The sequence below is a fragment of the Phyllopteryx taeniolatus genome, chromosome 19 (genome assembly GCF_024500385.1).
Source record: "Phyllopteryx taeniolatus isolate TA_2022b chromosome 19, UOR_Ptae_1.2, whole genome shotgun sequence".
Taxonomy (NCBI): domain Eukaryota; kingdom Metazoa; phylum Chordata; class Actinopteri; order Syngnathiformes; family Syngnathidae; genus Phyllopteryx; species Phyllopteryx taeniolatus.
The window spans coordinates 15,260,828-15,746,627 of NC_084520.1; the positions used below are offsets into that span (position 1 = coordinate 15,260,828).

A 485,800-nucleotide genomic window follows, 5' to 3' on the forward strand; every position below is an offset into this window, starting at 1 on the left:
TTCACAGAGACGAAGCGGTAAGAAAAGCCCGAGTGTCTGCTGAATAATGGAATTCGTTGTTCGAGATGTGGGGAATGGTTTGTCAACAAGGGTATCCCTGTGTCCGACACACACAAAAACGCCTGCGGAGCAAAGCGAGGCTGATACATGATTTATGATGACTCTATAAAAAACAAACAAAAAAAAAAAAAAAAACACTTGAAAGTCTTGTTGTGTGTGTGACCCAGTTTCTTCGCGGGGGGCGGGAAATTCTACTAGCAATTGATTCTCTTTATTTCATAACGTTTCTCATGGCTCCACTGATTTGATTATGTAGATGTTAGATTTTTTTTTATAATCCAATCAGATTTCAGCCTGTATACGTTGCCATGTCAATCAAGTCTGCCCAAGGCCTTCAGAATCAGTAGTGCTGGCCAATGTAACTTAAACTAAATTGGTTATGAGAATGTTTCTTTAACCAATTGGATTTTAAAATTTGTCCTCACAGGGTCAGAGCGCTGGCCCTTGATGACATCAGCATTGTTCAGTCCTCTGATTGGTTGGCCTGAGCGAAACTTGTTACAGCCAACTTCCACGAACAAAACACGTCTGTTTTTATCTGCACATAATAGATTTAATAATCGACATCGCTGGTGAGTATGATGTATTTTATAGATTTTGTTTTTGTCATGTTATTATATAAATATTGATTGTGAAGATTGATCGCAGCACTGTGGATAGATGGATAGATTTAGAACAATTTAAATGTAATCATAAAAAGAGAAAACTGAATATTATGATGTTGCAAATTGGAATATGGTAATTATGCCACAGTAATATTTGTACAAAGTGGGAAGTATAGAATATAATATTTATACTGTAATGATATTGATGATTGTGACGTTTGTAATTCCTATAAAGAGGAAAGTGTGCTAGTAAGAAGCCACAATTGTACAATAAATGCAAATCGAGAGGCATAAAAATGGATAATAAATAAGTGTATAGTACATATGCAAATATGCATTATATTGTGTACATATGTAATATGTATAAAATCATCGCAGTGTTCAGAAAGTATTTATCTCTTAAATATGCAATTTCCCTTTGTCCACCAACAGGTGTGCAAGCATGCAGGGGTAGCCGTAATGTAACACCTGACATAAATGTCACTGGGTGGGGTTCATTTAAAATTTGGGTGGGTGTCCCAACAGTCCCCAGTCCCCCCCCCCCCCCCACCCGGCTCAAGTTGCAGCAGCATGCTGCCGTAGACACGGTGCACTGGTGTGAGCATTACACCTGCAGGCTAATGGCGCGCACACACAAGTGGGGGATAAGGTGACACGTCAAATGGTGGGTAGCGCGGCCCTCTTTGGGGATTGGGTTGCAGGTGAAATTGCCTGCAGCCACCTGTATGACATGAGCAGACGATTCAAGCACAGGCTGATTTACAGTATATACAGTCGGGCCCGAAGTACTGTGTGCTGCAAGACAGGAAATGATCCAATTACATTTAACTGGTCCCAAAAGTATTATTTACTAAAAATAATGTTATCTATGTGCGTGACATATAGTGACAGGCACAACAATTCAACACTCTTCTACTAGGTGACAGAAGGTCCGATTAGCACGTGTATCCACCTGTTGGCCTTTACCGCAAAGTTTAGCAGTTTGAACATGAAATCGCTGGTCTTTGTAGTGTATTCAATTCAATATAGGTTGAACATGATTTGAAAATCATTGTATTCTGTTTTTATTTATGTTTAACACAACGTCCCAAGTTCATTAGAATTGGTGTTGTGCAAAATGTATACGTACTAACACATATCTAAATGATTATCTTATTCATTTCTTCTTTGACAGCTTTGGTTCCTACAGTACAAAATGGATGAGCGATGAAGCGACTTTGTGCTTCCTCGTGGTTGCTTTCTTTGCCCATCAAAATAAATAAATAAATACATAAATAGAGAAAAACATTTGCAAAAAAAAAAAAATAAAATAGAGAAAACCTCACGGCCTCTTCAATCACACCAGACTGACCTGCAGGTTCATGTTCTCGATAGCTGTCTGCGAGGCGAGCCGCTGCTGATCCTCCACAAAGCCTTTTTTTAACATTCCTGTCAGTTGCAGGCTGGAGATGAATGCCATGCAAGGCTGCAGTATCGCGTCGGTGTGAAAGGATGGCACACCACATTTAAAAAAAAATTCTTGCAGCTGGGTTATGATGGTGCAAAAAAAAAACAAAAAACGTTTCTTTGCTTATGTTAATTGGACTGGCAGTGGCGGGCAAGTAACAAAGTACAAATACTTGGTTACTGTACTTGAGTAGATTTTTTTTTTCAGGCATCTGTACTTTGCTTGACTATTTTTCTGACAGCTTTTTACTTGACTGAAAAAACGTTTTATTTCCATCAAATATTGTTCAAAAATACAAACTTTTCTTGATGCGTCATTCAAATATAACTTATTAGCGTAACAACAGGTCATTACAACATGACAACACTAACAGACTAAATCCCCAATTACAAAACAAAACAACAAATTAATGTGTCATCTAAAACAGTCCAATATAAATGTTAACTTTACATAGAGATTTAAATACATTTACTCTCATTTGCAATGTCATCCAATTCCTACCCTGAAGGTAAACACAAGTTCTTCCACTAGATGGCACTCTTGCACCGGTCAGGCCTATTTATGTCCCCCATTTACAGTAATCAGGCTGCAAAAAAAAAAAAAGCAGACCACTACTCCATGACAATAATCAAGTCTATGATTGAACAAAGCAACACGTACACCCCTCATGTCAAAATAACATAGTCGCTGTCGCTTTTCCCAGGTTGTATTATTACCTGAGAAGCACTGCGAACTAGTGGTTATCACGACTGCTTCACAGTTCAGAGCTCCAAGGTTCGAAACCGAGCCTTCCAAAAATGTTCATTGCACTTTAAATTGCCCATAGGTGTGAATGTGATCATGAAGGGTTGTTTGTTTACGTGTGACCTCCACTGTACACTGCAACAAGTTGAGGCAATTAGCTAGATAGCTCTACGTACACCCCGAAAATGCATCTTCCCCGTGGAGAGTCCGCTGGCGTGGCCGCTTTAGAGCGCCTCGTTGTATGCCGTGAGTGTTGCGCGCGTGTCATGTGGAAGTAACGAGTCTATTTTGGAGTATAAAGTACTGATATCTGTTTCAAAATATTGGGATTACAAGTAAAAAGTTGTCAGAAAAATAAATACTCAAGTACAGATACCTGGCAAATCAACTTAAGAAAAGGAAAGTATTTGAACTTTGTTAATCAGTGGTGGGAAGTATTTGTTATCTTATGTTATTTGGCGAAATAAATAAGAATTTCCAAATCAAGATATTGTTCATACGTTTCCCAAATGAGGCTTCTAAATCAAAATGAGGCGAAATAAAAGGGAACTCTGCAATCACAGACAATGACACGCTCTCCGGGGCAAGTATTGGGAAAGCCCAGGATCTCTCCACTGCTTGCCTCTCATATATATATAGATACACGGACGTATGATTTTTCGGTGCGCTCAATCAATCAACTGTGTGCACTTGAGGTCAGTCCTCTAAAGACATTCCCCTAGTCGAGGCTATGCGCGTCCTGATTGGTGAGTAGTGACGTCATGTGGGTGAAACGCTGCTCTCTCAGCCAGAGAGGAACTGAACAGAAAGTGTTTAAATATATATATTTAAAAAAAAAAATAATCATCATCTTGACTTTTTAAAGAGCATATTTGATATACGTGGCTTATTACGATTGTATTTATTTATTTATTACAAGGCTTTCCAATGCATTTGTCCCTCACATGACTTGGGAATTGGCAGCTACTCTGGCCTGGAGGGAGGCAGCACAGGGGCGAGGGAAGAGCCAGAGAGGGACAGCACAAGCCTGGCGCTGCACGCCTTTTGGATTGCACGTCGTTAATCTCCATTTTGATTTTTTTTTTTTTTTTGGGGCGGGGGGGGGGGTCATTTTTCTGCAGTTTTCGCCCTGCCTCTCTTCTACATGGCCAGAATCGCGGGCGCCGCGCCCCTGCCGGAGGTTTGCGCCGACATGTGCGCACTTGTTGAAGGGGCGCAATTCCAAGTGCTGGTCCGGAGGAGCCGCAGTTTGACCGAGAAGATCCTGCTCGCCATCCCCGATGCGCACAGATCGAGCATCTACGCCGAGGTGAGGGGGCTCTTCGTCTTCCACCCCCAGCTCGGATCGTTATTATTATTATTCATAAACGCTAGCAGGTTGTGGAGCTAATTGGATTGTCGCACTTGGCTGGATGCTGGCAGGCATTAATAATCGAGCTCGAACGAATCATTGGACTCCTGTCATTGGCTTTTTGTTCACAAAAATTAACAACTTCAGGCGTTTCGAATCAAAAATGATAAGGGGAAATGTTGACTTTCAGTTTCGCTTCCAAAATATTGAATAGGTTTCCATATTGCTTAAAGTTTGTAGTTTGCTAACTAGGCAAGCAACAGGCAGCACTTTATTGTAATGCTTTGCTTCACAGTTTTGGGGTTTTCTCCAGATTCCACCTACAATCCCAAAACATGCACGTTATATAGGTTCATTGCGGCCTTTAAATTAACCATAGGTGTAAATGCTTGTCTATAATCCGGTTGGAACTGGCCTTCTGAACAGATGGATGGAGGCAACAGATCATTTGGTCCCAGCTCTGGATGCACAACTGCAATCATAAGGATAATGTAAACTGATACCGCTCTATTCAAATGCAGATCCATCAAGGGACACAAGTGCTGGTACTACTTTGGGAGCCTGGTTGCCTTGCTGGGAAAACAAACAAACAAACAAACAAACAAACAAAAAATCTGCTCTTTTAATTTGTACTAGACCTAATGAGTGTATGAGACCAAGTTGTCATCGCGACACTGTAAAAATATATCAAAAACAATTCCATTCCTTATGAAATCAGTCATTTCCAAACAAACGTGGTGAAAGCACGTCTCGCCATGTTTTAACATGCCTGTGCTCTTGTTTTTCCTCACCCCAGACTCTGAAGCTGAATTCCCCCGAAAACGCCAAGCTTGACACAATGGCGTCGAACATCAACTTCCCTGCTGCTCCCGTGTTCAAAATTGCCTCGGAAAAAGTTTCATTGGTGAGCGAGCGAGCATTTTTCCCCCAAATGGTTTATCATCACTGGACTCATTGTCATTAACCTTGTTGATGTATGTATTGTAATATCAATTACTATCATTGGACTTGAAGTGAGGCGTCCGGTCTCCACAATGAAGTAACCAAATGCTTGCTGGTCGTTTCCCCATCAGGAGAGCAGTCTGAAACACGTGCATGAGGGTCTGCAGCTGCACCAGGCCTTGCTGAGCCTCGTCTCATCTCGGCTAGAAGCGCAGAGAGTGACTGACCTCATGAATACTGTCCGAGATCTTGCCATTCAAATCAGCAAGGTAAAAAAAACCCCAAAAAACAATGACATTAATGTCACAAAAGCGATTACTTTGGCCACCTTTGATCATTCATCGCGTGTCTCGACGCAGATGCTGAGAGCTCTCCAGACGGATTACGTGGCGCAGACAACGCCCAGCCCCGTGACCTTATACCTGCACGGCGACTTTGAGGTTCAGGTGGCCGCCCACCTGACGCTGGTGCAGCTCCAGTCTCTGGGCCAGGACACACACCGCTTCCTCAGGGGTCTGGACACCAGCCACGAGCCGGAAACGGACAGTGACCTGCTGACACAACTGAAATAACACTGCTATCTTTATTTTTCATATACCAGAAGTATTTATTGATCTGTTAATGGATTTATTTTTCTATTTGCATATTTATTATAAATATTTATTTATATTTGATTGAACAGCTAAGATGACTTGTTGCATGCTGCCTTGTGTCTACAATAACTGCCACCACTTGCCTGTCTCACACAATCACATTGTCATAATATCGCACCAAATACTAATCTCGTCGGGCTGTAATCTGTAGCAGACTCTGACTGTCCATTGATTCTTATTAGACATTATGGGGCATCTTGAAATACTAAGTGCAATCAAATTTAATGTTATTTATGGAATATTTTCCTATGAATGTTTATGCGAATGGTATTTATTTGTCCTTCAATAAACAGTTTTCTTAATTTGTGCCTCTCTGACCATCAGTCATAATACAGGGTCTACACAAAGCCTCAATTTAAAAAAAAATGTGGAAAAAAGCAAATCGATGAGATATGTTGATCAGATTTGTTCTATGTACTCAGCGGTTACCAAAGATTTTAATCACTTTGCATTAGCAGCACATTGGGACCATTGATGCCAATGTAATAATTTCCAGTCTTGTCTTTTTGCAAAGAGACTTTATGGACACCCAGGACTTGTACAATTCTATTTAATTCAGACTGCGATTAACTTGTGGGAACAACAGGGAAGGAGGTTCGTGCCTTACGACTCTTGCAGCCTTCCGAGAGGAAGTGTTGCAAGCGGTTGGATGACTGCCGGTGACCGCAAACGTCACTTGGGGTGATGAAAAGGCTCCCTCACAGTCATGTGCTGACGTCTCTAAACATGTGACCCTGCACCTGACTCCGAGATGATGCAAACATTCAATAATGTATGGCATTAGGAACCAGATGAGAAACTTTTTTTCTTGTTTTTTTTAATCTTGATGGGATATCAAAATGTAGCAAATGTTTACAAACACACAAATGACATTTTAAAAGCAAAGTGTAAAAAAATCATGTTGAGATTGATTGGATCGCTTTGCTCACTAATTCAAAATATACACTCCTCACAAAAAGTTAGGAATATTCAGGTTTCGGTTGAATTTTCTCCAAGATCCTAAAATGCACTTTAACCTTAACAAGTGCACTAAATTTGACCTTCTCTACCAATAACATATACTGCTTCAATTAGAATTGCTATTCAATTAAACGGTTCTCGTCATCTGTTCACATTTTGACATAATGAGACTAAGATGGCAACTAATATTTCTTCAACGGTACCTCGAAGTGGCCACTAAGCTTAGAGGGTCACAGTGTCACCTATAAAGGTTAAAGAGCATTTTTAGGCTTATCGTGAAATTTCAACTGTAAGCCAAATATCCCTAACGTTTTGTGTATGAACCTCAAGTGGTTACAAGGCAGCGATAGCTTTAGCCGCCACTCTCCTCCCCAGGGGCAGAGTCAAGTCGGTGACGGCCAGGACCACTTTGGGTTTGGCCAGAGCGGGCAGCTTCACCAGCTCAGAGACCTGGAGGCACAGGAACGAGACCCCCCCCCCCAAAAAAAAAAAAAAAAGAACAAATTAATATGAATGAACGCACGCAACATGTTGCACAACAGTTTAGTCATGTTTTATTTTGCGGAAGATGCCAGTTGACCATTGAATCAGTTATTGTGACTTTGTACATGACCAGGCATGTACATGGCCAGTAAAAAAAAAAAAAAAAAAAAAACAACAACAACAAAGCTTTACGGTCTTGGGGGTTCTATCCGTGTTTTAAAAGTAATCCTTTTATCCATTTTGTTGTGAACACAGTGGTGCCTTGAAATACAAGTTTAAATAGTTCCGTAACCAAGCTCATAACTCAAAATATCTCAAATCATCTTTTCTCCTTTGAAATGAACGGAAATCCCATTCTTTTGTCCCCCCCCCGTCAAATAAATACATACATAAATAAAAAGCTGTTATTTTAATGAGAACAATAACACTATAATATTAGACTTTCTACAAAATATACAGTAATTACATAGTTAAATAGAATTCAAATGTTTTTGTCACACTCTCATATCGATTCAATGCACATTGTGCTACTCATTGGTGGTGTGCGCTTAACCACCTGGGGGTGGTATAAAGGCCAATTCACACTTTCCTGCCCGGATGCAGCAGCCAATTATATTGCAATGGTGTGTGTCCTGCCTAGAACTCAAGTGGGAGTCATACAGTTGTTCTTCGCAGAGGATAAAGAATACTGTATAAGACTGTGAGTACTGATATATTGTCTGTCTACATGTGTTGCTGTACCGTTGGTGTTCAAATACCCACTACTTAAAGGGTTATAACACAGTGACAAATCCTAATAATTGCCTATGTCAGCGTTAGCCTAAAGCTAGCAGACTAAAGGCTAAACCACGCACTCCTTTGAAATAAAAGTTTAACGCTCTAAGATTTAGTTTGACATTAAACTGAAACTGAGAATCGCAAGAAACAGCTTGAAGCCTCATTTTTGAAGAGCATGTCTTAAATCTATCTGCCAGCGAACAGCGCTCGTATCGTAGGTTCGCGCTCGACGGCCGAATGATCACTCGTATCACGGCACCACTATATACCGAGTGTTGAAAAATTCTTGTCGGAAGTATGCGCTGTAAGAAGAATACTCGCTTGATTTATTTGACAAAATGTGTTTAAAAATTACCGATGATGGATAAAGGGCGGCTTACGAACCTTACATAACCGCAACGCCACAGAGTGATATAGAACATCTGTTGTGTCGAATCAGCATCCTTTTGCAAGAATAAGCACTTAATTCCACTATTTTCCAGTAAGGTTAGAAATAAGGAGGACCCGCCTTCCCTCCCCTTCACCACCTGTCTGGCCTGCCCTCCTGACTCACCATTGTAAAAGGCATGAACTGCAGGATGCTTCCACGACTTCCCTGCTCCAGGCATTCAACACACTCCTCCATGAAGCTATGTACAAACTGGGTGTGAGGCCCCGCCATCTTGGAGCCCAAGATGGAGGAAATGAGAAGGAAAAGGTTGGCTGAGGAAAAGGAAACAGATCCCATAAATTGACAGGGTTGAAGTTACGTTATTCGTGTGAAAGTAGACAATTTAATACGTTATGTTTCCATATTGAGATAAAATCGGGGGCCCACAAACTCTGGCTTTATAAAGATAATGGCTCTCAGACATCTATTGTGATACAAAGCATCTCTGCTGACACGTGATTTTACATAATTTCCTCTCTACAATCTTGCGTGGATTGTAGTGACAACACTCAAATGAAGAGGGTTCGGAGCAGGGGATAAACTCATTGGTGACACCTCCTGGTGAGTAATTCAGTGACGACACCGGATGGCACATATTTGACTCTGCAACAGTTCTACTCAGGAGGGAGGAACCAGAGAGAGAGAGGCAGGAAGCACGCAAATGTTTCTCGTTTCAAGGAAAAGGGTTCGGCGTCTGGCAAAGACAGAGATCTCACCCAGGATGCGGTTGAGTGGCTCTCTCATGTTGACAGTGTGGAGCTGGGAGGCAGACAGGGAGCTGCTCATAGATCGGTCTCCTAAATGATTTGTTTGGGTGGAGGGAGAAAAAACAACAACAATATAAGCAAAACTACAGGCTCCAGACATGAAACGGGGGTGGGGGGGGGGGGGGGGGGGAAATTAGATTGTGATTTACAGATATAATGTGCACAAAATGTTAATCTGTGGCCACAAAATACTAATCTGGAAATAGGTATAACGTGCTCACAAAACACTCATTTGTGGGTTTAACATGATTACCATGAACCAACTGTGGGTATTTTCTCTGTTGCAGAAGTAATTTTATGGATAAATTGCACTTGTCAGAGTAGTTTTAATGCAACACTTTTTTTTTTTTTTTACTTTTATTTTATTAAGGAGAAACTGTACTTTTAGTCCGTTACATTGAGGTATATGCTGCTTGCTACCTTTATCTATATTAACCGACTATTGCTTGTGAGATCCATGTTTTGGTTTGTCAGAGAGACTTCCGCCTTGGGCGCTGTCACATGACTCCGTTTCACCAATCCAACGGAGCTACTAGTGACATTTGACTCCATTTGACCGGTCAAACGGAGGCGGGCAGTCACGTGACTGCACGCGTCGTCTCCACGGCCTCAGACAAAACAATAAATGTTAAAAGAAAAGTCGAAGACCTTTAAGTACCACTGAGTTGTGGCTGTCACAATATAATCCTCATGTAAGGTTGTGTAAGACTAGCAGTCTTCCTTCCGCTGCAGACTGACATTCCTAAAACAGCCTTATGAGACACATTTCAGCTTCTCATTGAGAAACTATTACTACTAGCGTAAAGGTGTTGGGTAGTTTGTTTTCGTTTTGAATATGCTGTACAGTGGTGCACAAATCATCTTTCCCCATTGTAATGAATAAAAAAGCCATTCCATTCCAGCCTCCCCAAAATACCCAGCATTTTTTTAAATACCACTCTATATGCAGTAATAACATAATTTAATAAAATAAAGCATTAAACAGTTTGTGCACCGTGATTAATTCATTGCGGCTCCTTCTAGTATGTGCGACTTGGTCACTGGGGGGTGGGGGGGTTAGTATAAAACCTGTCTGTCACGCAGACAAACGAAGAAGAGTTTCACAAATAATGTAAGTGACTCAGTAATATACAGTATTAGTAATTTTTCACACAGGATAAAGACTATGCGTGAGTATTTTTATATTGTCTTTCTACATGTGATGCTGCACCGTTCGTGTTCAAACATCCATTGCTGAAAGCGTTATAACGTCACAACTTAGATGCTGTTTGTTAGCCCTTCTATGGCGTTTCCCATTATGTGTTAGCATTAAGCTAGCGGAGGCAAAGTTGTGTGGTTGTATTATACAGTATACACAATCTGTTTGTTTAATGTTTAGTTTGACAGTGAACTTCATATGGGAGTCGCAATAACAGCTTAAAGTTGCGTTGAGTTCACTTCCACCACAGTGCTTGAATGGGAAGTTTTTGTTGCAAGTAAAAAAATTAAAAAAATAAAAATAAAAAATAAATAAAAAAAGAAATCTGACGAAAGACGGCTCGGCTCCTATGTCGAAAAATTCCAAAATCCGGCCACTCGTATCTCAAGGTACTACGGTATTCTGTTCCAGAGGTCAGTCAGAAGAATGGCAAGGTCATATTGACTGCTTGGATTTATAGACTGACCTGGACTGGAAAGTGCAACAGGCTCATCCTCATTGGAGCTGAGGAGGCGCATTAGTTTGGAGGGTTGAGTGTCGTCCAAAGGAAAGAGGCTGCTGTAGTCCTACGACCCAAAAGCACACGCAATAGACACGTATTGTACTTTACTGCATGGCCGATCTGCAGCCTGCGTGGTGCGTTTACCTCGATATCTTCTCGCTGTCTTCTTCGTTGATGAGCCGAGCAGGAGCCTTTGTGGTGGGACGAGTAGGAGCTAAGTGCGCACCACACGGACAACCTGAGGAAGCATCACGAGGGTGGTTTAATACCAGCTGCTAAAACAACGAACTTTCAATGTCTTACTTGGCCAGCGCTTTGCCAGGTGGGTCTACCAGGCTGTGCCAGTGGGCTGAGTCAGTGAGCAGGTTGGGCACTATGGTGCCCAGCAAGGTCAGGGTGATCTGGTGACTGTCCAGACAGAAGATGCTGTAAAGCAACTCCACTACTCGATGAGCCCACTCCTGCCGGGTTTCCTTGAGCAGCTCCTAAAATTAGATTACACATTTTAACACGACGGGTTGCTACATTTACCTCCAATAAGATACAAGCATGCATGGTGAAAGATTAGGTTTAGTTAGTCTAATAGCATAATTGCCAAAGTCGCTTTTAAACACTTTCGCAAACAAGAAAAACAAAAAAATTCAACAAACAAGAGTCAAGTTGCCTCTATTCAACCTTTAAGGATTGCCACGATGCCCGGTTAGGCCTACTAAGCTAATGTATTTTTCTCTCTCTCTCTCTCTCTCTCTCTCTCTCTCTATATATATATACATACATACACATACTTAGATAGATATAGATATATCTATCCATCTATATAGATAGATTTTGAGGTGGTACTTGTTGTAAAAACATTGAAAACCAATAGAATAAAAAATAAATTAAAAAAGGGATAAAAAATAAATAAAAAATCTAAACGCTTTTGTAAAGTTCCATACCACCAAAGACATGACTCTCCACTCAATACCACTGTAGTATTCATTCTTTAAGATGACAAAATGAGACAATTATTCAGCTTTTCTTTCTCCACCACCGACCTTGACCAAATTATTGGTGAACCAGAAGACGCCTCCCATGTTGAGCAGACTCTGGAACAGATGTAGCGCTCGGCTGTCCACCCAGCCTTTGCGCAGCACCACCTGGAACTGCTTGGTGAGGGCGGCCTGGATGGGCTCCTTGGCCGGTAACAGGTTGCGATAGGGGATGGGCTCCTGGCCCTCCATGGGCGGCCGCAGAGTCGCCGCCGTTTGTTGGAAGACGTCGGCACACATGTGCTCCATGATGGAGCTCATTATTATCACACTGCGGGAAGTGCAAATGGAGAGGGTCATATACTGTAAATTCATCAGACGGTGAGATCCAATACAAGAGCTCGGTCAAAACGTCAGCCTTCACGTAGTTAGATGAATGTTTAGTTTTCTTTTTTGTTTTCTTCTTCTTAATCAAATCATGTGTAAGGCATTTATTTGTAAGGGTAGAATTTGTTTAAAATGATATTAAAGCGTCTTTGGGACCATAGTTTGGGGTAGTTTTAATTAATAGGCATTTATAAACATTTTTGGAAGGGTGTCCAATTTTTACTATATATCCCTAAGCCCTGCAAATGAGCTTCATTGTAGGTTGGTGCCTTGAGAAAAGAGTGATCTGGCTTACGAATTTTTCGAGATACGAGCCGTTGTTAGGCCTTTTTTTTTTTTTGACTTGTGTGCAAATGTTTTAGTGCCTTATGGTGGCAGTGAACAACTCCAAGCTGTTTTTGCTACTCCTAGTGGAAGTTTACTGTCAAAGTCAACATGAAAAACGCGCGTCCATTGAATTTACGATAAGAATGCGTCAATAACGGTCGAATTCTTTACATTCTTTTTAATTAATATTATAGTGGTATCCTATTTAAAAAAAGAAAAAAAACATTAAAAAATGGTTTTATTACAAGCACAGTCACGGAACAAATTAAACTTGTATCTCAAGGCACCACTGTATATATGATAGTGCTCATTGAAGACGGATAATATAATATTGAACCAAACTAACTTTGGCTGTACACGATGTGGCAGGATTCTACTCGTAAAAGAAGATTGATTTTTTTAGTATGGTGAAGTAAATGGTTATTAATGTGAAGGTATACGATGTTAGGGGTGTTTATACCGTTCGCTGTAAAACTGTAGCGTGTTCTCGCCATAGAGCGGGGTGACAAGCTGCCGGATCATGGTCTGCGGCTTCTCCCTCTCATCCCGCCCCAACATCCTGACGTGGGCCACCAGCCACGCCACCGCGCAGATCGCCATACTGCACACTTTGCCCTTGATGTTGTCAGTGATCTTCTGTGCTCAGACAGGGGGAGGATGGGTGTCAAAAAGAGGAAACTGCAATTGTGAATGGAAAGAGAATGTGTGACAAAAACGCATCCGCATTGAGTCATATCAAAACTTCAATGGAAGAAGGAAACGGCGACACTAATTAGACAACTCTCGATGATGTCACAGTTACCACGCGGTTACTCCTCACTTTCCACAGAATATGTCTCGCTCACTTCCGTGACCAGTGAAATAAACACAACTAAAGGAATACCGGACACACCTGTACTGCCTCCACAGACAGCACGCCGTTCTCCCATGCGTTCAGAACTTCCAAAATGGCCGCCGGGGTGCTGAGGCAGATTTCATGCCATTTCACTTGACTGTCAAAGAAATGAAATACAGGTGAAAAGGCCATACCCGATATATAATAAATAGGGTGTTCCCTGGAAGTACCCTGAGATTAGTTTGCAACTCACACTAGCTTCATCTCTGAGGAATTGTTCAGCAGGGTCACCAGACTCTCTACTTTCCCGGGCTCGGGCCTGAAGCAGGGGTGATCCGGGTTCAGAATCTTCCCCTCTTCAGGCATACACGTTTGTAGCCATGTTTCAAAAAAGGGTGTCTCCCCTGAGGGGCTGGGGTCAGAAAGGACAACCTGTTGAAAGGAGACAGTGCCAAACTAGCTCTAGTTTATGGTGCTCTGCAGGAAGGGAATAACGAGTAAATTGCTGGTGAGGCCATCTTGTGGCTCTGCACTGAAAACACAGGCTCGTTCGTGACTTTCCACATGCTGACCTCAGAGCCGTATGTCTGCACTACATGGCAAAGCATCAGGAAGGAGATGTCGAAGAGCAGGGCCCGAACGGATGCAGACTTAGCTGCAGAAGAGGAGGAAAAGACTCATTTTTAGCATCTTACACGTTAAAAAGCAGGATGTCAATAAAGGAATAAATTGGATTGTAAATTTACTTACATCCTTCACCACTGATGTGCTTGGGAAACTCATTAAGCCTGCCCCCCCGCAAAAAAAACAAAAAAAACAATGTTAGTAACCTGTTGTGCAACATCTGTAAGTGTCAACACAAACGCTCCAAAATGTTGGGGGGGGGAGAGAGAAAAAAAAAATAGCTTCATGCAAAATATGACCACCAAATGAACCCCTTCATGGCAGCGTCAATCAAAACGGAAAAGGATTATGTTTTTGTCCGTCTGTGACAGATGACTTAATGAAGTGTCTGGCGCATGTACTAACTTGATGAACTTGCGGGCAAATGACTTGAGTTTCCCTGTGGCAGCTGCAGCTGCCAGGAGCAGATCCAAGCTCTTCCCGGACAACATGTGACCAAGGACGCCCAGAAGGCCCTCCGGAGACTTGGAGTGGTCGGCATCTACTGTCTAATGGGCCAAACGGAAGGCTTTAGGTTTATTTTTTTGTCGCACCTATTAGCGTAATGATCAGACAAACAGAGAGGGGGGAGGGGAAGGCAAACTGTGACAAACTCGGTTTTTACTAGAACAGTGTAACAGGCAATACAAGCTAATCTAAATAAAAAAAAAACAGATCGTTTTGTGAAGTCACCATATGTTGCTCTAATGAATGAACTTCCCATAGTCAAAGGGTTGCACACAAAGCAAAATGAGTCGTACCTCCTCTGAATAAACTATAAACTGATGCAGTAATAATCTCGTCCCAAAATACACTCACATATGTATTTTAGTAACCTGGTGATTGGGAATAACTCCTCTTTCTTGATTGATGTTGAGACACACAGCGAGTACACATCCCAAACACTTAAATGCCTCCAATTAGAAAGTACATTTTATAGTAGTTCCCGTACAAGGAAAATTGGCAGAATAGTGAAAAAAAATGTATGTTAGGTTCAGTGAAGACTCTCTATATGTGCGATACTAAGCCTTTATACTTTTGAAATTCTATTTGGTGCTGATTCAACAATAATAAGAAACAAGAAATACATGTTTTTAAGAGCCTTTTGTGTCTACCTTGAGAATATTGGTCACGGTGGGTTCAGCTCGGAGGATGAGGCCAGGGTTTGGTTGGATATTTGCATTTTCCGCGGTTTTTAGTTTTGGGGAGAACTTCCTGTCCTCCGTCCTGAATCAAAGGTGCAGGGGGAGGGGGGGGGGGGGAGGGGCAGAGGAAAGGAGGAGAGGTCCGAGAAGGGAAAGAAAAAAAAAAAAAACGGGATGGGGTGTGTGATAATACGTTAATACATTGAAATATAATGACAGTAATTGGCAAAGTTCCCAAAAATTGGCGAAGGACATTGTACCGTTTCGATGTGAGGACCTCTGCGTTTGAGTCAGACAGTAGGCCGAGCTTGTTACACTCCTGTAGCAGCATGCCCAGGCAGTCACAGCTAGGAGGAAACTTATTATTTATTCCACAGCGCTTTCTAACAGCTCTTCTACAACCTCTTTACATTATACGAGCAGGACACTCACTTGCATCTTTGATCAGCTTTGTCCAGCAGTGGTGTCAGTTTGAGTAGGTACTGAAAGGCAACATTCACATCCTCCGTAAAGTCCTGGGGGGTGGGGGGGGGGGGGGGTGGTAAGAGTAACATTTGGAGCATGTTACAGCTTATAGCCTCTAAAAAAAGCAGGCAGTGAGAGAGACACTCATTCGTGTCCAAACATCGCTTTACCTGTCCTTTGTCACCCTGAGGGTACTTCTTCAGCCGGAGCAGAACTTGTGGAATCTGCAGATGGAGAAAAAGGAAAGTGAATTAAGTGGGGCATACAGGTTTTTCTAGTTCAAACTCATCAAACCACGCTTTACCTTACACAAACTCTCCCCAAAAAGTCCAATTATTGTATTGCATTGGCAAAATCAAGAACTGGAAACTAAGGGTTCTCAACCCGAGCCCTGATCGATTCCTAAACCGATTAAGTAGTAGCTTTTGTGACGTAAAACATTAGAGTTTTACTAGACCGATGTGTGATGTGATTGTGTTTGCCAAGACAAATCGTGATTGTGACATCTAAATTGGATCACCAACGATTTAAAATAAAGAAAAAACTAAAATACAAACCAACTCTCTAGCCTTACAAATTTAGAGGAATTTATCTTCAGTCAGTGTTCGCCAATAAGTTAAAAAGCCGGTCCACAAATTCATTCATAAATTCACCTTGAGGAATGTGAAGGCAGTCCATTTGAGCTCCTCGGTGCCCTCTGGTGACTCGATGAGACCGGTAAAACAAGCCTTCCAGAGCTCCATCACAAAGAATGGAGTCGGGATTCTCTGCGGAGGACAGGCGATTTTAGATAACTACGCTTACTGTGCTTATTTGTTTTCATACTTTTTGTTCAATACAGCAATTGAAAGTACACTGGCGGGTGTGTCTATCCTTAACCACTTGTCAGGGTTTTGCAACACACTGTACCTGCTGACGGTAGGCTATATTAAATAGCTAACATCGATACATTCTCTTGTGTTGGCGGTCGCAGGCGTACTGTTGTGGTACAAACTGCACTTCCCTAGCATGATCCCTACAAAGCGTCGATATTTTGCTTCGACCCTTCCTTGCAATTGAATTATTCAAGTTATTCGATTCATCGTTGCAGCCTTACTAGAATGAACAAAATCAAGTCAAATACACCTGCAATGTATCAGAATTGAAAATAGTTACAACTTGGGGGAGAAAAATATATTCTTACCTGCATTCTCTTGATCATCATCAGCTGCTCAACCATCGGCTGCGTCTCCCCTGTCAAATTCATGGTCCCTTCGAGCATGATGAATGCGTGGATTGACGGGAAGGAGGCGTGCAGCAGTGGGTCACACTGCACAGACAGCATCTGTGGGATGCTGAGGACAAAACGGATGTCGTTGATTAAGATGGGACAAAATGACATGCAAAAACCTTGATAGCTTTGTGTCAGCATTTACAAATGAAGAAGGGAAGGCGTACCCTTTCACCAGTGACAAGCTTTCCTCTAATTGAGTCCGCAACGTTGGGTTAGATATATAGCCGAGGCCATCGCTCACTTTAAGAATAGCTTGCTCTACATTACTCCAGGACCCTTTGGAGGAAATCACCAGAAACGTGCAGACATTTAGTTGCATTCTGGTATTTCCCTGCGCTGCTAGCAGTCTTAAGGTTTGCAGATAACAAAACTGGGCTATAAATCTGACACCTTGATCTTCCAGCCGAGCGATGTGCACCAGGGCTCTGTTCTTGGTGCTGCTCATGAGTTTGTGCAGCCTCTCCCGGCACTCTGCCAGACAGGCCTCGGTGCCGCTCAATGGACCCGGTTCCCTCAGCCTCTCGCAGTAGAAAGCGCAGCCCTGCAGCAGCCACACCACCACCCCGAGCAGAGCGCGACACAGCCCGATGCATTCCTCGGCTTTCCCGTGGCAGCTTCAGAGTCACAAGGGTGCAATTTAAACAAGAGGGAAATATTTCTTTTATTTTCATTTTAGTACGATAGTGTAGTGTGCACATTAAACATAAATGACTTACGTGAGACGATGGCAAAACATGTCCATGATCTCCAGGAGAGACTTAACGCACAGATCCCTTGAAAAATCATCAAACTACAAAGAGACAGGCATTTTTATTAGACCTCCTGCATCTTAGTTTATATACTAAAAACTGAATGCAGTCAACCCTTGCCGATTTCGCTATTTTGCAAAATGTTCTCATTTTAGCGGAGGAGTAGCTAGCGCTGGCCACTGGCTAATAGCGTGACGGAAGATTCCAGGTGAGGTTCCTTGTTGTGTTGACTGCTGATGCTGGAGAAAGCATGGTGGTAATCTCCACAAGATGGCGCAGAGAAAGGTCCAAATCGCTATTGGCAGTGGTTGAATTTAACAGCTGATAAACTGCTAACGGAAATCAACCCAACATAAGGTACAGTAAGTGCCCAACTCAATCTAAAAGAGTCGTTTGAGAAATAGGTACACTATTTAAAAAAAAAAAAAAAAAAGGTTATCCATCTATCATAGTCAAAAACGTCTTAAAATGGCTTATAGGAAAGAAGTAATTGGCTATTTATGTGGGTTGCAGAGTGGTGGCATACAGTGGATTTTTTCAACATCAAATAGGCAACCCATGTATTTTTAAGGGTAATCTAATATCTGAGTTTGAAATGATATTGTGTGTTTTTTGAACATGCGTGGTGTATATTTAGTGTTTAAATGATCACTATAAACTAATGATTGTCAGTGCTGTATGGGGACAATTTATATATAGCTTATTTGCAATGTGTTTTATTGTAATCATAATTCATGTACAGTTTTTTTATTTTCCTATATTCAAGCGCTGCGTTTATACATACCGTGACAGTGGCTTACAATAATATTGAATACACTTTTTAGGAATAAAGCCTCTGTCTTGTCTTTGATGAAACTTAGGTCTACTAAGGTACTGCATTTTAATCTTGGTCATGAAGGTGGTAGTTACTGTTACAGGCAGGCAATACATTTCTATTAGATTTTTTAAGCGGGGCATCTATACTGCTCACAAATTTTTGCTACGTGCAAAAGGTCTTTGTCTCTTATGGCGAGGGTTGACTGTATTGTCGTGGCTATGATGATATGAGTACGTCACCTTGCTAATGGGTACGAGCACGCTCGAATAAGACACCATCTGTCGACAGAGAGTGGGAGTAATTGTCAAAGATTGCAAATGACTCAGCTAACAGACACATTTTTAGGTTTCATCTCTTACCTGTGAACTTATGGCATATTTCAGATAAGACAATATAAGTGGGTTAGGAGATGGACCAATCAACGCCTGTTCCATTAAAGCTTCTGGAAGATACACAAAGGGGAAGAAAACACTGTAAGAAGCGGCTAATATTTAGGGTGGGCCAAAAGTAGGTATATACTATACATTTTTTAAATTAATTGTTTTTTTATTTAACACAAAAACAAAAAATTCAGATACTGCGAATAATGGCAAATAATTGAAGTTAATAACAAAGAAAGTGGATTCTAAGTCAGTTTTGGGCAGGTACCAGAAAAGTAGCTTTAGGGAGGGAAGAAAAGAATATGAAAGGAAAAGGAGAGGAAGGGAAGGAAAGGAAGATAAAATAAGGAAAAAGGAAGGAAGGATGCCAGGAAAAAAGTCTGAGAGCAAAGGAAGCAGGAAAGAGATCAGATAGGAAGGAAAGATGACAAGTAGGTTTAGGGATGGAAGGAAGGATGTATGAATAAAAAAAAAAAGATGTGAGAGTTGGTAGAAAGGAGGTCAGGAAAAAAAAGAGGCCAGGGGGGGGAAAAAAAACCTAAAAGTAATACAATATTTAATTTTCAAGTGTTTACCTACTTTTGTCTCACCCAGTATAATAATACTATGAGAAGTTCCAACCTGCGAGGTTAAGATACTCCCACGTTGCTCCCTTTGGAAAGTTCTTCTTGATATTAACAGCCCACTGGTAGTCACTCCAGCGCTCCTTCCAAGCCTGCAGAATGGCTTGCTTCAGGTTTACCACCTTCATTCTGGGGAGGGGAAAAAAAATGCCTCACATAAAACACAAGTTGAAGACAACCCGCAATGGTCAGTGGATGCCGTCCATTCTATGACAATCTTTGAATGGATGCTAGGCTTTCGCTAGCTATACATTCATTGACTTCTTGAGCCGTGTAAAATATAATACCAGAAGAAAAAACCCCGCTCAAATAAGTCCTAGATTATTTCCTTACCTTGAGTTATGTGTTTAAATTCGTAACATATGTGTGTTTGAAGCACTCGGCGTTAATGTTCCTCAGCATCTGATCGACAGCGACGCCATTTTGCTTTCAGTGACGGGAGCGATCATTGGTTGAAGCTCGGACATAGCAATATTCTCTCTGCGGATTGGCTAAATCGAAGACAATAATAAAACAACCACTAGATGCCGCGCTTCACCACCATATTGTGAAACTTGAGAGAAACGTAAGTTGCAAAGTACAAATAAAACCCTTTCGGTATAAATGTAATAATATGTCACCGGAAGAGGATAAGGTATTAAATAAACTTAGTCATATTTGGACTTGAATTTGGTTTAGGAGGCATCAGCATACTCACATCTTTGTGAAGCGTCACTTCATCTCTACAGCATCCTCCTCGGCTGACACTGACAGCAGTGCTACGGCAATTGGCAACTGGCAAGAGCATCTGGCTCTTGCTGTTGTCGGTTACGCATAATCGGTGTCACTGTAAAAAAAGGTTGAAAACTTTGGTAGTTTTGATAAAAACTGTTATTCCACTGGGATAACCCTGCTTCATTTTCCTCACAACGCTATATATATAAATCAATTATCCCATACCACACCGTTATAAAATCTCATACATTCAAGTACAAACACATACAAAATGAGAAAACAATTACAGGTTGAATTGTCATCGATTAGAGAGAAAAATAAAGTATTTTAAAATGGATAGTTCCTTTTCAATTACCCTGTACACAAACAGCCATTCACATTCACGTCTATGGACAATTTAGAGTCTTCACCGCACCTTTTCTTGAAATCATTCTTGTGCAAAAATGCAGAATTGATCCTCTTCAAAGTAAATGTACCACAATTTTGAAAAAGTGTTCTTTTTTTTGGGGGGGGGGGGGAGAATAAACTATCACAGTCTCCTTTTGCTCTCGGCTGTGCATCATCGTTTATAAAGGGACATTGTACCCTATTCAAAACAGAGAGACTACTGGAGGCACTGGAGGTCCCATGAAGGTAACAAAGGCGTCCATTCTTCCTGACACTGGAGACGTCCTGCTGGCAGGAGATGAGCCCTCTGTCCTGGCACGATGCAGGCAGGTAAGGCCATGGTGGCCTGATGGGCTCTTTAGTAATTTCTTATCTATTTTCCTTCCACTGGGAGATGAATTTGAGAAGGGCGCTGACAGGGGAACGAACCTGTTGTGGCATCTCTGTGTCCATTCTCACGCTTTTGGACAGATGCACTTTTGTTTATTGAAGCTTACATCAGCACAAAACAAGCGACATGTTGTTGAGTTTACAAAATCAAGAGAATTTAGCAAGATTATTTCAATGTGTATACAGTTGCAAGGAAAAGTATGTGAACCATTTCACTTACTAATCGGTTGAGCCTCTTTTCGCAGCAATAACTCCAACCTAACATTCACTGTATTTGCAGCTCATGCAATGGGATCTCAATAGGGTTGAGGTCAGGACTCTGACTGGGAGTCTATAGAAGGCATTTTTTTCTTCTTCTGTTGAAGCCATTCAGCTCATGGAAAGTGTTTCTATGGTATCAGTTTAAGCAGACTGTTTGTCTGTAGTTGTGACTTATATGAATATCAGATCACATTTTATGACCAATCCTGCATATGCAAAAATCCAGGTAATGTAATTCGAAAAGGATTCACATTTTCCTTGCAACTGTATGTTTCTTGAGTGGTGTTTATTTTACTGGTGCTTTGAGCCCTACCGTATAAGATGCACTGCTACCTTTAAAGCAAATCACACAATGCATTGCAATTAAATGAAGAAACCCTTAAGGAGAGACTGAATGGTGAGCATCAATCTCTATATTTTGCCCCGATGCGGATAATCTTTATGGAACGAAATCCAAACAGTGACTCATGACTTTTATTTATTTGTATTCATTTTTCCACTAGAACAGTTTTAGAGTTTCCCCACATTATACTTCACTTAACTGCTAGATCATTTATATCCATTTATATTTAGTGAGAATCACATCTATCTGGGGCCCTTCGGGCAAGGTTAATTATCTATGGTGAGGAATCCGGAAATGAGAGTGAGCCCCCTCGGGTTGTCCATTCATGTCACTTCATGAATCATCATGGATACAATAGGCACGTACCCGAGCAGAGAGGGTCGTAGTGTTGAACCAACCGCCTCCTTCAAGTAAGTACAGGCACTCTGGCAAATCTGAGGTCGCAGTCACTTGTAGATAAGATGACGACTTTGTCATTCGTGCGAGTAGTTAGTGTTTTCCGTTGACTTCTTACTGGAGCGATTTAAAGTTGTTATTTCTAAGATGCAATGGGGACATTTCATAATTAATACTCTTTGAACTGAAAAGGTAATGAGTCTCAGGTGCATAGAAATGCAAGGAGCTAATTGGTCGGACACAAGGAAGTGGGTGTGACTGATGACACAAGCTGAAATTAGCGCTATAGCTGAAACTAACACTGTAATTAGAGGTAATAATACTCCTAACATAAGTCCAAAATGACACTTTGGGGTTGCACTTTGTGTGGTGAAACACTTAAAGGTCCCATATTTTGGCTATTTAAACCTCCATAGAGTGACTCTCTAACATGGACTTAGTATAAAAATGTCAATTATCTTAAAAAACACCTTGGTTTTGTCATACCAGTGTCCAGAAAAGGCCCCTCTGAGAAGCTACTTCCATTTGACCCAGTTTTGTATCCGCTTTGTCCATATTTGGCTATGACTGCCCCTTTTCTTCTGATTGGTTGCTTCCGTGTAGAAGACCCACTTGTGAGAGTGCACGTGTTTGTTACGCTGACAGCGCTGGCTCGGGAGCGGAAAGGAAAGGCGGAGATCGCTAGTGACGTAGATAAGCTTGAAAAATTCGAATGATCTGATTTCCATGCCTCACAGCAGAAAAAACATCAAGAACTCAGGAATGCGTGAATTATTTTAATTCATATTTCACATGTTTACTGAGGCACCGTAGAGCCAAAATTACATCCCAAATACTAAAAAAATCCAGTTTGGCAAAATATGTCCCCTTTAACACCATTTCTTTCGATCAATTTAAATTAAACAACACCCGATTTTAATTTCAAGATTCATTCCGGATGTGTAACAAAGTCATTTTACATCATTTTAATCCTTCTACTGTTTGTACCATCACAATAAATCTTTGCGCTTTCTACCTTTTAGTCTTGACTATATCGCATCCATTACACCGACTCTATGTAAAGTTTATCAACATAAACTAAAGTTTCCCCTTGAAATTTTAAAATGCCATGGCTTTACAGCCTTGATCTGGCTCCAAGTCTTTGTTAGGTGTTGTTTTTCATAGTATTTGAGAAAAGACGTGTACGCGTCTGTGTGTGCAGGCCCCAGCTGGCTGTTCTCTGGGAGCCACAGAAGGGACAATCCCGTGAGATCCTGGTTCCAAACTTTGCTATTGCATAATTCAAATCAAATGGTGAGGTGTAAAATTCATATCCGTATGTCTTTTGTTTAACACTTTTTCTTTTGTTCTTTTCCTTACAAAGGAAAAAAAAAATGTTAGCATTTGTGTTAAAATATGTGATTTTGATAATGCTAGCGTGTAACCAAAAGGGTGAAACAAATGGCTCAGCTACAGTGCGTCCACCTCTGCTGAGATATTTCTCATGTACTGAACACAAACCACAGATTTAAACGTAGCAGTGTACGAGTCTGAGTATGGAGTGTACTCGAGTTGACCAACACAACACAGCACACCACACATGGCAGTATCTCCGTCGATAGTTGCGAGTCTCCTCCTCCAAACCATAGGTCTGACGTAGTACCAAGACTGACCTGTGAGAGGCAGCATGGCGTCACAGGGCATCCAAATTGCCTACAAAATTAAAAGCACACACAGTAGTAGTAGAAGAAGAAATAGAAGAAGCTAGGCTAACTGCTAGCTTATCTGGTAACTACAGTGTGTTCGGAAAGCCACTGTGCACTGACTTGTTTCAATATAGAATATATATGCGCTAGGGCTCCAATGATTAATTGAATAACTTGAATAATTCAATTACAAAAAAAGGTCGATGCAAAATCTCTGCCTCGAACATTGTTCCACACTGACTAATGTGAGTGCGGACGCACACACCACTCTGTCTTTAAATAAGTTGGCGGGATGGCAATGGGACAGGAGGATACAGTTCGTAAAAGAATGTCCAAAGGTGGGGATTATTACACACCTACAAAAAGATTTAAGTGCAACCTATTGGAAAAGCAGAAGTGGCTTACACAACAGCACAGCTACGAACGCTGACACAAGGTAACGTAAACATTGTTAGTTAATTTAATATAGCCTGCCACTACTTGTTAGAATTGTAGACACATAGACACGGCCACCGGTGCACTCTCAATCACTTTATTGAACAAAAGAAACTGTTATAAGCACATTCATACATAAGCTTGTATGGCCCACAACTGCCACCCAGTCAACACGCAGACTGGCTAACGGTTAGCCAGTTGACTGCTAGCTGCTAGCCTGAGCCAACAACAGCCAACTTTAACGCCACACACATTCAAAGTGTGTACGCCGCTTTAAAATGTAAATGAGCAATGGATTGGATATGTTCTCATTTTCATAACGTTTCTGAAAACCCCCGGAAGAACCCCAAAAAAAAAAAACCATTCTCTATTATCCATCTGGATCTCAGTTTCTGAGTAGTTTATCTCAACATGACCTTGATTGTCCGGAACTTCTCTGTGTCTAATCCTACTGTGATGCTACTATCATATCACACAGCGGCTATTAAAAGTCAGCTCATTTTCAAAGCTGAGTGTTCCTCAACAGCGATCTGAAAATCAGTTCTGTTTTTGTTGAGTTTGTGCTCATTAACGCTATTAATCCAGAAGGAATCTTCCCTTGTCGCTGTCCTCAAGTGTTACGTAAAGAAATTTAGCAGAAGGCCTCAACGTGGCTTGTGTGCGCCCATTGTGTTTCCGTGCTGAGACCTGATCTGAGCGCAGCCAGTGGCCAGCATGATAATCCTAAATCTGTCACTAGCTGTTCATGGGCAATTTAATCACCACGACCTGAATCATTTAAGAACAACCGATCCCATGCAAATAGTTTGGGATTATTTATGATTAATAAATAACGTGAAGAGTTACAGCTACGTCTGATCTATCCTGCGGAATACATGCACATGTAATAATCTGATATGTTGGACTGCCATAACAGAATTTGATGCTAAAAAAAGGGATTTGACTGACCCATTGATCTGATCAAATCCTCTTGTCAAGTTCAGTTTTGGCCAAAATGCCCGTGGCCCCTCTGCTTGCTTGTGTGTCATCGTGATTAATTGATGAACCTTCTTGAATAATTGGCCCAAGACCATGGAATCATTTGGCTGTGGTGACATGAATCTTGGTCTCATCTTGAAGCACCCTTCATGGTGATGTATTACCTTAGCAACCACTTCGACCGCTGATTAGTAGTTAGGCCTGGGTCTCAGAAACATACAAACAACAAACAATTATTTTTTCACTTTGTTTATTTAAATTACTTATGCGACTGAATGAAAATCAAAGACCCAGTAGACAATTCACTGGGCATAGGAAGACTTCTACAGAGGTCAAAGTTTTTTTTCCAATCATCCCTTTGAGAGAAATATCGCATTAAAATGCGCTAAATTGAACTTGAATCAAAAGATAAAGAAAAAAGACATTAAATCCACATTTCGGGCCAATAGTGATTCACTGTTGAATTCTGATAAAAACAGATACAAATGGATCATAAAGTGGATGAATGGATGGATGTATTCTATCAAAAAGAAATTTGCATAAAAAAATAAGATGCGTTACTCAGCCAATTCTGTAATGTTCCTATGCTATTACACTATGAGGTTTTCATATTTTTATTATCATTATATAAAACATCTGACAAAAAAAACACAAATCTGGGCTAATATCATTTGAAATGTTTGCGACACTTCACCTTATTTTAAACCACTAAATGTGTGTGATCAGGTGTCGAGAAACATCGGCATTTAAATCCTTCCCAGAAGGCAATGAGCTCTTGTTCTCTGAAAAATAGTCTTTGTATCATACTTCATGCTTTGGAAATAAAATAAAATAAAATCAACACGTGACCAATAAATGTCAGGAATCCAAGTAAGTGTACCCTATATGTAAGGGGTTTAAAGTGACAAGAAAATGAAAAGACAGACATTCTGACCAACGTGACAAACTTTTCATGGTCCTTTCCTGAGCTATCAATTTCCTGTTTCTTCCATACACATATCAAATATATTCTTCTGAAAGATTTTGCACCTTATTGCTTTACGCTCAAATGTAAGTCTACAATTAACATAACATATTAGTTATTGATAGCTACTTTCTAACGCTAGATGGATTTGTATTACCATTTTGTCTTTTTTTCCCCCTTTAATGGAACTTTATTTCAGTGATAGGAATATGTAAAAGTAAATGTTTTAGTTGATCAGGTTTCTTTCTACCTATGTTATTTCATGAATGTTCTTTTTGTAATGAATACATAGGAGCATACTGCATCTAAACTGTATCTAAACCGTCATTAATTTATTTAGTAATACCAATGTTTTTCGTATGCCGTTATGAAGTCATCAAAAAGAATACTTTATTATTCATTAATTTCAAAAGAAGCAGTGAAAAAATAAAGTCAAAGCTGTGCTTCAGTGTTTATTGCTTCCACCCAAGCTTTGCATCTTCTGTGTTACCCTATTGATCAAATCCAGTTGTCCATAGGATGTAATGTCATATGATCAAAACAAGAATTTGTAATTATTAATGTTGCATCTTTCTTGACCAGAAGCCACTCTCGGGCAAATAAATACATTTGGGTGTCTTCTAATATACTGTCTATACTAAGAAAATATTTGTTTCTAATTATTATGACTGACATGTGTGAGATATGTATGTAATAATTACATAATGTTGCTCAAACCATAATATCATATAATAATATACATTTTTTTTGAATCAAGTATTTTAAATATGATCTTCTCTATCCTATCCCCTGACATTGTGAACAATATGCATAGATTAGTTTTTGAAGAGCAAATAACAGAAAAGTTGTTTTGTTTTGTTTGTTGTTGTTTTAGTTGTTGTTAAACTTCTCCATTATATGAAAACAAATATATAATGTCTGATAGTATCATGAAACGCATTCATATTTTGTCTCACATATCAGGTTATGCTGAAAGTTAAATGACAAATGATAATGTATAAGGTGCTTGTTTTCATGGATTAACAGTTGAGAACCCCGTCATTGGGAAAAAGTGTGGGTGTTGAAATACCTACATCCCCTACTGGTACCATTACATGTTGCATTTGACTTGTGTAAGTTTTTTGTTGAACCCTTAGCAGTGCAAGTAATGTTGCCATCTCACATGAGAATAGTGATGTTCTCACTGACTTGTGAGCAGGGCTTTGATTATGGCTCATTGCATTTTCAATGTGCCACTGAACTCAAGTCCAGCAAATTATGCAAATAATAAGAATGTTGTGCTCAAGAACAGGTCGATGGGCCAAATTCTTCTTTTATAATAGGTGCTTTTAGAAATTGGGAGAACACACAAACAATTAAGAAATGTATTTACACCTTAAATTGGATGATGTCAATTTGTCATAGCGTAATAGTATTGTTAATACACACAAAGTGACCATGTGAAAAAGATTCAAGTTTCCATGAAGGAAGAAGGTCTTTCTCTAGACTTTTCCTTGATTGTAGACATTCCTCACCGCGATTTTCTAAGCTGCATACTCTTAGTTTGCAACATTCACTCCAGTTATGTCCCTTTTTCTCTCTCAGTCTCGCACAGTAGTCAATGTTTCCTGTGGCACTTTGCATTGTTCTGCATTTTTAGAGGAGAGCCTGGATCTAAAAGCAAGGGTCATATTTCTGACTCTCTCCGATAAGACCTTTGATCCAGAGTTCTGGTGGCCTGTAAGCGTTCAAACTCATGTCGGCTGTTCCGGTCTGGACTGAGGTTTGCCAGTACTCTACTCCCACCACCTACATCCTCCTCCTCCTCCTCCTCCTCGTCACGGTTTAAGAAAGCCAGCTCGTTTTCGTAGCAGAATGAGTTTGAACTCGGAACAAGGAATTTGTTCTCCAACATGTCCTTGGCACTGCATCGAGGGGTGGACGGCACCTCATAGGTTTTGTGAAAGTGAGCGTAATCCACCTTATAAAGGTTCTTCTCCTCAAACAAGACCGGCTCAAACCTGTGCCCCCAAAGGATCTCGGAAGCTAAGTAGGAACTGCGAGCCTGAGTGGTCATGGCCGTTGCTTCCACCATTCCCTCCAAGATGACGACAATCTCAAAGTCAGATGTCTCTAGATCCTGTTTGCTGACCCCAAAAAGGGGGCTCTCCTCATCTATTTCATGGAGAATAGTTATGGGTGAAACCAAGAAAATCCTGTCCAGGCCTTTGTCAAAGCCCACATTGATGTCTAATTGGTCGAGAGGAATATACTCCCCTTCATCGGTGATCCGAGGCTTGATGAGCTGTGCCCTCACGTGGGCCTCCACAATGTGGCTCTTGCGAAGGTTTCCAACCCGCCACATGAGACACAGTTTTCTATCTCGCATCGCAATGACAGCATTGTGGCTAAACAACAGTGTTTGTGCTCGCTTCTTAGGCCTTGCCATCTTGGCCATGATAGCACCAATCATGAAGCAGTCAATGATGCAGCCCACTATAGATTGGAACACCACCATGAAGACCGCTACGGGACATTCCTCAGTGACACATCGGTAGCCATAGCCTATCGTAGACTGTGTTTCAATGGAGAATAGAAAGGCAGCCACAAATCCATTGACTTGGAGGACACATGGGGTGAAGTTGTCATCTCCGGCTGGATTATCCAAATCCCCGTGCAGTAAGGCAATGATCCAAAATGCCAAACCAAAGGCCAGCCAAGAAACGACAAACACAAGAGTGAAGACCACCAGCATCCATCGCCAGCGAATATCCACGCATGTGGTGAATATGTCGGCCAAGTACCGCTGTGACTTGTCGTCCATGTTGGCAAACTGCACATTGCACTGGCCATTCTTTTTGACAAAGCGATTGCGACACTTGCGGCGCGTATGGATCTTGCCATTGCCAAAACCATTCATGCCATGCATGGTAGTGAGGCGGAGGGCCTCTTCCTCAGATGACACAATGCTGTAGCGGTTGATCCTTCCCACGCTCATGCTCCCGGCACCTCCGGCTGCAGGATCAGAGCAGAAAGGCTGGCCATGGAGTCGCAGCGTGTGATCGAGACCCCTCACAGCTTGATCACTTGGAAAGTTGCATTTCAGTAAGCCATGGACAGGAAGCTGGGAGGGATCCTTGTGCTGGAATCCAGGCCCTATAAGGAGGAGAAGGACGATATTTTCATTGTACTGACAATGCAGCATCCCTATGGAAAAGACCAAAAACCTATTCAACCACCCATGCCTTGGCTAATGCTTAAACTAGTCAAGCTCTGAAGGGCCTTGGGTGTGGTTCTCGCTGGCCAGATTCCCAGTCAATCGGAGTATTGACATATCAGCAACATTTTTATCAAACAATTCAGTTCAAGTCGTTTTCCATGGTTCAACCCTGATCATATTGTTTACACTGGAAGATGGCCGTAGCTGCGTTGGGCTTCAACCAATGTTATTGTAAACAGAAAAGTGGCAATTCTCTGTGAACCATTCATATTTGACCAAATTAAAATATCAGTTCATCTCCACCCTTAGAATCAGAGTTTTAAATGAGTTTTAAATGTTTATAAAGTCAGTTACTTCCCTTCACCGTAAATACCATGCATCAAAATGCAATTAAATGGAGCTGAATATGCTGTAGAATCGGTGCGAAGAGACGGAATAACAGCCACATAGCATTGCCAGTAATATTTTAGAAATTAAACGGGTTGGCAGCAGAAGTTGGCAAGGTTCTCAACTACCAGATGTGATTCAAAGACATCTGAGCGGTAATGAATTTGACAACAAGTGCTGGTGTCTAGTTAGGCATCACAAAAGTGTGACAGGCTGACATTTCTGTAGCCAAAAGTAAATGCGATGTCTATAAATTATTAGCTTTCACTTTGTCTTGGTTGCATTTATAGCCTATCAAGTGCATGCCATGCAGATGTGACACATCCAGCAGAAAAGCCTCCCTCTGTTCTTTTGTGGGCCAAATTGTCTATTGTCCTTTCAGCAGAGTACTTTTGTCAGGGAGTTGGGGCTGCTGTGCGTCTGTGCACACTACTATCTCCCAGTGGGCCTCTATGTGTGCCACTTATTCCGTGGACACGCAGTACCAGATGCTGCATGCGGGGATGTAGGGAGTGGGACTTTGTGTGACCCCAATGCGTACAACTTAGCGTATTAATCATTGTGGGAGGATGCAATTCATTTGTATCAGCCTCCCATGGTGCTTTGTTCCCTGGCCTGAATGGCATACTTGTTGTAATTATATTCTGGGCCTTTAGTTATTAAGAGTCATACCAGGTCAAAACATCCTCTACTACTGTATGTGTTGGAATGATAGCTGATTACCTGGACATCATGCAATATTTTGAGCCTCAGGTCAAGGGCTTCTACCCATGAGGGACCGGACTGTGGCCCCCTCTGGGGACAGACAGCTTTTATCGCCTGGCCACAGCCGCTCTGTGTTTGTCTGCCTGATTTGGGCCCTGAAGACTTGACAGATCACTCATGTGCACTTCTAAATCCCACATGCCCGGCTGCTTGGCCTTGAGTTGAAGTTGCCTGAATCTAGAGCCATATTACCTCATTCCCAGTCTCTCAAGAGGGACTTACTTACACCAATATCAGGTACTGTTGCAAAAACGAATTTGAATTTGAAAAGGTTACCATATCCCTCCCCCCAAAAAACACAGCCGAAAGTACCCAATGATCAGGTGACCATAATGACCGGTGACCTGAGCAGTCCTCAACTCTGTGAGCAGTCTCTCATAGTCATGCGGTGTCAGGTGTCCAGTGCGTTGGTTGAATGAAAGTAAAAACCCTCCAGGAGTCCTTGGAATCATTACATAAGTACTTCTCTCATCTCTACCAACGTACAGTAACACCCGTAGTGTTGACATTTTGTAAGCGTTTCAATCATTCAATGGATGCGATGCCAGATGTTGAACTTATTCTGTAGTATGAATGGAAACAGGTGGACACGGGTGGACACACACGCGCACGCACACACACGCGCACACACACAGGTTGCCATCTATTGGGTGACAATGTACTATAATTGTTCTGTCTGTCGCTATACATCTCTGGCATAGATAGATAAACAAAGACGTATTTGTAGTAACACTGGTGTGCAACAGCACCCTGGTTGGGAATCACTGACATATTTAAACTTCCTGGTCAAAATATTCATTATATCTGCACACCTAAGAGGTATATCATTAGCCTAGTAGCATAATTGCCTAAGTTATTTTATCTTACTGTCACAATACCAGCAACAACAAAATACAGTGGTTTATTGAGATACGAGTTTAAATCGTTCCGTGACCACGATGGTAACTCAAAACACAGATCTCAAATAATCTTTAATCTGTCATTAATCTAGTCCATCTTGAACATCTTGAAGTCGTTCTTTGAAGAATTTTTCTCTATCAGCCAAACTGCTGGTATAAAGTTATAAAGTAGAGTTGAGTTCACTGTACCAATGCTAAAAAAGGAGTTTTTTTCTTTATGGCTGATAGATTCTCAGTCATGTAGGTCATGGTAATCCACCAATGTTGAATCAAGGCAGCTGGATTGTTCTTGTTTGGTTTGTTGTGTTTTTCTTGTTTTACAAAAATGCTCAAATAGGATTTACCCAAACTAGTATATCAAACAAACTGCCTTTTCAAAGAGAATAATACTGACTTTTGACATTTCATTATATTCTTCATGTGGTAAGGACAATAAGGTGTCGGGTCTGCATATGTGGTATTAATAAATCATTTTTTTGGTCAGCTTTATGCACCTGTGCAAGTGAACATGCTACAGTGGCCCGCTGATTCATTTGGGAGGACTTTGTCAAATCATTTGGGCTGCATGTCATTGAGTCTGCTGAACCTGTTCTCAGGGGGCCTTGAGAGCGAGACCGCTGATTAGGAAGAACAGAATGCATAATTGGATGTGCACAACAATGTTGGGGATTTGGAGGATAATGAAGTGGCGTGGGAGCGGGCACTTGATGTGATGTGAAGACGAGTACGCTGGAAACTGAGCTGAGCCACTGCGATGGCTGCCCACCTCCCAAGGCCATTGTTGAAGGAAGAGCCCAGGCTCAGGTGTCATTGGATTTTCCTATAGCTCACTATGTGCAACTCATTCCTTCTCAAGTGATCTACAGGTGTTTTCTTATAGAAATCAACGCCACTCGCACATACGCTGTCTCCATGTCCAGGCCTAAACAGCTCACGATTTTGCATGTTTGTGAATCCATTTTGAGAGTATGTCTGACTCCTCTTCATCTCAGGTGGCTCCTGAGAGAGGTGCTCGTCAAAAGTGTGCATTTAGAACTGAGTCACCTTGTGTCATTGCAGCAGCTGTCAAATTGTGTGTTCTTCTTCTTGTTGTTGTTTCGCAAGCTGCACCTGTAGCTATTCTGCCATTTCAACACCTGATCATTCCCACATTTTAAAATCCCATCCATCTGATGAATCACCCCCACACGTGAAAAAAGTAAAAGGACCTCTTTGCAGGCTCGAAACCCTCTTTGGCCACTAAAAGTGAGTGGTGTGAACAAAAGCAGAGATGAAAAGCAGGATGAGGTCATGAAGCTGTCATGCCTGTGCCGCATTTCTGTATTCATCTGCTCCGTCCTCTCTCTGTAGGCTTTGTTTATGGAGTGATAGAAGAATATCCACACACAGCTCTCCGCTATTATACAAGTTTTTGTATTTAATCACTTGAAATAGTCCTCTTAGGGAGAGGAGTATCTCAAATGGCTCTGCTATCAACCTGTGGATTTATTGTTTAGCTTATTTGTTGGTTGTAAACCCAGTGATTTAGAGTGATTTATTTTGTTTCGATTTGTACTTTTTCGCACAGCTCCACAATCTATTGAAATCCAATACAACAGCTCCATCTAAAATTCTGAATTTCCAATGATAATAATGCTCAATTTTGATTTTAGATCGTCGGAGAGAATGCTCTTTAACAAATGTTTATTATGTGTCATGTAACTAAAGATTTGTTTTAAGTTGAACAATGGAACCCGCATAGCGAGGCGAGGCCTCACACAAAGCCTAACGCTCAATAACATCAGACAGGATATCATCAGTGCAGTCAATCTATATTGGCCTGACTTGAACGGTAGCAACTAGTTGTTGCGGATGACATTCATCTCTTATTAAATGGAAATTGAAATATGTAAGACGCTATAAAGTGCACCTGCAAAGCCACCATTCATAGACCAGGTGAAGTTCAGTTCATTTGATTACTTTACGCATACAGGTTTATAATCAATGGCTACAGGTTCGTAGTGAATTGTATTCCTTACCTTTATTTCGGCGTGTCTTCTCCCAGGCTGCATGCAGGACTAAAAGGTGCTGTCTTCTCTTCCGGCGTCAATGTCAGCCGAACTGAGACATCTCTGAACTGAGCTCTTCCGTTTTTTTGTTTCAGTCTAATTCCCAAACAAACCACCCCATCATCCTTTGCACCAGTAGGCACGAGCAGCCTTTACATTTCTTCATCCTTGCTGGGTCGGAAGGCAGCGAATCGGATGAGAAAATCCACTTCGACTCGGTCAATCTTGGATGGGGGTCGGGGGGGTGGTGGGGTTGGGGGGGGGGGGGGGGGGGGGGGGTGGACGAAAACACTAGAACCCCCCAAAAACGGACTTTTATATCCGTGTTTCTTCACAGTCAAATCCTTCATTTGCTCCAGTCATCTTCTGTGAGGTGGAGACAATCCTAAAATTGCACAAGAGTTCCTCACTGCTTATTAAGTGAACACCTCTCTCTATCAATCTTTGCAATCTGATCTCGTTGGACTGCCGCTCTCCCTCTCTTTCCATCACACTCTCCTTCCTCTCCTCCCTCCCTCGCTCCCTCTCTGTAGTGTCACAGAAGCTGCCATTTGCAGCCTACCTCTCTCTCCTTCTCTCTCGCCCCCCTTATTTCTCCGTTCCCCTCTCCGTACATGATGGCACTACCAGTTGACGGCAACTTGGTGCATCATTCAGAAAACGGAGGCTGACAATCCCTCCATTGTGTCGGATCACACGTGAATCCGAAAGTAAATAGAAGCCACATTATGAAGAAGCAAGGCTTTCTTTCTTTTCTTTTTTCTTTTTTTTTTTTTTTTTTTTAACAAAGACTTCCCACATCAAATTAAGAGTACAGACTTTGCTCTGCCCATCTGCTCTGCTTCTACTCATAGTTAAGTCCTGTTATCACACCTTTCTGGAAAAGAGCTTATTCACTGTCTCTCTTTGGGTGAAGCACGTGCCACGTGTAGCATTAGTTGTAATAGTTGGTCGTCTACTCCTCGTGTGTGCGGCGCACAGCAGAGTCAATATGGATGTATGCTGGAGGCAAATACGTCTCAGCGTAGAGTGACGCCTTTCACACTTGTCACCAGCTGGATTTGACCTCAAGATGTACAGTACATGTGTTTGTTTGTGAATATACTTGTAACACGCTGTTGCAAGTGTAAAAAGAAGTTCAGTACTGTTCGTAGTATGACATAAAAACAATAAAACACTTTGCCTTGACTTTGAAAACAAAAAATGTACATTAAGTGTACTTAATGTACATTTCTTGGGAGTGACAGGTCAAAATCTGCTATAAGAGACCATACAGTATACTTTTTTTTTTATTGATAGTAAAACCTTCAAATGCCCCTCCCACATGCTGTAAACACATTTAAACTGATTCAAATACACTTTAAAAAAAAAAAAAAAAACTGTGAATGTACAGGGTGTCGCTATACACTTCCCTTTTTCCCCATTCAATTTCAGCTATCATTTGGACAGATGTGAGGCCATCTGCCTTTGGCAGTTTTTGTAAGCGTTATATCGTTCCTGGCACCAAAACCTAGCGCCGTACTGACTTCAGCTTGTTGAACATCATAATCTTCCGCTTCAGTCAGTATGGGGAAAGGTGCATCTGCCTGAATACAGTTTTTGTTGATTTCCCTGCCATCGCGTAAATGCCTGCTGTAGGAGTTTGGCGTTTTCATCATTGGCGGTAATAGCAGGTCTTCCGCTGTATGGTGGGTCAAGAACAGATCCTGTTTCGAGAAACTTGACATGGATAGCGTAAATTATACCATGTGTTGAAACATTGTGTAATGCTTCTCAGACTTCAATCGCAGACAGAAAAACTTCTTGCCAGGCAGCAGTTTTGTAACGCTGCTCCAATGTCAATTGGCGCGCCACAGGCAAGGGAATGATACGCTTCCAAAAACTCCAAAGCCGAAGCTGCCAAATGCTGATGGCCTCACGTCTGTCCGAATGATACCTGAAACCAAATGGCAAAAAAAAAGAAGTGTGCTGTGACTTTTGGGACAGCCTGTATTTCAACACTAAAAAATGTGCAAGCATCAATAAAAATATCATTTGTTAACGGTTACCTCGGCTCCAGCGTTTAACCCCGCGTTGTACAAATGTGCATTAGCTTAGATTTCATCTCAATGGCCAGAAATGGACTCCTACACGGACCCCTCTTCCCTTGTGTACAGCACACTTACCAAGTGTGAGATGCTTCGAGGTGCAGAGGGCAAGTCATCAGTCAAACAGTGAGCGAGAGGACAGTGCGAGCGAAAGAAAGGGAGCGTGTTGAATGAGTGTGAGGTTTCTAAATCCAGCTCTGGTGGCTCAGCCTCAGCTTGATCACTAATGATTCATCAGTGTAGGAAACATCGTTTTTTGTTTTTTTTGTCTTCCTCCTTCTCTCTCACTTTGCGCGCTCTCCTCCTCTGATTTCAGACTCGTGCGGGGCGATTTGCAATAGCCTGTGTGTGATCATCACCCGGCCATTGTGTTTTGAGCCGAGGACATCAACTAATGGGAGCTCAAAGAGTCCCTTGAAAGCCGTGTCGGCAACAGGTATTGTACGGCTCTCGTAGGGCTTGGACGCTGTTGGCGCTGCGAGCGCGGAGGACAGTAGATCGCAAGGTCCACGCGTCCATACTCTGGACCTCGTTATGTAAGCGTCCCATATTCACAGGTGGCAGCTCCCATATGCATGTCTGTGTCTCAATGAAAGGGTTTTGCCTCCTACGGAGATGGCTAAGTGGGAATCACTGTCGCTACCATGGCTACAGGTATAAGACATTTTGACTATTTTCAGACCAATTAGAAGAGGTTCCCAATGGTTCTGGGGGCGGGGTGCTGGTCATATAGAGGCACTGGTTAAACGAAACCCATTCAAATCATGACTCCTTACATTGCGATTGTGGGTAGCTCCGAAACAGACATTTTCTGCAATTAGGTTTTTTTTTTTAAGGCCCTGTAAAATCTACTCAGAGATTTGTTTCTAGATACATTACAGATTTGAAGATAATTCCTGAAAACATTTGCAATGATTGAGAGCTACGTAATACTGAATCGTGGAGGTATAGCATGAAACTGTTTTTCACCATTTCATTATACATCAAGTGCCTCGTTCTTGTCAGAGTACATGCTGCTGATTGCAGACACAAATTGTATTGATCTAAGATTGTATGGATGCCTCCTTCCTTCCTTGCTGGTCAAATAGTTCGCTGAGCAGCCCAAATACGCTATTCTCTGAGTTCCATGTCTGTTTAGTTATTTTAGGGACTTTGGTGCTATTGCCGCTTGTTTCATTTTTCTGCGACTTTACTTGTCAGCGGGGATTAGGAATGTGATATCGTTGTACTCACACTGGCGAGAAAGTTGTGAAGCGGGCCTCTTGTTCTTGAGCCCAGCTGCTTGTTGATTAAATCTCCAACAAAACCCGGGAAGTCGTCTCGATACATTTTCACCGATGTTGAATAGAATTTCCCCCTTCAGATTCAGGACAGCGCTCACCTCATACAAGAAAGGCTTTGTCCTACACGTGAAAAGATGGGCTGCCGGTGCAATTGTTGTTGCTGTCATATGTTCTCACAAGAATGGTCTTTGCGTAGAATTCCATTTTCAATTCACCCCAGTGAGTACGGTAACAAAGTGTTTGTACTTTGCTAAGCGATATGGAGACTTTTTACACCTTACAGTACATTATTTTAGGTAAAAAAAAAAAAAAAGTTTCTACAGTAGCACTTACAAAACTCAGGATAAATGTGTTTTCCGCTTCAATGACAGAGGTATGTATGTTGCGAGGGTGCGAGGCTGTAGCATAAACCCTCTCCAGAACAATACCATTACCGGAGGCTGGAAGTTTGCCATTGAACAGTTTCCACTTACTGAGAGTTGAACAAATGTGATTTCCGCCTCAGTCTCTCTCAGCAAAACTCAAGTGACAACCGCGTACTGTATTGTTGTGATACAGAATGATGATACAGTCAAAAAATAACTGAATGATGGTTGGTAAGGCAATTCATAACACTTCTGAGAGGAAAATAATTGAAATTGCAACGCGGTATAAAATGGCTATGCAAGACTTTCATTACCTAATGTGCTAATATAGTTAGAAAAAAAAACAAAACGAGGAATAGGGTTTGCTGACTGGTTTCTATATTCTGGTTTACATTTATACTCAATGTGCACATTTATAGTTGTGAATTTCCCCAAGTGTCTTGCAAATGACCCTCCTGAAATGGCAAAATGAGGACAAGTGGTTCAGATGAGAGTCAGCAAGCACATTGTGACTTTATCACAGATGCAGTCCCGTTTGTGCTGCCTCGTTTCGCTAATCCCGACCTTGACGCCTCATCTGCATTGCGCTCGGACAGTTGCCGTGCATTTCTAAGTTAATCCTACACCAACAAGAACCGGATCACTTTCTGACGTATACAACTCGATCGCACTCAAACCGGGAGCTACATCGCGCCTCTTCGCGTCTCGTGTATTTTCTTTACGACTGTATTCATTAGTTTAAGAGTTGTATCGTCTGGAAGAGTGCTGTGAAGTTGTTTCACAGATTTGTCGGCGTGAGTGTTCGAACTTTCATGTCTGGATGTGTGTGTTTGTGCGTTTGTGAGCACACGGCTATTTGTAGCAGGTCCTGACTCCCGGGGAGCCCATCTTCCATCTGTCCATTCCACTGAGCGCAGCCCGGCAAAGTCCTAATTTTATCCCAAATTTCCCAGCAGCTGACCTTTTATTACCCCCGACGGCATCTTTCATTATTATTATTTATACAAATGGTTGTTTCTTCTCAGTTCCGACAGAAACACACATTCATCTGTAAAGTCAGTCCAGGGAGCAACTGGTCCTCACGTCACAGAAACGCATGACTTATATGCCTCGCAGCACTGACAGCTGAACAAAGAAAATCAAACATGTTGCTGGTATGTTGAGATGCTTAACACAAAAAAACAACAACAACAAACAAACACGAAACTACCGGCCTTGACAACATGAATTAACTAGTGGGACATATGGTGGTTTTGTGAAAGCATATGGTAGGATGCCACTTTCTTCTTCAGCTTGAGGCTTTTTGGGAGGAAGTATTAAGAACCCATTCATAAGACGATGTGATTAGATGCTGTCCTGTTCACAAGAGAGCGGAAGTAAAGAGGACATGTTCGCACCATGTGCTGTTTTTAAAAGATTGGCATTATCACCAACTCGAGGTACTTTATTGGTTGTCTCCTCTTGGGACAGATGCCTCAGTCTCTTTTACGCAGAGATCCCATGAAATTCCCGCAAGTGTGTTTGCTATCACCCAGAAACACAGCAGACCGCAATCAGATCATTTCTTGTCGGATGACTGCGGCGCCTGGTCTTTTAAATGCTAGTTACAAAAACAACACGGCAGGAAAGGTCAGTGCTCGTTGTTCAGCTTCACATCGCTCAAGAATTCCCTGACACCGGCGCCATCCCGCCTCTGTTACGGCTGTGGCGCGATACCAGAAGGCCAAAGAAAATGACGGGTTTCGCCGTTATGCTCTTTATTTGGAACGTCATCGAAACAAGGCCATACAATGACGACTTTTAAAAGCAGTGTAAAAAATGGACGGGATGACTTCGTCACCACATGTTGGCTCCACTTATCTAGAATATTAATGCCATCTTTTACAGGCAATCTAACAACATGCAAGTTAGTGTTAATGAGTCCTCTCATTTTAAATGATTAAGTTGTTGGTTGTTATTAGTTTAAAAGGACGATTACAATGCTTCTGCTACATGCAGCATCACACTTCGAGCGACCTTTGAAAGCTCGGATAGCAACGTCATTGCGTCAGTATTATTCTCGACTGAGGCTTTACGCTCATTTATTGCATCCGATGCCGCAGCAAGGTGTTTATTGGCCTTGCATGCTCTGCAGTTCCGAAAGCCAAACATGTGCGCCATTGTTCCCCAGAGATAGAGCAAATTTAAAGGGATAGCATGGGAAAAAGGGGAGAATGATCGCTACTGTTTACATGGGTGACACTCACCTGAACGTGCCATTGAATTCCTGTGAGTGTTACGCATGTGTGTGTGTGTTTGTGGTTGGTTGGTGGTGACCCTGTAGGATTTCAATCTGTGTGAGTTGAAGCTTTTTTTTGATCGCCGTCCCTCTTTAACAGCTCTCACTGTGGGCGTGTGAACAGAGAAGTGAGAAATAGACTGAGGCTGTGTGAAATGATGAAAAGTCTGCCCCTCTTTCTATATGTGGGAACTACACAGAGATGATTGACACTGATTCAGAGCATACAACGAAAGAAACAAGAATAGTACAACAAAGAGCTGTTGAGTTGTTGTATTTGTTACGTTAACTCCGGTACTGGAGCACCTGCAGGGGGTCAAAATGACAGAAAATGTGCAGCGTCCACTCTCCTTTTTGGACGTTCCCCAAAATGCAGTTTGAGATGGGTGAAGAAATAAAATTCAGGAGGAAGTATGTATCCTGAATTTGTGATCGTCAGGCTTTCAAGTGCATGGCGAAGCAACAGGTGGCGCTACTGAACGACCTCAACCGAAGGCCATTTTTAGCCAAACAGAAGCCTGAAAAAGGTTATTTCTGGAAAAGGCACAAAAAGGGTCTTCCGTGCTAACATTACCCAACACTGCCTTGAAGGACCTTATAAAAGGATATAGACGTTTCCAAAATATCTCGCACTGAGCACTGACGAGCATTTCGTCGCTCTCCCGCTAAATTCTCGCATCTCCAAAAGCACAACTTTTCCCGGAAATGTCTAATTGTGTGTAATATTGTGTAACTAACTTCATGTATTCATTTTGTATTGACTTTTGATTCCTTTACCTCAAACTTTCCGAATGAGCAACACTTCCTTTTGCTCAATGGAATAGACCTGGGGCTGAAACTATATGTAACATTTAGCCTAAATTCATCTAATTACCCACCAGTATAGCCAAACGCTCTGCGGTTTCAACATTATTATCCAACGGGGGAGACACTGGGAGACGTGTGCTCTCATTACAGCAAAGAGCCTCCTGATTGAGCCCTCACGTCACCGTGGCGCAAGCTGACCGTCACCGGTCTTCTCTGTTACCCTCAATGGGCGAGAGGCTGTTATTAAAGTGACAATACACTCGTGGGTAAGCGGAGGACCTGAGAGCACCCTCGGAGGTTTTGTTCTCACCTGTAACTCCATCTGCCCCCTTTCATTGGATGTCATTTTTGCCACGACACCAGTTTCTCCGTTGTGTATATGTGTGCCTATTAACCGTCCACCCTGAACAACGGAAGCCGTCTTACACCTTTAAATCCTTCACAAACCTGTATGTTTGAAAATTGTAACCGTCAACTATCTTCCCGGCATCGTAGCCTTTGCTTCACCTCCAACCACTGTATCCTCCAGGGTTGTGTTTCACCACTTTTCTCGTCACAGTCTCCTTTCTGCGGCTACAACTCTTGCAGAAAGATACACATTAAACCACAGTAGTAGTCATGATCCAGTTTGACCTATTATGATGTATTTATTACAAATGATATTTTTGTCTCTAAATTGCCCGTAGGTGTGAATGTGAGTGTGAATGGTTGTTTGTTTCTATGTGCCCTGTGATTGGCTGGCGACCATTTCAGGGTGTACCCCGCTTTTCGCCCGAAGAATGAAAATGAATGATCTCTTTGTTCATCTCGCTGTGCCGGCGGCGTATTGTGACAGGTAGAACAATTTAATACTCTTCCACAAGTTGGCAAAAGGTCGAATTAACCTGTGGATCCACCTGTTGCCATTCAGGCACATCATGAAACTGTCAACAACCAACATTAACAGTGGCTATATGTGTAAAAAGAGCCAAACCAACAAATAAGACCACCGCTTGAAGGATTTGTGGGAATATTGACTGGCATTTGTGTGTTTAGAATTGTTCCACCTTGACGAAGAGACAGTTTAAGAAGAAACTGCCCGAAAGCATGAGGCCGCCAGAACCATGCGCCACTGAAACTATACAAGGTGTTCCAAAAGTCACTATACACTTCCTTTTTTCTATTTGCTTTCAGGTACCATTCAGAGAAGCGTGAGGCATTTGACAGCTTAGCCTTTGCAGTTTTTGCAAGCATATCATTCACTTGGCCACGGCTGGCCAATTGACATGAGAGCAGCGTTGCCAAATTGAAGCGTTATTCCGTCCACCAATGGAGTGAAACGCGCTACGGCCATCGCGCTGCTCCGTAGCGGAGTACAATCTACGCTTTTCATTGCAGGATTGAAGATTGAATCGGAGGACAGAAAAACTTCTTCTCATCGGCAATTTTGCAACACTGTTCCAATGTCAATTGACGAGCCGACATTTTTTTCTGCCTTATGGGACCCCGAGGTCTCAGTCAATCAAAAAAGTAAAAGTCAAAAGTCAAAAGTCTTAGTGCAAGTGTAGCGAATGAAGAGGGAAGTGACGGTTGAGCAATTCGTTGCGGTTCCTGGCAACCGGTTGATCATTGTGGTGAGCAATAGATGATTTGTGCCGGAACGGGTCGCTCTCCCTCACCCACACACATACACAAACACGTTGGTTGAACAGTTTGGAGCCGTCATGGAGGCCGAGTTCTCCCAGGATCTTTTGGATTCATTTTGGAGCGATCACGCATCACCAAAGTCGCGCCCCTGCTGAGACAATCGACCAATTTCACTTAACTGTGTCAGACAAATGTCGTTTCTTCCCCACTTTCCTTCTTTTTTTTTTTTTTAGTCGGAAACGAAGGCGTCACTTTGCGTTTGCTCAAGCATCCTCCCCGAGGATTGACAAAGTGCTTTTATAGACCTCGCCGCTGCTGACTGTGCGGCTGTCCAATGAGGTGACCACTGTGCTGTGAAGAAAGTGAGAGTCCCTGAGTACAGCGGGACTTCCTCTATTTCGCAAGGGGTCACAGCGGCGTTTGTGGCGGTGAATTAAAAATGGCCAAACGCTCGAGCTCATCCCTGAATAACGGTCTGACTTGGGCGCTATATCTAAGCGGCCAGGATTATGATGATTATGATGTTAACCTTGACTGTCCCGACTCGTCGTCTTAAACAGCCTGTGGTTGATTCTTCTGCGCTCAAGCCCAACTATTCGTGCAAGCCATTGTACATTAAAAACATAAAGAAATAGCATTAGCATTTTAATTTTTTTTGTTAAAAACGTGACTTACTACCACTCCTATTATTAATAGCTAAAAAGAGAAAAAATGAAACCAAGGTGTTATTCTTGCTGTGTGCTCACAGCTACAGAACAGGATAAATCCTCCCATCCGTTTCTGCCGTAAATCCTCATGTCCATTTGCTTCCAATCAAGCTATCTAATCGCATTACTTTGCTAATTAGCGGCGACCGGAGGCTATTTTTAGTATTGAGGTCAGCCTGGTATCCCCATGACCTCTGTCTGTGTTTGTCTCTTAGTGTTATTTGTGTGGCCACCTCTTAAGTATGACATGAATCTCACTGACTCGTGACTAACAACTCAAAATAATGTACAAATATGTTCAAACAACCACAATGTATCCCATCGGGTGTTTTCTCAAGTGCTCTGACCTTTTGGCGAAAATATTATTCAAAGGGTAGGTGACGAATTGAGACATGCTGTCTACTAGAGTGAAGGCCATTACTTGAGGAAATTTGGTAAATAGTTATTGATCCTTTGCGGGGAATGGTTTCGCTGACGTAGCCACACATTACAGTACAACAAAGTAGGGCTTGGGTGATATGGCCTTAAAATAAACTCAACATTTTGTTCACCTTCATTTACAGAAAAAAACTGACAATTCTTGTTTGTCTGTCTGTGTCGTGTGATTTACTGGCGACCAGTCTAGGGCGTACACAGCCTCTTTCCCAAAGTCAACGAGGACCCGTGATATTGAAAATGGAATTACAGTCGATAAATTCTTATGCGAGTCGTACATGATGATGTCATCAAAATAGAGTTGTTGCAAATGCGAGAGGAACATTATTAGTATTAGCCAGCTCTTAGTGTGATGTAGCACACTTGTTCACAAGAATAGTCAAACTGGAAACTAAGTGGTATTGTCTTTGTAAAATTGCTTATATTGGATGTTCTTAGGCTGTACCTAATGAAGTGGCCGGTGATGGTGACATTCATTGAGAGGGATGAACAGCAGGCAGACGACGCTCAAGACTGATTTGATGTGACAGGAGCTATCTGCAGTGACTTGCTCATTCAGGCAAACATCGAGTTAAAAAAAGTTGCTTCTGAGAAACCAACCAGTCAGAAAAACTAAGGGGAAATGATCCAAACTCACTTAATTTGTGTACCCCGTACCGGGTTTTCGAGGCTGCACATACAATATAACGTCCTGCATTATTTGGAATTAAACCGCAAAAACTTGGTGCGATTGTCAAGGAAGAGGCAGACTGGCACAAAGAGAGAAAATAATAAAGGAGAGCGTGTGGATATTTTGAAAGGCTGTCGGCAATGAGCCATTGCCCCATTCACGGATTACATCCGGGCATTTCAGCGACAGAGACTCGCCACACTTTGCTTTCTATCCAAACATATATGCTTGCCATGGGTCTCGCTCACGTTTAGAACCCAGAAACTTTATTTTTTTTTTTTTTTTTTGCGTGAAAGCTTATATACATTTTGGATTGGCTGTTACTGCAACGTTGTGACACTTTTTTTTTTTCTACTTACAGTATATACTTTTGAGAGCATGGACTGAGATAGCGATTCAAATGCCTTCAGAGCCGCGGTGAGTGTTGTCTCATTTTGTCTGCTCTTCAGAATGATTCATCTGCCACTCTGCGGCTATTGTTTAGCGCCAGATTACCCGCTGCATCAACAAGGGTTCGCCGTGAGCCCAAATTGCATCTCGCTCTCTTTTCTTCCGTCGTCACGGTTTGCAAAACGATGCTTGGCGTCATTCAAAAGTGGATGACTCCGCAGGTGAGGAGACTCTTTTCAACAGTAGAAGCAATTAACACCCCACATCCCTCTGATTCCTCGCCATACAAATGTTAATGTGCCAAGCGAATTACCAACAGCCTTTTTTGACCCGGAGCTAAAATTAGACCAGCACATTATAGCCTTGTCTCTCGTAACAAGGCACATGTAAAGGATGTGCAGATGATCACACTTTACCGACCTGCGATGATTAATTTACACGTCCCTGGCACCTCAGAGCAAGAAGCATGGCTGAATGAGCGGAACTGTACCGCTTGAGTGTGTGTGTGTGTGTGCGTGTCTGGCTTTTGCATGTATTGCAATTTTCTGGTTTCTCGACAGCGTTGCCGTCGCCAGCATTGCTGCCCAGTGCGGCCGCACACGTCGCACATGCCAAAATCCACCACTGTTTGTGTGCATGCGTGAGACTTTCAGCTTAATTACATGTCGTCGAACAAGTTTATTTCTTACCATTCTCTTTTATATTTCTACTTTACAATACAGTGTTATTTTTCTTTATTAGAAACAAACAAAAGTCGGTTAAAAGAGGAAGCCTCTCAAATAAGCATTTGGTACCCACTGTGTTGTTGCTTTTTTCACCGATTACAAAGAGAAAGGTTATCTTATCTTAGAAAGGCCCCCTAACCTTTTTTTTTCTTCCATTTTTGCCTGATGAGGCTTTTCAATGAGGCTCCTCACTTTCACCACGGCGTGCTGACGCACACTGCCAGGCTCGCCCTCCTCTTCCCCCGCTCTCGCCCCCAGCCGAACCCACCGCGGGCCGCCCGGCGAAGATGTAAACTAAGCTAGCGGGAGCCCAACACGCGCTGCTCCATTATTCATCTGCCCACTTTAATGAGTTTTCCATCCACCTTCATGCATCTAGCGCAATTAAAAGAAATGATTGCGCTTGGTCACTTTAATTGAATTGTGCTTTTGTACTGATGCCTTTGTCTGAATCCTTCCCTGTGTGTTAAGTAGTAAAACAACCTAGAGATCTTAATAATGAACGCCGTGATGCAACATGGGCTCGCTTTGTGCTCCTGGTGTAAACACTAATGCAAACCATCGTCTCATAGTAGTTGCAGCATAGAAACTGATTTACCGTTCACGCTCTCATGTCTCTTGAAAATATATTCAATCATGAACAAATAAGAATACCCTGTGTGGTCACACATATTGCACATGCCAGAAACATGCCGTGAGAGATCATCGGCTGTGCCATAGGAAAATGTATTTTGACTACAAATAATGGATCTTTGTTCATCTATCTATGCCAGCGACGTGTAGTGACAGGCAGAACAATTAAACACTCTTTCACCAGACGACAATTAATCTGTGTATCCACTTTTGGATGACATTTTTTTGTTTTTGTTGGTGTGGGGAAACACGGGTCTAAATCACAGTTGTCAAACTCAAGAACCCGAGGCTTGGGTTAATCTTTTCATTTGGGCAGAAAATCTGTACCAAAATTGCATTTAAAAAAAAAAATGGGTATTACAAGCATTTTTTCCCCCCCCACCAAAGCCCTTAACACAAGTTGTACAATAGGGGTTGAACAACAAAATATTTTTCGTGGTAGATTGTAATGTGATGAAAGTCAAGTCAAAGTCGATTAATCGATGACATCATTGGTATTTTTTCCAGCATTTGTGCCACGCATCAGTTTCACGGAGACATATTTCGACGGACTGACGTAGAAACGAATCAAAACTGTTGACTATACGTTTATATGGTATTTAGTCACATCGGTCATCTGAGGGAAACCATAACAACAAACCAATGAGTTTGTCACTCCCTCTAAGCTCTCCCCCGTCATGCCATGAGAACAGACCACTTGTCAATCACACAGCTAATATGTTTGTTTACAAAAAGGAGGCCTGCTAAATATTTGATGGCGTCTTCGAGTTACCCAAAAGTAGCCGCCCTGCGACCCAACACCACGGCTGGACCTCTGTGTGCATTTTGCACTCCTGTGGGAAAATGTTCTATGTTCGTCCAGCCAAGAGGGACAAAGCGTGAGTGGGACAGGAGTGAAGGAGCACGGCATGTTTATGCCACTAAAGTGAAAGCAAACTTGATATTTATTTAATGATGAGTTCAAATGTAGTCTGGACAACTAAGAATGTGATCTGCATGGAAATCCTTAAAGCAAGTTAACTGGGAAAGATGAGGAGACGACTCGGCTATTTGCAAGCCTCTAATTACCTTCTCACATTCGCTGTGTAGCTCCTGCATTATATTCTTTAGCCTTGACTTTTTTTTTTTTTTTTTTTGATGCTTCGTCCACCATATTTCCCCCGGGGTCTGTCTATGAATCCCCTAAATAAAGCACCAAGAGTGACGGGTCTTGAATGGGCTCTGATGGATCACTCTCCTCTATCTAGGGATGGTGCTTGGATGGATTCATCATTTCCTAACTGGTATAATGCTGGCAGGTAAATCCTTAAATAAAAGAATACCCCCCCCCCCCCCATGATCTAGTTATGGGATGCAGAAAAATGGGTCACGGGACTGGTTTGAAACTGCATCTGTATCTCCATTTATCAAATGATGTTATAACATTTGTATTATGTTGCAATGAGACGTTAATGATTATATGGAGAAAAAAAAAACACCTAAAATTTGAAGGGTAGATATTTACATTTTAAATCCAATCAAAACTGACCAGTCCGGTAGCACTTTGAAGTAATTTTGTTTAAGTGAGCTAAGCAACAAAATATTTGGTATGCTGTGACATCTAGTGGCCGAACATGTCACTTGGTCCAAAAGACCCTATTGATGTCTTATTGCAAAGCCCTCCAAAATGTGCGAAAGAAACTTTGTATGCTTCTAAAAAGTGAGCTAACTGATCAGTATTTGCTATGCAGTGACGCCTGATGTTTCAAATGACATTCTCGCTCGCAAGTCAATTTAATACTGCCTTTACAAAAAAATTATAAAATACAGAATAATAAATTAATTGCAAATATAGAATATATACTAGTTCTTGACATGGCGCAGCATGATGAAGATAATAACAAACATATACTGGAAGTGTCTTGATCGTGAATAACGCATGGTCCGCGAGCGCCAGTGACACATCAGCCCCGCAGGATCGGCTGGTGACGCCACCCTCGAGTTCCGTTCTCTGGTAGCTCGGCAAGAGCGGACCGAGCATCAGGTCTCCTCGTGTGACTCCAAATAAATTGGCTTGGCCTGCTTCCTCAGGCGCTGCTGTGCTCGCAGCTTCCTCCCTTTCTGAGTGGCCAGTCCCAGTGGCGGCAGGTACGTCTGCAGGGAAGGAAAGAAAACACAATCCATCACATTTTTGGCTTCATGCTCCAGTGCGGGAAGGGGGAGGAACTTTTACTTACAGCCCTTGGATACGGGATCCTGTAATGTAGACCTGTGAGACAAATTACATGAACATTAACTAGAATGTAAAGAATTTTTGCTTCAAATCAACGGACATTGAATTGGTATGGGGCGGCTCCTTCCGGTGTGCACCACTGTATATAAAATGAGTTGACAAAACAAGAAAGTGTAAACGTGCTTCCTCTTACCTATTTCTATCCTTGCTTCACATTCCCCAATACATTTCTTTATTGATTCTTGATCGGTCATCTGTAAAAAGAGCGAACACAACAATCAGCGATTAGTCTGGACAAGTACCGTCGCACATAATGCCACAAGTCGCTCTCACCTGCTGGTTCTGTCGGAACAAAGTGCGGGCCTCCTGAATTATATACTTCCTCTCGGCCAACGTGTCACTTGCCACCCCACTCTGGGCTTGCCAGGTTCGTGCAATGCGAAACACCCGCATGTAGAGCGACAACACCGTCCTCTGAGTGGAGGCCGTCATCTGGACTCACGATTGGGACCTGCACAACAAATGGGTCAAATTGACAGATTTGCTGCTAGATAACGATTTGTTACTTCCATTGGGCAGCCGTGGCCCAATGGTTAAGATCATCACCTGCCACCGTGGGGGACCTAGGTTCAAAACCCCGACTGGACCATCCGCCAACATCCCCCGGATTCACGGCTGTGGTGTCCTTGAGCAAGACACTGATACCCCGAAATGCTCCCCGGGCGCTTCAGCTGCCCCCTGCTCCAGTGTGTTCCACTAACATGTGTATGTGTTCACTGTGATGGGTTAAATGCAGAGAACAAATTTCGTGTGCATGCATGCATGTTCATGACAATAAAAGATTCTTCTTCTTCTTCTTCCTGATAAGCATAAGGAGTCGAAATCAGTGATTCCTAACCACTGTTCCACAGGAAATTATCCAATTTCACTGACTTGGTCTGAAAATGTGTATTTATTCACTGCAAATAATGTATCTTTGTTTATCTATGTACACCAGTGACATATACTGACCGGCAGAACAATTAACGACTCTTCCACTACCACAACACATCATCATTATTTGAGCAGCTCTACTTTTTGTGGCATTTGGTCTGGCGGTGTGCTGTGAGATTTTTTCAAATATGAAATGTGTGCTTTGGCTCATAAAGGTTGTGAAACACTGATCTAAGCAATATACAGTCTATTAGTCTAATAATATAATGATATCTAATATCACCATTTCTTCCTTTTAAAACAATTACATCTGATTGAAAGCTATAAATTACAGTGGTATTTTGTGTGCCAAGTAATTAAAATGGGTATTGTACTTAATGGACAGTAAAAATAAATCATTTTTACTTTAGTATCCAAGTACATTTTAGAGTCTCTATTTTTTTTACTGTCACCTAAGTAAAAGAGTGGAATCGGTAATTGTACTTTTTTTCAAAAATTGCAATTTACTATATTACACAGTGTGACCACTTCGATAATATCGCATTAGTATTTAGTAACTTTAAAAAACACAAAAAAAACATTACCGTTCGTATGACCCTGCAATCCCGCCAATTTACCCTAGATGTCGCTCAAACATTGTTTGCTAACATAACATCAGGTGGATGCAAAGTGAATGACAGTTGTGAAACATTCTTACATACTGGATATTACTTTCGATATAGCACCTTAAAAGTGTTATCGTTCGCGTGTTTTCTGTAACAGTTCCATTCGCAATTGGTTTGTTATGCGCTAATGAGTCAGCGGTTTAATGGCAACAACAAATAGATGTAGCACTCTTCAGCTAAACACACGAATGTTTTTTTCTGATGGAATTACCTTAAATTATTATTATTATTTTAAATAAAACTGAATACCAATAAGCCAAAAGATTACCTTTGCAAAGTGAGTTTGAGAGCTCCTTTTGAGATGAAGCTGCCTGGCTCGTGTGTCTCAAACAGTTGTCGCATGCTACTGACGTCATTCCCACCGCTTTAGAAAATGTATTTTAAAAAAATAGCGCAGCGCTCACTTAACTGCATGTTTACGAAAATGAATTGCTCAAACGTATTTTAAGGAAACGTGCTATACCCATTTTATAATTCATCCTTAGCGTGAAGTAATTTTGTAGCTTGCTGGGCACAATATTAATCTCTTAAGGAGCTCTTGACAGAACATGTCATTCAGTTGTTTAATTATTTATTTATTTTATTATTACAGCTGTAATTCCATCTATACGATCGCTGTCGTTTCACAGAATTAAAGGATAATCGTCAGCGGCGCTACGGTGAAGATCAGCTGGAGGAAGTGATGCGTTGAAATGCCCGTAAAGAAGCTCCTCCAAAAAGGGGGAAGCACAAAGAAATCGCCTCCCGTGTATGTTTCGCGTCGACGTGCGAACTGGACTTTTATGGAACTAGAATGACACGTCTTTAACGTTAAAGGCTTAACTTCTTTTTGTTGTTTTTTTTCTTTCTTACCAAGGTGCCACCGCTGTTACATTTGACAAGTTATTATTATTATTATTTTAGCTGCTTGCTAGCTCGGCGAGCTAATGTGAGTGAACGCGACTACTAGTTTGTCTTCAGTTCGTTTCTGGACGTATCGGCCAACATAGAACCGTTTTTATTATCACGGCTAGATACCGGATGGAATGTTTATCCGACTCTACGCCAATGGAACTTCAAAAAAGGTACGTTTGGGACTCTGTTTTAATCGACAGACTTAGCTTAGCCGATAGCTAACTTTTACTCCTTCGGGCCCCGGTCGGTGGTTCTGATAAACTGCTACTCGGATACATCTTTATTTGGTTATTAATGATGATCTAAAAGTGATGACATTTTTGTTCTGCGCCTGGCAAAATCAAAACGATCACTGCGTTGCTACGGTAATTTCCGGACCAACATCACACAAACTTGTTTAAAAAATAAAAATAAAAAAATTATGTAGCTTATTAATATAAAAACTATTCTGTTTGTAAACAGTATGATACAGGGGTTGCTAAAGGATACAATTATGGAAAATTGACTGCATAAATAGTTGGGTGTCTGGAGTGCCTACCCACCCAAAAGGTTGGATTTTTTTTCCCCTTTTTTTTTTTTACCACCGCGCCTGAGGAAGGACAACTTACAGAGAGACAGAAGGTGTGACTGACGAGGTGTCAATCATCTCGCACCTCAGTCTTAATTCGCAAGCACTTGCCCTGATCTGGCAGCTTGGGCTTCAGAAAATGCGTGCACCATTTTGGAACATCCGCCTCACTTAAAAAAAATAAAAATAAAAAATAAAAAATCCTCATTTGCTATAACTATGTAAGCGTATTGCATTTACTTGGATTTAAAAAACAAAACAAAAAACTGTTGTTCTGAGTATTTTTTTCTGTTTTCCTGACTAATTATTTTTCTCAGTTTTTCTGTCTAATCCCCCCCCCCCCCCGTTTTATGACTATTTTTCCCCCGTTTTTCTGTCATTTTTTTCCTAATTACTAATAACAATACCATCTATGTGACTCAAAGACAGGAGTATCTCCCAGTGTCTTAAACCCATATCAAAATAAAACTTGATCAAACTAAATAAGCCGGTCATGTTGCTTACTACGTAGTCCGCTTGCAGTTCGCAGGTTCTCGCGTGAGTTCGATGTGTCCTGATAACTCAGAAAAAAATAGTCAGAAAAACAGGGGGTAACAAATTATTTAGAAAAACAGGGTGGAAATAGTCATAAAACAGGGGTGAAATTCTTTTACAGAAAAATAATTATTCAGAAAAATTGAAACATTTTATTTTTATTTATTTTTTTTAAATCAAAGTGAATGCAATACGCGTCCGCAGCTAGAAATTAAGTAACTGAGGGAATTCAGAAGCGATGTGGAGTTAGCAACATTTTTACTGGACAAGTACGTTTATCACTGCTCTGTGATTTGTAATCGATTGCATATTCCAAAAATTAGAAGTCCAAACCAATAAAAGCAGTGCTATAGTAACTCTCTATTATGAACAAGGCTAGCAATGTAGCAGCTGTAGCTAACATCTGCTTGTTTACAGTACTAATGCTATCTTAGTATTGCTAGCGCTGTTATTTTGTCAAAGTTGGACAGTGTTTTCTCTCTCAACTTCACACATTCACGTGCCATTTTGAATGGCCGTGGGCCATGTGTGCCCTTGTTTGAGAATTGCGGTTGTGCGTGTCGGTGAGAGACGTGGCTTTGTTTAGATTCAAAGGGTTGGGGGATTAGCGAAGTAACGCTACATTCATATCTTGCTGGCGGTTGTAAAAAGTGAAAAGGTCCCCTTTAAGTGTGAAATTAAACAACGAAGTATAGATTTAGTCATCCACCCATTTCTGAAAATGTTTCTGTGAGCGAGCGCTTCTGTGCTGCACTACTGCCCCACTGTTACCAAACAGTAACAAGGCTAATTAACATAATCACCACCCCCACACACACAGTTTCTCAACCAATGACACGATCAGCTAGGCTGGCCAAAGTTCCAGAGCGAAAATACTTTACTTATATGGTGGTTCTTTGACTTTGGTGAGTTACTAGCCATCGTGTCGTCAGTTCTTTTTGACTTTTTATTGGGAGCCAAAATTTGAGGTACGAACCAGCTTCAGATACGCCGCCGGTCGAGTGAAAACAAAAAAAAATGGAAGCAGTGAAGGTACTGTAATGCCCTCGTACATGGGAAAGGAGAGATGCACACACTTGGGAACTGTATTGAATTGTGGGGGGAAAATGCGTAATATGTAAATTTGTACTTATCTATTATGTTTAATTGTCATATGTTCTGTGTTAAAATTTCATTTATCTACAGCACTGGTTCAGTTGCGTTTTTTTAATTAAAATATTTTTTTTTTAAATAAATGAACTAAGTAAAATTGAGTTATCTCGGGTAGTCTAAGGATAGCAGATTTTGATGAAAGAGATTGACTACGTTATTTGGTGTTCTATGTAGTTTGAGAATGATTATTAAAACATGAAATGCCTTAATTTTCGTAAAGATGTGTTGGGTGGAGTTGTAATCAGTGCACTCATGGGGAGATGTCTGTACATGCCCAGAGCAATGCAAGTGTATCAGCTCTGCCTGATACACTCAGCCTGCTCTGAGCAGTACTCCCTAATCACGACGATACTATGAAGTGTGGCCTCGCAGGATCAGAAATAGTTGGTAATAGTTTGGCTGTTAACCTGTTATTGTTCCAATGTATGTGTATACCATACTGTATGTGACTACTACTTAGCACGTTTAAATTTCCTTATTTTATTGTCTTTAATTCCTCTCAAATTTCAATGTACAATAGAACTGTTATGCATGCATGTTATGCATATTAACAGCTGTACATTGAGGGGATTATACATCTATATATCACTATCAATAATACTATACTTCCGACTTTACACTTATTTTTCAAATATTATTGTAGCATAATTAGACAATATTAATCACTTACCATATACCAACATGAAACAACTTAGTCTTGTTTTTTTTGTTTTGTTTAGATTAGATTTCAATTGCTTTTAATCCACCCTCTATCTATCTTGTAGGTACTGTATATCTATACCCTTTCCATGTAGTAAAATTAAGCAACCAAAATATTGGAGTAACCGCAATATCACACTGTGCAAACTTCAACCGCAATTATAAACATATTGCTAAATCAGTTAATCTATTACTTTGTAAATTAGGGCTGCAGCTATCGAATATTTTTGGAATAACTTCTTCTACTGATAATCCCATCAATTCAATTAATTGGATAACAAACTGTTTTGCAGTTATGTGCATGTGAGGAGCAGGTATTATTTTTGTCCACTGGGGTTTGCCATCCTCATATTCTACTGTAGTATCTGTAACTTTTGCGTGTTTAATTGTATGGTTTGAAAAGGAAGGGCATGGCCTGGTGAGTGACGTGGGTGTCAGTGAATGAGCATGTAGAGTTCGCTGGCTGTTTTAATAGCTAACTTGGTGTCTTTAGTAACATTAGTCCGTGAAGAACATTAGTCCTTTTTTCAAATGCAGGACTTTTGACACAGCCTGTTGGAGCTCTAAAAAAAAATGCCTGGAAGTATATAACCAAGTCTTGTCCATCACAGCATGTTTGTTATGTTTATAGTTCTTACTAAGATGACAAGACGCTGTCTTTTCAGCATTGCAGGTGTCAAGATCACAATGATGGGGAAGCATAGAGAAAGACTGATTTGTGGCCAATGCAAGCGATAGTCTGTAAGTCACCATTTTACACATTATCACACTGTTAGTCCATTTCTATGTTTTCATTTGGCCAATACAGACACCTTTTGGTAAAATAAAACTTATTCTACATCAGCATTCCGATATCAGCCTGAAATGACATCATCAAAGTCTATTGTGCAGCGGGAAAGTATTCATTGGGTTTGACTTTTTCCACATTTGGATATGTTTCAAACAATACCTGTTTGATAAAGTCCCACGTCTCACACTCACACATTTCCTCTGTTGAATTTTGAGGGGAAAGAACATGAACAAAATAACGATGTCAGAACGGTAACCATGAGCATTTTCTATTGTCCATCTCGCACAGAGTATGGCAATATCTTGGGGCTTATTCATACTGCACTTGGCAAGCCGTCTTGACGCCCTTGACTTTCCCATTCATTGTGTGTGTCTTGGGGGGGCGTCAGCGCGTTTTGATGTGACGCCGAATGTTGCGTCAAAGCAGAAGGCGTCTCGATGCTTTGCGTCGCATCATCGGATAGGAACATTTTCAATTCCAATGGGAGAGAGGCTGGCGGAGTGATTTCGGAGTGCTATTTTGGCGGAATTGTACTGTAAACAGAAAAGGGGTAATAAATAATAAAGGCATAATAATTGCGGTGTCCCGCTATTCCGAACTTTGGGCCAATAGAAAAATTATATATCGAGACGTCTCTGCGGGAGGCTTTCAAACTCCCTTTCAAAGTTCCCTGCTCAGCCTGAAATACACCTCAAAGCGCTCTTCCTGGAACTAGAAAGCTCACGAACGAGGTTAACTTCGAGATGCTGCCGTGAAATTAGTATGCGATAGTCCCATTCCTTTTTGATCTGCTGCTGCGTCACCGCCTCCTCCTTAAAATAAGCAAAGTTAGGGCTTTCCTTTCCAACAGTGACAAATGCATATTGCCGAGTTGCGTTTCACTCCGCGGGGAAAGCGTCCCGACTTCCTTCAAGGCTGCTACGTCGCCACTTCCAAATATGGAATGGCTTCGCCCCCGTTACCGTCGTCTTTATGCTTTGACGCGGGGGGCCTTTCACACTGAGCAACTGCAGTGTGAAAAAAAGGCCTCAAGTCTGTTATGTTTCTGCTGCTACAAGGACTTTTCTCTTGTTCCTTTTTAGGGTTTGACGAGTGGCAGTAGAAGACCTGGCTCGTGGGATATTTGCCACAGGTAGCTGTAAATGTACATTTGTATCTTATAGTTTTTGCAATCATTCTACAAATAATTTTCTGTACTGAGGCGATTATTTGGTTACTATAACAGTGGGTGTGAAATAAAACAAGATATAATCGAAGTGTAGACTTTCGTCAAGTTAAGATGTTTCAAAACCATTTTAGGAATGTCAGATGTTTTCGCTTCTTCCATTCACTTCAAGATAAGTGAAGCAGATAAGTAAGTTAAGTCTAGAGTTGATATTGAGTTGGTGCTACCAATATGGAATCCATGGTGATAACCATAGCGCTGTCCAAATACTTGTCAGCCTGTGGAAATTGAGGTATTTTGTGGAAAATGTTTGTAAGTGCGAAACATAAATGCTAAATTATTATTGCGAGACCTCTCAGATGTAAGCTCCAATCTCGATAACGTTGAAAACTCTGTCATTGTCCAAATATGTCTGGGCCTGATTGTGTCTTTTGCTAAGGGGCAAACTTTGATCATTGTGGTTTGCTCAAGGCTTGAGGGTATGTTGAGACATCCGGACGGGCCAGAGCAGAGGCGTCTAGGTGGTTCGGACGGCGACTGAAGGGAGGAGGAGGATTGACCGACGGGCGAGCCGGGAGGAAGACATGGGCCAGTGCATCACCAAGTGCAAGAACCCCACATCCTCGCTCGGCAGCAAGAGCGGCGACAAGGAGAGCGGCTCAAAGTCCCACAAGAAAAGTGGCTGCATGGGTAGCGCCGGAGGCCACAAGGAAGAGTCGTGCGGCAAGCTCGCCACCGAGCTGTCGAATGGCACCAAGGCCCTGGAGGTTTCCGTGGAGACGCCCATTATTTCGGCCTTAATGGGAGAACCATGCAAGGAGGAGAGCCCGGACGGAGACGGGCTGTCCATAAAGCACATCGAGGAGCTTTTCTCCTGCTACAAAGACGAGCAGGAGGACGCCATCTTGGAGGAAGGCATGGAGAGGTTCTGCAATGACCTGTGCGTGGACCCGGCGGAGTTCCGCGTGCTGGTTCTGGCCTGGAAGTTCCAGGCAGCCACCATGTGCAAGTTTACAAGGTGAGAGGGCCGTTTGGGGAAGAGTCATGCTCATGTGGCGTTTTCTTTTTACGTTAACCAAGCCCCTCTAGTACACAGGAAATGTACCCTGCACTGCCAATGTCAGTGTGTACTTCATCTGAATAGAATAGCCTTCCGGATGAGTCACTAACTCCCCGCTCTGATTTTCAAGCTTGGACTCTTTGGTAACCAAACGCTGATTGTTATGGAAGTTAGTATGTACATTGCGTTTGTGTAGAACTTTTCACAGAGGACTCACAAAGTGCTTCGCATAGTTAAACCAATCATGCGTACAGATTCACATTTTACAGTAAATACAGTACAGAAAAAAAATCTAATAAAAATCAATAGAATCAAAACAAATCTAGTCTTACTGGAATGACTGCCTAAACAAAATTATTTTTTAACTAATTATTTTTTGTTTTAAATCACTACAGAAGAGGCAGCGCTTATAAGCTCAAAAGGAAGTACATTTCACAATTTCTTGGAAACGGACCGCAAGGCTCTATTAACCTTTATTTTTTAATCTCATGTGATGGACATTTCGTCAGCAGACCGCAGTGTCCTAACAGGACTCTGCTCAACTGTATTTATATAGCACTTTCAAAAAACAACCGCAGCTGTAACACCGTGTCGTATATAAGATCGAACATAAAAACAGTAAATATAATCATGAATGAATGAAAAGTGTTCTCCCATTAAAAGGTACAAAATGCCATCAGAGTGCACGAGGCGTCACGAGTTGGCTGCAAGATGAAGTTTGAATTTATACAAATAAGTTCCGTTTTCTAACAGCCGTTTGTTTGTTCGTTGGCGAGTAACACACATTAAAAAGGAATGGTTCAAATCCCGTTCCATTTGGTCCTCTCTCTCGCTTCACAACAATAAAATGACACCTAATCCACCAAATATGGAAGAGCCCGATTGACCATTGAGGGCTCTGGAAGTGGCTGTTAAAATGTTGCACTGTGGCTGAACCGACCGGATCTAGACAAAAGTCTAGCGGCGGCATTCTGAATTAATTGGTGACGATGTGGTGAAGTTTTGTTGAGACGTGTGAAGACAAAAATCATCATCATTCACGAATTGACCTTTACATTTTACATTCACATTTTTTTAAAACAGTTTATTATCTGTTCATATTTTTGACATGAGACCTAAACGCATACAGAGAGACTATTTTACATCATTCATTCATTCATTCATTCATTTTGCGTTCCGCTTATCCTACAAAGCCTTTTGTGTCCATCCGTGCTGTGATGTGTGTTACGACAAGTCTGTTGTGTAGACTGAAACTACCACCACAATGCTACTACTTTTCAAAAGTCATTGTGGGATACATTGAGAGCACAATATCTGGGACAACCTCTAGTCACTGCACATTCAGATAGCACGACAAAATTGCAAACTCCTTACATAGGGCACTGCAATGTATATAAAAGTCTACACACCCCCCTGTTCAAAGGCCAGGTTTTAAACAATTTAACTTGTATCATTTTTTTAATATGACAAAAACCTGGCCTTTGAACAGGGCTGGGAAGACTTTTTATGTCCACCATATATAGTGACGAGAGTGATTCCAAACACACTCGCCAGGGTTTGTTGGCCAACTGATGCGTTCAATGGGGCACGGAACGGCGACTCCAGTAGTAGTTGTGTTGTTCTTTGACTCTGATTTACTGTGAGTTATTGTCCCATGTTTGGTGTCACCAGGAAGGAGTTTGTCGAGGGGTGCAAGGCTATCCAGGCGGACAGCCTCGAAGGCATCTGCTCTCGCTTTCCGTCTATGCTGCTGGAAGCTCAGGGCGAGGAGAACTTCAAGGACCTGTACCGGTTCACCTTCCAATTCGGCCTGGACGCCGACGAAGGCCAGCGCTCGCTGCAGCGGGACATCGCCATTGCCCTGTGGCACCTGGTCTTCACCCAGGACATGCCCTCCATCCTGGAGCACTGGCTGGACTTCCTGGCGGAGAACCCCCCGGGTATCCGGGGAATCTCTCGGGACACGTGGAACATGTTCCTGAACTTCACGCAGGCCATCGGTCCCGACCTGAGCAACTACAGCGAGGACGAGGCCTGGCCCAGCCTATTCGACACTTTCGTCGAGTGGGAAATGGAGCGCAGGAAAAGAGAGGAAGAGCGGTCTCCGCTGGCAGCGGACCGTGAGGGCACGCCCACTGAGACGGAGTGTTCCCTGAGCACGGACAGGTTTCAAACCGACGGTGGCCGCGGATCACAGACTTGGGGGGGCCACTGACCAGCAAACGAGAAGCGTTTGTAAGGCAAGAAAACTTTGGCGACCATCAGATGACCTTGAGTATTATCATACAGCTGATCATTTCTGTTGGGATGCGATATTCCTGCTTTGCAATTTTTGTTTTTTAGTTGTTTTTTGTTTTTTTTGAAAGGGCTCTATGAACTGACATTTTTAGCACTTCTATTTAAATTATTGCTCTACTCCCTGCTGTGTTTTTCAGTCACATTTTACTTGCACCTACCCACCATGATGCAGCATACGTACCCGTCGATAGCTTTGTTCGAAAAACAAAGCTATCTACAACTTTACCCTATTCCATAAATTAGTGCGGTGCTTTGAGGTAAAAGTTTTTGGAGATCCGAGCTGTCATTCGGCCGATTTGTTGCTTCTGACTTGTGATCAAAAACTTGCGATACCGGCGCTGTATGGTGTCAGTGTACTGAAGTCACTTCACAATTGCAAACACCTAGTTGAAGTTTACTGTCAAGCTAAACATAAACCAAAAATTACACCTTGTGCTTTGAAAACAACCACACAGCCTTTCTAGCTGCTAGCTTAATGCTAAATAGCATCTATGTTGTGGTGCTGTAACCCTGAATGAACAGAGTGTAGCAACACATATAGACAGGCAATATAACAGTACTCAGTCATTTACTTTTTATCCACTGCGAAAAACGACTAATATTAGCGCAGTACTGATCAGCTGAAAGGAGTTAGACAAAGGGGGCACACTTGAAAGAGCACAATGGCCATTCAGTTGATGCAGTGACAAAATTGTCATTCCTGTATGTTTTTATAAAGTACAATATAGAGTGCAATTTTTCCTCATTCAAATACACAATTTTGTTTTTGGAAGGAAGGCTGGATTCGATCCATTAATTTCAATGGGAAAATTAGGGTTTTAAATTGCAAGCGTGATCACGGAACTCGTATCTCAAGGCACCACTGTTCATTTTAATCTGATTTGTTCTGTCTTTAAAAAAAATAAAAGGGAAAGGGGGTACAAATATACTTTTGGGAAATGTGAGGGTCATGCTCATTGGGCTAATGTGGTTGTAGTGTTTGCTTCTATCTTGCAGTGCTGTGAGGATGACTTAGTTGCACTTGTATTGCCTTGGCCACTTTTGGCAAAAGAAACATACAATTCTATTCCAAGGGCATTTTCTATACGGACGCAATTCCTTTGACAATTTCATTCAGCCGGTGGAAATCTTACTTCCATGGTAACGGCGAGTGCGTTTGGGGTTTGCAGTGCTCCCTTATTGACCTCTTGCTTCTCCCAAATGTCCATCTCCTTTTAAGAAGCAGCTAATTGTGTTTAAAAAAAAACAAAAACAAAAAACACAATGACGCCAGCTTCTACTTGAAATCCAAATGAGCGGGTCATTTCTGTTCAAGATGATGCTCACGCAATCCTGTTGCTTTTGAAAGAAATATGAATATTGTTTACCTCCAGGCGGTCAGGGGTTGATGCAGCCTGTCTGCACACAAAAAGTGCACACTTCATAATGTTTTTAATGGTGGTTCTAATATTGCACAAACCTCTGTGGCATGCTAGGTTGCTATACTGTTGCTAAACTGCAATGCTGTCTGGCCAGCTGCATTAATTGCATTGAAACCCTTCATGAAGGAGATGAACAGACTCGAGTATGGAAAGCCACTTCAGGATTTATTGGATATCCAGTTTAACTCATTCACTGCCAGCCTTCCCAGTTAATATTTGACGTCTAAAGCCGTCAATGGCAGTGAATGTGTTAAGGTTCTCGTACTTGTATGCTGATTGTCCTTACTAGTAAGACAGGTCAGCGCACTAGCAGAGCAATGGTCCTACTAGTTGTTTTTTTTCTTCCCCAATACAGCTAAAATTTATTTGATAGCCTTGATAACCAGCTTCAAATCCATCTACTAGTGCACTCTTTGTCCTCTAGTAGGATGACTACATGTTACTAGTGAGGCAAAACTGCACTAGTTGACATCTGAGTGCCACTAGTGAAGCGCTGTATGTTAACTAGTAGAATTCTATGTCGCTAGTACTAGTGACCTACCGGAACAGTCCAAAAGCAATAGTCAATGTCCTGAGATTGAAATTACCTGGACGAATGAGATTATGCATAGGCATGTTTTCAACTAGAGCAGTTTTGCTCTAAATATGTAGTCCTACTAGTGAGGACAAAGTGTGTACCAGTACATGGGCTTGCAGCTGATGTCAAGGCTATAAAATAGCTGTTTTGAGTTTTTATTTGAAAAATGGGCGCTAGTAAGACATTCTACTAGTGCGTTCAATTGTCTCACAAGTAAAGACAAAGAGCGTACTAGTATATGGACCTTAAGATAGATATAAAGGTATCAAATGAATGCTCCCAACGGGGGGAAAAAACCTCAAAGGGCTTACCGTACTCTGGTGACGATGACGAGTGAATCTACAATGAATCTTGTGGTAAACGAGGGTGACCATAATCTAATCTATTGAGTTTACATCCACATCCAACGGTTTTATTTCAGACCTCATTTTGTCCCCTTCGTTTATCTAAAACTGTATTGATTTATAATGAATAAACAGTGTTCAACTTTTGACTGTTGACGGCAGACCCGTGTGTTTCGTATTGTGTCTTTGGGGGGGGCGTGGCCTCGACGCATGCGGCTCTTCTGATTGGTGGAGAGCCATCCTGGTAACCTCGCATCACAACATAGTGGGACACATGAGCAAAGAGCAGCAAGCTAAATGCTAACATTTTCGATTGTGAACGTAGTACAACGACGGTAAGTGTTTTCAGTATTAAGTACATTTTGACTTTAGTCTTGACAAGATTTAGTGTGGAGAACTCGTTTTTTAAATTTTTTTATGCGGTGGCCGCTACAAGTCAGTCCATTATGCGCTAACTGTTTACGTTAACGTTGCCTGTACTTACTGTTATACATTTCTGTTATAAATTATTCTTACTAGTAAACGCATTTAAACGGCTAATATTTGTCGCCGTTACAAATTTGGCCGCAGTTGTGAACACAGCCGTGATAGTTAGCTTAGCTTATGTCTACGTTGTCTCCGTTTTAGCGTAACGTCATTTTAAAAATCACATTTTATCGACTATGTTGTAATTAACGGATGTTTGTCTGCTGTTGCTAGGCAGGGAGGAAAATATTTCCCATTCGTAGCTAACCTAGGGTGTTGTTTTTGCCCCCATCTGTATTCACCTGCAGCGTTAAACAGAGGGAGGGGGAAAAAAAGATATCGGCCTTATATAATGTGAAGAATGTCGATTGGGCTGGAAGATGGATGCAACCTGGAAACCAACGAGGAGCACCTCGAAAGCACTGAAAAGGGAAAAAGGTCCGTTTGAGCTACGAATGTTGGAGTTTTGGACGCATTTGCGATTTTGTGTGTGATACTACCTTAAGTATCAAAATGTACTGTGTTTCGGTCTAAATCCACTCAAAGAGCACACGCAACTGTGAACATCACATAGGCCTATAATAAAGGGATTTGTATAATGACACATCGTGGTTGTATTCACCGAAGCACAGCAATTCTATACCCTTACTCAAAAACAGCTCTCGGAAATGCATAAATAAAATGTTTCCCCTCTACAGCTTCCCATCTATGCTAATACGCGGTGAATGCAGCCCTCGCGAAAGTTGAGGTGTTTCCTCGTGGCGTATCCAAGGTCAGGCGGGGCGGTGATGTTTGCTTTTTCCGAGGGGCACCGGAACGCACCACGAGGTGATGTGGACCCAGCATCCGCTTGACTGTCCGCCGCACAATGGATTATAAGAACCAGGTAGGCCACGTTCGCCCGGTGTAGTGACTTATCTCTCCAAATTCACAGTCCGGCGGCCTCCTTTTTGACTCCCAACTTCACGTGGGAGAGGAGGTGCTTTGAATTTCAGCACTTATGTTCCAATGCTTTTCCTTACTCCTTGACCTATGCCATTAACCACTATTCCTGTGTTCCTCTTCCCTCCCTTGCTTGTCTTCTGCTCTCTCTGCTCTTTGACAGATGCAGTAGCCTGTAGTAATTCACAAGTAAGGGTCTTGGGATTTTCCTCCTTCCTGCTAATGTTGCATGATGGTGCACGGATGCCCCTTCCAATAAAAGCAAATATTTGATCCTTATTGTCACTGAATTGGCAGATATTGTAAAAGTTTTGGAAATTATTGCACATGTATCGAGGCCCACTTTCTAGAGGAAGATCCCCTGGAGGGAAAAAACAACTTGTAGCATAAATGGTGGACATTCCCTTCATCAGAGAGGTGTCACTCGATTTGCTTTAGTGGGCCATATAAAATGATCAGGCCCCCTGTCTTTGGGTTTGACACCTGTGTCCTAAATTATTGATTGTAGTGATGTAGGAGTCACACAAAAATGGCCAATATTGGCACTAATGCCAATTGTGTTTTTCTAGTTTATTATTTGAATTTGATCACACTTTTATGACAAGGACCTCAGTTTCTCAGTTTTTTTTTTTTTTTTTTAATAATTCTTGATTGGGTCCTCGTCTAGAAACCTTTTGCATGAATAGTGAACATGTATTGATTGTAGTAACTTCATTTCAAACATGTTGACGCAGCATTCAGTTGTTATGCTGCACATAATTGGAAGAAGTTGCCAGCAGAAGCGACATCAGCCTCAAGTGTCTGTGTGTGTTTTTTGCTCTTTTGTTTTTAAATGATTTAAAATTTACAAATTTGCTATATAAAATTGGGATTTGATTCTTATTATTATTTTCAAAACCAAATAGTTTATCCTTATTAGTGGCCTTGTCACACCGAAATGGCAGATTTTTGCACGCACGCATTTTTACAGATGCTAGCTTGCAGTGTTGTGTCACACACTTTGAAATTATTGCACATGTATTTTTTTCTGTAGGTCCTCTTCAAGAAAACAACCTTTTTTTTTTTTTTTTTTTTTTTTGCGCAAACAAAAATAGTTGACATTCCGTATGTGGTGGTTATTGATTATCGTAGTAATGAAGTGTGCTGCATATTTGGACAGCTGATGTAGGCCTTCCTGACATGTTTGTGCATTATGTGTGCGCTTGAAGGAGACTAAGGCGTGCCAAGGAAGGAAACTCGCTCCCGCTGTGGACTACAACGCGGATGAATATTTAATCGGTCTCCAGCACAAAAACAGGTGACGTGCGAGCACGGGCTCTTGAGGAGACGCGTATGGGATTTCACATTGAAGATGCTTAACTCTTCTGTGACTTTTAGTGCTTGATTAATGCTGCCAAAAGCAATGATTAGTTCAAGGCGGAGGAGGTTTTGGTACATTGTTCCTCATCTTAGTCATAGAGCTGTGCATAAAGTTGTCTGTGATCCACAGGATCCTGAATCGACTGAAAGTGAAAGGCCCCAGAGAGATAGAGCTGGAAAGACTAGAACAAGGCTTTTCCATTTATTTCAACGGAGCCAATGCGGAATCCTGCAAGAAGCAGCACAAGAGCTCCAACCACAAGCCTGTCAGCTCCACGCCTGTTTGGAGGACTGCGTGCACACAAGGTTTGTACTGTGTGTTGTAGGGAAAAACACTCACACTCGTTCCAATGAGCATTATTATTCTGGAGTTGATGTACAGTGGACCCCTCTTACTCGCAGTTTGGCACCTGCGGATTCACCTGTTCGCAGATTTAGTTTTTTAATAATTTCTTTTATTCCAAAAATGTTCAGGTTTTTTTTGTTGTTTTTTTTCCATGAGGAAAAAATAAGTTTTCTTTTTTTCAGGGTTTATCCCCGCTTAGTCAACAATATTTTGGGTTTAAAAATGTTTGTTTTTTTCTTGAATGGATTTTATAATTATTATATATATTTTCCATCGAGTTCGCATGTCGTGATCCCGTGCCCAGTCCACGCTGAATAAATGATAAGTGATAGTTGTAGCTGGCAGCAGCTTTTCCTCGCCTCCCTCACATGTGCCGTGGACCATCTGCATGCATAATTGCAGTGCTCCATCTGCGGCGAGCGAACGCAGCGCGGCACGCTCTTCATGTTCCCTTTTTCGTGCTGTGACTCATCAGCAGATGTCTGTCGAAGCGCCCACCAGTTAAGCGAAGATTTGGAGCCCAGCCACAAGCGGAGGAGCCACACCGCCCCCGGAAAGGTCCAGAGGAAAGAATGGACACAGGTACACTCTTTTGACATTTATCGGTACTATCTATCCATATGTTTTGAAATATTCCAATATTTTTATGTTCAAGCAGGATTCTATCATAATCCGAACAGAGGATGGACCAAGTTTGAAGATATGCCCGGACAAACGCTACTCTGATGAATTTGAGCCTTATGAAAGCGTAGACATGGAGGTAGAAAATGCACACAATGGCCACCAAGCTTGTGTTATTTATTTATTTTTTTTAAAAGGGGAGGGGCTTTGTGTCGACTGCAGCTGTCTCTACGATTTAGCATCTCTCCATCTTTGCCGTCCCCCCCCCCCACCCCATCCAATCACTGTCGCTTGCGCAGAGCTCCGGCCCACCCTCGCCGAGGGACACCTGTATGCTTTCGCGCTCCTTCGGCACCAGGCACGAGAGCCAAGCAGGACAAGCGAGCCAGGAGCACGGCGAGAAGGTGCTTCTCAATCTCGAAGAAGTGAAGGTCAGTGGGGGGAGTAACAAGGTAGAAATACTGTGTTATTGGACTTTAATAGATTTTCTTGGTGTCTGTACAGTACTTAATAATTGATTATTTCAGACAGCTTTTTACCTTTCCTCCCTACATATGAAAACAGATATGTATTTTCTACTCCTTACTTTGTGAAAATAGACTCCACCCCCCCCCCCCCCCCCCCCAAACATCCTCAACACGGCGTAAAAATTATGTACAGTGGAAATGAAAAGTCTGCACACCCCAGTTCAAATGCTACGTTTTTTGTAATCTAAAGGAATGAGATGAAGATGAATCATTAAAAAAAAAAGTTCCACCATGAATGTGACCTGACGCATACAATTCAATTGGAGGAAGAAAATCGAGAAGGGATGTACAATTAAGCAATTGAGATCATGTGTACACACACTCCTTATAACTGGGATGTGACTGTGTTCCGAATTAATTACATTCAGTCAAGCTCATGTTAAGTGTTAACACACAGCTGCCGCCCTTTAAAATGTCTCTGATTAACCCCAAATGAAGTTCAGGTTTTGTGGTAGTCTTTTACCTTTATAGTACTCTGCTCACAACGTATGGCAAATTATCCAAACGGCTAAGCTTAATGAACACAACTGTACATAATCCTGATCTGCTGCTGGATGTATATCACTTAATGTACAAGCCCAACCTCCCGCCCACCAGGTTTTAAGGCGCAGCCTGGAGAACAGCATGCGGCGGAGCAGCCGCGGCTCTGCGGGGGAGGAGTCCGACGAGGAGTGGGTGGAGGAGCAAATCGAGCGCGACGAGAGCACGGAGAGTCTCGACGAACTGGGACTTCCCGTGTCATCCTCCAAGTCTTCCTCCAACCCTCAGCCCGGCAGCTCGCATTGCCATTTTGACCCAGCAAACCTCATTGTCCTCGACTTCGGACCGGCACCTAAAGGTGGGTGTCACCATCCACTTTAAGATGTCAAATAATCTTCTGCTTCATCAGCACTGAACCGTACACAATGAGAATAACATTAAAAAAAGCAAAACATTTACAGCATTTCACTAGAGATGCTAAATAAATGTGTTATTGTTTGCAGATGGGCTCATGTTTTTTGCTGCTCGAAATTGACTCAATGAGCACAGAAAACGTGATGTCACGGCTGACCCTGTGAGGACAAATTTTAAATCGGATTGGTTCAAGAAACAGACCCTAGTATAGTTTAAGTTACATCTGCCATCACTACTGACTCTGAAGGCCCTGGGCAGATTAGATTTACATGGTAACACGTAGAGGCTGAAATCTGATTGGACACGTGCTATTTAAAACATGCATGTACAGGAAGTAAGACAAAAACAAAGAGCCTGTTGGGAATGAGTTAATACAATTTAATTGACCAACTGTTATAATTTAGGTCGTAAATGTAAGTCAATGGTTTTGATAGGTTTAGAGCAGCAAGAACCTTTTCCACCCTCACTGTCGGGTGGAAACCAATGTCCAAATTTGGTCAATTACATAGTTTTCACTAATCGATACTATTGGTCAGTCCCCAATGTGGGTTGCTTATTTATTTATTTTTACAAATTATGACCCAATCTAAAGAGTTTAAAATAGCTTAAGAACTTTAATGATAGAATGTTTGATAACTCAAAAATGATGTTTTGTTTTTGTTTTATGTCCTGTGGTTATGGAGATGCAAAGATTCTGCCTGACAGCGGCGATATGTATTTATCCAAGAGTGAAATTCTCCCTTACCCTCATTTGTTCTAGGACGTAAGCTTGAGCGTTCGTTGTCTGCAAAGAGGAAGGATAACAGTGACTCCTTCATACCCACCAAGCCAGTGTTGGTGAAGAGCAAAACATTAGATATGCCACCTTCAAAAGACAGCTGGGGTAGTCCGAGTAAGTCCTAAGCTTTTAACTAGCATTGTTTTTTGAACAAAATGTTTCCGCATGGGTCACTGACTCTGTGGTGCCGAACAGGCAGCCTGGGTTAATTCCGACTCAGTGACGCTGTGAATGCGAGTGTGAATCATCGTGTTTTTCACGATATGTACCTTGTGATTGACTGGCAATCCAGGTTGTAGTCAGCTGGAATAAACTCTCGCTTCCCGCCACGCTCAAGAGACAAAACAAGATGGGGAGTGCAGAAAATGGTTGACTAATTGCTTTATGCAAACATATAATCGGAAAAAGCTAACGTTTAGAAACTAACGAAGATAAAGAAAAAAGTGGCGATAAATGGCACATTCATGTTCAACAGGAGTAGGAGGGAGGAAAAATGTATTTTGTTTTCGTTTTCATCTCATCAATATACACCACATAACTGAAATACCTTGTGTCACATAATATATTTAAGTGAAATGTGTGGCAAGACAGTTAGACAGAAAACACGCATTTGTCTATTAAAATGTCAGTAATGACATGTTGTTAATCTAAAAAGTATTTGAGTGAAACTTAAGCTATGTTCAAGAAAAGTTTATTTTGGGGGGAAAAAATTAAGATAATATACATTTTAATCACAACTGCGAGTTGTAATGGTATAAAAAAGTATATATATATTAAAAAAAGAGTGGTATCGCTACATCCCTAATGACTGTGTGTGTGTTTTGAGGGCCAGCAAGTCAGGCGGAGAGGCGCCTGTCAACAGCCAGGAGGGCGTTCACTGAGGAGCAAGACCAGGACGAGGTCGCCCGTGGGGTGTGCCAGGCCATCCAGAGAGAGAACAAGAGTTCCGAGCTCTTCACTCGCAACATGGTTCGCATTACACCCTCAACCGTTATGACCTCGTTCCCACTGTCACTGTATGCTGCTCACTGTACGCATGTTGATGGTTTTAATCCAGTGACAGATTTGGCTCACAACTAAACCCTAACCCAAAAGCTTTGTGTGTGTGTGTGTGTGTGTGTCTGACTCTAACATTCTGCTTCACTTCATCCAGGGCAGAGGGCAGCAGATGATGAACGGCTTAGTGCATCGCAAAAGCAGCGACAACGAGGAGAGCGGTGTCACTGTGGCCATGGAGAGAATCACATTCATGGGAGCCAGGTTGGAGCAAATAAAGCACACAGCAAAAGTTGATATTCTTTCCCCAGGAGTTCTCAAACGTCTCGGGTCCAGGGGAGACATTTTTCCAAAGATTCTCCCGGACCTCTGTTTGAGAGCTCCTCGTCTAGCCTCTTGTATTTATGCTAATTCATTACATTTTGCAGGTCGAAAGCATGAACGTGTGCTATTATTTATAGAAAATACATGAAACTGAATGTTTTCTTTGTCCCTCTTGAGTTCCATGATGATGATGATGATGAGAAGGAAGCAGCCGATTGTCATGTTGCCTTTCAGGGAGCAGCACAAACTGCTGAAAGCCTTGGAGGAGCTGGAAGCTGCACCCACCTACAACATTCCTCAGGGTGTCAAAACAGACTGCGGCAAACCCCCGGTGAGTTCCAGAAGCTGCATGTCAGAATAATGCTGAGTCAGGAGTCATTGAGAGCACCTTTTTTTTTTTTTTATTATTATTTTTTGCATATGTTGTCACGCCAGCTGAGGCCGTCCTCAGAGGTCCCCCCCGCTCTGTACGTCACGATGGAGATCCTGTCCAACTGGGGGCACGAGCTGCAGGTGGGCCTGACCGAGCTGCAGTTCTTCGGCCCCGGGAATAAGAAGCTGTACGTGTCGCCGCATGACCTCGACATCAGGAACGTCGACTATCCCGGGAATCTGGCGGCGCTCGTCAATGGCAAGGCGAAGGTCGGTCCCCAGCCTCAAGTATAAAAATGAGATTCTACTTTGAAGAAAGTGATTAAAAACACAGCAGCCACAAAATTAGGTACCCTTTATGACCTTAGTCTTTGATAGACCGCAAGATTATTTTGGTTATAATTTTCATGTGGTTAGAACTCTATTATATACTTTTGCTGGATACCTTATTTACACAAACTATGAGAGTTATCAAATTGATGTTTATTCTGACATTTTCTGTACCATTTAGCTTAGTTGGTTCTCAAGCTGGGCTCCAGGGGCCCCCCCGGGGATCTGCGAGCTGTAGCCTGCGGGCCCGCAAATTAATTTGCAATAATGTCGTCTCATTTTAAAAAGGGGACCGGTGCAGCGATAAAACAAATATAATAAACAAATTAGTCCTCCCAACCTTAGCTTTGGGCAATTTAAAAGCTTTGATATGATTGTGTGTCATGACATAAATCTGACATCCCTGTATGAATAGTCGTTTTTTGTTTGTTTTTAGAACAAAAGGCGTATTATTACAGAATACAGTCCTATTTTGAGAGAATAAAGGTATCTGTTCCTTTTTTTTTTTTTTTTTAATTCCTGTGGCATTTAGGGGTATAGATGATTTAAATCTCCGTAGATAAATGTCTCCCTGTACCAAAAACTTTTGAGAAAAAAGTTAATTTAGCTACATGACCGCTAAAATGCAATGGCGTGCTACACCACTGCAAACTACAGCCTCAGTAAAAAAGATTGATGAATCAAGTTCAGAATTTAGGAATGCAACAATTAATCGATCACTCCACAACTACGGTAATCGATTATCAAATTAATCGACAATTTAATCAATTGATTTGTAGAGGTTATAGGTCACGTTAATGGGGGGAAATGGGTAGAAATGTTTTTTCTTGGTCTCATTTTTTTTTGTATCACACCACAAACTTGGCGTTTGAACCGGGGAGTGTAGATTTTAAATCCACTGTTTATTATGAGTTTGTGCACAGTCGCTAGGTGTAGAAATTCATCCAAGAAACTTTGGATAAATTCAACCCTCCTATTCAATGAGGTATCTGCAGAAACGACATTTTATTTTTCAATGTTATGCTTGGATAAGGAACGTGGCGTTGACTGATTTTGTTTGCGTCTGCTGTGGGGGGGGCTTGCAGACGACCAAGGTGCGCCACATGTGGACGTGTCCCTTCCACCCTCCCATTCAGCTCTATTTCATCATCCGGAACACGGAGCGCTCTGCAGACTTTGGGATGTCTCGTATCAAAATCTGGAACTACAACAGAAGCCTTAACGTAAGCGCCCTCGGTGCTAATTAATTAATTGCGGTGCTGGGCTTTTGATTGAGACTGGTAGGTGACCCTGTCTGTGGCGTTGCATCAGGCTGAAGTTCTTTTTAAGCAGTGGCTGGCTGAGCTGCCACTCAGTCTGTCCCAAATGTGGAGCACAGAGAGATTAGCCCTGAAGATTAGTGTAAGAGGAAACGTGGGCTTGTGTGCTTTCATCCTCACTGTTGTTCATTCAGGGGTACGTCTTGCCCGCTATTGCTTTAGTTTCTTTCCACTATTCTAGAATTCTGTCTCCGAGTCTGGCATTGAGCGAGTGACCATGTCAGGTAAGGACATATGTGGGTGGGAATGTTTTAGGCCGTCGGAGGTTGCTGTGGGTTCTCTGCCAGGAGGATCAGTCGGATTTAGGCTGGGCGTCAGCCATTTCTTGTTATCCATAATGGCTACTTTGCTCAGGGGACTCATTCAGTGCGTCTATTACATACTCTATATCTACATTATTTAATCATCAGTGTAGCTATGTATTTCTGCTACTGATGTGTGACAATGCTAGCCAGATTGTGATAATAATGAAAAGAAATTAAAGCCTACTGTAGAGCTAATATGCATGTATTTTTTTCTGAAGATAGTGGCGGGGGAAAATCCGTCGTCAATTATGTATTGTTGGGATGCATTTCTAAGCTGTACTCTTTCCCTCATGCAAATGAAATTGGGGAAAAGTCAAGTTGTTGAAGATTCAGTACACCGCTGTTTAAAGTTTTTTTGTTTTGTTTGTTCTTAACATCTTTGCTTTTTGTGACTTTAAAACCTTTGAGCTCTTCACTGCAAAAGAATAGTATTTATATTTAGTTTGGGTTATATTTTTGGTTTTGGAGTGTATAAAAAGCGCTCTGCAAATAGAAAATATTTTTAGTACTCTAAATGAGGGCTTTTTTTCCTTTTGCTCCCAGGAACTTGACTTCGGTGCACGTCGTGTAAAGCTGTACCTGAACAGCACGCTCGTGTTTGAGGGCGAACTAGAGAGAGGCTGCGGCAACCAGGTCTTCGACTACAGCACCACCATTGAGCTCGAGGACTTCCAGGCTTCAGATTCTTTGTTTTCCAGCCCTTCATCCTTGGGATACAACCTCCGGGGGGCCACCCCCCAGCGACACGATGACAGCGGCACGCACCAGCACCTCAGTTCCGCTCTTCTGCCATCAGATGCATCAAGCCAGGCTATGATGCAGGACACTCAGGAGAGCTCGCACGCACCTCTTCCTCCCATCTCCGCTCGCCGCTCCTCCACACAGAGGAACTCTTTTGACGAGCCCGCACCCATGGCGCAGACCGTCACCATGCAGCCGTCCTCCTCGCGGATGACCCCGCAGTGGCTGCAACCCCCGAAGAGATCCGCCCCGGAGGGCTGTGAGGCCAGCAGGGAGAGGCCGCGGTGGCTGGTTCCGCAGCAGCCCCCCGCGGAGCCCAAATCGGCATCCTCGGCCTCGTCGTCTTCGTTGCTCCCAGAGTTGCCGTGCAACCCCGGTCGTGTGTGCAGGGGAGGGGAGAGAGCGCCTAACGGGGCACAGTGGAAGGCCGATTCTCTGGACTTCAACTGTGACCTGCTGGACGAGCTCAGAGAGCAAAAGCACGAACGGCCGTTCAGCGGCCGAAGGAGCTCCTTAAGAACTAGGCAGACAGAGGAGCAACACGTGAAATCAAACACAGGTGGGAACGTTCATTTGGACTTTTTGAGAGAGTTGGCAAAAGTACTCGCACTGTACATAAGTACAAGTACAGATACTTGTGTAAAAAGATTAAAAGTAGAAATACTGATTGTACTCTCTCCATGTCGTTGCTGTCCCTGTTTTTTCCTGCCTTACAACACCCCAAGATCTCAACTGCGGTTGACTACCTCTATATTTACATATTTTTTCCATAATGTTGTCATCCACAGAGGTTGAGAAACTGAATGAGCCTATTTATGTCTTTGGATCCTGAGAAAGTCTCACATTTGAGTTTCCAAAGCAAGACCTGAAACCACTCACAAAACCTGTAGTTTGGGTTTGAAAGACAGTATATCTTTTGTGACACCAGTCCTGGAACGTTTCTAACACACCTCGTAATGTTTGCGTATTGTGCAGAGGCAACGATGTCGGCCAACGCCGGCAGGAGGCAGCGGTCCCCGAGGCCCCTGGGGCACAGCCACCGGGACGACACCCTCATGGAATCGTGGGACTCCCTCACCAAGTTTAACCAGTGCCAACGTGGTCGCCTCTCCAACATGGGCTTCGAGGGCGACATATTTGACGACTTTCAACAGCAACGCAGCCGCGGCTCCCCCGCGCTGCCCGCCAACGCCTGCGACGCGCCCACGAGCCCACCTTCCTCCTCCTCGTCCGCCCGAGGGCTCCCATGTGAGGGGCCTGATGGGGATTTGTTTATGGAGCAGGAGGAAGACTTTGAGATCCCGGTGCTCCCTAAGGGCCAAAGGTTGGTCATCAACATTCTGTCCACTTGGGGGGACCGCCACTACGTGGGCCTCAACGGCCTGGAAGTGTTCAGCTCCAGCGGAGAGCCCCTCCAACCCGCTCAAATCAGCGCGGACCCCCCTGACATCAACATACTCCCGGCGTACGGCAAGGACCCCCGCGTGGTCACCAACCTGACGGACGGCGTTCATCGCACACAGGACGATATGCACCTCTGGCTGGCCCCGTTCACGCCTGGTCGGAGCCACACCATCTTCCTGGACTTCGGACGCGCCTACCAGGTTGCGATGATCCGGGTGTGGAATTACAACAAGTCGCGCATCCACTCTTTCCGAGGGGTGAAGGAGGTGGAGATGCTGCTGGATGGGAGGTGCATCTTCAGGGGCGAGATCGCGAAAGCTTCCGGGACTCTTTCAGGAGGTATTGAAGAAAACACATTCAAGTTACAGCAGTACCTTGACTCGATGATCCACCTCGATTTATATACCGATGTACATCATTTTGAATTCAGGATTGGATCAATTCGGTGACACTATTCTGTTCACTACCGATGATGATATCCTGGAGGCCATGTCCCGTTTCGATGAAACCTTCCTCGGTGACAGCGAAGGATCGGACAATCCTGTGCACGAGGAGGAGCTGCACAGACCGCGCACTGCAGACGGAGAGGGAGAGGAAAGACCTTTCACGCAGGCTGGCTTCCGCGAGGAGGACCTCGCCGTAAGTACATGGCTTCAAATGTCTTTACAAAGATAATGAGGCTCAGCTGTCAGGGAGTTACTCGTTGTGTGAATGCTGGAGAACATTCAGGGCATGTAGGGAACTATTTTCCACTTTACAAAAATCCTAAACAGGCCCACACTTCACGCTGGGTGAGTCAATTTGTGGATACATTGAGATGAGATATCTTTATATGGAAGCACTGGTTTTCACCATTCTCTACTTTTCTGAGGCACAAGAAAGATTCTGTGAGCCATAATATTATGGGGAAATAAAATGCGTACATCTGTTCTCTCAGTTGAAACTTCACCTCAACATAACTGTGAGCCAGATGGAGAACATGGAGCCGATTCGTGGGATGTACACTGGAAAGTGTGAGCGCACGTTTTGAACATTTTTGCCCCATCTTACCAAGTTTTCTGTTTGCGCTCACTGAATCCCGGCGGCGTCTCGCTTCTTTCAACCCCCGGCTAGGCCTTCGTCTGGAGCTGGCGTCAACGTGGGGCGACTCGCACTACATGGGCCTGACGGGACTGGAGGTGGTCGGCAGGGACGGAGAGGGGTTACCCTTGCACCCCAGTTTCATGGCCGCCTCACCCGGGGACCTCAACGACCCGCCCGAATACGGACAGGACTCGCGCACCCTCGATAAGTATGCCGGACTTTGTGTCAATACTGAAGACGCTTGAAAACTTTACAAGTTTCCAAATCGTGCTGAACAATTCTAAAGATACGGAGCACTTGGAAGCAACATTTACCCAAATAAAAATTCGGACACAAAAATAAAACAATCGGATATTTTCTTTCATGAGTGCCTCTCCCCTAATAGTCTGCAGTTGAGTAAATAAATTCCCCTGGCCTTTAAAAAATAAATAAATATTCCAAATAATTCTACAAATCTCCTCTCGAGTGTCTTACTTTCTTGCCATTGACACAATTATGCTTTTTAGAAATGGCATGTGTCATTTTTTTATTTGTATTTTTTTCAGGCTTATCGACGGCCACAACATCACCACGGACGACCAACACATGTGGCTGATCCCTTTCTCTTATGGAGAGCCTCACACCGTGACCATCACCTTCCCCCAGGCCCAGACCATTGCTGGGCTCCGCACCTGGAACTACAACAAGTCCGCCGAGGACTCGTACAGCGGGGTGGGACACTGTCATTCGTAACAACAAACACCTATTGAAAGAGGAAAATGAGTAATATTCAGAAACAGTGGACATTACTTCTTTATTTATTGCACGGTTGAAAGTTGACAAATATTGTACAATGTTCCCCCTATAATCCATCCATCCATCCATTTTCCGAGCCGCTTCTCCTCACTAGGGTCACGGGCGTGCTGGAGCCTATCCCAGCTATCATGTTTTTATTTATTTTTTTTATTTATAAGGACACTATTACACCTATTGCAGGTGGTCCTGAAACGTTTACCACGTGTTAAACAGTACCACTAAGGACAGGCAGCAAGTGAGATGGGTGGATAATATATTTAATAATAAAACAAAAAAATGTGCTGTACCTAGGTGAAGGTGATCCACGTGATCATGGACAACATCACCATCTCCCCTGTTGAAGGCTTCCTGATCAGGAAAGGACCAGGCAACTGTCACTTTGACTTTGCCCAAGAGATCCTCTTCTTGGACTACCTCCAGACGCCCGCTGACAATAAGAGCGCCGAAGAGTATCCCAACAAGTAAGAACGTGTCCGTGTGTCATTGTCGGTGCTGGAGAAATAACGTTTATGCAACTCACTCAGGCGAAGCGCGAAGAAAGCAGAACAAGCCAGCATGGACTACGAAGCTCCCATCATGCCCTGTGGATGTATCCTTTTGCAAATTTGAAGTTTGATTTTAAACTGGCAAGCCAAGGTACCACGGCACTGTTTGATAACTTTAGACTTCATGTTTTGAATTCCTTAATTTAGTTTTTTGAACTTCCAGTCATCTTTCAGCTGCAGCTGTTAACCACCTGGGGAGACCCTTACTACATCGGCCTCAACGGCCTCGAGTTCTACAACCAGAATCATGAGAAGATCAGCCTCAGTGACCACAGTATCCTTTGACCCAGTTGATACTCCCCCCCCCCCCCCCCCCCCCACACCAAATAACGTTGCTGTCATAAAACATAGAAAAACATCCAAGCTCTCTCTCCTGCATTGTGCAAAAACACACTTCAAATATCCCAAATGTAGGAAAATGTGTTATGCCCTGATAATCCCAAAGCTGAACTTTTTGGCCGTAATTCCAAAAGGTATATTTGCCGCAAACACAACGCTGCGCAACACCAAAAAGTTTTCCCAACCCTGCTCAAAATGGTGCAACAGCTCATTGGTTTTCACCTTTTATATTAAATGTCAGGAGGTATCAGCTTGCCCAACGTAATCCGTTTACATTCACCTCCTAGCCCACGTGTTGAAAAGAAGAGTAATAATCGTGTTGTCATCAACTGTATCTGCTCCTCAACGTCTGTCAGACATTGCTGCGTTCCCAGACAGCGTTAACGTACTGGACAATGTGAGCGGCGACGTGAGGACTCCGGATAAATTAATAGACGGCTTCAACAGCACGCAGGATGGAAGACACATGTGGCTGGCTCCAGTGCTCCCTGGACTGGTGAGGAAGGGATTAAACAAAAACAAAACAAAAAAAGATTTTTGGAACCTGTTGTTTGTATGCAGGTAAACCGCGTGTACGTCATCTTTGATCAGCCGGTGACCGTGTCCATGATCAAACTGTGGAACTACTCCAAGACCCCACAGAGAGGAGTTAAAGAGTTTGGGGTGAGCCTCCTAACTATACAAAGTGGTGCCTTGAGATACAAGTTGAATTTGTTTTGTGAGCACGCTCCTAATTTATCGTATTTAGGTTTTACACAATGTCCCAACTTCATTGGAATTCGGGTTTGTATATTTGTTTTATGGACCTTGAGTCCCATATGTTGGTACAGTATGTACTTTTTTTTTTTTTAATGATACCGCATATTAAGCTGGACCCAACAAACAAATGTGCTTTGAGCTGCTTTTTACAAACGTCTACAGAAGAGAGTGCTCTTAGCTCAATTCAAAGGTTTTGCGTGCGTGCGTGTGTGTGTGTAGCTGCTGGTGGACGACCTTCTGGTGTACAACGGCATCTTGGACAGCGTGAGCCACACGAGCCGCGGCATTCTGCCCACGTGCGACGCGCTGGTGCCGTACCACACCATCCTCTTCACTGACAACGCGTACATTGCACACCGTGAAAGGAACACTGTCATCAGGTAAAGATACCGTCCGGGGGTGGAGCAATTATCTCATAATGGCCTCCAATGCAAACACAAAGAAATCTTAATTTTGTACCTTGACAGTCAGTTTTGCATTCGCTAAATTAAGCTACCGGACTTCCATAAGTTCTATGGTTTGATCAAATACACTGTGTAATTGTCTTTGTTAACTTCAAATGGGAGTGGCAATAAACAGCTTGACGCAAACGCTGGCTCCTTGTGGCCTCAAAAATAAAAAGGACTTGAATCGAAGTCAAATACTGTATGAGGAAGAATGAGCTAAGAGGGAAGCCATTTGCTGGGAGTGAGGTGAAGTTAGTATGAACCGGCTGTGCTCTTCTCCACTTCAGCCCCCGCGGCAGCAGACGCCCCCAACAGTGAGTAATACTGCAGAGCGCTCCCTTGTGGTCACTCCTCACATTGAAGATTGCCCCTTAAATGTCCTCCACTTGGTTATCTCCCACCCTGACCACGCTTCCAATTTGTGATCCCTCACTTCCTTCCCCCACCCCCGTCTTTCCTTTTTAGCTTCAGTATTTGTTGAGCGTTTCTCCACCCTGCTCAACAGCTGATCCATGATGTGATTTTGCCCCCACCCCTCCTTAATCTTGTCATGTCGCAGTAATTACGTGGAAGACCAAGATGTGAAGATGACCAATGAAAATCAGATTGTCCATCACAGCAAGAAGCAAGCAGCAGACCCAGGTAAGCAACATAAACATGACAACGTCATTTTCGCACACCGACCGGTGGATATAAAAAGTCTACACACCCCGTTCCAATGTAGCTGAACATCAGAATTATTTGGGGTTCATCGTAGGTGTGCACACTTGTGCAACCACGTTATCTCAGTTGTTTATTTTTACTTCCTCTCAAAAATATTCATCATCAAATAAACACCCCTTAGTCCTTGTTTAAGCTCTCCCTTTAAATAAGTTTAATATTTCAGTAAAAAGGCTTTGTAATTGCCCATTGTTGCCACAAGATGATAGCACATGACTACTTTTGTCTAAATGAAGCTCCTCAACTCAGTTCAATTGTTTTCTGGGCACTAAGATGCCACCAGATCGCACCAAAGCAATGCTGTTGTAATATTTTATTGCTTTGGCATGAGCACCAAAAAACGGCAAATCGTTTTTTAGTCAGTTGCGGAGGAAAGGTTTAAAAAAAAAATAAAAATTAAAATCAGACCACAGAGCATGTACCCAAACACTACAATATAGCCAGTCTTTTTGATGTAATTTGTTATTTTATGTTACCTGTTTTGAAGTTAGAACCTCACAAAAGAATATTTAAAAAATGGATGCATCGGGGGAACACTGACACTAATAATGTGTGCGTGGTCTTCCTTGTTTCAGGTCTTCGGCCTAAAACGTGCATGACCGACGTCGGGCAACACGGACAGAGGAGGTACTGACATGTAGCTCGTTTTATGAACGCTCCCGTCTCCCTTTTATATTAACGCGCCATGTGACCTGCATGAGCCACGCTGAAGAGGACACGTTTTGCACTGATCACAATGGGTTTGCTTTGCGCACACACACACACACACACACACTACAAACGGAGAGTCAGTCGCTCCCTCAGTGCCAGGCTAAATAAACCCGCCAGGCTGCTTTCTGCCAGCCTTATTATTACTGTGCCTGTACTCTGCCTGTGCCGTGTAAATACATCAATATAATAAATAGCCAGTCCATTTTCACAGACAATTTCTACATCCAGTGTTTATTCACAATTTAATCCACTGACGAGCCTAGTTCTTTGCCTCATCAAATGTAATGCTATGCACACTTATTGGTAGCTATTAGTCGTTTATAAATGTGGGCTAATGTGTCAGAGAACTCTTTGTATTGAGTATTCATATGTACTAAACAAAAAGCTGACACCATACATGAAATCCATGCTCCAATCTTCAACACAAACCCTATTTCCTCATTTAGTGCCCGTGGGTGTGTTTACTCACTGGAGGTGTCAACTGGGTGGCTACAAGTGTTGGCAACATAATAGTTTTTCCTGAATCCCTGGGAGACTTTTTTTTTTATTTTTTTTAATATATATAAAAGAAAAGCAATGAGCAACAAATCCAGCCACTTTTTGGGCCGTTAAAATTCTGGAGACTCCGAAGATGTTCGCCCTTCCGTGTCCAGACTGCAAAGCCACCACTGGTTAATGTCACACAATTCAAAAGTCAATTTTTCATACATCTCTGTAAATTAAAACAAAAAAAAATATTATTGGAAAAGAAAAATGGGCAGAACTAATAAAAGTGTTTTACATGCCTTGGTAGGTGCTGCTGTTTTGGTTAGCAACAAAGGGCATGAGTTAACAATAGTGTCTGAAACGGGAATTCGTAGTTACTGGTTAAAATGGGAAACATGGGGTTGTGGGACACGAATTGAGAAGGGGCCACCATTTGAGAAGATAAGGTAAACGTAGCTTCGCAGTGTATTTTGCCAAATGCTAGCTTGAGCTCAACATCATGTAGAGAAATAGTTGAAATCCAAGTGACCTTTACTAAAGTTGCGATTCAGCTGTACGACTTTTAAGCCACTTTGGTCATTTGATCGGGTCTATTTGTATTTCTAAGCTTAGATGTTTTTTATTTTTAATCGACGCTGTTACAGGCAACTTCCAATATGCAGAAACTACTGACTTTTACCTCAAATTTCGAGATCAACGATCTCACGACGGGACGCGTTCACTTTGACATCGGTAGTTTGGGTCGTTCAATACATTTGAATTCACAGCCACTGTGCTACCGTCGCATGGGAAAGTCCCACTAGCTGTCACATTTGAGTAAATAAGCCACAAGTTGAATGACTCCTTGTACATGGTGGGACTTACTTGTATATAAAATGCAGTTGTATGTATTTGAGTATGTGTGACGTTAAGTCATAACGCAGCATGGGGTGACAATTATTGTATGCGTGGTACTTAAGTGTTTTTGCAAAAAAGCTATTTATTTTTCTAATCTTGATTGACGCTGTATATTAATTACATGTAGGCTTATTTCAAAGACAAATAAAATGTATACAAGTGTACTGTATGTTGTTTATTTGTTGTTTTTCCTTCAGCACAGCGTATTGTTTTATGATTTCAACTTTTTAAAGGGGTCGATTTTTTTGGATTACTAGTTTTTACAGTATACGGGAAAGCCTGATTTAAGAGTTGCACATCTCCAGTGTAGTACTACATTGTGCCACAACATGCCGCGGGCAGCACCAAGGTCCACTAAGTGACATACAATGTAATTAAGAGCAAGAAGAAGAGGCAGAGAAGGTCCCCTACTAAATTCTATTAAACATCATTCCACCAGAGCAGAAATAATTGTTGTATGCACTGTTTGTATGTGTTATAGTAGCAGTTGTTTGGCATTTTACAATTACTGTAACATATATGCTAATTTCAGTTGGCCTGTCTGTCATTTCACATTCTGTAGCATCAACTTTTTTTCAGACTTTTGTTGATCAAAATTAATTAATTACGGTAAACTTCAATTAGGAGTGACAAACGGCTTGAAGCAAGCACGCTTTGACTCTCATTTGGAGGAACTTTGTGAGAAAGTGAGAACAGGCACTAAGTTAAAATGTCTTTAAAGCATGTGGGAAGGGTAAAACTAGTTTAAAAACAAATTAGTTATATTGTCTGTCACGGATTGTCACCTATTTATGTATTTTCTGCATCAGTCGACAACAGCTGATTGACTTAACCCTCTTGGCTTTATGCTGGCCATGTCTACCTGGCTTTGTTTTTTTCCCAAGGCAGGGATTTTTGGTCTGATTTAGTAATTTTCTGCTCTTTATACCGCTTACATCAAATTGTAACTTTTTGGCTCTATTGTCGCTGCTTTTTTCTCGTGTCTGCTCGGTGACTTGCTGACTTTGGTGGGTCGGCCCTTCGGTGAAAGTGCGACGTTCAAGTGATGAGCTTGCGACGTCCACAGCCGTGTGGCACCACGCAGACGGTAGGGCGGACGCACCGGGTCACGTTGAGAACCTCCGGCGGCTCTAGCAGCGACCGTAGTTCCACTTAAGCCGTGTATACAACCAATTTTAATAAATGAACTCCCCCTCCCCCGATCTCAGACTCTTACATATTCTCGCAGTAGACATAATATAATTCTTACAAGCATATGTCTATCCTCCACAAAAAAAAACGGCTAAAGCATTTTAGTTGACATAGTTGTCTACTGCATTTTGTCATCAAAGTGTGGTATATGGGCGTATACTTTTTTTTAGTTTTGTTATTGTATTTTTATAAAGTATAATGCTAATGCAATAACTATTTTTCTTATTAACCAAGTTTTTTGGGGTTTTTGTGGGTCTGGAACACTTCCATGGCATTTGCATTTGTTTCAATGGGGAAACATGCTTGGAGATAAGAGTTGGCACCATTATACGTTTTAACATTTAAGTGTATAATCGTGTCCTACCAAAGTCGTACTAAATGTATGAAAAAAAATGTGAGCGTCTTTATTTTACAACTATGAGCGATTGAAAGTTGAGTGGCAGTAGATTGAGTTAATTAGAGGTATAAAATAGTCCCAGATGTTTAAAAAATATTTTAATATTGAACAAATTGAGAAACCCCAGCTCCCCTGAAAGCAACACATTTTCACTAATATACAGCCCAAAAAAATATCCTATGGATAAGTCACAAATATACTGTAAATCTGATTAATAATGCTCTACAACCACACTGCAAGAACTCACTGCATCATCAATACTTTACAAACTTGGAAAAAAAGGCACAGCCTGAAATCAAACCCTTGACACAGCGGGAATGAACAGAAAAGAGCAAGCAAGTCCGAACCGAGCGACCGGTGGAAGGTTCGTTCAATTATCGCTGAAGCGCAGCCTGTTGAAGGCCTCTTTGATGTCGTTTTCCGTGTCGGAGGACTTGCCGTCGCCGATGGGGCGCACCGTGCTCTGAGGCACGTCGTGCTTCAGCTTCCACTTGCTGAGGACCACCGTGCCTTCCGTGTCCTCGGTGCCGGGACCCGTCAGCAGGATGAAGGCCGCGTGGCGTCCTCTCTCCATCAACGTAGCTACGACGGAAATCACAAAACCGCTAATCTGGGCTCACAACGGTCAACTCTTCCAAATCCACCCAATATTGGTGAACTACTTTGTCTAATTAAAGCTCTCAAATCAATTAAAAAGATTTCCTTGGCACCAAGATGCAAGCAGACAGCATCAAAGCGATGTTATTTCTATGGCCCGAGTAAAAAAAATAACAAATGTGACTGATTATTTTTAGCGAATAACAGTGTATATGTTCCAAAAACAAATACTGTACCGTGAACCCCCGCATTTTTTTGCAGGCAGGCCATAGCCATGTCTCATATACAAACTACTACTTTGGCGCCAACTGAGCAGAGGAGTTTCATTTAGTCAGGCCATTGCTTTATCTCATAGAATAAATGTACTTGACTGTGTTTATTAATAAAGGCAATTACATTGGTACCTAAACTTACTAACCTGAAAAAAAACAAAAAAACACTGATGCAGGGGAAACGCGGTACCTTTAAATGTAATGATGTGGTCCATGACGTTTTCAGACTGGAGGAGCACGTTAGAGTAGAGAGGGTGCAGCATGTAAGAACGACGTTCACCAGCTGACGGTACCTGAGGGAAGACACTCCATTCAGACTTCTTACGATCCACAGCGAGCAGTATGTGTGAGAATAGACTTACGGAGGAGTTGCGCTGCTGGGGAAGCAGCCCCCAGAACACAAAGATGGAGATGGAGTTGGCGGTGTGCACGGAGGTGGGTCGAGGCGTGTTGGCACTGGAGAGAAGGTCCACATTCCACAGCACAGCACCGGACTTCCCGTCGACAATCAACACCTGCGGGCAAAACGCAAGCATTAGAGTTGTAGTGAACCTCCTGCGATAGATGAAAACCCGCAACCTTAAAGAGACCATATATACATATTTTAATATATATAGTTTCACCTCTACGGCACGCTTTAAACACATTTGTACATTAATACTAGGGTTGCCCCGATCCGATGAAGTAAATTTCAGCTGATTGGTATCTGGTGGAAAAAAAAAGATCAGATTTAAATGTTCTTCATTTTTAAAAGGTCACGAATAGAGCTGTGCAATACAATTAATTAATGAATCAATTATGCTGCATCTCTTCCAGTAAACCCCAGTGTTGCCCAACATGTTCCTGAGAAAACACAAAAGGTGCGAAACTCCAGTTTTGGACTTGCCTGTATATTGTTAAAAACCCATAAAATGCTTTTAAAAAAAAAATAAAAATCAATGATATAGCGGGAGTGTTAATGAAGCTGGAAACACTATTCCAAATCAAAAACAAAAATAAACTGACAACTTACCCTCTTGGTTGAGTTGTCCATATCCTCCTCAAGCACAACATCAAGTACGCCATCTTTGTTGAAGTGACCAAAGGCGGGCTCCCTAAATGAATGACATGAGAGGAAATATTAACATACATTGATGCCCCCACTAATATATTTAATATCCCCTATTTAATTTAATTGTAAATATACCACAAACTAGGATCAATCATTTCAAATTTCTTACATTAAACTTAAAATATATGGATTACCGGTGATTTGATTTAGAAACAAAATGTGCTTTCTAATAGCCACTCAGCAGAGCAAAAACATACAAATGCAGCGAAAACTATCTGTAACTTCTGCTAACAACCCAGGCTAAGCGTAGCTCCTCCCCAACACACAAAGATCTTAAGCTTTCAGTTGAGATGTATCACTTGAACATACTTCCATGACACCAATTACCACTTTCCTATTAGCTAAGGCTTTGGTGGCATCTTAGAATGTTACAGAAAGAGCAGAAAAATCACAAAAACAAAAAAATATGGAAGGAGTTTTTGGAGCGAATAGCTAATGATAGGGATGTTGTACTTAAAAGTTAAATACAACAGAAGTGTACCATACTAATTAATAAAATAAAATAATTAAAAGTTTGAACCACTTTAAAATTGCAGCACAAATGCAGTTTGAACATTAAATTTAGGAATTCTTTTTCATTCCACGAGAGGGATTGCACATACACACTTTGACCTTTGGCCCCTTTGACCACAGGTTCCTTTAGGTGAAGCTATGGCTTCAGACGAGGTGCAGGTGTACCTAATATCATGTTTGTTAGCGTATCGTACTGAATATGAATACAAAATAGTTACCTGAAGACCGTGGTGGTATTGAACGTCCACAGGGGCTGGAATGTCTTTCCGTCTATTAAAACCACCTCGCTGCCTGTAACCAGCATCAAGTTGGACGTCTGATCCTTGTCTGTTCTCACCACGCGCCTCAACGAGTCAGACCTGCAAGCATCCGCATAAACATCGGGCTCAAGTTAGAACGCAGACGCGAAGTGGCGGCAAACGGCGGGCTTACTCGTAAACTGGTACCAATCCAGATGTGGCCGCGGCTTTTCTCTCCATTTGTTTAGGCTTCTTGAGGCCCGCCTGCAGCCCTTCTTTGGCTTCGGCTGCAATCCTCCACAGGGCCAGTCCATACAAGCCAGTGTCTGGAAAATATTCAGCGACGTTCGGGTTGCCAAAATATTAGAAATGTGTAGTCCAGTTCCACACCACTGCAAAACTACAACCAGGATAAAAACCCAAATGTGTAAAACTTACAGTAAAGCTGTGAAACTATTAGTTGGGGATCGGGACTGAGCCCTGCCATGCATTTTAAAAAACAAAAGTACATCCTTGAGACGAACTGCTGCTTTGCTTATTGGGTTTTGTTGGCATTTTGTGGCATTTTCGAGCGATAGAGAATGAGCATAAAGATCACGAGATGTGTTCTTCAGCAAATAGCTGATGATAGGTTTCGCAGAGGGGAATTTGGGAAAAGCAAACCGCGAGTGGGCGGGGTTCGCTGTATTCACTGACCTTTTTGCAGCAGCAGGTACTGCGCGCCCTCCCCGGTCGTATGGAGAAGATGACCGGCGGTTTGTGTGGCGTTTAGAGCCACCGTGGATCCAATCTGGATGCCCGTCCCCCCCGAGAGGAACACCAGCTGAGTCTACGAGGTGGAAGAACATTTAGCTTGTACAAAAGTATGGCTGCAGCTATCACACATTTTTAGAGCAGAGTATTCTACCGATTACGATACCAATCAACGGAGTAATCGATAAAAATTGATTTTGTGTTTAATTAAACAGTTCTCCACTTTAGGTTGCTACCCTCACATTCTATAGTGTAGCATCTGTGACTTTTTAAAAGGCGGGGCTGGGCCTGGTAAGTGACGTCTGTCAGCGCATCAGTGTAGTTGGCCATGTATCTAGTTTAAATGTTAAGTTTCTCTGATTTTGGTCAAAACAAATGTTTCCGGATCTCTTCATTTTTTTCCCCAGACTTGTATACGTCTCTATTTTGAAATAGCTGCTGTATGTTGTGGCTGGTGAGCGTAATATTGTTTACCTGCACGCTATCAGAGGCCACCAAGGCCACGTCGCTGACCTTGTCCCCATCCAGATCCGGGACACTGAGCACGGGCACGCTGCTGTGGAGGCCAGGAGGCTGAGGCCGCTGCCACCTGACCTCACCTGACGACACACACGATCAGGTCTGACATAAGATTTTAAAATTACGTTGACCTACAACAGACAGTTGATTTGGACTTGGGCCACCGCAGAATTCAAAAAAATTCAAACATTACTATTCCGAATCAAGATTGTGTCGGATGTCTAAAGTTCGTCATTACCGTTAGATTTGTCTAGAGCTGACAGTTGGTCCGAATGGAAGAGCAGACAGTCCCATTTCTGCCCCGTGCTTGTGTCCAGGCCACACTGAGCCCAGTGGAAGTCAGGATCCAGCGGACGCTCCCACAGGGTTTCTCCGTCCGTCCCGTCCACGGCCAACATGAACACGCATGGCGACGGCAGACCTGGCAAAAACACACCGACACGGCTCCTTTTCTCATTTCTCTTCTTTTGGAAATCTTCATTTCAGTCGCGTAGTCCATCTTACCTGCATTTCCACATGTATTGTTCACACTGGCTTCTGTGTCCTTGACCACAAGCAGGACATCCATCACCTTGTCTTTACTCGCATCTTCAATTGCTAAAAAGTCATAGGTTTCTGTGGCAAACAAAAATAAGAGTCACATTCAATCCCAGATTGTTATCAAGCGATTAGGAAAAAAATATATATTAATACACACTCGCTCCTGAGAATGTCCTGTTCCAAGAAGCAATATACTGCGGTCTGACAGGACAGGGGATGATGAAGGAGAATGCGAAGACCACGGTGAGGCAGAGGAACAAGGAGAGGAAGAAGACCGCCGTCCGCCAGTGGGTCAGTTTGGAAAGTCCCAGCACTTCCTTGCAGCCTCTCTTCAGTTCTGTCGCCGGCGGTGCCGGTCCCGTCTCACCTCCGTCCTCGCCGCTCTTCAGGGGCTCACCCTCGGTGGGACAGTCCGTGGTCTCCATCGTTCTCTTAGCGCATCGCTGCACAACTCTGCTCGACACGAGACAAACATTCAATTGACTCCAATCTGTGGCACAGCATTAACGCACCCATCAAAAATAACCAACTGTATTTTCTGTGTGTGATTTCCAGCTCTTTCTGCTGCATGCACCTTTGTAAACGCGGGCCTATTGATGCAAGCCAACGGTCACTCCAGAGATTTCTCAGCACAACAACAAACTATGACTAGCTCAACCTGTTATTTGTTGTTTACACCCACAGGCTGTTCGTGGCATATAAACATTCGGTGTACCTGGGTTAGTAGCTTAGCTCCTATGGTGATAAATCATCGAATGCACGGTCGTCACACTTGTTTTGGGGCGTTTTTAATTTGGGAAAAGTTCACATTTATACAGTTGGCTAACTTGTTGAGCATATGAGGGCCAAAGCCCGCCCACCCACCGACCCCCGCGACAGCTGCAATACCAATTGACACGAAAGGCTGCGTCGTTTCAACGTAATTTGACTTAAAATTGACATGGTTTTTTACTCACCCTCAAAGAGTCGTTTTTCGCGAATGTTTAACTAAAAAGTTAAACAAAAAAAAATGTACGCTGGGTTCCCGAACGCAGACAGTGCGGGGGGGGATAAATAAAATCAAGGTGCCCAAAAATATTTTTACCCACTTTACCTCACAGGTAGTGCTTCTTGTGTAAAGAAGTTCGAATGCTTTATGATTCATTATAATGTACGAGCCTCAATCGTAATCATTGCCTCGCGTAAAGTAGCATTTTCTAGGAAATCACATTACACGATTAATCGACATACGTAGTTTAAAGGTGTTGCCTGAGAGACAAAATGTGGGACAAAGAAGTGTCATAAAGCTCCGCTCTGATTTGGTATAAGTGCACCGAGACTCAAGAAGCTCCGCTCTGATTGGGTAATAGGCATTTTCTCGAACGTTTTTGATTGGTCCATTTCGGAAAGCTCGCCGCTCCGTTAAGTAGTGAAACGGAACTTTGCAGTTGGGTTCGACGTAATTTCCCCTAAAAAAAAAAAAAAAAAAAAAAAAAAGACGACGACTAGTGAACGTCTGAAATTGGCGATGCTCTGCCTTATTTTTCAATCGTACAAATAATCCGGAACTCCTATTTTTTTTTTTCCTGCCGCTTACTTTTATAACAGCAGCATCGACGAAAGAGGCCGCTCCAATGTCCGCCCAAGCTCAAATGAGAGCTTTGCTCGACCAGCTGATGGGGACGGCGAGGGACGGTGAGTCGCTGTTTGCTCGCTAGCCCAGCTAGCTTTAGCTCGCTAGCCAAGATGGAGCCAGTGTTGAGGCAGGCTTGTTGGCGTGTGATGGACAGGCCTGCGTGAATGCAAACGAGGGCTCACTTCATATCAATATATTTGCGTACAACGCCACGGTTTAATGTTTGTATCCATTGGGTTGTTCAAGTGAAACGAAATGGGCCGCTAATAACCGTCTTATTTCCTTTTTTGTATTTTTTTTAATTTGAATTTTGTAATGTTTTTTTTTTTTTTTATAGCTTAAGGTGGCTAACAGTAAAGCGCGACCGCACTCAATAGCGATCACTTGTAATGCTGCCAGAAATATGGATACAAATATTTAAATTCTATCTAAATAGTTTTTTACTTGGGTTTATATGTCGCCGTCATTCGGCGCACATATGCCGACAGACAGACGATAAAACGCAGTTAAACGTCAGCTAGCTATCGCTTATGCTGAATCATGAAAATGTGATTATTATTATTATATATATATTTTTTTTTTTTTACATTATCCACTTGTCACATAAAGTTTACGATAAGTATATGGCTTCAGATTAAACCTAAAAAGCACACGCTTTTGTTCGGGAACAACAACCTGCGCAAGAAGTACTGAAAATTGGAATTACAACTGCAACTAACTATTACTTTGAGAATTGATGAATCTGTTGGATCTTTTTTTTTTTTTTTTTTCAATTAATCGATTATCTTGATTTAAAAAGTCCATCCCATCAATAATGGGACATTAATTTTGCAGACGTGTACAGTATCGACACCGATACAGGTGTCGGTACATCTATAGGTATAGTTTCTATACTGTATGCAAGTCTAAAATTGAAAAGAGCTTTCAGCCATTTTGGATACAAACATTAACAGAAATTAATTGAGTCTTAAAGGAGGCAGAAAGCATATTGCTAGGCTGCCCTGTTAAAAATGAGGTTCATCTGAACAGTAACTTGTGGATCATCCTCATAAGTGTGAGTGACTGTGTGTGTGCGTGTGATGAAATTATCAGCAAATTCTTCCCATGCATATGTTGCATACAAACTGAACAATTGTGGCCCCTTTATTTTATTCATTAAGGTTCAGTGTATCTTTGCCAGCCTACATCAATCTGCAAAGGAGTTGCAGAAAAGCCTCATGTTCATCGAGCCGTGAGTCACACATAATTTTTAAAGCTGTTATGATCAATATCCAAACAGTATGTTTGCTTTTCGGAAGTCATTGTAGCCTGTTTTTTCATTTCATTAATTTTTTAATTTTTTAATTTTTTTAAAGATATGCAATTTGGAGTAGTGCTAAGCTGCTAAAGACATCTGGTCGCGCTGAATGAACACAAAACACTGCTCAGCATACCAGTAGACGTCTTATTTTTCTTTTTTTTTTTTTTTCTTTCTCCAGACGAGACACACTTTACGCACATCATTTTTCGATCTGACTCTTGTATGACTCCCAACTTCTTACGCAGGTTTGGCAAGAAAACCGTTCCAATTTTTACTTTCCCACAGCCGGTTTAAAATTCTGCAGCTGAGGGCTTGAAGAAGCAGAAGGGTACAGTATGTGGTGCAGATCGCAGTGTGTATAAAACCTACTTTCTGTCAATGTTTCATGTCTGTAAATGGCTTGGCCCGATTGATTTAGCGTTTTTAACCTTATGTGTCGACGGTAGTGATGCACCGAATTTTTGGCCACCGGAAAATTTCAACAAATTGGCTCAAAAGAGCATTTTCTGTTTCGGACTGAATGACTTTTGCCACCAAACTAAAACGGCCGAAACAGGATGTTGTTGTGATGCAAGCAAAAACCGGTTGTGTACACTATATATTTTTTTTTTAACGGTGCGTCCACAGTCGCCCAACCTTCCTGTTTTCCTCTGTTCGTGTACTAAGGAGGGATGCTTGCTTGCACGCTATTTTGCGCCTCTACGGCTAACGTGGCTAAACACGACGGCGAGCCGCGGAGGCGAACGTTTGCTTCGCGTCCGGTATCGATGCAGCACAAGCCACTAATCATGGCCTCCATGCCAGGGAACAAGTTACACTTCTGACAAGCGTCTTTACTGCAAAAGGTCGACGAGGAGTAATTAACAGGAGAAAGGCGAAGATGTCATGCTAATTGCTAAACTATCGTAACATCCAGTTGCAAAAGACCAAAGTAAGTGATTGGGGATATAGTTAACTTGTCACGTATGTCTGGCTGGAACCACGTTGTTGCGAAGCAGCTTTGAAGAGCAAAATGCTGAAGCAATTTAATAAGTGTCTGGAGAGAAAATACTGTTAAAGGAGTAAGTCATGCTAGAAATGAATTCATACATCATCGCTAGTGTGCTACATCACTTGAGATATGTACTGCAGTAACTGTCCCGCGTTAATGTTCGTGACATAATTTTCAAAGAATGGGACAATTCCTGTTGTTCTGGGTTGAATTTCTATAGGTTGGCAGCTCTGCGGTCATAGCCATAAATGCAATTTTATTCATAATTAGCAGAGTAATTTCTCTCGGCTTTTGGCCTCGGGTTCCTCGTTTTGGGCCAAGAATTTTCATTTCGGTGCATCACTAGTTGACGTGCCATCTAAAACATAGCATTGTGGACACTGAGCCTTAAAACAAGCTAAACTGAGAGTTGAGGCTCTGCTTAGTGTCCTAATGTCATTGAGGCCTGGGTAAGTCACACAATGAGGCCACGCGTTGCCTCGTGTAACTTCACACTCATGCCAACACAGGCAAAGTTTGTTTCCGAATAGTTCCTATGACAGGCTAATGACCAAGATGATTTCTTTTTGTTGTTGTTGTTTTTTTTGTTTGTTTTTTTAATCCCACTCTTTAACAAGGTCTCGGACTGTTTGAGTGCCGCTATTGTGATCTGGTGCGACACTTTGTTGTACTGTAAAACGGCAGTCCGATAAGTCAAAAGCTGAATCCTCGCCCTGGCTGACTAATACGTGAGGTCTTTCTCACTGGACACCTTTTGGACTGTTTCAGGGGACGAGACGCGGCAGAGGGTCAAGTACTCGGACGAGCGAGTCTGCAAAAGTCATCTTCTCGACTGCTGTCCGCACGACATCCTGTCTGGAACCGTAAGTGTCAACGCAGGACAGTGTACCTTGACTCAACACATTTTTAGAGGGGGGGGGGGGAATTCGATCCGCAGATTAGATTGTGGCTGCAAACTCAACTCACTTCACAGTAACAGTTTGGCAGATAGTGAAATATTTTACAGAAAAGAGACTTCACCTGTTTCTTGCCAATCCGAGTTGGTTTTCGAACTAATCATCAAAAAAGAGTTACTTTTTGTTATTTAAACAGCCACATCACTTTGAATGCCCGCTTGCTTACTGCTAACATACAATATAAGTTTGCCATCGGTGAGCTAATGAGTAGCATCAGTTTGGCGGTGTAATAACGGATGTTTGAAAACAAATATCACAATACTCACGGGCATATATACTTTATCCTACTTTCTTTTCAAAACAATTGTTTGTTTTAACTGGGAGCCAGTGAAGAGAAGTTAAAACAGGAGTGATGTGATAAACCTTGATTTATTTATTTTGTCAGTATATTCTATCTGCAGCATTCAAGTGTCCTTGTGTGTTTTTGCTTGGCAGCGCATGGACCTGGGAGAGTGCACCAAGATCCACGACCTGGCACTCCGAGCAGACTATGAAATTGCCTCCAAGGAGAGAGACCTGTTTTTTGAGCTCGACGTAAGTGATGTTTCGGCGAGGCAAAATACGCCAGCGTGACCAAAGTCAAAACGCCAGTTAAAACCGCCACTCTGCACAGAAGTCTTTTTTTTTTTTTTTTTTTTTTTGTTTGTTATTTATTTATTATTATTTTTAATGTCGCTGGCTTGTTACTCTCCTCCTTCCAAAGGCGGTCGATCACTTGGAGTCATTCATCGCCGACTGCGACCGCAGGACGGAACTGGCCAAGAAGCGCTTGGCGGAGACTCAAGAAGAGATCAGTGCCGAAGTGGCGGCCAAGGTTTGTTTATAATAAAAAAAACAACAACACATAAATACAAGTGGTGTAGTGTCGGATTTTATTGGTCCCGCCCCCCGGGCAGCAAATAAGAGTGTTGAATCCACGCTGCAGGCGGAGAAGGTGCACGAGCTGAACGAGGAAATCGGGAAGCTCCTGGCCAAGGCTGAGCAACTCGGAGCTGAGGGAAACGTGGAGGAATCCCAGAAGGTTCTGCAGGAAGTGGAGAAGGTCCGCAGCAGGAAGAAGGATGCAGAGGTGAGGCCGAAGCGCTCGGAGCAGCGTTCCAGCAAACTTTTGAGGGCCTGGGCCATATTTGATGTTTAAAAATGGATGATAGATGAGATTTAAAAAAAAAAAAAAAAAAAAAAGGGGTGAATTTGTTTCTTTTAATAACAAAATAGTAATTTATTCTCTCTTTTTGTAGTTTTAGTTAATTTGATAATAATCAGTCAAAATTGTTTATCAATTAAAAACTAAATGCATTTACTTGTAGTTGTTCGTTTGATTAGTATTTGTATTCTATTTATTATAAATCATTTGTTTGATAAGGTTTTGTAATGTTTTAATGATTAATTCTCATTTTATATTTCTATTTTAATACAGATTTTTAAGTTCAATGTTTTTCACATTTTCATTTTTTTTTACTTATGTTAATAGTTAACCAATTGATTATTAAATTAATAAAGGAATACAAATAAATATAACTTATTTTAGCAAAAAAAATGGTTCAATTAATGCAATTTTTTTTTTAAATGTAAACAACGTTTGTATTCAGAGGACAACACAGCGGGCCGCACTTTGTGCAGTTTTTTGCGTATGCTAAATGTTCTTCCACCTGCAGACTCAGCTGGTCTTCCTGTTCAACTTGATCGTAACGCTTCCATCTTCTCATCTTTGCGTGTTCTTCCAGGAGGAATACAGAAACTCCATGCCGGCCTCCAGTTTCCAGCAGCAGAAACTGCGCGTTTGCGAGGTGTGCTCCGCTTACCTGGGTCTCCACGACAACGACCGCCGTTTGGCCGACCACTTCGGAGGCAAACTCCACCTGGGCTTCATCCAGATCAGAGAGAAGCTGGACCAACTAAAAGTGTGTGCGGTATACGCTCGCCACGTTACCAAAGAGCCCTTCCTGGCGCAGTCTCGTTAATCAAGCAACGACTTTTTGTTGCCGTCAGAAAACGGTTGTGGACAAGCAGGAGAAACGCAACCAGGAGCGTCTCAAGAGACGGGAAGAAAGGGAGAAGGAGGAAAAGATGAAAAAACGGTGAGGGAGTGATCTTTGTGTTGTGACTAACCGTTAACCCTTGTCGTGTGTCGTATCACGATACGGGAGAAGCTTGGTCATATTGTTTATTGTTTTTAACAGTCATCTATTCTCTTCACAGAACAAGATCCCCAAGCAGAGAGCGTAAAAGGTAAGAAACTTGACGAACGCCCCGCTACTCCTACTTCAACCTTTTACGCCCGGACGTTCCCAGCGGCCTGTAACACCACGCCTTATTTTTAGGTCTCGTTCTCGTGACCGAAGGAGGCGCCGCTCTCGCTCCTCGTCACGAGACAAGCGCCGCTCGCGCTCCCGATCCAGAGACCGGAAGAGACGACAGAGGTCCCGCTCCCGAAGCCGAGGCCACCGTCACAGCCACGAGCAGAGCTCCAGACACAAGTACGCTAGCGATACACCCGTATGGTTGTTTGAGGGCGGATATCAATTCTTAGTTGTCAAGGAGGCCGATAACCGATATTGGGAGCAGATATTGGTTTGCTGTAAAAGGGAAAATATTGGCATCAAAATTTGGATTACAGTGGACCGCCGCTAAAATCCACGGCTAATTGATGGCCTTTATAATTGCGCTGAAATAAAATATAAAAAAAATGTTTTTTTAAAGCCATAGAATTCTTGAATAAGCGGGGATGAACTGCCACTTAGTGTTTTGGGATTGGTGCTGTCACCGAGGGCCGCAACTCGCAGCCAAACGCTCGCACGCAGACGAACCGGCCAACTGCTTAAATCCTGCGCGTGTGTGACTTTGGGCCCAGGTCATCCAGAGACCGCGAGCGCTCGTCCAGAGACGAGTCGCAGGGGCGCGAGCGGCGAGACGGCGTCAACGGCAGGTCGGACTCTCGCAGGGCAGACGACAGAGAAGACCCGTGAAGGCCAACGTCCGTCCCACACAACGGTCACCATCTTGTTCCACATAGTCCCCCGTAAACCTCCTTGCTTTTCCTTCCTTTGACTTTAATGAGACCCAAATCTGATTCAGTCGTTAGGAATCAACAGAATTTCAAGCCAACTTTCATCCTCGGTGATTTGGTGGCCTTTCTTTATCAAATAAACAGAAAGACCATACATTTGTGAATATTCTTTTATTATACAGACTTTGGAGTGTGTCTGGAATTAGTTTTGGTTTCCTGTTCTTGGTTTGATCAGTGCCCTTCCAAAGTCTTAGGAACCCTCATGCAGAATTTGCGAGTGTTAGTTCTTCAAGGCCCTCCACATGTCCACCATGTTTTCTCGTCCAACCCATTTTATTTTTATTTTTTTCCTCTCCGCGGCCAGTATGTAGTGAGGGTAAAATGAAATGTGAAGTCTAGTAGAAAAAAAAGTTGGAAATGTTTGCGTTGTGTTATCTATCACGTTTTGTTGATTGAGTGGGGGGAAAAAAAAAAGCATATAAATGTTCACCATTTAAAGAAAGTTCATTTGAGTTAGTTTTGGCAATTGAAAAGTTGTACAATGCCATTAAAAAAAAAAAAAAAAAAACTACATGATGACCTGAATTACGTGCAAACAGATTGTAACGGCTGCGTCGCTTTACATGTGTGAAGGTGTCGATTTTTGGTTCCGCTGGAATTCATATTGGAAAAAAAAAAAAAAATATTATTCTCAATTAAACCATATTAAAGACTTTATTGCCTGTTGGTCATTTCTTGCATGGTAAGCCTTTGTGTGGTAGAGGTGCTGTATTCAAATACCGTTGTATTTTTTTCCCATTTACTGAATATTACTGTCAATTGATGGTGAAATCCACGTGAGAACTATAAATTAACGGCGCATGCTTGCGTTAAATACGAAAGTGAACTCCAAGTGACAACCGGCACAGTGATCCTCACAGACGGAAGCTTACATCATGGCTGCACACTATTTTCAGATAAGTACCGTATATATTATCTTTCTGTATAATATCGCTAGATAGTCCATCTGTGATGCATCTGCTCACAATGTGCTGCTCTCCAATTTCAGATCCACCTTCATTTTCTGTCTCTCCATGACAGCCTCCAGCTCTGTGGCCCTCTGAGCGTCCTGCGGAATAACAAAAGAACCGATGAGGACCCAAAAAATGGACTTTGAATTGTGCCGAGAGTTCGTTAGGGCTGACCTCCAACAGTGCTTGCTGCACCGCCATCTGGCTGTACACCCGAGCGCCTTCGTCCGGGACAACTTCTCGCAGCTCGTCCTTGCTGAGGGAGAAGAGCTGAGCGCCCGTCAGGACCCCCAAACACGTCACCGTCCTGAGGGGGCGGGGCACAAGAACACAGGTAAGCTGCGACTTCGGAATTGTCCGAGTTTATTGAAGTGGCCACCAGATGGCGCCAAAGCAAATCTGTTACAGCTTTGACACCAGCATGGACTTTGAGGAAAGGCCCCTAAGTGCAGTCAAATTTTGCATGTGAGTTGCGTTCAAGCCCGAGTGTTGACTCACGATTCACTGAAGCCTTTCCCCGCCAGCCACCTCGCCACCTCCGCTGGGCTGGAATGGTAGTCGAGAGGCAGAGAGGTTTCTGTAGATCGAGGGATGATCAGAGGCTTGCTGTTGGTGGCTTTTCCGTTGGTCAGCCTCTGGAGCAGCTCGTCGTTGACCAACATGACTGCAAGTGTTGTATACAAATACAATTTGTCACGTCACCCCCAGAAGCAATCGAGCTGATCTGAACCACGGATTTGTTACACGACCTCCCTCGGCGTCTACCTCTATCGTTGTCCTCTGTTGCAGGTGCATGCTGGTTGTAGGTGGGCACGCTGTGCGGGACGCGTTGGACTGAAGGGTTCTGGCGCAGGGGGGGCAAGCTGGGTGCAACCGGGGTGAAAGTCTTGGCGAGGGGAGGCGGGGCCGGAGCCTGCGGGAGGAAAGAAACATCGGGTAAGATGTCCTGTCAGGGATGGTAGCGGCCCTGTTCGGAATCATTCACTCATTGTCCTTAATCACTATAGAGAGAGTTTTTTTTTTAATAGTGGACTATACAGTTTCCCAAAAGAATCCACAAAAATCCGTCTGCTACAAAATGGCGAACTTATTATATAGGGCACTATATAGAGCAGGGGTACTCGATAGGCAGCACAGGAAACAGGGTTGTGACTCAGACGGTGTCGATTATAAATTGAGTTGGGCTGTGTGCGTCAATGACAAAGTGAGTCGCAACACACGCCATTAGCTTGTTGCACCTGAAAGTGTGGTTTGAGCGTTTTATGTGATGTTTATTATAGTGAATGTTGGGCGTGTCGATCGCTAAGCAAGCAATTTCTGCCCCCGGAAGTGGCACACTTTGTCTTTCAGATTAAGAGCATTAATACAGGAAGTGGTATGTTAACTGTGTAAATGTTTATAACTTCATAGTCTCCTTTATCATTAGTCATGTTTTTGTTAGCTATCGATCTGTATTTGGTTATTTTAAAATCTCGTGACCTAACCAATCTCGATGAATCGACCTTTGACTTATTCCAAACAATTTTTGCAGCCTTTTAGGATTTCTTTTTGTGTAGCCCTGATATACTGTAGTAGCTAGGTAGCGATTCGGAACACAGACGGAGTGATGATGCGCGTTTTGTGCACGCCTTACAACGGGGGGCCGGCTGGTGACGGGACTCTCCACGTGAGTGACGGGCTCCAGGATGTTGAAGGGAACAAAGCCTACCTGGTTGAACCGATTGCGACACTTCCACCAGCGCTTGGATGACTCGAGCACCTGTCGCACACAAACAGGAAATGGAACCTCCAGACAGGAAATGCCCCCCCCCCCCCCCCCCCCCCGGTGAGTATCGTAGCAAAGTCAATGGCGGCCCGCACATTTGGTACCTGGGCCTTAATCCACCTCTTGATTACATCACTATCGTATCACAATTGTACAAATGTTTGATACTGTACGAAAAGCACCACTGTTCCAAGCACCTCGAGCGTCTCCCCTTGTTGCACAGATAGCTCCGTGTTGTTCCTGGCAATGAAGTCGTAACTGCAGCTGTAGACTTTGTCAGATTCTGGGTCTCCTGTGTCTCTGTGAGAGGGAGGAGGGGGAGACATGCTGACATTACAACAACACGAGGACAGTAATCCCACGCTATGGTGTGGGTTTATTTATTTTTTTACTGTTTAAAAAGTGTGTTTGAATAAGTTTCGGTGTGTGGGAACTTGTTAAGAGTTGTTAGGTTCCGCTACTGCCTGTTCCCATATGTAGGTTTAGACTTTTTTTTTTTTTTTGTAATAAATATGAAATTATTTTGCGGACCCCGGTACAGAACCAGTGCTTTAAAACAGGACTTACATTTCATCACCAATGTGGCTGTTGAACTGCTGCTGCTGCTGCTGTCAAAAACAGGACACACACAAACAACTTATTTTTTATTATTTTCTTTCTTACCTCAAATTATTAATACCCGCTATCTGTACAGTCATGTCCAGTTTTCTAAATTTGTTAGAAGTTAACAAGCTTCTTTAGTACAACAAAAACTTTAATAAAAAAAAACAAAAAAAAAACAGATTAGTATAAACTAAAATAAAACTCAGCATTTAAAATGAGCTAATAAAACAGCAAACACGCTCTAAGAACAACGAACTGAATTTGAAAAAAAGAAAGTCAAAGTGAAATAAAAACAAAAAATCTCAAAGTATTCGAAACTCGATGCGCACAACTATTCCGTGGCATTCCGTCCGTACCTCTTGTTTGAGCCGGAAGGCTTCGTGTTTGTGCTGTGACTCGACCGGATCCTCCCAAACCTGCCCGTCCGCCCGGAAGGTGTTGGGCTTCCAGCCATCTAGGAACACGGGCGTGTACGGAGCAATCGGCCCTCGGAGCTCAGCGCTGACGGCGTACGGAGACGAGAGGCTCGTTAAACAGGGTTTACTGACGGCGCAGGTGGGACCGAGTCATCGCTTTGCAAGTCCCAAGTCTGTCTCAAGTTTTTGGCCTCAAGTCCCGAGTCGAGTCCCGAGTCCAGACAGGCAAGTCGCGAGTCAGGTCGCACATCCTGTTTCAAAGTCTCGGACTTGTGACTTGACTTTGTGTTTCAAAGTCTGGGATTTGCGACTTGCCTGTACCGTTTGGTACCCCCCCCCCCCCCCCCCCCGCCCCACCCAAAAAGATAAAAATTCCTCAACTCCTTTAAATGTCACTCCCAGTTGACGTTTACTGTCAAACACAACATAAAACAAAAAGAATTATGTTTTTAACCACGACCACATAGCTTTACCTTAGGAAAGTCTGCTTAGCTCAGTGCTAACAAACATGCAAAAGGCCATAGACAGGCTAACGAATAGCATGTATGTCGCGGTGTCGTAACCCTTTAAGCAACGGTTATTTGAACACAGTGGAGCAACACGTACACCGATAATGTACCAATACTCATAGGCATGTATTCTTTATCCTCCGCGAAGAATGACTAATATTACTGCGGTTTACTAAGAATCTGTGACCGTCTCCACCTATAACCGTATATCTGTATTATGTTGTACTCGGGTGGCCAAGGAGAAGTAGCACAATGTCCATTGAATTGAAGCAAAAACTTACTGTATGTTTTTATAAAGTACAATATTATAGAGTGCTATTAAAAAAAAAAAAAAAGTGACTAGATTATTGGCATTTCTATTAATTTGAGTAGCACAAGATGATTTGAGATACACCCGTGGTCACAGTACAAATTAAACTTGTATCTCAAGGCACCACTGTATTTCTATTCCCGAACTCAAAATGAATAATTCCCTTCTCCTGTTGTCACCCCAAATGACTTTTGACAGCCCCCGCCGCCCCCAGACGACCGCAAGCGACGGCTGTCACCGACCGAGCGTGCGTCCAGTTGGGACCCAGGGACGTCCACAGTTGCCTCTCGTCCACGGTCAGGTTCTCTTGCAGCAGGGACACGGCAGCGTCGGTCAGGGCGGGGCTGGACACGGAGGCCGCCAGAGCCGGGCCCCCTGTCGTCTTCACCATCTGGACACACCCAGATAAGACAAACAAACCACTGTTCACATGCCCGCTCTGATAAGCAACACGCGAGGCTCACACATCAACACCACTCTTTTCATACCACAAGCTAAATATATAGCATTAGCATATAATGGCATAAATCAGGGATAGAGAAAGTATGGCCTTGCGGGCACCATTAGGAGTCCGAAAATATTCATTTATCCATTTTCTCCCCTTAAAATGATTGAGATAAAATGTAAGCATTTTTATTTATCTAATTCACTACTTGGTTTGCTGGTTTATTATAAATAATGGAAAAAAAATACATTGAGTGATTTTTTTATTTTATTTTTTTATTTACATACAATTGTAATTTCCTGACAGAATATACCCGTTCAACAAATTAAAAAAAGTAAACAAGAATCACTTCAACTCAAAAGTTTGGCCATGGTACGAATAAATATATCTGTAAATCTAATATTTGTTACGTGAAGATGTTTTTTTCCTAAAATTGATTCATTCAAATGTTTGTTGTAGTGGGGATTCCAGACCCACCCACAACAGGTGAAAATCCATAAAACTTTTTTATATATACTTTTATCCCTCCCACACACTTTAAACACATTTAAACTTATTAAAAGTCACTTTTTGTGCGCTAAAATGGCCGCCCCTGCTCCGGTCTCTAACTGTGGTTGTCTGACGCGTTCGCGATTGTGATTGATTCAAAGTCGCTCAATTTTCGTGAATATGCATAACACTGCACAATAAACGTGATCCGAGAGACCATATTACATATATCCAGCTACAAACGGTTTCTTATTGTTTTTGCACATCTGTTTAAACGTCATGTTTTGTTTTTTAATCATACTTGTATAACATACAGTATGTACTGTACACCCTATGTACACTACTACAGGACTGCAGCGAGAGAAACAGCCAAAAGCAAATTCCTGGTGTGTTTAAAATATTTTGCAATTAACCGATGCAAGATGTATACTATAAAGGAATTAATAACATAATTGCAATGATTAAATAAATAGAAACGTGCAGTTACATATCAGTGGCTGTAAAGACTTGTAAACAGACCCCTTTGTAAACAGTTTACCACGTTATGTACAGTGGGAGATTAAAAAAAATGTAATTTGAAATTACATTCAGCAAATTATATTTACTAAAATAAAAAACGTATTTTTTTTTTTTTTAAATATTTGTTTTAATACAATCACGTTCTGCATTTTAATTTTGTCGACATTGATTGAAAATGATAGGTGGACGATTTGAAATGTACTCGCCATATCCAGAGGTTTGAAGACATGATGAACAAGCTCGTCTGAGGAGGGACTGGCTATGGTTGATTTCAAACGGGCCTACGTAGTAAATACATCTACGATAAGGAAGCAAGCAAAAACAAAACAACAACGACAACAACAAAAGTACTAGAAAAAGTGACGTGGTTGAATACAGACCAGCAGACTGAAGCAATATTTGAATTTCTGGAAAATATCAACAAACTCCTCTTCGGGTGGCGGCCTGGCCCTCATGGTGAGTAGATCCTCTGTTGAAATAAATAACAAGAAATTATAAAAGTACGTTAGGCGGAGTAGAGATTGCATTAAAAAAAAAAAAGAATATAGAAGTACTAATTCAACAGAGCGCCTGTGGAGCCACATCCCAAAAATCAGGAATACTGAATTGGTAAAAAAAGAAAAAAAAAATCCAAAATGGAGTCTTTGCATGTTTTCAGCAATCCTCTTCAAACGTGTATAATGTATTTGGAAACAAATCTCTGAACTCACTTAACAGAATAAGTGCAGTAACTACCACTGCAAATAGCAAAGCTATATTTTTGCACGTGTTAGCAATTCATTTGACCTTCAGCACTCTGCTTTTTGGTTTTCTTCTTCTTCTTCCTCTGGTTGAGCACGATGGCGGCCTCGGCGGTCTGCTGCAGTTTGGACATGAAGCTCTCGATGTCGTCGAAGCAGTGATTGAGAATGCCCTGAGGAAGAGGAAGTTGCTCTTTTAACACTCTCCTCGTGACTTGCAGGTGACGAGACCGGACCGAAAAGGGTGGGAGGCGTACCACTTCTCTCTCGGCTCGAAGTAACGAGATGTCAGGTCCTCCGTTGGCTGTTGCGGGAGAGGTGAGAGCTCAGTCGCGGGAAAGCTGTGCGAATAAAGTCGCTTTCTTACCTCTGAGTCCCGGGTAAGGCGGGGGGTTGACTGGCGGGGCGTTGGGAGCGTGCGGGATGGGGGGGCTCGGAATGCCGTAGGGGTCAAGCATGTCTGCGTCGTTCTGGGAAAGCCTTCGGGGAAAGACATACGATGGATATTCCACAACGTTAAAAGCCGACGACGATGGCGGCGGCTGCCGACTCGGCACTGTGTGTGAACTTTCGCATACGTGCAAACACAAAACAGAACATACAATATGCCATATAGTACATCGTTAGCCTGATGGCTAAAACGTGACAAAGTTACTTGGCATACGCTTTTTTGGGCAAATGATATTTACAGTTGTATTCCCCTGCGGTTCACCTATCACCGCTACGACATAGCTCCGATTTTTTTTTGTGAAACCCTACACTTAAAACATTTATCGCGGGGGAGATGCGTCCTAGATCCACGCGCAATAGGTCAAATTAGTTCTACCCTTTCCACACAAACTTGTTAAAACCCATTTTACGGACATCATAAACATATTGTAGCACAAAAATCCAAATCGCAAGCATAACATGTAAAGAAATTACCACACGTATCGTAGCGTCTGTGTACGTGCATGTGCCTTTAAGAGGCGGGGCCTGGCGGGGCGGCGTGTGAGATTATCGAGTACGCGCGCGAGCTCCGGCCTGAGAGCTGCGGCCGACAGCAGCTCCTGCGTGCGCGGCGTCTTTTACTGTTTTTACTTTTACTTTTACTACCGGCGACTGTGGCTCTCCTTTCCCGCATGCGAGGGCGTCACACTAAGCAAGAACGCTGTAAATAAACAATCAAATACACTTGCAGATGCAAAAAGAAGGTGATTATAGAATACAATTTCAGAGCGAGAGAGAGAGGAACACGGTCTACTTTCTTTGCACTAAAATAAAAGATTGAGGTTGTAATAACGTTAGAGTAAATTTCATGCAAAGGCGGCAAGAGCGTATATTTTGAATCGTGGATTTTCACCTATTGCGGGTTGTCTGGAACGTAAATCCCCTGCGATAAATCGGGATTCACTGTCCGCTCTAACGTAGGGTTTCCCAACCTTTATTGAGCCGAGGCACATATTTTCCATTTGAAAAATCGCACCCCACGCAACCAAACAACAATGTCGCAAAAAGTATCTACCAGTATATCGAAATAATGATGATCAAGTCTCAATTTACTCGCAAATATACTGTAAAGTCCTTCTGGTCTCTGAATGGCAACCGGTTTAATTCAACTTTCTGCCATCTAGTGAAAGAACATTTAATTGTATTGCCTGTCATAGATGAACAAAACAAAACATTTGAACATCTCCCAACCTCGAAGTTCCGCATATTTCTTACTCCGTTAGCGGTCCCTGCGCTGGTCCTTTTGAAACGCTCTCAGAGCAGGTGATCCGTAATCCCAAAAGCCGAGGCCCCCCGAAACTATTCCGAGGTCATCCCGCCGCTGCACTTTGTGCCTTTTGCAACAATGGCCGCGCTGTCTCTGTCACACCTTCTCATGTTATGCGCGAACCGGTAGAACAGGTTGTTCTCTGTCAGCTGTTTGCACTGCCCTCCCTCTCGCGCACGCACGCACGCACGCACGCACGCCAACAGCAACTGTGGCGCCGCTTTGATTCAGCATAATGGCGGCAGGAAAGCAAACTGGCTAACAGGAGGCGAATTGTTTTGGCTCGGCTGTTCACTGACCCAAGAACAGTGTAACCACAACATTAGCTCCTACAAGTGCCAGTACACTAACCGGATCAAACCGAATCTTTTTTTTTTTTTTTTTTTTTTTTTTTTTTTTTTTTTCTAATATAAAAGATGTGCCTTGTCTTCACGAGGAATAATAATGGATTTTAAGATTTGGGACATTTTTGTCATTTGTGTCACAAGCTGTCATATCTGCTGTATTACTGTTAGTATTGCATTTATATCCGTGCATAACTGTAAAATACAACAAATGGTTACTTTTTTTTTTTTTTTTTTAAGATAGGGCAGCGAGTGTACCTGATTGGGTCGGGAATGTTCTTACTCTTGCTGGACTTGGAAACAGCCTGCGTGATGATGTCGCACATTTCTTCTGCCTGTGAGAATGACAAAGTAAAAGTAAAAAAAATAAATAAAAAACATTTTTAAAAAAACATGGCGGCACTTTGACGGAACTCACCTTTGTGTTCTCACAGTTGAAGAAGAGAATGTCCGGCTTCTTCTCGTTGACGCTTTGGCACACGAGGAGCAGGAGGGATGGGAAGAGCTCCTTGGAGTGAATGGACTCGCAGCGGAAAATGGAGTTGAAGGAGTAGTTCTCCAGCTCCTCCTGCATAACATAACATAACAACAACGGTAATCATCGGCCATTTTCTTGCGTTTATTCCCTGCGCGGCCTTCTCGTTGAGATGAGAGCGCACTAACAATAACGTGAATTATGTGAATTAGTTTAATTCATTTAATAAATGTAGCAGGCGTTATAGCCCCCCCACCCCTATGCTGTCGCCGACTCTGGAGCCGAGCCCGTTTGAGGAGCTTCTGAGGCCACAAACGTGCCCCAAAGCTGCCCGGCACCCGTGATAATCCGCGAGCCTCAGCAGCCCATAAATGCCATTTTAGCAAGACTTGAATCCGTCGCGTCTACCCGCCTTAGTCTGTATGTCTCTGAGATAAACGGCATCCTGTCCGACATCCAGCAGCATCTGTTGGCTCCACAACTTGTTGCCCCGAGCCAGCTGGAGGAGGCGAGACTGGGCCTCTTCCACGGTCTTCACGTCTCCTTTCTGGAGCGAGAAGGTGATCAGGTGCTGGGAAAGGCAAGAAACGGACAAATGAGTCAATGAGTACACAATCTCTTACAAAGAGTCCCATGCCTGTGACGAGACTCACATTGACAAAATACCGTCGGATGTTGGTCATTCTTTGTCCTGCGTGTGTAATTCACTGTGGATGAGAACATCATTACATGCGGTTATTAAAGGGTCTTTGAGTCTCCTCCAAAAGTGGAACAATTTGGAGTCCAGCTAACGTTTTGTGTGAACGCATGACTCCAAAAGTTCCAATATCGCCGTCATGCTTAATGCCCGTGAGTTTTGTGCTCAAGGGCCACATTTGATTTTCAAAGCAACGATTTCATTCATCCATTCGAACCAGTACGCGGCACACTAATTTCCCTCATCGTCTCCTTTTCCAGGCTGTATCTCTCTGTGATTCCGTAACCAGGTGATTACGCCGCGAAAGCGAGCTGCCCGACCGGTTTGACGGCAACACAGTGTCTTTCCGGCCGCCTTATTTATAGGGCTCATCGACACCGCGTGTCCTCCAATCGTGGGTATCGCCTCGTGCTCATTAGTATCGCTCGCACTTCCTTCGCCTGCACAGACGTTGCTATGAAATTACCGACACGTGCAAGCTCAGCCAAGTAGAGTGCCGAACGGCAGAAAATCCCTTCATAGGCCCACATTCCACAAAAACGATTCAAGTTCTAATTAATTTAAAAAAATAAAAATAAAAAAAAATTAGATATAAAATATTGACTTCCTTCTTCTATTTAGCCCCACAAATGGAAAATAGGACCACAGGCACCCAAGAGGTTAAAAACATTCTTTAATAAAGACAAAAAGAATGTATTGTGGTTTTAATTTTTTTTTTAAATAGCACTCTAAAATATTGTATTTAACATGCAGTAATGATATAATTAAATAGATTGTTTAAAAAAAAAAAAATGGAACTGTTTTTGACAGTTTTGTTCTTCAGTTCAATGGATATTGTACTGCTCCTTCTGGGGGCAGTGTAATGCGTTGTTGTTTTTCAAAGGCAGAAAGCAGTGAGCGTGCGAACGTCAGGATGTTGGATTTAAGGTAATCCATCGTTACGGTTCTGGCAATAATAATTCTGAGAATTCATTTTATTTATAGGCACCTTTTAAGTCACTCAAGGTCAACAACGGCGTTGAAAGAATAATCACACGCACTTCCTTTCGCATTAAATTTCACACGGCTAATTGAGGCCAGAATCGGTCTACATTGTGGTTTTAAGTTTTTTTGTTTTTTAATTTATCCCCCCCAGTGTGAAAGGTTTTTGTTTTTTTTAGGTTCATGCTTTCTCGTCTTAGTTTTTTAAGGTGCTGACGTCAGCATGTTTGATTCCAGCTAATCCTTCTGACAAACTCTCGGGGCACAAATATGTGGCGCAAAACTAACAATTTAGCCGTCAATGACGATAAAGGCTTTCTGTTTTATGCCTACCTGACAAACCGCATGAGACTAAAAATAGATCCGACAGCGACATATGTCATTACGTTACATGTTCAACTCAACCAAAACGTGCCCTACTGGCTGTTTCCTTAACTATTTCAAAATGTTAACTTACCAGGACCGACAAGCTTCCAACACTTTATTCTTGATATTAAAAAGTATGTCTGTGTTATTAAAGGAAACTATGCCCGGTGCGAGTGCAGGTATGACACTGCCCTGAATGCTTTTTAGCAGAACAGAGGTGTGTCAACTTTTGCCGTTCCCACCCTGCCCTGCCCGCCCTCGCTGGAATCGTGCCCTCATCTTCTGTGTGGTGTTGACACACGTGTAGAGGTCGTCGCCAGGGGCAACGAGGAAGGGAGCAAAGTGATGACGTGGTGCCGAAAGGCCCGGCACGCTGTCACTGATTGGGAATATGACAACTTTTTTTTCCCCCGAACCTTTTTGAAGTCAAACCGACATTAAGTGACTCACAAAATGTTCGGGTTATGGGACTTTGTGGGGACATTTCAGGATTACACTTCAACTTCATTTGGCCTTCTTTAAACCGTTGAAAGCACGTGCAACTGTACTTTTTTTTTTTTTTTTTTTTTTTTGCATCAGTTGGGCCGATCTTATCGACCGGGTAGATATTGTTTCTTTTATTTTTCACTCGCTGACTCAGACAGAAACAAACTCCCTCCCTCAAGCCAAACACGCACCTCATGTACACACTACACAGCCACATCATTATGTATACTGAACACAACTGAACAAAGGTGATCACAAAATGCACGATTGTCGACGACCACATCCATCATAGAAACGGTTCAGTGTTGCACGAGTTTTTTTTTGCGCAACTCGCTGCTCTCCAACAAGAAACGGAACGGCAAAATTGGCAAACAGGTGTTTGGTCGATGACAATTTTCCCACGGCGTCCACTTCTACGCGTCGTACTCTGAAATGAAAGCACAGAACAATTCAAGTTTCAAAAGGAATCATGGACTGGGATCTCGAAACAAGTGTGCATCCTAAACTTTTGACTCATTAGAAGTAGCGCTCCTCTGGCAGATGTAACAGCCAAACACTTTTGCAGGATTCTTGCTACAGTGGAAACCGAATATTTGTTTGCAGAGGTTCTCATAAATGTGTGGTTTTGACTCTTCTGTCCAGTTCCTCCCCAAACCAGCTCCATGGGCTTTAAAATCTGGACACTGCTGTTTTGTATCTTTCTAAAATGTGGATTCTTTTTCGGGTAACCTTGTTTTTTTTTTTTTTTATTAATTTTTTTAAATAACCTCTGGGCAGGTCACCGCTTACCTCTTTGTACCATTTCCAACTATTCAGTGGACTTATGCGTTTTCTGAGGGGAAATGCACTACGAAGTGGCGTTCAGGTGTCACTTTTCACAACAAGCCTCCATCGTGCACTCATGAAGGAGAAAGGCGGAGTTGGGACAAGTGGCAGCACAGCAACGCCAACATACTTGACTTTTGTCTTAAGGACGTTTCCACCCCAGCTGTTGTTTCTACAAATAAGGTATTTACGACATTTGAATAGGTGAAGCGTGTCTGCGTTCAAGCGCGGTCTCATTTTGTTTGGGACTTTAAAAGCGGGCATACGTGGCAAAGCGGGTGACGATGCGCTCTGCGGAATGAACACTCACTCGTGTCGACACGGTCGAGACTGGCAATGGAAATGAAAAATGATTTTAAGACTTTTTTTTTTTTTTTTTTTTTTCATTAACGAATCATTGCTTTGGTGATTGGGATCGGACGTCCACGGTCGTGCCACTGGTATTGCGTCATCTTGCGTTTGAGTGTTTTTCTTCAAGAAAAACAATAGGAAACTTTACAAAGATTCCGTGGATTAATAACGATTAAGTGGGGGGAGGGGGGGGGGGGCTGAATTTCAAAGGAGATGGTTCAATGAACGTTACTTTTCTTACAAAAACACGCAAACGCACAAAGTGAAAGTATATTTTGTAACAGTTTAAATTAAATACGATGTGATCTAAATAAAAATACTTTTTGGACATGTTTTCAATGATGATGCATGCGTTTGTAATTTTTTTACAACCAATTTACGTAATAAATGTGGATGTTAGATTGTGCCTAGTTTGAGGCCCCGGTGGACGTAGGAGATTTAGCCTCTTGGTGTGAGTTTTCAACTATAACTATTAATTGATTGCTACAAGTATAACTGTCAATTTTATTATAAAAAATGTCACCCACTAAGACAGTTGAGCACAGTAAAGTATTGGCTTTAAGGTGACGTTTACTTGTATACTTTCCTGTTTAAATCACCGTTTCTCACTTTTACCGACAACCAACAAAGCTTGTGAATGCAGCACGGGAGCGAGGACGTAACATTTATGTTCGGAAATAGTACATTGTGATGCCTTCAGGGCCCTTTCAGAGCGAGCTTTCAAATACGTTCAGTATAAGTGATTATTACAAATCCAAATTGGAGTTTCCTCGTGAAAAGTGGAAGCTTTTAAAACAGCTGGGTACAGTAAAATATGACTTTCAGATGAAGGCACAACAATGCCAGTGAACGCACCATGTAGGCGTGCTCAGCACGCGGTTCGGAACGGTTTAGAAAAACGCGCTAGCACTTTTACGCTATTGTCTTAAATGATTATGATTATTTAGTTACCATACCGGTAGCATATTTCCAGTATGTTTTTCAAGTAAGTGGTGCCGTCGTTTATTATTTTAATTTTTTTCCGAGCCGCAACCGTAGCCGGACGTGCACCCATTTCAAGACTTTAACGTCGATATTTCCCACATTTCGACTCCTTTTGGTCTTTTTTTTATTTTTATTTTTATTTTTTTCTACCAGCACATCTTGCTCAGGTTAGTTTGTGTGGGGTCCGTGTTCGAGTCAAAGGCTGCAAATGGACGTGTTTTAGGCGATAAACGATGCCGAGGAATAACGTCAACCTGAACATCGTTAGCCTAATAGCATCATTACCCATTTCATTTTGAACGTACTTCCACAATATCAATAAAAAGGTAACAAATGTGTCTATGTACATTTCAGGCATCCAGGTCATGGCAATACGCAAAGGTTCATTAACGTTTCTCAATATCTAAAGTTACTATAATCGTAAAAATGTTGAGCATTTACAAGATTAAACTGTTTTAAAAAATGGGACCATAAAATGTATTTGTGTATTCCTACTTTTGACTGATTATTTGTATTTGAGTATTGTCACGTCGTGAAGCATTTTCAGTTTTATAATTCGCGATTTCTGGCGCCCCCTAACGCTGGAATTCGGCATTACAACCAAGCCTTCGTCGCTTTGATATGACGTCGTCTAAATGCTTGTCCGGCCTCATCCGCCTCCTCCCAACCGCGCACGACCTTTGCGACCCCCACCCCCGCGTCTCTTCAAGAGTGCACCTCAAACATTTTGACACTTTCCATCTTTACTAATAATCCTTCAGCCGAACTAGGAGCAGGCTTTTTCTTAGTGGTAGGATCCACTTTGGATGTTTTTGGGGGTTCTCGTCCGACATGTTGCTTCAATTGCGTTCTCCTTTCTCTGGCTCGGTCGACCAGCTCGCTGTCCATAATTGGGCCTGCCTGTTTGTAGGTAAAATTTTTTTTATGTCCGATAGCCACCAAGTGATCCGGCATGGGAATGTATAGGATAGTCACTAAATATATTTAAAAAAAAAAAAAGAAAAATGTAGCAAGATGTGTCAGAAGATGGTAGGCTTAATCAGCATTCTATCTTCTATTCTTGTAGTGGCTTGGGTGGAAATCACTCTTTTTTTCTTAAACAAAAAAATAGTTGATTATAGCTTTAATGTTCTCATTTTACAAGCTACTGCTATTCAAGATATTGTTAGTCTGACTTTGTTGGTTTTAATAAGACTCCATTTGGTCTTTTGTGTTATTCTAGATGGAGAAGCAGCTCTCGGAGGCGGAGGCGCACTGTCAAGAAGATAACCAAGACGCCACTGAGCCTGAAGCCCGAGCAGGCTGGAACAGTAAAATCGAGTACTTTTTGGCTCAAGTGGGTTTCAGCGTTGGGCTTGGCAACGTCTGGAGGTTTCCGTATTTGTGCCATCAAAATGGAGGAGGTGAGTGTGTATATATATATATATATATATATATTTTTTTTTTAATGACACTTTTATCTTTTATGTTGATAAATACTTGGACTCACTGCTTGTCCAGGATCTTTTTTGTTGCTCTATGTGCTGATGATGCTGGTTGTGGGTATTCCCTTGTTCTTCCTGGAGCTGGCTGCCGGTCAGGCCATCCGGCAGGGAAGCATCGGCGTGTGGAAGTCCATCTCCCCACGGCTTGTAGGGATTGGCTACTCCAGCTGTGTGGTAAATTAAGTTAAAAATGTTCTCGTAGATTTGTCAGTCGGAGCCAGCTAATTGGGAATATTTTATGTTCCGTTAAGTATCGGGATCTAGTTGGTCAATAAAGGTTGGAAAACATTGGTTTGTAGAATCAAGTCTTGCCTCCAAAATCATACGGTTACCTATTCTTATTCATAATTTGTGATCATTGTATTCCCTCAGGTCTGCTTCTTTGTGGCTCTCTACTACAACGTAATCCTCGCATGGAGCCTTTTCTACCTCGGCAACTCCTTTCAGTCCCCTTTACCTTGGACAACGTGTCCAGAGGAGGCGAACGTGACGCGTACGTGCAGTTCTCGCCTCGGGTCCTTGCAGACAAAAACATCATCATCATGGCGACAATGGTTTCTTTACAGTTTACAAATGTCAGGCCAACTCCACGACGTCCTACTTTTGGTACCGCAAAGCGTTGGACATCAGCGACTCCATCAACGACACGGGCTCGTTCAACCCGTACATCGTCGGATGTCTGCTGGCCGCCTGGACCGTCGTGTGCCTGGGAATGTTCAAGGGGATCAAGAGCTCCGTCAAGGTGCCGCAACTCTCAACTCTCAACTTTGAATACTTCACAAAAGCAAACGACTGGGATGACATCGCCTTCCCACAAATTCTAAGAGCCATGACTAGTGATGGAATAAATAAATAAACCGCTGAGCTGACTAAGCAGTTCAATGAATCTGCGTGCAAGCTCGCCGGCACCTTTGTGGCTGACGCTTCCTTTTGCACCCAAGCGTTACAGCTTTCCATTTTCAACGAAACAGGCTCACTCACGTGTAGCTAACGTAACTATTTTCACGCGTTGTCTCGAAAGAGCACCCGCACTTTCAATCTTGAGGCCATATAACGTTGCACGGCTCCCGCAGACTGAGGGAAGAGGATTATTACAACATTTCTCAGAGCGTGCAAAAGAGTTAATAGATTTGTTCTCAAGCTAATTTGAATACTTTATGTTGGTTAATAATACGTTAACAATAACGGACGACGTGGGGACGGACCAATAAGATCCATGTGTGAAATTTATACCCTGTTTTGGACAAACGAGTGTAACCCAGGCTTATAAACACAAGCAAATGTGAATAAATATTGATTGCATCTTATTTTGAAATGAGATTTCCCAGCCCAAGGAATCGAACACAGTGTATTTATTGTTACGATGTGTATATTTGGAGCCGCTTAGTAAATCCCGTTTCTATACCAAGAATTGTATGCATTTTCTTCTGTTGCTGTACACATCTCGGCGCCCACGAGTCTTCTGATTATGCCCGACATGTTTTATAAATTGGCATTAACAGTAGAGGTAACTTAGCATATCTGCCAGTTGATTTAAAAAAACTAAAAGGTACTCCCGTACGGCGTGTGTACAAGGTTTCCGCCAAACAGCGACAGTATAATGTTTAGGAGCACATCTGTGTCACAGTTTGGGCTTATCTGAAAAATATGCTCCTTCTTTCAAACTTCTTAGGTGATGTATTTCTCCTCCATCTTTCCCTACGTGGTGCTGTTCTGCTTCCTTGTGCGAGGTCTTCTCCTTGACGGGGCCTTGGAAGGAATCACCTACATGTTCTACCCCAAGGTACTGGCGGATTTGACACGATTTCTATCGACGGCGGCACTTTTTTTTTTTTTCCACACAGTCGACCCGATTGGCTCACGGTGGTGTTTCTCCACATGCGCAGATGGAGCTCTGGGCCAATATGCAGGTGTGGCGCCAGGCGGCCACCCAGGTCTTCTTCGCTCTGGGCTTGGGCTTCGGATCCATTATCGCTTATTCGTCCTACAACCCCAAGAGCAACAACTGCCACCGCGATGCCTACACCGTGTCGTTCATCAATTTCTTCACATCAGTGCTTGCCACCCTGGTGGTGTTCGCCGTGCTCGGCTTCCGTGCCAATAAGATTGTCTTGGAGTGTGTTGTGAGGTATGGAAATCCTCGAAATATTGCTTCAGTTAAACACACAACGGTGTCCTAAACTACAAAGCTTTAAAGGGCATTGGTGAAGTATTCACTGTGCTTCCGCATTCTGAAAATGGAATAAATTCCCTTTCCCTTTAAAATGCTGCACACAGCACCCTGTCATGACAAAATGAGGGGGAAAAAAAAAGAAAAATCACATTTTTGGGATACAAAAAAAAGAGCTCAATAAATCATGTCAAAACCTTTTCCACCATTAGTGTGACCTATTACCTGTACAAATCAATTCCCTGCCCCCGCCCCCCAGATTTTTGTTTTAATTGATCAGCTATATTAAAACACACACACAAATTTTGTGTCCGGTAGATAAAGCCGCTAGTACTACAGCAAACATGCGACTAGAACAAAATATTCATTTCGGATATAAACACCAAAGGACAGAGAGTCATGACGCAATATAAAGTTTCCAGCAGTGTAATGATGCATTTAAAAAAAAAAAGAAAAATCTTGGGACGAACAAAACATAATTAACCTGGTTGCATAAATATGCACACCCTCAAACTAATACTTTGTCTTATATTAGAGCATTGAATCTTTTTGGGGTGGAAGTCTTATCAGTGTGGCAAGCATCATACTGTCTAATTAGCATCTTATTACGCCTTATTGTACCTTTTAAGGTTAATGGATTATCTCGGCAAAGTAGAAGTGCTCCCCGACAGAGATTTAGAGATTTGTGAGCAATATTTGAGAGATATAATTCCTTTTGTGTACACAGAAAACGTACTTAGATCCTTGAGTTGAGCTCATGAGACAATCTGCCTCTTTGTTTTTGTTGTCTTTCCTTAGGAACCTGAAGCTGCTGTTGGTGCAGGCCCAAAGCGGTGATGTGGACCAAAGCATGTTGCCAAGCTTCAACCACTCGGACCCGGGCTCTTTCGGCCTGGAGGCGTACAGGAGCTGGTTCGCACAACACAAAAGCCACCTCCCAGACAACATATCTGAGTGCGACCTGGAAAAGGAGATGCAGAAGGTGCAGTTTTTCAACTGGAACTCCATGATTGATTTGTCTCGCGTGCACAACACCTTGCAGCGCGGTTGTGTGTTTGTGTTCAGGGTGTGCAGGGGACGGGCCTCGTTTTCATCGTCTTCACCGAGGCCATGTCTTTGTTGCCCGGTAGTCCCTTTTGGTCTGCGCTCTTCTTCCTCATGCTGCTCAACTTGGGCCTCAGCACCATGTTCGGCACCATGGAAGGCATCCTGGCCCCGCTCACGGACCGCTTCAAGACTCTGGCGAACAACAAGACCAAATTCACAGGTTCACTATCACGCCAGCGCTTTCACCTCGCCTTTTTGCGCATTCGTGGCCGGCGGGAGAAAATATTTGCGTGTATCCGAACATTTCGTCTTTTTTACTGAAAACAGTTTTGAGCTGCCTCATCGGCTTCCTGATTGGCCTGCTGTTCACCCAACGCTGCGGGAACTACTTCGTCATGATGTTCGACGATTACTCAGCCACTTTGCCTCTCATCATCGTGGTGGTGTTTGAGAATTTCAGCGTGTCTTGGCTATATGGCGCCGACAGGTGAGGACTGTTTATCCCCCCTATTTTAAACACGTTTTTTTTTTTCATTAAGCTCGGTACGTGCTCGGACTGGGTCGTATTTTGAGTTTTCTTGTTTTTGTTTTTGTTTTTTACAAATGCGCAAAGCCGCAACGTCTGTGTGAACTTGGTTTTATTGCCAATCCCAGTTCAAGTTGACTGTCAAAAGTAAATGTAAAACAAAGAGAATTCTTATTTTAAACAACCAGATAGCGTAGCTTTTCAGTCCGCTCTCTTAATACTAATGCTAAGTAACATTATGTTGCGGTGGTTTAACCCTTTAAGCAAAGGATTGAACACAAACGATGCAACAACACATGTAGACGGACAATATAATATTCATATTCTTTATCCTCTGCGTAGAATACTAGTATTTACTGCTGTTGTGATGAGCAAGGAGAGGAGTTAAATGTCTCAAATGAACAGTATAGCTGTCTTTTACTGCCCCCAGGTAGCACAGGCGGGCACACCAGAAGGTGCAGAACGATGGCCATTTATTTAAAGCAGTGACAAAAACTTCTTTTAATTCTATTTATGTCATTACTGTACAGTACGTCTCTATGGAAAGTACAATATTATTGATTGCGATTTTTCCTCATTAAAATACACAATTTGTGCAGTTTTTTGGGGAGGGGGGAGTAAATAGATTCACAGCATTTCCATTCATTTTATTGGGAAAAGATGATTTGAGATACAAGTGTTTTGAGTTAGGAGCGTGGTCACGGAACAAATTATTATTGCTACTTGTTTGCCCATGAGTGACTTGTTTTGGCGAGTATGCTAGCTAATGCTATTCGTGAGCCTCATGTGACGGTGGGTTTGTTTGTTTTCGGATTTGGTTTGTGAAAGGTTTCTGGACGACATCGAGGGGATGCTGGGTTGGCGTCCGTCTGCGGTCTACAAGTACCTGTGGAAGTACATTTGCCAGCCGGCCATGTTGGCACTGCTCGGAGCTACGAGCATTCGCATGTTCATCAATGCGCCAACTTACATGGAGTGGCATCAAGAGACGGTACGAAGCATTACACTGCAGGCCAACCGCAACCTGGTGTGATTTGGTCGACTTTGAAACCAACTTTTCCCACTGACTTCATTTAGTTAATTGAGCCACCATTAACTGTCAGTGTAAGTTAACTAGTCTAATGTTGTCACGCAATAAACCGCTCATGGTCTATTGAGGTGCTCCGAAGCTTTTTCTGTACTTAACTGGCGCATCTCATTGATGTTGCAGGTTTCTGAGCGGGCGGTGCCATACCCGGGCTGGGCTCTGGCCGTCTTAGCCTCGCTCATCATATTTGCCATGTTGCCCGTCCCGCTGGGCTTCGTCTACACTCTTGTCCAGGACAGGAACAGGGCTCGCTCCGGCGGGATAGCGGCGGACGAGTACAGAATTGTCAGCACCAAGAGTGAAACCCCCATGGCCGATGTGTCGAACGTCAACCAGTGGAGCGGGGACGCGGCTTCAGCCTAAATCGGGATGTTCGGATCACATTTCTTCGGTACAAAATGACCTATCCAAAGTTAACATTTGCACTTTGAGCGAGTCAATTTGTTTTTCAAGTATGTGGCCTTTGAGCAACACAATTTCATTTTGGGATGTTTCATGGGCTCATTGCCATAACGGGTCCACGTGAGGTTGCTTTAGTTCAGTAACGCTGAGCCGAAATTTCAGCAGCCATATGACGTACTGCATTCTCGATATGGAAGATTCAGGCCGCTGTATTCATTCCCATTACCCACAGTTACAAAGATACGCTTACTTTGTGTTGCCGTGGCAACATCGTATTCATTGACCAACATTAGTGATTCACGGTCCTTTGTCGAGGTTGTTTACAAGTGTGATTGATGTTTTTCCTCCGTCTTGATCGGATGAAAATGCCAACCCGAAACTCTTTTCTATGTGAATAATTAATGTGAGACAAATGAAATCATGAGCCTCTCGGTCATTCGTGAGTTTTTATAAATACAACCCCAATTCCAATGAAGTTGAGACGTTGTGTTAAACATAAATAAAAACAGAATACAATGATTTAATTGAATACACTACAAAGACAAGATATTTAACGTTCAAACTGATAAACTTTGTTTTTAGCAAATATTCATTCACTTCGAATTTTATGGCTGCAATGCGTTCCCAAAAAAGTTGGGACAGGGTCATGTTTACCACTGTGTTCCATCACCTTTTCTTTTAACAACATTCAATAAACGTTTGGGAACTGAGGACACTAATTGTTGACGCTTTGTAGGTGGAATTCTTTCCCGTTCTTGCTTGATGTACACCATCAGCTGTTCAACAGTCCGGGGTCTCTGTTGTCGTGTTTTACGCTTCATAATGCGCCACACATTTTCAATGGGAGACGGGTCTGGACTGCAGGCAGGCCAGTCTAGTACCCGCACTCTTTTACTACAAAGCCACGATGTTGTAACACGTGCAGAATGTGGTTTGGCATTGTCTTGCTGAAATAAGCAGGGGCGTCCATGAAAAAGACATTGCTTGGATGGCAGCACATGTTTCTCCAAAAGCTGGATGTATCTTTCAGCATTAATGGTGCCTTCACAGATTTGTAGGTTACGCATGCCATCGGCACTAACACAGCTCCATACCATCACAGATGCTGGCTTTTGAACTTTGCGTCCATAACAGTCCAGATGGTTCTTTTCCTCTTTGGCCCGAAGGACACGACGTCCATAATTTCCAAAAACAATTTGAAATGCGGACTCGTCGGACCACAGAACACTTTTCCACTTTGCGTCAGTCCATCTTAGATGAGCTCGGGCCCAGAGAAGCCGGCGGCGTTTCTGGGTGTTGTTGATAAATGGCTTTTGCTTTGCATAGTAGAGTTTCAAGTTGCACTTACGGATGTAGCGCCGAACTGTATTTACTGACATTGGTTTTCTGAAGTGTTCCTGAGCCCATGTGGCGATATCCTTTACACATTGATGTCGGTTTTTGATGCAGTGTCGCCTGAGGGATCGAAGGTCACGGGCATTCAATGTTGGTTTCCGGCCTTGCCGCTTACATGCAGTGATTTCTCCAGATTCTCTGAACCTTTCGATGATATTATGGACCGTAGATGATGAAATCCCTAAATCCCTTGCAATTGTACGTTGAGGAACATTGTCCTGAAACTGTTGGACTATTTTCTCACGCACTTGTCCACCAAGAGGTGAACCTCGCCCCATCTTTGCTTGTGAATGACAAAGCTCCTTTTCTACCCAATCCTAGCGCACGCCTGTTCCCAATTCGCCTGTTCACCTGTGGGATGTTCCAAACAGGTGTTTGATGAACATTCCTCAACTTTCTCAGTCTTTTTTGCCACCTGTCCCATCTTTTTTGGAACGTGTTGCAGCCATAAAATTCTAAATGAATGATTATTTGATAAAAACAATAAAGTGTATCAGTTTGACCATTAAATATCTTGTCTTTGTAGTGTATTCAATTAAATATAGGTTGAACATGATTTGCAAATCACTGTGTTCTGTTTTTATTTATGTTTAACACAACGTCCCAACTTCATTGGAATTGGGGTTGTAGAAATGTATTATGTGGGCCATTTTTAGTAACCCGTCCTTTCAAAGCTTTCAGGGATTATTATGATGGTCAAGGAAGAAGCCTATTTATTTTTGAATGCTGTTTGTAAAAATCGGTTTCACTCCACAGGTCATATTTTCAGTTTTCAACATGAAGACATTGTCCAAACTCTAATTCCAATGCATGTTGGACTATTGGGATTTTTATAGCTTTTTTTTTTTTTTTTTTTTTTTTTTTTAATAGGTTTATTAGAGCTAAGGTGTCGTTTCATGTACATGTTTACTGCTTAAGATGAATGTACATATGTCAAGTGGCCTTAATTTTGTTTAAAAAAAACAAACAAACAAAAAACTTTGTGGCATGTAAAGTTTTGAACATTTGAACAAAGGTGTACAGTCAATGGAATTTGCCTTTATGTCATGTTTTTTATGAAAACTTTTTCTCATTAAAGCAGTTCTTTGAACACATTTTGCTACCTTTTTTTTTTCACCTTATGGTTAACAGTGGCGGTTCTTCAGGGGGAGCAGCGGGGGCCAGTGACCCCCTAACACTGCTAGGTAAACACCAAAGTATTTACATTGTAATTTCTATGTATAATTGCAATATTTGTAAGTTCTTGAGCATTTGGTGTTCTTCCAAGGCTGCGCCATTTTGACGTTAAGCATGAAAGAAAAATGTGCTTTGAACATGTTAGTTCTTAGTTCTTCGTGTCTGTGTTTGCGTGGAAGACTACTCGCACGTGTCTCCCCCCCCCCCCCCCCCCCCCCCCCAACGTGGAAACTCGGTGTCTTGGGAGCTCTGTCGTCTTGGCTGCGCGTTCTCTCTGGTGAAGTCAAGACAGGACAAACGACACCGACTCCTGCTTCCACCTCAGGTAGGCACAATTCACATGATTCCTTTTAAATGTTCAAAAATGAGTCTTCGTACGAGAGAGAATTTTCTCTTGTCAAAAGCTGACTAGGATGTGGAGTACATTTTCAACATTTACTCGATATTCCTGATATCCAGCTAAAGATCCGTGTACTAGTACGCTCTTTGTCCTTAATAATAATAAGACGATTCAGCACACAAGTACAACAACTAGTACTAGTATTGGTAAAAACATTACTAGTAAGACAGTCATTTTTGTAGGGTGCGGTGTGTACTAGTACACTGAGCTTACGCTGGATATCAAGGATCTCGACGTACACAACTTTGGCATGTTAATATACACTGTGCACTTGTTGACAACTGTCTGCTACTAGTACTGTTATAAAGTTCTATAAAAGAGCTTCACTAGTAGTGTGCAGATGTCAAGTAGTGCACAGTAGTTTTGGTTCACTAGTAATGTCCTAGTGTGAAAAATGTCGTGCAAAAATAGGCTAGTATGACAGTGGTCTACTAGTACGCTGAATTGCCTTATTAGTGAGGGTACAGAGTGGACCTTATTTATTCGATATCCACCTTAAAGTTATAGTTGTACTAGTAAGCCGTAAGGAAAATTGTGAGATTTCTTCGACTAGCCCGCCCTAGTACTTCTACCGGTGTCCTAAAGTGTCTTTCTAGGGAGTACTAGAACATACTAGTACATGGATCTGAAGCTGGCTGTCAAATAAATGCTTGAAACGGCTCACGTTCCTCTTCCATTTGTCAGCGTGCTTTCGTCGACCTTCATGGCAGACCTCCTTTCGCCGCTCTTCCTGCTGCTGCTGCTGCTGCTTCCCGACAGCTGCAGCCAGCGCACCCTCGACACCCACCAGGACCCGGCGGCGCACCCTCCGCCGGCGCCGGCGCGCATCCCGAGTCCACGGAGGAGCCAGGAGACGAGGCACCTCAATGCAAAACCCGCACGTGAGTCCGTAATGAGCACAAGGTGGCAAAACTGTGGATATCTGTTTTAAAAAGTAATCTCTTTACCTCGGCGACTGTCCATGTAGACCAAGACAACAACGCCAAGGTTGGCATCTTTATCGCGGCGGCAGCTGGCACGTGCATCCTCATGGCAGCCGTGTACTGCATCTACAACAAGTTCTACAACAAACAAGCATACATGCACACCCAGCTTCACGAGGACCCAGGTAGAGTGCAGAAGTTCACATTCCTACTCTGGAATTGTCCTCTTTCACTTCATTGGTCCAAAAATTATTTCGTTACGACAAATAATGTTTTTGTGTACGTGTATTTGAACTCAAATGATGGAGCAACACAGACGGAAATAACGGTACTCACAGGCATATATTCTTTATCCTCTGCGACGAACTCATATTACTGCGGCTTATTGAGCAGTTTTGACCGTCTGCATGACACAAACGTGGTCACGGATGGATTAAACTTGTATGTCAAGGCACCGCTGTATTTACAAAGAGAAGTTTGGACATGGACGGGATCGAGCCTTGCTGCGCCCCAAAAATGGTGCCAAAGCACTACTTTTCTATCACACTCAACCTCATGTTAGATGGGAGCACGCACACACCGGTCACCATCTGGAGTGCCTCTGAGTCACCCCAAATAAAGTTCAGCTGTTCTAGTCAGTACTAATGTGACTGGTGAATTCTGAACACAGCCGCAGTTGTAAGAGGGTGTACACACACACACACGTTTTGAAATTATATATCTTGGTTTTATGTCATAAAAGCCTGGCATTTGAACTGGGGTGTGTAGACTTTTTATATCCACTAGGGGTAAATAAGTGCCATAAATGTCTTGCAAAGTCGATGTCATTTCATCAGAGAAATGACTGCAAAGGGTCAGTTCCTAAAAAAAAAAAAAAAAAAAAGAAACATCATCTCATCCTCTAGATCATCTGGATCCAACGGGCTCTCCCCCGGCGTTCTTCCAAGCCTCCAGCGAGGCGGATGCGCTTCGAGCCGGCTACGGTTCCCTTTCGGAGTCGCCCTCCGTCATCTCTTTCCCCCCCTACCTGTCCCCCCCCCCTTCTGCCGTGCCCTTTCCTCCCCTCTTCGCCTCCTCGTCGTCCTCGCCTTGCTCCTCACGCTCGCTGAGAACCATCTCGGCTGAAGACCTGCAGCGGAGTTGTTTCTGAACGGCAAGTATACAAAATTTGGCCCGTGGAATTCCTTCTTTAATCCAGCCAGGAGTCGTGCACTTTAATATTTATTGCATTAACGTAGCATTTCCCCCAGAGAACGAGTGAAATTAATTTCTTCATGTGATGTGTTTTATTCCTTTATCTCACCATCAATCTATCTTGTCGCTATATTGACAATAGTTCTTTAATGTGACTCCTTTCGCCATCGCATACTTGATTTACTTTAATCGATGCAATGTGCGCTGTCAACATGAACTGTAGCATTTTTGTGTGATATGCATTTGTCGTCTAAATAAACAAGATTCCAGATGCTCATTCCCTCATTTCAATGGTCCACAATTCCAGCCAATACAACAATTTCATATAATTTACACGAGACAATAATTTTTTCACACACATAACATTTCAATTTGTACATGCAGTGGTACCTAAATAAAAGTTTGCAAAGAAACACTTCTTTAAGATGAAATGCATGTATTGTCCGAAAAAGTTAAATACAACTGAACTCTACTTATTGGGCAATCATTCTTTCGGTTACCACTAGAGGGAGTAGCGGTACCACATTTGGAGAATCACTGACCTTGAGATGATACCGATGACGGCACCGCCATTGTAGATAAAAGTGCAATCAATATTATCCAAGTCCACAAGTTTATATTTGGCAAAATCGAAAAAAGGGGGGTTGTGTGGTTTTTGTGATGAAATTACATTAAAGATAGACCCCACCCCCCTCCCCCAAATTAAACTCTTAATTGCTTAATTTATATTATTTAAAAAAAAAAAAAAAAAACATTAAAAAATGAACTCATTTGACTCTTCACAAAAAAATGGATGCAGATGCCAGTTTTTGTTTTCTTCTTACATTTGAACAATAAACATTGAAACATTCCCAGTGCCTCCTCCGCTCACCCCCCTTTTTGTTTTTCTCTTCTTGTCCTCCATGCGTTCACAGTCCTCCAGGAATAGCGCGCCGCTTAGTAGTGTGGGTGTGGGGGGGGGGGTGGGGGCAGCAGCGGAGTGGGAGGTAGTGACACGCCACACCTGAGACTCACTCTGTGGGTCCCACTCACTCGGGGGGGGGGGGGGGGGGGGGGGGTGAGATTAGGCTGCGGTAATCTGGACTCAGGAGTTTGGCCACACAGAGCTGGGCCATCGGCCATGACTCCCATCCATAGTTGCCTCCCGGGGGCATTCCACCTCCCTAGAACGTAAAATAAAATATTTATATACGTCTTTTTTTTGTATCTTTACAATTTTGAGGACACCGACAACAAAGTGACACTTGGACAATGTTTTTGAGCGCAATTTTGCTCCAAGGCAACTAGAGGTGGGTCGCCTTATCTGGATTGAAAGCATCTTTTTTTTTTTTTTTTTTTTTTTTTTGGGGAAGTGATTTTAATTTCTCTTCTTTAATTTTGAAGTTTGGATGCGTTAGTGGGATCCACGAGGCGCGTGCACCAGCACAGGGCTAAGCTGTCGGGAGCGCGCACGGGCTGCTGGACGTGTGAAGGATGGAGATCCGGCCGGACAGGTTTAAGGCCGTGGCTGCCAAAACTCTGGGCAAAATATATGGGTACGTACAATCAAAACAACAACTATTATCGTCTATATGTATCTCTTGAGAAAATGTCATGTGCAGACATATACATATATTTACAAATATCCATATGGGGAAAATGAAATAATGATGTCCCACAATTTAGTATTTAGAAAGTCAGGGTAGGTCCTTTAAAACAATGATACAATTAAAACCATAATTATTATCATCTATAAGTGCCTATTTGTGCTATGCAAAAACAAAAAAACATGTACAGACACGCACACATTTTTACATTTATTTCAAAATATCCATTATTGAGATAATGATGTCCCATGAGTGTGTGGATTTGTCTTTTTTTTTCTTTTTTTGCATTTGTCTCCATTGCATGGCCCCTCAATGTAAAGTATCCCATACAGCAAACCGCCATGAATAATTCATCACTTTGCAGTCATGCAATAGCTAAAAATGAAAAAAAAAAAAAAAGGAGACGCAAAGAACAAAAAAGGAAAATAGAACAAAGAAAGTACAAATTAAAGCTAAATCACAAAAAATGAGCATCAAAATGATACAAATAAGACTATTGTAAACAAAGTCCAGTTTATCTGAAAGATGATAATAATAATAATAATAATAGTCAGGAGTGATATGCATGCATTGCCATGATACAGCAATTTGTTTAATAATAGTGGCTGTCGAACTGCAGTGCATTGTACTGGATGGCGTTTCTCATATTTTGCTCATTTTATTCGGCCACACGAGAGATTTGTTGTCAGTGTGATGCAGTCCAAGCTATGAAATTGAGAATCATGTACGTACTTCTTGTCGTTATTTTCTCAGATATTGTACAGGTGTACCTAATGTAAAGTCCTGTCATACTTTTTATATTAATTTAGCCAATTTTTGTTCTAAAATTGGATAATTAAAATGTATTCATTTGTATCTATTTTCTATTTGTTGATCTCCTTAACTTTTTCTTTTTTGATTAAAAAAAAAAAAAATAGTAAAATAAATCATTTGCATAATTGTTTTCATTTTATTTTATGAAATTATTGAATGACTGTATACTAAAAGAAAAATACAAAAATGCTAAAAAAAAAAAAAGTATTCATTTATTTTACCAAACAATCTGTGAATTAATCATAATTAAATTAATTATAGATTCAAAAAATACAACATGAGAAGGAATTATTATTTCATTATTCATCGAAATATTTGTATTTGCTTTCCATAGACACTAAAAAATAAAATAAAATACATTTTTGGACCCATCTTCCCATTTTAAAATTTGAATGAGGCCCCTGAGCAACAAGATTTGCCCGTCAAAAACGGAGCAACATGCTATTAGTGACATGCACCCACTCATTATTATTACCAGTGTTTTATTTAGCATTTATTCATACACAGGACAAAAGATATCAGCAACACATCTAATGCAGCGGTGGGAAGTAACCAAGTCCATATACAGTACTTTGTTGAAAGCTTTAGTCCATTGAAAGCAATTATTATTGTTTTAGTCTTAATGGACGTGTCTAAAAAGACATCAAAATGCTTAATCGGACTGCTTCCCCCTTCCCTTCTCATGCAATGGACTAGTCCATCTACTTACTGCACGTGTGCAGACTCGGTTGAGGAAAGACAAGGTCGCAAAAGCAATTTATTGGCACAGTTGTGAGCAAAATGAAGCGCAGTTACCCCAGTAAAGCACAACAAACAGCGTTTTAAATCAAAACTATCAAAGGTTTGAAGCTTTTTTTTTTTTTTTTTCTCACCGTGACACCGAATGTGCGTAAGCGACAACAGCAAAAGCCGGACGACTTTGCCAGTAGACGTAGTAGCGGTGAGGAGGGTGACATGCGGGATGCTTTATCGGTATCGGTAGAAATGGTAAACGAAATCAGCTGTTGATGAAAGTTCTATGCAATGACAGCGAAAGCGTTGCGGCGATTCACTTGTTGGGTAACAATCCTCAGGAAGCATTTTCGGTGGCGAAAATACAACTTTTTTTTTTTTTGTCAGTGCAGTACATGCATGTCCAGGCCCCACAAGTAGGTTTTGATTTAGATTTTTGTTTATTTCATTTTCTGACGACTTTCTTCTTTCATTCCCTACTTTTGAAAACAGATGTTTCTACTTTCTGCTCCTTTCTTTTGTTACTTTGTCCACCGCCCACGGGTGATGAGATACAAAATATGTAAATAGGGTAAGTTTTAGTCAAATATGATTGAGATGTTAATTGATTGAGATGTTGGGCTATTTTAAGGTGGATTTGCTTCTTTATATGCAAGTTAATAAAAGAGGAAACTCTTTTGTGTACTGAGTTTTTTTTCTTCTCCCTTTTTTAAATTGAGAGTAAAAAAATTATAATAATTGTACTTTTGTACTGACGTACATTTGAAGGTTTGTCTTTTTTTTTTTTTACTTTTACTTAAGTACAGGAGTTAAATCAAATACTTCTACTTTAAGCAGCCATTTTTTTTTCTACTGAAGTCACCGGTGTCAAACTCATGGCCCGGGGGGCCAGATCTGGCCCGCCGCATCATTTCATGTGGCCCGCGAAAGAAAATCTTATGCCTCGACTTCACGTCTCTTGCTAAAATACCAAAACTGCAGATTGAGATATTGCAAGCATTTCTTTCTTTTTATTCTATTTTTTTTAACCAATTCTCCTTTAAAATAAATTGAAAAAAGTATTACTGAAAATGTATCAAAGTTTTTTTACTGACCTCTGATTTCAAAACTAGTTATCTGTTAATTTGTTGTAACTATGCAATAATATTTGGGGATCATACATTTCTGTGTGTTCATAGTAAGACTGTTGAATACCACTTGTTTTCGGACTGATAGCAGTACAAGTACTCACCGATACCAATACGACGAGTACTTTATAACATATATATATATATATATAACATTTCAATTCGCACAATGACAGATAATTGTCAACGAAGATCTTTCTTTCTGACCCACATAATGATTCACCGATGTGTCAAAGGTCACAGTGTAGTGTAGTGCCAACTACTGCCGAGTAGGACTTTGTCAGATTTTGATTTGTTGATTTGCTGCTGGTATCGGCAGCCTTCGCAAGTACCCTCTACCGTGAAAGGAGGCCGGTATCGGCCCGATGCCGACACCTGGTACCGGTACTCGCCCATCCCTAGTTCAGTCATAACGGGCCCTCCGAGGTAAACCATACCTACGATGCGGCCCACCGCAAAAATGAGTTTGACCCCCCCTGACTTAAGTAGAGAGCGTGAGTACTTTGATCTGATGACGGAACATGGCAGCGGCTTAAGGAAACTTGCGGTGGATCTCTGAGCCGGTGTGGGCGAGAGTGAGTGTGACCAGTCGGGTATTGATGCGCTTCCTTTTCTGTCTTTCTGCGCGGGATTTGATCGAGCGTCTAAACACTTAAATCCTCTCCCGAAATAGCCTCCCTCCGCTCCAAGCTGTCGAGCCACGTAAATCCCCCGCGGGGCCCGTACGCCGAGGCCGCCTCCCCCTCCGTACTGTGTATAGTTCGCCGTGGTGGAGCCCCTCCCCTTACAGGTGCAGGATTAGGCCAGCGGACCAATAAGGGGACACTTCCTCCTGCGGTTTACGTGCCCGCTCTCGCTTTCGTGCGTAACACGCTCACCCAGCCGCACGCCACACCGGATGAAGGAAGTGGGGCCAGACCTTAAGTCAATGTAGGCCTTGTGATTAATGAGGTGGCAAAAGTACTCGCACGTTGTACTTAAGTAGCCTTCCTTTGGCTTTTGAGGTTGTCCGTGCGAGATGAAAGAAAGAAAGTATCAGATCCAGACACGTGCTATTAGATAGTACGGCAACAACAACAACAAAAAAAACACTTTGGTAAAAGAAAAATGACTGATTCGACTTCTATAAAAGTAAAAAATTGAAAAAATCTCAGACTGAAATGTACTGAAGTACAAAAGTGAAAAGCCATTTGAATGTTTTTTTTGTTTTTGTTTTTTTTTTGCTGTCACAATGCCACCTTTAGTAACTTGGATGATGAAAAAAAAAAAACCTAGAAAAATATCTTCCACCTTTAGTAACCTACATAGTGTTCATACTGAAAAGACGATGTTTTTTTTTTTTTTTTTTTTTAATGCTATCAAAACAACTAGTTGCCATAGCTTGCTAATGTAAACAGAGTGGCAAAAAAAAGATACATTAAATTAGGTCATGATAGCTACTGGAGGAAAAAAACAAAAACAAAACAAAAAAACCTTGATTAAATGTCAACCTTTTAAAAATCTACTTAAATACAGAAATAAGGTACTTGAACGAGGTTTACTTCCCACTTACGACGTCAAATAATTATATATTATTAATATATAATAATAATTATTATGTAGAAACAGTTAAAATGTTTTTTTTAATAAAAACAAAAAATAAAAAATTTTTTGGGGGGGGGGGATTGTCACACAAATTTTTTTTTTTTAATTATTTATTTATTTATTTTATTTTTTTTTTCCTTATAAACACAAGGTGAAGTGTCCCCCTCGGTAGAAAAAACCTTCGATATCCCTGCCATAGGCTGATTGAAACACAAGAATATTTAGGATGAATCCGATTGTCGTATGATCAACATTCTTCCGTTCGGATCATTTTTTCCGTGTGTGTGACGAGCGCCGGGTTGTGTCCTCATATCGGAGCAACGGAGGGAAGCTCAGGGAACCTGCAAGGATTACAGCGGATTGTCTTTAATTCACGGTCAAGCCATGACAAGTCATCGCAGCAAAAACAATATACACTATGCACTATAGTGTAAAAATACACTATACTTCTATTGCGGAATAAACTGATAGAGTATGAGTCAGCGGCGTTTGAGAAGGAAAGGACAGGGAAAAAAAGGTGGCGAGAAAGACAAAAATAGTTCAAGGCATCCAAAGGTATTAATAATTCATGCTTGAGAATCTATTAATACTTGATCAGCATCAATGACTGTAAGAATCCGGAGTCACTCAAAGAACTCCACGTTTGTAAGAACCCCTTCGCATTTCACTGCTCGCAACAGGACACTTTATTAGGCACAGTAAGTAAGTGCGTCACAAAGTGAAAGAAGACGTTCATACAGTGGATATAAAAAGTCTACACACCCCATTCAAATGGCAGGTTTTTGGTCATTCATTTAGCAACATTTTCCCCCACCATTTATGTGAACTATAACGTAGAACTCAACCGAAAAAAAATAAAAGACAAATATTTTCGAGAGCTGAATTTACGTGGTTGCACAAGTGTGCACACCCTCTTATAACTGGGGATGTGGCTGTGTTTAGAATTAACCAATTACATTACAATGCCTCTGATTAACGCCAAATCAAGTTGAGGTGTTCTAGTAGGCTTTTTTTTCCTGACAGATTTGTGGTCACATCTTACAGCGCAGGCCAGCCGTACAGGCTGCACACACGGTTCTCCGAAAGGGGGGGCAACGCGTGCTCGCTTCAAGCTGTTTATCTGTCACTCCCAGTTGAAGTCGACTGTCAAAATGCGTTCACTTCGGCCGCAGAGCTCTCGAGAAGAAGCAGGAGAACGGCGAGACCATCGAGCTGTCGGCCGAGGGTCGCCCGGAACTGGCGGAGGAGAAGGAGATGCCCGTGGTCGACTGCACGTGCTTCGGCTTGCCGCGGCGCTACATCATCGCCATCCTCTCCGGCATCGGCTTCTGCATCTCCTTCGGCATCCGCTGCAACCTGGGCGTGGCCATCGTCAGCATGGTCAACAGCCACACCGTCTACAGGGACGACAAGGAGGTCATAGTGGTGAGTAGGGGAAAGGATGCTATGTTAACACTCCTGTTGGTGTACGTGCAATGCTAACTAACGCACAGTGCAAAACGCCATAGACAGGCTAACAAAACTAGCATCCATGTCACGGTGTTATAAACCTTTAAGCAACAGATATTTGAGCATAAATGTGCAGCAACACCTCGACAGACAAATCAAGAATAATCTGTCATATATTCTTTATCATCTGCGGAGAATGGCTAATGTTACTGCAGTTTCCAGAGCACTTGTGACTGCCGTCTTCGTGTATATATATATATACAGTAAATATCGCTGACTTTTTTGCACGCATCAATACTATTGGTGAGTCCCCATGTGGGCCTGTTATTTTTCAAAAGTATTGACCAATATAAAGCGTTGAAAATGGCTGGCTCTCTTGGACGATAGAATAATAGAATGTTAATGGCTCAACAAACACGCCGCTGCGGATTTTCTCACTTTGCAATTTGGTCAACTGTTGATTTGTCGTTGGTCGGAATGGTAACCCAACCCCCACCCCCACCCGGTGTCTCCACAGAAAGCTCAGTTCGACTGGGATCCCGAGACGGTGGGAATGATCCACGGATCGTTCTTCTGGGGTTACATCGTGACGCAAATTCCCGGAGGGTTCATCTGTCAAAAGTTTGCCGCGAACAGGTTGGCGCCTGACTGGCGGCGTCTATTTGAAGGACTTCTTGCTATCCTGTCTTCTTCTTCTGGCAGGGTGTTTGGCTTTGCCATCGTGGCCACTTCGTTCCTCAACATGCTCATCCCAGCGGCGGCTCGCATGCACTTTGGCTGTGTCATCATTGTCAGGGTGTTCCAAGGCCTTGTGGAGGTGACGCGCTCTTTTCGTCTCCGCGTACACTGGCGGGGTGATTGCGAATGGGACACGGGGTCTGCCCTATTTGAACCACGGCTCTGTATTATATATAAAATTCCAGTCATCTATGTACGCATCGAGTTAATGTGTCCCCTTCTGTTGTCACCCTGCAGGGCGTTTCATACCCGGCCTGTCATGGCATTTGGGCCAAATGGGCGCCTCCTCTCGAACGAAGTCGCCTAGCTACGACTGCCTTTTGTGGTACAATTTATTCATTTATTGTGTTTTTTTTTTTGGGACACTCAAAGATGCCACAAGATGGCGGATAATCTAAGATCAATACATTTGTGGGACATTTCAGTTTTTCAACTATTAATGATGAATTAACGGTGAACATTTCGGGGGCGCGTCAAATACATTTTTTGGGCGAGGGTTTACTCTTGTAGTATATTTTGAACTGTGACATTCTGTTTTATTTGTCAGGTTCTTATGCGGGCGCTGTGATTGCCATGCCATTAGCTGGAATCCTGGTCCAGTACTCGGGATGGTCCTCAGTCTTCTACGTCTATGGTGAGAGCATTTTTTTTAATCTCCGGCTAATTATTATTACTTACGTGATCGATTTTGTTTCATCATTGTTTCATGTTGGCGCATTTGTGGATGGACTATGAAAAATAGAATCTGTCAACGTACTAAATGCCCAAACGGCTTTCCGTAAGCAGACGCTTTGAAAAATCTGCTTGTTTTGAACGTTTTCCATCCTTTCTTTTGGGATTTGAATACAATTTCTGCCGAGGGGCAGCAAAATCCTTTGCTGTTTTTGAGCTGCTCCCACCCACCAGGATGTTTCGGCGTCATGTGGTACTGCTTCTGGATCATGGTGTCTTACCAAAGCCCCGCCGCCCATCCCACCATCACGGAGGAGGAGAGGAAATACATCGAGGAGAGCATCGGCGAGTCGGCTCAACATTCGGTGTCGGTGCGTCCGCCTCGTTGTGTTGTTCGGCCAACGGACGGCAATGCGCTGCGCTTGTGCTGTGCTCCAGAAATTCAACACGCCGTGGCGGGCCTTCTTCACATCCATGCCGGTCTACGCCATCATCGTGGCAAACTTCTGCAGGAGCTGGACCTTCTACCTTCTCCTCATCAGCCAGCCCGCCTACTTCGAGGAGGTCTTCGGCTTCGAGATTAGCAAGGCCGGTCTTCCAAACTTCACTTTCCCCTCTTTCACCCTGCTATCCAATAGAATAGAATAACGTACAATAGATCACCTTCACGAGGATCCTTAATAAGCATGTCAGAGTTGACTAGTGCAGCTTAGTAGCTTACTAGTAAGGTTCAGATGCAAACTAGTGGACCAATACATGCTCAAACAGCTTTCAATAAAGGATGTATTCAATATCCTTGATAAGGAGGCTACTAGTGCGTGACACGTGCCTATTAGTTGGGCCTCGTAGTCTTGTTTGCTTGTGCAGCGGAGTAGTTTACTAGCGCGACATCATGTAACATTCTTTTTGGTTCTTCTTCTCAGTTCAAGTATTTTGTTAAATTAATAAAAAGAAAATGGGGAAGTGTTTTGTGTGCAGTTATTATTATTTTTTTTTTTAAACAAAATGTCAATTTTTACTTTTGTGTTGAAGTCCATTTCAGAGTCTGTACTTTTAATTTGTTTTTATTTTTTTTACCTTTACTTACTACTCCTACTTTGACTTGCAATACAGAGCGTGAGTGCTTTTCCCGGCTGCGCTCATTTCTGCGGCTCTCCTTTCTGTGTTGCGGCGGCCGCAGGTGGGAATCGTGTCGGCTCTCCCCCACCTGGTCATGACCATCATCGTGCCCATCGGAGGCCAGCTTGCCGACTACTTGCGCTGCAACCGCATCATGACCACCACCAATGTCAGGAAACTGATGAACTGCGGAGGTAAGCAGAGCAAAGTACCGCATTATCCCGTCTTACGAATTCCATTCACTCCGCGACCGAGCTCGGAACTCAATTTACCGGTACTAGTAAATCAATTGCCACGGGCGATGAGGTCGTCGCTCACTCGTCGTCGTTGTGTTCAGGCTTTGGCATGGAGGCCACGTTTCTGCTGGTGGTGGGCTTCTCCCACACAAAGGGCGTGGCCATCTCCTTCTTGGTTCTCGCTGTGGGATTTTCAGGTTTTGCAATCTCAGGTGAGGTCAACCATTTCATCAGCTAAGAATGTGGCAAAAGCAATCTTGTTTTGGGGACTCGTAGAATAGAAGAACCGATTCAAGTACCGATTCGAGTACCGATTCAATGACGTCTGAGTTTATCCCACTTGTGTGTGTGTGTGTCTGTTTTAGGTTTCAATGTCAACCACTTGGACATTGCTCCACGCTATGCCAGTATCCTCATGGGCATCTCCAATGGGGTGGGCACACTCTCTGGTATGGTTTGCCCACTTATAGTTGGTGCTATGACCAAACATAAGGTACGACACAACTGCAGCGTCATTTGCTTTTGTGTGCGTGCGTGCGCAGCCCTGAGCGAACCTCTCTTCTCCGCCTTCCTCTGCTTTTGTTTTCTCAGACACGTGAAGAGTGGCAGGGCGTGTTTCTCATCGCTTCTCTGGTTCATTACGGAGGCGTCATATTTTACGGTATGTGTATGCTGTACGTACTTCATTCCTTTCGAGTCGGCTAAAAGTTCAACTCGTGCGTTTCATTCGTATAGCACTTTTCCCAGAGGACTCGCAAAGTCCTTCAAATAGTTAAAAGTACGGTCATGCGTATATAAAATACAGAATCACAAAAAACATATCGTATTAACTATATTTTATTGTGACGTCAGTGGTATCGGGAAAGTTAATATTACATATTGGTATATGAATATAGTTATTGTGACAATAAAGTGCATCGCATATTGATACATGACATGTAATAATATATTTTATGTTACATATAGATAGTTGTAATAATAATAATAATAAAATATAAAGAAATAGAGATGTAAATGATAAGGTATGTGTAAGCGGGTAATTCCTTACCATTGTTTGTGTTGATTATTTATGTTCTTTAACTATTTTTTTGTGCTGTTGTTTTCAATTGTCTTTGTTTTTTTGTTTTCATAATTTACTGTATTGTATTGTTTATTTAAAAAAAAAAAAACTATTTAAATACACGATTGAAATAAAATGCTATAAAAACCATTTTTGAAAAACAATATTGTACAGTTAATACAATAATAAACATGAATCGAACAAATCAGCGTAAATAAAAATAATCTTTCTTACGTTGTGTTGAGGTTAAAAAAAACAATATTTCAAATGTAGGGAGTACGTGTAAAAAAAATAAAATAAAATAAAATCTGAAAATTGCCATAAGTAAAGCAGCTGAAAAATCTACTAACAGTGTCTGACAAAAGTGAGTACACCCCTCACATTTTTGCAAATATTTGATTATATCTTTTTGCACAGTGAACAGCTTGTACAGCAGCGTAATTTTGCTCTCGGTTCAAAATAACTCCTCACACAGTCATTAATGTTCAAACCGCTGGCAACAAAAGTGACGCCGACCCTATGTGGAAAAATGTCCAAATTGGCGTGGGCGCTCTCATTTTTGCAATGTTCTGTAGGTATAGTATCCAAGTATTTGACTTCCCACCACTGTCAAGCAGAGGTCTCCGGTGACGATCACGTGACCCCGCGGTGTGACCCTGTCGCCCCGCAGGCATCTTCGCCTCCGGGGAGAAGCAAGCCTGGGCCGAGCCGGAGCAGCTGAGCGACGAGAAGTGCGGCATCCTGGACGAGGACGAGCTGGCCGACGAGACCGAGGAGCTGTACCGTACCGCCGCCGGCGGCTACGGGGCCACCGCGCAGGGGGCCGACCCCAACGGGGGCGCGGGAGGGGGCTGGGTGTCGGACTGGGACAAAACGGAAGAGTACGTGCAGCCGGCCGGGAGCAACAATTACCTTTACGGCGGAGAAGAAGAGCTGACATAGAAAAGGAAGCGCACTGGGAATGTTTACAGCAACTGCGGCAGCTTCACTTGGCGGCGGGAGGAACTTTTCACAGGTTTCCGTTCCATGTGGAAACTTTTCTGCACAAGTCTGCCTGCAAATATAACTGCCTGCTTGACGAAGACTGCACAGTGGACATTAGTCAATGTACAATGTGTGTTTGTATGTGGTTGCATTGTGTCTTAGGCCTTAGAAGGCCCGTGTTTGTTCCTTCTTTTATTTATTGTAGAGATTTCTGATTGAACAAACAGGAGGTGGATCTCATTCGTATGCGTCGAGTAATCTAAAAACTGTTTTTTCGATGAAAGGTTTTGTTGGCCTCCGTGTGCACAATTTCAAGACATCTTGTGCCAATATAGCGATATCGAACGTTTGGTTCATGCTTTCGACACTAGTGGATAGTGTTCACACACGTCTCTGTGAGGTTTAAGTCAGGGGTTTGCAAACCTTTTGGGTCCAGGGAAGACGTTTTTCCCCATAATGCTAACGGCAATTTTGATGGCATTTCCACTGCGGCTCAGGGACTCACCTTACTGTCCTGCTACGGGCGCCGTAATCAATGGGATTATCCTGCACATCCATCTGCCACGAGGAGGAAGAAGATCACAGCATTGAACCTGTCATGTGTATTTGAACCTTGGCACACCATTGATGGGAAATGATAGCCTGTAGTGCAGTACTGTATGTAATAACTGTGTAATAATAATTGCATAACTGTACTACTACTGTACTCAGTTTCACGTACTCCTTTTGGCCAGCAGAGGCCGCAATTGCACAACTTTACCTTGACAAGGCAACACAATTAATTGTGTTGAATCGTGTTAACTTTGGAGTTAAAAACAAAACAAAAAAAGCTTTTCCTCCCTGTTACTGTTCTTCATTTGTGGCATATGAAAATCTTAAAGAGTAGATAATATAGCCTAACTACAATAAGAAACCATTTGTGTAACGATTTGCTCGTCTTTTATTTTTGTACTTTTCCCCTACTTGTAGTAGTATAACAATCTAATGACGGATGGCTCAGTGAGTGAAGAAGGGAAAATAAAAATGCAGCGAAAGTGAGTTTAATGAGCACAGGCAGGAAGAGACAGCAACTAGCAAGCCTCCTCTCAGTCCATGGATCTTTTTTTCTTTCTTTCTTTCTTTCTTTCTTTCTTTACTCTTCGGCTTAACTTGCTGATAGTGATGGAGGACAATCAGCTTTGTGAAGTCAACACTACAGTTCGTTGCTTGGACGTTGTCGGTATCTACCAATGACATTTAGGGGTGTACTTGGTAGTTTAATTAGTTTTAGGATTATGAGGGGGTCCTTGGACAAAATTGTGTACCCCAAACATGTGAGAACCCCTGCCATAAGTGACCCGAAGGTCCCGCAGTGATGTAGTAGCATGTATTAAGAGAAAACAAACTCCCCTCCATACCTACAGTAACTTGGTACGTTCCAGGTTCCCGCCTCCTCTTAACGGCTTTGACTTCTACCTTCTGATTGGCCAAGGAGACCAGGAAGTACACTAAGTAAAACATTTGAAATAATATGAAGAAAAATGATAAAAGAATAGCTATATTTGCATGAATGTACATGATTCATATGTGTTTTAATGTCATTAACCGTACTTGTTGCGGAAAATGCTAATGTTTGCTACTTTATAGGCAAATGATAATGCTAAAACCGAGTAGCTTTTAGCCTAGCTTAGCACAAATATTTCCAACTAGCCATTTAAACAAAACAAACTAATAATTACATCTTAAAACAAAAAGTCAAAATGTGCCAAACACTTTAAATACTAAAACTACTTTAATCCAGACATTTAAAATACTTACTTTTCCTAAGTACTACTTCCCCACATTTACTGAACATATTTTCTTTTTTTCGAGGAGAGGTCGGCACAAGAAGGCAGCCAAGGCAGTAGAAGGTGAGAACAAATTGTGTAATAGACACAAAGAAAAGTACACTATTAAAAGACAAAAGCCACAAAAGCTCTTACGGAGGTTCAGTTAGTAGATGTATATGCTGCCTTTAATAAGAGACCGCATATTGCAGGATTCATGCGCGTATAAGAGTGTACTTTTGGGCCTGTTAATGTATTTTCTCCAGCTTTCCTTTCCCGCTGTCCTCGTCCTTCCCTCTGATGAGCTCTAAAAGCGAGTGTTAAGTAGTCATAAGGGTGGCTTTCATTTGGCTACTTAAAGCTAGGACTGGCTGATAATGGCTTTAAAACAAAAATTGGATCAGATCCCCCATTTCCCCCCCCCCCCCAGGAAAAATATGATTTCAATCGATATTTCCATACACTGAAAATAAATAAATAACGATAACTACAGGTACATGCACAGATAGCCACTCGGTGATGCTCAAGTACCTTCTTCCCTTTTGGCAAGGATAAAAAAAAAAAAAGTGCTGTTTTTGCCGAAGCCCATTTTTTTCTTTTTCTTCATTCATCAATATTAAAAACAAAAAATACATCTCTGTTCTCAGTTTTACCCAACGTTTTTGAACACAAATGGTGCAGCAAGACATGTGGACAGACAATATAACAATACCCAAAAGGAATATGTTCTTGTATACCACACTTTTGAGAATCTAAATTTTCAGTGATTTGATTGATTGTCTACAGACATAAAGAAAGAAATATGAAAAAGCTTATGTACTTGTTGTCAGTGTTTAAATTATTTTTTTTTTAAATAGTGTGAACTGGGGAAAGATCAGAAGGAAATCACACTGTTTGATGGCGTGTGTGATTGATCCAGTGACTGAGATAATGAGCAAAATAATGAGAGTTAGATGGTGGAGCATCAGTACAGAGAGGAGAGAAAGAGAAAGCCAGCCAGCCAGCCAGCCAGCACCATGGTGGGGCACTGAAGAGGTGAAAGTGTGTGTGTGCGTGTGTGAGTGTGCGTGAGTGTGTGAGAGAGAGTGAAAAAGAGACAGACTGCACAATACAGTGGCTCAGGCTGCCTGACGACGATGCACATTTACTGACTGGAAGGCTTCATAATGGGGGAAAATGCTCAAAAAATCCCAATGTTTTCCCTAAACTAATCAACTGGATATTTATGATTTTTTTTTTTTTTTTTTTTGCTGTCTTTGTGGATACAACTTGAACTACAACACAAGCAAGTAAAAGGTATTTACTTTTCAATTATGTTCTAAAGTGAACTGAAATGTGATCAACTGTGATTTTTCAGTAATACATTTGTAAAGTGATGCCCTGTTGTGTGTTTTATTACTGTTATGTGGTTAAACTGCAAATAGTGAACAATTGGAGAAGCACATTTTTTATTTTATTTTTTGCTGCAAGGTGATTTGAGTGTGTAAGTCTTTTCTGCTGCTGGAATATGTGACAGAGGGAAAATGAGTCCTCTGGGGGCTGATTCATATGTTTTATGTAGGTGGGCACTACGAGTAAAGTGGGACAGAGACTTTAAATGATTACAAAGAAAAGTCTTTGTTAATTGCGCGACGTCCGCAACAAAACTGATTAATGCGCTCGTCTTTAGTGCTTATTTGTAATACACAGTATTCCCTTCCCTATGCAAGTCATGGTGAGCAAGTTTATCAATCTAAATGAGATTCACGTTTTGGGGACTAATTAAACCCTGTGGGACTAATTTCAAACATCGTACAGGAAATTTATCACCTTTTTTGTTTTTTTTCTTTTAATGAATGACAGTTGCCTACATTGGATTGATGTGCAACAGAAATCATGTTGAACAAATTAATGCAATACTTCAATGGCGTTGAATTGGACATTTGGGTGAATTCAGTATGCTCCCACCCTGAGGTTGAACGACTTCGACTAAATGATTTTCCGTAGTCGACTTTAATGACGTCGTTGATATATGACGTCGTTGATATATTTTCAGCACAGTACAGCGGCGCCCAAACTTTTTTGGTGCCACGCACCGGTTTCACTGAAGACATATTTCGACGGACCGGCGTAGAAACAAATAAAAACAAATGCTTACAAATACAACTCAGTATTACGCTATTTGTAATTTTTGCAATTAGCTATCAAAATAGCCAAACCTGGTGAGGTTAACTGCTATTCTCATCCAAAACCAGCATATATATATATATATAGCGGGCACGGTGGGCGACTGGTTAGCACATCCGCCTCACAGTTCAGTTCGGTTCAAATCCCGGCCTCACCTGTGTGGAGTTTGCATGTTCCCCCCGTGCCTGCGTGGGTTTTCTCCGTGTACTCCGGTTTCCTCCCACATCCCAAAGACATGCAGGGTAGGTTGATTGAAGACTCTAAATTGCCCGTAGGTGTGAATGTGAGCGCGAATGGTTGTTTGTTTCTATGTGCCCTGCGATTGGCCGGCGACCAGTTCAGGGTGTACCCCGCCTTTCGCCCGAAGATGGCTGGGATAGGCTCCAGCACGCCCGTGACCCTTGTGAGGATAAAGCGGTACAGAAAATGGATGGATGGAATATATTCTGGAGCTTTGGTCTTTCCTGGACATTGTCTTGCGATTCAGGACTTAAGTTTGTCCATTGTGCTTCTCTTTCCAAAGTCTCAGAAAGAACTAGTTTCTCCCTAGGACCTCTTAGCCCAATCCTATGTGACATCGTTGTGACATGGAGGTGATTATTTAAGATTACGAGTCATAAAATTATGATTTTTTGGGGGGGGGTAAAAATTCCTACTTTATGCTCATATTATTTCCAACATTATATTATATTCCTAATTAGCCTTGCGATTCTATGACTTTATACTTTCCTTTTCGCAGTGTGGCTTAATAGTCATACAAACATGCATGCATATGCAGAAAAGTGTGTAACATTAGTGCTGCTTGTGTTGCATCTGTGTATTGTGCAATCTAATTGACTTTGCAAAGCCTCCTAAGACCACACGCTGCATTGCACAACAAGCAAAATTGGCTTCAAAAGCATTTCTTTTCTTTTTCCTTTTTGCAAGAGCGCTTCTCATGGGATTTATTCGAAGAGAAAAGAAACATAAACAAACAGGGCAATTTACAGCGCAGTGTGCCCGCCAAGATTAATGGCCTCTTCAGACACGCAAAACAATTGATCAAAATGGGAGAAAGGGACAGCTTTATCAACGCTTGAGTGATTATATGCAACATTTGAGTGTAATGCCAAAAGACAATGGGATTGTGACACAATTGTGAGGAAGATTAAAGAGCTTGGAAGAAAAAGGTTCAGAAGAGGGATGTCTTCCTTAAAGCACTTTGAGCAATTATTCAATATCATTGATATCCCGTTTAAGGTTCACGTCGACTCTAGTGTACCGTCGCTCTTTGACCTCTCTAGTAAGACAGCTCACCGCACTAGTAGAACGACTGTCTCTTACTAGTAATGTTTTTTTCCACTACTAGTGCCACCTTTGGCCTACTAACACTCAATCAAACCTCACTCGTAAACTACTGTGCTGCACTAGTAACACAAGTAACAGTAGTGGTATCGGGCCGATTCCAGCCACCGACCAATATCTGACATTAAGTCAGTCCTCCTCGCCAGTACTATGCAGTAGTAAGTGGGGGGGGGAAACGTGACTAGTTAGACACAGTCGTTCTACTAGTGCTCCCTAGTGATTCTTTTAGTGCTCCCTAATTGTTCTACTTGTGTGCTTAATCGTTTTACCAGTGACAATAAAGAGCGTACTAGTACCTGGAGCTTATTCTGGATATCAAGGCTATCGAATAAATCGAAACAAACGGCTCTCAGTTCAAACAGAAATTAGTAGTGTAAAAAATGTTACTAGTAAGATAGTCTTTCTACTAATGTGCTGAATTGTCTTACTAGTGAGGACAAAGACCATACTAGTAGATGAACCATAAGATGGATAACAACAATATTAAATAAACTCTTAAATGGCTTTCTAAACATAGCGTAGTGGAATAACATTATGAGTAAGATCTGAATTTTTCTTAGTAGTGTGGACAAAGAGCGAACTAGTACATGGACCTTGAACCGGATCTCAAAGGTATCTTCGTAAATGCTCAAACTTCTTTCCATAAGCAGGGGTCAATAAACTGTCCTGACAGCGCAGCTTATATGTAGAATAGCAATGGTGCGGACAGACATGCCGAGAGAATATTTCCAGCGACAGCTGCGGAAGAGTCCGACCGACTTTGCTCTTATTAGCTGCAACCTGCAGCCCAGTCAAGCAGAAATGCAAAGAATCATGCCAAGATGCTCCCACACTCGCTCTCACAGGGGGATTAAAGTGGGCTACAGCTGGATGGCTCTACTAAGAAGCACTATCAGAGGGAAACAGCCATTAACGCAAAGAGAGAGACCGCCTTTGTGAAAATGTTCACATTCGACAACGAGGATTATGATTTTGAATGAATTTATAAGCTCCTCGTTGTTGTGTTCATTAAGACCAAAGGAGACGGATGCTGTTTCCACGGCTTCCATCACATACGGGTGGAGTCCCCCTGCGGAGATCTGGCAGCCTTAAAAACAGCAAACTGCACATACACCATTAAATTGACGCAGACAAGCTCCAGATTTTTGTTTTATTGACACTATTTGGACTGAAAAAAAAACCAACTGCATTTCTAAAGGGCTTCTTATTTGAGCTGAGAACGCCTTTTAAAGCCGTAGAGCAACGATTCCGAACTCAACACACTCGTAAGTCAAGGTAGCACTGTAATTGTAACAGTTGTGCTCCCAGGAGCCCCCTACTGTTGTAAAGAGGTACTCATAAGGAAGGAAAAGAAACCATACCGTATATTAGGCGAGGGTAAAATGATCAATGAATCGATGCATTGCAATATTCCCACCCCCAATTCAATTCAGCAACTCCTCTGAATCGAATCGAAGCTTTTTTAGGCTTTAATTTTTTTTTTGTGCCTGTACTGAACTGTCATGTTTTTTTAAATTTTGTACGCCATTATTATTATTGTGAAAATGTTCTTTTACAGATGTTTTAGTGCTCAAAAATGTGAGTTAGCATACCAAGTATGTTCAAACGGGTATAACAAATACATATTTAAAAATTGTCACCCGGTACTCTAATTATATGTGCATTTCTACTTCTTACTTCTTACTGACTTTAAAGCATTTAAATATTGAATCACAACCTAAGGAATCCAAATCTCATTGAATCATAACCTAAAGAATCAAAATCAATCAAATGTAAGATTCTTCACAATACCTATCTCTAATGTACCTTACGTATATTTATAAAATATGTCTGTTAATCATATCACAGGCACAAAATTATTATTTTAATTGAATTTCATTTGAAGATTCACCCTGTGGCAGGCATCATAAATTATTGACTCATATAGTGAAGTCAGAGAGGTTGTGAAATACTAGAATATTTATAATAGGCTTAGCGATATTAATTTGCTATATCGATATTTTATCTTACCCAAGTGATGAAGGCGATCAAGAGTTGCCATGGCAATAACAGAGCCACTATAATATTTATATACATGTAGCTTTAAAGCTGTTCTACAAAGGCTACAAGTAGTGTAAATATTTGGTGAATTAATAATAATACATCAAAGATTTATGGTCGCATGGTTTTATACAGTAGCTATGATTAGTGTTAGTGTAACGAACAAGCTGTCGACATATTTTCCTTGCTTTCATGTTAGCTTCAGCCCGTGTTACCATGGCGACGTGGCTTCTCAACATGTGAGGAGCTGTATGTAGTAGCATAGTGACCACTTATTCACACTTTTTTCCCTCTCTTGATTCACGTTAACAGAACATTTTAGGTGTGGAGAATGTAAGTGTTTGATCGCTTTGGTTTCCGCTGCTGTGAATTTGATAATTTGATGTGATGGTGATAAGCATGGTAGATGCTTCCTTGCATTGCATTACACCACATTACACGGTAGGTGTGCAAAGCGTAATGGAGCCCGACAGCCACTGTGGCGTGGTCGTCAGTCTGGCGGCCATGCCTAACAGCTTTTATTAGCATCTCAGTGACTGTTGTCGCTCAGTGTTACCTTTATGTGAGTGGACGCGCCAGGTAAGTGAACCTGTTACTGCAGGACACTTTTATTTGTGGCTGTTCCTCCGCAGTGAAATCCACACTGTAGCCTTAAGAAAACTCGCTCTCATTACTGTGTGTCTTACAAGCTTGCTTGTCCGTGGCCGCTTTTATCATTTTAAGGTCTTTAGTTCAGCGCTCTTGGATATGTATACAGTGAAGGCCTGCATATTATTTTTGGGTGGAACCCATCCTCTGTTAGGTTTTGTGCTCAGATCAAAGCAATGTTGAATACAAAATATTGCCGAGGAACCATCTGGTGGCATCTTGGCGTTCACCGAGTGAGGGGAGGTGTTTCATTTAGTCAGGCCGTAGCCTTGTCTAATAGAAAAAAGTGCTTTGCCGGCATCTTCACTGTACTCTACATCAGTGATTCCCAACCACTGTCGAGAGAAATGATCTGGTGTGCCATGGGAAATTATACAATTTCACTTTAAATTGGGGTTAAATTAGTTCTGATAGGGGGAGTTTCTGGGTGTGAGCTGTGGCTAACAGCAGCTGCTGCATGAGTGTGACTGCTCTCTCAGTGTTCAACTCCCTGCTGAAAAGTGCATCGGAGACTGTGGCTCTCCTTTCCCACATGCAAGAGTAAGTTTACTGTAAAAATCCATTAGACATTTTCACATATAAAAACAAGATATAGCTGGGGCTTGACGAAGGAATGCTAAAGGGGCCAAAGATTGCTGTGAATGGCAAAAAAATTGCAAATGTTGAAGAGAAATAAAGCAGATGAAGATGAAGCTTGTATTTAAAGCGTTTGGGCAAATAGTAAACGTGATAATGACAACCAAATGTGATCTACAATGAGTCCTCCCCAGCCCATCCAGCCAAGTTTAGCCTAAACGAGGCCTTCGGCGCCTGATCCAGCTGACCCAATTATATGCAGTCTGAAGGGAAAGATAGCCCACTTACAACAACACGAGACGGCCAGCCAAGCTCGGGCTGCCTGGCCTGCCACAGGGCTTCCATACACGCCTTTTTTTTTTTTTTTTTTTTGACAAAACAGACACGTATGAGGCTCAGTCTCGTGCGTGTTGCTAGCTGGGCATAACCTGCCAGGTGAGCCTTTTCCCTAAAAATAACCGTCCTTGGTGAGCTGAGGATATGGAAGACTGAGCTGGAGGGCAACTCAGAGATACAGCATGTTTATTTTGATCAGGACATCCAGGGGTAACAAATGCAATCATCCATGTAATTACTAAGAAGCAAGATTAGCTCTGTTTTGTTAGATATTAAATAGATTACAAAAAAAAAAAAAAAAAGTGTGATTGTTTGTGCTGGAAATAAAAATGTACTTCCTTGCTCTGAGCTATTCTGTCTTTGGTTATAGGTGTTACGATTTGTTTAGATTTTAAAGCAGTTTTTCACAATACGGCGCTCCCTCACTGTATCATGGGTTAACGTTCAATGGGAGAGATGCAGCATATCGTGGATTTGTTTTCTCATCCATTGTGTCTTGGTCAAATGACGGCGAAGGCTCTGTTTACTAGTTGTGTCACTGGAGATCACTAAAGCTGCTGCCACCCGGAAGTGCGTGTGACATCATCGTCTATAAAACAAACAACGGGCGCACTCGCGGCACTCGAGTGACTCATCGTGTCTGAGCGGTGATTGAGCGGCCCCGGAGTGCTCTTGATTGCTCCTCAGCTCTGGCGGCGTGAGGGGAAGCTGAAGGGTAAGGAGCCAGAGAAAGAGAGCAGTAGAGAGGACACAACTTGGCCGCTCTACTTTTGCGGGACGTAAAAGTGGGACAATCTGTTCCTTGGATGATCTCCAATTCTACTTTCCGGGGACTGATCCACTGAAAATATATCTATACACACGCTCTGTCCTACATAAGCAGTAGCGAGATTGACAAAACGAGGAAATATGAGCTGGATTCCCTGTTCATTGATCCTTCACATGCATCATTCTTGTCATTTGCTCACAAGAAACCCTGCGGCGGACAATGACTTATGTGGTGACTTAGGTAAGATAATTCAAATGTATACCGTAGATGACATCAGCATTATTTGCATGGTAGTCAAGTAGGATGACATCCACATGCAGGGGTGTCATACTCAGTGTAGTTCAAGGGCTACGTACAGCATCAGTCAAATTTCATTAATAATTGAAAACTTAGTCACAGGTATTTAAAGCCTTACATTCGACACCCCTGATCGACAGGGCCGAAACATGCGGAAAAGAGTGAGCAATGGTCAGCGAATTCATGATTGGGATTTTGTCATACTTGCAGAATCCAAGAAGTAAAAGGCAAAGATTATAATCACGGCGCTATAATGCCAGCGCGCCTTCTCTTCACAACTGTCATCCATCCATCTTTGCTTGCAATGTTCCGAACAAGCTCATCCGTCTTTGTCATCGTTATTGTGATGAATCACTTCCTGATTCCCGCTTTCACTTAACATGGATCTCTTGGTTGCGTGGTCTCCGCATGGCGTAAAATCAGTATTTCTTCAGATGCCGAATGGGCCTCCCTGATGCTGAACGGATCAGTCATCAATTTTACAGCATAATGGCTCTTTTCATGCCAGTCATCTTATGGTTTTTTTCTGCTATAATAGCTGACGGAACCGCTGGTCAACAAACCCTTCAATGCCATTTGACCGAAAACATTTGGTATATGAACGATTTGAGCTTGGTCACTGAACACATTAAACAACCATTTGCACCTACGGGCAATTTAGAGTCTCCAATCAACCTAGCACGCATGTTTTTGGGATGTGGGAGGAAACCAGAGTGCCCGGAGAAAACCCACTCAGGCACGGGGAGAACATGCAAACTCCACACAGGCGGGGTCGGGATTTGAACCGCAGTCCTCAGAACTGTGAGGCGGATGTGCTCACCAGTAGTCCACCGTGCCGGCCAGCTGAAAACCCAATTAGACTAAATCAGACCGCCGCAAAAAAATCTGGAGCAGATAAATCAATGAGACATAGTGGCTCACCAAAGTCCAATATAGCGAGGTGTGTAAATCTTGTTTTTGCTTCTCATTCATCTTGCAACTCTGTTGTCCTCTTGCTCGCCTTTCTGCACCCAGTCGGATTACTCAGTTTTATGCAAACTGCAACTCCATCGCCCCTTTCACTTTTACATGCCAATTAGTTCTCTCCTGCCGACTCTCTCAGCTCCTCTTTTTTTTCGTCCCCTATCTTGCCGAGTGAAAGGCTCCGTCCGTCCATGCGGCTCAATATTGGATGAGATTTTATTCATAAATCAAGCATCTCTGTCACCCCCCCGCCCCAACCCTGAGAGGGCTAACAAGCATCATAACGGCAAATAATCATTCAGCCTGAAATGAAATATACGATAGTTTGAAAAATGAGACAATACTTGCACTCTATTTTTTTTTTAACTATATTATAACCACACAATTGTTTGTTGTTCATTTACCCAGTTCCCTTCCCTAAATGTTTTTTGTCTTGGTCTACGTGATGTGATTTTCTGTTGCATACTGACTGTACATTCTGCTCGTATGGAAATGTCTCATCCTGTCACTCTCTGACATCACCTTCCATTTTTTTGGTTGTCAATTTGGGACGTCGTCAGTACTTTTCTCGGCGCACGCATGCATTGATGACATCACGACATCATTATTTCTGCATGCTGCTGTTTGCAGGCCTGTGTCCCATTTGGAGTTGTGTGCCCCTGTTGTGTGATGTGATTTTTTTCAAATTTGCTTTAATTGAACTCCATCTGTCCATCTATAATCTACTTCTCGCTCACTCTGTGGGTGTTTCCCTGCTTCCAATGGCAGCATTTAAGCATCTGTTGGTTGTGACTGCAAGTCGCCTAAAACCAGACAGGAAAACCCGCGCACAACATATGGAGGCACCAGTTTGCCACTGTGAAATCCCTTCAAGGAAACACTTCCAAGAACTAAGAAAAGGGCTTGCAAAATTCGTTTGATTCTCTCGGGCACACCACCTTTTCCAGCTTCTTCCCTCTGGTAGGTACGACCGAATAACGCACTCCAAATTCAGCAGATATTCCAACCGTTTATTTCCCCCTTGCCATTAACTTCTCTTAAACAGTTGACTCATGGTGACATTTAGACATTTTGCACATCTCTGTATCTGCACGCAATAGGTGATATAAAGAGACAAGATCTAAAAATGTTATTTTGTGTTGCTTTTCTCTTTTATTATACAGTACAAGTTTTTAGACTGCAGCAGTGTAGAATTTATAAGGAAATCCACCTAATTCTCATTTGTTATGTTGAATGTTTGTGAACTTCGACTTTACACTTTTAGGACTTATTTTATTGCACTGACAGTCTAAAGCAAGTATATAGTTTTTTGTGATACAAATAGTTTGGCTGCAGTAAATGGTTTAACTTTAATCTCTCGTGTAACCATATTTGGTTCATTAATGTGAGCCAAAAATAACTATGTATATTATACTCAGGGAATTTTAGTGAAATTTATCAAAGAAGATACGTTCCTTTAAGAGGTGAGCCCTGGCGGGGTTGACGCGTGACGTCGGAGAGTCTGCGTGGGAGTTTCAGGGTGCGAGCTGTGGCCGACAGCAGCGCCTATGTAAGTGTGTTGGACGTTTTACTGTTCTTCCAGCATTCAACTCACAGATAAAAAGTGCACTGGTGACTGTGGCTCTCCTTTCCCACATACGAGGGCAGTAAAGTTAGTGTGCTGTGAAAACCCTTTTAAAACACTCGCAAAGCAAACACGATCGAGCACCATTATTACTGTATTCGTTACTAGCACAGTCACTCTGCATTGTTTTCATAATTCTGTTGCGGATCGGTTTTACGGCAATATTGCACACTTTATATTGTTTTAAGGACTGTGTACTTTTGTGTATATGTGCTTAATCTGTATTTTGTTATACCGTAGTGTTTTCTTGTGCCCTGCCTGCGACTGACTGGCGACCAGTTCAGGGTGTAGTCCGCCTTTCGCCCGAAGTCAGCTGGGATAGGCTCCAGCGCCCCGCGACCCTAACCAGGATAAGCGGTGTTGAAAATGGATGGATGGATGGATGGATGGAAGTGTTTTCTTTAGTGAAATCCTAGTATTCGCGAGCCCCGCTGAAAATGCCGACAATCTGTGAGGTATTTACACACCCCTAAAAAGGTTTGTAATTGCCTACAGATGCCACAGGATGGCAGCAAAGCAGTACTTACTTCCAAATGAAACTCCTCAGTGCTTCAGCACTAAGGTACCACAAAATGGCGCCAAAGCAATATTTATATATTAGACATGGCTATGGCCTGAGCGCATGTCTTTCAGCGAATAACAGAGCATATCTTCCAAAAATAATCAGCAAATGCAAAACATTCAGAGGATTGCAACTACCAGTAACAAGTTCCTTGTGTGTTAAAACATACGAGGCCATAATAATTCAGATTCTTTGACAATATATTGACTGACTCTTCCTTCAGATTGTAGGAATATCTGCAGACTTTTGTTTACAGCAAGACAACCACGGAGGGACTCGAACACTCAATCTTCTGATTCGAAGTCAGACACCTTATCCATTGGGCCTCATGGTCACATACTGCACAAAAGAAGCGCATAAATATAATATATTAGTTGTTGCATCGGCCTGGATTGCGAGTTTGGCGTATGTTCAAGGAGCCTCACTTATTTAAAAACAGGACAATTAAAATGAGTGATGCGATGAGGGTGGCTATTTCCTTTATTACCATTGAGCTGTTGGCACTGAGTAGTGCTTCAAACATGGGTTGGCTTCATTATCTCAACAGACTATAAAAATCTTGACCTCATGTAAAGCTAAATTGCTTATCTAACTCATTCTCATCTGAGAAGATCTTGTGATTCTATTTCACAGTTTATGTATGGTGACCCTGCCTTTCATCAGCCTGCTATTCCCCAAGCTTTTCCACTGGCTAAATGGAATATGCTCTGTGCTCATTGACATAGATTTTGTTATTGCATTGCTTTGTTAATGTGGCACATGACTTTAAGAAGCTTAGTAAAAAGGAGTATTGAGGCCACCCTGAAAAGAAATCAATTTGCCATCTTACGCAGTTATATTTTTGTGGGAATTTCCTCTTCCGTGTGGTCTTAATACTTGTTCGTAAGTGTACCATGTGTTGCAAACCGGTGTTTCTCAACCTAAGCCAAGGCACATACACTACTCATAAAAGGTTATATCGAGATATTGGGCTTTGAAGTGAAATTTCTACCCACCCGAAATGCACTATAATCTTTACAGGTAAACCCAATAGGACCTGGTCTAAACTTTTGAATGCACATGACCGGCTGTTCAATGTTTCAGTACTTTTTGCACAACTGAATGGCAAATTTTACAGCGAGTGTTTGATCCGTGAATGCACCAATCGTTTTCCTGGTTCAATGTAACATTCACAACAGTGATTAACAATGGATTCCATTTCAAATTGAAACAATGAGAATTGATGAAAGGTATTTGATCTGTAAATTGGCCAATACTACATTTCCTGGTTCAATTAGATTTGGTATTTAAACAATAATAATAGTAGTAGTAGTAGTAGTACCTTGGAAGCGGCCACAGACCTTAGAGTGTCATCAGCAAGTGGCAACAGAGAGAGAAAGACACTGGAAGAGTAACTGAAAGGATAAAGAGAAGTTCAAGTAAAGCTCAACTGTAAAGGTTACAGTGCAATTTGGGTCCATCCTCAACAAAAATGTCACAAAAAGTATATATAGTATACTGAAATAAATACAAATCTTTGGACTAATGAAGTGGAATTGGGTAATTTCTCAAGATGGCACACTGGTTGGGAATCACGGTTCCATGTGTTCTCATTTTGCCAGGTGCAAACCATCATTGACCTGCTATAACGAAACACTGACTCACTTCTTTGCCTGTTCCCCACAGCATGTTTCAAAGGGATGACCCCAATCTCTCGGGATAGCCATGTTTTATCTCCATGACAACTATGTCACTCAGCCTTCTCCGCAGTGACCCCTGCGCCGCAAACCATGCTGGGAAATAACGAGCACTTTTATCCCGGTCAGGATGACAAAGATGGGGAGGATGAGGAGGAGGATGAGGAGCAGGGCAGAGAAACCCGCAAAGGGGAAGGTGGACGTGGCATCGAGAACGGAGGGTTAGACGGTCTGGTGGAGAAGGAGATGACGGGAGGAAGACAATCCTGGGAAGGCAAAGTTGGCGACGTTGCCAAACCGGCAGCCATTGTGGTGGGTAGGCAGAGACCAGACCGGCCCGCCAGGTCGGGCAACCGGGGGGTCACTTACACATCCGATCGAGCCGCCCTACATCATCAAACAGCCAATAAAACGCAGCATCACGGCACAGTGGCCAATCAGCATCACGCGGGCTTGAATGCAGCGCACAAGAGAAGGGCTCATATGGAGCGCAGCATGACCACCATGGCGCCGATGGAGGACACCTTCCTCACCATGATGGTGTTCCGCATTGGGATTCCTGACATCAAACAAACAGTAAGTGCATAGTTTCTCCAGCAACACAATAACAATCAAAAACAAGAATAAAAGTACTCATGTGTGGCCACAGAATACTAAGTCCTGCCCACAAATTAGAATTGTGTGTGCACTTTATATACAGGCTGGGTGAAAAGTAACTAGACATGATAAAATCAGTATCATTATTACACATTTATTGAAACAAATGATGCCTGTTCTTTGTTTCATTGGAAAATGAAAGCAAATCTTCATATTTCAATGTGAGCACTCCCTGGCATCAACAACAACAAACCAACAAACAATCAAGTGACCGGACCTCTGGAACATACGAACTACCAGTAAGAGAATAGGAGGAAAAAAGTAAGACAATAAGAAAACCCCAATAGTGTTGTCTGTTTAAAAAAAAATGTTTTCATAGAAACTTTAGCGTTAGTAAAAGTTCGGTAAGCAATTTCTAGTGCCTAGTTGCTTTTTACCCATTCTGTATACATTTCTGTCGCAATTTAATTGTTGATCATAAAAATGATAATAATCATTTGGAAGGGCAATTATGTAATGTGACAGAGTGATTATGAGGGTTCCCACAAGGAACATATTCGACAAGACACGAGAAAGATTACTGCCTTGCGCTCTAGGCACATGCCTTGTCTGTATACAAACACAGTGCAGCTCAGCTTCTGGCTAGTGGACATCATGGTTAGCAACTTGCGATTGGGAGAATGTCAAACTTGTTAACACATTTGAAAAGGCTTCGCGCAAATGTGACTATCAGAGCAGAACACACACACACTAAAACTAGTGCGGTCCAGCAGTCTCTCCCGGGGAGCCAAAGCAATAACAAATTCTAGCATAATAATTCACACCGTTCCAAAGAAAAAAATGTAAGCTGTTTCTGCTTCATTTTAAATCTGTTCTTGTCTGAACCGAACCGTAACCTGATAACCAAGGCACATACTGAATCTTGATTTTGGATTATTTTTTTTTTGGCACATGTTTACGCCACTAGCGTATACATTTACGTGGTTTCACCGTTGTCACTGTCGCTCCGAGGGCAACCATAACTATACAAAGTGGCCCGCAATGAAAGCAAGTCTCCTTGCTTTAGAAAATGTCAAGACGAAATAAGAAATGTCAAACAAAAAGGTATTTAACGCACCACAGCCTTACTGACTCAGAGCAAACGTTCCCATCTTGAATCCGGAGCTTTCCCAGCAAGCGGACCATTTTTCCACACTTTGTTTCAACCACACCTCGTCTGACAGTGTTGTCATTCTGGCGGGTGGCGACTCCCAGAAGGAAGTGAGAGAAAATAATGAGCTTGAATTCATCCGCCTGTGACAGCAGACATATAAGTATGTGCCCAAGGGTCAGATATGGATTTTTATTTTATTTTTATTTTTTTTACAACCCAACCTGGCTCCAATTCACACTCAAAGCAGTTGCGGCTTGTGCAAAGGCGTCAGGTGAGAATTGACAAGCCCACACATAGCACGACTCGGCGAGAAATCTTGCCCCTGTGTCAGCCCTCACACCCACCCATCATCTCCCTTACATGCTGGCTGTTCTACATGTCAGCTAATCTGCCCTCAATGTAGCGGTAATTGCTAATCATCTAATTGGATTTTAATGAGTTTGGGGAGAGGTGGGACGGAGAGATACAAATATGGAATATGCTGTACAGTACACCTCTGACAAACCCACTTATACCTCTGGAACACGCCTGACGTGATGAGAGAAAGATGCCTAACACTACATAATCAACTCGCCGAGCTTGGGAATAGAAACTCCCATAATGTAATATGTAGCAGAGGTGGCAAAAGTACTCACGCTCTGTACTTAAATTAGAATTAGATTCTGATAAAAGTGCAATCGTTGATTCCATGCTGTAAAGTGAAGTCAGAGATTTCTTTAGAAATATGTTACACATGCTTGAAGGTAGTTGCTTAAGAATGTGCAAAGACTGAGAAATACAGACGGCTATCCGGCTCAATTGCGACGTGCAGTCAGCTAGCTAGCTACGTCGACACCCTGGAGATACATTTTCACATCAGATCGTCCGCTGGTGTGACCACATTAGAGCGCCTGGTTGTCGCGGCATGAAGAAGTTACATTCCAGTCACGGGGGTGAGGTTTAAGCGTAGTTTTTCACAGCTCAAACATGTAAGGATGTGCAGGCGTAAGAAAGACACAAGACGATATAGCGTCCGTTTTTCAGCGGACACGCCTACAGTGTTTGAGAGCGAAGACAAAAGCTTGATTAGTACTTTATTACTTCCTACTATTGCTTCTGTCTATGGTGTACAACCTCAACACCAACATTCTAATCTCACAACTTCCCACCACTGATACCGTATAGGAAACATCATGGTCTGCTCTCATTGGCCACTTAGTCCTGTCTACAGTCTGTCGCCTAATGCACTCCGCATGTCAACCCAATAAGAGCACACATATACCCTATAATGCAATCTTATACGTCCACATCCCGTGCTTTAGCACCTTGGGACAGCAGAGATAGCGTTACGGCAGCAGGGGCCTGCCTCCTCAAATGAAGTGGTTGCCATGCCGATAGAGTTGGTTGTGCCTATCGGTAACTACTGCTGCAACATATAGGGGGCGGATGCTCACTGGAGGGTGTAGGTGAGGGGTTTTGGGTGGCGGGCGAACATGAACTGTGCCGAGCTGTGCAGTTTTTACTCACTGCTGTCTGAAATTCTCTACTGTGTGACTCAGCACTTGATGGTATAATGGTCATGTAATGGTGTGAGGAAAAGGTGGCCGCATGCAAATGACCCTAAAATCCAAAAATGTATTTATGCGCATATTTCGAAGGTGTTTTTTTTTGTGGCCAATGAGTCTCAGGTGGATGTCACACGCTCATGTGGTAATCTGTTCTTTCTCCACTGGATTGTTGCACAAATGTACCATAAGGGAAAGATTTTGCTCCATACAAAAGCTGCCAATGTGCAGTTTTTAAAGTTATTAGTAAGAATGCTTTTAATAAGTAAACTTTTTTTTATTATTATTATTGTGCTCACTAGAAAATGTGATTTAAAAAAATAAATACCCCAAAAGGCTCCCAAGTGCAAGGGCATGTTTTTATTGCCTCATTTTATTTGATGTTGCACCAGATCAGGTGTAGGAGATACTTTGACCTGTGTGTGTTTCAGAGGTGTGTCCAGTTTGACCAGGACTGCATAGTGTGGAACGCTAAGCAGCAGATCATCTGCTCCCTCAGCGAGACCTTGTGGGACGTCTACAACTACGGCCTCTTCCAACCGGCGGGAGAAGGCCGGGACGCCAAATTCTTGGAAGAGGAGAGAACCTTGCGGGAATACTCGCATTCCTTCGAGAACGGGGTGCCTTACCTGGAGGTAAGAAACAAGTTTCGTTGCATAATTTACATTTGAAGTCGAAACACTGTGGTTCACACATAGGTCTTGCAAACTTTTCCACCTGTTAGTTGCAGTACAATACTTTTGTTTCCCCATTTCCCTTTTGAATCAAAAACAAATAGAAAAAAAACATGTTAAAGTATAACATGCTAAATTCTTATTATTTTTAACTATAAGTATAAAAATGAAAGCAAATTTACCATCCTCTTAATACTCCATAGTGATCAATGTAAAGTGAACTTGGTGGATACATGACATAACACTGCCCTCTGGTGGTAGAATTGATATTGACAAAAAATATCACAAAATAATAAATAAATAATATTGATGCCAATTTAGCTGCTAGAGTTACAAACTTTCCAGACTATGCTAGCAAATGTTTCCCCCAAAAAAGACCGAGCAACAGACTTTTAAGACTTGTTTGGAAACTTTTTAGTAACTTTGGAAAAGTAACTCAAACTCTATAAAACGCACACATTTACTCAATAAATGACACAAAACGATTTTGTCAGAAAAGCACACACACTCTCTGTCTATCTGCAAAATGCAATGTGAGTTGCTGAATTTACTCAATGCATTTTCAACAGTCCAATAGCCACAGTTAAAACCAAACAAATAATAATAATACATTAAAACTCAATCAGTAAAGGTCTCTGTAGAGAATCTATTGCACTAGCAAACCAAATGAATACATTCAATTAAGGTACATGCTCATAATGATCCGAAGCGTCATTTCTGTGGAATGATTCTTTAATTGTTTCCCTTCCAAACCATCATTCTGTATTTTCAAGTGAGGGAATGTGTACACAAGTCCTCCTGTAATTTCAGTCTGTATGCTATTGCCAGTTAGTCCCTTCTAGATCCAAAAAGGCCATTTGGAGCGGTTTGTATATTTTGGCATCCAGTTCAGGAAATGGAACGTTTGCTGGATCTTATCGGATGTGCTTTTCTGCTATTTCAGCTGAATGAAACACAATGACATCCTTGATAGTATTCTGCGCTTGATTGTATGTTTGTTTTTTCAAGTTTAAAAAAAAAAATGTAGCTTTGCAAGGTTGCAAATTTAAATAAAAAATAGTGTGATATGTTGTAACATTCTACTCATTCATTCATTTCAAAAGGAAAGCTGATTTGCGAGTCAAGGCAACACTGTAATTGTTGATATGTGACTGATTAAAACGTTGTTTTTTTTTCCACTCCTTAGTTTAGATACAAAACCAAAGTGTATAAGCAGACAAATCTGGATGAAAAGGCCCTTTCCAAGCTGTGTACCAAGGTAATTTTCTTGCGGGTGTGTGTTACTTGTGGACAATGTATAATTCTACTCACATTCTCTGACATCTCAGGCCAGTCTGAAGAAGTTCATGGATTACGTTCAGACTGTAGCGCTGGAGAAAATGCTCAAAGTCCTGGATAAAGGCCTCGATCCAAATTTTCACGACCCGGAAAGTGGAGGTGAGTTTTCAAATCAGTTGCTGCCTGCTCGTCGGGATGGAGTTGTCGAGCACATCTTCATATTCTCTCTCCCACCGTGAACTAGAGACCCCACTGACTGTGGCCGCGCAGACGGGCGTGCCGGTGGAGGGCATCAGGGCTCTGGTTCAGGGCGGAGCTCATTTGGACTTCAGGAGCAGAGATGGCCTGACTGCAGTGCACAAAGCAGTCAGGGTTCACAATCATAGCGGGCTACTGGTAAGGACTGCAAGGTGACATTAGTATGTACGGAAAACCATTGGAGCATTTCTTTGACCTCCTTGATATCCATCTTAAGGTCCTCGTACTAATATGCAACTTTAGCATACTAGTAGCACAACTACATGTGACTACTGAGCCAAACCTGCGCACTAGTTGACAACTGTGTGCAACTATTGACATTATCAAATTCTACTAGTTAACATCAAGCACATTACTAGTTGCACTAGTAGCGTGCAAATGTCAACTAGTGCACTGTTGTTGTTGTTTTTGCCTCACTTGTGCCCTACTAGTATACCAAAGTTGTTCTACTAGAGTGCAGAAATGTCATACACTAGTAGAAGGCAGTAGTAGAAAAACATGACTAGTAAGACACAGTCGTTCTGTAGTAGTACAAGTGTAGTAGTGAGGACAAAGAGCGTATTACTACATGGACCGTATGCTGGATATCAAGGATATGGAACAAATGCTCAGACGGTTTTTGGCTTCCAGTTCAAGCATTGTTTCGCTTGCTTGCCAGGCTCTCTTGTCATTGGGAAGCTCGCCAAACTACAAAGACCGAAGTGGCCTGACCCCGCTGTACCACACCGTCCTGACAGGGGGCGACACCTCCTGCTGCGAGACTCTGCTTTATTACCGGGCCAAGTTGGGGACGAGAGATGAGAATGGCTGGGATGAGTCTCATCAGGTTCTCTTGGACAACTTCTCCAAATACTTCAGGGGGAATTAAGTTGTCTCTTGATATTGAGCCCATGTTACCGTTTTCATGCGGTTTCCTGTCATATTTCTTTTGCATATTTGAGCTATTGTCTTCTCTGTGGAGGTGGTAAAAGTACTTCCGCTCTGTACTTAAGTAGAAGTGCAGTTATTGTGTTAAAAAAAAAAAAAAAAAAAAAAAAGACTGATAAAAATACAAGTATCGATGCAATTTCTTTTGTAAATATATAAAGCTCTCAGAAAAAAATATGTACTCAGGTGAAGTACAGCTACCGGAAAAATCTACTTAACTCCAGTAATTAAGTATTTCTGCTTGATTACTCCCCACCGCTGCTTCTGTCTGTGATATAACATCGCTTTTACGCCACCTCAACATCAACATTCTACTCTCGCGGCCTTCATGCACTCATCTTTCCATGATCTCTCCTTCCTCTCAATAGCACAGGGATGAAGAGGAGTTTGGAATGGAAGAAATACATAAGGTACCTCCCATAGCATCAGTTCATCACTCAAGGTTTACGCAGTATAGAATATGTGGACATTAATATACATGACTCATCCCGTGCTAATTGCAGCTAATGCATAGAAATGATCTCTTTGTGTGTGTGTGTGTGTGTGTGGATGCAGGGGCGTTGCTAACTTCCATTATATCATTATGTGTGTGCTGCGAGCTCGTTGTCATGGTATTTTATTTTGGTTTGCTCCGTGTCGTGTTTTTTTTTTTTTTTTTTTTTTTTTTCTTTACTTTGCACATGTCACCTGTTTATTTTATTCTTTGCGGGAAATATGAGGAAACCTCTCATACTGCTCAAAGCTCATTTCTGTCTATTTGATGTTTTTTTTTTTTTTTTTTGCTGTCAATTCAATTATTCTGATTCTTTATAAAACATTGTTCAAACGCATGTAAGATTCTTTTCTTTCTGAATTTCTGGCCTGCTGTTTTTCCTATTCTGTTTATTTGGCTCTTCCATACGACATTTGCCGAATTCAACTGAGAACGTATAATATATATTGCACCGTTTTGACTTTTAAAGGCTTGCCAGAACGGTTTTGCCCAACACTTGGAGCATCTGCTGTTTTATGGGGCAGACGCCTCCTCTCAGAATGCTTCAGGGAATACCCCACTTCACATTTCTGCCCTGTACAACAAAGCAAGTAGAACTAATCCCCCCTTATAAAAACGACTGCCAATAGAGCAAATTATTACGGCTGATCGTGATTAAACACTGTCCCTCCTACCAGGAAAGCTGTGTCCGTGTTCTTTTGTACAGGGGAGCAAATAGGGAGGCAAAGAACAAACATGGTCAGACTCCATTTCAGGTAAGCTGACAATTACAGTGGGACGTCTAACGCATTGTGTTCGACTTTTGTTCATTCGCTTCGTAACTTTGAAATGGAGCGTCTACGTTGTTTTGTTTTGCAGCTGTCCGTAATGTCTGGTCATTTCGAACTTGGGGAAATCATCAAAAACCACAAAGATTCAGATATAGGTGAGTTTTCATGCCGCATTTCTTCACTCTTTCCCTTCAAATCTGCCTTCTTATCTTTGTCTATTTCACCATTGTATCATCCGCTTTGCTTTTTTTAGTACCTTTTTTGGAGTCACCAAAATACGTCCCCAAGCGAAAAGAAAGCTCCCATACGCTGCCTCTCCTCTCACTGCAGTCCCACCCCTTACTGCGCGCTAACAGCGACAACACCATGACCCACTCTGATCCTGTGGTTATTCCCAACAAGGCCGCAACCACTCCCAACCCAGCTCAGGTATATAAAGTTCTGCTTCTATGGCTGTCCAAAGGCCAGTTGTACTTTCCAAGTACAGTGGCACAGTGGGAAAATAAATGTTTCTGCTAGCTTTTTGCGTTCTTTAGTAACCAGCAGTCGAACGTGGTTTGGTTTGACAGAGAAAACAAGCAGAACAGTGACTTTGACACTGATATGTTTTGCTTTTGTGACACCTCACACTATAAAACAACAAAAACAAGACTGAGAAAGGGTTTTTGATGGCAAAATATCCTTTTATTTACAGACGTACAACTGTAAAAATGCGCCGTGAGCGACACTGACTCACCGCATGGCTTGAGTTGAACGTCAAATCCAAAGCGATGCAGTGCCGCCATCTACAGGGTTTTGTTAGCCATTAGAGTTGATTACAAACTTGAATTTCACTTACAAGCTAGGCGACAATGCATTGCTATTTTTCCATATAAAAACGTAATATATATCTATCATTTTTCAGGGGCTGGAACGGACGAGTAGCGTTTCACTTAAGTTCAATGGGGAAAATGTATTTGATAGGGACCGAGCTCTGAGGTAAATACCGAAAATCGTTATTTGACGCCTACCCAAAAAGGTTTGTAATTTCCTATATATGCCACAACATGGTGGCAAAGCACTTGTTTCTATTAAGACAAGGCTACCGCCTGACTAAATGAAGCTCCTCCCCTCAGTACAACATAGTTGTTTGGCACCAAGATGGCACCAAAGCAATATTTTTATATTTGACAGGTTTTTGGCCTGAGCACAAAACAGCAAACAGGCAAATAATAGTGTTTAGATTCCGAAATGTCATGGTACCACAGGCCTGTATTGTGTTTCACGGTCTAACGTTGACATGCTTCTGCAGGGCCACCGCAGAGCCTCCATTGGCTTGCGAAGCTCCAGCAGCCCCAGAAATCGCACCCGTTCGCCATCACGAGGACGAGGAGGCCAGAGCGACACCGAGGAGCGGCACCGGCAGCCACGAGGCAGGCAGGGGTAAGGAGCCCGTGGAGACCGACGGCTTTTCTATCTAATCAGGTCCTTTTGGTTCCATTTATAAACTGTGCTGAGCTTTAATTGTCCCACTTACATTTTCCGACTAATTATAACCACGAGAATGTCACATTGTCACATTTGGAGTGAGCAGTTAGTGAACGTTCTATTAAGTAATAGAAATAGAGGGACTAGTTATGGCCTCAATATAGACTCAATCTTGTATAACAGACTGATAGAAAAATTGCAGTTCGCACTTAAATCAATGAAATGAGTTTCACGAGATTTGAGTGAATGAATGAATTTCATTCCCTCGTCCCTAAACACTATGTAGGGATTTTTTATACAGTGGGCTATATTGTTCACTTATCTGTCAAATCAAATATAGTTTTCCAAAACTTCCCCAGGTGCGCCGCCCATTGCGTCATTGCTGTCACGTAATTACAACATACCAGATCAATGTCAGCTATTGGACCTTTTGTAATAAATATGAACTGGTTAGAGTGTCTGCCTTACAGTTCTGAGGTTCAATCCCCGGCCCCGCCTGTGTGGAGTTTGCATGTTCTCCCCGTGCCTGCGTGGCTTTTCTCCGGGCACTCCGGTTTCCTCCCACATCCCAAAAACATGCGCGGTAGGTTAATTGACAACTCTAAATTGCCCGTAGGAGTGAATGTGAGTGCGAATGGTTGTTTGTTTCTATGTGCCCTGCGATTGGCTGGCAACCGGTTCAGGGTGTACCCGGCCTCCTGCCCGATGATAGCTGGGATAGGCTCCAGCACGCCCGCGACCCTAGTGAGGAGAAGCGGCTCAGAAAATGGATGGATGGATGTTCAAACTGCACTTAATTTTTGTGCAGTTTTGTGCATTCACTTTTTGATGAACATTTGAATGTCGGTCACCATGGTGGTAGTTGGAGAGCCAATTATTTTTTGAGGTGGTACTTGGTGTCAAACGTTTGAGAACCACTGATGTAGGGAATAACCAATACCAAGTTCGCATTCTAATAGCACTAACTGCAAACTCACTATAAGAGATTGTCATTGTTTCGGCCTCTGTCCACAGGGTGACCCCTGCAGGCAGCGGGGGAGGTCAAATGAAGCGAATGTACAGCGCAGTGCCAGGGCGAGTATACGTGGCCACTCGGGCGCACTCTGCTAGTGGAGAGAGACAGCTGTCACTCAACAAAGGGGACAAAGTTAAAGGTGAGATGGGCCTGTGGTGCAGTCACCCAGGAATAATCTATTACTCAGATCTGAAAAACTAAGCATCAACTGCAACGCAAATGTGATTTTTGTGGCATTTTTGTACAAAATCTGAACTCGAATTTAGTAGGACTTTGTTGAAAAAGAGATGACCGCCCAGCTGACATATTTTAGGGTAAGTTTTAAACGCGGTAAATGTATCAAACAGGATTTTTGTACCGAATGTGGATTGGAATTCAGTAGAATTTTGTATGAAAAGAGGTTAGTGTCAAATGGACAGATTTTAGGTGACTTTAAAAAGTGGAAGGTATGAATGTAGTTGTTTTTTGTTGTACAAAATGTGAACAGTAATTTAGTAGCATTTTGTATGAAAAGGGATCGCTTCCAAACTTAGAGATTTCAGGTGACTTTAAAAAAATGGAAGGTATGAATTTTGTAGGTTTTGTTGTACAAAATGTAGGCTGGAATTTAGTTGGATTTTGTACGCAAAGCGATTACTGCCAAACTGAGGTTTTAGGACTTAAAAAGTGCTGTGATGCTCATATTGCTCAATATATAGTTTGTCTTTTTGTAGGTTTCCCTGCTAAACTTGCCAAAGAACACAAACTGCTGGAGAAGAGGCTTAATCTTCAATAAGAGCAACGAAACCTCTCTCAAAGCATTACATCTATCCCCAAGTATTTATTTGTTGCTTGGCAGTGTTAAGCGTCGGCGAGGGAGGATACTGGGAAGGAACGGCGAAAGGTCGCACTGGGTGGTTCCCCTCGGACTGTGTGGAGGAAGTGGCACCTGTCAACAAGGACAATCGACCAGGCAAGATGTACAAACTCAAAGAACGCCTGGCAAATGAACATCATTTTTAAGGGGAAAAAATGGGATTCTTTGGCCAAGAGGCATTTTCTTGAAGAAGGTATTCGCAAAGCACATTTGGGGACTGGAAGTGATAAAGTAGGCCCATTAACAGCTTTACCATTAAAAACGGGACTAATCAACACCCCGGCGCCCTCTGAAAATGTTTATAATTGCTTATATGAAGTTTAAATATAATTTTTTTTTTTAAATAATATAATTTGGAACTTTTCTTCCAACCTTACGCTTAAAAGTAAATGGCTCGCAGATGCTTCAGCTTGTTTGTTGCCACTCAGCAGAGCAAAACAAATTAATCACCAACACAACATGCGGCAAAGACTCTCCTTAACTCTGCTAACAACCCAGGCTAAACTTTGCTCCTCATCGACTTGGAAAGATCTTAGTCTTTCATTTGCGATGTACCACTTAAGCATACTTTCTTTGCACCAATTACTACTTTGCATTTAGCCAAGGCTTTGGCGCCATATTGTGGCATCTTAGGGGATTCCGGAACGGGACATTAAAATTTGCTGTATCATAACCTAAAATGTCATTTGTGTTCACGACCTCTAGTTATTTAAAAACAAATTTAAAAACACCCTGAGCTGGTCGCCAGTCAATCGCACGGCACATATAGAGTTTACTTGTGACCTTAATGAAGACGTGCTATAGAAAATGGATGGATGGACATATTTTCCCAGTACAAAAGCTTAATGATGTGTCATTTAGATAAATTCATTGCATCATCCACCTTCTCCAGATACTAGACCCACATTGTCACACGTCTAGAGTACCGGTAGTATATGTGCAAAAAATTGTGCAGCACATACTGTATATTGCATGGGTTGCAAATTTAGGTTACATTCTCGTTTAAGTCAGTGTAATGATGGCCACATGTTATTAATTTCTACAGGGCCTAGACATTCAGAAAGCCACAGCTGGATGAAAGACACGCCGAAATAAGGGCGGGAATCTGTTTGTGCATGAAAAGGCAAGGGAAGGTGTCAGACAAACAACGATGAAACTAAAATGTAGCGTATGTGTTGCGTGCCTTGCAGACACACGCAGCGTGAAAGCCAAGCGGAAGCTTTTCCGTAACGTCACAGTCGGCGCCTACGACGGCACCGATGGTCCCAGGTAAGAGTCCACTGGACAAAAAGCTGAGTTCATTCCCATCTAATCCCATAACTACACATTTTGCAGGGGTTATTGTAATTGTTACTTTTAATCTAAATATTTATGACCTGTTCAATAAAAAGGAATTTAAGGTCCCATATTTTGGCTATTTAGACTTCCATAGAGTGACAATTTCATTTCAAAAAACACATAGGAGTGTCCACAAAAGGCCACTCTGACAGCTACTTCTGTTTGACCCAGTTTTCTATCCGCTTTGTCCATATTTGGTGAAGACCGCCCCTTTTCCCCTGATCGGTGGCCTCCGCGTAGAAGACTCTCTTGTGAGAGCACACGTGTTTGTTATGTTGACAGCGCTGGCTCAGGAGCGGAAAGGGAAGGCGGAGATCTTTGCTAGCGATGTAGATAAGCTCGAGAAATTCCAATGTCCTGATTCACTATATAATATTGTACATTATAAAAAACATACGGGCGGCACGGTGGCCTACATGGGTTTTCTCCGGGTACTCCGGTTTCATCCCACATCCCAAAAACAGGCGCGGTAGTTTGATCGAAGACTCTAAAGTGCCCGTAGGTGTGAATGTGAGTGTAAAAGTGCAAATGGTTGTTTGTTTCTATGTGCCCTGCCCTGCGATTGGCTCGTGAGGATAAGTGGAACGGAAGATGAATGAATTAATTTTATATCGTGTTTTTTTTCAACTTCTGAAAAATACCTTACAAAAGTGTGTTTTTGAGGGGGAAGCTGGGACGGAATAATGGCATTTCCATTCATTTCAATGTGGAAAGATGATTTTAGATACTTGTATTTTGAGTTACAAGCGTAGTCAGGGAACAATTGGAACTCATATCTCAAGGCAGCACTATGTTTTACAATACATTATATCATATTCCTTTTTTATATAATACACCGTTGTTTTTCTTTATTCAAACCTAAGAAAAGAATTGTGTGGGGGCGCTAAAAACGGATTAATGGTATTTCAATTCATTTCAATGGGGGGGGGGGGGGTTAAATAAATATATACAACATAATGAATTGCAAATTATTTAGCGGACCCCCAAGCTACTGCTCGTGGACCCCCAAATTTGAGAACCACTGGTTTCAAGGCGCGTCTCTTTTCCTGTGTGATCTGATGCCCTTGAACCGATCTTCAGTGTGGAACATGGTGTCTGTGGATGTGGGAAGCAAGCGATCTGTCAGCTCTGTAGCTTTACTAGCTTGGAAGGAAACAGAGCGTGTTTGAGCAAGCCCACTTGTTTCACCCGCTGTGCTGTTATGTCCGCCCTTGTGCTACATTCCGAATCAGCGTATTCTCTCTCTTTCTCCGTTTTCTGTTTCTTTTTCATGTTTTTTTTTTTTTTTTATGTTTCCGTGAGCACAGCCATGTCATTTTCAGCTCCCTATAACTTGGCATGTTTTTTGTTTTTGTGTTTTGTTTTTTTTCTTTTGACATAAGGCTGTACATGTTTTGCTTTGGAGTCGGTGTGCGTATGAATATGTCTTTGTGAGTAAATACATCATGTTGCTGATGATGACTCATAAGCAGGCTGAGCATTGGTCGTATCCCTGAGCTAGTGAGGGGACCTCACAGCCTCTTGCACACTGGAACTGACATCAATGTCATTATTTTTATGTATGTGGTTGTGTCGTTGTTTTTTTTGTACCCGTGTAATTAGCGAGCGGTGGTGGAGTGGCGCTCCATTCAGAACAAGGTGATCTGGTACATGTTTTCTCTCTTAGGGAGAATGTCAAATATGATTCCACATAGCAACTAGGAGAAGTGTTTGCGATGAAAAGCTCGGCGATGACAAAGTTGGCAGGTGTGTGTGTCTGTGTGTTTGTGTGTCTGTGTGTAAGTCCATGGTGGGAATCAGCTGTTAGCCAATCTGTGATTCACCAGTGATGGAGAGCGTACTTTTGCACATCCTCTCTTGTTATCGTCACCCATCCCCCCGCTCCCCTGCTATCACACACACACAGATTAATAAATATCTCATGTTGTCAAACTCCTCCATTGTCTCAACTATGCGGTGTTATGGAAAGCCATTTGAGCATTTATTCCATATCCTACTACTGTGCTGAATTGTCAACGTACTAGTAAGCTCTTTGTCCTCACTAGTAAGACAATCCAGTGCACTAGTAGAACAATTGTCTTACTAGGCAGGGCAAGGCAAGGCAAGTAGTGCAAGTGCGCCCTAGTTGTTCTACTTGTACGCAGAAATTTCATACGGTAGTGGAAGGCAGCGGCAGAAAAAAAACGCCATTCGTAAGACTTATTTTACTAGTGCACCTGAGTCGTTCTACTAGTGCGCAGTAATGAAAAAATGTCACAAGAGATTGTCATTCGACTAGTGCGCCCTAGTTGTTCTTCTAGTGTGCCCTAATTGTTCTACTAGTGCGCAGAAATGTCATACAGTAGTTTTAAAACATTACTAGTAAGACATAATCGTTCGACTACGATATTTCCCCATTGTGGTACAAAGAAATCTTATCTTATCTTACTAGAGCACTGAATTGTCTCGCTAGCGATCACAGAGCGCATACTAGTACAGGGACAATTCAGCACTCTAGTAAGATATGAAATAAATGCTCCAACTGCTTCCCATACGGGGTTCAGACCTGCACGCGCCTCCTCCTCGCCCGCGCTCTCTTTCCCTCCTCACTCTCCCCGCTGGAGGGAGGAGGAAGAGGAGGAGGAAGAGTAGGAGTGGTGGTGGGGAGGCGGGGGGGGGGGGGGGGTGACATGGCAATGGGGGGATGCGGTGAGAGAGATTGCTCTCTCTCCCTCTCTTCTTCGTGGCCGTCACTGGGCCCCAGAAACAGGAGCGTGTGGTTCATTTACAGGTAGCGGCTGTTTCCTCGTTCATTGGCTGGCTATGGATGTGAGGAGAGGACAATGGAGAGAGGGGAGAGGTAGATGATGCTACTGAGAGGCCGTGTGCTTTTTTTTTTTTTTTTTTTTTTACAAGACCGAATTCATGTGCCGCGCGTGTGTGTGTGTCTTCTTTGCGTCGGAGCGTGCGTGGCTCTGACATTTTGCGTTCAATGTAAAGTGGCTATAGATTGTAGACGCCGCAGCATGCTTATTTGTGTGTCTCTGAACTATGTGGTTGTGTGTGTGTGTGTGTGTGTATGAGTGTGTACAAAGAGAACACACATTGATGCAGACTGTAGGTGTATTACATTCTCTTTTGACTCATTATTTCCTTGAAGCGGATTCTCATTCATATGGGCATTGCTATTTATACCCGTCTCTTTAAATATCCATTGTAGAATTGATGATTGTGCAGAGGGATTACATTCAGTATTTATTCCTACGTGTGTTAATGTGCATGCGTCCATGCATTAACAGAAAAGGTTTTGCCGGAGCACATCCGATGCTGTGGGAATACCACCTTTGTGCCTGCACTGAATATTTGATACATCTCCATCCATTGTGTGTGTGGCGGACATCCATCAAGTGCATCACCCGTGGCGTGTGTGGCTATTGTCCAGTTAAATAGCTCCAATCAGCTGAGGTCAAAGTATGCACAAGAGTGACCGAGGGTCTCAGTCGGAACCACCTGGGCCGTGTTTCCCCCTCCTCGTACAAGTGGATGCGCAAAGATCCCAATGTATCGGTCCACCCACTCTGTTACTTTGATCTTCAGAGAGGGATTGCATGATGGAGGACAGGGTGAGAGAAAAAGGAATGAGGTGTGAGGAACAGATGGCAGGAAGGCGGCTAAGCCTTGGCAAACCAACATCGATGGAGAACGCGCAAGGGCCGGCCCTCCGTGAGGGAAAGTAGCGATCGTCTTGAGTTCAGTGCTCAAGTTATGGCTCATTGTGTGGCTCTTTGGTCTTCTCTTATCTTTGAGGTTCAGCAGAAAGCATTTATGTTTTTGGGACATAGAGCATGGACAAGGACCGCAGTTGAGTTTAGGGCTGACATCCTGTCGTGTTTACTACAATTCAGGACTAAAGCCTTATAGACCTTTGCACCATGACGTCATACGTACTTCCGGGTGGCAATAGCACCAATGGCACCACTCGTAAACTCAATTTTATTTATAGAGCACTTTCAAAACAACCTCAAGTGAAACAAAGTGCTGTACATAAATGCAAATTGAACGTAAGACAATTGAAGATAACCTACTTTTGAAACAATAACAAAGAATAAAAAACAGTAAAAACAAATAAGACCCTAAAACAAAAGCAGTCTCAAGCTGTGTTGAAAGCCAAGGAATACAAATGGAGTTTAAAAATGGGTAGTGAGGGTGCTTTCTCATGTGCAATGGAGGCCAGAATAGGAGTTACTCTTACGTGTTCCGTTTAAGAGGCAAGCTGCAGCATTTTCAACCAGCTGGGAACGTTTGCGGGAGGACTGGCTGACTCCAAAACAAACAAACCTTCGATGTCATTTGACCATGCATAACGATTGAGAAAACAAGGTCAATAAATGGCTTGGATGAGGATTTTAGCCTTCATAGTTTGTATGTGTGAAAAGTCAGTCTCAAAAAAAGATGTTACATCAGGTTAATTGCCTGTGAGGTACGTTGATTCAAAAGGAGACGTGGTGGAAATTCAGACAGTTAACGTGATGATTGAGGGACTGGCTAATTAATTGACTTTTCTGTTTCGCTCGGATTAATGGCACAGACAAGCTCTTTTGACAGTGAAACAGATAGCGCTATAAAGCAGACGTAGACGACCAAATCAAACATTTTATGCGTAAGAAAATGGCTTCCACAGGCCTAATGATGGAGGTTTGGTTCCCAGACTGTCCCTTAGAAGTGGCTACTACATCTCGCAATCTTCTCTCTACAACCATTTACAACATCCGCTTGATTTACTCTCCTCAGCCACGTTTCGCTGGATTAATTAAGATTTTTTCTCAAGGATATCCAAAAGGTTTTTGTCAAGGTTTTCCGATTCTGACACCTGGACGGATCCTGGTGCCTGGCGCCTGGCTACAAACATTCTAAAAAGGTGTACATGTACAGTATTTCCTATACATCTTCTGCTTGCAATTTTTGTTTTGTTTTCAAATATGTTTACAATATGTTTCAAAATAATTTGATGTGTGTTTTATTATGTTTAAATGGTTAAAGTGTGTGGAAGGGTCAAACTATTAAAAAAGGTTTTATTTATTTGGTCTCTCGATATCGCGGATTTTCACTTATTGCGGGTGAGTCAGCAACCTATCCCCCACGATAAATGAGGGTTAAGTGGATGAGTTTAATATTATTATACTTAACATGCCATTTTTGACTGGTTAAATAAACAAATATTGTTACACTAGAGATAATTAAATAAGTAAATCATTCACTATAGCCAAACTATTGCTATATACAAAAAAAGCTAATCGCGTTCATAAAAGTGTGAAGCCGAAGGTCACAAACTAACCTAACAAATAAGAATGTGATTAATTTCCTTTTAAATCCTGCATTTCTGCTGTCTAAAGGAGCTTTCATTTAGAATGCTTTATATATGACCCTTTGCCACTCCTGTATTAGAAGAAAAAAAAAAATTGGTTACAAATCCCAAAGATGCTAGTAGAATCATAAAGAACCTTGCTGGCCCACATATGTTCCACTGCTCAAACGCCAATAATACTACTACGGTATAATATAAGACTGCATCAGTGCGACCGCTCTTCCCAGTCTTGCTTTAGCCTGAGAGCATGAAGTTGGTGGAGGACGTTTAGAGGCCTGTCCAAGCTCCACTTGTACATAATCGAAAGTGTCATGTATGTATGGCTGGTCGTGGTGCTCTGCAGTCGCTGAGGCCGCATCCTTGCAAAAGCTGCCAGAGGCTGTGAAAGCTAATGCAGCCATTTAGGTGCATTTGTAAGTCAGCGGTATCACTGAAGTGTATGCACACATTTTGTATTATTTTTTTTTGTATTTATTATTTTTTTTGTATCATGCTCAACTGAGGCTGCATTAGTATGGCATCTCATAGTGCTTTCCTCCCATCGTGTCAGTCACTCTTTCATTGTGCACCACTGCTTGTATATTGTGCCACCGACCTTTCTTTTGCTGCAGTGTGGTTTCATAATGTGATGCAGTTAAACTGTTTTTTTTTTCCCCTCAAATTGACAAAATTACTTTCCTCTCGCAAGGCACAACCGAAGTCAAATGACTCCACTGTGTTATTTTATTTCCCACTCCTTCTCCTTACAGTGACTACATCATTAAGGAGAAGACAGCACTCCTGCAGAAGAAAGACAATGAGGGATTTGGCTTTGTACTTCGGGGAGCCAAAGGTGAGCTTCCCCCCCACAAAAAACACTCACTCATTTTCAAACCCACGTTCTTATTATGTGTCCATTCATACTCATCTTTTCTGCCCAATCCTCCACAGCTCAGACTCCCATAGAGGAATTCACTCCGACGCCAGCGTTCCCAGCGCTGCAGTACCTGGAATCTGTCGATGAGGGGGGCGTGGCGTGGAGGGTCGGCCTAAGGATGGGGGATTTCCTCATCGAGGTGTGTACAACATCAACAATTTGTCATCTTAATCGGCCACGTGGACACTAATAGACACTTGCAAAGTACTCACACTCACAGTTGGTCACTGTTGCTTTTTCAGGTGAATGGCCAGAATGTGGTCAAGGTAGGACACCGGCAAGTGGTCAACATGATCCGACAGGGTGGCAACAGTCTGATGGTGAAAGTTGTCATGGTTGCTCGAAACCCCGAGCTGGAGGATACTGCTCGAAAGAAAGGTTAGCGCCATATTGTTCCCCTTTTCCGTTACGCGTGACAACGACGCAGATTGCATTTTTACGTCAACACGTTAGCAACGTAGTTGTTAGTGTTGACTGCGTGTGTGTACTGTACAAGAAAAGTAGACCTCAATTTGCATTTGGCTGGCTTCCCTATGCAGCCCCGCAGCAGACCAAAAGGCTGACTCCTCCCGCCATTGCCCTGCGCTCCAAGTCAATGACATCAGAGCTGGAAGACATGGGTAAGATGACCAAGACAAGAGTAAATTCAGTGGTGCCTTGAGATACGAGTGACCCGACTTAAGAACACTTCTTAGGAAAGATAACTGTCAAACTAAACATAAAACTAAAAGAATCACACTTTGTGTATTTACAACAACCCCATAGATTTGCCTTAGGAAAGTCCACTTCGCGTCATCCTAACAAACAAAGCCAAACACCATAAATAGGCTAACGAATAACATCTGTGTTTTAGTGTTATAAACCTTTAAGCAACGGATATTTGAGCACAAACAGTAGAGCAACACATGACGACAGACAGTATAACAATGCATATATTCTTTATCCTCTGCGACTCATGTTATTGCAGCTTACTGAGGAGTTGCGCCTGTCTCCATGTATGTTTGTGTTATACTGTCGCTAAGGTGCGCACACCAAAAGAAGTAGTACAATGTCCATTGATTTGAAGCAAAAGGTGTGGCGAAAACTGTTGAGTTCTTCACATTTGATTTACTAATGTCATGGCTGTATGTTTCTATAAAGTACCGTGTTATAGAGTGCTAACACAAAAACGGCATTTCCACTCATTTGAATGGGGAAAGGTGATTTGTCTCGCGAGCATGGTCACGGAACCAATTCAAGTCGTAGTTCAAGGCACGACTGTATGGAGAATATATGAATGTATAGGTGAAATATCATTTTGTTACATTTTCACAGCAATGTAGTTCTTGTATTATGTGTGAAGAAGAAAGGTGACAAGAGATTTGAACATAATTACTTGCTTGATGCCACCAGTTACCAGCAGCTCTTTTTTTTCCCTTTTTCTCTCCACCGAATGTGCTGCTCCAAAGTGGACAAAGGTGGGAGAATCACGAAAATGTGTGCGCTCATTGTCATTTCCGTCCCTATCACCACCCCTCCTCTGCATTCACACCATCTTGTATCTGAGTATGTATTCCATCCCTTCATCTGCCATATGAACCTAACGACACGGCACTTGCATTCGCACCTAATTTATCTTTCCCAATTATGTATGCTCCAGCTGCCTCGCCATGGAAAAAGAAAGCAGGTGAACATCAGGCCTTATCATTGACTCGATCAGAACTCTAGGTCTTAATTAAGAGCCATTTGATGCTAGCTTTTCCTCTCTTTTTCTTTTTTTCCCAGACTACGATTCCTCTCAGGGTCCTGATAAGAAGAGGACAGTCTATCAGATGGCACTGAGTAAGAAGCACTCTTTGGTCATGGAGTGTTTTTACACCTTCGGGGATCATGTAACGCTCCTTTTCATGTTCCTCTCCATTTCATTCTTTTTTTTTTTTTTTTTTTTTTTTTTTTTTTTTTTGAAGATAAACTTGACGAAATCTTGGCTGCTGCCCAGCACACGATTACATCAGACAACCAAGGCCAAAGAGGTCACGGAGGCAAGAGGGACCGGAGCAAGAGTATTGTTCCTAATGTCTCCAATGAGGTATTTTCTGTCAGTTCTGATGTAATGCTCATAATTTGGCATCCTGCATGCTTGATTTTGGACGTACTCCTATTCCTTAAATGTGTCAGCTGTGGACTTCGTTCTCACTCCTGCAGGAAGAGTTTCTCCTCTGCTTCAGGCAGTAGCACAGCTTTAATCATGCGGCCTTTCTTTGTCTTTTCGCTGTGGGGGTGCTCCGCTGCCCTCACAGCACTTGAAAAATGATTGACAATGAACCACCCACACGTTTGCTTAAGTCTGAGTCAGGTTGTGTCCATTCAGCTCCTCTGTTGTTTGGTGCACCAGTACTCTGGGTGGATGTTTTTCATACAGTATTCTAGTGGTAAAAAAATGATGATGATAGAATTAGCTCGTCTCAGTTCTACTTTATTATGTCTTCTATTTTGTGACAACGTTCTTTTCTTCTTTTAATTATGTATGAAACCTGAAGCCAACGTACGAGCTGCAAGCCACAGTCAATACCAGACCTGGTTTTACCTACAACCAAGCCCACTTTCAACCAGCCCAACATGCAGTCATGATGCGTCAAAAATCCATTGGTAAGACCAAATGTCAATTGGAAGATTTGTTTTTTCCAAGTCCCTGTAAAGTGAAAATAAATGTCTTCTAAATTTGATACACCACACAGAGGATTTTTGTTAACAAGCCTGCCAAATTTGAATGATTCAAAAAATCGGCAAGTACATCAAACGATGCTTCAAATTCATAAAAAAAATCAAGCTGTTCTCTGTATAGCCACGATCCGCTCAACTATCAGCTCGCAATCAAATACCACCGTTATGACTTGGAAGAATGGATGCTACGTCGTCTAGCGTTTTTCTTATGTTTGAGCTGCAAACATATATCCACCTAAAGCCTCCAGTGGCTGGAATATATCCGATTGGGTCGTGTACGGCTTTTCCACAGCGCAACAACGAGGCGCTCTAACGCTGTCACACCAGCCCGAAGCCACAGTTCATGCACTGTCTGTCAAGTCGGAGTTAAGAAAACAACTCGGTTTTTCCCTTTCTCTGCTAAAGGCGCTCTAAAGTGTATCTGAAGGGTACATTTTCAGTGTGTAGGCATAGTTGCTAGCTAACTGCACCTCACAAATTGCGCAGGGACTGATGCGAACGAAGGCGGTCAAGTTCTTATACAGTCGGGGAGGAGCAACTTGAAAGTGCTCACGTAGCACTGTTGTAGCTACACTCGAAAAATCTGGAAATATGAAATGGTGAAAAACAGTTTAACACTCCACAATTGAGTACTAACATAGTTCTCAGTCTTAGCACATGTTTTCAGCAATGACCTTCAAACGTGTATAATGTATTTAGAAGCAAATCTTGAAATTGACTTCACAGGGTCAATAATTCATTCAATGTTGTTTTTTTACTGCCTGTGTTGTTGTACTAAGGTATAACTGAGGAGGAGAGGCAGTACCTTCATCCACCGGCTATGAAGTTGGCTCGTAGCCTGTCAGTGCCAGGACCGGAAGAAATCCCCCCACCACCGAATACATCAGCACCTGAGCCACCATTATCCGCAGGCCCTCATCCTGGGAGAGGGCCTGCAATGCCCATACCCCCTGTATTTCAAGACCACTTCCAGCTCCAGTCCCAGCCAAGCCATCCTAATCAATCAGGGTGGGAAAGAGGAGGCGGGGTGAACCAGCAGATTATGGTCTCCACTCTCCGCAGACAATCGGAAGGACTGTGCGCCAGGGAGCAAGAGGCACCCAGGCGAGGCGGTGGCAAGATGGGAGGGTTAAGAAGGGGCTACAGCAGCGCTACACCACCAACAAGCGCTAAACCTAAAACCCAACAAAATGTGCCACATCATTCACATGTAGCCACTCGGGAGCAAAGTGGAGGGACCGGCAGGGGGGCAGCCCGGAGGGGAGGTCGGGGCGCTCTGACTAAACAGTCTAAAGTTGACGATGGACTGCGACAACATCGTGGGAAAGGTGGCGCAGCCAAAGAGAAGACCTCCATCCCTATCCCAACCATCATCGTCAAAGCGCCCTCCACCAGCAGCAGTGGTCGAAGCAGCCAGGGTAGCAGCATGGAGGCGGAAGTCCCACACGATGCAGAGGACCACAACTCTGCTCAGCCATCTCTGGAAAGCCTCGACTCCACTTTACCTTCACCCCTCACCTCAACGCCACCCCAGCCCCCGACATCCACCTCCTTGCCCCAATCGACTGCCGCTCCTCTGGTTTCTATGAAGCAAAATATGGAGAACGTAGACTACTCTTCGACTTTTGGTATGACTTTTGGAGGTGGAGGGGCACGCAGGGAGAGGGAACGTTTCCGTGACATGAGAAGAAAGAGTGCTTCTTTCTTCCTCTCATCTGAGGAGGACATCCAGGAGGAGGTGGGAGGGGGAGGAGGGGAGGGAGGGGAAGCACTAAATGCAAGGATTCAGCCATTACAGAGCTCACAGATGGAAGTACCAAGTCCTCGACTGCGGCCCTCCAAGTCCATAGATGAGGGCATGTTTTCTGGAGACAATTACGTCCACTATTCTAGCAGCATGCCTCCAGCCTTTGGCCTGCCTGAGTATTCTTCTCCTGCCCTCAGCCAAGATGGTCAACCCAAGTCGGCGCCGTCAGTGTATGGCTTCCAGCCAGCTACTACTTTTATCCACCCACTCACAGGGAAGATTCTAGATCCCTCGTCTCCACTTGGACTCGCACTCGCCGCAAGGGAGAGAGCCCTCAAGGATGACCGCAGGACTCGACGAGAGGAGAGACACTTTGGTCGGCAGCTGTCCACAGTGGGAGCGTTTTCCACCCCCACCCAGACCCCAACACCCTCTCTTTTTGCGACCCCAACACAATCTACGTACACGTCACCGGTTTCCCTTCACCTGACCTCCCCCACCACCACCACCTCGCCCGCATCTCAGAGTCGGCCTCAGTCACCAAGGATCTTACGCATGGGAGGCGGAGGGGAGAAGATGGAGCGAGACAAGGATGTAGGACATAGAGAAGGTCTGAGAGTTCGTTTCTCAGAGGACAGAAACAGCCAATATTCAAGCCAGTATAACCCACAAAACCCCTCGGAGAGACAAAAGGAGGCCCATGACAGCAGACCCGTTCCCCCCGTACAGCCTCCACCACCCCCGGCTCAGCCCGCCCCTCGCAGGCCTTCCTTTCTGCAGATGGAAAGCACTCCTAACACCAGCTACATCCCCCAGTACACCGTCCCTACAGCACCTGATGCGATGGGAGAGGCAAAAGCGGAAAACCTGGGAATGATGGTTCTGCCTCCACCGGCGCCCTCAATAGATGTAGATGAAGAGTTTGTCTTTGCAGACCCTTTGCCCCCTCCGTTACAGTTTGCCAATGGCAAGAATGAAAGAGCGAAGGACTACCACCAGCACTACCAACATGCCAGTCAACGATGTGCTGCTCCACTGCCGCCTCCCCTACCATCTCCTAAGACCCAGAGCGTTCCTCAAACCTCTTCACAGGGTGGTGACTCTGCTGCCTCTAGCCTTACCTCCTACGACAGCGAGGTGGCTACCCTGACACAGTCCGCTCTTTCGCCATCTTTACCATCCCCTGCTCTCCCTGCCACCAACCTACACAGACCTCAACCAATATCCCATTCGCAGTCGTATTACACCAACGACCCATTGGTGGGGCGTGACGCCACAGCTCACGACAGAGGCACAGCCGCCCTCACCACGACCATGACGTATGCCACCACTACTATGACAGCTAGTGCGGCCGCCACAACCACCATAACCTCTACAGCTTCAGACTACAGCACGACTGTGGGAGGACCTCAAGCCGTCTTCAGCACAGGAGGCAGAGCTGCTAACCACATTCACCACCCCGCTAATGTACCCAAGAGTGGAGAATGGCAAGATTCAGTGGTAGATTCTGGGATTGAGGAGCTGGATAGTCACAGCAGCAGTGACCATCACATTGAAATGTTGGGATTGACTGGTCCGAGAGGAGAGAGGAGTGGCATCGGAGGAGATGGCGCTTGCAGTGAAGGGCGAAAAGCGGGTGCACCTCAGGATCCTTCTTCATCTTACAGCGGTGGGCAACTGTTTGAGGTACAGAACATCAAATTAGCAAACCCTGCTTTTCCAAAGATGACTCATTACAAGGAGGGAGGGGGGAGGGTTCTGCCTGTTGCACTACGAAGGCAAAACAGCACCAACCCTGCGCCTTTACAACTGCACAGACAAAACATCCCAGACAATATCAGGATAGATGTAGCCCTACCTGATGAAAGGAGACTTGTGCAGAATAGACCCACAATGGAGGACGACTTCAGCGCTACATTGGCCGCCTGCTTAGACAGGCCCATTGATACTCGGTCGGCAGGCTGGGGGGAGGTCGGTGAGCACGAGCAGCTCCAGAGAGCCGGCGTGGCTTTGGATGCACGCAGGCTTCACTCGCCTCTCTCAGGTGTGAAGGCCAGCATCATCAATGAGCTGAGTTCCAAGCTTCACCACATGAGTAGCATGAGGAGCATGGACGACTGGAGCCACACTCCAAAATCACCCACCATACACAGGTTGGTTGTTCTCAATAACAAAACACCTATTTTTTATTAGGCTTACACCAGGATTAATGGCCTTGCCATTCATTTCAAAGGGGAAAGACGATTTGAGGTACGAGTGTTTTGAGTTATGACGGTGGTCACAGAATGAATTAAACATGTATCTCAAGGCATCGCTATATAGAGGATCTTTGGTGTCTAACCTTTGCAGTCCAGCGGTATAAAACTGAAAGTTTGGAATCATGGTTGATGTTTCTGTTTTTGTCTTTCAGGTATTCCGCAGATTTCTCCGACGCATTTCACAGCCCCCCTACTGGCCGCTCCACTTCACCCTTGCCCACTTCCTCCCCTCAGCACCATCAAGTACCCCATCCCAATCTGTCGGCCAAGCCCTCCGTATCCCCTTCCCCGCAGGTACCGGGACAACGCAACTGGACCCGTTCCCCCTCGCCGCAGATGCCACCCTCCCCGGTTCACTCGCACCCTCCCCACTCGCCGACCTACTGCCCGTACCCGACGTCGCCGAAGCATCGCTCCAAGATGCGGCGGCAGACTTTCGATTTCCAGTGCAGTCCCACTCAGGAGATGCGATCCTCCGTTTCCCGACGCCGCGCACCCAGCCCTCTTATCTATAACACCGAACAGCCCAACCCCACCCCACCGCGACCATCCTCCCTGCCCATTCTTCCCAGTACGCCAGTCTACAGTAACCCCTTTGAATTCCCAGGACCCCTCACCCCTCCTTCTCCCGGCATCCCTCTAGGAGACACCTACACGGCCTCAACACCGCCGGTTTTCTCCCCGTCTGGTGCGCCGAGTCCGAACCCGCTGCTCGTCTCCCGCTCTCTGTCCCCCACCCATTATCTCTCTGGAGCCTCCTCCCCGTTGCATTTGCCCCCGAGCCCATCCTGCCTCAACTACCCCCACCTTACCCCTCCTCCGCCAGCCAAACCCTTCGCTCTCAAGCCGCTGCCCTACTGGACCAAGTACGATGTGGCCGACTGGTTGGCTTACCTGAACCTGGGCGAACACATAGAGCGGTTCATCGATAATGAAATAGATGGATCTCATTTACCCTCGCTCACCAAGGACGACTTCTTGGACCTGGGGGTAACTCGCGTGGGGCATCGAATGAACATCGAGAGGGCGCTGAAGAAACTCACCGACAGGTGAGGGAAGACTGTAAAGCAGCAGGGTCATAGATCAAAAAGGAAGGGGAGTATCAGTCCAGAAAACCTGGATCCCTACTTTTCTTTAACATCTGATTACAATTCGGTATTTTAAGTCATCTTCCCTCAATCCTTCGCCCCTTACGAATGACCGCTTTTGTTTCCCTTCTACGTTGATTTGCCCTCCTTCTCTCTCCAGGCCTTTGCATGTCACTACTTCCCCCACAGACACAGATTGTAGATTGAGAATTGGGGAGATTGAAAGATGACAAAAAATGTGAGAGAAACACATGACTTGGCAGAGGAACATTAACAGAAGATGTGGAAGAGGAGAACAGAGGACTTCAGCACTCTTTATCAGGCTGGTTAAGTTGGCATCTGATTTGCATATTAGCGCAATGGTTCAAACCACAGTGGCGAAATGAAATATACAGTGAAACCCCGTTTATTGCAAGGGACACGTTCCAGACCCGACCGCGATTTCAAGAGACTGTATAAATAACTTTTATACATATATATATATATATATATATATATATATATATATATATATATATATATATATATATATATATAGTTTTATACCTTCTATGCGCTTAAAACACTTTTGAAAGTATTCCTTTGCACCTGTTCTCACTCTCTCACAGTGAAGAAATGGGATTTGTTTCCCAGTTGAAGTTTACGACAAAACTGACAAAACAAAAGAGAATTACAGAACCACATTAACCAAACCACATCGTTTCATCAACGAAAGTCCGCTAGCTTAATGCTAACATACAATGCGAAAGGCCAAAGACGACTCACGAAATTAGCATTAATTTCACGGTGATTATAAACCTTAAAACAACTGCTACTTTAACACACAGGGAGCAGTAACGCATACAAACAGAGCATACAGTAATAGTCACAAGCATACAGTGGAACCTGTTTCCGTAATAACTCCGTTCCAGAATCGTACGAAAACCGCAGGAAATCAAGGAAATCCAATTCAGTCACTACAGACCCCGTAAAAATATTAACAATTTTGTTTTAATAGAGAATAATTCTAGTTTTAAGGACATAAATCAGCGTGAAATGAATATAAATGACTAATGAAGTGGATAAATGAACATTTAGCATCACTTATACCTTTAGCGAAGACTCTTGATGGCGTACGAAAAAGGCAGCAAGGAGGGAAGGGAGGGGGCCATTTTTTGTGCTCTGTTGTTTCTTGAATTCTACAGTGTTTCTCGCCTACTTTTCTGTCGTATTGTGTAAAAAGAGTTCCACAATGCAAAATTTGTTAACAATATATATAAATATATATATATATCTGTGTGTGTATATCTATAGATAGCTAGATATACACACACGTGTATATATATATATATATGTGTGTGTGTATATATATATATATATATAGCTATAGATATAGATAGATAGATAGACATGCATATCAATATATACACACATAAATATATATATGTATATATACTAAATTTGATATTGCCATAAAAATGGTCACTTAAGAATGGCCGATGTAGCGTGAATGGTGAACTGCGATATACTGGGGATTCGCTGTATATCACAAAAAGGAAAAACTTTATTAACAGGCAGTGGAACACACACACACATGCGCAAGGACAGATGGATTGTCACACCATCTGCTCCCAACGCTGAGTAAACACCAGTCTGACTTTATAAAAATGCTTAAAGGGTAAACTCCACTAAAATGTTGCCAGAAACACAAGGACCTCATTGTGACATCACTTTGTTGCATTACGTGGCCAAAGTCAGATGACGACAAGAGGAGGATTTTTTCGTAGCTGATGAAGAAAGTCATTAGAATAATAGTATTTGTTTTGATCTTTTTGCCATGTCCCCCCCCCCCCTCCCCCACCCCCAAAAATCCAATAATAAGCTTTGTATGTGTGTTACTTGCAAGCACTAAATATATATTACATGTTAAACAGGATTCACTATTAGCCATTATTAGGTTTGTATTAGGAGCAAATTCATTTCAAATCACTCAAAGTAGTCATGCCGGGAGGATACGCTTGTGGAAGACGCTTTCATTTATTTAGTAGCAAAGGAGTGTTAGGGCCACGCCGTAATGTAACGAGAATAAAGTCGGAAAAAAAGTCGCAACGTTAACAAGAAACACGTCAGACTTTTTAACGAGTGAATGTGAAAATTCCCACACTAATGTGAACGCAACAGTCGGAGCGCGGCAGCCGCTGTCTGCCATATATTTAGTGTTTAGTGGGTAATGTGACGCCATATATTTATTTATGTTCATAATTGTATGATTTTTCCCAGTCATATTTTGAATTGTACTGTATTATTCTAATATTCGTTTTTTTTCCCTTCATATTTTTACTTTTTTTCCTTGTAATATTTATACTTCATTATGAAGATATTGCAATGTTCTTTTTTTATTTTACCTTTTCTCTTCAAATTTGGAGCTTTTTCTCAAAATATTAGGAAAACATTCTCTTAATAATACTGTCTTTAATACTTTACCTATAATATAGTGAAAAAAAGTTGAAATATTACAGTTAATTGTTTTTTTAATATTACGACTTTATTCTCGCACTATTTCGAATCGTAGTATAATTTTTTTCAGTGTAGCCCTAATACTCCACATAGGTTATATTCACGATTCTGTTATTTCTGTTATTTCTTTCTTTTAAGGACACTTTGGAGAGGAACTATAAATTTTCATTTCAGATTGCAATACATTTTCATAAGTCTTTTATGGTGCCATAGCAGAAGTCAAGGAGGGATGGATTCATCAGCCATATTGCCGCAATGTTAAACTGTAGGTGCCATGATCACAAAGGGCTTTTTACTGCTTCACCTCCTGACCTTCAACCCCTTTTCAATCTGTACGTCTGCTTCTGTGCGGGTCGGCGGCTTCATTTCAATTTTTTGTTTTGTTTTTGTTGCTGTTGCTGCTACTTGTTGACAATCCTGACAAACGAAAATTCATTTGAGAACATGTGAAGTCATACACAGTAGCCTATGTCAGGGGTTCTCAATGCGGGGTCCCCGAGCTTCATCTTGGGATTCGGCAAATAATTCCTGCATACAGTGGGTATAAAAAGTCTACACACCCCTGTTCAAATGCAAGGTTTTTGTGAAAATCATTCCAAAACGTTTTCAACCAATAATCTGTCCTATAACCTGTACAACTAAATTGAAGAAACAAATTCTTTTTAAGAAGGCGAGTAAACATAAACAACTGAGATAGTGTGGTTGCACAAGTGTGCACACCCTCTCAAAACTGGGGATTTGGCTGTGGTCAGAATTTACCAATAACATTCAAACTCATGTCAGCACATGCCACCATTTAACATGCCTCTGCTAAAATATGTTGAACTTTGACTTTAATATCATAATGGCTTAATGATTATGAGGCGGTCCTTGGACAAATGTCTCCTTGACCCCCCCCCCCCCCCAAGTTTGAGATCCCCTGATATATGTTACTACTTCACCATGGAATTGAAAGTTAGTGTAACCATGTTGAAGAATCTCTGTCTTCCAAATAGCGTGGCCGCGTGTAGTTCTGTTTGGAGATTGGTGTCAAAGCTTTCTATTCTACCGCTCACTCCCCCCCCCGTGATGACCTTAGTGAAGCTGACACATGTTATTTAACGCATATTCTCGCCATGTGAGTAACAAAACCATGACTCATGTATTCTTTCATGCTGAGTCGCCTCAGTGCTATCGCGCGACGGACGTGAAAAGGACTTGAGCCGTTAGTGTAGGAAGCACTACATACTACATGATTGATAAAGTATTTTAGGTCTAGTGAAATGTATAATGAATATGACCACCTACAGTATGAGTGTAAGTATGCAGAGTTTAACAAAGTATATATGACTATAAAGTTTTGTTTTAAATGCGATAGAAGTAAAACTGTGTTGAAATAAATACTGAAATGATCATGTCTTTATTTTGCTCATTGTTGTTTGTACCGTCTCCTCCTTTTAATAATGATCCTATTTAATGGTCTGGGTTCGATTTGACTCATTTGGCAGCCCAGGAGACAGACACATGTTTTCAAGTCCAGGATTATTTTCCCATCAGGCCCTCCAAGCTAATAGCAGCAAAAGGATGGAGCTCGCTGGGAGGGGATTAGATGAAATGGCTTCGTTCAAAGCAAGCAGGGGCCGCAGTCATGCAGCAAACCAAAAAGACGCCCATGAGCTATTCAAAAGAGCTTGGAAGAAGATGAATGAGTTCTTTTCTTTTTTTTTTTTTAAGTTGTTTTGCTTGCACGGTGGTCAGGCTCGCTCACATTTACTGTACAACATTGTGGGTTTGTTTGCTATGCGAGGTCTCTAGGAATAAATTGCCAGTGTTAAGAAGGTTCGTCTTGGGAACATCCTTTACAACAGGATGTATTGAGAAAAAACACATTCCACTTTCTTTATTGTACCAGTACCACCTGTGATCTTTTGTTTTTGGAACTCAGTCTTACACTGATGTTCACAACTTTTTCGGTGCCTTGAGATACAAGTGACCCGACTTGCAAGTTTTTTGAGGTACGAGCAGTCATTGGGCCGATTTTTAAGTTTGACTTAAAATCCCAAATTTTAGATAAAGAGTGTTGTAAGGTGGTAATGATCTCAGTTCACTTGACAACAAGCATCAGTTTGACACATGACGAGTAAACAGTTCTTCAAAAAAGTTTATTGCCACTCTTAGTTGAAGTTTACTGTCAAAGAATACACAAAACAAAGAGAATTACACTGTGTGTATTTAAAACAACCACACAATTTAGCCTTTCAGTCAGTTATCTTAATGCTAATGCTAAATAGCATCTATGTTGTTGCGCCATAACCCTTTAAGCAATGGATTGAAAACAAACAGTGCAGCAGCAGGTGTAGACAGACAAGAATAACATTATATATTCACAGTCATATATTCTTTTTCCTCTGCAAAGAACGACTAATATTATTGCTATACTGATGAACAGTATATCTTAATGTCTGTCTTATACTGCCCCCGGGTGGTCATGGTGCGCACACCAGAAGGAGCAGTCCAATGGCCAATTGATGTAGCGTGACAAAAAAAAAAAAAAGATTCATTCTTTTGAGGTCATGACTATATGTTTCTAGGAAGTACAATATTATGGAGTGCTATATTCCTCATTAAAATACACATTGCAGCATTTATTTAGGTGGAAAGGCTGGAACGGATTAGTGATGTTTTTATTGGTGGTGCTGCAATGTTTGGTTGCATGGGAATTCAAACTGCTTTCATGTGTTTTTTTTGTTTTTTAAACAGTGGTATCTGTTCTACTCAAGTACAGATTGTGAGTACTTTTGCCATCTCTGGCCGGCACGCCGTTGTCACCCACCGTCTAATAAGCTCACATGACTCCGCACTATGTCGACACAAGTCAAAATGACACTTGTGCATCCCATTAGCACCATATAGAGAGTGACAGAAGGTGGGGCCATCTTGGGGAGGGGGGGTCTCCCTCGAGGCAGGAGAAGTGATAGTCAAACAGGAGTGAGGGGATGCCAGGGATGGACTTCAAGTGAGGAGAAACGAGAGGAAAGGAAATCAAGGTAAAGGTAAGACCAATGTGACTCAAATCAACAATGTCGTGTGTGTGCGTATAACTTGAAGTGAGGCAAAATGGGGTCAGTAGAGAGAGGGGGGTGGGGGTGAGATTTGTTGCGGGGGGGGGGGGGGGGGGGCATGCTGAGAGGGAGAGCCTCCAGTAACAAGTGCTGCTCACTTGAGTAATCAGTGGTGATTCACAGACAGCATGTAAGTGCTCACGGCCACGACTGAGTGCTCTGTTGCCGCCTTGGCTTTGTTTTTGGCTTTGCTAAAATAGCGTGGCCATTTTGTGCTTCTGCGTGTCCTGTTCGTCCTATTCCAGTGGTGGGAAGTACAAATGTGTTGTTACTGTACTTAAAGACCCAGTAAAGTGAGAGAGATTGGTTTTCTTAATACATTACACGTGTTTGAAGATAATTGCTGAAAACGTGCAAAGATTGAAAACTATGTAGTACTGAATTGTGGACATATAGTGTTAAACAGTTTTTTACCATTTCAGTTTTCTGAATTTTTGGGGGGCGTGGCTAAAACAGTATCACATGACACACTTGGGCATCAGCGGTTATCCATCGCAATTGTGATGTACTGTTAGCTAGCTAGCGATGCCTCCACCCTGAAAATTCGGAAAGTGTGAGCATATCACGCAGAGACTGGAGGAGAGGTGAATTGTTTTATTTTTGATATATATTTTTAAAACTCCTACATGAAAACCAGCATGTGGACCAGGTCTTCGTTATGGCATGGCAACTTGAGAGCGCCTCGTTGTTGGCTGTGAGTGTGCGCATGTCACAGAGAGAAGGCAGAAGAGCGAGTAGGGGTGGGAGGGAATTCGACATGATAGCCAGTATGCGGACAGTAGCTTGACGCTGTCGTGGTCGCGTTAGAGTGCCTTGTTGTGATAATATTCCAGAAAAACCTAGAAACCTAGAAAAATGGATGCTACTTCATCTAGCATCTTCTCAACATGTTTGAAAATATCTCCACTTAAAGCCTTTTTTTGTGACTACTGTTGAGGACTAGCTAGCAGCGTGCCGCGGTCATGTCTTGTGGCGCTAAGGCGTGGTTATTCACTTTTGCATTACTCACACACACTACATACATGCAGACTGTGACTGCTGCCTTCTTGCATGCACAGCTTCTTTTGCCACAATTTCCTCGTTGATTCGCCGCAGTACTCTCTTAAAAAGAGAGCCGGAGTGGCTCCGGACACTGCGTTCTGTATTAATCACAGCAAAGGGGAAGATGACCTTTCACTGCTGTTTATTTTTGGGAAGAATGCAGGAGCAGCTGTTCTATTCCTGCCACAACATTCTGCCCCCCACCCTCCTTATGAATTTCAGTCTGCCACCGGAACAGCTACACACGTAGCCAAGCTCGCTACGGTATAAATAACAGCTTGTTAAACTCATTGGCAGGAAGAGCAGCGACACTATTGCGTCATTATTACTTTAATATATTTTCTACTGCAGTGATTCCAAACCAGATCATCAGGTGTGCCACGGGATATTATCCAATTTTCGCTTAATTTCGCTAGCGACGTATAGTGACAGGCAGAACAATGAAATGCTCTTTCACTAGATAGCAGAAGCTACAATTAACGTGTGTTGCCATTCGATCTTCAGATACACCGTCGCTCGTAAGCTTGGGGCGCTCGTAAAATCCAGGTACAAGCCTCGCTCTCAGCTCTGTACATGACGAGCTTGCGCTAATGACACGGTGGAGACGTTCAACCAGTTGCATGATAATCACCGGCGTGGCTCAGCCAACAAAAACTGCGTTCCTTTGATTGAAATGCGTGTTGAACAGCCTAGCAACTCTCTTGCATAACAGCAACAGCTAGGTTCCCCTCTGCGAGAAAGCCACCATCATGGCCAGCCTCCCCCAAGAACCGCCTCAGGACACTGCCAAACAGAGCTTCTGGATGGTAAGCAGTGTAAGTTAGTTTTGCTCGTGCGTTGGCCAGGATACAACTCAATGGTGCTGCGTGTTCTTCTTCCAGCCTGGGAATTACGTACCAACGGTGCACAGAACCCAGCGGTCGTACCAGGCCTGCAACGACCTGGTGGCTTGCTTCGCGGAGAGGGCCCGGGTAGAAAAGCAGTACGCCCAGCAGCTCAGCCAGTGGAGCAGCAAGTGGAAAGCCGTCGTGGACTCTCGTGAGTGCGCGCCATGGCGAGTCGGCTAAAGAAAGACCCTCCGGCTTTTTTTTCGATATCCAGCTTGAGGTCCATATACTAGTACACACTTTGGCCTCACTAGTAGGACAATTCGGGGCACTGGTAGAATGACTAGGGTGCACTAGTAGAAGGACTGTCTTATTAGTTAAGTTTTTTACCAATACTTGCAGGCTACTGCTTTTTTTTTCAATCTCAAAAAATGCTCAAACGCCTTTTATGGAAGCCGCTTGAGCATTTACTCAATGTTACTAGTGAGGCGACAATGTGCACTAGGTTACCTCTGTGTGCCACTAGTACTACTACTGAAGTGCTAGATATGAATTAGTAGAATTTCACCTGTAGTACTAGTAGCATGCAGTTGTCAAGTACTGCACAGTTTCGCTTCACTCGTGATATGTAGTTGTCATACTACTATGCAAAGTTACCTACTAGTGAGAGAAAAAAGCTAACTAGTACATTGGTGCCTTGATATACGAGTCTTATTCCTTCTGTGACCGCGCTTGTAACTCAGATCATCTTTACCTATTAAAATGAATGGGAGTGCCATTAATCTGTTCCGGCCGTTTGTAATGTTTTTACTAAGACAATTAGCACTCATAGTATTGTACTTCAAAAAACAAAGTCCTGATGTAATTTAATAGAAAAGTAAATACATTAAAGTAAATTAATTTTGTTTTTGCTTCAATTCAATGGGCATTGTGCTGCTCCATCTGTTGTGCACGCCTTGGCCACTTGGTGGCAGTATCATTCAGAAATACGGTTACACAGTACATAAAGGAGACAGTCACAATTCCTCAGTAAGCCGCAGTAATATTAGTCCTTCTTTGCAGAGGATAAAGAATATATTGAGCTTTTATTCAAATTGTCTTACTAGTGAGGACAAAGAGCATTCTAGCATATGGACCTTAAGATGGATTATGAAGGTTTCGAATAAATGCTCAAACGGCGTTCCGTACCCATGGTTATTTCAAAGAATTGATCAATTTAGAAAATGACTCTTGATTCATTTAAAAGGAGTCCACGTGCTTTAGACTGGAAAGATAGAGACCATTCCTTCTTTACTGGTTCCATGACTCACGTCCGAGACCCGCAGTGTTTCAGCCCTCCATTTGTCATGTACCCGCCCTTCCCCCAGGGCCGCTCTACGGCTCGCTGATGACGGCCTGGCAGAGCTTCTTCACCTCCACCGAGCGCCTGTCCGCCCTCCACTCCTCCGTCTCGCAGTCTCTGGTGGCTGAAGAAGGCGTGCGGGTGAAGACCTGGCAGAGGGAGACCTTCCCCAAAAAACTCTTCTGCGGCTTCCGTGAAAGCCACGACAACGGCGGCAGTTTTTCACGAGCGCAGAAACCCTGGAACAAAAAGCTGACCAAGGTCCATAATATGAATTCTTTTTGAATGTATGCTTCAGAGTGGTCAGCTGACTTAAATGTGACTACCAAAGAGCTCCCCATCCAAAAGAAAAAGGAAACTAGTTTCACAATGCTATAATGATCATTTCCAATGAGTTCCTAGTGTCAACGCCGCTATCTACGGGGACCTGTTTGCCCAAACCTGAATTTCTGCCCGTTGAAGAACCTATTTGACGAATGTATACGTTGGTTGCGGTATGCACTTGGATTCCGGCTGACGAATATTAACGTCCACGGCAGTGAATGAATTCAAAATGACGCAAATGGCATGAGCTCACGCTAGTTCTCAGTAGTGCAAAAACCAGGTCAAGTCGAGAATGATTCTGCGACTTGCTGTTGCCTCGAGAGGGCCCCCGTGAGACCACTTGCCCAGTGTCGACTATCTGCATGTGGATCTGATGAGTCTCGGCTTAGCTACGGATTTCCAACACGAAACAGATGTTCCTGCCCTCACAGAAGTCATGTCTCGGTGATGATCGACATCGTTGCCAGTGATTGCGAAGTCAGTTCAGATGTTTATACGAGAACTTAATTTCCCATTCTGGCGCTGGAGTCATTTGTACGTATTATGGAAAAAAGTGGTGCAAATCGCATAGGCTGGTGGATGAGCGAGTACGATCAAAGCTTTTTGGAACCGCAGCAAAAACTGTTGTTTATGCTGTGCGATGGATTATTTGTAAAGCAATTCTGATGTGCGCAATTGCATTGCCAAAAATTACAGCAACATTTGGTGACCACTCCCATTTCCAATCATCTTGACTGCTTCAGCGATAGACAGTTGGGTTATTTGGCTTCATTTGCGTGTTTATATGCGTGTGTGTTTGTGTGTGTTAAACAGCTGGAGAAGGCCCGGACCGTGTACCACAAGTGCTGTCAGAAGGAGCAGAATGCCTTGGACAAAGAGAAACAAGCCAACGACGCCGAAAATTTGAGTCCGGAGAAAAAGCAGAAGGTGACGGAGGCCAGAGAGGTGGCCACGGTCGCTAAAGAAAAGGTGATCACCTCAAAAATCAGAAGAATAAATACATTTGATTTAGGTGCATGTGCTTATTCACTCTTGCTACTATCTTGTCCAAACGCTGTCCTTTAACCTTGAATCTTTCTTCCACGCGCTGCCCTCATATGGGCGTGTTGTCGTGACTCCGCTCCGTGTTTATGAAGCCCAGGATGGGAGCGGTGACATCTTTCCCCACTGTAAGAATTTGAAATGCCATGAACCCGTTCCAGCCTCCCCCAAAAACAACATTTTTTCTATGAGAAAAATAGTATAGCATTGTACTTTATAACAGCATACAGTAATGACAATTAAATGGAATGTAACGAGGTTTCAGTTAAATTTTTTGCTTCAGTTCAATGGACATTGTGCTGCTCCTTCTTGTGTGCGCACCTTGACCACCTGGGGGCAGTATAATACAGATATCCTGTAGATAGAGACTCCTCATTCCTCACTAATATTAGTCGTTCTTTGCAGAGGATAAAGCCTATATGCCTGTGTGTGTTTTTGATACAATCTGTCTACATGTGTTGCATCTTTCTTTCGTTCTTTGCGAGTAAATCCGATAATGCTTCTTGCGGACGGTCGGCAGGCTCGGGAGCGCTACGAGAAAATCCTGGAGGACGTGACGAGCTACACGCCGCGCTACATGGAGGAGATGGAGGTGATTTTTGAGCAGTCGCAGGAGGAGGAGCGGAAACGCATCAGCTTCTTGAAGCAGGCCTTTCTGTCCATCCACAGACACCTCGACATCACCAACAACGAGAGGTGACGAGAGGAGCGTCTTCCGTGTGTAATGCCATTTGACAAAGGGATACGTGTGCGTGTGCGTGTGTGTGTGTGTGTGTGTGTGTGTGTGTGCGCGTGCGCCTATGTTAGTGTAAAGGAGGTTTACAATGAACTTCACCAAACGCTGATGGCCATCAACGAGCAAGAGGACCTCAAATGGTGGAAGAACAATCACGGTCCTGGCATGCTGACCAACTGGCCAAAGATCCAGGTACAGAACCAGAACGCTTACAAATTTTCACGCATGTCAGAACAATGTTCCCCATTGAAATGAATTAAAATGTCATGAAGCAGTTCCAGCTCCACCCAAAAAAAACCACAACTTTGTGTTACGTTTTTTTTAATAAAGTAACGTAGCACTGCATTTTATAAAGACATTATCAAGTGTAATAAAAGAGTATGACGTACTTTATACTGTAATATCTTCCCCCCTGAAAATTCGCAAATAATTGGAATTTCATATAGATGCCACAAGATGGAAGCAAAGGACTTCAAACGAAGAGATCATAAAGCATCAATGCCATGCTTCCGGCATGTCCACGATCATGAACCCATGTTACATAGATGACCGTATTCAACAAAAATGAGGCTGAGCCATAGTATTAGCTAGCATACTAGCCTGAATAAGACGCTAGCACAACTGATGTGACATCACAAATATGCGCGCTGGCATGTTACACAAACAGTATTAAGTTACTGAAATCAACTTTTAGTATTTACACACAATAATAGATGTTAGCGAATACAGGCAAATTGTAATGGCAAAGTAGACTTCACTACTATGTCCAGCTGCATGTGGAGAGAAGCAGAAACATACTTTCAGTTTTACTTTTTTGTTTTGGCAACAAAACAAGAAGTTCTGAACGCAGTTGAAAAAAAAACCCACGATGAATGAATTAAACCTAACAACAACAGTGCTAACATAATACTTTAATTGCTTTGGCCTGAGCAGAAATGGATAGCTGAGATTTTCAGCAAATATGCGAAGAAAAAAAAAATCCAGGAATGTGCAAATTCTTGAATGCCGGACCACGGTGTTCACTGTACTTCCTTGACGCCATTGTCTACTTTCCTTTTAGCCAGGGCTTTGGCATCATCTGGTGGCATTTTAGGGCATTACAAAATTACAAAATTCATGTTCTGTCCCATAACTTTGACTAAAGTATCTGTCGAACATGTTTTTTCCAGGAGTGGGTTCCATCGGTGAAAAAGCTGAAAAGAAAGAAGAGAGTCCAGAAAGGCAAAGAAGGTCGTCCGTAAGTCAATTTATTCCCAATATTTAATTCTTGATGCCTGCTGTTTCTTATAACTTTTTATTGTTAGAGTGATGATCGGAGGCGTGAAGGTTCGAGCTCTGTACGACTACACGGGGGAAGAGGGGGATGAGCTCTCCTTTAAAGCAGGTGACACAGAAAAATATACAAATATATCAAGTAAATAAGTATGCATAAGTATGTATAATATCTTCATTTAAAAGAGTCTTGAAGTATGTACTAGCATACATACTACGTACTAGCGCTGCCTTGGCTTTAATTGGTTCCTTGACCCAGCTTGTTACTCAAAACACTCGCATCTCAAATCTTTTTTTTTCTCCATTGAAATTGAATTTGAATGCCGTTAATCTCTTCCAGCCCCATATCGCGCTGCCTCTGGTGTGTGCGCCACATGGCCACCAGGGGGCAGTATAATTCAGTCTTAGAGAGACACACAAAGAAGAGTTTTACAAGTGACTCAGTAATGATTCCATGACATTTTTGCAGAGGATAAAGAATGTATGCCTGTGTTATACACTTATGAGTTGTACATAAGTGGACTCAAGAAAATATTGAATATTATTAGAATATTATAGAATCGATTGAATCCCAAAATGAATCCAGATGCTGTAGACTTAGATGAAAGCAAAGTGAGGTGTGGGTATGAGGGGAACTGGTCAGGAATGTTCAGATTTCATCGCGATATGTAATATTGCTTGCTCGTTATGATTGACACCGTGTTTGTTGCGGTCCCAGGTGAGGAATTCTTGAAGGTGGAGGAGGAGGACGACCAGGGCTGGTGCCGCGGGGTCCTGAGCGGAGGGAAGGAGGGCTTCTACCCGGCCAATTACGTGGAACTCGTCGAGTGACGTCACGCTTTCTAAACTATTACGTGGCGCGTGCTCACACGCCAATAGGTTTGGTTCAAAATTCCCATCGGAACGTCTTCTCTGTATGCGCGTGTGTCACTGACGGGACTTAGCCGACTCACACCTCGTAAACATTTGCCCTGGCACAAATTTACAGTTGCGTGGTGCGTGTTCACAAGGCTTACGTTTACTGTACTCAGATCAGGGTTTCCCAGGTTGTGGCCCAGGGCCCCAAAATGGGCCATTGGTCAATTTTCATTGGACAGCCAGTACAACTGAAATGTAAAGGTTTTAATGAACATCAGTCAGGCATGCTATTTTCTTGGCAACTGGATTTTTGATTCGAGTTCTACCGAGATCATCAGTTTATGTACAGTTTACGTCAATGGTAAGGTACTTCAACGATGTGTTTGAGTGCGTTCGGGTCGCACGAGGAAGCGAGTTTGGGTCTTGAGGTGAAAACATTTGGGAAACCCTGACCTTGAGGAAACCTTTTCTAAATAAAAGAAACATGTATTCATAAAAAAACAATTTAAAAAAACATGCTTTCCATCCACTCCAGCTTTTTTGACACAAGTGAATAAAATGCAGAAAATGTGACCGGAAGAAGTTGTGTCGTATTTAGTTGTTATATATTATTTTGCATTGTAGCATATAGTTGAAATATTACTGTATTATAGATAGATAGATAGATAGATAGATAGATAGATAGATAGATAGATAGATAGATAGATAGATAGATAGATAGATAGATAGATAGATAGATAGATAGCTTATTATTACAAATACTAATATTGCACAAAACATTTACATTAATTGAATAAAATATAATCAAAAGAAAATAAAAAATGTGGTTTTGGCAAAGTGACTTTGAGCCCCTTTTTTATTATTATTGCTACTTATTATATTTTACTACATAGGATTATATAAAATTTTGTGTTTTTTATTATTTATAATTGTTGGTTATATTATTATTGATAGATATATTACAATATGTATTGCAAATATTCATTGTGGATACAGGACTAGAAAAAATATTTAATGTTACTCAACGACAATTTTTTAAAATATATATGATAGCCAATCAGCGGCACGGTGGCCGACTGGTTAGAGCGTCAGCCTCACAGTTCTGAGGACCCGGGTTCAATCCCCGGCCCCGCCTGTGTGGAGTTTGCATGTTCTCCCCGTGCCTGCGTGGGTTTTCTCCGAGCACTCCGGTTTCCTCCCACGTCCCAAAAACATGCATCAATTGGAGACTCTAAATTGCCCGTAGGTGTGACTGTGCGTGCGAATGGTTGTTTGTTTGTATGTGCCCTGCGATTGGCTGGCAACCAGTTCAGGGTGTACCCCGCCTTCTGCCCGATGATAGCTCGGATAGGCTCCAGCACGCCCGCGACCCTCGTGAGGAGAAGCGGCTCGGAAAATGGATGGATGGATGGATGATAGCCAATCATTTTGATTGATATTGGATTTTTATAATTTTTGTCTTTCCATATTATTATTAGTAGTAGTAGTATTAGATTTTCTGTTATATTATTTTTGTTAATTGAACTATCAATTTTAATAGGTATTATATATATATATATATATATATATATATATATACGTATGTATGTGTGTGTATTGCAAATATTCATTGAGTATTGACTGTAAAATCATATTTAATTACACAAATGAAATGAAAATCTGGTAAAGCAAAATGCAATAGTTGGAAAGATAACACAATAATGACTATAATATAATAATTAACAATTTTGGTTCAAAATGTCAAATGAATACTTTTAACGTCATTTCTCGTCCTTCGAACTTTCCGAATCTCGACTCCCCCGCGCCACCCTTGCTTTCCCATTCACAAATATCGAACTGGAGTTAATGCTACGCGATGGATAAAGCGTGGAGCTTTGCAGACGCGTACGACCGGTGACGTCGACGACTCCGCGGGCCACCGAGCCGGTCCGGTGAGATGCCTGACAAGCACATCATGGATAACCAGATGTCACTTGCAGACTTGTAAGCGTCCATGTCTGTGATCGCATTGCTTGCTTCTCCCTCCGTAAGTTTTACAAACACACACACACGTATGTTCATTTATTCAGGTAGTTAATGGCTTTGATTTTGGCCTCAGGTCAGCTTTGTCATGCAGGAGTGCTTCAAGATGATGTTGACAGTCAGTGTTTATGATGATTTTGCTGAAACGTGGTTATTTCACTGCCCAGGCCTGCCGGTCATGATGGAATTTGCTTGTGATTTCGTCTATGTGCCTCCACCAGTCGGTCCAAAGGACAGCCAGCAAGCCAATGTCTTCAAGCGCTCAGGTGGGAATTGAAATTGGATATTCTTATGCGTGACCGCTCGGTTTTTCTGGACTGAAACGTTAGCTTCATATGTTTTGTGCTTGTTTATCGAGTGCAGCTGTTAAATATGCCACCGACTGGCATTGTACGCTTTTACTTTGAAGGTCTGACCTTTGACAGGATGTGTTATACAGATGTTGCCGAGCAGACCGGGAGGCTTGTTATTACTTTGTTTGTCTGTTGAAAACCTGTAGTTCAATTTTTGACAAAAGGTGAGCATGTAATTTAGCTCCTGCTTTTGAAATCTTTTTACAATTATCTTACAGCTTAATTGACCAGTTAGTTATCCATGTGTCTTTCCTTGTCCGTAAAATATATTTTTCACCATGCGCTTGTATCCGTGGTTGCAATCGATTTAACTTTAAAAGAGATTGTCCTATTTTTGTGCAACTTGGTTTGTGTGTGTGTGTGTGTTCGTTCGTTTTTTTGTTTGTTTGTTTTAAAAAAATCTTGTAAATATGGAAAAACTACTGTACCGTATGTGGACAAAAGTATTTAGATACCTGTTCAGTTCATTGAAAAGTATTACACTGAACCCAATAGGGCCCTCCAAGTGTAACGAGCAGGTGTCCCGATACTTTTGTGTGCATTGTGTAAATTTTCCTGCGTGCAATTAAAACAATTACATGTAATTCAAATGAATCAACCGTGCTCAGTCTGCTCAACTGGGGAGTACCTCGCCTCTTTGCCAAAGTCTGCTGGGATTGGCTCCAACACACCCGTGACGCAAAACAGGAACAGTAGAATTTCATTTCAATTGATTTCGAGCCAATTTTATAAATGACTTTCGATAATTTTCTAGAATACTCAAGGCTGCAAACAGGCCGGCTTCCTGTTCAATTTTCGGGCAACGGTTCTTGAGACTTTTTCGTCCTCGAAATCATCCAATTTTGCTCTGCTAAGATTCTTTCACAGGTAGTCGCTCCGATTTTGTTTCTTCGTGAAGTATTGTGCAGCAGTTGCCGGGAGCAACCTTTTCTGTCATCCTTCCATGATAAATGTTGCTTGGATATAAGCTCGCGTACAAGTCTTCCATGTGAGTCATGCAGGCTTGACGGCTTGAGAGGAACACAAAGGTGTAATCTCTTGTATTTGCATTCCTCGCAGCGCTTCTACCTCCCGTCAGCTGGGTCCGTCCCCTCGGGGCGCCCCCTCCTCCTCCTGTCGAGGTCAAGCCGGGTCACTCGCCCCCCACCAAAGTCAGCGAGCAGCCGGACGTGGGCGAGCGGCAGGAGGCGGCGGGCTCGGGGTCCCGCTTCTATGACAATGTTGTCTTAGAGCTCAAATCTCCCAAGCGGTTGACACCCGCCCGAAAGACAGGTACCGCCACAAACCGTAAAAGTCGAGCATGTGCGTGCGCTTAAGCGTTATCGGAAATACAGCGTCTGCGCAACCAATTTCTGCCTGACAGTCATGATGACAGATATGTACATGCAGTCAGGCTATTATGACACCTTCGAGTAGGTAACACACTTTACATCTTACAGTTATATGCTGCATGTATGGCTTTCCCGCAGCTTTGCTTCCACCCCACCTGAGACCTCCGCCTTCTCCCGGCCAGCCGTCTCCTTCTGATAAGTTTACCGACGACGACGTAGGCCCTCGGTCATCGTCGGACACGGACGCCGCAGCGAATATCCAAGAAGGCACCGGGCTCGATGGGAATGCGCCTGGCCAGACGGCACGTAAGCAAACAACAACAACAAAAAAGGAAAAAAAACATTCGAAATAGACCGTTTCAAAATGGTTGTGAGTGGCTATCGCTGAGCTGCAGTGAAATGACGACATCAATTGTTGTTTTTGAGGTTGTGCCACCAGATATAATACCTCTAAATGTTTTGGGGATTTTTTTTTCTTCAGTTCCTTTAATAAAAATCTTAATGAATCAAGGGGAACCTGCTGTTGAGGAGTTGGCCGAATTTCATCGAGTTGAAGGCTTTATTTACTAGTAGTTCCATCGAAGATCGCTTGGGCTTTTGCGACCTTGGAGTACGTATGACGTCACGGCGGAAAGGTCTAGTGGCCTAATTTGAACCGAATGACTTCCCGCAGCCTCGGCCCCTCCTCTTCCTCCCCGTCCTTCCTTCATGAAGAACATGCCGGAGTATGTGGTGCTTCTGCCCGCATCCTCCTCCACTGAAAAGCCGCTCCTGTGCCCGCCTCCAGCCACGCCACCTCCAGGTAAAGATCACAAAGACGGCAAATGTCCTGCAACAGCAGTGCTGAGAACTGACCGAGTACAAATACTTTGTTCCTGTACTTCGATTATTCGGGAATTGAGTCCTCATTTTTCTCACGGGAATGTACTCTTAATCCCTACATTAAATTTAAAAATAGATAGCTGTACTTTCTACTCCTTACTTTGTCGAAATGGTATCGTATCTGTCCAGCTACTTAAGTACACATTGTGAGTACTTCTGCCACCTGTTCTCCACAGCGTCCACAGACAATGCGGGCCCTCTGCCGGGAAACCCCAACGTGATCCTCGTCAGCTTGGGAAAGCTGCTATCGGAGAAAGGTCAGTCAACTTTCACCGCCATTGGCTTTTTGTCTTATTTGCTTACGATGGTTGATGGTTGTGGTTTTTCCAGTGCAGCACACACAAGGAAAACCCACTTCCTGCTCCCAGTGTGGCTCTGTGCTGGGCTCCACCTATGACAACCAGGTATGGCAGACATTCTGGGCTGTTTCCACTTTATTTCGTTGGATATATGTCTGTCTATTTATCTATCTACCTGTCTGTCTGTCTGTCTGTCTGTCTATCTATCTCTCTAGCTAGCTATCAAGAGCTGTCAAGCTAGCTAGGTACCTAGCTAGCTAGTTAGCTAGCAGTGTCACACAGTTCTACACCACTGCGCTACAAACTATATCCTCAATATTAAAGATATTGTTCAACTCGAGAATGCCATTTCGGTAAAAAAAAAAAAAAAATGCGTGTGAATGATGAAGAGCTGACGGAACTGAAATGCTGGGGAATTAAGTGAATTGTTACAATGTGGAATGTGAGACTTTTCAGTTGGAAGGGTCTGAATCGGTCAAGTAATGCGAAAGGAGGGAAATATGGAAAGTATGTCTTAGTTTAGCAGTTTTACTGAGAAAATTGGGGATGTGCAGGGGAATGGGAATAGTTTGCAAGATATCCTGAATGAGCGGAACAGTTTGAAGTTGGAATGGATCAAATCGGTCGAGAAACGTAGGACGAGGTGCTGTAAATATGTAAAACCTCTCTTACATTTGGGACTTACCGTACATAGTGAAACGTGTTGGATTTACCGGGATGTGGAAAATAGTTCCCAAAATGTTCTGAATGAGCTGAACAGTTGCAGTTTGAAATGGGAAAGATGGGGGACTTTGCTGTTGAATGTCTCATTCACTTGAATAGAGCTTTTGGGTGGGTGGAAAATGTGGAACTCTGGAAAATGTTGGAAGGTGTATCAAATTAGTTGCTCGGATGCCGTGAATTCTGTGACTCTGTGACTCAGGGGTGCGTATTTCTTTGAACATGATCTCCTTTTACTGTAGACCAACGGCTGTTACTTCTGTGAGCCGCCCGAGCGGAGCAGCGTCCCCAGTGGCGGTTTGCAGCACGGCCTGTTCGTGCTGAGCCCCTCGGAAAAACTCCCGAGCGCTTCTCAGCCTCTGCTTATCTTCTGCATCGACATCTCGGCCTCCATGAGCATCACCTCTCAGGTAGACGGCGCCACAAAAGGAGCTGCGTTGCCTTATGGCACAGATTGTGATCGCGTTCTTGTCTTGTTAAGGTGTCGCCGGGTGAGCAGTTTATCCACAGATCGCGCCTGGAGGTAAGACACTGACGTCGTAGAGCACGGGTGTCCAAACCCGCTCCGAGCAATTATATATGGTGATCTTGAAAAACTGCTCCATCGCAGCTTTCTGTACAAGGTGATAAGGCAAATACTGTTGTGTTCATCCCAGTTTGTCCAGGAAGCTGTTTTATTATGTGTTCACAAACTGAGCAAACAACACCCTGACACACCCGTGGGGCTCATCACCTTCAACTATGAGGTAAAACTTCAATACACTGAAATGACATTGCCTGGACAAAAGAAAAAAAATCTCTTAGTTAAGTTATTCTCAAAGTGTGACCCAGGCTCCCTCTTGTGGTAAAATAAAGAATCACTGCCTAAGTACAGCTCAGTTGTATTTAACTTTTAAATTCGGTACGTTTGCGTTTAATCTTTAAGAACAGTTTGTCAGGAACCAATGGGTTAAAGGAATCTGTATTATATAAAGAGAGCAAAGCAAAAATCCTGTTGTTCCCCCAATCGCCTGTAGGTGACAGTACACGGATACGGAGATTTCCCATCACGTGTCCTGAGCGGAGATGACTTGATGAACAGTGACAATCTGAAAGTGGCTGCCACTGTTTTCCCCACTCCACCTCCGCTGTCACGCACTAAGCGCTTCCTGGAGAAGCAAGTGACAGAGTACGAGGAACATCATCTACCATCAGCCCTGTTGTCTTTTTGTGTCAATGTTGACGAGCACCCAACAAAAAACATTTTGAGTATTGTTCTTCACACTTATTTGACATTCTATTCCTTCCACCTTTCTCAACCGATTCAAACTTCTAAATATTCACAAATTCAAGACATTTGTGCAATAATTCCACAGATTCCCACAAGTCCACATTTTCAATATGAAAAAAAAAAAGGGGAATCTTTCACACATTCCAAGTTCAAACTGGCATTTTGGGAACTATTTTTCACGTTTCCCAAACTCCCACCTTTTTCATTATTCCACATTTCCTGGCACTACATTCATAAATGATGCAGACATTTGACATATTTACCTCCTCCTTCCACATTTCTCGATCGATTCAAACCATTCCAATTTTAAACTGTCATCCAGGACACAAGCGAGACCGTTTATCACATTACCCAAATTCCCACTTTTTCACAGTAAAATTCCCAAATGAAGACATATTTAACACAATTACTTCCTTCGCCCACATTTTTTGACCGATTCCAACCAGTCTAACTTCAAGTCTCACATTCTACACTTCAATTACTACCACCATATTCCAGTTCACACGCAATTTCTACAGAAATGGCATTCTCTAGTTTTCTAATATTGTGGTGCTAATGTGTTTTTCTTGAAAGATTGTCTGCCGTGGGCATCACGGCACTGGGCCCAGCAGCTCTTGTCGCCGTCACCATGGCCTCCAGACACCCGGGCTCCAAGGTGTCGATCATCCACACCTAATTAACAATGTTTTTTTTCATCAAATCAAACTAGTGATATGAACTTTATGTCCGAAAAGGTGATCATCTGTACAGACGGGAAGGCCAACACGACGTTAGGGAATTTGGAGGTGGAGGACAACGACGCACGGACCCTCCTGTCGTCCACCATCTTCTACCAAGAACTGGGGGGAAATGCTGCCAATCAGGGGTGTGTAGTAGCGTGACAATAAACAATACTGTGCAAAAGTCTCAATATTTGCGAGCTCAATGCTAAAATGATGGGAAACGCTACAGACGGGCTAATGAATAGCATCTATGTGGCGGTGGTATAACACAGACAGACAATATAATAATACTCCCAGGCATATATTCTTTATCTTCTGTGAAAAATCATTACTGCAGTTTACTGGGTCACGTACAGTAGTTGTGAAACTTTTATTCGTCTGCGCCTGTATGACTGTATTATTGGCTTGATCATCATGCACAAACTAATTCATCCCTTACTCTATTTTTTTAAGTACATATTATATAGTGCTATTTCCCTTATTAAAAAACACATTTTACTGTCAACGATGCATCTTTCACTAGCGTGACCGTGTCAGTGCTGTCTATAGAGGGAACTGACTGCAGGCTGGATGAGCTGGGACGTCTCGCTGATCGCACAGGAGGAAAAGTAATGCATTCTCATCTTTATTTTATATTTCTCTGTCCACTTTCATCGCATTTTTTCATGCCATCTGACGCATGTTGTCTCCGTGTCCGTCAGGTGGTGATCGCTAATCCCAAAATGCTACAGTCGGAGTTTGAGCAAATTATTGAGAACAGCACTATCGCCACACAGTGCACCGTCACGTTGATGCTGCCCAAATCAATGTAAGACGCAGCAGCTCTCTTGGTTGTACTGTTTCTAGTGTGTGGATAGTTTTTGTTTTTTTTCTCTGTCCAATCAGATTTCAGCCTCTTTGTGTTGCCATGCCAGTCTAATCTGCCCAGGGCCTTTAGAATCAGTAGTGCTGGCCCATGGAACTGAAATTATATTTAACCAATCACATTTCAAATTCGCCCTCAGAGGGCCAGATCGCTGGCCCCCGATGATATTAGCATTTTTCTGTCCTCTGATTGGCTGGTCAGAGCACAGCTTCTTACAGCCAACTTTGACCGGCAAAACACATTTGTAAATATTGATTTTGAACTGCTCCAGATGATGTGTGCATAATCATTCCTGGGTTTCAATGATGCAGGTGTATGAGAGGAGAGAAAGAGGCGGGACACAAAGTAGCCAGAAAGGTGGGAAATGTGCACCTGGATAAAGAGATCACCTTCCAGTTTGTGGCCAACGAGGGAGAAGGTAAGCGAAACCGATAGCGTCACATCGCTCAGTGTGGAATTTTTGCTGAGAAAGACAAGAAATTTGGGCATCACGCCAGGCAAAACACAAGACAACAAAGTGCGGAGGCGTAAAGGTGATGACTAAGTTAATCGCTAGTAGTAATACAACTAATTCAAGTGCTCATGGAAAGAACGAATGAGCATGACTGGTTATGTTTCTCAGAAAAGAGTTGATGGCAGCTGTCAGGCCAAACAAAAACGCGCTAAATGGAAATAATACGTACTGGAACACAGCCCTTAATGAATTCAATTATGATGACATAACCAATTGTTCAATAAAATAAAAACATGTTAAATCTGTGTGCACAATCAGTTGTTTAAATGAAATAATAAATGAGTAAATAGAAACAAAAACATGTGGAAAATGTCTGTATGTCTTAATTAAACTGTTTTTATTTTGTATTTATTAGAATAGGTTTATTTTGATAATAATCATTAATTTTAAAACTGTACTATTTGTAATTGTTTTCATTATAATTAATTAACCAATTATTCGATTAAAAAAGTTTACTCTATATGTAAAAATACCTTTTTTTTTTTTAAATATTACTAATATTTATTTACAATAAATGAATTAACATACATTGTCTCCTTCAATCCCTTTAGGTTTAAGGGCGAGGCATGTTCTGTTTTTTTTTTTTTTGCTTCTTATTTATGAATTATAGTTTGTATCTCTCTTACTCTAATATATATATATTATATATATATATAAATATATATATATTATATATATATATATATATATATATATATATATATATAATGTCGGTTGCAGTGTCGTCGCCAATGTCCGGCAGCGCTGTGTCCGTCCAGCTGCAGCTCCGATACATGCAGAGGAACGGATGGCGGATGCTCCGAGTGTTCACCGTGACCCGAAATGTCACTCATGAAAGGTGATGGAATGCATTTGACGACCCGAGTGTATGCGAAAAGTATTCCCAGCACTTTATCTTTCCCACACTATGTTACGTTACAGCCTTTATAGCAAAATGTTGTAATGTTCCCCCGTTATATTGTGGCCTTCATCTACTGTGGCTGCAGATATTTTTCTGGAACATACAGTATACACTTGTCCATCACGGACATCTGCAGTTCATAGTGATTGTTGTTTATGGCTTTTTACGGTATACACACAGTATAGGTAGTTTCTGGTATGTGGAATCTATGTGGCATCACAGGGCCGCAATTCTAAAAATAAAAATAAAAAAAATGATGTCAAATGGTTTGTACTTGGCGTCATGGTGTTTGTATGGGGAATTTGTTGCCCTTGTTTACATTCTGCGGGGATGGGAATTCTGATGGGAATTTTGCTAATAAACAAAGCGAGAGGTTATCATTTTCAAGGAAGTGGAAGTATGACATCTTGGTTGTTCGAAGAGCTCTTTGTTTTGGGGAGGGAGGAGTTAAAAGGTTAGCTCGTTGTTGGTACCTAGAGAATGACGTGTCACGGCGTGTACGTTCTTGCTTTGCCGAGAGGGTCATTAAAAATTAAAAGCTAACCAACGACGTTTCATCGAAGTAAGAGTAAAGTCGAATTTTTATAAAAATGTCGGTGGTGGACCAAAGTTTAACAGTAAAACTACTAAATGTGCATTGAAACGGGTTCTCTGTTTAACGGGTGTGTGTGTGGGGGGGGGGGGGGGGGGGGCCTTGCACGGGGCAGTATTCAAGCTAGGACCGCCACTGTTTACGAGTTGGAGATACAAGCGACCAATTTTGGAATAAGGCCGTAACGTAACAAAATGCACTGTACGTGAACTATGTTGCGTCAGACACGCTGAAAGCGACAACTGCGCTTCCCTCCTCCTCAGCTCGGTGGCGCTGTCCTCTCTGTCTCTGCCCATCATTCAGCTCAACTCCTCACAGGCCAGCGCCGCTCTGGCCGTCCGAGGCCGCTTCCTGGACGCCCGGCGGGAGAACGAGCAGCAGATGAAGCTCATCGAGAGAGCGATGTGAGTATGACGGCGACGCGAGAGCGAGCGAGATCTCATTTTTCCAAGGTGAAGTCTCGATTGTCTCGCGCGTCTTCAGAGAGCACAACCGCAGCGCGGAGGACAGAGAGACGTACAAGGAATGGGTCATCACCATGGAGCCGATATACAACAACATCTATAACTTCACAAGGGTCTGTTTTTTTGTTTTTTTTGTTTTTTTAGTGTCACACTTTTCTTCTAGTTCAACTTCATCATCTTGAACATTTTCCAGGCTAAATCTGTCGTCTCTGACTCACAGGTAAATGACATCACACCATTTCTATCCTTTGTAGATACTTTTCAGCGGATACTCCCTCTTTTGCTTGTTCATGCGAGAGTCCTTCCTGTTTGGATACTTCCTCCTACTGTACTGACTGTTGGAAAACCTCCTGCTATGGTACTTCCTCCTTGGGTACTACTTCCTGTTGTAAAACTTCCTTCTCGGGTCCTCCCTGTTTGGATAATTCCTACCAAGGTACTTGATGCTAAGGTTCTTTTTGCTAGGGTACTGCACTTCCTGTTTGCATACTTCCAGCTAGGGTACTTCTTTTTTATTATTTATTATTATGATTTTATTATTGCAAAATATACTTTTAGATTGCTTCCTGTGAGAATACTGCGCTTCCTACTAGTATGCATCATGTTATAGTTCATACCATAACACTTATTTTAGCTAGAATACATCCAGTTGGAATACTGTACTTCCTACTAGAATACATCAGAAGACTGTCGTTAAACACACTCCCTGATAAAATACTGCTTCTTGAATAATTCGCACTAGAATCCTTCCAAATACTTAACAGATTGTCACACTTCCTGCTCAAATACTTTCTTCTGGAATTCCCTCTTCATACCTGGAACCCACGTGCAATATTTCCCGTTGAAACTAGAGTACTTCCAGCTATTGTTACTTGGTGCTAGAATACTTCCTGCTGGAATACTCCCTAATTCCCCTGCGTCCTCCCAACAGTCTCTGACAGACACTGGCGCAGCGCTGCTGTACACCATGAAGCAGAGCAACAGGAAGACCATCATGATAAAGAATCAGCAGAACCTTCACTTTTCACCCCATTGGAAGCAATCCAAATACTGAAAGGCGCGCACACACACAAACACACACACACACACACAGACACACACTGTGACACACACAAACTGCTGATAAGCTGCATTACATTCAGTGTGTTCACTGTATGAATTGTTTAGAGGCTTTAAACTTTGTGTTGTTTTTTTGTTTTTTTGCACTGACACCACGCAAATATACAACTGCACTGTACAGTATGTGCAGCTTGACAACAATGAAGGCTGAAGCACATCGGCTGCCATTAAGAGCAGGACAGCAGCAGACTCAAGTGACAAAGGGCTCTCAAGTCCGTGAATGGCGGCAACTCGTGGCGTGGACGCGATACGGGAGCCACGTCACCGCGTCAGGTGTGGCGGGTGACGTCTGCTCCTGCGGCAAATGCTTTCTCAAGAGCAGAAAGGTTGACTTAAATGTGTATTTTTCTCGGCCCCTTTGTAAAATGAAATGACAAACTTTATGTAAAGTGTGTCATGAGTGCACTTGTTCTTAAGACTCATGCGTACAACATTACATACCAGGGATGGGCAAAGTATGGCTTTTTATAAGCGTTTAACGCTTTATTTCCATATTTGAGTACTACATACTGTAGTTCTCAGTCTTGGCACGTTTTCAGCAATCATCTTTAAACATCTAGAATGTATTTAGAAACAAATCTCTGAATTCACTATAAAAGGTCTTTAATGTGGCCCAGCATGTATTTACATTAAGAGTCCTGTAATATTTGTTGCAATTGGATCATTAACATACATTTCTTTTAAATGAATTTGATAATGAATGGAATTGTTTTTTATTGATTAATTGTAAATAACATTACAATTAAATGTATTCAAAATGACATTTCAAATGAGAATCATTTTGGTGTTAAAATAATTATTTTAGTTATTTTTTTTGACCTTACCTCCAACTGACCTGTCTTGTCTCGTCCCCATCCCGATTTCGTAACAATATGCTATAAATGCACTGACTCCAATACATAGTTTGCACCACACACACTCAAATGATAACATCACAACTACAGTTTGTGTCAAATTCGATTTTTATTTCTCTTGGAATGATAACGCAAGTTGCCTTTTCTTAGCTGATGCTCAATAGCGATACACAGTAATACGGTTTGGTGTCATGAATACAAAACTATGCAAATAATCTTCGGACAGGCTTTAACGGAAAAGTTATTGTGGAGAAACGGACTTTTTGAATGGAATTTTACAGTGATGGGCATACAGTATATGTCTGCAAAACCTTTCACAGACAGCAATGTGCCTTCGCAAAAATGCAGGCGATCATACAAAAAAAAAGCCGGACAAGTTTTAGAAAAGCAACATACTTGACAACCATAGCAAAAAACATTTTTGGTCATTTCTTATATTAAAATTCATTTTCTGTGCGCAATTTTTTTGTAAGAAAACCAACAAAATTCTGTCGAGGACATCCACTGGACAAATCAATTTCCCAAAAACTGGAGCAATTAAGGTACAATGATGCTCTTGCACGTGGGCAAGGAGAGCTATCTATGTTGCATGAATGTCTGCTTATGACAAAACCACACATTTTTTGCTCGAATATGATACCTTTACATTAAAATACCCTCAATTGGGATATTTTGACATAATTTTCCATCTTCGTGACCATTCAAATTTACTGGAAACTTTCTGGAACTTTACCATAGCTTTTCCAGCTCTTTGCAACCCAAGGGGTGCGACGATTACTCGCAGTTTCTCGCTATTCGTGGCAGGGCACGTTCCCGTTACTGCAACTCCATTTAAGGCCACTAGTTGAACATGTTGTTTAAAGTCCTTCCTCCTTGACCAAATACTCCGGCAGAGTGTGAAAAGCGGTGGCAGACTCAGTGACGGGAACGGTCAGGGAAATGCCGCCGGCCTCTGCGGTGACAGGCGGCGGGTCGCTGGGAGGCGGCGAGGGCGAGGGCAGCGGGTCGGTGTGGATGATGTTCAAGTCGGATTGCGAGGCGGCCATGTGCGTCCGTAAGTGCTTGCGGAGGTAGGCGGGGAACAGGAAGGCTTTTCCGCATTGGGAGCAGCTGTGAGGTTTGCTGCTCGAGTGGATCTTCTGGTGCTTGCGCAAGCCGGCCCGGTTGAGGAAGCCTTTGCCGCAGCTGGCGCACAAGTGAGGCCTGGGTTTGGGATGCTGCTTCTCGTGCTCTTGCAGCTCCGACGGCTCCGCGAACTCCGCCTGGCAGGTGGCGCACGTGTGCGAGTCCGCCGTCTTGCCCGGAGCCCGGTCGACGGCGTGGAGATTCTCGTGCGCCTGCACTTCGTCCCAGGTCCCGAACGTGGCGTCGCAGTGAGTGCAGGAGAACTGCGGGAGAGTCGCGTGGTGGCCGGCGAAGCCCGCGGCCTCCGTTTCCTCCGGTTGCCTCGGCTGCTGCGCCTGCTCCGCCAAGTGAGTCCTCTCGTGTTTGCGCAGGCTGGAGGACACCACGAACGACTTCAAACACTCGCCGCATTTGAACGGCCGCTCTCCCGAGTGCACGCGGCGGTGCTTGTTGAGGCTGGAGCGCTCGGCGAACGACTTGTCGCACTCGGTGCACGAAAAGGGCCGGAGACCCGTGTGGACGAGCAAATGGCGCCGCAGATCCCAGGACGCCACGAAGGCCTTGTCGCAGCTCTGACATTTGTAAGGCCGCTCTCCGGAGTGGACCCGCTCGTGAACGGCCAGATCGGCCGGCTGTCGGAATCGTTTGGAGCATTTATCGCACGGGTAGGGCTTGAAACCGAGGTGGGCTCGCTGGTGCCGGCGGAAACTGGATGGGTCGGAGAACATCTTGCCACACTGCGGGCACAGGAAGGGCTTCTCCCCAGAGTGCGTGCGGAGGTGAGACTGGTAGGAGGAGAGCTGCGTGAAGCCTTTGCCGCACTGCTCGCACTGGTAGGGCTTCTTCTGGGAGTGGATGCGTTGGTGGCACACCAACGAGGACGAGCGGGAGAAGGCCTTGCCGCAGTCAGAGCACAGAAAGGGTTTCTCTCCGGTGTGGGAGCGCTCGTGGTTCTTCAGGTCCTTCAACTCCGTGTAGGTTTTACCGCACTCGTTGCAGGCGTACGGCCGGTGGCCCTGGTGGTTCCGTCGGTGCTTGCGGAACACGGAGGGGTCGGCGAAACTCTTGCCGCACTCGCCGCAAAAGTACGGCTTCTCTCCGGTGTGAGAGCGCATGTGCACCTTGAGTTTGGACAAGGTGGGGTAGCTTTTGGAGCACTGGCGGCAGGAGTAAGGCCGCTCGCCGTTGTGCTGCGTCATGTGGATCCTCAGGCAGATGGCCTGCATGAAGGCCTTGCCGCACTCGGCGCACACGAAAGGTTTCTCGCCCGTGTGCGAGCGGCTGTGGTTGCGCAGCTCCGTGGGCGTCTTGTACGCCTTGTGACAGTCGGGGCACTGACAGGGCCGCTGGGCCGAGTGCGTGCTCTCGTGTTTCGAGAGATGGGCCTTGCTGGAGAAGGTCTTTTGGCACTGAACGCACACGTGGTGATGCTGAGGGCGCTCCTTGGCATGCGCCGAGAGCTTGTGGCCGCGCAGCGCCGACACGCTCCTGAAGGCCTCCGCGCAAGACGAGCACTTGAATGAGGCTTTGGATTTCGGGGGCCGGCCTCTGCCCCGTTTCTTCACAGGCGCGTCCCTCGCCGCCTCGTCCTCTTGTTGGCTCTCCTCATCTTGCAGCGGAGGTGTGTATCGCTCCGTGGGAGGCGGGCTACCGGCCTGCGGGGAAGCCATCTTTCTGTCTGAAGATGAATTATACCAGTGTTTCCCAACCTGGATGGAACCAAGGTACATATTTGACATTAGTAGAATCCCCCAGCACAAAACCAAATACAAATGCAAAATGTTCAGGTATCTGTACTTTACTTGAGTGTTTACTTTTCTGACGACCTTTTACTTTTTACTCTCTACATTTGAGAACAGAAAAGTGTAAGTAGCTGTACTTCAACTTCAATACAGCATGTAATTACTTCTGCCAACTTGGAATCTGGGCCTGTTGCGCTAAACACAAAACCTTCGCTCTGTTTTATGAATGGCAACAGGTGGATACACACGACACGACAAGTTAATTGCACCGTCTGCCATATAGTGGAAAAGTATTTCATTGTTCCGCTTGACACTCGACCGAGCTGGCATAGATAGATGAACGAGGACACATTATTTGTAGTCAATAATCAATCATTATTTTCGGTTCAGTTTCCTGCGGCACACCTGATGATCTTCAACATTTAATTGGCCTCGAGTCCTATGCGAGGAGAATCACAGCCTAAGTGCAGTTTATTTGTATTGGACTTTTCAGTTCAATACATTTGCATTTAATCTTTAAGAAGGGTTTGTTTTAAAACTTTGAATTCGGTCAATTTTTATTGCAATACAGTTGAGTCATTAATATCTATAAGTGCAGTGTTAAAGTGGCTCGCCTCATTTATTAACTATTACTTTTTAAGAATAAAACCCGTCTCATTTTTTTTAGGGCTATGACATTTTAACGTTGGTCACGACGGTGGTACTTGGAGAAGTATTTTTTATTTATTAATTTTTTAGATGATACTTGGTGTAAAAAAAATAAAAATAAAAAGTACCACTGATCCAGAACATTCACTTGTTCTGCCTGTTAAAATAGGTCGCTGTCGTAGATGGTTAGATAAACAAAGACACATTATCACTAGATCAAAAAAGAAAAAGAACAAATCAGTGCATTACACACAGTAAGTCACTGCCACACAATTAGCAGCATTGACGAGATGCATTTATGAGATAGAAGGCTAAAATGCCGCATAGTAACAATAAATATAACAAAAGCCAGTGACGATGCTGCACCATCTACTCCACATTCTCACGTTGGAAATACTGAGCTGTGCATGCAAACACAAAATGGCTGGCATTAGGACCTACGGGACAATAAGCTAACCGCTTAGATGACAGAGGAAGTCGGCTACGTCAACACGCAAATGCTCATTTTATTGACGACTACAAGCGGTGTAAAGTGTCAGCACCGAGGCGTGAATGTAACCGTGTAAACCATTCCCGACGCGGCTTGTCCATCGCCTTCTCGTTAGCTCGCTTGCTAATTTAAAATGCAACTCAAAATGGCTGGCTTTAGGACCGCCAGCACCCATTTCTCTCGACGGCGGCACCGTCGTCTAACGTGAGAAAGGCGAACATCAGCTTCGTTCATTAAAAAAAAAATCAAAGATATTACAAATATATATATTATTATTATTGTGTTAACAAACGAGTGGCACCCTCACCTGGACCAGCGCATTAATAGTTGGTTGATAGCGCTTGAAAGAAAAAGAAAAAAAAGACTCCTTACACGACTGTATTTCTTGTTGCAAGTGGTGGTGCGTTTTGACTGGCTGACAGTGAAGTGACGACGGCGCTAGGACCATGATGACGACAGTTTACAGCCTGCCAAGAGTGAGGCAACTAATGTTTGTAATGTAAAATTATTTTGTAAATTTATTTTTTAAATGTGCTAAACCCGAGTTGAATTTGTATCATTTTAAATAAATAAAAAGAAAATGCTATCAACCAATGGTTCTCAGTTTTAAAAAAAAGTAAAATAAAAATGATTGCAAGCTACTGCATCATTCTGCACAGTTTGAACATTGACACTGCACTTAAATATAGAAAAAAAACCTACTTAAATATTGATTAATTAAAATGTATTGCACATTAATACAAATTTGTATTTTTGTATTATAAGTGTTGTAAAACAATCACAAATAGTATATAATTGTAAATTTCTGGCGTCACACTCAAGGCCCGGGGGTCAGAGCCGCCCCTCACATCATTTTTTTGTGGCCCAATAAAGCAAACCTAGTATGTCAACTTTATAGTCTTTTTGTTTTGGGTGAAAATCTGAACCTTTTCTTCACTTACTTCACTTCTTCAAGCATTTATTTTCACAAAATTCCTTCTTAAAACAAATTGGACACTAAAGTATTTGCTTTCCACTATGTCCATGACTTTTGATTCCAAATTAGATTTGATGTTAAAACTATACAGTATATATTAACAGTGAAATGCAGCGGCAATTGTTTATATGTAATAATAACATTAAGTCATGATACATTTATATGCTTTTCACCGTCACTCCGGCCCGCGATGAAAATGAGTTTGACACCCCTGGTAGAGGAGCCAAGAACTGTCATTATTTTGTTTTGTTTTTGAAAGTGGTCCATGAAGTGTCCCTCGGCGGGGAAGTCTTTAGCAGCTGCACATTTCCTGTTCCCTAGCAACAAGAACAGAGAGTGTGGAACTGGGGATGGAAGAAGAATAAGACCATTGGAAGAAGAGAGTGCCTTTGTGAAATCGATACATTTCAAAATAAGATATTTAATTAGGTAATGATTAGTCATATAATCCCTGACGTGTGCCGAGTCGCTATTGAAGGTATTTGATTTGTCAGATTTGCTGACGTAGCGCTTCCTGTCTTTTTGGTGCAATGTTTGTTTTGCTAGCTAAGATGCTGCTAGCACGTCGCGCCGCTAACATTGGTATCACTAACTAGCTCAACACGTTCACCTGCACTTAACTCATGATTGTTTCCCACACTCTCCGTTTAAAGTATATTTACGTGGAATCGTTTTCTGAAGTAGTTTTGGGGTGATAAAAAAAAAAAGGGGGTTGTTTTCCCGGGTTATTGACACAGCTAAATTAGCCTGCTAATGCAAAGTGTCACTGGCTAGGTTCGGAATATTCATGAATACCGCAATCACTCTAAGGATATATATATATATATAGTGGACTACACAGTATTGTTCACAAAAAATTCCTATAGTGATTAGGAAGTAGGGAATAAGTTACCTGCGTTTGGAGTCATGCACTGACTCCCTTCTCTTTGGGAATTTTAGTGACTAATATAGTACACTAAAAAGTAGACAGAAAAAAAGTTGATGATGTATTTTTATTTTTTAGGTTGGTAGGTTTAAATGTAATTTGTTTGCATCCTTATTCTGTGCTGCACCCCTGATATGCTATAAAAAGATTTAGTTTACTTGGGTTTGAACCACTGCTGCACTACACCTCTCAAAAGGCATCATTTTGAGATACCTTTCTTCCAATAAATAAAAATGAAGACAAGACTATTTGGATGAGCTCTCTTCTTTTTTTTTTTTTTTTTTTTAAGCTTTGCCGAGTTAGTTATTGGATCAAAACTGAATCCGCAGATGCTCAAAATCAAGTGACTCTGACTCCGTGGCTTGTACTTGTAGTTTTGTTAAAGCCAGTAAAAACCTACACCAGCTCAGAAAAGGAGTCTGTAAAAGCTAGCATCGGAGTGAAAATGAGAAATTACTTTGAACTTGTTTTTTATCTTCTTTTTTTCTGTCTTAGGGGAAAGAGAGTTTCAGATAGCAATAAGTGAGGGTTTGTTTTTGATGTATGTATTAATGTTTTTATTTAGGATCGCGGGATTTAATTGGATAAGCTCTGCTTCTTCCATTGCAAACCAAATAAACTATTGCCTTTAAATTTCCAGCGTTATTATTACTTTTCTTTTGTTGTAGCTGGTCAATCTGTGCTGTCACTAAGTATTTAATATAAATGTAAAATGTACCTAAATAATTCATGGATATTTTCTTTTTTTTTTTCCCTCGTAGATTGAATTCATCATCTTCTCTATGACCTTTCCGGACACCCTTTGGACTTAAACAACAGTTCTCCATTTTGTATGGACAAGAAAGGCATCTAATGTATTACCCTCCTGCATACACTTTACATCTGGTGCGCTTGTTTCGGTCTTCGTCGTCATGGCTGCACATGACCCCGCACGGGCCGCAGGTTTCCCGTGCAAACAGTGCGGGCTGACGTCTCCTAACATGGCCATGCTAGTCGAGCACATGGGCGCACACCTGGAGCAAGAGGAGGAGCGCAAATTCAAATGTGACGAATGCGGACGTGGGTACAGACACGCCGGCAGCCTCGCCAACCACAAAAAGGCTCACGACGTCGGGTCCTTCGAGTGCTACGTGTGCGGCAAAGAGAACTCGAACGCTTTGGCCTTGAAAAGTCACATGCGGAGTCACACGGCTCACAAAAAGTACTCCTGTTCGCAATGTGGGAAGGCTTTCCGTCTGGCAACACAACTTGCCACACATGAACGGGTTCACCGCAGCTCGCAAGTAAAAGAGCAGGAAGACGTGGAGTTCGAAGACCCGTGTGAGATTGTTATCAATCATCGGAACAAGCAGTCGACTGTCGGGATTCAAATGGAAAACGGCCCCGTTGACGACCAGATGGAGGTTTATCATCGGCAGTCTGACGACGCCACCGGCCGACCTTTCAAATGCGACCTGTGCGACAAGACGTACATTCACCTCAGAAGTTTGAGCAACCACAAGAAGACTCATCAGGTGGGAATGTTTGAGTGCACCGTGTGTTTCAAACTCTTCAACAACATGGCGGCGCTCTACAGCCACCAGAGGACCCACAAGGTCAGAAGCAGCGGGGGAGGCGGCAGGGGAGACGGAAGCTCAGCGTCCGGCTTCTATTCCAACTCCACGCAGGAGCAGTTTTCCCCTCCGAGTCCTGACGCTCCCGTCAACTTCTGCCATTTGTGTCAGGTTGTGTTCCCAAGTGATGAGGAGTTCCAGGAGCACATCCAAATGCATAACTCTTCATCTGCACCCTTTGGGCTGCAAGACGACACAGCAGAGAGCCACAGTATGACATATGACAACGTTACCTCACATAAGTCCAACTTTTATACAGCTCATATAAATAATAATCCTTCTTTGCCATCAGTTGAAAATACTCACGGTTTTAATCAGCTTCATGGAATGATTAGCAGTAATGGTCACGTGTATTCAAACTGCTCCGATAGTCAAACATCAGCTTCCAACTGCTCTCAGGGAGAACCCCCACTCATAGACGCAAGCATCGTCCATCCCGCCCTGAACGCATCGGAAATCGACGACCCTTCCATCGCAGATTCCGACGAGCGTCCCTTCAGGTGTCAGATTTGTGGCAAGAGCTACCGCCACTCCGGTAGCCTCATCAACCACAAGCGCTCGCATCAGGTGGGGATTTACCAGTGCTCCATCTGCAGAAAGAAGTATCCTCACTTGGCTGCGCTCAAGAGTCACCTTCGCCTTCACAAGGGTCACAAATCCTCCCTCAGCCCCAACGGGGAGGGAGACTGGCTCTCCCCCGAGACTTTCTCTCTAATCAACCAGCGGAACCTCTTCTCGTCGCGAGAGGAACAGGATGATGGCACCCGGCTTGCGCTTGGCACGGATCAGCAAAATGGCGGCGTGTACCACGCCCATCAGGATGTGGCGCCAGACGCGAGCGCGCGGCTACCTCACGCCGAGCGCTCGATGCAGCGGCACATGTGCGCCGACTGCGGTGAGACTTTTGCTGACATCGCTGGGATCATAGCGCACACTTGCCCCCTGCTGCAACAGCAGCAACACACGAGCGAGGACCGCGACGCCAGCGGGAACTTCCCTGGCACTGTCGCGCAGTTTCACGGACTGAATGATGCGAATCCTCAGCGTTACTTCGAGCAGAACTTGCAAGAAAATATCAGTAGCGACCAGCTGAACGGCAACGGCGAAGAAGACGACGGCGATCTTTATCAGTGTTCCATTTGTGGAAACAGCTACAGCAGCATGCGGGCCCTCCGCAGCCATCTCCGAGGACACACGCAGTCCCAGTGCGCCGCCGCCAGCTCGGGACCCTCGTCCATGTCCTCTCAGGAGGAGGCCAAAGATGACGAGGCGGGCGAGATGATGATCTGTAGTACATGCGGCGAAAGCTTCGCCAGCAGGCAGGACTTGGCCGCCCATCAGCTCGTGCACGTCAAGCACCAAGACGAGGACGGCGTCGGCGAGAGTGAGCTGCCAGGAGGCGAGGAGGGAGCGCAGAGTACCATATGCGGTCGCTGTGGAATTTTTTGCACCAGCTACCATCATCTGGAGAGCCACGAGTGCACAGCAGAGAAGAAAGAAGATGAGGAAGCGGAAGTACAAGCAAAGAACTGGGAGCATGAAGATCGGCGCGAACTCCGAGTCAACTTCGACGACCGTCAACACAGATGTGATCAGTGCGGCCGCTCGTACAGACACTCCGGCTCCCTCCTCAACCACAAGAAGTCCCACAAAACAGGAGTGTTCAAGTGCAGCGTGTGCCAGAAACGCTTTTACAACCTGTTGGCTCTGAAAAACCACCAGAGGTCTCACTTTGACATTAAGAGGTAAAGTACAAATCTGACACTCTAAATTAGCGTTCATGGCATTTAGTTTTTTGTGGAGTTTAAATCGTTTTCTTATTCAGGAGGAATTTGATGTTATGTTGTTTAGTACAGCGGTCCGCAACGTTTTAGTGCAACGGAGCTGTTTCATGCACAGTAAAACCCCCGTTTATCGTGCGCGATACTTTCCAGACCCACCTGCAATAGGTGAAAAATCCGCAATGTAGCAGGGCCGAGAACGACGAACCGTGATATAGCCTGGAAAGTATAGAAACAAATTCAAGTTACGTCATGTCAAGTTTATTTATAATTCCATTAATCACAAATAACTTTCAAAGGGCTTTACAGACCCACAGTTGTGCAAAAATCAATGACATCCCCGAGAGTGGGGGTGGAGGGGGTAGGGGGGTTAGTGGCAGTAAAACAGGCCCAACTCCAGATGTCAGGGGGTAAGGTAGGGCAAGAGAATAGTTGAAAACTAGGTGTGATTTAACCAAAAGTGAGAGTGTAGAAAAGTGTTAAGTAGAGTAGTAGTGTTGTGATTACATAGTACCTTAGCCCACGGACCTGTGCCGATACAAGCACAGGTGGAACAAGCTAACCGCGCCAAAACATAAAATATGATCTCGTCATCCATGAAGAAAATGTGTTCAAATAATAGCATTAAGTCCAATCCAGAAATGACCATATTTCCCGTCTCTCCCCGCCAGGCATACTTGCCACGAGTGCGGCAAAGCCTTCAAAATGCAGAAGCAGCTTTTGATCCACCTCAGGAGGCACAGGGAGAACCGAGCCAAGATCCAAGAACTGAACGACCAGATCCAGGCCCTCATGCAGATGAACAAGTCCGACGCCGAAGATGCCAGAGAAGGGCGGGGGGGGACGACACGCGAGGCTGCGGTCAAATCAGAAGACACAGGTGACAGGCGACCCTTTGCGTGTGAGCAGTGTGGTCGCACGTATCGCCACGCCGGTAGTCTGGTTAACCACAAAAAGTCCCACAAAACGGGCCTGTATTACTGTTCTGTTTGCAACAAAGCTTACTCCAATCAGCTGGCCGTGAAGAACCACTTACGCACTCACTTCGGTAGTCAAAAGCATTCTTGCCAAAAGTGCGGAAAAGGCTTCCGAGGAAAACGGCAGCTGTCGGCGCACATCTGTGCGGACTCCCGGAAGGGCGGCAGGCGGAGCCTGAGGTCTCGAGCTTCAAAGTGCAAACAGTGTAAACAGACGTTTCCTTCCGCCGACCAGCTGGCGGTCCACGCCTGCTCCGGCTCCTCGGGAGCCGCGGCGAGCGGCAAAGAGGCGCGGATGTTCTCCTGCAACATTTGCCACCGCAGCTACCGCCACGCCGGCAGCCTCCTGAACCACAAGAACACGCACAAGACGGGACACTTCACCTGCACGTTCTGCACCAAGCACTTCACCAACCCCATGGCGCTGCGCAACCACACGCGCATCCACACGCAGAAGAAGAAGTACGCCTGCCTCACGTGCGGGAAGGCCTTCCGCCTCGCCAGCATCCTGCACAACCACCAGAAGGTCCACAGCCGCGCCGACGGGCACTTCAGCTGTTCGGCGTGTGGGAAGAGCTTCCAGGGGAGGTCCGGACTCAAGAGGCACCGCTGCCGGAGAGGTCAGGGAGAGGTCGGGACGCAGCCGGGAGAGAGCCAGGACAAGTGCTTCACGTGAGTTAGTTCACCGTTGACCACCGTTGTCGTGTTTATTCTGTTTTGTTGACAACTTTTACTCGGGATGGCCACAGTAACGGATTAATTGATTGTGCGAAAGCCAATCAACTTCTTTTAGTTTTTATTTGAGACTGACTTGATCGAGGGCTTACCACTTTTTTTTTAAACTGAGAGCTACTGCTTGGGTACTAATTAATGCGAAGGACTAGCAGTTTGATACAAAGCTGAAATAACAAATTTGGTAAAATTACCTTTAATTTTGTGTTATTAATTAAATGATATTCATCTATGTGAAGACACTGATCATTTTAATGATTTCTCACAATAGTTATTTTTTTTAACAAGGTAGGAAACAGATAAATAGAAATACGCCACACTTCATTTCTGTAAATCTCTGCATGTTTCTATTTTCAAATGATCATTTCTACTTATGGCTGCATGATTATGGCCAAAATAATAATCACAATCATTTTGATCAATATTGTAATCACGATTACTCCTCATGTAAGGAAAAATCTACTTTTTAACAAACAATATGTAACAGTTTTCAGTTCAAAATGAATCGTTAAATAAAAATAATTGCTAGATAATAAAAAAAATAGAATGTACCCAAAGAAATCTCATTTAGCACGGGCTAACTGAATAAATGTGCAATTGCAAAGTTCAATCACGAGTTGCAACTTAATGGAAGCAAATACAGTTAATGCATAGAAGATAATAACATTAGGCTGCAAGCACCGACTTTTCCTTTGAAAATCCCCGCCGTCAATATGGTGACTTGCCAAGGACGGTACGTCTCCGTTGTTCTGCTTGACCATTGGTCAGTCGTGCACGGTCATAAACTGCAAAGAACTCGACAGTTGCGATTTTCCTCTTTATTTGCTCCAGGTGTTATCTCATTGCGGTCAGGCCAGCCGAAAAGTTGAAATCGAGGCAGCCGCTACAACGATTAAGTGCCTTATCGTGACATGGCGCCTCTCTGCCACCTTGCTGAGAGGGTCAACTTTAAAATAAAAGCTTAAACATGCCTTCGCCCCCTGGTGGCTGGCTGACTTGGTTGCGGGCACTGCTGCAAATGAAGCACTTTTCATCTGCAGCAGTGCCCGCATTTTAAATGTCAAATATCGCCAATGATCAGGCTCATTTAATCGTGGCAGTCAAAATCGCGATTACGATTGAAATACAATTAATTGTGCAACCCTACTTCTACAATTTTCCCAGGAAATCACCCATCACTGGTGATTAGAACACAATCTTTAGAACAGGCCCACGGGTGACTTTTGTAGTTCTCTATGAGTAATTTAGCTAAACGTAATGGCTAGCCTGCTAGCTAGCGCCAGTTTGACAGCCATCCATTTCAGCGTCAAAAGAACATCTTCTGTCCCATTCATCCTAAGAACAGAAAATTAGCCACTCCCTCAGTGATCATGATCAACTTGATCAGAATTTCCAGGACTTTCCTTACCTGTTGAAATATAAATTACGGCCAGTCTTCCATCTTCCATGGAAGCATCTTACCTCACGCAACGTCTTCTTTTACGTTCAAAACTACCGTTGTCGAGAAGAAGTTCCAAATGGTCATTTAAGCCATTTCCCCGTTTTCTCAATTGTTCCGTCTCGGTCGTATAACATGGACGTGATTGTTTGGTAATGGTGCCACCCGGAAGTATGTTTGACGTCGAGGTGCAAAGTTCTATTGAACACGCTGCCCACACACAGACGGGAACTAGTGCACGATGTGAGCGTGATACCAACCTGTTTTACTCTGCAGGTGCGACCTTTGCGGGCGCTCGTACCGCCACGCAGGATCCCTCCTCAACCACAAGAAGACGCACTCAGAAAACCTCCACCACTGCAGTCTTTGTCTGCAGACCTTCCCGGACCCCCTCACGCTCCAGATCCACTCCCAGATGAGGCGCCATTGCTGCCCGGATTGCGGTAAGACTTTCTGTCTCGTCGCGCACCTGCAGAGCCACATGGAGGCGCACTCCAAGGAGCGCTCCAAGGACCCCTTCGCCCACGCCAATGACCTTAGCTGGACCGAACCTTTGTCCCATCTTGCCGAGAGCGCGAGCGACCAGGCGGAGAAGAGCCACGTGTGCGAGCACTGCGGGCGCACCTACCGCCACGCCGGCTCCCTACTCAACCACAAGAACAGCCACAAGACTGGCTCCTTCTCTTGCGCCGCCTGCCACAAGCAGTTCTCCAACCTGATGGCCCTCAAGAACCACCGCCGCATCCACACGGAGCCCAAGCGCTACCAGTGCCTGGAGTGCGGCAAGGCCTTCCGCGTGTCCACGCAGCTCATATGCCACCGGAGAATCCACAGCAAAGAGAAGCCCTTCGCCTGCGTGCTGTGCGACAAAAGCTTTTCCAGCAAGTCCAACCTGAGGCACCACGAGAAGTTGCACCAGAACCACCACGCTTACGACAACTCCTCCTCTTTTAGTTTGGATGCGAACAACTTCATGGGCTTGGACATGGGCTCTTTCCTTTAGAGTTTCGTAACTCCGACTGTCTCTTTTCCACAACTTGCGAATGTTGTCCGCAAGTCACACGCATCTCCTCGCCTTCCTGAAGGACAAACAACCAAAGTGATCCGTAAAGCGCAGCCCGCTTTCCCTGCACCTGTCCGGCGCCGGTGTCAGGAAACATCAAATGCGTATATACACGACTCGCTAAAACTTGGGCTTAATTTGACTGTTGTTTGAAATGTTAGCATGGACCAAAAATGCAATATAACCTTTTCTGGTGAACTTAAGTTCACCTTCTCTAAACCTTTGAATGTGCAACTGTTCAGTGTTTCAGTACATTGCACAACATGCCGTTGTCTAGCTAACAATTAGCTGAACGATGTTTGATCTGTGAAATCTTCCAAGAACGTTGCCTTTCTGTGACACTTCCAGTCTCTCTGTCGCTCCCTGCTGATGATCCTCAATCAGAAGCCGTTGGCGATGAAGGCCCTTTTCATTGACTTGTGCATTTCGCAGACAGAGACTCTTTACGCTCTGCTTTTTCAACTTGGATCTTGCTTAGTACCCGGAAATGTAGTTTTTTGTTGTGAAAGACCACCATTTTTGATTGGCCCGTACGTGGACCATACACTCTTCAGCCCCCTTGTTAGAGAACAATCATTGAAACATAGAACAGTTAAATGTGTGAATTCAAGTATAGAGAAGGTCAAACATAAGTTCACCCGGAAAGGTTCGAGAGCATTTTAGGTTCATCCTGAAATTTCACCCGTAAGCGAGCCTAATATCCTTAACTTTTTGGGAGTCGTGTATGTTTGAAGGACTGCTCACGTCACAAACCTCGTTAATAAAACGTCAAATACCTCAACTAGTTGGTGTGAAGCTCACTCAAAGTGATGGACTGAAATCTAGTAAATAGCTGTTCAACTACTAATAAAATAATTACAATTGAAATCCTTGGTAAGTGACATAGTATGCTAAAAGCAAAATATGTTCTTGGATGTTTGACTAGGGGAACTTTTTGTGAATGTAAAAAAAAAAAAAAAAAAGTTTTGTGTAGCCTTTAAGAACCTTTATGTCAGGAAATCAACACAAACAAAGACTGGTTTAAAATGGTACCTGTCACAAAATGGTTTACTGCCATAAGCTTGGGATGGCTAATATATATATATATATATATATATACTTTTTTGTCAGGCTTCAATTTCAATTCAAGATCATTTTTTTTTTAGGACTACACACTAATAACCTAGGTAGCGATGCACAGTTTTTCAAATATACATTAGGGCCGGGTGAAAGTCTTTTTCACCAAATTCAGATTTCCAATTTTAGCTATTTTTTCCCCCCCCCCACGCCTCTTAACAGAAAAGTGAATGACTTGCATTCAAAACACATTTTGCCTTTTTGTTTGTTTGTTTGTTTTGCTTTGTCACTAACGCCTTTTTTGAAAAATAATAGCCAGGGGGGTCTAAACAATCACCAAACAGGGAAGAAAAAAAACCAAGATGAATCGCCCAGCGGTAATATATATTTAAAATTACATTTGAGAAGCTGTTGACACTGTCAGTCAAATGTCAATACTTCAAAAGTAGGCTGTAATAGCGACTGTCAATCATACATTAACAGTGGCTATACAATGTGAACACCCACGGTCGAATAACTTCCCAAAATATGAAGTCTCTTGACTCGCATCTATTTTGACTCTCTTTTGGCTTGACTCGTCTTTCTTGCAGAAGGGCTCTAACTGCGTCATTATGAGAAGTTGGGCCGGGCTGTTCCATAAGCCGATATCCTACCAGGGGTGTGTTCACTTTCCATATCAGGGGTGGGCAAAGTACGACCTGCGGGCCCACATGCAGCCCGTTCCATTCTTAAATGTGTTCCAAATGTTTTATTTTCCATAAAATTGCTGAATGAAAATGTATTTATTCTTTTTAAATTCAGATATTAAATGTCATTGATTTTTTTATTTTTTTTTTGTAAATAAAGTTTTTGTAAAATTCAAAACAATACATATACTTTTTTATTTGGTTAGTCATCTTTTTACCTAATCTTCGAATGACCTGGCCCATCTGTCTCTCTCAAAAAAAAACAACAACAAAAAAGTCACGTACAAAAAGTTTGCCCCACCCCTGTTTTATACGCACTGTGGTATTATGATTTTATCCCATGAGTATGATCGATGTTCGCTTTTCCAATCGTAATTGAAACGCATGCAGCCCACATATTCACATTCATACTTTCAGGGCCGCTGTAGAGAAATCTCACCTGTTCGCGCGCTTAAGTGTCTTTTTGTCTCGTGCCTCGGCCGCACGTTTCTTATCATTTTTTTCTTTGCCTTATTCCCACATCGTCCGCGCTGGTCACACAAGTTTGAAATACCTCGTCCAAATCTCTCGTAGAGGAGGGACACTGTTAACGTAACGAGCGTGATCGCTTTCATTTGGACAAAGAGGCTGGCGAGCGCTACTTTGCCGCATTGATTGTATTTGCACATGCGGACGATGAAATAAATGGCAAACGACTTTTGAGTTCCCAATTGAAGCGGAAGGTTCAACATGTGCTTTGTGTGCTCACTAGCAAGGAATAGTTTGGGCATACTGGAAAGGGATACAAAATATTATATGGCATTTATTATTTGAGAGGAAGAGCATTGCGGCTTTTCTCATTTTATGACTAAAAACGCTTTTGTCTGAAAATGTTTATTTTGTCCTCTAATACAACTTGTTTCCTAATATATGCCCCCCCCCCCAAAAAAAAAAAAAAAAGAAACTGCTAGTTTTTATACTTCTAACACCGCAACTTTTTTCTTGTAATATTCATCTTTTTCCCTCATAAATTGATGGCTTAATTTATTTGTAATAATTTTTTTGAGTTTTCTCTTCTGCCTCCCCCGCCTTCCCCACACGTCGCATAAAATGGTAACTTCCATTTTTTCCGATTTCTTTTACTTGATTTTTTTCTTGTTCAAATGATGTCGTGATTCTATTCCCCTTTAAAATGACAACTTTATCCCAAAATCTTCAAGGAATATTTCTCCTTTTTGCCCCCTGAAAAATGAACAGCTTTGATTCTCTCTCACCCCCCCTGTAAAATTCAGACTTTACTCTTTAAGTACTGCCACTTTTTCATCATAATATTTGTCTTTTTTCTTTATATCAAAACTTTATCATAATGCTACAAATGATCTGTTTCTCGTAGTACTACGACTTTGTCCCCCAAAATACAATTGATTCTCTCTCTTGAGTGTGATCCCGTTTATTATTCTTCCATTGTACCAAACTGAACAGGTGTTGCAGACTGTTTATGCCATTTTTAAAAAAGTTTTTGTTGCTATTATTTATATGTTAATAGTGTTACGTAACGTACTGTAACGTAGTTTTATTTGCCATTGTAGCCTACATGCAAAGCAGCAAATGCACATTCAAACTAATATTTAGTTGTTGTTTTTTTATATGAACGTTTATATGAACGTTTCGTCCCCTGTTGCACTTCCGCACCCCCCCCCCCCCCCCCCCCCCCTCAACATTGTAACTAATCAAGTATCCACTGGAGTTTTGTACAGTTGGTTTTTTTTTTTTCTTCTTCTGTAGGAGAAATTAGAAGTGCTAGATTAGTTATTGTGTAATACAATGAGAAATAAACACCTCATGTAATGGATTTCAAGTGCTCTGCGCAGTATTTAACTCATATTTATATAACTATTTTGTCACAGAAGTGTAGATTTCTACTTCTTTGTGAGAGGTTCATTTAGGATATAAAAAGATTTGGAAATGAACATGTCTCTCCGTCTCGTTTCTGTTAGGTTTCAAAACGGGGTTAGGGTTTTAAACTAGGGTTTCAAAATGGGTTTAGGGTTTTAAATTAGGGTTTGAAAAACAGGGCTAGGGTTTCAAACGGGTTTAGGGTTTTGAATTAAGGTTTCAAAATGGGCTTAGGGTTTCAAAGTAGGGTTTAACAGAAGGTCATAGTATCAAATTAGCGTTTCAAAACTGCGTTAGGATTTCAAAACCGGGTTAAGGTTTTAAAAGAGGGTTAGGGCTTCAAAATGGGTATAGGGTTTCAAAATGAGTTTAGGGTTCGAAAGAAGAATTTCAAAACAGGGTTAGGGTTTCAAAGTACGGTTCCAAAACAGGGTCAGGGTTTCAAATGAGGGTTTCAAAACGGGTTTAGGGTTTTAAATTAAGGTTTCAAAACAGGGTTAGAGTTTCAAATTAGGGTTTAAAAATGGGGTTAAGGTTTCAAATTAGGTTTTCAAAATAGGGTTAGGGTTCCGGGTTTCCCCCCACTTCCCAAAAACATGCGCGGGAGGTTGATTGAAGACTCTGAATTGCCCATAGGTGTGAATGTGTTCTCGAATGGTTGTTTGTTTCTATGTGCCCTGCGATTGGCTGGCGACCAGTTCAGGGTTTGCATGAGCTCGCTGTCATCTGCAAATTATTTAGCCACATCCTGGAATACAAAGAATCAGACTGTACACTTCACATCCATTTACTGAAATGTCACCAATTATTACAATGTTTCACCCAGACGTTGAGGAAATTAGGGACTGGGAAAAGTATGGAATTTTGAAATCTCAAAAGTTTTATTGTGAAAATACATCTTGGTACTCAAAGCAATAAGAGGACTGCATTAGGTCAAAAGAAGCCAGTGCATGTACACAACATTTACATACTGTACATTTAGAAAAAGAGCATAGACGTCGGTGGAAAAGTGTTAGTATCAAATCACGAGCTGGCCTGATAGATATTTTAACAAATGAAAACAAATCTTCACTGGAAGTCCCCTTTGAAAATGTGCTTGAAACTCACAACCTAATATTACAAGTAACCATACACACACTAAAATATATTTATCATTCTTAATATAGTGTCCTGCATGAGAATCCTGTACATCTTTTCATGAACAGAAAAAAAAAAAAAAAAGTGATGTGCGGACCAAAAACAAGAGAGTATTAAGGTCACATTGGTAAGAAAACAGACAAATTGCACCTTTAAAAGAATACAAATAAGAGTGGTTACAAAAAGCCTACTGGAACATCTGAACTTGATCAATGGAATTGCACAGGTTATAGGTCACATGTATGTGGAAAATGTTTTGAAATGATTTCACTTGGTCTCACAACAACCTGACATTTGAGCACACGGGTGTGTAGACTTTTTCTATCCACTGTATATTCATCTTTTATCAATCATGCAAAATCTTTGGACCAAAACAGGAAAAAAAAGTGATTCGAAGACTAACAACAAAGGAGTATTTGGGCCACACCGGAAAGAAGACAGAAAAGTTGCACCTTTTAAAAGATGTCAAAAAACAAAAACTTCCCTGTCAGTGTGGCCCCAATAATCCATTTTAAGAAAAAAGCAAAAAAAAACAAAAACAAAACAAGAGTCAGTATTTCTATGTGAAGTGATGATGTGATAGCTTGCCTCCGCCTCCAAACACTACAATACACGAGTACGCCGTCGTTCCCTCATCCGACTCGAAGTTTGCGTATGTAATGTGCGGTTTTGTCGGCGGGAGCCGCAGTAACAGTGCACGATTGTCTCGAGGGAAGACGTTTCACCTAAACAGTAGCTACATTCAAACAGACCACCCGCCGTATTGTGCCCCCCGACAGTGTGTCCCGCCCGCTCACCTCGTCGTACTTTACATACATTCGTCGGAACATTCGTGATAACGTAACGGGCCCGCCCGGGCGACTTTTTCAGGGGTCCGGATGTTCGTTCTGCCAGGGGGGGGGGGGGGGGGGGGGGGGGGGGGGGGGGGGGAAGCATTCAAAAGCACCCTAGCGTGTCGTCGCTATTCCTACACTTTTAAATACGTTTCGAACAAGAAAGCGTGTCCTTGTTGTCAGGAGAAAGCCTGCGGTGGCTCAAGTCAGTCAGAGTGCACGGGAGACGGTCCGGACGGGAGGCTCCCCGGGTCGGGCCGGGCCGGGCCTCGTGGGGGGCACGCGGTCGCCGCTCGCTTGGGTCTGTCACGTGGGTTTGTTTCCAGAGGAAGACGAGGCTGCCGAGGACAAAAAACGCCCACCGCTTAGTTAGCACGTACGTGAAAAATGGATCATCATGCGTTTTACAGCTTCAAATCGGACAGATGGGCCAGGAGGTCCGAGAAAAAAAAATCATAATAATCTAAAATGTGTATGTAAAATATACTTTCTTTGAATAATAATGCAGACTAATTTTTATATATATATATCAATAAGATAATGTATAATTCATAGTTCATTATACTTAATAAAGCAATAATGTAATAAAATATTTTAAATGTCAAAAGATTGTATTATTTGGTATATATTATTAAAGATTTTGTTATTTAGTATGTTTAAGATTTTCTTAATATTTACAATAAATGATTTGAATAAGATGAATTAATAGACAATAAAATTCATGAATACTTTTTAATGAATCAGTTGTCGGAGAAAAATGGTCAGTGACTGCAACAAATACATTTATATGAATATGAATATGTATTGAGTAAATGTATTATGCTTGGGTTGGCTGGCGACCAGTTCAGGGTGTACCCGGCTTCTCGCCCGAAGATAGCTGGGATAGGCGACCCGCGTGAGGATAAAGCGGTGCAGAAAATGGATCAATGTATTGCGTATAGTTCATGTCATATTTCATTCACAAATTATTGAATAAAAGACTTTTAAAATGTTAGTCTGTATGTAAAAAAAATGTTTGGTATTTTTTTTATTTAAAATATTTAATAATAATATGGAAACGGAATTTAATATTTTAATGAATTAAATGAATAAATAAATTATAGAATAAATAATTTCAAGTTTTTAACTATTAGATCTAACAAAATATTTATTTGACTATTGTAATAATAAATTCATTATATTTATTCACCAATTAATACTATAGACAACAATTGAATAGTTTATTTTAATAGTAAAAAAAATTGGTGCTTTTTATATATAATTATTTAACCACAATTAACCAATTATTTAATAAATTACATGTTAAAAGTACATAAAACTATTTTACTACATTTTTTTTGTTCACAGTAAATCAAAATTATTTGAAGAGATAAATGACAAAAAGTACAAATACTAACAAATTTTAGGGGGGAAATTAATACCAAATTAATGCAGAAAATATTATTGGACTCTTGCTAATGTAAATGCCCTAGTTGGCCCGACCTTGGTTTACATCACATTTAATATGGTCGCATCTTTGAAAAGTAGACTCACTGAAAGGTTTAAGCTTGATAAAGTGGCCCTGCCGTTTCTTCAATCGGCTCTGTGGGGAAAAAAAGAAAAGAAGAAAGCAGAGTCAGGGAAAGTTTGGGCACAATGAAACCGCGCATGCTCGCGCTTACTACAATTCACTCACACGAGACGTTTGCATCACTTTTATTATTGAACGTCACTCAAATAAATAACGCTGGCACGGTTGAAACCGCATGCTGGCACTATACGTCGCTGGCATCGATAGAGAAACAAAGACATATTCCTTGTAGTAGATAAAGGCTCGTTTTTTTGGAACAATTCAGTGAAATTTCATCAGTTTCCACTGCACACGTGATGATTTCTCACGACAAAGTGGTTGGGAATCATTAAATATCATTAAAAAAATGTTTTAAAAAAATCATAAAATGTTTTTAAAAAGCCCAAACAAATAACGTTGTACCTCGTAGAGGAAGTTTGTGCGACTTGCGCCGATGCAGCATGACCCCGATGATGAGGGCGGCGCCCACCAGCACCACGGCCAGCACCGAGAAGCTGCTGATGGCCGCCAGCTTCCACGCGTCCGACGACTCTTCCACCAGTTTGCCTGCGGTGCAAAAAAAAAAAACGTTCAAAGTTGGACAGCGACGAAAACAAACGTTACAAAATCCAAGATTGGCTCTTAATACAGAAAAGTCGATTTGATTTATGAAACATAGTGGAGCGAAAGTGAAATTCGCCAGAAATCTGAACAAGAAAGTGACGTCTCACACGTGTTGCACGACGGCGTCTTGGGGTACTGCTTGCACGATGCGCACGGCACGCAAACGTCCAGGTCGGAATTCCAGAATTCCGAGACGCCGCACTGACCTGCGCGCAGGGGGAAAAAAACACACACATCAACTTCCTGTGTATGTATCTTTTTTCTTTTTTTTTTTTTTAAAATGATTCTCCACAAGACAAAATTACACTGTAGCAATTGGGTGAAGATGGTGATTTTCTTTCTAGTGTGTGTATGCAGCGTTAAAATAAAACAACAACAACAAAAAAGGAAAATGCAAGCACGAGACCCAAAAAGATTCCATTTAACTGCGAGGGAGCCATGCGAACTGTTTGGGGCCGGATGTTGTGAATTTCGCTGCCCCCATCTCAGAAGTTCTCTCGTAATAAGTCGTTTTCTTCCGGCAACACAAAAGCCCGTAAGTTGGGGCACCACTGAAGTGCGGTTTCGCGCAATGTCCGCCAGACATGACTAAGAGCCCCGAATGTGATTTTCGTGGAATGTCATCTGGCGCAGAGTTGGGCGCCGCTACAAAATCCCGCTCCAAAAAACATCCCACTCGTCAAAAGTCGACGAGAACGCGTGAGCGGCTTTGTGGGTGGGAAAGTCTTTGGTGTGGCGCTGATGCAAGAGACAGACTGAGCGGGTAACTCGGTTTGTGTGTGTGTGTGTGTGTGTCTGTCTGCAGAGCAGGATGTGTTTGCACAAAGCGCTTCCTTGGGATTGTTTGTGTGTCTTCCAGAGAATAAACGAATGTGTCTGTCAGGAAGATGAAAACAAGATGGTGGTTTCGGGAAAACGCTTCCTTCCCGCTGCGCACACAATGGAAGGCTTCGTTTGTTTTCATGACAGTCACACAAGATGAGAGCGCTTCAATGTGTGCCCCCGCCCGCGCCCCACGTGGGAGAACCTCCTCACGGGACAACCCTTCACATTAATTAAACACTTTCAATAGTTCATCATTGAAAATATTTTCTAATAATTAGTACATATTTTTATTCCTTTTAATGTGTTATATTTTAAAACAATATTTATTTATTATGAAATATCAGTTTTATTTATTTTTACAAACAGTTTAGCATAATAATTTGAACATAATGAATCATTTTAGTTATTTTTATTCATTTTCAACCTTTATTTTTCATTCATTCGCGAACATTTTTAATTACTAATGTAGTTTTGAATATTTTAAATTGTTAATTTGAATGTTTTTATTAATCATATGACATTTAAAATCTTTGTCATTTATGTATTTATTTATCTCAATTTATTTGTAAATATTTGACAATTATTAAGTATTAAGTATACTTATATTCAAGTATAGTGTAAAAACAAAAATAATTGTAAAAATCTCTACCTCTTAGTATTATAATAATCACAGAACGAAAACTGAAAATAGCAAGTCCCAGATGCTTTGCCTTTTAAAAATGTTAATTTTGAGAGGAGTTTCTAATATTTTGTCCTCTCGTGTAGCCCAATAAGGTAAACCAAACTATTACAATAATACAATTCCACATCACTACGCCACATCTCCAATAATACCCCCAAAAATAATAATAAATGAATATTGCACTGTTATCCAAATACGTTGTGTTCCGGTGAGTGTGTTGTATAACAATAGGAAGATGTTGCAGATGGAAAAAAAGAAAGAAAAAACTAAGCAAAACTATTTGTCATGGCGATAAGAGCGACCAAACAATAGGCTCTCGTGTCACTGGAGCTTACGTCATCCTTCCTGACTCGCGGATTTACAACGCGACTTGTTCCCTTTTCGGCACCACAAAGATAAGAAAACCACCTATTGACATATTAATGTCATCTATGATTCGGGTTTTATGGGAAAAAGGCCCACTTTAGACGAATTTGTAATATGACGTGAAGCCGAGTTGTTTATTACAATCATCTTGACAGAAAAAAATATGTCTTTGATTCTTGCTTATTTGTCACTCCCAGCTGAAGTTGACACAAAAACTGACAAAAAAAAACAAAAGATAATTGAAGAATTCTATGTTTGAACAGCAAAACGTTCAACCGAACCATATACGTCATTTCGTCTCATGGAAGTCCACTATATTGATGCTAAGATTGAATGCAAAACAGCACAGATGGGCTAACAGAAATGAGCATGGACGTTGGTGTAATTATAAACCGTCAAACAACTGCTACTTTAACACACGCGGCGCAGCGACTCATGCAAACTGAGCGTGAGACGTGACAAAAACGACGGCGCCATTAAAGGACAGTAATGCCCTCGCATGCGGGCAAGGACAGCCGCAGTCGCCGGCGCACTTTCAGCCGCTCATTGAACGGGACAGTTTCATTTGTTGTGACCAAGCTCAATTTACTTGTACGCTGCTAACTTCACTTACGATACAATCGCAGGCGTGTATTCTTTATCCTCTGCAAAGAACGACTCATATTGCTGCAGCTTACGAAGCAGTTGTGATTGTCTTTGTGTATGTACATATACGTGGGTGGCCAAGGTGCACACACCAGAAGGAGCAGCACCTTGTCCATTGAATTGAAGTAAAAAAAAAATAAAATGTGGCAAAAAGTGTTTCTTTACATTCTACTTCATTCTGTCATGACTGTACATTTTCATACAGTACAATTACAAACTTTTTTTTTTTTTTTTTTTTTTCATAGGCTGGACCAGATTAACAGCATTTTCCTTCATTTCAATGGGGAAAGACGATTTCAGATACGCCTGTTTTGAGTCCAATTAAAGATGTAAGGCACCCACTGTATGTGCGTCGGCTCAAAAAAACGGTGGTGAAACATTTCACTCGTCAACCAGTTCAGAGCGAAATTCATGCATGAATTTGGGCACACAAACAGTGTGAAACTCAAAGCTAGTATTTTAAATGGCATGTTGCTTTCATTTCAAGTAAGTAGTCCCAACCACAACAAAACACACGCACACACGCAGAACACAGTTTTTCCAACCGAAAGACGGCACCTGCTCGTAAATCAGCCGTCAATTGAAGACTGAGGATGAGGCTCGGGTCACATGACTGCGCCAGAGCGCCAGTGACTCATCGGGCGGCCTTGGGACACAGCAACAATGTGTCGCTGCTCGTTTTGCCTCACTGGTAACGTAGTTGTCCTACTACTATGTTTTCCTACTAGTGAGGACAAAGTGAGCTAGAACATGGACCTATAGCTGGTTCTTAAGGGTAAGGATTAAATCAAGTAGTACGTTTTTTTTGTTGTTTCTCCCCCCCCCACAACTCTCTGATATTTTAACTCAATCAATAGTAGGGTAATTACATAGTTACTAGTGTGGCAAAACTACTAGTGACCACTTTGGTGCAGCAAATAGGGTCCAGGGCCTGCTAGTTGATCGTAGTCGTGTTACTAGTGCAGCACAGTGAGGTTTAACGGCGGTGGCACACGCAGAAGAAGAACGCAGGGAATGCCCAAGGTCAGCGCCAAGCGGCGTGCGTGGGCGCGACCCTCAACTGACCCCGTGTCCTTCAAAGCGCGTCTGCACCGCAACATGTCGCCACACGGCGAGCGGCGACGGCGCGAGCGCATCGCGCGTGTACACGTTAACGACGTTGTGGTTTTTCTGTCGAGCATGTGAAATCTGGCGGCGCTTTTCGCATTCCTGACGTTGGGGAGTCTCATTTAGGCCGGCTCGGAGTCTTTTTGGGTGTGGGGATGTTGCGTTTTGTCATAAAACAGACGGGGGCGGGCCAGCAGCTGATATCCAGATGTCGGAGATGGCCTCGCAGTGGTCGACTCGCATTCGTGTTTAGAGAGGCGGTGAGCACACGCGCACGCGCACACACACACACACACACACACGAGCGACTCTTGAAAGCATCAGGAAATGATCTGAAAACGAGCAGTGTTTTTATATTAACTCAGCCTGGTGTCCTCCGCTGGGATTCAACACAAACCCTTAGTAAAACAACTCTACTAAACTCTTTGTATTAAGTAAACTTACAGCGCATTGCTCAAGTACCGAGCACATCTTGTTGCTACACTTGGAAGTTGGACTATTTTATGTTGAATAAAGCCTCTTCTCACAATAAAAGTTTTTTTTGTTTTTTTTTTTTTAAACATTTCATGTAGCAATTTTTTTTAGGGGCGCGACGCCAATTTGCCCTCCCCACGATGTGTGGAGTTTGCATGTTCTCCCCCGTGCCTGCGTGGGTTTTCTCCGGGCACTCCGGTTTCCTCCCACATCCCAAAGACATGCGTTAATTGGAGGCTCTAAATTGCCCGTAGGTGTGAATGTGAGTGCGAATGGTTTGTTTGTTTATGTGTGCCCTGCGATTGGCTGGCAACCAGTTCAGGGTGTACCCCGCCTCCTGCCCGACGATAGCTGGGATAGGCTCCAGTACGCCCGCGACCCTTGTGAGGAGAAGCGGCTCTGAAAATGGATGGATGGTTGTCAGTGACATGGATGGGTAAAGAGGGAGGGATGGAAATAGACAGATTAGATTAGGAGATAGATAGATAGATAGATAGATAGATAGATAGATAGATAGATAGATAGATAGATAGATAGATAGATAGATAGATAGATAGATAGATAGATAGATAGATAGATAGATAGATAGATTTGTTTGAAGCCACCCACTTTTCAAGTGAGCAAAAGTATTGGAACATATGACTGATTGGCGTTTCTAGTTGGTCAGGTGCTGCCTTTTAAATTGATTGCACCCACATTAGATAGTGCTTGTTTTTTTGGTTTGGGTTTCACCTGTGAAAACTGCATTTGCTGTTAAGCCAACATGAAGACCAGAGAGCTGTCTATGCGAGAAAAGCAAACCATTTTGAGAGAAGAGGGAAAATCGATCAGAGCTATTGCACAAACATAGCCAATACAACAGGAGCTTCCCTCAATTGCTCAGTCATTCACAAGCAAAGATGGGGCGAGGTTCACCTCTTTGTGAACAAGTGCGTGAGAAAATAGTCGGAACAGTTTCAGGACAATGTTCGTCAACGTACAATTGCAAGGGATTTAGGGATTTCATCAGCTACGGTCCATAATATCATCAAAAGGTTCAGAGAATCTGGAGAAATCACTGCATGCAAGCGGCAAGGCCGAAAACCAACATTGAATGCCCGTGACCTTTGATCCCTCAAGCGGCACTGCATCAAAAACGGATGTAAAGGATATCGCCACATGTGCTCAGGAACACTTCAGAAAACCAATGTCAGTAAATACAGTTCGGCGCTACATCCGTAAGTGCAACTTCAAACTCTGCTATGCAAAGCAAAAGCCATTTATCAACAACACCCAGAAACGCCGCCGGCTTCTCTGGGCCCGAGCTCATCTAGGATGGACTGACGCAAAGTGGAAAAGTGTTCTGTGGTCCGACGAGTCCACATTTCAAATTGTTTTGGGAAATTGTGGACGTCGTGTCCTCCGGACTGTTATGGACGCAAAGTTCAAAAGCCAGCATCTGTGATGGTATGGGGCTGTGTTAGTGCTAATGGCATGGGTAACTTACACATCTGTGAAGGCACCATTAATGCTGAATGGTACATACAGGTTTTGGAGAAACATATGCTGCCATCCAAGCAACGTCCTTTTCATGGATGCCCCTGCTTATTTCAGCAAGACAATGCCAAACCACATTCTGCACGTGTTACAACAGCGTGGCTTCGTAGTAAAAGAGTGCGGGTACTAGACTGGCCTGCCTGCAGTCCAGAGCCGTCTCCCATTGAAAATGTGTGGCGCGTTATTAAGCGTAAAATACGACAACCGAGACTCCGGACTGTTGAACAGCTGAAGCTGTACATCAAGCAAGAATGGGAAAGAATTCCACCAACAAAGCTTCAACAATTTGTGTCCTCAGTTCCCAAACGTTTATTGAATGTTGTTGAAAAAAAAAAGGTGATGTAACACAGTGGTAAACATGACCCTGTCCCAGTTTTTTGGGAACGTGTTGCAGCCACAAAGTTAATGATTAGTTGCTAAAAACAATCATGTTTATCAGTTTGAACATGAAATATCATGTCTTTGTAGTGTATTCAATTCAATATAGGTTGAACATGATTTGCAAATCATTGTATTCTGTTTTTATTTATGTTTAAGACAACGTCCCAACTTCATTGGAATTGGGGTTGTAATATCTGTTCCAATACATTCGCTCCCTTGAAAAGTGGTTGGCTTCAAACAAAAAGGTGCTCTGTCCTGAGTTGTTCAGCACATCTCGATGTAAACACCATGTAATGAGCGGTGGAATTCTGAACTTTTGTCTCATTTTCATCTTTTGATCCGAAACCCAAAAGTCTTCAGTACACAACAAAAACAAAGGAACTGACGTTGCCGTTCCAATACTTCTGGAGGGGACTGCGGATCGATAGATACCTAGCAACGACTCTTTCCTTCCTCTCCTCCCCGAGCAGTGGTGTGTTTGTGCGGGGTGGACCGAGGCGGAGGGTCGGTGCATGTGGCGGACGATGGGCGCCTGAAATCAGGGCATCGGAATGCGGAACCGGTCTAAACTACGTCAGCCGGTAAAGGAAGCGCTTATCACACACACACACACACACACACAAAAAGATCTTAAATTAGACAAACCAAACTTACTTTTTTGTGCGCACACGCCGTGGAAAGCGCTCAGCAACGCCACGAAAAATCCGCAAATAGCGCATAAAGCGTGGGAGTCCATCGTGTGTAAGAGTGCACGCGCGCTCGATGCACACCTTCCACAATAAAAAAACAAAAATATAATTATATATAAATATATATGTATATATAATAATTTAAAAAAATACAACTAGTAAAAGTTGACGTGAAGAGCGACGAGCGCGCGGTGGTCGTCAGCATGGAAAAGTGAACATCACGGAATGACTCACCGGGACCACTGTGCTCCGTGTTTTTAACACACTGCACACACACCCACGCTCGCTCACAACACACGCACACACACACATACATACACGCACACACCATGAGTCATTTCCTATCCACTCCACATTGCTCCACTTCACTCAGGAAACTCCACCAGTGGACTTTTTCTCATCTTTTCCCACATATTCTACACGCACACAACATCCTAGTGGACACACAACCGCACACACGCGCTTCAACTTTTAAACTTCTTTTGAAAGTATGATTTGAACATATTTTACACACGGGGGAGCGAGAGAGTGTGAGTCCTTGTAGTCTGGATTCAATCGTGTTCTCATTGTTATTACCACGCCTGACGACGTCATCCCCGCTGACTGCCAACAACACAGACGCGCGCGCGCACGCACGCAGTGCAGAACAAACGCTCATGCAAGTTAACAGAAAACAAACAAACAAACAAACAAACAAAAACAACCTGATGACATCCAATGGAGCCACCAGCAACGTACTTTTTTGAGAAAAACTTCAATAATATAATACATTTCTGGAGCATTTTGGAACACCTCACAGGGACGGCGCTGTGTGTTAGTGGTTAGCACGTCCGCCTCACAGTTCTGAGGTTCAGGGTTCGAATCTGGGATCTTCCCGTGTGGAGTTTGTATGTTCTTTCTCCCACATTCCAAAAACGTGCATGTTAGTATCGAAGATTAAATTGTTTATTGGTGTTAACGAGGGATGGGCGAGTACAGATACCGGCTTTACTTCAAGGTACCGGGTAGTTGTATTAGGCTGCCGAAACCAGCCACCGATACTAGCAAAAAAACCAAAACCTAATCGAGTAAGTCCTCCTTGTCAGTAGTTGGCGCTACATCGCAGCGATTTGACAGATCATCAAAAAAATCATGCGCGTTGAGAAAGAAAAAAACAAAAAGTATATACATCGGAGCCCCGCATATTTGCGGTTCAGCACCCGCAAAGTCACCTGTTGCCTCATTTTTGTTTCAAATTCCAGAAAAAGAAATTGGGGGAGGGGGAACCATGCAACCCTTACTTGCAGAAAGGCTGTATTTCCCTGACTCATTCAATAATTTCAGACACTCGTATCTAAATGCATTATATGTTTGAAGATAATTGAAACGTGCAAAGTCTGAGAACTACGTCGCGCTGAATTGTGGATAAACTCACTTGACATACTTGGCGTACTGTTGTTACACCCCGAGCAATTATACATTTGTGTTTCTGCCATTATAACCAGCCCCCTAAGTGAAACCATAAGTACAATGTGGCTTGTGACGAAAACAAGTTTGACGCCCCTGCGCTCGGAGAGCGCTGCGCAAAAATCCTGAATTAAAAAAGACAAAAATAATAATAATAGTGTGACCTTCTCACTTTGGAAGATGTGAGTGTCCCTGACGCAGAGTGGTGGTGTTATGAGCGTCTGGTGGTAGGGTGTAGCCTCCTGCAGCAGTGCAAAAAAATGCAATAACAACACGGCGAACTCACGGCTGCTCCGCTCGTCTCGTCACTGCTCACAGCTTTCACTCGGAACATCTGGAGGTGTGCGACACCAGAAGGGTCATTCAGGCCTGCTTCAAAAGCAACCCACATTGTAAAATTTGCTCCATGAATTTGTAGTCACTTACTCCCAACAGTCTAGTCTCTTCGTTTCGTAGTGTTTCTCTTGGCTCCGCTGTTAGATCTGAACACATGAATGCGTTTAATAGTCAGTCATCATTTCGTCACTGTCGGGCGGAAACCTCGTATGTCCAAATGTGGCCAATTTCATATTTGTTTTCCCCCCACCAAATCGATGCTGTGGTTCCGCCCCCATGTCAGCTGTTATCTTTCCTGTATTACTAGCAAATTTAAAGTGTTAAAATAGCTCGAGAACAAATCTATTAAGTCTCTTGTATTGTCTGAGAAGTGTTGTCAAACTGCCTCTTCCCCCACTCCACGGGAGCCGTGTGGCATTATGTCCCCTCAAGATTGGAAGTCTGGATGTTTTTTAGACAATGAGTGAGCCTATTTTGTTAAAAACGGATCACCGTAACACTTCGATGCAGAAGGAAAGTAACAAAGTGTGCGCAGATTCATTTCCGCCAGCTCCTCGTCTTATTTATTACAACGCTCATGGCTTAAAAATCTTTGTGAGTTTGGAAAGATGATGTAACCGTGTTGGCAATGAGTCCCACCATTTTAATCAAGGACAGCGTAATAAAGTAGCAATTTTTTTTAGTGTGTTAGATTAGCGATTCAACATGATCTGGGCATGGTGTTGTTCTGATGCACGTTATACGATAGCAATACATGGTATAATACCAACTTGTGTGCGATAACTCAAGCAAATGTCGTTTTTTTTTTTTTTATTTTATTCCGTGATGTAGATGTGATTCCAAAATGTTTGCTGTTATGTTGTGTTATTGTAAAGTATAGCTTGTTTGCATAATTGTGACATGATAGTGGTGCTATTAAGAGGTGGAAGTCCCAGGTACCAAAGGCACAAGCTAAACCAGTTTCATCACAGGTTTTTGTTTTTTTTTCCTCGCCGACATTATAACAAAGTCTCCTGGAACGTTTATCTAACTGTTCCCAAATGCTGAATTAACTCTTTTTTTCCCTCTCTGTGGAGTCTGGAATCGTTCCTGCACAACATGGTGCGAACTGCCTTTCCCACAAGTTCTAACGTCAAACAGACGCGAGCCAACCTCCCGGCAAACGTTCACATCGTCGGACAAGCGGGAGGAGGAGGAAAAAGGAGTCTCATTGCATTAATGACGCCTGAAGAATGTCCTCGCGCAGATGTTTTTCTACTCGACCTTTAGGACGACCTGGAGCTGCGCAACGGCCGCCCATATGTGCTGACTTTCCACTGCTGTGATTTCATACTGTAATGAGCCACTATAAGCTGCAGATGTTGTGTCAAACTCGCCGAGGGGCACCATGGCAACGGGATGAACACACACATACACGGTAACAAAAGCGTGAAACAAAAACATGCACACAAACAACACGAAAAATATATATCCATGCGCATACACATTCACACACACAAAAATAACGCAAACATACATTACACGAAACACAACAACACACACTAGAGTAACAAAACAACAAAGCATGCACGCACAGAAACAATCACAAACCACACTCACACACAACTAAAAAACACGCACACAGAAACACGCACAATGGAGAGGGCATGCACGCACAGAGAAGCACAAAACATACAGAAACACAACAGAGTACATGCACACACACAAAAACAGGCAGAAGCACAACAAGCACGGAATACACAGACAAACATAACATACAACACATAAAACATGCACCCAACCAAAAAAACAACATACAAAACATGAACACACAACAGAATGTACACAAACGACACACATGAAACTCACACACGCGCGTGCGCGCACACTCGCGGCGCTTGCCCAGCGTGATGCAAAGCGTGTCGTATGCGCTGGGTTTGTGCCAAACTGCCGCACGTCTCTGTGCTATAGCTCCAGCGGTGATGTCACACAATCCGGGCGTCGCGCTCTATAAATCACCAACGTACTCCCGTGACACACAAGCGGCCCTCCGCTGAGGAAACTAAGAACTTTAATCCGGCCGTTTTAATTTCCTGAATGCAAAGAAACGCTTCAAGATGTGTTATGAATTCCTCAGAAAAGAAAAAAAGTCTGACGCTGGACGTCAAAAAAGCGGACGGATATCACCACACGAAGTGTACTAACGGCTGTTTATTAAACTACAGACAACACTCAGTCACTATCTGTTTGGTCACGTTTGTCCCCAAGTGGCAACGATGCGCTTCAGAAGACGTCCAAAGAGCGATAAAAGCCGGGAACGCGCTTGTCCGTTTGGATGTCCGCCCTTATTTGTGTTCATCTTTTTTCTTTTTTTTTTTTAGGTGATGTAGATGCGGTGAAAGTCATTGGCGCCGAAGGCACAGTTGCACTTGGGGCACTTCCGCTGGCGCGTGTCGTAGCGCATCTTCAGACATTCGTAGCAGAAGACGTGGAAACACTTGGTGAGCACCGTGTCTTTGTCCCGCGTGTTGCAACACGGGCAGCGCAACTTCGCCTGGACAAACACACAAAAAAAAACATTACATCACATACACGATATACCGTTCAAAAACTTGGGATCACTTTGAAATGTCCTTCTTTTGGAAAGAAACACCCTCATATTTTAAAACTATGATTTTCCCTGTAGGAAATGTGCGCTGTAGATTTTTTTTTTGCCCCCCTCTTACAAGCCCACCTCACCATGAGAGTCATGAAATGTCTCACACCTTGTACTGGTTGATTTCCTCCTGCAGGATCTCGTCGGCGTCCGAGTACACCTCCACCTTCTTCTGTTTCTCCAGCTTCCGCCTCAGCCTGGACAGATCCTCCTGGGACGCATGTGGAAAAGCAATATTTATTTATTCCATTTTTTGTTTAGTTTTTTTTTTTTGGAATGAGCATGCATGGTGTACTAGTGGTTATCACGTCTGCCTTGCAATTCTGAGATTCCAAGTTTGAATCTTGCCAAGGATAAACTCTAGCGGGAGACAAGCGTTATCGAAAATGGATGCAGGAAAAAAAAAAATAAAAAAAAAAAAATGAAAAAGGGGGTGGGGCAACAAGCACAAAAACTCCAAAGCATTCTCTGACTTTCTGCTGTTCTTTTATTATCTAAGGGGTAAAAAAAAGATCTATATTCTATTTATTTGCCGTACGTTGATTTGTATCTTTATCGCCGGTTAGCTTTCACTGCTGGGTCTCTGCGGCCTTAATGAAGGCAGATTTGAGACTTGAGTTCAGGCCATGTCCATCAAGACCTCTCATCCAGTAAATATGAGCACTCAGAGAGGCCGATATGGGCGGTCTCCATTTTGCTCGAAAGCACAAAACGAGACACTACAAAGCCTTTCAAAGAAAACATAGCAACGTTGTTTATTGTGTCTATGACATTTTAAAGACCTTTGGACAGCAGATTGAAGGATTAAGAGTCGTTTTGAAGGACAATTTTTAACCTTGTAATCCGCTTTCTTCTGTCATTTTAAATGCAATTCTGTAAAGCATTTGAGTACAAATAAAAGTTATTACTGTTGTTGTAATGATTTATTAGAAAACTGACTTAGAAAAACAATAACAGATGCGGCAACGTAGATGAAGAGAATGGCTCCAAATGTCCTTTTCCTGGTCACTCATTGTGGAGCGACTTGTTGCTAGGCTTAGAAATGCCCTAGGCCAGTGTTTCCCAACCTTTGTTGAGCCAAGGCACATGTTTTCAATTACAAATGTCACCAAAAGGACATATACACTAAAGTCTGTTTCTCTGCATATCAAATTCGGAGGTGGTCACCTCTGCCACGTCCTGCTCGGAAAGCAATGACATCATGAAAACTGTCATTCGACCTGCCTCAACAGATTTTCCTTTTTACTGCCTACGTGCTGGACAACTTCATTCATTTTCAAACAGGTAAAATACGCTTTCGTCTATCAACGCCATGTATGATTTTGCATAAAATAACTATTTCAAACGAGCATTTCACCTCATGTTTGGCTTCTCGGAGACGTCTCGTAAAATAAGTATTTTCAAGGCGTGTTTTAAGAAAATGTTTAAAAAAAAAAAAAAACAATACGTTTCAGCCCGGCGTACGGCCTTGTGAAAATGTTCCGAATGTTACCACCTCTGCCTCAAATTTGAGCCAAGAAAAACCCTGCATACTGAACTAACAACGATCTCGTCTCAATTTACTCACAAATGTACTTAGCCAGTGTGAAATCTGGGCCTGTTTATGTGAACCCAAAGCTGTTATTCTGTTGTATGAATGGCATCAGTTTAATTGTACCTTCTGCCACCTAGTGGAAGAGCACAATATTTGTAGTACATATTTTCGGACCAATTCAATGAAAGTGGACCCAGTGGCTGCACATCCTTTTCGACATGTTTAGGGGGTCAAATGACAACACTACCTGCGCTCGCTTGAGGTTGCTGCTCTCCCTCTCGCGGGCCGTGCGGTTCTCGGCGACGGCGACCTGGATCTCCTTCAGCTTGGCCTGCGTGTGCTCCAGCTGCACTTTCTGGTCTTCCGCCAGCTGTGCAGCCTCCACCGCCTGTAGCGGGACAACAATAACGTCATCACCCCACAACAGCCCTTCGGAAATGGATGCGCTACAACAGGGGTTCTCGTGTACCCCCTTAAATGACAACAGAATTGACAAGTTGTCTACTTTCAATAAAAAAGTTGCAATGTTAATAAATTCAACTTTTTTTAAAAGGCGATGGATGTTATGAGAATAAAGACAGCCGACTAGAACATCTGAACTTTAATTGGGGTTAATCACACTCCTGAGCTGACTTTGAATGCGATTGGTTAATTCTGAAGATTGCATTTTTACATCCCCTCTCGAAATTGATTTGTACAGTTTAGAGGTCACATTAATGGTGGAAAATGTTTCAAAATTATTTAACTTGGTCTCTTTTTTTTTTCCCCCCAATCACACAAACCTGGCATTTGACTTTAGGTGTAATGGCGCAACCTGGCTCTTACACGCTGCAGACTATAAATAAACAATGGAATGTTTTGTGACTAGGAACCATGGATCCAGCGCTTCCTACAAGCACCATTAGGAGCAAGCAATTATTCAAGTTCGTCCAGCTGGCCGCAGTGAAAGCGTGCGGTGATTAGTGAGTCACGAGCACACCAGCAGGCCTCACCTTCCTCTTGTTGAGTTCCAGTGCTTGAGTCCTGACCGACAGCTCTTTCTCCAGGGTGGCCAGTGTGCCCTGAAGAACACCCTCTTTCTCCTCCAGCTTCTGCACGACCAGCAGCTGAGCATCCACCTGCCAAGAAAAAAAACAAAAAAACACACAAATCAACTTGGTCATTAGCCCTTTCAGTGTCAAACCACTTCATAGCGATTAAGGCTGGGCGATCAATCGATTCTATTGAGTTTATTGCTCGTACGATATTCTTGTGATGATGTTTACAGCAGAGTGACGTCAACAAGGTTGGCCTCCCACCTGCGTCTTGAACGTGAGGACCTGGTCGGCGAGCTCCTCCTTCTCCTCCTTGAGCAGCTTGTAGATCTGGTTGGATTTGATGCGCTCGCTCATCAGCTTGAAGTTGGCGTCGTCCTTCTCGCGCAGTTGCTGCAACAGCCGGCTGTTCTGCTCCTGCATGTCCTCGAAGGCCTGGCCCGTCACGTCCATCTCGCTCAGCAGCGCTTCCTCCTCCTCGAGAGACACAAATAATGATGGTCGACACCTGCGATTACGCGGCCTGCTTCCGGCGAGAGCGACAAAACTGCTGATCACTAGACATAAGGAAGTGGGCCTAATTTCTGCTCCCTGAAGAACAAAACCACAAATGAATCCCTTGTGTTTATGCTCCTCACAGGCAAGCCTGTACTGACAACTCAAGCAGCTTCTATATTAGATCTTTTTGTTTTGAACAACCAGATTTTGGCAGGGGGGGGAATTACATTGACTAAATGTAAAACATCCCGAGCTATATTGCTTCACACGCGGCCTGAAGCGCTGGATGAATCAGTATCAGTCTGGACTGCGTTAGTTCGACTGGACCGCCCAAGCAGAAGGTGCTGCAGGCTATCCCAACACTAAGGTCTCTACTTGAGTTCATCAGGACTGTACTGGACCAGCACACCACGGATTTTGGGTCCCGGGAGACATTTTTCCGAGGACCAAATTAAACATAATTACCATGTGAAGCCCAAAACGCCATGGGAATTTTTGTTGTTGTTAAAAGAATATAAAGAAACCTAACTTTTTAATTGGATTAAATTGGATATTCTATTTAGTATTAGCCTTTGTCACTAGCGCTGCTTGCACTAACATGGACGCGGAAGAACAGAGAGGATCATGTTTACAAAAGCAAAGTCAGTGTTGCCAACGTAGACATTTGGTAGCTATACCTAGCGACTTTTCCGACCCTCCCCACCCCCGGAGCATTTTTATTATTATTTTTTTTAGCGGGTTTAATTTCCCACCAAGAAAGAGACAACATGAGTGGAATCATTTCCACATTGTTTTCTACATGATAAGAAAGGAGCCCTGGTGGAAGACAATCACAATCGTTCTAAACATTGCCAAAGATGTGGTTTCTAGAAACGATAAATCGAATGACAACGAATAATTACGTTTAAAAATAAATGAATAAAACAACTAAAAACTAAAAGGCAAAGCTGAATCTTTCCTCGAAACTTCGCAATGACACTGACTAATGTTACTGCAGACTCACACAGACTAACCAACATACCACAACAGCTTGTCAAAAATCACCAATACAAGGCTCAATGTTAGCCAACGGTCTACCACTGCTAGCTTACAACGTACTGTAATGCCCCCCACAAGGAGTCACGGCCACTTCATTGAACAAATGGTACCAACGTAAATCTGTAGTTAAGACAGTTATACAACGAGGTGCTATGGCCACAAATGACGCACATACAGAGCTAGAAATTCTGCATGCATCCAGGGATGCCACATTTATGTGATGCGTCAAAATCATCCCTTTTTAATTGGCCCAAAGCTAAGGTGGGAAGCATAACTAGTTTAGTATGTTTTGTTTTATCGGTGCGCTAGTCCCCAAATAGATGGATAGAGTTAGAGATGGAGATACTTTATTCATCCACAAGTTCACGAATAATTCATGTATGCATTTTTTTAACACAATTTATTAGAGTTTGACGACCACTGTGGTAAACCTGGTCTCATTCTATTCATTTTTTTTTGTTTTACACGCAATTTTAATGAGCGGCTTCACAAAACTAAAGCACTAAGACAGAACCTATGGTCCACAAGAACATTAATCGGAACCCGCCCAGCAATTCTAAAAACACAGAAAACCTCAGAGGAAGCGTAATATAAAAACAAAAAACAAAAAAGGATTAAGCTCACAAATGCTGACAATATATAATAATTCAACACTTGTTCGATCATTGCATCATATTTTTTTAGTACGGCCCTCAGAGGACATGGGGGGGGGGGGGGGGGGCACCGCTGCAATAAATATCCCAGGTCAAAGGTACAAGCGTTTTAATATCAAGTGTAAGATATGAGCTATTGTGGGTGTGTCCCATGTACTAGCGGCTCAGGTTTAACAATTACAACATCGCTCAAGCGACACTCGACCTCTGTGAAACCTCGTTTTTGGATATTCGACATCTCACGACAGCCTTCCACATGTGTCGCGTCATTCCCTGACCTGAGAGACGTGGACACAGTTACGCCAGAGAGGCACACCCAAAAGATTTCGCCATCGAGGTCATTCTTCGGCTCCTCCCTTTGCAATTGCGTCACGTTCAAACTCTGTCCACATGCTCCATCCTGAAGTGAACCTCAGCGAACGTGCGTGGCGAATACCTGCTTAGTGGCGCCCAGCTTCTTCTGCAGATGTTCGATGGTCTCTTCGGCCACTCGGATCTTCCTGAGGGCGTCTTCGTCGGCCAGCTTCTTGCTCTCCTTCCTCTCGCGCTCCTCCAGCTCCCGCACGCGAATCCTCAACTCATCCACCTACACATGGACGTCACGCACATTGTGGGAATTGCAAGTTTGAACATATTTTCAAGAGGGGAAATTAAATTAAAATAAACGGAGTGGGCGGCATGGTGACGGGTGGTTAGCACATCTGGCTCACAGTTCTGAGCACCTGGGTTCAAACCCTAGCCCCGCCCGTGTGGAGTTTGCATGTTCTCCCCATGCCTGCGTGGGTTTTCTCCGGGCACTCCGGTTTCCTCCCACATCCCAAAAACATGCGTGGTAGGTTGATTGAAGACTCTAAATTGCCCGTAGGTGTGAATGTGTGCGCGAATGGTTGTTTGTTTCTATGTGCCCTGCGATTGGCTGGCGACCGGTTCGGGGTGTACCCCCCGCCTCCCGGCCGGAGATAGCTGTAGTAGGCTCCAGCACGCCCGCGACCCTAGTGAGGATAAAGCGGTACAGAAAATGGATGGATGGATAAACGGAGTGGTAATGTGATTGCACAAGTGTACACACCCTCCTCTAACTGGGGCCGTGGCTCAGTTCAGAATTGACCCATCACATTCAAATTCATGTTAAATGGGAGTCAGCCACCATTTACAGAGCCTTTGATTAACCCTCAAATTAAGTTCAGATGTTCGAACAGGCTTTTCCTGACATGTTTTTTTTTTTCCCCGAGCAAAAGCCTGAAGGTTTCATGCTAACACTGACTACTATTTGGAACAGTTTAAAATTCCTTCCTGCTTTGACTAAGACGCCAGTTCCAACTGAAGAAAAACAGCCCCAAAACATGATGGTGCCACCGCCGTGCTTCATTATAGATATTAGGAATCTGGGCGCTCTCATGAACCACGTTTTTTCCGTTTGGTAATGTTGCCGTCTTCAAAGTGTAGCTCACGGACACAAAACCGCTAGCACGAGCGGAGGATGTGTGAGAAGAACATTTAAAGAAGAATTGTTTTGAATAATGTTTAACTATTTAATTCTAAAAGTGGATGGGGGGGGGATTGATTCAAATCAGATTGTTGCGAAAACAACATTTGGAGTAACTCTTAAAGGTGAGTAGAGGTCACCAATATGTCTGATTAAAACCAGAAGCTTTTTGTTTTTTGCGAAGCATGGGATCAGACCTCTGCTTTGGATTTACGTTCAGCTGCCATGAGTTGCACTTTGTCCCGCTGCTCCTTTGGAGCCGATTTGTACATGTCCAGCAGGAGCTTCATCTCTTTCTGGGACTCTTGAGCTTTCCTGTAAAGCAGCAAACAAAGATCATTTTTCACCACACTTTGTGGGGGCAAAGGGTCAACAATTTGACTCAAAGTGGCCTCAAAGGTTGGGGGGGGGGGGGGCGTACTTGAGCTCGACTCTGAGCATCTTCAACGTGTCCGAGTCTTTCCTCTTGAGCTCGTCGCTGCGCTGCCTCTCGCGCTCGCGCTCTCGCTCTCGTTCGCGCTCGGCCTCCCTCTCCCTCTCGCGGGCCCGCTGCCTCTCCAGCTCCTTCCTCCTCTCCTCCTCCTCTTCTTGGTCCTCATCTTCCTCCTTCTTCACCTCGTTGGTGTCGCCGGTCGACTCCTCCAGAACTAGACCGCCCGCGTCGCTGCTCAGGCAGCGTAACTTTCACCCCCCCAAAAAAATAGACAAATTCAAACCCGGAAGTGCGGAGTTTTTTTTAAAGTGAACCAGGTCAACATGAACAGCGTCATCTACCTTGTTGATTTCGACCTGGGTTTCGCGCAGCTTCCTCTTGAAGCGCTGCACGTCACCTTTCAGCTGCAGGTTGTGGTTCTGAAGGCTGCTGATTAGGTGTCGCATCTCCCTGTTGATTGGTCCTGAGAGCGCATGGCAGACAGACAGAACGGCAAAAATGTCAGTGATTCCCAAGCACATAGTATGCAGGTGCGCCACGCTTTGCCCCCCGCTGGTCTAATACCATCCAATACAACCATATACGGTACCTGCTTGCTCGTTGGCGGCGAGATTTTGCTCAAACTCGATGCGCAACATTTCGTATTCTTTGCGCACTTGGGCCAGCGTGTCCTCCAGCTGGATGACTTCAGTGCGCAACTTCTTCTGGAGGGACAGCTCGTCACTCTAGAGTGGTCAGACGCACGCGAGTGGCGTTAAACATGTTGCCAAGGAGCGGGAATCATGTTGTCACGCCGGGATTATGAAATATAGCATGTGCGGGCGAATTAAGTAGAAAAGCTATTTTTTTTGGAGGGGGGGGGAATTAAGTGTACCTCCATGTGCTCAATCTGTCTGAGGTGGGCGTTCTTGGCCGTGAGCAGGAGGGCCCGAGCCTCATCGAGCTGGGTTTTGACTCCCAGAGACTCGTTGTAGAGCAGCGAGAACTGGGACTGCAGACACTTGTACTCCACAGTCTCCTTCACGACCTCCTCGGGAATATTACGCAGGTCGATCTAGAACGAGGAGGCGGCACATAGTGAAGCGGCAGGCTGCTTACGGAAGCATTCGCTCGCTCCCGAATCACTATATACAGTGGATATAAAAAGACTACACACCCCTGTTCAAATGACAGGCTTTTGTGATATTAAAAAATGAGACCAAGATAAATCATTTTGAAAGTTCTCTCCCCTTTAATATGACCTGTATTCTCTAACAAATATTATATACCCCATAAAATATTGAACAAATAAACATATAACAACTTTTTTTTTAAGATGAGTGCATTTTACAAAATGAACACAAAGAAAACATGTTCATGTTGTGATGTGTTGCTTTGTCTGTATCAGCGCAATGCATCGAGGGATATATTGCTTTTCCAGTGACCGTCGCGTGTAAACTACCTTTCAAGATGCATTGTGAGATACATTGAGGGCATTATATAATAAGATAAGATAACCCATCCTCACAACACAGGCAAAATGGCAAACTCGCTATATACAGCACTATATAGTGACGAGGGAGTGATTCCAGACACAGCCAAAGTCAAAAACACCCCGGTTCAACATTGGCTCTCCTCACACCTGCTACGCAAAATGAAATGAAATCTAACTTGAGCTGTGGTTGGTCTGGCCGCTCGTCAACACCGCCGTAACCCTCGGGAGCAAAACAAACACATTGAGAACTTGCTGAAAAGCTGGGAGTCGGTCCAGTTGAAGTAATGCACACTACATTCCACCGGAGCTTAATTGCTTCCCTCGTGGGCATTATGAGAACATGCAAACTGTAGCAGCTCGTTAGCAAGAGGAGCGAAATGTCTGGCTGCAATGACGCAACGAAAAGGTTAAAGCTCCGACTAAGCGAGCCAAACATTAAACGTCACTGTTCCAGACGCCGTCGTCACCTTGAGCTTCTCGCTCTCCCTCACGGCCTCTTGGAGCTCCACCTGCAGCTTCTCCAACTCTGCCATGCGGCTGTTGGCCAACTCCTGGTTGTGCTCCAGCTCTGTGTTAAGACTCTCAAACTGGGATAGAAACAAAGAAAGTTGTATGTTATGAATTGAAGACGTGCATTGTGGGGCTTTTTTTTTTCCCCGTTTTCTTTTTCTTTAACCAACACTCACCTTTTGAATGGTTAATGTAATTTGGCCTCCAGCCAGCCCACCTGAGCTGCCGGTGCTGCTGTAGCCAGACTTGAGCTGCAGACCACAAACAATGGACCACAAGTTATTAACCCTTTATCAATTATCAGTATACTACAAATTCGATTCATCATTTTTTTGTTATATGCGTCCATCAATCCATTTTTCTCAACCACAACACCCCTGAAATACTGACGTGCTCTATGGATGAACTGCACCCCGGCTACAGCAGAGTGCTTGATCCTTAGCGGACGCATCTCATTTATTGCCCCAACCAAGGAAGTGTGGGTTTATCCATCCATCCATCCATCCATCCATTCTCTACCGCTTATCCGGGTCGGGTCGCGGGGGTAGTAGCTTCAGCAGGGACGCCCAGACTTCCCTCTCCCCAGCCACTTCATCCAGCTCTTCCGGGGGGATCCCGAGGCGTTCCCAGGCCAGCCGAAGGATGTAGTCTCTCCAGCGTGTCCTGGGTCGTCCCCGGGGTCTCCTCCCGGTGGGACATGCCCGGAACACCTCAGCAGGGAGGCGTCCGGGAGGCATCAGAATCAGATGCCCCAGCCACCTCATCTGGCTCCTCTCAATGCGGAGGAGCAGCGGCTCTACTCTGAGATCCTCCCGGATGACCGAGCTTCTCACCCTATCTCTCAGGGAGAGCCCGGACACCCTGCGGAGGAAACTCATTTCGGCCGCTTGGTTCCGCTTCCGGGATCTTGTTCTTTCGGTCACGACCCACAGCTCATGACCATAGGTGAGGGTAGGAACGAAGATCGACCGGTAAATTGAGAGCTTCGCCTTTCGGCTTAGCTCTTTCTTTACCACAACGGACCGATACAAAGTCCGCATCACTGCAGACGCCGCACCGATCCGCCTGTCGATCTCCCGTTCCATTCTTCCCTCACTCGTGAACAAGACCCCAAGATACTTGAATTCCTCCACTTGGGGCAGGATCTCATCCCCGACCTGGAGATGGCATGCCACCCTTTTCCGACTGAGGACCATGGTCTCAGATTTGGAGGTGCTGGTTCTCATCCCAGCCGCTTCACACTCGGCTGCGAACTGCTCCAATAAGAGTTGGAGGTCACGGCTTGATGAAGCCAACAGAACCACATCATCTGCAAAAAGCAGAGATGCAATACTGAGGCCACCAAACCGGACCCCCTCTACGCCTCGGCTGCGCCTAGAAATTCTGTCCATAAAAGTTATGAACAGAATCGGCGACAAAGGGCAGCCTTGGCGGAGTCCAACCCTCTCCGGGAACGAGTCCGACTTACTGCCGGATATGCGGACCAAACTCTGACTCCGGTCGTACAGGGACCGAACAGCCCGTATCAGGGGGTTCGGTACCCCATACTCCCGAAGCACTCTCCACAGTTTTCTTTATTTGGGTTTATTTGCTTCATGTCTCTCGTTTTTTCCCCAAATGATGCCGATGCATTTTCCAAGGATGTTCCCATTACATTTTGGTGAGAAAAAAAACCATCCATTTCAATAGTACTTGTCCTCATTGGGGTCACGGGTGAGATGGAGCCTTACTGCCTCTCTATATCTTGAACACCCGCATAAGTTAGCAAATATACTAAAGGCTTAAGACAAGGATAGGACAAAAATGAGATGGTATGTGTCTAAAGTGCCAGAAAAAAGGCGTACATACGCTGCAAAAAGAGACAGACTGATGTCACAGAGTCAATATGAAAGAACTGCACCTGCTCCATGGCCTCTGCCAAGTGCTTGTTGAGCTTTTGTTCCCTATTTCGGAGTTTCTCAATGTCCCACTGCAAGTCCTCCACAGTGGTCTCCATCTCCGACACCTTGGTCTCCGCGCTGGTCACCTTGTCCACCCATTCGTTGTACTGTAATGAGGGATAAACACTTCGTTCTTCATCCTTGCATGTACGCGTGGGCTTCATGCCCACCAACTGAGGACATCTCACCTCCATTGACGTTTTGTGATGTCGACCCTGCAGCAGGGTGGCCTGGTCTCGCAGTCTGCGATTCTCGTCCAGCAGAGTGCGGTTCACGGCGCCCGCGCTGGCCAGGCTCTCGTCCTCGCACGCTGCCGGGGACGAGACACGTCATTTTTTTTATTACAGTCACTCTATTTTGCAGATTTATACCCACCGCAGGTGGGTTTAGAACATATCCCCCGCGATAAATGGAGTTCAAGACAATCCGACGCATAGAGAGATGTGACCATTCCAAATATTAAGGACAGTACTGCACCCATCGTAAAAACTGTTGCACTCGCTAAAATGCGTGGAGGGGGGGAGAAATAAATAAAAACCACTGTGCTCGTGTTCTGGCGTTGCAGCTTTGGTCCACTTCCCGTAATAATCTTTTCGCGGCGTAATCCTAAACTCGGAAGCTCATGACAACTGTACGTAGGCTTTGCCCAACACGGAGTGGTGTTTCCAAGCAAAAATACACGCACATACAACAAAAAGTGGATCGACACTGTCTGCAGTGTCAGTGACTCAGATACCAGATCTTATGCTCTAAGACCAACTCTCAAATTTAAAGATCAATACTTTTGATATTCCAGTCATTTGAGTTCATGTATTTGCAATATCGTAACGGAAAGGAAAGTGGAGGTAGCAATTAGCAGACGCGCACAAGGAGCAGAGCTGCACAATCTCCGTGCAGCAAAAGAAGATTAATGCATCGGTTACTTCGTTTCCAACTTTGAAAATCCCCGGAGTTTTGAGACCGTCGTCAATACACATTTGACGTACCCGCAGCTTGGATCTGCTTGCACATGTCGTCAATGCAGCTGTGCAGTCGGTCGAAGACGCACACGAGGCAGGCGATGGCGTCCTTGCTGAAGAACATGCGGTCCTGGAGGTGCAGCGTCAGCTCTTCTTCGCTGCTGTGCTCCAGCGTGGCCAAGAAACCTTTGGCGCTCTCGCTCAGGGGAAAAGGGGGCGGTGGTGATGCTTCTGCGCACATGAATGTATGATTATGGGTCATTTCCATATAATCAATCATGATAAAGACACTTGTTAAAAAAAAATTCTAATCTAATTTAGCATTTTTTTTTTAAATGACACTTTGGGTTTTATATGGGTAAATAAAAGTTATTGATTTAAAATTTTAGACATTCCTTCTTGATAGACCAAATGGTAGTGGCCACTTCTATAACAGTAGAGACACAAACAGCATCATAAAAATGGTGGGAGTTGCACAATTTACATGTTACCAAGAGCATAAATGATCCTACATACTCACTAAAACCATCTCCTCTTCTCTTCATACAATCGTAATTACGCTATCGATATGCAATAGTTCCGACAGCATCAACTAGCACAAACTTGCATACTGCGATAAGAAGCCACGTAAACGAGATTTCTCAGCCAGTATTATATGAGAACGATTTGCTCTTCTGCTCATCAATTTCAGGCACGTGTGCAAAATTATGTCAGCGTGACGTTTCGCAAACGCTCCCATGGTAGAAAAATCCTATATATACAAAAATGTAATTAACATCTGCAGAAAACATATGTTGCAAATCATGAAACCTAATTTGGGACACAGAGCGGTTAAAGACATTTTGACATGAAAAGTATTACTTGAAACATTTACTATGATTTGAATGATAACAATGGCCAATGACTCAAATACTCATATCAGTAAAATTCATGGATTTTCAAAAGGAAATTCAGTGGGCTATGTCTTTTCTGTTATGGATCAATCTTTATGAAAATAACCCTTCTAGAAAAAGGTTTGGCCAGTAAGACCTTGCACAGAGATATTGAAAAAGCACAAAAAAAAGCATGTAACCTGTGGTTGATTGCCATGGGGGCTCTGTGGGTGTTAACTGCTCTGATCTGTCAGGTTGTGGAGGCTGCTGTGGAGTGTCCCGATGCCCTTCTTTAGATACTTCACCATGCTGCTGATGCTCTGGTAGTTTCCCGTCACCGTGTGCCTCAGGGAGCGGCGGCGGAGGCGCACCAGAGGTCGGTGAGACCATACTGACACCGTCTCCCTCCATGGGTGCGGGATCAGGAAGCGGCGCAGGAGGGGGAACTGGTTTGGACGGCACTGGGGCCTCCGGTTCAATACGTTTACGCAGGGCATGGACCTTTTCTTCCAGCTGCAATAAAGCCATTATTTTAATCATAGACCACTAATGTCAAAAAGTGTTGAATGCAATTGTTGTGTGTACTCGTACCTCTGACCAGTAGCGGTTCACAATCAGCAGGGTGGTGTCATCAGTTGCTTGCCTCTTTTCTAGCTTCTCTATTTTCTCCCGTAACTCATCCTCCATCGCCTGCCGCTGCTCCAAGCGCTCGCTCAGCTTCTTATTCTTAAACTGGATCACCTTCATGTCCATTTCCTCCTGCACATTAAATCAGAAAGGCTTGACCGTGCTGATCTTAACTACGGGGAGATTTGCAATGTCAGTGGGCTCACAGTGGACGAGACTCCAGCGATGCGAATGGGCTCAATGAGAGTGGTGGTGGTCTTCTCCTCCTTTTTGCTTTTCTTCTCAGGTGGTCCGGGGGGACTGTCCCCCCCGGGGGGACGCTTTCCTCCCCCTGCACCTGACATCTTGGCTTCCCCTGCGTCAAAATCAACATTCAGTAACATTTCGACTTCTTTTGAAGTAATAATAAGATGACGTGTAACGGATACTCATTCATATTCTGACAGCAATCAGCGACTTTAGCCTCGTTTGAACTACAAGCGCCAATATTATATTGTTACATTCATACCAATGAGTAAAGGCAGTCTTGCCTTATTAATCTGGGCGATATGTGGCTAACAAAACCGAAATAGGCATCTTTTATTGCGCTTTCGTTCGCCTGTATTAGCCCCATTCGCGGAGGTAAGCTAGGCTAACGCTAATACCGCTTCCACCAAAGCACATTGAATTTCTGGACGATGGGACATGCTCGCCAAAGTTTTACACACACCAACAACATTTCGGAGTAGTTTTTTCGCCTCTTTTTCAAATACAAACCTCAGGAACGAATTAATAAAAATACTTCAAGACATCGGAGCAGCTAGCGGAAGTGGCAAAAAATACTTCCGCTCACCAAACTCGCTAGCTAGCAAAATATCACCGAATAATTTAGCTTTTTATGCATTTATTAATAGATTTGTTCAACTTACACTGCTTTGTAGAGTTGTATCATGAAAAACTGGTGGCTATAAAATTCTAATAAATACTCAAATAAAATAAAAAAAATAGTGTATTGCACTCCGCCCACGTGAGGGCGATACTGATAGCAACAACAACAAAAAAGGGGAAAAAAACGAATTGAGCTGTTTCGAGGAATGCAGGCAAAGTGTTATCACTTTCTGAATATTGTGTCTTTTTTGTCTGACTCTCTTGGGATACTACCGCAACTGACGCACGTAGAGTGATGGGTCCGCATTAGCTTGGTCGCATCACACGGTTGTTCGCGTTTCTCTTGTCATACATGGTGAGTACAGTGTAGCTTTACACGGTCAGTGAACTGCGGCGTGCCAGGCCACTACTAGCACACCTTGATAATGTCATATTTTAGAAACAACACGAGAAGGGGGGGAAAGAACATGTCAACTGCCTGCCTCGCTTGTGTGGAATCACATCAAGCAGAACACACATCCACTTCCCTGTCCTGACTGCAGTTCCTGTTATTTATTGTTGCCTTGAAGTTGAACTCTGACTACCTGTTTGTTGTCTCAAGATTCCCATCCTGTCAGCATGACCAAAGACATTGTAATTGGAGATGATCTGCCTGACTGGGTGGGTGCCAAGGAGTTTTACCAGAAGTATGACCCCAAAGAGGTGATTGGCCGGTGAGTACATTGGGAAACAAAAGGGGGAACACAACTCATCCCTGTGTAATCCAATTCTTTGATGTATGACTTAACAAAGCAATCTCGAATAAAGCGTTCCCCAACTATAGCACGGTTCATCGTTCTAGTTCACAGAGGGGCATTGTCTTTGTTGCAGAAATCCTCGCTATATTGCAATGTATGGCGATCACTATCAGGTATTATCAAGTATTTCAACACAAAGAGTGCAGCAACACGTAGACAGAAAATATAACTATAATAATAATACTCACAGGCATATATTTTGTATACTCTGCGAAATATACTGCAGATTACTGCACAGTTGCGATTGGCGTCTTTGTATATATCTGCATGTCTGTATTATACTGCTCCCCGCTGGCTGATGCGCGCACACCAGAAGTCAGAAGAAGAGCTTCATTTAATCAGGCCCTAGCCCTGTCTAATAGAAATGTCGAGCTTTACTGCCACCTTGTGGCATCTATGGGCATTTATAATATCTAATCCTAATTCTGGTTGGAACTTTTGGCCCGAAATGTGAACATCCCGGTCGACGGCTAAACCAATCAATCCTGGCGACCACGTGTCGTTATAAATAGCTTATTTCTTCTTTTTTTGGGGTGGGGTGGGGGGGGGGGGGGTCAGGGGCGTGAGCAGCGTGGTGCGCAGGTGCGTGCACAGACACACGGGGCAGGAGCTGGCCGTCAAGATCATCGAGATCACCGCCGAGAAGATGACCATCCAGCAGCTGGAGGAGGTGAAGACGTCCACGCTCAAGGAGATCCAAGTCCTCAACGTGGTCAAGGCCCACTCGTCAATCAGTGGGTCCACAATGCACTCAGAACGACAACATACGGAAATAATATCAACCTGTTTGATTACGGTTTTGTATTCTTGCACTTAGTTACACTCGTTGATTCCTACGAGTCCACAACTTTCATCTTCCTGGTGTTCGACCTGTAAGTAAAATGATTCAATATTCATACAACAGTACCTCGACTTAAGAGTTGAATTCGTTCCAGCAAAAATTGTCCGATTTTTGTTTTTCGTTGTACACGTTACAACATGAGAAAAAGATAATGACATTCAAACAATTATTTTTTTTTTGAGATCTTCAAATATCACCAGTTTGGTTTTTGGCCGCTTTCTGTCGTTATTGTTGTAGGCGTTAAAGGCCCACCATATTCCTTTTCTATTTTTAAAAATTCATCTTCCGATTAATGATGAGCAGAATGAATGCGTTCTTTCTTCCTGAACAGTATGAGGCGGGGGGAGCTGTTTGACTACCTCACAGAAAAAGTTACACTGAGTGAGAAGGAAACAAGGCGAGTTTGTGCCATTTACATCATCCAAGTTGTTTTCTAAAAAAAAAAAAAAATGTCAACGGTCTCCATCCTCTCCTGCGCGCCTCAATTCAGGAGCATGATGCGAGCTCTTCTGGAAGCGGTGCGCTACCTCCACTCCCTCCACATCGTCCACCGCGACCTGAAACCCGAGAACATTCTGCTGGACGACCAGGGACACCTCAAACTGTCCGACTTTGGCTTCTCGGTGCAGCTGCAGCCTGGGGAGAAGCTGAGAGGTGCTCGAGTGAGCATGAAAGTGTTCAGCGAATTTCTGTTCTACGCTTTGTAAAAGTCAAAGCGCTTTTGTCTGTTGTTGTTATTAGAGCTTTGCGGAACGCCCGGTTATTTGGCTCCCGAAATACTGAAATGCTCCATGGATGAAATGCACCCCGGCTACGGAAAAGAGGTTGATCTGTAAGTCCTAACCAGATGCATCTAATTTATTACCTCTAACAAGAAAGTATGGGTTTCAATTTGTTTATTTACAATCTGTAGTTGTTGTTGTTGTTTTTTAAAATGATGGCTTTGAATTTTTCCAAGGACACATTATGTGCCAGTTTTTCTTAAGATGGACCAAGGTGGAAAGAAGTATGAACAGTTCAAAATAGCAGTCGGCGTTAGTACAAAACCTACAAATGTCAGGAAAAGCCTACTAGAACAGCTAAACTTTTAAATGGTGGCAGTTGTGTGCCGACTCCCATTTAACATAAAACGGAATGGGCTTGGTTAATCCTGAGCACGGCCACATCCGAGTTATGAGGGTGTGCACACTTGTGCAAACACAATTCATGACTGTGCCACCGCATCTGTGTGTTACCACAGCTGGGCATGCGGCGTGATCCTCTTCACCTTACTGGCCGGCTCGCCGCCCTTCTGGCACCGCAAACAGATGCTGATGCTCAGGATGATCACGGAGGGCCGCTACAAGTTCGGCTCGCCCGAGTGGGACGACCGCTCGGACACCGTGAAGGATCTGGTGAGTCGGGGAATTATTTGCGCCCGATGTTTGCACGATAGCGAACTTCTGAAGCGGAGCGCCGTGCAATTGGGATTTATCGGCAGGTGTCGGATTTCGATCCGTTTCGATTTCCGTGATTTGCAAAGCGCGGCGTTCGACTTTGGAGGTTCCGCTGTGGTCTGCCTGTAGCGCTCGAGCGTTGCGAAAAGATCCCCCGCTTACCTCGCGTGTCCGGATGCCGCTGATGTTCAGATCTCCCGGCTGCTGGTGGTGGATGCCAGCGCGCGTCTGACGGCCGAGCAGGCCTTGGCGCATCCTTTCTTCAGGCAGTACCAGAAGGACGAAGTGCGACTCTTCAGGCCCAGAAAGTCGTTCAGGGTGAGCGTGTTCAGAAAGCCGTCGTTGCTGCCGAGTAACCAAGCCCAAATACAAATTATGATTTTACTTTTTTAAGTACCTTTTAGTCTCGGGAAATCAGTCAGTACTTCTACATTTGCGTCTCTTTGTCGGCTATTGTATGGAAGTGATATAGTCATACTTACTGTAAGTACATTTCAGTCTTGACTTTTTTTTTTTATTCCCACTAAAGTAAAATGAGTCAATATTTCTCTTTTTGTGTAGTTGCCAAAACAGGTAGTGTATATGATTGACTATAAAAAAAATCTTTTTGACTTTTGAGCTTAGGAACATTTCGGCATCTATTTATAATTTTGTATTTACTTAGGTAACGAGTCAGTACTTCTAGTTTTACCAGTATTTTTGTTAAGTTTTCAAAACAGTAAGGGGGCGGGGGGGGGAAATCATTTTGACTCTGTACTTATTTTGACTTTGAGTAAAAGTAACTCCCCATTTTGACGCACTTGTCATTTATTTCTCAACTATAATTCTCACAAGAAATGAACATGAGAAGAAAGCGTATTTCGATTCCAAATTGGATTTGGGCGCCAGTTTCTCAAGCCGCCTGGCAACCGCATTCACTGATTTCCAGCTTGTAGGATGAAAATACGTATTTATTCATATGTTGTAATATTTCAACATATGAATAAATAAGTATTTTAAAAATAGGGAGTTACTTTTCAATCACCCTGTATATATTTGACAGGAAAAAAAACCTTATATTTCAGAGTCTGAACTTTTTTTTTTTTTTTTACTTGAGTAAAATAAGCCAGTACTTCTACTTTTATCCGTCTTTGTCAATTTCTATAAAACGGGTATGCGAGTACTTGAGTCACCTCTGTAACCAATGGAGTTTGTCGCCGCAAGGAACTGTAACCCGAGCGGACATCTTGCGTTTTCCTCTCGGGCAGGTGTTGATCGTGACGGTGCTGGCCTGCATCCGGATGTACGGCCGCTACCGCAGGGCTCGGCCGCTGACGCGCGAGGTGCTGGCCCGCGACCCTTACTCCCTGCGCGGCGTGCGCAGACTCATCGACGGCTGCGCCTTCCGCATCTACGGGCACTGGGTGAAGAAAGGCGAGCGGCAGAACCGAGCCGCCCTCTTCCAGAACACGGCTAAGGTCATGTTGCTCGAGCTGGAGGACTTTGAAACATAAACCTCATTTCTATTATTGTTATACTGTTTGTTTTTTTTGTTTTTTGTTTTTTGTTTTTTTTTAAAACAGAGCTGTTGTGTGTGTTTGCCAAGTTGCAGTTGAATTTTAAAATGAGGACTTGAGGAATTTATGCCTTACTGACTGCATGCTGTCGCAAGCACGCAGACTTTAAAAAAAAAATAATAATAATAATAATATCCCGATCAGCCTTTTTTTTTTTTTTTTTTTTTTTTTTTTTTTTTTTTTTTTTTTTAAACTTCAAGTCACGTTTACGGTGCGCTTTGCATTAAAGGGCATTTTGCGGTGCGCTTTGCATTAAAGGGCATTTCTACATGTTTATTTGGGATTCTAACACTTGATCTCTAAAGGAAAGCACTGTGATAAAGCTACAAACTACTCGCAAAAAGTTAGCTATATTTGGCTTTCGGGTGAAATTCCAGGATGAACCGAAAATGCAACAAGTACTGAAACATTGAACACATGAATTCAAATGTTTACAGAAGGTAAAATTAGGTGTTTCACCTGTTAAGGATCTACTGAATTTTAAGTTTACCGCCGAAAAACCCCAATATAACAAGACTTTTTGCGAGTAGTGTTATCAGCATACAAACAGATTGTATTAAACTCATATTCATATTCACAGACGTTCTCGTGGTAGGAAGTCAAATGTGAAATATTTACACCGTTGTACTGTACTTGCATGTTTTTGGTGAGCAAAATCTCCACGTTTCTTGAAGAAACCAACTGTTAGTGACTGTGTTTCGTGTGAAAAACTCATTCCATTGCACAATGACTCTTGAACCTGACTAAATAAATACTATTTAATAGTTGCTCCGGAAACAAAAGATCTTTTTGTCCTCACTTCTGAGATTTGGCAGCTTTAATTGATTGGTGTAAATGATCATTAAAAAAAATACAAATACAAAATGGTTGAAGCACTAATAACACGATAACCTTGCTGTTCTGCTGGTTAAATGTAAACGTAACCGCCTGTCGTCATTGCTGCGGCCTGGCCGTAACCATGGCAACCGCTCTCCACGCACTCCGTTGAGCGACGAGATGCGTTTGCGCGTCTCGCTTTGATGTTTCGGGAAACCCGGTTGGCTCTGAATTTGAAGCGGTGATCAAAACAAGTGTTTGCGGCCGGGCCTCGTCTTCCCTCCGTTGCTCGTCCACGCCGGCTGAGCTGTTTAAGAACATTATCCCCTCTTAATCCACTTTGCCTTCTGCTCCATGCAGGTGAGCAGACAGATGGGGCGGGGGGGGGGGGGGGGGGGGTCCGCCATCACACGCCCGCGTCCTCTTTTCATTGCGTTAAGTGCTTCCCCACCTCGCTTTTGCACTTTTTATTCCGTTTTTGACTAAGCATCTCCTCGCCGTCCTGGCTTTTGCCGACATGGAGGATCCCGACATACGACAGCGGAAACTGAACAATCAGGTAAAAACAACACGTCCAATGCTATTCGTGTTTAAAAGAGTCCCTGTAATAGTCGGATGTGCTCTCTTTTTAAAGTTTGAAACAATTGATTGTAGTGTGTGTTCAACGCTTACATAAAAGCATCCTTGAGTTTGCACGTGTCAGAATCACCTGCTGTTGAACTTGAGGCAACACAAGCGTTGACTAACCAATGCACAGTAAATATTGACCGTAGTCATTTTCCTTCAATTATTATCGTGGTTTGTAGAACTCCCTTAAACAGGCCCTTTTAAGACAGACACATTTGGTTAAATATGCTATTATTGCGTCATTATCAAGGTTGAAGGGGCACCACAAGCTATATGCTATTGATCAAAAGGTTTGGGGGTGACTTGCTTATTTTTCAAATAAAATCACTGCTTTCGATGAAGATAACATTATAATAATCCAAAATGCAGTCCAGTGATTGTTCAAAGTGCGGCTCAGTTCGCTTGTATTTCACTTAGACGTTCAGCACATTTGCATTTGATCTCAAAGAACTGTTTGTTTCTAAACATGCATTTCAAATTGTTAAGTAACGTTTATGTGCAATATAGCTTTGTTAAAAAATGCGTTTGCGCTGACAAAATTGATTCTGATGTTATTTCGAACCTCAAGGATTTAGAAAGTAGACATCGTTGATGCTGTTTTATCGCTTTGCCGTCAAGCGAACCCCCACTTCAGATGATAACCGCCCGTTTGTGTTCATCTACGGCGTCGCCTAAGGAGAAATCGTGCTTGGCCTCTCTGTTGAAGAGTTAACACTTTTCACTTGAAAATGTTTTATTCAACTTTTATCATGATCTGATCTAGAAAGACAAAAAAAAAAGATTGACTTTCATTTCTAATGGTGACAAGTAGAAAGTACAGATATCGGTTTTCAAATATAGGGTGTAAATGTAGTACAGTACAGAAACCTGAAAAACGTACTTAAGTAAACCGCTGTTGAAAGTATGTGAACTTTAATTTTTTTTATATTTATATATACAAATATAGACGCTGTGTGCAAAATAACCAAGTAGGACGTAACAAGCTCTAATTATGTCCTAGCGATGCATTTTAATGAAAAAGCAACAAAAGAAGCGCGCCGATTGTCAAATGGTGGTCGCCAACCGAGACGCCCGCCAGAAGACCCGCAAAGAAAAAGGCCGCTCAGACGAGACGCCGCTGTTGGTCAGCCAGTCGCTCAGCAACATCTCCCTCAGCGGTCTGTCACGAAAAACATCACATGGCGCACAATACCGCTTTGCTTTATCTTGACCACCTCTAATAACACATTTCTATCCCAATTTCCCGTGAAGACCAAGTGGAGCACGCCCATGACAACCCGCTGGACATCATCACGCTGGGCGAGGGCGACGAGAAGGCCGCCCTGATGTTAGCTGAGGTGCCTGAAGAGAAGCCCGTCGCTTCCAAAAAGATCAACTTGGACACGGAGCAAGAAGATGACAAAATGGAGGACGACGACGACGACGACGGCACGCGCGAGGAAGGCAAGAAGACCAAGAAGAAAGAGAAAACCAAACGTAAGAACATTTCCGCCGCTTTAATACTCGCAGGATTTCCTCAACAGACAAGTACATTCATCACTTGTGTTTTTTAAACAGTTGAAATGTGTTTAAAGCGTGCGGGAGTGGTAAATTGCGCTCTTTTGTCTTTTCCAGCTGTGGAGGACAATGACGGACAGGAGAAAGAGAAGGAGGAAAAAACAACAAAGACGGACAAAGCGAAAGTCGGCCACGGCGGACAGACGACAAACAAAACGGCCAAACAGGAGCGCAAAAGTAAGGACGCGCTTCGCCGTTGAGATTACGCTGGCGATTTGGTCGAAAGCAGTGAATATGATAGCTCCCTCTAGTGGTATGCGAAACAATCGCTAAATTAAATGTTCAAACTATGCAGTGGCTTAAACTTCGTTTTTTTTTTTTTTTTTTTTAACAGTGCAGTCGATTTGTGAAGCAGAGTTCAGTCGGATTGAACTATTTCGATTGTCGATTTGGCTACACGGCAGGCTTTTGCGATCTTGTCTCTTCATTTCAATTTTGCGCAGAGAAGCACTTGCAGGACCCCTCAGTGTCGGACTTGGAGGCCACGAGTCCAAAGAAAAACGGACACGGAGAAAGCGGCGACCAGGCGGAAGACGAGTGCCCGACGCCGTCCCGCAACTCTCCTCGGAGCAAAAAACATCTGGACACGTGTACGTTGGCGACGCGCGAACAACATCTGGACGATCCGTTTGACAAGCGTAATATCGCGCGAACGTTCCTCACAGCGAGGTGTCAAATCAGCGACGACAGCAAGGACGAGGAGGTTCAGACGGAGCGGAAAGAACGGAAGAAGAAGCGAGGAGAGAAAAACACGGCGAGTTTAGCGTCCCTCAACTCGAACTACAAGGAGAGCTCGTCTTCAGGCAGCGAAGCCGACAACGGAGTGAGTCGCCACTAACGGAGCCGCTCGCAACTCAAGCGGGCTAAATCCATTTTTAGTCCTTTTGGAAAGGAGTGATTTCAAATTGTCTGGCCATTCCTATCGCCATCTTTTATATGGCGTTGATTACTCCTGTTTGCACAGAATTTGCGGGTTTTCCCTCAGATTTTAGTTGATTCCAAACATGCGGCAAATCTCTCAATATTTCCTAAAAGAAGATCGCGAACGTTGACTGATAGGAACATGCAGATGTTGTGTCGCCCAAGCTAGAGCAATATTGACTTTCGGAGTCTTCTATCGATCCTGGCTGAGTTTCGCTATTTGATCCCTCACATGGGATGACTGTAATTGGGAGAAAAAAAAAACAAATGCTACCCTTTTGTCCAAACACGGAGGTAGACACGAGCTTTCATCAATGAATATTTAGAAAAAGTTCAACAATTTACCGTTCATTCGACTGACGCGATCATATCGATGGAATGAATTTGCGGCATTTTTGTCGCCGCAGGCGGCTTCTCCGATATCGTTGGAGGACCTGGAGGCGTTCGCCTCGCGCCCCGCGCCCAGAGACGCGACCGTCCAGTGTCGGGTCACCAGGGACAGGAGGGGCGTGGAGAAGGGCATGTACCCCACTTACTACCTCCACATGGAGAAAGACGACGGAAAGAGGGTCGGCTCTCTACTTTGGCTCCGTTAATCCATTTATGCTTATCTTTAATCATGAGAAGTAATCAAGTTCAAATGCTTTGTTACTGTACTTCAGGTGTTTACACTTTACTGAAGTATTGATTTTTTTTCCCCGACTTTGTAGTTTTAGTTTTACTTTTCAACACACACATCTGTGCTTTCTGTGCAGACTACTTTTGCTGTCTCCTTTTTTTTTTTTTTTGCACAGGCAGATTTGATTCTAGAGGCTGAGCTTGACTTTCTCTGTTGTTTTCGTTGTATCTCACGCCATCGTTCAGGTGTTTCTAATGGCGGGCCGAAAAAGGAAGCGGAGCAAAACATCCAACTATCTCATCTCCACCGACCCGACAAATCTGTCCCGAGACACCAGCTGCTACATCGGAAAGCTGAGGTCGCTTTCTATTATACGAAAACCAATTGGACACCCTTTCGTCTAGTCTATGTTATAAGCCTGATAGATAGATAGACAGATAAATAGATATTCTACGTTCCAGGTCCAACGCGCTGGGGACGAAGTTCACTGTGTACGACGGTGGCGAAAACCCCGACAAAAAGCCGTTCATCAAAGAGTGTGAATCCGTGCGACGAGAGCTGGCCGCCATCTGTTACGTGAGTCTCGCGCTCGCATCCCTGCGCTCGCTGAGCCGAGGCGCATGTTGGACGTCGGGAAAATCTCACACGGGCTTACCAAACAGAAATTAGATACAGTGCTACCCTTGATTTACAAATGGCCCGCACCTTCATTAACCTCTACCATACTCTTATTAACACTTTCGATTCGCTTAAACGCCTTTTAAACTCTTCAACATACAGTAATGCACAGTCGTACTGTACACCGTGTACATTTGAGTCCATGTTTTCATTATATATATTTTTTGTTTACAGTTTGACTGTTTTCGGCTACGAAGCGTACGTTCAAAATCCCACAACATGACAAATTATGCGCAATATGAATACGGGGGAAGAAAATCCGCGAGGCACCGAATCGGCAATAGGTGAACCGCGATCTAGCGAGGAAAACATCGTATACTGAAATGAAGACACGAATTGTATCTTCTGCCATCTAGCGGGGAAAAAAATAATTATTTCCGGCCCGTCACAGCGGGTTGAACAAAGATACATTATTTGTGGTTAATAATATATTTTTGGGAGCAATTGGATCATTTCCCAATGATCTCTGACACGGTGGTTGGGAATGACGGCGCCAAACAAGCTTTTGAATTTCGATTCTTTTCCAGGAAACAAACGTTCTGGGATTTCGAGGTCCCAGGAAAATGACAGTGATCATCCCGGGAATGCTGGAGAACGACGAAAGAGTGTCCGTTCAGCCCAAAAATGTCAGTTTTACAATTCGGGTATGCTGCGATGTCACAATGGGAATGCCTAACGGGAACGACGACGGTGACACTTTCAGGAACAGGAAACCCTGCTGATGTGCCACGCCAACCGCAAGACCGACAAGCTGGTGACCCTGGTCAACAAATGCCCCAGCTGGAACGAGCAGACGCAGTCGTACGTGCTCAACTTCCAAGGCCGCGTCACGCAAGCCTCCGTTAAAAACTTCCAGATCATCCACCCGGAGAATGGTGAATTCCCAACTGCGCTCAGATTTACTGCGACAAAAGGAAAACGGAAAGTTACTTACGGTGGTCAAATTTTGAACCGCCGTTAACTTCAATCAGATATTTGGTATGCCAATAACATGTAGTATCCCGAGTACAGAAAACCATGTTGCGCTGTGCCCTGTTGTAAGAAAGCATTTTAAAGATGAGCTCAAATGCTAACATGCTAGCAGTTGGTATGCAAACGTATAGTAAGACGGCTGCTTTTGAAGGAGCTGAGTGGCAACATTCCCAACAGGCGCGCGCTGTTTGCGTCTCTTCCAGGCGACTACATCGTGATGCAGTTCGGCCGCGTTTCCGAGGACGTCTTCTCCATGGATTACAGCTTCCCCATGTGTGCCCTTCAGGCCTTCGCCATCACGCTCTCGTCTTTTGACGGCAAACTGGCCTGCGAGTGACCTCCACTAGATCCTCCATCTGAACTATACGCTTTAAAAACAACAACAACAACAACAAAGCTAGCCTACCTAGCTTATTTTTACCGCCACGTAGCCTGCGATATGTTAATAGGGAAACTAATGCAAAAATGATTTAGCGTTAGCCCTTGTTATTTTCATTGCTGGCCCACTTTTATAATAATGACATTTCTTGTCTTTATATATTTCTGCAATTTCAAAACAATGGAACAATAAAATAACAAAAGATGGCGTTTTCTTTTAGTCAGTTCACACTCACACGTCGCTTCATTAGATCCGAAAATGAGCCGTACAGTAAATTAACGAACACACAAACGGACACAAAAGTGATAAACACGTAAAACATACATATTAGAACATCTTTCCCCTAATAATGAACGACTTTCGGGCTGTTGGCATGGAGACAAGTCCCGATCTTGCGTGTTAAGACAGACAGACAGAAGAATCTGCTTGATAACCTTTAAGGTCACGTATCACCAATCATCTCAAGTCGTGCAAAGGAAAACATTTTTGTTATCACATTCAAGACGACGCTCAGCTTATCACGGCCGCTCTTGCGCCACAATCGACACGTTTCCATTTCGCACAGGAGGGGGGGTGGGGGGGGGGGGGGAATGAATTTGCACAATGTCAGATAAAATCCATAAGAACGATTGTTTCACACATTACTCTATGAGAGGCCGTCGGGGAGCAAATTCACGATGGCCCCTCGCGATCGCGTCGCACTCACTCGTGAAATCCTTCCAACGCGTCACTTTGTATCACAAAAGCGCAATGAAAAAGAGTTTCAGTTGTGCGTCTGCGAGGTATCGCACGTCCGATTGGCCCCTCGAACTTTACACAGCGATCTTTCTCACGCGCTCGCTGTTTATCGTCGACACAATCACCGCGCGAGCCGCTTCCAACTAAAAACCACCTCAGATATTGCACAACTTCATTCTTTGAACGTCTCTAAATTCAATTTGGCATTTTTTTTTTTTTGCTCCAGAATCAGCTGCAGCTGTACCTAACGTAGTGTCCTGATTTTGTGTTCGGCTCATTTGAAGCCTCGCTTATGCTCCGCCCCCTTTTTTAAATTTTTTTTTTTATTGTGGGGAAAATAAAATGTGCAGAGGTGCACGTTTTGTGGGCGATGAAAGCCTTCCCCGCGCACTCGCACCTACTCTCTCCTCTACCCTCCCTCCCTCCTTTTTTTTTGCTCATCATTCAAAAACGGAGCGCTTTGTGCTGAAATGAGCCTGAGAGGGCTGCTGCAGACGCCGAGGCGACGATGGCGCAGCTCAAACTGATGCTGCTCTTATTGCACGCCGGCCACGTGTATGGACTTCCTGTTGCAGGTGATATTTCTTTGATTACAATGACAACCAGAATGGACAGCTTTTTTTTTTGGCGGGGGGGGGGGGGAGAGAATGAAGAGACCACTGCCAAACAATCTGGTTTTTTTCCCCAGATTTTGCTATTTATACAATATATGTTGGAATTAAATGCACTTTTCAAACATTAAAAAAACAAAATACAAAATTCCAGAAACTACTGACAACATTGCGCACACAAATTTCGACATTGACTTCCAGTTGAGTTTATTTCGCAACCCAACACACACGCTGCATACAATTGACATGGAATTCTGGAGTGCTCATTGTGAGGAGAAGGAGCTTCCTAGAAGCTAATTCAAGTTTATGGCGGACGACGACTCAGGTGAATGGATAGCTTAGTCATTATTATTATTATTATTTTTCTTTTTTAAAACAAAAATTACACTACAAAGCAAAAAATGATAAGATGCAGCACATTTCACAGAAAAACGTCCCCAAAAAAATGTTTTTCTTCATTTTTGCCAGGACTGTGTGTCGTAGAGAGTTAAAAGGTTGCCTTTTAAAAGCTGATTTGTTAATCGTGAATCAACTATCAAGGGACAACGCAGTTAAGTAATGAAGTCATAATGAGTGTTTTTTAAAGATTGTGTTTCTGTAGTGAGAAATAACACACACACACACACACACACACACAAGACCAAGTTCAATGTCAAACGAAACAAAATAAACTAACAACGTTGCCTTAGGAACGCCCCCCGCCCCCCTCTTTATGGAAAAAGACAAAGATGGGCTCACGATTAGCATCGATAAGTTGCGGCGTTATAACCCTTTAAGGAACGGATATTTGGGCACAAATAGTGCAACAACACACAGACAATATCGCAACCCTCACAGGCATATATTCTTTATCCTCTGGGGGGGGGGGGGAATGAGCGATATTGCACCTTGCTGCGTCGCTGAGTTGTGGTGACTCTGAATGACTGCATTCTACTGCCACCCGGTGACCAAGGCACACCAGAAGGAGCAGCACAATGAATTGAACAGACGCATTCGATCATTCTATTTAATTATGTTGCTGTTATGTTTTTCCAAAGTACAATATCATCGAGTGCTACATTCCCTAATTAAAAACGCATTACAGAATGTTTTCCTCATGCAACGAATTCAACTCGTATCTCAAAGCACTACTGCAATTGACAAACATTGGTTTTTACTTGTCCTTACATTTTAGGGCGTACGTTTTTAACTTTCAAGTAAAAGAGTAGAATCAATACTTTGACTTTTACCAGTCTTTTCCGATGCAAATATCAGTAATTCTACGTAATATGTACGGAGTACTTTTGCCACCTTTGTTGAGTTTATGTGATTTGCAGGCATGAGGGTGAGTTTTGAGTGCGACACTGACTTCGTGTTCACCATCAACTGCTCCCTGAACCTCACATCAGCACAAGATGGCCCCCACTGGCTGACCTTTGAGAAGAAATACGCAAAGTGAGCCACCTTCCGAATTGCCACCTTCTAAATGATTAACATTCAGCGCACTGAGATTCATTTCTCCGCAGCGGGGCATACGAATGCATGCTGTCAAACGCCAGCGGAGGCCGCCGCTCGTGTTCCGTGTCAACCGCCGCGACCACGCCGGAGGATTCTTCTCCCGTGAAGACATTTGTGGATTACGACCTGTTTCGAATCTCGCTGTGCGGAGAAAAACGAAGTGATGGCGCTGACAGGGGCTGCCAGATGCTGGATGATAGCTACAAACCAGCGGCACATAGTAGGGTGTCATCAAGTCACTTTCCCACCGTCATCCGCACTGCGTACTACGAAGAAACACCCCAAAAATAAACTTCCTCTATTTTCCCATTCAGTCAAACCGAACGCACCGTGCTGCCTCGCCGTCAGCCACAACTCCAGCCGACGCCACTTCACCTGGAACAACACCTACGAGAAACTTCTCTTCTCCACCCTGAAGGAAAACCTCAAATATCAACTCTGTTTCTACAAACGATGGGACAGACACGGCGTACGCGGGCCATTTTGGAGCAGGTCAAAAAGGTGGCAACACGACATAATCGGAGTCCTCTTTTCCAGGTGAGAGTCCGTTACATCGACACAGACAATCGGGAATATTCCGTGGCTGACAGCGACCTCGAGATGGACACGGAATATTGTACCAAAGTGAGGTCCGCGCCCGCAGCGGCTCCCTTTCAGGGCAAATGGAGTGACTGGTCACAAGAGGTTCACTGGAGAACCGACTGGGCCAACGGTGAGGCTTTCCCTCGATAGAATCCGACCGATTCCAAGCATTTATGAAACATGCTAAGAACGAAGCAATATGCTGTTACGAAGACCAAAAATCTTCAAAGTCGTTGATGCGCGCTCCAAAAAAGACTTGTAATTACCCATAGACGCCACAAGATGGGGGCGAAGCGCTTATTTTCAATCGGAGAAGGCTATGGCCTGACGAAATGAAGCTCCTCACCTCAGTTCAACATAGTTGCCACAAAAACACCAATTGGTGTGAATTTTTCAACGAATAACGGAGGGTAGGTTATCCCAAAAATCTGTGAATGGGCCAATTCATGGATACGCACGGTTTTACTGTAAATATTGAAGCAACAACAAAATCTCAGCATGGTGTTATTGTTCAGAACGCAAAAGTTGTAGGCAAGAGTGTAAAAAAATAAAAATAAATGGTTAAAATTGTGCAATATCTTTTTTTGCATTAAAATAATATTCTGGCGTCATGTAAAATTCAAATTGATTTACAACTTTAAATACATTGTGACAAATTTTCATTACTTTTTAAATGAAAATAAGTGTCTTGTAACATTCAACTTTTTTTTCTTACGTTTTTTATGAAAATTATTATTTTAAAATGATATCTGCTGGTAACACTGTTAGCTAACACTGAAGCTCGGCTTATATTTTGGCTTTGAAATACAAATTTCCCATAATATGGCCATTCTAAAACCAAATTGAGACATGACAGAATGAGTTGTACAAAACAATAGTAGCCTTCCGGCAGTTTTGGCAAAATCCTCATTGTTGCTCTTCTCAGATGCCCCAGTTGATGGCTTCCTTTCCAAAAATGCCAAAAAAGTCTCCCTTGCTTCAGGTGTGACGGCCACACTCGTCCTGATTTTGTGCTGCGCTTCACTAATAAGGCAAGGCGCTCCTCCGTTCCTGCACATTCCGTACTTGCTCGAGTGCACACTTGATCAGTCACGATTTGTGAACTTCCAGGTGGAGGCAAGGTGCCTTCGTCCCCACTCCAGCGCCATACTTCCAGAGTCTATACGGCGAGTGCCATGGCGATTTTAAGGTAAATCTGGCCTGGCATGCGTGGTAATTTAGTTTTTGGAGGATTGGGCCACATCATGTTTTCGAACTGTTTTTCTTCAGCAGGAACTGGGGCCTGAGTACAGGTGGAGGGAATTATGAACAGTTCAAAGCAGAAGTCAGTGTTGGCACAAAGCCTTCAGACTTCTGCTCGAAAAAATGTAATTACATTTAAAAATAATTTCAAGGGGGCTATTTTTCTTCAGCTGAAAGTGAAGAGGGGAATTATGAACAGTTCAAAACAGGAGTCAGTGTTGACACAAAACCTTCAGGCTTCTGGTATAAAAAAAAATATCAGGGGGCTATTCTTTTTTTACAGCTGGAACTGGAATAGACAAGCTGGGTAGACTTATGAACAGTTCAGAGTAGCAGTCAGTGTTGGCACAAAACCTGTCAGGAAAAGCCTACTAGAACATCTGAACTAGTTGGTGTTGCTCAGAGGCCCTTTAAATGTTAACGTGTCCCATTTGACTTGAGTTTGAATGCGACTGGTCAATGCTGAACACAGCCACATCCCCAGTTATAAGAGGGTGTGCACACATTTTCTCAGCTGTATCGTTTTACTTCCCCTCTCGAAAAGATTTCATTTTTTTACCACCCGATTGAGTTGTGCAGGTTATAGCCAGGCATTTCGATACAGGTGTATACAGTTTTTTATCTCCACTGTATCTGCACTTCTACCTAAATAAAGATTGTGAGTACTTTTGCCAATGTGATCACAGAGCTGGGTGGACACGCCAGCAAACATGACCTTCACGCTCAAGCCCGAGGAAACGCTCCAAGTGGACAGCCACGAGGAAGAGAGTCCAGCGCGGGACCATCAAGCAGGGCTGGAGTACAAAAACACGAATCAGCCAGTACGCAAAGCTTCTCCAGCGAGAAGCATCGCGTCGAGCGTCGGTTTACCGCCGAGTGAGGAGAAGGCGCAATGTGGGCCCAGCGGCGTTCCTCTCATCCAGAGGGAAGCTCCCCACGAATACTGCACACTGAGCGTCTCGCAGCAGCCCGAGCCGACCACGGGAAAGGTCACGAGCGTTGCGGTGAAACACACTGGGAGGTCAGAATACGATTCATGTAACACATTAAACACACATGGGAAGGATGCCTCCAAGAAATTAATTTGAGGCCGAGTTAGCTGTGAGGGAAGCGTGGTAAATTTCCATGGGAAGTTAAGATGCGGAATTTTGGAAAGAAGCATAGAAATATTAGACTTTCATGCAAAATAATATAACCAAAAAGCTAAATCTTTAACTGACTTCTAACTGAAACTTTATTCCGTTTTCAATAATTTGAGCAATCGAGTGATGAACAATAATGAACAAAAAAAACATGAATGTTGAGTTAAATATTACCCTCCCCAACCTATTGAATAAATGAAGAGAAATTCACACCCCCAACCGAAAAGACCAATAAACATAAACATGCATTCAGCTCCACTTGCATAAATTAAAGCCAACTATATGAAAATTCCACTTTTAAAAACCAACCTTTTTTTGGGGGGGTTGGGAAATTCCTGGTTCAATCCCATTAGTTCCCATGGAAAGTTTCCAACTTTGAAAATTGCAGAAATTTTGCAACCCCAGTTGGGACGCATTTATTCAACGTCACAGGTGTGAAACTGGAGGCCCGCGGGCCAATTCCGAAAGCTTGACAACATCATGAGGAGGACAACCGTTTAGTTGCCAGCTCTAATTGAACCATGAAATCTATTGGGCCATTTGCGGATCAAACACCTTTAGTGAAGTTTGCCATTCTACACCTTGTTAAAGGGCAAATTGTGCAAAAATACTGAAACCTTGAACAGATTGACATGTTCATTCAGAAGGCTAAAAAAAAAAAAAAAAAAAAACCAGATGGACCCAAACCTTTTTTTTTTTATTAATAGCATACTTCATACTGACTGTTATATGTCGACATGACTTCATTTCATAAAAAAGACAAACCATCGATATTGCACTTCTCGAAAAATAAATTGTTTTGGGGTTGTATTTTAAATGTCATTAAAGCTGTACGTTTACACCAAACATAAGCAGCTTGTTTTGCATTTTGTTCCACTTTTTACCCAAGGTACCGTACTGCACCTTGGCTTTTTGGCACAGTGTGACACCCATTGCAATTTTATATTTATTTTTCTCACCGTGATAGCTGGCCCCCTGAGGGCAACCTAACTCCCAGCAGCAGACTGAGTTTGGTATCTGGACTTACTTAGTCCACCGCTTAACTCAGAATCAATATTCAGCAAAAAATAAATAAATACAAAACACTTCATACTCAATTTATTAAATGTATGCGGATCGCTGCGGACGCATTTTGTTCATTGACGTTTGCTGTGATAAGATTTGTTCTGACCAACCAAATCAGATGTAAAAATGCTGACATCAGGAAAGACTTGACATCTGATTGGCTTAAGAAACAGCCCAATAGCTAATAGTTCTAGTTTTAAGTTACATCATGGCTCCGCACTACTGATTCTGAAGGGCAGATTAGATTGGCATAGCAAAAGGCCCCCAAAAAAATTACAGCCACATGCAAGCAGCAGTGCAGCCAAGATAAACTACAAAATGAGTAAGATTATTGGATAGAAATACAATTTTATGGAACAAAAATGCTCTCTACAATGAAGCCACGAAACCGTTTGTAGAAAGTTTTATTTACGCCAACACTTACATGAACAAAGCACCGTATACCCTTAAAGTCTGACACAATAGTATGCCTACCTGCCTCGGTCATCGGAGCCATTTTATTCATCCCAAAAGCAAACACTCGGAATAACAAAAAGACAGCCAAGGCAGCAGATTCTATCATATGTTACAGCATGCTGAATAGAAAAAATCCGGGAAAGAATTAGACAGAACCATCTAGAGACACTAAGTGAAATACAATAGTATAAAAGTGCCATTCATTATACAGCAGTTGAAATACTGACAATGAAATAAGCATTTACATTAAATGTATGGAAAAGAAGAGGAACCCCCAAAAAAATAATAATAATTTCTTCCTCGGACATGGATGATGGCCAGCTTGCACAGACTGGATGAAACTGGACTGGAGCCGCGTCGTCCGCACCGCATAAGACAGTTTAAAAAGAAACAACCAGGGTGCTGAAGCACCGATCCGCTCTCAGTGTTACGCACCGACCGGCAATTAAGAGTAAAACAAACGAAGAAAAAAAAAAAAAAAAAAAGACAAAATTAAAAAAATTTAAAAAAAAAAAAAAGAAAACAAAAAACTGACAGGCCAAATGGGTGTGGGCGGGTGTGGATGGCACAGAATGTGTAGAGTTTAAATAGGAGTCTTTAAGCAAGTCCCGATGCGAGGGGAGCACATTCATTGTGACTGAGCGGGGGAGGAGGTGATTCCTTCTGCCACAGCAAGACGCGCGTCCTTGCCCTTACGAGGGGGAGAACTTTTTGGCTTGTGATCGGACTCTTTTTTCGTAATCTACTCTGTTTTGGCTGGAAAGGGGAAAAAAAGAAACAGCATCAGGATCCTGAAATCCCATTTTGTGACAAAACACATTCCTGCTGTTCGTAGCGGGAAATGTTTTGAGGCGCCACCCATACTGGGCGGTATTCATATTTTTTTGAACCGCCACCAACATGCTGAAATTGTCAAGGACGAGGCGGAATGAAGCGTCCGAAACTAATTTCCCCCCACCCCCCGCGATGGTCGCTGTGCACGCAGCGGACGTTAGCGGTAGCGCCCGGAACTGTGACTCACACAATCACGTGAGCAGAATGCAGCCATACTTTGGCGAGTGTGCCCTTGTTCGGGGTGTCCTCTATTCCTCCCCCAATTAGATTGTAAAGGACTCACAAACTCTTCCATATCCAATTGTGATTTAAACAGTCTAGAAAGTAACTGAAATGCTCATCACTTCTTCTTTCTGGCCGACATTTTTTTGGTGACGTCACATTACATTCTACAGACTGAAACAGGATGTGTGCCGTTTGTCTTACCAGTAGATTGTGTAAGCCTCTGCTTGGGCAGGATCCTGGATATTAGGCTCATTTAGAAGTTCCTGAATACCTAATAGGATCTGTGGGAGGGGAAGAAATAAATAAAGTTTTTACTTGTTTTCAATAGACTCTTTAGAACCAAACTACCACCATGCTCATTCAGTGGGAGGGGACAAAGTATATGAAGCCTTTGGAATTTCTTGAACTTCTGCATTTATTGGTCATAAAATGTAATCAATCCCATCATGTAAATCAAGAATAACAAAAAAAAAAAAAAAAACAGTCTGCATAAACTAATACCACACAATGCTATTCCTCTTTACAAAGCGTTTGCACGTCAGCGGAATTCCAAGGATGTTTGGTGTTTGTAGCTTTCTTGGGGTCATGCCACAGCATCTCGAGGTCAGGACTTTGATTGGGCCACTCCAGAACATATTCTCTTTTTTTTTTTTTTGGAAGCCATTCTGTTGTTGGTTTGCTTTTGTGTTTTGGATCATTTTCCTGTTGCAACACCCATGCTCTTAAGATTCAACTGTTGGACAGATGGCCTCAAGTTCTTGTCCAAAATATCTTTATAAACTTTCCATTTTCCATTGATGATAGCAATCTGTCCAGGCCCTGAAGAAGAAAAGCACACCCATACCATGATGCTCCCTCCACCCTGCTTCACAATTAAGATTTTGATGTGGGTGTGCTGTACTATTCTTCCTTCCTCCTTGGCGTTGTCCCTGGAACCCCATTCTTGTTCAATATTTTACATATGGTATATTTGTCAGAGATGCTGGCATATTGCCAATTATTTCCGCAAGTCTTCATCCGACACTCTAGGGTTCTTTTTACCTCACTGAGCCTTCTGTGTTGTGCTCTTGCAGTCATCTTTCCAGAGAAGCAACAGGGCTGAACTTACACCATTTATAGTCCATTTGTCTAACTGTGCACTGATGAACAAGACTTTTAGACATACTTTTGCAACTATTTCCAGTTTTATACAAGTTCACATATTAAGTCCTGACCTAAACCCAATTGATATGCTGTGGCATGACCTCAGGAGAGCTATTCAATCCAGCCATCCCAGGAATCTTGCCGAACTGCAGTTTTGTAAAGAGGAATGGTCCAAAATTCCGCCTGATCATTGTGCACATCTGATCTGTAACTACAGCAAGCATTTGCAGAAGGTTATTGCTGGCAAAGGGTCAACCAGTTATCATCACTTACACCCCCCCCCTCAGTATCCTGTGAATGTTCGTCATGCTTAATAAAAATATGAAAAGAAATTCCAAAGGCTTCACATAATTTTTCATCCCACTGTATTGGCAATTACATTTTGACATGGCACGTCACCTACTTTTACAGTGTGAAATTATCCCCAAATTTGGACACCCTCTTTTTACACACCCTTTCCTAAAGTAGCAGCCACCGCACTAACTTATTTCTACAAGTAGTGGTGCATGCGACTGCAGTAACAGTGTGTGGAAAAATTATCCCAGCAAAGCTTCAGGGGAGAGATTTCGCTTTGACTTTTTGTAATCCAATGATTCCATTAATTGTTTCAGCCCTTATTTCGAGGATAGGAGTTTATGAAGTGCAAACCTGCTTTATTGTAATGGCTGGTCTCCAGTCCTTGTCCTCCTCTAGGATAGAAAGGCATACTGTGCCTGATGGATACACATTTGGATGAAAGAGAGGAGGCTCAAATTTACCTGAAACACACAAACATAAAAACATTTGGCCCATCCATGACTGCAACAGTGTGATAACTGCAAAAGAAAAACAAGCCTGTACCATCTGGACACGGTGGGCTTTATAATCAGCTATGTAATATTACATAGCTGATTATAGTGACCATGACAGTAGTGTTATTAGAAACCAGTAACAGAGACATTGTAAAATCAGAGGAACTCGGAACGCATTACAGTCCATCAATAGGAAGATACCAACAACTGGCCTTGTATTCCAGACAACTGGTTCCAAGGCATTTCGATCACCCACTGAGACTAGTACACCATTTGTACCAAAGTAAACAGATCGAGAAAGGAGAAGGCAACTCACATTTTGGAGGTGATGAAGGATAGTCATCCTTGAACAACATGCGCAGTTTGAAAAGGCCTCCTTCCCACGGAGTCTGATGACACGCAATTATGCAATCAGCTTCGCAAATGCAGTTCAGCCCTCCCCAAAATACATCTCACTCAAGTTTCATTATGCTAGGATTGTGCAATATACTGCAAAAATGCACAGCTTATATCAGAGACGAGCAATAAACTTGAATACACAGCTCACATTTTGATAATTTCAATGACATTAACATGATGAGCAAACATTACCCCTTTTTTGCCAGGGATAGCACACTCCCAGTTCATGAGATTCATGGTTCCATCCGGGTTTTTTGTTGGTACAGCAACAAATCCCTGAAGAGAGAACACATTCAAGAAAATGTAACCTAACTGACTTTAAAAATGAGGGCGTATGGTGATTTCCTGCCGATTCGCGATCCGACTCAACTACAACTTTCCTGTAGAACAAAGTCTTCGCTGAAAAACACCTATTCACACCTAGCAGCGTTTTTTTTGGTGCTCTTTCTGTAACGTCCCTGCTAGAAAAAAATAAATGCTTTTTAACGCGTAGTGTTAGAGGAATTGTAACCGGCGTTAATAGCCGACCGACAGGCAAGCAAGGCTCCAGATGCCAGAGGGAGCAGGGTGGTAAACTTATCAAGATGATGTAAAGAAAGGTTTGCATCACTATTGGCAGGGGTGAGAAACTGCAAACTGTTAGCAACTCAACAGCAGCTCAAGTAAGTTCCCAACTACCGCTAGTGTACTAAAGAACACTAGGAATTATTTTAAAATGAGTGTATCCAAGTCAAAAATAATAATTAAATGGCCAAGAAATTCAGTTGCAAAGCATGTCCAGGACCTTTTTTTTTTTTTTTTTTTATAAATTCAACCTGTAAGAAAGTTATTTTGAAGTCATGTAAAATTAGTTTGAAATGGTTAAGTGTTTTGGGGATCATAGTTTGGTTATATTTGGGGATTAAACTGTTAAAACAGGGCAGGGATTCTCAAGTGTGGTACTTGAAATAATTACTGAATTAAACATTCAAACTGTGCATCGTAGCATTAACTTTATTTTATTTATCTATTTATTTTTAAATCTAGTACAGTACAGTTTAAATCCAGTATTTGTTAAGTACGGTTTAATTGATTTTTAAGTACTAATACATTTTTCATCTATTCGTCTGACCATTTTTAAATGTTAACATACACATTTTCTTAAAAATTGGGGGGGCTTGATTTTTGTGTTTAGAAAGGGTCTGCTGTATACTCACAAAAGGATGATCCTTCCGCCATGCTTTGCGCTCTTGGGCAAGCCGGCTCAATGCAATGCCAGACATCGTTTGTGGACTCCTGTAACGAAGAGGAAGAATCGAAATTAAACATTTAACAGTTGACTAAAACATAAAAAAGTGAACAGTTCCTTGTGTAGTCACTTCTTTGGGTGATGTTGGATAAAAAAAAATAAAAACAAAAAAACCACTCACAGCTAGTGAGCTCCAATAGTTAATTGCGACTTAATTAGTCCCTTTGACAATTTTAGCCAGACTACCTCTTCCACTGTACATCAATGACAACCACTGTGCAGTTGAGAGATCATCAGATGTGCCCCGGGAAATTTTCCAAATACACTTAATCGGTCCAAAAAATATTTATTGACAACCGAATCTGTATCTTTATTCATCTATGCCAGCGACGTATCGTGACAATCAGACCAATTACATTCTCATCCTCTCGGTGGCAATCAATTTTTTTATTTGGTGGTGTCTTGGGGTTTTTGGTTTTTTTCCCCCCCCCCTACTTTGATAATTTTTTTGTTTTGTTTTTGAACCAAGGTAACCTTATAAAACGGAATAACCGCGTCGTTTACCGTGAACATTCAAGTTTCATTTCTTACAAGCTCTTTGAGAATATAGACAAGCAAACTGTGAACATGCATCGTTCAAAGCACGAACTAGCAAGTAGCGACTAGTCGCTCGCCTATTTAACTGCTTCGTTCGTGCGCAATATTTTGGGGGGCATAACTGGCCTTAAAACGGACTTTCATGCTTAAAAGTGGCATTTGTGACCATTATGTCTAAAGCGCTAGGTGGCTAGCAGTTAGCCCCCCCCAACCGTTGTTAGCATGTACATTATTTCCAAGCTTCAAACTATGTGTGGTGTTATTTCCACCTTCTTTTTCCTCCTTCTACACGTACCAAATCAACTACTGTTCTTGACTACGGTATCACTTCCATTTTTGTGCCAGGCAAGAGTCAAAAGTGCTCAACCGAGGTTAGCGTGTTAGCTCGGGAAGCTAACTCATGTGCGCCAGAATTAACAGGCGCAGTTCGCGACTGTCACGGCCTGATGCAGCACAAAAAAAAAAAAAAAAAAAAAAAAAAAAAAAAAAAATGGCGCAAAATGCACTTGATTTAGAACACGTTCCGCCAACGAGAAGGCGAACCACGGAATAACTCGCACCTCTTCGATATGTCCCCTGTGGCTTCTTCGATATTCCGTCAAAAGAAAACAAACTAGGACGTTCAGAATTAAGACAAAGAACATCAGCGCCGGCCGCGGCGCACATTACATGAGTGCATTATCAAACTAGCGAAAATGGCGCAAAAGGAAGCGGCTAAAATATGTTTGTACGCGATAAAACTCTGACGTTCCGTCACCGGGGTGCGCTCCTACCTTTCAATGTGGTTGCTTAGGCTCGGGGGGCCACTAAACTGTTTGAATTAATCGTGTTCAAATCGCGTTAAACGTTGTAAAGTTTCCCTCCTGGAGAGAGGGAAAAAAAAAAAAAAAAAAAAAACACCCGCTCCGACTCAAGCCAGACTCAAAGACGGTCGCGTGAAAGTTTACCTCTCTGCTTACTTCCGCCTTCGTTTAAATAGCGACGCAAGTCCCGCATATGTCATTTTGGCATGTTTAGTTTCAACGTCTTTTTAAATATCAGCCGCCCTTGCATTAAGATCAGTTGAATTTCAGTTTGTATTTTATTATGCGCAGTATAGTTTGTGCTGATAAGCCGTTAGGTTTTCAGTGGCTTGTGATCATTTTTAACATGTGCTGACTCCCACACCTGCGCCTCGCGCCTAAGAAAATAAAATGGCATCTAACGCCATACCAGGAAAATGTACGGCGGTGCTTATATGTTGTTTATTTTACCATAATATACTTTAAACGAGCGAGTAGGTACGCCATTTTCCAATCACAAACGCTGACAGGTTCATTCTTGTCTTGCTTAAACATCTTTGGATGAAGTGGCGCCAGTATGCCTGATCTATTCAAAAACATTCGATGTACATTTATACAAGACAGAAGATTCATCAAACGTAATAGTAATGTACCACGTCATTTTTTATTTATGTAAACAAAAAAAAGTATATTAAATTTTTGTATGTATATTTGAAACGGGCAATATTTACGGCAGCTATGCTACGGGCACAGCGTTTAAAGGAAACGACAGAAGAGGTCGCTATTTATCATAAAACAAATCTACTAAACGTAACCACAAATACCCTCACAAAAGCAGCAGTTTGGCAGATAGTGAACAATTCTTTCAAAAATAAAACCAACATAAAAAAGAGGCTTCAATCTGTTTAATGCCATTCACAGTTTATGTTTATTGTCAAACTTATCTAAAACATATTTACAACAACCTAAACTCCAATGAGCGCGTTCGCCGTGTCGTCACCAAATGGTCACGTGGTGTCTTGGTTGGCAGAAAGCCTTTGACAGTCAGTCGCCGACCACGAGTTATGGAGTTATTCACGCTTATTTCCGTTAATTAATAAATTGTAGTACAATGCGTTATGGGCTCAAATATATATATATAATACGAAAACAAGGTCTCTAAGCCAAAATTATATGGAGGTGAATGGGACGGCTACTAACACATGTTCATGCGCATGCGTCATAATTACGTCACGATGACGTTTAGCAAACGGTCCAAACACATAATGGAAAACGCCATTGACCGGCTAACGGGTAGCACAGATAGTGGTGGCGTTTTTACCCTTCGAGCAATATTGGGTTTCCAGTGTGTAACTGAAGCAACACATGTAGACCGACAATCACAATCCTTATAGGCATATATTCTTTAGCGTCTGTGTAAATAAATAAAGATAAAATAGCTAATATTGGAGCTGATTGAATCGTTGAGTAGTGGTGATTTACTTATTTGGGTATGTATGACTGTGTTATACTGCACCCCAGTGGCCAAGGCGGGCACACCAGTGGGAGCAGCTCAATGAATTAAATTGAAACATTAAATCACCTTTCCCTGCTATGTCATTAATGTATGTTTTATAAAGTACAATATTAGTGCTATTTTCCTTGTTAAAAAACTTGTATAATTTTGGGGAAGGCTGGAACAGATGGCATTTCAATTCTTTTGAATGGTGAAAGATGATTTGCGATAGGATTGCTTTGAGTTGCAAGGTCATGGTCACGAAAGTCATTGAACTACTCATACTTCGGCATCCGCGGATTCATGCATTTGCTTCCGTCCCACCCTCAAGCTTCTCATTTTGTTTGTTTCTTTGGGATGCAAGGACCCACCGCCCCGTTTTTTTCCCCTACGAAATGATAATGGACGTCAATTATCTCCAGATATTTGCTATTCACAGCCTGGCCCAGTCCCTATCCTCTGTGAGTAGCGGGGGGGGGGGGGGGGGGGGGGGGTTCCACTGCATTCAAAATGAAATAAATCTATTCAGACACACAAGTGACAACGTTTTTTTTATTGGGTTTACCTTGCGCAAGATCACAATAGATTTATCCCCTTAACCTTATTCATAGTTTATACACATTGCATAAGATCATATAGAAGTGATGTATTTAGTGATATGAGAACATTAATCATTGATCTGTCAAATCAAGGGGAAAAAAACCCCAAAACATTCTTTTACACCTTTACGAACATCATCTCCACTCATGCATCGTGGTCTGTGGCTTATGACTTTGAATGCAAACCAAACAGGGCACTTAAAAGTAGTAGGCTACAGCTCTTGATAGATCTTCAATCACACTAAAAATATTACACATGCCACATGATCAAGCACCCATGACCGTGAAGGGCTGTGAGCATCATCTTGAGGTGTTTCAACACCATGTCAGAACATCTCCACTTAGGTTACAGAATCACAAACAGGAGAGAAAAAAAAAAATAAATCTCAATGCAAAGGTACACCCCATAAAAAAAAAAGCAATTGTTCTGAGCCTACAGAGGCAAGTTTTTATCATGTTGCCAACAGGAGGGCGGAAATCAAGATTGTCTGTGTCGCTCGAGTGGGTGGATGGAGCGTTGTAACATCAATCGGCATGTCTGTCCTCACTTCACGTGGAGTGCTTGTTGTCTGTCAGAGGTGCAAGTCACACACCGTTTACATGCATAAGGGAGTGCAACGTAGTACAAACATTGGAAGGCTTCAGAATACTACAGCAAATGTAAACACAGCCTAGCACTCGCAGGACATCCAGTCTACTCCAATTGAACCCTTTTCTTAATCTAAAATTACTTTTTTTTTTTTTACTTAAAAAGCCCTTGTGTGAGGGGAAATGTGCATCTATATCAAAAACATGCATCCATACTTACGAAACTCTAGTCAAGTGGATGCGTGAATAAATGGGAGTGTTGTTAACGAGTCCATATGTACAAAGTGTGCCGGCAATAAGAAAAGGTTTGCTCTTCCGTGACACAAAAGATCAATGTGTGCAATACACCTAAGACATTGAATTTTGGTCAGTAGGGGGAAGGGGGGAGAGAGAGGGAAGAAAGAAAGGAGAAAATAAAATAAAGGCAACACCAAATGATCAATTGTGATGAAATATTCAACCTATCAAAACTGCACATCAAACCTGAAAATGTTTTAAAAAAAAAAAAAAAAAAAGTTCTAGATTGCAGTATTTACAGTAACAGGTTGTTAGCAATGTGCACAGTGTCGTTTTTTCCCCCACTGTAGTGCTTGTAATGCTGTGTATAAACTACACTTAAAAAAATGTCTAGTAGAATCGATCACACGGCAGGAGAAAAAAATATATTATGTAACAGTCGACTTCAAAGCCAAGTATGGCTTTGTTATTGTTAATAAAACATGTAGAGGCATGTTCTCAGTGAAAAGACACCTTGTTCAATCTCACTCAGAAATCTCTTAAATCCTGTACAAACTATGCAAAACAGGGAAATTGTTTTTTTCTTTTTTAAGATCCAGGATAACTTCCATTTGAAGTTGTGGTTTTCTTTACAGTGTACAAAACGTGCATTTTTTTAAAGAGTTAAATATACATATTGTTCTTTTTTTTAATATTATTTACACCAAAACTAATTTCTCTGGATATGAAGAGATTTGTTAACTCCTTAAAAAAAAAAAAAAAAAAAAAAAAAGAATAAAACACTTCCAGTCCGCAATCCGCTACACCCCGAAATACTTCTACCCCCCAAAATGATATAAAGAGAGATGTTCCCCCAAACAAAAACAATATAATCAATAAAAGCCAGTCTGGGGGGAAATATGATGTTCCTGACACTGGAAATTACTGTAAACTAGAACTGCAGCATATAAAAGCAGTTCACTGCCAATGTATAAACATGCTTTGTCCTATTCAATTATTTAACACAGCGGATCTTTTAAAATGCATCTTGAGTCAGAAATGTCTTATTTAAGTGCAGAGAAAAGGTTGAACTATTATCACCACATGCATCTGCGGAGGAAAGAGGCCTTATTGGAAGACACAGTGCATGGCGCTACAGAATGATAAAGTAGGTACCATGACCACAAATCTCAGTAAAGCTGCTTAGAAAAGGTTAGAAAAGTGGTTGAACTTCAGGTCTTATATTTTTTTAAATAAATGCAAATTCCCTTCTTGCCATCTCCAAACAACGTGACGCTTTTGAATTACAAAGAGCATCCAGATCCCTTGGCAGATCAAGTTGGAGGTTATAATTAAGTCAATAGATAGATGGATAGATACATGGATAGATGGATGGATAGATAGATAGATAGATAGATGACCCTGAGAGAATCACTGGCTGATATGACGGCCATGTTTTTTCAATTAGCTGAGAAAAAAAAAAAAAAAAAAAGACCTGCCCCAAGTTCCAGTTGAAATGTACAGGCACCAATTTGTCAGTAAGCAGTCATATTTACATCAAGAACTCAAAACTAAATTTAAAAAAAAAAAAAGGAGGGAAACAAAATAAATGCACAACCCCCCATCTCCCCCCCCCCCCCCCCCCCCCCCCCCCCCCCCCCCCCCCCCCCCCCCCCCCCCCCTCAATCTCCTCTTGTGCCAAATAGTCTTCCATGAGGATGATATGTTTGCATCATAACACCTGCAGCTCATAATACTCAGTCGTCCTCACATACGGGAACCCCTTTCCTGAAGAATCTGTCAGGGAACAACAACAACAACAAAAAGATATGAGACATCATCTAGGTGATTTAAAACTGACTGCTAGTCCATTTACAAGCAGGCACAAAATCTGTAAGCTTTATGGAAAGGCGTCAACTAAGTAGGATCCTACAGAATTTTGGGGCACTTGTGCCTGACAGACTGATCCAGTGGATATTCCAGCCACTGGAGGCTTTAAGTGGATTTTCTAAACAAAAAGTGGAGGAAAAACAAGCTTTTTATGAAAAGAAACATGTCAAGCGGAACAGTAACTTTCTGGCTTTTGTGACACATTCGTGGTTTTTTTCGACCGCTGGTCAGAAAAACAGAAAAGTTATCCGGGAAGCACGTTTGAGAAAAAAAAAACAAAAAAAAAAAACTCTCAGCAGGAAGGTAGCATGCCATTAAGGAGACAAGGGAAATGTAGAAGCCTAGGAAGGCGGGTGGGAACGGTGTTGTAAGGGGACTATCGCCAGTTGAGCGCTCACCAGTGAGTCATAAGTGCTCAACCCTAATCAGAATCATTCATTTCATAATCCGTGTCTTCATCGTCGCTCTGAGCAACATGCAGCATGCGGACGGCACAAAAGACAAGAGAAACACGTTTTTACAAACAATGGAAGTGAGAGAGGCGGACATGTGAGGAGAGGAGGGGGGGGAGTGGAAAAAGAACCAAAAGGGGCAAAACACCACATCAACAAAACAGATGTTAAGCATTGACAGCTCACAAGCCAAACATATGTACAGTGGTGCAAAGGACAAAACCTCAACTGGTTCTACATTTCCTCTGACACACACACCATATGAATACACACGCACACATACCTTTGCCTTCTCGCTGGGTTCACTGTTTGTCCCGTAGGATTGATTGTGCAGCTCCTTGGAGACAACACACAGGAACTCGGCTTGGTCTTCGTTGCCGTAGTTGTAAGACGAACCGATGCTGACCAGCTAGACACGACAGCAAAGATGAGGAATTTACAAAATAAAAAAAGAAAAATTCATTTAAAGAGTTCATCACTCAGGGAACAGGGAATCGCACAAGGAGAATATTGGGTTTCCTGTGTGTAACTGAAGCAGTTCTAAAAAAAAATTCCCCCCAACAAAACAGGAACAGTGGACCTTGACTTATAATGCCATTAATGTTTAGCACCCCAAAAGGTGCAACAATTTCATTTTTTAAACATATTTTTAATTAAAAAAATCATAAAACAAAAGACCGTCAAAAAAAGTGTAATTACTGTACATACTGTAGTATTGGTGTGTTGGATGTATGCGTTTCTATGAATGAGTCAAGAGCTGGAGTCGGGTTGGCCAGTTCGTCTGCGCGTGAGCGTTTGGGCATGATTTGTGGATTACAGCAGCTCCTTTCGAGTGTGCAGTAAATGAAATCCGGGATGCAGCAACCAGCAATCTATTATTTTACTATAGAAATTTATCATCGTCATACATGCATTTCAACGGCAATTTGTGAATTTATTTCTTAAACATTGACTGTGGCTTATGTTTTAAATAGGTAAGGTACGGTTTCTTTTTTTGCCCTATTGACTTTCCGTGAGTGCTTGCTGACACATTTAAATCATTTAGCCTATAAAGCTGACTATCAAAGATGTGCATGTGAGTAACTGCAGCGCACTGATTTTTAAAATATATCCGCGAGTCACTGAGTCTGCAATAATGAACCGCGATATAGAAAGGGATAACTCTATTTTTGTGTTTGTCTCTTTTATTAAACAGCCGAAAAGGGAAAAATAAATAAATAAATATGACCATGCGACAGCTCCTAACTCACTAAGTTGGGGCACTCAAGTCAAGTTACCACTGTATATTGTAGTACATTTGTGAATTTTTTTAAAGACTACTTCTAGATCCTCCAGACCAAAAAACAAGACCAGGGGGAAAAATAGGGGAGAAAGGAACAAAGAATATTACAGAGAAATACCTACAGAAAAGACGAAAAAGGAATAATTCACAGTAGGTAAAAATACAAATGACACCAAACATGGTCTGCTTATATTCACTGAAAGTATTGAGGAGGGCGGCGGGGGGGGCTCGACCACATGAAGTAAACATGCCACTTCACAAGTCAGTGGGGAACGTGAACGGGTCAGCGCAAGCTTGTGGTGAAAAAACTGAAACGCATGTGTAGAAACTCAATCTATCAAGATCATAATTGCTAATTAAATAGCTTACAAATTGTATGTTTGTTGTTCAATAGAGAGACAAAATGACAAAGGGACCAAAATAAAAAAAAAAAAAAAAAAAAGAATACTTGAACAAACTTTGTGCACACCTTGAAAGACAGGAAAAAAAGCAATTTCTGGTCGAGAAGGAACATCTGCCCTCCCTTTGACTTCCCAACATGAGCACACTGGCTAGTTGTAAATATTTTGTCCCTAGTGTGCATGTTCTAACAGGCAGTCATTACACACTGCTGCTACTGGAGTCGTATTGCTAATCTAAGAAGAAAAAAAACAAACAAACAAAAAAAAAAAACTCCCACATTCCAGTCACAAATACTGTGTCGTTTTTCTCTCCAGATTCCCCCAGGATCAAACGGTAACAGAACTTGTCTTTGTAGTAACATCACGTTGTGAAATAAAAAAATTGATTAGCGTTGATGCGAGTGCTAACAACATGAGAGGTGATCGGGCTTGGTCCACCAATACAGGAAGTGATTTGAGGTTATAAAAATGACAGATGGCATACTGCTTGTCACAAGCCATTGATTATAAACATTACAGAAAACAGTAGCGATGGAACGATTGAATCGAATAACTTGATAAATTTGATGACAAAATGAAAGTCGAAGCAAGCGTCAAAGACCACCAACAAAAGGTAACTGTATTAGTTAATTTCATATAGCTACCACCAATAGAACATATTGTAATGCCCCCCACAAGTGGCTGAGGATAGACACAGCCGCCGGTCGGTGCACTTTCAGTCGCTTTATTGCGGAGAGGAAAAAAAACTAACAAAATAAACATTGATACACGACGGCCGCAACTGACGCCCTGACTGGGTAAAGGTTAGCCAGCCACTAATCTGAGCTCACAACAGCCAACTGTGCTTCTATTCGCTGACACCCACGTCACACACCAGGCCAGGCCAGGCCTCGCCTTTTGATCTGGGTTGTCCACTTGTGTTTCTAGGCGTTTCTCCATCTGACCCCCCCGTCCGTCCGTGTAAGCAGATTAATTAGTTTAGCTCTGGAGGGAGACCAACTGCAGCTAAACACACACTCTTAATAGCAACATAAATTCTGTCATAATACTTTCACAATATAAAAATGGGCTTTATTTAAACTTCTTTCTGGACATTACAACATAAACTGTCAAAGTAGCTACTGTTCATCAAGCCAGAGAGGCTAACGATAAGCTTGTAAAAATGTGAGTGTGGTATAACTTGGAAAGAAATCAACAGAAAACGGGTGCCATGTGTTCTTGTTGGTCGAATTCATGATTTTAGGAAGCAATATGAACAGAATCAACTGAAAGAAGGAACCAATGTCTAAGGTGTGTCTATTTGGGACAAACACTGGCCAACGGGGGTGTGAATGGGCAACAAGGGGACCATGCAGTGACCAGCCCACGGACAGAAACATGTGGGACACACCTCTCCGCTGTTGTTTGGCAAAGCAGACTCCTCGCCCTTCACCTCCCTTGACACAATGAGTAGAAACTCTGACTGGTGGGCCCGCCCGTAACCTATACTGACAAGCTGCAACAACCAATCAGAGCACAGAAGGGATGCCCGGATCACGTATGCGGGCATTCAGAGAGAAGGGAATTGCCAGTTTGGCTCGGGTTCAAATTCCGACATTAACGTTTGGACTGTGTGAGCATAGCGGGGTGGGTGACGCACATGAAAACAAGACTGCTGCTGTAATTCCCCATCTCCCCTCCCATCCCAGGAAGAAGCTTCACCTGTTCAAACTTCCAGCCATCCGACATGGTGGACACCATCTGTGTCAGTTCTTCTTCCTGGCACTGAAGTACTCGGTACACATGCTTCACTGGCACCTGAGAAACAAAAACAAATCTTTCAAACACCCTGTAAATTTCTTTCTCAAGGCATCATACACGTTTGAAGATAAATGTTGAAACCACGTGCAAAGGAGGAGATACAGCGCTCAACTGTTTTTCACCATTTCAGTTTTTCTGTTTTTTGGCGTGGCTAAAACGGCACCATGTGACACACTTTGTGACACACACGAGTCGCCACTCCCCAACTACTTAAGAACTCGAGTGCTTTCGTTCGCATCATCTTGGTTATCCACCGAAACTGCAACATGCAGTTAGCTAACTAGCTATGCCTACACCCCAAAAATGTAATTTCACTTCAGATAGTCCGCTGGCGTGGCCGCTTTAGACCGCCTCATTGTTGGCCGCGAGCACGAGCATGTCACAGGGAGAAAGGTGGAAGCGTGAGGTGGGTAGAAGAACGGGAGATTTTATTTTATTTTTTTAAATAAAAACAAATAAAAAGTCTGACTTGACAGCTAGCATGTGGACGAGGTCTTTGCCCTGGTGTGGCCGCTTTCGAGCGCCTCGTTGTCACCGGTGAATGCGCGCATGACACGGGGAAAAGGCAAAAGTATGACAGCCAGCAGACAGAGGCTTTGCACTGGAGCCGCTGCTTTCGAGCGCTTCATTGTCACAGCGTTAAAAATCCCCACAACGACCACGTAGAATATATTCCAGCCACTGGAGGCTTTAAGTGGATTCATTTTTTGCGGCTCAAACGTGTATGCTTGAGAAAGATGCTAGACGAAGTAGCATCCATTTTTCAACGTCATAGTAGAGGTTATTTGACAACTGACAGTAGAGCGCCGCTTGGTTTCAGCGCATTCAGCGGACAAGCTCAGGGTCCGAGAGCGGCTTGATTTTTCACTATTTTAAAGCCTCATTTTAGACACTTGTCAATTTTAACCATTTACATTTGGCAGGGTTTTTAATAACCTTATTTCACTTTACAAGGGAAAAAACTGCAACTGAAAGGTGACAAACCTGCGATGTTTTGCAGTCCCTTTCCCTGATCTTGTCCTTGATGAGCTTTATTAATGATGTGATGTTGTAAAATTCAGCTTCTTCCAGGACCCCTGAAACACAAAACAGTTTTTAAATCAGTCTCTCAATAGAAACACAAAATGTCTTGCAGGCGTAAATATTATTGCGTTGAACCTCTGTGGGCGTGCATGATGTAGGTGTACACTAAAACATTTGTTTAGCATGTAAAAAAAAAGCAAGCATTACTCCCTCATCCATCAGTAATAAAGGAACATGTTAACAGCTCATGTGTGACAGGCCACTATCAATGATGTAACGTCATTACCTTCCTCTGCCAAGTCCCTGTTGAGCACCAGTTTGCCATGCCTCAAGTAGTTGAGCACCGGCCCAAAGTAAGTAGGGTCTCTGTCAATGAGATAGGCACCAGTTTCATCCTGAAAAGAGGAGGAGGACTATCAACGACACAATTAACACGACCCCTCGGTATTCCTTGAAATTTGAATATAGTGATTTCATGAGCATGATCATTGGAGACGTGAATTTCTGAGGTCAGCTCCCGGGTTCCTAATGTCTCGAGTGGACGTGCGCACACAAACTTCGGAATATCACTTTACTATTCCCACAGGCCTTGGATTTGATCCTGATTCCTTCACAGCCGCTGGGTATTCCCCTATTTCTGTAAGTACTGTGATTAGGCCGGCTTTGTCTCAGGGGGGAATGGAGGGGGCTCAGACAATTAGAGCAGAAACGGATCGGAAAGAGCAGGGTGAATCCGCCAAGGGAGCCAGGCGAAAGCACCTTGGCTTACGAGCGACAATTAGCCCAGTGGCCTGTCCTGACACAGAACTTCACATGACATTCACACTGAACACAAATGGAAAACACAGTTTCGTTTTTTGAGCTGGACTCAAATGTAAGACTACGTACAAGATATCCATCATTCCCAAATCTCTGTTATAGCGCACTTCTCTTTTTCTGAGATAATCCATGCTGATGCCAATACTGCTAATTTTAGAGTGGCCTAACACACACCAGTACAATAATCATGCCGTATAATCAGCATCTTGAGATGCCATACAAGTGCTCACTAACACAGATTTAGACATAAAAATGTTGATAAACAAGAGTAGGCCTTATGTGTACATAGAAAACATCTAAGATCTCTTGAGAGTTCAGCACATGAAAAAAATGGAAGTGTTGGATCTATATTTTTGTTCAGTGTAGCATCAAGAAAGAGTATGGCTTAGATTCAGATGCATTAAAATAAAAAAATAAATAAATATCGCTGGGTTCCTACGCTGTCGGAGAGACTCCAAAATTAGGGAAAGCCACTCTTCCACACTCGTGTGCATTCAAAACACGGTGGGTCCTCATTACAAGCGCAGTTAATTTCATCCATCCCATTATCTGAAAACGTCCCAGTACATTTTCTGGTATAATGAATATCTGCACCCTGATGGCAGGTCGACCTTCTTTCCACAGTCAAAAATATCCCACTGGAGCCCAACAGGCTTCTATTTTTGTTCCGTGCCAACTTTGTTTGAGATCTTTAGTCACTTAAATTGAACCCGCGTGTGACGGAACGTGCAGTCACAATGGTTATGTATGCGACCTAGCTACCATCGCAAAATCGCTGGTCGTCGGAGTCTTGATCGGTCTACAGGTTTGTCAACCCAACAAGTTCCACGACCAATGGTACCTAGTAAGATGGTTTGCGGTGAATATTTGCAGAATGCCCAGATGGATAGATCCTCGGTACACAAAGCCTACCGTCACTGGTTGAGTATGTAACCTAGCTACCAATTGGTCGGTGTACTGTACGTTTTTTTTTTTTAAACCAATACAGCCATGTTTAATTACTGTTCGACAGTATTAGTTAAGTGATACAGCACTTGAACCAGTATGGAGCAAAACATTTCCAAGTGGACAGTCGCAGCAGATATTCCCAAAGGTTAAAATGTGGGGGGAACAACTGAAGAATCTGTACAATGTTTATGTTTAGGATACTATACGATGCCTCTACATCTCTTAAAATAAAGTCAACTAGTGCAGTGCCCACCAATTCAAATTGTCTTAATTGATAAGACTGAGGTCTGTTTGTACATTGCACTTTGCTTCCTCTTCGTAACTACGTCTTTTAGAGCGCTGCACCATGTAGCCAGTTGTGGGTAATCCATCCCTCAGTACACTAGAACTGCTTCTACAGGGAACCATCAAGGGCCCAGTTCAGACAAACCTGTTTATGGGGGCTCTGATGTGGACCCATGAACGCAACAGTGTTTTTTGATCCTCAGGGATCAATATTGGGCCCCCTTTTATTTAGTCTTTATATCAACGATTTGCCCACTGTTTGCTCTGAAGCAGAGTGCGTAATGTATGCAGACGACACAGTTTTCTTTGTTCATGGTCGCTCCAAAGATACTGTTGCTGCTAAACTCACTAATACAATGTCCTGTGTCACAACTTGGTTGCAGGAGTGCTGTCTACAGCTAAACGTTTCTAAAACTGTAGGCATGTATTTCACTAAAACAAATAGAGTATCACCTGACCCCGACATACTTGTTAATGGAGAAAAAATGCTAATTGTCAGCCAATACAAATATCTTGGGTTAATAATAGATTCACAGCTTTCCTTTAAAGCCCATATTGACAAATTGTGTAAAAATATCAAATTAAACCTCGCACATTTTCGTGCAATTCGGAATGAAATGTCAACTGAAGCTGCAAAAATTTACCTGCATTCGATGATTCTTAGTCACTTTAACTATTGCATAACCAGTTGGTCCCAGGCTGGTCAGAATGCAAAAAAAAACATTGGAAGTTTTGTACAAACAAGTAATTAAAGTGATGGATAAAAAACCAAGTTGTCTTTTTGTTATGATCAAAAAAATTATGGTTTTATTCTCTCTTAATAGTATAGTTTGATTATGTATCCTGTATTTTATTGTCTTGTAGATGTATTTTACTGCTTTTTTACATCATGGCCCGGGGACTACAGATGAAAACTAGCCTTCTGGCTAATTCTGGCTTTTTTAACCATGTGTACTTCATGTGTTTTATGAAATTGCATTGTCCCCTTTCAAAAATAAACTGATAAACCTAATTAAAAACAAGAGGCTGGCTCTCTGGAGGCCCAGGCTGGGAAGCACTGGGCAACAAACAGAGCGAGAGCAGTGGTGACAAGGAGGGAGGCCAGAGACAGAGGACTTGGAAGTACAGAACTAAACACAAGTTCTATATTTGCACATAGTGTTGCAACATACCAAATGTGAAGCTTTGAAGTTGTTTTCAGCATTTATCCTCATCTTAAGGATCATCTACTTTGTGTTGTCCTATTTCGGGTGGGCTGACACACGCTACCACCTTTGTTAGCCTGTTAATAAACAAGAGTCTTCAGTAGAGAGCATACCTCCACCAAGGCCAATCAATACTGCCAGATTGTGGTAGAAGCACCCATAATAGCTTACTGTGCATAAATGAGGCAGGAAACAGAAGCGTGGGCTTAACTTCCTTTGGAATTTATAGAAGTTTTGACACTAGCAATGAGTACATCAATATTGTACAGTCCATTCTATAATGTTCCACTAAAGTCCTGAAGATGCCAGTAAAGCCATTCACTGTCGTGAATATTTATAATCGTCAACCGGAATCCAACAGTTTGCTGCCACAGACGTATATATTCGTCAAGTACGGTGTTTTTTTTCTTCTTCTTCTTCAACGGACAGGAGTATAAGATGGGCTCACACAGCTAGTCTGGGAATTTACGGACAGGAGTATAAGATGGGCTCACACAGCTAGTCTGGGAATTTCAAGTTTGTAAACCACTGTAATGACCAACAGATCCCTTTAGATTTCGCCGTTGTATCGCTTTGGATTTGAGATTAGCATAGTTTTTGAGAAGATTAGTTGGGGAATCTCGGCTTGTTACGATCGTGAGAAAAGATGACGCAGTTCATGGAGTGAATGAGGAACGCCATGTAAAAAAGCCACTGACATTCAGCTCGAGCCATGCGGTGAGTCAGTGTTGCTCTCGCTGTGCATCTTAGTTGTATATCATCATTACATTATTCTGCCATGAAAAAAAGCCCTCAGTCTTGCAAATTGAAGTGTCACAAATGCAAAATATATATATAATCAGCAAAGTCACTCGTTTCTTTTCACAAAAAGCTTGTTTTTGCTGCTTTTTGGTCGGAAACCGGTGTTTTGTTTTGTTTTTTGGGGGGGTTGAAACCAGCCCATGTTCTACTGCTTATAATGAAGAACGGGGAAAAAAACAAAAAGATTTGGTTAAAGAAGAGCGCCTACTCTTTCCTTTAGTGGGTACAGTGCTTATAGTGTCAGAGAACAATATTCTGCTGTTTTTTTTTTTTTTAAAGATCAGTCAAAATGCCCTATAACAGTTGGCAATATGGGAAACACTGCTTTGAAGACTGCTGGCAGTGAATGAGTCAATATACATTACAAAGTAAGCAAGCCTTGTTTGCCACATTTTGTGGAGCTGTGTTTTCGCAATGATAAAGCAAAGAAAAATCACGGAACAGCAATATAGAATCGTGTGTGATGTAAAAGTGGCTCGGAAATCCAAATTATGAAAGCCTTGGTTCCCGATCACAACATACGGTAGACGAGGCACAGATTGGTGTCAACTCGTGTATACAACTTCAGTTTTGTCGGTTTGCATAAAATAGATTGCCTGGAAAAACTATACTCAAAAAAGGACATCTTCATTTCAGCTTATGTATACTGATTAAATAAACACACTGGACTTACACCGGCCAAAACCAATCACATAAACCAAAGACGGCAGATTATATGAAAACGTGTCGACACTCAACAAGTAGAATTAGGTCAGTTTAGTGTGGGCCAGCCATATTATGAGATTTATTTTGCGGTTGGGTCTTGAAAAGAGGACGAGACCGCAGCCCCTTGCGTACGTGTAGCGACCCACACATGTCGAGCACATGATGCCGATGAGGGCCATCTGGAGGCATAACACGAGAGCCAACCCTCAATTCAACCGAACATGTCACGGTGTCACAGACAATTTACACAATCAAAAGGATGCCTTTACACACTACTGCCTCGGGAACATACAGAAAGAATGCATTATTGCTCACTGCAGGGGAAAGGAAACTCATACAGAAGCAGCATTTAAAGATGTTGCAGTGGAGCGCCGAGTCACATGACTGCAGCTACTTAGCCAAGTGGAAGTCTGATCCTTGTAGCGTAGGAGCCAGAATCCCCCTGGAGTACAAGCGGTAATGGCATAGTCAAATAGGCCTTCATCTTTTAAATAATACACACATCGGATCGAGGAATGTTTAGAGGAAACGCCCTCATATTTAAAAAAAATATGAACACAAGAGCGGTGAAGTAGCTACTCATTTTATGAGAAATCAGTACTTTTACTGTCGCACTATATTTCGATTTTATTGAGAAACTTCAATGGGTTATTTTGTTTTTTACATTTACTTGTACTTCCAGAGCACATTCAATGCAGAAAAGTTGTTGTTTAGCCAAACATTTCAAAATGATACATTTCAGAGCTGTAACTGGAACACTGCAAAACCACAATCTTTTTGCTCACGGTTCTGATGTCATCAGAATCTGATACTGGCCAATGCATGCGCTCTCCTTTTTTTTTCTACCCGTTTATGCTTTATATTATTATAACATGGCTACAGCGGCCAAGGTAATCCGCTTCTCCCATGACAATTGTGCCGTGTTGTTCATGGTTCAAAAAAATAAAAATAAAAAAAATAAAAAACACAGTAAAGTATATAAGGAGACTCAAAATTTTTCCAGATAACAACAGGGGTCACACTTTTTACATTGCTACGAGTTGGTATGTGTGCGAGGGTCAATCTCCAGGTGTGCTGGGTTGAGTCGCTGATTGCAATTTGTTTGCAATTGTCCAGTTCAGCCTTGTTCGGTCGCGGCAATAGTCAATCTTGAACAACCACAGAGGAGGAAGCAATATGAGCGGGTACTGTTAAATTACTGTTAAATATTTACATTGCTTCCTGCAATGCGCTCAGGCATGACGTGCAACAACAACTCAGCGTTAGATGCGGCCGCATTTCACATCCACGCACAAGAGCTCGGCCGGCAAATGAAGATGTTAAACGAAACACGAATCTTTTGTGATGGGATGTCTGAAAAATTCATGCAGCTCTCAAGAGCCGGCCGGGCCTTTGCTTGAGTAGTCTTGAGCGGAGTCGGCCAAAAATGATCTCCGACGTGCACCTCTAGCATCAGCTTGTTGATTGGAGGAACTGATCATTTCTGGTTGGGTTCTTGTCTCATGAAAGAAATGAGGAAAATTCAATTGCCCAGATGTGACAGCAAGTCATTTGACTTCTTTTCCTTTGGGCTTGTCCCTTTAGGGGTCGCCACAGCGCGTCATCCTTTTCCATGTAAGCCTATCTCCTATCCTCCTCTCGAACACCAACTGCCTTCATTTCTTCCCTCACGACATCCATCAACCTTCTCTTTGGTCTTCCTCTCGCTCTCTTGCCTGGCAGCTCCATCCTCATCATCCTTCTACCAATATACTCACTATTTCTCCTCTGGATGTCTCCAAACCATCGAAGTCTGCTCTCTCTAACTTTGTCTCCAAAACATCACCCTGCCCCTAAATTTCTAGCCTTACTGCCTTTCCACCTGGTCTCCTGGACACACAATATATCAACCTTTCTCCTAATCATCATGTCAACCAACTCCCGAGATTTTCCTGTCAGAGTCCCAACATTCAAAGTCCCCACATTCAGTTCTAGGCTCTTTCCTCTTCTCTTTCTGCTGATGAACCTGCTTTCCACGTCTTCTTCGACTTTGACCCACAGTAGCTGAATTTCCACCGGCAGGTTGACGGCGCCGGTGGCGGACGTTGTTAACCCGGGCCACGACTGATCCGATAGGGAATTCTTTGGATGAACGCTCATATTTGTTTGGCAAAGTCTTAAGCCGGATGCCCTTCCTGACGCAACCCTCTGCATTTATCCGGGCTTGGGACCGGCCTACAGTTTGTAAGTCATTTGACGACTCTTTCAATTAAAGCAAAAAAAAGAGAAAAAAAAAACGTATTAACAAAAGAACGCCAATGGTTATGACCAGGCACGTGATAGCACTTTCTCCCCTGGTGTAACCCCACATGCAAAACAGACTCCAGTCAACAACATGAATAATGCAGTTTCAAGAGTACCGCGGAAGCACGTCAGCCTGCATGACTGAGAAATGAACCTCCAATCTCCTTGGCTGAAACACAAACACAATGCTGTATTTACTTGATAGGGAAAGACTGGATCCGTGAGGCGGTTGCATTTCTTTGTCGCCTACTGGGGTTTGTAAAAAGACTCACTGGAAGTCATTCAAAAAAAAAAGAACAAACAAAACAAAAGCATTGCTATATTTAGAAAGGCCACATTTTCAATCAAGCTCTTCTTATATTGAGTCTGACCTAAAGTTGCGGCTGGTGAGCGTGTATATTTTCCAGACACTCTAGATTTTTAACTGGATGTTTATCATTTAAGAAAAAGCGGCAAGTGACAGCGCATCTGCTAATAACAGTTCACATACTGAGCACTCTCCTAAATCAGGCGGCACTCAGGAGAGAGGGGCCAGTAACAGCTTGAGGTTCCTCTGTCACGCACTTAAGACACGGGATTGACATGAGCCGTAGCTCATTGATGGATAAACTCACCAAAAAGCAAGCCGATTATTTGGAGATTAGAATATTTGCATGAAAATGCGAGATGAGCCGTGGTCTCCGTTGGGCGTAAACTAGGGCAGATTATAAAAGCAGACGAAAACAAACCATAATAGAGGTGCTAAACGAGCAGCAACGTATACAAAAGAGCGTCACTGCAGTGCATGCGGATACTAATTCATTGTTTGACTGTTCCTCAGTGGGCTCGAAAGCCCACAGGCCGCTCGCTGTTCAAACCGGCAGATGCACACACATACAGCCTCCACCCTCCTCCTGCTTGTGGAGCATGTGGAGGCCATTCAGGGAGAGAGGAGTGACTTCATCCCCAGCAGCACCTCACCCCACTTGGCAATCACTCCTTATGCATGGTGGGCGCCTGGCCACCAGCACCCTGGCTGGTTGCTGCAGGGCCACCTCTTATGCCAGGGGTGGCTAAGGTACCAGCACAGTTCTCAAATGTGACACTGGAAAAGTCAGTTAATGCCTGTGAGCTCCTGTCAGAAAAAAAAAAATCTAAGACTGGTCTCACAAAAGATAGATTTTAAATCCAAACTTTTTCCTCCTTGGCAATAAAACGCCTGGAGTCGAACACACTTTCCCAGACTACTCTGCCACGCCTTGATGCACTCCTGGAAGGATTATTTTCCAGGATCCTCTGTCGTCACAACGAATCGCAATGTCATCCATGTCTTCAAAAAGGGGTTCTCTTGTGACACCCTGAAACTTTGGAAAGAAAGACAAACAAAAATCGCACGCAGCCAGGTCGGGTGAGCGGGGAGGTTGCTTCTTCTCCTCGGCCAGGAGCTGTCAGATGCTCGCGGCATTGTGAGGAGCCACGAGTTTCCTGTCACAACTCTGGCCTCTTCTTGCGCCTGGCCCACACCAAGGGTGGGGAATCGTAGTTTTGAAATCATCCACTGTGACACCAGTCCTGAAACTTTTCTGGCACACATTTGTAGCGGCTATATCAAGAAATTTCAATTAACGTTCAGTAAAATTTGGAGCTACACACCCCCAAGTCCCCAAACACGCTTAAGATAAAACATGAATTAGCGTAGAAATATTTTAAAGGAACCAAATTGCAATGTTTTAATTGCAGGCCATGCCACCTTGGTTCAGAAAACGTTCCGATTTGCTCTGCATGTGTAACGCAATACAATGCCATCGACGGGAGAAAGTTTACAGTTCGATATCGGATCACAATAAACAAAATGCAACGAAGGAGCTGTTAAAACGCCACGGGTGTGGTTTCACCTCAAATATCACCTAAGCACGTTACTTATAAGCGACTTTTAAAAACAGGAAAGAAAAAAAAAGATAGCAATCGAACGTGTCATGTGGTCACTGTAGGAATCTAGCCTGTGTGCTAATGCTAACTAGCTTGGAAAAGGGGTGGTTGGGGGGTTTGGAATCGAGTTTACGTTATGCTTGTGCTTTGAAATGCTATACCTTCAAGTTAAACAGTGACAATAGCTACGTCAATAATATCCGACTGCTAAACCGAAGCAGTCGGTAAATAAAGGCAATCGAAAAGTAAAACCCACACAGCCAAGTACGGAACCAAGTGCTAACTAGCTTAGCATTTACCTTGTCGGAATCGAGCTCCGGGTCAGCTTGGCTCAGCCTGTAAAGAAACGATTTGGGATCCCGACACAACGTCTGTCTAGTTGTTAAAAAATAGGTCCCGCCGACGTTTAGCCGAATCCATTTGGACGAGCCCGCACCGGGCGTGGGGCTTCGGTCCGCCGAAGAATGGCTCAAGCACCGGCGGTGAACGGAGCCGCTGCTTTCCGAGTTGTTCTCCGCCATCCCTCGCGCTCGCCTCGGCTATTTCGCTGAGAGGCTGACGGCGAAATGTCGCTAGTGCGAGTTGCACTCGCCGCGCTGTCCGCTCGGCTTCCAGTCCTACTCCCGCAAAGGCGGCGGCGGCCACTCCCACCGATAACAACCCACTCTCGTCGTCTCCACCCCGCGCCGACACACACTTGCACGCGAGCTGACGCTCCCCTGGAATTGTTCAATTGTTCGCCGTCATGTCACGACATCTCTGAAGTAAGGGACACACGAAACCCGGGGAGCGTCATTAATCATTTTGCTCTACACGCTACAACATTCAACCGTGTACTATGGAAAGCTATTTAAGTCTTTGTCACGACGAGTTCGAGAATTCCATAAATGCTTAAACATATCCTACTAGTGCATTGATGTTCAGTTTCAGCACACTACGATATCAAATGTATTCGATATTCTACTACTAGTGTGCTGAATTATGAACGCAATTCCCTGCGTACTGCGAATAAAGGCTCAAAATGGCTTCATGGCAAGACGTTTTCAGCCTTTATTCGGTGTCTTTGGAAAAAGTACTAGTATCCTCTTTGCCCTCAACTCACAAGTAGGACAACTACGTGTTAACGAGCGAAGCAAACAGTGCACTACTAGATACAACGCATCAAACACTTCTAGTACAAGTAGTGTACAACTCAAGGTCCACGAGTTGGATATCAACTATCAAATCAATACTCCTTTTGCAGTAGTGTACTAGTACACGGACCTCGATCTGAATACCAAGGATATCGAACGAATGCTCAAACGTAGTAATTTGAACAAGACAAAATACACAGATGGTGGGCTGATACTTTATTTACATGCTGCAGGAGGTGAGAAGCCATTGCCAGTGAAACGCTGCATCTTTTCCCATGTCATGACTGCTACTTAACAGAAGACAGGACACGTGGCTTTCTTCGTATGCCTCAATTCCCTACATGCTTTTAATTTCTGGACTACCAAGCATTAAAGTGGGGGGGGGGGGAGTCGTCATTCAACATCAACTGACCTAGCGAACAAATAATCAGAGAGAGGATGAACAAGATTCATTAAATTATCATCAGAACATGATTAAATCACTGAGCAAATAGAAAATGTATGATATAGTAAGAAAAAAGCTGTAAAATATTATAGTTTACAATAATTATTCACATTCAAAGGCTTTACATCTCAAAACATACACAACATGGCCCCTGAACATGACTTCAATCCAAATATGATTCATATATTAGAATTTAAATAACACAGAATGAACTAGAGGCTAAACAATAGCCCTCTAATAACCTTATACAAGAATAAAAATACAAAAACTGTATCCTAGTATCGTTGCATTACTTGCTTCAGATTTTAATAATACAATATCTGTACATCACAGTTCTCGTCAGTTACAAGCCAGGTAGAGTGTTCCATACACAATGTAACCGACCGCTATCTATTTGATTTTGACAAAATCTCCGTGCGAAGGAGGCCAACACTTCTGGAGTGTTTCCTCCACTCTTTTACAGACAGATACAGCAATTATTTTATCGCTTATTTGGATCAGATAAAGATATCCTTGCACACAGAGCCCCCGGGCTCCCAGGGTCCTATTTCACCTATTTTCCAGTCACACACTGCACACAGACTCAGCCAAAAGGAGGAGGGGAATAAAATAAAATTTAAAAAAAAAAGGAGCTGAAGGCAATCGGTCAAAAATAAAAATACAAAAAAAGGGAGCTTTGGATGAATCAATTTAAGTTCCAATGGGGCCAAACGTGTGGATGGGGGAAAAAAAAAAAAATGGTTGAGCCAGTCATCTTGCTCAAGGAGAGAAACCTGTGATTGCTTCAAAGAACGACAGTATAATGTATCATATCTCTTGTTGGTGAGGATTTTCTGGTCAGCACGTAGGATTTTTCATATTTCAACAGGATGCACTGAAGATGAGCAAATTATCCCACACACAAAAAAAGAAGACATTCACATCACAAAGAAATAGCAAAGTGAACAGAACAGAACAGCCAAATCATCCAGTAACATTTGCTATGGTTGCCAATGCATTCAAAAAAATACCCACCTTTTTCAAAACTTGAATAAACTACTGTAATATCACCAGTGCCCTAAGGGGAGAGGAACAAGGCTGCGCTACACAACTGGCCATGCAGGAAACGGTAAGCGAGTTTATGATTATGATTAGGAAGTACAAGCTAGTGGCATGTTTACCCGCTTCCTTGGAAACGGCTATGGAAGGCGCGCACTTAGACCCACTGAGAATCTGATTGGACCGCGATAAGCAAGTACCACTAGATTTAAGAAAACAACTCAGATACTGTGGAAATACATGGGCTCTTACAAAAATACATTTGAGTTTGGTAAATGCGCGAGACTGAATCGAGGGTACAGTATATGGTACATCTATGGACTGACTATATGCACTAGACAAGGGGGCTGTCTACAGCTTGCACATAGGACGCGGATTTAGGATATGGTTGAATTACACTCTGATTCACATAAATCAATATTTTGTGTTACGGTATCGCAGGAAACCAGTCCTTGGATTTTAGAGAGAAACCCCTCGCGTTTCCCCAAGCTTGCCTCTTTCACCTTCCGTCGAGAATGTACAAAAAATAAAAATAAAAATAAGCAGATGTGCTTGGGGGTATTCTTTAACATCCGTACATGGGAGAATTGCAACAGAAGCCTCACACGGAGCACAAAGAAGAAGCAAAGCAACCCTGAATCCAAAGTTGTATTTTTCCCCCATGATTCTACTCAGTAAAACAAACAAGGTCTAGATGCCAGCGTCTGTAAAGTTTGTTTACACTGCGGTGATGAAGGGCACTAAAGAGGGCGTTACTCTGCTCAGTGATTGGCCTCAGAGCTAAAAGAGGGCCGGCAACGGGAGGAAGTGGGAGCGCTCCTATAGGCCGGGATTTTGGTGTCTTTGATAGATCTTTCTCCACACTTCTTGGATCTTCTTGCACCATCTGTCAGCATTTCCGCTAGGGTCCATCAAATAGTATGTTCGGTTAGGCTGAAATGACACCAAGCAACAGAAAAAACAGGTCCTTAGAACTTAGGGACGCACTGATGGCGATACCAGTATGGGTACACGTTAAAATAATCCGATATTGTACCCACTGATAACACATTGTCAGCCTGACAAATACAGTACCTTACGGGTAAAGATGTGTGTTGTGGGGACATACTTTAAAGACACGGATGAAAAGACTTTTAAGGCGACTGAAAATTCTGCTCTGTAAAATGGATGATGAACTTCTCAGGCGCCGACCGATTATTTCGAGGATTCGGACAATTTTAAGTTAAGCAAGTTTTTTTAGAGGATTCTTCGAAGAGCAAAATAATCGATTAGTTGTTGCACCTCTAAAATGAAAAAAAAATAAAAATAAATCACGGCAATTGTAAAACATATTGGCATTAACAAGCATCGGTACTCTGAATCGGCGAGTCAATTGTATTTGTACGCGTGTGAAAAAATGTGGTATCGGCACATTAGAAATATGAAGAGACAAGCTCTACAGAAAAACATATGATACAGAGCAAAAAAAAAGGGGGGGGGGGGGGGAAAGACTAGAAGTAGTTGTGTGTACCGTGTGAACAAAGAAGGTTTTGAAGTTCTTGGCCTCAGGGCGTAATTCTAGTGACCAAGGGATTTCTCCTTTCAGGACCTTGTTGACAGGATCCACATAGTACAGGTGTGGTCCTTCAGTAAGGAGCAGCTGTCTCCGTCGGGCAAACAGACCCTGCAACGGACATAGGTTTCAGTCCAGCTCCACTATAAAAAGAGACCTTGTTGGAAAAGCTGCTGAAGGTAACAATTTCAAAACAGACTTGTTTTTATGTTAACTAGCTGAGGGAAAATGTAATTCACAGCACTGGCTTAGATGCACTGTAAAACACAAAACAAAGGACTCACCTTTCGTTTGTCCACTGGACCCATTTTTAAAATAAGGTTATTTTCGACAAACTGGTGCCTGTGTAAATTAGAATAAAAAAATAAATTAAAAAAACAGCACCTACATATTAGTGACATTAAACATCATGAGTGGCACTCAAACTGTTATGACACTGAACTGACACTTTACAGACTCTACCCTACTTACGAACAAGTTCCGTTCCACAAGGCTGTTCATATATTATTTTGCCATTTTTACGATTATTATTAAATATGCTTTTTTTTTTTTGTTGTTACTGGGTGCATCGTGTTGGAAATGAATAAGTGAATTAATGGACAGCTAACCGCAAATAGGCAGGGGGGGGGGGGGTCACTTTTTTGCAGACAACATTTTTAACTAACACGGCAGTCTGTTTGGACGTCGGAATGTTCTCAAGTAGGATAGCGTGTGCATTCAAAGACTGAACACGGTCAAGACTTACCAAGGATTTCCAGAGGTTTGTTTGTCCAGCAACAAAAGCTTCTCCTCATCGGTGAACTGCAGGTCGAGCTCAAAGGAGTTGTTGTCCAGGTCGTGGATGTATTGCTCGATGTTGCTGCTGGACCGTTGCGGGGGCGTCGACTCGTGCGGCGACAGGGAGTGTGACGAGCTGGACTGGGCCACCTGCATGTTGCTGAACTGGCTCAGGAGGTCGTCGTACTACATGCACAAATCACAGGGGATTCAGTATCGCAGCTTTATTGTGACAACAACAACGGGCAAAAATAAGGGGGGTTATTGTACATTCCCATAGCAGTCCTCATCATCCTCAGACATAGCGGGCAGGTAAGGGGTGAGCTTGGGGGGCGTTTGCATGTCCAGGTCACTCCAGGAGATGGTGTCAAAGAAGGGGTGCTGTTTCAAAGGGTCGTAGCCACCCATCTCGTCACACCCGATCCGATTTGAAGGGTCCAATGACTTTGAAATAAAATATGACATTTGTATTTTTTTTGCTCTTAGAATCTATTATATCTAATGACTTACCAAAAGCTGTTTGACAAGATCCTTGGCTCTGGGGAAGAATTTCTCTGGGAATTCATACTCCAGCTTTATTATTTTCTGGAATATTAAGTACTCATTTCTATGAAGGAAACCAAAGGAAAATAAAATATAATGATTGCTGACAAATGTATCATGTATTTTCCATTTTGATTAACAACTGTGACCTGTTGTTACCTTGGCCACAGAGAAGAAATGTTAGTCTGAGCGACCAAGTAATTCTGTTCAGTAAATGTACTATTGTTTACAAAGCCTCTCTGTTTGAACGACACTCTCCTCCGTTGGTTCTGTTGCCACAACAACAGGCGTTTTACATTGATAAGAAGACGCTAACGCTTTAGAGTGCTCGCTCATTTGAAGTGGTTGGGACACTTTCTACTTTAAGGAGTTGCAAGATTGTATTCAGGTCTCTGATGAACTCTGTTTGCTCATGTTTTCAAGGGTTACTGCTATATTGCCGTTCACGCTTGGCCGTCCCGCTATTTCATGGTTTGTATTATTGCGCAAGACCTCTATTATTATTATTTTTTTCTAAACCAGTTATGGCAATTGATAGTACAGGGAGTCTAAAAACAAATTTTTTGTACAGTATGCATCATTAATTTTCGCCATTTTGTTTTATCCATTGCTCTTGCACTCTTCTCTCTCAATATTTTCTGTGTTTAAATGTGTGTGTATTTTAAAAGTGAAGACAAGAATTTCAAGTTAAAAAAAATATATTTTTTTTGGTCATATTTCTATAGGTATTTCTACATTGCGTCTGGGGGTCTGGAACGTGTTTACTGTACTACATTTTATTCTTTCCAGTTTTGTCTTAAAGTTGTTGTTTTTTTTTGCCATGACAACAAATACGTGAAATTTAAAAAAATGGTGTACTTACCCAGCTCTGAATGGTGGTAAACCAGCCACCAATTGATAGATAATACATCCCAATGCCCAGAGATCAGAGCTAAAAAACAAGAGGGAATAAAAAAAATGCTACTGTAATGTAACTTACAAAAAACAAAGTTATATCAACCCTAAATAATGACCTGAGCCAGTTACCTTTTGCAGGCTGATTTCTCTGTTAGGAGCTCTGGAGAAACATACTGTGCTGTTCCGACAAAGGAGTTTGCTCTTGCTGCAACAGAAGAATAAAAAGGGAACATTTATGACACTTTTGAGAATATTATACTAAAACTTCCAGTCGAAATAGTAATTGACCTTGTTTGCTGTCCGATGACAATTGTTTTGCTGTCCCAAAATCTGTTATCTGGATGTGCATCTCTTCACTCAAAAGAATATTCTCTGGTTTCAGATCTCTGAAAGGAAGCACGTTGGTTATAAGGCGAGTGGAAAGCAATGAAAAAAAATCAATAAATAAAAGCCTTAAATACATACCTATGGATAATCCCCTTATTGTGCAAGTATTCTAGAGCACTAACAATTTCCGCTGAATAGAATCTAGTGCAGGTCTCATCAAATGAACCAATTTTACGAATGTATTTTAGGAGTTCGCCATTCTTTGCGTAGCTGAGACCAAAATCTGAAAACCCTTGTTAAGGAGGACAACTATTAGAAAAGTCAACAGCAAAACACAGTCATCAAGACGAAACACACAATTAGGGATACGCCGATTCCACTATGTCAGGCCGAGCACAAGTACTTACATTTGCATACTCGCTGATACAGAGTACCAATACTTCATAATGCCATTTCGTCTAGCAATTTTGATGAAAATGTGCTTTAATAAAACAACACTTTTCATACACACAATTAAATATTATTCAAAACACAAATGTATTTAACATGGGATAAGTTTCACTGAAATATAACACTTGTATACACGCAATTAAATATTGTTGAAAAACACAAAACGTGGCTCTGCTGAAGACAAATAAGAATATTGCGGCAAAGCTATGGTAATATAATGTTTTTCGCAGAGTAAAAATAATATCTGCCTGTGATATTGATAATAATCTTTCTGTATGTTTCAGTCTGTGTTTGAATATTAATTATTTACGTTTGTACTGCGACATCGATGCTATTCGTTAGCCCTTCTGTCGCGCTCCGCATTCTGTGTTAGTGTTTGCTTAAATATGGAATGTGTAATTCTCTCTATTTCTTTTACTGTAAACTTCAATTTGTTTTGTCAATAAATAGCTTGGCTAAACAGTACAGAAAATGGATGGATCTTTGTTATCTGCACACCGTGCGCTCAGCGAGGACGGAATTGTATACTATACGAGAGGCTGCTAAAGTTGTTCAGTGTGTCGCAGTATAGGAACGTTTCCACGACTACAAAAGTACAGTATCGACGCATCCCTAACAAATAATACTCGTGTGAAAAGGATACACAACTTGTCATCATCTTGAAATGTGAAGAAGAGTTTGACGAAGAACGGGTGCTCGAGATTTGACATTAAATCCCTTTCTCGTTTTACATACTGGGCTTTGTTCTGCTTCATGATGTGCCGCTTCTCCAATATCTTAACTTGAACACAAGAGAAAACACAAGTAAGAATACACAAGTCCACTTTGAGTCATTTGCTGCAATTTGCCAAAGTATTTTGCATGAATACTTACTTGCATATTCTTTGCCAGTTACCTGCTCTCTTGCTAGGACAACCTTAAAGAGTGGGGGGAAGGTCTGTCAATTCAAGATGACTCATCCTTGATCAGAGGAATGCTAGCATGTAGCAACAGCTACCCAAGTGTAATTAAAAAGTGAAGAGGAATGTGTGATATATAAATAAACATATATATACCGTCGAGAAGGAGCCCTCTCCCAGTATCTTGCCGAACTTGAAGTCCTCTGGTTTCTTCTTGCGAGGCTGAGGGGCCTGAGCCACCTTCTGCGCACGGAGGCCCGAGCCCTGGCCGCTGGCAGACGCTCCGACAGCACGGGCCTCTGAGGGCGAGCCCTCCATGCCGGGACAGTGGCTGCTGCTTAAGTCAGGGTGGTTCCTTACCATTGATGGATGCGAGCGGGAACAAATGACAACGCTGGGCTGAATAGGCACGACATCATACTGGAAGAAGACAGAAAACATGAGTCAGCGCGTTGATTCAAGTGGAATCAAACAAAATACAGTGGTACCTTGACTTACGACTTGAATGTCTTTCGTGACCACGCTCGTCACTCAGTTTACTCGTGTATAACATTTATTTTCCTTCTTCAAAAGAATTGACATGTCATTACTCCGTTTCAGCCCCCTAAACAAAACTATAAGTAAATAAAGCTTAATTACTGTACATACTGTAATATATATGTTGGATGTGTGCCTTTAAGGCACTTGCCCAAGGGAGTAACGTCAGGATCTGGATTCAATAGCTGCTTGTGAGTGTTCTCATTATGTATTTACGTAACTTTTGACTGTTTGTGCCGTTCAATAAACAGCTGAAAGTGTATCAGCGACTGTGGATCTCCTTGCCCACATGCGAGGGCAGTACAGTACCTCAATTGCTCACTTGTTTTTTCTCACTGCACTCAAGTGGCAGTGTATCTGAAACTTGCTTGCAACAAAGAAGGGGGGGAATAAAAAATAAATAAATAAATAAAAAAAATCAACCAAGCGATGGCTTGTAACTAAAAAAAAAAACATAAGTCAAGGTACCACTGTACGTGTAATTATGATGTCACTCACCAGGCACATATCCCACAGACAAATACTACAGTATGTAATTACTAATTACAAAGCCAGTTTATTTCTCGACAATCTTTAACGTTTTGTACAATAGTGTTATTTGTCTTTATTTAAAAAAAAAAAAAAAAAAAAAAAGTGATGTTTTTTTTGGAGGGCTGGAACATATTAATTGCATTTAAGTGGGGAGTTACACGCTTGGTCACAGAATGAATTAAATGTATAAGTCCTGCAGTTACCACAATTTAAAGTCAAACCATTTGCGGGGCAAAGTCTCTAAAAAGATAAGAAAATAAGCACAGAAGGAGCCACTCCAGAGCTAGGTTGTCTCAAGCTCCCTCCTTGTGTTTCAACTTTAAAAACTAGCTCAGTCACAGACACAGATTGCGCTCCACTCTGTTTACAAATTGACAAACACTGCTAAAATACTAGGCCAGTGAATCTCAAAGTGTGGTACGAGGGCCACTAGTGGAACACAGGCTGTCTCTAATCATACGCAAAAGTCACTGACTTAAATTTAAATATAATTTGCCACATCAAAAACATACAATACAAACAAACTGAGTGGTGCTGTGAGATAGAAGTTTGATTAGCTCTGTGGCCATGCTTGTAGCTCAAATCATATTTCCCCATTGAAAGAAATGTAAATGCCATTGATCTGCCCCCCCCCCCCCCCCCAAAAAAACTAAAGTTTTTTTAATGTGCTTTTTTAACGAAAGCGACATGCTATAAAACTGTACTTCATAGAAAATTACAGCAATAACATAATCAAATAGAACGTAAAGAAATAGTTTGTGCATCATGTTTATTTCATTGCCGCTCCTGCTTGTGTACACAGTGGTCGTTTTTCGCACGGGATAAAGAATATATGCCCGTGAATATTTTTATATTGTCTGCCCAAATGTGTTGATGTTCCATTTTGAGTTCAAATATCCGTTGCTTCAAGGGTTATAACACAGAGAAACATGCTATTCCGTAGTCTGTCTATGGTGTCTGTAAGAATTAAGCTAGCAGACTTTTGTATACGGCAAAGTTATGTGGTTGTTTTAAATACACACTGTCTGATTCAGCTTTATGTTTAGTTCGACTGTAAACTTCAACGGGGAGTGGCACTAAAACAGCTAGAAGCCCCCCCCCAACCCCAAGAATTGTTCACTATCTGCCAAACTGCCGCTTGTTGTGAAGTGGGTTGAGTTCTTTGCCACCATGCGGTGCTAGTACCTGCAAAGTTTGCCTTCAAGTCTCAGCAAAAATTAGGCTGAACGACAACTCTCGAAAAAGTCGCGTCACTATGCCTTTTGCCCGTTTAAACTTAAAATTAGCCAGTAAAGTACATTTTATACTTTTAACGTACAGCACATTTTTTATTAAGTATAGTATATTTTTAAATACAGTTTTAAATACATTTGCAGCCAATCTTTAAGACCTGTTTGTTTTAAATATTTAAGTAGTTCTTAATTAACTTTAACGTGGCCATACTTTTTCATTGAATCATCTTTGAGTACAGTGTTAGTGTTCAAACTGCGAAGAACGTTCCAATGGCTTCCAATAATAAATACAGGTGTACTTTTTAGGAATCCAACCTCTGCCTCGTTTTTGATGAAAGCTTAGGTCTACTTACTGTATATTAAGTATTTTCTCAGGCGTTACTAGGTGTCAAAAGGTTGAAAAGCACTCCACTCGGGCGAAACCCGGCCATCAACATAATTTCACACCCCGACACAACAAACAGTGCGTGGTTGTAAATTCCAGGGCGTCGTTTGGTGCTTGGAACCGCTTCAACAATTTCGCCTTTTGAGCCGACAATAACACACAAACACATTTACAAGTCTCTTTCCGTTCGTTGCTTACTTCAATTGGCCTTGCTGTTATCTCATTCACAACCAAGGTGTGGCCATTTATTCGCTTTTTTATTTTTATTTTTATATATATATAAATCATCCGCTCACGCGGCCCATGCTGCACAACTATCCCCTGACTCATTCCCCGTACGTCCAGCAATGTAATGTCTGCGAGTTGAGGCCAGATATGACTAACACACTTTAGGGGACTAATTCCGGCTGCACCGGGGCCCTGCGTGAACTTTCTGGGGCTAACCGAAGCTAACGTTAGCGTCTTGTCAAGTCGCACTGACTGACAGTGAGTAACAAACTTAACGCTGAACGGCAGGTTGCGGAGGGGCAACTTCAAAACACCCCTCCAACCCACCCACACTTCCATCTTCATTGAGCTCCTTGTCAGCCTGAATCACAGTTAATGGGTTATCATTGACTTGTGCACAACAGCGAATTGACAAGCAGAGTTTGTAACCTTTAAAAAATAAATAAAAATAAAAATAAAAAAAATAATAAATGATAAAATAAAAGCGCGAAGCTGTTTAGCTTAGCATTAGCCAACCGAAAACAGAGCAACAGAAAGAGTACAACAAATAACAGCTTCGTGTCGGTTGGGATTGAACGCAACCCCATTCGAGTATAGCACACATGTCGGTCAGACAAAGTGTTCAACAAAGCCGAACAATTGTGGCGAATTTCGCTAGAGTTCGCCCGGGTTAGCCAAGCTAGCGTTGCTATGTGCTCTTAAAACGTTCCGAGCGAGCTCCGCGGCTAGGCTACCGCTCTTCCAACGAAGGCCCCAGCGAACTATTTGTTGTCAAACAGCCGCCACACGCCGCATTCTCGCCGCCGGCTTCGTAGTGTGCTCCGTGTCGAAGTGGCGACACTCACCAGCTGACTTGTAGCTCTTGCCATGGGAGTTTTCCGCGAGTATTTATTTGTAATAAAATAATTAGAGAAGCTCCGGTAATGGCTGCCTCTGCGCCTTCATTTTCGAGCTGTGACGTCGTTCCACAACAATGTTACCGCAGGACAGCAGAGTCCCGCTGTGTCCGCCCCCCTCGCCACATTTACAGTACAACCAACTTTAGTTTACTGGAAAGGCTTCGTCAGACGTCAGAAAACTACATTAAAAAAAAAAAAAATAACAAACATAAAAACAACAACAAATGAGCACACTGCATACTTACTTATGTCTTTTTAATGACGCTGGCAGGTAATCGTAGCAAGATGCTGCGTTTACTTACTGCGTTTTCGATTAAAAACACTCAGGTGAAGCCGTGGGAAAATAGTTTTCACCCCACATTGAATTGTACAAATGCCCCAAAACACTCACACTTTGTACTTGGTCTGTATAATTTGCGAAAAACGACTATGGTAAATGTAAACAAATAAAATAAAAAAACTATATATTTTTTGTTTACATTTACTTAGAATTATAAACAATACTCCTTTGCTAACTCAGCAAAAAGTTTTTTTTGTCTTTTAAAAATGAGAGCTAGCTAGCGTTGGCGCAGGATTTTATCCTGACAAAACCAGTGGACCCCGCTATTCGCGGTCGGGTTCCTCGAAAATTCGCGAATAATTGATGCTCTCTCGTAATTGCGCTTCAGAAAAAAAAGAAAAAAAAAACCTGCGTATCAACGTGAGATCCCACAAATAACGGAGATATGTTGCCCCCCAAAAAATAACTTTCAAATGCCTAACCGTGAATATGCGGGGGTCAACTGTATTGTTGTTGGCACGACTTTTTTCCCCTCCGTCCCATTAGAGGTCACCACAGCAAATCACGCTAACAAAAAAAAAAAATCTAAATAAGTTTATGATAACTGTTAAGATACCCAGTACATATTACCAAAGATTAGACAGACGCTGTCTGTTTTACTTTGTGTCGCCATCCATGCAGGTACGAGTCTATTTTGACAAAGTAAGGAGTAGAAAGTACAGATATCTTATTAAATGTCGGGAGTAAAAGAAAGAAAGTCGTCCGAAAAATAAATACACAAGGCCCAAAATCTAAAAATATCTACTTAAATACAGTAATGAAGTATTTTTGCTTCATTACTTCCCACCACTAAAAACAGTTTAAAATATTTCATGAAGGACATACAAATTAACCAAAATGTACTTTTATCATATTAAACAATTTATATTGGGTCGTCACTCCTTCCATTAATCAATTCCAAGAGTTATTGTGGTGACTCTGCTGCTCCAACTTGGTCTTCATGTGAAACATTTTCTGACACATTGTTGGTTTTTTCATCATCTGCTTCATCATCATGATTATCGTCACCATCCTCTGATGTGTCAGTGTCTTTGCTAGAATCCTCCTCATCAGGTTCCCTGAATAGAAATAACAATGAATTTAAAAAGAACACAAAATTGTTACTGTGGCCCATGAACCAGGGCAGTGATACCTAACCACCAATGTTGGGGAAATTATCCAATTTCCCTTCATTTGTCTGAAAAATATTCTTTATTCACTACAAATAATGTACTTTATTCATCAATCTATGCCAGCAATGTATAGTGAAGGGCAGAATAATTAAATGATCTTCCACTACACAGTAGAAGGTCAAATTAACCTGCATATCTTCACTGTATTCATACTTTTGATGCCATTTTTTTTTGTCACCGATTCAGATACTGCCGTGAGATTTTTCTAATGCAACATATGTGCCTTGGTTTAGTAAAGGTTAGGAAACACTGGACGAGAGGATCATGTTCATTCATAAGAAGATGCAATAATTTTAAAATGGGATTACAGTACTTGACTCTAATGACAGCATTTGTCAAGGCAAATATAATTAAAAGACGTCCTCAAATGAAATACATGATGCTCACCAGTGACGTCTGTTGAGATTCATGCATTCTACTCCCGAGTTGACGTCGAAGGGATCTGTGAACAAGAGCTTTCATGAAAAATAAGGTTCACAACAATTACAAAAGTATAGATGTGATCATTCTTTTTGAATAACTGTTCAGCACAAATGCTTGTGTGAAGAGTTGAAATAATAATAAATGTCATGTTTGTTGTGTTTCTTTGATGAATTGCATGAAAATGACTCATTCCTCATCCCTCTCCTTTGTTTGTCAGGCATCAGAAATGTTTTTGTTGCATTTACCACAGGGGTCTTTTGAATTGTGACCGTTTAAAAATGTTAAAATGTTACCAGAAACCTGCGATTGGCTGGCAACCAGTTCAGGGTGTACCCCAACCTCCTGCCAGTTGATAACTGGGACAGGCTCCAGCACTCCCGCGAGCGACCCTTGTGAGGAGAAGCGGCTCAGAAAACGGATGGATGGATGGTTACCGGAACAAAGATTGTTAGCTGTAATTCTCCTGGTATGCACGCCTTGGCCACAAGAAGGCAGTATAATTCAGACAAGGCGTTTCACAACTGCCTCAGTAAACTGCAGTAACAGTCTTTTTTTGGGCAGCAGCAGATACGGAATATATGCCTGTGAGTATTATATTGACTGTCTATTTATGCCTACATGGGTTGCTTCACCATTTTGTCAAATATCTGCAGCCTAAAGGGTTACAAGCGCAGCAATATCGATGCTAGTTTTGTTAGCCCATCTATGGTGTTTTGCATTGAGTGTTAGCGTCAAACTAGCTAACTTTCCTACGGCAAAGTTTTGTGGTGGTTTTCAATATTCAGAGTTCAGTTACTTTTTTTTTTATGTCTTATGTTTTAAACAACCGGAGTGGGAATAAAAAGCTTGAACCTCTTTTTTTGAAGAATTGTTCACTGTCTGCTAAACTGCTGCTTGTTGTCGAGTCGAGTTCGCTGCCAACATCTAGCGCTTGCATCTCAATTTTAAGTTAAAGCAAACAATCTGCTGAAAGCTGCTCGTATCTCAAAAAAAAAAAACAGCAAGTCGAGTCACTTAGAACTTGAAAATTCAACCTGCATACATCTTTACTTCAAAAGCAGATAAATGACAAAAAATAAGCCAATTTTTGCACAAATGAAGCCCACATTGCAAATAGTATCTCCCACATTTTTACCAATTTCTTCGTCCTCTGGTTTAGCGGTGAGAAAGTCTTTTTCTACAGTGAGCAGCTCTTCCTCCGACCGGCAGGCAGCATAGCGCTTCAGCAGCACTTTATTGAGATCCAGGAACACAGTCCCCCACTTGAATTTCTTCAACAATAGCACAGCCAGCTCCTCAAAACCTGGTAATATTAAATACAGGATGTCTATTTTGAGTAACTCTGAAAATGCAACAACAAGGCTTGTGCAGAGGCCTTACCCACAATACAAAAAGTTGCAGCAAAAGCCTCAACACAAGATAATTTGCAAGGCTTCCCGTAGTTGACCGGATTTGCCGCTACGAGGTAAGGCAGCAGCCGCGGATGACTTCCGACCATTTTATCGAACGGCGTCTCCTCCAGTTTGGCCCAGGAGCAATCGATCACTGCCACTCCATTCCGGGTCACAATCTCCCTGTGAATTACAAAGACACATTTGATTCGGTTTACATTTCAAAGCAAAGACGTTGCAAATAAAACAGACCGTGTATTGTGTAGTCATAATTACAGTAAATATAGATTACTCGCAAAACGTTTGGAATATTGGGCTCTCAGGTGAAATTTCAGGATGAACCTAAAATGTACAATAACCTTTACAGGTGACCCTAATTTGACCCTCACACATTAATACATTTAATAATCACCATCTCTGGTGAGTATGATGCATTTTATTTAAACATTTTATGTTTTGTCATGTGATTAGATACATAATCGCACTACGCACTACTCGTCACTTTAAACCGCATACACTCCTTGAAGTCTCAGTGCCCTTTGCACAATGGTCATTGCACCGGACTATTGCGATATTAGCCATTCGAACTGAGGACTCTGCATCTTTTTGCACAATTGTTGTTTGTTGTTGTTTTTTGTCAATGTCTTTATGTCTCCAAAGTGTTCTGTAAATTGACTGTCTGTTGTACTAGAGCGGCTCCAACTACCGGAGACAAATTCCTTGTGTGTTTTGGACATACTTGGCAAATAAAGATGATTCTGATTCTGATAATTGATTATAAATTGCTTCAGACGGTACATGTGGTACAGTTGCGTGCTGTTTTATAGCGTTTTTGTATAGTATTGATGGGTTATATAACTGCGTCATGACAGTGGGGATATAATTAAAACAAGTAAGTCCCATGTCGTGTCAGTGCTTTTCCATTGTTGTTTGATGTCAATTCTAAAGTAGATAAAGTACACGCGTCGTCGTACGACAATGAAAAAAAAAAAAAGAAAAAAGAATGACATACCTGTCTGCTGGTGTGACATACTTTGTGCCCATGGGACTCAAAATGAGTCCGTTAAACCTCTGATTGAGGCGCAGGTTGCGTACAAAGCCCTTGCGGACCAGCTTTCGGCCTGTGCAACGTTTGGGGTCACAATGGCGCAGCTCCCACATGGCTAGTGGACAAGGGAGCTTCACTTGGGGGCTCTCGGCTCCCTCCTCCTCCTCTCTGTGAAGACTTGCTGCCACAGAAAACACAATATACTGTAAGATTATTTTAATCCTAATGATCCAAAGGTTTTCCATTACACTCAATCAACCTAATCTGGCATAAAGTGACAGACATGGTTAGTTCAGTTTCTAAATTTACATTTGCAACAACAACAAAAAGGTAGAATCAAGTTTGGGAGAAAAAAATGTAATGCGCATTAAGTATTGATAGAACTGTTTGTAATGCAGCTTTACCTTCGAATGCAGAGTGCATTTCTTCTGTAAAAGCCGCTAATGTTTTCCCCTTCACTTTGTGTCGTTTGTCTTTTCCCTTGTTGTCAGGACGCACAACCTTGCCCTGTTTCTTGCGTCCCATTTTGCACAGCAAAAGTATATCCTGCCCTCGTATAATATATACTCTAAACAATTACTATTATGGCGAAAAGGGTAAGTCTGTAAAAACAACAGCTTGCTGATAGGTCGCAACCGCTAGCATTAGCATTTATGGGAAAAAAAAAAACATTCGCAACACGTGAACATTAAACCCAGATTAAACGCTTTTGCAAGTAGTAGCGTTTGTCTCGGTAAAAAAACGGATCTCTTAGGCTTTTTAAAAACTATCCAAACAACAATTTAGTTGTTTCTTTTACTCCTGTGATTTAAAAAAAAAAAGCGACGTGCTTCCGCTAAAGTGCACAGCGCATGCGCAACAGAGCTATTTCCATCACGTGACTCTTACCCGGAAGACCATTTGGATTTTATTAGACGTAAACAGATGTCAACGAAAACACATTTTAACCACTACAATCAAACATGTACTGTTTGTTTAGTGTGATATGTCACTTATTACTAATCTTCACCGTTTTTATGTCCCTTCTCGGTAAGTGCTTGCGTGTTTCATTTGCTTCCCGCTTTGATGATATCTACCGAGATGAGCCCCATTCAGCCATTGTGATTATTAACGTCTGTCTTGTGACTGACTTTTCCACAGTAACCCACGGGATCGCCGGTAAAATGAAGATAGTCGAGGCGCCAAATACATTTGGGTTCGTCAAGTTTCAAGAATTATAAAGATGCAAATGTTTTCCCACTGCTCTCGCATCCTTCAGACACTTTCCCATCCTCGATCTAGAAAAATTCCCACCAAACGTATGCGCACTGAAATAATAATAATAATGATGATCTCGTCTCAATTTACTCACAAATGTAGGACTTGTAAAAAAAAAAAAAAAAAAAGGGCTTGCCAGACAAGCGTTACCACAAAAAAGATGAACAGCCATCAGTCCATTTTCTGTGCCTCTTATCCTCATTAGGGTCACAGGTGAGCTAATTTTTAATGTTTCTATCTTAAGGGTGAACAACAATTTTCTGACTCAGGGAAGCAGACTGCAGGCTAAAGTGCTTCCATCACCAGTGTCCGGTAACTTGAATGTTATTTTGTAAAACAATAATAATTGATTCCATCTTGGAAAAAAAAAGTCCAATTTTTGTTGCTGTTGAACATCTTCTCTCCACAAGGACCTGTACACCTTTCCCATCTGGCTGGAAGGTGTTTCAGTCTTACAGAGTCAGTGTAAGTATTATTCAGAAAACAAACACTTTCTTATACTAATGCCACACACAGTTTTGCCAACACCTCCAATCTTGTCACATTGATTGGATTCTAGGTTGGCTGACTCCGATTCACTTTTGGATAAGTTACTAGTCTCGGGGTTCATAAAGTTTTTTCACCCTGCACTGTGAATGTTTACTGAAGAACTAAGTTTCTGCCAAATTTTTGCTTTAATTTAATGGACATTGTGCTGCTCCTTCTGTTGTGCACACCTTGGTCACTTGGGGGCAATATAATACAGACACAGACAAAGAAGCATTTCACTCCCACCATCTGGTGCTTGTATCTCGATTTTTTTGCTCGCAACTCAAAGCAAAGAAATTGGCCGAACGACGGCTCGTATCTAAAAAATACATAAGTCGGGTCACTCATATATCAAGGCACCATTGCACTGTAATTGTTTGTGTGGTATTAGTTTAAGCAGACTGTCCATTGTCGCGACTTCGATGAAGATCAGATGACATTTGATGACCAATTTAATTTGCTTCTCGCAACCACATATCATACTTTTTCAGGTATAGATACGAGTTCTGTCCATTTCACAACGTCACCCAACACGAACAGTCATTCCGATGGAACGCTTACAGCGGGATCCTGGGGTAAGATGCCTCCAGCTACCAGTGTGGATGTTCGGAAGCAATGTTCGGGGGAAAAAAACGCCATGCGTGTTCCTTCCAGGATCTGGCATGAGTGGGAAATAGCAAACAACACGTTTACAGGCATGTGGATGAGAGATGGAGACACTTGCGGCACCAGAAACAGAGAAGCGAAGGTGAGTGCAGTTTGTAGCGCGCCAGACTCATTAAGCAGTCACAAAAAAAAGTGAGGGATACTAGGCTTGAGGGTGAAATTTCAGAATGAACCTAAAGTGCTCGAGATCCTTTAGAGGTGAACTTAATGGGACTTTGTGTAAACCTTTGAATGCACATGTACAACTGTTCAAAGTTTAAGAACTCCAAATGACAGAAGGTCCAATTAAGTTTACCTGTAAAGGTCATAGTGAATTTACGGTTGATCTTGAAATTTCACCCAAAAGCCCAATATCCCGAACAAGTTTGCTTTTTTTTCTGCAGGTGATTTTCACCTGCAGCGCCCAAAGCAAGCTTGCTCAAGTCTCCGAGCCGAGCACTTGTGTGTACTCACTAACATTTGAGACGCCGCTTGTTTGCCACCCGCATTCTCTTTTAGGTAAGATGACAAGTTTGTCATAAGACGGGGCGCTTTTATCGAATTATTCAAGTGTATTTGTCAGGATGAAATCAACACTTGTTTTCAATAATGTCATTGTGATATGATTTTACTTACAAAAAAAAAAAAAGTGTGTGTGTGCTATTAATCAGATTTTTGTCAAACTAATCAAAGGCCATATTGCTCAGCCCTAGTTTGTCAGTGGACGCTAATTGGCTTTCCCTGACATTTATTATTATTATTTTTTGCTTTCCTGCAGAACCCTAAAGGTTTTGTGCTAACACTGATCGTGAATTGGAACTGTGCATAATTCACGCCACTTTGCCTAAGGCTCCAGTGTCCCCCAAAAGCGTTTCAAATCGGATTTTTGTAAAGGCAATTGAAGGCCATATCGCCCAGCCGTAGCTCGTCATTGTGGTCACTATACTTATCAGTAATAAGTCGACTTTGCATGCTGTTTTCCAGTGTACCCGACCCTGAATGAGAAGCTGCAAAAGGAATGGGATGAAGCGGAGCAGGCTCGCTATGAAGGTCTCATCACTGAGCAGGTATGTTAACCTTAATAATAATAATAATAATTTTTAAAAAAACATCGCAGAGGAAAGCTACTAAAGTAAAATGTTCCTTTCTATATACAAAGCTGAATGCTGCCTATGTTCTTGCAGGGATATGACAATCTCCTAAGGGATGTATTTGAGGATGCCGGCTTCCTGAAGAGTCAAAAGGTGAACGCGAAGCTGCCCCAAGTTGCAGCTGAAACAGAAACGCACAACTCGTTACAGAAATGTAATGAGGTATGTACTGTAGATTTATTCCACGATAGAAAATGCTGCGTTGCTATTGCTCAGCAGTTACGAGAACACCGGTCTTTATCTTTCCCAGGACTTTCAAAAACAACGAGAAGAGATCCAGAGACTGCAAGCTCTGCTCACTCAACACAATATTCCTTTTGATACAAAAGCAGGTAAACGTGGAAACGTCTGTGCGTAGGCTACAAATGTACATTTGCGTTTCATACGTTTTGCTCTGCGTCACAGAGGAGACACAAGGTGGCAGGACGACGACCGCGGCACGGCATTTACGCGGAGACGTCGGGCTTTTTGAGCTCACCGATCCGCACTGAAAAGACGCAGCAAAAGAAACAGAATTTTTCTGGATCTCATTGCATCTTAGACAGCAGGCATGGAAGTAAAACGCGGGGGAACTTGGTTTAAATTGGAGAATGCAGTTTCTGAGGAGCGAACAATGAACTGGATTGTGAGACTGGGAAAAAAAACAAAACCCAATTTAAATAAGTAAATTTTTAAAATGTGTCCATTAAATTGGAAATTTTGTTATGGGAATGTGACACTGTTGTGAATGAACACTTTGAAGTTGAAATGTTTTGAATTGGTTGAGAAATGTGGGAGGAGAATTTAGGTAAATTGGTTTCATTTCAATAAAAAAAAACATTTTTTAATTGAAATGTAGAAAAACACTTTCCATGATGTCCTGAATTTTGTTAACACTTTTAAAGTTGGAATGATTTGAATTGGTTGAGAAATGTGGATTGATCAATTTATAAAATGTATTTTTAATTTCAATGGAAATGTGGGGAAAAATGCTTCCAACAAAACTGGAATTTTGTGAATGTGAAGTTTGAAGTGGTTGAGAAATGTGGAAGGATTACTTACATTTGTAAAATTTCATTTGACAAATTTCAATAGGATTTCTTTTTTTTGTTTTTATTTTTTTCATGAACGTGGAAAAATGCTTCCCGAGAGCTCCTGACTTCTGTGAATATTTAGAAGTTGCAGTAGATTGAATTGGCTGAGAAATGTGAGACATAGCATGTTGGAAAAACTGCTGGGAATAATGACAAATATTTAATCTAATGTGCTCTTCATATTTATTAATGAATGCTGCATATTGAGTTTTGGAAATACAATTCAGAAAAACGTCGTCTACGTTTTACAGACTACTATCACAAGAACATTTCTGGTGTCAGTGTTAGTTCCCCCCCAAAAAGCGGAAAACATTCTCTTAAAAAGTACTCTAATTGTTTACAAAATGTAGTAAAATACCGTCACTGTATTGAATAGTCTTAGCAGAGTCACCCTTATGTACATCTAGACGTCTAGATGTCTCCTTATTAAGGTTGAAAAGGGTGTAAAGTAGGTAAATTCCGTTACGCTGCGATCAAGCGCGAGCATAAAGTGTTGTGATTACCGTTTGAAAATGTGTGCAAGAAAGTTTGAAAAGAGTGCATGGAGGAACAAAAGAGGAGGAAATTCCTCGTCTATGCCTGTTAATTCCCATGCAAAGTTTCCAACTCCCTTCATTTTGCAACCCTTATTCCCTTTTTTAGATGACTCTTAATAACAAGTATTAAGTATAAACAAGGTGACCAATGACATCATCAGTCAGATTTCCAGGCCTCCAATAAGCCAGTATAAATGTAACCATACAGTATGCGCAATTTAACACATACAATGTGAAATCGGAATCCTAATTGTCATTGACTTTGTTCTGAGATCAGTGTGGTCATTAGGAAAGCATCTGGATGACTTCTCTGGCTCTGCGCGCCCTCTTCTGGACGTCTCCATCCTCAGGCGCTCGCCCCGATTCTTGGACCACGACGAGGGCCTTCTGGACTGTGGTGTCTCTCGACCCCCCTCGGAGCCCCTCCAGGTACTGCAGCAGCGCCGAGAACTTCTCATCTTGAATCTGATTGAACGAGGAGGAAGAATTTAAAAACTTATTGAAATTTGCTTTTTCCCTTTACTGTTACCGTTGATTAGCCATCACAAAAGTGCAATCTGACATACATACATACAGTGGATATCAAAAGTCTACACACCCCAAATGTAAGATTTTTGTGATATAAAATGAGACCAATATAAATCATTTAAAACCTTTCTCCACCATTAATACGACCTATAATCTGTAAAACTATATATTTTTTAATATTCTAATATTCTCTGTGTGTCACACAGAATTTTTTTTATTTTTAAGATGTTTTTTTTTTTTTTTCAACGAAGATAATCAGAAATATAACTTGGACAATGTTAATGTTGTTAAAATAAAAACATTTAAAAATAAAGACACCAAACTTTTAAACAGTTGTGGCAGTGTATATAATTCTTTTTAGATTAGCATATTTTTAATCAGAATGGAAAACAAATTTTCCCTGGATTTTCAGGACATACAGCGTTGAATACACATTTCTCTTCTTTTTTTTTTTTTTTGCAAAACGTGTCAAAAACGTCCCAATCAAATGAGAATATTAGGGTGTAAAGCTTCTTCCGTAAACAGATGATGACACGTGTGATGCATTTACTGTACCTGTTCAGAATCAAACATGTTCTGCAGTAACCACGTCTGCCGTGTCTTCTGAAACTTCCAGCCGGCACGATTGTGAGCCCAGCTGCGAAGACAACAAAGGATTTGGAGCGGGGTGCTTCTCATACTGGGGTGCCAACAAAATCATTTACTATAAATTATGTAGTATTCGTTATTAAAAAAAATAATAATAATAAAAAAAAAAGGCATACCTACATTTGGGTATCAGTGCTCCAATAAAGCAAACATAATAAACCGATTAGTCCCTACTTTAGTTTTGGTCCTAATAAAAGCTCAGATATGATTGATAAGATAACATTTATTTTTGGGGAGAATTTAGTCCCATTTTTAAGAGAATACACTAGGCATATTTTCCAGGATAAAAAGGTGTGATATTACAAAAATAAAGCATTTTTTTTTTCAAATTCATTTATTTACACACAATATGACTCTCTTCCCTTGTGAAAATTTGCCTTTAATATTAAGACTATCTTTGATTACATGTACAGTATATACCGTGATAACATACGGCTTTCTTCCTATAAATATTAGGACTCTTTTCTTGAAAGAAATAGACTATATTTTCATGAATACATTTTTTTTTCACAATCGTAACCTAACTTTTTCTAAAACAAAGGCAACTTTTTGATTCCTACAGGCAGTGGTTCTCAAATTTTGTAGACCAAGTGCCACCTCAAAAAAAATGATCAGTTTGAACTTTAGTACTCCGTTTAAATATGAAAAAATAGGAAATTGTACCTAACTAATGATTACATGAAATGTATTGCACATAAAAGTGAAATAAATTGTACCTACATACATGTTTAAAAACAAACAGTTCTTCAAGATTAAATGCAAAGGTATTGAACCTAAAAAAGTTCAATACAACCGAAATGATTCTTTGGTGTACCACTAGATGTCACATTTCGGGATGTGATCTGCACACAAGAGTTTCCAGTACATTGGGCTCGAAGCAGCACCTTGCGAGTGGGACATCGTGTTTTTTGTGTCGAAAAGAAGAAGTCAAACCAGGCTCTTACCAGCTGAGGTAATCCAGGGCCTGCTGGGACGCGGTGGGCCCAGACTCTTCGTTTTTGGGAGAGCTAATCCCCTCTGCTTTCAGCCTCTTCTTCTCCTCTTTTTTCCTGATCTTTTTCATCTTTCTCTCCAGGACCCGCCTCTCCTCCGGGCTCAAGTCCTCCTCTCCCTCGGGAGCGTCGGCTGGATCTGAAATCTATCGCAAGGAAAGCAAAACAAAAAGTTCAAGACAGTTATAACCAATAGAGATCATGTTTTGAAGTATTTACACTACTGTCCAAATGTTTGGGGTTACCCACACAATTCCATGAAAACACTAGTACACAGCTCTGTAAAAAAAAAAAAAAAAAAAAAAACACTGCAAAAATTTGCAACATCAGAGAAACCGATCTTTCCAGAGCGTCATACAGTGGACATAAAAAGTCTACACACCCCTGCTCAAATGCCAGGTTTTAGTCTTATAAAGAATGAGACTAAGATAAATCATTTTAAAACTCTTTCCACCATTAATGTGACCTTTTCAAATGTTCTTAGTTTATCTTTTCAAGAGGGGAAGCTAAAAATAAACAACAGAAATGTGGTTGAAAAAGTGTGCACATCCTCAAAACTGGTATCTGTTTAGAATCAACTTTCATGACACCATACAAAAAATACAAAATCTCCCCAACGCATGTGGGGAAATGTGTTAGCAAAGAAAATTTATTTATACAGCGCATTTCATACAGAAGGTGCTTTACATGATTAAATGTTAAATGTTAGGTTACATAAATGGTGGAAAAAGGTTTTAAATGAGCGAACTTGGTCTATTTTTCAATATCACTGTAGAAGAAGGTGGTTTTACTATTGCATCCAAATGATCTCATGTTTGTCAACGTCCGCTCTTGAAATGATAAAAATCTATTGAGTTGAACAAACTATATGTCAGATTAATGGTGGGAAAAGTTTTGAAATGATCTTGGTCTTGATCTTGGTCTCATACTTCCTGCTATTATAGCGCATGTAAAATAAATACAAATAAATCAGCAATCAAATAAAATCCCATCTGTCTTTGAATAAAAAATCGTATATTTTCCTGCCGTTATTCTCCATGCAGCCAGTTTCCTGAGTTGAAATTCTACCGAGTGCAATTTGTAAAACCAAGTAGAAGCAAAGCTTTAAAAACAAACCAAAAAAAAACACACAAAAAACCCCACTTCCTCTTGCTTTGCAGGTTGACAGGGCGTTTCCTGTATTTGCAACACCGTAGACATTTTTAGTGTGCGGTCTATACTTTGTGCAATGCGCAACATCATGGTGCTGGATTACAAATTTTATTGAATTTTTTTGTCAGTTGAATCCAATTTTTCAAATTTCATGAATAAAAATGTAGAGCAACTAATACTGGTGTGGGGGGGGGGGGGGGATAATAATAACAAAAAGAAACCAATACAGCCCGCTTCAAAAACAAAATTCGATCCTCAGGGGAGGCGAAACAAGGGAGCAAGTATGTTTTCGGATTTAACGGTCCTCGGTCTGCAAGGCGAAGCGGAGAAGGTGAGAAAAGAGAGAGGGGGGAAGGAAAAAAAGAGGGGCGGAAAATTTTCTGATCACATGGCCACGAAGTCACTCAGAAAATATGCTGGCGGGATGCCGCTCGCAGAAGTGTAACCATCTTTCGTCGTGAGCGCTTGCGTCCCCGCGACGAGCATCTTCGTCTCTTTTGTCAGCCCGCTTGGCTCGGACACAAGCGGCAGCCGTCGAGTCGGGAGATAAAAAAAAAACGGGAGACGAGTGAGTGACGACAACTACACACACGTACAAAAAAAATAAAAATGGTAAGTGGAAACGTGTTGCAGCTGAGCAGACAGTTAAGTTCCTCTTGACCGAAAGAGGTGGCAAACGTAGTCACATGCTTTGGTTGAGTAGAAGTGCAGATGCTTGTGTGCAAAAAAAGTTGAGGTGCTGATTCAACTCCTGTATGCCTTTAAAAGTAAAAAAAAAAAAAATTTTTTTTACTGTGAATTGGATAGAATATCCTTTGCTTGTGGGTTTCTAGGCTGGCACAAGACAACAAAAAACAAACAAACCCTTGGGATTTATTTCATTTGAATATGTACATTGGTTGCAAATGATTAAAATGTGGTAAACCGACATCCTTTTCGAGGAGAACGGAAAATTAAAAAGAAAATATGATAGTTTACCACATTTTATTCGTGTGTAACCGATGTACATGTTGAAGTGAAGTAGATTCAACGTTTTTTCAGTGCAGCGTGCAGTTAGCTTGCTAGCTATGCCGACAACCCCGAAAAGCATCTTTCCTGGTCGTAACAATTTACCAAACAGATCGGTCCCGTTACTTGAGCTCGCAAGCGCCGCTGCGTATGATTAATTTTATAAAGACAAACTTGTAGGAATAAAACCTGACTCGTTTTACGCCACTGCATCTAATTGTTGTGTTGTATTATTTTGTCGAGTCATGATGGTGGTACACGGGGAGCCGTACTTGATGTACTTTTCCTTTCCAGTCTGGCGAGCACGCCACGCAAACGCCGCCAAACAGCTCGGCCGCGGTGGTCAACGCCTCCACGCCGTCGCCGACGGACGCGCTGGAGCTGATCGCGGCCGCCGACCTGATCTCCGCGGCCAACCGCGCGTACGCTGTCCTGGCTGCCACGGCCTTCGTGGCTGGCTGCTTCCTGCTCTACGGCTTCGTTGACACCTGGAGAGCGCGGCGCCGCGTGACCTGGCTGGACCGGTTGCTCTGGGCCTTCTGCGGCCTCCAGCTGCTGCTGCTGCTCTTCTCCCTCTACAACGTGGTGCACCGTCCTCACAGCTTGAGGACGGCGGCGTTGGGCTGCGCCGCGCTCTCCTTCGCCATCAACACGGCGTCTCTCTGCGGCCTGTTGGTTTTAGCGCTGATGGCTTACGGTCTCGCCCTCGACCCGCCGTCCAACGGATTTCTGAGGAGGCCTGGCATCTGCGCGGCTCTGGTGGTCCTGCCGTCCGTTTGCATCTCTCTGCTTCTGGCTGGCGTCCGAGGACTGAGCGACGGTCTTCGCCAGGAGACGGACTGTTTTATGGATCCGGTCCACGCGGGAGTTTCGTATGCCGTCGCAAAGCTGTGCTTGGCTTTTCTGATCCCTTACGTTCTCCAGCTGGCACTTCTGACATGCGGCTGCGTGCAACAGAGACAATCAAACGGGAGGTTTCTCTCGGGTTCCGAGCAGACTCCGGTGTTCCTGGCGGTGAGCGTGACGCTGCTGTTCTGCCACCTCTTCTACGCGGCGGCTCTGGTGAGGGCAGCGCGGACCCAGGCGCGGGGCGAGCTGAGCCACCGGCAGCGGGCGTTCGTGAGCGTGGCCGAGCTGGTCTTCTTCGCGGGGAGCTGTGCCTGCCTGGCGCTGGTGCCGTTCGCTCATCGGCCCAGTCGAGAGAGGCTGGTCGGACTGTTCAGGCGGGCGGCCGATCGCTGCCCGTGTCCGGCGCATGCTCAGCCCAACAGGAACATCATCACGCCGCACATCGAGATCACAGACACCCTGCAGGACATTGAGTCGTAGAGCTCCGAATGGCTCTCGTCCAGGAAGACTTCATTTCTTCTCAAGCACAAAATGTATGCAGAGGAGCGCTTCCATGACTCAAATCTTATACAATGGTGCCTTAAGATACGAGTGACCTGACTCGCGATATGAGCCGTCGCTCGGCAGAATTTTCGCTTTGACTTGCAAGCAAAAATTTGAGATACAAGCGCTGTATGGCGGCAGTGAACTAAACCCACTTCACAACAAGCAACAGTGTGGCCGACCTCAAAAATGAGGCTTCAATCTTTTCATTGCCCCACCAAGTCGAAGTTTTTTGAATTACAATTGTTTTTAAAACAACCACAGAGTTTCACTTTAGATGAGTCCATTTAGCTTAATGCTAACAAATAATGCAAAACGTCATCCACGGGCTAACAAATAGCATCGGTATTACGTTGTTATAACCCTTTAAGCAATGGATATTTGACCACAAACAGTGGAACAACGTAGACAGATATAATTTTCACAGGCATATATTCTTCATCCTCTGCAAAGAACGATTAATATTACTGCAGTTTACTGAGGAGGTTTGACCAACCCCATGTTGATCTGCATGTCTGTATTATACTGCCCCCAGGTGGCCAAGGCGCGCACATCAGAAGGAGTGGCACAATGTTGATTGAATTTAAACCCCCCCCCCCAAAAAAAATTTGCAAACAGTTTGCATTTTTATCTATTTAATCATGTCATTACTGTATCTTTAACTTTTCATCAAGTACAATATTATAGAGCGCCATTTTACTTATTAAAAACATCCCAACATTTTTTTCTTGGTTTTTTTTGGGGGGGGGGGGGGGGGGGCGCTGGAACAATTAACGGCATTTTCATTCATTTCAAACGGGGAAAAAAATTGAGATACGAATGTTTTGAGCTACAAGCGTGGTCACGGAACAAATTAAACTTGTATCTCAAGGCACAGCTGTGTAGCAAAACTCAGGAAACTCCAAGGTACTCTCTTTGGAAAAATAAAAAAAGCCTTATTGTTATGAATTGGTCATTTTTAAGCTTAAAAATAATGACGTGTTTGGGCATTAAAGCAATTGTCAGGGAGTCGACTGTTTTCAAACTGGAAAAGACTTCCTTCTCACCACATTGCTGAAGTTCTGAGAGTTTAGACCAGGGCTGTCTGAACTTGTTTTTCCTCGTTTGTAAGCATTGCTGTCACACTTTGCATGTTGACCGGACAGTGGCACAAAAACAAACGCCACATTATCACAGCGCCACATAAATGTATTTTAAATGAGTCATACCTCAATTTGCATTGTCGTCTCTGTTTGCGCTTTTTTTTGTTTCTTTTTGCGCTCCTTGACTTTAGTGTTTTGGTCTTCCTCTACTGTAAGGGTGATGTCTGGAATTTGGACTGGAGCCTCCTGGGCAAGAGGGGGAAAAAAATGCCTGTAAGTGCTGTCAAAAAAAATAATGATTGTAAGTAGGACGGGGTGATAGGGAGTTAAAATAACATTTCAGATTTTTTCAGAAAAATCTGATGTCCAATTATAATCAATGACCAGAAAAGCAAATGACAATGACATAATTCAAATCGAGTTTTGCTTCTTGTTTTTTTGCCCTTGTGGGATTTGCTTAATTTCTCTTGACCCCAAACAATGCAATTGTCTTTTCCAACAAGAAAACATTATTGTTCCACTCACTTCTACTTCCAACCTCTTCCTTTTGCTTTTGCTTTTTTTGGTTTGCTCCACACAAACCTCATCGTCCCTTGGAGGAAACCTCTCCCTCTTTGGGGGCTTCTGTTGTGATTTGTCTTTAGCCATGAGACGATCAAAGTCCTACAAGAAACACAAACAAAAGGTACTTTTAAATGAAAAGAGGTAAACAAAATATATACACGCAGTGACAACAATCTAAAGGAGTAACGCAAACGTGCTAGAAGGTTCACAGGACAGTACAATGAAGTAGGACAAAAACCTGCAACTAATCCTCCTCAACTCACTCCAACAGTTCTTTAGCACCAAGATGCCACTAGCAAAGTAATGTTGTGTTTCAGCGAATAACGGAGGATGTTACAGTTCTTACAGAAAACATATGGCACCGTGCTGACAAAAAAAAACAACCCAAACGACAACACATTATAATTTAAATAAAAGTATTTCTATGTTCATTTATTCCGATAAAAGAGGTATTTTACTTACAACAGCCTGTAGTACCGCTGAGACAAACACGCTGCCTAGCATGTAGCACAACCCGGATGTGACGTTCTATGCAAAAGAAAAAACGCGATTGGATGAAAATATGGTTTTGTGATTGGTCGACATTGTGAGGCGTTCATTGACTGCGTATCTCGGAGGTTCGAGTTTGCCTTTCCCTAAAATAATTTGACTCTCATAGATTTTATACAAATACACATATTTTTATGTCCTACGTGATGAATGACATATTTATAAGAACAAAGAACTGCAAAAATGTAAGACATTTTTTCCCTCCAATAGTTGGATTGAACAGTGTTTAAAAGCATCATGTTAACATTTTACCAGTTTAAAAAAAAAATTAAAAGGCAAAAATATCTAATCTCGAAACACATTGTGTTTCACCAACGCTAAAAAAAAATACTTGACAAAACAAGTACTCCATAATGCGAAACCGTTACGGTGTGAGGTATGGGTAGGAACCATTGCTAAAGGACTGCATTGCAAGGCATCGGAATTAATTATCGGTCGTACCACCCTGTGTTACATGACCTGTGTTGTAAAGCAACGCAAACTGTCCGCTTTCATCGACCTGCGTGTCCTAAAATGACCATTTGCACCGAATGTATGCTACAATGGCACACGTTTGCACTGGTTTGACAAGCAAAACCTTCAGTCGTGCGGCGTCGACGTTATTTCGTCACGTCTGTGTGAGCAAGAGGTGAGTGCTGGACAACATGTGAGGAAATCCTGAAAACAACTGGATGCTGTCATGTATTTTACGACAACTTCATACTGTAGGCTAATATTACACGTAAAAGATAATATTTTTTTTTCAGGCTGTCAGAAGCTGCTATTTGTCCCCTGGCATCATACATTAGGAAAGGTCAAAGGTAAGACTTAGGAGACCAACCCTATTGTGACGCCTACCAGAGACAAATACTATCATAATAAAGACTCCACACTTAAAATTTAGAGCACAAGATTTTTGGATCAAAGATATAAAATCACTTGACCAAATTTAGAGTCAAACGTAGTCTGTAACAGAAGACATTTCAGTTATAAAATGAAACTTTTTTTTTTTTTTTTGCTTTTGTGAAATACTTTTTGTCTACTTGGGGGGTCGGCTTGAGCATGGCAATGAGTAGGAAAAATATGAATTTTGGAGATGTGAGGATTCCGCCCGACTCTGATGAAATCATAAAATCACATGTTTTTCGTCAGCAGTGCGCGGCCTCTCTCCGTGAGCCACCGTCTGCTGGCCAAGCCCGAGAAGCCTGGAGAAGACGCCCAGGAGGGGGTCAACAATGAGCCCGTTCGTTTCTCCATCAGCAAGGCCAGCCACAGGACTTGGAAGGTGGACCGTTCGCTGGGGATCCAGTACAAACGCCCCTGGTGGAAAGTGGTGCCCCTCAGTGTGATCGCTGTGGGCTTCCTGGTCTGGTGCGCCTTGAGAGAAGAGACGGACATTGACGCACAGCTGGAAAAGGAACTTTACCAGCATTTACCTGGATTGGTCTCCAATGAAGAAAATGAGAAAAAATAAATATGTCTGGAATGTAACAGTATATAGTTTTTTTTATATTTATTAGTGACAAGTGGCAGCCATTTTTGTGGAATTTTTATTTGAGCGCTTCTAACACTTCTAAAATCACAAATAATTATTAAAGTACTTGACTTATTCGATTGCCCACACTGCTCTTCTGGTGAAATGTCCCATTTGTGTTAAGTCGAGTTTTTAGGGGAAGCGACGTGTGAAACATCACAGTAATTTCGGCCCGTACGAGCTTATTGGATGTTTTAAAAAGGTGGTGAGACATTGAAATCAAGTTTAAAAGTTTTACTCTAAAGATGTCTGACCAGATTTTAGATAAGCAATGTCAGTCACACACAAGGCATTTTTTTTCCTGACAGGAAAAAAACCAAAACATTCTGGAACTCAGCCGATTTGGAAAATTCTTGGTGCTTTGTACTCAGGTTAAAGTGGCTGTTCCAAACATACTATTTTGACACTAAATTGTGGACATCTTGTTGGTTTTGCCAATGACAGATTGCTTCAGAAAAAAATAAAAATTGGGACTCCATCTTTCAAAATTCTCTTTACAGTTTCAAGATCAGTGCTGCCTAGAGGCAGTTTTTGTTTTGTAAGAATGTAGCCACAATAATTGTCTGCACTGCATTCTTGAATTTGCCCATCCCTAATCTGCACCATTGTATGTAAATGCTACAGCTCATTGCCTTGACTGGTATGTAATTGTGATGTCACTGCTGCATGGTTATTTTCGCTTTGCCGCATTTAAATTATATAGACTTATGTTGATTAAAACTTTTAAAGTTTAGCCATAGCATCCATTCTCCAAGTCTCTCCAAAGGGCATAACTCATGCACCAGTTTGGTAATTAAAAAAAAGAAAGAAAAGAACGTTTCCTCACAGCATAAACATTAGCTGTGACGTCTGATCTTTCTGGATGAAGCAAATGTTACCTAAGCAGTTGTCTTTTCATGTCCCTGGATCACAAACTCAAAAGACACCAGTTGAGGTAGTGGAAAGTTTATTTACAGGAGGAGATCCCATGGCATGCACACAGGATTACAAAACGTCATTAAGATAAATCGCCCTGAGAAAGGCAGAGAGAAATGAGTTTGTCATATGAACATGAAGCACTACTAGTGAATGACAGAGTGAAAGTAAAAAGATAAAAATGTGACACTGGGAGCTACACACTCTGATAATGGTTCACAATTTACAAAACCAGTTTTACTAACCAAACCCACTCCCCAAAACCCATCCTAATAAAAAAAAGTTAAGCACGCTCCCCCCTGATTCGCCTGGCCAGTTGGATGTCCTTGGGCATGATGGTCACCCTCTTGGCGTGGATGGCGCACAGGTTGGTGTCCTCAAACAGACCCACCAAGTAAGCCTCGCTGGCCTCCTGAAAGTTGACAACAAAAAAAAGTCACAATTGAACAATGTTTTTTTGATTCATTGGACTAAATTCAAAGAAGGTGCTTGCGTACCTGCAGGGCTCCAATAGCCGCGCTCTGGAATCGCAGGTCCGTCTTGAAATCCTGAGCAATCTCCCTGACCAGACGCTGGAAAGGAAGCTTCCTGATGAGCAGCTCGGTGGACTTCTGGTACCGACGGATCTCACGTAGGGCAACAGTGCCAGGCCTAGGAAAGAAGACGAAGTGCCAAAATTGAAGTCTGAAATTATTCTCCAACAAATGGGGTAAAAGAGTGGGGGAAAAAAAGAGGATCTGCCGTTTTGCAAAATCCCCCATTTGCAATTTGTGTTTTTTTTGTATTTGACAGGGGTGCAAGAAAGTGATGTTTTGGACAGGCGAGGGTGTGTACACACACACACACACACTAGAATATAGCAATCCAATGTCACTATGTATATACTTTCCTCTTGCACTAATTTTATACATACTGTTATAGCTTAATTGGACCCCGCATATTCACAGTTCAGCATCCCATCGCATTTCACAGAAAACTTCATTCCCATCTGCTCAGCCAGTTCCCCGCTTACTTGAAGTCTTTGACCCCCCATCCCTTAAGATTGTTTATTTATTTATTTATTTATTTACAGCTATTATGATCAATTCTTCATTGATCTTTGGCCGTTCCTGGTCCCCATTTCCCACTGCATAGTTATCACAGACTAACAGGAAAGACTCACTTTTTTTCTTCTTGCTTTCATTTGATTTTAATTTCCTTTAATTCCTCTCGAAGGCTGCTCTTGCATTTGTTTTTAAAACACTGATGGTTCCTCCTATACTACAGTCTACGAATGTTGCCGTGAGAGTAAAATTCTGATTCTGATGACTAAATTATCTTTGTACATTTGTTTAAAAAAAACTAGGTTAGTACCTGTATCTGTGGGGCTTCTTGACTCCACCGGTAGATGGCGCACTCTTCCTGGCGGCCTTTGTGGCCAGCTGCTTCCTGGGCGCCTTCCCTCCGGTGGATTTACGAGCGGTCTGCTTGGTACGAGCCATTATTCACTTTGACTAGCAAAGAAAGAAAAACAACGACAAAAATACAACCATGAAGTTGAACTACAATGATTTCGGATTGACAATTATTGGCGCCAATCAAGCCACTGTGGTCACGCAACGAAAACGTGCGTCGACTAAACAAGTCACTAACCTATTTAGATCATTCAAAGTGAATGTGGGGTTAGGTGTAAAGGTTGCACGTCAAGCTCATAAAATGCAACGCCACCATTATGATACGAGCCATAGTCACGTTTCTCTTTCAACTGAGCAAAATGGCGCCATGTACCAACCTGTGATTATTATTTTTTTTTAAATTTTAAATTCATTCTTCTGTCTCATAAGTCATTTCAACTATAAAATACAGCTTCTAGCCTTCAAATCAAGGATAATTAGTATAGGTTAGTTTTCAGGTGTGTGTGTTTTTTTTAAAATTAGTTAGCTTTAGCCTCCTTGCTAGTTGCTATGGCGCGCACCGTATTGTTGACAACACACACACACACACACACACACACACACACACACACACACACACACACCTCATTAGTTTCGATCACCAATTTACGAAATAGGCAATTAAATTAGGACTTAAATTACAATGGCACTAAAAAAATTCCGTAATTACAAACAAAAAAAAAAGTGTCTGAACGTTACCTTAAGTTTATCTTCTAAGAAGCTGACCGAGACTTGGTCTGCCGACGTCCGTCCACCGTGCTTGTATGCTGTGCTGCTCTGTGCGGGACGCAGCGCTACAACAACGATATTTATAGCGTCATAATCCCCGCCTGTGACCCTCGATGATTGGCTCAAACGCATCAGTAGTCGAAATATGATTGGATGAAAGAAATCTCGAACCCACCCTTCGACTATGGCCAAACGTTATCTTTCTTTTCAAGTTTATTTATTGTCCACATAAAACGATACTACTTTTTGTGCAAAGTTATGTGTGTATAAGATACATGTCCTAAAATAGAATAAAACAAAAATCGCATTTTATTATTAAATCCTATTGACAAAACCCATTCTTTGTATAAATACATTATATGTGTTTTAATGTTAAGAAGATTGTTCGTGGAGTGCCTGTATCCCGCCATTACATGTAAACCCTACATTGGTTTTTGTATGGTTAGCCAACCACTAGTATTAGAACACTACATCAAGAAAATTGACAATAAACAATTCATCGCGTACTGTACTTTTTTGTTGGTTACTGTACATGCCGTTTCCCTCACTTTTGTGTTTGTTTGTATCGATGTTGTTTTTAACAGGTAGTTTCTGACACATAAAATTAAATCCATGCTATTCGAATACACAAAAAAATTAATTAAAAAATACACATTTATAAGCGAGTTTGGTAAATGTTAAAAAAATCTCTAAACTGTTGACTCCGACATTTTTATTACGTAAACTTGACCCAAGCGGAACAACTTTACGTTGGTGAAATGTTCCCTCACGGACGTTGCATGGCGTAACATCCGAGGTAAGTGTTATACGTCGTGAAACAAAAACAACAAATTATTGCTTTAAAGGAAACCTGTTTATGTAAATTATCTTTTTAAATTGTTTGTGTATCTGCCCAAAAAGATGTTTCTGATAGGTCAATATGAATAAGCAAATGGTAAATTACACATACACTACCGGCATGTACTGGCAGTGACATAACGAGATATGTTTTTTTTGTGTTCTATTTCAGTCATGGAATATGTACTTATTGTTGTGTTTTAAACAAGGGATCGTTGATAAATGCATGTGTGTGTTTACATTAAACCGATACTGAAGTCAGAGTTGCCAAGCCCTTCTTGAGTGACAACATCTTCAAATTAAATTTTTTTCCTCAAAGATTAGCAAGGGTCATCTCCATGAGTAAATACTGGAACATCGGTGCATTCTTTACAAATACGGGACAAAACCTCACCCACTGACACATGTGGAGACAACATGGCAGCAGAGACTTCAAGAAGTGCTCACCGCCTCCAAGATGACAGTTATTCCACCGCGCCGGAGGTTAGTTCGCCACATAAACAGCATGCACAGTCAAAAACAAAGCAAAAGAAGAAATCTGCAAAGAAAAAAGCAACCAGTAGCCCTGAGGTACCTCCAGAGAAAAGTGCAACTGAACTGAGTCAACAAGCAGCCGAGAACACAGAGCTGGTTCGTGTTGCTTTTTGAAAGTTTTCACATAGTAAGTACCAATCACTTAAATGGGTTAACTTCATGCGACTTGTGTTTTTTTTCTTCTTCAGAGTGCAGAAGAACAGTTTAAAAGGCAACTGGACTGGTGTATTGAGCAACTGGAACTGGGAATGAAGTCACAAAAGGCCACTCCAAAGCAGAGTTAGTATTGGTTATGTTTCTGCATTTCATTTTAAAGGTGAGCTAAAAATACGTATAAACTTGAGCTGCATCATTGTACATTTTTTTAAAATATTTACTTCATAAAGTATGTATATATCTAGAAACAGACAACCATTCACACTCACATTCATAGCTACACCATCAGTGGCACCAGGTGTGAACATTTGGTGTTTATTTCCCCTGCAGGGGAAGACGCGTCTCATGCGCTCAAAACACTACGCAGCTCCAAAGCTCCCATGGTCAAGAAGAGGCAAGCGATGAGGGCCATGGCGGGAGATTACAGGAAAAAAATGGAGGAAGAGAAGAGCAAGCAGTTCAAACTCATCCAGAGTGGTGGGCAACACATCATAAGATCTTTGTGTGACATTACAAGACACTGTTGTGATTATGTCCCTCCCTCTTTCTTTCTCACCAGAACTTAAATCCGCTCAGGTCAAAGTAAAGTCAGAGTCACCCAAAAAATCGGTTTTCCATCGGAGAGCTGAAGCCAAACAGAGCCAGGCCTCAGAGGGGAACCGGACGCCGACTGAAGTTCAAGATACAAACCTGAAGACTCTTCCAGAAACGTCTACCTTTGTGTTCGCTGCGTCAAAACAGGAGTTTCGTTTCAACTTTTTATCATTTTGAACTCTTGACAAAATGTTGTAACAAATACAATATTTTGACCCTGTCATGAAGCTAAATAAGGTAACCAGAAAATCCATTTTTTTGTAGCTTGTCCTTTGAAATGTGGGTAGACAAGCTGAAGAAAACATGGGAAAAACACGCAAACGCCACATGGATTCTAACCCAAGACCTTTCGACTGTGAGGCAGACATGCTAACCACCATGCTGCCCTAACCAGAACATAATAAACATACTTTTTAATGATTTTCTGAAGAGAATTGTGATATATTAGAGATGAGTACATTTTTTATCAATGAAATATTTTTCCAAACATTACACTTAACGTGTCGAACTGCTGTCGTGGGGACTTTCAGTTTGTGTGTTGCCACAACGAGTCACTCTTACAAAAATGCTAAATTAGCCAATGATAACAACTGAAAATAATACACTGTGTTGTGTTTTTACGGATAAGATGGAGAATTTTTAAACGCCAGAAGTTGATGGTTTTTAGGTCAACAAATAACAATCCGCATTCATCACGAATCATTCTTTGATCTAATCAAACAATTCTCTTAAGGGCATAAATGAGGAATATCTTTCTTCTCCGAATATGTTGGGTCATTGTCATTAATGCTTACGGGTTTTTTTCAACTTATAACTCCCCAAGATCTCAGTCAATCAAAGCTCTCTATTTACGACATTTTATATGTTGTGTCATCATTCGTGGCGTTTGAAAAATGTAACTACCCAATTTTGACAAAGTAAGGAGTGCAAATTACAGATAACTATTTTTGAATTTAGAAGGGGAAAAAAAACCGAAATTTACTTTTTTTCGAATTTAGGGAGCAAAAGTAATAGAGGTCAGAATAATAAACCCTCAAATAAAGATTTACATATCAAAAGAAATTTCGATACTTAAGCTCACACTAGCTAATGAATTCAAATAGACTTAATGCAGAGTAAACACATAGAAACAGCAGCCTCTTTTAAATATTTCCCAAGATACCTGAAAAATGTCAGTGAGCTAAGTAGTTTGACTTCTTGACTTGCATGAAACCAGAAGAACAACCGGAAATCGCATGAAACCAGAAGAACAACCGGAAAAGGCAGAGCGGCGTTAGCTCAGGAACACAACTTGAACGATGAGGAGAAAAGTTGGAGCCGCGAGAAACACAATCAAATAATGTCTTTGTCATCACGCCGGCGTTATGCCATACATTAGTATAAAGTTGGACCAGTGAAGAGTGAATTCGTTACTGGGTAGGTGAACACCCGTGGGAAAAGTTGTCAATTTCAAGCCAAGTTCAAGCTAGCTTGGGTAGCTAGCTTGGTCTCAGGGCGACTTGTGTCAACCTCAGACACGCTCGGAGGAAACTATTGAACGACAGAGTTGAAACTTTGTGAACACTGAAGTCGGCAAAGGAAGACGAGAATGTCGGAGCTAAGCGACGAGGCGAGTGAGTCCGAGCAGCTGGGGGCGAGTCTCTCGCTGTGGCTGGGAGAGTCCCTGGTGAGCGCCGAGGAGCTGGACGTCCCTCTGGACCTGCACACCGCCTGCTCCATCGGACAGTACGACGTGGTGGCGGAGTGCATTCAAAGGTGCTGACACTCACCTGGATTGCTTGGATATTGTTGTCCAGGCTCTCTCAAACTGTTTTGGATGTTACAGGGGACAACATTTCACAGGGACCCCCCTTCATAATCCTAAAGCCAGTTAAACATAACTACCGTGTGCACTTTTGTTCCCTCGTCAAATAAGATAATCAAGATGAACTACCAAGCGTATGAAGTGTGGATATAACAGTCCGTCGTGTTTCTCCAGGCGCGAGGTGGACCTAAACGGGAAGAACGTCGGAGGATGGACGGCCCTGATGTACGCATCGTACATCGGCCACGACAACATCGCCAATCTCTTGCTGGAGGCGGGCGTGAACGTCAACGCCACCACAGCGAAAGGGCAGACCCCCTTGATGCTGGCGGCCAGCTGTGGGAATGAAAGCATCGCCTACTTTCTGCTCCATGTAAAAAAAAAACAAAAAAAACACCGTATTGCTAAATGTCATCCATGTTTTTTTTCGCCCTCTTGATCGCACCTGGCTCCAAATGTTTTCCTTTCGGTTCCAAAAGCAAGGTGCGGAGTTGGAGGTGAAGGACTCCCGGGGCTGTACGGCTCTTTTCCATTGTACAAGCGCGGGTCACCAGCAGATGGTGAAGTTCCTGCTCGATAACGACGCCGATGCCAACGTGAGGTAAGAATTTGTTTATTTTATAATTAGCATGCCGTGTCCCCCGCTATATTGCGGTTCATCATTCATTCTGAACCGCCACATCCCCAGTTATACGAGGGTGTGGTTTGATTTTTACTTCCCCTTTTAAAAATGGAGTTGTACAGGTTGTAGTTCACATTAATGGGCATTTGAAGAGCCGTGAATTATTGACTCACCCACAGGGAGCCTGGGTCTGGATTTACTCCCCTGATGGAGGCCGCCGCTTCTGGACACGAAATCATCGTTCAGTACCTGCTCGATCACGTGAGGATTAGTCTAAATCAGTGGTTCTCAACTGTTGAACCCCCGTTTTCCTGCTGTTTTTAAGTCATGACCCACTTTTAGAGAAGTTAATAACAAGGAAGAAAATGTACCCTTCTAAGTATTAAGAAACTGAGGGTCAACATGACAACTGATTGTACAAAAAAATGATCATAGTAAAATGAAGAAGTACTGAAATCTGTTGACAATGTTTGTTTTTTGGCCCACCAATCCATATATGTAGGTATCCACCTTTTTAAAATGTTGCGGACCCACAAGCTGCGGCTGGGGCACGGGGACCCCAGTCTGAGAACCACCTGGTCGAAAGCACGGCTCACATCCGTGTGATCGGCACGTGACTCTTACGTTTGTTGCTCACAGAAGGTGAAAGCGGACGAGCGCAACGCCAAAGGAGAGACGGCCCGAGCCCTCGCCATGTTGTACGGCTACACCAAGATCGCCAGCCTCATTGACTCGCACGCTCCGAGGAACAAAGCCGGTACTCGGCAACTTCAACTTCCACTGAAGATACTGGGCAGTGCTAGGTTTCTTAATTAAAAAAAAAAAAAAAAAAGTTAAAAAAATCTTTAGGCATCTTTAAAGGAGGAATAAATGTAGTGTGTTATCGGCACCCTCCAGATACAAGTGATGAGCATTACGAGCGTGGTCACAGAACTAGTTAAACACGTTAAGTCAAGGTGCCACTGTATTCTTATGTTTTTCCACCGGCACCCGTCAGGACACTTTGAAGACCTCAGCTCCTCCGAGGACTCCGACAGCGCCCCGCCGAGGCCGCGAGCGAGCCGCAGCCGTGCGAAAGGCGTCAGCATCCACGACGGGCCCCAGGCCATCGCCAAGTTCCGAGTCGGAGGCACCGGCCGGGCCGGAGGACAGAACGGTAAACGCTGCGCGTGAGGCGACGACACTTTGTGTGCACGCTGCCATTTTGTTTTCCGATCTCAGAGCCTCGCGCCGCGTCGGCCGGCCACGACACGTTGAGCAATATCGGCGAGCAGAGCGACGGCATCCGCTATCGCGACGTGACCTCGCCCATCAATGAGCTGGACGGGCAGAGTAACAGCAGCAGAGGTGAGAGGCGGCCGTGTCATCTGCTGTCGGGTCAGAGCAGGTGCCTAATATTGCGGTCCAGTCGCCGAGTACCAAAAGAACACCAAATGTGTGCAGACGACAGCCCGTTCTTCGACAACGACATGCCCACCATGAGGAGCAGCAGTAGCGGCAGCGAAGGTCTACCTCACGTGATCGGCTGGGAAGGCTCCGTGGAGAGCAACGAGGTGAGCGCACGGACCGAGCCGCGACCCATGTCACGTCCTCAACGCTCACTGACACCCGTCCCGCCAGGACTCCGACCAGTCCAAAAAGAGCAGCTCCCGTCGAGTAACTAAGGCTCATCACTCCAAAGGCAAAAGTCGCCACGCTGGAAACGACGTCACGGTGCACACTGGAGCTCCGGGGATGTGCTCGCATGTTCCGTCGTCCTACAGTGGTCCAAAGGCATGTCTGGGTATTATTTTCTAGCGAGTTGTCACACAAGGTCGAAAATGTCATTAAAAAAAAAAATATATATATATATATTATTCCTATAGGATCTGGCAGAGTTCTTGGAACAACTTGGCTTCTCAAAGTATCTGCCTTTACTTGACGAGCAAGACATTGATCTACGCATTTTTCTTACCCTGACTGAGAATGACCTGAAGGAAATTGGGATCACGTAAGGGCCTGCTGATTGTTAACCCCAACGTTCGAGTTTTCCATGTTTGTAATGAATTCATTAATGTATTTATTTCTAAACTTTGTGTCGCGAGCCAAAATTTGAATTGCAAGCGAGCTACCGATATGCCACCACTCTGACAGTGAAGTGGAAATACATTTGCCAATGCATTTTTAGTGGTTTCCATCACGGTATAAACTGTCACACAAACCAAAACTCACTTTCGCTATCTCACACGACGACTATTCCGCTATGTTCCTGACGACACTCACTCGGCCACGTGTTTTGTTTCAAAGCTTTTTGGTGTTTGGAGAAAAAGCAAATCTCAGAAGGGGGGACCCCAAAGATTGCAAAATAATTCACAACTTGTTCTGAATGATGTAATTGTCATTTGCTTTCTCTATAAGCATAGATGGGAAAATATCTAAATTTGAAATGTTCTTTTTAGGCCTTATCACCACCCTTACTTTAATGTAAAGGTAGTAAAACAACAGTTAAAAATGAAAAGTTTGTTGAAGCAAAAATACCCCGCGGACTTTGCAGGTTGTTTGGTCCGAAGCGCAAGATGACCTCAGCGATCGCAAGGTGGCACAGCAGCGCTCGACCTCCCAGCGACGCTCTGGAGCAGTCTTACGCTGACCAGCTGGAGGCCGAGATGCAGGAGATGGCCATTCAGCTGCACAAAGTAACCACTAGCGTTCTAACATTATCGTATATGACACTGTTTTCAACCTTTATTGAGCCCAGGCACATATTTTACTTTGGAAAAATCCCACGCGACACCAACAAACAGAAATGTCGCAGAAAGTATATACAATGTTTCCCTGCTAGATCCTACAGAACAGTGCTTGGGAATGACTAACTTCTGCACTCACCTTGTCCTTGGTTGTGGTCCACGTAAGCGCTGCGAGGAGGTGGAGGGCCTGCAGAGTCAGGTGTCGCAGGAGAAGGAGCTGCGTACGGTGATGGAGGGATGCCTGATGGAGGACAAGATGGCCTGGAGGAGGGTCCACGGCGAGCTGGTGGAGAACCACCGGCTGACCCAGGACATGAGCGCCACGTCGGCGAAGGTCCGGTCGTGTTGCTCGGAACTGCTCGCCTTGTTGAACGGCGGTCAAACGAAAAGTGACGCAGGTGAGTGGTTGCTATGCTGGATGATACGATTTAGAGCAAGCGATAAGCATTTACACGATCAAGAGTCCTGTAATATCAGTGTAAATGTTTGTATTTATATCATGACATAATAAAAATTCAAATATTAGCAAAATATTTTTTTTTACATATTCATTTACCATCCGTCCAGCATCCGAGCTTGGGAAGAAACTCAACTCGTACGAAGAAGAACTGGGTAAGACCGTCAACTGAAGTCCCCCGCAAAAGATTCTGCGCACACAGTCGAGTCCCCTCATGCCAATTGTTTCATCCAAACAGCGAACACCTTGCAAACCGTGCTTCAGAGTCTGAGGCGACTGAGCGCTCCTGAAAAAGTGGCAGACAGTTGGGAAAGGCCGTAATCTTTCCAGGTGAGGAAAAAACACAATCTTCAGATAAGGACAGCCTCACTTATCGAAAGGACTTTCAGCTGTTGATTAAATGGGACGAGCAAACAATAACAAATACAAAATGAAAACACTTGCAAGGAGCATGGCACAGACACCAGCGCGCGTCAATTCACTAGGCCACGCCCCCTTAAAGGCACACATCCACACATGGAAACGTGACACACACTTCTCACAGTACTTCACTTTTTCTCCATTATGTTTTGTTAAATAAGATGAATTTTTTTCCCTCAATACATTTTATGGTATTTATAAATTTCAAAGCAAGCATCGGGTCTTTGTTACAGTGGCTTCTGCAGTAATGACGGAGGGTGAAATGACCACCCTAAACAATGCCAGGGGGAGACCAGGCCAGACGCAGCCCACCCGGACGGACCGGAGCTCGCCAGATGCGGCCGATGCCCGAGGGCCCCGTGACAAGCAGGCGAGGGGGCGGGGGGGGGCACGTGACCCTCATGCGCTTGCGTTGGTCAGCATGGTTCTCGACTGCGGAAATGCTGTGAAATAGTTTCTAGGTTAGCGGTGGGCAAAGGATGACAGCCGGCGGGCCGCACGCAGCCCCGTTCTGTTCTTTAATTTGGCCCACCGAGCGTTTACGTTATCAAGAGTTAGTGCATTCGTGGGTTTCATTTTTACTTAAATTGGTCAATTCAAAAGAATCTAGTTTTTTTTTGTTAAACAATTATCAATGAAATAAAAAAAAAACAGTAAAATAAGCAAAAACTACATTATATTATTTAATTATTTAAATGAGCATGAATTGTATTATTTTACATATTTTACATACACGTTTAAGATTTATGTTTTATCTCATCTACGAATGAGCTTGTTGATCTATTTAAAAAAATTTTTTTGTAGGTTTGGCAATGTCCTGCTGAATGTATTCTTAACAAAAATCAAATTGTCATATCATTGTGAAAGGTGTGTTAAGAAAATAAATGTGTTTCAAATTATTGACTCTTCTTTTAACCGATATTTTAAACTTTTGAACGCTGGTGTATATAAGTAATGCATTCTAAAAAAAATCCCACCATATGGACCGGACCCTTTTCCCAGCGCAGGTGGCTAAAATAAAAATTGTGCATTCGGAAAATATTCACAGCGCTTCATTTTTACAGCATTTTTTTTTTTTTATATATTACAGCCTTATTTCGAACTGGCAAAAATATATTATTTTTAATCCAGTCCAAAAATCACTGAATCCAAATGAAAAATGTCAGCTTTCCATTTGTGTATTGCTAAGTTGAGTAGAAATCATGCAACATCTGCTGACGCTGCTCTTCCAACACAGCGGGATGTCAAATGTACACTTGTGGGAAAAAATATTCTTACATCACATCTGTTTATATACAAATCCACACGTTCAAGTACAAACATGATTCCACTTCAGTCTTAATATGAAAAGCACCGAGCAACACGTTCTTCGTTCATTGAGGAAAGCCTCAACAAAAGGAAGGATGAGGTCTGATTGGTCTGTGTGTGTGTACACATCCGGTAGTGTGTGTTTCTGTTAGTGTTTGTTTGTTTGGTTCTGTGTGTGTGGGTCTGTCTGGTTATGTTTGTGTGTGTTTATGTGGGTCTCTGTATGTGCGTGCGTGAGATTGATTGATTACTGGCCCTGTCCATGGTGAGTTCAGGTGTACTCGCACAGATGTCCGCAGCCTGCGGGACAGTGCGGGCTGCTCTTGAGCCAGTTGATGATGTGCTCCAGGTGGCCACCGTGACTGCAGCCCTGGCACCACACAAACAGACCCTTCACCACGTGGTGGCACACCGCGCACACGCTGGCACACTGGTGGCACCTACCGGACACACACAAACACACCTTTGTCTCAGAAAAGTCAAGAACTCTGTGTGTGTAGTGATGATTCTGAGGTCATATAAGAGAAACTACCTGTCACAAATCCAGCCCCTGTTGTTCATGGGCCGTTTGCAGTTGCTGCAGTTGATGTGCAGCGTGGTGGAGGTCTGATTCAGGCACGTGATGGCGCTGCACGTACTCAACTTGATCACCTCATTGGACACGTTCCACAACTCAAAGCGCTGCAGCAGGTCGATGTAGGACATGTACCAGTGCTCCTAAATGGGAAAGCACATTCAAAGCTCGGAAAAAAATGGACACCGGTGCAGCCATTTCAGCTAAAACAATGTTTAGTAAATGAGCAGTTAGAGCACTTAACAATGCTGTGAAAAGGTATTTGCCCCCTTTCTGATTTTGTTATATATTTATCACACTTAAATGTTTCAGCTCATCAACACTTTGTCTGTTCCGGTCACGTAAGGATTCTTGGATTTGTCAAGAGGAGGGCTTTGAAGTGTAAATAATAGTATCAACCTATGATTGAACAGAACAATCTGGAAACAAATGGACATGGAAAAGGACATCAATAAAAATACAAAAAAAAAAACACATGGACCAAAGGTTGGTCCAAGAGGAACACCCTTAGGCTGAATTAGTAGATTTGAAGTTTTTTTCATGTTTTAGGTAAAAGTCATCACACTGTTTGATAGTCAATGTTTTTATCCAAAAAAAAAAACCAACGCTTTTCTCTCAAACACAGGCTATTCATATATTTTGAAAAGATCACCAATTCTTAATTTGATAAAAAAAAATTGTGAGGATAGCCAACAAAATTGAATTTAGGAAGGGCCAAATACTTTTTGAAGGCACTGTAGTCAAGCACTAAGCCGGAAGGCGTTCTATTACCTGGGTGAGGTCGTCAATCTCTTTCCGGATGCGCTCGCCCAAGACGATGAGCACGGACACGGCCATCTGCACGTCGCCCTTCTCGGCGTAGTAGCTGAGCATCTCGCGCACGATGGGGCAGAAGAAGCTGGCGGGCAGGTCGGGCGTGAAGAGCGGCTGCGAGATGGAGATGAGCGAGAAGGACTCGATGGGCGTCAGGCACGTGACTTCGGCCTCGTTGCCGCTGACGTGCGGCGAGTCGGCCTTGTCCTGCTGAAGGTGTTCGGGGGCCGACGGGTTGTCCAGGATGTCGTGGCGCAGCTGGAAGGCTTCCTGGGGGAGCGTGCACTCCTGCTCCTCTGCTACGACGCAACACGGCAAGTTGAGTACATAGGACACAGGTGGGACAAGTGCGGCCCGGGGGCTCAATTCTTTAATCCGGCCCACCAGGCAATTATATTAGTATGAGTCCTGTAATGTTTTGTTACGTTCATTTAGCTCATTAAATACTTGGTTAATTGATTTGGCATAAATAAATGGTTACGTATAATACAATTAATTATAAAACAAAACAAATGATCAAAATGAGCTATTTTACATTGAAAAGAAAATATTACTGTAAATAATTGGTTAGGTTTATTGAAATTTATGATACATAAAGCAATTAAAAATGAGAATCCATTATTTGAGTATTGATAAGAATGGACATTCCCATTTAAATGTTTTGCTATTAAATAATTGGTTAAGTAGAATTAAAATAATTACAAAAAGAGAATGAATGATTTGTTTAAAACAAAAATAGGACTTAGACATTTAAGTTTTTGAAAATTGCATAAATACTTGCATTCGAAATAAATTAATGAGAAATAATACAATCAGAAAACGAATAAAAAAAAGAAACAATTTTACATATTTTTGAAATGGGCACCACAGATTAGTGATACGACTGACTGACCTGTCTGGTTGTCATGTTCCACTGTGTAAAGATCGTCGTCATCCAGCTCGGCGTCACCAAACATGTACTCGGCTTGCCCCTCGCTGCCCTCTGTCTCCTCATTTTCTGAAGGCAAAATGAACACATGGATGCCCGACATCCACATTATTAAATAAGAACGAACGTGTCCTAAGTAGGGTTGGTCAAGTCATCGAGTTTATTGATGCGTCGCCAACTAAGCGATTTGGTCATTTTTCGAAAAGCGACTATTGACTCAATTCCTGAAGGTCAAGTTACTTCCACCTCCATGAATGCTCTCACCTTCATTATTATTGCTGATATTTTCAGGCTCCAAGTGGATATTGTCCTGTCTGCTGTCGCCTTTGTTGCGCTCCAGTCTACTCTCATTGCCCATGCCGGACCCCATCTCCTTCATACTGAAGCTGAAAACGTCAGTGGACACTCTAAAGTTAGTTCTGCTGTTAATATGCGGAAAAGCGCAGGGATTTGTTGTGAAGTATATAAGCACCTGTTCATTAGAGGTAAGGTGCCAAGTTTACTGAGGTGGTTGGGACCAGGAGTCGTGATGTTTGCTGGGTCGGAGAACATGATTCTCAGCATGGTCCATGTTGTGGAAACCTGTGAATGTAAATAAAAATCAGGTCGCTGTAAATGTATGTAAATGATCCCTGCGACGCACATTTGGCCTCGACCTATTTTTCTACTTGAATTATTCGAGGAATCGTTGCAGCCCGAGGTCGCCGGTGTTTTTGTACCTGAGGTCTTTTGAGCTCGCGGGCCACCTCGGCGTTGTGATCGCACAGCTCGGCGAACGGCTTGCCGCCGAGGAGGTAGAGTTGCGCCGTCTTAACAAACCAGTCCATGCGATTGCTATCCAAGTCTGTCTCAAAGACGCTGAGAGCGCTCGACACGTGAGCAAACTGTTCCGTCGGGTCGGGCTTCTTGAAGAAGAAGATGGGGTAGCGGCGGTCGCCCCCGGGGTAAGGCTTCCTGTTAGCGTCGCCGCTAATCAGACTCTCCTTGGCGGCGAAGGCCAGGTCGCCGAACAGGCCGAAGCACAGGCCCTCGGGGTTGGCCTTGTCCACGGGCCGCGTGGCGTCCTTGAACATGTGCTGGTACAGCGTGCTGTCCTTGGAGCCCGAGAGGAGGAAGTGAGGGTCGTGCTGGTGGCGCCACACGATGCCCGTGGTCACGTCCTTGTGCTCCTCGAAGGTGGCGAAGGGGATGAAAGGCCGCCGCACGTCCCACACGTAGATGTTGTGATCCACCATCATGGAGCAGGTGGCCAGGTGGAACTTCCTCTCCGGACGCCACTTGACTCGCGCCACCGAGGCGATGGTTTGGACGCAGTAGATCTCTTTGGCACGGTTTGTGGTCATGTCCCACACCTTCACCATTTTATCTCTGCCCCCTGTGGCCAACCAGCCCCTGAAATGGAAGTCAAAACTAATTACAGCCGATATCACAGGGGTACTTCCACGACAGAAGTAAATAAAATAAAAAAAATAAAAAATAAAAAATAAAAAAAAAATAAAAAGATCGTATTTTACCTGTCGTCGGGATGCCAGTCACAGCAGAAGACCGGGCCTGTGTGGGCGGTGAACATTCGTTCGTAGCGGTCGGGCCGTCGGATGTCCCACAGCTGGACGTTTCCGTTCTCGAAAGAAGCGGCGAAGGTGAAGTAATCCTTCATGCTGAACTGGACGTCCCGCACACTCTCTGACTGACCTGCGATACAAAAAGAGCATCAAAATGAAAAAGTTAATTGAATTTGATAGGAATTCGACTTTGCACAGTGAAGACCGAGATGTTTATGGTTTGGAATGTGCTAATTCTTTAGAGAACCTATCTTCCGTCATTCCCAGAAAAACCCACCAATAGCCAATGTAAAAAAATATTGCTTTGGTGCCATCTTACTGCCAATGAACTACATTGATGTGAGGGGAGTAGCTTCCTTTAGTCAGGCCAGAGCCTGTGTGATAAAGTCTAATGCGTCTACTGCAAAGCACAACTAACGTAGTACAACAGCACAAAGTATCGATGTTCGCTAAATGACATTAGTCTCTCTGTAGCGCAGCTTTTCGCCTATTTGGGTGCATCTGGAATGTATCCCCGCGCAGCTTTGATTCATATTACCTGAGAAAGTGCTTACGGACTCCTTCTTGCGCAGGTCAAAGCACTTCATGAAGCCGTCCTGCGAGCCACTCAGCAGCATGCACACCTCGCTGGGGTGGAAGCACACTTTGTTGACCGTCCGTTTGTGCTCGGTGAACAGCTGGTCCTGCTTGTTGCGAGACGGCTTGCTCAGGTTCCACGTCACCACGGCGCCGTTGGTGGCGGCGGTGGCCAGCAGGTTGTCCTCCATCTGGTGCCACATGACGTCGGCGCAGCTGAGGTTGAGCGACGGCTTGCGGCCCACGCGCAGATTCATCTTCTCCACGAACTGCTCCTCCTCCAGCGCGTAGATCTTGAAGATGTTGCGGCCGGCCACCACCACCTGCGTGGCGTCGCGGCACACGCTGATGGCGTTGGCGGGGGCGTCCAAGTGGCAGAACATGGTTCGACCGCTGATGGCGCTGCTGCCCAGCGCTGTGGTGACCCGGGACATCTTCTCCATGCTCCTACAAAAACCACGTCTTTACAAAATACATTGGCACCTTGGACTTACCAATTAAATTAGTTCACCAACACCATGCACCTAACGTGTACACAATCACAAACGTGTTACATAAACGACTGTATTCAGTAGTTAACATTATTCAACACAAAGCACCTTCACATGAGGCTCATCAATAGTATTAGCTACAGTTTTAGCCAAAATAACATGCGAGCACACACGCACGTGACTTCACGCATGGGCAAACATATGTCCACTAGCACTTTACACGAATGGTACTGTCATTAAACTCACTTTTTGGCACTTACACACAATAATAAACATTAGGGAATACAGGCAAATTGTATGGCAATGTACACCACACAGGCTATTAGTAGCTGCATCAAACCTACTTTTAGTTTTACTTTTTGGTGCAGAATGCACATTCAATGACCGCCAACTAAACAGGACATCTCAAATGCAGACGAAGAAAAAAAACAAAAAAAAAAAGTTAAACCTAACAACAATAGCAAGCTTCCACCAGATGGCGACAAAGTAAAACTTTTGTTGCTTTGGCCTGGGCACAAAAACAGCAAAGAATTGTTTAAAAAAAAAAAATCAATAACTTGTTTTGAATATTGTCATTTCCTTTCTCTGTAAGATAAGGGGAGACTGATTGAAATCAGATTTCCGTGATTTTACTTATATATATATATATAAAACACTAGAACTAGTGGTAAAAAACTATGTGCAGTAATGTCAGTAATATCGCTATTTAAACAAATAATTAATATAATTAAATACAAGTAAGCATGCATTACCAACTTGGTGAAGAACTGCTGACCCCTTCAACGTTTGCAGCAGCTCAGAATCCACTTCATGCTTTCCCATGAGAGGCAACCTGCTGGAGGGTCTATCGCACCACAAAACAAAAACAAAAAAATGCCCTGAATATTACAAACTTGCAACCTATAAATGGACAGGTCTTTGACAAGAGCGCTATTGACTCTGTGATGCCTTCCACTGGGCTCCTTGTCAAACGCAAAACAAATTGAAAATCATTTCCGTTGTGTGTTTCCCAGCAGGAATTAATTGAAACAACACAACTTTTTCGACCGCACTCGGGACTAGATCAGAGGTGTCAAACTCATTTTTGTCACGGGCCACATCGTAGTTATGACTTCCCTCGGAGGGCTGCCACAACTGTGAACCCATATAAATGAAAGATTACCTCCCATACTGTAATTATATACAGTACACACAACACATTGCCGAATAGCCAGTTTTGAAATCAGAAGCCTATAAAAACATGTTTTTCAACTATTTCATTTCTTTTCAAAGGTAACAATCGCCAGCCATCAGAGGGCACATATTGACAACCGTTCACGCTCACATTTACACTTGTGAGTCCTCGGTGAAGCTAAAATGCATGTTTTGGGAATGTGTGAGGATGGACAAGTGGGGAGAGCATGCAAAGACAGGAAGGCCGGAGCCCGGATTCGAACCACCAACCTCAGAAATGTGAGGCGGATGTGCTGACCACTTGGGCTCCATGCCGCCCTAAATATTGAATTATTCGTTCCTATTAAACAGGTCAATGAATAGCTTAACTAAAATGTTAATAAAATTGGCACACTGTAGTGTTATTCAATTGGCGTTAGGATTATGAGGGGCTTCTTTTATTTAAAAAAATAATAATAATAATAAAAAAAATCTCCCCTGTAAGGTGTCTCTGTAGCCAAAGTTTTGACAACGTCTGGTGGTCTATATTGTTTACTTTTGTGACTATTCGGTGCATTGTTATATTTACGATCCCCTCAAAAACGAGGTCTGACGTGGTTACTCTAGATAATAACCTACCGAACTGCACACTTGTCCTAGGACGATATAATAGATATCATTGGGCACTTTTTTTTTTTTGCAATGTTTCCCAGTTCTTACCTTCATGTTTGGAGGTTGCGGTCCTGTGTCTGGAAATAGCTCAACTCTGTGCATTTCCATAAAGACGGCTGCACTGTGATGCTAATGCGAGCTGGCTAAACCGAGCCACGAGCGACGCCAACTCGGTTTCGCGGGCACTCCAGATAATAACGGAACTGCGGGATTATTAATTTATTTGAGGTCGAAGCAAGGAAAAAAATAAAATAAAAAATAAAAAACGGCACAGGCTAACAGAAAACATGCTCACCACTACTTGCATTGCCGGAAGTAATAGTACAAACGATACTCTCGCGAGACTTCGGTGGTCCTCATGCGGAAACGTCACACGATTATTTGCAACTTGAAGCTTAGTGTTTTTTGTGTGTGTGTGTGTCCAATTATAGATTATATTGTGGAAACAAACGTAATTAATAGCTCTGTGTTACATTGAGGAATTCTATGTTGATTTGCAGGCGATGCTGTGAGCTTGTTTGCGACCATGAGTGGACTGTTTGACTGTGTGCATCCAGCAGCATGGAGGAGAGTTGAAGGCAAATATTGGGACGTGGTGGAGGCCAAGAGCAAGAGCAAGAAACCTGGCAAGCTTCTCCAACTTGACAAGTGGTAATAATCACTGCATCGGCACAGCAACACCTGCAGTACAGTAAATCAGTGACCATTGATGAGAACTGGCAATGCAATGTAACTAACAGCTTTTGGTTTACGTTCATCCTTTTATTGTATTTTATTTTTATACATCTTTTTTGGTAGTTTTGTTATTTTCTGAAATCTTTTTAAATTGAAAGGGCATTTTTGAAAATTCTGGATCAGCACCTTTGGGGGAAAAAAAATCCTTTTTTACTTTTTGAACATTTTCCTTTTTTTGTTTAGTAAAGAAAATATTTCTGTATCTCTCTATGTGTTATATGTCATTTACATATACAAATGGTTGAAAAGGCATCTTTAAAGTCATGTTTTTATAAAATTAATTTGAAAGAAAATATGGGGGGGATATCACATTTTAAATTTAAATGCATTATATATATATTTTTTATTTGAAAAAATTCTGTATTTGCATCATATTCTGGTAACTTTATCTAAAATCAATATTCATATAAAGATTAAGACAAACACTATCAGCACCTTTCAAAAAACTCCTTGTGGAAAAAATAAATAAATAAAAATAAATCCAGAATCGTTTAAGTGTAATTGCATGATTTTTAAATGTATTCATTTTATATTTTTCTTTAACAAAACAAAATTATCTGTCTAGGGAACACTTTTTTGTAAATTTACTATTATTTTTCAAACATAATTTTATTTATTTATTTTTTTTCTAAACAAAATGAAATGCACCGTTATCCAGATCCACACCTTAATATTCCATGTGTCACCAATAACGTCTTCAACAATATGTAGAAATCAGTTTTAGGCCTTTCGCCAACTGTTGTACTCTTTGACTAGAGTATACCAAAACGACTACGGTGGAGAAGTGCGCGTGTAGTGTGATTTAAAGGTAACCGATCCTAATATTGTGTGCGCTCAGGTACCAAGAGGAGCTGCCGGCTGTCATTTCAAGTCGATGTGATAAACATGTCACTCTGTCAGAGGTGGTCAAGCTGATGGAGTGGAAGCTCACTGTACGTTGCTCCTCGACACACACACACACACACACACACACACAGGAATTCAGCGCCTTAGAGCTGCATCCTTGTCCGCAGAGGGGGAAGTTCAGGCCTCGTCTGCAGCAGCTCGTGTCTTCAAACAGCGAGGAGACAGTGGACAAATGTTCCAGAAAGGCCTTCAGCCTCTTGCCCGATGTAGCGGCGGCCATCGCAGAGCTCAGCTCGCTGAAAGGAGTCGGGCCGGCCACCGCGTCAGGTCAGCACCTCCGCGTCGTACCCTCATTTAAAAAAAAAAATAATAATAATAATAATAATCACCATGGCAAAATGCCATAAACACATTATTGTTTAAAAGAAAAAAAGATTTCGCAGGGGCACAAATGAGAGATTAGAAAATTGTCTTTAAGCATGCGGCGTAGTTGGTTTGCAATATGTAAAGGCAGCGTCCGCGTGGTTTGCAGCGGTGTTGGCCGCAGCAGCTCCCGACCAGGCCGCGTTCATGTCGGATGAAGCCACGGAGAGCGTGCCGGGGCTCCGACCCGTCCAGTATACAGCCAAACACTACACGCTCTACCTGGACAAGATGGTGGACATGACCAACAGACTTAACAAAGGTTGAAACTTTGATTTACGGGGGATATAAAAAGTCTACGCACCCCTGTTCAAAAGGTTTTTGTGATATAAAAAACAAAACAAAGACCAAGATAAAGGGGACAACACCTATAACCTGTACAACTCAATTGAAATATTTTCGAGAGGGCTAGTAAAAAACAAATGGAGATAATGTGGTTGCATAAATGTGCACACCCACTTACAATTGGGGATATGGCTGTTCAGAATGAACCAATCACATTCAACCTTGCCACCATTTAAAGCACCTCTGATTAACCGCAATAAAGTTCAGGTGTTCTACTAGGCTTTTCCTGACATTTTTTTGCTTCCTAACAGAAGCCCGAAGGTTTTAATACTGTGTTCATAATTAGATCCATTTTCCCAAATTCTTTTAAACCACAAAAACCTTGCATTTGAGCAGGGGTGAGTGGACTTTTTATATCCACTGTACCTCAGCTCTTCGTCTTATGTTCTCCTTCCGGCGCCGTTTGCTGCTCCTTTTCTTTAGCGGACCCTCAGCCTGATTGGACGCCCCAAAGGCTTGAGCGCTGTTTGTGGGCGCTAACCGTCGCTAAGCAACAGCAGCTCCCGATTCTTGAGGAGCTTGACGTGAAGGGCGGCAGTGTGGTGGAAGAGTGTGTGGATGCTGATCACAGAGCAACCAGGAAACGTAAAAGATGAAGTAATAACTGTGAAATATGTTTTTGTACTTCAGTAGTAATAAAGTCTTTTGTGGGTATCATTGTCAAACGTTATTTTCCCCCCCCTTCCATCCTAACTTAAAACGAAGAGATCCTAAGGTGTTTTCTGGATCTGAGAAAGAAAAAGGAATAAGATTTGACACGAGCACAACAAATTACAACCTGATCTGAACACATTTGACAGCAATATAAAAGTCTCAACATGTTTTAAAAGGTGTTTAGTGTACTGGTGCATCCCTAACACTTAATACATTACAGTTCAGTTCACATTTCTGAAGGTGTATTCGGGCCACTGGAAAGCAAATCATTTGCTCCTATTGCAAAAAAGTATAACAAATATATTACCATTACAACTAATCTTCTAACCCTTTCCTGAAATTTCATCAAAAAGGATTCATTTTTATTTCTCTGAGAAAATAATGGGTTAATTTATTGTAAAGGGTTACTAATGGAAAGAAAATGCCATTTTTAAATAAATTGTATCAAATGATTTTGTTGAAAAAAATAAGGCTGAATTATTTTATTAAAATAAACTATCAACAGATGTATATACATATTTTACATAATTATTTTTTTTTTTTACCTCATCTTCCACCCCCCCCCCCCAAAAAAAATCTAGTTTGCGCACTCACGGAAGTCAAACAACCTCCCCTGGTGGAGGTAATAATAAATAATGATGCACAAAAAGCTGTTGGATGTCACCACAGTATCATTCTTTATTTATATTGTTTCCAAATGAAAGCAAAATACAATGACCAGTACAAAATAAAACAAAATATATTCATATATATACAATATAAAATGGTTCAATTTTAGAACATTTAAAAAGTACATACAATAGGTAATGAAATAATTCATGAGGACTTTGATACAAATATTCCGCATGTAAATTGAGTCATCCTTGCGTGTGACGAAGAGAAAAATAGCTTTTTGTTGTTGTAAACGCTGTGTTGGTGCAACCTCGTGTCTGCTTGGCGGCGAGATTGAACCTTGTCGTAAGTTTGGCACCGTTGTATGGACACAGGAAGCAGCTCATGGATGCAAATGGCTACCTGAGTGGCTTACACAGCTCTCAGGATTGGTGAGGAAAATAATGATAAAAAAAACAAAACAAATATTTTTTTTTCTTGATTCCATTTGCTACACAAACCTCTAATATTTGACTTCCCATTCAGAGCGGCACGCTTGTTGTTTTATATGAGCCCATTTGTTTTTCTGCACATTATTTCTTTCCTCCATTTAAAATCAATTACTGCTAACTTCAGTGGAAATTCTGATTGACTTGCTTTAAAGTCATTCTGTCAAGAATCACAAGTTGTACGATTGTGTTACGATTAGAAGCAGCTCTCCAACAGCTCTTGGACTTTTCATGAGGTACTGTACACCTGCACAATCTAATGAAAGATTCTTCAATTTCATCTGGGGTGACAATAACAAGGCATCGGATGTAATAGCACAATGTATTGCTAGTAAACAATATGGCACATGACAATGTTAAAAGCACACTATGACACCAGGCATGTAAAGACTTTCTCACCACGACATCACGCTTACTTCCGTGTGGCAAAAGCGCAAGTGATCTCCGATTCCGCCATGAGTAAACAAATCTTTGACCAAGGCAAAACGATTGAGAAAATGGCTTGAATGAGGATTTTAGTCTTCTTTGAAGTGTTGAAAAGGAAATCTTACATGAGGTGAATTACTTCCAAGGGAGACAAAACGTTGACTAAAAAGATATCCGCTTACAGCCTTCGGTGGCTGGACTACATCTCACCGGGTGGCCACGGGCATTTTTCACGGCGCTACAACGAGGCGCTCTAAAGCGGGCATGTCAGCGCGAAGCCCCAGTCCACATGCTGGCTGTCACACGTTGGGCTTTTAACAATTTTTTGACCTTTTTCTTACGCCTTCTCTCCATGACGTGCATGCACCTGTGGCCGACAATGAGGCGCTCTAAAGCTGTCAAGCCCGCAGACTATCCAAAATCGAGATGCATTTTGACGTTTCAACATCATCTTGCTGACCTTGGCGAACACAAACATGAGCTGCGTGAGGAGGCCACGTGAATAACTCAGCTCCTGTCACTCAATGCCAACCCGTCCTCTTCATCATCATCATCATCATTATTACTACCATTAACAAAGTGTTCTAGAACAAAATATGCCAATGCAATGAAGACCACGTAGCCTGTCGGGTCCACTCACTGAAGGGAGATACCGGTGTGTGTTTGCAGCCATGCATCATGCTGACAGCGGGGATGTTGTCATGATAGTTTGATAGGCTGATAAATCACACGGGGGGGGGGGGCGGATACACTGCTCAGGAAAATTCAAGGGAGACATAATCGCATCATCAATCTGATAGTATCAGCAGAAGGAGGTGCAACACTCAGGTAGTGCTTTTTGGGTCCAGAAGAAACTTTTCAAAAGAAACCCCTAACGCCAATTACACATACAGTAACAAACATATGTATCCCTAAATGCTGGAAGAAATAAAAAGTTGCAAAAAAAGTTCAGAAATTTCAAACTTCAGAAGAACAAAGACCTTTCTTTTGGGGGCGGGGGTGAAAATTCATCATTTTACAAGAATAAAGTCAAGTGAATTTGAAAAACACAACTTTATTCTCACAATATTTTGCCTTTTATTCTGGAAAAGACGCCTTGATTCTCTTAAAAGACTATACGGTGGTGCCTTGAGATACAAGTGATCTGATTTAGGATTTTTGCGAGATACGAGCCGTCGTTTGGGCTATTTTTGCTTTGACTTATGAGCAAACATTTGAGTTACGAGCGCCGTACGGTGGCAGTGAACTCAATTCAACTCACTTTACAGCAAGCAGCGGTTTGAAAGACGCTTCAATCGGTTTATTGACGTTTACTGTCAAACTAAACAACAGAAAGAGAATTATTGTTAGTTATTTCATATTAGCTGTGTAATTAACACAACCACATAACTTTCCCTTAAAGTCCGCACGCTTAATTACATCATATCACATAATAGTGATAATAATAATGTTATTCTAACCAGTTCCATGTATGTATATCGGTATATCTATACTATACCGCCCCCAGGTGGCCAAGGCGCACACACCAGAAGGAGTGACACGATGTTGATTGAATTGAAGCAAAAAAAAAAAATCTAGCAAAAATCGTTGAATTCTTGAAACACTATAGAAAGAGTATGGACGGATATTTCATCCGCTGAGATATGGGATGTGAGTTTCAAGTGTTCCCTTCAACATTTTTGAGCCGTGTCCATTTTTTTTTCAATTGGCTTCATCTCATTTGAACAAATTAAAGAGTCAAGTTTGTATGTGGACAAGTTGGTGTGTATGTGTTTATTTTATATATATATATATATATATATATATTTTTTTTTTACAAAAATCCAAAAGCACTTAGTAGCCCTTTTTTACAAGTTCCTATGAATCTAAAAGTTAAAGAGGCACATTAACCTCCGCTCAGACATCCCCTTTTTCTTCATTATAGGCTACCGGGGTATGTATGCATTATTCATCGCTGTACTGTATCCTCGCTTCGGCCAGCAATAACATTTCATAGCGAACACGAGCGGGTTCCATCGATTATCCATTACTCCGACGTAATGGTTGATTTTCTTCTAATTTTCCAAATACTCGGGCCGAGTTGGACGGTTTCATCCAGGAGGGACTGCAGAGGAATCGAATTTATGAACCCATTGGCAAAAGTATCAAATGTTCAGCCAAGTAACGTTCAAATGAATTGATGATCGGACGAGTGGAAATGGGAGGGGTGAAGGAGTGAACGCAATCCTCGGCTTGAGTCGTGCGACAGAAATCCATATCGTTTGGAATTTGCCCGCCCGCGTCCACACGCACTGCGGGCGAGGACTTTATGCGCGTCGGCAAAACAAACCGTCAACTATAAACAACTTGTACAAGCCGGTGAAAAAGGTGAGGGGGGGGAAATTAAAAAGTCAGCTACATGAGAAAGTTTCAAAGGCGTGTCCTCGCACAGTTTCGTCGTCTTTGACTTGGAATATTCACAATGAATAACATGACTTCCACACGCTATCAATGCTACACACCTGCAGCTCTTTTTGTCCTCTTTTCTTTTTTTTTCATTTCAAAACCATCTCGGATAAGTTCTTTCTATGGCTTATTTTGTAAAGCACTAAAGTTTGTATAAAGTCAAGTGAGGGACAACAATCGCAGCCTTCTTTTTGCACCCTTTGAAATCCATAAAGAGACTCTTGGTTGTGAACGGACAACACGCGCGCACACTATTATCAAATGAAAAACAGCAACAATTGAGTCCCCCTCCCCCGCGCTCTAGAGTTACATTCCTTTACAAAAAAGTGTACAGGCCGTACGGAGGAGAGGCTGAGGTATTGCCTGAACCTCAGTTCAGTCTGCACTAAGCGTGCCACTTCCTGCAGAACCAGGAAGTGGCTGCTCTCAAAGACAAAAACCCAGAAGAGACGTACATGTGTGTGTGTGTGTGTGTGTGTGTGTGTGTACATCAAAGCATGACATAGCAAATATTAATTACATTGTGATGACCGTCTCCTCACCAGTGTCATCGCCATGGTTACCTCCCTACGGCCACCGACGACGGAAAGCCGTTTGAGCATTTATTGCATATCCTTGATATCCAGCTTACGGTCCTTGTACTAGTACGGTCTTCGGGATTTTTTTAGGCTGATGCCGATTCCGATATTTGGCAGAATAAAATTCCGCTAACCGTATATGTATATATGCTTACAATGAAAAAGATATGAATGACAGGCAGAACATTTGACTGTTTTACAATATTTGATCCTTTAGTATTTGTTTGACTTTACGACAGCAAGAAAGATCATCAGGTTTTTTTTAAATGTAATTATTTTAGTCTTATGTTTTAATGTGTAAAAAAAATACATTAAAAATAAATGTAAAAAATTATCGGAAAACAAAAATCGTTTGATTTTTGCCGATTTGAAACGGGATGATATTGTCCGGCCGATAAAAGAGCACACTAGTAGAACGACTGCGTCTTACTATATTTTCCCCGTTGTTCGACATTTCTGCAAACTAGTAGAACAACTCTGGCATACTAGTAGTGCAACCACGTTCCTAGAGAGACAAAACTGTGCCAAGTTGTCCTGCAAGTGTGCAGAAACTTCATACAGTAGTGGAAAACATTTTACGAAGACACAGTTGTTCTACTAGTACATCCAAGTCATTACTAGTGCGCAGAATTGTCTAACTAGTGAGGAGAAACAGTGTACCAGTTCATGGACTTCAAGTTCGAGTTCGATATCAAGCATATCAAATAGCATTTATTCAATATCTTTGATATCCAACTTAAGGTCATACTAGTAGGCCAAAAGTGGGACTAGTAATGGGAAAAGCATTACTAGAAAGATACAGCCCTTCCAGTAGTGCGCTAAACTGTCTTATGAGGACAAAGAGTGTACTAGTACTAGGACCAAGGGTATCTAATATCATACAAGCTGAAAATAGCTGTCAGGAAAGCCGTTCGAGCATGTATTGATGTCAAGGATACCAAAGCCGTCTTTTTTTATATCCTTGGTATCTAGCTTAAGGTCATACTAGTAGGCCAGAAGAAAACAAAAACGAATAGTAAGACACTGTTGTTATACTAGCGCACACTTGTTATCCTGCTAGTGGTCGGGCCTTGTTGTGTTACTAGTATAGCACAGTAGCTTACGAATAAGCTTGCATTGTGGAGCCAAAAGTGGCACCAGTAGTGGAAAAAAAACATTGCTAGTAACACACAGTCGTTTTTCTAGTGCGCTGAATTGTTTTACTTGTGAGGTCAAAGCGCTTACTAGTACATGGACCTTAAGCATAAGGATATCAAAGATCCACAGTGTCGGTCCAAGGTGACAATTAACCCCCGCTGATTAAAATAACGGCCACCTTGATGGTAACAGCTAATCAAACTGAGTGAGCCGCTTAGCATTTGTAAGGACATTCTTTTTTGTTGTTGTTGTTTTTGTGGCATCTCTCCTTGTTTGTTTCACGTAATGAATCAGCTTTTCAACGAGCACAGCCACTCAGTGAGAGTCCCAAAAAGATAAAAACTTGTTCTGCCACTACCCTCTTTAATAAAAGAGACATATTTCTTCATTTTGCAAATGATTCCCGATGTCGTCGGCGGTCGAAACGGATGGTTTTAAATGTATTTAAAAAAACAAAACAAAACAAAACAAACAAACAAACAAAAACCTGTTCTGAAGTCAGTCGTGCGAGGCTTTCATCAGGGAGCCGGCGGGATCTGCACGCCCAGCAGCTCGTAGGCGAAGATGTTCCAAAAGATGGCGAAGAGGAGGAAGGTGATGAAGGAGAAGACGATAACCCACCAGGAGCACTGCTTCTGCAGGCTCTCCTCGTAGCTGCGTAAGATCAGGAGGCCCATGCTGATGCCCACCACGGCGCCCGACAGGTGGGCCATGAAGCTGGGCTGCGGCCCGGACGACGGCAGCGGCGGGGAGAAGCGCAGCCACACTGCTCGACCCACCTCCGAGCTCACTGCACCGGAGGAAACAAAGTCACAATTCAATCACTAGCACGGCTAAGAGGTCGTTATTGTTGTTGTTTTTTTGTGCATATATTTAAACAGAAATAAAATGTTTTTTATGTAAATCAATGTAAAATTAAAAAAAAAATGTCAAGCACACTGATCTGATGGCATATTTAACAAATACAATAACAAATTCGTTTATATTCAAATTTTAATTAAAAAAAAATATTGAAACTAGGGCTGTCACTACTGAATCTTTTTAGAATTGATTATCCTATTGATTATTTATTGAAAAATAATAATAATTAGAGTGACTATCTTCAACAGAAAGGTTATTTTTTTTTTCTTTTTTGTACAAAAAAGTGGGACAAAATTTTGCCGAAAATCAAATCGTACAAAAACAAGTGCACACGAAAACCAAGGTTCCACTGTACTATTTTTCTTAAATAAAAACCTGTAACAAAAAAATGTTGGTCTTTTTTTGGGGGGGCTGTAACGGATCACGGTAATAGCATTTCCATTCATTTCAATGGGGAAAGGAGCACGGTAACTTACTGCAAACCAGCGCCAGGATCATGCGGAGCAGCTTGTACGGACACCTCATTCCGGCCCAGTTCTGCAACACACAACAAGCGCAATCATATGGCTTTATTAGCAGCTTGGCACAAATCATCCCATTTGCTCTTTTTGAACATATTTAACCCGGAGAGAAAGACAATCCACGTTGACTGGGATGAGCCCCCGAGTGCGCGCACCTGGCTGCTGTACTGCGCGGTCCAAGCCAGAGGCACTCTGTTAATTAGAGCTACACTAATTAAACAGCCGAAGGGGCAATAAATGGCACTTATGATCCTACTGGGAGGAAAGAACAATGGCATCTTGACGCAGACTATCGGCCTTTACTCCCGCGGATGAATAACGGAGCCAGTCACGTCGCTCACTTAAGTGTCTCGACTGTGAGGAATTATGGGAAAAGGACCCAGGGCCACTTTTACACCCTCCTTGCTCCCTTTCCTCCCTCCCCGCGCAAGCGGACGCATGCAAGATTAAAAACAGAGGATAAAAATAGATAGCGATAAAGCCTTGTCACAAGAACAGGCCTTCAAAGTCACAATATTACAAGATATAAATGATTCATATCATGAAGGAAGGTCACCGCAGTGGGAGGCCGTCTAAAGCCGGGGAGATGATGGAAACGGAGATCTTTTTTAATCAAACATGCTGACATCCAACTTTGTGTTTGCTGATTGTTTTTTTCTTTACAAAGGAAATTCCCTTAGAAACTGTAAGTGAATGATTAGAGAAGTTGAAACCCAAAAACAGAAATGACTACGTTATCGGACTACGTTATAGCTTGTGCAGTGATTCTCAAAGTGTGGTAGGGCGCCCTCAAGTGGGTTAACCCTTTAACTGTGACTGGCGTGGACGTTTCTATTTGTCAACTGGAATACAACCGTTTACTGCCACAGACGTATATATTCGTCAAGTACGCTTTTTAATAGGTAGGTGAAGAAGATTGTCTCGCCCAGCCTGTCAGTGAAATAAACCACTGTAACGAATAATAGGTTCATGTAGATGGAGACAATGCATCACTTTGGATTTGAGATAAGCACATCTTTTTTTTGTAGATGAAGATTAAGGGTAATTTTCAAACTGTGCATAATGTTACAGTGGCTTACAATCATATTAAATATACAAATTAGGTACAAAACCTCTGTTTTTGATGAACTACTACGCTACTGTATTTTCATTTTCATTATTATTTTCATTTTTTTTTTTAAGGTGTCACTTGGTGTAAAGATTTTGAGAACCACTGCTCTAGTGGATGAGGATGACATCCGACCTGTATATATTCGTAGTACGTAAAAAAAAAAAAATGCACATCTGTGAGGCAGACGTGCTAACCACGAGCCACCATTCGGCCAAATGCAAGTAATTAAATTCCGTTAAAAGGTATAATACGCAAAGCATCATTAGAATGGGTTCTCTCCTCAATCTTAAAAAAAATAATTTCATTTAATTTCAAACCTTTATTTAAATCTCAAAAGATTTATAGCACAGTAGACGTAGTAATTAAGTTGCAAAAGTCCTCTGACAGTTCCACGGGGGTTTGAACTGAGCTAAAATTGTCCTCTGAGCAGAGCAGGTGATGATGATGATGATGTTTGTCGGCAGATGGTTGGAGATCTCCCTCAACTAAAAGCGCGCAGGAGGAAAGACGTAAGCGAAACAGAGACTTGGGCTCAACGGATTTCCATGACAAGCTGCAGACGCGCAAGGAAGCGAGCAAATAAGCTGCCGTCTGCCGACTCGGCCTTTGGTCGCTTTGCCCAGGGGCCACTTTGAGGCTCATCCCTGCTGGCATCTGGAGGGATCTCACGGTCGACAAGTGGTTAAAGTGATTCGTCACATTTCGCAGGCGCTCGGGGAGTACGCGGACGCCGTTTCACAAGTCTGAAGCAGAAACACAAACAAATGATACATACGGGGACAAGGAGAGGCCTTAAAAAAAACAGCACCACCATCGAGGGAATTGACTGCTTACTTTGCAGTGGATTCAAACAAACACAACTTTAATAATTCATGGAGGAGTGTATTCACCACTGGATAGTTGACGTAGATGATAAGGGAAGTTATTATTTGGATATTGACAGCTATTCGACCATAATAATATGAAATAAAAACACACAGTAAAATGAGACTCGATTGTTGATTGATTTTGAAGTCTTTTGATCAAGTCGCGGACTTTCCAATAGGCAGACAAGGTCTCATAAAAACTGATTAATAAGGAGTTCTTCAATTAAAAGCAATTATTATTGTTTTAGTCTTCAGTCACACGCTTAAAAACACATACAAATGCTTAATCTTTTGACTGACACCCCTCCCTTCTCATGCAATGGACTATTCCATCTTATTACGCATGTGCAGACTTGATTGAGGAAAGCATGAGAATTAAAACGGTTCAATCACTTGTTATAGCTAATAATCCTCAAGAAGGTTTTTTATGGGCTTTATCTAGCTCCGGAAACAGAAGAATTTCCTTAAATATACACATTTGACTTGATGTGAACATTAATAATAAAAATGAATGAAAGTGACTCTATTTTATTATGAACTATAACCATATAAATCACTTTGTGAATCCAATTACTTATTGACTTACATATAGTGTCGATCAAAGCTCAAAATGATAATCGTGTTAAGGCAGAATTTCACATTTATCTAGTATTGGATCGCATTACAATGTGCAGGTGTTGCCTAAAATGTGAGTCAATTATGGGCTGTTTCATTATTTACATATTTTACTCAGACTGTTTTTTTTTTTTTTTTTGGCCCGTCTGTCTATTTAAAAAAAAAAATTGAATGTGGCCCTCATCCCAGGCTTAAATGCTTTGTGAAAATTCAGTTGCACAAAAAAAACAACAACAACAACAACAACCATCATCATTTCCCCCCTTCCCCACTCACAGGAAGCTTGTGACATTGAAATCGTGCAAAATAAGACAAACTCCCCGTGTGCCACAATGGAGGTGAGGATGATGACGGCAGTTACCATGACAACGTTGGCCAGATGTGCCGAGCAGAGAGCGTAGACCCCGCCGGAGCCCCCCACCACCGGAGCACGCATGTCGGTGATGGACACCGTCAGCGAACCTGCGGGGGGGGAGACGCACACATCGGGGAAGTTAAAAAAAGAAGACGACAAATAAAAACATATCCTATTTTTCACACAGATGCATTGCGAGAAGCGGGCGTCCAGGCCAGAGAGCGTGACGGGTTTTTAGAGTCGCGTAGGGGAGGAAGACAAAAAAGGGGTCAGATAGATTACTCATCACGCAGCATCGCACCAGTCACCTTCCTTTGGGCTTTTCTCAAAATAGTGCAAAAATCAGCGGTGGCTGGCCAGGGCGTACATTTACAACCTAAAATCCAACATTTGTAACATGAATTTCTATTCCTTTATTCCCAACGGTCTATCGTTTTTGAACAATTGTTTGATATGTGCCAGACTGCTGCTTGTTGTGAAGTGACTTCAGTTCACTGCCACCATACAGCTCTTATCTCAAATTTTTGTTCACAAGTCAAAGCAGAAAAATTGCCCGAGCGTCGGCTCGTATTTCGAGGCAGCACTGTAGTAGACAAACAGAGTGTGGCACTATTGCTATGCTAATCCGGCAAAAACGGAGCATGGTTGACATGCATTTGCCACTGCGGTCGCCCTGCACAAAGTGACATCCCGGTGCCGGTCAGAATTCCGAGCAGGAGGAAAAAAAATATCACAGTGTCAAGATGCCGGCGTCAGCCAACTGTTAATTATGCAAATGAGCTGATAAGGGAAGCGCAAAGAGGGCTGATAAAACAAAACAGTCACTGACAATCGCAGTCACACTTTTTAATTACAGTTGGAGACCGAGATGTCAAATCTGAAAGGCACACAATTTCTGTGTGTGGGCACAAAAGAGTAAACATTGTCTCAAAAGAAGACTTTGCGGGCCCGAGGCGGGATGATGCTGGAAAGACGGATGGTAATCAGAGCGGCGCTACAGAGTCATTCATCTCTCCTCGCTGCCGCACCTGTGGGTGCTGCTTTTGCAAAGATTTATGGGCGCAGATGAAGGCTGATACTACAGACCGCAGGAGAGGGCCCATTTTGATTGGAGCACGCCACGCCACGCCACGCGAGTATGTGCGACTGGTGAGGTGGCGCATCTCTTCAAAGAAAGATGAGGAAGCAGATTGGGCCCATTTTAAATGCATCGTCTCACGTGTATGCAGTGGCGGACCGTCAAACATTTAGCACGAGCGCTGACCTACATTTACCACCTAAATTACGGCCACCATACATGCTTATGTTCAGCATAAAATATAGTGGCAATAAAATGAAATATTGCATTTCTTTAGGGGGTGGGGGGGGGGGGGGGGGCAGAAGGCTATCGTGATTATTTCCCATTATCATATCACTCACCACCAGTTCGGATGGATGAATGGAATTGACCACGTGTATTGCAGTAGATATTGACCTATGAACTGACATTTAGTCAATTTCAATCTTTCAAGCTCATTTGCATTTAAAGGCAGTAGCTCCTCTATTTGCACAGAGACAAACTCGCTTGCGCTAGTTGGGCCAGCACAAGTGACTCTGACGGCTTTGGTCGAATTAGATGGACATGGCAACACAAAGATTCCTGAAATACGATTGGACAAAAAAAAAAAAAAAAAACATGGTAACATCCACATACAGGAAGCAGTGCAGCTCAGTGAAATGCTACGAAATGAAGAAATTAGACTGTTGGGAATAAATGAATACAATTTCATGGTTAGAAAAAAAACTTGTTGTACTTCAGTGAGACCTTCCAAATATTTTGCATGAATATTAAGCAGACCCGTCATGTGGCGTCTCCCGCTTAGCGAGGATTTAAGATTTAGCCGTCTCACAGTCGCGCGGGAGCAGAGCCGGGGAGGTGTCCTATTAATTCCAACACGGAGCTGACGCACTACATCTCATGCGCAGATTATTTAGTGTCGCCATCCTCGCCGTCGACGTGCACAAATCTTTCGGGTCAGACGGCAACTCCCATTCGACGACGGTAAAACACGCCACTCGGTGCCGAGCAGGGGTCAACGACACTACTAAAGTACTTCAGTCTAATCCTCAGAGCTGAGCCGTTCTGTCAAGCTAAACACACCGAAACGTCGACTCTCCGCAGCCCCTCGGCTGCCCCTTCAACTCCGTATGCTGCACTTCCTCCCAGATGAATCGCAGACATGAGGCGTTAAGCTGATCTGAGGCCAGACTCTGACAGAGCCTGAGGCGTCGCCTCCCGGTCGCCGTCACTCTTGTGCAAACTACAACACGGCTGCAATGGAACGAAACAAGCCGAAAGAAAAATATGGCTATTATATGGGTAGTTGATGATTTAATACTGCCGTTATTTACATTCTGTTGGAATTGGCACTCACGCCCTGAAGGAATGGAATATAGTTTCTTAATGAGCAAATTATGCTTAATGGCACAATAGACCTTTTCATAAGTTTGTAAAATAATGGGAGCCCTTCTGAATGGTAGAAAGTGAATGACTATGTACATGTTAGGTTTTTTTTTCAGTTTCCTTGAAAAAAAAAATCCAAATGAATCCATCAGAACCTGTGGGTGATGAAGATGAATCGAGTGGATGTCGTGAATAGTTGTACAGAAAAGGCTGCGTGGTCGTCTAATATAACGGTTAGCGTAACGACACACCGCCTCGCCTGCTAGCTAACGTCACCGCATTATATCTTAGCATCCAAAGAGCATATCTATGCCATTAATACGAGGAACAGATAAAGCAATTAATTCATCAGTCCCCCAATGATCACGTTAAGTATGTTTGAATTTCCACCACGCCATTTTTGAATCAATTCACCTGTAACATAACGTAACATCGTAACTTCACACATCTACAGAGGTAGAGAAGACGACGAAAATCATCATTCAAGCCCTTTAGCCTGTTTTGTCAATTGCTCTGCCTCGGTCAAATGACTGAACGGTTCGTTTCCAAATGCTTGACATCATGGTGGGAATGTCTGTTGGCGTTGCGGGATGGAGGCGGAAATGCCGGAATAAGAAGTGGAGAGAAAAGAGTAATAACTATGTACCCAGTGATATTATGGCAATATCTGATGTACAGTATACCCGAACCCATTCACAAATCAAACTCAACTCGTTGCATATTTTTATGGAAAGCAACTTGCTGAAACAACTACATATTTGTGGCAGCACAGTGGTTCCACAGGGGAAAAAATGCATATAGGTGAATTTGTGAATAGTGGACCACAGAGACTGTGCGGGGAATTTCCGAATCCCATTGGGATCCCTCCAGCTAAATTACTACAAAAGTACTTTGCAGTCATTATCGCACTATTAACACCAATGCTGAACTTTTAGTCCTGTTGCCATTGTTATGGATTGCATCATTTTGCATAAGAATGCCCACAGAGCGTCTCCTCTCCAATGCAGGATGCAGAATTGCTTGATGTTCTATTTGCAAGAGAGCCATTTATCGCGTAGACATTCGGCGGCCACGACGAGATGCGCCCGAGTCAGCACTCCTGCAGCCAAAGGGATGCCTCGGACGACCAATAAAGCTCCGGGAATGCCTGATCAGATTTATTTAACCGCGAGTGCCAGTGAGAGGAGGGGGAGCCCGATGGAGCGAGTGGGACAGAGAGAGAGACGCTGCATGGGGAGCGGTGGCGAAGCGTGGGTGGCCACAGCGCCCGGGTAGTGTTGCCCCCCACCCCTTCCCCCAAACCTGTGAAACTTTGGAGCTCACTAAAATATGTTAAAGTTTGTTTTGGTCTATTACACCACTATTTTTTTCCCGCTGATATTTGACGAGCGATATTTTTGGAGTGTGCCATTCTTTGAGTTTTAAAAAGATGTTTAACGTCAGCCCGACTCAATTGGTGTAGGCATTCATCATAAGCACTTTTGTCTCATTTACGTCTCTTTTAAAAGCATTGTGGTTTCAAACGACATTCAATATAGTGGCATGCATTTCGACGTCTCATCTCAACTGTAATGGTGCTGTCAGATATTTTTCTGTCTGAAAGGTGAAAAATTCTAAGGAGAGTAAAATGGCCATCACCATAAATCTTCATAGGGTGGGGGGGGGGCTAATGAAATAACATAATTTATTGGAGGAATAAAATGTGAAGGTTAAATAAGTTCAATGTGTATTCGAATAGCATTCAAATATAGAACTGCACTGCATAACACTCTGAGTTGATCTGAGTTTATGGGATTATTTGTAACATGAGATGTGTCGGAAAAGTTCGAGTGGTGACATCACAAAATATCCATCCATCCATTTTCTGAGCCGCTTCTCCTCACAAGGCTCGCGGGACTGCTGGAGCCTATCCCAGCTATCATCGGGCAGGAGGCGGGGTACACCCTGAACTGGCTGCCAGCCAATCGCAGGCCACATACAAACAACCATTTGCACTCGCATTCACACCTACGGGCAATTTAGAGTCTTCAATTAACCCACCATGCGTGTTTTTTGGGATGTGGGAGGAAACCGGAGAAAACCCACGCAGGCACGGGGAGAATATGCAAACTCCACACAGGCGGGGCCGGGGATTTATTTTTTTTTTTTTTAAAGAAAAAGCACCCAACAATATTGTACCTACAGTAATGCCATAACTAAATAGAATGTAAAGCATAAACAGTTTTTTGCCACTTTTTTTTTTTTGCTTCACTTCAATGGACATTGTGCTGCTCCTTCTGGTGGCCACCTGGGGGCAGTATAATAAAGACAAAGTCACACCCGATCGTTTCACAAAACTGACTCTGTAATATTAACCATTTTTTAGCAAAGGATAAAAAAATAAACATGCCTGTTAGTATTGTTACATTGTCTGTATACATGTTGCTCCACTGGTTGTGTTCAAATATCTGTTGTTTCACGGCGACACTGATGCAATTCTTGAGCAGTCTATGATATATATTACAAATAATATGCTGCACGTACAAACAGCTCACAGTGTGATACTGTGCAGTTCTACACCACTGCAAACCACAGACCACAAATGATATCTTTTTGATACGTACAGCTCTTCAAAGAAACAAAACAGCACACCAGCGCAGGGAAAACAAACAAACCAACAAAAAAAAGAAATCATCAGATCATTGGAGGACAAGAGAAGAACAACCTCTCCTCCCCTGCTTCATTGTCAACAGAACAGAGCCAACAGGAGGCCTGGGGGAGAGGCGACAAATCCCGCTTCACTCATCACATGCTACTGTAAACACAACATGTAGCTACTCTCGTCTAGTTTGCCCACGCACGCACACGCGCGCGCACGCACACACTCGCTGCTCCCATCAAAATAGGCCAGCAAGTCTTGTGTGCTTCTTGTCTCCAAGAGGAGTGCTATTCAACATTAATGAATCACGTCGCCGCTGATTTTCTGTGCTCGAGCATCGCGTCTGACCTCGGATGGTAATCGCCGCGATGTAGAAAAACACTCATTGAAATTGTCACATCAAATGTTGCTTTTTTTTTTCTTTTCTTTTTTTTTCCCAAGGTCTGCAAGCCACAATCCTGAAACAAACCACCCAAGTAAACCACCACAGAAACTTAATTCTCTATGGACACTCACCGGCCACAAAATTTGCTTTGCGTCAGTATACTGTTTATACTTTTTGGGACATTTTTGTTTGGTGGTGTGAAGTGAGATTTTTCTCACTTTTGATATTTATTAAACTTACTTTGTTTATATGTGCCCTACGATTGGCTGGCAACCAGTTCAGGGTGTAGCCCGCCTCCTGCCCGATGATAGCTGGGATGGGCTCCAGCACTCCTGCGACCCTTGTGAGGAGAAGCGGCTCAGAAAATGGATGGATGGATGGATGTTCAAAATGTGCACTGTACTTGCTTTTCTTTCAAAAATAAAGAAACTTCTAAGTGACCCCAAACTTTTCAACGCTAGCCTATTAAGTTTTTTAAAAACAATTTAAATAGTGTAAAATAAGAAAATTGTCAGTGGATGTCGCTTTAACTTAGCTCATATTAAATCCGTGGTTTTTATGCACTCCCTTTCAATTACTTCAAGACATTATTAATCAATAACCTGTTCTCCATAAAACCTGAGCAAATTTTTAACGATCAATAAATCGATGACTGGATTATCATGCCTGTCCCCAGTTGCGGTACAAATATAATATCATCGCCCTGTTTGGTGGTGTTATCAGTGACTAGATGTAGGACGTGGATAAGGAGTGACCGCAGAGTGAGGGTGGGAGGCATTAGGAATTATCATAATTATAGTGTCAAGGTCACCCAGCCTCCTTTGCAGTTAGCGAGGGGGGAGTATCAGTCGGTGTGACCTTGCCAGTATTGTGCTTTATCAATAATGCACACGGAACAAGTGGCTGTAAGATCCGCAAGGACATCGAGGAAAACAAAAAGGACTCCTGTCTTGCACAGTTGTTTTTTTTTTGTAAATCCACGTTTGTCCTGATTTGTAAATGACACCCGCTGTCGACCGAGCAACAGGCCTTCTATTTCCTGCCTCTCGATATAATCCTATTTACTGTGCCCAGCGCAAACAAACATCCGCTGGCTGTACGAATATGAATTGACCTGCAGTCATTGAAAGAAGCAGGCAAGACTACATCAGGAAGGACGACATTAGTGGCGACAACAAGAACCGCGCATGACGACATCCATCAGCTGCTGCGATATCAAACAACACGGCTTCCTAACGTAAAGTCAGGACAAAATCACCCAGCACAGTAAGGTGATACAAGCCAGGTCATCTGTCACATTTCCATTACAAGCCAGCAGCAGCAGTAGAAGGCCCATTTCCAAACTTGTCCTCCTTAACCTCTAGAAGGTTTGCCCAACACCTGATTAAGACGTGTTTCATATCCATATATATCTGTATATCCGTTTCATGGAATAAAACTGTGACTTCAATCATGCCGTCTCTTGTTCAAACTTTTTGTTCGGTCACTCTAAAGCTCACAGAGTTGACCTTGGTGTTGACCGCAGAGCGCGACAAATCCCGCACTATTACTTGCACAAATTGATTTATAGCTGTCTCGATATCTCAGTGGAGAGGGATGATGTGATGTAGGCTGGAGAGGAATGGAGGCCGCAGAGGGATGGAAAAGAAAGATGGCAATCCCTGCGGTTTGTCTGCGACGCGGAGATGTTGAACAGCAGCATTCCTTTCTCCTTATTTCCGAGTAGGCCCTTCATCCGGCGGCGGCGTGAAGGATTACCGCGTGGATACGGGAATGATCAAGGACGAGTACTGAGGTCTGCGCAGCTCCGTCGCAAAAATAATTACAAAAATGTTCCTGTTTCCGGCATGCGCACACCCAAGGACAAAATGTACAGTGCCAGAATTTATTTTTGGGAGGATGTAATTTGGGCTTTTCATGAGGAACACTTTGAAAGGAGGCCTGTGGTGGGGAGAAGGTTCTTGCGGCGTGTTCAGGCGCAGATTTAGTGGCGCTGAACATGCAGCATGTTTCTTTATGTAAATATGAGCGAAACAAAATAGATGGGAAAAAACATCTATCAAACAATGTGATGTCCTATTTTATCGAAGAGATGGGAAAAAGAATGATTTTGAAACTTTTTCACGGTTTCGAGATTCCCCCATGACCCTTCAAAGACCAGCAGGTCCATGTTTCTGTGGAGGACACACAGACAGTTCTCGGGGCTGTTTCAGCTCTCTATAGACTGAACAACTCAACTGAAAATGTTCTAAAAATCTTTTTCAAGAGGGGAAGTATAAATAAACAACTGAAATGATCAGGAAAAAGCCTAGTAGAACATCTGGAGTTCATTTGGAGTTAATTAGAGGCACTTTAAATGGTGGCAGGTGTGTGCTGACTCCCATTCAATATGAGTTTGAATGTGATTGGTGAATTCTGAACACAGCCACAGCCCCAGTTATAACTGGGTGTGCACACTTTTTGCAACCACATTTCAGTTTCCCCTCTTGAAAAAAATTCTCTTGATTTTTACAGGTTATAGGTCGCATTAATGCTGGGAAAGGTTTTGAAATGATTTATCTTGGTCTCGTTCTTTTACATCACAAAAACCTGGCGTTTGAACAGGGGTGTGTAGACTTTTTATATCCACTTTTCAAGCGAACCCCCGTCAATTACACACAGATTTTTGCTATTCGTGGCAACCTTTCACAAAATCAGAGAAAGGATTCTTCTGTTAAAATCTAAAATCCTGTTCTAAGCACACACTATACGAGCGCGCAACCCATTAAACTACCGGTGGCTCCTCTGAAACAAAAGCCGAGAATTTCCCATCCCGACCCGCGATACATCCCCGACACATCGCAGTCCGTTTCATCTGCCCGCAACACACGCCGCCCTCTTCCCATTCCGTCTCGTTTGTCTGAAAAACGGTGACGACAGCAAATGTGTCAAAGTCGTCCAATTCCTGTTCCAACCTCGAATGCCGTGATTCAACTCGTGCTTACGAACGCCGACTCAAAGTGCACTCGGGCTAATTCCCCGGAGAGGAACCCCGCATCACTATTCACCGTTTCCTCATCAGGGTCCCGCGCTGTCATCACTACCTAAATAAATCAAACTCATAATAATTCAAGAGTCTTAAAAGAGTGTGTGTGCGTGTGTTGTTTTCAACCGACCAGAGGAAGATTTGAGTGGTGCTAACTCAATTTTACACAGAAAAGATAGAAGATGAGGGAAAGGAGAAATAAATCATTTGGACATTTAGTCACGTAGACAGAAAAGCCAAAATATCAGATTTAAGTATTACCCGACATGAATTAGACTTCCACTTTGCAACAGTAATCAAATGATGCTGAGCGCGAGATTTTCAACGGACTCAAATTGTTCCCTGCTGGAAATGAGAAGTGAGAGCGATTTGCGCAGCAGACTTGATGACTTGTGCAAATGCGCATTAGCGGGAGATGTGCATTGAGAAAAGCGATCCAGTGATCAGCGGCGACATAAAAAGTCCACAAATCTCCAAAGTGGCACGCCGGAGGATGGAAGTTAATGAGGTTCCTCCCCTTCAGTGCAGCGCCGTGACCTCTGTGTGCGGGAACACGCCAGCGCGGCAACAAACATCTGCGCAAATCCAATTCGGGACCCGCTGGACCGTAAATTGATGCAAAAATTAGCTGGTCGGTCTTCTTGCAGGTGAAACGCTGAAATGCAGTAGGAGACCTTTAACTTGATAAATGGCAGGGAGTCGGGAAAAGTACATTCTAAGCATTTTGGGAGGAGTAAAATACTCCAAACAAAAGGACAAACGCAAACTAGGTCAGCGCGGATAATACTGCTGACTGGCAAAAAATACAAAAAGAAAGGACCAAACCCTCTCAGACTAAATACTGGACCACAGTTTGTCTTAAAATGACGAAACTGTCAACCAAATACCACACTGTGAGACATTTTATAGGGATTTTAGAGTAAAGTACTGGCAACACTGTCAATGTTTCTTTTCATTATGGTGCTGATGAGTTACACAAGGTAAAACGGAGCTCTTTTGGCTTGCAGAAGAAGTAGGCCAGGTAACGCTTATCTGAGCTTCACTTCGCATACAGCTGAACTGACCAGGATGTCACTCTATCACACACAACCCACAATCAGGGTTTCATGAAAAAGAAGTGCAACATACAGGTGATGCGAGAGTTAAATAACAGAAAAGGCACTTCTACAACCCGGAAAAATGGATGCTACTTTGTCTAGAATCTTTCTAAAGCCCACATATAACTAACTACGTTTGAGCCGTGAAAATATATCTGCTTGAAGCCTCTGGTGCCACGAGACTTTCCCGTTCCGGAACAATGAGGCACTCTAAAGCGGCCATACCAGCACGAAGCCTCTGACCACATGCTGGCTGTTACCTCGAACAGTTTAGATTGTTTTGCTCTTCCACCTTTCTCTGTGATATGCACGCACTCATGGCCAACAACGAGGCACTCTAAAACAGCCACGCCAGCGGAATAGCTGAATGGAAAATTCATTTTTGTGGTGCAAGCATAGCTAGCTTGCTAACTGCCTGCCGCAATTGCACTGGATAACCACTAATGCGAAGGAAGGCACTTAAGTTCTTATATAGTGGGGAGGGGGGGGGGGGGGACTCATGCCCGAGCTAAAGTGCGTTCGTGGGTGCCATTTAGCCACGACCCCCCAAAAATCTGCAAAACTGAAATGGTGAAAAACAATTTAACGTTTTTGTTCCACAATTGAGTACTATATAGTACTCAGTCTTAGCACATTTTCAGCAATTAGCTTCAAACATTTATCATGTATTTGGAAACAAATCTTGTAATCTCTTTTTACAGGGTGTTTAAGGTCATATCGCCCAGCCCTATGCAGACACGACATTTACAAGTCAAGTCCTTTTGGAGAACCAGTGGTTTGCGCAATAAAAACACATTTAAAAAGGGACACTCACCCGCCAGCACTCCCGCCATATAAAGCAGACTTATTCGTAAGACGCCGTGGACCATCTCCAACGGGACTCCGATCATCAGCTGTAGTAAAGCATTGAAGCCCAGCTGCTCCAAGCTAAGAGGAATGCACGATGGCAACAGCATGAGCTTACTTACAACAGCGGGAAAACTCGACGTGGAGCTTGGACCTTACGTACCCGACGTGCATGAACATGTAGCTGAAGAAGCGCCACACTTGAGCACGGTGGCCCGGGTGGTACACCAGCGGGCTCTTCATGAAGTCCGGCTGGTAGGTCTGCAGCACCCACTTGTTGAGCATGATGCCGTAGCACATGAACACGATAATCTGCAATCAGATGCACGAACAATAACAATAATAGATTTTTCTTTTTTTAGTTACAAGCAGTCACTTGATCGATTTTTCTGCTTTGTGTGGTGTTGCCATTGTCAGGTCACGTGACCTACCTTGTCTTTTGTTGTCTCTGTGTAGATGAAGTCTTCAAAGTATGTGGGGCGCATTGCTTCCACAATTAAAAGTGTGTCTGATTTAGTGCCATCAATTCACAAATGACTCATTGTCTGTGCAAACTGTTATTGCATTGTCATCACAGACCATTCAGCATCATCTGGCAGTATTATTAGAGCACCGGGGCTTTCTTTGCTCACAATGATGATGATTACGAGAGTAAAAAGCTGTATTTCTGCAGTGTTTGCATATAGTGCCTTCCACATGAACATAACAGGTCAATTAAAGGCTCTGTAGTAGCCCGGGTGCTTGATGACCTGGTTTAAATCAGTCTGGGGGAGACGAAAAAAAAATTATTATGAGTGAGGCTTTCAACTCCTGACTCTGAAATGGGTTCAAAGCACTACATATGCAGCCAGTGGAAAATCACACAGTCAAAGCCAGAAAATCTCTTCAGTGGGTCTGACTCGCCTTACTGAGTGAACTGAACACTCGCCATTTCTAGTGGAGGGAAGTATACTTGAGTCGATTTTTTTTCAGGGATGGGTACTTTGAGCATTGAGAAAACAGATATCTGTACTTTCTACCAGTGGCGGTCCTAGTTTGAAAGCTGCCCCGTGTGACGGCACGTATCGCACATGCCAGAAAATGCCACCGCTTTCTACTCCTAACTGAATCAAAATAGGATTGTTACTTTTTTCAACCTACACGGATGATGACACAACGTAAAAAAAAGATGTAAATAGAGGGAGCTAAATTCAACTGGAGTTGATATTTTGATTGATGGAAACCTTGGGGTCTTATTAGGTGGAATAAAACGGGGACAGCAGCGACATATGGAGGAACGTGAATCAGGGAACATTAATGATGGCCTTATTTAAGACAATAGTTTGATGTTTTTCCACCTCTGACCATTTCAGGGTTCTGAGTGCAAGCAAAGCGGCCTTTCTTCTCACCTGGACGATGGTGATGACGGCGATGAAGACAGGCGGAGGGCACAGGCGGTTCTGGTGAAAGTACCAGCGCCGGTCAGTCTCACAGGGCAGGATCTCATAGGCCACGTAGCGGACAAAGCGCTTGTAGAGGCCCAGGCCCGTCTCGTCCAGCAGGATCTCCCTCTGCAGCGTGCGGCGACCGTTGGCGATGGCCCGTCGGAAACTGCTGGAGCGCTTGCTGCTCATCTGGGATTTAAAAATAAAACTGTTACAATAATGGAAAAAAAAAACTTATCAAATATACTGTATATATCTTTAACCCAACTCAACTTAATTATATTTATACACCAATTAAAAAAAACAAAAACAAAGATGAAACAAAGTGCACTGTACATGAATACAAATCTAAAAATTTAAAAACAACACAACAGTAACAACATGGTTAAAAACAATAAACACAGATAAGACATTACAACAAGGGAGAGTGGAAGCATTAGAGTCTCATGCTGTGTGTCACATAACTCTAACTATCAACAAGAAAATCACATGCTTTCTTAAGGTGAAACCCAGGGGCAGCAAATATTAAGAGAAGAGCAGCGGCCCTGAGATTGATCCCTGTGGAACCCCATAAGACAGCGGACCAGAGTGGTCTTATGCAGGGCTTTTGATTTGAAAAGTGTGGTATTATTCTAAATATTTTTTTAAATTACCAATAGCATAACGGTTTCAATCATTATTCCCACTGTTATTACAGTTTGCATCATTATTTTTTCAAGTGTGTATATGTCATCTCCCACCCCCACCATTTACAGCACTGGAAACCCCAAAAAATAAAGAGATTTTTTTTGGTTCTTTAGACCATTTTCTTTTCACCAAATAGGGGCTTTTTTGTGTGCATTTGCATTTAAACATGGCCTACATCAAAGAGTTATTGTCATGTTCCTGTTCAACGCTATGTTTTGTATTTCTGTTGCCGTGGGGATCGCTGGAGGGTGGATTCTTCTGTCACGCACCTGCTGACAAATTCAATCAGGTAGAGTTAGAGTCTCAGTGGTGGCGGAGAAGAGTCGTCAGATTATTCTTTTGCTTTTTTGTCATCGCTGTAGTCCGATTGCTCGTTTTCCTACTCGTGATCATTGCTTGTATTTCGTTGAGTTGCGTACACGCCAGTTCGTAAGTACTTCTGTTGTTCCCGTTCTGTTTTATTTCCATCTTTATCTTCTAGTACTCCTCTCCATCATTACTCCCCGCGGCAGTGTGATTTTTTTTCACAATTATGAGTGTCCGATTTTTGGAAAAAAGAGAATTTCTTTTAGAAAGAAACTTGTCAAACTATTTATTTATAATTGTAAAAAAAAAAGAATGTTAAAGGTATAACATTTTTTTTTTCAAAATTAAATTGAATGTTACAATATCACACTATTTTTTTTAAATGTTACACTAATACTAATAACTTTTTGCTTTGTCACCAATAACACTGAGCTAAGATTTAGACCTTTCCCCCTTTAAATGTGTTTATTTATTGATTTTAACATGTTTCATACGGAAAAGGTGAAGTCACATATGAACCCAGAAAAAAAAGAGAAAATCCCACCAGGGAAAAGATGTTGGAAAAAATAAATCCATCACTTTCACCTGAAAGTCCTAACCATTTTAGCTAAAACAATAGTGCTCCTTGGAGGGAAAAACTGCCAACGGAGCAATTATTTCTAAATCAAACTTTGTGCGCCATGATAAGATCTGACACAAAGCAACTGTGAGGGAACAAGCAAGCCGCCGCCGACGTTCAGCGCGACAATGCGCTCAAGTCTTTTCATCACACGCAGTGAAGAATATGTTCAACCTTGTGCTGAATGACGCCAGTAGGAAGTTAAAGCGAGTCCAACTTTTGTGTTCCATAATTGGGTGTGTGTAGGCACAATATCTGGATCAATACACTCCACATCCATAAAATGCTAATGAGAGCAAAGATTTTACAGGGAGGAACAAATAATGAAGACGTATGGAAAAGACTTGCACAAAAACAAAGCAGCTGACGACCGGCATAGAAGCAAATGTTATTTAAAAAAAAGAAAAAAGAGTTGAAAAGGCAGCAAACTTTGATCAAATTTTAAGTTGGGCAATTCAACTAAATGTTTTAAGTTTTGCTTTTCTGAAAGTTGGCTTTCCCGCATTTCACAACAAAGAATAAGAGTTTACAGAACTGTTTGTCCCTTGTATTGAAACCCAACTCAAATATACAAGTAACAACTACTCAACAAATTGGGGCGTGGGGGCAAACAACTTGCTTGCAACCACAACAAGTAGCTTTTTTTAAACAGTGTATAATACATAAAGGCCCTACTCATAAAAACACACACGATATATTGGCGGCACGGACATGTGACTGCGATATTACAGCCTCTCCACTTTTCTACTATCTTCTTAATTTTCTTTCTTACCTGCCACAGGGACTACAGATGGAAATCTTAACTGCAAGACTATAATCTGATACAGAGCCTCTCTACTCTTGAGTTGCACATTTACTCTACATGGTCCCTGTGATAAATAAATCGAAAAATAAATCATCTTTGAAAATGGGCGAATCTTGGAATTTCCCTTTGGAACTGATGCAGAGGCTTGGAGCACAAAGATAGGAACAGCCTTAAGGGACAGGTGAATGAGCTAAATGGCGAGCAGAAGGTGTGTGTGTGTGTGTGTGTGTGTGTGTGTCTGTGTTTGTTAAACAGTTGGGAGCCTTTCTCCCTCCCTCACGGTAGCTGCATGTTGTCTATTGCACATGCTGCTCTCAGCTATAGTCGATTGTCCTTGATGGATTAATTAGCCACAGCACACGGTCAATACCTCCCGGCTCAATACTAATTATTAATAACCGTAACAGCAAAATATGTTTTAAAAGGCCTCCCATTTCCTCCGCAGAAACATAAAAAAAAAAAAAAAAAAAAAAAAAAAGAGTTGCCAGTCGCCCACATTTGGTGCATTTTTTTTTTTTTTCCCCAGGTGAGCCCACTTCCTCGCAGGCACATATTACAAAGCTACTTTTTTTTTGGGGGGGGGGGGGGGGGGGGGCTAAGTCACCCCAAAAGTTGAAACCTAGCGAAGCCACTGCCTTGCACACTCACATGGAGAGTTGATTCCAGTTTGACCCAGATACTCTCGCTCTTTCTTGCCCAAATCCTTTTAAAATGAGACCCCGCCACCCACCCTTCCACACCCCAACCCGTGATCGCAGCCGCCCTTTCATGGTTTAATCATTACGGACCACAAAAGTGCCTTATTTTTAGCTGGTAGCCAAGTGATGATTGCTATCAAAAACACCAGAGAATGGAGTTCGAGGTGGCAAAAATGACAAAAATATATCCGAGGATGAACTGATGCTTCTTTCGAGTGCTTCATTCTGCTTAAATGCTTCTGGGAATCCGACAAAAGCGTTGTTCGGTTGAAAGCACAACATGTGCGCGCTTATTATTTAAGTGGTTCTCTGATTGGACCTCCTGAAGGGAGAAAATATGTATTTGCAACGTTTGGAAACAAATGTTACATCATTAGACACCAAAGCCTGGCTGTGAATGTGTGTGTTGCCGCATGAACACTACTCCTTTCTTTTTTTATTTGATTTTGAATTACAAATACGACAACATGCTTTCATACGTGTGTGTGGTCTGTGCTTCCTATAAGCAGCACATATTTATATGAAAAGTACACAAAATGAGGCACATTAGCCAAATCTAATCACGCTTTTTACAAAGATTATAAAGCTCAGTTTTGATTTACATTATAAGAGATGTTAATGTGCATTATGTGGTGCCATTGAGGGTGGCATTGATTGAGTGGGGGGAGGGGGGGGGGCAAATGGGGTCTCGCACAGGGTACCATTCAAGCTAGGACCACCACTGAGCAGAACACATTGCTGTATATTGTTTTAAAAATTGAAGAAAAAAATAATTATAATACAATATATCGTCACACGCAATGACACATCGGACACATCACACGGACACACGCGCGCGACTTTAAACGATGTACAAAGCCCTAGTCGAAACGACCCATCAATAAAGACAGCGGCTCTAATAAAAGAGCATCATTTGTCACAAATTAGGGAGTGGTACTTGTTAAAGTGTCGGAAAAGTGACTGATGGAGGCAGAGAAGAGCGACGAGGCACGACTACAGGAAGGGAGGGAGGCAGAAGGCCACATACGTAGACTGTGTTGGTTGTTTGCTGATTACCTGCTTGAAAATGTCACACGGTATTTGCGACCCCGCACATCGCCTGCAATGTCAAGCCGTAGTCGCAGCAGCATTTCAATATGCTGCTCAATAAGATACAGTGGGCATATCAGGGCAAGTGAGTTTCCCATGTGGATGGCATTAAACACATTCAACACAATGTGATTTTACAACCCAAAAAAAATGCTCAATGTAAATTGTCTACATGACAGCATTATAGCTCTACCACTTCAAAGTACACTTTCCCCATTGAAATCAATTAAAATGCCATTAATCTGTTCCAGACCTAAAAAAAAACAATTTTTGGTTACGCGTTTTTAATAAAAGAAAATAGCGGTGTATTGTATAAAAACATAATACAAGAGAATGCAAACAAATGCACAGGTTTCATAAAGTGTCATTTTCTTATGTACTTGCTAATCAACCTCTTACTACCCTCATTATCATGTTAAAACTAGTATCTAATAACATGACAAAAACAAAAAAAAGGAACATAGATGCTGATTAATAAATGGATTCGTGTAAACAGAGTGGTACACCATGTTGTGCTAGCTAAACTTGGCTTGTTTTGACCAACCAATCAGATAACAGAAAAATGCTGACATCATCCAGGGGCACCGCTCTGCCCCGTGAGGATGAATTTGAAATCTTTTTGGTTGTTGCTAATATCGTTCAAGCTACATTTGCCAGCTCGACTGATTCTGAAGGCCCCAGGCAAATTACATTGACATGGCAACAAGACTGAACTCTGATTGGACAAAAAAAAAATTATCTCGCATCCACACTCACCAGCTCGATGAGCTCCTGGTAACACACTTGGCCGTCCTCATTGCTCTGGACCAGCGCTAACAGCATGTCCAGTTTGGACGGGTCCAGCTGCAGCTCATGGTGCTCCACCAGGCTGGTGAAGTTCTCCACTGCGATGAAACCGGTGTTGTCTGGATCCAGCTGGACAAAAAAAAAAAAAAAAAAAGGTATATCATTGAGAATAACAATAGGAAACGACACCCCTCGATTGGAGTGGAAAAATAAAATGTGGCAATTGAGGTACTGTAACGCCCTCGCAGGCGGGCAAGGCGACGCACTTTCATTGAACGGGACAAACAGTCAAACACAAAGATACAAAAAGAGAGCACTCGCAAGGAGCTGCTGTAGCCCACAACTCACGCCCAGTAACTCACACCGAAAATGTCACTTTTTGATTTTGAGTATTTGCCGATGCAGATTCCTGATCCAAATATATTTTGCGTGGACGTTCCGTTTGACCTTCCAGTCACATTTGCAGCTTGCAGTCAATCTGTCAGTCTCGCGGCTTTGTATAATCACCACTCAGTCACTCACTGAGACCCGCCACCCCGTGGGTTATTACTCTTGATGCCTGTGTGCCCTCCGAGTAATTGATTTAAGTGGGCAAGTCCCATAAATGTGGCCGTGAGTGTGCTTGTCTAAAACAGCGTCCCGCTTAAAAAAAAAAAAAAAAAAAAAAAAAAGCTCTTTTAAGTAAAGGGTGTGCACGGACGCAAGGTTTTTCTGCAGGCTTCTCTTCTACATCCTTCTTTATATTTGATTACAAAAGTAATCTATTGTTATTGTTAAACCCTTACATACTGTTCAGATCAAATTTGAGCCATTTTGATATTTGATAGACCTACAAATATCCTCAATGTATTTTTTTTCCCCACACTGATATCTGATGACGTTCCCTAACGTGACCCAATATAGACAAAAATGAAGTATTCTGAAATAGTTTGTGAACACTGAGGCCGTTTCCGGGTCACATTTGACTTACTAAAAATGGATTTTAGATTTAACAGTTAAATCAAACTTTCTGGAACTGTCTTTGTAGCCGAGGGTCATGGCAAAATCTTAAAACAGAGAAAGTGTATCAACATCATCATGGCGATTATTTTTTCATGTCTTAGATAATATAGCACATCACAAGTCTTGAACGGAGCATTCATTTGTAACCCTTTCGTAATGTCTCCGAACGTGTGAAAATAAGGCCCGAGGACAACCCGGCGCGCTTCGTGGGAAGCGTCTCATTTTGCAAACACCGCATAGACGTAACAGCGTCTCATTAAGGCTTCCCGTAGTAAAGCAGCGGCGTCTCGTCGGCCTGAGGAGGAGCAGGCTTTCAGACGTTGCATCAGTGTGAAGTCAGCGGAGGTGCGCCGCTTTTCACCGCGTCACCCGTGCAGACTGAAACACACTTTGACCGAAGCGTTTCTGCGTTCGGGCGCCGCTATCAAGTTCATTTGTTTCTCTCTGATGCAGAAAACTCAGCATTTTTAAATCAGCAGTATAAAATAGTATTATAATATTTTGCATTTGCAAATTTGGGGATTTTTTTTTCAGGGAACCTATACTTCGTTATTTCTGAATAACCCACCTATACGCTCTTTATGTTCTCAGGCCAAAGCCACGTCTAAGATATAAGCTTTGATGCCTTGTTTTGGCATCTTGGTGCCACGCAACTATGTTGAGGTGAGGGGAGGAGCTTCGTTTAGCCAGGCCATTGTCACGGGCAACCATTTGCACTCACATTCACACCTCACTTTCACTAAGTGGGAACTGAGCATAGCATTGCCATTCATTTCAATGGGGAAAGAGGATTTGAGATGTGAGGGTTTTGCGTTGCGAATGTGGCCGCTGAACAAATTCAACTTGTATCTCAAGGCACAAGTGTACATCTAGTTCTAGTATTCTAACGTCATATCTAATAACACAAATAAGCAAGAGAGACGAGAAATAAGCATCGACTTTTTTCAAGCACTGCAGTAAAACTAGCAGTAAAACACGAGCGGTGTTGCCTGGTAACCAATTAAGAGATTTTCTGTTAAAACATGCAGTCTTTATCATCTATTCCTATTTTCCACAAAGTGTTTATTCAGTTGTGGCAGCAAGTAAAGGACGAGCCGAAAGGGGGTGCTTTCATGCAGCTGGTTCCGGTTAATAAATTGATTTGTATTCATAACATTAAGCACACAACTAAAGCAACTCAGAAGCAGACAATAAACAGATGCTGGACACACACACACACACACACACAGAGAGTTCTCTCCAGGGCATTGATATAGTTACTCCCAACGTCGTATGCGCATGTTTCTGAGAAGATTGTCTGCACAAGGACGACAACATCCCTGCGCCACTATCTCCCTCTCAACACTCCACAGTGATTGGCTGTAATCGGAAAAGCAGCCCGACATACACAAGGCATTAAAAAAAAAACATAAAATACAAAACAACAAACCGAGGAATGAAAAATGAGCCAAGAAGATAATCCCTTCAAGTGTGGATTCTATGCACGTTTGTTCGAACATGGTTCCCTCCAGGCAACTTTGTCAGTCCTGGTGATGTTTCAGGCACCCACGAGCCACAAGAAGAATGACACCCCGCTCCCCCCCCGCAAAAAAAAAACAAAAAAAACAAAACAATAAAAAATTTTTTTAAAAAAAAGCAAAACTACCAACAAGAGAAATGCCCAGATTCTAACCCCAGAATGACGATTAAAATAATCAACTAATTTGATAGATATGAACAACCAAGTTTCAGCTACTTATCAACACCATGTTTTTGTGTATTGGACAGCATTTGATGAAAAAGTTGCACACATCTACTTACACACTTACACTTGTACTTTTAACCTTGGCATATGCATTTGCATTCTTCAACTTTGTGTTTTACAAGGACATTCTATATTTTGGTATTAAATATTTTATCATCTGTATACACTGTTATTAAAAAAAATTGGAGGGGGGTGGTCACATAAAAAAATGTTTTTAACCACATTGACAACATCTAGAGTGTATTTCTGATTTGCTTACTATTGAACAGCCGTGTATATATACGTATACATCATCTATACATCTATTTATGACTGTACTCTGTATCTGAACATTTGTGTTCTTCATCTTTTTCCCCCTACTTTACTTTTACTTCTTTATTGTCATCAAGTCTTTTCCAGAAATTACATTCTTCTAGCTCCCCAATTGCTAAAATAGCATTTATTTATTTATTTTTAAACCTTACCATGGTGAAAAAAATGAAAAAAAACAACAACAATGAAACAAATGTTCCAAATACTGTGATAAATACTTAATGTGTGCTCCTGGCCACTGTTGTTCCGAAGCTTGCAGGATGTGTCAACAAAAGGCTGTTTGCTCGCAACTTAAATGGTGCTAAAATGTCAGCATATTTCTGCAGCTCCCAAGTGTACAAACACACACACACACACACACAGGAGGAGGAGGAGGACGAGAGGAAGGACAGCCAGGGAGTCTGAGAGGAGGCAGACATGAAAAGAGACACTGAGAACCCTCGCCGCTGTCCGTTTGTCTGGCAGCGAGCCCATTCCCCGAACGTGACGCACTCCAATGCTCGGCCCGCAACGTAATGCGGCTGCCGGCAGGCTCGGGCCGACTAAAAGGTAGCGCGGGGCAGGCACGTGATGACTGTCAGCCTCCAGATGTCAGCGCATGGCATACATGCCGACCACATTTAAGCCCAGCAAGCGCAAAAGTAAGATAAAGAAATTCCCCCATTCCTCTTTTTTTTTTTTGATGCTGAAAACCCACATTCGCATTTTTTTGTGCTTTCTGCAAAGCCTTAAGATGACACAAGATAGCGCCAAAGCCCGGTTGAAATAGGAAAGTAGTACATTTCGTCCAAGTGAAGTAAAGTAGTACTGTACACCTTGACTTGTGAATGCCCCCAACTTGTGACTTTTTCATCATTTGATTTATGCCTTGTGTCGCAAAGTGTCAAATTGAGCGAAGTAAAACAAAAGAAAAAACTAAAATAGGGGAATTAAGGTACTAGGATGCCCTCACGTGTGGGAAACGAGAGCCACAGTCACCAATCACTGAACGGGACAAACAGTCAAATACAATACAAACACTCGCAAGGAGCAGACGCTCACACTGAAAAAACTCCTGACCACACTCACGAGGCCACACCCTTTAAAAGCACAAATCCAATACAATTTCTACAGTATGTACAGAAATTACACTTAATTAAACCAGTTTATTTCTGCTTCCGGTGCATTCTAAAATTAATCCATTCTAGACCCCATAAAACACCAACAAACCTTTTTTTTTTTTTTAATAACAAATATTACTCTATGGTCTTGTACCTTATAAAAAAAAAAACACAGTAGTAATATGTTATAACATAGTAATAACATAAAATGTTTAGAATTAAACAGCTCTTCATAATTCATTCAAACACAAAAGTGATGGTCCCAACTGCTCAGTAAGCTGCAGTAATATTAGTCAATTTTTGCAGACGATAAAAAATATATACCTGCAAGCATTGTTATATTGTCTGTCTCCATGTGTTGCTCCACTGTTTGTGTTCACATATCCGTAAAGGGTGATACTGTAACACTGTAACATTGATGCTACACGGTCGCACGTCTATAGCGTGTTGCGTTGTGTGCTAGCACTACGCTTTAATTTTAAGGGTAATGTAAAATGAGTTTGAAATGACATCAGGAATCATAATTTAGGGCCTATCTATGGTTGAAACTCTTAATATAGGCAATTACTGACATTTGTTTTGCTATTGGCAGCAGGGCTCGGTCCCTATTATTACCATTTGCCGTTCCCCTCCTGGTGGTGCTGGTGTGACCTTGCACAGGAAGAACAGCGCACACACAGGGGACCGCCTACCGAGGATAGACGGGGGCGGAGGATCGGTCCTCGCAGCCAATTAGGACCGTCAATTAGTAAGCTGAGCTACACGGAGACAAATTAACAAGCAGGCCTGGCAGGTGACGCATGTGAGACGAGATGGCGGGTGGCGGCATACTCAGGGAGATAACCAACAGTGGCGATGGCAACACTTTGACAAGCTGCACAAGTTGCCATGGTTACCAGTTGCCCCCCCCCCCCCCATCTTGAAATATTGGCGTTTGAGAAGCAAATGAAAGACACAAAGGAGGGGAGGGAACATGATACAAAGAATCCATCCATCCATCCAAGAATCCATCCATCCATCCGAGTGGCGGGGTACACCCTGAACTGGTCGCCAGCCAATCGCAGAGGATAAATATTTTGAATCCATTTTTTCAATGTAAAAAAAAAACAAAAAAATGTTAATTATTGAATTATTTACCTGTTTTACATGTCAACTTTTTTTTTTTTTTTTTTAAATGTATTTTCAAACCTCATCTACAAAGGACCTGGCCCATCCGTCCACTTTACAAATCAAATGCAGCCCTTGAGCACAAAACTTTGCCCACCCGTGGACGATCCACAGTCACTCTCTTTTTACGATAGTGTAGGAGGAGATAAACAAAATGGAATTGATATGACAAGAAGAATGCTGACTGCAGCGGAATGATCTCACTGTTAACCAACCTCCTGAGACGGGACAGCTTTTTTACCTTCAGCCGGGGACACACACCGGTGACTTACCAGGCTCGTTTCATGGGACATCAGCAACCGCAAAACCACAAATCAGTCACGATCACTGAACTGAAAAGCCCCGTGATGTCACAGGGCTAGTTTTTAGTCCCGCCCTAAAAATCCATCCATTTTTGAACGGGACAGCCAAACGCACAAATACTAAATAAAAACACTCCCAAGGAGCTGCTGTAGGCCACAACTCACGTCAAGACGCTCCCACGCAAACTAACTGACTCCAGCTCTAGACTAGGCCACACGGATCAGAGCACATCCAATACAAATACTACGGTGGGGACGGTAATTACACTTTATAAAACCAGTTTATTTCTTCACATTCTCTTTGACTACGTTTTTATACAATACTGTGCCATTTTAAAATAATAATTAAAAAAAATGTACGGTAACAAAAAGACAACTTTTGGCTGTGGATGCATCACAAGCTGCAGTGCTGTAAAGTGTCGGTGAGCCAGACTGCAGCCAGACAAAGGACACGAAATCCAAAGACCCTGAACAAGCAACCCGCATTAACCCTGCTCGCGTCTCCTGTCGAGCTTGTAAAAAGTCGCCGTCTGGTGCAAGCAGCCGGCCGACGAACAAGCATGTGGCAAAACGGCACGTTTCACTGAATGAAAAAGAATTGCCACAAATGTTAGTGTTGTTCTGTTTCATGCGAGAGAGGAGGAAAACACATTTGAATGAGTGGAAATGCACGATGCCACGCGGCTCACCAGAAGGCACGACGCTCATGCCATTTAATACAGCCAATCTGCATCAGGTAAGGTCATGATAGTCAAAAGAAAACTTTTCCACCTTGCTTCTTTCATTCCTTTCAGCACACCTGTTTTTTTTTTTTCATGCACACGTCCATCCTACACTTCAACCTGTTTTCTCACCTGACCTCTTTCCTTCCACCCTCTACATACCTTTCTGCCTTCCTCTCCTTCCTTCCCTCTTTATTTTGCATCCTTGCTTCCTCTGCTTATGAATATTTTCCTTTATTTTTCCTTTCCTTGTTTCCCTTTTTATCGCCCTTCCTTACCTCATTTTCCTTGAATCCTTTTTTTTCCCACTTCTTCATCTTCCTTCCTTCCTTCCTTCCCTTGTGATTAAAGTCATTACAATCTTTCATCAAAATGTAGACATCATTCTCAAAATTAATAACAGAAACAACCGTCCTTTAATCGAGCTACTAGAGCGCCATTCAAAACATGAAGTTGATTTTCTAAAAGGAGCACTCCTAAATATTGGCAACTTCCATAATAATTTTTATTACTAATCTAAGAGCTATAAACTGAACTGAGAAATTATGATTTAACTTGGATTATGACATTTATGAACTTTCAAAGTCCATAGACTGCATTGCCACTAATACATACAAGAATTATTATTATTTTTTTTAGTCCCACAGTAGGTAAAAGGGCAAATATGGAGCCAGGGATTGTTAAAATAATATAATATCACATATTCGAGTCATAAAGGCAAAGACAGCGCTAAAAATATTTTTCATGCTCCCCTATCTCATTAAGTCAGTGCAAAGCAGGCGACATTTAACGGCTAATACAGCGAACTCCCGTTTATTGCGGGGATACAGTCCAGAGGTGACCACACTTGTAACTCAAAGCACTCGTATCTCAAGTCATCATTCCCCATTGAAAGTAATGGAAACGCACTTAATCCGTTTCAGCCCTCCATAACATCAAACATATATATATATATATATATATATATACACGAAAAGGATGGTCAAAACTCATTAGTGAGCCACAGTAAACAGCCACTTTTCGCAGAGGATAAAGAATATATGCCTGTGATTAATGTTGTCTGTCTAGGTGTCGCGTCACCATTTCTATTCAAATATCCGTTGCGTAAAGGATTATAACACAGCGACATCGATGCTAGTTTTGTTACCTCGTCTATATCGTTTTAGATTATATGTTAGGATTAAGCTAGCAGACTTTTGTCAGACAAAGTGCTGATTGCTTAAATACATAACAGGGAGTGGAAATAGGCAGTTTGAGACTTTTTTGGAAACAATTCTTAACTATCTGCCAAACTACTACCTCCATTTAGCGCTTGTTTTTTTGCTTGCAACTCTTGGCTATTACAAACTTTTTTGTGGGTAGGTGTCAAATACTCAAGAGTTTCGCTATTTGACAGTGACATTCACAGACAGAAAGCACATTTGCGGGACAACAGATATACATTTAAAGGCGGCCTAACAGCAATAACTCAGCCACTCTCCGTAAGAACATGACTATATCTGCCACTCTCGTCAACGCAAAGTGATGGTTGTGAGCTCCTCGCCCCTTCTTCTCCTCTATCAAAAGGGAGACCCGAGGAATTTTCTTTGATGCGAACAATCTAACTCCATTTCCTGGTGCTTAAACGCCGCGCAAACAGCCAGTGGCGGCGTTCAAATGCAGCTCAATGCAAATTAGCGTCAGAGAATGATGAAAGGGGACAGCGTGTAAGAGCCTCATTCTTTCTGCCTGACATAAATGTGTCAAAATAGCATTCACAGTGCTCACGCCAGACGTATAAATAACCTTAATAAAATAACCACATGACACATGGAGGTGATATCCACACACACACACACACACACACACGTGATACTTTCAGAAACTGGCTGGGCACCTTCTCAGCTGTGCTGCAATGGAGACGATCAGAAGGTGTGACATACGCCGCGATCAGGCTGCATGCATTTGTCAGCGGCGGCCGGGAATAGCCTGAGCTCAGCATTGCGTTGCAAATCTCCTGCAGACAAAGACTAATAAAGTCACTCATGTTGCCACTGTTTGCTTCTAACTCTCTGTCTCCCTCTTTCTCTCGCGCTCTCTCGCTCCCTGCAGCATTTTCACAGGGTTCAATGTGGCAAGGCTGCAATAAATTGTATTTATTTATTTTATTACACCTGCAGTTTCACCTTCCCCTCCTTAGAAAAACACCCAATACGCCATACTGATTTTGAGAAATTCAAGTCATTAAAACCCAGGTTCGCAAACCTTACAGGGGAGAATTTTTTTTTTCTGCCGATGAGTCCGCCATAATTTGAACGGCAATTAACATATAGACTGGTGCCTTGAGATAGGTGTTTAATGCACTCAAAATAGCATTCTTTTAAAGTGTACTTTATAAAAATATTTAAAAAAGTAATGACATAATTCACACAGAGAGACTGATTTTTTTATTTAATTTTTTTTTTTTTAAACAAACCCGGAGATGTGGCAAGCTAAGACAGGGAGGGGTAATTGCTTTAGTGTGTTTGTTTTCTTGACGACCAGCCCCCATATGCAGGTATGCACCGTTTTAAATGATACAACAATTTATTGCAAATTATTTTGCAATAATATATTTACAATAGTTAATTAATTAATAGTTGCAATAATATATTTACAATAGTTACAATATTTTATTTTTTTTATTTTGTGACCCAAGTTTGAAAAACACTCCCATAAAAATAGAGTGAGAAAGTAATTTTATTGTTTAGCATATTTTACCGAGTGTGTTGCATAGGATGACACAAAAGATGCAATTAAAGCATCCGACCCCGAATCACAGCAAGGGGCCCGATTCAATTCCTGCGGTGGGGGGGGGGGGGGCGGGGTTAATAAGCACGAAGCATAAGGTAGCGCTCATGAATTGTGATGAGGGATGTGCTACCAATACCCTTTTTTGACCCAGTTGATAAATAAAAAGCACCCAGGGTCAAAAATCAGTAGTCAAATAGGGAATCAAACGGGGTTTAAAATGTGATTCTTGAATTAAACACCACCACATGGAGTCCCAAAGGCAGAAAAAGTTTGCCGTCAGCCCTTTTTGATTGATTTGGTCCCAACTCGAGCATAATTGCACTGCAGAATGTTCAAGTGTGGCCTTGGCGCTGTACAGTGTAAGGACGCAATGACACAAACCACAGAAACACACCAATCAATAGCACAGTGATCTCCAGTCTGAGGATCTTCATTGAAAAGCCACTCACTGATGAGTGGGCATCTGGATATACTGAATAGAAGCTCGCTTTTTGGCCAAATTATTGCCAGCATTACAGTGTATTACACCTGTAGGAAGTAGTGGCAGGTCGTGCATTTGGTACCTAAACTCTTCATATCATCAAAATCACGTCGCAGTTATAGAAATCATCGATACTTTACAAAAACGCGACTGTGCCGTGCATATCTGGAGCAGTTCAAAAGCAAAATGTATCTAATAACATGACATTTAGCTTGTACGTTCTAGTCCATCCTCAAGGTGTTTGATGGAGTTGACCTGGAGTTCTTACACACTGAACTCATCCAATCATGATGATAGATGCAAGAAAGTCCTTCCTCAAAAGGTTCTCACAAACCTGGAATTTGTCCGAAATGTCTCAAATAAAAGAAACCTTAATTGAAAAAGTGGTGTGACCAAAGAGCATATGGAGTTTTCATCACTGACTTATCAGCAGTCACTTGCCATTCATTTGCTTCTCCAGTAAATGACTCACAAGCGTGACCACGAGCATCCTCTTACTCAGCCCGGATGGGCTTCCTCTGCTTGCTACAAACACACGTTCAGAAAAACACAAACAAATCTGTTGTGTGCATGATCACACACACGCAGACAGACTGACACGTCTCCCTGAGGTTCATGATCCTGTTGATAAGGGTATCGGCGATGGGTCAATCAACTTTGACCCGCAGGACCCTGCGGCAGTAAATCGATTTCTCCATTTTGGACGGAAGGGCTGCACAATTCCACCTCTCAATCAAGCGAGACTAATTGGGAAATGGCAGTTAAATACAGAGCAGCTCACAAACACGAACCAGTTGCAGGTTTTCCACAAATTGGGGAACAACGTAGCTAAATTCACGTTGGACAGCGAAACAGCGGTAGCCCCCTGCAATGTTCCCCCCCCCCCCCCCCCACCCCCCTCCCCTCCAAGGAGAAGTCACTCAGCCAATAAAGACAACAATTCCGGTGTAAGACTACAACACTGTCCAAGCACTTACATTAAAAATAACAATTCCATGCATCAACAGTTCTGACATGCTCATCATTGTCACCAACATCCCCACGCCACTTCCCTTGCAGTCATGTTCGACTCCCACCAAGCCCCCCGTCGGCTACGCTCTGACCTCACAACGTCGGGACCCACATGGCTCCATGATGCGGCGTGCAGTCTCGCGCTCATTCAATCAGCTCTCAATTCTAATATCGCCCGTCGTGATCGATGCACGTCGTGTGTCGCCCTCCCTGGATAGACGAGCGAGCGAGGTGTCAGCCTCTGGCAGCCCGTAACCATAGAAACCGCCACCGCCGCCGCTCGCTTACCTGCTCTTGTATGAGCTGAAAAAAGGAGCTTCTATCCATATACTGGCCAGGGTGGTGAGAGGAGCCGCCAAGGACAAGGGCATAAGGAGGAAGGCGTGTAGAGAGTGGTGGCGGTGTTGCTGAGGATGGGGAAAGGATGGACGGAGATTTTGGTCGAGGTTGCAGACTGTGCTTAAATTGTAGTTCCCGCTTGGCAGCCCTGTTGGTTTTTCTTGCTCCTGGAGCAGCGTCTGTCTTTGGAGCGCATGCAAACGTGGCGCGGCTTCAGCAGGCACCCCGACGCAGCGCTCATTCACTCTCCTCCGCCTCCTCGCTCGCCTCTATCCCATCGCACTGACTGCTCCTGCCTCTCTCGTCCCCCTCCTCACACACACACACACACACACACAGAGAATCATCACATGCATACTAATGAGCTAGGGGAGGGAGGTGGCCTCGCTCTTCCAATGGGAGATGGGAAAGCAGTGGCGACTTAGGCGTCTTGGGGAGGGAGAAGGGGATGGGCTCCACTGCGGCTTACTACCGACGGACGACACGCATACACACACATGCCTCCTGCGTGTGCATACATACAAACCCACTAACGCGACACATTTTTTCACAAGCATACGCATGGTTTGGTATAGTAGAACCCTACAAAGCGTGGATGCTAAACTTGGAGATGGATGCATCCATTAACATCACTCAGACAACATGACACGACGGTTTATAATGAGGGGGCTGCTCAGTAAGCTCTCGGGTAATTATAAACACTGGAAACATTAACACGCTAAATGCACTGCTGAGCATATTCCCATAAACAATTTGCTCGTTTGGATGGCTCACTGACCATTAAAGGCACTCACATAGTGGAAAATGTAACCCTGTTCGCAACAATTTAGACGTGAAGGGAAAATAGATATATTCTAAATTTCACACGCCAGAGAGATGGGTGTTAACAAACCAACCAAATTTAAATGATTCAAGAAATTGGCAAGTACCCAAACATGAGCATTGAAAATTATGAAAAATCACGTCATTGTCTCTGCTCGCAAATGCTGCGGGCGTGTCAGCTGAATATGCCGAAACCACGCCCCTCTCAACCGTCAATGTTCGAGCCCTGAAAATTTTGTCCCATAAGTCCTCAGGTGGCGAGAATAGACACCGCCAGATCCTTGCAGGACTTTTCCACGCCGCAACAACGAGGCACTCTAAAGCGGCCACACCAGCGGGAAGTCCCGGTCCACATGCTGGCTGTCAAGTCAGACTTTTAAAAGCATATTTTACCTTGCTCGCAGCTGAGAACGAGGCACTCTAAAGCAGCCACGCCAGCGGACTATCCAAAGGGAAGATGCATTTTCTGGGCGTTGCCATAGTTAGCTAGCTAACTGCTTGTTGCAGCTGTGCCAGACAACCACTAATGCGAACAAAGGCGCTCAAGTTCTTATACAGCGGTGGAGGGGGGACTCCAGTCTGATGCCAAATTCCGTCATTGGGTGCTGTTTAGCCCTTCAAAAAACAAAAAAATAAAAACAAAAATTTTTTTTTTTAATAAAATAAAAATCAGGAAAATCTTAAATGGTGATAAACAGTTTAATGCTTTATCGCCACAATTCACTGCTACATAGTTCTGTCATTACACGTTTTCAGCAATGATCTTCAAACATATATATTTCTAAATAAATCTGTGAATTCACATGCCGTTTTTTTTTTTTAGCATGATAAAGAAATAATGAATAAGAAGTGAAGATGATGAGACAGCCTGCATCCCCCACTTAAAAGGCCGAGGGGTGTCCTTTTTGCACAATCCTGCAGTGACACTTTCTCCTCACGATGTAGACGAGGACGTAAATCCCAAATCATAAAACAAGAAACGCCCCAAAGACACAGTCAGGGTTGTGACACGATCATGACATCCGCAGATTAGAATGATTAAGTATTTCTTGTCTTCTACACGGTTTCCTTGTAAGATTTACCGCCAATTCCCAACTCCTGCCTCAGAGATAAAAGTAATCTCAGCCTGTTTGTGTACCAAAATTACACCACATTTGGCCCGCTATCTTCCCATGAACATGAAGCATTTTATATGCCCCCATTGGGGGGGGGGGGGACATGTGCACGTTGTAATTACAGCAATGTGTCCAGTGGTTTGCATCAAATGGAGGCAGCTGGTAAGCCACTGGTATTCTAGCCACTAATAATGCTTGTAGTCTCCGATGCAGTGATTCTCAAACGTTTTACACAAAGCACCACCTAAAAACGTACTTAGCTCTCCAAGTAAAAACATCATGACGAACATGACAATATTGTAGCATAGTAAGCCTATGTGTGCCCGAGTGACAGTGAGTACTATAGGGCTGACATCAGAGCCTTTGGTGATCAGTCAAGTACAATATTTCTAAATTAATAAGATGAGAAAAGTTAATTGATTCCAAAATATATACAGTTTTTTGAGCAATGGTGTTGCAAGCAAAAATGACAGCATTTGTGCAAAAACTCATCTCTCAGTATGTCCACAACTAATAAGAAAAACTCAATATTTGGATTTATTCTGCAATTAATAGGCAATTTTGCAAACCGCAATAAGGGAGACAGATCGAAAGGGCTGACAAAATGAGGCGAATTTCCAGTGTTATCTTGCAACGTCAAAGCACACACCCGATGTTTGAAAATAATCAGGTGCACGTCTGTCACTTTGTATGGAAAAGTCTACTAAGAGAAACTTCAAGTGACTGCAAAACTGCTGTTGAAGAAAGTCCAAAACAATATGAGCAAGCAGTCATTCCAGTACCATGTCTGCCATTCGACTGGCTGAAATCAGCCTCTAGTAAAGTGAAGACAAACTTTGAATCTAGTATAAAGCATCCATTACTGTGTGGTCCTCCTTGTGTTTAACTTAAATCCTCGTCTGCCATGAGATCAGACAAAAGAGCAGTTTAGATTGTGTGTGGGAGACAGGGGAGGCTAACGAGCTCTTACAGGGACACGGAGAGGTAGAACACATTAATTAGACCGCCAGCGTTCACTTTTCTTCCCCAGCTGAAGGTCTTGCTGTTATAGTTGTGTGATGATGTCGAGCTGCATGATGAGTATAAAGGCTATTATAAGGTCTGAGGACAGCGTGCACGTTTGTCTAATGTGTATTGAAGCAGTAGCGGGCCGTGCATTTGGTATCTGCGCCATCAGCGGCAACTTCTTATCCTACTTAATACACCTCTTCATATGACCGGTATCTTGTCACAATGGTAGAAACCATCAAATCTGATGAGCATTTAGCTAGATAACTATGCCTACACCGCAAAAATAAATCTTCCCTTCGGATTTTCCGCTGGCGTGGCCGCTTCAGAGCGCCTCGTTGTCGGCTGCAAGTGCAAGCAGGTCACACAGAGAAAGACAGAAGAGCAAGGGGGGGAGGAAAGTCCAAGTTAACAGCCAGCGTGTGGACTGGGGCTTCGGCCTGCCGTAAGCGCTTTAGAGCGCCTCATTGTCACAGTGTGGAAAAGCCCGGAGACAACCCGGTGGGATATATTCCAGCCACCGGATAAGCAGATGCACAGTATTTTGGCAGCATAGGAAAGATGCTAGACAAAATAGCATTCATATTTCCAGGTCGTAGCAGTGGCATTTGATTGACAGATGAGCGGGGCGTTGTTTCGGCACATTCAGCGGACACACCCACAGAGTTTGACAGCGGAGAGAACGATTTGATTTTTCACGATTTTGAAGCCTCATTTAATATACTTAGCCTTTTTTTTTTATCATTCAGATCTAAACACTTTTCTGTGGTGTATCAAATTTACAAGACTTTAAAACCAAAGTCCTAACCGTGACTTTTGGCGTAGCGTTAAAACCCTCGTGATTAAACATTTATGTGGTTTCTAACCTGTCCCCTGAGGGCAATCGTGGCCACCGATGAAAACAAGTTTGGCACCGCTGCCTTACACTCTCTGGAATAATCTCAAGCTTCGGGATGCACCTCTTCACCAATGCATGACTCAGGGGTTGAGCTACACTCATTAGCTTTGCAGCATCACCTGGATCCCAGAGCGAGTGGGAGGGAGGTGCTCGTTTCGTGCATTTGTGTTTGTGTTTGGAAACAATCTGGCCATCTATCTCGCCGACAGCCACTGAGAAGGGTTTGCGGCATTAAAAATGTATTAAGTCAGCTGAGGGAGAAGAGAGGAGAAAGGAGAGAGCGAGAGAGTCTAGATGCTGAAATTAAAGGGGCAAGAAATTGAAACCAAGAAGATTTGATGACACGGTAACAAGAGTTCCCTTCAAAACAAATTAGTCTCTGATATAACAACCGAACATTGGCATGCTGTCAATGGCCCAAGTATTACACTCTTGTCTTCAGGGTTGATTGCGCTTCTTCGGGAGCAACCTATCTCAGTCATGCAAACACAAACAGCATTCGTGTGACTTCGGGAAATACCCGCATGACGGGGGTGAAAAAGGCAGCTGTATGAATCAGGTCACTGAATGACATAGTTTCGGCCCAAACTGCTCCACATTGAAAACCTCTTGGGGATACAAATCGGAAGAGGCAAAGGAAGGGGAAGACGGGCTCGAGAGGAAGGAGGTTGACTCAAAGTAAAGGGAACATCAATAGCCGCTCGAGTGGATTGATCCTTCAATTAACTGATGGAAGAATCAATTCTAATGACTGTTTGTTGGCAACACAGTGTCTCTATGCCACTTAACAAGGTGAGCTGCTTTGAGCATTTTCTTGGCTCTGCAGCACAGGGCAAGATTCAAGTCAGGAGCGACCTCTAGTGTCACAACATGCCAAAAACAAACCACCATCGCTCAAAGCATTTTGCTGTCAGAGCCAGGGAGGCCTCCTCTGCTGGCCTTAACATCTTGAGAAGCACTGACCTACATTTACATTCTAAATCCTAATATTGGATCTCTTCATTTGGTAGCATTTGCTATGGCTGTATTTCCAGTACGTGTATGTTGCTATTAATTTCATCCAATCAGATTCCAGCTTCTATGCGTTGCCATTCCAATCTAATCTGCCCCAAGGCCGTCAGAGTCAGTAGAGTTGGCCCATGGAAAAATAGGACTGTTTCTCGAAACAATCAGATTTCAAATTTGTCAGTGCGCTGAACCCTCGATGACATCAGCATTTTTCTGTCCCGATTGGCTGGTCAGAGCAAAACTTATTACAGCCAAGTTTGACTAGCAAAACACATTTCAGGTATCATTCACACAGATGTGATCCCATTAGCATTCGCAGTTCAGCGCAAGTTTGAGAAGCTTTACGGCTATCACACAGCTCGCGAAGCACAATTTTCTCGAAACAGGACCTGTTCTTGACCAAACACGTGGCAGAAGGCCAGCGGCTACTACCACTGATGAAAACACTGAACTCCTAGAGTAGGCGTTTGTGCAACGCCAGGGAAAGTCTATGCGGAGGGATGGATTAAGTGTCCACTGAAAGCCCCGATACCAAATGCACAGCCCGCCACTGGCTATTGTATATTAAAGTCAACCCCAGAGCTAAACCTAATCTAAAACCTTTCATTACCATACCCATGCACAAATGTAATGTCATGAATGAAGACATAGGAAAAGCATTTTCCAAAAAGATAACACAATTACCTTATGTTTCTGTTGCTACTGCCCGCTGTAGGCACCCGCAGCCACTAATGCAAGCAATAGCGGTGAACTGAAGTGCAATACTGCAGCCGAAATGTGGCAACTGCTGGGTGTAAAAGTTTAGAGGGAGATTTTACAGTGTCAGTGTAAGGGATGCTATAAAAACAAGTGTGGAGTAAATATACTGACGCTTTTAAAAAGGTTACTGTGTGGAGAAATTCAAAATAATCTAATATGCGGCAGAGAGGAATTATTTTAATAGGTTTATTGTTTTGGTTGCAGTTTGCAGCGGTGTAGATTGGCACAGTTTTTCTAATATTTTGCTTACTTAGCAACAAACTAGGGGAAATCTTTTAGAAACACATTGGCATGTTGCAATGCATTTGCACACAAACTACGAGCACAATATAAAACAACAACAACAAATCATCCATGTTGTAAACCAGGAGTTTAAAGTATGGGGATTGTGGCCCTTGAGCACAAACGATTGCCCAATCGTGTTCTACAATGAGCATATACTTGTCATGGCACAATGTCCGATACAACTCTTGTAGTGGCTGTCGTTAAATTATGCAAGTGTACCTGATTTTGAGGCCGGTGAGCGTAATGATGCCGCAGGGGTCATGCCGCTCACGTTCTCGAGCTCACCAAATCCTCCAGTATTAAAGGGGCAAGGGTTAACGTTGGGATTAGAGCTAAATGTAGCATTCTTCAAGTGCAATATGTCAAAGAGCAAAATCAACTGTGGTCAACGTTTTACTACAAGGAGTGTGTTGTTGTTTACAAGATTTATTTGAACAGCAGCTGATGACTGGCTCTCTCTAAATCAGGGGTGTCAAGTCAACCTATTTTTTATATCGCAGGTTATCATCGTTAGGGCCTCGGGGGCACCGGCCGGTCATAAATGTGACCCCGCATGAATGTACAATCACTAGGTATAAGAGTACGGCAAAAGTCAAGGTTCGGTATAGGAAGGAAACAAAATGCAAAGCAAACCGTTTTTTGTATAAACATGCAGATTTAATGACATTTCAAATGAAACGGCAACAGCTTAAATAATTTATAGATTGACTACAGATTTGTTTTAAAATACATAATACATGTTTGAAGATAATTGCTGAAAACGTGAAACTACTTTTACTCGCCTGTCCTACTAATTTAGGAGATATACTGTAACGTTAAACCCAACCCAGTAACGCAATTCGGAGTTCGGTATTTGCCCCTCCCCCTTTCCCCTCCCCTCACCTAAATAAAAACGTGACCGCCTTCGTTTATATAAGCTATTATTCTGCACACTCGTGATGTGCAGTTAGCTAGCTAGCTACGCCCTACCCTCACAGTGTCTGAGCGCGGCGATAATGGCTTGTTTTTAACGATTTTGAAACCTCGTTATATATACTTTGCGATTTTGTTTTTAAATCATTCAAATTTGGCAGGGTTGTTAACAACACTCTTCGCTGATGTGTGTCGAATTTAGAAAATGTTTATATTCAATTGAAGGGGACTTTAAATATTTTCTTTTTATGAAAGTGCAAAATCAATACTTTTGTCTTTTTAGGAAATGAATGATGCAGACAAGTGCAACAGGAACAGTTCGAGTATTGTTTGAAATTTTCTGCTAAAAAGAACCCGGGGGAGGCTGTTTTGATGTCACAGAGTTTTTTTTTAAATATATACTATGGTGACCCACCATGTGTGGCTGGCGCGCATGCCCGTTACTTCTTATCCCTCACCTAAAATATTCTACCTGGGAATCCGAATAATCACCCCCATCATATTACGTAATTGCCCCCCCGCCCCTACATTTAGTTATCGTTTTTATGGCTAGTTTGGATTGCGGGCAAGCTTTCGAATGACGCTGAGGCGGGCCTTGAGTTTGACAGCTGTGCTCTAAATGGAGAAAGCACCGTTTAGAAAAACGCTGTATCAGAACATCACATAATTGCTTACAACAGCTTCTATAGGCACCTCTGTTCGTTTGCCTGTTGACTGACAAGTGTACATGCTCTAGAAGGTTGTGTGTGTTGTGAAGGCTTGTCATGTGAGAGCTGACATGACAGCTAAAGTTCAGCAAATAGTTACCTGGGCATAGCCAGAGTGTCAGTGAATGCAGGGCGCAACTGAGAGGCCTCTGTTAGCGTGGCTGTGCAGCAGCCGACAGAGCAGTTGGCCCCTGACACCTGTTCTCACACACTCGCGCAACGCACAACGCACACATTCAACGGATGTGAACCAACTTGCCCGACAAGCACCGCGCTGACAGACAAGTGTTGTAAAACTCGAGTCGTGTGTGTCGCCGCCTTGTTCTCGCTTTGTGCCGTCTTAGCTTGGCGTTGCTGGACCACGGAGGTGTTGGTAACTGATCTAAATTGTGTATTCAAGGCTGAGCAAAATAAGCAAGTGAACAAAGAAACTCGGGAAATATAGAAACTATTTCTGGCTGTTAACTTGCCCTGTTGAATTAGTAAACAGTAAGTAGTCGTCTACACTCGAAACATTAAATTTACGCTGGAACAATCAATCATTGTGGTCGTAGAATTAGCACTCAATCATACTGAGAGCTGTTTCTAAGAGTTTTTTTTTTTTTTTTTTTTTTTTTTAAACAAAATGGACTCTTAATTTCCCTAATCTGATTTTAAGAGTGAATATATGACAAGATTTTAACCAAGCCTGATGTGATCATGCAGTTAAACACACACAGACCTTCAGAGGAGAAGTGGTGGGTGATGTTACCCACAATGCTTTGGGCCCGCCACAGGACGAGGCTTAATGCGGCTAAAATTATATGAACTGATGTTAAGGCACTAAGAGGCACAAGAAACAACTATGGTGTAGATGTCTTCTACTACTATACTCATGAAACATAACTATTGTATAGATAAACAAGGCCTGCGTTGTTTTATAGAAGCTGGACACATAGCTCACACATTATTGAGGATTTAACAGCTAGTGACCATTGCAATTGTCAGATGAATATCAACGAGAACACGGTCAGAAATACTCACTTTACAGTTAATATCGTGAAAAGTTTTGCATTTTGGAGAAATTTAAGCAAACCGGTTTACAGAAAGATGGTCAGCATTAACGTTGGCAATTTTTGTATTTTATTGAGTTTTTTTTTTTATTTTAGTCAACAACAATAACGTTTTAAACGGATTGAGTGCATTTTGCAATGATTGGACTTCCACATTTAACTACAAATGAAAGTATCCATCTATCCATCTCTTCTCCTCATTAGGGTCATAAGTGAACCGGAGCCTATCTGCCGGCGACGTGTGGTGACAAATAGAACAAATAAATGCTCTTCCATTAGATAGAAGGTACAACAAACCTGTTGCCACTTGTACGAGAGATTAAGTCACAGTTTCCTGCAGCTAGATCAGCTTTGTCCTCAATTTAGCAGGCCCGGATGTCGTACTGATGAAGGGAATTTGTGAGTAAATTAAGACAAGAACAGAATGGTTGCAGCAATAATACTTTTTTGTGTGTGACATTTTTGTTGGTTCGGTGGTGTGCCACGAGATTTCATAAAATGAGCGACTTGCCTCAATAGATATTGGGAAACACTAAACTAGACCATCATGCTGCCCAAATAGTAGTTCAATCCCTTTTTTAGATATACATTTTGCACCAATAGGCTAGGAATTGTTTTGTGATTGATTACTGTAGTTTAGTGATGACGCTTAGCAAACTGCTTTAGCACATTTGATTAGTGACCCATTTTGTGACATCAACGACATTCCCCCCCCCCCCCCCCCCCATTAATCACTACTCATGACTAATTTAGCACTTAAAAAAATTCACAGATACTTCAAAATATATCTGCCCAGATAGAATGTTTGCATGTAACAAATGCATATCATTAAACGCTAGCGCCAGCAAAAGTTGAAAGTAATAATAGTAATAATAATAATAATAATAATAATAATAATAAAAGTCAGCCCTCCACCGAGACGATGGAAGCAGTGTGGCCGGGGACAAGCGACTGCTGAGCGGCTGCTTTTCGTCCAACAAAGCACCACCGCCTCTACCGGCCAGAAGCGAGCTCATCAACCCGGGCAGGCTGAGGTCAAATTCTACGTTCAAATGCGAAATGCGTCAGTGTGGCGATCGCTCTGTGGCGTGGGTTTAGAATAGGACAAGAAATACACACGCTTCTATTGTTATGCAGCCACGGTGGGCTCGTGGGCAGCTTCCATCATCATCATCATCACCACCACCACTTCTGATTCACTCCCCAAGCTTCCCCTAACGATGACAACACTTGTACACAACTCTCTCTTCGCCTACAATTCACCGCCCAAATCCCAATTATCCCTGCTATACACATCCACGAGCTCTGTGTTCACTACAACATAGCAAGTGGGTACTTGCTTTCAAGGACACAGGCTCGCCTATGGGCAAAGGAGCAGCCAGGGCTGTGTGTGTCGCGTTGCTTCGAACAATTAGGGTTGCTCATGTAAAGTGATGATACTATAAATTGTGTCAAATGACGCACAAGTCACGTCGAGTTGATGAGAAGAGAAAGAGAAAGAGAGAGAGAGAGAGAGAGAGGGGGAAAAACAAGCAAACGGTGACTGGGACAAAATGGCGCTACAGGGAGAGACAGTCCTCATAAAAATGACAATAAAAGCTGCGAAATTGCTACATTTGTGGATTTGAATGATGGCGGTGTTCCCAAAAGACAGCAGAGTATTTTAATTGGAGGAGAAAAGCCCCACGTCCGAAAGTGTGATTGACTGCCGCGTCAGTTCCGAAACAAAAGAGAAGCGCTGCACACCTCGTCGACTTGAGGCTGCAGCCCCCCCCGTTTGCAGCTGGAGCCACAACTGCACACCCGAGTACCCTCCTCCGACACCCACTCGAAATAAAAGCGGCATTCGTTGCTCCCGCGGCCGACGCGTGTCACGTTGGGATGTGTTGGCAACTTTCCTGACAATGGCGAAGGAGCGCCGACCGCCATAGTGACAGATGTAAACAATTCGGTCCAAAAAACAACGAACCGGGCCGACAACATCGGCGTGTCGCGACACAAATGAACCCACGATATCGCCACAAGAGTCACCTGCGACTCGGACACGGTGACATTTCATTTATACGAGGTTTAACAGTAAATAATCTCGACCACGTCACTTGATGTCAATGGCCGGTCTGTGTTAGTTGTGAAAATGTAAGCAAGTATTAAAAGCCAAAACGGGACCGTGGACCGAACCGATTGCGTGCAATCGACAGAGCATAGATTCACATTTCATATGCACGACGAGATTCGCCCCGAGGTTCCGTCCGTTTGGGTCAATTTAACGCGAATCGTGCAAAATTGTTGGCGGCGCGTATTACTTCGGGCCGGTTTTCGTGGAATAAAAGTTGTTATTCTTTGCTGTCGAGACACCGCGAACGTGTCCCGGGGAAGCCCAATGCCTCTGCTATTGGCCCGAAACGTCGCGTGGGTCGGAACCGGCGCGCGCTTGTTCTATTTGAAGGGAATGGGAGAGTGAAGAAACACAAACGGGACAGCGCCAGTTCCATGGAGTCCGCTAGATCAGCTGCTGGCAGTTGCTGTTCTCAATCACGTCCGCACAGAGGCTTCATAGTACCGCTGGCGCGCCGGCGGAATTAGACACTTAAGACATCTTCTGGTCGGGCTCGTCGGTGTCCGCGGACGCGTCACGCGTTACTTTGAACAACAACAAAGAAAAAGTGACGTATTTGGGACTTTTTTTGTTTTCCCCAAAGCGATCGTTCGTTTTTGTGTCGTTTTATTGCCGAGCTACAGACGAGGTTTTTTTTCCCTCTCTCTCTCTCTCCTGTGTTTGTGCTTCCAACTTTAACCACAACAACAACAAAAAAAAAAAACAAACAAAAAAAACGAAAACAAGAACCATGGCAGAGACATCGGCATCTCCAGCGAAAGCCAAGAAAGCGCCCAAGCCCAAGAAGCCCGCATCTCACCCCAAATACTCGGACATGATCCAAGAGGCCATCGCGCACGACGCCAGCCGGAGCGGAGCGTCCCGTCAGTCCATCCAGAAGTTCGTCCGGAAGACCTACAAGGTGGGCGACAACGCCGACGTCCAGATTAAGATGGCCCTCAAGCGGCTGGTGGCGTCCGGGATGCTGCGCAACACCAGAGGCATCGGCGCGTCCGGATCCTTCCGAGTCGCCAAGCCCGACGCCGACGCCAAAAAGTCCACCAAGAAACCGGCCGCCGCCAAGACCAAGAAGCCGGCCGCCGCCAAGCCGGCCGCCAAGTCGCCCAAGAAGGCGCCCAAGCCCAGGAAGGTGAGCAAGCCGTCGGTGAAGCCCAAGAAAGCGGCCGCCAAGAAGACCAAGGCGGTCAAGCCGTCCAAGAAGGCCTCGCCGGCCAAAGTCAAGAAGGCGACGGCGGCGCAGAAGAAGAGCAAGCCCAAGGCCGTCAAGCCGAAAGCCAAAGTGGCCAAGAGGCCAGTCAAGCCCAAGGCCAAGCCCGCAAAGAAGGCCACCAAAGCGGCCAAAAAGAAGTGAAGGGACACTCTCGCGCGCTGTGTAAATATTCCGGAAAGGACACCTTTTCCTATATGTATTATTTTTCTAAGATCCCACGCAAACTCTCAACTACACCAACTATTGCAACTGTCAATGGAGACGGCTTTTAAGGATTCATGTGTGTACACTTGTGCTTGTGACATTGGTGGACCCCTTGTAGTGACGTGGTCCAAGTTCGAGTGCTTTACTGTAGCGGATCCGTTCATTCCATCCACCTCATTGTGCGAAGTCTTTTAACTGAACGCCGCTTTGAACGACATTCAATAAAACCCAAAACGTGTTTTCAAAAGTTCTTTTCATGCTCATAATTGAGGAAAGACAAGCAGGTGACACTTGTCACTTTATTAGGTAGGCACACTTAAGTGTAATGTGGTTTTATGGAAGAGAATGAGGAATTTTGCACACTAGTTTACGTACACTACTTAAAGCTCAGGGAGAAAAATAAAAAAATCTCAAAAGGTAGCTACAGTTTTTTTTTTTGGTCTCATTTTATTCAGAGCTGCCACTTTTAAGTAGGAAGGACACAGATGAGGAATCAATACAGTGGTTTTATGCTTGAATATTGCTGCGCTCACAATTTAATTTCCCACACGGGACGACTTTCGAATCTACAAAATACATTTTTCATTGAGAGAAGGCATATGGAAGTATAGCGTGGTATTATGGAAAAGCATGCGGAATCATGGGGGTTTAATGTAGTCAATAGATTTTGCAATCACCATCTACTTCATTTTGTACACCTAACCCGTTTAGTCATTGAGACACTAAAGCATGAGGAATGAAAAGGTCACTTACCTGCCACTTCATGAGCTACATACATTATTTAGTCTATAAAGAAACTTAAGTATCAGGAACCAAGGGGGAAATGCAGTCATATAAAAAAGAACGTTTGACCCTCTGAATTAGTATTATTAACTCATTAAAGAGGATATAATGGACAATTGTCACTTACTACTAGTTTATTTTAAGCCTGGAGTGCAGATCACGTGATGAGTTGACACACATCTACACCCAGCAATCAGGAGGAGCACCCCAAAGTTTCTCAACCCACATCTGATACTGCTCTCTTCTGGTGGTTTGGTGGAACTTTCCTTGACAACTGTTAGGACAACCCAGGAAAATACAAATCAGACAGTTTTTTTCAAACAATTAGGATGTACGAAAAATACCCACAAACATTGATGGAAGTATTACCCTTACGGGGAAATATTGAAGATGTAGACGTCAGTTGTGTTCTTCTATTGAGCATGTTGAGAACAGTTCCACTTTCACTATGAAAAACCCAACATCACATACATTGAACGAGAAGTAAACACGGGGGAGCGAGCTCATTCGGCGGGGGAAGGAAAATAAAACATTTGCAAACAATTTGTCTCCAATATTTAATAAAAAAAAAAAAAAAAAAGAATAAATTGAGAGAGATGGCAACCGAGTAGCGATTTGAATACATTTTCTTCCAAATTTGAAGGGTGTCCGTAAATCTCACCGGCAGTAAATGAACAAACATGCTCAAGAAGCAATTTCCTCTTCATCTGAGGCCTCACTGCAATCAAATAAAAGCTAATGCCAAAGTTTCCTTCTCAGGGCAAAGGGCATTGTCAAGATTCCAATAACATGTCATCACTAGTTGCTGCTTCATGGTGACGTGAACATGAGGCGTAACCATCTAGCACCTGTGGTCAAAATAAAGTTTTGAGTTGAGAGGCTCCAGGTATTCTTGGATAGTTGTTGAAAATGCAACCCGGTTCATTTGGCATTCGCTTTGAATTCTGCGAAGGAAACACTGCAAGTATAATAAAACGTTTTAATCTCATTAACAATTAATTGATGACTTCTTTTCCGGGCTGCTGTCCATTTTGATAGCGCACTTGTTTGGATTTCAACTTGTCGTTTGTGTTATATGTGAATCAAGTAGACGTCACACCAGGTGAAGGTAAGGCAGAAAACTGGTCTATGGCAAAAACAGGAACTGTAAGGACCACAAAGACTGTGTTTTCAAACACTAGGATAGTCCCAACACACACCGGGGCAGATTACAACTCTATCGGGAGTCTTGATCGGTATGGCTGGAGTGAGCAAACGAACACAAAAAACTCAACTTGTCCCGGGTCATTTCAGTCTGACAGCCACTCTGTAAAGAGCAAAACCCACAACTGCAACCACAGCTGAGCCCAATGCCACTCTCAGCCAGAATGAAGTGTTGCTCATCTCTGAACCATTCAGGTGCCTGAGGGGGAGAAACACAATATAGGTCAGACTTAAACACATCTTTACATGGCACCAGAGTGACTGACTCATGTTCAGTTAGAGTGGGGCCGCACTGAACTACATAAACTGCAAAAAATAATAATAATAATAATAATAATACTTCGACTAATCGCTCTGCCCCATGTTCACTCTATCTTTAATTAAAGTTAAGAGCAGGGGTTCATTATAAAGTCCAACATACGGGTACACAGCAGCCCAGGCAAGTCTGGTGTAGATGTTCTTGGTGCTGGAGTCGGGAAACGTGTAGGAGAAAGGCAGCGGTTGAGGCAGTCTGTGTTTGGAGCAGAACTCAGCTGGCGTCACGCCGTGGAATTGCTTGACTTCGGGGAGGTCTTGCTTGGAGGCCACCAGCACACATGGGATGTCACTCTCCATGTAGTGTTGCTGAATGACAACAAATAATAACAAAGTGAAGAAGGCAAGTTCCCCAACTAATATTCAGTAATAGCAGTTGTTCCCACAGAGCACAGCGAATATATGCCTGTCAGTATTGTTCTATGCCGTTTATTTGTGTTGCTGCTCCGTGTGTGTTCAAATAGCAGTTGTTCGAAGGTTGACGTTTACCCTAACAACTATGCTCATTTCTGTTGACCCATCTATGGTCTTTCACATTACTATTATTATTATTATTATGACAAACACTGAATTTCCTGTAAGAGAACATTAGTAGATTACCTTGTATATGCTGGCGCAGTAGTCAAAGGAATGTGGGTCACTGGCGTCATACATGAGACAAGCGACGTCGCAGTGGGAGTCCGACGCCTTCAGGAAGTCCGCCTCCACATCCACTTCGTTGAGCTGCACAGAAACCAGAGTGACGAGCCCGCTTAACCGTAGAAGAATGCCATCGAGATGAGGACGGGGGCTACTTACGATAAGGGACTTCTCTTGATTGCTGATTTGGACCGCGTTTATGGCGAAGGGGGAGAAGGCACTGCTGCCGCTCGCGTTGTTCTGGTCGAGCAACAGATGCAACAGTCAGACCGCAGCATGATTGTGCAGCTCTGTAGTTCACGTTCCTGGCGAACAGATGGCATCGTACCACAGTGTTGCGGCCTACGAAGGCCTGGAGAAAGGTCGTTTTGCCCGTCCCCCGCTGCCCGATCACCTTGCACAGAAACACTGAACGCTGCGTTTGGCGCTTCTCCAGGTCCGCGTCTCTCTCTCTCGTTACTGTGCATTTCAACAACAACAACAACAACAACAAAGACTAAATGTAAATAAAATACCAAGACATGGGCGAACACTGCAATGGACCATATACTTGTGCTTTCTGAACTGGATAAAGTAGTTAAAACAGCACTCATGTTCCATGAAATTGGATTCATTTATTCCCAACTGTACATTCTCTTCATTTCGTAGTGTTTCTGTTAAATGCGCCCCTTGGCTCAATAAAGGTTGTGAAACACATTCGCATAGTAGTACTATTTCAAGGTGCAACAATGAATGACAACAAATTGATCAAATTAATCGAAAATGTTTTGATAAATCGAATGCTAACATATGTCATATCTCAAGGACAATTATGTAGGCTGATCCGTTTGGCTGCATTGTACGAGGTCCACACTAATAATCCTCTTACTGGGATTGTTGTTTCACGGCCCATGCATCATGTTCCTAGCTACTGTCCTTCATTTTGTATTTACGTCAGTGATTTGAAGCAGCACACATGCTAAGAAATACACACACCTGTGACTGCAGCCGTCTGCGACTCCTGCTCCGTGAGGATAGGATAGCCGAGGTATCCCAGGTACTCCAGGCAACGGTGGATGTCGAGATAAGCAGACAGCCTGTATGTTAATAAAAACACGTGGCCAGTAAACGCATCTAAAAAGCTAGTGATCTACTGAATGCTTAAAAAAGGTCAGCACATACCTCCACTGACAGTGGAAGCCGTGATTAGAGATGTAACCCTCGGTGGTTGTCGGGACGGTCATGTAGACGTCGGCGCCCCACGGCATGTAAGGACAAGCACAGAACAGATTCTTCAGCTCTGCTGGTGACAGCGCAGAGTCCTTATCCTGAGAGGGGCAATGTTTTTGTATTAAAGAAGATGTGGGGGTGAGAAAAAAATAAAAAGCCTGAAGCCAACACTTCACATTTCTTGCAATTGACAGCTCACCTCCCCAACATGCTCAAGACATACGGTGGGTTTGTTATTCAAGAATTCACATTTTTTATCTGTTAACTATCTATCCTCTGCGTATTTTTGGGCTCTTTCTCTAACACCCTACGATGGCAAGTAGTAATAGGTGTCAAGGAAGTACGTTGACGTAATACATGTCAACTGTTGGCAGAGCTTTGTATGGAGGGAGGAGCCAAGTTTAGCCTGGGTTGTTGGCAGAAGTTGCGGGGAATTTTTGCCACATGAATGTTTTTGTTCTGCATTTCTTTCCAAATCAAATCCTCAGTAAGCAAATCACAATGGTGCCTTGAAATACAAGTTGCATCCGTTCCATAACCACGCTTGTTACTCAAAACTCATGTATCACAAATCATCTTTCCCCGTTGAAATTAATTGAAATTCTATTCATCTGTTCCAGCTCCCTCAAATTTTCTTTTGAATCAGAAAAATTGAACTCTATAAAGTTTTACTTTATAAAAACATACAGTCATGACATAATTAAATACAATGTAAAGAAAGTTTTTGCCACATTTTTTTGGTTCAGTTCAGTACATTGTGCTGCTCCTTCTGGTGTATGTGCCTTGGCCCTAGGAGGGCAATTTAATATTTTATTTTAATCAACTCGGTTATGCAGCAAACTGCCTGGATCTGAATTAATTCACTCTATAAACTTTTTGTGACATTTCTGTTTGGTGGTGCGCCGTGAAAATGGTGCCTCGGCTCAAAAGGTCGGGGAGCAATTAATACGAAATATCGCTCCAGTTATACGAGTGACCAATTAAAACGAGATAAAAGGGATTTTCAATGCCCATTCCTTACACAACTATCAGTTGAGATCGCCACTCACTTCATCATACTTATCAAACAGCCGCTGGAGGAACTGGTGACCCAAATGATTGAGTTCAGTGGTACACCCTGCAGGAACCCGTAGGCTGCCGTGATGAAAATCAAGCACAAGAATGTGTGACTAGCGGGCACAAAAACGAGAACCACAACAACAGAGCAGTACAAATGTCAGCTGACATACGCGGGGTAAAGGTAATCATCATTCAGTTCGAGGTTGTCGTCGTAACCAAACTTCCTGAGGATTGTCCATGTGGTTTCATGTCGGCCACGCTGGATGAATAATGTATTAAGGAACAAGAAACCTGGAAAATAAGAGCTCTTAGCGGAGAGTGGCATTGTAAAAGAAAAAGAGGAAAAAAAAACGGTTACATTTCAAAAACTCAAAGAGAACTATTTACCATTTAAAGTCAGGCCATTGTCCTGCACTCCATCACTCGTATTTTTCCAAACAACCGTCTTTACATCTTCTAAGGCCTCTGGCGCCAGCGGATTTCCAAAACAACATTTCTAAAGGGAGGTTTAAAAAACAAAACAAAACAGAAGTTCCGGTCAATTGGCATCACTTCAAACTGGAACACGTGGTGGTGAAAGCTTGTGATGAGCACTTGAAAACAGTTGAGCTCAGCGTCACTGAGGACGTGGTCGTTGTCCTGGTCGGAGATGTAAAAGATTCTACTGAGCGCTTTGACACACAGAGGTTTGAGCTGTGAGGGGAGAAAACAAAAGTACTAAATAACACAAATATAAATGGAGGAAACCGGGACTTTATATGAAAAATAGCCCACCTGTTTGTCCTCGGGGTCATACAGAGGGGCGGTGGGGTGGAGGACTGCCTTCTGTGCGTAGTAGAACAGCTCTGATATGTTTTTGAGATTCCTTGCAGAACACTTGAGGGAAAGCAAAAGAAAGAAAGAAAAAGAAAAAAAAAAAAAAGCACACTGCATGAACAGCTCGGGCACAGGTAAATATTGAATGAAAGGTGTCAAGGGCAGTTAAATTTTACCTCGACACACGTCTCAATCTCAGAAAACTGGTTCATGATGGGGAGAATGGTTTCCATGGAGCTACCCGAGCGCAGATCCGACTTGTTCCCCACGAGGATGATTGGAACTCTTACATGATTTTAAAAAAAAATAATTAAAAAATTAAAAAAACGCATATTTCTGATGCTGTAATTTACAAGTGTCAAACTCAATGACTGTGGATCGATCTGACCCTCCAGTGGTGCCTTGAGATACGAGTTTAATTTGTTCTGTGACCACGCTGTAACGCAAAACACGTTTCTCAAAACATCTTTTGCCATTGAAATGAATAAAAATGCCGTTAATCCGTTCCAGCCTTCTAAAAATGTGCTTTATAAATAAATAGGACTGGATAAACTGTTGCGTTTTCATTTCATGTCATTAAATATCTGTTTACACAAAACCCTAGCAATTTGTTTTAAAATTTGTTACCCGATTGTTCCTGATGTGAACCGAATGGTGAACGTTAAAGCAAAGCATGTACCAAAATTAATTTTTGGCGTACCGTTAACATCCCTAGCAATTATACATTTACGTTACATTTTTTTATTTTTAAAGCATTAAAGTGTGCAGGTGAAATTGCCTAACAGCCCATCACAGTGACTCCTTTTACAAGTTGCTACATACTTGTTTCCTTTCTCTGCATCGCCATTTACTAAAGGTATCCATTTTGTCTTGATCTGGAGAAAACAACAACATGGAACATTTTATGTTATGTATTTTATGTTTCATATGCTAGTAAACAAATGTAAAGTGCTTGTGTATGTGAAAACTACCTTTTCTATTGAGTCCTCGTTGGTGACATCATAGACTAAACACACCACGTTGGCCTACGAGGGATAAATTGAGCGCATTTCTTTTCTTATTAACCATGCATGTTGTTTGCGTGTTCTATAAAAATGACAAATGTCCGATACATCCATTTATGTGCTCACCTTGAGGATCTCTCCTCTAAGGGTCTCATCACTCTGCTCTTTTTCTGTCAAAGTTATTGGACAATAATAATGCGCAAGCTCTGACAAAACTCAATGCACTATGAACACAATTTTTATTACAATATCGCAAACTGCACTACGTACAAATTTACCTGAGTAGTCAACGATGTGTGTGGGCACTTTCTCTGGAGTGACATCAGCAGGGATGGTGATTTCTTCAGCTCGAGACGGAACCTGCGAGTCATCATTGATTAGTATCCTGTAACATTTTATATACCATCTACTAGCTATATATTTTGGCAAATAGAAGCTACAAAAAATAAAGTAACCATGTAATTTAAAGCCCCACCACACAAAACTCAGCAAGGAAGAGGCTGATGAGAGGAGAACTGTGCGGACACTGACCTCCTCGGGGAACTCCTCTCCAACCAGGGACATGATGAGGGAAGTCTTCCCCACCATGGCTGTTCGAATGGGAAAAGGAATCAAGCAAGTGGCAAATGCACATAATATTGAAGCTGCATGCTGGCAAATGTATCACAAAAACACTTGCGAATTTGATACCCAACACTAGAGCTGGGCGATTTATCGATCATATTTGTCTAGGGGCCGAACATATTTTTTTTCCCTTCAAAGTGTGTCTCCGCTCACATGCACTGCTTACACCAACAACAAAGCTGGCATTGAGGAGATAATATTGTGACCCCCTCTAATGAATATTTTCCAAAGAAGCGACATGAATCAATTCCAAGTTATTTTAAAATTGGTACGGCCCAGCCCCCACCAACATCTTCAATCAGTGGCAAAGTTCTACATTCTACCCGTGCGTGTCTGATCATAAAGCAAACAGATAATTGATAACATTTCTTATACTATGGTTCAATAAGTTCAAGGAGAAGCTTATCAGACTGCAGTGCTTTATGTACTGTAGCTGTCAATGTAGGAGAGTCTAGAACAGGTCTGGGCAAACACGGACTCAAGCACCACATTTGATTTTTAACCCTCATCCTACCGAGCGGCGTCCGTTGGGCCCCCAGGTGGTTTCTGGAATGTGCCACACGATTATTTAAAAAAACACTACAGTCACTGTCTGTGTTTTAAGAGTTTCTCCATGTCAGCTTGTTGTAAAATATGTATTACTTTCAGGTTCGTGTGCGATGTCCAATTGGACCACAAGTAAAAGTAGCGATTTTCAGAAATAGGATAGGAAATAACTAATAAAATAATTGTATCTTTGGAATTTTTTTATTTTTATTTTTTTGTTTTGTTTACAATACACACATTTCTAAACAATGAGATCTTGTCTTTTTCACCTACTTACTAAACCATACTTTTCATGAGACAAATGTATGAAATTGAATAAATGTATTTCAATGGACCATGTTTTTTTGGGTGGGGGGGGGGGGGCCAACGAAACGAATTCAACATAATTAACAGGACTCAAGTGACAACTTAGCACAACCATCATGTCAAGTTTCACGTCATCTATTTGGCATGAGGTCGATACTTCTAGGAATAAAAACATTATGGAGTAAGCCGCCAAATTATTTTGTTGAGATGAAATGTATATTTCATACAACAGTCCCCGTCCATATTGGCTTGAAAAGCACAACGTTATTAAGTTCGCCGCAACAGCTAATATTTGCTAATCAGCTAGCTTCTCGTTAGCTGTCATACTTACGTTCCCCCAACAAAAGTATGCTCACGTCTTGCTTCATGTTGCCTTCCCGTTCGAAGACCAGCCACGTCCGGCGCTGTGCTACGGGGACATTCGTCTTTCATTTGAATGTTAAAACCTTCGCTAAAAGACCCCCAAATGTGCTCCTCTTCGTTCGCTCTGCTCCGTTGCAATTTTTGGACACAAGGTGAAGTCGTACATTTCCGGTTCAAAAGGAAGGGTGAAAAAAAAGACGCCCTCTGCTGGACACGTGGAACGCTACACACAGTTGACCTGGACTGGACATTAAATTACTTATATGTTAATGTTTCTATATTTTATTTCGGCATTCTTGGTCCTCCATACTACCAGACGATGAGATGAGAAAATAAATTTGATTTATTAAATAGTAAAGTGGAAAATTATTACTAAAATGGATTTATTTTTACGAAATAATTGGTTAATAATTCACATTAGAAATTAATGTTATTTTTTAAAAACTATTTTTGATAGTTTTACCTCATTTACAAATGACCTGGCCAATTGTAAAAAATAATAATAATTTGAAGATCCTAATGCTCAATTTGTATGGGTTAGAGTAAAATTTTTCAGAAAGTTGTAACAACATTAAAAAAATAAACATACAAAATTACGTATTTGCTGAAAATGATTGATTTACTTACATTTCAAAACCGATAAGGGTTGCATATAAAATGTTCATCACGGTGAACAAATGGTTAGCACATATGCCAGACACTCTAAAATCAGCTTTTGACAATCTGAAACTTTTGCATCAATGCTGAGTGACAACAACAGAGGCGTAGGCGGGGCATTTGGTTCGAGTCAACACGCTGTTCTAACCACCACGGAACCACTGGAACATATTCTTCAACTTCAATTTCAAAAAGCAACAAAGAGGAGAAGCCTCTCTTTGGAAATATATGCAAGAAAAGAAAAAAACAAAATGGAAATCTCTAAACAGTGTTTTCAAATATTACGTGCACAGCAAAGTGGCAACAACTATTGCCTCCTTTCCTCAAAATTTATCATAAAAAGATAAAAGATGAGAAGGCAAAAACATGTTGAAGGACATAAACCTACAAGGTTTGAGCTAAAAAAAAAAAAAAAAAAAAAAAAAAAAAGATTCTCAGAGGCCATTCACCTCCCACAGCATAATCTCATTATGAGCCACAGAAAAGAGGAGCGTCCCCGAGGGGGAGAAACAACACGTCTGCAGAGAGTCGCTGTGCTGGAAGAAGTCCTGGAACTTGCCGCTGGTCCATTTGATCAGCTTCAACACTCGCTCTGAGAGTACAACGGGAGGTCAGACACCCAGTGAGACAGACAGTCGTGTCAAAAATGCTTGAACCTCGTGCGACTACCAGGTGACAGTTTACCTTTTGATCCCAACGCTATGAGTTGACTCTTGGAAGAGAGGCTGAAGCACGTTGCCCAGTGGGGCAGAGCAATCTTTTTGATTATCTTGTCAAATCCAAAACAAAAACCACATGAAATAATCAGTCAGCAATGCAGGCTCATAAAAGGAATACACAAATGAGACAGGTACCCTCTTCTTCGAGAGGCTGTAGAAAGTCAGCTCTTTCTCAATCCCGTAACCAGTGTAGATTACCAGACTGGGATCTGTTGGGCAGAAGGCAGCCAGGCTGGGGGGTGGGCTTTCATCCTATAATACAGTACATATATTAACATCAAACAAATTGCACATCGGGTTTACAAATGCAGTAAATGCACCAGCATGAGAAATGACAGCATTTTTGAATCAAGAAGCAGCTGTGAGTTTGGGTGAAACATACCCTCTTTGCAGTTTTAGGGTCAATATCACTATAAAGTGCCTTCGGTGTCCTCACCAGAATCACTTAGTCTTCATAAAATGCTAAAATTTAGCAGAATAATAAAACTCTGAAGTCTTACCATAAGTGGCCAAACATTTGTACACATACCATGACAATGATAAGTCTCTTGAAATGTCCTACACAATGCTCGGCGAACTACAATGTGAGTAATACGTGGTGAAATGATAACAAATCATTTCTGTTACATGGATTTACTGTTCACAACAAGTTAATTGATAAAACAGGTCATTCCATTGGGACAAGAAAACGAAACCATCGCTGTTAAAAACGTTTTTAGCAGACAACTTTCTGGATTTAAGATGTTGGGAATAAACAGATGGGACTCTACCTCTTGCCTATTGAGGTGGGGTGAACGGTTCCACTCTGACTCATACAACAAAAACAAATTCAAATGTTCTATCTTTTTTTTATGTCACGTTGCACCAAAATGAAACGGAAGGCTAATTTTTGTGTAATCCTATATGTCATGAACATATCGTGAAAACTGAATGATTGATTTTAGCAGAACGCAATTGGTGCACTCGACATTTGCAGTGACATTTTCTGGTCTTTGGCATGTACTATAAGAGTAGGACGTACCAGGCAATAGGGTGGCGCAGGAAGTGTGAGCCAGTCGAGTAAACCACACTTGCACTTGAACCAATCGGCTGCCCACACACTGACGCGCCTGTCAACGCTGGCAGCCAACCACAGCTCGTTGCCAACCAGTCCAAAGTCCTTACACTGGAGAAAAGAGCAGCAAATAGCTTTAAAAAATGTCACAAAATGTCAGGAGAAGAATTCCGGCAAACGTTTTTTTACAAGTTCAAAAAAGCATCGCAAAAACCTCTAACCTTGTGTAACTGAGCTGCTGAGAGCTGAGCTAAGGAAATGCCAGGCCGTTTTTTTTGTTTTTGTTTTGCAACAGAGGCCGAAACCTCGATAACAGCACTCGCGCTGTCGAATGAAGTACCACTTCATGAGAATTTTCCATTTTTAAAGACATGAAGGAGTTCAAGAGGGGATACTTTAATTTGCAGGAGAATTAAAAATGGAAGCATCTATCTATGTATCCGTCTGTTCGAAACAGCCCTCTCCCTAGAATCGAACCTGTTCACGAACACACTGGATGGTGGTGATGGCTGCTGCTTTGTGGTCCCTGAAAACGCGGATGGTTGATCCATCCAGGGCACGACTGACAGCTATGAGACCATTTTTCCCACCGGAGAGGATAACGTCACCTGTTTATAATTAAAGCACACTGGATTATCCCATAAATCATCTACAGTCAAAAATATCGGGACGGAAACAATTCAAGATGTATCAAGGCCTCCACCCGCTTCTCACCGTTGGCAGAGTACTGGACGGCAGTGACAGCAACGCGATGGGGATGGAGCTTCCTCTCCATTTCAGAGGTGGCGAGCCGAAAGATGCGTAGGGTGCCGTCGCTGTATCCCGCCGCCACGCGCACACGCTGCATACCCGGAGAAGGGCTCCAGCACACACAGGTACAGGACTGGAATTGAGCAAAGCGCACGAGAATTAAGTTGACCTGAGAACGAAAGCAACATTCACCAGGTCGAAAGGACCTATACTTTTCCTTTTTTTTTTTTTTTTTAAATAACGGAATATAAATACTGTACAGATTCTGCAATTGGCTACAGACACCACAAGATGGTGGAAAAGCACTACTTTTCTACTAAACAGGGCTATAGCTTAACTAAATGAAACTCCTCCCCACTTCAACATAGTTCCTTGGAACCAAGATGCCACAACACATTTTGGTGTTTTCTAAGGGGGTGCAGAAAAAAACATTCCAAAATGTGGATTAACGGATTCATTATATTTTCGTTCATTTCAATGGGGAAATATAACTTTAGTGTTTTGATACAAGCATGGTCATGGAATGAATTAAACTCGTATCTCAAGGCACCACTTGCACTCAGTATGATGCACTACAGCTCGGTAGCACAAATACACATTGTTAAATTAATAGCTCTCTGTCAGTGTCAATCCAAACTGTTTCCACGTGAATTACATTGGACGGTCCTCACCTGGTTGAGCACCTGGAACTGCACCACCAGTTCATTACTGGGGATGGACCACACCCTCAGACTGCCGTCTTCGCTGCAGGTGGCAAAGTGGGTCTCATCCGTCTGAAAGGCCAAATCATTCACCTGAAAAACAGACAGGTTGCACTGAGATGTTAATAACAATTCAGCAAGAAAAACGTATGCCGGGTTTATTCTAAAACCAGCGTTGTAAGTATAGTACTCAAAGCAGGTTTTTAATTCTAGAGTCACATTAATGACAGCCTTCCTGCCGTTCCTCTTTGATTTTTTTTTGCTACGAGGGGTCCGACACCAAGAGCAGGGGGCTGTTTTTCAGCGGTACAAATGTGTGATTGCCTTGCTCCTACTAATCATTAACTCTGCAGTCAGTCAGGTTCATATGTAGGGGTTTATTTTGGCACTCTAAGCAATGCAGCAGTTTTATTCTATTTTAATATCCATAAAAGAAGCTAATAAAGGGGGAAAGCAGTACAGTAATCCCCCACATATTCATCGTTCACTTTTCCCAAATTCACCTACCGGTATTTGCAATTTCTTTCTCTGGAACCCAAGACTCACAATTTCTGGGCTCTTTTTTATTTAGATTTTTTTTGCTATTCGCTCAGTCCCTCGCGAATAACGGGAGATTGCTGTACAGGTAGTCACATTGTTCCAGATAACTACGTGCTCAAGCGATTTACCACATCAGACGTTGTTACCTTATTCTTGTGGCCGCTGACCAGCCGGATGTTGCTGTTGTCCAACCAGTCTATGTACCACAAGGTTCCCATGGTGGTGCCCACGATGCCCATGTCCATTGTGTTGTCAAAGGCGGCGCTGACCGTGGTCCCATCCAGCATTATCTCCTGCTTCAACACCACCGATGTCCCGCTTCGGGAGGAAAAAAGACAATGAGCTCATTGTGAAAATAGAAATGACATCATTCAACAGTCCCTGGTGACTGGCTATCAAACACATAACAAATTTAAAAAAATTAAAAAAATCACCTTTTATAGACTTTTTGTACAGGATTCTTTGTATAGTTACTTATTTGGGTATGTGGGATAACTGCTCTGAACTTATTCTAAAAGAGTTTTTTATTGACCATTTGGTGAAAAACGTAAACAACATAACCTCTTTTCGATTAACAGGGTTGTATGGGGGCAGCGTTGTACCAAGCTTATGATAATGAACATTCAGATCCTTTTCTGATTGTAAATGTCTACATTTATGATCCCCCTTCAATATGACGCCATCTACTTCAATTATTATACTAATCACCATAACAACCACACGAGTGCGTACCCACCCTTCAGTCTAGATCATAATGTCTCTGTTAGAAGTATCGCGTGCAATGAAAGAAAAGGAACATTAAAACTCTTCAAACATATTCATGGCGACAGCACTCAACCTTATAATATGCGCGCCTGGATAAAGTACATTATATAAACCAAGATTTTGGTTGGGTAGGTTTTCTAACCAGAATATTTTTATGTTGAGAATCTACGCAAAAAAAAAAAAATCTAATAAATAAAATTGTTTATAAACAGTTTATAAACTCATAAAATAATAATGATATAAAATAAGAATTTGAGAAAGGGGCAAATATTTTTCAAGGCACTGTATATGTGCCTTGCGATTGGCTGGCGAGGTAAGCCTATAAATAATAGGATATGAATAATGTTCAGTAGATAAATGCTGAGGAGCTCCAAACCTGTCTTTTCTGCACGCCTTGCCCGGAGGCTTCATACGCCGCACAGCTTCTACCTCCCACAGTCGCAGCCAGTGGGTGTTGCTGCCTGTCAACAGAATGTTCCCTCGGCACAGCAGTACACCTTAAAATGAAAACACACACACACACACACAAATACCATGATAAAAAGCATCAGGCTTCTGTGTCGCTGCAGGAAAGCTACGCAAATCCATCACCCTTTTTTTTCTTCCTCCAAAGGTGGGAGACAACGGCTGCTTTTTGCGCATCGAGACCTCTGTTTCCCAATCGTTTTGAAGCCTAGGCACATATTTTACATGTCCCCAAATATTATGTATACGAAATAATGATGATCTCATCTCAATTTACGTAGTGTCAAATCTTACTGTCGCATGAATAACAAGTGGATACAGACGCTTATGTCCAGTCAGCCATTTAGTGGAAGAGCATTTAACTGTTCTGCCGGTCACTATACATCACTGGCATAGATAGATGAAAAAAGATACATTATTTATAGTACATATACATACATTACTGGGCCACTCCACTGAATCGGTGCTATTGGCGTCCCCAGGCAATAAAATGCATAAATGCATGATCCAATTAACTTTCAAATATTTGTTTTATTAAGTGACGTCTCCTGCACATTGATCTGCTTGCATATTTTATAAATACAATTTAAAAGATTAATTTGAACTACCTTGAACACTCGAAAAATAGCATTTGTTGCATGGCCCTGCTGACTAAAATTTACAATGAAAGAATAACTTATTCAAAAAATATATATATTTAAAATATTTGTGTTATGTTTATTTTAGTAAAAAAAAATAAAAAATAAAAAAATTTACACTAGCTCAGTCTTTTATCCCACTGAAAAATTCGGAATATTCCACAAGTCACATGGTCCACAGGAATTTGCACCGATTCAATTTGATGAATACGGTAATTTTCAGACCAACTGAGTAATATTGGATAATTTCCCTGTGGATAACTGATAAGCTCACACGGCCTAGTGGTTGGGAATCACTGATCTAGACAATTACGAATTTGTACCAATCTCTCCCTCATCAGCCTCCCATGTCATGAAGCAGCTCTGCGTCTTGATGTCCCAAACGCAAAGGTGACCTCTGTTGGTGGCGGTGAACAGCAAGGAGTCCGAATGGTAGCACAGAGCTGTCAGTTCCACGTCGCCCACCTCGACTGGCGCCCTCACTCTCTGGAGCTAAAAGCATGGTCAGGGATGATGTCAGGCCTTTGTATACCAGAGCACGTAATCTGTAATAGTGTGTTTGAATCTCCAAGGCATTGTTTCCTTGCTTACTTTGAGCTCACCATCTTGACCTTGGCTGTGGAAGAGCCCAAAGTAAACACCTTGGCTGCCCACGCAGGCCAGCTGAGCGGCCACAGAGGGGCTGAAGGCTGCGTCGTGGATCGGCCCCAGCACGCTCTCTTTGGAGAGCATCTGGAAGGTGGTGCTGCTCCACACAGCCACCACTGGGTCAGAGAAGTCTCCTAACAGGGTGTGGTCAACAGCCTTCCGTCATAAGAAATCGTCGGTTTGAGTTTACAGTGAACCAATGCTTACCCATCCGCATTGGGTAAAAATAAGCAAGATATTATTTTATTTAAAAAAAAAATAGTTTTACTCCTCCCACACGCTTCAAGCACACACTTATGAAACACATTGTAAATGTATTTGACCACAAAAATTGCAAGCCTAAAAAATACTGAACGGATTGTAGTGTTTGTGCCTTTAAGAGCCGGGGCCTGGTGGGGTGGGATGTGACGTCGGCGAGTCTGCACGTGAGTGTCTGGGCGTGAGCTGTGGCTGACAGCAGCTACTGCATGGTTGTGCTCATTTGTGTTTGTGGTTTACTGTTCTCCCAGCGGTCAACCCATTAAACAATCGTTATAAACCGCACATTTAAATGCTATAGCGGGGATTTCCACAACAGACGCAGATACATTCCACAAAAATCAAAGCCGGGCTACGGTAGAAAAAAACCGCAATATTGCGGGGGGAACACCGCATCGAATGTTTTTGTTGTCCGCTTCTCCCCACTAACCTATGGAGAGTAAGAAGCGATCGTCTTTGGAGAAAGCGAGACTCTGCACTGCCCCTCTGTGGTAGGAAAAGGTATTCAGACAAGCGCCGCTCTGGATGGCCCAAATGCAAATGACGCTCCTGTTGGCACTTTTGCTTGCAGCGGACGCCATCATCTGAACAAATGATAACACAAGGTTCCTGAAACAATTATCACTGCTGTTACCAGAAGTAAGTAGTTATCCATCAATTATCCATCAATTTGCATATATGTAATATGATGAGACGATTATACAGAACAATTAAATGGTTTCACAGTCATATCGGCTCTCTGATGTAAACCATAACTACAATCTGGCCCGTGACAAAAATGAGTTTGACAACCTAACAGAAACATCAGTAAAGAGAAGAATCAGTCAAATCTTTTTGACTTTCATTTGTATGTCTCTTTCTGTCTGTCTGTCTCTCCTAGTGAAATTGATTTAAAAATAGAAGCCATGCTGCGCTTTTTCTTGCCAGGTAATTGGAGAGAGAGAGAGAGAGAGAGTGCTTTCTGGGAGGCACCTACTGCACCACTCGGTGATTAGGCTTCACGGCTTAAAAACAGAAAGCAGTCCAAAATACGAGCTACGCCCCTGCTGAGAAAATTGCCGGTTGCTCCTTTGGTCCACTTTCTCTTCATTTTTTTTTTTTTTTCCCTGAGGTGACTTCTCTCTAATCTCTGCAGTATAATCACATTTCTCCACTGCCATTTTCCAGTAATAGTGGACCCTTACTGGTGCCTTCATACCCGAGAATCGTTTGAGATTGCAAGACAAGATATCTCTTCTCTGTGGCCCTGCAAGTGTCTCTGATGCCCCGAGTTGACGTTCTCTACCACCACCACACCACCGCAGGAGTATGCAAATAAACCTGCAAAATAAAAAAATACAAATTAAAAGAGCTGCAGGAAAGCACGAAACAATCTCCGGTGTCTCCTGTGAGAAGAGGAGCTAGAGTAAACTCGTCCAAATTTCTTATAATTTGTATTGAATTTAATTTACATGAATGCCTTTGTTAGTGCAGCTTACACGCTTGTTTTACTTTTTCTTATAATGCAGTAAATGAGGATAACCTTGGTCCGGGCTCCAAACCAGGTTCCCACGCCCATTGCCATTGTAACCAATTACTGTCTTCAGCATCATGCATGCTTCGCCTGGCTGCGGTGTCACAGCAGTCTGGGTAAAAGAAAATATTCGGACTGGTCAAAACAACAACAACAAAAACTAAATAAGAAATTTCTGTATGTAGGCATGAAGTTTTTACCTCATCAAGAATGGAATTCTTATAACGTGGTATGAAGTGTCTATAACAATCTGGACGCACCCGTCTCTTCCCAGTGAAATCTACAAAATGGCAAACATTACGCTGTAAATATATATCTATCTTTTATTCCTCATGAAGCAGGGAAGTTGGCGATTTACCATTGCTTTGAGGGTTGGTACTGAGTTTGATGATATCACCTAATTCTGTGATTTTTAAAAAGGATGTGGCAGGCTTGGGATGAGAGCTGGAATCTGAACCAGCGCCTGTGACTGCAACAAATGGAGGTAAGACTGCATTACCAAAGTGTCAAAGAGAAAGGATAAAGCGACAAAATGTATCCCTGTCACAGTTCTTGCCATAAGACCCAAATAGTTTAATACAGGAAATGGCTATAACTCTGTTGCTACGCAACAGGCTGCTTGAAGCTTGGTGATGCATAACCATGCAGACTTGAACTGTTTGTAGCTTAAACGTCTTCATTTGTACAAATGGAGATGCCCAAACATACATGGTTGTGGAATATGTAGTGTATTTAGTCTTCAAGTACAGACATATACCTTTAGACACCGGCATGATCTAAAGCAGGGGTTACCGCCACGGTGCCCGCGGGCACAAGGTAGCCCCCAGGGAGTACTACATGAGTAGCCTACGGGCCTGTGCTTAAAAATTAATAAATAAATACAATTTTAAAAACAAAAACAAATCCTCACTTGTGATAAGACATTGCGACTTCCTAGGAATGTTATAGAAGTGATCATTTGAAAATGTAAACGCAGAGATTTATAGAACGTGTAGCATATTGACATTACATGTATTATATATATTATATCTCCTATCTTTCATAATCAGTGTTGAAGTCCTGTGTAAAATCATACAATGATCAGTGTCGTCACATAGAGGAATATCATTCATTTTTACATCATATAATTAAATGTATTTTGAGCAAATTTGTTATGTCATAAGTGTGTATCTAAATAGTAGCCCTTTGCATTAATCAGGACCCAAAAAGTAGCTCTTGGTTCAAAAAAAGTTGGTGACTCCAGAGCTAAAGAGACCCATTATGAAAACAATGTCAACAATGACAAAATTGGCATTATGTTTACCATTTGTGTTTTTCGCTAAGGCAGTGCTACATCATACCAAGAGGTGTTTCTAATGATCTATTTTTTTTAATTACCATTCAGCTCGCCTTCGATGGCACTCAGATCCAGTGGCGGCGGAGGAGACAAGGGTAGAGGTGCCCTATCCCGAGGCATCTCAGCCACAGCTTAGCATTTGAAACGGTCAATCAGATCACGCGCGGCCGTAGTTAGAATGCTGAGGTTAAGGAGAACGCAACATTTACTGTACCTGAGGTGGGCACAGATCGCGACGGTAAACTGTGGGCAAACACAGCATCCAGGAAAAGTTAGACAGGCATTTACATTCGAAAGACAAGAATTAAGATTTCATAGTGATTGGTACCGTAACGTATGTAGCAAGTCAACCGGGTGTGCCAGGAAGTCCCAAAGGAAAATGGCATCCCCCACTGAGACCACACCATCTTGTGCAGGGGTGAAGCTCACCTGATTGATGGGCTGACTATGACCTATAAACATCTGCTCCACAAAATACATGCTTGAGTTACAATGGCACAAAACAAAAGCTTTCGTACTATAAAGCAGGGATTCCCAAGCAGGGTGCCGCAAGAAATCTGCCATTTTCACTTTCTATCTATGCAAGTGACGTAAAGCGTCAGGCAGAACAATGAAATGCGCTTTCACTAGATGTCAGAAAGGCCAGATTAACCTGCGTATCCACCATTTGCCATTTATTCAACAGTGTATCAGCTTGTATCAATTTGTGAGGAAATTGAGAGGAGATCATCCTTTTTTCAGTATACTGTATATACTTGTTTAATTGTTTTGTGTGCCGTGTGATTCTTCTCATGTAAAATATGTGGCCAATAAAGGTTGGGAAAACTGCTTTATAGACTATTACAATTTGCATGACTTTTTTTACTTGCAAATTTTCCCATAGTGGAACAAATAAAGGTTATCTTATGAAATGTCAGAACGCCTTTTCATTCAACAGTCCTTTGCATAAATCTGACTCATATTCAAATGCCAATGGGAGTAAGAACTGTGTAAGTTTATCTCGTCTTATCTTATCTAGATTAACTGGATTCAGTGAAATATGTAAATGAATTGCTTTCTGTGTACCTGTGAGTTCAAACTAAAATGCATGTTATAATCCCACACTTTGACTGCATTATGTCCCGCTGTGACCAAAAAACGGCGGTCTTGGCTCACAGCTAGAGATGAACACCAGTGTTTGTGCACCTTGGACACCTGTCACACACACACACACACAAAAAAAAAGCAATCTGAAGTAAATCGCTGCTTCGTAGGGAAAGAAAATGTCACATGACGATTTCGGGAACTAAAATAGTCAGTCACAATGTGTTACCTGCCGGAGCAGACAACCCGTCTTGGTGTTGACCCAGAGGATTTTGTTCGCAGATGTCGCGACCAACAAATGCTCAGGGGAGGCTGACGAAAAGCAGACTTTCAGCGCAGAATCCAGAAAGGTGCTCTCTGAATCCAAAATGCTCACATCGAGACGGAGCGACTGAGTGAGGAAACATGGAAACAACTGCCAATCAAAGGAAAGCTATGTCCTCACCTCTACGCACGCTTCTACTAAAAGATTTCTGCAACCTTTACGAGGCTAAGGAATATATGCCTGTGGGTTTTGTTATAGTAACTGTCTAGATGTGTTGCTCCACCGTTTGTGTTCCGATAACCATTGTTATAAGGCTTATAACACTGTGACGCCGATGCTATTCATTAGCAAGTCAATGGCGTTGTCCTATTCAATGTTAGCATTACACTAGCAGACTTTAAGGGAAAGTTGTGTGGTTTCTTTAAATAAAACGTGCAATTCTCTTTGCTAGTTTGACAGTAAACTTGAACTGAAAGCGGCATTAAACAACTTGAAGCCTCTTTTGTTGAAGAATTGTTCACTATCTGGCGAACTGCTGCTTGTTGTGAAGTGAGTTGAGTTGCGTTAGTGTAGAATTTCAGATGCACGGGTTGCAAAAAGGTACCTCCTCTAGCGACAGTGCGTCAGCAATGGTAATGGTGTACTCAGAGGGGCCGACAAAAGCCAGACAGCGGCTGTCGCTGCTCACTGTAAGAGCATCTGGAGCGCGCCCAGTGCCTCGGGCAACCACACCACCTAGACGGTCAGGTTTTCAGGGAATCAAGCAGTGAATCTGCTGTAGGAGGCATTTAATATTTCAACTGGCAGGACGAGCTCCGTATCATCAATTAACGTGATTTGCCTTTGTACATTGGCAAGTAAAAGGTGTATACGCACAGACAATTCGGATCACGTGGCTGTCATTGTCACAGGAGTTGTAGAGGGCAAGAGAGCCCTCCGAGGCGCCGCTGTACATGCAGTCTCCATCGGGGGAGAAGGCAAGACCCACCACGTCACCTCTGTGATGACTATCATATGAGGATGGAGACAATGGAGACAAAAACACAATCGCTGTTCATGTTGATAATAAAATGCAGTGAAATGAAACCAGATTGTGCCCAAAGCTGCCGTCACGTGAGGATGTGCCGCAAGACGCATGCCTTACTGTTTGTTTAAGAACAAGTCTGACTACAAACACACACAAATACAATTCAAGCTAGGGCTGGGCAATTTATCGAGTTATTTATGAATTGAAGTTTGTCAGGACGATTTGGCGAGTTCGCCCATACTTGTGCTCAGCCAAGAGCTTGCCACAGGAGATATCGAAGACTCGGACAATGCCTGAGCTGAAGCCACAAGAGAAGATCTGCTCGCTGGGATGGAAGGCCACTGAGCATGGCCTATCCTCTGACACAAAGTCATAAAGCTGTGAACAACACGGACACAACCGTGAGTCAAAAACAGTGGCGTTACTAGAATGGGCAGTTGCTTTGGAGTTGCTCTAAAAAAAAAAACAGCACTTCTTATTTGAGAGGGTTTAACGGAGGCAAACATATTATTGATTTTGATAAAATGTCAAAGATTGACCTGATGCAAGGAGTCCATCGACCAAATGCGCACAGAGCCGTCAGAAGAAGCCGTTGTGAGATGCCGGCGAATTCCATCCACACTGAAGCCTAACACAGTGCCAGTGTGCGACCTCATCAGCGTGTTGTAACCCCGGCTGCTCACATCAAGGAAACCCAGGTTACCAAAAGAAGTGGCAGCCAGGACCTGCATGCTGTCAGATGACACAGATACCAGGCTCACGGGACCCTCGTGTTCTAGAAAACAATTGGGTTGGAACGTCAACGAAAATGAACGCGAGAACGGAGAATTGGTGAGGTATCGGTCGGTACCTTTAAAATGTTTAGCATCATGATAACATCAAGTGTAAACAAAACTATAAACCCCACTACAACCTATATGCAACCGAATACACTACAAAGACAAGATATTTAATGTTCAAACTGGAAATAAATGAATGAAACTTCAACAATGAGTGTCCTCAGTTCTGAAACTTTTTGAGTGTTGTTAAAAGGAAAGGTGATGTAACACAGTGGGAAACATGCCTCTGTTCCGGCTTGTTTGCAACGTGTTGCAGGCATCAAATTCAAAATGAGTGAATATTTGAGAGAAGAGAAACAAAAAGAGCTTTATCGGTTTGAACATGAAATATCTTGTCTTTATAGTGTGGTTTGAAAATAAATACTTTAAATGCAACACACGAGCTGAATCCGTTCAGGTGATAAAAATGTTGTGAAAGTCTTAACTTCCAGCTCTTTTGGTTGTTGTCAAGTTGCGCAGTACGCGCCACTCCTCTGTGCATTCACGCATCGAAGATGACATTATGATCTGGGGACTGGCCGTGTCCTGGTTGCTCCGAATAAAGGCTACGCTGCACTGCGATGTGCCTACCGGCTTCCAGGAAGACATTGGAAAAATCCAGAGGCCACAGCCGCAGGAAGCCATCTTCGGACCCCGTGGCACAGAAGGTCGAGCACACGCTCAGGCTATTGATGGCGATACCTGGACCTGGGAAATGCACAGATTTTCCACTCACTTTCAGGATTTAAAAAAAAATAAAAAATATCCCTTTCTTCCAATTAGGGCTGGCCATTTAAGCCTTAAAATAAAACCCATTTCCAGTTTTAAATGATTTTTCGTCTTGGCTTGAAGAAAAAGCAATGATATTATTCAAAAATAGTATTATTTTCAACTTGGAAGCAATTAGCTTGGGTCAAAAGTTTCCAACATCTCAATTAATCACCACTTTTGCAATGTATAAATGACCACCATGTCTTTGGCAATGTTCAGCGCCACTGACTTTGTCATTGCCTTCCACCAGGTTTCTTTCTTGTCATGTGTAAAACAATGTGAATATGACTCCGCTCCTGTTGTGTGTTTCTCAGCAGGAACCTGCTAGTTGCTTTTTTTTTTTTTTAAATATTCAAAAGCAGGCTAAGAAAAGTTGCTAAATTGGCAACGCTGACTGTGCTTTTGTGAACTACCGCCTCTCTGTTGGCAGCCATGTTGTTAGTACAAGCAGGCGGGGCCAAACCCACCTTTGTTGAGAGTCCATTTCTCCTGCTGCTGCTGCTGCACTGGAAACAACCACCTGACATTTCTAATGACAACTCTCATGTAGTCAATCTCAAAGATGTGGCCACACCTGGTGCTAGCAAAGCTGCAGTGAGAAAGCCAAAGAGGGAGAAAAAAAAAAAAACATCCTGAAGAAATTCACACGCTTTCGGAATTAAAGGATTGCAGATTGCTTACTCACAGCAACCTATCCTCAAGATGCTGTTCGGGGGAGTCTCCTTCCTCAAAGGCCACATCAGTGAAATCCAACGGGCGATATTCACCGAGGTTGATTGGGCATGAACGCAGCGTGCCTTTGCGTGCCCGCCACAGACGAATGCTATCATGACCGCATGACACCAACCTGAAACCACATTGCGGCACACAAACACAGAGTGACCCACTGGTTTTTCATTCCCATTGATTGCCAAGTTAACGTTATTGAGAGAGCATCACTTCAGTGGTGGGTAAAGTGAAAAATCAAGAAGAACAAGAAGACAAAAGCACTTCAACTTACTCAACAGAAACTTTTAACATAAAACAATGCATACGGTGCGTACAAAAATACCAGCAGAGAAGAAGGGAGCGTACCTGGTCTCATCAAAGTTGGCAATCTTCATGGTTTTAATGTCCACGTCCACTTTTGTCTTCGCAAACATGCTCACTTCTCCGCCGTTGCCGACATTGGCTGTGTTCCACACAACCAGCAACTGTTGAACACAATAACAATCAGGCAGCTGCACCAAACAAGAAGAAATGCAATCACGGCATTGGATTTGAAATTATAAAATGCAGGTGGTGGTGCCATATTGAGCTTTTGAAATACAGTATACGTATGCAAATACAGTATATGGTGGGGTAATGAGCATCTGAGGTACTTGCCGTTTTACCGCGGCTGTCTTTCCCCACACCACAGAGAATGCTGCCGCTGTGTGAGAAGCTTTGAAAAGAAAAGTACACAATTACTGAGAGCAAAGTGCTCGCATCTACTGTGCATGTAAGGGAACGGTTTAGCAGCTGGATACCTAAGAGATGTTACTGAATGGGCATGCATCCTGAACATGGCCACACAGTTTCCTTTGAGGTAGTTCCATATTCGAACTACACAGTAATTACCAGTTTGCGCGGAGGCCAGCAATGTAGTGTTGCCATTAAAAGCCAGTGCAGACACCTGACAGACAAGACAGAAACAGTTATTTCGCAAATAAATCGGGAGCTGAGTTGAAAGCATGTTCTGGCATAACAGACACACGCTAAATAAGTGCGTCAAGATGCTATTGAAATGATCCATCCATCTACTACACCCCTTTGCGCTGGACACCCCATCTAATGGGGATATACCAAAAGTCAGCTTCCAACACATTGGAGGTCATTTTACCTTATCAGTGTGGCCAATGAAGAATCTCTGCTCATTCGAGTCTATCTTCATGGAGACAACAATAGCGTGACATGGATAGACCACAGAATCGCCGGACATGGTCCATAAGGCCTAAAATATAAAAGTACAGCAGACTGTCATAAGTCTAACTGTAAGTGTTTGTTAAGCCAGTGTGATGCATGTTTCAATATTACCCATTCTGTCTCACTAAGGGCCTTTAAAAATAAATAAATAATAATAATAATCTCTACACACAGTTAAAGGCCCAACAGCAACAATGGCAAAAAAGGAGATTGGAAAACAAGAAACAAAATACAGTACAGTATATATCTGAAGTGTGGACTAAAGAACATACAGTATAGAAACGTAAACACTTGGACAAATACATTGTACTGATATGGACCTAAATAAGCCTACACATTTGGTGGTGCCTCCTCCAAAACCAATTATTCTCCTGAGCCTGAGAATCGGGTCTGGCAAGAGCTTCTATGAGAAGAAGGAGAGAAGAAGAAAAAAAAAAAAAGGCTAAATGCAACGAGTTCTGCCTCTCCTGCATTTACTGCCTAGCATTTTATCTTACCTGCACCTCTTCAGGACTGACAGCAACCTGACAAGAAATAGAGATTAAAATACAGCCCATTATAGCAATGACATTTTTTTTGCAGCTTCACCACCTCCTCTTCTGCTTCCTCCGGGTGCTGGATGAGCCCATCCTCCTCATTCACAAACGGTGGGGGCGATTCCTGCTCAGCCACCACTTCAGGCAGCTCGGGTATACTGATCACCTGCTGCGAAAGCAGAGCGCGATGGAAGAAAAAAACATCTGTACATGGAAACGATGAAAGGGTTTGCACAAGTAGCAGTATATTTTTGTTGATAATCAATCTTACTAGTTCGGGGCTGGGGGGTTGGGGTTCTTCTATGAGGCTGGGCACATTTGCTGAAAAATATCAGATAGTCATCGACAGTGGAGGGCACATTGAAATGAAAAGAAATGCGTTCTTCTGAGTGCCTTAAGATACTCACGGGCCTCCACCTTTAAAGGTCCTTTTCGTATGATACCACTGTTTAAATCTTCTTCTAATGGAAACCTGATAGAAGAAGACGTGTGAGGGCTCACGTGGAAACAAATTAACACATTAGCTCAGGAAAGGTTGGAAAACACTGATCATTATGATAATTGGCTAGAGTTTGCTTGAATTGCTTAAATTGATCTCTTATCGTTGCTCAACGACATCAGCGTAACTTTTACACTGCCTTCAAGAGCTTGCAGATGTTTCCGGGTCATTGTTCTGTACTACAAACGGCACTGGTATTACACTTATATGCCCATAATCACAAAAACGCTCCTCTGCATTTAACCCATCACAGTTGCAAAGCACACCGCACAGCACGGGGCGAATTGTCGTGCCTTGGTTAGCAGTTTTTACACCTTTGACACCTTGCTCAATGGCACCACAGCTGTGTGTGAGAACCAGTATACAGACTTGAACCCAGCATCCGCTTTTTCCAATACAGATGCTTTGAGCAACAAGTTCTGGTGGCTTATGCAGTATCGACTTTTACAGCTCTAAGGGGGGTTATTGAACAATCTTTGCGTGAAAGAGGCTATTGATTTCATCTTAAGATATTGCCTGAGCAGTCAATATCTCATTCAAATCTCAATTAAAGTTGCTGTACGGAAAAATTGTTTGAGGTCCAAAAGTGGAGAAAAAGATGAATTCAGCCTTCGGGAGATGTCACCTGATGTAATGGTAGCACTTCTGCCAGGTGAGTCCCTTGGGCACAGGAAACGACATGTCTCTGGGCATGGGTCCAGTGCCGTCTGAAGGCAGCACGCCCATTTGCTTGGCGTCATGGTAGGAAACCTCTGCAGCCAGAGCGGATTGGACAAGGAGATGAGAGAGGTGACGACAAGCTTATGTAGACACGTGTGGAGATGCAAGGATATAGAATGAGGCTTGTGTCAAGGAAATACTAGTTCACGGGATGAAGTCAGAAAAATAATATGCCTTTGCGCTTACAAAATTGTATTTTATGTTCATTATAACCCTATATTATCTAGTTTTATTGAGAGAATAAATCACTTCTTAGAGGCATCATGATGTAGTTGTACCGCCTCCTTAAATGAGATAGAGGAATATAACATGAATATGAATATAAATTTTACTTCACCAAATGTAGGGGCGAGGGGCGGTGGTGGTGGGGGGGACAGTTAAATTAACGCAATAAATATTACAAGACTCTTGGAAATGTAAATACTCGCCCACCGCTGATCTTAAATATCATTTAATAAGATTTTAATAGAGTATATTTTTGTATGCTATGGCATTTTTAATCCCACTGTTAAGATTACAAAACCTAATTGTCCTGCCAAGAAACATCTTAATTGTCATCATTTGTCATTATTATTCTCCACATGAGCATGTTTTACTTATATTGTGAATACATCATTCGTGTAATTTCTGTGCTGGGGAGTCTCACCGGGATTAAGCATCAGGTCGCTGGTAAACATGTTTTTCACACACATGTAGGAGCACAGCTTGATGCTCTTCAGATGACTGAAGTAGAGGTGGTTGAGGTAGGTCGTAAGCGTACGCTGCAGATCCATCATCAAACAGGTCCAATGCACCTTGGGGTGTGTCAGAGGCCCGTAACCTACCCACGGGAACAAAAACTCTCAAAGCACCGTAGAAGACGACAACATTGTTGCACAGTATGATTAAGAACAGTGAGTGCATTTTACGTTGTCGTGTAGACTTGGCTGTCGTTTCACGAATACAATCAACTTCAGACCCGCACTGGAAGGGGAAGAGAAGCGACGTGGCTGTAGATTTGAACTCTTTGAACATGTTGGAGATGGAGATACGGACCACGCGGCCATCCTTTGCATCACAACAGATAAAGAGGGAGGGATTCAGCAGCCATGTCATTGATTTAATCTGATGTAATGAATGCAATTGAAGGAGTCATCGTCAATCTCAGAAATGAGGATACCGCTTTAAGAAGTAGCTGGTGAGTTTATGTGTAATGTGTGGTTCACAGTCTCCAACATCAGCAATAGTACCTCCGCAGTAACATCCAGGATCACCAAAAACGATTTTCCTGGACTAGGCTTGAAGAGGATGTATAAATATCGTCCTGTCAGACCCAGAGACTGTTGCGAGTTTTTAGGAATCTGAATGTGGCTGTCAGTAGGTACAGAACCCTTGATCCGAAACACTGAACTGTTGAGGGTCTTGTCCTAAGGTGGTTTGTGGGAAATGAAAAGACACAAAACAGACAGCTGTTGTTAGCAGTTGGGGAAACTGTTGTATGGACAACTAGCAAATCGTTTCCATTGTTTCCATCCTTTTGACCACGACATAAGTGACGTCACATTACACATACTTGAAGGTGGCAGAAGACTGGGCTTTCTCCAATGGCGCCACTAATAAATAAACACTAACATGTAATTTGACCAAGACAAGAGTGATTGTGAAAAAACAGTAAATGGCTAAAATTGTGATTTTAGCCTTCTTCCTAACCGCATTGTTAGAATGTTTGAAGTGTCAGTTGAAAAGATTGTAACATGAGGCAAATAGTTTTAAAAGACACCAATCGCAGGTAAGATGATTCAAAAATAGACAGGGTGGAAATTTAAACATAACCCCCCAGCAACCTTAAACTTCTATATACATGTAAAAATCTTATATACACATGCAAACACACACATATATATTGCCCCAAAAAAAGTCACCAAAGAACTGTCCAAAAAATAGGCCAGACATTATTTTTGTGTTTAAACGTTCAAGTGTTTAACAATGTTTAATGTTGTGTGCGTGATTCATTGCCAGCCTTCCCAGTTAACATGGGTGGATATTTGACTTCTAAAGCCGTCAATGGCAGTGAATGTGTTAAAAAATGTTTTAAATATTATTCTTTATCAATAGTAGAATATTTTGAATCAAGACAGAATTTGTGGTATCTTAACAGCACTAAATCTGGCGACGCAAACCCAAGCATAACAAAATGTTAATCATCGTTTCAGTTCAGGTCAACGGTGGTCACATTCTGCCACCCGGAAGTGTCCACTTGTCCAAGCAAGCTTTTTAACAGTGAGGTTTTGAACCATGACAGATAAAGTGCAGTTCACGTCATAACATCACAATATTTACCGTGTATAGCGACACGTCTCCTTCTTTGGATGCCTTTTGCCACTCTGACACTCGGAACTGTTTGAATATGTTGACGTAAGGATGCTGCCAATCATCTATAAACACAAATTGGCGTCATTTGAGTCAGAGTTCAAGGCGACACTTGAGAAATTGATATAACTGCAAAAAGGAACGTAGACGGCTGTCATTAAAGTGCACTCGTCGAGGTTCACCTAGCTGCCGTTGTAAGGCAACACATCAGAAATCAAGCTTGTTCTAGTGTGTAACTGGTTCACCTCAACTGTTAAATTCGTACCTTTGGCGGCCATTGACGGGGAACAATTCCAATCCACCCGTGGATCGAATCATTTACACACGTTAGCTTCGACACATCCTCCGTACTGACAGTATTGCTAAACACACAACTAAGTGACCTCTCTGTGGACAAGTGCTGTTTTTTTTTTAACTACATAAACTTTAAAAGCTGAGCTAGAAGCAGTCCAAGTTATCAGGAGTAGAAAGAGAATTACAAAGACGAACTGACAACAACCGAAACAGTTCTATCCTTCCCGCTCCATTCACCGCCGTTGCCAATGACAGCGCGGGCGTCATGACGTCATGGCGTTGGCTTATGGGTAATGTAGTTAAAAGAAAATTGTTCCGCCCCCCCTCATTGGATTCCAACTGCATGTAAAACAAAACGTTCAGGGGAACTATAACTGCATTATTACTCTTCACTGCCCAACATCTTATTGACTTGACATTTTAGCCAAAACCATAACATCAAAACATAACAACAAAAGATGAATTATAATAACAATAAAATCATTTAAAAAATACTAAGTAATATTTGATAATGGCTGTGCAACAAAGGCTCATTCCCTACTCCCGAATCACTATATAGGATTGTTTTACATAGTGGACCATTTAATTGTAATTAAAAAAAAATGAATTTAAACACTACATTAATCACATCAACGCTGCGGCATCATTACAACTTACTGTCATCAACATTAGCTGCTGGAACACCCGTTAAAAATATTGAACTCATTTATATTTTCTCCCCCTTAATTTTTCTGTATTTGTGCAATGCATCCTGACATATTTGGCTTTTCTGTTGACCTCAGTTGTGGACTACTTTTCAAGATGCATTGTGAGATCCATTGATAGCACTATTTAGGGCAGTGGTTCTCAAAGTGGTGCGAGTCCCACAAGTGGTATGCAGGCTCTCTCTAGTGGTACACAAATGAATCACTAAATTAAATGTTCAAACTATGCATGATGTTAAAGTTGCTTAGTTTTTTTTCATCCTGTACTGTACATTTTTGCTAAGTACAGTTCAGTTGTATTTAACTTTCAAGTCCAATACATTTGCATTTAATCTTTTAGAATTTAGCTGAATTTATTTAGCTCATATGGGAAATATATTTTCCTATATTGAAGCACCGTGTTGATGTTCAAACTGTGAGGCGGTAGTAGGTGTAAAACGTCTGCGAACCACTGATATACGGGAGAACCTATGCTCACTACACATTTGTACAGCACTACAAAACGGCAAACTCAGTATAAAGTGTTCCATGTAGTGGATAGGGAGTGATTCTGAACGCAGGCAATATTGTTGGAAGTCCCGGATCGGTCACCAGGCCATATCTGCCTATCTACCTTTGCCTATCCTTGCTGTAAACTGACATTTAAAACACAAGATAAACTGCCGCAATAATACATAATTGTGATGCACCCAATAATGTATGAACCGCTTCGACCAGCATTAAAATATTAAAATATTACCAAATCAAATGTTTCATTTAACTCACTGACACAACAATTATAAGGGTTTGATAAATATATATATTATCACAATAACGTATCCACAGTGACAACAGGACATTTTACATCACAATGACTGACAGTTTTACACACAAAAAAAAAAAAAAACACCATATTTTGAAATGAACCATAAATCCGGTCATCAGTCTGATGCTATATCAGCAACATGTGGAAGTAACTCCACTGGGTCTTGAAGATGAATCTGGAACGACACCTGCACGGCTGCCGACGATGCCACCGCCGCGTCATCGCCATCTGCACGCTGCAGGGTGGCGTCGCCCGTCGTCGCTGCGGGAAAGGGCAGCGGCGCGGCCTCGTGGCAAAGGGGAGTGCCCTGAAACTAACGCCGAAAAAGCTGAGAACTGTTGGGAGCGGGCCAGGCGTCGGCCACTGCCCTCATTGCGCGCTCTGTGGACCTTTTGTGCTCTGGCGCTGTGGCAATAGAAAAAGTGTCCATGCAGGTGTCAACACCGGCTAGTCACTGTCCACAACATAGCATCTGTGCTTTTGTCCTCCAGCTACGCATTTTCCTCTTCAACTCCATCCTCACCTATAGACAAAAGTCAAAAGTGTTATTGCTGCCGGTTATGTAAATTCATACAATTCTGTATTAAGGAATACAAGGGACGTACAGGATAATATTGCACCGGGTGTCAACAAAGTCTGGAAACAATGTATTATCAAAGCAATTGATGAGATATGTGAATCAAATTTGTCGTACGTACTCGGTAGTTATCAAAGTTTTTAATCATGTTGTATTTGGGCATTTCAGGTACCCTGTTGATGAAATAGGTTCTGTCAAATAAAGCACTAAAAAAACGGGTACTTCTCAAGAAAAGGCATGACTGAAAGAAAATCGGATACACAGTCTCAGCAAAAGTAATGTCTTTACTAATGTATTACTACCCAACTTAATGTGTTGAAAATAGCCGGAGAATGAATCTATTAATTCGCCAAAACATTGTAACTTTATGAGAAGTGGCATAAAAGTCTGCCTGTTTCCCTCACTCTGCAGGAGCTGTGCGGCATTATGTCTCCTCAAGATTGAAAGTCTGGATATTAATTTAGGTAATAAAGGAAGCGGTGCAGAAGAAAGCACTGAAGATGGGGATGTTTTTTAGCGTATTAAATTAGATTAGCAATTGAACATGATTTTGGGGTGGTGCTGACGTTGGCGTGCAATGGTATATAGTTCATTTTTATTTTTTTCAATTTCCTGAAAAGTAGTCATTTTGGAGCTGCAAGGATTCCGCCTGACAGCACCAATATTTAGGTCTCATTTCATATAATGCTACTAGTATGCATGGCTCTCTACATGTGAACAGAAAAAAGAAAAGAAATGACCATTGATGAAAAAAACCAACCTCTTTGTTTGCATAGCAGTAGAGAACCGCCACCAGGAAACCCTGCAAAGATGACTTTTTGTCACTATTTTGATTATATAAGAAGTCAAACGCAGCCATGGTGATCTTATTCAACCCACCTGAAATGAGTTGAGAAAAAGTGTGAAAAAAACTTTACAGTAGCGCAGAACCCCTGTGGTTTGCTCATCCGTTACAAAGATGAAAATGACTTCGTGGATGCCAAACAAGGGAATGAGTGTCAGCGTCGCCTTGGCGAGCCTAATTGCAAAAAAAAAATACAAATCAAACAGCGCCACAGTTCAGAGCAGCCGCAACATGCTATTCATTTTGACATCTTCTTCTTCGGTTTATGAAAATTGAATGTGTGATAACTTGCCGACGTTTGTAACCAGAGTAATCACTCTGGTTGTTGGCTCGCAGTTTGGATAGAATAACCTTCAGAATCTTCACGAAAATCAGAAAGTTGATCTGTAGTTGGGGCGCAAAAAAACATGAACTTTTTGCGTGACACGAGGGGGTCCAAAAATAACCAAATATCATACTTACAAGCGAAGCGAGAAGAATTGGGGAACGAATGATCCACCAGTAGTTCATGTTCTCATTGACAGCCCAACATCTGAGAATAAGGAGGCTATTATTACCACCCAGCCTCACGGGGATTATGGTTAGGGGAGCAGATACGTGAAAGAAAAAATCCAAAATGGTTCGTTGCCGAAACATTTTTGTTTTTTTTTCTCTATAACTTGAAATAGCGTTGATTTTAAAGACCCATAAATGTACTAAAATTCAATATAAAGTCAGGTATTGCAGATATTTTGGTGCCTTTTGGTGTCTGTATCTATTACAGTTCTTGAGATACAGCATCCGGCATAGCATCCTCTTAGACTCTGGAGAGCAAAAATAGGTTTATGAGCCATAACTTTGAAAATATTGATGTATTGCTATAGAAATGTAGTCAAGTTGAATATAAATATGGCTATTGCAGACATTTTGGGACCAAAATCATGTATTTAGTCATTATAGTTCTTGAGCTGCAGCCTGTACATAACATTGATGACAAACGTCTCCACAATCTCTAGGTCACAACTTAAAAAGGGGAAAAAAAATTCTTTGGCGTTAGTCATCTCAGAATTTTGCGTAGCCAGCGAAATTTTTGAAAAGAGTGGGAATTGAAGAGTATATGTACCAAATTTCATGCTTGTGTCTATTTGAACGATTATCCGCTCTGCTGTCCAGATCTCCTGCACTTTGACATAGTGGACACACTTACTCTTTGTTTTCTTTCAGTATCTTCATCACGACCCAGGGAATGACAAAGAGAAGTGGGGCTCCTAAAACAAAAACAACATGCTTTTGAAACTTGAGCCCGGCGGTCAAGACGATCAGAAGCGCTCACCTACATTTACAAACTAAATTCTAATATTTGTGCCATGAAATTGGATTAAATAATTCCCAAAGGTCGAGTCTATTCATTTCATCGTGTTTGTCTTGGCTGCACTGCTTCCAGTACAATTTTTTTATCCAATAGAATTTCAGCCTCAACGTGTTGCCGTGTCAATCTAATCTGCACAGGGCATTCAAAATCAGAAGTGCCAGCCTACGATACAGCACAGGTGTCAAACTCAAGGCCCGGGGGTCAGATCTGGCCCGCCACATCATTTTATGTGGCCCGCGAACGCATATCACGTCCGTCAACTTCCATGATACTTACTAAAATCTGTAACAAAACTTTCAATTGTCATTTAGTAAATAATAACCTTGAGATATTGAAAGTTTTTTTTTTTTTTTTTTGCAATCAAACACCTTTTATAGTAACATGAACAATAGTTGGGCAAATATGATCTAGTTATTCATCTAGTTACTAGTTACTCATCAATTTGTTGTGTACATCTAATAATATGATGAGGTGATTTAAGCATTTTTATGGTTTCGCAGTCATAACGGCAAGCTGAGGGAGACCGTAACTACAATGTGGCCCACGACAAAAATTAGCTTGACACCCCTGCCGTACAGTATTTGCAATGTAACTGTTTCTTTAACCAGATTTCAAAATTGTCCTCACAGGGCCAGAGCACTAGCCTTTGATGATGTCAGCATTTTGCTGTCCTCTGGTTGGTCAGCGCAAACGTTGTTACAGCCAACTTTGACTAGCAAAACACATCTGTAACAACATTATAACACATTTAATAACAAGAATCTCTGGTGAGTATGATTTATTTATTTATGTATTTTTTGTCATTAGGTAAATATTGATTCAGAACTGCTTCAGAGGGTTTTGCCTAGCAGATGGTTTCTACAATTGGGACGTCATCGGGGGTGGTTTTACGAGGTGGCTTAAGTTGAGTACGCCCCCGCTGTGGAAGACCCACTTACCAAACGCACGGATCCACCACCGAAACACGAAATAAGTGGCCTAACCGATGAATGCGGTCGATATATGTATATATATATTTTTTGCAACCTCCTTGATTCACAATGGAAGTTAATTTCATCGCGCAGTCTGACGGATTATATTCAAAGTAATCAGGCTCTAGAAAAAACGCCAACGGCACCGGCTTACCCCAGCCTAAACAGATGTATGACAAGTATTTGTTACTGTCGATGAACACTGAGGATATTAGCACAGAGTACAAATAAATGGCCTCTCCAAAGAACCAGTAGTGGTTGGCGAGCACACAGTACTGCATCAGAAGCTGTGCCATCCTGCAGCCAATAGCAGCCTGATGAAACAGAAAGCCACATATTACAGAACACCCAGTCTAAACTCATGCACACTCTTCATGTTCAACCGGGCCCACAATGTTAGGTATCAATTTATGAACTACATATTAAATCGTAATCGCTAAAAACATTTTTTACAATTTGGGCATTTTCATTGCTGTCAGAAGTGAAAGGGGTTCAAATTTGAACATACATACGTCTTAGTTGTTATGACGAGGCGACCAATGTCGAGAAGCGAAACCCACCTGATGGCTGAGCATATTGCTCACGTCCGTCGTTTTCATAATTTCACGTCCCCAATGGCGTTCCAGCATGGCGTCCTTAACAATGACAGATGCGGCTCGCAGGATGAAGGACAGGAAGAGATTGGCGTGGATGTAGTTCCGTGTGCAATGCAGTTTCCTTTCCAAGAAAAAATTCCAATATTATTTCACAAAGCCTATCATTTTTAAATTATTCTACTATTCTCCTTTTTTTTTTTTTTTTTACATTTTGGGCCTGTAAGTGGTTAACGACTATGACACTCTGCTGTTGAGGCTTTTAAGTATTAGTTTTTGATTATATTGCAACAAGACAAAGAAAGATGTACGATGAAAATGTCTTTGATGGTTTACCTAAAGCTCAGCAGAATGACAAGAGCAGTAACAAGAGAGAAGAGCGACAGGGAATAGCCCACGGTGTACAACGTCCTGAAGCTCAACATCATTTTTTGGATCCACATCTGAAAGACATGCACGCAAAATCCACACCAATCACGTGACATCTTTATGGGTCAATATCATCAATATACAGGAGAAATTACGTGCTATATCGTGAATTTCTTTTGAAACCAGTTGATACAGTATTTCCCGATAACAGGGTTGGACATGTTGAGCTTGACAATATCCAACTGTATGCATAATATGATGAGAGCCATAAATCAAAATATTTATTGTGTAACTATATCCATTTTTTTCGGTTGCCATTGAAGAAAGACAAATGCTGGTATTGGTGTCACTGAAAACAACTGAGGGTATCTTTGAGGGGCACTTGCCCCATAATGACAGGATGGACAGCAATTTCATTTTGAGGAAATCTATATTTTGATGTATGAAATTAAGGAAACGTATTTTAAGAGACTTATCGTTGCACTGGTATGTTTGCAAATGTTTGGCCACTGACAGTATAATAAGACCCCAGAGTTTCATTATTATGAGGACATCAAAGGCACTTTATAGCCATTAAAACTTTCAGAGTTTTAGCCAGCGCCCCCCCCCCCCATCAACTACACAATTGCAGCGTAGCATCAGGTGGTCCGCTCGGGATTTGAGACCCCAGGTCACTACTTCAGTGCTGCAAATGATATGTGACTGTCACTCAGTCACGGGCTCTTCGAATTGTCCTTGCCGTTCTCCACCAGCATGCAAAACAATACACCAAGAAACTAAATTGTAATTGTCCCTTCAGCAGGGGTCACGTTCTTCTCACCTATATGACTTACAATACAATTAATTCACCAATTATTTAATGAAATAAATAAAATTTTAAAAAATGCACATCTGTGTTTACCATTTTTTTTTATTGTATTATTAACAATAAATCAAATTTTGATCTACTTACAAATAAATCTGATGACATGGACATGGACATGGATGCCAAGAAAAATATTGAAACTCGTGCTTGAATATGATACCTTTCCAAAACAACCTGACTTAACGTCCCATGGAAATTTAACAAAAAATTACCAGAAACTAACCGGAAAGTTTTTACCCGTTTGCAACCGTAAAAGAAAGACTGATGACTCACAGCAAAACGTTCCCTAAACGGCCGCAGCGATGCTATTTCTTCCGTTTTGACGCTACAATAATGAAAATAATGACGCTGTATTGACTTTTGTTGAGTGAGAGCTACTGCAGCGGTATGTCGTATACGCACACTCTAGTATATGACTTACTGGGGCAATGACAGGACTTCAGCCTTTGTTGGCTTTTCATGCTCCTGTACGTACTCAATTTGCCATAAATACTGTAGTTCCATCATCCCCCCCCCCCGCCACTAACTGCAGCTCTGACATTATAGGAGCAGCAGGCACTCCAATTTCATTGCATCTGTCCATAAAATAACAATAATGCCTTTCTATTTCATATTCTATACTCAACTGCCTTGACATGACGTTTGCATTTCTTCAATATCCTTGATATCCAGCATAGGGTCCATAAGGTTATTTGTCCTCACCGATAAGACAGTAAAAGTAAGTACAAACAAAAGTAAAAACAATGTATTTTGGTGTGGTTTTTTTTCCAGGGGTCTGGAAAGGATTACTTGAATTTTGACATACAACTGTTTTGAGAAACAAGTGTGGTCACGGAACGGCTTAAACTCGTATCTCAAGACACCCCCCGATGAGGGTGTCATACCTCCTGAGATGTGACCTCTTTGTCCTCTTCACACTGGGACTTATCCCTCCACACGTGGCCGTCATCGTCACGCTCCCAAAGGCCGTCGGTGCCGCACTGCCGCTGCACCACGCCGTGTGACACTGGATGAAAAGAGGAGGAAGAAAAAAAAAACCCATTACTTTCAACCTGTAATGACGTCCAAGTGTGCCTCGTCTGACCCTATAAATAATGTTATTTAAGTCGTCTTTCTGCCAGCAAATATGGTTCCTGAGAAAGAAAATAATTAGTATCCCTTTCATTGGCTGCCTCGTTTAACAGTCTACGTCTCAGATAATTGCTCACCGTGTTCAGCAGGGCCAACTCGCCCATTAGGTGAAATAGGCAAACGCTCAGGGCACTGTGGCGTCGGGGGGGGTGCACACTGTAATAATATTACCTCTGTAAAACTATTAACTGTTCAAATGTTACTGTATCGAACTTGTAAAACAAATTTTGTTGGCCACTTTGTCTCAATTGTGTCAACAAATAATGAATAGAGAAGTACAAATGAGTCATCCATTGTTTTGCTTACCATATGCACAAACAATATTTCCGATTTCATACCGTGATCATACCAGGGCAGGTAGAAAGGACAGGAGATGTTGACGAGAGAACCAGCGGGAGTATCTGGCCAGCAGGCGTATCTATCAAACGTCCTGTTGCAAAACAAGCCATCTGGGAAGGCCACACAATAAGAAGGAACAGGTTCATTTGCGTTCCCTTCGAAGCGACATTTCACCGGCTCCGTACTTCGTGATCTTTCATTACGAGATAAGCCAAACGTCTCCATACCTTGAGGCGGTGGCTCGCTTTCAATCATCTTGAAACAGTCGTCCTTATACTGCAGCCACTTGTGATAGGTTTCCTCTAGCACTTTCCCGCTGGCCATGCCAATCTGTGATTTTCAAAAGTATTTTCATTTTTCACGTAATATTTAAAACCTTGGTATAGACCGGTGGGTCTCAACTGTTGTCACTCTGGGATCGGCATAAGTTGGCGAGCCACTTTTAGGGAAGTAAAACACAATCTTTAATTGAACTCAATTCAAGATATTGCATTGAAAAGTCAGATAAAGTTATGTTTTCATGAGGTGAAATTATGAATAGTCAAAATGCTGTTGATGATGAAGGTATCTCAACCGGGAGTGACAGATGTCTAACAATTCAGTTGCAGATAGTTGTAATTCACTAGCGGATGTTGTACGACTGAATTGTAGATATCTGCAATAAGAAACTCCAGACATACGGACGGCAAAAGTGACGTAATTTGTCCGAGGTGAAATCCTTCTATCGTTTCGATCGGTCACAATTACGTTACAGTTATAGTTGGAGTGTGTCAAGTGTCCGTTGAAAAGATGTGAAGTGGGGCAAAGTGCGAGGAAGCCGGTCGTCATTTACATTTCAACGTGGAATTAGTTTCAAAAATAGACCTGGTTAACAAGATCATTAAGGAGCTGGGCGATGGAGTGACTTTCATGTTGCAAAGATTAATGGCACAGATGGGTTTTGATTCCAGTTGAAAATCCTCTGTAAATTGGCTGATTGGAAGACAAGTTGCCCAAAATATGATCAGCAGTTAGTCAACTTCGAGCTTTCGTGCGGAGTACTAAAGCTGGCAAGTCAACTCGTCAACGAATCGGTTCCGCGCAAACGGGGGGAAACCAACTAACCATGGGTAGTTTGACAAGCAGCAGCCATATCGTGGCCATGATGTCCCTTGTTCTACCCATTGTGATTGATGTGTTCTTCGCCGCTGCACCCTGAAGGACAAAGCACACATTTGCATCATAGTTTTCAAGAGACTTCATGTGCCAGCAGTCCACATAACTACTACCGTAAGTGACCCAGCAAGCTGCAGTAATATTAGTCGGTTTTTTTTGTCTTTTCTTTTTGCAAAGTATAAAGAAAACATGCCAGTGATTATTGATATGTGGTCTGTCTACATGTGTTGCTGCACCATTTGTGATAGTGTATATATATATATATATCAACACACAAGCGCCCAGTTGCCTCAATTCTATCTTAGTGGATAGCCATGACCTGACTGACTGAAAATCTACACAGACATAAAGAAAAAAAGGTAACTCAATGTGTTTTCCATTGAAAAACAGCAAAAAGACATTTAAAACCAATGTACAGAAAATGAAAAGTCAGCTGAAAATGTACAGTGCAAGAGAAATCATTTAAGAAATGGAAAAGCTCTAAAATGGCACAATCTTAAGAAAGTGCCAATTGGTAGGTTTTATTGATAATTGGGACAGTCAGATAAAAATGACTCTGGCAATTATGCTATAAGACTAACAAAATGTTCCTCATAAACATGATACGGCATCCTTGCAATTTTGAATGATGGCGCCGTAGTTTGAGCTGCAAATGGAAAAATAATGACGTCGACTTAATAAATCGGCCTAACTTCAGAGACGACGGCAAGTCGAACCGATTTTGAGCTCGCGAATAATATGCGGACGTAAAAATAATTCCAGAACCTCTCGAACGCAAACGCACTCTCATAAAGCATTCACTGGCATACCTATAGACTATATACTGTATCTTGAGACATTCTCGTCAACACTGTGTTGCAATTATAAATTACATCTGCCTCATGTCCCTCGGAGACATTCCCCTTTTGTCCACATCCTTTGAAAGCAAATGCGCAAGAAACAATAAGAGTTGTTTTCAACCCAAGGCACCTTTTCACTTGTTAAGCCACTGCTGTAAATACATGACCAGAAGCTAAAAGCTCTCTCTTTTTAGTGTGCCGCAATTTATGGAAACATCACTGGCAACATTTGTAATTATTTAACCACCTCTACGCGAGGTATTCCTATGAATAAGGTCTACTGACGGAGCAGGACTGTGGTTTGGTCCCGGAAGCAGAAGGCCCTAAGGTCGAGCTAACAGTTTCTTCATTACATCCGCGTTTCTTTGTCTCCAAAAACAAAACAAAACAAAAAAATAAACAACACGATGTATGCGCCTCTGTGGACACTGAAGTCCGCATATCAGCGGTAAGTACAACACTAAAAGCATTTTGCGCTTTGTCCTTGCGTTCATCAGACTTCTTTACAAGATGAGTATTCTGTCTGCTTTTTGCTTTCGTCATGGGACTTGATATGATCTTCCGTGATAGGCAGAGGTCGGCGGGCCGTCACAATCATCTCTCGTGGGCATCGAGTGAGTGTTGGCATCAAAAAGGAAAGGATGCAGGGGGCTACTCTGCCGTGAAATGCTTCGGTACGATTCCAGTTTATTATCAGTCCTCCATAAATGTGGAACGCACAGAGGGCAAAAATTGCTTTTCAAGAGGTCGCCGTCACAAAAAAAATAAAACAAACATCAAACATAGTTTCGTACGAGCTCTTTGTTGTATGAAGTGGTTATTGAAATCCAAACATGTATGTAGTCTCTCCAAATTGTCCCCATTAATGGGCACAAACTCGTGCTGTTTGCTGTAAGAAGTAGGTACTCATTTGGTCAATATCTACATTTTAGAATATTCATTGAACAGTCAAAGCAAATAAGACAGATTGTAAATAATAATAGAGAAATTTGACAGTAAAAAAAAAAAAAATGCTTGTATCCATCTTTGCTAGTATCTATTTTTTTTTTCAAAGCTCACCATAGCTGTTTTATAGTAGTTGTTCTGTATGATTTTATGACACTTAGTCAAGGTAATCCACTTTAAATGCCCATTTCTTTCGGGGAACTTTACCTGGAAAAAAAGCTAGGCAGCAAACTGTTACTCCAAATTGAATTCATGCAGCTATTGCTTGAAACATGGATTTATTCTGTTACTTATTTCATACCTATACCTATTCATTTGAACAATTCTTTCTCCCTCTGCACCTGAATTGTGGAGTTGTGCCTTATTTCAATTCTGTATATATATTTTTTTAAAGACTTCTATAGATTATATGTTGAATATTTGTTCACCTTTTTAAGCTCTATTTGTACTATTCTGATATGTTATGATCATTTGATTGTGGAGACTAATGGAACGGTGCATTCCCTTGTGGATGGATAAAACACCTATCTGTCCAACTAATGCAATTCAATTCCACATTCTTCTTCATCCTTCGACCGAAACAGTTTTTCCGTGTAAAAAAAAAAAATAATAATAATAATAATAAAAAAAAAATTGAAAAAAAAAAAAAATGTTGAACAAAAATAAAGAGCAGACTTACAGGTAAATGGCGCGTGGAAAACTTGCCGTGTTGTGCTGTTGCCTGACACAAGGAAGCTGCATGCAGAGCTCGCTAATGACATTTTCTTTCTGTATCTAACGTCCCCCGTGGGAAGAGGCGAGCTTCCTCCCTTCCTTCGCGTGCTCCGGTGCCGAGGTGTCCTCACCTCCGCTCGCGTCGTGATTTGCGTCACACAAATACAAACGTCAACTCTGGATTCATATACAAATAATAGTTTCCATATATATATATATATATATTATTTTCGGACTTTCAGAAAGATAGTAGTAGTAGTAGACAGTGGCGGTCCTAGACCACTTTTAGGGAGGGGGGGGGGGGGGGGGCTGGGGGGGACAGTACATGTTCGAATCCAAGATTTTGTTTGTCCTTGCATTTGCATGCATTTCACAGTACAGTTTTTACTTGCCCTTCCAAAAAGATTTCAATTTTTCTTTTTCAACTGAGTTGTGCGGGTTTATATTGACCAATAGCATGAACAAGCAGTGTATCACTGCCTTTTTTTTTTTTTTTTTTTTTGCAGTGTTGAATCCATTTCCAAGGATTATCCACGAGATCGGTTCTGAATCAAAGTATGCTGCTAAACTCACAGCCACGATGACGCCAAGAGATTGGTCAGCCCTGCTGACTCTCGTCCTTCAATAACAATTTTATTGCCAGGCGTGCCGAGATTGATGACAGAGAGCAGTGAGCACAACCTCTCAGAGGCTGTTAGTGCACATATGTCTTCATGCCAGATTAGATTTTTCACTCTGTTTTGGGCTGTGCTTGCAAATAAACAATTTGAACAAGCTTCTCCTGCGTCCGTGCGTATCCTGATATAACGCTTGCTGGATACAGCGACAGTCGAGCGACTCGAAAAGGTCGCAACAGTGAAACAACAGGTGACTATTTGAACACACCTACCGTGCCCCTTGAGATAAACACAAGAAAATAACCTGTGGAGTGGGAACATTTATACCAACGATTTGCAGCTCTTTTCTGGGGTGGAAAAGAGCATGTGTGGCTTAGTCACTTAATGAAAACGCTCCCTGCCGTACACATTTCAGCAGGTTTTTAAAAAAGGCGGTGTCACATCGAGTGTCGATGCGCAAGGCGGCCGTTTGTCGGTAAACAACATGGAGAAAATAGAGGAAGTAATAATAAATGCGGTGCCCCAGTGTCCTGAGCTTTTGGACGAAGGAGAAATGACATGCATTCTACTGTATGTCTAAACTTGTGGGGAAAGCCAGCAGGCTACTTCCTGGTAGGGCGCTAAGCAACCACTTCCAAATATGGGCAAGCTAGTCCCGGGGCACCCTGAAAACCAACACCAGGAAAATCAAGTGCAGTGTGCGAAGGCCTTACAGTTTTTCCTCAGTCACTTTGGTACATTTCTCGAATCAGCTTTGACATTTGCAAAACAGTAAGTGCATTTCTCAGAAGAATTCACTGACAAGTCCTTGAGTCGCCTTGTGTTCGGATAAGACAGTCAAATTGCTTCGTCATAACAGGTACTGATGTGAACTTCAGCTAAGGTTTTGTTGACAATTGTTCTCAATTGTAAGTTACATCTTCGTGTTTGTACGTGGAACATTGAGATTGGATTGAAGAGCAGAACTCGGAGTTTTGGATGTCCCACGTGACTGTACGTCACTGAATCAATAGCACACGCACTCGACTTTTATTGCTAAAATGAATCAAATGTTGGCGTTAGACCAAATGCAGTTGAAGTGAACATTGTGTGAACGTGAACATTTCAGTTTGGAGTTATTATTGATTCATCCACTGGCTTAGCCTTCGGAGCTAATATGGTTCGCGCTTTGAAAATTGGACTTATCGTTTGTACATATAAAATATTTGGATCTCTGGAGTGCCTTTGACCTATATATTAGTTGACTCGGATAATTATTCAGTCCAACCCGGATGATCTCTCAGGGCACAGCCTTTGGGAATCACTTGCTCGCAGACACCACTCTTAACAAACCATTCATTTATTAATGAAAAATGAAACATCTGTATAAGATACACACAATGGACACAATCAGCAGCACTTTTAAGGGCACTAAAATGCAGGATGGCTGCAGGCAGTATGGATTATGTATGGATATTCACAGTTCACACATTGCCATTTTTTTTTGTCGAAGCTATCCGCAGCTAATCACTGAAAAATGCACACTTTTTTGTGCTCTTTCTAAAACGCCAACACCGTCGAAATAGGAAAGCAATAATTTGTGTCGAGGAGGTATGCTCAACTGATCCATCTCGACTCAGATGTCAGGGAGGGGCTAAGATTAGCCTGGGTTGTTAGCAGAAGTTACAGAGTCTTCGCTGCATGTGCATGTGCACTTCAATTGCATTGCTGCATTTCCTTTTAAATCAAACTGAGTGCAAGCAATTTATTTTTAGTGGAGTTATGAAATGAGTTTGAAACAATTAGGTTTTGTCATCATCTTAATTCGTTATAAATACTTTTTTAGATGATTCTATGCTTCAAACTTTAATTTTTAAGGGTAATTTTCTAAGAACAGTTTGAAATGAGAAGTTTTGAATTTTTACGATCGAGACCAGTGATTCTCGAAGCGTTACGCAGGCTCCCTCTAGTGGTATGCCAAAGAATCACTGAATTAAATGATCAAACAGTGCATAATGTATATGTATTATTTTTTTTTTTTAATCCATGACAGTACATTTATGTACAGTTCAGTTGTATTTAACTTGACAATAAATTTGCAATTCCTATTGTGAAACAGTTTGTTCTCAAACATATATTGACATTAAAAAAAACAAAAACTCATGTGCAATATATTTTTATTGAATCATTAAGTACGGTGTTAATGTTCAAACTGTGTATAATTTTGTAGTTAAGGTACTTTAAGAGCCAAGTATTTTTCAAGGTAGTGGTTTAAACTATTAATTTATGGAAATTCAAAACATTTGGGGGGACGTCAATTACTGACTTTGTTTTTTTTTTTTTTTTTTTTTGCTATTTGTGGCAGGGGATTACTAGATGGGGGGGGGGCAAGCACTCAAGTTAAGTCAGGATGAAGATTTTGAAGTTCTGTCCGGCGCTCACGGGGAGAGTCGCTGGTAAACCCAACCCCCCTCGCCACGCCGCTGATGCTCTCCCAGCTCGGCGTCGGCGGCCATTTTGGTGAAGACGATGCGGTCGTGTAGCCTGTTGGTCTGACCCTGCCAGAACTCTATCAGATGGGGCTTCACCACATAGCCCCCCCTAGCGGACGACAGGAGAACACACAGAAGAGGACAGGACAAAGGGAAAGGGTCAAATTAAATCAGGGCAATGAAATGTAACTAGAGAATGCAATTTCTGCAGAAGGAGGAGGTAGACATGTCAAATATCTCTTCATTTAGTGATTTTATTGTGAAAATACTCACCAGTAGTCTGGAAAGGGCACTTGTGTGTCCTTGTACTTCTCCTCTAGCTCCGCGTTCTTCCCCCTCAGGAACTAAAAAGACGTCGTGAACAAAGTGAACTTTTCAAAGAGTTTGGCGCTGGGAGGCTGTGGTTGTTCTTACGTCTCTGTCGGGAACCGGCGTGCTCTGCCGGCTCACCACCGCCCCGATCTGGCTGCTTTTTGGCCGCGAGTGGAAGTAATCGCGAGAGCTCTGGTAGGGGATGCGCTCCACCTCGCCCTCGATGCGGATCTACAAAAGCCAGAAACCAGTGAAGACCACGAGAGAGAGAAGCAAACGTGGATGTTGTCTCACCTGTCTGTTCAAAGGTTCCCAGTAGAAGACGAGACAAGCGTGAGGGTTGCTCTCCTGTGGGTGGACGACAGCGTGACCGTTGACGTTGGGGGACGCAAAAGGTGGGAGGTCAAACAGCGAGCGCGACTCACCAGCTCCGTTCCCTTGCGGCTCTCGTAGTTGGTGAAGAATCGGAAGCCGTAGTCGCTGTAACCTTTGAGCAGGACCATGCGGGCCGACGGCCGGCCGTCTCTGACGCACAGTGAGTGCGAGGAAGTAACCGAGTAAAAATACCGTGTCAGTGTACTCAAGTAGATTTTCAACATGCATGCACTTTGCCTGACTAGATCTATATATATATGTCCTGTTTTGTTGGCATCCTTTGAATGAATTGCACATGCGCAGAAAAGACGGAAGAGCCCACTTCATGAGAAGTGAAGCGGCAAATGTCAAAACAAGCAAGATAGAGTCAGCATTTTGACGTGTATTTAAGCGCATGGATTAAGACTAATACAAAAAAATTTGCTTAATAGTAAATCCGCCCCTGTTAACAGCCATTTAGTTGACTTCGTATTCAGTAACATTTATTATTGTGTTAAAAGGTCAAAAGGTGAGTTTAATGACTCCAACCGTTTGTGTAAAGTGCCCATATTTGTTTGCCAATGTCAGCTTTTGCCGACGTATTATTTAGGCTAATACGCTATCTGACGAAGGTGGTTTGTGTAGAATAATTTAGCTGACGAATACAGTCGTTATGTAACTTCATGATTGTGTGTTCTTTAACTGGAGCACACACACTGCCCTCTGTACCTTGCCACTGTAAACGATAACTCCTGGAGATATCGTAGAACCCATTTTTGGGAGTGCTTTGCGGCCATCTTGTGCCATTAAAGGGCAATTGCTAAAGAAGGGAAGAAGGAAAAGCTTGCGTATGATGTAGGATTTGGCCGGTGCTCACTTGGTTGCCGTGGCGATGCACATGGCGTTGGCCTCGCCAACCTGATGGCACTTGGTGGCTTCGTCGAACCAGCTTCCAAACTGCTCGATTGGGTCCAGAGAAGTCAGCTGGTCCTCCTCGAAACACTAAAGTCAACACAGTCGCGAGTGACATTCATTCGTCATCGTCATCAGAGTGTGCACGTATGTACTAAACACACTCCATATCACAAGTGAGCACTGGTGACACAGCGAGCTCATGCCATTCTGTGCTGACACTGCAGCTCTGCTTACCTGGTGGGTTTGATATTGTGAGTCAAAGTGGTGCTTCGCTCAGGAATTTAGGCCAGCCTAGCTGCCAAGTCATTAACTAAGAGAACTTCAGGGTGAGGGCAGTTATTGTTATTATGTTAATTAGCCACACTGTTACGTCACAGTGCAGGATGGCTTGCTACACTTTCAGAAATAGATAACTATTTGGTTATTGAATCTCACATTTGGTGGGTGAACAGGCACTCCTGAGACCACTTCCGCACAACAATTCAAAAGTCAATTTCACGTGCATTCAGGCATTGCGTGAGATATTGTAATCTATCGATGGCATCAGCTTTCCTGCAACGCTCACCTCCTCGTCTCCTTTGTACTTCTTCCTCATGTCACTGAGATCCATGCTGGAGCTGTCACGCGTCGACTCTCCGCCGAGAAAGTGTGCAAAGACGCTTCGTTCGCACGAAGTCGGAGGCAAAAGAGAAGCGCGATTTGCACTCAATAATAATACAATCGGTCGCAATGACAGCGTCCGCCTCATACCTGTCGCCAATATGACGTAACTGCGTGTCTCCTTTTACGGAAAAACATCACGCAAGTTTTGTAACCGATGTTAATATATAACTCATATTTCCCCCCCCCCCCCCCCTTCCTAATAGCCGATGGTCTCTTACTCAACTGAAGGCTTATGATGACATGAAGCGAATAGAAAACTATTAAATGTGGTTACGTTCACGAAAGAACGTGCTGAGCCATGCATCGTGGTGCGTTCATGGAATATCGTCTTGATCAGTTTCAACAGTCCCGATGAGCTTCTAAGAGGAAAATACATTGTTGGAATGCATTGAGATGAAGACAAATAAATGTTATTGAATTTTTACCTGTATTTTCTTTTTATGAGTCATGTTCAGCTAATTACATGACTGATAAATACAATAATGTGCAATTTAAAAATTCCATTTGTAAGCATGATTCTGAAGGGAGCACTGTGCGTCACTTCCGCTGACCCGTCAGACATGGCGGCGACCTTGTGTGGAAAATTATTATCCCAAAAAGGTAATGTAGCTTTTTATTATAGATAACATGTATGTTAACAATTATTTTGTTTAAATTTCCAATATTAGCGGCGTTCGCTACGTTACTGCTAAGGTGCTGCTAACCGATGAGCGTGTTTAGTTAACATTTAATGTTCTTAAGTGAAGCGATTGCTAAGCTAGCCGGTTTAATATTGGAAATGGACTCTAAAAATAAGGGATCTAAATGCGACGGTGTTTGGAATCATTCACATATTCCATATTTCCCAATCCCATAGACTTCGTAGTTCACTCATCAGTCAAAAAGAAAAAAATGTTTTCTAACAATACTCAGGCGTCCCGTTAATTACGTAATTGCTGTCGCATAATGACAACGTATTGAACAAACAAATAAATACAAACAAGAAAAAATATTCCGGTTAATGGAAAATCTTTTTTTTGTTTGTTTGTTTTTTTATCGCTGCAATGCATCATGGGTTAAACTGCTTTTCCAGTGGCCTAGGAAGGGTTTATTTATGATGTATGAATTTAGTTTTTTTTTTTTCTTTGCATATTTATTTTTGCACCTTTGCCAGTTTGCCAACCAACGCTGTGTCTTCCTCCCAGGATGGCTCCCCGTGACACAGAGCGTTCGACACGGCTCCAAAGCTGTCACCCGCCACAGGAAACCGATGCACATCCTCAAAAAGAAGCTGGTGGCTGTGACACAGTACATCCCCCCTAAACCGACTCCTCCCCCGGGCGCGTACCCATGCCAAACCGCTGTGGTCCAGGAGGAGGTAACAACAAGCCTTTCAATGATCACAAGAAACATTTGTTTTACTAGGCAATATTTTAAAAAGCTTCAGAGGGAGTTTGATGAACTGCGTCATTACACAGTTCATTCCAGCTGCATACAAATCGGACAAAAATGATTAAAATCGGAAATTGCATTTTTGTGGGGGGGGGGGGAGAAAGATTTTATTAAAAGGCAAATCAGCCTTCCCTATATGTTTCTAATGTTGTGGTCACATCCAAGACGAGCAGCGACAGGCTGTCAATCAAGAGGACGTGTCAAAATCGTTTCCTTGTGTTCAGGAGAGCCCCTTGATGAGGCTGCTGAAGCGAGACGTGGAGGAGGTCTTCCGTGACTGCAAGATGGTCGCTGTGGTGCAGAACAACGGCTCCAGGTCTAATGACATGATGATGCTCAGGAACAGGTTCCACAAGCACGGCATTAAGGTCAAGTTCTTCCCCAACCAGGTAAACAAATTGACTCAACTGCAGTTTAGGTCGTTTACGCCTGAATATGAGTGTTTATTCATTACAAATAACATATCTTTGTTCATCTAACTATGCCAGTGACAAACAGAACAATTCCATTTTTATCTTTATTAAAAAGAAGTAACACATTTTTTTTTTTTGCGGGGACTGGGTTGGATTAATGGTATTTGAATTCATTTCATTGGGGAAAATTGATTTGCTAGACGATTAAATTAAGTTGCAAGCTTGGTCACGGAACGAATTACGCCCTGTATACTTTTTTTTATGTTTGTTGGCGTGCCGTGACAATTCTGTCATGTAAAATGTCTGCCTTTGCTCAACCAAGGTTGGGAAACTCTGATCTAACGTATGCACGTGTTGGCGTGCAGGTGATGCGCTCGTTCCTCGGCGAGAGCATCTACGGCAACATGGCGCCTCTGTTCATCGGGCCCACGGTGCTGTTCGTCAGCAAAGAGCCCAAGGTCAAGGAAATGCTGGCCACGCTGCGCGTCAGCCCGCAGCTGGTTCTACTAGGTACCTTCTATTTGTTACTTACACGCTTTGCAGTAGTTTGCTGCATGCAGGAGGATATACGCAACCCACAAAAAGTGAGTGATATTGGGCTTTCAGGTGACATTTCATTATGAATCTTAGAATGAGAGATAGACCGATGTTTTTTTTTTTCCCCAGGCCCGATTGATAGTCAAAGAGGTTGATTAGCGATATTCATTTGCAGTACAAGGGAAAGTATTGGCCTCAAAACTTTGAATAATACAAGGTCCAATGCTTGAATGCCTTTAAGTATCTTTACTGATCAGCTTTTCAGATTTGCAACATATTACTTTTTTATAAATCTTAAACAATAGACATTTTTGTTCTCCCAGGCTTAGCAGCATCTCTTATGAAGTTAAATGTTAAATGTTACTCTTTCATTTACCTTTTTTTTTTTTTTAAAGCTCAAACAAAAAGTGCAGGGAGTCCCGAGGATATTTCCTTAAAGTTTACCCAGTTTTAAATTGATCTCTTATCGGCTGTCGGATTTAAAAAAAAAAAAAGAAAAAAGGGAGATGCCAAATGCGTCAAAATGCTGAATATCTGCACCAATAATCATCACACTGGTCAACAACAAATTCTGACCCAGTCACCCTGGCAGCTATTGTTTCCAAATATTATAAAATTGTCTATTTTACACGCTGCTGCTGTGCTCGACAGGCGCGTGCGTCGACAACACGCTGCTGAGCGCGCAAGGCGTGGCGAGCTACGCCAGGCTGCCGTCAGTCGCCGTGGTCCAGGGCGAGCTGGTGGGCGGTCTGAGCGCGCCGGCCTCGCACACCGGCTCCTTGCTGCAGCGACACCCCGCCCGCCTGACGGCGCTGCTGCAGCAGTACGTGGCGCAGCGGGCCGAAGCGGAGGAGGCCACGTGAGACGAGCGCCGTTCGGGGACGTTGAGGACAAACGTGCACACTGGACTGCTGCCTTGATTTAATAAGGTCTTTATCATCTTGTCATCGTTATTTACATTAAAGGAGTTTTGTGACTGTTTTTTGGGTGACTTTAATGATCGTGATGCTCATTCTCTGGACACTTCATTAGCTACTAAGGCTGGGCGATGAAAACACTTGTATCTCAAATCATGTTTCCCCATTGAAGTGAATGGAAATGCCATGAATCCGTTCCAGCCTTTATAAAAACATTCAGTAATAGTATAAGCATGCAAATAGCATGTAAAGAATTAAACAGTTTTTGCCCCATTTTTTTGCTTCCATTAAATGGATATTATGTGGCTCCTACAGCTACATGAAGCCGGTCACCACTTCTCAGTAAGGTGTAGTAACATTAGTCCTTCTTTGCAGAGGATAACGAACATATGCCTGTGTTATATTGTCTGCCTACATGTGTGGCGAAATGCCATGTCATGCCATGTTGTTCGTTATAACACCGTGACACCGATGCTCGTCGTTAGCACGTCTATGGCGTTTAACATTATTCATCATTACGCTAAACAACTAACTACCAACGGCCGAGCGACCGTACGAATCTCGAAAGATTCATAAATCGGGTCATTTGTATCTTAAATCACCACTGTATCGCAAAAAATAAATAAATCTGCTTTTAATCAACTACAGTACATCTCTGAGTATGCTCGTAACAATAAACATGTTGTTAAATTGATACCTAGTTTAATGCCAAAAGTGAGCATTCAGAATAAAGTGTCTGGTAAAATGGATTTGTGATTACACCTTGTGCCCTGTAGGTGGCGTTAAGTACCAAGCACACAAGCGATGACGGCTCCTGGGCCGCTAATCCTCAGATTAGTGCGCGTTAATCTGAGGCGCACAAGCGTGAAGAGGGTATCGTACATTTCCCACCTGCTCCCCTGCAGGCCTTGCTGTAATTCCCACTAATGCGGATCACGTCCAGGACGTCCTGGTGCGCGCCTCGTGAGCGCGCATCCTGGACAGCCAAGTGCTTGACAAGCTCACCGCACCTGATGGTTCTGGTCCTGCTATACTGGACCCTCTGGAGGCTCGTGAAGGACGGACCATGATCCACGCGGCTGAGGTCCAGGTCGGAGTCATGCCTTGCTTCTGTTTTATTCACCAAAACATCAAAACAAGGGGGAAAAAAAATAATGCATGTTTTACATTTAATATGCTTAATTTACTGCAATCTTTTATTAACTATAGCAGAATTTTGCAGCATTATATTCAACTCATCATAAACAATCTCGGGTTATGCAGCCCACGCCGTTCTTTAAATCCGGCTTTACATTATCAGGAGTCCTGCAATATTTATTCTAAATAATTCAAAGTAAAATATTAGTAGAATCAACATTTTCTTTATAATAAATAATTGGTTATTGGATTATTTGGGGAAAAAAAACTATTGTTTTAGTAAAATAAACGTTTGTGTTAGATAACTGATTTCTTTAAACTACAAAAAAAAAAGCAACAAACACTTTGACACACAGTATACAGTACTCTACATTTAACATTTAGCTGAAATATAATTTCATTAATGATTTCAAAATGAGGTGTTATTTTATTATTAAAATAGAATTTTACATGTTTACATTATTTATTTTTTTTGCCTCATCTTCAGATGTACAGGTATGTTTTGAAAGTCAATCGTATTCAGTGAAAATAATTGTCTTCATTTATGTTAGGCTACTACAAAAGGCGAAAATGATGTTTTGCGGCCTGTCACTAAGTGCAAAAAAAGATTATATTTGATTAACTAAAGATGTAAAATGAACAGTACATATGATATTTTGCAGTCTAGTACGTTCTGATGCCAAATGATTGCCTTAATTGATTACCAGGGTCGTCAGTCAAGGTTTTTGAAGTATGTATTTGTCAACTTCTTGCTCCCATTTGGTCATGTAAAAAATAAAGTATTTTGCCATTCTTTTTATTATTATGGATTATTAGACTAAAATGAAAGAGTGAGATGCGAAACATTTTGTCGCTAGTTGAAGATCAGACCATAATAGCAGTTATTAGTTAAATACTAACAATAATCATCCACTATATTAGTGTTCAAGTCAGTTTATGGGGTGTTTGTGGTGGTGGGGGGTGCGGTGTCATCTTAAAAGGCTTTAGATAAAATCCCCTCCGACAAGTCAGTCGATCCGAGCAGTGGACGTTTTCTCAGAAATAACTCAACATTTGTGGCGCGATGGTGCTGAGATATCCACTTAGGTGTGACAACTGCACGCTGAAAAGAAAGCGCTGACATCTTCGAAAAAGGTCAAAGCGTTTCGTTTAGCGAGCGGAAACGCTTTGGCCGCCATGTCGGGTTGGATGAGGAACTTTCAACAGAAAGTGGTGCTGGGCAATGTAGGCTTAAAATAAAATACGCAACCGATGTCGGATGTAAAAAAGCTGCCCCAGAACATAACAGAGCCTCCTCCATGTTTCACAGTAGGGACAGTGTTCTTTTCTTTGTATGCTTCAATTTTGGCTGCCATGTTGTTAATGTAAGCAGCTCACATAAGCAGGGACACACTTTTCGGGCTACCACCATCGCATTTAAAAATTGCGATGTCTGTGCTGGTGTGGGCGGCGTCACAGCTGATTTAAATCCTGTCCAATCGAAGCGTCTCCTCTCATTCCCTTTAAAAGCCAGCGCATTAGTCTCGCCGGGAGACGTCTCCATATGCGGAAGAGGACGCAGCGATGAATTGCCCAGCCCTCGTTGAAAGTAAAAAAAAAAAAAAAAACTCTCGTGGAGATTTTTTAGTAAGTGAGCTCACCAACAAATCCTCTCATGCCATTCCTTCCTTCTCCTGCGAGGTCACTTTCTTTCTTCCCACTTATGTAACACAGCATTGAGAAATATTGGGACACCTGCAGGAAGAAGACCATGTGTACTCCTTGTGGGATAATTTACGCGATCACAGGTAACCTGGCTTGCACATTGTGGTCTTCCACAGCACGCTCACCCAAGCATGCCTTGAATGACACTGCTTTGTGCACTTGGAAATAGGAAAAGGAACTTCCCTCAAATATTAGTAGTAGTCCAAAATGAGCAATTAACTTTGGACTAGTAATCCTCTGATTGATTTGGATGATCTGTGTCTCAATACATTTGCCTATGTCAGCGATTCCCAACCACTGTGCCGCAGGAAGTGATCCAGTTTTACTTAATGAGCAATATGTTCATCTATATAGGCCAGTGACATATAGTGACAGTAGGTTTCAGTAGGTCTGCGTCAGCGAGTGCAGGCATTGGAGCATGTGGTTACCCGTGTTGCTAAAAAGGTCCGCTCGAAAAACCAATTAAGGCAAAGTTAGTAATCCTCCTGGCGGCCACGCCGGGACGTGCTGGAGACGCTAATAGCGGCACGTGTCCTGGCATCTTTCGACCGGACGCCTCTTCGTGGTCAACAATATGCAACTTGATCATGTTTCACTGGTGGAGAAGTCAATAAATAAATGGCTGATAAATATCCCTTTTGTTATCATTGTAAGATTTAGCAACTAAATTCAAATATATATATATATAAGCGGAAGAGGTGTGTCTTTATAAAGGTGTAAAAATTCTGTCTAAATGAGGATTGCTTGGCCTCCGTGGAGGTCTTTGTGTTCGACAGAATGACATTCATTCACCTTAAGTAGAACATTATAGCGTGTTAAGGGAGACATTTTTTAAAATTATTTTTTTTTTTTAAAACAGTTGTCTTAAATTGCCTGTAAAGATGTCTCCTAAATTTGACAAACCACAGAGGAGAGTGTTGTTAACAACCCTGTCAAATTTGAATGATTAAAAAAGAACAAGTGTATAAAATACGTCTTCCAAATCATGAAAAACCAAGCCGTTGTCCCCGCTCTGGAACGCTGTGGGCGTGTCCGTCGAATGCACTGAAACCACGTCCCGATCGACTGTCAAATAAATACCACTACTATAATCTTCGACAGAATCTTTCTTATCCCTACATGTTTGAGCTGCGAAAATATATCCGCTTTAAGCCTGTGGTGGCTGGAATACATCCCATCCACTGCGTGACAACGATCTAAAGCGGCCACACCAGCCACACGCTGGCCATCAAGTTGGTCTTTTCAAAACTATCCCCCCCTTCTTGCTATTCCACCGTTCTCTGTGTGACGTGCGCACACTCACGGCTGACAACGAGGCGCTCTAAAGCAGCCACACCAGTGCCTTTTCAGGTTGTAGGCATAGCTAGCTGGCTAACCGCTGCTTAAAATAATGTGCCAGTTTCGTAACTAATCATGCCACACTGTTGTCGTCGCCCCTGTAGGCGCTCGGCGGGGTACGTCGCATCAGACAGTGACATCAACACAATGAATTCCTATGGCTCGGCCCTCAATCGCAGCCAGTCGCTGGCGAGCGGCCTGGAGAAGTCGTCGCCCACCTGGACAAAAGCTCCTCACTCCCGGAGCAGCAGCACGCTGTCGTCTCGACACTCGCGACAGGTGAGGCGCCTTGGAAAACCGTCGGCGCCTTCGGTCAAAAGTGGGAGCTCAAATCAATGGTTACTTCTTTCAGCTGATCAAAGACTGGGAAGTGGTTGAGGGCGTCCAAGTTGACGCGAACGCCGCGGGGGAACATCCTCAGGAGATGAACACTCCAGGCGTCTGTGAGGGTTATCTTCTCAAGAGGAGGAAGTGGCCTCTTAAAGGCTGGCACAAGGTGACCAAAACAAAACAAACTGGCCCTTTTTCATGGCCAGTCCTCAAAATGATTACCAAACGTTTGACTTTAAAGGTCTTATCATTACTTGAATATGACTATTTTTCTTCATACAGCGATACTTTGTCCTGGAAGGAGGGATCTTGAGATATTGCAAAAATCAACAAGATGTAAGTGCATATCGGATGTCATGTCATGTAAACACCTCGTTATACCTCCAATGTAAGCATCCAACTTTGCCATTTTAACAAAACTACCACATGAATTGCCCACAAGTCTCGCGAACACATCCTTCTCATGCATCCTTCTAACGTCTGTAAATACATCGCGCTAGCACAAAATGTTAACATGTCCTGCTAACAGGTGTCCATAGGAAGAGTGCAGGGCTCTCTGGACATAAGCAGCGCTGTCATGTCCATCAACAAGAAGTCCAACCGGATTGACTTGGATGCAGGGGACATTCTGTATCACATGAAGGTGAGCATCACATTTTTATACCTAAAAAAAAAAAAGAAACATTTCTAAATAGATTTTCTATATATAAAAAAAAAATGTGTCTTCGATATTGGAAAGCGACGGTAAATGTTTCCCGTGCGACTGAAGGCAAAGAGCCACGAGCTCTTTTACATTTGGGTGACCAAGCTGCAGGCGCATCGCTCATACAAGAAGAGCGCCGTCCACAACAACGGACACCTGCTGACGCTCACGCCTGACGTCGCTTCCCTCAGCGGACAGCCAAAGTGTTTTCCGCAGGCCGCCGTCAACAGCAAAGTGTCGGCGTGGCTGCAGCAGAGTCCTCCTCCTGACACCTGTGCACAAGGTGTGTATCCGCAATGGTTAATTTGTATGCAGTACATACGTCGCATCGATCACAATAATACTAAACATGCTGCTGCCTTGTGAGCACAAACATACAATTGTGGACAATGACTTGGCAGAGCCACATGCTGCTTCACCAAGTTCTTCACCTCGTCTCCTTCCAGAACTCAACCGTTGCAATTTGGACCTTTCCGAATTGAACCGGCTGATCCAGAGGCTGCAGCAGTTGGACGCGGGCCAGACGTTCACAAACGGGGAACTGCAGCGTATCATCAGCACACAGGTGCCTCCCTTTGTTGCGATTTTTGTTGAAAAATATAATAACCATTTCAGATTTCCTATTCACATCTTTTGGGATGTTTGAATACAGAATCTTTCCCTGGAGAAGCCAAAGAAGCAAAAGCCAGGAAGAGTGTGGGGTCACTCTCGCACACTGTCCAGAGTGGAAGCACTGGGAATGGTGAGAAGTCACACTGGGACACAGCTCTTACTCAGTTAGAAGTCGCTCACTTGTCCCTGAATGTGACGTTTTCGGAGTCGTGTAGCTATATGTTTACATTCAGTGTCAACAACAACAACAAGAACAACAAAAAAAGTGATAATTATCTTTCCGCTTCAAAAGCCTGTTCGTTGGAGGACAAAATCGGTGAGTGTTTAGCGGGCAGAACCTGAGACTTGCGCAGTGTTGTGACTGTTCCTTGTTCACTCATCCACAGCAGGCACTGTATCTAGCTCCGCCCCTTTTAGGTACCCAAGGGTGGCAAGCAGTGTGTACTTGGGTACGCTTTTGAGAATGGAAACACACTGAGTATTGTGCCAAACTGTGATGCTGCAGACGAGTGTGTTTGGGTGGTTTGGTGGCGTTCATGAGTTGAGAACTGTGGTCTTTTCTTCAGTTATCGTCCGGCCCTCTGAGCAGCTCCTCCCACTTCGGCGCCTCCGTCCCATCCATCCCGGACTACGTCTGCTCCCAGCTGTCCCTCCCCAACGCCGTCGCATCTGCCGAGGGCAAGAAGATCCAGCAGGACATCTGTGCCGTGTCGCTGCGAGGTCAGACGCACACACAGATGAAGTCTTCTTGTGAGGAGGACAATCGCGAAGAAAAATACAGTCGGCGTCTCACACGTATTTGTACTATTTGGCGGTGGCCATCTGGATCTTGCTTTGTAGCTGTAAAAGCAATTTTTGTTGTGCAAGCTTGCGGCGGCTCTTATATGTTGAGAGTTAGGGTTAGAGGAAGTGCAAGAGATAAGTACTAAAAGTTTGCGCATTGTTCTTATCTTCAGTCCTGTCTTCGCTCCAAACGGTCCACCACACTCTTAGCCAAGACAGGCAGAAGCTGCAGGAAGTCTGGGAAAACAACAACGCCCGCCAGCCTGACACAGAACAGGTAAAACTCCACAAGCTCCCAACCACACCCTCCCCTGGCAGTGTGCGCTAGCACGCCTTGACCTTTGTCCTCCTGCAGGGGGCGGCAGGGAGGCGTTCGTCACACAGGCCTCCCTCGGTGGCCGAGTCGACGGCCGAGTATTTCGACGCCAGCGACGATTTCCTCTTCGGGAGTTCCTCCGACGTGTCGGATGAGTCGGGACTGAGCGACGGAAGCACGTCCAACTCGGAGCCGGAGGAAGGACATCGTGAGTCCACTCAATTAAACTCTGCTTGATGAATGTATGTATTCATCAATATGTATCAGAATCAGAATCAGAATCAGAATCATCTTTATTTGCCAAGTATGTCCAAAACACACAAGGAATTTGTGTGTTTTGGACATACTTGGCAAATAAAGATGATACATACATATATCTATTTACTCGTGTCTCCGGCCGTTTAATTTGTTCTAATGTAATGTACAGCGGTACCTTGAGAATAATGATGAATGTCATGTTCCACTTCCTGTTCTCGACAGTATCCGCCACCCGAAAATACCGCGCCAGCATTTCCAGGACTCCCCACAGCGTCGCACCGAAGAGTAGCGGACGGCGAACGACGCTTCCTGCGGCGTGTCCGGACAACAGTCACGTGGGCCTCATGGCGATCCTCTACAACAACATCGGTCGTCGGCGGCCCACTCAAATTGACTCCGCTCGGCATAAACGGTATGAAAAAAGACGATTAATACTATGGTGATGTGGCGCAGGCAAAGACCTGGCTCGCGTGTCCATGCCGGCCGCGCTCAACGAGCCCGTCAACCTGCTGCAGCGACTGTGCGAGGAGCTGGAGTACAGCCAGCTGCTGGACGCCGCCAGCGCCACCGCAGACCCCTACCAGAGGATGGTATGCACGCACGCACGCACGCACGCACACACCATCTGGAGAAAAACGAGAACGCGTTAGTAAATGAGAGACACGACAAGCACTTTGACAATAATGACAGATACAATTTTGTATTGAGCCTATTTTGACAAACTAAGGAGTGGAACGTACAGATATCTGTTTTCATAGTGAGTAAAAATCAAGTCATCAGGAAAATGAATACTCAACTAAAGTACCGATACCTGTACTAAGTCACTTGTAGAGCTCAGACGCGCTCCCTAGAACCCCGTCCGATCTGCATTGAAAGTAATCAATGGCTAGCGAATCACAATTGAATCGTTATTCCTTGTACTATTCCGAAATAATAGTCCAATGAATGAAAAATCCAATTTTATCATTTACAAGCTTTCTATTGAACCTATAAGAGAGGACACTAGCACGCTTTGGCTGCCGCGTCGCCGTACAGAAATGTTTTGCTTTTTACTTTAAAATGGCTTACTTTAACAAGGATCCCTCGCAGCAACCTTGGCCACAGGTCGAATACCAGCTCTGTTTTGCACTCTTCGGTGCCATAAAGCCTCGATTTAGCCTGGTGGCTAGCTAACCGCTCTTGTCATCTGCCACGCTGCGTGGGATCAACTTTCATGTTATCTGTGCAGCTCATCCGAGCTAGGCTAATAGAGTATGAGTAGGATATATAATATAAGTAGTATCTTATTCTTTGCTTCTTTGTGATTCGAACAAAAAAAAAAAAAATTGTACTTTTTTTTTTTTTCCCCCGGCATACTCAAATGCAGCACAGAGTCACCACTGATGCGTTCGTAGTCCTTGTTACTTCCCACCACTAACTTTAGGCAAAGGGGATAGTTGGAGTGAATGCATTGAAATGTGAATTGTAACCAGCGAATGAATGTGTCTTGTAAAAATGTTTCTGTATGGACGTGCGGCGTCACTCCTCCAGGTGTACATCGCCGCCTTCGCCATCTCGGGCTACTCCACCGCTACCTTCCGAAGCCGCTACAAGCCCTTCAACCCCGTCCTGGGCGAGACCTACGAGTGCGTGCGGGACGATCGCGGCTTTCGCTTCATCAGCGAGCAGGTCAAATCATGAAAAAAATCAAAGTTGGAGGCGTACGATTGTAACTGTAAGATGAACAATTACCATTCATCTAAGAGCGCCGTTTATTAAGAACAGTGTGTCCCAATACTTTTCTCCATAGAGTGTAGCACAGGGGTTGGGAAAACTCCAGATTATTTAAAAATCTTAAAAAAGATTCTTTAAAATAAATTGTACAGTAATTCATTTTGAATAGTGTTTTAATACTTAACGACCTTATTTAAGAAGGTTAAAAATACGATGATTTATTTTTACATGTAGGTTTTATGTTATTATTTACAATAAACCAATAAAATATTTATTTCAGGTTCACAACGGAATTTTTTCAATGGACAGATGGACCAGGCCATTTGCAGAAAACGTACAAAAATGAGTTATTGTTGAAAAAAAAGTATGATGTATTATTTATAGTTAAGTAATTAGTTCCCAATTAGTTAAGTCATTCAAAAAATGCATATGGAAAATGGGTATTATTACTAATGTTTCATGTATTACTTATAATAAACCAATGAAATATTTGTTGGAGTTTTAAATTGGAATTGAAACATTGGAATTTTTAAAGTATCAGATAAGGTAAAAAAAAAAAAAAAGTTAAACTGTGTATGGAAAAAATATATATAATTCTTTCTCATTTTTAAACTGTATCATTTAAAATGTATAGTAAAATTATTTAACTGTAATTAATTCACCACATTTTTATGTATCTGTAAAAGGGTTTATTTTGCTAATGTTTATCATTTATAATACAGCTATTACCATTTATTTCATGCAATAAATGAAGAAAAACTAAATAGAAATGAGTAGAGTTTTTTTAATAACCATTTAAAAAAAAAAAAAAAAAAAAAAAAAGAAGAGGCTAAATCAATGCAAGTATTGCAGGACTCTTGATCGTTCTCGGCGGGCTGCATTAAAGAACAGAGCATGTTTTGTCTGTCTCACTGTTTTTATGTATTTTTATGATATAGGTGTGCCACCATCCTCCCATTTCTGCTTGCCACGCAGAATCGGAGAACTTTTCCTTCTGGCAAGGTGACGCTTCACAAGCATAGAAGCATAAATGGAAGCGATTGCTGGCCCTCTGCTCACCTTTGCTTGTCTTGATGTCTCCGAACAGACCAGAGGTGGAAGAACAAGTTTTGGGGAAAGTCGTTGGAGATCGTGCCGACTGGCACGGTGAACGTCACGATTCCCAGGTAAACGACTCTGATGAGCGGATCCGTGAACCGCCGCAGTTTTTTGCTTTGTTTGTTTTTTTTTTTGGGGGTCGGGTTGGTATTTGTGGCATCGCGCTCAGGTACGGCGATCACTACGAGTGGAACAAAGTGGTGACGTGCATCCACAACGTGCTGAGTCAGCAGCGCTACCTGGAACATTACGGAGAAGTCACCATTCGCAACCTGAAGAGCAAGGCGTGCACCTGCAAGATCACCTTTGTCAAGGTGACGAGGCGGCAAAGCACTCACTTAAGTAGAAGTACTGAAAAAAAAGACGTACTGATTCAACTTCTTTACTCACTCAGCCCGGCGGCATTTATAAAACACTTTAACAGCGACCGCCGCACATAAACAATTTTGCTTTCATATTTTCACAGAGCAGAACGTAAACATTTACAGGACAGGCTGGAAAATGTAACCCCTAGTTGTTTTTGTGGTGTTTAAGTAGACTCTGTTTATTCTTGTGATTTAGATGAAGATCAGACTACATTTAATCCAGAAATGTTAGAAATTCCAAAGGTTGTTGTTTTTTTTTTCTTCCACTGCACCTGAAAAAGGAAGTCATTGTACAGAAAGCTGACTTTCCTCTGCTCTCACTCTTGCGTTCCAGTCGCGCTACTGGGGCTCGGAGGCCAACAAGAACGAGGTCCAGGGCACCGTGCTGGACCCGAGCGGCAGCGTCATCCACCGCTTCGGAGGTCTGTGGCACGAGGGAATCTTCTGTGACACCCTGCCTACGCCCAAATGCGTCTGGAAGCCAAGTGCGTTTTTTTTTGTGGCATCTTCTGCCTTGTCTTTTGTTCACCTCCTGACCTGAGAGCCTCGTCTCGTCCCTGCAGACCCTCAACCCAAAGACCACCTGATCTACTATGGCTTCTCCACCTTCGCCATGGAGCTCAACCAGCTCACAGCGGACCTCAAACCTCTGCTGCCCCCTACTGACAGTCGCCTGCGCCCTGACCAGAGGTCAGAGAAGTTGCAAGCAAACATAAAACAGGATATTGCAAACACAAACAAGTAGAGGTGGGAAGAGTACTTTTACTTTACTTTGAGTAATAGTACTCAGTGAAAAAGATACTCAAGTACTGAGTAACTGGTGACTAATGTGTGATTTATGCGATTTCAGAGCATAAATGCTAAATAGACTAAAATATAAAATGGGAAGGTGCAAATTCAGATATTGCCAAACAATATCACTTTAATTAAAACCATAATAAATTAAATCTTCATAAAATAGCATGCATAAGGCAAATACAGCCATAAGGAAAAAGTCTGAATGAGCGGAGTAAGTGTAGTGCCTTAGTACCCACCTTTGCATACAGGAAGACACGAAAATAAACAGGAAGTTAAGAACAAAAACAGGAAGTGTCAAACACAAACAGGATGTTATGAGCGCAAAAACACAAACAGGACGTTACGAAATCAAACCGGAAGTTTCAGCCACGCCCGTCGAACGGGAGGTTGCGATGTTGTTGACGACGCGCTTGCTATGGCGCGTGCAGGATGCTGGAGGAGGGCCGAGTGGACGAGACGGACAGAAAGAAAGACGACATCGAGGAGCTGCAGAGGGAGAGGAGGAAGGAGCTCGCCGAGAAAGGAGAGGAGCACGTCCCGGCTTTCTTCAAGTCAGTCCACCTTCAGACAGATAAACAAGCGCATCCTTCACGACCCATTTTCTCAAACGGGGAGTGGCCAAAGTCCATGTTACAGTGAAGCCTCGCTAGTCACGGGGTTTAGGGACTAAGTCCTGGCACAAATAGTCCAGTTAGTCCTCACATAGTCGCGATGCAGCAGTCACAGATTTATTGGGGAAACCAAAGACTTAAAAGCATTACTTTGGCGCCATCTTGTGGCCTCTTGGTGCCACGCTACTATGTTGAAGTGAATTAATGGGATTCCATTTAAACAAAAGCAGCGCTTTGCCGCCACTTTATGGCATCTTGGTGTCAAGCTACTATGTTGAAGTGAGTTGAGGGGTTTCATTAGGATAAAAACAGTATTTTGTTGCCATCTTATGGCATCTTGGTGTCAGGTTACTATGTTGCGGTGACTTAAGGGGTTTCATTTAGATAAAGATTATGCTTTGGCACCATCTTGTGGCATCTAGAGCGCATTACAAACCTTTTTAGGAAGAGTGTCAATCACAGATTTTAGCAGGGGAACACGATATTAGAGAATCTTTGTATATCTTTACCGACGCTGAGTGGATTGATTTTAGCGTGTTTAATAGATTAAAGGTGAAGAATGTCAAAGTGGCCCTTACGTCATTTGATCTCAACCAAAAATGTGTGTGTGTGTTGTTGTTGTTTCAGAAAAGCCAAAGACTGTTGCGGGCGCGACGTGTGGCTGACAAACGGAACTTACTGGAAACTCCGAGAGGATCCCGGCTTGGCCAAGCTCCCGAGTGTAACGCTGTGGTGACGACGTCAACGCACACACAAAGACAACAGAGCAAAACAAAAGCACACATGATCTGCGGCGGACGCCCGTGACTGGATCATGGCCGCCCACATCACCAGTTTTCAACTTTTCTAAAAACATGACTGTAAACTTTGCAACCAAAGATTGAACTCATTTTAGAAAAATGTACACTTTTAACAGGGAACTTTGCATGTGTGAAAAAGGGCATACTACGTTTTCCTTTATGCTTTATTTGAAGTGAAAAAAAAATAATAAAAATAAACAGTACAATAATACACCATTGTGTCACTTTGAATAAATAACAGTTGTCCCCTTTAAAAATCTCATTTTAGAAGTTGCAATTGATTGCGCATTCCATCTTTAAAATATGTGCAGCATCTCCTTGTATTATTATTATTATTTTGTTCAATGTGGGACGCTGGCGTGACCTCAGAGTTTGATTGTAATAGCGCAAAGACAACCATCCGTCCGTCCATTTTCTACGGCGCTTGACCTTTCGGGTCACCCTCGTCCACCGTGTTGCCGGAATATAAACATTCCTTGGAAAAATGTTCGAGAACCGCTGTTGTGAGGTAAGCAGGAGCCAATATTTTAGGAGTGCTGAGGGTCCTCTCCCCCCCCTCCACCACACCGACCCCCCCCACCTCCTTGAGCATTAAAAAAAAACAACACCATTAAGTATTCGGTGATGATCAAGATGTTTAGTTTTGGCTCAGACAAGTCAACCTTGGGTGGAGAACGCTTTCTCACAGACAGGGCCCCCGAAAGACCCCTGCCGCCCTGGGGGACATAGTGTCTGTGTGGTCACTTCCCACTTCCTGTTTACGGTGGTGACAAGGGTCTGTTTGGCTCCAGGTGTTGGAGTGACCCACTTTTTTTTCTGGCGCACAGAAGAAGATCAGACCGCAACATGCAACATTCGTCTTTCCCGCTGGCCTCAAACGCACCATGAGAGATGGCTGAAAACCCACCTCCTCCCTGCCCCTCCTGTCACTATGGTAACTTTCACCAACCATCAATTGGCCTCGATGTTCACCTCTGTGTTCTCTCGCTCTGTTTTGTCACCTCCTCCAAATGTTCTGCTGTATTGTTTCCTCGGGGTGCGTTAGGAATTGAGCGTCGGTCCAACCATTTTTCACACTGGGAGTGTCCACAAAGTCTTTTAGACATGTTCAGTGTTTAGTCTCATTGTGTCTGGTATATACAGTTTTGGGAAAAAAAAAAAAAAATTAACAACCCACTGCAAAATCGTGTGCGAAATTATAATAATATTCTAAAAAAAAATGGACTTTTTTTTTACTTTAATTTACTAGAAAAAAAAAAAGGATTGTTACATTTTTTTTTTTTTTAAATCATTTGAATCAAACATGATATGAACAAAATGACTGATGTCATTGCCACGGTTGATGAGCGGCAAGCAATCGAATACTTCAATTAACATTGCCCATAAAAAAGGTCAATCAAACGAGGCAACAATAACAAAATGAATATTTACGTCTCATTTTGAGTTTTGTCTATTCATTTGCTTTTGTAATAAATGTGTTACATTTTGGAGACTTCATGGACACGCTGTTTCGCTAACATGCTAAACCGATGACTCGCCCCTACCAATTAAAAGCTCTGATATGATGGCGACAACAAAAACAAAAAGTCTATTTTTTTCAAGAATGTAGAGCCATTTTTTTTCTTCGAGAATAAAAGCCTCTTTTCCCATATGAAAGACAAAAAAATATTATGAGACAAAAAAAAAAATTATATTTAAATTTCACTTGTTCAATTATGACTTTGTTCCCATGTTAAACTTTGACTTTAACATCATAATATTACAATTTTATCTTAAGGGTTTCACGTGGTGGTTCTGTTTGGTTTGAAGACTAGGAGGGCGGGAGGGAGGGAGGGAGGGTGGGGGGGGGGTCCTTGAAAAAAATTCTCCCCTGGACCCAAAAAGTTTAGGAAGCCCTGGTCCAGAGGAGCAGTCACATCCGCTTGGCGTCCTCAAATACTGAAAGTCAAAGCATGAAAATGTGTTCCTGCGATTGGTAACCCGTTTGAGCATTTATTCTAGATATCTTCGATGTCCATCTTAAGGTCCAGGTACTAGCAGACTCTTTGCCCTTAATCCTAAAACAAATTTACACCCCTGGTAGAACGACCGTGTCTTACTGTGTTTTTTCCACAATTTGTGCCACTTATGACGTTATTATGTTGTTTTGTCCTAACTAGTAAGACAATTCATGGCACTAGTAGAATGACTGTCTCATACTAGTAATGATACCCACTCTTTGAAATTTACAAATTTGCATAATTGCACATTTTTTGGGGGTGGAAGCTGTCCTCCATTATTCGCTGTTTTTGTGCTTAGGCCAAAGTCATGTCTAATATAAAAATATTGCTTTGGCGCCATCTGATGGCATCTTGGTGCCAAGCAACTGAACTGAACTGAGGGGAGGAGCTTCATTTCGTCAGGCCATAACCTGGTCCAAGAGGCAAAAAGTGCTTTGCCACCATCTTACGGCATCTCTAGGCAAATCCAAACTTTTTGAGGTGGGCGGATTTTCGCTACTCACAGCAGCACTTCGCGGGGGTTCACTGTAGGTGAGTTTTTCCGTGACAATAATGTGATGAAAGTTGTGTCAAAGTCGATTAATCGATTAGATCGTTGATATTTTTTCAGCACAGTACAGCAGTCCCCAACCTTTTTTTTGCACCACGGAACGGTTTCGCGTAAAGACGTTTTGACGGTTCGGCATATAAACAAATACACGTCGATGCGGTGTAGTAAAATTGACCGATTGACTAGTCGAGTAGTCGGTTCAACCCCTTCCTACTAGTTTCCTACAGTTGCCTGACTGGTATGCAGAAATGTCAACTAGTAGTGGCAAAAATGTTCTCAATTGTCTTACTAGTGAGGACAAAAGGCGTACTAGTACACGGACCTTGGGCTGGATATCAAGGATACTGAATAAATGCTCAAGTGGCTCAGGGGGCCGGGTGGGCAAAAGTGTGGCTCAGCGGGTGTAATAGCCAAAGTAGTCGGCGTCTTTGTCGCACAGCTGGGCACCGCGATTGGGCGGCGGCGAGTTCTCCGTGCTGGAGGCGTAGGGCGACAACCTCCTCTTCTTGACGTCGCCCGAGCCAGCCTCAAACGGGGTCGAGTCCACCGAGTCGGGCGACTTCACCGAGGTCGGCTCCAGCCAGTGCTCCTCGCCCCCGGCGCCGTCTTTACTCTTGTCGGCTAGCGGGAGGGGGTCCAGCGCGGCGGCGTGCAGCCTGGCGTTGCCGGGCGACGAGGGCGACGAGGACAGCGGGCGGAACCAAGCCAGGCTGGGGGCGGGCTTACTGGCCAGGTACTGAGGCGGGGCCCGGGCGGCGGTCCAACCCGCCGCGGTGGACACGCTGGTGGAGGCGAACGGGTGCTCGGGATAGTAGCTGAGGCCCGGGTGCGGGGGGGTCTGCAGGGGGAAGGGCTTGTAGAGGGCGTTGCCGGAGAAGTCGCCCTCGAAGGACGACGCAAAGTCCAGGCGGTTGGGGGCGACGGCCTGCTGGGACGGCAGGTACCAGTGCGGTCCCGGACTGGCGGGGACGTCCTTGGGCTGCTGGCCGGCCGCCGCTTCTCGGCCGTAGAAGCGACTCTGGGGCAGGGGGCTGATGTACGGCTCGGACAGGTAGCCCGCAGGGTAGCAGCCCCCCGGCAGGAGGGGCTGGCTCTCCGTGGGGGAGGGGGTGAGGCGCTCGGGGTCTGGCGGTGCGTACAAGCTAGGTGGGCGACAGAGGGGAGGAGGAAGGGGAAGTGGGGAGGGGTTAGAGAACTTGTTACTTCCTGCCCAAAAACCTCAAACATCTATCAAGTATCTCCACAAAGGACACTTAAGCGCACATTTTACCTACACGCTGTGTATATATATATATATAGATATATAAAACGCAAATTAAATGACAATATATTATCGTATATATTTGTATATATTACATATGTACAATTGACTACAGCTACTGCAATCAGTCTTTGCACTCGTCTCAAAATGAATAACGCTATTAGTAATTTTAACTAAAAAAAAGTAACATGGATGGTTAAATTTGCTTAGTTTTACTCAAATTGAATTCCTATATAATAGATTTGTAAACTGTATAATACCTTATATATATATATATGCATAATTGACTCCACTGTAATCAATCTTTTTACTCACCTTCAAATTAATCACAGTGTAAAAAAAATGTTACATTGATGGTTACATTGGCTTGATCTTACTCAAATAACATTTTAATATATGATCATATATTTTTCAGTCGTTGCACTCAACTCAAAATTAATGACACTATTATTAAAAATTACACGAACATTACATTTGCCTCTATTTGACGAAAAATATAATGTATATACTGATTCTATTATTCAAAAATGGATATTGTTCCGGTGTTTAATTCTTTGTCGTGTTATCTTGTTTTCAGCGTGTCTTGTCTGTTGAAACCGCAATGAAAACAAGAATCTTATCTCATATTTCATCTTGTCTATTTTTTCTGCGCTTATCCTGTCTCAGCAGTTGCTCGCGTTGTAGCGCGCGCGGTCACAAAACGTACATTTATCTACATGGTTCGGAGTAAAAGTGCAGTAGTAATCACCGTTCAAAAAAAAAGTCTGCACACCCCTGTTCAAATGGCGGGTTTTCGTGATATGAAAAAAATGTCAGGAAAAGCTTATTTGGGGTGAATCAGAGTATGAATGTGATTGGTTAATTGTGAACACAGCCACATCCCACTTATCAGCGGGTGTGCACACTTGCGCAAGCACATTATCCCAGTTGTTTCATTTTACTTTTCCTCTTGCAAATTATTGTTGTCAAATGTTCCATTGAGTTATATAGTTTCAAATGAATGGTGGAAGACGTTTTGAAATGATTTGTCTTGTTTTGTGGCATTTGAACAGGGGTGTGCAGACTTTTTCTATCCACTACAAACCTATTTCATCATACTCACGTGTCATAACTGTCACGGAAGCCTTTGGCAAAGGGGTTATGGTCTATTTTTAATTGTGTGATCTGTGAGAGGTGGGAATATAACGAGAGACAATAATTAAAAACAGCGTTGAACATCGCGTTGCTTCATCCGTCGGGCGAAACTTTGACGCACGTCGGCGTTCTGGTAGGCGGTGACGGCGATGAACTGCGTCTCGGGGAAGACGAAGGTTTGAGCTTTGGACGCGTGGAAGGCGTCCTCGGTGCCGTCCTCCTTGGCCTCCACCACGTGCAGCCGCGGCTGGTACTTGTGCAGCGACTGCAGCACGATCATCTGCGCGCGTGAAAACATTTTCTTTCATTTTGATCTCAACAGTGAACAATATTTCAATTGATCCAACGCAAACCCAAATGTGTTGCATTTAACTCAATCATAGATTTTGTTGATGCGCCACTCTAATTTGATGTTCTTCTATTATCAGCTAATAAACAAATGCACATTACAGCAGTAAGTTATTTTCGACCGTTTATATTGAACAAGCAACAAAATGTTGAATTGATCACTCGATCATCTTTTATACATACATTGCATATTAAAAGTCAGTCATGCATTTTAAAATGACGTTGAAATTTACATCAAAATTCAAATCCCCCTCGCCACCCATTTCACATATGACTTATGAAATTGATTATTATATTCACATTAACAGCCGCAAATGATTCCAATGTAAATTTTGTTTTTTTAAATACAAATACACTTAATGAATTACAATTACAAATTTTAGATGGCACTTAAAGTAAAAAGAAAAAGAAAACTTAAAATTAAAATCTAGCCATCAATCTATTCTATTAAACCTGCTTATTAAATTTAAAAAATGTAATTAAAAATGATAATTTGGCCATCTAGTTACCTCACTACTTATAAAATGAAGAGATATATAAAATCTAAATCCATCAATGTATTCATTTCATGTTGTGTTTATGAATTCAAATCACAATTAAAATCAATGGATTCCCCATACCGCTTTTAAAATGAAAATTAATCAATTTTAGATACCACTTATAACATTTTTAAATTATGTTAAAGTTAAAAGTAACGCTAAAATGCACTCATCCATTTACTTTTATAGTACCTTTATATTAAAAATGTAATAAAACAAGTCGAAGACATAAATTAAAACACATCAATTCATTCATTTTATATTGTGCTTATAAATGAATTTTTAAATTAAAATAATATTTTTAGATATCACTTTTAAAATGTACAAAAAAATTGAAAATTGAAACAAAAAATCCAGATCCCCACTGTACCCATTTTACATTGAGCTTAATAATGTTTTTTTTTTTTTTTTTTTTAAAGATGAAATTTAAATACAAATTGTAAAACTAAAATCAACCAAATTGTTCATACCGCTTTTGAAATGAAACTGAAACTAAAACTCAAGCTGAATGTAAAACGCTGCAGGTCGGCGTTTTGTACCTGCGCCACGTTGTTGGTGCCGCCCTTGTTGTTGGTCAGCTTGAGCTTGCTGAAGGACACTTCCTGTCTCATCCAGTGGGCGCCCGTGTTGGGAGAGTCGGGGTGCACGTACGTCCTGTTTCCTGCGCCAAGCGCCGCAGCCGTCAAATGCGTCTCCACGATGCCCGCGCGTGAAGCGGCGACCGTACCTGGCATGTTGCCCTCCGCTTTGCCGCACTGCACCCACTTGCCGCCCTGGTAGCGCCAGTGATGCTGGTCGGCCAGAACCACGTCCACGAACACGTTGTAGTGCGCCGACGGATCCAGCGAGCTGATGTTGAAACTCAGGAATGGGAACATCCTCCTGGAAAAGAAAATACATACAGTATTTTAATAATCATGCTTAATTGCAGTGGCGTTGCTAGGCCTATTTTGGGGGGGAAGCCCCCACCCCCTAAAAATGTCTTAAGCCCCCTCCAAAAAAATGTTTGACATATCACTGCGATGTGCACGTTTCCCTTCTCTGCAGAAATATAGCGTAAAGTAAAGTTGATCATATGACAACCAACTTACATTTTGCTTAAACACTGAATCTGGAATAGGCTCATTTACAGTAGTTTAGCTTGAAGGCTAAAGATGCTAGGGAAGCCAGTACAACTCACAATAAAAAAAAAACATTTGCGCTGTACATGTATAATTACATTTTTTTTTTTTTTTTTTTACTAACTTTTGTACTTTTATCACATACAATTAAAAAAAAAAAAAGGAATGAAAACTAATGGGGAGGACTCTTAAATGTAAATGCTTAAATAACAGAGCGGGCCGAACATTATTGTTAGCGTTGCCTAAGTCGTATTAGAACAAGACAGAAACAGAATGTTTAGCAAGCACGTTGGTATTTTTCATTGATTGGGTAACAGTAAGTTTAAATGATGCTATGAGGCTAACGTTATGTATGGGAATCGCTTATCGTACGCGAGGAAGTTTGTTTCATGCGCTGATCGTGGCGCATGTTGACAGTGCTGTTTAGCCGAATGTGAAACGTGCTCATGCAAATGAATGTAATTGTTCCCCGGGGCGCGTTGGCGGCGTCGAAACTAGTGAGGTGTGTAAAGGCGGGGAAACGTTTGCTGCGGGTCGCCGAGGCACCTGAGGGGCGGCCATTTTAGAGTCGCCTTGCGTTAGCGTTTCTTTGTCGCTAAATAAGCTCCAGCGCGGCAGTTGAGACTGCGCTATTTATAAACAGTGTTTGAGGCTCGCTCTGGCGATTCATCCCATTTTATCTGTTGATTTGGATCGAGGTTTTGCGCAGTAAAGGGTTCAGCTGTTGCGTTTCAAGCCTGCAATACCGTGACTTTTCCGTTTTTCACATTTGTGTTGCTTTTCAAGATAAGAGCTGAGGCATGGTTCTTTTTCAAACACACAAAATGCAAAAAAAAAAATGAGATACAAAATGCAAAATGAGCACACTCGCAAGGAGCTGCTGTAAGCCACAACTCACGCCCAGACTCTCGCACACAGACTAAAAGACTCCAGCTACTGAGGTCACTCACTAGGCCACGCTCCCTAAAGGCACCCATTCAAAACACGAATACTACAGTAGTTACACTTATAAAACCAATATATTTTCTTATGTTTTAGTATGTATTTACATGAGCTTTAACTCGTGATTATTTGAATAATTGAGTAATCTGTTGATTATTATTTTGGGGGGTTAATGAATCAGATAAAAAAAACTTTATTTCCATCCTGTCTTTTAAAAAAAAACAGGACATTATTTCAAATTGACAGTACACAAAATGCACAAACATGAAAATGTTGATCATTGTTTTCCAAAATAAAAGGCGATGTTTGCAAATTTCTTATTTTGATGTAAGTTTGATTTTGGATGACTGCAATCTGAGGAAATTTACTGTTCGAGAGGCTGAAATTTTGAGGATTCGCACAAGTTTAAGTTAAACAAGGTCTCTAAATGATCCAAATTGCTGTCGGTTAGTTTGGTAATCGATTAGTTGTTGAGTAATCGATTCATTGTTGCCACTCTAGTTTTTACACAATACAGTGCTTTTAAAAAAAAAAATCACAAACCGAAAAAATTGCCGCGCTTTCTTCAGGCTGGACCAAATTAATGACATTTCAATTCATTTCAATAGGGAAAATTGATTTGATTTGAGTAACGAGCTTGGTCAATGGGGGAAAAAAATTACTTGTAAGTCAAGGTAGCAGTTTCTTAAAGAGCATAAAGGTACCGGATTCCCACCGGAACGTCTCGGAAGGGAATCAAATCTGTGAATCTTCCGCCCATCTGACACCTGACGCTAACGCCGAACGGCGGTTCGTCCGTCAGCGCGGACGCTCCCGTGTCCTCGGAAGTGCGGCGAGGAGCTCGGGGAAACGCGCTGGCAGTAGGCCGCTGACATTTAGGAATGATAGTACGGCAGAGGGCGGAATGTACGGGAGAGGAAGTGGATATCGGGCGGGGGTGAGGGGGGAGGACGCTTCCGCACCGGCGCACCCGCTGATGCGTGCGGACGGGAGCTCAGGTCGGCTTCTTGTCAGCGCGTGCGCTCGCTCGCCTGATCGTCTGTGACCGCGACGTGCCAGGCTGCAGCTGCCGCCGCCCGCCGACACTTCAGTCTGGCGTTCAGGCGTTGGCATACCTCCTGGGTTCAGGGTCCCCGCACAGGTGAGATTTTTTATTTTTTTTTCCCAAGGAGCCTTTTACAATCCTAAATGGTCGGGATGTTCGATAGCACTTGGGGAACCTATCCTCCATTATTTGGAGTTTTTGTCCTCAGGGCAAATCCCTGTCTAATAGAAAAGTAGTGCTTTGGCGCCATCTTGTGACATCGTGGTGCCAAGGAACTATGTTGAAATGACAGGAGGAGCTTCTATAAGGGAGGCATAGCCCTATCGAAGAGAAAAGTAGTGCTTTGGCGCCATCTTGTGACATCGTGGTGCCAAGGAACTATGTTGAAATGACAGGAGGAGCTTCTATAAGGGAGGCATAGCCCTATCCAAGAGAAAAGTAGTGCTTTGGCGCCATCTTGTGACATCGTGGTGCCGAGGAACTATGTTGAAATGACAGGAGGCGCTTCTATAAGGGAGGCATAGCCCTATCGAAGAGAAAAGTAGTGCTTTGGCGCCATCTTGTGACATCGTGGTGCCGAGGAACTATGTTGAAATGACAGGAGGCGCTTCTATAAGGGAGGCATAGCCCTATCGAAGAGAAAAGTAGTGCTTTGGCGCCATCTTGTGACATCGTGGTGCCAAGGAACTATGTTGAAATGACAGGAGGAGCTTCTATAAGGGAGGCATAGCCCTATCGCAGAGAAAAGTAGTGCTTTGGTGCCATCATAATTGAGGTTTTAATGGGTGGCGGTAATAATTGGTTTGGTATGTTTGTGTGCAAGTCCTCATACGTAGCTATGCTACTTTAGCCGTCAAAATACACACAAAAAAATAATAATAATAATAAATCGATAACACAAAATGTGTCTATAATTGTTGACTTTGGGGATATTTTGACAAATACTGGAAAAAAATGTACGTATGGACAAGTGGTGGACTTGTTGACGTGAGAAAGCGTTTGTTTTGCTACCCGACGAGGCGCTCGCTCGCTCGGCGTTTCTGCGAAGACGAAGCGTGAACAGGAAGTGACTGTGAGAACTCGAAATGGTCGCACTTCTGCTTTTTTTGGGCGAGGGGGAGAAGAAGAAGAAGAAAAAGACTTCCTAATATTTAAATGAAATATTTTCACGATGACTGACATGTTGATTATCGTCAAGACTAAAAATAAATGAGGCACCCACTCCAGTTTCCCCACTTTGAGTGTGAAACTCCTGTGGGAAGACACCTAAAATAAAAAAAATAATAAAAGTATCTTTTTTTTAATTTTTTTTTTTATATTTCATAATTTGTTCTTCTAAAACAAGGGTGTCAAACGTATTTCCATCGCCGGCCACATCTTGGTTACGCTTTCCCGAAGGTTGCCATTAAAATCATGTAAATGTCACATTATAACGTAGCCGCAATTACATGACATTACACAACTGCGGATAAAAATGAAAAGACAAAAAATAACACTTGACTTTTCCTTAAGTATTGCGACCATTTTTCATTTTCTATAAATACTATACACGTTGTACATGGAAAATATTTGTGATTTGGGAGTTGTTAGTAGTTTTTAGAAGAAAACAAAAATCTTCATTGGAGTCAAACATATACTTCTAAATAGCAAAATCAGAGAATTTATTTATTTTTATTTTTTTTTACAAATTATTGACCAATCTAAAGTGTGGAAAATGGTTTGCTCTCTGCAACGATGCAATGTTAAAGGCTCAACAAACGTGCTGTTTTCTTGTTTTGTTTTGTTTTGTTTCTGGAGGATTCCGCCCAATGCCAGCAATACGGCAAAAGTGAAGAAAAATACCAATATGGCTACAGATTTTCGGGCAAAACAAAAATCCATTTTCACAAGAAATATGAAGTGGACACACATTTAGTTGAGTTCGACGCCTGCATGTGTTTGAAAGGCCTTCCTAGTTGTGACGGCATGTCAACGTGCTTCACGGAGAAGAACATTCTGGTCCTTCTGCATCTCCAGACCAATCGGGATGGGCTCGCACATGAATTTTTTTTTTTTTTTTTTTTTTTGTAACTTATTGAAAATGTGTGCTGGTGTGAAAGTCAAGTCGCCAAGGAGCTGGAAAGCCTCAAAGCAGCTTCAAAGGTGCTTCACCTTGTGAAGGGCTGTGAACTTTTCAGTCCCTGGAGCTTCTCTCAACGCTCCTCTTCACGTTTGAATCAGTACCTCCGATACCTTTATGACTCAAACACGTCAAAGGCGAAAATATGAAATTGTGCCTTTAAAACAAATTATGATAATAAATAACTTTTTGCTCTCCAAAATGTCACAGGTGTCATCTTTTTCCATCGTCATATTTTCTGCTGAGAAAATGTTTTTTCTTCTGCACACGAGATATTTTGAGGTTTGCGGCTTCTTTTTTTTGTGCGTCATCTTATTTAGTTTTTAGTTGTATGTTGAGGGGTGGGGGTGGGGGGGGGGGGGGATCCTTATTCGACATTTCATTGAGTTGATATTAGATCGCGAAATGCTTTGAAAATATGAATCAAGCCAAACAAGCAATGAGTTGCTCTGTGAAAATTCAACCTGCAACTGTCATGAAAAAAACGTAGAATTCCAAAAGAAATTAAGAGTTGCCTCCCTCAGTTCGAGTTACGAGTTTTTTAAATTCTTGAAAGTGATCGATTAATACAACATGAATGTGCGCAATTCATATATTAAAACTGGATTTCAGGGAGGCCCGACAGCTTAAACTTCCACTTGAAATTGTAAATAAAGTTGAAATCTTCAAACGCAAAAGACGACCTTCTTCTTTTATGAGGAAGAATAACAAGAGTAACATATTTTTAGTCACATTTGCATTTTGAATATTAGGATTTCTGATGAAGAATATCACATTTCTATGACAACTTTTGATCCGGAAGCGTCTGTCAAAAAAAATAAAATAAAATAATAATATCATCATATGAATTATAATAGTTACCATTTTAAACATTGGAGCAATTTATTTTGGCCAATTTCATCTTGAATATTATGATTATGCGCAAACATTTCCATCAAACAAGCATGTGTGCCTCAATGCCATTGTATAAATTATAATAATTTACATGTAAAACAAACGCATGAATACATTTTAATGATTTTAAACACTTATTTTCGTCACTTTTACATTTTAAAATATTTTAGTCAAACACATGTGTAATAATAATTATCATTTTAAACATTTGAGCAACTTTTTTTTTTAGTCACTTTGACATTTTGAGTATTATGATGAAGAATATCAAATATTTCTGTCACACAGAAATGCATGTGTGCATTTATATTAATGAGCATTTTTAACACTGGAGTATCTTATTATTATCTTGAATATTATGATGATCATGACGAATAGCCAATAGTTCTGCACGTGCAAATGACAACGTATGTAAAAAAAAATAATAATAATAAACAAATAAAAAGTCTCAATAAGTTATTCATGATCATTATCTTTTATTTTTGCATGTCGAATATTATGACGATGATCCTGACATTAAAACAAATTGAGCAAAGTTACGTGATTGTTTGGGATTATGCAGTGAAGAAAGTTTTGGAAAGTTTTAAAAAGGTTCAAAAAAGGAACCTGGCGGTGGCCGGTGGTCGGTGGCCGGTGGCCGGTGGCCGGTGGCCATCTCTCACCTGCCGTGCTTGGTGATGATCATCTCGGTGTGGAACTTGTGGAACTTGGCCCACAGCGGGTAGTTGTTGAGCAGCGCCTGCGTCTTGCCGCACAGCTGCAAGCCGGGCAGCGGGTACAGGGCGGCCCGCTGGTAGCCCGCCGCCGCTGCCGCCCCGAAGCTGTCCGGCGAGGGCGGGTACGCGTCCCCGAAGCCCGGCCGGGCGGCGCTCCTCTGCGGCGAGCCCGTCGCGCCCGCGTACGCGCAGCCGCCGAGCGTCTGCGCGTAAAAGCGGGCCGGCTGCGCCGCTCCGAAGCCGCCGAGCGCCTGCTCCGGGTGGTAGTGCCGCTGGAGCGCCAGGGCGTCCTGGCCGCCCGCCGCAGAGTCCGGGTAGTAGAAGCGAGCGTCCTGGCCGTGCGGCTCCTTGGCCCCGCCGCGGTGGAGGTGTCCGTTCGCCTCGGGGCTCTTCGCCTCGGCGGCGCCGGTCAACATGCTGAGGTAGAGGTTGCCACCCGTGCCGCCCATTTGCAGCCCCCGCAAGAGTCATAAGTCTCGCGCGCGCATCCGAACACCGCCGGGCCGGATCCTCCAAGCACGCCGACTGCGCGAACTCACTCACGTGTGCGATGTGTACGTTTGGTGCGCGCGCTCATATCGCGGAGGTGTGGCCGCGGCGCTCTGCGCGTGCGCGCGCAGCATTAACCGCGTCACTGCCGAAAACGGAACTGTGTCATGCGCTCGACACGTTCCCCGCATTCCCGACATTCCACGACAAATTCCCAAATGAAGAGATTTCAGCAAACTGTTCAACTCCTGCAGAACACATGCGCAGCTGTTATGAACCCCCCCCCCCCCCCTCAAAAAAAAAAATTTCACAGCAAAATAGCCAAATTTTTACTTTATGCGGAACATCGCTTGACCAAACCCGGAAAACAGGTTAGCCGACTAGCAGTAACTAACTGATGGTTTCGACCCAAACTTGCTAAAAATAAATTCTTTTCTTCATGATTGGTCTCTTTGCACAAAAAGTGAAAGAAATCAATATTTTGTATTAATTAATTAATTTATAATATTTAATCAACATTTATACAAATATGACATTTATAAATATGAACCAGTGTCCAAAGTTTCAAACGTCAATTCTCACATTTGACGTCAACATTATTGCAGTTCAGCGTCAGCGGGACATTTTTTACAGAAATCGGATCCTCGAGCTATCGAAAAACGGCATCGTTACATACTGGACGTATACATCCAGACGGAGACGCCCCGAAAACAAGCCAATTTCACCATATCAAAAAAAATATGATGTCAAAACACATCTATAGTGCTTGATGTTTTTGTGTATTTGGACAAAAGCATACCGCAAACGTTAAAAGGACAACTGTATTAAATTGCGAAGTTCGGATGTTCTCCGAGTCCTCGCGTAGGTTTTCTCCGGGTACGCAGGCTGAAAAAAAAAAAAAAAAAAAGAAAACACGGCAAACTCTTTTCCTTTAGCTCCATAACCCTTCCCGCCATCTCATCGAGAGAGAGAGAGCGGTTGGAGATGGCTACGTTATGATAGCGAGATTAACGCGGTTATTTAAGTTACGGAGCTAGCGGTATTGCACGTATTACCGCTTAAGATAGTTACGCGAAGCGACTCAACGCCGCCGATTTGTGTGTGGCGAAGTCAAATCCGCGTCGGACCAACCTGTTACGTGTCAAGTTAGCACGCCGGGGGCTAACTTCGCTGCCACGTTAGCTTAGCGATTGCTATGATTTGTCCGTAAGTAGTGCTCACATTGTGCCCACCTTTTACGTTGCGATAATAAGTACAGTATTTATCTCGCTTAATGTTTCTATGGAACTTGTAATCTGATTTAGTGACTTTTAAATCAGTAAAATAACTTACTTTAGAAGGAGTAATCAGAATACTTTTTAGTCAAGGTGATGAGCAACATTGGGCTTTGGCATGTAAATATCGCTCGTTAGGAGTCCCCGGAATGCCCGTCGGAGTGTCGGCCTGGCACGGTTTTCATCATTAACGCAGCGTATGTTTATGGCGATCTGCAGGTCGGGTGTGAAGAGGGCTCGGGGGAGGCTGTGAAAAGCGAGGGAGGAGGAGGAGGAACGAGACTGCAGACGTGTTTGGAAATGACGAGAAGAAGAAGAAGAAAAAAAAAGAAATCAACACTTAGCAGAGTTCACGCACAGAGTGTGTGTGTCTTGGTGAAGTGCAAATGTGTTCTTCAGCGACCAACAAGCTGGCAGTTCCCGCGGCTATTATTAGCCGCTGATCAATGCCGCATGCTACATACAGTGGGTCACTCTGGACCTCAACTTGAACTCGCATAATAAATCATTCCATTTCCCCACAGACCTTTTCACCGCGACATCACACATCCACGTCACCGACAGGTCCGGCCGTAATCGAAACTAAAAGAAAACTTCTATCTGGCAGCAGAACCCAAACACACATTTTAAAAAAAAATGTTTTTTTAACGTTTTCAGTTCAAGTTAGCGGTAGTCGATTACTTTCCGCCACCCGCCAGCACCCCGGCGCCAATTGTTTACCAACAGTATGAGGTCCGCACATGATTTAAAATAACAACGTCGATGAAAACAAAAAACAAAAAACAAGTGAGGAACTTCTCCTGCCACATGATTCGCTGCCACTTATGTCTCCACCTGCCCACGGTTTGAGTAACAGCGCCGCTTCGGAGAGGGCAAATGACTAACGGGACAGTGGGCGCCCTCCACTTGCCCCTCATTCAAATGTCAGGCCATTGACACTTTCCCCAAATAACCTTATTCGGATCAAAAGCCATTTACTGCATACTACGTGTCATCAAATGCCCAGTATGCTAACAGTAGCTAGCGTTATCGTAGCGTCGATCGACACACTCGAGGCGGCCCTGACTGACTTACTGTATTTTACGTACGCAACACTTACGTACGTAAATACTTTACCGAGTAGCTTTTTGCGCTTCCTTTTTCAGCCATTACTTCTGAAACAACGAACAAGTTTCGCATCTGCTTCTGGAAGTTTTTGACCACTCCTTCTTGCAGAACTCAGCCAGTTGCGAAAGGGTGGAAGGACATCTGGTACTGTATGTACCAATTTCTTCAGGTCTAGGATGAAGGTCCGGACTCTGCTAATCCGATTACGAATATCCTCTTTCTATTGAAGCCATTCCTTCGTAGTTTTCTTTGAATGCTGTGGGTCATTGTCTTGTCGCGTACTCCATTTCTGTCCCAACTTTAACTCCCCGACTGATGGCAGGAGGTTCTTGTGAAGAATTTGTTGATATGCCGGAGAATTCAGGATTCCTTGGATAATACGGGATCGTCCAGTTCCAGAAGTAGCGGGGAAGCCCAGACATTCACATTTCTGCCACCACCCTTCACTGTTGAGAGGAGGTTGTTTTTTTTCTATTTTGGAATCGTCTGTCCGGAAAATTGACTTCCAGAAGGCCTCCAGTTTGTCCAAGTGCTCTCTGGAAAAGTTGAAATGAGCAGCTTTCTTCTTTTTTGAGAGCAGAGACTTCCTTCGAGACGTCTTGGCCCTGATTTACTCAAGGTTTCCGTGTGCAAAAACGGCCGCAAACCTGATGGCCAATTGGGTGTTTGAAGCTGAATCAGAACAAATTGAAGTGTCGTCCTTGATTATGGCGCTTACTCGGGATGTTCTGGACTTTCCTCTCCATTCCTGTTTGGCCGACTCCCTCGCCCAACAACCCGACAACTTCTTCTGCCCCTGCCAAAACACCCTGATGGACAATCATTGATTGATAACATCTGATCGACTTAAATCGCTTTGTCCCAAGTGAACATGCACGCGGTTTAGTTCGTTCATGAGCAGAGAATCACAAATGAAAGAAATAGCTCAAAGCTGGGGGCCAGGATGTTCCAATCACTGTAATGACGCTTCCATTGATTGATTGATTGATTGACTGATTGACTGACAGCCGCACTTGTCGCCAGTGACCTCAGCGCACACACCGATGAACACACACGGCGATGTTCTAGGAGTTTGTGGGGGCGGATGCTGGTTCTATTTTGAAGATCGTTAAGGAGGCGGTGTCTGCACGCGGGTGCTGGTCCGAATCAGTTTAGGCAGGCCGGCCTCTCTAAGCACCATTTGGGCTGCCAACAAGTTGCCAACCGGCGGTCTCGCCGGCCGGAAGCCTTCTGATTCATGCGGCTATCAGTCGACTGCGATCTGAATCAATCAGGAGAAATGAATTATTTTGGGCGCGATGTGGCCTCTCGCCCCTGCCCGCTGCCCTCTGGCCCCCCCGCGCATGTGCCTCAGAGCCCCTCACTAATGAGTGTCAACATGGAGGGCTGTGGCACTTTGACTGCAGACACCTCGCCTGACAAACGCAGGGCTTCAGTCAACACCGATCACGCCGACGGACGCCAGCCAAAGTGACAATGTAGCCGCTGCCTCAGTTGCTCTGCAGCTTTCCTTCTGCAGGTTTCTTCGTGAAAGATGTTTGCTTTCGCGCCGGATGTTATCGAGAGTCGTCGAGTAGCTGCTGCCCACCAACACTTGTTAACTCTGTCAGCGGCTTGACGCTGCCCTGGTACCGACGCCGACTGAAGGCCTTTCGACGACTTGGCTTTTCTCCTCAGAAATTCAAAAGATGTCTGCCCAGTTTCCTTGACCGAAGTACTGACCCAAGTTACTCATACGAGCTTCAGACACAGGGTATCGACACAGGGTACAAACGCTAGGTATTGGCACTAAGGACTGACCCGAATTAGTGAAGCAAAGTTTTGACACAAGGTAGACTACCAATGAAGGGAACTGACAAAAGGCGCTGATACAAGCTTCTGACACAGGGTATTGTTCAGTATTGACGCAAGGTACAGATACAAGATACTGACACATGGTAATGACAAAAGGGATTGACGCAGGGTACTAGGACAAAGTACCGACACAAGCTACAGAAACTAGGGACCGACGCGAAGTACTGACAAAGGGTACCGACTTTAGGTGTGGCCGCAATATATTGACACGAGGGTACTGACACAAAGTATTCCAGAAAGGTATTGACACAGGGTACAGACACTCGGGACTGACATGAAGTACTGACTCAAGGTACAGATACAGTATTGGCAATTTACGGTTGTACTCGTATCTTTATTGGGATGAATATCAACAGGCCGATTAACGTTGGGGATCCGAGTGCAGTCACTATTCAAAGCAGCTATGGCGCTTTCATACTTTACTGCTGACAGATTCCCTTTTCACGCATGTGCGATTCCTGTTCGTTTTCTAGTCACCGTAATGACGTCATTGTTCTATTCCGGACGATCGCCCCGGCGGTCGGCCGGCACGCGCCGGCAGGCGAGGGAACGGAATGCGGGAATGTCGGAGCAGAGCGACGGCCGAGCTCGGCGGACGAAGCGGAGATTTCGGCTGGACGAGGAGGCTGAGTTGCACGGAGTCACGGTCGTGGCGGTGGTGGGGCGAGGGGGAGGTACGAGGTCCCGGGCATTTTGCTTCGGTGCCAGTGGAGCTGGCTCGCTGGCAGGCGGCATTCCAGGAGATCAACACTGCGGTTCTTCCTTTCACCTTCAACCTACTTCCTTTTTTTACCCCAATCAACTTTTGTTGAATCACAAACGACAACAACGCAATCTTTTTATATACAATAGCACCTTTTGCGATCCTGCTTGTGGAAATATGTTTAAATATGTTTCACTGTATATGGTAATATGAGGGGTCTCTGGCCCCAAAATGTTTGCAAAGCCCTGGTGTAAATGTCGTTATCGTAGCGCACGGCGATGGCTATTTCCACGACTCGCTGCATTTGTAAGCGCGCGCACGTCCGCGCGGCCCGTCTGTCAGCTCGGGTTAACCTGACGCAGCGAGCCCGCACCCCCGGGGGGCGCCCGGGCCCTCCGGGGGGCATCTCTCTCATCAGCGGCATTAGGCCGGCTGCGCGTGATGGCTGCCGACCGCCGGCACCGCAGCGGCCGTCGCTGCCGCCACCGCTGCCATAATGCCAGGTTTACTTCCTGCCAGGAGCGCCGCTCACTCTCCCGCTGTGAAATAGTAAGTGGCGCCGGCAAAGATAGCGCTAATTTGTGCCGGGCCTCATCAAAGGACACTGCCCAAAAATGCCCCGCCACGCTGAATCGTACGCCAGCCGCCCGATGGACGCCAGGGAAACAGGCGGCAAAGTATTCCAACTTACTTTAAGACCCGCCGCACACCTGACGCGGCCGAACTCGACTGAACATGACAATCAATGTTTTTATAGTTCAATTAAAAATAATATATTACTGCGTCTGTGGAGTTTCAAAACGTTGTTTCAGTTCTTCCTTTGCAGCGAGTCGATGAGGCGTGCGAGCGTCAATCGGCCGGTGTGTTGGGTGTGACTCACCGACTGCTTTTCTCACGTTTGTCCTGTTTCAGTCGCGTTGGCAATGCCCCTTGGCATGCGGTGAGCCTAAAGCGTTGGACCCCGACCCCGGACCCGTTTTACGTAAATTATTCATCATGTTTGTATACAATAGGTTCCAGGTTACTTCTGGGTTTGAGGTTTCACCTCCAGATATACAGTACTTAAACAGTTTTTTTGTTTGTTTTTTCTCAATTTGACTCGCTGCGGCAACTCCTGATGGGACAAGCCGAAAGTCGTAACAACTTAAGCGCACCAAATGTTACAGGACACTTGATAATGTATTTGTAGGTAACGTACGGACCGGGCCGTATCTTATAATGTGTGTCAAATTGTGGAATTCCTTTATTTGCAGTCTCGTAGCTCATTTCCTGGGTGTATGCGTGGATCAATAAACCGTAAACACAAAGATTCAGAGTTATGGGTTTGGGGGTGGCGGGGGTCAGAGCCCCGTGACCACCACAATGAAAGCCTTGAAAATGTGAAGTGACAAAGGCTGCCCTTTGTGCGGCAGTTGACATGGCAGCGGGCTGACACGGCGCACCCTCTAGGGGCTGATCTCCGAGTCGGGATCAAATGCCCAAAGTAGGTCAGGGGGCGGAGACACACGGTGGAGGTGGAGGTGGATTGAAGGGGCGAGTTGCGGAATTTGACGCAAAATGTGTCACGTTATTTACAAACTGTACATTTGGCACATAACACATTTTGAAATGTTTTGTTTCAGCTTCACGAGACAGCGTGGCCTTTCCCCTCCTTGTCGGGAATGTTGGTTGGGTCCTTAACACCTGTGCTTGGTACCGCAGGTCCTCCCCATCACTGCGAAGGGCAAATGGAATGGAAAAAAAACACCAACGCAGCCCGTCATGTTCAACTGGAGCTTTGACCCATTTTCTGATTGGGTTGCGGTAGGAACTGATCTGTCCATCTATTAACGTTCGGCAGCACTTCGCCCAGATGACAGCGAAAATCCACTTGAACATGCTAACGCCACAGCGGAGATTCAAACCCAGAACCTCTTGACTGCAAGGAAGGATAACGCACTCCAATATTTAATCTGCCCCCCCCCCCCAAAAAAAAAAAAAAACTACATTACCATCAATTCTATAATATCTTCCATTTGAAGACCGTTTCCTAAAACTTTACCGCTCCCACACGCTTTCAACACTTCTAAACATATTAAAACCCAGTTTTTAAAGTATTCCTTTGCACCTGTTCTCAATCTCTCGCTGTCAAGTATAGCATCACTTTGAGAAAATGAAAAGATGACTCACTTTCAAATGAGAAGCAACACCTGCTTGCTTCAAGCTGTTGAAAATGGAATTAAACGTTGTATGTTTAAACACCAAAATGTTCAACCAAACATATCATTTTGTTGAAACTCCGCTAGCTTTATGCCGACATATAAAAATGCCATAGATGGGCCAACGGAAATTAGCATTGATGTTATAACAATTATAACCTTCAAACAAGTGTTGCTTTGACATGTGTGGAGCAGAAACACAACACAAATAAAGCAATACTCACGTTCTTTGTTCTGTAGAAATGACGACCTTTTTTTCACATTCACAGATTTTTTTGGGGGGGGGGGGGGGGGGTCTATCCTCTGTTATTCGTAAAAAAAAATATCACATTCATTGTGCTTGTGGTCAGGTTCGTAAAAAAAAATATCACATTCATTGTGCTTGTGGTCAGGCCAAATCTATACAATTTTTGCTTTGCTGCCATCTTGTGGCTATAAGAATGTGAGTGAAGTGTGAAGTGAGTTGAGGAGTTTCACTTTCAGTGACTCATCCAGTCAAACAGCTGAACAAACTCTCAGCGAGTTAGCCAATCTACACGGCGAGGAAACTATTGAGTTCCGAGCATCTCTCCCTCCTGAGGAACGAGGTTCTGGCAAGGCCGAACCCCCCGCCCCCACCCTCTCCCCCTGCACCTCCTCACCCGCTCCCTCCCCCCTCTGGCCCTAGTTCATCACAAGCTGACCCTTCCATTTAATTAATTAAAATTAGCATCTGTCCCCTCGGCATTGACTTGTTACGTCAGATAGAATCAGCCTTCGTGTCCTCGGACCCCGGGGGCGGTGGCCCTAATGAGGCCCGAGATCCTAATTAGACGATGAGAGGAGGAGAGGTGATTGGAGGAGGCCTGGGTGAAGGATCTGAACAAGGAGCAGGGGAAGGGGAGTTGGGGGGCATAGGAGTCCTGCTGGGCTGAGTTGAGCCCCTGGAGGCGGGGCGGGGGGGGGTTATTAATATACGCTGCACTTAAACGTGACGGAGGGGCGAGGATCTTTGTGTTGTTGAGTCTTCAAACTTTATCTTCCACTGTAAGATCAGATCACCACATGAATATTTGTCCAAGTGAAACTTAAAGATCATCTCTAACAGAGACCACCGGGCACATAAAGACGAACAACCATTCACGCCTGACAATTTCAAGTTTTCACTGAACCTGTTTTTGGAATGTGTGAGGAAGCCAAAGAACCCGCCGAAAACCTACGCAAGTGGAAAGACACCAAAGTCCACACAGGAAGGCCGAGATTCCAACCCCAGAACTGAAGTTCATTTCGCCACCTTTTTTTACATTTACATTCTTCTTTATGTTTTATTATGCTTTTATACAACACAGTCCTTGTTGTATTCATTATAAACCTGTAACCCAGGTGGAACGGATTAATAGCGTTTACATTTATTTCAATGGGGAACATTAATTTGCTATACAATAAACTCAAAGGGGACAGGGACAGAGCCCTACCGCAGATAGCGAAAAATCTGCACGTATTTGCCTCCAACCCGAAGAAGGTTTGTAATGGCCTATAGATGCCACAAGATTGTAACAAAGCACTGAAATGAAATGCCTCAACTCACTTCAAATTGTTTCCTCGTGGTGGAATTGTGTTTTTGTTGGGAGCTGGAACGGATTAAACCCATCTCAATTTGTTTGAATAGGAAAAATTTTCAGAGAGGTTTCTGAGCCAACCGGGAGACACAGTCTCCCCAGCGTGTCCTGGATCATCCCCGGAGCGTCCTCCCGGTGGGACGTGCCCGGAGCACCTCACCGGGAGGCATGTGATGCCCGAGCCACCTCATCTTTGCCCCTCTCGACGTGGAATATTCCGTTCGTCTCGGTCAGGGCGGTGTTGCTCAGGCTTTCTTGCCGCTGGAGTCGACCCGCGTCGGTAGGCCTTGTGGGAGGAGCCCGGAACAGGAAGTGACTCCGAGTGGCCGCGGGTCACGCAGGCCCGTGCCGCCGCCGCCGCCGGTGTCACTTCCTAACGTGCTTCCTGTCCAACCGAGGCGGGGATGCGCGCCGGCCCGTGACGAGCGACCAGTCGATGCGAGCGGACAGGATGTGGGCAGAGACTCGCTCGCGTGGATGTCACGGCGACGACGGGCGACACGGGGAGACGTGTGCGCGTGTGTTTGTGTGCGTGTATGTGTGTGTGTTTTGTGTGAGACGTTGAAGCTTTGTGAAAGTCCTGCGAAGAGCAGAAGGCACGTTAGAGCCTGAAACGCACTCAAGCTTCAAACGTGTTAAAGCTTGACACACACGCGTACGTTGCATGAGGGACATCATTCAGGACTACCATCGCTCTCACACACTACTGAAACGCTCTCACACACACTACTGAAAAATTATTTGCCCTCACTCTCTTCTGCAACGCTGTCACGTTACAGATTTTTTTCTCCCTCTCATGCACACTACTGAAACAATCCCAAATTCCCAACTGAAAAACTATTCACTCGCGTGCACTAGGAAACGCTCTCACACGCTATGGAAACACTCTCACACACACAACAGAAAAATGTCCCGCTCACACACACACTACTAAAGGCCTCTCGCCCACACCACTAGAACACTCACACACCACTAAAAAGCTCTCACAGTCACTTAGTCATACTGTGCTACTGTAATGCCCACAAATGCACTACAGGAACATGATTCACTTACATAAATAACTGAAACACTCTCACACATACTACTAAAATGCTCTCACACACGTCGCAGGAGCACTCTGAAACGCACAAAAGAAGGAGGATACTACTGAAATGCTCTCGCTCACACGACTGTTTTATGCTATCTAATCTATTTTGCATGTTGTCCCGCGCATTCTGTACATTGTCTTCCATCTTTTGCATGTTTTCCAAGCCAAGACGAAAGTGGACAGCAGTGAGTTGACGAAAAGCCTTCCTTCCGCCACACGTATATGCGAGTGCGCGTGCGTGTGCGTGTTTTCTCCGCGTGTGTCTGTTAGCTGCAAGGAAGTCCTTGAGCCAGTGTTTGTCAGCTGGTGAGCGTTCTCAATATAAGCACTCTAATTGCTCAGAAAATTACAAGTAACGTTGATTGCTCTTGACACCATCTGACGTGACGGCGGCATGGCCCCAGCTACAAGACCGCGCCCCCCCCCCCTCCCCTCCCCTCCCACACACCCCCGCCCCGCCCCCCGCCCAACTTCCGCACCATCAACACCAACACCCCCTCCTCGCCATCCTCACCTTCCTTCTCGTCCTCCCCGGGATGTTGTTGCGGCCCCCGTTGACCGCCGCCTTGCCCCCCTCCAGTGACCGCCCCATGCCCTCCGCTGCTTAGTGACGTCAATCTACTTCAGCGTTGCTTTTTGACACCTTTTATCCGTCACAGGAACAACAAAAATGTTCCTGCCCGTTGTGCTCGTACAAGATTGAAATTTTCCTTTTTTTTGTGCTATTCCCTGCAGCGGTGATTCCCAACCACTGTTACTGCTGGAAATGATCCAATTTCACTGAATTCGGTGTGATAATGTTTCCACAGTTTATCCACCTTTTGTGCCATTTTTGCTTGGTGTTTATTTTCGAAGGTAAAAATATGTGTCTTTTTTCAATAAAGATTGGGAAAAAAAACTTGAAGACAATTGGTCATAAACAGCTGACAACACTCTCAAGAGATATCTGTAGGGAATTAAAGTAAAACGTCATTAGAAAAAAAACAACTACTCCATTAAAGTACTGATACCGCCACTGTTTCCTTTACATGTGGAGTGCCCCAAGGCTCCATTGTGGAGCCTCGCGTCTTCTCCCTCTATTTACTTCCCCTTAGATCTCTCCTCCGAAAGCATCTCTTTTCATGTTTATGCTGATAACAGCCAAATGTAAATCCTCGTGAAATATGAAAATACATATTCTGGAGAAATCCGAGCATGGATGTCACTCAACTTCATTTATTTTAATGATAAAAAGTTCGAGGTCAAGTTGTTTGGGCCAAATGAAGCCTCCACACGTCAGGCGAACCTCGGTCCCTTAGGGCAATCTTTAACATCTACGGTGTCAAATTTGGGTGTGAAAATGAATAAAGAGCTGAAACTTGATACCCAGATTCAGATCGGTGGTCAAACATCGCTATTTTCAATTGCCTCAATTGGCCGCTGCGAAAGCGTTTCTTCCTCAGCATCGTTTCGAAACTTTAATTCGTGCTTTTATCACAAATCGCTCGGTGCTCTATTCATAAAGTTGGATTGGAATAAATATCAGAAAAATGTCCTGCAGTACAGTAACAAGGTATTTGTACTTTGTTACTTCCCACCACTGCCTGTTTCTAATAATAATAGTGGTGCAGGTGTGAGTAGAATTCAGCCTGTGACGGCGCGTGGACGTTCGCAGCGTATAGTCGGGGCCCCCGAAGGCCGGCATGTGTCACCTCTCGGTCTCGTCAGTGTTAATGCGCGCATGGTCACCCAGCCGTGGAGCTGCGACAGATCACATGAATCCACGCCGCCGCCACCCCCCCAACCAAACCACCTCAAAATCCCGCTACCCCCGCCCTCGCCCACCTCCTCTCGCCCCGTTTCATCCCGACGTTGACCTCGCTTGCCTGCACAGTGACTACATATCCATTACTGTCCAGGCGTCACCTCTGGCGTGAAGACTTTCATTTTCAGGTCAGAACCTGCTCCGGTGCCACGTTGTGCCCGGTGGGCAGCGTCGCGGCGGTGGCACAGAGGATCAGCGGTGATGGCCGGTGTCAGTGTGGCTCCGGGCTCGGACCCGTGGACGTTTCACAGAGCAGAGCATCAACGTGACCTTTTGTGCCACGCGCAAGCTTTGCGACGTGCAACATCTGAATGCAAAGCTTTGCTGAAAAAACAACTTTCATTTTGCATTTTAAAGACAAAAAAACATGTTTTTCTGCATTCGTAATCACAGTGCATGTGACGCTTGAGTTTGAATGCAAACAAACAACTGCAGTTTTCTAACAGCTGCTAGATTGTACGCCGGCGAGTAAACGTCAAAATATACAGAAGCAACACTTCTAACCTGTCCTATTTAGTCCTCTCTCTCTCTCTCTCGCTTGACTTTTCTGCCTTTTTTACTACTTGACTCTCCCACACTCCTTCAACGCTCTCACACAAATGGCTGCAACGCTCTCACACCACTACTAAAACACTCGAACGCACATTACTGAATTTCCTTTCTCACACACACGACACAAATCTTCTCACATTTAGTCCTGAAACATTCACATACATGACTTAAACGGCCCTCGCCCACTCTCTACAGTAACTTGAAAAGTTTTAGGTTAGGTATGCAGTGGGCGGCGTGGCGCAGAGTGACAGAGTACGCCTGCAACCGGAAGAGCGTCGGTTCATATCCTTGCCCGAGCGCATGTCGTCGTTGCGGGCAAGACCCTTAACCCACATCCTCCGTGAATGAATGCTGTTAGATGCGGGTGAATGTTTGGTGGTGGCCGGAGGGGCTGTAGGCGCAGAAGGGCAGCCGTGCTTCTGTCAGACTGCCGCAGGGCAGCTGTGGTTACAAAAGTAGCTTACCAACACCAGGGTGTGATTGTGGAATAAATGAATAATGTGTGAAGTTGTAAAAAGCATTTTTGAGTATCATAAAAAAAGATGTCAGCCACATTTCTGACAATATTCATCGGCTTATTGTTGGCGATTCCGACTAAAAGCTGGCATATGGCAGCCAACTTAAACTCTGCCCTCACTTCCTGTCGGTCACAGCCAAAATGCTTTGGGTTTCGTGGCATCAAAAGTTTTTAGCGGAAGCAGAGGCCCGTCGGTGAGACGCCCCCTCGGGCCGGCGCCGTCGCCGGTGACGGAGCCGCGGCCGGGGACGCGTGATGTGTTGTGACAGCGGCAGCCGGGGCCGGCGGGCGGTCACCACGCGGCACCATATTGCCGGGGATCCCCGGGGACGAGGGATCAGCGTGCCAGCCTCGGCAAGAAGTGCTAATAGGCGCAACACGTCTTGCTTTCACACATTAAGGCGGGCGCGGGGTGACAGATCGGAGCTGTGATACCGCCGCCTGCGAGGAAGAAGCGAGAAAGCCCCGGCGCCCGGTGCCAGGCGGCTAATGATGACGGGTCCCGCAGCCGTGGAGCGCTTTGCTCTTTGCGTGGAGACTGACAGCCGTCGACGGCGCTTACGCCCGTATTGGCCGAGTAATGTCCACCACGAATTTTCCCTTCGCCTCCCAGGTTTTCTTCCACTTTTTAAGTGTCATTACAGATGTTCTTAGCATGACAGCATAATTGCGCGTCTTTTTTAATTTACTGTCACAATATCGATAATTTTAAAAAAAAATACCATAGTGCTTCCTAAAAATTATGTTTTTTTTTTCTTCTTCTTCTTCTTTTTTTTTTTTTTTTACAAGTTCCCACCCAAGGCGTCCAAGGTCAAAACGGGCCGCTGCGGGCCACGACACTGGTCCAGAACCTCCCGACGGGGACCGGGGTTTGTGTGCACTCCTCGCCGCCTCGTCCTCCCACCTCAGGGCCCCAACGGTCGATTTGACAGATTGAGTACCTGCCGTGTTGGCTTTGCATCAACGGTGACGCACCGCCACCACTTTTTAATCGACTGTTTTTGGATTACTCAGTACTCAAATCCACCTTTCATCTACTGCTTACTTCTAATGTGCTTTTTTTTTTTTTTACATGGGAAAAATAACACTCTATAATATTGTACCTACAAACGCACAGTAATGACATAGTTAAATAGAATGTAAAGAAATGAAACCGTTTTTGCCACATTTCTTTGCTTCAGTTCAATGCACGCTGTGCTGCTCTTTCTGCTGTGTGCACCTCGGCCACCTGGGGGCAGTATAATTTCAGACACGGATATACAGTAGAGTATGGTGTCGGTCGCGTAATATTAGTCGTTCTTCGTAGAGAATAAAGAATATATGGCTGAGAGTATTGCTGTATTGTCTGTCAATATTTGTTGCTTCACCGGTTGTGTTCAAATATCTGTCGTTAAAGCGTTATAAGACCGATTTGTATTTTTTTTTTGTTAGCATTAAGCTAAGCGGACTTGGTAGCCAAAGCTGAAGCGATGTGGTTGTTTCAAATACCCCGCGTGTAATTCTCTTTGTTTTATGTTTAGTTTGACAGTAAACTGCAGCTTGTTGCGAAGTGACTTGACTTGAGTTCGCTGCCGCCAGACAGCGCTCGTATCTCAAATTTTTGCTTGCAAGACAAAGCAAGAAATAGTCCGAATAGAGGCTAGTATCTCGAAAAACTCGTAATTAGGGTCACTCGTATCTAAAAAAAAAAAATCATTTTTGTGGTTGTTTTAAAACTGGGATTTGAGGGTTGCATTCCAAAATAAAAATGGAGGGATATTTTATACCAATGACAAGAACAAATGTTAGTTTAAAAACTACGCAGTTAAAGAAGTAAAAATCTTAAATCTTGAAATTACTGACCGTACGAATGAGCTGAAAAGGTTGTTGGCTAAAGTACTGGATATAAAAAACTGACGACTGAAGACCTTTTGTAGTCGACGAGGGAGTGATGACAATCGGTTCGAAGTCGGTTGACGACGCTGACGTCATTAGGTCCACAGTCTGTAAGTTTGCCCATTGGAAGACAAAAAAAAAAAATGAGGAATTAGTCGAAGCGGTTAAACGTCGATGCGGAAGAGTAAAGTCGATTCGTCAACTAATTGGTTTTACCCTGAATGCTAACATCAATGCCTATTTAAAAAACGATACAATGTACCATAAGAGAGTTGTTCATAGTTTTTTCCGACTCAGCCTGCGGTGAACCCCCCCCACCCCACCCCACCCCACCCCGCCTCCCGAACCCCGAGCCATGCGATGCCTGCTGCAGCGAGCTAGCACGCTGCCAGACATCAATATGGGTTCCTTACAAAGGTCACGGGTTCAAAGACAGTTCACCGCCTCAGCCTGGCGGTGGCAACACCCCCCCCCCCCCCCCCCCCCCACCTCACCGTCGGCGCATGATGTCAGCACATGTGCAAGGAAGTAGTTCGATGGCTCTATTAAGACTATTGTTGTTTTTGTTTGCTTTGCGTGTTTCCTCACGCGGCCTCCTCTCATTGGGCCCTTCGATCGGGCTGCCGGGCCTTCTGCCAGCTGACATAATGAACACGCCGCCGCCGGTACTGCCCGCCATCGCTAATGTATCGGCGCTCGCGTGGACCGGAAAATGTCACGCGACACCGCTCTGCTCCATCCGTAGGCTTTCAAATAGGCTCGCTTGTTGCACTTCCGATTGTGTGACATTCAGTCAAAATGGAGGATTGGCGACCGTGTTTGCCTCGCACTTCTGGGGTTCTGGGTTAGAATCTCGTCTCCTGGATATAAAAGTAGACGAGACTGAAATAAAGACGGATACAAAGGTCTAGTGGAAGGGCATTTTATTGTTCTGTTTGTCACTATATATCACTGGCATTGATAGATGAATGCCGATACATTAATCATCAGAAAAAAAAGATGTCAATTTTTGGACCAATGAAATGATAATTTTCCCGAAAATAGTGCTGTTTCTACTCAAGCAAAAGTATATAAAAGCCCACATTGTAAGTAGTATCAATGTTGCTGATAAGTAATTGGAGGAGAAAAGGTAATGCCAGTCGTAGAACAAGGGTGGGCCAATGTTCTTGAGTTTTGAATCGGAAATGGGCATTTGTAGATGATGTAAAAACAAAAGGGAAATGATCAAAAAAAGTACTTAATGTGTCAGTCAAATACTTTTTACTGTTTTTAATTGTACCAAATTACTTATTAATTAATTAGCAATTGTTTTACCCCCCCACCCTCCCAAAAAAAAGTTGAACATAAATACTATATACAGGAAGTTCTCGAGTTACGACGCACTCGACCTACGACGTTTCGACTCTACGACGCCCACACCTCGTCCGCCATTTTGTCCCCAGCACCATAGTGTTTCTGCTTAGCTAGTGCATCGTGCTTGTCTGTGTTTGTGCGCCGGGAGTATCTTTGCCTATTTTCTCGCCCTCCTTTTTTTCACACTCTCGGCAGCAATGGTAAGTACAGCATCTTAATGTATTTTAGTTTCTTTCTACGAAGTGTTAACCTTTCCTGCTGCGGTCACCTGACCGTGGTCGGGAGACGCAGGGGTTAACTCCCTTCTGGCGGCACCAATGACGGCACGAAGCACCCATTTGCTGCCTGAATGGCTTTGTTAGCTCCTCTGCACATTCGACGTCAACGGGTCCTCCGCTAATCGCTGCTCTTCCCCGGTCGCCGTCGCTCACACACCGACGCACACGCCCACACACACTGAGCTAGCTGCCACAATCGAGACCCGTAAATTTCGACTTTAACGGTGAAATCCGACTTACAAGGACTTCCTGTACTATACTACATTTTTTTTTTTAACTGATAAATCAACTAACCACTTATTTAATAAGAGTTTGAATTTGAGCAAGACCAATTTTAGTGGGGGGGGGGGGGGGGGGGGGGGGACGCAGCTAAATGAATGCAGCACATATTATATAGGACCCTTGTAAATGCTCGGTGGGTCTAATTAAAGACAGAGTGGGCGTTTTGTGCCCGCCGTCCATACTTTGCCAAACCCAATGTTAGCAAGACAGTAATATATATATATATATATATATATATATATATATATATTTTTTTTTTTCTTCTTCATTTTTATCAAGTCAGAGTAACCTCCTCATGTGCATTGTGGATACAGAGATCCTACCAACGCATCAGTCGCCCATAGTTTTATTAATTGAACTTTTTGAACAATTGGTAAATAGATTTATTGTGAATAAAAATAAAATAAAAAAATACTTGTAATATAAGCACATTTTCATCTAAAATTAACATGGGCCATCTGTCTGTCTTAAAAATCAAATGTGGCCCTTTAGCACAGAGGTTTGTCCACTCCTATACACAAAATACACACACCTCAATTGAATGTTGTTTTTTTTATTTTGCATTTATTTTTTGTATGTATTTTTTAAAATGTATTTCACAAGATGTGATGTTGTGGGGTAAGTAGTGTGCACACTGCGGTTGATGTGGTTTTTGTGGCCATCTAGTGGGCGGAGGAACACTTTCAACATGGAAACCAAAACCTTTGGAGATCAACTGTCTGGAATGAAAGCTCAGCAGCTTCATTTTGAACTTGCACAAAGAAAAAGTAAAAAAAAAAAAAAAACTCAAATCAAGCTTACTTCTTGACTGCATGAATCATCGAGTTGCTCATCATTCTTTTTTTTCTGACTGACACAAGCATTTACATTACCAAGAGTCCTGTAATATTTGTTGAATTATTTTAGTCATTTTTTCCCCTCCTAAAATCGGTGTATCAAAATGAGGAAAAGAAATCAATAATAATTTTACAAATAAATAACAAAAAAACAATTAATTTTATTAAATAGTTGATTAATTAATGAGACATAATACAATTAAGAGAAGAATCAACTCTTATTAAAAGAAACTGACATATTTTACATACATTTCGACTTCTTCATGTATTGTCTATATAATTAGTGTTCATGTATCTCATATCTCTCTGGTTAATGAATTATAATTCAATTAATCATAAATAGAATTTTAAAATGAGATAGAATTATTTTGTTAAACCATTTTATATACACATTTTAACTTTTCTTCTGTTTTTTTTTTGTTTTTTTAACCTCATCTACAACAATGACCTGGCCTGTACAATTAACATTTCTTAAATGTATTTTATTTAAGTTTTTGAATTAATTCTAAATAATACAATTACAATTTAAATGAATTATTCATGTCTTAGTAAAATAAACTGACATTTTACATGTGCTGAGTTTTTTTTAGGTATTCTTTTTCTTTTACATTTCAGACTAATTTATCTCATTAAATTCTTTTATTCTTAGAATAAACTATGAAACGTACACGTTTCTGTTTTGTTGTTGTTGTTGTTCTTTTGTTTTTTTACGTCATCTACCAATGAGCTGGCACTTCTGTCTGTTGTAAAAGTCAAACGTGACCCTTGAGCACAAAGATTTGCCTAATGTTGCTGCAGGAGGTGTGTGTGCACGCATGTGTGTGTGTGGCAGCGTTCGTCTGATGCAACATTTCCGTGCTCGCCGGTCGACGTGGTCCTGTGTGGTTTTGTGGCCCGGATGGGCGGTGAACTTTATCACTTTTTCCTCTTCCTGAGGTTAGCGGCCCGCTTCTTAAAATGTGCAAATCAAACATAGTAAGAGAGAGAGAAAAAAAAAAAGCATCCATCGTGTGTGTGTGTTAGGATCTTTGAACATTTCACAAAAAAGGTGCAACTAAAAACAACCAGAGTCTATGAGAAGAGTCGTAACTGGCCTCTAACACACAATTAGTTCATATCCATAAGACACTAATGCAATATTCTAATCAAAGCACCACTAGAGCTCAGGTCATGTCCAAAATACGAGTGGAAGATATTAGATTTAATGTAAAATGGAATAGTTAAAGGTAACTTACTGTATTTAGCTACACAAGCTGTTCAAAATATTAGAAACACTTCTCAGATATTATTGTTGACTGTCAATCAAAGGTGAGCATTACTAGCGTTTGTAAAGGCTGAATTTTTTAATAGATTTTTTTGTGTTGGCTTTCATGATGTTGTGTACCTAATGAAGTGTCTGTGTGTATATAAATATATATCAGGAAAAGCCTACAAAAACATCAGAACTTTATTTGGGCTTAATCTGAGCTGACTAGCGTTTAACATAAATTTGAATGTGATTGGTTAATTCTGAACACAGCCAGCCACGTTCCCAGTTACAAGAGGGTGTGCAAACTTGTGCAACCTCATTTCGGTTTATTTTTACTTTCCCTTTCAAAGAGATTTTTTTTTTCCAATTGAGTTCTATAGGTTACATTAATGGTGGAAAATGTTTTCTTGGTCTCTTTATCTCACAAAAAAAATAAAAAATAAAAAAATGGC

At 42.7% G+C, this 485,800-nt stretch overlaps 43 protein-coding genes and 3 long non-coding RNA genes across 90 annotated transcripts; 24 read left to right on the forward strand and 22 right to left on the reverse strand.

Moving 5' to 3' along the window:
- The first annotated feature begins 3,529 nt into the window (after nt 1-3,529).
- Nucleotides 3,530-6,104, forward strand: csf3a (colony stimulating factor 3 (granulocyte) a). Of its 2 annotated transcripts, XM_061757367.1 has the most exons (5): nt 3,530-3,602; nt 3,978-4,165; nt 5,004-5,111; nt 5,281-5,418; nt 5,509-6,104. In XM_061757367.1, exons 1-5 carry the CDS (start codon nt 3,587-3,589, stop codon nt 5,719-5,721), a joined length of 663 nt encoding a protein of 220 aa, XP_061613351.1. In that variant the 5' UTR covers nt 3,530-3,586; the 3' UTR covers nt 5,722-6,104. The 2 variants fall into 2 exon arrangements, with proteins under 2 accessions (XP_061613351.1, XP_061613352.1); XM_061757368.1 differs by lacking the exon at nt 3,530-3,602 and having other exon boundaries at nt 3,739-4,165.
- A 272-nt stretch (nt 6,105-6,376) lies between these two features.
- med24 (mediator complex subunit 24) lies at nt 6,377-22,196 on the reverse strand. 2 transcript variants are annotated; one of them, XM_061757277.1, is made up of 27 exons: nt 22,016-22,196; nt 20,252-20,380; nt 19,553-19,683; nt 18,911-18,993; nt 18,791-18,829; nt 17,702-17,775; nt 17,376-17,599; nt 17,150-17,261; nt 16,896-17,046; nt 16,366-16,479; nt 15,883-15,936; nt 15,680-15,762; nt 15,508-15,594; nt 15,218-15,317; nt 14,469-14,611; nt 14,190-14,227; nt 14,012-14,094; nt 13,693-13,871; nt 13,497-13,596; nt 13,065-13,240; nt 11,957-12,221; nt 11,223-11,404; nt 11,064-11,157; nt 10,884-10,983; nt 9,169-9,249; nt 8,576-8,724; nt 6,377-7,212 (listed from the first exon to the last, which is right to left on the reverse strand). In XM_061757277.1, the coding sequence occupies exons 3-27, from the start codon at nt 19,680-19,682 to the stop codon at nt 7,096-7,098; spliced, it is 2,958 nt and encodes a 985-aa protein (XP_061613261.1). In that variant the 5' UTR covers nt 19,683; nt 20,252-20,380; nt 22,016-22,196; the 3' UTR covers nt 6,377-7,095. The 2 variants fall into 2 exon arrangements, with proteins under 2 accessions (XP_061613261.1, XP_061613262.1); XM_061757278.1 differs by lacking the exons at nt 20,252-20,380; nt 22,016-22,196 and adding an exon at nt 19,888-20,006 and having other exon boundaries at nt 6,378-7,212.
- A 3,180-nt stretch (nt 22,197-25,376) lies between these two features.
- Nucleotides 25,377-33,588, reverse strand: kcnj12a (potassium inwardly rectifying channel subfamily J member 12a). Its single transcript, XM_061757329.1, has 2 exons — nt 33,376-33,588; nt 25,377-29,242 (listed from the first exon to the last, which is right to left on the reverse strand). The coding sequence occupies exon 2, from the start codon at nt 29,082-29,084 to the stop codon at nt 27,774-27,776; it is 1,311 nt and encodes a 436-aa protein (XP_061613313.1). The 5' UTR covers nt 29,085-29,242; nt 33,376-33,588; the 3' UTR covers nt 25,377-27,773.
- Nucleotides 33,589-47,165: 13,577 nt separating this feature from the next.
- On the reverse strand, nt 47,166-49,623 carry lyrm1 (LYR motif containing 1). The gene is made up of 5 exons (XM_061757370.1): nt 49,490-49,623; nt 47,957-48,134; nt 47,817-47,877; nt 47,628-47,659; nt 47,166-47,544 (listed from the first exon to the last, which is right to left on the reverse strand). Exons 2-5 carry the CDS (start codon nt 48,113-48,115, stop codon nt 47,431-47,433), a joined length of 366 nt encoding a protein of 121 aa, XP_061613354.1. The 5' UTR covers nt 48,116-48,134; nt 49,490-49,623; the 3' UTR covers nt 47,166-47,430.
- Nucleotides 49,624-49,903: 280 nt separating this feature from the next.
- On the forward strand, nt 49,904-60,877 carry dcun1d3 (defective in cullin neddylation 1 domain containing 3). Of its 2 annotated transcripts, XM_061757345.1 has the most exons (5): nt 49,905-50,285; nt 53,734-53,809; nt 54,941-54,990; nt 55,495-56,041; nt 57,755-60,877. In XM_061757345.1, the coding sequence occupies exons 4-5, from the start codon at nt 55,608-55,610 to the stop codon at nt 58,296-58,298; spliced, it is 978 nt and encodes a 325-aa protein (XP_061613329.1). In that variant the 5' UTR covers nt 49,905-50,285; nt 53,734-53,809; nt 54,941-54,990; nt 55,495-55,607; the 3' UTR covers nt 58,299-60,877. The 2 variants fall into 2 exon arrangements, with proteins under 2 accessions (XP_061613330.1, XP_061613329.1); XM_061757346.1 differs by lacking the exon at nt 54,941-54,990 and having other exon boundaries at nt 49,904-50,285.
- A 70-nt stretch (nt 60,878-60,947) lies between these two features.
- On the forward strand, nt 60,948-79,391 carry LOC133469768 (katanin-interacting protein). Of its 3 annotated transcripts, none has more exons than XM_061757263.1 (30): nt 60,948-61,058; nt 61,497-61,626; nt 61,887-62,074; nt 63,339-63,427; nt 63,620-63,795; nt 64,311-64,417; nt 64,494-64,595; nt 64,756-64,887; nt 65,581-65,821; nt 66,638-66,769; nt 67,482-67,624; nt 67,809-67,915; nt 68,210-68,306; nt 68,411-68,617; nt 69,763-69,900; nt 70,845-71,601; nt 72,018-72,785; nt 72,877-73,085; nt 73,384-73,459; nt 73,560-73,737; nt 74,075-74,240; nt 74,616-74,785; nt 74,849-74,913; nt 75,033-75,143; nt 75,565-75,704; nt 75,770-75,871; nt 76,187-76,347; nt 76,701-76,727; nt 76,973-77,055; nt 77,709-79,391. In XM_061757263.1, exons 3-30 carry the CDS (start codon nt 62,057-62,059, stop codon nt 77,765-77,767), a joined length of 4,761 nt encoding a protein of 1,586 aa, XP_061613247.1. In that variant the 5' UTR covers nt 60,948-61,058; nt 61,497-61,626; nt 61,887-62,056; the 3' UTR covers nt 77,768-79,391. The 3 variants fall into 3 exon arrangements, with proteins under 3 accessions (XP_061613247.1, XP_061613250.1, XP_061613248.1); XM_061757266.1 differs by having other exon boundaries at nt 64,314-64,417; XM_061757264.1 differs by lacking the exon at nt 77,709-79,391 and having other exon boundaries at nt 76,879-77,003.
- A 1,507-nt stretch (nt 79,392-80,898) lies between these two features.
- fam234a (family with sequence similarity 234 member A) lies at nt 80,899-87,058 on the reverse strand. 6 transcript variants are annotated; one of them, XM_061757309.1, is made up of 12 exons: nt 86,936-87,058; nt 85,517-85,812; nt 85,324-85,434; nt 85,058-85,240; nt 84,775-84,899; nt 84,244-84,376; nt 83,741-83,873; nt 83,527-83,667; nt 82,697-82,778; nt 82,047-82,199; nt 81,875-81,977; nt 80,899-81,397 (listed from the first exon to the last, which is right to left on the reverse strand). In XM_061757309.1, the coding sequence occupies exons 2-12, from the start codon at nt 85,782-85,784 to the stop codon at nt 81,186-81,188; spliced, it is 1,644 nt and encodes a 547-aa protein (XP_061613293.1). In that variant the 5' UTR covers nt 85,785-85,812; nt 86,936-87,058; the 3' UTR covers nt 80,899-81,185. The 6 variants fall into 6 exon arrangements, with proteins under 6 accessions (XP_061613293.1, XP_061613291.1, XP_061613290.1 ...); XM_061757307.1 differs by lacking the exon at nt 86,936-87,058 and adding an exon at nt 86,453-86,645; XM_061757306.1 differs by lacking the exon at nt 86,936-87,058 and adding an exon at nt 86,316-86,645.
- On the forward strand, nt 86,818-93,945 carry luc7l (LUC7-like (S. cerevisiae)). 3 transcript variants are annotated; one of them, XM_061757339.1, is made up of 11 exons: nt 86,839-87,033; nt 88,135-88,205; nt 88,453-90,128; nt 90,657-90,755; nt 90,925-91,035; nt 91,147-91,290; nt 91,946-92,122; nt 92,211-92,299; nt 92,421-92,450; nt 92,543-92,698; nt 93,073-93,945. In XM_061757339.1, exons 4-11 carry the CDS (start codon nt 90,660-90,662, stop codon nt 93,185-93,187), a joined length of 918 nt encoding a protein of 305 aa, XP_061613323.1. In that variant the 5' UTR covers nt 86,839-87,033; nt 88,135-88,205; nt 88,453-90,128; nt 90,657-90,659; the 3' UTR covers nt 93,188-93,945. The 3 variants fall into 3 exon arrangements, with proteins under 3 accessions (XP_061613322.1, XP_061613323.1, XP_061613324.1); XM_061757340.1 differs by having other exon boundaries at nt 90,034-90,128; XM_061757338.1 differs by lacking the exon at nt 88,135-88,205 and having other exon boundaries at nt 86,818-87,033; nt 90,034-90,128.
- Nucleotides 93,924-104,874, reverse strand: LOC133469780 (epidermal growth factor receptor kinase substrate 8-like protein 1). 2 transcript variants are annotated; one of them, XM_061757296.1, is made up of 19 exons: nt 104,745-104,874; nt 103,263-103,316; nt 103,022-103,180; nt 102,553-102,702; nt 102,393-102,469; nt 100,402-100,514; nt 100,292-100,338; nt 100,081-100,207; nt 99,675-99,763; nt 99,501-99,575; nt 98,084-98,232; nt 96,963-97,107; nt 96,571-96,608; nt 96,201-96,303; nt 95,872-95,997; nt 95,004-95,151; nt 94,737-94,902; nt 94,413-94,545; nt 93,924-94,336 (listed from the first exon to the last, which is right to left on the reverse strand). In XM_061757296.1, the coding sequence occupies exons 2-19, from the start codon at nt 103,290-103,292 to the stop codon at nt 94,250-94,252; spliced, it is 1,962 nt and encodes a 653-aa protein (XP_061613280.1). In that variant the 5' UTR covers nt 103,293-103,316; nt 104,745-104,874; the 3' UTR covers nt 93,924-94,249. The 2 variants fall into 2 exon arrangements, with proteins under 2 accessions (XP_061613280.1, XP_061613278.1); XM_061757294.1 differs by having other exon boundaries at nt 96,571-96,611; nt 104,745-104,873.
- LOC133469813 (uncharacterized) lies at nt 100,150-104,743 on the forward strand. 2 transcript variants are annotated; one of them, XR_009785789.1, is made up of 4 exons: nt 100,150-100,352; nt 102,375-102,485; nt 102,569-102,728; nt 103,567-104,743. It is a non-coding gene; the product is annotated as an uncharacterized LOC133469813 (long non-coding RNA). The 2 variants fall into 2 exon arrangements; XR_009785788.1 differs by lacking the exon at nt 103,567-104,743 and having other exon boundaries at nt 102,569-103,024.
- Nucleotides 104,875-107,781: 2,907 nt separating the features above from the next.
- Nucleotides 107,782-116,504, forward strand: LOC133469779 (sodium-dependent neutral amino acid transporter B(0)AT2-like). The gene is made up of 12 exons (XM_061757293.1): nt 107,782-108,205; nt 108,522-108,702; nt 108,800-108,957; nt 109,156-109,276; nt 109,350-109,525; nt 110,456-110,566; nt 110,670-110,911; nt 111,752-111,935; nt 112,019-112,220; nt 112,328-112,487; nt 113,355-113,517; nt 113,737-116,504. Exons 1-12 carry the CDS (start codon nt 108,131-108,133, stop codon nt 113,974-113,976), a joined length of 2,013 nt encoding a protein of 670 aa, XP_061613277.1. The 5' UTR covers nt 107,782-108,130; the 3' UTR covers nt 113,977-116,504.
- Nucleotides 116,505-120,178: 3,674 nt separating this feature from the next.
- LOC133469783 (vesicular glutamate transporter 1-like) lies at nt 120,179-132,128 on the forward strand. Its single transcript, XM_061757305.1, has 14 exons — nt 120,179-120,392; nt 120,487-120,638; nt 126,118-126,370; nt 126,912-127,030; nt 127,097-127,211; nt 127,370-127,457; nt 127,680-127,766; nt 128,039-128,175; nt 128,243-128,392; nt 128,985-129,117; nt 129,261-129,371; nt 129,525-129,652; nt 129,751-129,820; nt 130,890-132,128. The coding sequence occupies exons 2-14, from the start codon at nt 120,577-120,579 to the stop codon at nt 131,159-131,161; spliced, it is 1,725 nt and encodes a 574-aa protein (XP_061613289.1). The 5' UTR covers nt 120,179-120,392; nt 120,487-120,576; the 3' UTR covers nt 131,162-132,128.
- A 13,661-nt stretch (nt 132,129-145,789) lies between these two features.
- Nucleotides 145,790-172,881, forward strand: LOC133469765 (SH3 and multiple ankyrin repeat domains protein 1-like). Its single transcript, XM_061757261.1, has 26 exons — nt 145,790-146,585; nt 149,735-149,938; nt 151,164-151,235; nt 151,306-151,414; nt 151,500-151,651; nt 152,172-152,339; nt 152,809-152,850; nt 153,403-153,519; nt 153,611-153,688; nt 153,792-153,858; nt 153,957-154,132; nt 154,995-155,125; nt 156,185-156,324; nt 157,024-157,137; nt 158,232-158,310; nt 164,473-164,555; nt 164,654-164,778; nt 164,882-165,017; nt 165,179-165,259; nt 166,088-166,096; nt 166,279-166,305; nt 166,404-166,460; nt 166,586-166,707; nt 167,159-167,267; nt 168,122-171,242; nt 171,500-172,881. The coding sequence occupies exons 1-26, from the start codon at nt 146,103-146,105 to the stop codon at nt 172,398-172,400; spliced, it is 6,903 nt and encodes a 2,300-aa protein (XP_061613245.1). The 5' UTR covers nt 145,790-146,102; the 3' UTR covers nt 172,401-172,881.
- A 4,965-nt stretch (nt 172,882-177,846) lies between these two features.
- On the forward strand, nt 177,847-186,046 carry LOC133469792 (protein kinase C and casein kinase substrate in neurons protein 3-like). Of its 3 annotated transcripts, none has more exons than XM_061757333.1 (10): nt 177,847-177,963; nt 179,786-179,879; nt 179,955-180,111; nt 181,268-181,503; nt 182,380-182,535; nt 183,128-183,303; nt 183,415-183,535; nt 184,513-184,580; nt 184,648-184,727; nt 185,334-186,046. In XM_061757333.1, exons 2-10 carry the CDS (start codon nt 179,823-179,825, stop codon nt 185,444-185,446), a joined length of 1,164 nt encoding a protein of 387 aa, XP_061613317.1. In that variant the 5' UTR covers nt 177,847-177,963; nt 179,786-179,822; the 3' UTR covers nt 185,447-186,046. The 3 variants fall into 3 exon arrangements, with proteins under 3 accessions (XP_061613317.1, XP_061613318.1, XP_061613319.1); XM_061757334.1 differs by having other exon boundaries at nt 177,855-177,957; XM_061757335.1 differs by lacking the exon at nt 177,847-177,963 and adding an exon at nt 178,127-178,162.
- Nucleotides 186,047-187,429: 1,383 nt separating this feature from the next.
- On the forward strand, nt 187,430-198,288 carry si:dkey-9k7.3 (circularly permutated Ras protein 1). Of its 5 annotated transcripts, none has more exons than XM_061757283.1 (21): nt 187,430-187,499; nt 187,663-187,761; nt 188,908-189,120; nt 189,318-189,485; nt 189,853-189,981; nt 190,238-190,318; nt 190,392-190,465; nt 191,323-191,490; nt 191,562-191,603; nt 191,737-191,826; nt 192,097-192,248; nt 192,924-193,005; nt 193,085-193,215; nt 193,596-193,680; nt 193,774-193,880; nt 194,249-194,355; nt 195,172-195,289; nt 196,208-196,348; nt 196,428-196,521; nt 196,602-196,628; nt 197,340-198,288. In XM_061757283.1, the coding sequence occupies exons 2-21, from the start codon at nt 187,674-187,676 to the stop codon at nt 197,460-197,462; spliced, it is 2,220 nt and encodes a 739-aa protein (XP_061613267.1). In that variant the 5' UTR covers nt 187,430-187,499; nt 187,663-187,673; the 3' UTR covers nt 197,463-198,288. The 5 variants fall into 5 exon arrangements, 4 of the variants coding, with proteins under 4 accessions (XP_061613267.1, XP_061613265.1, XP_061613264.1 ...); XM_061757281.1 differs by lacking the exon at nt 196,602-196,628 and adding an exon at nt 196,663-196,766 and having other exon boundaries at nt 187,450-187,499; nt 187,572-187,761; XR_009785785.1 differs by lacking the exon at nt 196,602-196,628 and adding an exon at nt 196,663-196,844 and having other exon boundaries at nt 187,451-187,499; nt 187,572-187,761.
- Nucleotides 198,289-198,471: 183 nt separating this feature from the next.
- znf668 (zinc finger protein 668) lies at nt 198,472-202,971 on the reverse strand. Of its 4 annotated transcripts, none has more exons than XM_061757289.1 (2): nt 202,694-202,971; nt 198,472-201,215 (listed from the first exon to the last, which is right to left on the reverse strand). In XM_061757289.1, exons 1-2 carry the CDS (start codon nt 202,832-202,834, stop codon nt 199,239-199,241), a joined length of 2,118 nt encoding a protein of 705 aa, XP_061613273.1. In that variant the 5' UTR covers nt 202,835-202,971; the 3' UTR covers nt 198,472-199,238. The 4 variants fall into 4 exon arrangements, with proteins under 4 accessions (XP_061613273.1, XP_061613276.1, XP_061613274.1 ...); XM_061757292.1 differs by having other exon boundaries at nt 202,759-202,843; XM_061757290.1 differs by lacking the exon at nt 202,694-202,971 and adding an exon at nt 202,439-202,584.
- A 423-nt stretch (nt 202,972-203,394) lies between these two features.
- znf646 (zinc finger protein 646) lies at nt 203,395-215,582 on the forward strand. 2 transcript variants are annotated; one of them, XM_061757267.1, is made up of 4 exons: nt 203,395-203,840; nt 205,049-207,645; nt 208,353-209,330; nt 211,105-215,582. In XM_061757267.1, the coding sequence occupies exons 2-4, from the start codon at nt 205,199-205,201 to the stop codon at nt 211,829-211,831; spliced, it is 4,152 nt and encodes a 1,383-aa protein (XP_061613251.1). In that variant the 5' UTR covers nt 203,395-203,840; nt 205,049-205,198; the 3' UTR covers nt 211,832-215,582. The 2 variants fall into 2 exon arrangements, with proteins under 2 accessions (XP_061613251.1, XP_061613252.1); XM_061757268.1 differs by having other exon boundaries at nt 203,395-203,791.
- A 1,978-nt stretch (nt 215,583-217,560) lies between these two features.
- Nucleotides 217,561-229,222, reverse strand: si:rp71-1c10.7 (tumor necrosis factor receptor superfamily member 12A). Of its 2 annotated transcripts, XM_061755533.1 has the most exons (6): nt 228,229-229,222; nt 228,089-228,136; nt 219,761-219,857; nt 219,451-219,594; nt 219,012-219,060; nt 217,561-217,816 (listed from the first exon to the last, which is right to left on the reverse strand). In XM_061755533.1, exons 1-5 carry the CDS (start codon nt 228,292-228,294, stop codon nt 219,020-219,022), a joined length of 396 nt encoding a protein of 131 aa, XP_061611517.1. In that variant the 5' UTR covers nt 228,295-229,222; the 3' UTR covers nt 217,561-217,816; nt 219,012-219,019. The 2 variants fall into 2 exon arrangements, with proteins under 2 accessions (XP_061611517.1, XP_061611518.1); XM_061755534.1 differs by lacking the exons at nt 228,089-228,136; nt 228,229-229,222 and adding an exon at nt 226,322-226,601 and having other exon boundaries at nt 219,759-219,857.
- On the forward strand, nt 226,144-229,740 carry LOC133469014 (uncharacterized). The gene is made up of 2 exons (XR_009785602.1): nt 226,144-226,248; nt 229,215-229,740. It is a non-coding gene; the product is annotated as an uncharacterized LOC133469014 (long non-coding RNA).
- Nucleotides 229,741-230,313: 573 nt separating this feature from the next.
- rnf40 (ring finger protein 40) lies at nt 230,314-244,690 on the reverse strand. 2 transcript variants are annotated; one of them, XM_061755528.1, is made up of 20 exons: nt 244,588-244,690; nt 244,038-244,186; nt 243,796-243,963; nt 243,405-243,717; nt 242,360-242,563; nt 241,562-241,683; nt 241,334-241,480; nt 239,610-239,684; nt 239,391-239,510; nt 238,324-238,503; nt 238,039-238,174; nt 237,791-237,912; nt 237,438-237,697; nt 237,214-237,331; nt 235,967-236,116; nt 233,606-233,815; nt 233,300-233,425; nt 232,555-232,695; nt 230,883-230,984; nt 230,314-230,671 (listed from the first exon to the last, which is right to left on the reverse strand). In XM_061755528.1, the coding sequence occupies exons 2-20, from the start codon at nt 244,173-244,175 to the stop codon at nt 230,495-230,497; spliced, it is 3,009 nt and encodes a 1,002-aa protein (XP_061611512.1). In that variant the 5' UTR covers nt 244,176-244,186; nt 244,588-244,690; the 3' UTR covers nt 230,314-230,494. The 2 variants fall into 2 exon arrangements, with proteins under 2 accessions (XP_061611512.1, XP_061611511.1); XM_061755527.1 differs by having other exon boundaries at nt 233,606-233,818.
- Nucleotides 244,691-244,845: 155 nt separating this feature from the next.
- Nucleotides 244,846-250,095, forward strand: phkg2 (phosphorylase kinase, gamma 2 (testis)). Its single transcript, XM_061755532.1, has 10 exons — nt 244,846-245,053; nt 245,300-245,411; nt 246,054-246,229; nt 246,313-246,367; nt 246,668-246,733; nt 246,827-246,990; nt 247,078-247,168; nt 247,577-247,730; nt 247,965-248,090; nt 249,020-250,095. Exons 2-10 carry the CDS (start codon nt 245,317-245,319, stop codon nt 249,263-249,265), a joined length of 1,173 nt encoding a protein of 390 aa, XP_061611516.1. The 5' UTR covers nt 244,846-245,053; nt 245,300-245,316; the 3' UTR covers nt 249,266-250,095.
- A 446-nt stretch (nt 250,096-250,541) lies between these two features.
- si:dkey-220f10.4 (tubby protein homolog) lies at nt 250,542-256,103 on the forward strand. 2 transcript variants are annotated; one of them, XM_061755529.1, is made up of 12 exons: nt 250,542-250,703; nt 251,772-251,928; nt 252,023-252,247; nt 252,386-252,505; nt 252,772-252,918; nt 252,994-253,151; nt 253,657-253,818; nt 254,114-254,226; nt 254,330-254,444; nt 255,074-255,172; nt 255,250-255,421; nt 255,722-256,103. In XM_061755529.1, the coding sequence occupies exons 1-12, from the start codon at nt 250,662-250,664 to the stop codon at nt 255,853-255,855; spliced, it is 1,644 nt and encodes a 547-aa protein (XP_061611513.1). In that variant the 5' UTR covers nt 250,542-250,661; the 3' UTR covers nt 255,856-256,103. The 2 variants fall into 2 exon arrangements, with proteins under 2 accessions (XP_061611513.1, XP_061611514.1); XM_061755530.1 differs by lacking the exon at nt 253,657-253,818.
- Nucleotides 256,104-256,525: 422 nt separating this feature from the next.
- LOC133469482 (interleukin-21 receptor) lies at nt 256,526-262,389 on the forward strand. The gene is made up of 8 exons (XM_061756634.1): nt 256,526-257,210; nt 258,563-258,680; nt 258,752-258,963; nt 259,058-259,212; nt 259,281-259,455; nt 260,251-260,356; nt 260,436-260,514; nt 261,254-262,389. Exons 1-8 carry the CDS (start codon nt 257,144-257,146, stop codon nt 261,653-261,655), a joined length of 1,314 nt encoding a protein of 437 aa, XP_061612618.1. The 5' UTR covers nt 256,526-257,143; the 3' UTR covers nt 261,656-262,389.
- Nucleotides 262,390-263,162: 773 nt separating this feature from the next.
- ube2ib (ubiquitin-conjugating enzyme E2Ib) lies at nt 263,163-269,380 on the reverse strand. 3 transcript variants are annotated; one of them, XM_061756644.1, is made up of 7 exons: nt 269,221-269,380; nt 267,819-267,897; nt 266,815-266,898; nt 266,540-266,612; nt 266,081-266,190; nt 264,491-264,570; nt 263,163-263,986 (listed from the first exon to the last, which is right to left on the reverse strand). In XM_061756644.1, the coding sequence occupies exons 2-7, from the start codon at nt 267,882-267,884 to the stop codon at nt 263,923-263,925; spliced, it is 477 nt and encodes a 158-aa protein (XP_061612628.1). In that variant the 5' UTR covers nt 267,885-267,897; nt 269,221-269,380; the 3' UTR covers nt 263,163-263,922. The 3 variants fall into 3 exon arrangements, with proteins under 3 accessions (XP_061612628.1, XP_061612629.1, XP_061612630.1); XM_061756645.1 differs by lacking the exon at nt 269,221-269,380 and adding an exon at nt 269,008-269,189; XM_061756646.1 differs by lacking the exon at nt 269,221-269,380 and adding an exon at nt 268,743-268,864.
- Nucleotides 269,381-271,262: 1,882 nt separating this feature from the next.
- kctd5b (potassium channel tetramerization domain containing 5b) lies at nt 271,263-288,663 on the reverse strand. Of its 2 annotated transcripts, XM_061756643.1 has the most exons (6): nt 288,229-288,640; nt 279,262-279,370; nt 278,937-279,028; nt 277,854-277,949; nt 274,753-274,878; nt 271,263-273,924 (listed from the first exon to the last, which is right to left on the reverse strand). In XM_061756643.1, the coding sequence occupies exons 1-6, from the start codon at nt 288,448-288,450 to the stop codon at nt 273,895-273,897; spliced, it is 675 nt and encodes a 224-aa protein (XP_061612627.1). In that variant the 5' UTR covers nt 288,451-288,640; the 3' UTR covers nt 271,263-273,894. The 2 variants fall into 2 exon arrangements, with proteins under 2 accessions (XP_061612627.1, XP_061612626.1); XM_061756642.1 differs by lacking the exons at nt 271,263-273,924; nt 274,753-274,878 and adding an exon at nt 274,895-277,647 and having other exon boundaries at nt 288,229-288,663.
- A 602-nt stretch (nt 288,664-289,265) lies between these two features.
- pdpk1b (3-phosphoinositide dependent protein kinase 1b) lies at nt 289,266-299,902 on the reverse strand. The gene is made up of 14 exons (XM_061756633.1): nt 299,749-299,902; nt 296,147-296,410; nt 295,965-296,007; nt 295,735-295,872; nt 294,780-294,924; nt 294,603-294,700; nt 294,444-294,519; nt 294,280-294,348; nt 293,385-293,481; nt 293,145-293,318; nt 292,843-293,060; nt 292,382-292,439; nt 292,056-292,208; nt 289,266-291,478 (listed from the first exon to the last, which is right to left on the reverse strand). Exons 1-14 carry the CDS (start codon nt 299,770-299,772, stop codon nt 291,365-291,367), a joined length of 1,671 nt encoding a protein of 556 aa, XP_061612617.1. The 5' UTR covers nt 299,773-299,902; the 3' UTR covers nt 289,266-291,364.
- Nucleotides 299,903-300,042: 140 nt separating this feature from the next.
- Nucleotides 300,043-304,986, reverse strand: tsr3 (TSR3 ribosome maturation factor). Its single transcript, XM_061756637.1, has 6 exons — nt 304,581-304,986; nt 304,141-304,357; nt 303,118-303,311; nt 302,873-303,040; nt 301,702-301,756; nt 300,043-301,200 (listed from the first exon to the last, which is right to left on the reverse strand). The coding sequence occupies exons 1-6, from the start codon at nt 304,699-304,701 to the stop codon at nt 301,047-301,049; spliced, it is 909 nt and encodes a 302-aa protein (XP_061612621.1). The 5' UTR covers nt 304,702-304,986; the 3' UTR covers nt 300,043-301,046.
- A 58-nt stretch (nt 304,987-305,044) lies between these two features.
- Nucleotides 305,045-308,602, forward strand: gnptg (N-acetylglucosamine-1-phosphate transferase subunit gamma). Its single transcript, XM_061756636.1, has 11 exons — nt 305,045-305,205; nt 305,317-305,371; nt 305,678-305,745; nt 305,844-305,898; nt 306,453-306,536; nt 306,616-306,709; nt 307,011-307,125; nt 307,591-307,673; nt 307,791-307,919; nt 308,008-308,089; nt 308,163-308,602. Exons 1-11 carry the CDS (start codon nt 305,139-305,141, stop codon nt 308,246-308,248), a joined length of 918 nt encoding a protein of 305 aa, XP_061612620.1. The 5' UTR covers nt 305,045-305,138; the 3' UTR covers nt 308,249-308,602.
- A 394-nt stretch (nt 308,603-308,996) lies between these two features.
- On the reverse strand, nt 308,997-317,323 carry LOC133469487 (uncharacterized protein C7orf50 homolog). Of its 3 annotated transcripts, none has more exons than XM_061756639.1 (6): nt 317,195-317,323; nt 316,751-316,831; nt 316,295-316,414; nt 311,487-311,680; nt 310,450-310,531; nt 308,997-309,831 (listed from the first exon to the last, which is right to left on the reverse strand). In XM_061756639.1, exons 1-6 carry the CDS (start codon nt 317,234-317,236, stop codon nt 309,652-309,654), a joined length of 699 nt encoding a protein of 232 aa, XP_061612623.1. In that variant the 5' UTR covers nt 317,237-317,323; the 3' UTR covers nt 308,997-309,651. The 3 variants fall into 3 exon arrangements, with proteins under 3 accessions (XP_061612623.1, XP_061612622.1, XP_061612624.1); XM_061756638.1 differs by having other exon boundaries at nt 316,694-316,831; XM_061756640.1 differs by lacking the exon at nt 316,295-316,414.
- LOC133469490 (uncharacterized) lies at nt 312,168-316,237 on the reverse strand. Its single transcript, XR_009785714.1, has 2 exons — nt 316,133-316,237; nt 312,168-313,445 (listed from the first exon to the last, which is right to left on the reverse strand). It is a non-coding gene; the product is annotated as an uncharacterized LOC133469490 (long non-coding RNA).
- Nucleotides 313,159-316,246, forward strand: LOC133469483 (uncharacterized). The gene is made up of 2 exons (XM_061756635.1): nt 313,159-313,298; nt 313,989-316,246. Exons 1-2 carry the CDS (start codon nt 313,296-313,298, stop codon nt 315,021-315,023), a joined length of 1,038 nt encoding a protein of 345 aa, XP_061612619.1. The 5' UTR covers nt 313,159-313,295; the 3' UTR covers nt 315,024-316,246.
- Nucleotides 317,324-317,667: 344 nt separating the features above from the next.
- Nucleotides 317,668-319,527, forward strand: LOC133469109 (ubiquinol-cytochrome-c reductase complex assembly factor 4). Of its 4 annotated transcripts, none has more exons than XM_061755735.1 (3): nt 317,668-317,909; nt 318,028-318,081; nt 318,413-319,527. In XM_061755735.1, exons 1-3 carry the CDS (start codon nt 317,812-317,814, stop codon nt 318,732-318,734), a joined length of 474 nt encoding a protein of 157 aa, XP_061611719.1. In that variant the 5' UTR covers nt 317,668-317,811; the 3' UTR covers nt 318,735-319,527. The 4 variants fall into 4 exon arrangements, with proteins under 4 accessions (XP_061611719.1, XP_061611720.1, XP_061611721.1 ...); XM_061755736.1 differs by having other exon boundaries at nt 318,416-319,527; XM_061755737.1 differs by lacking the exon at nt 318,028-318,081.
- Nucleotides 319,528-319,723: 196 nt separating this feature from the next.
- On the reverse strand, nt 319,724-321,977 carry h3f3d (H3 histone, family 3D). Its single transcript, XM_061755739.1, has 4 exons — nt 321,842-321,977; nt 321,063-321,202; nt 320,207-320,360; nt 319,724-320,121 (listed from the first exon to the last, which is right to left on the reverse strand). Exons 2-4 carry the CDS (start codon nt 321,188-321,190, stop codon nt 319,993-319,995), a joined length of 411 nt encoding a protein of 136 aa, XP_061611723.1. The 5' UTR covers nt 321,191-321,202; nt 321,842-321,977; the 3' UTR covers nt 319,724-319,992.
- Nucleotides 321,978-322,562: 585 nt separating this feature from the next.
- Nucleotides 322,563-324,413, forward strand: c19h8orf33 (chromosome 19 C8orf33 homolog). The gene is made up of 5 exons (XM_061755734.1): nt 322,563-322,667; nt 323,028-323,338; nt 323,431-323,521; nt 323,729-323,875; nt 323,958-324,413. Exons 2-5 carry the CDS (start codon nt 323,126-323,128, stop codon nt 324,167-324,169), a joined length of 663 nt encoding a protein of 220 aa, XP_061611718.1. The 5' UTR covers nt 322,563-322,667; nt 323,028-323,125; the 3' UTR covers nt 324,170-324,413.
- Nucleotides 324,414-325,229: 816 nt separating this feature from the next.
- Nucleotides 325,230-330,920, forward strand: anks3 (ankyrin repeat and sterile alpha motif domain containing 3). The gene is made up of 15 exons (XM_061755731.1): nt 325,230-325,747; nt 325,971-326,169; nt 326,276-326,397; nt 326,598-326,679; nt 327,058-327,175; nt 327,416-327,574; nt 327,640-327,765; nt 327,862-327,971; nt 328,039-328,191; nt 328,284-328,408; nt 328,952-329,093; nt 329,311-329,542; nt 329,712-329,756; nt 329,840-329,931; nt 330,255-330,920. Exons 1-14 carry the CDS (start codon nt 325,581-325,583, stop codon nt 329,920-329,922), a joined length of 1,863 nt encoding a protein of 620 aa, XP_061611715.1. The 5' UTR covers nt 325,230-325,580; the 3' UTR covers nt 329,923-329,931; nt 330,255-330,920.
- A 372-nt stretch (nt 330,921-331,292) lies between these two features.
- On the reverse strand, nt 331,293-338,432 carry wdr24 (WD repeat domain 24). Of its 3 annotated transcripts, none has more exons than XM_061755729.1 (11): nt 338,146-338,432; nt 337,030-337,117; nt 335,745-336,229; nt 335,159-335,336; nt 334,364-335,036; nt 334,117-334,226; nt 333,909-334,030; nt 333,609-333,713; nt 332,675-333,015; nt 331,862-332,046; nt 331,293-331,769 (listed from the first exon to the last, which is right to left on the reverse strand). In XM_061755729.1, exons 3-11 carry the CDS (start codon nt 336,223-336,225, stop codon nt 331,601-331,603), a joined length of 2,364 nt encoding a protein of 787 aa, XP_061611713.1. In that variant the 5' UTR covers nt 336,226-336,229; nt 337,030-337,117; nt 338,146-338,432; the 3' UTR covers nt 331,293-331,600. The 3 variants fall into 3 exon arrangements, with proteins under 3 accessions (XP_061611713.1, XP_061611714.1, XP_061611712.1); XM_061755730.1 differs by having other exon boundaries at nt 332,675-333,012; nt 337,026-337,117; XM_061755728.1 differs by having other exon boundaries at nt 337,026-337,117.
- zgc:112496 (uncharacterized protein LOC541336 homolog) lies at nt 338,425-341,100 on the forward strand. 2 transcript variants are annotated; one of them, XM_061755732.1, is made up of 6 exons: nt 338,425-338,510; nt 338,598-338,748; nt 339,671-339,764; nt 339,846-340,005; nt 340,211-340,363; nt 340,870-341,100. In XM_061755732.1, the coding sequence occupies exons 1-6, from the start codon at nt 338,456-338,458 to the stop codon at nt 341,040-341,042; spliced, it is 786 nt and encodes a 261-aa protein (XP_061611716.1). In that variant the 5' UTR covers nt 338,425-338,455; the 3' UTR covers nt 341,043-341,100. The 2 variants fall into 2 exon arrangements, with proteins under 2 accessions (XP_061611716.1, XP_061611717.1); XM_061755733.1 differs by having other exon boundaries at nt 338,460-338,506.
- Nucleotides 341,101-341,753: 653 nt separating this feature from the next.
- rhbdl1 (rhomboid, veinlet-like 1 (Drosophila)) lies at nt 341,754-379,235 on the reverse strand. 3 transcript variants are annotated; one of them, XM_061756612.1, is made up of 10 exons: nt 378,865-379,235; nt 378,669-378,786; nt 376,189-376,308; nt 367,934-368,092; nt 362,938-363,162; nt 361,713-361,861; nt 361,518-361,630; nt 351,122-351,222; nt 348,124-348,184; nt 341,754-347,576 (listed from the first exon to the last, which is right to left on the reverse strand). In XM_061756612.1, the coding sequence occupies exons 2-10, from the start codon at nt 378,696-378,698 to the stop codon at nt 347,305-347,307; spliced, it is 1,230 nt and encodes a 409-aa protein (XP_061612596.1). In that variant the 5' UTR covers nt 378,699-378,786; nt 378,865-379,235; the 3' UTR covers nt 341,754-347,304. The 3 variants fall into 3 exon arrangements, with proteins under 3 accessions (XP_061612596.1, XP_061612598.1, XP_061612597.1); XM_061756614.1 differs by lacking the exon at nt 376,189-376,308; XM_061756613.1 differs by lacking the exons at nt 376,189-376,308; nt 378,669-378,786.
- Nucleotides 379,236-390,055: 10,820 nt separating this feature from the next.
- LOC133469039 (histone H5) lies at nt 390,056-391,261 on the forward strand. Its single transcript, XM_061755587.1, has one exon. It carries the CDS (start codon nt 390,328-390,330, stop codon nt 390,946-390,948), a length of 621 nt encoding a protein of 206 aa, XP_061611571.1. The 5' UTR covers nt 390,056-390,327; the 3' UTR covers nt 390,949-391,261.
- Nucleotides 391,262-392,759: 1,498 nt separating this feature from the next.
- Nucleotides 392,760-400,055, reverse strand: rhot2 (ras homolog family member T2). Of its 3 annotated transcripts, none has more exons than XM_061755582.1 (19): nt 399,872-400,055; nt 398,571-398,629; nt 398,318-398,399; nt 398,166-398,209; nt 398,007-398,060; nt 397,858-397,910; nt 397,212-397,320; nt 396,994-397,095; nt 396,814-396,912; nt 396,607-396,715; nt 396,390-396,510; nt 396,210-396,294; nt 395,113-395,258; nt 394,927-395,027; nt 394,280-394,410; nt 394,111-394,191; nt 393,913-394,035; nt 393,419-393,621; nt 392,760-393,196 (listed from the first exon to the last, which is right to left on the reverse strand). In XM_061755582.1, the coding sequence occupies exons 1-19, from the start codon at nt 399,945-399,947 to the stop codon at nt 393,079-393,081; spliced, it is 1,896 nt and encodes a 631-aa protein (XP_061611566.1). In that variant the 5' UTR covers nt 399,948-400,055; the 3' UTR covers nt 392,760-393,078. The 3 variants fall into 3 exon arrangements, with proteins under 3 accessions (XP_061611566.1, XP_061611568.1, XP_061611569.1); XM_061755584.1 differs by having other exon boundaries at nt 399,847-400,037; XM_061755585.1 differs by lacking the exons at nt 397,858-397,910; nt 398,007-398,060; nt 398,166-398,209; nt 399,872-400,055.
- A 432-nt stretch (nt 400,056-400,487) lies between these two features.
- wdr90 (WD repeat domain 90) lies at nt 400,488-420,476 on the reverse strand. Of its 2 annotated transcripts, XM_061755580.1 has the most exons (43): nt 420,200-420,476; nt 419,905-419,999; nt 418,815-418,991; nt 418,494-418,632; nt 418,232-418,405; nt 417,491-417,617; nt 416,774-416,838; nt 416,638-416,687; nt 416,422-416,535; nt 416,328-416,354; nt 416,165-416,233; nt 415,748-415,858; nt 415,395-415,540; nt 415,252-415,309; nt 414,961-415,079; nt 414,572-414,733; nt 414,354-414,475; nt 413,707-413,823; nt 412,837-413,072; nt 412,539-412,675; nt 412,147-412,277; nt 411,875-412,005; nt 411,235-411,396; nt 410,988-411,116; nt 410,251-410,384; nt 410,137-410,165; nt 409,964-410,053; nt 408,945-409,055; nt 408,787-408,866; nt 408,596-408,698; nt 408,272-408,393; nt 407,504-407,657; nt 406,759-406,949; nt 406,491-406,659; nt 405,441-405,561; nt 404,446-404,617; nt 403,730-403,852; nt 403,023-403,191; nt 402,786-402,916; nt 402,276-402,419; nt 401,390-401,506; nt 401,220-401,304; nt 400,488-401,127 (listed from the first exon to the last, which is right to left on the reverse strand). In XM_061755580.1, the coding sequence occupies exons 1-43, from the start codon at nt 420,210-420,212 to the stop codon at nt 400,970-400,972; spliced, it is 5,214 nt and encodes a 1,737-aa protein (XP_061611564.1). In that variant the 5' UTR covers nt 420,213-420,476; the 3' UTR covers nt 400,488-400,969. The 2 variants fall into 2 exon arrangements, with proteins under 2 accessions (XP_061611564.1, XP_061611565.1); XM_061755581.1 differs by lacking the exon at nt 416,165-416,233.
- Nucleotides 420,477-421,758: 1,282 nt separating this feature from the next.
- On the reverse strand, nt 421,759-432,535 carry LOC133469038 (glucagon receptor-like). Its single transcript, XM_061755586.1, has 14 exons — nt 432,396-432,535; nt 429,882-429,971; nt 429,005-429,107; nt 428,777-428,887; nt 428,192-428,313; nt 426,410-426,516; nt 426,041-426,197; nt 425,635-425,794; nt 424,345-424,405; nt 423,621-423,690; nt 423,451-423,542; nt 423,194-423,332; nt 423,075-423,116; nt 421,759-422,260 (listed from the first exon to the last, which is right to left on the reverse strand). The coding sequence occupies exons 2-14, from the start codon at nt 429,939-429,941 to the stop codon at nt 422,189-422,191; spliced, it is 1,296 nt and encodes a 431-aa protein (XP_061611570.1). The 5' UTR covers nt 429,942-429,971; nt 432,396-432,535; the 3' UTR covers nt 421,759-422,188.
- Nucleotides 432,536-434,368: 1,833 nt separating this feature from the next.
- pnpo (pyridoxamine 5'-phosphate oxidase) lies at nt 434,369-438,045 on the reverse strand. The gene is made up of 7 exons (XM_061756766.1): nt 437,665-438,045; nt 437,062-437,186; nt 436,256-436,355; nt 436,125-436,178; nt 435,933-436,061; nt 435,792-435,862; nt 434,369-435,627 (listed from the first exon to the last, which is right to left on the reverse strand). The coding sequence occupies exons 1-7, from the start codon at nt 437,845-437,847 to the stop codon at nt 435,465-435,467; spliced, it is 825 nt and encodes a 274-aa protein (XP_061612750.1). The 5' UTR covers nt 437,848-438,045; the 3' UTR covers nt 434,369-435,464.
- A 203-nt stretch (nt 438,046-438,248) lies between these two features.
- On the forward strand, nt 438,249-441,974 carry mrpl10 (mitochondrial ribosomal protein L10). The gene is made up of 6 exons (XM_061756053.1): nt 438,249-438,362; nt 438,947-439,119; nt 439,418-439,582; nt 439,972-440,116; nt 440,795-441,072; nt 441,837-441,974. The coding sequence occupies exons 1-5, from the start codon at nt 438,275-438,277 to the stop codon at nt 441,004-441,006; spliced, it is 783 nt and encodes a 260-aa protein (XP_061612037.1). The 5' UTR covers nt 438,249-438,274; the 3' UTR covers nt 441,007-441,072; nt 441,837-441,974.
- A 36-nt stretch (nt 441,975-442,010) lies between these two features.
- osbpl7 (oxysterol binding protein-like 7) lies at nt 442,011-453,839 on the forward strand. Of its 2 annotated transcripts, XM_061756050.1 has the most exons (22): nt 442,011-442,150; nt 445,344-445,518; nt 445,592-445,735; nt 445,852-445,905; nt 446,099-446,212; nt 446,339-446,555; nt 446,719-446,837; nt 446,925-447,014; nt 447,177-447,200; nt 447,451-447,604; nt 447,841-447,944; nt 448,023-448,191; nt 448,464-448,610; nt 448,695-448,831; nt 449,772-449,909; nt 450,893-450,956; nt 451,042-451,120; nt 451,222-451,366; nt 451,752-451,902; nt 451,981-452,107; nt 452,644-452,766; nt 453,454-453,839. In XM_061756050.1, the coding sequence occupies exons 2-22, from the start codon at nt 445,387-445,389 to the stop codon at nt 453,560-453,562; spliced, it is 2,541 nt and encodes an 846-aa protein (XP_061612034.1). In that variant the 5' UTR covers nt 442,011-442,150; nt 445,344-445,386; the 3' UTR covers nt 453,563-453,839. The 2 variants fall into 2 exon arrangements, with proteins under 2 accessions (XP_061612034.1, XP_061612035.1); XM_061756051.1 differs by lacking the exon at nt 447,177-447,200.
- A 365-nt stretch (nt 453,840-454,204) lies between these two features.
- Nucleotides 454,205-466,973, reverse strand: tbx21 (T-box transcription factor 21). Its single transcript, XM_061756052.1, has 6 exons — nt 466,239-466,973; nt 460,186-460,340; nt 459,998-460,119; nt 458,693-458,851; nt 458,540-458,601; nt 454,205-457,318 (listed from the first exon to the last, which is right to left on the reverse strand). The coding sequence occupies exons 1-6, from the start codon at nt 466,739-466,741 to the stop codon at nt 456,571-456,573; spliced, it is 1,749 nt and encodes a 582-aa protein (XP_061612036.1). The 5' UTR covers nt 466,742-466,973; the 3' UTR covers nt 454,205-456,570.
- Nucleotides 466,974-485,800: the final 18,827 nt, after the last annotated feature.

Excerpts from the sequence above, each read along its gene's own strand:
- ube2ib (XM_061756644.1), bottom strand. The coding sequence starts at position 267,884 with ATGTCTGGCATTGCATTGAGCCGGCTTGCCCAAGAGCGCAAAGCATGG. Across the intron at positions 266,899-267,818 it reads GGCGGAAGGATCATCCTTTT|GGATTTGTTGCTGTACCAAC; the intron begins GTGAGTATACAG and ends TTCTCTCTTCAG. Across the intron at positions 266,191-266,539 it reads TCCTTCATCACCTCCAAAAT|GTAAATTTGAGCCTCCTCTC; the intron begins GTGAGTTGCCTT and ends TGTGTGTTTCAG.
- kcnj12a (XM_061757329.1), bottom strand. The coding sequence starts at position 29,084 with ATGAGCGTGGGAAGGATCAACCGCTACAGCATTGTGTCATCTGAGGAA.
- si:dkey-9k7.3 (XM_061757279.1), top strand. The coding sequence starts at position 187,467 with ATGTCTGTGATCGCATTGCTTGCTTCTCCCTCC. Across the intron at positions 187,762-188,907 it reads CAATGTCTTCAAGCGCTCAG|CGCTTCTACCTCCCGTCAGC; the intron begins GTGGGAATTGAA and ends CATTCCTCGCAG. Across the intron at positions 191,604-191,736 it reads TCCACAGATCGCGCCTGGAG|TTTGTCCAGGAAGCTGTTTT; the intron begins GTAAGACACTGA and ends TGTTCATCCCAG.
- znf668 (XM_061757289.1), bottom strand. The coding sequence starts at position 202,834 with ATGGTCCTAGCGCCGTCGTCACTTCACTGTCAGCCAGTCAAAACGCAC. Across the intron at positions 201,216-202,693 it reads CTATTAATGCGCTGGTCCAG|GTTGGGAAACACTGGTATAA; the intron begins GTGAGGGTGCCA and ends GGTTCCATCCAG.
- csf3a (XM_061757367.1), top strand. Across the intron at positions 4,166-5,003 it reads GATCGAGCATCTACGCCGAG|ACTCTGAAGCTGAATTCCCC; the intron begins GTGAGGGGGCTC and ends TCCTCACCCCAG. Across the intron at positions 5,419-5,508 it reads TTGCCATTCAAATCAGCAAG|ATGCTGAGAGCTCTCCAGAC; the intron begins GTAAAAAAAACC and ends GTCTCGACGCAG.
- rnf40 (XM_061755527.1), bottom strand. The coding sequence starts at position 244,175 with ATGTCAGGTGCAGGGGGAGGAAAGCGTCCCCCCGGGGGGGACAGTCCC. Across the intron at positions 241,684-242,359 it reads CAAGCAGATCCAAGCTGCGG|CGTGCGAGGACGAGAGCCTG; the intron begins GTACGTCAAATG and ends CGTCCCCGGCAG. Across the intron at positions 232,696-233,299 it reads TGGAACTCAACAAGAGGAAG|GCGGTGGAGGCTGCACAGCT; the intron begins GTGAGGCCTGCT and ends GTCCCGCTACAG.
- LOC133469487 (XM_061756638.1), bottom strand. The coding sequence starts at position 317,236 with ATGCTAGGCAGCGTGTTTGTCTCAGCGGTACTACAGGCTGTT. Across the intron at positions 316,415-316,693 it reads GGAAGAGGTTGGAAGTAGAA|GAGGCTCCAGTCCAAATTCC; the intron begins GTGAGTGGAACA and ends CCTCTTGCCCAG. Across the intron at positions 311,681-316,294 it reads AGACGACAATGCAAATTGAG|ATTTCAGATCCAGCCGACGC; the intron begins GTATGACTCATT and ends TCCTTGCGATAG.
- LOC133469779 (XM_061757293.1), top strand. The coding sequence starts at position 108,131 with ATGTTGCTTCAATTGCGTTCTCCTTTCTCTGGCTCGGTCGACCAGCTC. Across the intron at positions 109,277-109,349 it reads AGAGGAGGCGAACGTGACGC|TTTACAAATGTCAGGCCAAC; the intron begins GTACGTGCAGTT and ends GTTTCTTTACAG. Across the intron at positions 110,912-111,751 it reads GTCTTGGAGTGTGTTGTGAG|GAACCTGAAGCTGCTGTTGG; the intron begins GTATGGAAATCC and ends GTCTTTCCTTAG.
- c19h8orf33 (XM_061755734.1), top strand. The coding sequence starts at position 323,126 with ATGGCAGCAGAGACTTCAAGAAGTGCTCACCGCCTCCAAGATGACAGT. Across the intron at positions 323,339-323,430 it reads CAGCCGAGAACACAGAGCTG|AGTGCAGAAGAACAGTTTAA; the intron begins GTTCGTGTTGCT and ends TTTCTTCTTCAG. Across the intron at positions 323,522-323,728 it reads AAAGGCCACTCCAAAGCAGA|GGGAAGACGCGTCTCATGCG; the intron begins GTTAGTATTGGT and ends TTTCCCCTGCAG.
- lyrm1 (XM_061757370.1), bottom strand. The coding sequence starts at position 48,115 with ATGACGGCCTCCACTCAGAGGACGGTGTTGTCGCTCTACATGCGGGTG. Across the intron at positions 47,878-47,956 it reads TGTTCCGACAGAACCAGCAG|ATGACCGATCAAGAATCAAT; the intron begins GTGAGAGCGACT and ends CTCTTTTTACAG. Across the intron at positions 47,660-47,816 it reads TGAAGCAAGGATAGAAATAG|GTCTACATTACAGGATCCCG; the intron begins GTAAGAGGAAGC and ends TTTGTCTCACAG.
- tsr3 (XM_061756637.1), bottom strand. The coding sequence starts at position 304,701 with ATGGGACGCAAGAAACAGGGCAAGGTTGTGCGTCCTGACAACAAGGGA. Across the intron at positions 303,312-304,140 it reads TATGTCACACCAGCAGACAG|GGAGATTGTGACCCGGAATG; the intron begins GTATGTCATTCT and ends TGTAATTCACAG. Across the intron at positions 301,201-301,701 it reads AATCTCAACAGACGTCACTG|GGAACCTGATGAGGAGGATT; the intron begins GTGAGCATCATG and ends ATTTCTATTCAG.
- kctd5b (XM_061756642.1), bottom strand. The coding sequence starts at position 288,450 with ATGGCGGAGAACAACTCGGAAAGCAGCGGCTCCGTTCACCGCCGGTGC. Across the intron at positions 279,371-288,228 it reads CGGAGCTCGATTCCGACAAG|GATGAAACTGGTGCCTATCT; the intron begins GTAAATGCTAAG and ends TCCTCTTTTCAG. Across the intron at positions 279,029-279,261 it reads CAGGGACTTGGCAGAGGAAG|GGGTCCTGGAAGAAGCTGAA; the intron begins GTAATGACGTTA and ends TTTGTGTTTCAG.
- fam234a (XM_061757309.1), bottom strand. The coding sequence starts at position 85,784 with ATGGAGACCACGGACTGTCCCACCGAGGGTGAGCCCCTGAAGAGCGGC. Across the intron at positions 83,874-84,243 it reads GTACCTGCTGCTGCAAAAAG|ACACTGGCTTGTATGGACTG; the intron begins GTCAGTGAATAC and ends AATATTTTCCAG. Across the intron at positions 81,398-81,874 it reads CCACATCATTACATTTAAAG|CTACGTTGATGGAGAGAGGA; the intron begins GTACCGCGTTTC and ends TTTCCGTCGTAG.
- si:dkey-220f10.4 (XM_061755529.1), top strand. The coding sequence starts at position 250,662 with ATGGAGGATCCCGACATACGACAGCGGAAACTGAACAATCAG. Across the intron at positions 252,506-252,771 it reads GGCCAAACAGGAGCGCAAAA|AGAAGCACTTGCAGGACCCC; the intron begins GTAAGGACGCGC and ends AATTTTGCGCAG. Across the intron at positions 254,445-255,073 it reads AGCTGGCCGCCATCTGTTAC|GAAACAAACGTTCTGGGATT; the intron begins GTGAGTCTCGCG and ends ATTCTTTTCCAG.
- LOC133469780 (XM_061757294.1), bottom strand. The coding sequence starts at position 103,292 with ATGACCAACATCCGACGGTATTTTGTCAAT. Across the intron at positions 100,208-100,291 it reads TTCGAGCCGAGAGAGAAGTG|GGCATTCTCAATCACTGCTT; the intron begins GTACGCCTCCCA and ends CCTCTTCCTCAG. Across the intron at positions 99,764-100,080 it reads CAAAAAGCAGAGTGCTGAAG|AGGATCTACTCACCATGAGG; the intron begins GTCAAATGAATT and ends TTATTTCAACAG.
- znf646 (XM_061757267.1), top strand. The coding sequence starts at position 205,199 with ATGGCTGCACATGACCCCGCACGGGCCGCAGGTTTCCCGTGCAAACAG. Across the intron at positions 207,646-208,352 it reads TCTCACTTTGACATTAAGAG|GCATACTTGCCACGAGTGCG; the intron begins GTAAAGTACAAA and ends TCTCCCCGCCAG. Across the intron at positions 209,331-211,104 it reads AGCCAGGACAAGTGCTTCAC|GTGCGACCTTTGCGGGCGCT; the intron begins GTGAGTTAGTTC and ends TTTACTCTGCAG.
- wdr90 (XM_061755580.1), bottom strand. Across the intron at positions 416,688-416,773 it reads ACCTTTAAAGGTGGAGGCCC|CAAATGTGCCCAGCCTCATA; the intron begins GTGAGTATCTTA and ends GATATTTTTCAG. Across the intron at positions 415,541-415,747 it reads TCATTGGCCACACTGATAAG|GTGTCTGCACTGGCTTTTAA; the intron begins GTAAAATGACCT and ends CTTGTCTGTCAG.
- rhot2 (XM_061755582.1), bottom strand. The coding sequence starts at position 399,947 with ATGAAAGACGAATGTCCCCGTAGCACAGCGCCGGACGTGGCTGGTCTT. Across the intron at positions 398,400-398,570 it reads GAGAGGAGTTCCCCGAGGAG|GTTCCGTCTCGAGCTGAAGA; the intron begins GTCAGTGTCCGC and ends GATGACTCGCAG. Across the intron at positions 398,061-398,165 it reads TTAGAGGAGAGATCCTCAAG|GCCAACGTGGTGTGTTTAGT; the intron begins GTGAGCACATAA and ends TATCCCTCGTAG.
- pnpo (XM_061756766.1), bottom strand. The coding sequence starts at position 437,847 with ATGAGGCGGACGCTGTCATTGCGACCGATTGTATTATTATTGAGTGCA. Across the intron at positions 436,062-436,124 it reads GGGAACCTTTGAACAGACAG|ATCCGCATCGAGGGCGAGGT; the intron begins GTGAGACAACAT and ends TGGCTTTTGTAG. Across the intron at positions 435,628-435,791 it reads GTGCCCTTTCCAGACTACTG|GGGGGGCTATGTGGTGAAGC; the intron begins GTGAGTATTTTC and ends GTCGTCCGCTAG.
- LOC133469792 (XM_061757333.1), top strand. The coding sequence starts at position 179,823 with ATGGCCAGCCTCCCCCAAGAACCGCCTCAGGACACTGCCAAACAGAGC. Across the intron at positions 182,536-183,127 it reads CCACGGTCGCTAAAGAAAAG|GCTCGGGAGCGCTACGAGAA; the intron begins GTGATCACCTCA and ends GACGGTCGGCAG. Across the intron at positions 184,728-185,333 it reads TGAGCTCTCCTTTAAAGCAG|GTGAGGAATTCTTGAAGGTG; the intron begins GTGACACAGAAA and ends TTGCGGTCCCAG.
- rhbdl1 (XM_061756612.1), bottom strand. The coding sequence starts at position 378,698 with ATGGAGCCATGTGGGTCCCGACGTTGTGAG. Across the intron at positions 361,631-361,712 it reads TACATGTTCATGCACGTCGG|CTTGGAGCAGCTGGGCTTCA; the intron begins GTACGTAAGGTC and ends CATTCCTCTTAG. Across the intron at positions 351,223-361,517 it reads TATGGCGGGAGTGCTGGCGG|GTTCGCTGACGGTGTCCATC; the intron begins GTGAGTGTCCCT and ends CCCCCCCCGCAG.
- anks3 (XM_061755731.1), top strand. The coding sequence starts at position 325,581 with ATGTCGGAGCTAAGCGACGAGGCGAGTGAGTCCGAGCAGCTGGGGGCG. Across the intron at positions 326,398-326,597 it reads GACGCCGATGCCAACGTGAG|GGAGCCTGGGTCTGGATTTA; the intron begins GTAAGAATTTGT and ends ACTCACCCACAG. Across the intron at positions 329,094-329,310 it reads TGGCCATTCAGCTGCACAAA|CGCTGCGAGGAGGTGGAGGG; the intron begins GTAACCACTAGC and ends GGTCCACGTAAG.
- osbpl7 (XM_061756050.1), top strand. The coding sequence starts at position 445,387 with ATGAATTCCTATGGCTCGGCCCTCAATCGCAGCCAGTCGCTGGCGAGC. Across the intron at positions 451,121-451,221 it reads GTGAACGTCACGATTCCCAG|GTACGGCGATCACTACGAGT; the intron begins GTAAACGACTCT and ends CATCGCGCTCAG. Across the intron at positions 451,367-451,751 it reads GCAAGATCACCTTTGTCAAG|TCGCGCTACTGGGGCTCGGA; the intron begins GTGACGAGGCGG and ends CTTGCGTTCCAG.
- LOC133469783 (XM_061757305.1), top strand. The coding sequence starts at position 120,577 with ATGGAGATCCGGCCGGACAGGTTTAAGGCCGTGGCTGCCAAAACTCTG. Across the intron at positions 127,458-127,679 it reads AGCTACGACTGCCTTTTGTG|GTTCTTATGCGGGCGCTGTG; the intron begins GTACAATTTATT and ends TTTATTTGTCAG. Across the intron at positions 129,372-129,524 it reads TTCAGGTTTTGCAATCTCAG|GTTTCAATGTCAACCACTTG; the intron begins GTGAGGTCAACC and ends TGTCTGTTTTAG.
- LOC133469765 (XM_061757261.1), top strand. The coding sequence starts at position 146,103 with ATGCTGGGAAATAACGAGCACTTTTATCCCGGTCAGGATGACAAAGAT. Across the intron at positions 152,851-153,402 it reads GAATGGAAGAAATACATAAG|GCTTGCCAGAACGGTTTTGC; the intron begins GTACCTCCCATA and ends TGACTTTTAAAG. Across the intron at positions 164,779-164,881 it reads TGGGGGATTTCCTCATCGAG|GTGAATGGCCAGAATGTGGT; the intron begins GTGTGTACAACA and ends TTGCTTTTTCAG.
- wdr24 (XM_061755729.1), bottom strand. The coding sequence starts at position 336,225 with ATGGAGAAGATGTCCCGGGTCACCACAGCGCTGGGCAGCAGCGCCATC. Across the intron at positions 334,227-334,363 it reads GCGAGCTCAAAAGACCTCAG|GTTTCCACAACATGGACCAT; the intron begins GTACAAAAACAC and ends TTACATTCACAG. Across the intron at positions 334,031-334,116 it reads ACCTTACCTCTAATGAACAG|CTTCAGTATGAAGGAGATGG; the intron begins GTGCTTATATAC and ends TGACGTTTTCAG.
- LOC133469482 (XM_061756634.1), top strand. The coding sequence starts at position 257,144 with ATGGCGCAGCTCAAACTGATGCTGCTCTTATTGCACGCCGGCCACGTG. Across the intron at positions 257,211-258,562 it reads GTATGGACTTCCTGTTGCAG|GCATGAGGGTGAGTTTTGAG; the intron begins GTGATATTTCTT and ends TGTGATTTGCAG. Across the intron at positions 259,213-259,280 it reads AACGATGGGACAGACACGGC|GTGAGAGTCCGTTACATCGA; the intron begins GTACGCGGGCCA and ends CCTCTTTTCCAG.
- si:rp71-1c10.7 (XM_061755533.1), bottom strand. The coding sequence starts at position 228,294 with ATGTGTTCAGATCTAACAGCGGAGCCAAGAGAAACACTACGAAACGAA. Across the intron at positions 228,137-228,228 it reads AAGAGACTAGACTGTTGGGA|ATGTTCCGAGTGAAAGCTGT; the intron begins GTAAGTGACTAC and ends GCACACCTCCAG. Across the intron at positions 219,595-219,760 it reads AAGACGCCGTCGTGCAACAC|GCAAACTGGTGGAAGAGTCG; the intron begins GTGTGAGACGTC and ends TTTGCACCGCAG.
- LOC133469109 (XM_061755735.1), top strand. The coding sequence starts at position 317,812 with ATGTATGCTACAATGGCACACGTTTGCACTGGTTTGACAAGCAAAACC. Across the intron at positions 317,910-318,027 it reads CACGTCTGTGTGAGCAAGAG|GCTGTCAGAAGCTGCTATTT; the intron begins GTGAGTGCTGGA and ends TTTTTTTTTCAG. Across the intron at positions 318,082-318,412 it reads TACATTAGGAAAGGTCAAAG|CAGTGCGCGGCCTCTCTCCG; the intron begins GTAAGACTTAGG and ends GTTTTTCGTCAG.
- LOC133469039 (XM_061755587.1), top strand. The coding sequence starts at position 390,328 with ATGGCAGAGACATCGGCATCTCCAGCGAAAGCCAAGAAAGCGCCCAAG.
- pdpk1b (XM_061756633.1), bottom strand. The coding sequence starts at position 299,772 with ATGGCAAGAGCTACAAGTCAGCTG. Across the intron at positions 292,440-292,842 it reads CAAACCTCTGGAAATCCTTG|GCACCAGTTTGTCGAAAATA; the intron begins GTAAGTCTTGAC and ends TAATTTACACAG. Across the intron at positions 291,479-292,055 it reads AAACCTTCTTTGTTCACACG|CCTAACCGAACATACTATTT; the intron begins GTACACACAACT and ends GTGTCATTTCAG.
- mrpl10 (XM_061756053.1), top strand. The coding sequence starts at position 438,275 with ATGATTCTGAAGGGAGCACTGTGCGTCACTTCCGCTGACCCGTCAGAC. Across the intron at positions 439,120-439,417 it reads CCGCTGTGGTCCAGGAGGAG|GAGAGCCCCTTGATGAGGCT; the intron begins GTAACAACAAGC and ends CCTTGTGTTCAG. Across the intron at positions 440,117-440,794 it reads CCCGCAGCTGGTTCTACTAG|GCGCGTGCGTCGACAACACG; the intron begins GTACCTTCTATT and ends TGTGCTCGACAG.
- zgc:112496 (XM_061755732.1), top strand. The coding sequence starts at position 338,456 with ATGCGGAAACGTCACACGATTATTTGCAACTTGAAGCTTAGTGTTTTT. Across the intron at positions 338,749-339,670 it reads CTTCTCCAACTTGACAAGTG|GTACCAAGAGGAGCTGCCGG; the intron begins GTAATAATCACT and ends GTGTGCGCTCAG. Across the intron at positions 340,006-340,210 it reads CGGGCCGGCCACCGCGTCAG|CGGTGTTGGCCGCAGCAGCT; the intron begins GTCAGCACCTCC and ends CGTGGTTTGCAG.
- phkg2 (XM_061755532.1), top strand. The coding sequence starts at position 245,317 with ATGACCAAAGACATTGTAATTGGAGATGATCTGCCTGACTGGGTGGGT. Across the intron at positions 246,734-246,826 it reads CTGAGTGAGAAGGAAACAAG|GAGCATGATGCGAGCTCTTC; the intron begins GCGAGTTTGTGC and ends GCCTCAATTCAG. Across the intron at positions 247,169-247,576 it reads TACGGAAAAGAGGTTGATCT|CTGGGCATGCGGCGTGATCC; the intron begins GTAAGTCCTAAC and ends GTGTTACCACAG.
- med24 (XM_061757277.1), bottom strand. The coding sequence starts at position 19,682 with ATGAAGGTGGTAAACCTGAAGCAAGCCATTCTGCAGGCTTGGAAGGAG. Across the intron at positions 18,830-18,910 it reads AATATGCCATAAGTTCACAG|ATGGTGTCTTATTCGAGCGT; the intron begins GTAAGAGATGAA and ends CTCTGTCGACAG. Across the intron at positions 15,318-15,507 it reads GAGGTCCTCACATCGAAACG|GAAGTTCTCCCCAAAACTAA; the intron begins GTACAATGTCCT and ends GACGGAGGACAG.
- tbx21 (XM_061756052.1), bottom strand. The coding sequence starts at position 466,741 with ATGGGCGGCACGGGTGGCAACCTCTACCTCAGCATGTTGACCGGCGCC. Across the intron at positions 460,341-466,238 it reads ATCATCACCAAGCACGGCAG|GAGGATGTTCCCATTCCTGA; the intron begins GTGAGAGATGGC and ends TTTCTTTTCCAG. Across the intron at positions 458,852-459,997 it reads GCACCAACAACGTGGCGCAG|ATGATCGTGCTGCAGTCGCT; the intron begins GTACAAAACGCC and ends TCACGCGCGCAG.
- LOC133469768 (XM_061757263.1), top strand. Across the intron at positions 72,786-72,876 it reads TTCCGGGACTCTTTCAGGAG|GATTGGATCAATTCGGTGAC; the intron begins GTATTGAAGAAA and ends TTTTGAATTCAG. Across the intron at positions 76,348-76,700 it reads GAAAGGAACACTGTCATCAG|CCCCCGCGGCAGCAGACGCC; the intron begins GTAAAGATACCG and ends TCTCCACTTCAG.
- h3f3d (XM_061755739.1), bottom strand. The coding sequence starts at position 321,190 with ATGGCTCGTACCAAGCAGACCGCTCGTAAATCCACCGGAGGGAAGGCG. Across the intron at positions 320,361-321,062 it reads AAGAAGCCCCACAGATACAG|GCCTGGCACTGTTGCCCTAC; the intron begins GTACTAACCTAG and ends CTTCTTTCCTAG. Across the intron at positions 320,122-320,206 it reads CGGCTATTGGAGCCCTGCAG|GAGGCCAGCGAGGCTTACTT; the intron begins GTACGCAAGCAC and ends GTCAACTTTCAG.
- luc7l (XM_061757338.1), top strand. The coding sequence starts at position 86,973 with ATGTCCGCCCAAGCTCAAATGAGAGCTTTGCTCGACCAGCTGATGGGG. Across the intron at positions 87,034-90,033 it reads GATGGGGACGGCGAGGGACG|GGGACGAGACGCGGCAGAGG; the intron begins GTGAGTCGCTGT and ends GGACTGTTTCAG. Across the intron at positions 90,129-90,656 it reads ACGACATCCTGTCTGGAACC|CGCATGGACCTGGGAGAGTG; the intron begins GTAAGTGTCAAC and ends TTTGCTTGGCAG.
- dcun1d3 (XM_061757346.1), top strand. The coding sequence starts at position 55,608 with ATGGGCCAGTGCATCACCAAGTGCAAGAACCCCACATCCTCGCTCGGC. Across the intron at positions 56,042-57,754 it reads ACCATGTGCAAGTTTACAAG|GAAGGAGTTTGTCGAGGGGT; the intron begins GTGAGAGGGCCG and ends TGGTGTCACCAG.
- LOC133469038 (XM_061755586.1), bottom strand. The coding sequence starts at position 429,941 with ATGGGTAGAACAAGGGACATCATGGCCACGATATGGCTGCTGCTTGTC. Across the intron at positions 429,108-429,881 it reads TGCTTGTCAAACTACCCATG|ATTGGCATGGCCAGCGGGAA; the intron begins GTTAGTTGGTTT and ends TGAAAATCACAG. Across the intron at positions 423,543-423,620 it reads CAATTCTTCTCGCTTCGCTT|ATCAACTTTCTGATTTTCGT; the intron begins GTAAGTATGATA and ends CCCCAACTACAG.
- gnptg (XM_061756636.1), top strand. The coding sequence starts at position 305,139 with ATGTACTGTTTGTTTAGTGTGATATGTCACTTATTACTAATCTTCACC. Across the intron at positions 307,126-307,590 it reads CCACCCGCATTCTCTTTTAG|TGTACCCGACCCTGAATGAG; the intron begins GTAAGATGACAA and ends GCTGTTTTCCAG. Across the intron at positions 308,090-308,162 it reads TCCTTTTGATACAAAAGCAG|AGGAGACACAAGGTGGCAGG; the intron begins GTAAACGTGGAA and ends TCTGCGTCACAG.